We start from the raw sequence: 426,497 nt of genomic DNA on the forward strand, positions 1-426,497 counted from the left end.
AACAGGTTTGGGACCCTGGGTGAAAGCAGCAGGAAAACCAAGGGGGTTTTGGATGGTTTATGAAAATTCCTCCCAGGCTCTCCAAGCCAGACTTTCCTTTTGTGTCCCACAGACATCTCCAGCCTTAAAAGCCCCCTCCAGACATATTTTTAATTGGCTTAGAACAAAACCAATCCTTGGCACAGGATAAACATGGATCTGTTTGATTTCTACCTCCTTCCATAACAGTGAATTGGCTCCACTCTCTTCATCCCCAGTCTCAGAACAGAGGGAAGGACACGGCTCTGCATCCCCTGTCAGCACAGCTCCAGAACCATGTGGGAATGATCCACATCTTCCATAAAAGCCCTTTTTCTGGCCTGTATTGCTGCTGAGCCCCGGAAAATGCATCTGGCAGGAGCGTGGCAGGCAGGTAACCCCCCTCTGTCTGGGGCGCCTCTGGGGTTTTATGCTTTGCCACAAGGGAGGGTTCAAACTCTCCCACCCCCCATCTGGGGGGTCCTGTTGTCTCACGAGAGGGGAAACAGTGGGATTGCACCTTCCAGTTTTGGTTCACACAGGGTTCTCCTCCTCCCCCCTGACCCAGCAGCCACGTTTAATCCCCCCTCTCCTTCCATCCCCTTCCCGCAGACCTTACCTGCAGATCGATCATTCCTCGTGGAGTCAGACACGGCTGGGTTTGGGGGCGACGCTGTGACCTAGCAAAGCCCCATGGTTTGGATACAGTGCCTGGCAATTGCTCTCCCTAAATCCAGCATCCAAGGGGGCTCAGACCTGCCCAGCTCCGGCCTGGAGCGGTGCCTCGCTGTGGAGGCAGGAGGGACCGGCTGTGGGATCCCACAGCCAGTTTTTCCAGCTGGTGTTGATGCTGTTGGCTGCAGGGATGGGATGGGATTTCTCTGCTCATGCCCGGGTTTGTCCACAAGCAAACACCGAATTAGACAGAACTGCCTGGTTGAGACAGTGAGGAATTATTGCTTTTGAATGCTTGGTTTGAAGAGGTCTCTCCCTCTCTCCCCCTCTCTGTCCATGTCCTGAGGCTGATTTGGTACCTAATAAACTTCCAGACTCCACAGTGCCTTTATCTGCTCCTTTTTAGCTGGAGTTGTAGTCCAAGCTTGTATTTATATGAAGCTATTGTGGGAAGATGCACATCTTGATCTCGGTGCTCAACACCAGCCCCAAGCTCCATCTGTGGCGAAATGCATCGAACAGTTTGAGGTTTGAACCTGTGCTCGGCATGTCCTGGTCACTCATCCCTGGCTCCCAAGGGATTTGTGGCAAATAAATGCCACGTTGGTCATACAAACTCCTGTTCAGTTCTGGAATATCCGTGGGCAACGTGGAAAGAAAACTAATGAGAGTGGCCTGGCGTGTGGCTGCTTCTTCCAGCATCCCGTATCCAAGGGATGCTCTGTGTCTGTTTGGATAGCGGGGAGTTCCAGGAGCACAGTCTTGGAATTAGGCAGAAGGCTTGGAGGGACAGGGTCTAGGGAGGGCACAGCAGCCAAATGCCAGCAGAAAGGCACTTGAGGAAGAATTTAGTAAAATGATTTGTTTTATTGATTTTTTTGAAGTGCCCATTTGCCACATGGCTCTGGGGAGAGGGCTGGCATTGTCATTTAAAATACAATATTCCTTTAGATTCTTATTTGAAGGGGAGGGAAAAGTGTATTTTCTAATTGCATCATCGAGGACGTGATGGGTTGTTGGAGGGAAGTGTGATGGTCCTGTGCCAGGAGTGGGAAGCTGTGGGATGGAGCCTGTAAGAGGAGCTGATCCCGTTACTACTGCGAGACACCCACAGAGCCGCAGAGAGTCGCACCCCACACCCCCACTGAACACCCAAAAATCGGTGCTGGACGTTCTGCACCAAATGCAGCCCCCACACTGCAGCTCTGCATGACGAGACACGGCGGTGCCACTGAGCTGGAACTCGCTGTGTGAGGAACCTGAGACAGACACGACTCTGGTGAGGAGATCCAGCTCCAGGAGGACGTGATGTTCCGTGGGCTGAAGAAGCCCCAAAGCTCAGTGTTCCTGCTGAAGCAGCCCCAGACCTCTCGTCCATGAGCCACAGGACGTGTTTCCACCACTCCCCTCGGTGCACTCGGAGGAGATCTGCTGAGCTCTGTGTGTGCAAAACCAAGCCTTGGTTTGAGGTCAGGGAGATAGAGGGTCTGGAGCCCAAGGGTCAGACTCGCCAGAGATGGAAAGGCCACAGGAAGGGTTAGGGGATGGTGACGGTGAGCAAAGGAAGAATGAAAGAGAGACACAAGGCTGCTTAATTCAGCAGCAGCACCTGGCTTTGCGCGGTTTGATCGTCCTTGTGACAGTGCCCGGGGCTGCCATCCCCTCCATGAGCTGCACCGTGTGCTGGAACAGGCAATCGGGGAGATGGCTTGTGGCAAATCAGCTCCTGGAGGGTTTGTGTTGGGCTCCTGGGGGATCCTTCCCAGCGCACAGAGCTGCGTGTGCCGCGCTCAGGCCACGGGGGTGCCGAGCTGCAGCTCCGTGTCCGGGGGCTCCGCATCCCAAAGGCTGACGGAGCGGGCGCCGGGGCCCGGCGGGGCCGGGAGCAGCCGGGGGTCACTCCCCGGTGCCCCGGAGTCGACAGAGTCGGTCTCAGCCTGCAGGGTGAGGACGTTCTTGAGGGACGTGGCAGCGCGGGGGCCGCTGTTGGAATTCCTCATGGACAGGGAGATGGCGCTGGGCCGGGGCTCCCCGGAGCGCCGGCAGCAGGGCAGGAACTTGCCCATGGCTCTCTTGAAGTCCCTCATGAAGAGCGGGTAGATGATGGGGTTCATGGTGCTGTTGCAGTAGCCCAGCCAGGTGAGCACGTCGAAGAATCCGGCCGGGACACAGCCGCAAACTGCCTGGGGGGACACAGCAGGGATTAGCGGTGTCCCCCACCTCAGCCCCAATCCAGAGGGGCTTCCCAGGCACACCAACGTTCCCCTTTCAAAGGAAACCTTCAAATCCCTTTTGAAGGGTTTTTTCTTTGCTGTTGCTCCCTGGGGAATTGCATCCTTGGTCCCGGAGGTCCAGCAAGACCTTCAGGTGCCTCCAATTGAACCCAGCTGGATTCCAAAGGAAAAGCTTCTGGAAACCCAGCATAAAACTCCCACAGGTTCTTACCTGTGCCACATTGGTGATGAAGAAGGGCAGCCAGGCCACGAAGAACATGCCCAGGAGGATTCCCAGGGTCAGGCTGGCCTTCAGAGCCTTCTTGCTGTGCTTGTTGGTGAACCTCCTGCTCTCGCTGCCAGCCAGGGGCTGGCTCGGGGCGCGTGGAACCTGCGGCCGGAGACAGGGAGTGGTGGGCAGCTCTCCCTGGCACCAGCACTGGCCTCTGCCCAAGAAAAGTGGCATTTGGTGCTCCAGATCCTGCAAAAAACCCTGCCAGTAATTCCCTTTTCCAAGGAGCAGGAGCAGGGCACACACCCCTAGCCCTGAAGCACAAATTAGGAAGAGGAAGCAATAGAAACCCTCGGCATTGAGAGTATGACTCTATTTACTGTGTCACACCGTGTTTCTCATTAGGCTGCTCCTTAGAGAAAAACCCAGCTCAGTCCCTGTGAGGGTAAAGCTGGCCTAAACAGGCAGCTCCAGCTGCTGATTACAGCAGCAAACTAATTATGTTTTTAAAAGCGGGACACGAAACATTTCAGCCTCCAAACACCAGAACCCTGCCCTCCATCCATCTCCTCCTGCAATCTAAAATTAAGTGATTATCTCAGCCCTCCGCTGTAATTAAATGATGCCCTGTTGCAACTCAGCTTCCAGCCCAAAAAGAGAACAAAAATCCCTACAATGAGATGAAGATGGAAAAGGTTAAAGGATGAAATTTGAGGGTTCCCTGGCTGACACCTTGTTTCTCAGCCAATTTAGGGCTTCAAGGAACCTTTTGGGCCTCAGCTGAAAGACAGGGGGATGGATTCTGCTCTTCCATGGCACAGCAAAGCCCCTGAACGTCCCCTGATCCCCTGACTTTTTTTGTGGAGTCCAAAAACCTGGCATCCTGCGAGAAAATAAGCACTTTATGATATTATCTGTTTATTCTTTGATTCTCCTTTTCCTTTTGACCGTCTGGTGCAGCTTATCACGTGTGGAGGAGCTGGCCAGAGTCCTGGCTCTGCTCTTGGAGAGAACAAACTGAATCAAGGTATTTAAAGGCAATTAAGTTTGCCTTTTCCCTGTAGGATATGAGGTCAATAAAACCTATTACAGGGAATTAAAGCTGTTAGATTTAGTGGCAATTACCTTCTCCTGGAGAAATACAAACAAGTGCAGCCACGTTTTTGTTATAAAACCCACACACTCCGGTTCCACCGGCGAGCGCGCAAGGAGGGGTTTGGCAGCTCCTGTTATAGAGCAGGTAACAAAAATAGAAGCTTCTGTTCAAAATAAGGTGCTCTCGGGAATCTGGCATTTGCTATTAGTTAAAATCCTTCTCCCTCATGTGTCTCACACCCACCACGGCCAAGATTTACGAGTGGAAAGTCAGATAAGATTAAACCCCTCAGGGATGACGCCAGCCAGGAGGGGGGCGAAACTGCGTTTATTTTGCACGCCTGAGCATTTTTATCTGAATCTTATTTATTTCTCTGCTTCTGCTCACGCTATTTCTGTGCTCACGAGCAGCTCCAGAGCTCTCCATTGCTGAGACAAGGCATGGGGCACCTCAGAGGATGTCAGGGAAGTGGATGTTGCCCAAAATCTCCCTCCCTGCGGTTGTCAAAGCTGCCTCCAACCCTGAGGCCTTCCAGGAGGCAGAAACAGCCCAGGCACCCAAATCTGGGGTCTGCCAGAGCAACGCCCCTGTGGGCACCTTACCTGCGGCGTGGCCTCGTCGGTGGTGGCCACGTTGGAGGTGAGGGAAGCCACCTGAACCGCCTGCTTGCGCGCGGCCAGCAGGATGCGGCAGTAGGTGAAGGAGATGGCGGCGGACGGCAGGAAGAAGGTGAGGCAGGAGGCCACCAGGGCGTAGGGCAGACTGACCAGCAGCCGGCACTGGTCCTCGTCCCCACGGCCGGTGACGTTCAGGGCCCGCACCTCGAACTCCAGCTCGTGCCACCCCATCTTGATGGGCAGGAAGGAGGCCAGCGCGGCCAAGGTCCAGGTGGCCAGGATGAGCGCCAGGGCCCTGCAGGACGTCATGCGCAGCTTGTACCTGAGCGGGGACGTGATGAGCAGGTAGCGGTCCAGGCTGATGACGCAGAGGTTGAGGATGGAGGCACTGCAGCACATGACGTCGAAGGAGGCCCAGAGGGAGCAGAAGTCCCCCCGCAGCACCCAGCGGCCGTAGAGCTGGTTGAGCATGGCCGGGGGCATCACCACCAGCCCCACCATCAGGTCCGACATGAACAGGGACACCAGGAAGTAGTTGGAGGTGTTGCGGAGGGAGCGCTGGGTGACGATGAGGAGGATGAGGAGGAAGTTGCCCGCTGTGGTCAGCAGGATGATGAAGCAGAGGAAGGCGGCCACCCAGCTGCTGCCCACGATCAGGGAGTGCTCCCCCAGCACGCTGGCATTGGGGGCCCCCAGATCCCCCTCCATGAGGAGCCGGGGGCAGGGCTGGCCCTGGGGCTGGGGACCTTCTCCAGCGTGGCCTGTGCTACGTGATCATTGCCAGGGCCGGGGAAGGAGGATCAGCTCTCTCCACTCCGTGTCTGTCCTCCCTTCTCTCCTCCTCCTCTCCCTCTCTTCCCCCACTCTCTCTCTTCACTGGCACTCAGGGCAGAATGACATTCCCAGGAGCCGATCAGCAGGACCAAGGTTCCCTCCCCATTACTCACAGCAGTTCCTCGTCCCTGTAAATTCCCCTGCTCTGGGATGTCCCTGGATGCTGCTTCTGGATGCTGGGGACGAGCTGGATGGCAGGATACTCGAGATGCCAGGGATGGCAGGATGCTCTGGATACTCTGATGCTCTGGATGCACTGGACCATGGAATAATAAGACACCGAGATGCTCTGGATGCTCTGCACTCAGGATACTTCAGATGCTGGGGGTGCTCTGCATCCCAGGATATTCCGGATGCCAGGGCTGCTCTGTACCCAGGATACCCTGGATGCTGGGGATGCTCTGGACTCCAGGATGCTCCAGATGCTGGGGATGCTCCGGCCCCCCGAGGCTCAGCTCTCACCCCCCAGCTGGGCTGGGCTCCCTGCAGAGCTCTGTCCCCTGGGTCCCCGAGCTCCTCCGTGCCCGGCGCTGCCGCTGCTGCAGCCGGAGCCACCAGGAGCGGCAGAGCAGCCTCAGGCGAGGACCGGGATGCTCCCAGCCAAGCCCTCCTGGGAGGAGGAAGATCCGGAGTGCGGGAAGGGATCTCTCCCGCGGCAGAGGTGCGTCCAGCCCGCAGGGAGCTGTGAGAGCGGGTGTGTGCAGGTGCCAGCCCGACTTTCACCTGCTGCTCTGGATGCACGGCAAAGGATGCAGAAATGCCGATCGAGGAGGTGGGGCTGGGGGGGAGAGGAGGAGATGAAATGAAGCGCTAATGAAAACAGGGATCTGGGCTAAACTCCGCAAAGTGGCAGCCAGAGAGTTCCCGTTTCTGCCTTAAAGAGAGACAGCCCCGTGCTCTGCCTCCCCTGCCATCCCTGCCATCTGTGCCAGCGCTGGAGCCCTGGCTGGAGGCACCTGGCAGCTGGGCCAGCAGGTCAGTGGCCAAACCTGGCCAGCAGCTCTGAGTTCCAGGCTCCATCCTCCACAATGGGCGATAAAAAGCAAAATTTTGCAAAGTCAAATTAAAAACCCAACAAACAGCTGCACACAACAGCCCTCAGGAAGCAGCCAGAGGACTCGTTGGCAGATATTCCAGCAACCTGCAGGCAGGGATGGAGGAACAGAGACAAGGGAGAGCCTGGCCCCTCTGCTCCAGAGTTATTTGGGCTGGCCTGGGGGCAGCCCAGCTCCCTGCCTGAGGGGCAGTCCTGGATGGACCCACGGCAGCCTGCCCTTCAGCAGGTGGGAGGCAACACGTGAGAGGAGCCAGCTCAGAAAACCCTTCTGAGCCTCTGTGTGTTGCTGCCACCTCCACACCCAGGGCAAACACCTCGGGGTGCTGGGCAGGGACCGATTGGGGTTTTTTAATTATCCAGCTGCCCAAAGGTGGCATTTTCCCAACAAATGGCTGTGGTTCCTGCTGGGGGAGACCAGAGCTGAAGGCAGCGGCTCCAGCACAGACCAGAGCTGAGGGTGTGCCCCAGCACCCACCCTGTGCTCCCAGGGCCAGGCACTGCCGGCTGCTGCTCGTTCCTCCCCAAGTGCCCACTAAAGCTTTCCTTAACGTGCTTCCCCTGGGAAGCTGTGCTGCAGATGTGGGGTGAGAGCCAGCTGTGCACGACGCATCCCCAGCACTGCCCAGCCGCCCACCCCGGGACAGAAACTGGCCTCTTTACCAAGTCCTGCTTTTCTAATCACCTTTCCAGCAAATTTGTTGTGCTTTTCCCAGTGCCTGGATGGGGATTCCAGGCCTGGAAACCATCTCTGATGGGGAGGTGGAAGGCACGGGGACACAGCCCCCCCACCCCACCCCGGTTATCCCCCCAGGACCTCCGTGGGGGGATCAGGCTGCTGCTGGCAAACAGCTGCTGCCACTCGTGCCAGGACAGGCTCTGCCCTCCCTCTGCTTCCCCGGGATCCTCTCCTTGGATGCTCCCAGCCAAACCTCCCTGGCCACCTCAGCATCACAGTGTGCTGGCAGGAGCCCCGGGGCAGCGCACGCACACGCGAGGCTCTGATCGCAGCAGGAGGTTTCCTTAGAAAAGCGTTTGCCCCAGGAAACCCTCACTTCCCCGGCCCATCTGTGCTGGGAGCAGAGAAAAACCCCACCCCGAGCCCACCCTGAGCAGCCTCCCCAGCCAGGATAAGTGAAGGCAGCAGCACAGATTTATCCCAGCTGGATCCACAGTAACGCTCAGTGAGGAAGTGATGCCACAGTGCAAAGCCAGGCTTCGCTCTCAGCCCTGCTGCATCCCAGCATTAGGAACATCCCAGTTGGGCTCCAGAGCTTTTGCTTCTGAGAAGGAGACTGGATCAGAACCGTGGAATCCTGGAATGGGTTGGGTTGGGAGGGACCTTAAAGCTCATCCATGTTCCACACCTTCCACTGTCCCAGGTTGCTCCAAGCCCCGTCCAACCTAGCCTTGGACACTTCCAGGGATGGGGCAGCCACAGCTTCTCTGGGCAGCCTCCTCCCAACATCCCCAGCACGTCCTCCACAGGTGGGAGGTTTTGTACACTTGGTTTGGATGTGTTTGCTGGGGAAGTGGATCTGAACTGATCAAAACAAAATGTGTTTAAAAAAAAATTGCCTTAAAATGAGGTCCAAATCCCATTATCCTACCATTGTCCCTGCAAAAGCTTCTCCGTGCCGGCAGCTCTCCTGGCCTGCCTGTGCTGCCTCCCTGTGCTGCATCTCTGGCCACATCTGCAGGGATCATGGACTCCACCAGCGCTGCTGTCCAGTACCACTGGCAGGGAAAGCAAAACCAGGTTATCAACAGCCACCCAAGTGTCAACACGGCAAAAAAAAAAAAAAGTTTGAGCCAGAGAGAGTCAAACTGGGAGCTGAGAGACCTCAGTGAGGACATCCAGGCAGTCCAGGGTTGAACACAGCAACGTCCACTAGTGCTCTGCACTCTCAGCATGTCCTTCCAGGCTTTAACTGGGATGGCTCCTTGGGTTTGAATTTGGGCAGGGTCTGGCTAACTACCTCGATTTATGGTTTCATCTGCACACCAGCCCTCCACTGCCTGCTCTGCCGGAGCTCAGGTTGTGTGGAACGGAGGTGGAGATGTCCTGCTCCAAACACCTTGAACTGCAGCTCCTGGAGTTCACAGGAACAGCCCCCTGCTAAATCCAGCCTGTTTCCACTGTACACCAGTAAAAGGGCCCTGTGACGGTGCTCAGTGACCACCATGGGTTTCTCCACCTTTTCCTGGCTGTCAAGCAAAGCTCCGTTCCTTGGGAAGACACTGCACAGCCTAAAAACTTCATGGTGACACACAGAGCACCTCTAGTCCTCCCAGGCCCTCCCTGATCAGCCCATCCCCTCTGCTGTGGCAATTCCTGCCTTAATGCAAACCCTGTCCCACTTCCCAAAGCGGAGACCTGCTCTCCCAACGTGTGCAGAGCCCCCAGAGCCTCAAGGAAGGGGGCAATAAGAGCTGTCTGCTGGCCCAGCACAGCCTCCAGCCCCTCCGGGAGCTGATGGACCTTCCCCAGGGTCAGCTCAGACCAAGGAGCATCACTGATCATTTCTGAGGGCGCATCCACACCCGCCTGGGCATCAGTGGGACCAGAGCTCTGCAAGGGCACACACTGCCCTGCGCAGGGCATGCCTGACCCAAACACCCTCGGGGAGAGCCCGCTGGCTTCAGCCGAGGTGCTCAGCCCCTCCTCACCCCCGAAGGGATGTCCAGTCCTGTCCGAGCTCGCCTTCCGAAGCGTTCCCGGGGTCCGTGAGCATCTGGATGCCAGGGAACACGCCGGACCAAGACTGTCACCTAGTGGCAACTGCGCTGGAGAAGGTCGCGTGATCCCACAGATCCCACACGAGTCCCACACAAGTGGAACCCACCGCGCTCGGCCACAGCTGCCGCGCAGGCTCCCCGGGCGGGCTCCCCGGGCCACATGCAGCCCATACGCTCAGTATTTGGGCTCGGTTTTCCTTCCAGCAGCTCTCTCTCCTCCTTTTCCCAGATGGAATGCAGCAGAAAGCTGCGGGAACCACGGCTCTCCCCTGCCCGGGACCATCTGGCACCGCTGCCTGTCCTGGCTGGTGTCCTGGTGTCAGCACTGCCAAAAACCAGACAGGCATCAGAGCACTGAGCAGTGGAAGTCAGAACTAATTTATTTAAGAAAAAAAAAAAAAAAAACCCAAAACTTGTCAAAAGGAGGGGGAGGCATCGATTACAAGCTCTGGAAGCTCTTGTCTGGACAACGCTAAGGAATCAGCTTTATACAACAGAGAGAGAGGGGCAACAGAGGCCGTGCCCACCCCGACCCCCAGCGCTGCCCGAGCACTCCCTGCACAGGGACGCTCCAGCCCTCGGGCCCCTTCTCCCTCCACCACCATGGAAGTGCAGCAGGGAGAGGGGGGACAGGGCCTGGAAGCTCCCCCGGACCCCCCAGCTCTTGGCCTTCCCCTGCAGCCCCAAAACGTGAAGCCGCAGCGCTCCTGATCCAAGTTGCTCGTCCCCAGGGAGCAACGTGGTGGCCCTGGGGACAGCAAGGTAAGGGCTGTCACCACCACGGTTCTGTCACCTCACACACAGCCCCAGGGGCACATCCTGGGGCAAAACCCTCCCCAAGAGCCACCTGATACAAAGAGCTGGACTAAGATCCAGCGGGTGCCAGGAGCGTGTCCACGCTGAGCCCGTGTGGGCAGGCAGGGAGAGAGGAGGCAGAAGGGATGCTGCTGATCCCACAAGCCCAGGAGAGATGTGGGTACCTCGAGGGGCTGTGGAGAGGCTGCTTCCCTTCTTCCTCCACGCTGGGAATGAGGAAAAGCAGGACTCAGAGGGCTCCCCCCAGGGCTGGGAGTCTGAGGAGAGCCCCGGGATCCCGGCCCAGCCCCTGCTCCCAGCCAGAGCCCCTCGTGCCACTCCTCTCAATATATTATTATTATTATGTGCAAGTAGTTTTGCATCAGGAAACGCCGAGCCCTCGTGTCTCACCCTGCAGCTCCAGCCTCAGCCCTGCCTGCGCCTCGGAACGTCCCGGGGTGCCGGGGGGCGAAGCGAGGGCAGCAATGAGACAGGAAACACTCCAGCACCCCCCTCCCTCCCCAAAGCCAGGCCCCGGCGCTCGCACAGCCCTGCCAGGACAGTCCGCACGGGCCGGGTCACTCCTCGCCCTCCTCCTCGTGGTGGTGGTGGCTGGAGGCCGGCGGCTCCTCCAGCTCCTGCTGGTGGTGGGGGTAGTGGTGGGGCCCGGGCCCCTCGTGGGGCATGTTCTCCTCGGCGTTCAGGTACACGTTGAACAGGGCTCCCTCGTGGCTCGGCTCCTTCCCGCACGCCTGGCAGCTGCAGTGCAGGATCTTCTCCACCAGCTTGTCCACCCTGGGGATCTCCTCGTTGCCTGGGCAGTCCAGCGTCACCTGGGCAGTGGGACAAGGACACGGCGGGTCAGTGCTCAGGCTCCTGTGGTGGGAGGCCTGACCTGCCCCGGGCCCTGCAGATCTGGGGAGTTTTAAGGCAGATGTGATGGGTTTCCTTCCACAGAAACAAACCCCCGGTCAGTCTGCAAGGTGGGAGTTCCCTGGGAATGTCTCATTCCAGACACTCAGGGAAAATCACAGGATCATCAAGGCAGGAAGAGACCTTCAAGATCATCGAGTCCAACCATCAACCCAGCACCAGCACAGTCACCTCTAAACCGTGGAATCACTGAATCATTAAGATTGGAAAAGACCTCCAAAACCATCAAATCCAACCTGTGGCCCACTCCCACCTTGTCACCCAGCCCAGAGCCCTGAGTGCCATGTCCAGTCATTCCTTGGACATCTCCAGGGCCAGAGACTCCACCACCTCCTTGGGGAACTTTTTCCAAAGCCTGGCCACCCTTTCAGTGAATTTTTTTTCTTATATCTAATCTGAACCTCCCTTGGTGCAACCTGAGGCCATTTCCTCTCCTTCTTTCACTTGAGACACAGCAGAAGAGACCGACCCCCACCTCATTCCCACCTCACTCCCACCTCCTTTCAGCACCCACTCCAGCAGGACGCGGCTCCCAGGCACTGCTGACACTGGAATATCGGTGTGACAGCAAAGGCCACCCACAAGACACGATGCCGAGCAGCTCAGGGAGTTTGGACTAAACCTTCTCATCAAATGTGAGCCAAAAGCGAGGCAGAGCTGAGCCGGTTCCCTGCACTCTGGGCTTCTCTTGGGCATGGGATTATGGCTCTGCGAGGCTCAGAGGTGACACAGAACCGTGAGACCTAAGGATGACTGGCTGTGGGAGGCACTTCTGGACATCAAACATGGCAAAATGTGCCAAGGGGGAGCAGGAGACATGGAGCAGTGGAGAGAGCGGGCATGTGGATAAGCACAGGGATAAATAATACAGGGAATGGGATGAGATGGTTCTGCAAATAGAGGGATAACAGATCATTTAGCAGAGCTTCCAGCAGCTCCTTCCACCCAGGCATCTCCAGACAGGGTACAGTCACCTGAGAGACACCCTGGAAGCAAACTACCAGTGGGAAAACCCCAGGGAAGGAGAAGGACTGGCCCTGAAGTGGTGTCAGAGCAGAGCCGAGGCCCCATGGAGCAGAGCGGGATACTCACGATTTCCCACATGGACTGGGCTGGCATGCAGGAGTCGCAGTGAACCAGGGACTCTGTGGACTGGGGGAAAGTGTTGGGGACGCTGTAGCTGAAACACTGTCCCAGACAGGCCCTGCAAAGAGAACAGGAGGGTGGGGGCTCAGGGGAGGTGCTGCTCTTCCCAGCAAAGGCAGAGGAGATGTGACCTTCCCCTGACACAGACAGAGGCAGGACACCGTGCCCGGCTTCTTGTGCGAGTGACAGTCCCCAGAGCCACTCCCGCGCCATCAGGTGCCTCCAGCCCTGGGCTGAGATGGATCTTTACCTGTTCTGGATGGATTTGGACTCGCAGCCGCTGTGCCCCACGATCTGGGTGATGTTCTTGGCCTCGCACCAGGCGCTCTTGTCCGGGAAGAGGGCGAGCTTGTTTATGGGTGGTGGAGCAGCCAGGAGCAGTGCTGGGAACAGGGCCCCCACCACGAACCATAACATCATGGCCAGCTCTGCCAAAATCCTACACCTGGACACAGAGAGCAAAGCGTTAGCAGCAAAGAAAACTGGCAGAGCAGCCCATTTCTCCAACCCCATGGGAGTCCTTGGTTGTTATAAGCCCAGGTCCATCCCCACATCCCCCTCCACAGCCACTGCCGAGGCCAGGACAGCTCCCAGAACACTGCCCGGGGAGTGGGATGTGCTACTCTGCCTCTTCCCTCTTCAGAACAAGCTCTGGGATAGTCAGATACCTGCACCACCTCTCCCAAGCTCTGTGCCTGGAACAAGAGCAGGCTTTTCCTCATTTCCCACCCAAAGCTGCACTGGGAGAAGTTTGCAAACCGAAAGTGTCACCGCCACGGGCTGAGCCAGGCTGGAGAAGTCCCACACCACAGAAATGTTATTATTTGAGGAAGGAACAAGCTTTCCCACTTCCTTTTCTCCCACTTGAAAGCCAAAGCCGGCCTTGCTGCCAGCCTGGCCGGGGCCGAGGGGAGGAGGAGCAGCAGCAGATGTCGCTGCAAGGCAGCAGCACGCAGGGGAAACCTCAGCCCAGGGGCTGGGAACCCGCAGGAAGGAACAATACAACATTTATTTGTACAGAGCCGCTCGAATCCTGCAAAAGGTTACTCCAAGAACGGGACCTGGGGCTGCAGACAAGGGGGGGCTCGTCACAAGGACAAACCTCGCTCGCAAAGGTGGGCGGCTTGGAGGTCGCTCCCCAGCCCCAGAGAAATCCCCACGAGGTTTCCTGGCTCTGCTCTCCCGCCAAGGCACCTGAATTAACACTCCCAATCGCTGGGGAAAGGCAGATGGAAAAGCATCGCAGGAACAGGGAAATATTTTCCTGTGTGGGGTTTGGATGGAGTCACGGTGAAAGGCATTTGTACTTCCTAAAATATTTGTTAGAACCATGTTATTTGTTATTTCCTTCTATTTATTTATCCAGACGACAATCCAAAGCCCACACTGGAAAGACTGCTGTTGATTCCCGTGGCTCCTGGGCCCAGCCCTCTAACACTTGCTGGGAAGGAGAGGAAAAATGCCCTGTTCCTCCAGAGTCCTCATCCACACACCCTGGGCTGCAGGACCACCAGACTTATCTGAACGATTGAGATGCCCTCCTAAGCACTCAGGGATTTTAAGGTCATTATAGGATTTTGCCCTGTTATCCCTCCCTGAGCCCAGCCTCCTGGATCTGAATCAAAAGACAGATGAGAAAGATTCTTCCCAGTCTTCCATCCCAGGGCACCCAGAAAAGAGCATCCTCATTCACGGGATCTCTGGAGGAATCGTGTGGGGTCTCTGCTACATTTCCTCATTTCCTGGTGATACAAGAACCACGGTCATACAATGCAGCGACACCTGCAAAGCCCTGGCTTCGTAATCCTCCCAGCGCCTGTGGGATGTGAATCCCATGCATCCCTGGTGGGAATACCTGCACAAAGGCTTTGCAGGTGTTGGCTGGAGATCAGCAGAGGGTTAAAACTCTGAGCTTGCACTGCCACTGATGAGAGTTGTGGGGTTAAATACCTCTGTCCCAGAGAGGACTCTTCTGCCTGAATTTCTTTTTCCATTTCAGTGGGAGAATTCTGCAGTTTCTGAAGGAAGAGCATGGCTAAGTTGCACATGCACACACGCTTGGTTTGTTTTCTGAAACAAGCATCACTCATTCCTCAAATGCCAGCAGCTCTGTGCTGAGGAATCCTGCTCCCAAAGGCAAGTCCAAGATCAGGGCTTGGATGTGACCCAAAGAGCAATCACAACCCCCTGGGGAACAGCCCAAATTCCTCTGGAGGCAGCACACAAGTTCACTTCCACATGTCCGATTAGAGAGCAATTTCCTTCTTTCCTAAGAAAGGTGGGGTTTTTTCCAGGTTTCTGTGCATCTCTACGCAGCTGCAGAGACAAACATTCCTGTCTGTGCTGCCCGTGCTGCTGCCTGGGATCTGTGTTCCTGGAGGGAGGTGTTCCATGGAGGTGTTTCCGCAGCGCTGCTCAGAGCAGACCCACTGCCAGAGGCACGAGGGATCCTCTCCCAGCATCTGGGCTCCTGCGAGGAAGATGAGTGAGGCTGTGCTCTGCTAAAGCACAGGCCCTGGCCTGGATTCAGGAAAGCACTTAAACACATGCTGCAGCCTTCTCCTTTCCTGAGCAGAGATGTGTTCGTAACCAGGGCCCCCACAACCGCTGGTCCCATGTGCAGGGGGGTGGTGGAAGAGTGGGGAATTGGGTACCCCCAGCAGGGGAACCAGGCACCTCTTTGGAGCTGGAGCAATTCCAAGTCTCCCCCATCCCTCAGGGGAGCCAGCACTGCTATCCCCCACTGACCTGCAGCCCTGAACACACCGCATCCACAGCACAGGGTGTTTTCCTTCTCCCAGGAACGTCCTGGAACCCGCAGGGCTACTTTTCTAGTAAGTAACAAGGTTTCTGCCAGTGCCTAGGAAAACATCTGATGCAGCTGAGTTTGGGAGGGAGCCGGGGCTGGGAGCAGCGTGTCCATAGCTCAAACCAGTCATGCGAACAGAGCTGCCACCAGCACCATTCATCTGACAGCAGCCACAGGGACGGAGACAAAAGCACCGTGTTCCTTCTCCCCCCGGCTGGGAAAGGAAGGGAAAGGAAAAAAGAAGACAAGGCACTCGAGGAGGTTTGCAAACTCCCGATTAAATAAAGGCATTGAGCACATTCCTCCGTGACAAGCTAAATTACACGTTGCAGCCCGAAAGGAACAAGTGTGTTCCCCGGCTGACCCGGCGGAGCAGCCACTTCCCGGCACACAGGGGCTTCTTTCTCTTCCCCGCACCGAGGCACATTTTTTTCCCCGCTAGTCAAAGCTCTTCAAGCAGAAAGTTCAGCTCAGTTCCGGCAGACCCACCGGCCCATGAGGGTCTCCCCCCGCTCCCTCTGCAGGGAGCCGCATGGCAGCTTCCTCGGCATCCCTCGGGCAGCATTTGGGAAATAAATGACTCAGCCCCGGACCTGGCACATCCCAGCTCCCGACACAAACAACTTCTCAGCGCAGGCACAGCTGCAGCCTCGTGGTGAGCGGCTCCGGAGCCCTTTCGCAGCCCGTGCCCGAGGAGCTGAGGGGCTGGGGGTGATGCCATGAAGATTTTTTTTGCCTTTTCTTTTATACCTTTCTACAACTTCTGTATTCTCAGTGCTTTTCGCCTACATTCTCGGACTTGTTTGTTCAGCTGGGAGACTCAGCATTTTAGAAGCTTCGTAGTTAGGGATCAGTGTGCCCCAGACCCCAAGGTCCTCTCCAGAACACATTCTGTAAACTAAGATAGAACCATCCAGGGGAAGGTTCCTTGGGGAGGGGGGCTCACTCGAGCCTCTCATTGGGGAATCTTTGATAGATGTGCTAATTAGTAGCACCTATAATGTTATACCAGATCTTTTGGGGGTGGGCATTGCGGGGTGCATTTTGGTGCATATGACCTGGACATGTGCACCTAAGGATCCTTAAAATAAATACCAAAGTAAAATCCCTTTTTCCCTTCTAACCATGTCTGACTCTTAATTTTAAGACCAGGAAAAGGCATTAGTGGGTCTCAGGGTACCACCCCAGCACCCCTGCGAGACCCTGGAGTTCTGCCGACAGCTCAGCTTCCCACTTTGGAGATCTTCTGGAACAACCTCAGAAGTTTTGTGTCACCTAGAGGAGCTCCTTCCTCCCATCCCAGCAATCCCAGCGCTCTCAGGAGTCCCTCCAGTAGGATAACACCTGGAAGCAGCTGGGAAAATCCACATCGCTACATCGGCTGGAGGACAATCACTGGAATTACCTCGGAGGCCACGTTCCCACCATCCAGCCCACAGCTGTTCCCAGACATTTGGAAACCAAACACTTCTGGAGGAAAATAAAACAGATCTAATCAGTTTTACCCTCTTTTTCCAGTGGGAAGTTTACACCATAACACAAGACAAGCTTGCAGGTGGACATGGGGAGCGTTTCATGAGTTGTTAAATGTGTTTATAGGTATTTTTCTTATCCAGAATCTTGCAATTCTGCCAAATACAGAGAAGCACAAACACAGGTAGATTGTGCTCACGGCCACACACGAGGCACCCCAGGCTCTGAGAGACAAGAACCCCCAAAGCTTTACAAACATCACCTGGCCAAGGCTTCCAGCCTGTGAACACGGCCCAGAAACAGGGTCCCCCTCATGCTGCAGCTCAGGAAAACGGGGCACCTCAGTGCCTCACTCAGGGACCCAGGTCCTTTGTGACACGCGAGACCTCAGCAGAGATGGACACGGGGAAGGTTTCAGCTCCTGGTCCGGGTCAGAGCTGCGGTCGCCACGTCCCTCTCCGGCCTCCCTGGACACGGGGCTGTCCTCCCTGACGGAGCCAGCTCCTCGCCCAGCCGGGCTCTGCGCTCACTGGTGAGAGTGACCCCAGGCTGGTGTCAGACAGAGTCGCAGCAGTTCGTGTGCCACTGGTTGGTTGTGGTGTTTCCTGAGAGGAGCTGCCACACGGAGCAGAGCAGGCCCCAAAGATGCTCCGTGCCTCAGTTTCCCGGTGCAAGAGCAGGGACGGGGGAGCACCGAGTGAGCTGATGGGTGCAGGGAGGGTGCAAAGCACAGGGAGGTGTTTGGAGAGCCAGACTCCCTTGGAGGGAAGGCTGCCCCGGGCAGGAGGGAGGGCTGGCTGCCAGCAGCCCTTGCCCCACATTCCTGATGGGAAGGGGCTGGGGGAAGGCACAGGGCAGGTGGGAGCCGGGACAGCGTGTGGGGGAGTCACACCAGGACACGGCGCTGCAGGGCAGGGGGGGAAGCTCTCCAAGGACTCGGGTGGGATCACTCCTGCGTGTGCAGGTGGCCAGGAGAGATCTCACTGCAGGAAATGCTGAAAGGAAAATTATTATTTAGGCACCTAAAAGGATGCAAAGCCAGAGTGAAGTGTCTGCTTGACACTTCAACTGGAAAGAAACATCCCAGAAAGATCCAGGGCACGGCTCTCCTCAGACACAGGATTAGGTCGGTAACTTCTGAACACCACTGGGGATTGGCTCTTGGGAAACTCAACTCAAATAATATTTGCTTACATGGAACAAAACAATTTATAAGCCAGCATTATTAGCAGGAAAAGCTTAAATCTCAACTGCACAAAACGGAAAGTCACTGTGTATTGAAAAACATCTATCAAAACAACAGATGTTATTCAATACCTGTTTTTATTCAATACTTCCCCCTTTCTGAAATTTGCATTTAGCTAAAACTTTACATTTTTGGGGATCCTTACTGTAGTGACTGTAACAGCCCAAAAGGATCTGATTCAGGTACAATATGGGCAGGGGACAGGGAAGAGAACTCTGCACTGGGAATGTCTGGAGGTAATTCTTCAGGACAGCAGGACACAAGAGTGTCCTTAACTGAGCACAGAAATCTCTCCTGAGCTCAGAGCTCCAGTCTTGCTTCACTGAGCTGCAAAATCTAGGGAGAAATTACAAAAAAATAAACAGGGAACTACCACAGGAAGACATTTGATATTTAACAACCACAAGAATCCATCCTAAGAGCATTGTGATAGTGGAGCAAAAGCTGTGTCGTTTCTCACTGTGGACCTGGCTGTGTCTGCTCCTTTCAGAAGCAGATGTTAGAGCTTCCCTTTCTGTAACATATTAATTTCCACTCAAGCATGGTTGGGCAAGCCACAGAAATAAAGCAGAAATAAAGAAAAGCAGTGCAGCTTGTTTAAAGCCCTCTGCCCTGCCCACATCGGCCAGAATGTCAGAAGATGCTGGTACGTAGGGAGTTTTAATCTGGCTTCTCGACCATGCACTGAGCACTTGGGAAACTCATTTTTTGCGGCTGGAAAAAAAAGTCTGAGCTGCTTTACCTCCAAAAGTCATTGGAAAGCTACCTCTGGACTTAGATAGGCTGAGGATGGGGTCCTGGAGGATCTCTGCTGGAAAAGGGACACACTAATGGCCTGTGGAAGAGGCAAGAGTCATTTAAACAGTTTCTGGTAATTTATTTCAATTGCTCGATTTCTTCAGCATTAAGAACAATCACGGCCAGGAAAATGCATCAACCTGAAGCTCAGGAACATATCCTGGCCCCACACCTCCACTCCCCCTCTTCTTCAAGCACGTGGGACTCTGCAGCCCCCAAGAGCAGCGGGACAAGTGGGATGGGAGCAAGGATCAGCTGTCTGGGGACCTGGGACACAAACCTGGGACCAGCCTCCAGCAGCAGCGCTTCTGGGGAGCAGCGGGACTGGGAAGCCTCGGCACGCTGGGCAGAGGGAGGGGGTCCCGGCTCTGCCCGAGCCCCTGCACAGGGCAGGGCCATCTGAAGCCATGGCTGGAGCATTCCCAGCGCTGGGTCGGAGCTGATCTGAGAACCAGGCGCTTCCCAGCGCAGCTGGGAGCAGCGTTTCAGCCGCAGGCCTCGCTCACATGCCTGGGCCTGAGCGGGGCCCAGCTGCCTCCTGCTTCTCCTGGAGCTGGTGTTTCCCACACAGCCGCAGAGCCGGGAGAGCCAGCCTGGGGCTGAGGGCACCTGGACGTGCAGGAGGGCGGTGGGTGTCCAGCAGCCCCTTGGAAAATCCACGGATAACAGGGATTTTGCTGCTCTCTCCAACGCTGTCCCTGACCCTTGCGAGCAGCAGTTTCCCACCCAGCGTGGAAAGGGAATATCTCCTCCTGCAGCACAGCACCACTGCCGGGAGCCCGACCATCATCCCCCGCCCGCAGCACCTCCCCAGAGCACCTGGAGCTCAGTCACTCCAACTCCCTGTGCGGCTGAAGCCACAACCTCTCCCCTCCCTGTCGGAGCACAGCTTTCACGAGTGGGCAGCGAAACCCCCGGAGCCTGCGGGAAGGGTCTCGGAGCCGCTGGCTGCTCCCGGGTTGGGTTTGCAGGTGGGCAGCGGCCGCTGCCCCGGGGAGCGCTTCTCCCAGCAGGCCCCGTTCTGCTTCCACTTAAGAGTGAGGTAAACTGGGACCGGCTCCTCCAAATGACTCCACTGGTGCAAATGAGATCAGAATCTGGCACCGCTCGTCTTACTCAAAACAAGCCGAACTGTAACCAGATAAAACCAGTTCCAGTGCAGAGTAGCCACCAGGATGATGATTTTTTTAATTCCTGCAGGCAGCGAGGGGAGCTGTCTCGGATGCCAACCACGCTGGCTTTCGCCTGGCTCGGTCATTCATTACCAAACTTGCATAAAAACCCAACGCAGCGGGGTTGCGCCTGCAGGATCAGGTTCCCAGCTGCTGGAGCAAGAAGGGGAAAGAGGGAAGGAGAAAAGAGCTTGTGGATGGAGCCGTAGATCTTTCAGGATCCACCCTGCTGTCTCCCTCTCCCTTTATACCCATTTAGGCCATATCTTGGTCACAGCTGCAGAAGTTCAGTGACCTGATGTATGCTAACCCATGACACCTGATGTGGCTTTGCCCTGTTTTAGTCTCTGCTTTACATCACACCAGCCCCCTCAGTTTTGATGGCATAAACCCAATGTCTGTGTTATTTACCCGTGGCACTGACCAAAGCAGAAAAACACGCACAAGTGCAGGGCCAGAGGGGTTTGGGGGTAAGGTAACAGCTCACAGCCCAGCTGGTATTTTCAGTCGCTACCAGGCCTGACCTCACACTTGACATTTAGACAGTTTCTCCTAAAACTGCAGGATTGGGCCCAGTAACCACAAAGAAATCACACTGTGACCCGAACAGTGCTCCTTTCCCTGCTCTGGACAGGTTGCCTGAGCTCTGTGTCAGAGAAGAAGGAAGCTTAAAGCACATCTGAGAGTGACCCGAGCAAGGGCTCCATCCTGACACCATTTCCAAAGCTCAGCTCCACAGGGCTGCGAGCTCGGCTGCAATGGGGGCAGCAGCCCAGCCCAGCTCCACAACTGCTGGGATGGGTGCTGGGTTGTTCCGTTCCCACCCTCGGTGCTAATTTATGTCCAGGAAAGCCCTGGCCCCCACCGCCCCACGTCCCTCCCTCCCCAAACAGCACCGCACAAGAAACAAAGGTCTGGGGAGCAGCAAGCACAGCCCTGCCAGGGCTAGCAGAGGACAGACCACCCCTCGCTCCCACTCCGGAACTCCCCCAGAAGGACAATTTTATCAGCTGTTCAGGTTTTTAAGAGTCTGATTTGAGTGGGTGTGAAGTTTCTTTGCCCTCAGCCGTGCTGAACCCCATCACTCTGCTCCTTGCTTTGTCACAGGGGATCTCCGAGCCCGGGCGACTACAGAGGAGGGTGTTTTTTTCCAGCAGACTTCAAAACAAAAAGAGCAGGAGCAAGGCCCGAGGACGGAGCAAGAACCCGGCTCTGCCTGCCCCGTGGTCGGCTATGGGATCTGGCAGAGGTACTGCTAAAGCTTTAATGGGAACGGCGCGGAGTTTGGGCAGGAGGAACTGCCCGGGAGTTTCCTCTGCTCCTCGGGCAGGTTTCCCATGGCTGCACCAGCTCGATCCGCCCTCGGCAATGCCAGCGCACGCCGCGAGCAAAGCTGCTCCAACACGGGCAGGTCTTCAAGGCTCCTTGAAAAGCGTTTTGGCTCGGGGCCCAATCCTGCACCTCCAGAGCACCCAAAATTCCCTCCAGCTCCACTGTTTTCCTCGCTCCGGAAAGGCGACCGGGCACTCGGGAAGACTTTGCTCGTTTGCCCTTTTTGTGAGACCGCAAACTCCCCACGCTGGAATTCAGCGCAGAGAGGTCACGCCAAGAGCCCGGATTCTTCTCAGGGCTGTTTGCAAACACTTGGGATTTTTATACTGAAGGCAAATTCCATTTCCCATCCTGCGGTTTGCAAATTTGAGGCGAGCAGCCTTTTACGAGATGAGAGACTGCCTTCAAAAGGCAGAAGTGCCCAGTGTGTGCAGCTGATTTTTGGCTGGCTGGACATTGCAAAGGGGACACTGAGTGCTTCGGCTAAAAATACAAGGGAAAATCTGGGTCTCTCCATATCACTAGGATCTTTCCCACTTGTTTCAGTAGGGTGCAGATTTCTCCCAAAAAAACCCGCATGGAAAAGCTACAGTGTCCTAAATCCACAAACACTTCACACAGGCTGAATTTTTAATTTGATGGGGTTAATCCTATATGTAAAAGTTAGGTTGTGGAGCAGAGCAGAACTTGCTGGTGCCCTCGTAAGAGAAATGTTAGTAGGCAATAAGGGATTGCCCAGATTAACTTTAATGCAGCCTGAAAGCAAGCTAAAGCATGTTCTATTCCCAAAACACCTCCCAGAGAAAAAAGAGAAAGCCCCACTGATCTTAAAATGCAGAGATTATTGTACAGAACAAATAAAAATTGCTGCAAATACTGAGACAAGTTGAAATGCTACGTTGGGTTCAAAAAACAGGTAGGGCTATATTGGATATAAGCTTTCCAGTAAGTGCCTAAAGTATTTCCACGATACAAGGATGTAAATTAATCCCCGGGATGATCTTTTCAAGGAACAAAAGTTTACTGCCCTGCCATCGGGAAAACTTCTTTCTTTTACGATCGTTGAACTACCCCACGTCCGCTGGTGGTGTGGTTAATCGATACTGAGCGTTCCCGTTCTTCCCTCGGCACTTTTGTTTCAAACCCCGACAGGGATGGGAAGGAGGGAAGGACTCTGTACCACAGATGTGCGACCGACACAGCGCGGCTCCCCGGCTCCCAGGCTTTTATTCTATTCGAGCTAAAGCGGCGGTGGAAATAGTTTAACGATTGCAGAGCAGATCCCCCCAAGTCCGCCTCATCTGCAACCGATTTCTGCCCGTGGCAACATCCTCATCCTCCCGGCCATCCATCACCGGCGGGGGGAGAACGAGAAGCGAGAGGAAAAGAGGCGGAAAATCTGGTGCGGGGAAAAAGCAGCAGGTTCGGGCGGGGGTGGGGGGCACACAAAGCCGAGGGCTACTCACCAGCCAGGCGACGGCGGGCGCATCCCATGGGGTCCGGGGCCCGGCGGTGCCCGGCGGCTGCCGCATCCCCGGCGCGGCGGGGCGGCCTCGGAGGGAGGCGCGGGGCGGGCGGGAGCTGCCGCCTCCCTCCCCCCGGTGCCGGGCTCCGGGCGGTGCCGCCGGCCCCGCCGCTCGCGATTGCACAATCGGGCTGGGAAGGGAGAGGAGGGGAAAGGAGGGAGGGACGGCCGGCGGGAGGAGGGAGCGGCGGCGGCAGCGCCCGCCCGCCCCGCCGGGGTCCGGGCGTACCGAGAGCCCTGAGCAGCCCCTGCGGCCGCCGGGCTCGGAGATGAGAGCCGGAGCCCCAACACCCCGGGCACGGAGCTCACCCACCGAGCTGGGCCGTGAAACCCCCGGCAAGTGTTAGAGCTAACGGGGAGAGCCCGCTGGAAACGCCCGGCCACAAAACGAGGGAGCTTCGGTCAGGAGAGCCTAAGGGAATGTCCCAGCACTTGCCCCTGCAGTGGCATAGAGTCTGGATTGGGCTCACTGAACGCCAACAACTCTTATTTAAACATCATTCGTGATACAGAGTGCTTGGAGCAGAGTCCTGGCTGCAGTGAAGACTTTGGGAAAGTTCTCCAGCACTTGAGATGACGGTTTTCTCTTTTGCTTTTCCCTTCCTCTTTCACATCTTTTTCTCTTATTTCTCTTTCTTTTTTCTTTCCTTCTTTCCCTTTCCCATTAAAAAACTAACAGCCAAACCCCATGCCAGAGAAGCCCCATTCATGGCTCTCTCTCAGGTAGGATAATTGCTGGAAACCGAAGGGCTCTGTTTCTGTTAAGGCACAATTAATCTAAAGAGGCCCCCACATTAAACACTACCCAAATCAAAAGATACCTGCCAGGCTTGGCTGGGTTTTGCTGGCTGCTTTTGGTGTGAGGATTTGCATAGAGATCAGAGAAGCAGGAAGGGGAGATGGCAAGAAGCAACAGCTGTGCTGAGAGAAGTGTTGGTAGCGCCCTGGCAGCAGCTGTGGGGAGAGGCTTTGGGGCTGGGTGTTTGCTGGAGGAGGCTGCAGGCTGCCAGTGAAGGAATGGTTTCCTGCTGCTCGGTTCCTTCCAGCTCCAGGATAATAGGATTTGTAAACAGGGTGGCAAAAAGCTGCCTTCAGCATCACTTTCTTATCCTGCTAGACGCAACCTACCCAGCCCCGAACTGTACTGCACTGCTCAGCTCCAAAAGGGCCAACAACAGAGGAACAGCCTCTAGCCATGACCACACACCCCAGCAGGAGCCCAAAATCTGGCTTCCCAGCATTTTCACCCACTGCTAAACCCGGGCCTTTGACCAATGCTCTACCTTGCTCCCTATGGCCAGCATGACCAGCAGTAAATCCCTGCTCAGGAGGCTACTTTATTCTGAATAATATGAGTGAAATAAGAGACATCTGAGACTTTGAAGCAAGTTCTCACAACGAAAAATAAGATGTAGATGAAACCAGCTAAAAAGCAACAGACCACGGGCATTAAGGTGAAATTCAGCCAAGTGTTTCGTTTCAGTCCATGGTTCAGTGTTTGGATGAGTTTTGTGGGATCCTCGGCTCTGGGGTGTGATTGTTCTGCAAGGAGCTGTGAGCCAGCGTGCAGTTCATTCACTGCTTCCTACTATTCATCCCTGTTCCAGTTCTGTAAACAGCATGAAAGGGAAACAGCAATCTGTGAATCTGGGGGTGGGGAGGCAGGCGGAGCAGGGTTCAGGTTTTCTGGTGTCAGGAGGAACAGGCAGAGGTGCTGCAGGACAGAGCGGGTTGGCTGGGGGATGAAAGAAGCTGCTGAAAGGCTGTCAAAGCCCTGGGCCAAGACTTTTCCCCTTCTCCTAGGCAATGTGATATCACAGCCAGAACAAGGAGTGATGACCCGATGCCTGCAGATGTCATTTGGACAGACTCAGGCACAGAGCAGAGGCAGCCGCTCCGCAGGGAGGGAGAGCAGGGAGGCAGCGCCAGCCGGAAAGGAGCCGACCTCACCGGCCAGCCCCTCTTCCCTAGCCAGGGGCTCTGGCTTCAGCAGCAGCTTTAGGCTCTTGCTGCACACATCACCCCGTTGTTTAGCAGCTCCCACTCCCCACAGCTCAGGGGAGTTTGCTGCCTGCCCCTAAGCCAGGCGTGCCACAGCACAGTGATGTTTCCACATGGCGTGGTGTGACGTGGAGTGTGACACAACTCCTCACTCTCACCTCGATGACAGCCCATTCCATCCTGTTTTTCCACCAGGTACACACAGCCTTGCCCAAAACATCCACATCCCCCTGTGCCTTCCCCCTCAGCCCTTTCCCTGTTGCTGGATCACCAAGGCTTCGTGCACTGGGACACAGCAGAAACCCAGGACGTCCCTCCCTCACCCGCTGTTGCTTTTTTGGGCTGCTGACAAACACCCACAGTGCCAGGGGCTCCCCGCTTGTCAGGACAGGACCTGGCACTGTGGGCGTGAGAATTAAAAGGGTGTATTTGTAAGTTAAAAATAAAACTATTTCTTTTATTTGTGTCAGTGCAGAGTGCAAGGCTCTCTGCCTGCCCACAGTGGGATGCTAGAAAACACATGGGGGGAAAAGTGGGTGAGAAATGAGTGGGGAGTGTGTGTTGTGTGTCCATGAAGGGCTGGAGGGAGCAGTGCGGGGAGAATGGCTCTGCACATATCCCACAGCTGGGCCTGAATTCCATCTCTTCCCCCACTGGTATTTTGTTCACCGTCCCTGAGATAAACCACACAGGGTCCAAGGAAGTGCTCTCAGGGGATAAAGCCCCTTGCACGGCCCGTAAGGGACTGGGGAGCCTGATGCCTGGGTCTGCCATGGACCATCCTGCCCAGCTCAGACCAGCTCCCTTCACCTCTGCGTCTGATCTGCAAACGGGTGCAGGATTGCACTGCTGGTCCCTGGAATAAGGCAGCCCTTTATCAGCTCCCTCCTGAGGGAAGCTGGATCAAGGTTGATCAAGGCCAGGTTGGAGGGGGCTTGGAGTAACCTGATTTAGTGTGAGTGGCATCCCTGCCCTTGGCAGGGGCTGGAACAAGAGGATCTTTAAGGCCCCTTCCAACCCAAACCATTCTGTGACTCCATTCTATGATTCTCTTACCAGACCTGCTGGGGTTAAACTCCAACTTTTTGGTTCCTAAATAAGCCTGAAGTCATCTCCAAGATACCAGGACCCCAAACTGCTGTTTGTAAGGGCATACACACCCTGGGTGAAGGGAGCAGTACTAGTGCCAGGAGACAGAGGCAGAGATTTAACTACTAAAAAAGCTGAGGGATGATTTCCCATCTCCACCTCAGGTAGGTGCAGGGAGGGGACAGTGGTAGCAGGGTGTGAGGACCACATCCTCCTGTGCTGCTAGCACAAACCCTCACATCTGTGCAGCTCCAGCACGCCCGGCCAAGGGTGAATCCGTCCTTACAAACACCATTCTTGCTTCCTCAGATTCCCCCAAAGCACGTGGGTACAACAGCCCCTCACTGCTCCTTCAGAGCAACCCACCCAGAGCATCTCACTGGGCTTCACAACATGCAGGGAGCTGAGGAGAGGCGGGAGGGGAAGGTTCAGCCACGGGAGGAATTGGGAGCAGCAACCTCCGTCAGCCGCAGGTTTGGGACACCGGATTTGAGCTCTGTGCTGAATCCCTCCGTGCAGGCAAAGCGGAAAGGAACGAGTCCCGGTGGGAATCTGGCTGGCTGGCTTGGACTGCAAAGGCAAGATCAGGGGACAGACCTGGCTGCCAGGGGCTGTGCTCAGCAGTGAAGGAAAAGGATTTATCAGAGAGCCCATTAGAAAACATCTGGGCTCAGCAAATGACCTGGAATGCGGCTCGGCAGCGGGGTGCTCCTCTCCTCCCCGGCCCCGGGAATGCGAGCTCCCGCAGGGCACGACTCGAGCCAGCTGTTTCCTCTAATCCCATCAGCCTCGCCTTCCACGGGGGGCTGCGGGAGAAAGTCCCGTTCCCTCCCCTTGGTCACTGGGATTAGTGGTTTCTCTGTAGCGCCGTGCCAGTGCGTTTTGGGGCCCTGGGGCAGCAGTAAAAACGTTCCCCTCCCATCCCTGAGCAAGTCCAAGTGTGTTTAATCGCTCCATTTTCCACCTTGCCCAACCGCTCCCTGCTCCCAGGCACTCCAGGCCCCTCCATCCCTCCCTCCCTTGCTTCCCCAGCAACTCAGGTCATGCAAAATCCTTCTCCCATTCAGTTCGTGTGTGCAGAGGCAGTTCTGAGCAGGGAGGGCTGGGAAGAAGCTGCTGGCCTTCGTTTGCAGGTGCCCTCATCCCTATGAGGTCAAACAGCTTTTTTTCCCTTTCTACTTCAAAAATAACCAGTTTCCTCCAACTCCACTGCAACCAGTCAAATCCCCTCTGATAACCATCTTATTCTCTGCTGCACAACTTCCCCCTGCTGCAATCACTCATAACCTCTTATTATATTAATTATTTTTCTTGCAGCACTGCCTGAAGGCCAAGCTCAGGCCTCGTCACAATAGGTGCTTGTGTGTGTTCAGAGACAGTTCTGGCACCGAAGCTCCTCCAAACTGTCAACCAGCAGGACAAACTTAGAACATCCACATGTGTGCAGGGAACATTTTGCACATTACTGAAAGGAAACCAGCACCCGCCTGAAACGGGGTGACTCACAGAGCAATATTGCATGGGAAGAGCCTCATGCACAAACTCTCTGGCCTTGAAGAGAAGCACCCAAAATCAGAAGCCTTAAAGTGCCAGTTTTTCAAAGTCCTGCTACAGCAAGTGTCAGCGTTTTTGAGAATTAGGATGACTGAGAAACAAGAAAAAAAAAGCATTTGTTAACAGATTAAAGTCCTCAGCTCACACTCCTCCCACCTTCCAAAACACAAATGCAAATACACTTCTTAAAGTGATAACGTGATTTTCATAGTTTAAAGGGTCTGGTTCATAACATCAGAAATGTGGGACCCTGACAAATCTGCTTATTGCCTCCCTCTCCTCCTGCCCTGGAGCAGGATTAGGATTTTTGAGACTATTACTGCAGCTGATGAGGAATGAAATGAAAGTGGCCAGGAGTTCTCAGCTTACCACCGCTTTCCTGAACAGGCTGAGACATCCGTGTTAGACCAACTTTGCATCATTCAGGTTTTAATTTTGGCAACAGCGGCTGCTGCAGTGCACGACAAGAGTTAAATCTGAAGCCCCAGTTAAATAATCGTAGGCTCATCCGGTGCTCGGAGGAGTCACAGTGACCTTGCCTCTATCTGCCTGCCTACCTCTATTTATACCTAATATGGATATAAAATCCATGACTTTGCAGATAGTAAACTAGAGCCTCCCACAAGCATGTTGCCTGCTAGGATGCTCCCGAAGATTTAAAGGAATTATTTCTCAGACCTTAAAAGAACCCATGGAACTGACTTTCCCTGTCCTGCCTGATGTGGTGCAAACTGCAGGACGATGTGAGCTTTCCCATGCAGCCATTCCAGGGCACCTCCACTCCTATCCCACTAACACTCCTGCAGCTCCAGCCCCAGGCTTCCCTCCATCATCCAAAGATGTATTTATTGACATATGAAATACCCCATCTCTCGACAGATTATCTACGGAACCATGTCATCTTCAGAGAAAATTAAACAAAAAATGGGCCCCGTGCCTGGAAAAAGGAGCGGGGGAAGCACACATCATCAGCCATTCCCTCAAACAAACCCAAGGAAAACAGTCCAAAGGGGAGGAGCTGAGGAACAAAGCAGCAAGGAACGGCACAGAAATAGGTTGTCTTCTGCCTGAGGTCCCCGCCAGGGACATCTTCAGGGAGTGTCTAACGAGCAGGGTCCTCGAGCTGAAAACACTCTGCCTTTAGTTCAGACTGGATTAAGCCATGGGACAGAGACCAGGAATTCTGGAGGCAACCTCTGTGGCCTTAAAAGTTTCAGAGAATTTATGGCCAACAAGCACAGTTGGATCATCTGATCTGAATCCATGAGTGTTACAGGTCATTTGATTTCACCCAGTCACTCCCAGGTGGAGCTCAGTAACTTCCATTTAAGAGGTCAGGAGCTGGAAAATCCTCCCATGGCTCTACCAGCTCATCCCAGTCTGTAATTCAGTGCCTCACTGCTCATCTGCATGGCTCAAGCTTTGGCCTCCAGGCCTTGCTTCTCACTGTGCCTCTCCCTGCTAGCAGAAATCCCTTCGGTTCCTGGGGTTCCATAATCCTTGAGGCTGTGCCATCTCCAGGTATTATCACTGTTTGTTGCACCTGGATGCTGAACTTCACGTTTGACTGGACAAAAATCTACATTGCTCCACTTTCGCTTACACAGCATCCCACCAAACAGCAGTTATTTGTCTGCCAGCTTCTTGTATTTACTTCCGGATAATTAATTAAAATTACAAATACAACCTGTGCCAGGGCCTCAGCACCCTGGGAAGAATTCCTTCCCAATATCCCATCTAACCCTGCCCTCTGTCATTGGGAAGCCATTCCTCCTTGTCCTGGCACTCCATCCCTTGGAAACAGTCTCTCTCCATCTTTCCTGTTGGCTCCTTCAGGCACTGGAAGGCCACAATTGGGTCACCCCAGAGCCTTCTCTTCTCCAGGCTGAACAATGCCAGTTCTCCCAGCCTTTCCTCACAGCAGAACTGCTCCATCCCTCTGATCACCTTGGTGCTTCCTCTGGACTCGCTCCAACAGGTCTGTGTCCTTCAGTCCAAATCCACAGGGAATGCAGGGCTCATGGGAGCAGTAATGGGTTTGGGTTTAGCTGTTTATCACTGCTAACAACTTCAAGTGCAGCACCGAGGGGGAGGAAGAATATCCTCTAAAACCTCTAAAAAGAAACACACTCCCTTGCATGATTTATGAACTGAATTTGAACTGATCAGGGCATGACCTTTTCCAGGAAGGGGCATCCACTCCTAACCCAGAGCTGGAGGCTTTACAAGCACCACCAATAAAGACTAGAGATGAAGAGTGATTTATTAGGCACCAGCAACTTTCTAAGCATCTTTATAAGCTCCAGGAGGTGGGTATCCAGCACCACGAGGAAAATCCAGCTCCAACAGCCTGCGGTGCTGTACAGCAAAGTGCTGACAGCCAGAAGGCACGAGAGAACGGCCATCCACAGCTGAATTTCCATAAACTATGTTCCCATTTAGTTTCAATCTCAGTTAAGCATTTCACTGTGGGTGGGCTATAGGCTGGACTCTTGGAGCAGTACAGACACAGTGCACATTGCATCCAGCTGCCTACAGAGCTGGCATGCCAAAATTTGCACCAGTCCTACTTCCAAAGGCAGGAGTGGGGTGAGAGAGGAGGAGAAAGTTTATTTCTTACTGTGGGGTGTGTGTGGTATGGGGTAAGTACCAAACCCTGCCAGCTCCGGGCGAAAGAAGGGTCAGCAGTGCCTCGCTGGTTCAGAACTTGCTGGAAAATGGGGTTTTCCCCGCACGTCACTCACAGATCAGGGGTTGCCCAGCTCCATGAGCCTCTCCCTTTCAGCTGCAGCACCAACTGTACCTCGTGGCACATCACTACCACAACAACCAGCCACGTTTAGTCCAAATTGTGCACGCACTATTTGCATTTGCAAACCAGCACCTTTGTGATTTCTTCTGCAATTTTCTCAAACTCAGAGGAAACCCAAGAAAAATAGCTGGGAAACCAATTCCTCTTCCTTTGGAGAATCATCCATGTGAACTCTCTGGAAGAGCTGAGTTACACCATCACTGCTGTGTTTCCACTACTGGAGAGGAAGTTTGGACAAGGGCCTGGAGTGACAGGACAAGGGCTTCACACTGGAAGAGAGTAAGTTTAAATTGGATAATGGGAACAAATTCTTCCCTCCAAGAGTGGGGAGGCCCTGGCACAGGGTGCCCAGAGCAGCTGTGGCTGCCCCATCCCTGGCAGTGTCCGAGGCCAGGTTGGACAGGGCTTGGAGCAACCTGGGATAGTGGAAGGTGTCCCTGCCCATGGCAGGGGGTGGGACTGGAAGGGCTTTAAGGTCTCTCCCAGCCCAAACCATTCCATGATTCCATGGTACTGAAATGCTGCTGTCTCCTTGATCCTCCTAAATTCATATTCAAGGTAGATTTACTAAGGCCATGGCTGTCTCCTGGTATTATGTTTATGTTCTGCCTAGCACAGCAGTGTCCATGAGGCACAAAGAACTGGGAATACATTTCAGTATTTTCTCTCCTTATCAGATTCAGATTATCACCAAAGTCAATATTGAGGATCACAGCATTTTACACCTACTAGTGATTCCATAAGCTATCATCCTCTGGACAGTAAAACGTCATTCCTAACTTTTCAGGGATGTGCCAGTAAGAATTGGGGCGATTTGAGGATGGCAAAGGGTGGCACAAACACCTCTGCAGTCTCCCAGACTATGAAGGGCAGCTTTCTCCTGAGACTCCGCCACCACCCGAAAAACCAGTCAGGAAGGACGGGCTTCTGGACTCCAGTCAGAGCCCTGGCTGCACACCACATTCCCTGCACGACTTATCTCTGACCTTGCCTACAGCTTCTCCCATCTTTAAAATGGGAATTACAAACCCTCCTGCCTCCCTGCAGCCCATCTGTTTCGTTTGTAAATTCTCCAGGGCAGAGGCTGGTTTTTATTTGTGTGTACAGCACCACATACAGCCAGGTCCTGCTCTTGGCCACGGCTCCAGGCAGGATTGGAACACAAAGCAATGACGGTATCTTGATCAAACATGAACAACTCGGATAAACAATAGAAAAGCAGCTTGATATTTTTTTCCCTGCTGTCTCTGCTTTTCCGTGACTTGTTTATTCATCTCAAAGCCTCAGCAGACATCTAATCAAGCTGTAAAAGAGGCAGATTTGTGGTCAGTCGAGCACTTGGGGAGTTGTTAAACGTTCAAAACCAGTTCTAGTCAGCAAACAGCTTCTTTTTTTTTGGGTAGTGATACAGTTTCCTTACTCACTGTATACTCCTATTACAATTGTGATACAAGTTCTCTCCTAAAAGGTCTCAGTAAGTTTGGGTAGGGACACCTGCCTTTTTCAGCCCTATCTTGTTTGCACTTTTTGGTCCCGATCCAAATCACGCCACAGACGAAGCAATGATTTCAGCAGGCTTAAGAAAGAAGGAAAAATGTGATAGTTTCCAGATGAGTGTATTATACTAAATTTAACATGCCTTTTGGTACTTAGAATTTCCACTTTTCCCCCTTCCATTTATGTAATTAGAAATCAAGCAGCAGGAAACCATTCCTATTCCAACCTCAGCTGGGAAGGGTACAGGCTCCTTCCCCACAGAGGGAAAGAGGAGACTTGTCCTCACAAGAAGATATTTTGCACAGCTTACATGGACAGGTTCAAACATAGGTTTGGGATAATACATCTTTAATTAAATAAAGCAAAACAAATACAGACCCTTACGTGGTAGTTTATGTGCATATACATATATATATATATATACATCAACACAGACAACAAGAAGCAAGGCAGCTGTGAAGGAAACCAAAAAGTTAAGCTTTTAAAAAGCAATGACAAATTTAAATTCCACTTTTAGAATTGTGCACTTTTCCCACACTCACCGATGCTGACTTCACATTAATGAGCAAGAACTTTGTTCTGATTATTCTACTCTATCAATAAAGGACACACCGGGATCGATATCTATAATCCATATCTCTTGAGTTCCAGGGCCAGAAGAACCACTTGACCACAGGCCACAGTAGCCCAACGTAAGAATTAACTCTAGGAAGTCATCTTTGAGCTGAAAGCAGAGCATGTAAGGGCAGGACAGGATGACTTGTTACCAGGGGCACTAAACAAAAATTGAACTCATCATCGGCCCAGATGAAGCTTTCAGCAGGAGCTGAAGCTTTCCCTGCACACTGACAGGGTGCTGGGTGCTGCCAGCGCTTTTGGTTCTTCTGGGTCTTGCCCAGGCTGATGCTCCTCTCTCCAGCAGATCCCACTGGCTTCTCAGACTTCTCAGGCAGCACACACACGGAGAACTCAATAAAACCCCTTTCCAAACCACAGAGGAGCTATGGTTCCAAAGTACATAGTTCAAATTAAAAATTGGGGCCGGATAAAATGATTCAAAATTGGGAAGAAAGGAAGAGATCCTGTTTTCAATAAGCTGTTTTGACCTGACTGATGAATGCAGTCCGGCAAGGGAGGAGGTGGAAAAACGAGGACATGCTGGAGCAACGGACCTGGATGGTATCACGCTCTGACAGTCTTAATGCTGCTCTGGCACTGGAGCTATTTTATTTCACAAGTCCTTTGCTCCAGGCAAGCTCCTCAGTGTCTGTTGACTCTGGGCACAGCTCAACACGTTTCTCCAGAGCACAGGGTGCACAGAGCAGTGCCCAGGAGAGGTGGGGATGCAGGGCTGCTGCAGCACCCACACCTCAGGCCCGTAAGATAAGGAGTTTCTCAAGCCCTCTGAACTCCAGTCTTGCCCTCAGTCCATCCCCTTCCTCTCCTGGCATGGTTTAAAAAACAACTATCATACAACTTGTTTTCCTTTCTGGGGAGGAGTTGCTCTGTCACTTTTCCATCTACCGGCACTCACCATGCAGCACAACAGGCTTTCAATAGAGGGAAGTTCTGTATCAACCTACGCCATTCCATTTCCATCTTGAGACATGCACTCACTCCTTGTGCTACAGGGACGACACACAAGTGTGGGACAAAGGAAAGACATCTGAGAGAGTTATCTCCATAGCTAGAAAATTGTGCTGAGTAAAGAAGCAGTGGACAAGCCCCTGAGCCAGGGGAAGAGCAGTAGACAATGTGCCAAGAAGGCATCACAAGGACTGGGGTAGGTGTAAGGAAGAGAGCACTCGGAGCAGTGTCTTGCCAAGGCAATAAAGAGCTTTAAGTAGTTGTGACCCATTCTGAGACGCTGAAACCTCTCTGTGCTCCCACGGAAGAGGGGTGCAAAAACAATCAGCCTAAAGGGTAAGCTGAGAGCCAGATGGCATGAGGATGTGTTTAACTCACCCACTATCCTGGGAAGTTTCAAACAGGGGTCATTCCATGACCCAAAGCTACAACAGACAGCAGGGCCTTGCTGCATCCGTCACACGGTTTGGATTTACCCGTTTGGATTCTGCCTCTTCTGAGAGGACAAAATTCCAATTTTAAAGAGCAACTGTACAAACAGGACATAGGAGTATTTATATTCCTCTCCAAACACCGGCACAAGCAGCAGGGGTGTAGTGGGTGATTTATGAGGTGGGAATGCTTCTTTGAACTGGATGGTGGATGGGGGTTGCTCTCAGGAGTGGGGAGGAACAGACGATGGCTGGCTTTGCTGAGGAGCTCTCCCAGTGGCCCAGGTGGTCCCAGCTGCTGGCTACTCCAAATGAAGGTCTCTCCTTCCATTCTCCCTCTCTCTCACTCACATACAAAGTCAACACACCAGAGAAGGCCATTTTTCTTTTATTTATTTCCCAGAAGAGCTCTTCCTTGCACTTTTCAGACACGATACAAAACAAGCAACAGAACTTTGTTTCATAGACAGAAACAGTTTGTTGGAGTATAAAGAGTTACTGGTGATCGTTACTGAAGAATGTTGGCTTATTCCAGGGGCACTTCAGTATTCCTGAGGAATAATCATTGATTTCTCCTTCCTTCCCACTGGGATAGTCTTAGCCATTAGTCACTGTTCCTGTAAAGCAAGAAGGCTTATATTATTAAAAAGCCATTTGGGTTCCTTACATGGAAGGTGCTGCAGGATGTAAAGCAAGTCACGGAGCTCTGTAACATTTCCAGAGGGCACAGGAACATTTTCATCCTTTGCTAAAGCAAGAAGTTGCGTATGGAGGAATTAAGCAGCTGTTTCACGCCAGAAGCATGCCATGTTTTCATGCATAACCCTCCATTCTGATAAATTGGGTACTTCAAACAACCCCACATTATTGGTCAAGTTAACTATTCACAGGCTGAAGCGAAATCAGACTGAAATCAAAGCCACAAAGGGCAAGAGGAAAGGCTGCAGTTGCCTTCTTGTGTACTTGCACATCAATCTAAATCCACAGTCCTATCAAAGTACAGGATTGTGGGGTTGAAGTGATAATACAGGCTGAATAACCTGAAAAATAGGATATTTTCCATTTTGCAATGAAATCTAGGCTGTGTAATTCACAGCCATAGCATTTTAAGCCTTGAAATAATTGTGACGTTGATTTTAAATTCTGCTGAAGTCACAGTGAAAACCACTTGATCAAATTACTTAAAAAGCCCTCAGAAAATTCTGACCACAAATTAGAACTTTTCTGCATTTTAAGTATTCTTTTGGGGTTTCATGATGGAATTTCTAACCCAAAGGATGGGCACTGTGATGATCCAAGTTACAGCCAGAACAGCTGCAAAGTCACTCTGCCATCTCCTGATTATTTGGTATTGTGAAGGTCCTCTGTCCTCTCTTATTCTGGCTCAGGACTCAGAATTAAGAACTTGATCCTGAAGAATCAACAATCCCAACTGGATAAAGGCCTGAGTAACCTGGTCTGACCTCACAGCTGACCCCCATGACCTCCCTGAAGTCCTTTCCAACTTGAGTTCTCCTGTGATCCTGTGAACTCGACCGGCTCAGAAAAACAGAAATAATTTTGTCCAAGTTAATCTGTGTTACACTTCTCTCTAATAAAGCTGATTTTTTCGCAGATTCTCTCATTTTGACAAGTTAGCATTTGAACAGAACTCAGTTTTGTACAGGAAATCCTACAGAGTTTGGTTATAACAAATTTTTCTAGGAAAAAAACAGATGAGTGATAATGCAACAATATTTTCCATGTTCCTAACCAAGAGAAATGAAATAATTTTGTTGTAATAACCCTGGAGCCATTACCCATGACATGACATTTTGGAGGGAATTAATGACATTAACCATTAGATGGCTTCATCCACATTTTCCCTCTCTCAGCCACTTTGTGCCAGAGAAAGTCATGGAGACAGTGCACTGGAAACTACTTGTCTTGTGCCATGCAGGCATCTGAAGTGTCCTTCCAGTTACCTCATGCTTCCAAGGACCACCCCTGCTCCAAATTAGTCCTTAATCCAAATAAAATCCCTTCCTAGGGTGACCGGACACTCTGTTTGCTGCTGCCCAACATCCCTAGGAACAAGCACCCTTGAATGAATAATGCTCTCTCAGAACATGTAAACAGTGCATTTATCACTCACATGAAGCCACAGACATGTCATTCCAGCTTTTTTTTGGAGACAAACTGGAGAAATAATCTCAGGATGATGTGGAAAACTAACACACTTTAATGTTAACAAATCCAGCCAGAAGAGCCACATAGATTTTGATTCTGGGCAGTAGCTGGCAATGCTGATCAGCTGCATCCAAGTCAGTTTCTGTATATTGCTCTCCAAAGATTTTATTTGTTGGAGAATCTCTTTAACAGGCAGCTGGAGAAAATATTTGTAAGCAGGTGTGTCTGGTAGGGCTGCAGAAGGCTGGCAACAGCTCATCTGCCAGTAAATCTAAGGAGGACTAGGCTCTACTTGCAGCTCTACGAGCATCAGGAAAAGCCTGGAAACACCTGCAGGCCTCCTGCACCAGGCAGAGGAGCAACACAGGAGGGATTTCTGCACTCCGTGTCCTGCATGAAAAGCTCCTGGCAGGGTATTTTACCTCGGTACTTTCTGAAGTAACTGTGAATATGTCCTGGAGGACGCCTCTCCACCAGGGTCACTGAAATGATTTAACCAGGCCATGGGTTTGTGGATCCAAAACACACACTCACACTTCTGTTTTCCAGATGCCACAATGATAAATTACCACGAGAACAGCCCCAACTTTGACACTTGAAGAAATTAAGAAAACACTAATGGAGTCAGTTTGTGGACGGATGCACTGCAGCCAGGTTGTGAGTGCACAAACGGTTCCTGCTAATTAATCTATTTTTAAATACTTTACTTCGAAATTATCCTCTTCAAAACTGCTTACAGGGTACATTTTTTTCCAGACTAACTATTACATTACTATCCAGACAGACAAGACACAAAACTTCCAAGTGATCAGTGTTTTCATATTGAAAAAAAACCCTACAGAAGATCAAAGATCTGCTTCCACAGGCAGGTCTACCTGACGTGCCTGACATGACTTCCAGTTTCTTCCCAGCTCATCTCTTTTAAAGTCTGAAGAACCTTAACATTAGTTTAGTTTTTCTGCTTTCCTGACATGTATTTTTATTGTGTTTTCAGGTTGTGGGAAAAGCTACCTGCGGGATCTGTTAAACTAATTCCATGTATTCAGTCTAGTAAATTTACTGTTAAACACACCAGATATTAAAGAGCAGGGGAACATTCCAGCTTTGGCAACACAAATTTCTTCCTACCAGCACTCCTTTGGGAAAGGCAGAGGAATATCCATGTAAATGGATATGCTGACTTACAAACAGCTATCGATCAATAGTAGGTGGCATTGATACTTACTTTTACAAATTTACCATGGAGAAGATACGGAGACTGGAAGTCGTGTTGACAATTGGAATAAGCCATTCCTAACCCCATCCCTGACCCAAATGCAATAGGCCATGCCTTTCCTGTGGAAGAGGCAAGCAGAGAGGAAAAAGTAAAGTCAAGGAAAGCTGTTTGTTATGTATTGTTCCATAAGCACCGAGAAAGAACAAATTACTAGAAGATGCATTCTAGGCATTTTCAAGTTCTAAAATCCTCCAAACCAGCCCACTGCAGAAGAAGAGTAACAGTAACACAAGTTTAGAACTTAACCGAGAGCAATCTCTGAATTCAAGGTATTACTGAAAATTACTCTGTTTTAAAGCACAACTGAAGAACTAAGATCAGTTTTAAAGCCCTGGCGAGGCTGGCATAAACTGATGTCTAGACACATGGCTCCAGTGATTTGGCTCAGGGTCTCCTGCAATTCCAGGATTTGAGCTGAGCACAGGAGGAGCATGGATAACAACCTTGTTACACAACAGCTAAAAGTTTTGGGAACTCCATTTACACGGAAAAGACAGGACAAACAATGGAAGAATTGGTCTAGCAAGCTGACTAACTTTTACCTGCCTCAAAGACCTTTAACTGCACCTACAGCAGGTGGAAACTGGGAAGCCAGAGAGCCAAGATTAATGCAGTGTACTTACTTTTGAAGAAGATGACTGAGAAAACAATTCCTAATCCAAATCCAGCACCTGTAAGAAGAAATGCAGCGAGTGAGGACAAAGATAAAGCAAAGTAATGGAAAATTATTTAGTTCTTTACAGCAATTCTTTATTCCAACTTGGGAATATCAGACTATGAACACCAGACTATGACTATCCAACTACATGTTATCTCAGCACACCAAACCAAAGAGCTCTTACGTAACAAATCTGAAAAAAACAATTCTTGTTTTCTGAAGTAACTGTAAGCAGTGAATTCAGATTAGAATCCCAACATATGTTGTAAGTACATTATCAGAACTATCTGGGAAACAAACCAGACTCTCATCCCAGGGAAGTTCCTGAATTTCTGTCACCATCTACAATGTGGAATTAAAATTTATTTGGCTCATTGTCAGCAAATGAGAAACATTTAAATGAAAACTTATTGTGTCCTTGAGCTTTAGATTCTGCAGATGAGTATCTCATTGTAGTTCGTCTATCTCACTACTTTAACTGCTTCAATGTGTGTCCTGAGGGCAGCAGAACTTTGAAGCTTTGTGTTACCCTATACCTTACAAAGAAAGCTCCAGGCTGCTTATCTTTCACATCCACAACATTCATTATGGAGCATATTTAAACACATTAGGAGTGAATGACTTTTCACATCCTTATACTATATATAGAAATAACTGCAGCAGTTGAAACAAAATTATTCAGTGCCATTAAAAAACTCGGCACATTTAAAAATAATTTTTTGCTTTCCTTGGAAGGTGAGCTTATGATTTTGTGCAAGATGTCAGGCAAGTCTGCAAAACTCCTCTCAGGACCCAATAAATATAACAGTGAAAACTTGCAGCTGAGTGGGCAAATTCTACCTTTAATTATGTCCACTAAAAACAAGAATTTTAGATAAGGCATGGAAGTACAAAAGTTTGAAAACTGAAAAAAAAAAATCAGTCATGCTCATTAAAAAAACCAAATCAACAGCTTCAGGTTTATTTTGCAGCAAACACATCCTGTTATGGGTTTCAATTCTCTCCTTTCAATACAAGAAATTTAACTTCTATATAATAAGTTTACTAATTAAAATACATACTTTTTTATATTCTTAAAAGCATGTGATCCTGTTGAATGCATCAGTAAGTGAGTTGAGTCCAGAACAATGCCAAGGATCCTGTACCCTCATGGCATATAGGATGACATTTCTTTTTTTTTTAAGTTTCCTTGTGCTCTTCAAAACTTTTTCCTTGTAAAAAGTATATTGATAGTTTCTATTGAGGAACTCAAAAAATACTTGACATCCTAAGTACATTAGGATGCACCACCTCATACCTTAACTAAGCATCCCATGTGTTTTATTGATTATACACCCCTGAATATTAGAACAGAGGTGAGCAAACGTGACCTGAGCAAACCCCCTCACGTTCACTCTCTGCTAGGACTTTACTCTCCGTATTTACTGAGAGCTGGAAATGGGAGTTGATTTGAAAACCCTTTTCATTTTACTACAGCTTTTCAGTTGTGCCAGAGGTAACTACTTTACCAGGTCATTACAACTTCGGAGTAGGCTTACAAAACATGCAGGAAGAGCTTTGACCGCCTGCCAAGCGATCCTGACATAACTCCCCCAGACATTTTAGAGCCCAAGCGCTTCGCAGAAGGTCAGGTTTTCACTCTAATCATTTGCACAGCTAAGGGAAAGTCTCGGATCCTCGGATGTCTGCTCAGAGCGTCACGGGTTTTGTGCCTTTCAGACAGCAAGAGACACTCCTTGGAGCAGCTCGTTCAGACCCGTGGCACTGAGCAGTGCTCACCCGCAGCCTGGAAGAGACATCAGGCCTCCCTCAGAGCCACAGCTCACCCCTCTAATCCCCCCAGCCCCCTCCCAACAGAGCCTTCCTGCCGCACCTTTGCTATAGTCCAGCTGGTGCTGGCTCTCCCACAATGTTTATGTCATTAAGGATAATCACTATCTTCCAGAATCCATCCTGTTTGGCTCCCTGGCCCAGCTCCTCTGCCAGCCTGTTCCTGCACTCTGCAGTTGTGCTGGTTTGGTTTGGGCTGTTGCACTTCAGGGCTGACAAGGACTTGGTGGGGGAATTCTCTCTGTTCAGACAGCACCAGGCGCTGTTTGAAGTGCCCGGTTCAGCAGCCCTGCCACGAGGAAGCGATCCTGGTCCTACGCTTCCTGTCCCTGGGAAGGTCCCCTCTGCCAATCCAAACAGTTTAGCTAATCAATGAGAAATGATTTACAGGATGACAAATTCTGCATCATCTCCATGCACAGCCTGGGCAGTTTCTAATGTCACCACATTTTCCATGTTACCAGTCAAACCCACATTCTTCTCACCAGCCTGGTGGTGAACTGCTTCCTGTCTTGTCTTAAGACAACCCTGCACTAAGGAAGCAGCTATAATTAGTTTCTTTCCATTTACTTCCAGAAATTATCATTATCTCGTACTCTCTTCACCTCCTTCAGGTGTTCTCTCACATTACAGCCCCTCTGTAAGGACTCCACTCAGATACCATCAATGCCGCTTGCTGTTGGCCATGGGGGAAGCTACAGGATACACTTAAAAGGTGAAAAATTTATTATTTATGTCAACTGCAATTCAGCCTAAGCCTAAAACACAAACTAGGCCTTCCCCCACACTAACACCACTGTTAAACAGATGTGGTCCAGCATGACTGACTTACGAAAAACTACTCTCTCTTAAGAAAGCTTTTTCTGAAGCAGCTCATTTGAAGGGACTGTTCTTCTTCATGCAAATGCATTTTTTGTGCCATTTTAGAGGCTATCATTGCACTTTGTTCCAGCTGTAAGGAGTCTGCAGTGATAATTAGTACAAAAAAATGATGGTATGATAGCTAAGCTTTAAGTAATGAAAATGCTACAGAGAAGTGAAGGAGATCTGACAGCTAATGGGTTTTGGCTTTCTGTACAAGAAGGCAACTTGAGAAACAAAGCCAAAGGAGTACCTTAGCTTTCCTCATCTCAAAGGCAGCTTGGTTCACTCCTCTCCTGACTGAGGCACAGTCTGTGCTCACAACTGTTGTATCACAACCCCCTGTCTACTGGAAACACCAGATCTGCCCCTCACACCAGCCACTGCATGTCCAGCATTCACTCTTTTCTACTTGGCTTGAACAGCTAGAAGTTGGTTTTAACTTAAACCCAGAAGCTTCAGCTACATTTAATTCCTTAGCCCGTCTGGTTAAGAACCTCTTTCTGCGGGAAGTTTGTCACTCATCTTCATTCCACTAGAAAGTATTTGTGGTTATGTGGTCATTTCCTGTGTCTCCAAGACCAAGGGGGAGCAAAACCATCTTGCCTCGGGAGCAAAGTAATGCATTTCACTTTAATTCTATATAAAGTTACACCAGAGATAAACAATGGCAGAGCTGATGATGAGTTTTACAGGTTTAAGTTCTCACATGCTCCATTTCCTCTTAAAAAGGCAACATGTCGCTTCAAAGAGCCTCCCACCTGACCAGGGGACACTCCAGCTGTTCCTCCTAAAGATCAGCACCTCTAGGCCAGGCTTTAACTTTGTGACAATAAAACATGAAAGGTTTATCTTACAATGAAAACAAACGAACATGGCAAAGCAAAGGTCTTGATCCACGCCAGGCACATTTTCCCTCCCTTTCTTGCATGACAGACTCTTTGGAGGAAAAGACCACAGGAAAGAGTACAACCCATTTTTCACCTTCTCTGACAGTTTAAAATGTTTAACTAGAAAAACAGCCTCTTCCACCCCACATCCATCACTTCAGCCTAAACTCATTTACAGTGTCAACAGGGGACAGGACAGTTGTGTGGGCACCTCACCCTTGCTCCCCACTACACGTCCCAGCCACACAGAGCGTCCCAGCCACACGGAATTGGCATTAGGCAGTGAGCCCAGGCGCCAAAACTTTTTCTTTCTATGTTTTTGGCTCTTACACCTTCCAAGAAAAACGTCCTGGTACCGCCAGTCAATCTAACACACAGGAGAGCACGCGCTGTATACCCAACAGGACATCATAAAAGTGTCTCGGAGAGAAACACAAATCTTCAGGATGGGCTCCTGCCCCATAAGAACATCTGGGAAAAGCTTTTTCTATAAATTTAATCAGCAGTCGCTCCAAGAGTGATACTACATGGTTCTTTCCTAGGCTACCCAAGTAGATACAGGCTGAGGCAGCTATTAACAGAGCCACACCTAGATGTACTTTTTTTCAATAGCTTGAAACTTAAAATAGAAGGATTAAAATATGCTCATTGACATCTGGTAGATGTGTTGCTGTTACTACAGCAGCTGGAAGGTTTTCAATTACTTAATCCCAAAACAAAAACTATTATTTTCCTTTGCCATTCCACACACACAAACACAAAAATGAGAGCTTCAGCCTCCAATCCCACTCTGACAAGAGACATAAAGAATTGCTTTGCAAAAATGTGGAGGAAAGCTGCCTTCATACACCAGGGCCTTCACAGGGCAGCACTTAGCACCAGTTAGAAATCCGAGACCATGAAATCACTTATTTACGGAGAGAATTAATTTTAAGCAGACTCTTTGCAAGGTCTTAGTGGCAGGAACCAGATTTTCTTCAAACATCCACTTTGAAGCTTTCATTCCCATCTCCCCTGTGGTGTGGATTGTTTGCAGAGCAGACAGAAAAATGAGCAAGGACACGAGAAGAAAACACAGTGAAATTATATACCAAGTACTCACGAAAGAAGCAGAAAAAAGAGTGTTTTGTTTTATACCAGCATCTGACTGTAGTAACCCAGAAAAATTGGAATAACAAAATATTAATATCCAAATATCATTATAATCAAAAATCCTGACATGTTTTCAGGGGCTGCTTTCACACTTAAGCACTCAGGGTCAGGTCAAGTGCTGCTCAAAGGCAAACCTTGGGTAAACATCAGCAGAGGCACAGGCAGCAGCACGAAGGGCCCGTGATCTCCCAAGGAATCACGGTGATACTGGACCAGAAACTCCAGCCTCACACCAGTGAATGAACTGTGAGACCTGAGGGCACTACATTTTCTCCCTCCTTTAGAAGGGGAAGGGGAGAGGAGTGGAAGCTGCTCAATGATGAGATAGTGCAACTTTCCTGTGAAGGTGGGGAGGCCCTGGCAAAGATTTCCCAGAGCAGCTGCGGCTGCCCAATCCCTGGAAATGTCCAAGGCCAGGTTGGATGGGGCTTGGAGCAGCCTGAGGTGGTGGAAGGTGTCCCTGCCCACGGCAGAGGGTGGGACTGGATGAGCTTTAAGGTGCCTCCCAACCCAAACCATTTTGGGATTCTGTGATCAATATTGCACCAAGCTTTTAGACAAATCAGGGCTGTGCTTGCTTTAGAAGCTCATATGTAAAAAACCAGCAATATTCTGATAATACAGAAAATACCCCTCTGACAGGAAACTTTACCTTGTCTTACTGCAATTACATGTTCTGCTAATAAAAACAGTAACATTGCTAAAAAGAAAGATTTAGCAGGAGTAAACACACCCACACTCAGGGCTTTTGCAGCCCAGCTATGAGGGTGGGCAGTGCTGCTGCTTCACACCCAGCCAGCAGAGGCTGGCCAGTACTGACGTCTGCTGGCCCAGCTCAGAAACAGAGGCAACTGAGAGCAAGAAGAGTTTCAGGGGCATCTCACTGGCGGGAATGAAGAGGAAAGGAGTCTGGTCCTTCTCAAACCTCTTGCTATTCATTTATTATCACCAAGGATGTGCCAGCAGCCCTGAAAGCATTTTCTCAGAGAACTGTTTCTGATATAAAAAACCAACGAAGTCTTGTTCCCACCTACTGCTGTAACATCTCAAGGACCAAACTTTAGAATATCACTTGGCTACAGCCCCTTTCCCCTGGGCACTGCCATTGCATGCCACCTCCAAAAAAGGCAGAGTTGGCATCTTATCAATGCACTAACGCAGAGGTCCGGGAAGTCAGGGCATTTTGGACTCATTTCCCGTGGAGCAGAGCTTAGGAGGTCTGGGGTTTGCAAAGGCTGCAATGGATTAGCCGATGGATTGTCTCAGCTCTTCTCTCGGGTTCTCTTGCTCCAAAGTCCACCAAGAGCAGGCTGGCACAGCTGGTGGGACACACCACAGCAGGGCACATTCCCTGATTCATCCAGAGTGCCAGCCAAGAGGAACAGCAGGGGCACAATGCAGTTAGGAGGAGACCTGGATTCCTAAAGAGTTTCCTGTCTTTTTCTTCCAACAGAATACCCCCTTAATTTGTAGATGGACATTGTATTCAGAGCTCTGCTAACATCATAACTAAATATTGCTGTTAGATTTTTGACTAAAAGCCTATTCTCAGAACAGCATTTGCCCAACTCTTCCAAAGAAAACATTTTTTGTTGTCTGTGCTACCTCCCTGCACAGCCACGAGCAGTTAATATTTACACTACTTGTTCTGTGCAAGACACAACTAGTAGAGCTGGATCTTCTGTACGACACGGAAAAATAACTTGGGGTTCCAACAAAGCTCACACAACAATGCAGTTGAGCATTGAGCACACATGAGCAATGTGTGCTCACATAATATCCCTGTTCTCCAGCATTAAAAACAAAACCCCAAAGGAAGAACAAGCCTTCTGACCTGGTAGTTAAGACTGGATGACCACGATACAACTGCCAAGCAAAAAACCACTTCAAAACAGGAATTTCAGGATTTTTGTATATTTAGACAAAGTCTAATCTAGTTTTCAGAAAGTGTGATCAAGTTTTATCATTATATAGACTGACTTTATCCTATTCACAACCATGTGAAAGATTATTTAAAAATACTGACATTGCAATCCATACAATGGTTCTTTCTGAAATATCCAATCTGTGGAATGACACAAACAATACAATTTCACCCTTGCCATTAACAGAACAGCTATTCAAGCAGGCCAGATGATGCAAGCCAGAAGAAATCATGTTAACAGTTGTAGGAGAATTCAAAGTGCCCTTTTCTCTTAAAAAAATCCCTATTAAATGGAAATTAGAAGCATTTTATTTTCAGATGTCAAAACAGAGGATTAGAGGAAAATGAAATCACTACACTGGATTATTTACAAGCTTCCAGGCTGAATTTTGGTCAATCACAGACATACATCAAAAACATTTCTCTCCAAAAAAAAAATGAACTTCAACACAGCAACTTCACACACACAAGTCAGGAAGCAAACAGCTTCCCTAGGATTACCTTCCAGTGTCAGGGAAATTACAGTGTTCAACTCATTTAAAATAACAACAGCTTCAAAACAAACCAAGACATAAACCTCCCTCCCTTCCACACATACTCTTTATTGCCTCTCTGTCCCCTGGAAACAGCACATAATAATAATTTGTCCAAAATTACAGCCTTGTAGCAAAAACCACCTCTGTCAGTCTTTTGTGAATAATTGTCTTTCCAAATAAACAGTCATGAACTATCCATCAGTTAAACAAACAGACCAACCCTTTGAACCAGCTTTGGAGCCTGCAGGATGGAGGAAGACCACAACACTGTTTACTTCATCATCCCTCCTCTGCAGAGCTCTACTGAAAAGGAAGAACTGCCTGCGAAGGCTGGGGAGGACACAGGAGCTGAGAAAGGTTTGCAAGCTGGGAAGGAAAAGAAAGCCTCGGTAGTTGGAGTCTCTGTTCCCACACCCCAAACAAACACCTTTTCTGTCAGAAAGTAACAAGTAGCTTTTCTGCACAAAAAATCAGTATCAGAACCAAAAAAAGGAACAGAAAGTTAAATTATTTAAATGACTGCCTGGTGAAAAGCCCTGAGAATGGTGCAAAGCCAGAGCCAGCAAGACCTGGACTGTCCGTCAGAAAGCGCCTGGTCAGCTAAGAAAGCACAACCCAGTCCCCCACGCACAAACACTGTGCTCACAACTACATTTGGAATGGAAGAGGAACAAAACCACCTAGATACAGCCTCTTCATTAGCAAAACAAATAAATATCAGCCCTAATAAAAACGAGGTCACCACAAGCTCCATTTAACAATGGCTCAATGTTTTGCGCAGGCATAACCGGGTTTACTTACACTGAAATGAAACACTGTCTTAACAACGCCTGACAACATCCTCTGTTTGGAACTAACAGGAAAAAGTTAATACTAAATTACAAGATCCACACAGGTAGTAACCAAGAGCTTGAAAACATAATACAGCATTTCAAAAGATGCAACACAAGATAAATATTTATTTTGGAAGTTTTAGTGGCAGGAGATCAAGTTTTTTTCAGGAGCTTGGTCTCCAACTAAAACAGCATTGCACAACTACAAACAACAGAGCTAACGACAAACCCTGGCTTAAAACCCCGGCTTACGCAGCGTAGTGGGAATCCTGATGGGCTAAGGACAGGCTGCACAGCCCCCAGCTGGAATTCAAAACCACATTATTGCTAATAAAGCCAGCCTGAGAGCTCTACCTCCCCTTCTCCCCCTTTTCTGTTTCCCATGTCCCTCCAGCCCTCAAACTAATCCACAGAAGTTATCTGTCCACAGTTCTCACAGACACTGGGAAATGTCCCGCATACAAGGCTCCAGAAATTCAGTGCTTTCCTGTATTTAGAGAGTCTGGAATGGGAAAACACTGGGCTAATCACAATGTTTGTTTTTCCCCAGCCACTGGCTGGAAAGATCTCCCTGGATGTAGCACTCAGGAAGGATGTAAAGGAGCGTTTGGGAAGGAAACTGCGGTCACCAAAGGGAAAAGTCTGACAAAAAAAGTAACACATTTACCAAATCCTATATCCCATGTAACAAGCACCCAAATCCTCAAGTAAAAAAGTTTATTTTCTTTCCTTCCTTCTTTCCAGTACAACAACCACCCTCGACAATTTATTGGAAACTCCAGCAAACTTTGCAGTAATATTACAAAACCAATCAACACGACCACTCAAGGTTTTAATGTCCCTGCAGAGAAAACAATCATTTCCACTGGGATACCACGGAAAAATGTGTGTTGTCAGCACACAGTTCGTGGAGGAGGTTGCCAACACAAATGATTCAGTTACTGATCAATTGTAAAAGCACACAAACCAGAAAAGTGCCCTCACACGTGAAGAGAAACACATGTCTGAGCCCATCCCACCAGGTCTGGCACTAAGATAAAGAGATGCAGCACATGTGACCTTTTTGGGCAGTCTAAGGAAAACCATGAATTTGACTGAGATCTCTACTCAGCATCCTCGTGAAGCCAACACTGGGAATCCCTGGACTGGAGCACCAGTGCACGAGGCAAAGAAGGTTCTCTTTCTTCTGTTGCCACTTTAGGATGGAAGAAAACACCGAATCAAAACAAAAGGCCCACTGAAGAGTCAGGAGTGCAGGTGACAGACACCAAACTTAGTGGTGCAGACACACCTGAAGGACAGGGACATCCAGAGGGACCTGGGCAAGCTCGAGGAGTGGCCCATGGGAATCCCATGAGGTTTAACAGGAACAGGTGCTGGTGCTGCACATGGGTCAGGGCAACCCCCAGGATCAATCCAGGCTGAGGGATGAACAGATTGGGAGCAGCCCTAGGGAGAAGGACCTGGGGGGTGCTGTGGGTGAGAGCTGGACATGACCCAGCCCAGAAACTCCCCATGCCCTGGGCTGATCCCCCAGCGTGGGCAGCAGGAAAGGGGGAATTCTGCCCCTCTGCCTCACTCAGGTGAGGCCCCACCTGCAGAGCTGCCCCAGCCCTGGGGCCCAGCACAGGAAGGACGTGGAGCTGCTGGGAGAGTCTAGAGGAGGCACCAGGATGATCAGGGGGATGGAGCAGCTCTGCTGGGAGGAAAGGCTGAGAGAATTGGGATTGTTCAGCCTGGAAAAAAGAAGGTTTTGGGGTGACCTAATTGCAGCCTTCTAGTACCTGAAGGGAGCTGACAGGAAAGATGGAAAGAGACTTTTTCCAAGGGCCTGGAGAGACATGCCAAGGTGGAATGGCTTCCCAATGACAAAGGGCAGGGTTAGGTTGGATAATGGGAAAAAATTCTTCCCTGTGAGGGTGGGGAAGCCCTGGCACAGGGTGCCCAGAGAAGCTGTGGCTGCTCCATCCCTGGAAGTGTCCAAGGCCAGGCTGGACGGGGCTTGGAGCACCCTGGGATAGTGGAAGGTGTCCCTGACATGGCAGGGGGTGGGACAGGATGAGCTTTAAGGTCTCTTCCAGAACAAACCAGCCTGTGATTCTGTGAAATCAACCCTGTATCCACTTTTTTCAGCCTTCAGGACAGAGGATGTACAGGATTCTGACATGTACAGCTGCAGCATGGAACAAGTTCTTGTTTATAATTTGGCAAACTTAATATTTTATGATAAAGCAACCAATGCTATGGAAACATAAACATATCCAGATATGTTTGCCAGACAAACCTGAATAGAATTTCATAAGGAAAAACACTGCTCTGGAGCACTTGACACTTTTCAAAGGTCTGTTATAAACAATGGAAGTTTCAGTTTACTTAAAATTATTAAACATCTTTTCTAATGGAAAAGTATTAAGCAACTAAAACCCCCAAGTTCCTCATCAGCTTTTAAGCACAAGGCCACTGCAGCAGCAAGAAATAAACATTCACATTTCCCAGATATTATTTATGGTTCTAAAAGAGACATCTGTACCAACATGGAACGAATACCTTTTGTCAGACACTGCATTTCTTGCTCTATACGTTGCATTGAAAGCTTTGGGTTTGTAAGCACATTTTGCGAAGCCACGAGCTCTGTCGCTCTGCAGCCGGTCACAGGGCGAGCACGGCGCTGCCACCAGCACCACCCCTAAAACTCACAGTACTTAGTGAAACCTCGCGAATGGTTTGCTGCAGAAAACTGAGGCATGGGCGTAACTCTCACTTTAAGGGCAAATAAATACGGAAAAAATCCAACAGAACTGCTCCCCTATTTAGCGAAAAGGCAGAACTACAGGGCTGGGACACGGACGGAGCTTCTCAATGTCACACTCCACACGCTGTACTAAGTAACACGTGCCAGCGCTCTCAGCCTGTCACGCTGCCTACCGCTTTTAATAAACGCAGCCCCCCTCGCACACGGCCTGATGCGAACTGCTCTGCACAGACTGATTCAAACCCACCGCCGCAGCAAAGCCGAAGGCAGGCAAGGTCGCGGCACGCCAGGACCCGGTCGAGCCTGCCCGCTGCTCATTCATTCCGGCCGGGAGGCCTCCCAGATTTCCTACGGAGCCCACATTTCGCACGGAAACCTCTTACATTCAACACAGGGAGTAACCAGAGGTCAAACACGCCCGGACCGCGGTAAGCCGGGGCCGGGCCGGGGCGCAGAGCTGGGAGCGGGCCCGGCGGGGGTCCGAGCCCGCGGCCAAGGTCACCTTACCAGGCCCGGGGTCGCCGACTCTACCCGACGCCGGGGACAGCTATGAGGGCGGATCCTCCGGACACCCTGAGCCCCTCCCGGGCTCACAACCGCTCTGAGGCGAACCCGGGGCGGCGGGGGGCAGTGGGCCCCGCGCCGCGGGGACACGCCGGCGGCCGCTCTCCCAGCTCCGGGGAGCCCCGGGGACCACCACCGCTGTTCCCTGGGCCCTCCCGCTCCGCCATGCCCGTGCCGCCCTTACCCAGCTTGACGGCGGAGTCCGCCACACACCGGTCCCACTTCCTGCCCAGGTCGCCCTCCGACGCCATCTTGCCCGTCCCCTCACCTCCTCCCCCGCGCAACTCTCGCGAGACCTGGTGCTCCACCTATCGCCCACGCCAGCAGATCTCGCGAGATTGCCCCGTCGCTGCCATGGTTACCGGCGGGAGGGCGTCATGGCCGCCGCGCCCGACCTTGGGCCCGGCCCAAAATGCCCTTTTTCCCCGTAGGATCCGGCCCAAAACGCCGTTTTGCCCCGTAAGACCGGGCTCGCCACGTCCCCAGCCCGCCCCGGGCTCCGTCTCTCCGTCTAGAGCTCCCGCTGTGTCCTTGTTAGCCCTCGCCTCCCTCAGCCTATGGCAGCGTCCCTACCTCCTCGCAGGAGCCTGGGTTGGGCCCGCGCCCGCCGCGCCCCTGCCCGCAGGGCTCTCTCCTCAGCCATGGTAAGAGCCGAGCTGTGCCGCAGGGCGAGGTTTCTCACTGCAGCGTTGGGTACATCACTGGACACACACTCCCGTGTAGGTTTTCCCTGGCAGGGGCCCTACATCCCGCACAGCTCCTGCATCACCTCAGCAGGAGGAAAAACGTTCCGTGAGGGTGGCAGAGCACTGGAACAGGTGCCCAGGGAGGGTGTGGAGTCTCCCTCGCTGGAGACATTCCAAACCCACCTGGATGGATTCCTGTGTCACCTGCTCCAGGTGTCCCTGCCTTGGCAGAGAGGTTGAAACGAATGATCTCCAGCAATCCCTTCCAACCCTAATAATTCTGTGATTTTTGCTGTCTGGCCTCAGTGGCTCCTCAGGGTCCGAAATGAGATACAGGTGTGTGAATAAAAAGACAGCTGTTGCCAATCCCTTTCAATATCCCAGGAATCACCTAATTTTAAGAGCAACCTGGGCCCCCCCATATTCTTGTGTATTTGAGAAAAGGAGCTGAATAATTTCAGCAAGCACATTCTGTCGCATTCAGGAAGTTATTCCACACAATAGGTTGATAATTAGAATCACTGAATTGCAGAATGGTTTGGGTTGGGAGGGATAATAAAAGTTGATTCAATTCCACCCCCTGCCATGGGCAGGGACACCTTCCACTATCCCAGGTTGCTCCAAGCCCTGTCCAACCTGGCCTTGGACACTTCCAGGGGCAGCCACAGCTGCTCTGGGCACCCTGTGCCAGGGCCTTCCTACCCTCACAGGGAAGAATTTCTTCCTTGTATATATACATACATATATATTTCCTAATTTTAGAGGAAGAGGTTGTGGGAAGGATTCCCACTGACTTCTGGGGCTTCTGCAGCCCACCCTGCAGCGTGTTACAGCTTTGTGGAGCCAGCAACGTAAGTGTGAATGTCTTCAAACCTACTATAATGAATTCTGTGCTGCAAATGGTGTGTAGGCTGCCTGGAAGGCATTCTCTAAAAGCCCTGTGAAAAAAAATCCCAGGGTGTTTGTCAAGTACTAATGTCCCCATTCACACTGTGAGGCAATTTTTAGCTGGCATTACTTGTTTTCATTTCTTCAAGTTCTGGCAATTTTCTTTATTGAGGTGGAGGAGGTTCTGGTGCTTCATAAAACGGGAAGTTCTTTAGCAAGTCAATTAGAGACCAAAGTAGCAAACAGAAATGAAAAATTATTGAAGGTGGCAAAAATTTCATGACGTTATTGTTGGTTTAGGTCTTTTGTTTATCTTAAAAGTACAACTGGTTTTGATCTAGAGTCATGATGGAAGATTTTTACTTTTAATTAGTTTGGTTCAACTCCTTCACATATCACAGAACAATCACAATTGACTATTATTTTCACTTCCTTATAAAATCTAAATGGCTTTTTAAAACTTACTTTGAAAGGCACATGGTTAAACTGAGCCCTTGGAGGTTCAAGAGGTTTCCCTGGAGAAGGCAGCCTTTGTTCTGTAAGGGGATCGGATCTTCCTTTTTTCTTCCTCCCCCTGCAGTTTGCTCAAACCAGTCTGCATTGCTGCATAGTTGGTATCCAAAATAGAACCACGCATCAAGTTACTTATAAAAATACCAACATGATCCAGCAGTTTTTTCCCTGAATAGCTGCAGAAGTGCTTTCTGAAACCACTGCCCCAGTGGTGCCAGCTCCACCCTCCCGTTTCCAAACAGCTCTGGAAAATATCAAGAGGGGAAAGATAACTTGAAGCCTCCAAAATAATTCTTTAATTTTCATCCCCAAAATGAAGTTCCAGAAGGCAGTGTTTAAAAGCAACCCAGAAATGTGGTCTTCTCTTGGCAAAAACAAATGCTCGGTGCAGGCCAGTGTAGTCTCACTTCACACTTACTCATTTTCAGGCTGTTGGGCTCCCTGGAAAACGCTGTTTTTCGGGATGAAGGAAGGAGTGGTGAGCTGCTGGATTGTGAGGCACTTCGTAAAGGGTTGTGTTGCTGTGTCTCAATGTATCCTGACAGCCTCACCTCAGGACCTGGTGCATTAAACCCGTTCCAAGGGGATGGAATAGTTCAGGGTAATTGTTTTGAACGTTCAGCTTCCTTTGGAGAAATCACTCTGCTGCTTTTAAATCCCAGAATCACTGAGTGATCAGAGGGGGCTCTGGAAAACGTTATCCATTAAGGATCTAGAGCACATTCTCTGTACCCCTTCCCCACCCCAGGGAAAAATTAAGGCAGGAGGGAATGTGTCCAAAGACAGGCTTTTCTCTCCATTGCTATAGTTACTTGGCAATTAGACCCTCGCAGTGTAATATCAAGTATTTATTATTGTGGGACTCCAAGGTGATGTTTAGAACATGCGGTTTTGAAAAACCTTTTTTGCATTTTACAGCCCAACATGTGCTGTCCCAGAATTCCTTCCCTCCCTTCTCTCCTCATGCTCTCGTCTCCTTTCTTTCCAGTAAATAAGTGTATGAATAAATGGAGGAAATGAAGCCAGAAAGCTTCAAAATGAGCCCTGTATTTCTCTGGTGGAAGTCAACTTCTAGTTGAAGTAGGTTCAGACCTTGTATCCCCAGTTTAGTTAACTCTATAACTGACTGAGTTGTGTATGCAATTAGGAGCTGCTCACCAGGAGTTAGACACTGCTGAGGTTTTCAGCAGAGAGGCCACCAGATAAGCCAGAGGCAGGACTGGGGATCTCAGATGACTGAGTACCATTATTATTCTTCAAAATTGCTGCTTCCCTTGTAGCCAGTGGAAGATCCATGCAGAGGGCACGTCCAGGGCTGTGTCCAGTCCTGGGACCCTCACCACAAGAAGGACATTGAGGGGCTGGAGCGTGTCCAGAGACAGGAATAGAGCTGGTGAAGGGGCTGGAGCTCCAGAAGCAGCTGAGGGAGCTGGGAAAGGGGCTCAGCCTGGAGCAAAGGAGGCTCAGGGGGACCTTGTGGCTCTGCACAACTCCCTGACAGGAGGGGGCAGCCGGCGGGGTCGGGCTCTGCTCGCAGGGAACAGGGACAGGAGGAGAGGGAACGGCCTCAGGCTGGGCCAGGGGAGGCTCAGGTTGGACAGCAGCAGGAATTTCCTCATGGAAAGGGTGCTCAGGCATTGGAAGGGGCTGCCCAGGGAGGTTTGGAGTGCCCATCCCTGGAGGTGTCCAAGGAAGGCCTGGACGTGGCACTCAGTGCTCTGGGCTGGTGCCAAGGTGGGGATTGGTCACAGGTTGGACTCGATGGTCTGGGAGGCCTTTTCCAAGCAGAAGGATTCTATTCCACGGCTGCACGTGGAGGTGAGGAGCTCCTCTGGAACTGCACCAGCCGGAATTCAAACCCTTTTCAACAGAGCAGACTTTCTTTCAACTGTTACCTCTGGCTTGTCCATAGTGCAGGAGAAGTTCTTGTTTTAAAAGTTCCCAGCAAGTTTCTTTTAAATCTTGAACCTTCCCCAGGATGAGAATATCACCTTTTATCCTATTTTCAAAGAATCCTAAAGCATTCCTCCTGTCATTTCCCCACTGGATACTAATACACTCTTGCTCTCCTCTTTTCCAAAGAATACACATGCAGCTTCTCCCATAGTTTTAAATAACATGAATCACCTCCCACTCACACATTTATTATTTATTTTTCTGCCAAGATCTGCACAGGGAGGCAGCAGTGTAGGAGTTATCTGCTTGAAATGGTTGACACAGCCTTAGTGTGGGCCCCTATTGTTTCCTGTACTTCCAGAACAATTCATTCATGTTACAGAGACATCAGACCTGGGTGGGAACCTCCAACTCTCAATCTCCACTCCAGTGTGTTGGGTTTTTCCTCCCAAACATAAGCCACATTCACCAACAGACACCGATGCTGCTTTCTCTCTTTGAAAACCTTTTAGCTATCCAAGCAACAACAAAAAAAAGTCTGAGGAGAAAGAAACCGCTCCTCAGCAGGACTTTGCCCTGAAATGGGAAAGGTGCCAGCGACTCCATTAAGTCTCCTGTGCTGTCCTTATTGATTTTATGTGGACGGCAGTCGGGTGCTGTGGGATGAACAATACTCTGAAGCTGAGCTGACTTGCATTAGGAGGGACAGCTTGTGCTTTCCATGGGGATCATATCCACGTTAATTAGCACGTTTTTTGCCTGTGCTGATGGATTTCCATGCCACTTGGGCTGGATTTGGTGTGTGGTGCTGCTGGTTCCAGCTGTCAGGTATGGCTGGTTGAAGCAGAACTTGGAAAAATGGGACAAGATGTGTCACAGCTCGTTGTGCTAATTCTTCTCTAAGCTGCTTTTGCCGTGAAGATGAAGTTTGCCCCAAAAATCTCAGCAGGAAAGCACTTGCATGGAAACACTGACCTGAGTTTTTGCCAACTCTGAAATTCCAAGCAAAAGCAGTGCTCTGACATTTTCTGTCTTTATTTTCTGTGTACTATTTTGTGATAATTTTTTAGAATAGTAGAAAGAGAGAAACTCCCTGTGCTGTATTGATGAGCTTTTCTAACGAATAAGCCCATGAAAAAGTTCTATTTTTCAGGCTTTTAGTATGTTTTTCCATTCGTCCATGTCTCTGGCTAATTCTATACAGATTCTAACTACTGAACCGTGACCATTGTATTAAGAAAGAATCCAGGCCCTTACAATTCTTTTGGCTGGTATATTAGCAGGCTTCAAATGAAGTGCAACGTGTCAAGGAAAAAGTAAGGGAATGGAAAGTTTTGTTTCTTTCTGGTATATTTAATCAGCTTCTCCTTGATTCTTTTTTAATGACAAGCCACAGACACTACTGCTAGTTAATGACCAAGTTTGACAAGAATGTCCTCAATACTCTCTTTGCTCAGGCTAAAGACAGCTCCTGTCTCTCAAGTTTTCTGAGCTGAAAATACAGAGTTAAAGGAATAGCTGCAAGAACAGGAATAAACAGTGTCCTAGGATATGCAACTAAGCAGGATGTGCTGGAACATGAGGGATCCCAGTAGTCCTGCAGTGTATGGACATCTTGGGCTGCTGCTGGGTTTATTGTCCTTTCCATTAACCAAAGGAGCAGATCTGCTTGGGTGCTGATGGAGTGGAAAAAACATTCTTAATGCAGGGAGGGGAATGCCTCAAACCTCACACTAAATGGGCAATATGTTGTTTTTCATTAAACATGGTATTTGGAGTTACTCATCAGTTCCTGCAGGAAATGGGGAAACTCTTAAAACCTTTACATTCCAAAAGTACACTCAGCAAAGCTGCTTTGGATTCAGGATGGGGGACTTTTTTATTGTTTGTGCGCTATTTTGACACTGTGTACAAAGATCTCCATAGTGAGAACTATCTGTGGCTTGAACATAGAATTCCAAGATGTTGGGTGGTGTTGTAGGTACCTTTTTCCTATATTAGTTTCCAAGAAACACTTGGTTTTCAGCCTCAAATCAAGTGATGCTGCTGTTTTACTGACTCTGACTAATAAAACCCAGCAAGCTAAACTTTACCATTGCTGGAAGACTCTTGCAGCAGTAAATTCAGTTTATGAGAACTCCTAATAAAAGTTTACATATCTTTCAAGTGCCATGAAAGAAAATGGGCAATCTGACCAAAAAAAAAAAAAAAAAAAAAAAAAAAAGCTCAAGATGTTTCTTTCTTTATTAAACTTTATTAAAAAAATGACTATTCAGTGAAGCATGAAGGTTTTTTTCTCTCAGACCTTGTTCCTCAGCATGTTCTCACAGTCACCCTTGGTCCTGAATAAATGCTGGAATAAACAGAATAAATAGCGTTTCACCACGCATGCAGGAGGGTAAAATAAAAACCACATCATGCTGGACCACAAATGCTTCAGGAAGTTCTGGCTGAACGTGAAAAGTACTTTGTAATGCTAATAAGTGTTTATCCTTTTGCTTCCTTGAATGTAATCAAATGTACAGGGAAAGCACATGGATTTTAGAGCTGCTGATTGCAGGATCAAAAGCCTTGTTATTAATTGCACATGAATCTGATGTTGTTGGGCCGTTAAGATGTCAACTGACATCATTGTTTGCTTCCTTTGTTTATAGACCCTCGTTCTAAAGAGGGGTAATGCCTGACATGAAGCCTTTTGAGTGCTCTTTCCTGCGTAGGTGGGTGATCCACGCCAGGAGGTTTGGGAAATGCCTGAGGCGCAGGTAACGCCACCTCACAGCACTTGGATTTGTGCAATATCCCTGAATTTGCCTCATTTGGTGTCAACCACTCCACAAATCCCAACAGAAGGCAGGATGGTAGTGACATACATGGACCTTCTGCCTGCTGGGATCCACTCCCCACCCCAAACTTAAGCCTGCCTGGGAGAGTCTGGTCCTATGTCTCAATAAACAAACAACAAAAAATCCCTGAAACATGTCCTGCTATAAACAAGCAAAGCAAACAGCTGGTCCTCATTTGAAAAAAGATGTGACATCAGTTTCAAAACGAATCTGCAGATCTTCTTAATGCAAATATTTTTTGGAAAACAAAAAGCAGCTGTTTATTCTTCTTTATACCTATTAGCAGGAAAACAAAATCCAGGATTGCTTGTATTTCTTCCACTAAGAAAAACATCCTCTTGGCCTCGACGTTCATTTGGAGCTCAAATTGTTTGAAATGTACTGGGCTGCCTAATTCTGTTATTGCTGAGCTGCTTCAGCAAGCACCTAGGAGCTGATTCTGTTCAAAACTAAAAGCTACTACAAGTAGAGTTGTCATGGAATACTTTGCACACATTTTGTGACAGAAAGAAGGAAGTTTAGAACAGGCATTTTCAAATTTATCACTTCTGGCCTCCCAGCCCTGAGGAGTACACGTGCACTAGATGTGTGGATCCCTGGAAAATGAATGAATAATTTGGCCTGTGTAATTAACAGGTTTGCTTTTCTTAATTACTGCTGGGAGGCAGCTCTGAGGGAATGCAAGGACTGGAGGAGGATCTGGGGACTGCAAAATAGGAGCCATTTGGGATTGCTGCATGTTACAAAGCGGGTTGAAGGAGGTTAGGCTGAGGAGGTTAGGCTCTGTGGCAAAGAACTGAATTTGGAGTCTCTTGAGCCTTCTGAGGTCATGTGGCTGCTCTCCCAGATGTGGAAGGATAATTTCCCACCTTACTGGTTATTGATGGAGTTTTATGTGGGTTTGTGTTTCTGTGAAGTAATACAGCTCCTGTTTTTCCTGAGATCGTTCTACTGTTTTCTCTCCTCCCTTCCCGGGTTCATTTTGTTCCTGCTCTCCAGTGAGAGCTGTTCTGCCTGCACGGGGTCCATTTGGTGCAAATTCATGTGGTACAGCCCTGTCTCTGGCTACTGTAACCGGATCCACGGCCGAGCCGTTCACTTCCCTAGAAATCGGGGCTGTCCTGTGCAGACTGAAAGCTTGGCTGCTCTGCCCTGTTAAGGAGCAGTCAGAGCTGCTACCTCCTGCCAGCTGCTGTTCGGTACCTGATAGCGTCCAGCCACAAACACCTGCGATAACGTGGGAGTGCAAGGGCAGAGCCTGGCCTGGGCCGTCCCCGCTGGGGAGGATGTGCCACAGTGCTCCATCCAAGAGAAAAGCCCCGTGTGACTCCCTGTGTCAGCATTTCTAGCTCCTACAGCAAACCGAGGGAAGGGCTTTTGGCTCACCAGGGCACAGAGAGTCCCAATGGAGGGATTTTGGGGTCCTGGCAACAAAACTGGGGTGAAACAAAAAAGCTGCAGAGGAAGGTGTCACTGCGTAATGAATTCTATGCTTTCCTGGGGTAATTGTCTTTTGTAGCTCTGAGGTTCCCAGGTCCATGTTGAGGACAAGTCGGGAGTCTGGAATCAGGATGTCTTACCTGAAATGGGAATTAGTCCAGCAGAAGGAAAAATGCTTTATTTTGGGACAGCCTGAGCAAAATAGAAATGTTTTATTTGCACATATACCCTGATTTTGCTCTTGCATTTGGAGATCCTGCTCCAGGTGACTCTGCCGTGGTGGGGGGTTGGATGAGATGGTCTCCTGAGGTCCCTTCCAGCTCTAAGAAATCTGTGATCTTGTTATCCGTATCGCAACTGCCTGAGCCCTGAAGGTATTCAACTATGTCAGCATCTACCCAGCTTCCAGCAGGTACCTCCCAGACAACACTGAACACTTCCTTTTAAAAATAAGTAATAATTATCCCTGGCCTTAAGCAGCCGGAGGCTGATTATTTTTCCACATCACTTGACCTGGTGGATGCGTTACAGGCATGTGTAAAGTACAGTTTACCTGTGTAAAACCCAGCTTTAGGGCTGATGAGTTTGCTATTTGTTACCTACTCTGGATGGCGTTTGCCGTGCTACCCGCCTGCCTCGTTCTGCCTTTCGTTTAAACTTAAACAAGTGCGTTTAAAGATGTTTACGAAAGCGATGTTTCTGCGCGGAGGCTCCGGGACCGACTGCCGGCCGGGCCCGAGCGGCTGGCGCGCCCCCCGCAGGCCCCGCCCCCGGGCCCGCCCCCGGCCTCTGATTGGCCGCCGCTCTCACCCCCGCGCTGCAGTTGGTGCCGCCGTGCGCTCCTTCCCCCTCGCGCCGGTGGCATGGTTCGCCCCGCCCCGCCGTCCCGCCCCGCCGCCGCGCATCCATACTTGGCGATGGCCGGCGAGCCGCGCGCTGATTGGCGGGGAGCGGCGCGGGGGCGGGGCCGGCGGCGCTGACCCGGATGTTCACTGCCGGGCGGCGGCGGAAGCGGACGGGCCGCGGCCTCGGAGCGACAGGGACGGACCGGGAGGCGCCGCCGTTCTACCGCCCCGCGCACCCGCCCAGCCGACATGGTGAGAGCGGGCCGGCCCCGCGCCCCCAGCCGCGGCCCCCGCCCTTCCGCACGGCCCCCGCCCTTCCGCACGGCCCCCCCTGCGCCACCCCCCGCGCCCACACCGCCCCCTCGCACCGGGGGGCCTCGCCCGGCCTCCCCCGGGCGGCGGGGACGGAGGGAGGGAGGGCCTAGGCGGTGTTGCCGGGACGCAGGGAGGGGTGGCCTGGCCTGGGGGCGCTGGCGAGGGGGCTGAGGCTGGCGGAAGCTCAGTCCGGTGCTCCGCAGGGCACGGGGGCGGGGGACTCGCCCGGGGCTCCGCTGCTCGGTTCCTGCCAGGTCTCTGGTCCCGGCACCGGGCGGTGTTTCCAGAGGGAATGCTGTAGAATCCCATGGGGAATGGCTCCGCTTTGGCGGAGAGCGGTACCGCCCGGGGTATCGCGACCGGCGCGGGTGCAGCAGCGTCTGGGAGCGCTGGGCCCATCCGCTGTCGCCCCTGTGCATAAATCCAAGTTGTCTCCCACCGTCTGGAAGCTGGCATTGGCGTTAAGTGTGCTGTGATCTCATGGAATCTGCGAAATACGGGAAAGTCAAGGGCCGCCCGAGCAGGGGATGCTGCAGCCGTGGGTGCTGCTCCTCCTCAGGGCTGAGAACTTTCCTTTCCCAAGGAGAACCTCCAGTTTCCTCAGCCGTGTGGAATAATCTCCATCTCGCTGTGTTTCCCGAATGGATTAGCCCAGGGCACAAACCCTTTCGATTTCCCTTCGGTGCTGTGTAAAGGGAGCAGATTCCATCAGCTCCCGGCCAGGGCAGCGAGGAAAGGGGAGCTGGCCCAGGCCCTGCTCTGCTCCCTGCCTTCATGGACCGGGGCTTTTCCTGAGCCTCGGCATGGATGGAGTCACTTGTAGGGAATCACATCACTTTATGCTGTTGGGAATTTGTGATTCAGGTTTTCCAGTATGACAATTTAACAATGTTCAAATATGTTCTGTTTATAAAAGAACAACCCAGAGCCCGGCTCTACAGCAGTGTAAAAGTTGTTTAACCACACAAGTGTAATCCTTTACTTGTTACCTTCATCCATAAGAATTTCAGAGGCAATGCCTTATGTTTTTTCTCTGGAGCTGGAGTCACCTGTATCATGCAGGATAAAGGTCTTTAATGTCAGGTGAAAGGTGAAGAACAGTTATGATCAAAGTTCTGCTCCTCATTGGCTCAAACAAGAGCAGATGCTGTACCTGATTCCTGGCAGGACACAGAGCATCTTATTCCAGCTGTGTACCTTATTTTAACATACTGAAATCTGTATGTGCGAGATCCGACCGTGGAATCTGAAGCTGGGCTTCCAGCGAACTGTCCTAACTTCTGCCACGGCAAAAATCCTCACAGGTAAAGAGTTCAAGGAAGCTTCATGTAAAATAACAACGGTGGTACCAACCTCTTTGAAGGGGGTATAAAAACGTGTTGTTTAGGAGAATCCAGTCAGGGTTTAAATGTAACCGTGTCAGTCATTTAGAGGAGGTACAGCACAAATCCTTTGGAAATTTCCCGAGTGTTAAAAGCTTCTGCTGCCTTCTGGTTTTTTCGTGTTTAGTCATGGAGACCACTGGGCATAGGAGAAATTTGATCAGAACTTCCAACACTATGTGGTGGTTTCCAATGTTGAGTGGACTTCAGGGATGAACCTGCAGCCTCCAGTTTCAACTCACGTACAAACCCAGTGTTTAGGGTTCTTCCAGGATCTTTACTTTTAGTGGTCTGAGACCAGAATACAGAAGTGGAGCATTGAAAGGATGGAATGGCCCTTTCACTGAAGAGAGTAGCTGGTAGGGTGCAGGATATTGGGTCAAACACCTTCCTGGTGCCATGGGGTTACCAACGTCTGTGTAGAGCAGAGATGGGAACCTTTGTCTCCTTGGAGAACTCGGAGCTGTGCCCGCATTTCAGTCAGGTGCTCAGGGAAACAGGGCAGGGCAAGACATGAGGCTTGAAAACTGTCTGGATGGACAGTGTCTCCTGTGCTAAAAATAAATGGAATGCCCTGTTCAGGGCAAGCAGGACTTGGGAGAGTGGATCTGCTGAGATTTCTGGAATTGTGGGTTATGAATGGATGGAATCCAGTTACTCTCTGTAAAAATAAAACCCTCCCTTTCCAGGTTATGTAAACTGGCCTGATCATATTAGTAAGGATTTCTTCGGCTATGCAACTCTTGAGGAAAAGGAGGACAATTTTAGCAAAATTTATGATTCAGTCATCCATAAATTCAGACTGTCTAGAGTAGTGCTGGCTGTGCATCATCCATCTAGGATTTGTGAGGCACATAAAGAGCATTGAAGCACAGCCCAGGGTGTGTAATGTGACAGTGACACCAACACGAACCTCGTGTGCTGCTCAGGGTCACTAAGGTTTTCAGGACAGGAGTTGTTTGTCTGGAACCAGAGCCCATCTCTAGCCTGGTTATGTCCCTTTTGGACCCCCACCATGTGCTCTGGGGGTATGAGGACATTGCCAGTGTCCACAGCAAGTCTTTTGCACCCCGTGCCTTCTGAGAAACACCAACTTCAGCTGTTTTGTAGAGCCTGTGTTTTATTAGGCAAGCCAAGTGTGTGAGCTTAGCTGAATGTTATCTTAAACGACAAATTCCCAAAATAATCAAGTCAGAGAATATCACTGGGATGGGGAATACTGCCATTGCAGTGGTGCTTAATCTTGTGGTTTATTAGGGAAGGAAAAGCATTCACAAGCTGGAGTTGTTCAAACAGGATTTCCTCATATGGTAAATATATATGCTGATATGGGACTAGTTGACATCTGGGAGTGAAACAAAATGAAAGTGCAGCTCAGCTCTTTTGAGTGACTATTTTTAGTCCTTATTACTGGAATTGAGTTGAGAAATTACTTTCTTTGGGAAAGCGACAATGCTGCCCTTCTCAATTTCTACTTCCACAGCTGTCAGCTTTGCTTTCCATCCATCCCTTGACTTCCCTGGATGAAGGATGGCTGGGGCATTCAGGTTGCACATCATCATCCAGTGCTCCCCAGTGCTCTGTACTGGTCCAGTTTGCTGTTGGTGCATCATAGAATCATGGAATGGTTTGGGTTGAAAGGGACCTTAAAGCCCATCCCATCCCACCCCTGCTATGGGCAGGGGCTCCTTCCACCACCCCAGGCTGCTCCAAGCCCCATCCAGCCTGGCCTGGGACACTTCCAGGGATCCAGGGGCAGCCACAGCTTCTCTGGGCACCCTGTGCCAGGGCCTCCCGACCCTCACAGGGAAGAATTCCATCCCAGTATCCCATCCATCCCTGCCCTCTGGCACTGGGAAGCCATTCCCTCTGTCCTGTCCCTCCGTGTCCTTGTCCAAAGTCTCTCTCCATCCTTCCTGTCAGCTCCCTTCAGGTACTGGAAGGCCCCAGTTAGGTCACCCCAGAGCCTTAAAATTCAAATTTAGACTCAGGATACATCTGCAGACTCGATGGGCAGTGCCAGTGCCCATGTTTGTCTTTCTGCCTGCCCTTTGTGGAGATGTCTGGTCAAGTCCAAGGATCTCCTTAGCCTGCAAAGTAAACTTGTAGAGAAGTGTTTTGCTGGGATTTGTTCCCTTTGAGCTGGTTTACACTGTGGTAGAGCCACCTCAAGGCAAAATAAAACTATTTTCCATGGTGCCGAAGGGAGCAATTTTACTGGAGAAATGTGAGGTTCTGAAAGGTGCCTGTACAGAGTTCAGGGCTATGGAATCCCAGGATATTTTGGGCTGGAAGGATCTTTAAGGCCATGTAGTCCAGCCCCCTCTGTGGGCTGGGACAGCTTCACTAGAGCAGGTTGCTCAGAGCCCTGTCCATACTCAGCCCTGTTTTTTTACTCTACTTTAATCCAATGTGCTTTAATAACTTTTTTTCCCAGGCAAAGGAGATGATTACAGAAGTAGAAGATACTCAAAAGAGATGCTCATCTTCCGTTTTTATCGATATGTTTTAGTCGATCACTTTATAAAGTGATTCATAAGCTGATTTTTAAAGTGCATTATGAAATTTCCTGCTTTCCCACTGATTCATGCTAGGAGTCCTGAAGAATTTAAAAAGCCTCAAGCAAATAAATCTCTGTGTCTCTCCTTAATGCACAAGGCCCAAAGCTTGTATATGCTTCAGTTCTTCCTAAGCCTTTGCCATTTCCAGGAATAAGGGCAAAAAAAATCTCACTGGAAAACTTGGGATTTCAAATTTGATTTTCTTTGCACCACAGAGGCTTCATCCCTGAAGGAGTAATTAATACATCTGACCAACACAAGCTTTTCCCCAGCTTCCTGCTCTCTCTAGTTGGGCTTTAGCCCAAATTTTGTTTGCTGATAGGTTGTGCTAGTTAAAAAGCTTCTCTAACTTGAAGATCAAGAGCTCAGGCCAGTGCAGTGGGGGTGTGGCCACTTCAAACTGGAGTATAAACTGATCTTTCTTCATCTTTGGTGTGATGCCTTCTTAAATGTTTAATGGTCTGTGACTGAGGGGTTGGTGCTGACGTTCCTATGAGAAGTGACCAAATACTGTAGTGGATACCTGGTTAAGGTGTGACTGAAACACCTGGAGAGTGTGAAGCTGTTGTGACTTGAGCTGAATAATTCAGGGTTCCTGGACCTGACCCAGTGGCCAGAATTCACTTATTAGTCCTATGTCCTCAAGCAGGATGGGAGCAGATGCTTCCAAACAGGTTGTCCTGGGAAGTTGGAGCTCTTGCCTGTGTGGTAGACGAGACACTTGCTTTTGAAACTTCCTTCGTGGGACACAAGGGGGAATGTGGTGTTGAGGAAGTTTTAAAGGTGCTTCTGTGTTACTTGAGCTGACAGGATTTATCATGGAAGGGTGGATTTGGGGAAGGGGCTTTGCTTGTTTCTCAGTTAAAATATTGTAATTCTCCTCTGTAATGCCAGCTGCAGTGGAGCCCTGACCTTCTCCTGCGTTTCTAGATGCAGTGAAGTTTTGAGTGAGGAATTGAAAGCACAATCTATTCCTTGCCTGTGCCCAAAATAATCTTCCATTTAGAATGACTTTAGTTGCATTAGGTAATACCTAGTGCTCTGTTTCCTGGAGTGGTGGCCTGAGCCTTGGCACCAACCAGGAGATTAATTTCCTTGTATTATCTGGTGCTGCTGTTTTGCCCTCCCTCCCTTTTCTAGGCTTTAGAAGGAAATATGCAGCTTGCTTAGAGCTCCTGCTCTTTGTGCCGCACCTTCCAAGCTGGGCTGAAGAATTAAGGAATGGATTTGCAGGCACTTGACTTACCTGGCTGCCCTGCTCATAAGTTGCCTACTTTATTCCTACTCTATGCAAATTAAACCTCACGAGTTTATATTTCATCAGTGCACCTGCATTATTTTCGGTGCAGAGTTGGTTTGGGAGTCCTGGCTCTGGGTTTAGCCCCTTGGGACTGGACTCCAGGTGTTTGCAGCCGTGCTGCAGAGCGTGTCCTTCCCCAGTCTGATGGGGATGTCCTCCACAGAAAGTGGAGTCGAGTCCTTTCCCGTGAAATTGGAATTTCAATCACGTCCTTGTTGCAAAGTGGGAGCGTTACGAGCCCGGGTGAAAGCAGAACTCAGGAGCTCACAATTTTAGCAGCACCAGCTGAAACAAGACTGAAAACAGCACTTTTAAGTAAGAGGATTTTGTGCGGAAGGAAAAATGTTTGAGACTGCACTGAAGACAGAAGCTTAGTGGTTGCCTGAAGCCACCATAAATAAAATACTCTTTATTCTCTCAGGGAATATTGTTTGCATTTCTTCAGGTGATATTTTCTCTCTTTTCCATTAGAGGAACTGCTGAGTTTGAAAGTGATGTCCTGTTACCTGCCTTCCCTGGACATTTTTGCCTTAGTAAATACCAGGATTTCAAAAGCTTCTGCCAGCCCAGGCAGTGGGGGCCTGGCTGCCAGCCTGGGCTTGCAACCTGAGAAAGGCTCAGGAAACAAGAGATGGGGCTTTTGGTGTGTTAATTCAAGGGAGGAGAGAGCCATGAAATGGAGGAATGAGGTAAAATATCAGCTGCATTGTGCTGATTACAGCTTCATTTATCCACCAGGTGCTGTCACCCTGCAGATCCAGGGGTCATCGAGAGAGGTTTGGGTGTAAACCTGGCTCAGCATTGACAGTGCTCCACTGGGTGGTCAAAACCAGCTTTGCATAGCCATGAATCCAGAGCTTGGTAAGGTGCAAACTGGCCAGATGGAGTCACTGTTAACTTCATATGAGAGTGAAGGAAAAACGTGATGGGGATTGAAGGTGGCTCGTGTGTGCCAGGTGAACCGTGCTCCACAGAAACTGTCACCACTGCTGGCATTGGTCGCAGAGCCTGCGTGGAGCTGGGTGCCTGTGTGCAGGTGTGATGGAGGGTAGGCCAGGCGGGCTCAAAAGTGGCGAGGAAGGCATGAAAAAACTGCAAGGATAGGCAGGTCTGGGAATTAAGGCAAAGGAAGGAATTCTGGGAAGCATGAGTATGTTGTTAGGTGTGATATTCCTATGGCCTATAGGTATGCAAAACCAGGAGCTTCCTGGTTTAAAACTGGAAATCCTAGGACAAAACTGGGCAGTTGGGAGCTTTGCAGGGCAGTCACCGAGGCGCATTGTGCGAGACCCAAGCAGAAGGCATATTAACCTACTTTTTTGACCTTTGAGGACTGGGAGAACTTTCAGGGAAGAGGGCTAATGAGAGATCCTCTCTGCCTCCTGCCTGCCTTGCCAGGCATCTGGTTACTTGCCAGAGTTATCTCCTGAATTTACAACCCTGGCTACAGCCTCCAGGAGCTGGAAAGTGCTGAGTTTGCATCTGAAGCCAGGCAGCTGTCGGCTCCAGGGAGAGCTGGGATAGAGCAAATCCTGAATTTGGGATGTTGACACTGTATTAGCTCTGCTGTCAGTGAGTACAGGAGGTTTGCTGTTACCTTCAAATACAGTGCATGCTCCCTGCTGCTCTGCTAATGTGTATTTTCTCTAATGTTTTTGATGTGATTTCTCCCAAAACAGAATTTCAGTTGCAGTTGACTGGAAGGAGAACCTGCATCTGTCAGGGCAAGACCAATTTGCGCAACTTTGCTCTTCCTGCAAGAAAAAACCTCTCAATTTCAATTGAGCAGTTCCAAAACTTTTGTGACCAGGCTGATTGGAACATGAAGCAAACAGTGCATAGAAGAAAAGAGCATTTGAAAAGGTCATTGAGCATTAGCAGGATTAAAAGAAAGCATCACAAATGACATGTTTGTAGATGGCCAGGATGGCAAATGGCAGTGTTGAATCTCAAGAGGTGCTGTATTTGTAGTAATTATGGTTTCAATTTAAAAAATAAAATAAGTGACCCCTATAAAAATAAGGCAGCCCTTCTCCAGGGATGGATTTGGGCTCTTCCTCAGAATATTTGAGTAGAAGGCAGGAAGACAGTGTGAAAAACAGGTCACCAGACTTGTGAAGCAACTCAGACCTACTGCATTGGGTGATTTCAAAACCTTTTGGGACACAAACACACTGGTGTTCATCCCTCCTGGTTGTGAAACCAGGTGTTGCAGCTGCCTTATGGAGAGTTTGCAAAACCAGGCCAGTGCTGTGCTGTAACAGGTTATTTGCTTCTTTTTTTTTTTTTTTGCTAAAATTTCCTATTTGTAGTTAGCACTAACAAAGAAAATGTTGTTTTGTGTGAAATCCAGACTTAAAATGGGGAAAAACTCCCATTGTTCAGTAACATTAGTCATAAAACCTACTGGTGAAGTTGGTCAGTTCTACAGGCAACTTCAATGTCTTTAATCCCTTTATTAAAAGTTAGAGGTTTTTTTGCAATCTGTGCAACTTTTATCTGTAGCCCCCACTTCCCTCTTTCATGTGGGGCTCACAGATTGCAAAGTCACTCACTGCCACGATTTATTGGGAAGTGACTTTTTGCAAACTTTATGCTTCACAGGAATTCTTGGCACCAGATGAAAGCCAGTAAATTGCATTGTCATGTTCAATGACAAGTTTAATAAATAAAACATTGTTTCTGTTACCCAGAAGACAAATGCTGGTGCAGAAATCATTAGTGATCCTGGCAAAAGGTCGGGATGAATAGCTGTTCCAGAAAGCCTTGGTGCTGCTGCATCCTGCTCTTCTGTTGGTGCCTGGTGGCTCTTTTCCTTGGACACATGATGGAGATTTGCAGTGGATTTATATAAACTAAAGTTTGAGAGTAGACACAAGTATGTGCGCTCTGGAAATACATCCTTGCTGGGAAGGAGGTGCCAGGGAAATGTTAATTTTTCCCTGTGTGCTGTACACCTTTGTAGATGTGCTAACAGGAACTGCATCTGGTCAGAAAACACCTACAGGGATGGAAACCACTTGCAGAATGTGCTCCTAGAGATGCTGGATCCTTACTTGTAAACTATTAGGGAGTTACAGACAAGTGCCCTGCTCGAGACTATCCGGGGTTGTAGTTTCTTCTCCCTGGATGTAACATGTTTTGACAACTAGTTGGTCCATGAGGTTAAGCTGCAGGCAGCTCTGGATTATTTAGAAGCTCACAGATGGAGGTGCCTTCAGTGTGTTATAACTCACTTGGTAATTGTTTTAGAGTTGGGCTGGGATGTTGGGAGTTGTATCATGGACAGAGAACAGTGCTGGCCTGGCTTGGAGGTGGGAATGAGGAAGGGAAATCAGGTACAGCTGATTGCAAGGATGCTTGGAAGAGCTGCAGGAGGCTAAAGTGATAAACGAGGATTTGGCAAAACACTGACTGATCCTTGAGCTTGTCTGCAGGGGGAGAAGATCTCTTTGGTAGCTGCCCCTAGAAGCCCATTGCTGCTCCTTTAATCTGTGCAGGACTTGCCATGGCTGTGCTGGAGCCTGAAATGGTGAGAAGTATCCGATGTCAGCAGCACTCTGGTGCCAAGGAAAGTGAAGCTGCCTCGCTTCTCTCCTGCCCATGGATTATTTTAGTTCCTCTGCATGAGGCTTCAGGGCAGATGTACGTGTTGTGTTACTTGTTCCTGGAGTACCTCTTTAAACAGATCCCTCTTTTCCCTCTGAATTTCGTGTTGTGTTCCATTCCTGGAGCAATGGAGGACAAAAGCTGGTCAGTGTTTCTGGGGTTTTTTGGCTGCATTTGCGGTGTGTACAACACCAAGACTTGAATTCAGAAAACAAGTTGTGAGAGCGTGTTCAGGCATTAATTGTTCAGGCATTAATTGAGGCTAGTGCTGCTATGTGCTCAATTGTATTTAAAAGTTAGAGCACAGAAGAATAAAATAAATAATGTGCAGGGGCATGTCTCCGAGGAGGATTCACTGACTCAGAAGCCGTGACGTGACTTGTACAATTGCTCTGTAAATAAATACAGATTACAGGGGACCTGGGGGAGACAGAGTACAGCAGTTTCTGCTAAAGCCTTCCAATCCATCACTTCTTGCTTTTATTTTAATCTCTAATCCTTCTCACTTGGTATTCGTGGAACGAGCGGTGTCAGCACTTGGTCTGTTTGGTCTTGACCACAGCAAATTGGGCTGAACTCGTTACTGAGCATATGATGTGGTCAGAAGTATTTGAGATAATAAAAGCCACTGGATCCCATCCCAACCAAAACCAGACAAAGGTAAAAGTAGTTCAAGGGAAGGAGAATGAGGTCTGCATCAGTGTCTTGCTTTTTAATAATCTTTGACCTTTTATGAGTGTCCACAGCAGATTCTACGTTCAGGTTTTATTACCTTTGATTGTTTCCTAACTGTGCTATTGCTGTTTCTCCCCTAGCACACCTTGCTGTCACAGAGCTGTGATTTATGAGTCCATTACAAATGGTTTTAGATAGGATCTGCCAGAGGGAGGGTTAATAGTCAAGGGAAAAATAATATGGAAAAACAGATTGCGAGGAATATGTGCAGCTGATGGAACCGTCATGAGTGCAGAACTTCTCTGGGCTTTCCCAGGTCAGACAGTTATTCCCCTTCCCATCTAATATCCTAAAAAGTGAATGCTGACAGCTGAGAAGGGAACCCTGCAACTTAACATACTACTGTACTTTTTATTACCCAAGGGTTACAATAATTCAACCCTTGCTGCAGCTTCTACCAGTAATACTATCCTATTGTGTAATTGGAAAAGGGAGTCTTCTGCCCTTGGAGCTCTGGAAGTTGGCAGGGATTAAAATGACAAGCAGGAGGGGAAGCTGGGTATCTGTTTCAATTAAAAAAACTTAGTGTTGTAGTACCACAAAGCTGAAACATTAGTCAGACATTCCTGTTGGGAGAACTGACAGGAAATAATGTGATTTACAATCTTGGGTATGTCTGCAGCTTGAAAGGAAGGAAAAAGAGTCATTTGCTGGTTGTGTACTTCTGGCCCTGGATTAATTTACAAAGAGATTTTGCCTGCAAACTGACCAGGGATCAGAGTGATCTGATGTGTGAGTGCGTCGAATTGCATGGAATTGAGCAGAGGTTCTAGTCGTGGTGTCTCTTTAGGTTGTTACCTTTTATTTTTGCTGTCTGAACATTGAGATGGCGCTTGTACTTTGAATTTGGGTAACCTTTCAGATGCCAGTCTGGAGTAAAACTTGTGTGTGAAGCATCTCCAAGATGTTTATCTGTTGCATCAGGTGTGTGGCTTTTTCACCTCAATCTTAATTACTGAAGTAGTTTTTAGGCCTCCCAGTTGTTCTCAGCTGATGTCACAGATGGAGAAGGGGGTCAGTAGCACAATCATGCCTGGCATAGAAATGATGTACTGGGTTTGGTGGCCCAACTGGATTATTTCACGGGAAGGACTAAACTGGGAGAGCTCCCACTGCTGTAGCACTGAGCTACCTCAGCTCTTAGCTCAGGAGTTTGCTCTGAGTGGAGTTAATACAGAAATAGAGCACAGAAGTGAAACCAGCCTGGGTTTCTGTTGGAAGACTCTGCCCAGCTCTGTTTATGCTCAGCAATAACATGGTCAGATGAGCAGGAGTATCCAACAGAGGTGTGAAGGGGGAGTCAATCCACGGGGCTCTGTGATAAACCGGAGCAAATTCCTGCTGACTGGAAGGCTGGAGCTTTAAATGAGGTCTTTTACCTCCTTTCAAGTGGAATGGCTTTGGAATGGGGAGAGCTGCAGGTTTGTGTAAGCCCTCCTGAAAGATTAAGTCTCAGGTAACGTGCAACAGAGAACTGTCAAAACTTGGGAATAAAGCCTGTGGATTTCTGTAAGTGTATGGAGTCAAAAGCAGGTGTAAAGATATTTTGAAAATGCAGAATACCTGTAGTAACTCATCTGAGTGCTTGTGTCTGTTGAGAAGAGCAAACAGGTGCCACTTCAGGGAAGTGTTCCTGGTTCTGCTGGAGGTGGAAAGGCTCTGGATGTGTATCCTGGTGCATAGGAGCTCACTGATCAGGTGACAGTGCTGTGGTGTGGGATATTGCAGGAGAAGCTCTTTGCTTTTGTGTTGTGTTGGGTCAGCTCCTGTTTGCTGACGATTCCAGCAGGGAGTGCCCTGTGCCCTGTCCCCCTCATCCCGAGGAGTTCTGTGCTTTAGACGTGGCAAGTGGCAGTCAAAAGGAAGTTCAGCTTGTTGCCTGTTTCAGTTTTTGTGGTTTCCATACCTATAGTAACTACCTGGGGTTTTTAATTTGTGTTTTCTGAATGACATCTGCCCATACTCAGCCTTTAAAATGAGGGTGCACAGCTGCGCCCCTTTACCACTGCACATTTATACAATTTTTAAAAAATTATTATTTTTCAGTACTGTTTTTTTCTGATTTGAGCTTTAACACAGAGTGCCCAGATGACCAGAGACCTGTGGCTGTTGTGAGAGGGTTTCTCTTTTGGAAATAAGCTAAATACAGCAAAGAGACCAAAAAGAAGAGGAGGTGCAGACAAAGGAAGCTGTAAAATAACTACTACAGACATACTCATAACCTTTTTCCCTGGGGTGGTGCCATGGGAATGCTATAACAGGTGCTTAAGTGGAGATTCTAGATAGGCAAACATCTTTAAAGGAAACTTATTAATGACCTTTCATCTAAGCTAATATTTTCAGTCTTTGAGATTCCTATGATCTCTAAATCCTTCAGTGACTTCAGCTGTAATAAAACTTCATTTAGAATTTCTGTCTGAATTCCCTGCTCCTCCACAGGAGGTTCTGGGCTGGATGAAACAGGAATGGTGAAAAACGACCTCCTATCAAGTAAACACTAAGCTTATTAAGTCCTGCAAGCTCAAAGAGCTTGGCTTTGGGAGCAGCCCAGCCTGGGAGACAGCCTGTCTGATCACCTGCTCAGAGAGCAGGGCTTCAGGAGCTTCTCCTTGGGTAAAGGCAAAAATTCAGTGGAAATGTTTTATCTGGAGGTCTGTTAAGAAATGTGGTCTTCAGGATGTGATTTTACAAAAAAATTAAGCGAGTGGAAATCCAAGACAGGTGAAGTTGAGAGGAGCAGTAGGTGGGGTTTGGAGAGATAGGTGAAACATGTCCTGAGTTCCCCCAGAGCACCTTCTTCTCACACAGTTGTGTGAAGGCTTTGAGGGGTTTTCAGCAGATGCCACTCTCAAAACTGCAGTGGCAGCACATCCCTGGGAGCGTTCACCTTCTGTAAAATCAGGGAGCTGGGTGCTGCTGGTGCTGGCGTCTGGGATGTGGCTCCTGTCCCTCTGTGTGTCAGTGCCTGCAGCTGCTCCACCTCTCCCAGCTGGGCAGAGGAGCCACAGGCTGCCACAGGCTGGGCTTGAGCCACAGGCTGGGCTTGAGCCATAGGCTGGGTTTAACCACACACCTGGTTTTTAAATCTTCACCTGCAGAGAAAGGCCTGGGAGCAAAAGATCCTGGTTCCATTGCCTGTTCGATTCTGAAATAGGTCATACCAGATGTATCCAATACCCAAGGTACCACTTGGCTCTGTAATCTGTCAGCTTTGTGTTGCCTTTTTGACCATTCCAGCTGGATTTATGCTGGATTAAAGTGACTGTATAACCATGGATTTAGGAACAGAACTGCAGCAGAACCTGTCTTTATTTTGGTGCTTTAAGAGATCTGCTGGCAAGCTGTTTAATTACCTAAATGCTCCGGAAGAAACTGAAGAGTCCTGCTGCTCAGCCTTGCTTTTACCTCCTGGATACCAGAGAAATGCACTGTACCCAGGCACTGTATGTGCCTGGATGTTTCTGTTTTTCCACTGCACACAGCCATGTGTGTCAGCTGTGTCCGAACCCCTTGGAGAATCTCTGCCTTAAACAATCCTGCTCGTGTCTTTTACAGCTGTTACTGAATCCATTGGGATAAAAATGGTCACTCTTGGTTAATCCATAAACACTGCAAGTGTGGATTCTCCTCCATTCAGTATATTTCATTTTCAGTTTGCCTCGCTGTAAAATACTTACTCTGGGGTTGCAGCTTTAGTGGTGGTTTTTAACATCCTTCCCCAGGCTTTTTTGTCTTTTAAACAATTCCAGCTGACAGAGGAGGACAGAGCACTTCCCTAAGTGTTTCCACGATCCACAAGTGAAGAGCACGACCCTGTGACAATGTGCCAGGTTTCCTTCCTGGATGCAAGACATAGTAGGAGGTACAGACAATACTTGGGAAGAGAGATCCCCTGCCTGGGCTCGGCTGCTGGAGCTGGGCAGACTCAGGCCACCTAAAGAGTATCTTTGTTTGGAGACTGAGAGTTCAGTAACAAAAAGCGAGGAGTTCCCTTCCCCTGGCCATCTAATGAACAGCTTCCTAATGGATGTCCACTAAACTGAGCACTCCCTCCTTCCCTCATTCCGCAGGTTTAGCTTAATTGCAGGAAACTTGGCTTCCTGTTTCTCCCTGTCCTGGGGGCTGCTGCGCTGAATAATGTGATGATAGAACTGTGTTAGTCTTGAAGCTGTTTTTAAGGAAGACTTTGGGAGCTTGAAAGAACACGGAGGGTGAAATTGAACCTCAGCTCGTGGGATTTGGGTGGCTGGAAATGGCAAAGAGAAAAGGGGGAGGGGAGGAGCAGTGAAAACAAACTGGTTTTGCTTCACCTGACCTGTGATCAAAGGAACTTTTGCAGATTTTGGGTGCTGTTAGGTCAGCAGGAAAGTGTCTGTTTGTGTCTGTTGATGAAAAGGACAGCTAAAGGTTACGTCAGGACTGTGGCTCAGTTCCTCAAGGGTCTGGGGCACATTTGCTGACTCTGAAGTGGAGTTTAAGGGTGTTTTTTTGTGTCAGAATTGGTGTGAGAGCAGCTACAGTGAGCCCTTTGGAGAAGGTTGCCGTGTTTGCTCTAAATAACTGACGTCCCTGATTTCTTAGATACAGGCAGCCCTTGGGGTGTGTTTTGTGGGAAGAAGGAAATCATGGGTCATGCTTTGCGTGCATGTTTCATTCTGGTTTTCTGATAAAGCTGCAGGGGAGAGGGAGCTCTGTAGTGGAACAGAGTTTGTCTTGGCTGCTGGTTGTCTCAAGCTGATCAGTGCAAATGAGGAAGTGTTAAACCTGCTTTGGGCGAAGCAACTTTCAGTTCCCTAACCCAGGTTATTGTTGAGATAGTGTGGAAAAACAACACTTAGGCAAATATTGGAAGCAGTCTGGGTGAAGTAAGGACTGGACTCCTTTCCATCAACTGCACGGTGTTAAATTGCCAAGTCAATAATCCACAATCAAGTGTAGTGAATTTTACTTGTATTAATGCAAAGCATGCTGAGAACTGGGAGCTGTGTGTTGTGTTGTGTGTCCACCTTGTGACCGAGGGCTCTTCTTGTTCCTGCAGAGTGACCAGCAGCTGGATTGTGCCTTGGATTTGATGAGGCGTCTGCCTCCGCAGCAGATAGAGAAGAATCTCAGTGACCTCATTGACTTGGTGAGTACTGGATGCTGTCCCCAAGAAGTGGCTGTGACGAAGGCCTGGTATGTAAGAACTTCTTCTGAGGCATCTCGAAGGTGTGGTGATTTGTTTGTCCCCTTGTCTTTTGGCAAGGTTAAACAACCAGCCACTGCCCGAGCAATGTCAGGAATCCACGTGGTTGTTTGGGGCCAGCCAACAGGCTGTGTGTGCAGGGACACTTAGGGATGAAGGGTCATTAGCAGCTCTCGTGATGAACTCACCGCTGGCTCGGAGGCTGCTGTTTGGATGTGGGACAGTGTGTACAGATGGGTGCAGGCCCTTGTACCTGGGTATTATCTCCTGATAAACAACCTGCTGTGTGCAGCTCTGGGAGGTGCAGTGTCTGTGCTGCCTCACACGCTGCAAAGACGCTGCTGAGAGTGTCTGGGCATCTGGAGAACACCCAAATCTATTTATAATTTATGCTCTATCAGATATTCTGCAGTCCAGTGTCAAAAAGCAAACCTGGCTGACCATCTTGTGTCTGATATCTTTTTTCTGCTTGTCCCTGGAACTTTTTTTGTCCTTTACACAGTGCTAGGGAAGGAAACGAACTTAGGAAGGATTTCTAGGCTCATTACAAGTTGCACATCCTGTGATGCACGTTTGGGCTGTAATAACCTGGTTAGTGCCAGCTGTCCCTTAAAACAGTGTGTGGCACAGTTGCCTCTGGAGTAACTGAAGGTGTTACTGAAGTACTGATTTAATCTATACAGAGTCTGCTAGTGGGAAAACTGGATTCTATTGTCCAGTCTAAATACATGGCTTATTTCTGACCTAAGCTTCTACATTTGTGCAGAAGAGCAGCTGCTCACCAGGTAAAGATTTGGTTGGAAAGGTCTGTTCCTAAGTGCTTCTGAGGCTGGTTTTGGTAAGCTGTGGTCAAAAAGTTGTGGCTGACTTAAATTTATCAAACTCTAAACATTTCTTTTACTCATATAAGCCCAGGTACAGGTAAGAGAGCTCTGGGGGTCAGGAAAGAAATTATTCCCTTCAGGAAGGGATTATTTCTCTCTCTTGAAACCATTTAGTAATTGGCTACATCTGTGCCCCCAAAACTCTTGGCAACCTAAAGCATCGTTTTTGTGGCTGTTGCTGGAGGTAGGACACAAGTAACTAAATCACTGGTCTGATCTGGTGTGACATGGTTGGTTTTGTGACGAAATTGGGAGGACTTGAGCAGATATTGGGGTTTGAGCAGCTCCCAGGACCACTCAAAACAAGGAATTGTTTGGGGAGCCATGGCAGGCTTGACTGTGTAATTGGTCTGAGGTTTTTTAATGACTCAGAAAATGGCTGGGTACCTCTAAATGCTGGAATTACTTTTGGATGGTGCTCATTAGTGCTCTACATGCTTTCCATCAGCAACACGCTCACTGGGCTTCTTTTCATCGTGTAACACGAACCAGACTGGTTTGGTGCTTGTTAGGAGGAGGGTCTGTGACCCCCACACGAGGCACTGCAGTCCCTCCTCTGGGGAGGAGATGAAATGATTTGTTAAATCCAGTATGATTCCTTTCTTGTTGAGACACCTGCAGACCTGTTCTGCAGCCACTCTCAGCCTGACCTCCTGAAGTCTCCACTGGTTAGACAAGAGCAGGGTGTGCTCTGCCGCCTGTAACAGCTCCAGAAATATCACGAGCCAGACTCGAGCAAACAGTTTTCTGACCTTTTTTGGGCAAATTTCATCCAGACCTTTACATCTGACGTTTTGATTCTGCTGCTTGTCCCATTAGCAGACTGTAACCTCCTTGAGGAAAAGGGCAGACTCCAAATGCACAATGAGCATGAGCAGGTTCATTAAACTTGAGAGAGGATTGTAAAACGTGGCACCCTGACTTCCTGATTTCTTTAGTCCACTGCCACGGTGGAGTAGGTGTGAAGCAGAGGCTCATGTCAATATTTAATGTGAAGTTTAGGGTATTACCTGAAGTCTGTTTGCAGCTCAGTTTGCCATGGTCTTTTTATAGGACCTGATCTCCAGACTGATGGTGGCTGCTCGCTTAAGATCCATTGAAAGGAGAGAAGATGGCTTAGAAATGTCATTGTATGTAAAAAGTTTTCCAAAACTAGCCAGTAAGAAACTGGCATCTCCTTTCCAGAATCCCAGAATGGTTTGGGTTGGGAGGGACCTCAAAGCTCATCCAGTGCCACCCCTGCCATGGGCAGGGACACCTTCCACTGTCCCAGGATGCTCCAAGCCCCATCCAACCTGGCCTTGGACACTTCCAGGGATCCAGGGGCAGCCACAGCTGCTCTGGGCACCCTGTGCCAGGGCCTCCCCACCCTCACAGGGAGCAATTCCTTCCCAGTGTCCCATCTATCTCTGCCCTCTGGCAGTTTAAAACCACTCCTAGGCTGGTATTCCTGCTGGGAAGGGTAACCACACTGAGTTCCCTCCCTGAGGTCCCTCTTACTCTGTCCATGTTCTGCTGCTTGTTTGTCACAAAAGAGCATCTTGGTCCCAACCTGAATACATGGAGTATGTCCAGGACTGTCCATGACTGCCCCCAAGTGTTGTGCTCACAAGGGAAATGGCCCAAACTTGAACATGAAGTAAAAGGGTGGGTGGAAGAAGAGAATTTTTGGGTCACTGGCCCTCATCAGCCCAGACACTTTTCATTCATTAGCAAAACAGTTTGTGGTTTGCCCTTTCACCACATCTGTTGTTGGGTTTTTCAGACTGCTGAGGCTTCAATTAGAGTTCATTAGAGACCTTGTCAATCACAGCCCTCCAGAAGTCCTGCCTGAAAGAAGCTGTGCATGGTGCTGGAAATGGGCCTTGGTGTGGAATGCTCTGCTTGGGATTCAGTCAGTCATTATTTGTAAATACACTGCTCAGAGGCTGTCAGAATGTACAAGAGGACTTCTAAATCTCTACAGAATGAGTTGCTGTAGGCACATACCTTTTTAAGGACAACTAATTTAAATTGGAATAATTTTCCACGGAGCTCCTCTGGAAACTGTGAGCCTTGGAGCATCTACCTGTGGGCCAAGTCCAAGCTGTGAGGAAGTTCCCAAAAGAGAAGAAAGAAAGGTGATTGCACTGCTCTTAAAGGGGTTTGTTGTGAGGATGCTCCAAGTCAAAGGTTCAACTTGATGATATGAAAGTCTTTTCCAGCCTAAATTACTCTGTGTAGTGACAGCACTTGGAGCATTAGTTCAGATGTCACAGAAATGCTGTGTCACCTCCTTACTGCCTCATGTTGTCCAGGAATTGCTGCTGCCGATTCACTGCATGAAGCCTGTTGTGAATCACATCTGTTCTCATCATCTGCTAGAAGGGGGACTGTGAGGGTGTCCTCTGGTTGGAAATGTGTCCTGGGATCAGCTGAGAGTGAGGTTTTGTTTGGCTTGTGGAAGTCACACTGAGTGGCAGGAGGCGTGAGGGAGGGAAGCTGGTAGAGCTCGCTTCCGAGTGGCTGAGCAGCTTATCCTGAAAGGTTAGAACAATCCATGGCAATTGTCCTTCTGCTTCCTTTCTCTTAAGGCCAGCTGTACAGAAAGTCAGCCTTCTGTACTTCTAGCTGTGCTCTTTCCAAGAGAAATCCCAAAGAAGGATCAGCTCCTGGGCAGTGCTGCCGTGGAGACAGCAGCACAGGACGAGGTGGGTGAGTGATGCCCGGGCTCACAGCCTCCAGAGTCCTTTTGGGGTATTTTCTTCACTGACGTGTCTTCGAGGGCTGAGGTGGCAAAGGTGGAAGCTGAATTTATTGTCCCTGGGGGCCGTGTGCAGCAAGTAATGGATCTGTGGCAGGGTTGCCTTGATGGCTTTGACTCGAGTGTGGAAGTTGATGCGCTCTCAGTCTTGGTGAAAGTTAAGCAGGTTCCTTTAGCAAGTACAAATTTCCTGCTGAGTGTTTAATTTGGATGTTTGCCTGGGTGTGTATAATATAAATTAGATGAAAAATCTAGCTGACTCAGGAAAATCAGATGCCTGGCATGACGTAGGGACAGAAAATGGTCCTCACAGAACAGACAGGCTCTCCAGGAGAGGGGGGGCTGCTCACAGCCACAGCTTTCTCCCTCTCTTCTCCCAGTAAGACTGGTATTGAAACAGCACTCATTCCCAAAAGTGAAAGCTTTCTTGAGGAGCAGAACCAAGTAATGCTGCCATGGAAGAATTAAAGTGAGAGTTCTTTATAGACACAGCAGTCATAACTTTGCTGGTTATTTTTTAAGGCTCTGTTTGCAATTAAAGATCTGGGAGGTGATCAGCTCTGCTTTCTCATCGCAGGGGAATACTGAAGTATTTTTAGTAGAATGTGCTATTTTTTAGAAAATCCCAGAGTGATGAATCTTAAGATGTATAAACGTAGGATTTTGAAATATTTGAACGCGGTTCAGGCCGTTGCTTCATGCAAGCTCCAGGCAAGTCCCAAATCTGCTTGCATGCCTTCAGTACTGAAGATGTATGAAGCTACAGAATTTACCCCCAGGCAAACTGCGCTGCTTGGGCTGCACAGACCATAAAGAACATGAGAATGTGACTGGAGCTTTTTGTATTTGGAGTCCAAGAGCCTGAGCGCTGTGCGGCATCACGGGGAGAGATAAAATAATTGGATGCAGATGGCCAGCTGAGCGTCTGGTGAGGGTGGAAGATGTTTTAAACAAAAAATCAGATCCAGTGAAAGCTGAAAAAGAAGGTGGTGGAAGCAGAAGTGCTTTGACAACCCTGTGGGCTCAAAGCTGAGTTTCTGACCGGCTTTTCTGCCTGGACTTGCTGACCTGTGGGATGAGCTTCCAGCCAGCAGCAGCCAGGCAGGTTTCTAACACAAGGATTATTGGCTAAAGAAAGGGGTTCTGGCTCTCTGAATAAATTTATGGTGCTTGAGAGCCAGTTTTTCCATTTGGTGAGTGGCTGTAAGCAGGAGCTTTTCCAGCTAGCAAGGATTACCTCTGGATATCTTGATGGTAATTGGAGATAGCAATTAATATATGTAAATTGTTAATGTTGCAGTGGGGATCCTGCAACACGCATATATCAAACCAGGAGTCCCGTGGAAAGGAAATATATACGGACAGACAGATTCTTGATAGCTGTTTCAGAGATGTTTATTTCTCCAGCCGCATGGCCGGAGCTCTGCCGAGGAACTGTTCCAGTCACGGGACCAAGGGTCCTTCTGCCCGCGCAGGGAACACAAACCAACCAATGGGAACGAGGCTGAGCAGGGACAGGGAAACCCCGTGTCTGTGCCCTCAGGGCCCCTCTCCCAGGGCTCCATGGCAGGGGAGGGACCCCAACAGTTAATGTGATGCTTGGCTTAGAGCTAGCAACCCCACTTCCTGGCATGAGATTGGAAAAGGGAATTTCAGCTGTGGCCTCATATCACTTATTCTTCCTATTTTTAAGCCTTTTTGTCTTCCAAGCTCTTGCCACTGCACTGCTGGTGTTAGAGACCCTTAAAATATCTGTTTCAATGTCATTTGAAGGGAGTGTGTGTGAGGATGAATCCTAGTTGGAAACCTACCTGATCTCTTTAAAGGATGGAGGGGAAGGCTGAGATAGAGAAATACCACTGGAGAGAGTATGTCCTGCATATCCCTGAATTGTTGCTGGATATCTCCAACCCCAGCTGGAGTCTGACCCAAACAGTCAGGACTTCCCAAGGTATTGATACTCTGTGATGGCTCCTGGGACTGGGGACTGGTAATGAGATACAGGAGCCCTCACCTGCAGGTCACCAGTCACAGTCCAGGGCACTCTGGCTGTGCCTGCCAGATGGCTGCCTTTTGTTTCTCAGAATGGGAATCCAGCAAAAGCCCTATTTTATCCAGCAAGGCACAGGAAGAAAGCCAAGGATCCTGTTTTATGAATGGTTGTCACCTTTTTAAATGTAATTCCTGGAGCAGAATTAAAACTTTCTGTAATTAATGTGGCGTTCCTGCTATGACACAGTTAGCTAGACAAACCTGGATTTGCAACCTTGTTAACATCTGTCTTTTTGCAGAAAAGCTCATTTGGTTTAATTTTGGTTTTGCCAATTCTTGCAGCGTTGGAATTCAGTGCAAATACATGAATAATGCTGAGCTGTTTCCACTATCAATTATATCTGAACACAAAAGTCCATTTAAGTGTCATTTAATAAACAAAGCTTGATGATTGTGTGGCCTTTGGACATGTGGTGGATCGAATTAAGGTTTAGCACTGTGTGGATTTGTGGGAGTGACTTTATTGGTGGTTTTAGGCCCGTGATGAGCAGAGCCAGGCTTCCTTCTTGAGTTTCCACAACATCCGCTAGGCCGTGGCTGCCTTCTGCAGGAACAGGAAGTTCTGAGGCCGTGCAGTGACTCAGAAACATTATTCTGATGTTTTATTAGATGAAATGAGCTGGAGCTGTGCCAGAAGGGTTGTTTTGTGAGAGGGTCAGAGAGCTTCCAGGGGCTCTTCTTTGTGTTTGAGTGGTTTCCCCAAGCCATGGGAGCAGTGCTTCTGTCCTCCTTTAATGTTAAAAGTTCACATGTGGTTAAAATACTCACCTTCCTGGTGGGATGGGCTTTTAATTAAAAACTGCTCTCATCACATGCATCTTCAGATACCTGCACCTTGCAGATGCAGATTCAAAACACAGATGGATCTGAATGGCTCCTTGGCTAATTGAAGTTCATCTTCCCAGAATTGTAGAAATGTTGGGGTTGGAAGGGTCCTTAAAGAGCACCCAGTCCATGGGCAGGGACACCTTCCACTGTCCCAGGCTGCTCCAAGCCCTGTCCACCCTGGCCTTGGACACTTCCAGGGATCCAGGGGCAGCCACAGCTTCTCTGGGAATGCTGTTCCAGGGCCTCCCCACCCTCACAGAAAATAATTTCTTTCTAATTTCCAAAGTAAACTTAATCTCTTTCACTTTGAAGCCATTCCCCCTTGTTCCTTCTGCTTCTTTAAGGAAAAAACATACCATCTTTAACTTTGCTGCATTTAGCATAGTTTTCCAGTGTGTAAGGTTCCTGTGGAGGTCAGTAACACTGACCTCTGAATAAACATGGGAAAAGACTATTTCCAAGGACTGTTACACCAGGAGTGTTGCTGTTTCAGTGGTAGATGTGGTACATTTCAGTCAAGGCTGTAGAAGAAAACAGCCACCTGGGTGTACTCAACTTAAGTGGCTACTGAGCCAAGATATTGGCTGTCCTGAGTGTGTGAAGTGCAGAATTTGATACAATTTAGTGTGATCAAAGCAAGGATGGGAAGTGTGTGTCATACATGGGGGAACTGAGATATAATTCCTCTTTCCTCTATGGATTTCTTTTTAGATACTTGTTTCATCGTATTTTAAAAAATAATCTGGTAGCAATTGTGTAATTGCTAATAAGCTCCTTGAACCAAGAAGTGAGTCCAGAAGGAGTGGCTGAGCTTAGCTACTCCAAAAAGGGTACGGTTTCCACTTTGGCACAAGTGATTATTTGTCTTGATAGCAGAGCAGTTGCCTTAATTAAAACACTGTCCACATACCTGGGCAGCTCTGCAGGAGAATTTAGTTACACGGGACAACAGGATCCTTGTTCGACACGTTTCCCTCGCTTTCTCATTCAGGTTTTCTTTCCTCTGCACTACACATCCATTGTATATCTCCTTGGAAGAAAATATCCCCCAAACACCGTGCCCTGCTCCTTCTGAATGATGCTGCTGTTCTTCCAGGCTGAGCCCCAGATACCGTTTTTTCTCTTATCAATTTGCATTGAGGGTGGTCTCACTTCCTGAGTACCCAGAGCCACCAGAAGAGATGACTGAGAGCTGATGGGAGGGAACAAGGGTGCATTAGGGCCAGGTGACATTAATGCTGGCCTTTAGCTGAAGATACAAGGTGCAGATTGTGTTCTGCATGTGACCTTCCAGTGCCTAGAGTGGGAAAAACTTGTGTCAGAACAGAGATGGGAGCCCAGTCTTTGCTTATCCAAGAACCTCATCCCCCAGTGTTTGCATCACAGTGACATTTATTTATAGTGCGGTGAGGAATGGAACAAAATCACTGCCTTGGCGTTGCAGTTTGGCCTGAGGAGTTGGTTAATTCTTGTGGTTCTAAATTTAAGTCAAAATTCCCCATGGAATAGCTGCTGTGGATAAGTGCTCAGGCACCTGAGTGAATTTTGGCTCTTCAGTTAACACACAACAAGCTTAATAAGAAAACTTAACAACGCAAATCTGAGGCTGAAAACTCAGAGGATCAGTTGCCTTCCAGACAAGAGTTGTCTCTGCTGGGATCAGAAGATAAACTGAATCCTGCAAGAGTCTGAACGTGCACAGCAGTAATTTAAATGTTTTAGTAAGATTTAATACTTGACATGGAGAAGAATCCAAAGGACCTAAATTCAGAAGGAATCATCATCTCATGAACGTAAAGCTGAAGTGTTTAAAGCTGCAAATTCCCTTGCTCAAGTTACTGCCTTTGCCTTGTAAGCAGTTTTCAAGAGTAGAAGAGGAAGGGCAGTGTGCATAAATTGTGAGTTCATTCTTGGGAAGTACAGTTGATGTAATAAATGGTATAAAAATTATGTTCTCGGAGTAACTGTGCCACACTTGGGTGCTTTTCCAATAACTAGAATTACACGAGTAGTTCCATCAGCTGGAATATCTGTTCTTTTTATAAATACTGTAGAAATTTTCTAGTATTTCCAGACTAGATGAGTGGCTTTTTTTCTGTTTTATTCTGACAGAAGAGAAGGGGAAAAGAATAGATTGCCTGAAGTCCTGTGGAGTGTCTGTACCAAGGAGACAGGGGATATACAGCTTGTTTTACAGTGGGGGGTTACAGTACAGTGCAGTATTATATTCTGGTACATGTGTGATATAATGCAGTCACTGTTATGGCTGTAGGAATAACCACAGCCCTTAGAAATTGGGAAAGTGACCCTGCTCATGAATGTTTGTTACCAAGTCATCCACAGATAAGTTCAGTTCAGTAGATTATATCTTAAAAAAACCAATGGGTTACAGGTTCCTGCTAGTCAATATGGGATTGTGCTCTGAGCCCTACAGAAACCCCACACCAGGCATGTGCTGTTCTTGAAAGAAAGTTAAACCTCAAAGTTACTTGTGTGAGGTTTTTTATAAGGGTTATAAATTCAGCTTTTCTGCAGGGGAATGAACTCTCCTTCAGGTTTGGGGTTTCTTGTGAAAACGCTTTGTGTGGATATTTGGGGTTGAAGGATTGCACAGCGAGGCCTCTCGTGCTCCCTTACCACATGTGTAGTGTAGGGCTGTTCCCAAAGAAACAGAGTGGAAACAGAGGCTGGGAAAAAGCCACTTCCCCCCCGATTGTGTGCATCACTGTTACTCATCCTGAAGGCAGGTCGGAGCGAGGAGCCTGTTCCTGGACATTTCTCTCTGTGCTGATGGGCTCCTGGGCAAGGAGCAGCTGAGGGGAGGGGAGGGATGTGTTCCACTGCTCACCCTCAGGATGGAGCTCCCGCTGCTGGGCTGCTCTGGGCTGCCTGTGCTGTATGTGAAGGTGAAGCAGTCACACGGAATTGCTGTCAGTCTGAAGAGTCAGCCCAAAGTTAATGGTTAATGGGGACGAGAAGGAAGGGACAGAGGGGAACCAGATGTGCTCACAGACACAGGTACATCACTTCACCTGACTTGTGCCACGACACTGCTGCTTTGGATCAGCTCCAGGAAGCATTTGGGTTGTCTGGTCTCAGGAAAAGGAAGGATTTCCCTAAGAGCTGCAGCTGCTTATCCCCTTCTGTTTACCCAGGGAATGTGTTGTGGCTTTGAGGCCTCTTCAGCCATGTCTGCAGGTAACAAAGGATGACCGCCCATGAGAGCCCCAAGCTGGGTTAAATCCTGAACTGCCCTGCTCTTGATCTGGGCTCTGCAGTTCTCGCTCACGGCCACATTACAGTCTGTAGAGACCAAAATAAAAACACTCAAACGAATATTTGGGCTTTTTCAGCACTTTACCAACCATGTCTTGGTTTGCCTCTGATTTTTTGTGTGTTTAAGGGTTGATTGTGTGGGTCAGGTGTTGCATCACTTACTGGTCTCATCTTAGAGCCATGGAATGGTTTGGGTTGGAGGGACCTTAAGGCCCATCCAGTTCCCCACCCCCCCCCCATGGGCAGGGACACCTTCCACTATCCCAGGCTGCTCCAAGCCCTGTCCAGCCTGGCCTGGGACACTTGCAGGGATGAGGCAGCCACAGTTTGTTTTGTCATTTCCATTTAGGATTTTTTTTTTTTTTGCTCTTTCATAGTCACACTGGTTTATGTGTGTCCCTGCTCACTCTGACTGTCATCCTCTGTATGTTACTGCCTTGGACTTGGGATTAGGAATGTTTTTGTTTCAGGCAGTTTTGATTTCTTCTGTCCCATCTGGTGCATTAAAATAGTTTCGGGGCTGTTGCATTCCAAATTTGTTTTTTCTCCTCTAGGCTTCTTTCCTTTGAAATGATGCTAATCCATTCACTGAATCAGTGGCTTGAAGAAAAGAAAGCACATTTCCATGTTTTCTTTATTCCTCCCTTCCCTTTTCATTTCTGAGGAGTTGTGAATTCATCACTTCGTGATTAATTTTGCCCTTGATTGCCTTCTGTCCTCATGTTCTCAGTCAGGTTTTTGTCTCTATGATGCAGAGTGAAATGTAGAAGAGATTCCACATCGCTTCTTTCTTTCTTGTTTTATTAGCACGTTGTTACCAATCTATTCAAGAACTTGCCAGTTGTCCTGTGATCCTGTTGTGTTGTTGGGAAAGCACATTTTGCTTTAGTCCATTTCTCTTGCAGTGAATTCTGGAATGTCATTCCATCAGGGAACACATGATGCCCTGATTGTTTAATGACAACAACTGCAGGAATCATTGTTGATGGTCCCCAGGATGGACTGGGGCACAGGGCTGCACCTTACCTGAGGTGTGTGCAGGGGAGATGGAGTCTCATCTCTCTGCAGGACATCACAGCCCCTCTGCCACATTGGAAGCAGAGGTTGTCTTTCTCCATGTGCAGGGCAGGGAGGCAGTTGGGGTCCTGGATCCGAGGAAAGCTACGGAGGACGCAGGAGGTGTGTTGGGTTTGACGTGTGAACGCACAAGGACGCGTTTATTCTCATTAGCCAGCGTGGCCGTGCTTGGCCACCTGCCTGGAAACTGCTCTGAACTTGACCCAGAGTGGGAGCTTGGGAAAGCTCACTCCAGCGTGTGGATGGCAGATTCCTCGTTCCCACTCCACTGTAAATATTTACCTTGATCCATCAGCCCTGGACATCGCTTCCCTGGGCAGCCTTGGCACGGAGCGAACATGGAGTGTGTGTGTATGGAAGTGTGCTGGACCACCCCAGTGGTTTGGTGATTAAATCTGGAATTATTGGAGGTGGGAGCATAGGGGTGTGTTGTAACTGAAGTGATTTCTCAAAGCGTTTTGGCTTTGGGACAGATGTGGGCTGTTAATAACAAAATCTGTTCTTAGGGGTGCCAGTGCCTTTTAACCTGAACGTGTTGCCCTCTCTCCCCTCCCTGTTGTCCCCTCCCACCCCGCAGGTCCCGAGCCTGTGTGAAGATCTCCTCTCCTCTGTGGATCAGCCCTTGAAGATTGCACGAGACAAGGTGGTAGGGAAAGATTATCTATTGTGTGACTACAACAGAGATGGGGACTCGTACAGGTGAGTTCCCAGCCAGAGCAGGGGGCTGGCTGGTGCTCTTTAAATGACCCATGTGCAGCTATTGCAGGCCCTTCTCCCTCTTCAGTCAAACAATTATCAGTCATTTAAAGATTTAGAGCCCAAAACGTGCTGTTGTTATCTTGCTAAAGGGGGATGACTGATGTATTTCTCTTTGTTTTCTGTATTCTGGATTAAAACCAGTCAGATCTCTTGCAGAAATGGCCCTAACAGGAAGTTAGACCACTGCAAGGTTAGAAAACCTCTGGAATGGATAGTGACAGAAAAGAGATGATGCAAGCAGTGGATTTAAACAAAATCATCTTCTGCTTGTACAAAACGGGGTGGGTTTGCCAGCTGGGAAAGGCTCTTTCACTCATGTTTTGCAAGGAATTGACTGATTTTGGACTCAGTGTCCTTAGTTCTGTTTGAAAATCTTGGCCTGAGTTTGTACCAAAGAAAAGGAATCCCTGTCTACCAAAATGGCCAATTTATTCTGAGGCCTGTAGACAAAAAGAATGAAAATATTTGAACCCTATAAGCTATGTGTAATTACAATATAATTAATTTTGGAGTAGAAGGGGCTGTAATACTGGAATGGTACAAACAGGTTTCAGAGTTTTGGCTGCCACTTTGAACACAGTCTCTCTTTTAATGTTTTTCCCTCTACCTTGCCATTAGGATGATGATTTTTAAGTTATGTTTAAATTATCCCCTCCCTTTCTCACGTTGCCTGACTTTCCTTAATGGCTGTAGTGACAGTGGCATAGTTCCAGATACTTAATTTAAGAATCACGAGCTTACAGTCCAGAAACCTTTGGGACTCTTGCAGCACTTTTATTCTTTCCCTAAATGAAGGGTGCTGGGCTCTGAGGTAACGACCCTATTCATCTCCTGCACTGAGTGAGCAGCTCAGCCATCCTGCTGCTTCTGGGGATGATTCTGAGGCTTCCACCTGTCTCCACCAGCTTCAGTGTCATAATTTACATTTTAGTGCTTGGAACTATCTCCAGTAAGAATCTCACTTTGTGCAGGTTTGATGTAGTGTTTTACATTCATCTGGCCAGAATGCTTCAAGAATTGTGTTTCAAAGTGGAATTTCAGAAAATATTTTTTAACAAATGGTTTTTCTTTGGCTCAGGCATCACTGCAGAAGCAGGTGATGTAATGATTTGAGATGAATTGGTTCAGTTGCTCTGAGTTGCAGGAAAGGTCCCTGTCTAAGCTGGAGCACATCTGTGTGTAGATGATTTACACAGAGAACATGCTGAGGTTCATTTTGTCCTAGAAACAGGAGATGGAGAATGAGAGTGGATGCAGAGTTTGACAGTGCCTCTGGACTGTGGCTGAGTGTAAATCCTAATGAGTTGTTTAAAATACAACCTATTGCAGAGGGCCAGCAAGTGAGCAGGACCCGAAGGTGGAGCGTCACTCACGTTCTTGAGGGTACTGAACTCGTGTTTGGAAACTGTTTCAACCTTCTACAGAAGAGCCTGGTGCCTTCTAAAAGCATTTTGCATTAATTTTGTGTGCCCCAGCTGGTCAGATCTACATTAGCAGCTACATGCATTTAATCAGTTCTGAATTAGTAGATAAAATAGGGGTTTAGAGCTTCTGCCCCCCCACGAGATGTCCCCACACAGCTGCAGCCCCTCTGGCACATGCAGGAGGAGGGATTAAATCCTGAATTTCTTGTGGATCTTTCAAGAGATGCTTTCTCCCTGAAGTTGTGATGTTTCTTACAGCCCCTGTGCATCCTACGGAGGCTGTTGACATGGACATCAATCATCAGGGACACAGGGAACTGGAAAAGGCACTGGTTAGACAGTAATGGGACATTGTGCAATCACAAATAACGCCCTGTGTTTAATTAGGGCACACGACAGCCCTTCCTCTAGGGTCAGTGTCACACTTGTGTCTCTTTCTGAGAAGGTGTTAAACAGTTACAAGGAAGGAGGAGGAATTCGGTTTGTAAAATCACTTTGAAATTTTCAGGACTTATTAAGTAATGAGGTTTCAGAAAAGCTCTTTCATTTGTTCCTCTAGAACAGGCACCATGTGTTAATTGCTGGCATGAAAGAGTCCTGTTCCTAAGGCTTTTGATTCAGGCATTCTGGATTGAAGTGATTCTTCCTTCTGGAATTGATTGGTCCCAGCTCTGATTCATGAAGTAAATTCTTTCCTTCAGTGCACAGCAGAAGCCTTTGAAACCCCAGCAGCACTGCCCTGTGCATGTTAATCCCATTCTGTGCCTGTGTCCAGACACTCCTTCGTACCTCATAAAATCTGCAGTTGTTACTGGGAAGTGGCTCTTACACTAATTTAATCAATTAGGCCAAGATCTAGGAGGAGTTCACTGGGCTTTTAAAAGCTTTTGATATTTCCACAGCCATTTTTCAGAACCACATGCTTGATTAGAAGTCCCAGGGAATCCTATTCCCTGCCTGCAACGTGCTGCATCCCCAATCCCTGCACGCTCCAAGCTAAACACGTTTTCTTCGTATTGGACAGGTTGTTAATTGCATTTCTTTTAACACTAATCCAGGGATTTCAGAGCATTCCGTGGGCAACTGAGCCTCATTCTCCAGCAGGAAAGGTGTGGGGCTGGGTAGTCAGACTTTCCCACTGGGAATCCAGTTTTATAGGCTTGGGTTTTTTGAGTGGCTTTACAATTTGACTGGGAATTTGCCTGGAAAAAAGGCTGCTGTGGGAAGTGACTATCCTAAGGCTTAGCCCATCACAGTTTAGTCTTTCCTTATATTTAGACAGACTTGGTTTGGTCCATGTCGAACATGGATCAGACTAGAAGGTGGATTTTTGGAGTCGCCTTGGATCTTCATAAATAGATAATTTAAATTTTCTTCATATTATCAAATCCTGCTTGTGAGAGTCTCACAGGCACTTCTGAGTGTGCTCCTGGAATAACAAAGGTTTGTGAAGGTATCAAACAGTCATGGACTCCACATTGTGAAGGCAGAGCTTTTATTAATTATTTTTTTTTAATATTAGACTTCAAGGTCCCTGACTTTGTCCATACATTTCCACTCAAAGTGTGTTTGATCACTCTGTTAAATGGAATCCTTATGGGGAGTTTGGGGCCAACAACACTGAAACCTGTTAGCTGAAACACAAACCATCCTCTTTTGGGGAAATTAGAGGTCTGACTTTTGAAATTTAAGTGCTTGTCCATCTGTCTTTCTTCAAATAGCCTCCAGTTAAGTGTTTAAATGTGTTGTGAGTGCATTTCCACAAAAGTAAAAAATACAGGGCTGTGTTAGGAGGTTTTTTTGTTGATAAAGCTGCTGCTGGCTCCAACTGGAATGGGATGAAAATGCTGCAAGCTGCTGGCTGGAAGGATGTGTTCTGGGCTGCCCCTCAATCCCATTCCTGCAGCCAGTGGAAGAGGTTTGGTGTTTGCACTGAGAGCATCTCACAAAGGTTCTGCAGGAGTTCTCTGCTCACAGTCTGCAGTAGCTGAGCCATTTGGGAGCACCAGGGGGATTTTTATGTGAATCTCTCCCAGATTTCAGAGATTTTAGGTGAAGGAGTAAAGAAAGAGTTGAGAAGGGATCTCATCCCTGCCTGTCCCTGGCTGCAGGGAGGGCTCCAAGCAGGGCCCAGGCTCTGCTCCCTGGGGCCCAGCAACGGCACCAGAGGAACGGGCAGGAACTGACCCCAGGAAGGCCCACCTAAACATAAGGAAGAACTTCTTTACACACTTTGGGACACATTGCCCAGAGGGGGTGTGGAATCTTCCTCACTGGAGATACTGCAGACCCATCCAGATACAATCCTGTGTGCTGTGCTCTGGGCTGACCCTGCTGGAGCAGGGAGGTGGCACCAGATGAGCCACTGTGAGCCCTTCCAGCCTGACCCAGTCTGGGGTCCTGTGGCTCTTGACTCTCCTCCAAAGCAACCACATTTTAAGCAGCTATTTAAAATCACAAAATCCCAGAATCACTGAGGTTGGAAAAACCCTCCCAGGCCATCGAGTCCCAGCTGTGCCCGATCCCCACCTTGTCCCCAGCCCAGAGCACTGAGTGCCACCTCCAGCCCTTCCTGGGACACCTCCAGGGATGGGCACTCCAAACCTCCCTGGGCAGCCCCTGCCAAGGCCTGACCACCCTTTCCATGAGGAAATTCCTGCTGGTGTCCAACCTGAGCCTCCCCTGGCCCAGCCTGAGGCCGTTCCCTCTCCTCCTGTCCCTGTTCCCTGGCAGCAGAGCCCGACCCCGCCGGCTGCCCCCTCCTGTCAGGGAGTTGTGCAGAGCCACAAGGTCCCCCCTGAGCCTCCTTTGCTCCAGGCTGAGCCCCTTTCCAGCTCCCTCAGCTGCTTCTGGAGCTCCAGCCCCTTCACCAGCTCCATTCCCATCTCCGGACACGCTCCAGCCCCTCCACGTCCTTCCTGGATGGGGGGCTCAGGACTGGACACAGCCCTGAGGTGAACCACGACCTGAAAACATCTCCTGGGTGGATGTGACACAACAACTCCACTTTTCCTGGTCTCTCCTGTCAGGTGTGGTCAGGAGGAGTAATGGAGCAAAGCAGAGCCTGGGCTTTGTGCTTTGCATCAAACAGGTGTCAGACCCTGCTGCCTTGCTGAGAAATGAGTGACAAAGGGCTGCTGAGGAAGAGCCTTTCCCTATGGCCAGCACTGGGACCTGGTGCTGCAACCAGGGGCTGGGAAGAGTGAGTGGGGAAAGGGGAGAGAAAGGGTAGAGGTGCTTTTCTTTGAGCCAGCAGTGATATGTGCGAGTTGGTTACTCAAGGGGAAATGAGAAACAAAATGCAGCTTTCCAGAATGGGAGTTATAAAAGCCTTAAGCAGATGGGCGAAGGGTTCCATTAATCTTTTAATACCAAATCTTTCATTAAGAGAACAAAAATCTCTTCCACACCTGCAGAAATTGTAGTAAAACCTGCAGCTTTACAAACCCTGTTAAATCCTTCAAACTGTTCAAAGGGTCCCCTAATGTTATGCTAAAGGTAGAGTTTATTTCAAAACAGAGGAGTGGAGGAAAATGTGGGCCTTACTCATAGCCAGCAGTGTTTGGCTCAGGTAGTGTCAGATCCCAAATAAACTACACAATCGATTTGTATTTGCATGAAAACAATTTTAAATATTTAATGTGCAACAGCTGAAGCCTTGGTTTTGAATATATAAGAAGGAACAGATTGAAACCCAAGAGATAGTTTTTTAATATAGAAAAACCTGAAGCCAGGGTGTGACCCCCAGGTGAGTTCTGAGGGCTCAGTGTCCTCTTTTTGCCAACGTTTGAAATGGCTGTGGAGGGTGCAGTTCTTACAGATTGCTCTGGGCACCTCTCGGGGTTTTTGGGAATTCAGCATCTGTGGATGTGGTCAGACCCACCAATATTAAACTTTTCAGAGCTGTGGTGGAATATCCTGAGCTGGAAGGGACCTACAAGGATCATCCAGGCCAGCTCCTGGCCCTGCACAGACACCCCAGCAATGCCACCCTGTGCCTGAGAGCATTGTCCAAACACTCCTGGAGCTCTGGCAGCCTCAGGGCCATGAGCAGGCTTTGTCTTGTTGTCTGTGTGTTTTTCTTGTCCCCTCGCCTGACTGTCCCTTTCCTTGTCTCCCTGGCAGGTCACCGTGGAGCAACAAGTACGACCCTCCCCTGGAGGACGGTGCCATGCCCTCGGCTCGCCTGCGCAAGCTGGAGGTGGAAGCCAACAATGCCTTCGACCAGTACAGAGACTTGTATGTCAGTCCTCCCCTCAGAGGCCTGTCTGTCTGTCTGTCTGTGTGTCTGGGTGTCCCCTGGGGCAGGTGTGCAGTGTGCACACGGGGTCTGGCGGGGGGAGGCAGCGCTGACCCGCTGGGCTTTGTGATGCCAGACGTGATCAGATCTGTCAGCTGGTGCCAAAGGCAGGTGCTGAGGTGCTTTCCCACCTCCCTCCCCCTTTAACAGATTGATGGTGTCTCTGTCCTGGCATGACCTGGCTTCTCTTTGATCTTTAAGTTCAGTCTTAAACCATCTGCATTTTCCATTCCCTCAAGGCTGTACTCTTAAAAAATCTCTGTGTACAGCAGCGGCTCTCACATCTTCCAGTAAAACAACAGGCCCTGAGCACTGAAATGCAGCAGTTGGACAGGGATTAATGCACTTCTGCTGCAGGATGCTTGTTTTAGGCCCTGTCTCATTGAAGAGGTGTAAAACAAAGGAATTAATAAAGCACATGTGAGATAAATGTAGATTAGGCAGTGGCTTTTTAAAGCTGCAATAGGAACTGTCTGTCTGGGTGTCCCACCAGTTGAACAGTTTTTCTATAAACTGGGGCTGTACTGGTCCTGCACTGCACTTACATCTGAATCCTTGGGATATGATCAGGTTCTCTGGTCTCCTAAGCAGTGCTGGGGTGGAAACTGATGGTAAAACTATGCAGCAGGTGAATGTTGCAGAGCAAGGTGAACCAGTAAGTGTGTCCACTACTGGGATGCTTTCTAATGGAGATGGCTAAAGACCATGAGAAAAGTGAACAAACTTCATTGCTGCTTGATGTTGCCCAAAAAGGGAGATAAAACACAGCCTTAGATGTAGTTCATCATCTTACAGCACTGACAGAAGCACATTAAAAGGAACTTTCCTTGCTGGATTCTGTGGCTGGGTGTAAATGTAGCCTGTCCAAATGTGTAAGCATCACACTTCTGTTACAGGTATCAAATTTTAACTTCTTTTCACGCATTATTTTCATAGCCCTCCAACTTCTCTTGTAAGTAACAGTTGTTACTGGTGTCTGAACTGACTGGAAGAAAGGAATTTTGCATATTCAGCAAAGCCAAGTTTGCAGTTACTCCCCAGATGCAAAGCAGACCAGGACCAATAAGATTTTTAATACCCTGAGACGAAAATGAGGAGGTTTATGGAACCAAGGTTGTCTTTTTAAATCCCTCTCTGCTCAGATGACCATGAAGTCATGGCTGGATACAATAACTTCTTTTAAACAGCTTGAATTTGCTGGAAGGAAAGCACAGGGCAGGATTCTCTGACTGAGGTGAATCTGCTGAGCCCTGCTCAGCTTGGGGTACAGCAGTACCTTTATGTAACAATCCTCATGTATTGTGTGGAAGGAAAAGGGGAGATTGTTCCAAATTCCATCTTTCTGTTTGTCAGGGCAAGTTTTAGGGGCAGGACTTGGTCAGAGAGGATCCAGGAGGGATCGCTCTGGTGTCGCAGCCAGGGAGGACAGGTCACACTGGATGAGCACAGGTGCCAGCACAGAGCACTTCAGTGCCTGTTGTGATCCCAAAAGTGGGGGAGGAGAAGAGGACACGGGTGGTTTATGTTTGGCTGAGCAGCGTAAAAAAAATTATGGCATTTGTGGAAAGAATTTGCAAAGTTAAGGAAACTTGACCTCGGTGTCTGAAGGGTTCGTCATGCTTCAAATCAGGATTTGTGCTTTACCTCCAGCAGAGATGTGGAAAGAAACAGGCTTTTGTTCTTGCAGCTTCCTGAATAAGACAGTTGGATTCTTGTGTTTTGACAGCAGAAGCTTAATTTTTACTTGGAGATCAGAGGGGGGGAAATTCAGAGGTGGTAACAAGTGCCAGCTTCTCTCTGTGCTGCTCTTGCCAACACATCAGGTTGGGAGTGGCTGCAGCAATTCCTCACGGAGCAGCTGCTGGAGCTGCGTGGGGAGGGCTGTGGTGGGAAGGGGATGGCAGTGGCAGGGATGGCATTCCCGTGGTCTGCTGGAGCTGGGAGCTGACACTGGGAGCGCCCTGTAAAGCCAGCAGCAGGGCTGGGCTAAGCAGTGTCAATGGAGGTGTCACTGCCCTGCTGCTCTGGCAGCTCCTGGAGCTGGGGAGGGAGTGCACGAGGCATCCTGGGCCGGTCACCAGGGTCCTTCCGAATTGCAGAGCCAGGACAGCAGAGCTTTTCCGGCATTGGGAAATGCTTCAGGCTCGTTGATGTATTAATCAAAGAGCTAAGCATGCTGACAGCCCTCAGGACTGTATCTTTTGTGGAAATTCTGGTTTCTGTTAGATGGGGAGATCTATTCCAGGTTCACCTTCCAGGAGCAGGAATCAGTCTGTAGGCAGTGTGCAGAAAATCTACATTTTGAGTTGACCTGCAGAGGCTTTCATCATTTCTGTTCACTCTGGTGGGGTTGTCTGCCCACACAGATCCTTCACTGAGGACACCAGGCTAATTGATACCTCACATTACAAATTGTCCCTTTAAAAATACCGGTTTAAGTGCAGTGGCTGCAGATGAAGAGGATGAAAATGGTGCTGAGGGAGAAGCCTCAAATCTGACACATCAGCTCCTCACCAGCAGTCCCTTAAGAGGCTGTTCTGTCTCTCTGTGGGGTTGGGAATGTTTCTGAGCTGCCCCTGTAACCCCAGGTGCTGTTTTGTGGGAGAGAGGTAACAGTCAATACAAAAATAATCACAGCACTCAGAGGGAACACCAGATCCCAGAGTGCCTGAATTTCCTGGGCTGTTAAGGCATTTTATTCCTATAATGAGAGTTTCTGCTGGATTTTTCAGAGCAAGTAGTGGCTTTGTGGACCCTTTACACTATCCCAGGTTGCTCCAAGCCCCATCCAGCCTGGCCTTGGATGCTTCCAGGGATGGGGCAGCCACAGCTTCTCTGGGCACCCTGTGCCAGGGCCTCCCCACCTTCACAGGGAAGAATTCCATGCCAATACCCCATCTAACCCTGCCCTCTGGCAGTGGGAAGCCGTTCCCTCTTGTGCTGGCACTCCAGGCCCTTGGAAACAGCCTCTCTCCATCTTTTTTGTGGGCTCCCTTCAGGCACTGGAAGGCCCCAGTCAGGTCAGCCTGGGGCCTCCTCTTCTCCAGGCTGAACAATCCCAGTTCTCCCAGCCTTCCCTCACAGGAGAGGTCTCTCAGAAGTTGCTGTGCATGGGGCTCACTTCACTCCTGAGCTTCCAAATACACTTTATGCTGGTCATTCCAGCAGCTGTAGATAAACAGGTACCTCTGAGAACATCTCCATCCCACTCTGCTCTCCCCATGTGGTCCAAGCCTCCCCTGGCTTGGCTCCCATTTTACCTTTAACACAGAAAGTGCTGATATCTCACAGAATTCATCTCAGGCCTCTCCCAACGCTTCAGTTTTTCCTTGTGTCAGTCCCATTTGGCCCACACACCTTTCCTTTTTAGATTTCTCTTTTCATCAAGTGTGGTAAGTCTCCACCTACGTTCAGTGAGTCACTGCATTGTATTTGCCATTTCCCAAGGGGTTGGCACCTGCTGTCGTGGGTGTTTTGAGGGAAGCAGCCTGGTATGGATTTGTTAACAGTTTGTGTGAAATAATCCAGTCACATTTGCTTGCTGGGAACCTTAAAATTTAATTTTGTCCCCAAAAGCTTAGTGGCCAATACACTGAGTGTATTGGAGCGTGAAAACAAGTTTGGAGAAGTCTTGTGGTATTGCATGTAATAAAATCATGTAAGCTGGAGAAGAACGATTTTGCTGAACCTTCAGTGCCTCTGAGCCAGTGCTGAGTTGGCCTTAAGTGTCTGTTTTAGTGCAAACTACCCTTAGTATCTCTGGAGTTTCCCACCTTTTCTTTCTGGAGGCTTCTGGGTTAAAGAGGAATTCCACCAGGTTTTAGTTCCCTCTCTGTTCGCCGTGCTGAACAACAAGCATATTTCTTGGTTATCTGTTTTACCAAAATCCATGTCACTTTCCCAAAAAACAACTGTTTCATTTCCATCTCCTGCTGCCAGGTTTAACTCCGACAGTGCATGGAGCTAATGCCCCGGTATGTTTGTGTTCAGTAGGTTATTATTCCCAGATGGAAGTCTAATATCTTACACCACTCAGTCAGAGCCTTGGGCTTTCCACTTCCAATATGGTGAAGATAATTTCTTCCAACACATGGTTGTAATTTATTGCCCTTTGCTTGACGTGTGTGTGCTTGATTGAAATCAAAGCGTAATGAGGACCAGGGCAGCTGGTTAAATCTCCCTATTTTAGATTCTGCCTTCCCTTGTTTTGGGTTGGAGATAATCAGGGCTTTAATTAAGTAATCTAATGGCTCTTTGTTGTCTGGAAGAAATAATTTCTGAAGTGATTAAATAGACCTCCCCTGGGAAGGATGCTGCTGATCTGTCTGCAAACAGGATGAGTTTTGGCAACTTTGGGCTGGTTTAGTGACTGACATACATTTAGAAAGCTATTCCTCCTTTTTTCCTCAGCCTAAGTTGGATTTATTGGTGCTTTTGATTTTTAACAGCTTTAAAAAAAGATAAAACATCATCTTAATCATTCTGCTCCTGAAAATGTTTGTGTTGATTAAGGTTTTGCATTCCCTCAACCGAGCGAGCAATGAAACCTTTTGAACTTCTGCTTCTGTCTGTGTTTTGATGTTGATCCATTTTCAGTTTGTTATATTAGAGCTCTGGACCAGGAATTTAGTAGGAGTGGAAGGAGGTCTGGGAGAGGATTGACCTCTGAAATATCTTTGTTGTGTGTAATCCTTTTATTATTGAATTTTGATTGGAATCTGGTCCAGAACAGTTATTCCAGTTTTGGATGGTGTTAGCAGTGCCGAGGGTGGCACCCCAGGCCTCTGCTCTTTGCAGCACGGATATTTCTGTCCTGTGGATAGAGCACGGGTGTTCTTTGCAGCCAGCTGAGCATCCCGTGCCTTTCTCTGCTCTGGAGGAGGAAAGGCTGAGGAACTCCCTGGGCCGTGTGCCTCAGGAATGTGTAGATTGAGGAGCCTTTTGCTGGAGCTTGGGCAGGTACTGCAGTGAAGTCCCGGTGACAGATGAGTTTGCCCTTTCACTTTTAGAGTGCTCAGGGCTAACTGTGTTTGTTATTTTTATTGCTGTGTTTAATCTCATGGAACAGCCTGGCTTTACTGGGCTTCAGGGATGTCTCATTTTGACTGACCTGTGCCGTTGCCTATACCAAATATGTGCACATGTCCTGTAAACTGCTGGGTGGTTTTACCTTTTTTAGCTGTTTTTACCCTTTTTCCTAGTTTATTTTGGATTGTGTGCTTGAACCACCTCTGACAGTGCCTTAGTCCACTTGTCTTGATAAGAAAAAATGGAAACCTCTATTAGTGCTGCCCTTGGGCTGTAGCTGTTTCTGAGATCTCTGTGGTGTCATCTGATTTCTCTTTCCCTGGGCTGACAGACCTTGAGAGCCTCTCAGTGGAGTTCAGGCCAACTCACAAAATACTTAGCACTTCTCACAGGGTTTGCAGCAACTGCTGCATTCATCTGTTTGACCAACTTTGCTGTATTTTGTGCATGGAACAGCCCTGATCCCACCAAGTAAAGAACATCTGTAAGAGGTGTGACAGGGGGTTTGTTCCAGCACAGCCTGCCCTGGCACAGGGTGCCCAGAGAAACTGTGAATGCCCAATCCCTGGAAGTGTCCAAGGCTGGACGGGGTTGGAGCTCACCAAGGGATGTGGCAGCTGTGAGCTCTTTATGTGAGCCCTGTGTCTGTGCTCAGATGCAAACCTGGTCTGCCTGAACTAGAAACCCCTGGAAAGCTTTGAAGTGACTTTATTGCCATCAGCTCCCTGTTCCTCATTACTGCTGCAGCCCTTTGTGCCGGCTTTCTCCTGGGCATGGGAGTTCCCGGGGCTCACACAGCGAGGGCCCTGCAGATGGAATCCAGATGGGTTTGTTGTGCATCCCAGCACTAAGGAAACCTGCCCCTCCATCTCTGCTGGCTGGGGATCTGCACAACAGGGTGTGACATCAGATTGTGTCATCGGGGAGATTCTTGCCTCGGGTCAGGCTGATAAGGGTGAGATGAAGTCTCCTAAGACAGGTCTAAACCACCAAGACGTTCACTGCTTTCATGTCTGTGTGCTTTTACAGTCACAGCCATGCTGTTTTCCCAAGGAAATTATTCAGATGTAGAAAACAGAGCAGTGTTGGGATCCCCTCAGCACACCCATGGGCAGCTCAGAGCAGAATTAATATTGGAGTTGCTGATGTATATTACACAGATTAGAGAATCCTCTTAGAAAAGAGGGAAAAATTAAATGCACTGCCATGCCGGAAAACTAAATCAGTTGCTTTTAATCTGATTTTTTTTTTCTTTGGGAGTTCCATTCTGGAGCAGCTCTGCACACACTGACTGCATTCTTATCTTGTGAATCGGAGACATTGGGTGGAGGAGGAGTTTTTCCCTTGGGTTCCCACGGTTCTCTGTGATTACATAAAATCTGAACACTTGGATTAGGAGGTCAGCACTGATGATGCAGCATTGTCCTCAAACACTGCTCTCTGAAGGCTTTCAATCCCTAGGAAGAAATTACTTACATTCAAAAATGAGACGAAATTTTAAACTGTCAGTTTATTGCGATCTGGAATTTTTGAACTGGTGGTCTCTAATAATACTTGGTGTTGTATGGACAGAGATTTACCTCATGCCCTCACAAATGTACAGTGTTGTAATTATGGAATTTGGAGACAGAGTAACTTACACAACAGCAGCCTTCTGGTGGCAGATCTGCTATAGAACTCTTCTGTTAGAAGAATTGATGTCACGTGAAATCTGCAGCCTGCAAGGATTTTGGCAAACTTAAACCACGACACAAAAGATCTCAGCAGTCTCTTCCCCTCCTGTGCATGTTTGGATTTCAGCTGGCAGAGTCTGGGATGTGGCAGACTGGGGGTGGCTGAAGCAGTGTCTGTGCTGCCTGAGGATGGGCACAGGCGGAGGGTTTGGAAGCCGTCAGAGCTTCCTGGTGTTAATGAAGCAGTTCCTCCTTTGGACACGTTCCAGAGTGACCCCTTGTCGTGCTCATTAGGTGGCTGATGGAACTCTTTCCAGGTGACTTCTCCAGAGGGATTTGGTTGTTAGTTTCCATCTGCCAACAGCAATCGGATGGGAAGGAAAACGTGAGCAGTACGCTGTTTTTATTAAATAATGAAAGGTGCTAGAAAGCACAAATTGGGAGGTGCTGGGAGACTTTCAGCCTTCAGGATCCCATTGTTTGGTTTCTGTTTTCCTTACTTGCAGAATTCCTGCACTTCACAACTCTGCTGAGCAGTTTGAGTCATCCCACCATGGTCCAGATGTGTGCTTTTAAGTACAACTGGCATTGAAGTTACACATACCTAACTGGATTGGTATGTTTGCTCCAGGGATTTTTGCACCTGTGTATGCTGGAAAGAATTCCTGTAAAATACCTGTACAGAGCCCCCAAGCGTAATTTGGGCTGAGTTCATCAAGTGGGGTGCAAAACCCATGGGCTGTGCACAGACATTTTACCTTCTTCATTTTAAGTCTCTGGGTGAGATTGTGGAAGTGTTCCACAGTTGTGCTCCTGGGGCCAGGGAAGGAGAGAGGAGCTGTAAATCATCTGGACTCACAGCAGTGGGAGAAGTGTCACATCCTGGCTCGTTCCTGGTACCAGCCTGTCCTTTCATTACAGAACAGGCTCCTGAGCCTCGTCACTCGACAGCTGGAAGGAGGCAACAATCATTTAGGGACAACTGATCTCCTGAAGAATTTGTTCCTCCTCCAGCTTGAGGTGTGAGATTGCAGGGGATTTATTGAACACCTGGGCAATGCTTTGGGTTTGGTGGAAGGTGGGCTGCTCAAATTTGCCACTTCCTTTGTGTTTCTGTTGCGATTCCTGTGCTGGTTTGAGGCGACAGGGAAAGGGCTCGGTGGGAGTTGTGCCGAGTCACCTGCCACTCCAGTCTTCTGTTGCCATAAGAGTTGGAATGTTTGCTTCCCCACCTCGGCATTTAGGAAATGTTTTGGGTTGCTGCGAGACACCAGCTGCTCACGCTGTGACTTCAGTCATTGTCACTCTTGGAAAAACATGTGTAGCTCAAGGCTCAGTATTTTCCTTTGGGGTAAGATTTTTAAATGCCAGTTTTCTCGGAAGTCTGTTGATCTAAATAGCTGGAGACATTTCCCTTTCTATGCTGAACTTCTGTAGCTGGAAGAAATAACTATGTGACCTTTAGGGAATAAAAGAAAATACATTTTTCTGCTTTAAATGAGCCGGTTTGAAACCCTGTGCAAGCCCTTAGAAGGTTTGCAGGGCCAGGCTGAGGTTCCAGGTGTTGGTGCTTTGGCGTCAGGGGGTTGGGAGAGCCATAAGCCACAGACTTTTTGTCTCTGGCTCTCAGCTACTTGCTGGAAAACACACAAATGTTTTTATGGATGGGTGATTTGGTTCTGAGGTGTAATTGAAAGTCAGAGCGTGCTTTTATTGCTGTGTGGTGGAAAGTAATTTTCTCCACACGGGGTCCAAGATCCGTTGGTGAGGCTTGGGAGGAGCAGAACGTTATCAGGAGGGTCATGGGGCCTTTTCTGAGCTGTCCTTCAGTGGTAAAACACAGTGATTAATCTGCCCTCCTTTCCTGAGGTCTGTGCTGGAAGCTGGGGGATTTCCTCCCCTATCACATCCCTCTTGAAGTTACAGCTTTGTTCTGGCCACAGCCTCTATTTCATGGGTACAGCTCCGGCTCCTCAGACAAGTTTCCATCCTGTGTCTCCACCCGCTTCAACTTCAAACACTTCATAAAGCTTTGGATCACTCTTAGCTTAAATATTTTCTTTTATTCTTGCATTTGTAAAGTAGGTCAGTCTTAAGTGTGACATTTTTTGTATAAAACAGCTTTTTCCAGGAGTTCTGTGGTTGATGAGTAACGGATATAAAAATTCAGTGTTTGATCATGACATTAAAACTATAATTGATTTTGAGTGAACTGCTGTTCTGAATTCTGTAAAGAGAATGAATGATTACTTTGGGCCTTATGCCTTTTAGTCACCTTCCTGGGCAGCCTTACAAAAAGTTATTTTCCCAGAGGTAGAACACTGGCTGTCCTCTCCAAGGACAGGGATGTCACTTGGTCTAGGTCATCTTTTAAGGTCCTTCCAACTGAACCCAGCTATGATATCGTTTAGCAGTGTTTTGGTTGTTAATAAAGGGATATGACAACCATAAAATGATGATTTTTCATTGTTTTATAACAAGCTTTTGTCTGTAGGTAAAGCCTGATTGATCTTGATTGAAACATCCTGGATTGATCTTGATTGAAACATCCTGGATTGATCGGTGTCCCTAGGCAGAGAGCAACGATAGCCTTGCTTTGAAGCTGTCCTTTGAGATTGGTTTATCCCTTGGGGATGTTTCTGAGGTACCACAATGTGAATTCCTCCTACTGGAGGCCTCCTAAACATCCCAAAAGCATCTGCTGGTCGCTTGGATGCTTTGGGAGAGGGCAGTTGTAGCCAGGTAGGGGTCGGTCTCTTCTCTCAGGTGACAAGAGGAAACAGCCTCAGGTTGTGCCAGGTGAGGTTTAAGTTGGATATTAGGAAAAAATTTTCAGGGAAAGGTTTGTAAAGCACTGGAACAGGCTGTCCAGGGCAGTGGTGGAGTCGCCACCCCTGGAAGTGTTCAGAAAACCTACAGATGTGGCACCTGGGGATGTGGGTTAGTGCTGAACGTGATGGTGCTGGGCTGATGGTTGGACTTGATGACCTTAAAGGGCTTTCCCAGCCTTAAGGATTCTGTGATTCCAGCTTCCAAAGAGGACAGGTTGCCTTTTCCAGCCACGGTTGTGCAGGAGGATCAGGGACATCCAGAACAGGCCACCGAGGAAAGAGATGTTCCATCCAGGAGCTTTAGTGCACTGCTGCGACTGCTGCGTGTGACTCTGGGCCTGTGCTCTGCCCTGCCCTTCCATTTCTGCAACAGAGAAGATCCCAGTTTATGCCTTCCTGGAGCCTTTTCCAAGCTGGTTCCTCTCCTGCTTGGATTTCAGTGTGTGCTGCATTTCAGTCCGTGGTGAAGGGGTTTCTTGGAGGAAGCCCAGCCTTCCTGTAGCAAATCCAAGTCCACAAATGTCAATTTAAATTCCTCCCAATCTGACATCCTGTTTTCTATTATGGACCAATTAGCCTGTGGCACCTCTTTATTTTTCTTTAAAAAAAAAAAGCCAAAACCAACAGGTTCCAAGGAATGTTCCCCTCTCCAGCTGTGACTTTCCTGGGTTCAGAAATCCCACTTCAGTGCTGTGTGAGGAAGGTGAAATCCAGTGTAGTGGTCAGTGCTATTTATTTTCTCCCCATGAAGGAGGAGGGGATTTTGGAGTGATTCTGTAGTGCTAAAGCACAGAGGAGCCTTTGGATAATGTAAATCCTGGCGTGCCTTGGATTCAATCACTGGCATTGTTGTTCCAGTCTCCAGATCCTGGGTCTGGCCATGGCAAAGCAGCTTTATTGAAATAGCATGTTGGTATTTAAAACAATATTAATACTATATTTGATTCATTAGATCTCCAAAGGCAGTTAAAGCGTTTCCATGTGTGCGCTGTTGGTTCTGGCGGGGGGTTCTTCACATGGTTTTATGTGGTTTCAGACAACATTTTAGCACATTCTTAAAATACCCACAAAAGCCTTTATGTAAAATCTCATAAAGGTGAACCACATAAAAATTATTTTTTTCCTGTTTCATGTCATTAGGATCAAAGTACAGTAGGTAAGAATAAATTTCCCAAAACCTTGTTTCGGTCCCTCTCTTAATTAATGTTTCATGCTCGTAGCAAGGTTGTAAAGTGGGTAATGGGGAAACTGTCTGTGCACGCTGTAATGTTCTCAGTGCCTGCCAGTTTATTTTGAGTGGATTCACTGATACTGTATATGAAAAAGAATATGTTATATATATTTTTTTTAAGCAATCTCACTCTGAGAAGGGACAATAACTGCTTCTCTCTGGCCTTTGATTCCCACTGCCAAAGGAGGGGTCACTTAGGTTGGAGCTGAGGTTCACTGCAGGACTGGAATTCCCATTAACTGCATTAACCAAAATCCATTTGGGAATTCCCCAGGGGATATAAAAAGGGTGTTTGTTGGTTTGTTAGGTTGAAGTTGCCTGCTGGAAGCCTGGCTTTAGCGTGGCTGGGCAGAAGAGGGCTTTGCTTTTTCAGTGCTGTGTTAGCAGTGGCTGACAAGTGCCACGGAGCAGTGGGTCCTGAACTGGCAGGGCTGAGCTTGGTGAGGAGAGGCAGAGCCACCCATTGCAAATAAAAGGCTGTGGTGAGTTAGCAGGAAGTTGTTTACCCCTCCTGAGGTCAGCACTGGTTTGGATAGAGGCTTGGATGTCTGCAGTTAAAGGGAATTTGGGCTCTTTGGTAGCTCTGCCCTCTTGAAACACATTGGGCTGGTCTGTGAGGGCAGGGAATGTGCTGGAAGTGTTGAAAGTGTCGCTGGCATTCACTTCCCAGTGCCTTTTCTCCTGACTGTTGGCGAGGGTGGGTTAATGTGCTCAAGTCCACAGTGCTTCGAGGTAGTACATGAGCTCCAAACTGTGCAGTAAATGGACTTTTAAGCACCATTCACAGCTGGAAGGCCTGTGGGTGGAAAGGAGGGGAGCACAGAGGTTCGGTAATTGTTTCATTGGCCGGGAGGGATGATTTCCTCTCTTGCAGGAGAGGAGCCCGTGGTCACTCCCAGGTGTGTGTGACAGTCAGAGACAGAGCACAGACCAGGTTCATCTGCCTGGTCCTCTCAGCTGCTGGGGACTGTCAGTCCTGGCAGCTCCTTGTGTCTTTGGATGATGAGATTTTGCCCTCCTGCAGGCAATGAAAAGTCTGACTACCAACATTTTGTGTTGTTCATGAAGTTGCCTCTCCTCCTTTCCACGTGATCCTTGTGTGCCATGGTCATCCCTGAGATCTGAGAGTTGTGTGCCATGAAAGAGCATTTATTCCCTTTTCCTTCATCCTCCCTATGGCTGTTTGGTAACTGGAGAACGGAAGGGGTAAAGTGCTGTGGGTTGCAATTCCAGTTTTCTAGAAGACAAAATTACTCCTTGTGCATCTTTCTTCCAGCAGTCTTGGGTTGCTTACCATTATTTTATTAAGTGCATTTTCCATCTGCACCAGTGTCATCCAGAGGGAGTGGGGCTCCACGGGTCCCATTGCTCTCTTGGTTTTCTGAATGTACTTTTAGCAGCAGACACCTGAGATTGAGGCAGTCTGGTTTATTTTCTCGTGTTTCCCATATCTGATGCTGGAATAATAAAACCTCAACAGCATCTCTACATTTCTGAGATCCTTGGTTTCAGTTCTGCTCCCTTTGCAGTAAATCAATGTCAGCTTCACACAGACTTTTGAGGCAGCAACATAAAGTTACTTACTTGCTCCCTTTTGTCTTAATTAGTGAACTTTGCTGTAAAGAACTTCCAGACTTTGCCAATAGCGAGGGAAAAGAGGGGGAAAAAAAGACCAAATTGTAAAATAAAGCCGTACTCTCAGCCCACTTTGTAGCTCGTGCTTTTACCAGCTGTTGTAGGTAATTGGAATCAGAGGAATTGTTTGCTCAAGTCCTGTAGAATTCTGTACATAGCTCTGGTTCTCAGCAGACCTTTGTTCTCCTTCAGAGAAATGTGCAGTTGTTTTGTAATTAAAGTCTCTACGTTATGAAGTGATTTGAACTGCTGTGTTTCTGGGTGTGTAACTGGGAGAGAGTGCTGTCTTGAAAGAAGAAAATAACCTGTATTAGGACTTAGAAATTGTGCTTATTTAAGATGATTGTTATTATTATCAATATCTGACTCTGGCTTGGGTCCTGCTTGCTTTTAACTTGCCTTTGGATTGCATCCTGCAGGTATTTTGAAGGTGGAGTCTCCTCTGTCTACCTCTGGGATCTGGATCATGGCTTTGCCGGGGTGATCCTCATTAAGAAAGCTGGAGATGGATCAAAGAAGATTAAGGGATGCTGGGATTCCATCCACGTGGTGGAGGTTCAGGTACAGCCTCTGGGGCAGCTGATACACGCAAGTGAAAACAAAACCCAGTTAATTCCAGACAATTAAGGAGCACAGGTGTTCTACTGAACAATGCAATATTGTGTCAGGGCTGTAAACTTCTTTCCCCTGTTAATTTTTGAAAATGCCCCGAAGCAATTTGGATAGAGATAAGTCAGGGCTGTAATCAAAAAGAATCCCAGAAGAATTGAAAGTATGTTACTTTCTGTGCATGTGATCCTGAGATTGGGGGGGTTTAACATAAAGGGCTACAGATAAATATCACTAATTAGGTAATAAAAACAAGGTAATAGGAGGGTAAATTGCTCTAACTAGGTTTGCTTTGGAAAATTAGAGAAAATTAGAGGAATGTACACATTTGGAATTGTCTTTAAGAGACAGTGCTGTATGAGGGGGGGTTAGACCGACCTGTCCTGTTGCTTGTGGGGTCTGCCAGGCCAGCCCCCATTCAGCTTTAGCAGGGATTTTAACCTTCTGTCTCTGTCCCCTTTTGTTCCCTTCCACTTGCAGGAGAAGTCCAGTGGCCGCACTGCCCATTACAAGCTGACCTCCACAGTGATGCTGTGGCTGCAGACCAATAAAACTGGCTCTGGTACCATGAACCTGGGGGGGAGCCTCACCAGACAGGTATGGCTGTGTCCTGCAGGGTGCTGGCAGAGCCAGGCAGCCCTTCCCTCACTTCCACACCCAGCAGCCCCAGTCAGGCACAAAAGCATTGGTTTTGTGAGGTGTTGTATAAACATCTCTTCTCCTGCTGTTCTGCAGCCCGGTGAAATGGTGAATGCAGTGTGTAATTACCAGAAAGCCCCTTGAACTGCGCTTGACACAGTGGAGCTTGCAATTAAAAATACAGAACATTCAACAGGAGTTCAGACTTGCTTGTAAATCTCAGTTTGTCCTTTGGTATTCCTGAGTTTTATACTTCCATGCGTGTTGCAGATATTTTTATCTGTAAGATTTGCCCACTTTCTCACTGGAAGATTCCAATAGGATTATAAAAGTACAGGATGACCTCTTTTCTTATGTCTCTCTTTTAAAAGCCGGCAAAACCACTGTGAACAAACCTGTGTTTTGCACTGACTGTAGGATTTTTTAAGGACGTCAATTATACAGTATCTTCCTTTAGTGTTTTCTTCCTGCAGTACCAGGACACTGATTTTAAAAAATCTCCTAAAAAAATAAGATAAATCTGTCCTAAACATTTGGGTGTTTTGTGCCAGCATTAATTACTTTGACTGCCTCCTGAGAGCTGGTTTGCAGCAGGAAGGTGCCAGACTGGCTGATCTCAGCAGTGCTGCTGGGTCCCTGACAGGCAGCATCTCCTGAACTGGACTTCCTTGGATGAAGCTGCTCCTGCCCCACCACCTGCCAAAGGCTTCTGTCTCCCTGCTGATGAATTGGGGTTGCTTTGGGCTGTGGAAGTCAGTGACTCGAGCGGAGTAATAAACTCTGGAGGACAGGAGGCACATTGTAAGGTCATGAGTGACTGGAGAGATTGGCAGCAGCTGAAACTCCTTTATGAGCCTTCCCAGGGCAGGCTGGGGCTTTCCATACAAAGGACAATGCAGACTCTGTTAAAAACCTCATGGTTTTGTACAGGTTTGAGCCAGGTGAAGGCAAGGAGGGTCTGGGATTGCAGAGAGGGACTGAAATTGGGTTAGTCTTGCACAGCTTGCCCCAGCCTGGGTGATTTTTCTTTCCACGTTGTTGACCTTGAAGAAGCTGATGGAAAAGCAACTGAAGGAAAAAGGCATCTGGAGACAGTTTTGAGCCTTTTTTTTTTGACTCTTTCTGCAGTAATTACACCCGAGTTATGGTGACCCGGACAAATATTTAATCACAGGCCTTGCTAATCCTGTAAATCAGAGCTGTGAAGTGCAGGCCAAGGGCTTGACTCTGGCCGTGGCCTCTGGAGCCCGAGCTGTGCCAAGGAAAACAAGGGCCTGTGGAGAATGGGTGTCCTCAGTACACCTTGGCCTGGGCTGCTGGGCCTTGTTTGGTTTGACTTTCCCTCTCAAAGCTTCGGTGGGGAGATTCATGCTTCTGTCATCATTTTAAGAGCAGAACATTGGATTCAGATGTGGTGCATTAAGCCAGGGCCTGGTTCCAATGTCAGTAACGGCGCAGCAGCGCCAGGGTGAGGATGCACACACAGCTCCTGCACAAACAGGGGAACCTGGGGGGCACATTCCAGCAGAAATCTGCAGTCTGCACTCTGCCTTGAGGTGTTCTGTGTGAGGAGGAGCTGTTTGTCCCCAGCTGGAAATTTACCTGCAGCTGGACTAAACTCCTGACTGCAAAAGCTTGGGCTTTGCCCAAATCCAGTTTGCCACATCACCCAAGGGACTGCAAGTTTTATTTCAACTCTTTTGATCAGCCCTTTATACAGCCTGCAGCAAACTGAGCCACCAGAACATGGTTTTAGTTACCTCTTGGATGGCATGTTACAGTTTCACCTTGGCAATATCAGTAATATTTTGAAAAAACTTTGTACGTGGTAAATTTACGTGGTTTTGGTCAACTCAGCGTTTAAGCTACTTGACCACCTTTGATCCTAAAATGAGAGTAGCAGATGTCCTCGTGTTTGAGAGGAAGCTTTTGAAGTGTTCACAAGCTCGGTCATATCCTGGCTTACAACCTGATGGCAGAGCAGCCTCGCAGTGCTTGCAGAGGGAAGTCTGCTGAGAGCCACTGCTGCGAAACCAGCTTGGCCTCGTAGCTGCAAGGGGGGTATTTTGTGAGTGCTGATGGAGTGATTAACTTGGTGGCCAGGAGCAGGCCAAAGGAACGGCTCAGGGAGTGCCACGTGGTGCAGCTGAGCTTGGAGCTGGAATAAGGGTCTGGGAATGGCTGGTCTGTGCAGTCACTTCCAGGAGGTGGGAGATTGTTGCCCTGCACCCGGCACAAACAGGGGCTTTTTGTTGCCTTTGGTCAAGACCATTTGGAAAAACTCTGCCTTTCTTGAATATCCCCAGACTCGGTCCTGCAAGGCTCCACTTGGGCTGTTCCTGAATGCTGCACTGAATTCTTGAGAATGATTTTTTTCCTCTCTCTTCAAGACACTGTGTTTGTTACTGTAGCTGCCCCCTGGATCCCTGGCAGTGTCCAAGGCCAGGCTGGACAGGGTTTGGAGCATCCTGGGACAGTGGAAGGTGTCCCTGCCCATGGCAGGGGTGGCACTGGATGAGCTTTGATCCTTCCAACCCAAACCATTCCAGGATTCTGGGAGTCTCTTGGAGTGTTCCTGCAGCTGCCGTGGGGCCATGTGGTGGTACCTCCTGGGTCGATGCTGCTCAAAGGTCACATCCCTGGCCTGTGTCTATTTTATTTCGTACACTGGCAGTTGACATCTCTCTTCCAGTGCCTTGAATTACTTTTCCTTGGTTTTCCCAGTGCAATTTTTCATCTGCTACAGTATGAGTTGTCTCTGTTTCTAGGAGGAAACAAACATTTTACATTTGTGAGTGGACAGAGTAAAGAAAGGGATTCAGCCTTTATACATAGAGGATTCAGCCTGTTTTAGGAAGCTGAAAACTCCCCTTGGTGTAGCTTTGATTTAGTTCACTTGGTGGATTTTGGAATTTCAGGTTTTTGCTTTATCAGTTCAATTACAGAATTCCAGATTCTGTCCTGATCCAGTAGAGAAGTGGGTGTATAAACACACACAGGAGTGTGCAACACAGACCCCTGTGTGTTGCCACATCCACTCCTTTATATAATTTATCTGTATGCATAATTGCTTTATGTATGTGCAGGTATTAACTTACCCTGAGAGGATGAGATCGATTCTTAGCCAGCTCCAGGCACACAGGATCCATGGATTGTAATTCTGCCCTGAAAACTTCGGGAGAGTTAAAGCTGAAGTGACGTCCTCACACTGGACACTTCATTAGGTCCTGGCTGCAGCAGTGCCTCTGTAGGGCAGAGACTCTCCCTTGCCCAGTTTGGCTGTAATTTTTAGGAACAAATGTTGTTCTCCATAAATACTGCCAGAGAGGACGCAGAGAGCAAGACTTGCAGGGAAATGAAACGTGCCAGCAGCTTTTCAATTACCTTGCACGTTCTCTGGGGACTGCAGGTACCTCCCACCCCTCCTGATTGAAGCCAGATGTTTGGCAGATGATTTCCCTGGCAGATTTCGGGGTCCTGTCCCCTTTGTGTACACTGGAATCGCTTGTGTCGTTCACCATGGCTCCGAACTGCTTTGGCTGCATTTTGAGCTTTCATTAGGCTGCACTTTTATTTAAGGTAAGAGCAGCTGTGTGATCCTGTTTCACTTCATGCAAAGGAGATGTAAAGGCTCCCCATTTCCTGGCAAACAGTCAGCACTGCACTTTGCTGGATGGGCTTCTGCAGCCCCCTCCTCCCAAGCAGGACGAGCAGGTGCCTTCCTGAGCTGTCCTCGTGCACAAAGAACCTGTGTGTGGGTTTCCTGAGCCAGGATGAGCCCTGAGGAAGTGAGTTTGCTGAGAAAGAAGTTGGCTCCAAACCTACAGTTTATTTATATTTGGAGATGTGGGAAGGGGAGGATGTAAAGTCATAGGGAAGTGAGGCCTGAGATTTGGGATTAAAGTAGCACAGACATGTTGATTTTTGAACTTGGAACACTCTCTAGTGAGGACAGGAGGTTTTGCAGAGCTGGATGAAGGCTGGGCTGTGCAAACTGAGCAGTCCCTGTGAGCAGGAAGAGCTGCCCTGGGATCTGCTGCTGCTCAGTGAAACCCCAGCAGAGCCATTGTGCCATTTATCATCACAGGGAAATCCCTGGGCAATTAGGAGACTCATCCCTTTCCATCAAGGGCAGCTTTCATGGAAAGGCCCATCCCACCGACTTCCAGATGTTGTAGCTTTGGTTTTCCACCAGTGGGATCTTCTTGTGATCTTGGAGCTCCCCCTCAGCTCCTGGAGTCTCTCTCATCACCAGCTGAGCAGTGTTTGGGTGCGGGGACAGCAGGGATGTGCTGACAGGGGTTGTCTAGGGAATTATTTCTGCCTCACTTTCCTGTCATGAGGGTGGGGAGGTCCTGGCAACTCTCAGGCTGCCCAGAGCAGCTGTGGCTGCCCCTGGATCCCTGGAAGTGTCCAAGGCCAGGCTGGGTCAGTGGAAGGTGTGGTGGAATGGGATGGGCTTTGAGGTCCCGTATGGATTTCACAGAGGTTCAGTTCTGTAATAGTTTAGAAAAAAGGAGCAGAGGAGTTGAGCAGGTCTGGAAAGTGGCAGGTAAAGGTCGTGTAGCATCCCCAGGTTTGCCCATGGTTATGGCTGGAGAGTTTGGCAGAGGAAATGGGATGTGTTTGGTTACATTGGTGAGAGCAAATCTCCGTGAAGGGATGGGGTCAGTTCTGAGCAAGCCCTGCAGAGATCACAACCTCCATTTATCTGGTTATAGTTTGAAATAAGTGCTGGAGAGACAGGCCAAATTTTGCCTTACTGATATCCAAATAATTCCACATATTTTCCACCTGGAGCCTTCCGCCTGCCCACTGCTTTGGGAGCCCTTGGCACACGTTGCTGTTTGTGTTTCATTAAAGGGATTTTCACTTTGCTCCGTGGCCAGAGCAGCTGTGGGTGTTGTTGGTTTTTCAGAGCAAAATGGAGGATGAGTTCCCTTCTACCTTCCCTGGTATTTTCAGACACTTTCATGATGAAACAAAGTGTTTATCCAGCTTAAATATCTCTCTTGGTATTATTCCTCCAAATAACGCTTACAGAAAGCCCAGACAGCTGCTTTATTCCGTGCAGGAAACATCCAAAGTGACCAGCCAGCCCTCGAGCTATCCCAGAGGAGTGAGTTTCCCTGTGAGTCAGACTCAGAGCAGATGGCTGGGGGAGCCAGGCAGGGGAGCCAGGCCCTGGATCTGCCGCGGGAGGGCCGGGACTGGGCCGGGACTGGGCTGGGACTTGGCTCAGCCTGGGGTTTGGCTGAGCCCAGCAGGCAGGTGGGGAGTGACAGTGGGGAGATGAGCTGCTCCTTAACATCAACCTACAGAGGGAATTTCCTCTTGAAGCAAACCAACCCCTGTATTTAAGCAGCAAAAGTCCTGCTGCTGCTTGAGCCTGTGCAGTGCCAGCCACCGGAAGGAACCTTTAAAAACCCCAACAACTCAACAAAACCCAACTGTTTGTAGGACATGGCTGATCCTGACTCTGCACTCCATTAAACAGCCTCTCGTAACATCTGGCCTTCCAGAGCACATAAAAATGTTTTCCTTCTGGCAGCAGTTTTTATGGAGATGTAATAATACACGTTTTTCAAAAAAAATTAATTCTATTTTCAGATTCTGCTTCTTATCGTGGAGCTGGGCCTGTCCAGGTGTGGAGGAGGCACAGCAGGGAGCCTGTGGCAGTAACTGCCCCACTGCCAGCTCCCAGCTGCCCCAGATTTGGGCAATTTGCTGATGGTTCCCAAACTGCCCATAATGTGTGTGTTTGTGTAGTTGAGGTTTACACTGTCCCTGCACTGCAGCTGGATCCCTTCTCCAGGCAACGTGTCTCCACTCCATGTAAACAGTCTAAAGGCACAATTAAACGTCGTGCTGCTCTTTCTCCCTCTCTTCCAGGTTATCTTTTGCCTTCGGGGGTCCAACTAAATTACACGCTTCCCCAAGCCTGTTACAGACTTGGCTTATTAGCAGAAACCTGTAGCTGGCCCAGATTTTTAAACTCTGCCCTGAGGGAGGGATAGGAACAGATGGATAAGAGAATTCAGTGGGATTAGTAAAACCCTTTGAAGACTGTTCTTCCCACTACATTTGCCTCCCAGTTTTGTTTTCATGCTGCCTCAGCAAATCTTGCTGAGGTTCCTGGGTCTGATGTTCGTTGTTCAACAGCTTGGCTGTGTCTTGGCCACAATTTTCACCTCAAGAACTGGGGAAGATGGACTTTCCCTTAGCACAGACCATGGAGGGCCATGGCATGCATGTTCCATGTTCAGATGGAATCAAGCGAGTGTTGCAGCTGCAGTTCCAGCTCCCAGTTCTGATGTTGGGGTGAAAGATCTCACCTGCCTCAGGGACCTGTGTCCTGTTCACTGAGGGCACTGGGGTCTTTGTCCACTTCAGTTGTTCCAGCTCTGAACTTCTCCTGCAGAAGACCCTTGGCTGTTGTGGGGTCTGTCTGAGCAGGGGTTGTTTTGATTCCTGGTTTTTATTCCACCACATCTCCGTTACCAACATGTGCCCGTGGCAAGTGCTGGCAGTTCCTCACCGTGTTCTCCTCTGCTTGCACACTGGAGGAGCTGGTGAGACCCTTCCCCCACTGCTCCTGGACACTGCCCTGGGATTCCTGTGACAGATGGTCTGTGCTTTCCTTTGCAGATGGAGAAGGACGAGACTGTGAGTGACTCCTCTCCGCACATAGCCAATATCGGGCGCTTGGTAGAGGTGAGTGAGGTTCTTCTGCCCAGATTTGGCCCCATCCTTCAGAATTTTGTTTCTTTCTCTTTACAAACAACTTTTTCATTCCTGTTGTTGCTCGGTGTGTGATGGCTCAGTGCTCTCCTTCCATCACTTCCAGCTGTTTGTGGGTACAAAGCCACCCCTCTGCCCTTGGTGTTGTGTCAGCTCTGCAGTGACCTCCTGGGAGATGGGTGTTCCTTTCCTGAGCACTAATTAACAACTTCCCACCCTTCTGCAGCCACTTTTGGGGAGAACTATTTCAAGTCAGGTTGCTACACACCACTGTCCCTTGGACTGAAAGTTCAGTGTGTGTCAAGTGCTTATGGAGTCCCCTGGGATTGGGTTTAGTGTTGGATTTTGTGGCAGCTGCTCAGAAGGTGCAGCACCACTTTGCTGTTTCACTGCTCTGTCCTGAGTGAAGGTGTTCCACATTTCCTTGATGGTTATAACCAAGAAAGGAGGAAATTCTCAACTGTGATGCATTTTTAAGGGAACTGGGAAATTAAAGAAAGGCAGCTGCTACTTTTTGGATCCCTTTTTAAAGTTTTTTGCTTGAGTGAAAGCAACGTAACAAAAAAAAAAGCTGCTTTGTTACAAGATCTCTCTCAGAGCTCTGTCCTGGAGCTTTAAGGAACGAGTCAAAAACCCAAAGTCACCCCTCAGCACAGAACTGTGGACTGTTGGTTATCCTGAAGGACTGACTTGGCACTTGGAGTCCGTCCAGTGCACGGGCAGGCTGGGGCGAGAGGCGTTTTCCTTCTCAGCAGAACGAGGAATGCTGGAGAGAAGCTGCCCTCTCGTGGTGCAGAGAGGTCCGAGCCCGGAGAGATGGGCTGGGAGGAGGGAGCAGGAACAAAGCCTTTGACAGGGGCAGAGAGGCTGGGTCCCTGTGGGTTTGGGGGAATCTGAGTGCTGGGGGTGCTCCGGGTGTTGTGGTCACAGGGACGCCAGTGCTGCACCATCCCTGCCAGCAGCTGAGGTGACTAAAGAGCTGCTGTCTTACTTTTTTTTCCCAGGACATGGAAAACAAAATCAGAAGTACACTGAATGAGATTTATTTTGGAAAAACAAAGGACATCGTTAATGGGCTGAGGTAAGGGAGCTGCAGTGGGTGGGGGACCCTTCCCATCCCTGTGGTGCCACCCCAGCCTTGAGCTGCTTTTGTTTCCCCTCCCTGTGCTTTGGGACAGGATTTGCTGTGTGGAGTTCAGGGAACTCTTCTACTGCAGAAACCTGAAGCAATGTTTTAATCCCGTGTTCCCTCACAGGGAGTGAAACAGCCCAACTAACACTTGTACTTTCAGATTATTTTTCATCAGTTTTATTCTTCACAGTCCTGCAAGCTGCACTTGAATTCTGTCTTCTCTTTCTGCTACCCTTAAAAACAGTCCCAGAATTAAGTCATGACATGACTTAAGTTAAGACATGAGTGGTTTGTGGTATTTAGACTTTGATTTAAATTCTGTTGTTCTCTCAATACCACTGGTCAAAATACAGTGTATGAGAAGAGATTAAATTCCCTCTGCCCTTTGTGGAGGGAAACTGTGCTGTGCTTTTCAATCCCTGCTCATTCCTGGGCAGGAATTGGACATGGAAATCCCAAGCTGGTAATTCTCATGCTCACAGAGGAAAGCACAGAACTGTGATGCCAAATCACTTCTCTGTAAAGTGCAGAGAGACCTCCCAGCACAGTGGGGTAATGTAGAATAACCAAAGGGCACAAATAAATGCTCTGCTCTTCTCTCACACACTGAGATGTGGAAGAAGAGAGAAAAATGTGTTAATTAAATATTTGTTCTGCCGCAAGCCCAGCTCAGAACAGCCTCAGTTTCCTTTGTGCTGAGCAGGGTTTAGCCAGGAAGCATTTATTAACCTCAGAGGGAATCTGTAATAAGAGTCTTTCTCTTGTGAGCATTGCCTGGAGCCGTTGTGGTTGAATCTCTGCTGTCTCCCCATCCCTCAGTCTCAGTCCCGGCCCTGTGGGCAGCTCCTGATGGAAACACCCGGCTCCTCCAGCCTTTCCCTGCTCCTTCTCACCTGTGTGTGTCCCCTTCTCCTCCCTGGTGGCTCCCAGAGCCCCAGCTCCGTGTTACTGAGCTCTTCTGACTGTTCTTTTCCCTGTTTGCTCCCTGGTTTCCCACTGCTCTCTGTAGATCTATCGATGCTATTCCCGACAACCAAAAGTATAAGCAGTTGCAGAGGGAACTTTCTCAAGTGTTGACCCAGCGCCAGATCTACATCCAGCCTGATAACTAAACCAGTCCAGGTACCCTCGCTGCCTGTGAGGTGTGAGCCAGCACTAAACCAGGACTCACCAGCCCAGCCCCTGCATGGTAACCGGGAAGAACTAACCCCTAATCCCGCAGGCGGAGCGGCCCCGGCGCCGCCCGCTCAGCCCCGGGTTCCTTCTCAGTGCGGCCTCTGAACGCTGGGGTTCTTGTTTCAGCTGTTGGCTCCTCCCCCGTGGAAACCTCACGCTCGGAACTGTGGCAGGATTTAGCACTTTGCACTCTGGCTTGGGAGCAGGAAAGGGGCCCGTGGTCCCATGCCTGGAGTGGTGTTGGATTGGGCTGATCCGATCCAGAAGCCCCGGGACTCTGTCCCGTGGGCACCAGCAGTTTCTTACACCTGTGGTACACCACTTCCGTGGAGAAATTCCCTGTAATCCCAGTGTCCTCCCTGCAGAATGAAATCTTGGGAGTCTCACAGTTTGGAAAACAAAAATGACTGGTACTTCCCATGACTTCAGAGTAAATGTGCGCTCGCCCACACGCCCGTCCCCATGGGCCTGGTGGATTTTGAATTTCCGTGGAGCTTGAAACCCAGTCCTGCTCAAGCTCACTCAAACATTCCCAGCCTCCACTTGCTTGTGCTCTGCACAGCCTCCAAGGGGATTTGTTGCTGTGCTCTCGTTTGCTCTGGAGCTCTGAGTGTCAGGGGCGCACGGCAGTGACTAACCCCGAGCCAGCCTAACCTTCCACTCCAGTTCTAACGAGTTACAGATGTTTTTTCAAACACATTCAGCTGACAAAGGGGGAAACTCACTGTTTGTTGATAGTGGCCAAGAACCACTGCAGCCTGTGACAAATGCAAATATAAATGTATATGTTCTTATTAAAGCAGCAGAAGTCTCCAGAGGCAAGAGAATGGAAATACTGTTATAAAAATGGTAGGAAAATCACCACCACAAAGAGCAGCCTTGTTTACAGGAGACAGCAACCAGGGAAAATAAGGTCGCTCTGAATCACAGAATCCCAGACTGGTTTGGGTTGGAAGGGCCCTTAAAGCTCATCCAATTCCAACCCCCTGCCACGGGCAGGGAGATCTTCCACTATCCCAGGTACTGTAAAGGCTGGGAATTGTGGTTTAGGTGGAGAGAAATCCTACCCAACTGCATCCTTCCACTTCTCTGTGGTAGCCACTCTGGAAGAGTCTGGTTCTTGATAGAACCCATTCTATCAATTTATTTAAGAGAGGCCTTTCTAAAAGTGGAAATTACTTACTGTCTCATTGAAATCAGAGGTTCCTCCACAGCAGCTCCCAGGGCACCGAACCCAGGTGATTCCTGAAAGGTGGAGCTTTTGCTGTGTACTTGCAGACAAAGGGAAGCCCTGCAATAACCTTGTGACAGTATCTCTGCTCTTCTTCCGCTGCTTTGATCCCTCATTCCTTAGGGAAGGTACAAAAAAAGGCAAACTGGACACCAGAACCTCTGGCTGCTTTTCCCACCGGTGCAAAGGCCGGCGGGAGGTTCCGAGGCGAGCCTGGGTGAACAGTCTGCAGAAGGGTCAGAGCTCCCTGGCCCGGCCCTTCTCCTGCCTGGGGCTGGGTTTTCTCTGGGGGAGCAGGAGCACCTAACCCCTTTGCTGTGGGATGCTGGGCTTCTTCCAGTCTGTAACACAAAACGTTGGGAATCTCCCTCCGGCAGCCTGAGCGGAGCTGGGGGGGAAGCCTTTGGTGCCATCCTTGCCAGAGTGAGTTTTGCTTTGTGTTCTCACTGAGTGTTCACGTTGCCTTCTGCTTCCCGGGGTCCAGCAGGCAGAGCTGAGCCTGGCCTGAGGGGCTTCTCCTTCCTCCTGACTCCCAGGACTGTTCCCAACCCTTCCCTCCCCTGCGCCGCCTCTGACCCGCCTTTCCTTCTTCCCCGCAGGTCTGTGCAGACTTTTGCAGACAAATCAAAACAAGAAGCTCTTAAAAACGACCTGGTGGAGGCTTTGAAGAGAAAGCAGCAAAGTTAAAGTCCTGTCCGTGCTAACCAGCCATGCCATGCACTCGTTAAATTCCTTTCGTAGAGAATCATCCCCCGCCCTTTTCTGTTCGTCACGTCACGATTTGCATCCAATACTCTCCATGCAGCGCCATCCTCTCCCCATGAATAAAGCTGTACAAACTTTTTCAGTCTCTGAGGCCTACTTTGCACCACATTTTACTATCGAGACCTTAGGCTATGTTTCTGTAGAAGTCCATGTATTATTTTTTCTTCCCCCCTCCCACCCTCCCCCATTTATATGCATCACCACGGATCATTGTTTGTCTTTTCCTCCCTCACCCCCTCCTGCCTTTTGTTACATTGGTGTAAAAAATGTAAAACAAAAATTTATTAAATACTGTGGTGTGTGAAAGAGGAAGAACTGGAAAAACAAAAAAAAAAAAAAGAAAAATAATCTATTCCACGTATGTTTGGGGGCTGGGCACAGGGGCTGGCTGGAGGGAGGGAAGAGAGGGTGTTCTTTGGGGTTGTACGATGCTGAGTAACCCAGATGTGCAGGAGATGGTGATTTGGAGACCTGCTGAAAGTTCTGCTCTTCTATAGCCTGGTTCCAAGGCGCTTTTCTGTCAATTTTTATGGAATGCAAAAGGGGTTTTTGTTTTGATTTTTTGTTTTTTTTGTAAAGCTTAAATTGAATCTACATCTGATATTTGAGCCTCCATACTAAAAAATGGAAAAAAAAAAAAAGAAAAAAAAAAGACTAAAACAATAAAAACAAAAAAAATCCCAGGAAGAAGCGTGTGTGTGGTTGTGTCCTCCTTGTTTCTCTTTCCTTCCTTGCAGGGTTACTTGGGGTTTGTTGTTTGTCCCACATCCAGAAGCGTTTGTCTGGAAGGGGGTGTGATGTCCCACTGCTGCTTGGACCCGTGTCACTCATGGTCCAGCTGCCCTTCGGAGCTGCTGGGATTCATGCTCCAGGCAGCCAGCAGACGTGGAAGGGGTGCATTCAGGGGAGAGGGCGCAGTCCAGCTCTGCTGGGCGTGCTGAAAAGTGGGGCACCTGTGTGTCCAGCCCTGCGCAGAGGGGCTGTGCTGGCCTGGGTGGTTCCTCCCATCGGTGCTGACCCAAAAGCTCCTGCCCTGGTCCCTGTGTCACCTGTGACCCTCCCCCAGCGTCGCCTCCTGAGCCCTCGGTGGGCAGAGGGAGCTGGCACAGCTTTGGGTTCCCTGCCTGCTCCAGGCTTTGGTTGTACCAAACCCAATCCTGGCAAAACTGGGGAAGCACATAAAGATCTGCTGGGCTCCTCCTGCCCCTGGCTCTGGGAATTGCCCTCTGTGTGGCCCTCTGCAAGTGGGGGCTGTTGGCATTAACACTGATTGATTAATTAACGTGCTCTTGTAACGTGACCTGTGTCCTCCCCAGACTCCTGCACGTGGCCAGAGTTCACCCGGAGCCTGCAGAGGGTACCAGAGCTCCTGTGGGACACAGGCTGGGAAAGGACAGTGCCCTGGGATCCCGCAGGGAACACTCTGGGATGTGGTTGCTGTCTCACGGTTCTGCCCCAAGACAAGCCTCTTTTGAAGCTGGAGATGAGATCTGGAGCCTGGGAGGGGGAGGCTCCTGTTGAGGTTCTCAGTTACCCTCTCCCCCAGGGCTGGTTGTTTCTGCTCAGCCTTTTCTGGTTGAACATTTGCCTCTGCAAACTCCTGAATGCAGGGACAGGGCTGCAGTGATGACCTGGAGGGAGGCGAAGCTCAGGGAGAGCCTCAGGAATTTCCAGCCACCCCCGAGACTGCTGCAGGTGTGTAACCTCCTGCTCCTGCCTTGCCTGAGTAAAGTCAATCAACTTCGTACCTAACTCCTGCTTGGGGCACACCTGTGGGGACACAGTGTGTGGGATAAATATATATATATATATATATATAAAAAAATGTGTGTGTGTGTGCTCTCCTCCTTATGGCACAGGTTCTTTGTCGAGGTTTAAGAAAAGCCAGTATGTGACAGTAATTTAGGGTTGTGAGTGGCAGAGATGAGGGCTTTGCTCGTGGTTTGGATTAGTACTGGGTATGAATTGTTCTACAATTCCTAGGGAAAGACAGGAGAGGAAATCCTGCTGCCTTCAGGGTGAGGTGAGCAGCTGCTTTGCCTGTGAATCTAGAGGGGCAGAATGGTGAATTAATCCAGTAAAAACCCACTCATTTGGTCCAAGGGGCTCAGAGAGACTGAAAAATACTTTTCCTTTCTGGAAACAGCTCAGTCCCAAGCACTGGCCCAGCTTGTGTTTCAGTGAACCTGCTGGTGGCAGCTTGGTGGGCACTGAGCAGTCGGAATCCCATTTCTTGTGAGATCCAGGCTGAGCTGGGTAACCACGGATTGCTGTCCTCGGTGTGAGGACAAAGCAGAGTGACTTCCTTGGGAAGGACAAATGTCATGGACTGGCTGAGGAATCATAAATTAATGATAAGGGCGCTAAAGCCAAAAGGAACACGATGTTGGGTATCAGAAGGGAGCTGGAGAGGGGAAAGGGAAGCAAAAGGAAGAGCTGATAGCAAGTGCAGGAAAATGAAAGCTCTTGTTTTCACAAGGACAAGGTGTGATAGCTCTTCCTGAAGGGTCTCCAAGCTTTGGTTGATTTTCCTCGTTTTCCCAGGGAGATTGAGCTGCTCATCCCCAGCACGACGAGCTCAGCACACGGGAGGGAGCCTGGCTACACCTCTGCTCTGTCCTGCTGGAGACACAGCTTTTCCCAGACCACCCCTGCTTCCCATCCTTCCCTGGTCAAGGAGTGCAGGGCCCTGAGAGGGGGATAAACTCATCAGTGTTGGGGATAAACTCATCAAGTTGAGGATAAATTCATCAAGGAGAGACAGCAGGAACCAAAAACCAGAGTGAGCAGAGAGGCAGCTCTTTGGCTGGGGAACAGCAATGGAGCAACTTCACCAAGGAATCCATGCAATTAAAACATGGGTGAGGCAAAAAATGAGAAGTCAGAGAAATGGGACTGTGAGACTCATTAGGAAAGAGGCAGGAGCTGCCAGGTAAAGCAGCAAAATGAAACCCAGGCAGGCAGGTGGGGAAGGACGTGTTTTATAGACGGGTGAGCCACACTAATTAAAATAGGTGTGGACTGAACACTTTGGCTCTGCTGCTCCTTCCCCACTGGATCCAGCCCTGGGTGGAAGGAGCTGAGTGGGGAGTTGTGAGGCCACAGTGGTGCTCATGTCTGTGGCAGGTCCATCATCCCTGTCCCCTCCCCACTCAGGCTCTTCCCACATTTTTCAGCACCAAGGAAGCTCCAGGTCACCCTAAGGAGTCGCAGCAGTGACTGGGCTCAGCTGTGGGGCACCAGAGCAGCGAAGAGCAACTGAGGTATCCAAAAATTCCCTTTTATCCTGAAAGCATCTTTGGTATCAAAGAGGCACGAGGTGTCCCAGCAGCATCCTGTGCCACCGCCTTGGCAGCACAACGCGTCACCCACGGGCTCGGGGCCTCTCCTCCCAGGAGCCACCAGGATGGAGGGGCCGGTTTGCCCGGCCCTAAGGCCACCTTCCTCACGTGCATTCCCCTCCTGCAATCCCTGCGGGGCAGGGCCCTCTGTCAGCTCTCCGGGCTCTCATCCTGCTCCCTGAGGAGCGCATCCCTCTCCTCGAGGGTTCCGGGCCGTCCTTTCCGATACTCCAGGAACTGGAAGGAGATCTGGGGAGAGGTCAAGGCTCTGCACACTCACAGGGAAGGTCTCTGCATGCACTGGGTGCCACCACCCAGAGGAAAGGGTTTGTGCCAGGAGAGGTGGGAACGGGATAAGGAGCTCAATGCAAACCAGGGGCTGAGGCACTTCCAGCTGGTGCAACACCACAAAATCACCCATGGAGCAGCATCACGCCACCCCTCCTGCCTGTCCCTGCCTGTTCCACTCCCTGCAAGGCCCTGCTGGCAGGATGGGATCCCATCCCAGGGGAAAGGATACAACCACGTCGAGGGCCAGGACGCCCAGGCTGCCCACGAGCCAGGGCAGGTGGTGCAGGACGTAGTCACCCCGGCCCTGGCCCGGCTCCGGGTTCTTCAGGAGGACACTGAGGCCGTACAGGGAATTCCCCAGCATCACCAGGGCAAAGAGGAAGTAGGAGACCCCGCTGGTGGATTTCCTCTTGTACTGGGAGAAGAGGGAGAGGAGAGGAGCTTGGCTGCAGCTCCCCTAAATCTCTGTACAAAGTGATATTAATCATCCTCTCCCCCAGCATTAAAAAAAGAGAAGAAAAGAGGTGGTGACTCAATGCTGAGAGTCTTTTAGTTCCCCTTTGGCTTGTAAATAAGACAAAATGAAAGCCCCACCCTCAAAATATTGGTAGGTTAAGGGGGGGGAGGGGAGAATAAATACAGAGAAATAGTGGAATGGAATGATGGGAGATGGGGCATGGGACCTCCGAGCAGAGAGGAGAAAGGAGAACCCCCCCGAGGAGAAAGGAGAATCCCCTCCGAGGAGAAAGGAGAATCCCCTCCGAGGAGAAAGGAGAACTCCCCCAGCCCCCTTCGAGTGCCACGTGAGGAGCCCCGGGGTCCCAGGCTGGGCACTCACGTTGGTGCAGATCTGGGGCACTCGGGAGCACAGGTAGAGCACGGAGGAGATGGAGCCGATGGTAAATCCAATGATTTCAGTCCTGGAGAAAGGCTGCAAGGCAGGGACAGGGACAAGGGGCTCAGAGCACCCAGCCTTGGCTGTGCCCAGCTCCCCCTCCCCTGACAGCCCGGAGATAATTACAGCTGATAATCATATTTCACTTTGCCACAGGAAAATACCCAGTGCAGTCTGTTATCACAGGAATTGGGTTCATTTGCATTGCTTGGAAAGGTCCTTTTCTACTGCCAGTGCAAAACTATTTTGCAAACCTCCCTTTACTTTTAGCCAGCTGAGTTACCTTGCTGCACTTTCTTGCTTGATTTCCAATAATATATATAAATGTGGATAATTGGAAGGAGAATTAAAGGGGAGAAGTATTCCAAATTTCCTGAAAACAGTCTCTTAAAATCACATTTTTTACAGTATGTCCATCCTATGCAGCTACCTGAGAAAAAGTCTGTTTGCAAACAGAGATGTGGGAAATGTGAGGTTTGCTGACTCTCGAGCAGCTCACAGAAGTGCTTGAAGTCTGAAGTGAAAATGCCCTGAAATGTCTGAAATCCTGCAGCAAACTCTTCCTGAATTTTAGAACAATCTCTGGAAAAGCTCTCTTTCCAGTGTCACCTTCCTAGACTGTAACAGTCTCCTGGAAGGTTGGTCCTAAAATAGGAATAACCCCCAACCCCAAAACGCACTGTGGGGTCCAGGGTGGTTTTTTGGCATCACAGCATCAAACAGGACATCCCCATGCAGATCTCTATCCCATCTCCCAGGTTTAGGAACTGGCTCACCTTTGATCCACGCTCATCCCCAGGAGCTGACAGCAGAGACCTTCCTTTGAAGGTTCCTGGATCCTCGGTGCTGGCACTGCCCAGGAGGGAGAGGCTGGACAGGGACCCCACGGAGAGGAACACAAAGGCTGCGTTGATGGGAGCGGGGACTGCAGGGAGTCAGACAGAGCCTGATGAGGGAGAACCCAGCAATCCCCAACAGCCCCGGGGGTGCCAGGACCCCCTCGGGGTGAAGAAACCCCCAAACTCTCCCTTATCTCACCAAGGGACTGAGCAACCTCTGAACTCTCCCTTATCTCACCAAGGGATGGGCAGTGGCTGCTGTGGGTGAGTGATGTGATTTATCTCCCAGTGATGTGGCCAATTTGTACCTTATCAGGGAGGAAACTGCTCCAATCTCGGTTTCTTCAGGTTTAGGGCTCTTAAAAATCATCCCCTCTAGAAGATTTCACTGTCTTAGCTCACGATGGCCACTCTCAAATCCCTGCCACAGCAAGCTCTGCTGTGGCTTCTTTATTAGTAGTAATTTATTATTTTTCAGTAATTTTTTAGTGATTATATTCAGCAAAGCAGCTCTCCAGCTTAACAAAACTACGTATCTGATGGGTCAAATATCAACTGATAATAGTGGCTAGTAACTTTACATGTCTTTACCAAGTTAAATAATTATCCGTGTTTGGGGTTCAGCAGTGCTGGAAAAGGGATTTTCTCTGTTTTCTCTGGCTGTTTAAACCCTGCCAGAGCTGCTCAGGTTCCCTTTTCACTGCAGTTGAACAGACAGGAACTTCCCTGTCAAGGCTGGAGCACTGACCCCGAAACAATTGAAAACTTCCCCCTTTGCTTCCCAGCACTGCCTGAGTCAGGAGTTCTGTGGTTCCCAGCTCCCAGATGGATTTACTTCCCAGGATTTATTTATTTCTGTGCCCAGTGAGGCTCATGGGGGAGTGGAGAGGGGTATTTTCAGCCTGGACACTGTGGAGGGTTTGTAGGGTCTGCAGAAGCCTCAGGCCCAGCCAGTTGTTGGCTCTGGCTCTCCTAAGGGCCCAAATCACCCAAGGAAAAAAAAAAAAAACAACCCAGCAAGCAATAAGAGGCATCTAATAACTGGAATCTCCCCAGGCTCCCAGTGCCCCCTGGAGTCTCCCCCTCCCTGTTCCCAGCGCCAAGGGGAGCAGAGACCCCAGCCCTGCCCCAACTCACACGCTCTGCCCCCGCTCTTCACCCGGTAGTAGCAGTAGAGGGAGAGCATCCCCAGGTCTGCCAGCACGTAGTAAATGGCTGTGTACACCTGCAGGAGGGGACACGCTGGGCACACCCACAGGGACCTGCCCGGGGGCTGGGATGGTCCCACAGGGATGCTCCCTCCTCTCCCGGGGTCCCTGGGGGAGAAGGGAGTGTCCTGGGATGGAGTAGGGAGCAACCCCGGGGAGGAAAAGGGCAGCAACCCCGGGAGAGAAGGGTGTCCTGGGATGGAGAAGGGAACAACCCCAGCGGGAAAGAAAGGAGTAACCTGGGGGGTGAAGAAGGGAGCATCCCTGGGAGAGAAGGGAACAACCCCAGAGGGGAAAGACGGAACATCCTTGGGAGAGAAAGGAGCACACCCGGGCGTGAAAAGGGAGCAACCCCAGCAGGAGCATTTCTTGGGGGGAAAGAAGGAGCATCCCGGGCAGTTTGGGTCTCTGGCTCGAAAGTGCTGGATAAAGCAGCTCTCAGCCCCTCCCTCCTCGCTGGAGCTGGGGTGTTTGAGAGCCAGCCCGGCCCTGGTACCTGCAGGGGCAGCTGATCAGCCAGGAAGGAACCGATGAGGTTGAGGAGGTCTCCGCCCAGCCACCCCAGCAGGAAATAGATGGAGAGAGCCTGGTCCATGATGCCCGTTCTGCAGGCCTGGTAAAACTGCCTGCAGAGCATTGGGCAGAGGCACAAACATCACCCTCAGCTGGTTCAGCGCTACCTGGGAGCCATCCCCAGGATTCCTGTAGATCCCAAAGCAGTCAGGGGAGGAAAAGCAAGGCCACATGCTCCCCTGACCGCAGCTGGAAGTCCAGAGCCCCACTGCTGCTCACCGGGCGCCCTGTGGGAGGAGCAGGGAGGATGATCCCAGCTGCAGGATCCTCCCCTCTGGTTGCAAAAGAACCGTGACCCCTCACGTGCCCCTCTGCCACCCTTGTGTCAGCACTTCCAAGCACCCCAGGGCTCCTGGGGACATTCCTTCCGCAGGATGACCTGTCCTGCTGGCCCTGCACGTGCCTTACGTGGGACATTCCGGCTGCCAGGCACAGCAACAGCACCACGGCCGCCACCAAGGCTCTGGGGCTGTGCTGCGGCTCCCCTCACCCGAAACCTGCCAAGCCCTTGCCGGGGGTATTTAATAATTCTGGCACCTTGTGCTGGCAGGTCGGGTTGGGCCGTCCCCCGGGAAGGGCTGGCCGGGATCTGGGGGCGATACTGCGGGATTTGGGAGCGGTCCCCAGGGATTTGGGAGCGGTACTCACGGGAAGGCTGCAGCGATGAAGCAGCCGATGGAGCCCAGCCCCAGGACGACGCTGGCGACATCCCAGCCGTCCTGGGCACACTCGTTGAACACATCCATGATCCAGCGGGAGCCGTTGGGGCAGTCGGAGAGATTCCCGAAGGGGAGACCCCTCCAGCGCCGCGCAGCCATGGAACCGCTGGGATAACGCTGGGGAGAAGGGAATAATACAGATAAAATTAATAACACTGGGGAAAGATAGATCTGTGCGAGGGACAGGGCTGGGGCTCCTCCGGGAGCTGGCTCCTGTTGGAAAAATGGATCGTTAGTGGATAATACACCTTTATTGGCTTCGGGTTTGCATCCGGTGGGAAATGCGGGCAGCCCGGCAGGGTTTGGCTTCAGAGGAGAAACAGAAGAAATGAAAGAAGAAGAAATAAAGAAGAACTAAGAAGGGAAAAAAGGAGGAAAAGAAGGGAGGGAGGAGGAAAAAACAAAAAAAGGAAAAAAAGAAAAGGCAAAGAAGAAAAAAAGAAAAGGAAAAAAGGAAATGGAAGGGGGGAAAGAAGAAGGAAAAAAGAAAAAAGAGAAGAAAAAGAAAAAGAGAAGAAAGGGGAGAAGAAGAGAAGGAGAGGAAGAAGAAAAGAAGAAGAAAAGAAGAAGAAGAAAAGAAGAGGAAGAAAAGAAAATAAGAAGAAAAAAAGAAGAAAAAAGGAGAAGAAAAAAGGTGGGGGCGGGGAGGGGAGAGAATAAACAAAAGAAGCCGAAATCCAGCCCAACCTGTCCTCGCAGCACCGGCACTCACCTCCTCGCCGACGCGGTTCGGAATTTGACTTTATTTTTCCCTGGAAACCCCCTCTTTTTGAAACTTGGGCTGTTTTTCTTTGCAAATCCACAACTCCTCAGACACCCGCCGGGTTTCCTTCGCCGCTGTCCCAACTCCTGCCCTGTTTCTTTCGCAGTTCTCCCAAATCCTGCCGGGTTTCTTTTAACGCTGTCCCAAACCCTGCCGGGTCTCCTCTGCCGCCTCAGGCGCTTTCTCAGGAAGCTGCCGGAAACCGGCAGTTTTTCACGGCCCCGCGGCGGGCAGTCAGTGAGCCTTTTCACGAAGTCGCTGCTTTTCCACACACTCCCTATGGGTTCCCAGCGCTGCCGTCCCCAAAGCCGCCGCTTTTTCCCGAGCTCGGGGCGCCCGGCCCCGCCGCGTGTGGGGCCGGGCGGGGCGCGGGGCGGGCCGAGGCCGCGCAGGCGCGATGGCGGCGCGGGCGGCGATGGCGGCGCGGGCGGCTGGCGGGGCCCGGCCCGCCGTGGTGCTGGGCACGATGGAGATGGGCCGGCGCGCCGGGCCCGAGGCGAGCGCCGAGCTGCTCCGCGCCTTCCTGCGCCGCCAATACCGCCTCCTCGACACCGCCTTCATGTACGCGGGAGGCGAGTCCGAGCGCATCCTGGGCACGCTGCTGGCCGGCGGCACCGAGCCCGGTACGGCCGCGGAGGGTGGGCTGCCGTCGGGGGAAAGGGGCTGCCTTGGGGCTCGTGTCTGAGGAGAGGGGGCTGCCCTGAGGAGAGGGGTCCGCTTTGGGAGGCTGACAACTGTCCTTGAGGAGGAGGGACTTGGCGAGGACTCGTTCCGTGAAGAGAGCGGTCTTTCCTGAGTAGAAGGGACTTGCTGGGAACCGTGCCCTGAGGAGAGGGCTCTTCCCGTAGAAGGGTCTTCCCTGAGGAGAGGGTCTTGTCTCTTCTGCCAGGTTGACACAGTCCTTGAGGAGAAAGGACTTGGCCAGGACTCGTCCCCTGAAGAGCAGGGTTTTCCCTGTTAGGCTAATGCCCTCCCTGAGAAGAGACTTCCCTGAGGAGATGGGACTTCCCTGGTGAAGGAGAAGGGTGTTTCCTGCTAGGCTGAGACAGTCCTTGAGGAGAAGGGAATTGCCTCAGGACTCGTGCTCTGAGAAGAGGGGTCTACCCTGAGGAGAAGGGTCTCCTCTGCCAGGCTGACTCTGTCCCTGAGGACAAGAGGGCAAGGGCCTTCCCCAGGGTGCATTCCCTGAGGAGAGGGATCCTCCCTGCTGGGCTGACTCCCTCCTTGAGGAAAAAGGACTTGTCCCAGGTCCATCCCCTTAGGATAAGGGTTGTGCCTGCCAGGCTGATGCCATGCCTGAGGAGAAGGGAGCCCCTATTAGTGCTGACCCCCAGACCTTGAGGAGCAGACCTTCCCTGTCTGGGGCAGACCCCCAGTCCCTGCAGAGAGGAGCCTCGCCTGCTAGGCTGATGTGATTCCTGAGGAGAGGCACCTTCCCTGGAACACCTCAAACACTTGGGTTATGTGCCTTATCCCCATTCCCCTCCTCAAGGGGGAAACGTCCTTGCTCATTCCTTCTCTCTCTGCCAGTGGAAGTGGCCACCAAGGCCAACCCATGGGATGGGAAGACGCTGAAGCCGGAGAGCGTGCGCTCCCAGCTGGACACGTCCCTGGAGAGGCTGCAGAGGAAGAGTGTGGAGCTCTTCTACCTCCACGCTCCCGACCACGGGACCCCGGTGGAGGAGACTCTGCGTGCCTGCCACGAGCTGCACAAAGAGGTAAAGTGCAGAGTCCAAGCCTGGAAAATCCTTGATTCCCTCCTTCCCACCACTTTTAATAAACCAGGGCTGCTTGTTGTGCCCATCTGCAGCACTGGGTTTGTGCAGCTGTGGCAAGAGGAGACAGAGCCCAGGGCAAAGCCGAGCAGCCGCTGTTCTTTGTGTGCTCACGTGGTGCACTTTGTTCCCAAGAGCTCTTGGAAGCATTGGAACATCTGAACTTTGCTTCCAGCCCTGTTAATCCTAACCTGTCTGGGTTAGGATTAGTGCTGGTAATGGGTGAAGAACTCCTGAGTTTCATTTATCTACTTATGTCATTTAAACTAGAAGATGTGAATTCCAAATGAACAGAAAATGGGAAATATTTTTGTCAGGTCTTAATAATTCATAGTCTGTCAGAAAAGGTGGACAGGAATTAACCCTTCTGGACTAAAATTTAGTGACTGACTGTCCTTTTCACTGTACCCATCTGTGCTGTCTGGGTCCAGATGAACTTTGAAACACTGGAACTGAATTCCCTTTCATTCCTCTGCAGGGAAAGTTTAAAGAGCTTGGCCTGTCAAACTACGCCGCGTGGGAGGTGGCAGAAATCTGCACCATCTGCAAGTACAACAACTGGGTGATGCCAACTGTGTACCAGGTGAGGGAGGGGGGAATCTTGGATTTGGGCTCCCCGAATCTAGGACCAGCCCCCAGTGTGCTAAATATAAACGCAGAGAAGGAATCTGCTGCATTTAGTCTGAGAAGTCACAGAATCACTGAGGTTGGAAAAGATCTCCAGTCCAAGCTGTGACCAATCCCCACCTTGGCACCCAGCCCAGAGCATTGAGTGCCACGTCCAGGCGTTCCTTGGATACCTCAAGGGGTGGGGACTCCAAACCTCCCTGGGCAGCCCCTTCCAAGGCCTGACAGCCCTTTCAGTGAGGAAATTCAGGAAGCTGAGCACGGTCGCTGCTCAGAAACAGCTCGGTGTGTTCGTTGCTGGAGCCAGTGACTCCCCTGGCATGGAACTTAAATTATTTGCAGTCCTTCAGCGAGTCTGTTCCTAAGCAAATCATAACCTTGTGTGAGCTGAAGCTGCTCTCCCGGATGAGTATGGCCAGGGAAGGGTGGGAAAAGGCGGATGCTGTGCCCTGAGCTCTGTTCCAGGCTGTCTCCCACCCGGTGCAGGGAATGTACAACGCGACCACGCGCCAGGTGGAGGCCGAGCTGTTCCCCTGCCTGAGGCACTTCGGGCTGCGCTTCTACGCCTACAACCCGCTGGCAGGTACAGGGGGCAAGGCCAGGCTTTGGGCCAAAACCCAGTGGAACAGGGGCTGTGCAGAGCCGGCCCATCCCTGAAGCTGCTGCTCCCTTCCTTCGCAGGGGGGCTGCTGACCGGCAAGTACAAGTACGAGGACAAAGACACGAGCCAGCCCACTGGGAGATTTTTTGGGAATGACTGGGCTCAGGCCTACAGGGACAGGTATGTCCTGAGCTGACAGATGAGCAGGAATGGCTGCATTAAAAAAACACTCTAATAGGCAGCTGAGAGGAAGCAGATTTGCCCAAAGTTTGGGAGTATGTCAGCACACATGCTTGGGGCTGTGGTGTGTGACTGAGCTCTGCAGGGTGGTTTTTAGGCTAAGCTTCCTCACAACTTCCAAGGGAGATTGCAGAAGTCCTCAGAGGCTACGAAGAGTTGTCTGAGGTTTCCTGAAAGCCTTTTGATTGGAATATAGATGTACCACTGACTAGAGGTCCCAAGGCCAATAACAATGATTTTTTTTTTTTTTTTTTTTTTGCAGGTACTGGAAAAAACACAATTTTGAGGGAATTGCACTGGTAGAAAAAGCTCTGAAAGAGGCTTATGGCTCCACTGCACCCAGCCTGGCATCCGCTGCACTGCGCTGGCTCTACAACCACTCCAAACTGCAGGTGAGAGCTTCACCTGGGCACTGCTGCCAGCACTGGGCACTGCTGCCAGCACTGGGCACTGCTGCCGTGGCTCACAAACAGGGAAATTTCAGTGTAGTGTCTTTTCATCCTGTGGGATTGTGGTGTTCCAAGGTGAATATTGGTGTACAGACTCTGCCAGGCAGCGGGAGTGAGGCAACTCATTGCCTTTCCCCATGCTATCCCATGTGGTCAGAACTGGAAGATTTTAGGTGCCAGTTACTGGGGTCTTGGCTTCCCACGCACTCAGCTTCCCTGCAAGGAGAGGACTCGCCCTTCACTGGACTAGGAAACTAGTGCTTAATATTCCCCATCTCCCCTAAATGTTCCTGTAGCCCATCATAAAGTAGGACTTGGCAGCTTTTGAGGAGTTGGCATGACCTGAGGAAGTCCAGGCCTAGTGAGCAGAACTTGTGGTGTCAGTTGCTTAATTGCTGGGTGTTCTTTAGTGGAAAGATGCGTTTGGCCCACAGTGGCTTGGGAGGGGAGCTTCCTTTTGGGATCAGCACCACCTCCCATCTCTTTCCAGGGTTCTCTTGGAGATGCAGTGATCATCGGGATGTCCAACTTGGAGCAGCTGGAGCAGAACCTCAACTACAGCGAGGACGGTCCCCTGCTGCCGGCCGTGGTGCAGGCATTCGACGAGGCCTGGAACTTGAGTGCACACGACTGCCCCAACTACTTCCGCTAGGGACGGCCTGGGACACCCAGCACAGGCTCTGGGAACTCGGGAGAGGTACTCCCCACCCTGCCCTCCCACCCACGTGTGGAGGGCTGGAGATTTTTCCTGAATCAACGAAGCTTTGTAGGATCCACACCCGTGCCTCAGTTGTTCCTCCCTCCCAGCTCCTCAGCTCTCCCAGCACACCCCGTGATTCAGGATGCAGCTGATCAGGAAAATGAATGTGTTAACGAGGTGAAAGCCCCTGTTCTGCTTTAATGTGAAATCTTAAGTAACTACATACAAGAATAAAACCTCTTTCTAATGCAGACCCCATCTCTGACCTGCACCTGGAACCTGGCATCTCTTTGGCAGCACTTGGGGCCTTTGAATCACAGAACTCCAGAATGGTTTGGGTTGGAAGGTCCTTAAATCTCATCTCGTTCCACCCCCTGCCATGGGCAGGAACACCTTCCACTATCCCAGGGTGCTCCAAGCCCCATCCAGCCTGACCTTGAACACTTCCAGAGATGAGGTAAAATTCCAAGGATTGAGCTAATTATCTTCTTCTGTGTCAGAATAACAAACTCTCAGCATCTTTCCTATTGTGCTGTATCCAAGTTGCATTACATTTACACCCTTTCTGCCCAGTTTTCATGTTTGAGGTGGCATTTCCTCAGATCCCAGGATCCACCAACAGCAACAGGCAGCAGTAACAACCAGCTGGAGTTTTACATAGATATTTATATAAATATTAAAAAAAAGCGTAGTCAGGTCATTTTATATAAAGATCATCCCAGTCCAGGTGCACCCAGGGAAGAGAAATATCCTCCTCTTTTTGTCCCTAAAATAGAACTCTCTGGTGTCCAGGCTGTTAGTCCTCATTGCTGCCATCGTCGTCATCCTCCTCTTCCTCCTCCTCCTCCTCTGCTCTGTCTCCCACGAGCTTCTGGAAGTCTCCCGTCTCAGAATTCCACAGAAACTTCATGGTGACTTTAAACTCTGCCATCTCGTAGCCAAAGAGTTTCTGGGAGAGGACACAAATCTGTCATTCCTGCTTTACTGTCTCCATGCCCAGCCTAGCAAAACAGTAAATTCCGCTTCCAGGTGGGAAGTGGAGCAAAGCAGGAACCAAATTAATTGCTGCTGAGTTTTAGGAGTTGTGTTAATTAATTATTAGTTGTTTTGTGTCAGGAAGCAGGGCCTGTTACTCACCAGCACACGGGCCTGTTCCGGGGTGAGAACATCCCCTTCCTTGCACACTTCGTAATCCGAAAGCAGCGTCACCACTCCTGCAGAGCAAAACCCCTGGAAATAGGCTCCCAGGCCCTGGGAACTCCCCTGGAATGTGGGGGACAGAGCCAGGACCCTCTCCAACACCACCCCCTGGAGCTGACACCTTCCCAGGCAGTATCAGTGCACCCCACGGAGATGGGTGAGATCAGCTCCAAAACCCCACACCTGGTTCCTGAGTGGGTTAATCCGAGCTGTTTCCACTGTAGAAAGGTGGCATTGTGGAGAAATCTGAGGGTTTTACTCAGCCTTTGACACGAGTTTAGGAACAGCAGCACAAGAAGGACATAAGGAGTCCTAGCCCCAGCCCAACAAGGACGAAGTTGTCCCTGAGGTTTTCTCCAGGCCTAAACCCCACTCTGTATTTAATGTTCTCCGTAAGAGCTCCCAGCTGCACCGACAAGGCCGGAGCTGACCCTCCCAGCCCCTGCTGTACCTTTCTTCAGCGCCGTGGGCAGTCCCAGCTGCCGCAGCTGCGGCTCCATGGAGTGGGGGAACTGCTCCAGGGGCCCCGTGTCCAGGCTCACCCCGTACGGCGCCTTGTTCCCAGCGCGGGCAAAGTCCAGCTCCCGGAACTTGGAGAACCACCTGGGACAGAGACGGGCAGGGAGAGCTTCAGCTGTGGGAGAACAGCCCTGGGCTGAGGCAGGGATCGAGGCACAGCCTGCCCTACAGTCCTTAAAGAGGCTGTGGCTGCCCCATCCCTGGAAGTGTCCAAGGGGGTGGAACGAGGTGAGCTTTAAGGTCTTTCCCAGCCCAAACCCTTCCACGATTCTGCCCAGCTGTCGCAGGAATGGCTGACAAAGATGAGTGGAAAAGGCCCATGAGACCATCCCTGCTTGAAGGGAAGCAGCAGGGAGTGAAGGGCTTTTGCGGCAACAAAGAGGCTGTGCCACGCTGGTACTTACTCATCCACCTCGTCCCTGGTGCGGTTGGTGAAGAGGAGCCCGACCTCCCCTCTCAGGTGTTTGCTGACCTGGAAGAAAGGAGCATCCATGGGGACTGGGGAGCACCGGGGACTCGCCTGCAAGGGCTCGGTCCTGCACAGCTCCACTCACAACAGAGCCTTTGTGGCAGCACATGGATGGGTTCAATTAAAACACACACAGAACGGTGACCCCAGGACGTTATTCCAGGATGTGGAATACGCCAGGTGAAGCTTTAGGACACCCAGAGGAACCCCCAGCAGGTACCTTGTGCAGGTTCTCCTTGTACTCGCTGCTCGGCTCCCGGCCCAGTGCCACCATCATCACCTTGTTCTTCCCGAAGAAGATCCTGGCCCAGGAGGAGCAGGAGAAGGATGTCAGCCCTGGAGCTCATCCCCTTGGGCATCCCCCCGGCACCACCCCCCTGCCCACCTGCTGTGCTTCCAGGCGTTCCGCACATCCTTCAGCTTGTTGTTCCTCATGTTGGCCACGGAGAAGACGAAGATGTACTTGTAGGTGTCCACACAGCGCCGCAGCTGCGAAGGGGCCGTTACCGGGACAGGGACGGGCACAGGGGGCGGGGGGAACGGGGAGGACAGGGAAATGGGAGAGGGGCCCGGGCCCGGGCCAGACTCACCTCGGCGATCAGCGCCTGCTTGGCCTCCAGCCCCTTGCGGGGCGTCCGCGTCAGGGACACTGCGGGGAGCGGAGAGAGCGTCAGGGCGGGATGGGGAACAGGACGGGGAAGGGGACGGTGATCGGGAAGGGGACGGTGATCGGGACGGGGTATGGGCAAGGAGTCGGAAGGATGAGGAAGGGGATGGGAGATGGGATGGGGACAAGGGATGGGAAAAGGACGGAGAAGGGAGTGGGGAGAGGGACGTGTCCGGGCAAGGTGTCCGGGACCGGGGCTCGGGGGTGCCGCTCCCACCCTTGCGGTCCCGCTTGGACTTGGGCATGGTTCCGCCGTGCTCCGAGGCCCCCGAGCGGCGCGCGGGCTGCCGGGAGCGGGCGGGACTGCCCCGCGCGCTGCCTGCGCTCCCCACGGCGCTGGCGCCCTTTCCCCGCGCAGGCGGCAGTGCGGGCGGTCCCGCGGTGCCGAAGGCCCCCCGGGCGCCGGGGCCGCTGCCATGGCGGCGAGGCCGCGGGTGCCGCCGCCGCTGCTGCTGGTCCTGCTGCCGGTCCTGCTGCCTTTGGCCGCCGCCGTCTACGAGGACCAAGTGGGCAAGTTCGACTGGTGAGCACCGGGGGTCCCGCCGGGCTGGTTTCCCCCTCCCGCGGATAGGCCCCGCGCCCGCCGCGCCGCTGCCGACCCGGGTCCGATCTCACCGGCGCTCCTGTTCCCTCTCGCAGGAGGCAGCAGTACGTGGGGAAGCTCAAGTTCGCCTCCTTGGAGGCCTCGCAGGGCTCGAAGAAGCTCGTCGTGGCCACCGAGGAGAATGTAGTAGCCGCCCTGAACTCCCGGAGCGGCGAAATCCGTGAGTGCGGCGGCTTTGGGGCCGAGGGTCAATGCGGTTGTGCTGGCTTTTCCTCCAGAAGGGTTAATGCTGCGGGTTGGGCCGTGGCGGGCGGGAGGGTTCAGCCGGCAGGTCAGAGCTCTGTCTTAGGACTGGCTCTGTGAGCAGCCCAGGGTTAGACGTAATAACACAGAAACGCCTTTGTGGGATAAACGCCGTTTTCCCCCGGCCCTGTCTGTTGCAGTGTGGCGCCATGTGGACAAGGGCACCCCGGAAGGAGCCATCGATGCGATGCTGATCCATGGGCAGGGTAAGGGGAACGTGCCGGGGCTGGCAGCGCTCCTGGAATGTGGAGCCAGCGTTAGAGCACAGGCTGGACCTGCAGAACCCATCCCTTCTTTGGCCCATGGTGGGTACGTGTTCTGTGTTCATCCCCCTCTCCTCCTTTCCAGATGCCATCACTGTGTCCAATGCCGGACGAATTCTGCGTTCCTGGGAGACCAACATCGGGGGCTTGAACTGGGAGACCTCCCTGGACACTGGCAGGTGGGATTTCCTGTCTGCATGGGCTGTTTCTCCTGGTAGTGCTGCTCTGGGAAGGAAAAAAATGGGTCATGGACTTGGTCTCGGCTTGCATTGTGGAGAAAGATTAGTCAGACGTAGAGTTTCTAAAACAAATGTTGGGTGATTTCTTTATGAATGCCTGAACCTTGCACAGAATCCCAGAATCACAGAGGTTGGAAAAACCCTCCCAGACCATTGAATCCAACCTGTGCCCAATCCCCACCTTGGCACCAGCCCAGAGCACTGAGTGCCACATCCAGCCCTTCCTTGGACACCTCGAGGGGTGGGGACTCCAAACCTCCCTGGGCAGCCCCTTCAATGCCTGACAGCCCTTTCCATGAGGAAATTCTTCCTGATAGCCAATTTTAACCTCCCCTGGCACAGCTTGAGGCCATTTCTTCTCATCCTGTCCCTGTTCCCTGGGAGCAGAGCCCAACCCCCACCTTGCTGCCCCCTCCTGTCAGGGAGTTGTGCAGAGCCACAAGGTCCCCCCTGAGCCTCCTTTTCTCCAGGCTGAGACCTCTCAGCCACTCTTGGTGCTCCAGACCCTTCTCCAGGGTAAAATAGGAAAGTAATCCCCTCACTCCTTGTGTCTGTGCTCAGTTTCCAGGGGGCTGCCCTGGTGGGGCTCCCCGAGGCGGTGAAGTACGTGGCAGTGCTGAAGAAGGCGGCCCTGTCTCTGCACTACCTGTCCAACGGGCACCAGAAGTGGGTGGAACACCTGCCAGAAAGGTGAGAGCCCCTGGAAGGAGAGGTGTGAGCCTCTGGCATGGGGCAGAGGGACAGGGGCTGCACCTGCCTTGTGCTTCTGCAAACAGCAGTGTCAGAAGGTGATGCTTGGTGGTTGCTGCCTCTCTTGCAGTGAGAGCACTCAGTACCAGCTGCTGTATTCCCGTGGGACTGGAGTGATCCACGTGGTTGGCATCGTTCCCCAGAGCCACCTGAACGTCTTGACGTTCAACGTAGAAGACGGAGAAATCACCAAACAGGTAGTGGAGCCAAAATGCTGGATTTGATGTTAACAAATGTGCTCCCAACCCTGCGGTGTGGTGGGCAGAGGAATCAACTGTGGTACAGAGAACCCTCCCTTTCACTGAGGCATTGCCTCCAAACTCAGGGATTTCATGGCTGAATGTCCTGAAAGCCAAACTGAATTAGACTGGCAGCTGTTAGTCAAGATTGTTCCATAACCCTCAGGCTGACAGGTAGCTCCTCCCAATCACGGATAAAAATAATCCTGCCTTAAACTGCTGTTGGTGTGCACACGGTTTCTGTGAGGGCTGTGTCCTGCTGAGCCCTGGCTCTGTGTGTCTGTGCAGGTGAGGGTGGCAGCCCCGTGGCTGCGGGCCCTGGAGGGCTCCTGTGGCGTGGTGGGGGAGGCGGTGCTGGTGTGTGCGGACACGGCCGCGCGCTCGCTGCACGTCTGCGCCCTGGACACGGAGCAGGACATGAGGCACATCCCGCTGCAGGTGAGGAGTGCTGCAGGAACATTCCCTGTAATTCCTTGCCCAGCTGCTCTGGTGCCTGACCCAGCCTGCTGGTGAACTGGGGAGTGATTGGAGGTGGGAGATCGTGATCTGTAAATTGAGGGGAGGGTGGGAAAGCTTTTTGTCTGTTACTCCTTCTGGATCGATGTCTTCAGCGCTTTGCTCCGGTGGAGCCTCAGCCTCCCTGCTCCTGCTCTGTCCCCTGACCCAGGGAATCTCTCACTGCTGCTGAGGGGAGGAAGGTGTTGGTCTCAGTGAAGGACAACTCTCCCAGCACACGTGCTTGTCTCCCTTGCAGTCCCTGGAGCTGGAGTTTGAAGATGACTTCCAGGCCAGGATCTTGGCCACTCAGCCCAGTGTGACCGGCGCCTCACGGACTCAGTTCTTCCTGCAGCTGTCCCCAAGCCATTTCTCCCTGCTGCAGTACAAGCAGGGGCTGCTCAGCCACCTCCGGGACTTCCAGCAGGTACCCAAGACAGATGTACCAGGGAGAGGGCCAAGTGCAGCTGAACATCCTTCAAACTGCTGGGCCAGCTGGCAGATTTAAAATATCTCAGTAACTCTGAGCATAATGGCTCAAAAACCTGTGGCAGGTCAGCTGTTCCCATCTCTTTGAGAAGTACTTTCAGTCTTTTTTTTTTTTAATTTTTTTTGTTTGGGGAAACAATACAATTTAAAATTTGGCTGTGACAGTTCATATGTTTTTAATTCCCCTGTGGTTTGATTTACTTCGCAAGTCATTTTTGGTGAGGTTTGAGAGTTTCTTGAGGTTTTTCTTTTTAATGATTTCATGCTATTTTTTTTCCTTTCCAGGCAGCTCTGGTGAGTTTTGCAACAACCGGGGAGAAGACGGTGGCCGCAGTCCTGACGTGCAGGAGTGAACTGGTCAGCACAATTCCTGTACTCTGGGACCAGCCCAGCCTTGGCAATGAGCACTGGGGGTGGGTTCCACAGGTGTTTCACAGGCCCAGGGATGGGGAGTCCCTTGAGGAAGAGGAGGATTTGATAAGTTTCAGTGATAACACAAGCAGGGCTTGATTATGTCCAGCTCAGGCTGTGTCTGGCTCAGTGAATGTCCTGTTTCAGCCCTGTGGAAGGTGGGCATGTGACAAGGAATTGGCTTTAGTGATCCACAGAGGATTTCAGTTCTTGGGTGTATGAAACACAGTTTCATTTTTATCAGAAACAGAACAGAAGAGAGCTGTTTCCTGCCTGATGTCACAGGCGAGCTGAGACTTGTCAGGCAGTTGGAAACCTAATTTTTTTATGCTTTTACTGGCATCTGAAGCCATGTTACATTTCTTCTCATCCTCGCTTCAGAAACCTGGAAGCTCTGATGGCCTCCATGCTGGCAGTGCTCTGGAGGATGCCCGGAGGCAGGTACGGGCTGCTCTTGTTCCCAAGTTCTTGTCAGTCCATTTTATTCCTTTGCCTGCAGGAACAGAATGACAGAGGTGTTATACCAACTATACAACCTAAAAATACAGCCTAAACATATCTTGAAGCCCCAGTTCTTGCTGGGCATTGAATCCTGCTGCGGAATTTAGTGTGATCTGTGTGTAACCCCTGTTCTCTGCCCTGTTTGCTGCAGGATTCCTTAACCTGCTCCAATCAAACCTACAACATAAATCTCTACCTGGTTGAAACTGGGCAAAGATTGTTGGATACCACAATCACCTTTAACCTGGAGCAGGGAGGGGCCAAGCCACAGCAGGTGAGCAGGGAGGGGTTATTTCAGTCCTTACAGTGCCATCCCTTCCCTGATTTGGCAGGATGGGAGCCCTTTAGCCAAGGGGAAAAGCATTCCAGGGGTTACAGCATCACCCTGCCTGCTCTGCTTTCACCTGATTCCTGCTTTCACCCGATTCCTGCTTTCTCCAGGGAAACGATGTGATCATTAATCTTGTTGTTTTCCTTGCCTTTTTTTGTTTGGTTTTTTTCCCAGCTGTACATCCAGGTTTTCCTGAAGAAGGATGACTCTGTGGGCTATCGAGCCTTGGTGCAGACAGAGGACCACATGCTCATGTTCCTCCAGCAGCCAGGTAACTCCCACAAGCAGCTTCCTCCATTCATAACAGTCACCAGGAGAAAATTCCACGTCCTCAAGAATTATATTTTATCATTACTTTCCTTGGAAGCTGAAAAAATTGTTTTAACTCTTCTGAGTCCCATGGAAGACGCAGGAGACTCTTTCACCCTCGCCCAGACAAACAGTTCTGCCTTGTTTTGTGTGGGCAGAGCTTTTGGATTTCAGGAGGTTTCTGCAGATTTCAAATCTGTTCATAGGATGAGAGTGTAAGTCCTGGTGTAGATCTTCCTCAAAGGTTTTCAGAAAAGATCCTCATGGCAAAAATGTTAATTTGCAGAAAGGATTGAAAGTCCCATCTCAGTGATGGGAATTCTCTGGGGCTGTAAAGGAATCCAGGAGTTCACGCTGTGCTTCTCTTGTTTTAAACAGACTCAATGACTGTAACCCTTCTGAAACACCAGATTGCTTTTACTGACCCTGACGTTTTCTTCCCAGAAGTGGCTCCAGTTGCATGAAGGATTTGTCTTTTATGAAACAGTTAATTTAATGATATTAGATACTTAGACACTGTTCTGCATTTCATCAAGAGGCAATTTGAATTTCCAGGTTGCACTCTTACGTTGAGTGAGTCACTTCACAGATATTAAGTTGATTTTTGATAAGATTCTGCTCTTCTTTCCAGGAAAAGTTGTATGGAGTAGGGAGGAGTCACTGGCAGAGGTGGTGAGCCTGGAGATGGTGGATCTGCCACTGACTGGTGCACAGGCTGAGTTGGAGGGAGAATTTGGAAAAAAAGCAGGTGAGTTTAACAGAACTACCTTTGTGAGTTTGTTTTCCTTCCTAAATAAATGTACGTATTGTTTTCTCTTTACTCTGAGCTGAGAGATTAATTTAAATCTCTACTGATACCAATTAAAATGAGCAGAAATAAACCGTTTTCTGACTAAACTTTGGAAATCCAATCCAGATGACCTGAATGTCTTACATTGTTACATTAAGAAAGCAGTCAGCAGCAGTAGGAGGGATTTTGGCCATGTCTCCTAAATGTTTCCTGTGACTCTTTCTGGAAGACTCGTTTCCAATAGCTTTTTTTTTTGCTTTGTTTTGTCTTTCCTTGCTGTCCTGGATGCAGCCATCCAAGGTAACCCCATCCTGCATGGAGTGTGCTCTGCTCCTGCCTAATGCTTCCTGGTGCCACTGGTCCCCTCTGCTTGCTCTCGTTGGGGCTGAAACAGAGTTGAAATCCAGTGTTTTGGTTATTCTAAGAAGTTAAATAAAAGCCTTGGTTGGGCAGAATTAAGTCTTTTTAATTCCTCTGGATGCAGAGGGATTTTTGTAGGGGTGGGGGAGCTCTAGGTGGGCACAGTGAGAAGGAGCACGAAATCCTCTGCATGAAGGTTTGCTTTCCGTCGATCAGGGTGTATTTTGGAATGAGTGTGGAGTGGGAAAGGTTGGTAAATGCCAGAGTCTGTCACAGAAATGGCAACTGTAACATTGCAGAGTGGGAGGCAAGGAGTTACCCCAGGTTTGTGCATGGCAGCGTTTGACACCATAATTTCAGCTCTGGGTGGGACGTGTGTGTTTTCCCTGCTGTTGTCACTGTGGGTGCCGTCTGCAGATGGTTTGCTGGGAATGTTCCTGAAGCGACTCTCATCCCAGCTCATCCTGCTGCAAGCCTGGACTGCTCATCTCTGGAAGATGTTCTATGATGCCAGGAAGCCCCGGAGCCAGATTAAAAATGAGATTAACATTGACAATTTGGCCAGAGATGAATTCAACCTCCAGAAAATGATGGTGATGGTCACTGCCTCAGGGAAGGTGAGGAGGCTGGGATAGGGATCTGGTTCTAGGCTGGAGCAAAGAGTCTCAGCTCTGAATTCCCAGCCCTGTTTTTAGCCAGGCTTGGGCAGAAATCATGGGAAGATGCACAGGATGTTCTGTGGTGGCTTTAAAGTGGGGACTAAGACCCAGCTTTCTTTGGGATACGACAGAGGACGATGCAGTGTTTGAATAGGAGAGGTGTTTCCCTAAACTTTGGCTTTCCCATGTGTTTTTCCTCAGCTTTTTGGCATTGAGAGCAGCTCCGGCACCATCCTGTGGAAGCAATACCTCAGGAATGTGAGACCTGGCTCCTCCTTCAAGCTGATGGTGCAGAGAACAACAGCCCATTTCCCCCACCCTCCACAGTGCACTCTGCTCGTGAAGGACAAGGTGAGGCCCTTTCCCTGCCCCTCCACTGGGCATGGAAATCTGCCCTTGGACAGGGCAGTAAAACATCTTCTTGGGCATCATTTGGTTGTCACTGATGGGAGGGGAGAAAGATCTGGAGGGAAGCAGACACAGAAGCCTAGGAAACCTAAAAATGATGATGGCTGTGATGGACAAATGTGGGATAAATGTTTGGACAAATGTGTGTGTCCAAACAGAATATTTTCAGGATGGAATAGCTGAACCCCAGCTATGAACATCAGCAAGTAACAGTTAGAAAAACACCCTTTTTTTTGACTTAGACAAGAGGTAAAACTTAACCTGTTTTTCAGGAAACCAGAATGAGTTTTCTGTATGTCTTTAACCCCATCTTTGGGAAGAGAAGCCAAGTAGCTCCTCCTGTTCTGAAACGTCCAATTCTCCAGACTTTGCTTCTGCCTATTATGGATCAAGACTATGCCAAGGTGCTGCTCCTGATTGATGATGAGTACAAGGTAAATTGCTTTGCCTGGAGGCAGTTTTCTTCACATTCTGGTTAATTATTCCCCTCCCTTTCGGAGCAAGATGGAAAAAATGCTATTGAGCCACATTTCACGCAAAACTATGAGGTTGTTCTGGTAAGACAGACCTTATCTTGATAAACATGTTAGAAATCGTCTTTCTGGCTCATTTTGGGGTGGTTTTTTTGTCTGTGTCAGTTGTTTCCAACCTGTGTTTCAATTCTCTTTTTCCAGGTTACACCTTTCCCAGCCACTAAAAACGTCCTTCGCCAGTTAGAAGAAATAGCCCATTCCATCTATTTTTACCTAGTTGATGCTGAGCAGGGAAAACTCTCTGGATTCAGGTTGAAAAAGGTACGGAGGACCCATTACACTTCCCTAAATGCCCTGTGGATAATGGCAGATCTCTGTTTCCTTCACGGAGCTTTGCTCAGAACTGGAGCGTTCAGCCTCAAAATGCTGTGAAACTTGTGAAATCCCAAAGCAAGCAAAGCTGCATCCTGCTGGTGGAGATGGTGTCCTTGGAGGACAAGATCCAAGCTCCCACGTGCTTTTTCCCTGCAGGACCTGAGCACAGAGGAGAGCTGGGAGGTGGCCATCCCCACGGAGGTGCAGAGGATAGTGATGGTCAAAGGGAAGAGGTCCAACGAGCACGTGCACTCCCAGGGCCGCGTGATGGGCGACCGCAGCGTCCTCTACAAGGTGCTCCTGCTGCTCTGTGTGGGCTTTTTGTTGAGGGATTATCCCACAGGAAGATCCCAGTACCATTCCCTGCTGCTACGTTGGGATGAGCTGCCCTGTGGTGCCAGTTTTGCTTTATGGGCACCAGTGTCTCTGCAGAGACATTTTGGAGGTTTCTTTTCTGAAATGTTTTCATGCAGCAGTTAAGTCAGTCAGGGTCTGATACTGGGGAAATAGCAGCTTGATTTCTTGAGGTGATTTACACTGATTTGTTCACAATATGTCCAGTGCCAGATGAAGTGCAGAAAGGAGGTGTCTGTGGCACTGATAGGGGGTCTCAGCTGTTTCTCCTTTGTCCCTAGTCCCTGAACCCCAACCTGCTGGCCGTGGTGACCGAGAGCACGGACACGCACCACGAGCGCACCTTCATCGGGATCTACCTCATGGATGGGGTCACGGGCAGGATCATCCACTCCTCTGTGCAGAAGAAGGCCAAGGGGCCCGTGCACATGGTGCACTCCGAGAACTGGGTGGTGGTGAGAGCTGCTTCCTGTTTGGGGTGACCCCTAAAAGCACAGGCTGAACAATATTAAGGTGATAAAAAGTGGTTACCTGTAGTGAAGGTCCTTCATGGTGCAAAATGCACACGTAATGCAGGACTCTGACAATTTTATAAGTTTAACAAACGAGCAAGCTTAACAGAAATCATCCAGTTAGAGGCACAGTTAATTAAGTAATCCCCTCTTTTGGTTCTGCCCCCACTGAAGCCCCCCCTTGCTTCTCACCCCCCATTTATTATGTCTGTGATATATGGAGAAAATGAGATGTCTTTGGATCACTCTAGACCAAAGACTAAAGATCCCAGCAAGGTTAGCTTATTGTTCTGAAATCTAAGGGGAGGGGTAGGAAGGTACCACAGTTAGTTAAGGAGCTATATAGCTTTACAGTAGTAGTCTAGAGAGCTACAAATAGGTGTAAAATGTATAAAAAGCAAAGATCTTCTGGCATCAGGGGCAGTTCCTGAGTCTGCATGGAGGCAGTTTTCTGAGCACGCTCTGTGATTTCCCTGCACCTTTGGCTGCTTCCCTGATTCTCCTAAAACTCGTGGTTGCAGTACCAGTACTGGAACACGAAGGCGCGTCGGAACGAGTTCACCGTGCTGGAGCTCTACGAGGGCACGGAGCAGTACAACGCCACAGCCTTCAGCTCCCTGGACCGCCCCATTTTGCCTCAGGTTCTCCAGCAATCCTACATTTTCCCCTCTGCCATCAGTGCCATGGAGGCCACGATCACCGAGCGGGGCATCACCAGCCGCCACTTGCTCAGTGAGTACCTGCCCCGTGCTCAGTGGGGAGCGCTGAAATCCAAGCAAAATGCGCTTTGCTGCCAAAAACTCGTGCCTGGGGGTCATCCTGGGCTCCTGCAAGTGCAGGGATAAGCACCAGGAGAGTGTTTCTGCTGGCTGTTTGGAAGACGCTGTCAGAAATGGCCATGGGGTGCCAGAGTTTCCAGTGGTGCCCAGAGCAGCAATGGCCATAAAATAAAACCCAGTAAGTTTCATCCCAGCGTGAGGAAGAACTTTTCCTTGAGGGTGGCAGAGCACTGGCCCAGGTGCCCAGGGAAGGCGTGGAGTCTCCCTCTCTGGAGACATTCCAAACCCACCTGGATGGATTCCTGTGCCGCCTGCTCTGGCTGACCCTTCCTGGGCGGGGGGGTTGCACTGAGTGATCCCCAGAGGGCCCTTCCAACCCCAGCTGTTGTGGGATTCTGTGATTTTTAAGATGCTTTTCCTTTAATGCACAGTTGGGCTTCCCTCCGGGGCCATCCTGTCCCTTCCCAAGGCTCTGCTGGACCCTCGGCGCCCAGAGATCCCGACGGAACAGAGCAGGTAGGGAAGGAGTGAGAACCTCTCTTCCTGGGCTGCGGAGAGGGCTGGATTTTGTGTGTCATACGTTGTGTGGAGAGGAACAACTCGTTCTGGCTGGACTCAGGGCAGTCTTTGCATGGAATGAAGGGGGGTTCCTTCGAGGTCAAAGGTCGGACTCGATCTTGGAGGTCTGAAGGATTCTGTGTTTCTGTTCCCAGTCTGTGATGATGGGATACTTTTGTCTGTATTACAGCAGGTCAGTCATTAAACCAGCCTGGGCTCTGTATTCTTCAGGAGGAGCAGGCAGAGGACCTGGATTTTTTGGAGTTACACTTATTTTTAAAACTTTCAAAGCCTGAAAGGAGGCAGCTCTAGTTTAGCCTGACCTGGCTGATAGATTGGATTTTCATCCTGCAGCAGTAATGAATCTGCACTGAGAAAAGCTGCCAAATGTGCTGTTCTAGGTCAGCTTTTGATAATCAGGGTAGGAAACACAGGTGACATCCCCTGTGGGCTGCTTGGCTGGGGTTTGATGTCTCTTGTGGTGCCTTGCAGGGAGGAGAACCTGATCCCGTACTCGCCAGACGTGCAGATCCACGCCGAGAGGTTCATCAACTACAACCAGACCATCTCCAGGATGAGGGGGATTTACACAGCCCCCTCTGGCCTCGAGTCCACGTGCTTGGTGAGTGCAGGGTGGAGGCCTCAGTGTGGAATCTGGGGGTGGATTCCAATGTCAGGGAGCTCTGTAACTCCCATAAGGCGGCTGCTCACAGCTTAAACATCGCTCCTTTCCATCAGAACTGTAACCCTGAGTGCATCATTTTGGGGTTTTATGCTCCAAGCTGCATCCCCAGCTCCTGATCTCACCCCTGCAGGTTGTGGCCTACGGGCTGGACATCTTCCAGACCCGGGTGTACCCCTCCAAGCAGTTTGACGTGCTCAAGGACGACTACGACTACGTGCTGATCAGCAGCGTCCTCTTCGGGCTGGTCTTTGCCACCATGATCACCAAGAGACTGGCCCAGGTGAAGCTGCTGAACCGGGCCTGGCGCTGAGGGAGGCCCAGCCTGGAGAGCAGCTGGGCTGGGACTGCCTGGAGGGCTCTGCTGGGATCCCAGCCCCCCTGAGTGATGGATCCAAACGCCTATTCCATTTGGCTGGAAGACATTTGTGAGGAAAAGCTGCTGGTGGAACAAAACCTGCACTGCCCACGTGTCTCCTGTGAGGAGAAACAGAAGAGATGAAAAATAGAGACTTTTTTAGTCTGTTCTGACTGAAAAAGAATGTCCCAAACCTCCCTTGAAGCCCCAAAATCAGTCTCCCTGATGTTGGTGAAGAGATTATTAAGGATGTGTGTCCTGCCCATCCTGGGCTCTCCCTCAGTGCCAGCTGTGCCCCACATCTGGCAGAGACGAGGGGTGAGGGTTGTTGGCTGCTGACATGTGGTAACGGGCTCCTGGTGTGGGGAAGAGACCTTGGGTGATTTCCTTAGGAAAAATGTTGGGAATTGGGTGTCTGTCAGTGGGAAATGGCCTCATGGAGCCACATGGACGAAGCTGCAGAGCAGTGGGAAGAATTTGAACCCAAAGTCTCTCCACGTTCTTTATTTATTATGACAACATCAATTCCTTCCCATTTGTTTCTAAATTCTCCTGCATTTTTTTTGTGTGCAGCACTGGGGTTAAGGTGGGGGTGGTTCAGGAGGAGGAGCCTCTCAGCGTTTCCCTCGGGATCACGGCTCTGAACTCCGGGGTTAAATTGTTAAGATACCGTTTGGCATCGAGTTGTTCCCCCAGGAGAGGCTGTGTCCCCCCTGCCCCCTCCCAGTGTCCAGATCCCAAATAAAAGCTGCGCAGCAGGGAGTGGGTTTGGGCTACTGAAGTGTTTCTTGGGCTGTTTAAGGGGTTTGGGGATATCTAAGTGGTTTTGGTGGGGCTATTTCGGTGGGTTTTGGGGCTATTTAGGGGATTTGGGGGGGGGGTATTTAGGTGGTTTTTTGAGGCCCTATTTAAGGGGGTTTTGGGGCTATTTAAGTGGGTTTTGGCAGGCTATTGAGGTGTTTTTTGGGGACCATCTACGTGGGTTTTGGGGCTGTTTAAGTGGTTTTACGGGGCTATTTCAATGGGATTTGGGGTCTATTTCGGTGGGTTTTGTGCTACGTAAGAGGGGATTTTTGGCTATTTAAGTGGGGATTTTTTTGGTATTTAAGTTGGGGGTGTTACTTAATTATTTAAGTGTTTTGGGGGACTCTTGCAGCGGGGAGTTTTTCGCTATTCGAGTGGTTTTGGATGATCTTTGGATGACTGTGGGGTCGCTCCAAGCCCTCCCTGCCCCGGGGCAGCCGCGGGGGCGGGGCGCGCACACGGCGCATGCGCGGCCCCGCCCCGCGCCGCCTTCCCCGCGCCGCGCACGCGCCGCGCGCCAAAGTTGCTGACTCACGCAGTGCGCACGCGCCCGCGCCGCGGGCCAATGGGGCGGCGCGACGTTGCGCGGTCGCCGCCCCGCCGGCAGGGGGCGCTGTGCGCGCCGCGGCCCCCGGCCCAGCGCAGCCCAAGATGGCGGCGGGCGGCGCGGGGGCCGCGGCCGGGCCCGGCTGGGACGTGGCCGTGCGGCCGCTGCTCTCCGCGTCCTACTCGGCCTTCGACATGAAGGAGCTGCCGCAGCTGCTCGCCTCGGTCATCGAGAGGTGAGGGAGCGCGGGCGAGGGCTGCCGCCCCTCGGCGTCGCCCGCTCAGGGGGAGCGCTGGGGGTGCTGCTGCGGGAGCAGCTGAGGGGCGGCTGAGGCGGGGCTCGGCGCGATGCCCGGCTGGGTGTGAGGTGCCCGGTGCCGGGCTCGGTGCCCGGCAGGGCAGGCGGCGGGGCTGCGGCTGCCCGGGCAAAGCCCCGAGCTCCGTCCCCGGCTCCTCCCGCTGTCCCGGGGCCGCAGCTCTCGGAGGTGCCCTCGGGCCCCATAACGGGCTGAGGGTGCTCGCCCGGCCGCAGCACCTCGGACAGGCGCCCGCCGAGAGGCTTCGGGACTGTTCTTGTGGTTTTGCTTTTGTCCAGGCGTGTCACAGTTTGCCCGGTTGGGCCGTGGGAAGTGTTGTCTCACCGGGCTCTGGGGGGACCAGACTTCCCTCTAAGTCTTTACCACTGCAATACTTTTGCTATTTTAAATAGAAATAAAGCAGAACCAAATCAAGTCTGCCTTGTCTTAACCACATAGGTTTGACTCTGAGCATCAGAGTACTTAATTCAACTTACAGCTTGTTTTATGATCTAAAACACGAGATGTGAATGCCGCAACATCACGCTCAGTTACAGAGATCTATAACCCCGGCCACAGCAAGTTGTTAGGAAACATAAAATAAACACTGCACTGAGGAAGATGATAAAATAAAGCCTTGTGGTCTTTTGCTTAATGTAGAATGGCTGAGTGTGCAGTGGATGCTTTAGACTCAAAGAGTTCAATTCACAGAGTTCTGTGCCTGCACACACAGAGCAGTTGTTCCCCCAGAAGCTGCACGCTCAGTGTTGATGCATTTGGGCAGTTCTTTGGCCAGTCTTTGTTTTAGGGACCATTCCAGTGTCACTTTTCCCCAAGCAGCTCTGCTGTCCCTTTGCCTAAAGTTCATTAGTGGAGTGTTCCATCAAAATATCCCAGGGACACTCGAGTGGATCCACTTGAGTTCTGGGAGAGGGCTGCTTCCTCCTTTGGAGGGAATGTCGGTTCTGTTTTCCACTTGAGACAGCAGTTCGTTGCCTTCAAGCAGCGCTGCCTGAGGTTGGAGTTGTGTGTCTGATGATCTGGCAGGATTTGGGCTCTTGCAGGATGATACTTTTTGTTTCATGCCTTGGTGTGGCGTGCTAAATCACAAAGGAATAAATACGACTTGTTCGTGTCTGGAGCTGTGCTTTTCTGTGCTGAACAAGAATCTATCTTTAGATTCCTGACAGAAAATCTTTTATCTGTTCAAGTTATTTTTAGAAGGCAGTCGCTAAGCTCTTGATGGTGTCAGCCAACCCCAAAGTGGCTGGATTTCCCCTTAAATAAACTTGCTGAGATGACAGTGAAATCACTGGTATTATTATTTTCAAAATAAATCAATAAACTCCTTTTTTTAAGTACTCTTGTATTTCATTTATAAGTGTAAGGTTACTGGTATTCCTCTGTTAGCAGGTGTCTTCAAGAATTGATAGAAATTAGTCCCTTATTTGACATAAATGATGGAAATGCTGACTTGGAAGGGTGCAGCTGGAGAGGACCTCTGGGTGTGTGAAGTCACTCCAGGCTGGTCTTTGGGGAAGGGGTTTCTGCAGGGGAGAACTCCTGCACCTGGAGCAGTGCCTTCCCGAGGAGGAGGCTGCTTTGTGCCCACTGCCCTAAGGGCAGGGGCTGGTCAGGGCTGGGGAGCAGAGCTGAGGCAGGAGGTGGGATTTGGTGCTGATTAATGTTGATAGTGACACAGAGGCTTCTCCTCAGCCGGAGTAATGAGCTTCCCTGGGAAGCAAACCCCTCTAAATAAGACACAGTACAGAGGCTGAAAGTCATTATTAAATCTTACTGTATGCTCACAGTAACGCTCTGGCACATCACAGATTGAGCTGTTGTCTTCTGTTGATGGTTATTTGCAAGGATTGATGATTTCTTGACAGCAGCCTTCCACTTCACATTATCATAACATCCACAACGTGTTTTAGTAAAACTCAAACCTCTCATTGCCTAATCCCTATCTCGTGCTGGATTCTTCACCTCTGTGTTCTTTATACCCTGTGGGCACTGTGCATTGCACAGCTTGACCTGTGCAGTAATTTAGGAGCTGTCAGCCTCTCCTGTACTCTGTTATTCCCCAATTGTTCTAATTTGTTCTCTTAACAATACTTACATACCTACTGCTGCTGGGTTTGAGTTGGGCCTGAGAGGTAGGTGAGCAAAATTAGTGTCTGAAAAGGAGAGAGCACGGACTGTTTTGCATGTTCAGTCTCTAGGCTCGTTCCTCACCAGAGCAGTTCTGGCAGGAGAGGGTGAGGTGAGGCCTGAGGTATTGGAACTCGGTCGTGTGACGCTGCTGAATATCTTCCAGTAAAGCCTCTCTCTTCATTTTCTGTTTTTCTATTTCAGCTTTCTAGGCAGACTGAATAAAACCTCAGACTTAGGAAATCAAACTACAAAGCTGATGAGTATTTCTTTCTGCTCGTTTTTGTGGAGAAATGGTTCTGTTCCAGAGTTGTTTCTGTTTCAGCTACATCTCCCTTAGAGCTGGAAACGATGGCTTAGGGTGGAAAAAGGGAAGGTGACTGGGTATAAACTGGGCTTTGTTCAGGTCAGCAGGGAATGGTGAAATCGTGGTTGGAGTTGGGTACAGCCTGTGCCATGGGCTGCTGCCCTCTGCTCCCCACCTGCCCTCCAGGAATAATCTCTGTCCCACAGGTGGAGAAGCCTGGCTTGGTTTGGAGAGGCAAAGTGAAGCTGAGTCAACTAATCTGTTCTTCCAGCTTGCTTGTTCACATCACTGCATGAAAATGTGAAAGAAAGTAAATTGATCATTCGATAGGCAGATATGCACATCCCTTAGTGTTGTCACAGGAAAAACGAGGGGCAGAACGAGATGTGGAGGCAGAGCAGTTTGTGTTCTCTGTGTCTGTGCAGGTGGGATGTGGTGGGACACCTTTAGGGTGTCACCTCTGCCATAAAAGGCTGATGTCCGAGGCCACTGAGTCTCGCTGAGAGGCCTCGGGGGCTTTGCCTTACCTGGCCAAACCCTCCCCTCCCCAGGTGGTCGCAGGGGCTGTGCCTGTGTCTGTTGTGGTTCTGCAGTTGCCTGGTTTGATCCCTCTGATTTGCACACTTGCACAAACTCCAGTTGCCTCCATGCCGTGACAGAAAGGGAATGCCTGTGCTCCAGGCCTGGCAAATCCTGCCGGCGTTAGCAGAACACACAGTCCAGGCACTCTGGGCAGCTGAGTTTAGGACAACTTAAAGGTTAATGAGCCTCTGGCAGGGAGTGCAGCTGGTAGAGCCTGACCTGTTGATGCTGTGGAGGAGAAACACTGGCAGCAGTGGAACTATTTCCTTAAATTTCCTGTGCAGACAGTGATGCTGATGCCGTGATCCGGCTGCGGCTGGAGGACTCAGTCCTGGGGACACAAGGGTTGTGTTCCCAGAGCTGTCATCTTGCCTTGCCCCTGTCACTGGACTCGTTGGGGTGCTGGGTGGTGCTGCTGCTGCGCTGGGTCCGGCTGACCTCTCTCCCCTTCTCCGTTGCAGTGAATCTGAGATCCTGCACCACGACAAGCAGTATGAGCCCTTTTACTCCTCCTTCGTTGCACTTTCCACACATTACATCACTACTGTGTGTGGCCTCAGTAAGTGTTCCTTTGCTTCTCTTGCTCCTGTGTAATGACTGGCTGCAGTAAAAGTAAATCAGAACTGTTGATTTTTGTCTTTGTTTTTTTGCCCTCTTGCTGAATCAGACTTTAGGGCCAGTGTTGCTGGCTTTTGTACCACAAAATGTCAGCTCTGATGGAAAGGGAAGCTTGTTGATGGGAGTATTTGGCCACCAACTACTGGACAGCGTTGCCTTTTTGGCTGCTTATTCATTGACCGATCTAATTTTTGGTCAAGGGTTTGAATCCGTTTTCAGGATTTTTAGATTATCCTTCAGCAGTTAGAACACTGCTGTCCCTGGAAATGTCCGAGGCCGGGTTGGCCGGGGCTTGGAGCAGCCTGATTTGGTGGAAGGTGTTCTGGCCATGGCAGGGGGTGGGACTGGATGGGATTTAAGGTCCCTTCCAACCCAAACCATTCAGGGCTTCTGTAGTTATGTTACTGCGTTGGAGTTAGTGATCAAAACATTGTGACTCAAAATATTTTCTGTTATTTTGGCTGACAATTTAGCAATTACAACAAAAAAATGGGTTTTGTGAACTTGTTTCATTTCTTCAGAGCTTCTGTCAGCATTAAATAATGTTGCTGGGGAAACTGTTTTATCTGTCTGAATTCCCCTGTCTGGCAGAAGGAATTATCCTTCACTTTGCTGACATTTCTTAGGTTACATTGTAATGAGACTGAGTTTATATTGCATCTGTGTCAGGCAGGGTAGATTGAGTGTGTACCCACACTGTGGAGCATCCTGCTTTACTGACAGCATTGGGAGCTTATTACACTGGACTATTTTAAAACTTGCTCTGAATACAAGGATCTGCTTTTTTCAGTACCAAGAAACCAGTTGCAGTCAGTGGCAGCTGCCTGTAAAGTCCTGATTGAATTCTCCCTGCTGCGGCTTGAGAACCCAGACGAAGCATGTGCTGTTTCACAGGTGAGAACAGGTTTGGACCTCCTGGGCCAGCCTCAGTGTGAAAATGGACTTTGGGCTCTAATTCTGAAATAATCTGCTCTAATGTTCAGTGCATAAAGCAAAATTAATGAAGCTCTTAAAATATTTAAAGTTACACTTTGGTAGACACTGATTCCTGCTGAATCTTCCCTCTGCATTCTGTACTCAGAATCAAAGCTTGCTCACAGCTCGAAGTAAAGGTGACCCGAAGCCTCGGTTAATTCTGTTCCAGTTTCCTACACTCTGGTTTGGTTTTGTGCAACAACCTGGATCACAGCTATTTGCTGAGTTTTTAAAGATGTTTTCTTGCCTGCTTGTATTTCTGTCTTGTGGGAAAGCTTAAATCTGTTTGAAAGAGGGAAGGCCTGTGAGGAGTGTTCCCATGATGTAGTGTGTTGTAGCAGAGAGAGCTTTTCCAGGTGTTTTCCATAAGAAGCACAGACAGTGTCAGTGACCTGGATTACCTGCAGTCAGGGATGTGTCACGATCCTGGGGGGGGAGAGCAGAGTGGCTCAGAGCTGTTGCAGTGGCCTCACCAGCTGAAGTTGCATTACTCTTAATCCATCTGCTTAGAGTAAACGATACGGAGGAGTGATTGGAATCAAGTGTTTAAATGGTACTCGATGTCTCTGTTTTCTGTAGAAACACCTCATTCTGCTGATCAAGGGGCTGTGCACGGGCTGCAGCCGCCTGGACCGGACGGAAATCATCACCTTCACAGCAATGATGAAATCAGCCAAGCTGCCTCAGACTGTCAAAACCCTCTCTGATGGTAGGGAGGAGGCTTCAGCTGTGTGTGTTTCACTGCAGCACTGCAGTTAGGCACAGAAAATCTGGGGTTTGCTGTCTGAAATGGGGGTTTGTTGTTTTCCCTGCAGTTGAGGACCAGAAGGAATTAGCCTCCCCGGTGAGCCCAGAGCTGAGACAGAAGGAAGTGCAGATGAACTTCCTCAACCAATTGACATCAGTCTTTAACCCCAGAGTCTCATCATCACCATCAATCACAACAGAGACACAGGTAAAAAATCCTCTAAAACAGAAAGAGTCTGAATTTCAACATTAATAACCCAGTGCGGGGAAGGACAGAGGGCTCTAAGTGGTACTTCTTAATACAAATGTAAAAAGAATCTTTCTTAAAAATGTGAATCCTGCTTGCACGTGATCAATGGCAAACAACCAAAAACTATTTGTGCTGTATTGGCAGTACTGGATTTGCTTCCTAGTGGAAGGCGGTGTTCAGTGACATCCATGGCTGTTTGGGGTCATGCTGCTGATACATCTCGCTTCTGTGTAGAGACTTAGAGAAATACCGTGTGGTTTTAGTGCCTCCATAATATATTTTGTATGTGCTTGCTTTAGGTGGAAGGAGAGAGCGAGGATCAAGCTGCCACAGATCAAACCTCTGCAACAAAAACCAAGAGCATATTCATTGCTCAGAATGTGGCCAGCCTGCAAGAACTTGGTGAGAATCAGGTTTCTAGCTTGGGGCCAAAAGAGTGCTGGAAAAATCTCTGTCCAGTGTTACATCTCACAGCTCTGAGTGGGAAGAAGCTTTCTGACCTAAAGGGTTCTCTGGGTTGCTGGTGATTGCCGAGGGAGGTTGTGGCTGGAATGGAGTTTTCATTGCAGAGATGAGCTCAGTGTATTTGTGTTTGGAGGGGTAGATAAGGTAGATGATATGACATACGTTATGGGATGGATTATTGAGCAGATGTGGATTAGAATCACAGGATCCTTAAGATTGGAAAAGACCTTGGGATCATCAAGTCCCACCAGCTGGACCTGGTGTGCCCTGTAACATGGACACAGAGCTTTGTGACACCCGTTACAAATGTGGGCTGGAAACTTCACCGGCTGGTGTTGTAAAACAGCCTTTATCCTATTGCCTCATCCCTGATGGCATTTTCTCACCACCAAGAGCAATTAAGTCAATTATTGAGGACCGTTAGGGCTGAAGCAGTGACACAGCCCTGCTGCTGTGGTTGGCAGGTGGCTCTGAGAAGCTGCTGCGCGTGTGCCTGAACCTGCCGTACTTCCTGCGCTACATCAACCGCTTCCAGGACGCCGTGTCCGCCAACTCCTTCTTCATCATGCCCGCCACGGTGGCCGACGCCACGGCCGTGCGCAACGGGTCAGTGCCACCCCTGCTCGGGGCGTCTCTGTGTGCCTGGGGCGTCTCTGTGTGCCTGGGGCAGGTCACTGTGCTGGCAGGGCAGCGCTCGCTGGCCCGTCCTCACCGTGTGTCCTGCCCGCAGGTTCCACTCGCTGGTGATCGATGTGACCATGGCTCTGGATACGCTGTCCCTGCCCGTGCTGGAGCCCCTGACGCCCACACGTCTCCAAGACGTGACTGTTCTTGCTCTCAGCTGTCTCTATGCAGGTGAGTGGGTCTCCAGTAGTTCTTTAGAGTCTTTTGCTCTGCTTTGTTACCTGTGTGTTGGAGGCTCAGCCCACAAATAGCCTTTATTTCTCATGAATTTGAAGCTCTGCAGCACAGTGTGGTGACTGGGTTAATACTGAAGTTGTTACTGATACGATCTGCCACTGTTCCTGTCAGTATCTAAGAAAAAGACTGAGTGACTCAACATCTTAACAGCGTGTAATTTCTGTTCTTTTTATATTCAGAGCATAATATATTTTTGCTTTAGGCTTCAGCTTAATTTGTTATAGCCCCAAATCAGCCTTGTTTCCCAGGAGTGGTTTAAGCACACCAAAATCCTGAGTGTTTAATTGGTATGGGGGAGACTTTAAGGAGATGTGGCACTTGAGTATGAAGATTGTCTTTAAAATGGTATTGAATTACATGGTAAAACATTACCTCCTTTAACTGTTCCCATGTGTTTGTGTAGGATAAAACTTCACTCTTTTGAGGGTACTAAAGATTTTTAATCTTTCCCTGTCATACTGAGCATTCCCTGCTCCATCAAGTTGATGGACACGTTCAATACCGCTTGTCTTAATGTGCTAAATAGGAATATTCTGTCCCAAGATTGGCTCTTCCTAAGAATGTCCCCTGCACTTGTTTTCCCTCAGGTGTGAGCGTGGCCACCTGCATGGCCATCCTGCACGTGGGCAGCACCCAACAGGTACGAACCGGGTCGACGAGCTCCAAAGAAGAAGATTATGAGAACGATGCTGCTACTATTGTACAGAAATGTGTAAGTAAATGACAGAGTGTTCATTGTTTTCCTCCTCAGCAAGCAAAGAGCACAGAATTTGTCTTTATTTGCATTGCAATACACAGCTGTGATTGATTTTGGGACATTAACCTTGCTGATAAAGGAGTTAAAGGGGTGGCTAATTGTAGAGGGTAAAATAAAATTACATTTGGAGTTTTTATTTTTAATTGCTGTCTGGCGGGGTGCCTTACCATGGTTTTGGGTTTATTTGCAGCTTGAAATCTATGAAATGATTGGACAAGCAATCAGCAATTCACGCCGTGCAGGGGGTGAGGTAAGATTTCCATCTCAGGAAGCTTTTTCGCTCTTTTTGTGCTGATGTACTTTGGCATTTGGATTGACAGTATTTTATCGTTTTGGTGCTTTTTTCTCCCTCCCTTCCCCTTGACTTTTGGCACGATAGCATTATCAGAACTTCCAGCTGCTCGGGGCTTGGTGTTTGCTGAACAGCCTGTTCCTCATCTTGAACCTCAGCCCCACGGCCTTGGCTGATAAGGGGAAGGAGAAGGATCCCTTGGCTGCTCTTCGCGTCAGAGACATCATTGCTCGTACTAAGGAGGGCGTGGGGTCTCCCAAACTGGGACCTGGGAAAGGGTATGTGACACCCCTGCAGGAATCATTGTCCAGGGATCTAAGCAGGCCCAGCAAGCGGCTGCTGTGGCGTCTTGTTGGTCTCCTGAAATTTTATCTCTCGTTGCAATTCACGTCCTGAGTCTTGGGAAGAAGAGAATTTGTTGTCTCCAGTTTAGCAAAGCAGTCACTTTATTTCATATTTATTTCTTTATTATTTTCCCCCTGAAATGCCATTCTGTCCTTTCTTTTTCTGCAGGCATCAAGGGTTTGGGGTGCTGTCAGTGGTGCTGGCAAATCATGCCATCAAATTGCTGTCATCTCTTTTCCAAGATCTGCAAGTGGAAGCATTGCACAAGGTATGCAGGTAGCATGGACGTTGTCCTGACACATTCTGCCTTCTCCACTGATACACACTTGGAATTCTCCCACCAATTTCTCTTTCTTTCAATTCAATTTGAAATTCTGTTCTCCAGGGCTGGGAGAGCGACGGCCCGCCAGCAGTGCTGGACATCATGGCTCAGAGCACGTCCATCCAGAGGATTCAGCGGCTCATAGACTCTGTGCCGCTCACTAATTTGCTGCTGACTCTGCTCTCTACTTCCTACAGAAAGGTAGGAACGGCACACAGCTAGAGAACTTCCAGAGCTCAGCCTCTCCAAGTTATCATCACTTTACAAACCTGAGCCTGTGCTGGGAACGTACAGTTCTTCTTTCAGAAGCTGTCAGCCGGGGCCTCTCTCTTTCCTCTTTTCAGAGATGTAAATTTGACAAACTTGTGCTAATGAAAATGCACTTTTTTTGTAAGTTCAGTGGTATTTGTGATTTTAGTGGAAAGATGAAAAGGCTGTGTTGATAACAGATGCTTTTATATTAGGACTGTTACTTCAAGTGTCGCTTACTAACTTGACATAGATTGTTTATTTTCAACCATTCTGTGTAATTTTTAGTACAACTTAAGCCTTGAAAAACTTAATAAATTAGTTGAGACAAATTCACTAGAAGAAAATTAAAAGGCATGAGGAAGTTACTCTTATTTTCAAATTATTATCTTCCATAATCATAACATTTTCCTTGTGCTGTTCTTTAGGCCTGTGTCCTGCAGCGCCAGAGGAAGGGCTCCATGAGCAGCGATGCCAGTGCCTCCACTGACTCCAACACTTACTATGAGGATGATTTTAGCAGCACTGAGGAGGACAGCAGCCAAGGTAATAGTCTGTAGCAACTCAGGATTTTACACTGCTTTTCACATTTAATGGAAACCTGGCTACTGTGCTGTTGCCTTCTCAGACTGTATGACTGGTAACACTGAAAATACAGAGCAGTTCGTGAGGTCTGTGTGGCAGAAGTAGTGCTGACTGCACTCTTTTGTGTAAACGGAAGCCTGAGTGGCTGGGATTTGGCAGTATTTGCTTAAGAAGAGAGTGGAAATAATTTCTTTGTGTAAACTCCTGCTGGACCTCTGTGAAAGGGCTTTGCCTTGTGATTTGGAAAGAAGAAATGAAGATAGCAGACACCTTAACTGTGCTCATTGAAATTCTGTTTTAGGCCTTTTTCAGGCTGCGTAGTTTTATAAGGTATTTGCTTATGAAAGTATGGGTTTGTTTTTCCTGCCCTGTGTGCTAGATGACGACAGTGAACCAATCCTGGGGCAGTGGTTTGAAGAGACAATCTCTCCCAGCAAAGAGAAAGTGGCCCCACCGCCGCCGCCTCCACCCCCTCCTCTGGAGAGCTCGCCGAGGGTGAAGAGCCCCAACAAGCAGAGTGCTGGGGAGAACGGGAACATCCTGGCCAGCCGCAAGGATCCCGAGCTGGTACGGCCGGAGCTCGGTCCCGGGGAGCTGCGGGGGCTCGGGGCAGGCGCTGCTGGGCTGTGGCACCATGCTCCTGCCAGGGACAGCTGTGCTGGCAGCCTCCGTGGGAAATGGCAGGCGGTGCTGGTGCGCTGCTCAGGGGGAATCAGGGACTGTCCCGGCTGTGGAGAAGGATGTTTGCTCTCCTCTCCTGTCAGGTGGAATGTCTCAGGGTTTGTTGCTGGCAGGGAAGAAGAGGCTGGAGATTGTATCTGTTTGGGTTACAGAGGGAGCGGGAAAAGCGGGGTAGAGCTGCAAGTGAAGTGACTTGCTGACAGATGCTTTTAGCTCCAACTCCACTGGGTAAAGATAAAAATAAATACTGCAGTAGAGAAGTTGGAGGCCTCCAGCCTTCTCAGAGAGTTCTGGAATCAGTCCTGGCCCAGAGCACAGTGCAGGGAGCTGGATTGCCATGAGTGCACCTTTGCTGCAGGGGAGGGCAGGTTTAAGGGACTCGATTTATTTTGCTGGTGGTTTAGTTTTGGTTTAATGTTAACCCTCTGCTTTTGTTGCTTCTATAGTGTGTTTCTCTTTTCTTTTCAGTTTTTGAGCCTAGCTTCAAACATTTTGAACTTTATCACTTCTTCTATGCTGAACTCCAGGAATAACTTCATCCGCAACTACCTGAGCGTGTCCCTGTCGGAGCAGCACATGGCCACGCTGGCGAGCATCATCAAGGAGGTGGACAAGGATGGCCTGAAGGGTGAGTGGGCACAACCTCTCTGGTAGAGCTGTACAGCTCAGAGGTGTCTCTTTTTTTAGTTTCACGTCAAAGTTTTAGATACTGGAGAGCAAAGGTAGTGAGTGGCTCTCGATCCATGTCTTACAGGCACGTCAGATGAGGAGTTTGCTGCTGCTCTGTATCACTTCAACCATTCCTTGGTGACCTCAGATCTTCAGTCCCCTGCCCTGCAGGTGAGCTGGGGTTGAATGCATAAATAAAATTAAGAAGTGGTGGTGTCTGTTTATGCCTCTATGTGGGTTCTCCACATCTTGAATAGCGTGTTGGCTGTTCCATTTGGCCCTGAGTATATTCTGCAAAAAGAGGTTGGAGTATTTTGAGTCCTATGGTTTGAATGACCTTTGCAGTCATCCAGCACAAAACATCCTGCACAGTGTAAACTTAACATCTAGAGTTCAGACTAATCCACTGAACTTTGAAGGTGATGAAAGCTGAGAAGGAAATGAGTTTGTGTATTTTGTCTTGGAGAATTGCCTCTATCCATGAGTTTATCAAGAGACATTCCTACAGATTTGCTCTGCTGTCAGGACTGATGCCAAAAGGCCTTGGAATTCTCTCAGGAGAGAATCAAATTAATCCTTTTGCTTTCCTGTCCTAGCTTTGTAGCCTCTAGGTTTCTTTTCTGGGTCATGGCATGACCTGACTTAACCCTGTCATGGAGGTTACAAACCTGCTTCACCCATCACTGAATTCAATTCCTATACTTTGTTGGCTGTTTCCTACTGTATTTAAAACACTCTGTTGACTGTTAATTTTTAAAAGCAGTTGGGCTTTCAGCAATCTGCCTTTTTACTCTCTTAGAAAAGAAGCAAATGTTACTGTGATCATTTAAAGAGCTCTTCTTCCAAATTCACAGATACTGAACACAGTAGCATAACCTTTCCTGCTCTGATATTGCAGTGAATGAGAAAAGCTCATTAATGCCATTTTTCCTGCATTGGTGTTAAGAGTTTGTTGTGTTTAGGTGGCAAAGTGACAGCATTGAGTGTCCCTCAGCAGCTCTGCCCTGTATCAGACAGGAGAGCCATTGCTGTGTGAGCAGAGCTGAGAGCCCTGCTGTTTATTGTCATCTGTATGCTCAGATCATACTTTTAGTTAATTAAAGCATCAGGCAGGACTTGCCTCTTTCTAACAAGCCCCTGTTTGTTCCAGAACACACTTCTCCAGCAGCTGGGAGTTGCCCCTTTTTCTGAAGGTCCGTGGCCTCTCTACATCCACCCTCAAAGTTTGTCGGTGCTGTCCCGACTGCTTCTGATTTGGCAACATAAAGCCACTGCCCAGGGAGATCCTGATGTTCCAGAATGCCTTAAAGTCTGGGAAAGGTGAGATCATTTTATGTGAAGCTGAAAATCAGTCATCTCTTACCTCTCTCTCATTTCCTGTCAAGTGAAAATTTTCTGGGCCCAGCATTCCAAGTGTGTGAGTTCTCTGATCTGGGATCCGTGTGGTGCTGGGAGGAGCAGAGGCTCAGTCTGCTGTGCTGTGGAATCCTTCACCCAGAGCCCAGGAAATGAGACCTGCAGTCAGGAGTTAGGTGGGAGGAGGCTGAATTGCAGCAGGGCTGGCTGTAAAAAGGGAAGGAGAGTATCTTATCTCAGCAGGTTTCTGCTGGGTCCTGTAAGGATGGTGCCAAGATTGTTCCTCTCTGCCATTACCGGGATGTGAAAGTCTCTGAGGGGGTTTAGGTGGTTTAAAGCTCTAATGAACAGCCTTTCCCAGGGAACAGGTTTGAATCACCCTTTCTCCATCTGAATGATTGTTCCTATTTTCCATTAAATATATTTGCTGCTAATTTCATTTCTGTAGGTTTTACTGCTCTCACAGTCTCATTCCAATACATAAAGTAGCAAACCATTTGTGAAATTGCCAGTATTAGAACAATAAGCAGAAAAATATAACTAAGCTCTAGTTAAAGAGATTTTAAAGAGGGATGTAAGAGGAAAACTAAACTTGACAAACTTCCTCTCCTGTTGCCAGGTTTGTGGGCACCCTGAAGCAAAACGCCTTGCAGGGGACTCTCCCCAGTGACACAGAAGATCTGAATGTGGAGCATCTCCAGCTGCTGCTGCTCATTTTCCACAATTTCTCGGAGCGGGGCCGCAGGTCCATCATGATGCTCTGTATCCAGACCATCGTGGAGCTGACAGCAAACATGGAGACCCAGCAGTGTTCTGTGCCTCTTATCGTGGCACGGCTGCTCTTGGTGTTTGACTACCTGCTCCACCAGTATTCCAAGGCCCCCGTGTACCTGTTCGAACAGGTAAGATTTTGACATCTGGATATTTAGTTGGTCACCCAGCAGGAATCTGCAATGGGCAGTCATTTGGTGTGTTCTACCTGTGACCCTTGTGAGTAAGTCAATTTTGATGCTGTTACCAAACTTTGGAGTTCCAAGGAATGGTTAATTATCGTGGCTGGTTCCTAGCAGCAGGTTCAGTTGGAGTGTAAATTCCTGGCGTGACTGGTGTCTTAATGTATCCTAGTAAGGACAGGATAGTTGTCCCACCATATCTTTAAAATCTTGAGTATTTGGCTGTTTAGCTCACAAATACCTTTTGTACGATCTCCTTGCTTTAGCATTTCACTGTGGAGGTTTTTGGCACAGTTCTCCTTAATGGGATGGGATGGTGCCTTGTGCCTGGCTTTTCCAATTGTGGGAAGCTTGGCCATGGATTTAAACGGCTCAGTCCAGAATAAAAATCATCACAGAGGGTCCAGGGCTCCCCCCAGAAGTGTGGAATGTTGTGTTTTGAACAGGATTGTTTCGTGGTTCTTTCTCTGTGGGGTGATACTTTCCCCCAGCCCTCAGTGGCAAGGATGCCATGGGTGGGTTTTTGTTTGGTTTCTTTAATTCAGGTACAATATAATTTGCTGACTCCACCCATTGGCTGGGTGAGTGGATCCCAGGACAGCAGCAGACGAACGTCTGTCCCACTTTATCATGGCTTTAAGGAAGTGGAGGAAAACTGGACCAAACACAGTTCATCAGGTAAGAAAGAAAATGTAAGGAATTTTTTATTCCAAGTTTTGCCTTTATAAATAAATGAGAGCCCTTTCTGTGCCTTGGTCTGGGCAGCTTTTCCTGCTTTTAATGGGCATAGTTACAATAGGTAAAAATACATCTAATAATGCCAGAATTGTTTTATTAAACAAAATTCAAAGTTGTTCTCATCTAGGAGCATGCAACAAGTAATTAAATATAAGTATGTGTTTATTTTGCCAGGATTGTAGGAGTAGGAAAACTTTGGCTGCATGTACCACAGGTTAGAGCACCCATAATGTGTCATGGAGCTGGCTTGGACTCTGGTAGTGGTCTTAAAATGTGGAAGGTTGTGGGGATGGAGGAGAGAATATAACGTAATGTGGCCTATTTAAACTGCCACTTTGAAGGGTGTTTTTTGTTCTCACATTCCAGACTCAGCTCCACAGCCCAGGTTCTACTGCATCCTGTCTCCAGAAGCCTCTGAGGACGATCTGAACCGTCTGGATAGCACGGTATGGCACTGCTGGTAGAGAGTTTCTGGAGGGCCATGGGGTTTGCCAAGTGCCAGGGAAAACAGACAAGAAGGAAAGACTTATTTAAACAGAGGATTGGGAATCTTTCACTAAGTGGAGGAAAGAAGAGTGGCCAGATAAGATAACACGGGATTCCTTTTTGCTCCTAGTTGGATGTCAGGGCAGTCACTGTGCAAAGTCTGTGAAGATCTGTTGTCGTACTTGCAGGCATGCTTGGGATTCAGACTGACACATGGCATTAGAGTTGTTTTCTCACCACTTTGCTCCAGGTTCTCCCTGGGTTTTGTTTCCTCACTACATTTGTTGCCATCAGGGTTATGGGCTCTCTCTCCTGCCTGCTCCTTATCCCCAGTCCATTTGTCCTCAGTCCCGACAGAACCTCTCCCTGAAGTTTATTTTGCGTGGTTTTGGGCTGTGGGTATTCTGAATGCTTAAAGAGCTTTTCAAAGCAAGGGTCCTGACTTGTCATCTCCTGCAGGTTTGTGAGGTCCTTTTCTCCAGGGCTACGAAGTACGACGAGCTCTACGCAGCCCTCACCTCGTTACTGGCTGCTGGGTCCCAGTTTGATACCCTCAGGAGGAGGGAGAACAAAAATGTCACTGCACTGGTGAGACTGTCTTGCTGCCTGTGTTGAGGAGCAGCAAGTTTTCAAACTTAGTATTTTCAAGCAAAGTGTTTAACCAAAGTATTTTGGACTGTGCTTGGAGTAAGGAGGAGCTTTAAAATCTCGTAACTAACCATAATGTTCGTGGTGGCTACACATCTCTTGAGTTTTTAATTCCTAGTGTGCTTTCGACTTGCTGTAAGTCCATGGTAATTGCAGGAGGTGTGGCTAGAACACAATTAAACAGGAGAGAATTGTATAACTTTTCCTTTTTCCTTTCTTGCTCCTGTGTTGCATATTTTATTGTTTAATATGACAGAAACTCAGTCCAGAACATGTTCATCTGATTTGGCACATCTGCAGGAGTGTGGAGTCCCTGAGGAGATAGTTCAGTAGCTGTAATGATGGAAACTGCAGCCTTTCTGTACTAACTTTTCCAACTGTTCCTCTGTGTAGGAAGCCTGTGCCCTTCAGTACTACTTCCTGATCCTGTGGCGGATCCTGGGGATTTTGCCTCCCTCCAAAAGCTACATGCACCATTTGGCCATGAACACCCCCGAGATGAGTGACTGTGACCTCCTGCACACCCTGCGCTGGTCTTCCCGCCTGCAGATCCCGTCCTACGTCGTGTGGATCAAGGTACAGCCTCAGCTCCGTGGGGTGTGTGGAGATGGTGACAGTGAGAGTGTCGGTCTCCTCCGTCCTGGCTGCACGTGGGGTTTGTTCTGTGGGAACTTGGGCCTCTCTTTTCTAAACTGGTTCATTCCAGAGCACTGTTCAAGCATGATGGGTCTGGGTTTTGGCATTTGTAGGATCACCTTATCAAGCAGGGCATGAAGGCTGAACATGCTGCTCCTCTCATCGAACTGACCTCCAGCAAGTGCATCTCAGTGAAGTACGACGTGGAAATAGCAGAGGAATACTTTGCTCGGCAGGTGAGGTGGTGGGAGTGCAGCTGGGCACACGGAACTCCTGCTTCTGTGGAATGATCTGCACTTACTGTTCCATCCCTCTCTGTTTTCAGATCTCTTCTTTCTGCACTGTTGACTGCACAACCATTCTCCAGCTGCACGAAGTCCCCAGTTTACAATCCATTTACACCCTTGATGCTGCAATCTCCAAGATCCAGGTTTCTCTAGACGAGCACTTTTCCAAGTTAGCTGCAGAAACTGATCCCCACAAGTCCTCAGAGATAACCAAGAACCTCCTCCCTGCTACGCTGCAGCTCATTGACACTTATGCTACATTTACCAGGTACAGCCCTTGGGATTTCCAGCAGGAATACCATTTCCTGCTGTGTTTTGGGCTTTCTCTGCACTTCACGTGTTGTTTTCTTAGAAGTGCCTGGGAGTTTTATAGTCCAGAGTAATTGCTTTATGTCATCTAGAGGGTCCATTGCTTTAAAAGAATAACAAGTAGCTTCTCAAGCCAGGCATGGGACGTTGTTGTTTCTGAGTAGCCTCCTTGTCTGATCTTCCAAGGCTTCCTTGCAAGTTTTCAAAACCAGCTTTTCCTCAAAGGATAAAGCCACCCTCTAGGATAGTGCTACTTAAGGTTATTTCACTGGGATAATACTGAGGCTGTCAGACCATCGAGAAAGAGAGGGGGGCTAATTCTTACATTAAAAATCTGAATTCTTCTAAACTCTCGTTAGAACCTGTGTAGAAGAAAGCAAAAATAAATCAGCTTTTTCTTTTTGGGCACTTCTTCTGGTAAGTAGCTTAGAGGGGATAAAGCCCAGAACTCCCTTAGTGGTGTAAGATGAAGTGTGGGGCAGAACTTCAGAAGTTTGTGTTTTATCTGTCACTCCATTGACACACTTAGTTCTGAGCTGCAGAGCTGATTCCTGAAGTAAATCCTCTCCATGCTGCCTGCAGATCCTACTTGCTGCGGAGCCTCTCAGAGGAGGGTTCCTCGGACAACAAACCCTCCGAGGAGAAGCTGCGGGGCTACGCCGCTGTCCTGGCCATCGGCTCCAGCCGCTGCAAGTCCAACACTCTGGGTGAGGGGCAGGGCACGGGGTTCAGGGTGCCTCCTCCCTGCAGGTGAATCTTTCCTCAGTGCTGCCAATACCCAATTTCAAAGTGATCTCCACCTCTCTGTTCAAACGAGTGAGTTGTGCTGCCAGCACAGCGAAGTCTCTTCCTTTCAGTACCTTACCAACTGAAACAGTTGGGCAAACCTTGAAAGGATCAGTATCTTGTGGATTCCTCTGGATTAGTGAAATGCTCTTATAACCATATTGGAACTGGTGGCATGGAATAACAAGGGAAACTATGAAATGTTAGTATGCTCAAGACTTCTGTGAATTAGTATTTGTGCCGTGTTTTCTGCAGTTTTAATGAAGTGGAGGAAGCTGGGACACCCTTAAATAAAACTTCGGGATGATTTTGACTCGTAGACCCGTGAATTTATTCAGTGCATGATTGTTCTGTGTAACTGCAGGTCCGACCCTTGTCCAGAACTTGCCATCAGCTGTGCAGACCCTGTGTGAGTCCTGGAACAACATCCACACCAACGAGTTCCCCAACATCGGCTCATGGGTGAGTCCAGCCTCAGGGCCTGGTCTGGTGTGACTGCAGCTGCAGGAGTTGCTGGGAATGGGGGCACCGTGTGGCTCTGTCCCAGATCCAGGGCTCTGATGTGTGTGTGTCCCTCCCCAGCGCAACGCCTTTGCCAACGACACCATCCCTGCAGAAAGCTACATCAGCGCCGTGCAGGCCGCCCACCTGGGCACCCTCTGCAGCCAGAGCCTGCCCCTGGCAGCCTCCCTCAAGCACACCCTGCTGTCCCTGGTCAGGCTCACCGGGGATCTCATCGTGTAAGTCAGGCCTGTGTTACACTGTGTGTTCCGTGCCCTGCTGGGTGCATTGCTCCGTGTCCTCCAGGGCTGACTTCAGGCTGTGTCTGTGCCACACTTACTGACCTGGTGCTGGTTCTGACCTAAACCTTCCAGTTCACAGTTCCAAATACTAAATGAATGACAGACAGTCTTTCTGTCTTCATGTGATATCTCCAAAAGTCGATCTCCCTGAGAGAAACCTTTTTATCAAATATGGACTTGAAGAAACTGGGATATAAACTGACACAGTACGAATCTAATTAATTCATTCGTGTTTTGTTATCATTCACTCGTGTCAAGTTTTTAATGTGTAAGGAAAAGGGAAATGCCATTTTTTTACCAGGGACTTAGTCTAAAATACTCTGAAACCAAAAAGTAGTTGTTGACACTGCAAACAAGCCCAAAAGCCACAGTATGTGACAATGGGGCTGTCTAGGCAGATGTTGTAACTGTATATATGCAAAAGCAACGTGTAGAATTTTCCAAAGGAGAACTGTTTTTCTGAGAGGGAAATGGCTGGGCCAGTGTATTGATCCCACCTTTCTAAAAATGGTTTCATCACTCACTTGCATTCAGAGTTGTGCCTCACTTAATGTGAATTCTAGTTTCCAGCAGGGACGTTCTGGGACACGTCATGCAGAGAATTAATTTGTGTCCTTTTCTTTCCAAGCTGGTCAGATGATCTGAACCCACCCCAGGTGATTCATTCCCTGCTGCCCCTCCTTCTGGAGACCAGCACAGAGAGTGTGGCAGAAATCAGCAGCAACTCCCTGGAGAGGATCTTGGGCCCTGCAGAGTCCGATGAGTTCCTGGCACGTGTTTATGAGAAGTTGATCACAGGGTGCTATAACATCCTGGCCCATCACTCTGACCCAAACAGGTAACAGAGCTGTGTGCATAGCTTGGCTACAGCAGTGTTGCTTCTGGAACAGAAAAAAATCAGCTTATTTTTATCTGTTGAAAGCTTCTACTTGTATACTATAAATATGAGATATTTTATCCACATTACCAGAATTGTGGAGAGGGGGTGAGAGCAAGAGAGAATGGGGAGGAGTAACACCAGAAGAGACTTAAAGTGTAAAAAGAGCAGCTCTTAATAGGAATTTGCGTGTGAGGTGTCTGAAAGGTCTGGATTATTCTGGAGTTCTGACTGGGACTTCCCTTAGAGCATCATGTGTCCCTTTGTTCTGAACTTGGTGGATTTGTTGGTGTTTTATTCATCAATTGTTTTTCTCCTGTCTCTTGGAAGAAGAGCTGCTTTCAATTGGTGGAAAATTTACTGGAATTGTAATAGCAAAATGGATCACTTCTGGCCTCTCAGAACTGTTCTGATTGTTGAAATTGTTTCTGTATGTTCTTATTTGATCCTCATGTACTCGATCCTTATCTATTCCTCTTTTAATCCTCAGTGGCCTGGATGAGTCCATCTTGGAGGAATGTTTGCAGCATCTGGAGAAACAGCTGGAGAGCAGCCAGGCCAGAAAAGCCATGGAGGAATTCTTTTCAGAAAGGTGAAGCACCATGGAGGTTGTAGCCCAAGGACTTCATTTCTCATCCTTTTTCTGTTAGCTTGTCCCTGTAGACACCAAGGCGATGTTAATGCAGGAAAATGCAGGATGTTGTGCAGGAAAATACAGACTGTGTAAGGCCAGGATATCCTTCAGGCAGTGCAGGAGAGTGGGAAGAGACTCTGGGGGGGAGAGGACCTGGGTCTTTGTCCAAATCAAACGCTCAGCGAGTCCTCACAGCGATGATCAGTGGGGAATCTTGCAAGATGATTGTTCTGTCCCAGCAGGTTTCTGAGAGATGCTGCTCCATAAGGCACTTACAGACCAAGCTGCAAAATCCCAAATTCTCTCAGTGCTTCTCTGGGGCTACAGGTTGATAATTTTAAGGGTGGAGGTGGGAGGTTGGCCTGACTTTGAATCATGAAGACAAATTGTGCTGGCAGCAGCCTAGAACAGCTGTGATAGAAATAGCCTAGCACACCCACAGTGTTCTGAGTGTGAGGTGAAGGAGAGGAAAGGCTTTCTCCCTCAGCAAGCTGACCATTGCCTGGTTTTTCTCTGTATTTGTTCAACAGTTCAGAATCAAAGCAGCCTGGTGGCTGTACAATGTTAGTATGGAAGGGAAAGATAGGCAAGAAAATCTTGACTTTTGGTTTGCAAAGCAGTTCAGGCCCTTTTGTGACTCGGTATGTGGAGACCACTGAAGTGCTACTGAGGAGCCCATTCATGAGTTTTGGTCTGAGCTGGGTTTGCTGTTTAGCTGAAAGGAATTTCTGTGGTTTGGCTGCTGAGCAGTGTTAACACAAACTCCTGCCAGTCTGAAACGTGAGGGCAGAGACAAGTGGAGCCAGTGGAAAAAGGGAATGGGCTGCTTTTTACAAAGCTGATTTAATTCCCCGCTCTGTGCAGTGGAGAACTGGTGCAGATCATGATGGCGACGGCCAACGAGAACCTCTCGGCCAAGTTCTGTAACAGGGTGCTGAAATTCTTCACCAAGCTCTTCCAGCTGAGTAAGTGCTGCTGGCATCTCCTCTGTTCTGCCTTTGCCACTTCACATTGTTCTGGTATTGTCTGAGATTGGGAGGAAGCTGTGGGAGGGAGTGGGATCACATCTCCGCTCTTTTAAGGAAAGCCATTTCACGAGTGTTCATTGGAGCAACTGTCACTGACAGAAACTTTCCCCCCAGCTGAGAAGAGCCCCAACCCCAGCCTGCTGCGCCTCTGCGGCTCCCTGGCTCAGCTGGCCTGTGTGGAGCCCGTGAGGCTGCAGGCCTGGCTGACCAGGATGACCATGTCCCCACCCAAGGACTCGGACCAGCTGGACGTGGTGCAGGAGAACAGGCAGCTGCTGCAGCTCCTGACAACTTACATTGTTCGGGAGAACAGGTAAAGCACAGCCTCGGTCCTGTCCTGTGTGCTCTGTTTGTTCTTGAGAGGTGCACATTTTGTGTGAGTTGCTGCTGGTTCTTTGTGGTACCTGTGTGAAACTGTCCTCTTTTTGCTCAGCCAAGTGGGGGAAGGCGTGTGCACTGTTCTGCTCAGCACCCTGATACCAATGGCAACGGAGATGTTGGCCAATGGGGATGGCACGGGCTTTCCTGAGCTGATGGTGGTCATGGCAACTTTGGCCAGTGCAGGACAAGGGGCAGGACACCTCCAGCTTCATGGTGCTGCTGTGGACTGGCTGGGCAGATGGTAAGAGTGAACTCTGTGCTGCTGATGCTTCATTTGTGGGGTGTTCTTCATTTCTTTCCTGGTTTTTTGGGGACAGAAATTTGTGTTCACAGATATTCCCTTCTCTCTTAGTTTACTATTTGTTGTTTGGACTATGAAGTGTCTGAGGGAGGCTGATTTGTGTCCATCTGTTCCAAACAATCACATTTTTTCTTTCTTTTCTACTCTGGATAGTCAAATTACTGCATTTATACGTTCCCCGTTGTTAATCTAAAGCAAACTGAATGCTTGAAGCTGTTGGTCAGGACTGAGTTTGTACTTCCCAAAGGCTCTCAGCTGCAATGAGGGGTTTTGGGCTTCCCATCCCTGGAAATATCCCAGGCCAGGCTGGACAGGGTTTGGAGCACCCTGGGATAGTGGAAGGTGTCCCTGTCTGTGGCTGGGGGTGGGATGAGATGGGCTTTAGGATTCCTTCCATCCTAAACCATTCTGTAGTAATTCCCAGTTTTGTGTTGCAGTAAGAAATACCTGTCTCAAAAGAACGTGGTAGAAAAAATGAATGCCAACGTCATGCAAGGGAAGGTAAGACTTGTGCTGGTGCTTCACTTGCAGGAATGAATCCCAGGCACGAGTTCAGCTGGCCTGGTTTGGTTTCATGGTGGGAATTTTAAAACCATTTGGCCAGGGAGGAACTGTCCTTATTTGCGTGCCCTGTAGCTGCTGTTGGGGGATGTGAGTGTTGCTCTGATTTTCCTTCACTTCTGCTCCCCAGCACGTGACCATCCTGGAGTGCACGTGCCACATCGTGTCCTACCTGGCCGATGTCACCAACGCCCTGAGCCAGAGCAGCGGGCAGGGCCCCAGCCACCTGTCTGTGGACGGGGAGGAGAGGGCCATCGAGGTGGACTCCGACTGGGTGGAGGAGCTGGCGGTGGAGGAGGAGGACTCTCAGGCTGAAGACTCGGTAGGCAACGGGCACAGGGGATGCTGCAAAGGACAGGAGGGTTTATTGTGCACCTCGCAAACCACTCAGTTTGTAAATTGAGATTTTGCTGTTTATTCCTGATGTGAGACTGAGTGAAGAACCCTACTTGTCAGTTCCTTCCTGCCTAGATCTCTTGACTTTGTGATGTCAACAAAAGTAAAATTTTTATTTTTTTAATTAAAGGGAGAAATGACGTAAAACGGGTTTGTTCCTACTGGTTGCTCAATTACTAGTTTTTGTATCAGCAAGCAATTTAGAGTAACAGTTTAGAGCTGTTGGGTGGTGAAAGAAAAGCTGTTAGAGTGTGTTCTTTAAGATTTTTTGTATCAAATTTTTGTTACTGTTTCTTTTTCTTGTTAACCGTTTCATGTTACTACAATGTGTCACCATCTGCTCTCTCCATGTGGTTTTGATTCCAGCTGCCTCCTTTCAGCTCAGTGGTACTAAAACTTGCTATTCCTAAAATGCTCGTTTGGGGAGTTTATTCTGTACGTGTACTTCACTGTAGCTGCAGTTATAACACCTTCCTAAAACAATTTTCTTCTGGATAGGATGAAGATTCTCTCTGTAATAAGCTCTGTACCTTCACCATCACACAGAAAGAATTCATGAATCAACATTGGTAAGAATCTCAAGCTTGTGTTCAGAGTTTCAACCTGGTGTTTCTGGCCATTGGGAAGGAAACCGGTGTAGTTTGTGAGCCTCAAGGCACTGCCTGTCAAAACTCACCTGGCTTATTTTGGGCAGGTACCACTGTCACACTTGCAAGATGGTTGACGGGGTTGGTGTTTGCACAGTTTGTGCTAAAGTTTGTCACAAGGATCATGAGATTTCTTACGCCAAGTACGGATCCTTCTTCTGTGACTGTGGAGCCAAGGAGGATGGCAGCTGCCTGGTAAATTCTTTATGTCTTCAGATTTTCGAGTCCTTTGCAATTTTCTGTTCTGCAGTAAGTTATGTCAGGATTTGAGATGGCAGGAGTGCTAAGACTTGAAGGCTTTGACTTGATAATGAACCCTCGGAATTTACAGCTCGCCTGGAAATTAATTTTTTTGCACCAAATAAGAGCATTGGCAAATCGGTGTCCTAGTGACTCCTGGGATTCCACCTGCCTTTACAGAATTTGCTGCACAGCAAAGAACACCTTTTCCCATGTTTTCCACTAGCAGCAAACAAAGTAATTGTGTCTTAAATATGGAAATTTTTTAGTCCTTGGGTGGAGGGTCACATGCAGGATGTTATTTCTTTAGAACTGTGCTCTAATTGCTGCTCTTACAATCTGTATTCACTTCATCAGTAGCCAGGTCGAGTCTGGTTTGGGCTTTCAGCGTCACTCTGTCATTCCCAGGCGCTGGTGAAGAGAACTCCCAGCAGTGGGATGAGCTCTACCATGAAGGAATCGGCCTTCCAGAGCGAGCCCCGCGTGCCCGAGAGCGTCATCCGCCACGCGAGCACGTCCCCTGCCGAGAAGGCCAAGGTCACCATCAGCGAGGGCAAGGGCCCCGACGAGGAGAAGCCCAAGAAGAGCAGCCTGTGCAGAAATGTGGAGGGCTGTCGAGAGGAGCTGCAGTCCCAGGTATAATTGTCAGCTGCTAAACAGAAATGGGTTATGGTGAGGATCTTGGGCAGGCCGGGTTGGTTATCAGCTGAGTTGTTTGATTTTTACGATGAGAGGGGTCATAAAGGAGTGTCAGGCTTTAAAAAGCAGTTGATATGCAGCTCCCATCAGGAGCATCTTGTTCCTTGTTTTCCTAATCTGTTTGTTTCTTGTAGGCCAACTTCTCCTTTGCCCCTTTGGTGCTGGAGATGCTGAATTTCCTGATGGATGCCATCCAGGTCAACTTCCAGCAAGCTTCAGCCATGGGGAGCAGCAGCCGTGCCCAGCAGGCTCTCAACGAGCTCCACACTTTGGACAAATCGGTAGAAATGACGGATCAGTTGATGGTACGGAACAAAAGGGATTAACAGAGTGCGCATGGGGGGAGTGGCTTTTAAACAGAGACGTTCCAGTGACACCCTTTGGGTGCTTTGCCTTGCTCAGGTCCCAACCCTTGGCTCTCAGGAAGGCGCCTTTGAGAACGTGCGCATGAACTACAGCGGGGACCAGGGCCAGACGATCCGGCAGCTGATCAGCGCGCACGTGCTGCGGCGCGTGGCCATGTGCGTGCTGTCCTCGCCCCACGGCCGCCGCCAGCACCTGGCCGTGAGCCACGAGAAGGGCAAGGTGAGCCCCCTGCACAGAGCCCTGGGCTCCTGAGGGAAGGGGAACAGTGGTGGAGCTGCTGGGTTCCTGAGGGAAGGGGAACAGTGGTGGAGATGCTGGGTTCCTGAGGGAAATGGAACAGTGCTGGAGATGCTGGGTTCCTGAGGGAAGGGGAACAGTGCTGGATTCACTGGGTTCCTGAGGGAAGGGGAACAGTGCTGGAGCTGCTGGGTTCCTGAGGGAAGGGGAACAGTGGTGGAGCTGCTGGGTTCCTGAGGGAAGGGGAACAGTGCTGGAGCTGCTGGGTTCCTGAGGGAAGGGGAACAGTGCTGGAGCTGCTGGGTTCCTGAGGGAAGGGGAACAGTGGTGGAGCTGCTGGGTTCCTGAGGGAAGGGGAACAGTGGTGGAGCTGCTGGGTTCGTGAGGGAAGGGGAACAGTGGTGGAGCTGCTGGGTTCGTGAGGGAAGGGGAACAGTGGTGGAGCTGCTGGGTTCGTGAGGGAAGGGGAACGGTGCTGGATCCACTGGGTTCGTGAGGGAAGGGGAACAGTGGTGGAGCTGCTGGGTTCCTGAGGGAAGGGGAACAGTGGTGGAGCTGCTGGGTTCGTGAGGGAAATGGAACAGTGCTGGAGCTGCTGGGTTCCTGAGGGAAATGGAACAGTGCTGGATCCACTGGGTTCCTGAGGGAAATGAAACGGTGCTGGAGCTGCTGGGTTCCTGAGGGAAGGGGAACAGTGCTGGATCCACTGGGTTCGTGAGGGAAATGGAACAGTGGTGGAGCTGCTGGGTTCCTGAGGGAAGGGGAACAGTGCTGGAGCTGCTGGGTTCCTGAGGGAAGGGGAACAGTGGTGGAGCTGCTGGGTTCCTGAGGGAAGGGGAACAGTGGTGGAGCTGCTGGGTTCGTGAGGGAAATGGAACAGTGCTGGAGCTGCTGGGTTCCTGAGGGAAGGGGAACAGTGCTGGATTCACTGGGTTCCTGAGGGAAGGGGAACAGTGCTGGAGCTGCTGGGTTCCTGAGGGAAGGGGAACAGTGGTGGAGCTGCTGGGTTCCTGAGGGAAGGGGAACAGTGGTGGAGCTGCTGGGTTCCTGAGGGAAGGGGAACAGTGCTGGATCTACTGGGTTCCTGAGGGAAGTGGAACAGCACTGTGCAACAGGCAGGACTGTGGTTTGTTCTGCCCATCCTGAGATCTGGTGTGAAGTGTTGCGTAGCTTAGGGGAAAGTCTCATAGGAAAAACTCTTCAGGGAAAAGAACTCCTGCAGCAGGAAGAGCGAGAACAACTCGCTGCCCTCACCCACCTCACTGCAGGCACCTGAGAGGAGGTTGGAGTCAGGTGGGGGTTCATGACTCAGTGAAAGGACAAGAGGAAATGACCTTAAGGTGCGCCAAGGGAGGTTCAAATTAGTTACTATGAACACAAATTTGACTACAGGAATGGTCAGGCATTGGAATAAGTGTCCCAGATAGGTGGTGGAGTCACCAACTCTGGAGGTGTTCAAGAGGTGTCTGGACATGGGGGATGTGGTTTAGGGGTGATCATGGTGGTGGTTGGACTCAGTGATCCCGTGGGTCTCTTCCAGCCTTGATGATTCTGTGGTTCTGATTCTGTAACTGGGATCTGGAATTGAAATGCCTGACTCCCTCAGTTACAAAGTCAGATAACCGGGTTCATTCTGTGGTGCAGATCACAGTGCTCCAGCTCTCAGCCCTGCTGAAACAAGCCGACTCCAGCAAAAGAAAACTGACCCTCACCCGCCTGGCATCCGCTCCTGTCCCCTTCACTGTGCTGAGCCTGACTGGGAATCCCTGCAAGGAGGACTACCTGGCTGTGTGTGGGCTCAAGGTAAGTTCCTGCCACACGCTTTTCCAGGGAGCTGCAGACATCAGCTCAAAGCCAGCTGTGTTTGTTTCCTCTGAGGAGTCAGCACGGAGCTGCCTCCAAAGCTCTGTCACTAATTTAGCTCCCGATTCACTTTCCTGCTAGGTAGATGAGGCAAATGAAGCAGGACCTGTATGAACAATATAATTAATGAGACAGTGTCTTGAAATAGTATTTCTTAGTGTATTTAGGCTGATTTTGTTTTAAGAGAAGAGCCAAGGTTTAGTCATGTCAAACTTAGTGTGTTATAAATAGTCTGTAGCTATTGGTGTTCTTTGGCAAGGACTCCTCTTTGTATTCTCCCAAATTTAGATTCAACTTTCCCAGTGCAGAATCTACAGATGTGTTATTTAGCTGAGAAAAAGCTGCACTCTCTGTAGTTTTTTTTGGTTTTTTCTTCTCAAACCTTCATGTCAATTCATCTTTAATGCAGGAAATCTAGATTTAGATTCTTTAAATCATTATTTGCCCTGTGAGAAATGCTGACTTTTAACTCTGTTCTTGGCTTCAAAGGTTCATAAACATTTTGTTCTTATATTTAACCGAATTTCTTGATTACTCCAGGACTGCCACGTGTTAACGTTCAGCAGCTCTGGATCAGTCTCTGATCATTTGGTGCTTCATCCCCAACTGGCCACTGGGAATTTCATCATCAAAGCCGTGTGGCTGCCTGGATCTCAAACAGAGCTGGCCATTGTCACTGCAGACTTTGTGAAGGTATATCTGGTCATGAGCTATTGATGATACAGCTTCTTGCAGACATCAGAGTCTGGATCCTCGTGGAGTTGCATGTGGGAGAATGGGATAATATTCTTAGAAACATAAATTTGGGATGTTTGGGCTGTTCTTGCAGGGAAAAGCAAAACCAAAGAATTCAAAGAGCAAAACCCCAAACTGTAACATCTCATAGAGGTTCCCTCAGCTCTTGTCCGTTTGCACTGTTTTGTTAATTACTGCCTTGATAATTGTTGTAGTTAATTCTTTCCTTGGTTCTTCCCACAGATTTATGATCTCTCAGTAGATGCCTTGAGTCCAACTTTCTACTTCCTCCTACCGAGTTCCAAAATCAGGGATGTCACTTTCCTGTTCAACGAGGAGGGGAAGAACATCATAGTGATCATGTCCTCTGCTGGGTACATCTACACACAGCTCATGGAGGAGGCCAGCAGTGCCCAGCACGGACCCTTCTATGTCACCAATGTGCTTGAAGTCAATCACGAGGACCTGAAGGTGCTGGTGACTTCCCTTTCTCTCTTTTTGCATCTTCCATTTGAAGGCAGAAGTTTCCTTCTTTTTTTTCCCTTCTCCTTTTAAGCCCCCGATCTAGATCAAGGAGCTTTCTCATTCCTCTAAAGAGAGAAATATCCTTACAGTAAAAGGAGGTGGGGGTGAAAATTAAACCCCTTGATCCTTTCATCTAGAAAATGGAGCATGCTTTCTGTGGCTGGCTCTGAAGTCGTGCCCAGCAGGATTTCTCAGCAGGGAGATGGCTTCAGAGCAGTGCTGCTCTCAGAGCGAGGCCCTCCAAAGGTGCAGGAGCAGAAGGGATAAATCACCATTGCTGGGGCTGGAGAGCTGGAGTGAACCTTTGTTTCTAGTCTTGGGGGTGACCTTTAAAATCTCTCCAGTGTTTTTACCCCAGCCTGCTTCAAAACAGGAATAGATGGGAGGGAGGCCCTCAGGAAGGGCTTTTATGAGCTGGGAATACAGGGAACGCTCCATGTGAGACTGTCACACGGCGCTGAGGCTCACAGCTGCGGGAGCTCAGGGTGTTACCTACAGCCTCTGGGTGTGCAGGCTCAGCATCCCCTTCCAGAGCCTTTGAAGTGTCTGATGGATGAGTTCACCCAGGAATTCAGCTTAGAAAATTGTCATTTAGGGCTCTGTTCTCTCACTGCTGGGGAGGAGGGGCGGCTTTGGCAATAATTCCATCGTAAATTTAAAAGCCTGACAGAGTGTTTGGGGATATTTGTGTTTATGTTAAATGTTGGCATTTCTCTGGATCCCCCAGGACAGCAATGGCCAGGTGGCAGGAGGAGGGGTGTCAGTCTATTACTCCCACGTGCTGCAGATGTTGTTCTTCAGCTACTGCCAAGGCAAATCCTTCGCAGCCACCATCAGCCGGGCCAGCCTGGAAGTGCAGCGGCTCTTCCCAATTAACATCAAGAGGTGAGGATCCCGGGGGAGACTCCCTGCATTTTTATTTATTTTCATTATTAATAAATATTGCTTATTATTAAACGTTCCCAGCTCTGAATGGCCAAACCTCGTGGTGAAAATTCCCTCTTGGCTGATGATTTCTTGCTGCTTTTCATGGTCCTTCTGTCCTAATGGACTTGGATGATCCTTGGTGGTCTCTTCCAGCTCAGGAATTCCATGGTACCCCAGTTGCAGGATGATTAGAAACCAAAGCTGTCTGCTTTAGCAGTAGGCCACACATGCATTTTGTCTTCCCAGCAGGACTTCAGAGCAGAAAGGTGTCTGCAGAGCAGTGGAGCTGCACAGAGCGAGCTGCTCCTGGTGCAGCCGCTGGGATTATCGGCCCTCGCCGAGGTGGCCGAGCAGGAAACCTTCATTTCCTTTGGGCACCACTGCTGCAGCACACCTTGTGCACTGTGCGTGTTAAGGCTGATTTTCAGACTCCCTTGGGGGAAAGCAATCTCTTACTCTATGAATGTGGCAAGAAAAACCAGTTCTGTTGTGTTTTCTGATACATGGTGCTGGGCACGCAGGCTGCAGACTCTTCACTAGCCTGACAAAAAGCCACTGTCACGAGTGGGCTCTGAAGGAGGGTCAAGTTCCAAGAGCTCCTGAGCTCCAGTCCAGTTTGCCTTAGTCTTTTTGCAGCTCTGTTTTCACTTTTTCCAGTGAGCAGTCACACATACTCTCCTGCATTGACTTTTGCTTACTGCTGCTGGGTGTGTTAAAACCTGGAACTGTTCATCTGTTCAGATAAAAAGATTCATGAAAGCCATTTATAAATTATGTCCTTGATTTGGGGCATAAAATGCAACACTGAGCAAGTTTTTCCTCGAGCTTGGAGAGAGGGATCAGGACTGAGAACTGAGATGCTCGTGCCTTCTGTCCACTGGTGACTGTATGAGGTTTCTCACCTGTAAAACAGGCACTGTTCATTGGTGCAGTGCTTGAATCCCTGCTCAGGATGAAGCTTTAACTGACTTGAACACGATGAAATTTGCATGGTTTTGCTTGTGCTGCTCTTTAAATGAATGCCATTGTGCTTATGTGCTTCGTCTCTTGCAGTTCCAATGGTGGCAGTAAGACTTCTCCAGCCCTGTGTCAGTGGTCTGAGGTGATGAACCACCCTGGCCTGGTGTGCTGTGTCCAGCAAACCACGGGTGTCCCACTGGTGGTGATGGTGAAGCCGGACACCTTCCTCATCCAGGAGATTAAGACCTTGCCAGCCAAAGCAAAGGTTAGTCAGAATTCCCTGTATTTTTGACCCTTAACATTTGGTTTCTTGTTCTATCAACCAGATCTCCAGTCTTAGCAGCTTTTCTAATGCAATGAGTTTGTTCCTCCAAGCGAGAGTTGCCAAGTCCTTGCTTTGCCTTGCAGATCCAGGACATGGTGGCCATCCGTCACACGGCCTGCAACGAGCAGCAGAGGACCACCATGATCCTGCTGTGTGAGGATGGCAGCCTGAGGATCTACATGGCCAACGTGGAGAACACGTCCTACTGGCTCCAGCCCTCCCTGCAGCCCAGCAGTGTCATCAGCATCATGAAACCTGTCCGCAAGCGCAAGGCAGCCGCCATCAGTAAGGGCTCCTCACATGACCTTTGTAACTAATGGGATGTAAAGATTGATCAGCATCATCTAAATACTTTAAACATTCACCTCTGACAATTACCTAAGCACTGGCTAAGTGGGTAGAATGTTTCCATAGATGTATACAGAAATAGTTTCCAAAGGAGGCCAGTTGTTTCTGCAGGTTTTTTGCCACAGCTTTGCCTGTTTAGAATGTCTTTTGTCATAAACATCTCTTTCCCCTTCTAGCAACTCGCACATCCAGCCAGGTGAACTTCCCCATTGACTTCTTTGAGCACAACCAGCAGCTCACAGACGTGGAGTTCGGAGGCAATGACCTGCTGCAGGTGTACAATGCCCAGCAGATAAAGCACCGGCTCAATTCCACGGGCATGTACGTGGCCAACACAAAGGTAAGTGGGGCAATCAGGGGACTCTTTCAGGCTTCTGGGTGACATTATTGTTCATTATTGTTCATGTTGATACCATGCCTGGCCTTAAGGAGTCTGCTTTGTTCAAATGACCCCGCACAAATACCGTAATTCAGTAAACAGCGGAGGCACCTCTGCACAGATTGCTTGGCTTCAGAGGGGGTTTTTGAGCTGTGATTTGTTCTCTGCAGCCTGGGGGTTTCACCATCGAGGTGACCAACAACAACAGCACGATGGTGATGACGGGCATGCGGATCCAGATCGGCACCCAGGCCATCGAGAGAGCTCCCTCCTACCTGGAGATCTTCGGCCGCACCATGCAGCTCAACATGACCCGCGCCCGCTGGTTCGACTTCCCCTTCACCCGGGAGGAGGCCTTGCAGGCTGACAAGAAACTCACCATCTTCAGTAAGGCTTTGTGCACTGCTTGGTCTGACCCACAGATGGTTTTGTTTGGGTGGGATGAAGCTGCTTCACCTCACAGCAGGGAGTTGCCATGATCTGTTTGTTTACCCTTCAAAACCAGTCTGAGGGGGGAGCCCTGAATATTTCATAACTTTGTTTATGGCCCAGTTTCTTGCTGCAGTGAGTGAATGGTCAGTGGTTGAGCTCAGTGATTTTGTGCTGAGGGAAGAGAAGGAGAATGGCTTTGCAAAGGAGATGGCACTGTCAAGTGGCTGTGTGTTAATGGCAGTGTAATTGCTGTCCTGGCCCTGTGAAACGACACTGGTTTGTATCCAACAGCAACAGTTTTCTCAGTTTTTAAGAAATTTCTCTCATCGCTACAGTTGGGGCTTCTGTGGATCCTGCTGGAGTCACCATGATGGATTCCATAAAAATTTATGGCAAAACCAAAGAGCAGTTTGGCTGGCCTGATGAGCCCCCCGAGGACTTCCCGTCTGCTTCCGTGAGCAACGTTTGTCCCCCAAACCTCAACCAAGGGAATGGCACTGGGGACACGGAGTCAGCTGCCCCTGCTGCTGCCAGTGGGACTGTCCTGGAGAGGTATTTCCACAGTCTTTCTTTTATTTCTCCTTGGAAATGGGTCGTTGTTGTGGCGGGCACTTGGGTGCACTTGTGTGCTTTTCCTAAGTGGGAGAACTGGAGGGAATTAGTGAGTTGTTCTGACTGCCTTACAAAGCAGCAACTGAAAACAGTGATTATCTGGGTAGGAGGGTTAGTGGTGGCTCTTGGTTGATCTGGTGCAGTAGATGGGTAGATCTGTGTGCATGCTTGTGCTGCCTAGTTCATGTTTTAGCAGTCTCGAGGAGCTCAAGGGAATTTCTGCTGCCTTGGTACATTCTCTCATTTCAAGCTGGCCCTTTTTCATTATCTAGAGCTCACAAAGGTCAGGCTTCTCTGAAGTTAAGCTCAGTTTTGAGGAGGGCTTTGTGTGTGACCCTTCCTTAGGCTTGTGGCTCCCACCAACTTGCCCTGTAGCCCACATGCCTCAGGCTGAACTGTTGTACTGGGGAAAGTGTTTGGTTTTCCCCCTTATCCCTGCTGAGAGCCAAACCCCAAGGTTTATTCACCTTTAGTGAATAAATAGAACTTGTGTTCATTCTTCTATCCACGCTGTGTTTTTCTTAGAGCTCATACAGTCTGTGTCGTAAGGGTTGTAGAAAGCAGCAGGGACAGGAGGGAAACAGCTCAAAGAGGAACTGGTACTGCTGAAAAATAAGCATTTTAAAGGATACATACACTGCTCCACTGGGAGGAAGTGGTGGTTAAGTTTGTCTGACTGAAATTCTCGGGTAAAGGGTCAGGGCTTGAAGTGCCAGTTAGGCCCAGTTGAGGGACCTGTTCAGCCATCCTTTAATATTTTGTCTAATAGTACATGGGATTTTTTCCTGTGTTTATTTTCCCTTTCCTTCCCTCCTCTGCTGTGACATCCCCACAAGATGTCCCTCTTGGCACGGACATGCTCTCTGGTTTTCCAGAGCAGTGGGATTATATTCTAAAAATTCAGATAAAAAAACCTATTCTTACTATTTGGTGTTGGCTTCTAAAGGGCCTCTGGAGTAGGAGCAGCTACTGGCAGGCAGGAGGCAGCTTTTCTATCCAAGTTTGGTGTCTGAACTCGAATTTAAGCCTGGGTGGTGCTTTAAGTGGTGCTTTAAGTGGTGCTTGGCTTCTCTGTATGAGGTGACCTGGCTCCTCTCTGTCTTTGTTTTGCTCCAGACCGGTGTGTGCTGCCCAGGTAGAAAGACCCTGCTTAGACTGACGCTCCCCCAGCTTCCTGATTTCCCCATTTAATTTGCCTTTTGCTTAGAATGTGTTCTAGGGAGTTTTTCTGTGAGCTTTACACATTTTTTTTTTTTTTTTCCTTTTTCTTTGCTCCCCCAAAGTTCTGACACTGAGTCCCTAACCACTCTGGACCGGTTAGTATGGCATCCTTTTCTCTGCACGAATGAGTGTGTGTCAGAGAGACAGAACACATGGTGTGGCTTTTGGTGACTGGGGTTTTTTTGTTTTCCAAGTGACATTTGCTTCTTTACATTCTGGTCATTGCATGGCAGATGGTTTAGCAAATGTAAAGATGAGGTGGTTTGCAGATTTTTGCTGTACACAGCGCAACTGTTGCTCGTTTGACAGACTCCTCTCTGCTTTGTTCCTTACTTGCGCCTTCTTATCCCACTTCTATTCCCCCCAAGCTTTATGGGGGTGGCTGTGGGGAGGGGGATGTTATTTATCACTACCACACCAGACAATTGTTCCTTCTGCCTCCTATCCAATCCTAGTGTTATTTCTCCCCTTAATGCTCTTTCTTCCCTGCTTTTTCCTGTATCTTCCTGCTCCTTCTGGTGTGTCGGGTGGCATTTCAGGTAGTTCTACCTGGGGGCATGGAGTGCTGCTACAGGGACTTTGCAGCCACTTGTAAATCAGGTTTTCCCTCGGGAGGAGTGTTTTCCCAGCCTGCCTTCCCACTGTCCAGAGCCTGAACCTCAGCATCCCTCCTCGCTTGGGGTCACACCCAGTGCTCCGAGTTAATTTCCCTCTGGAATATTTTGTGCTGAAACTCCAAATTGGAAAGAGCAACCTGTGTGAAAATAGCAAGCGAGTAGAATGTTGCTCCCTAGCAAAGTCGGTTCCGCTTTTTCCCATGTGTCATAGCCAGCCTTGATCTGCAGTCATCTGTACGTCTGGGGGCCATGGTGAATTGGGACTGTCAAGACAATCCAAGTTATCCCTGCTGCAGGCTGCGTAAGGAAATGTTTTATCCTCTTTGGGAGAGAAAAGCCCCTGTCTTTCAGCTGTGGATTATTAAAGCAGTCCTAAGTTTGTCTGTGAGCGTGAGCCAGGTTTAACTCTGGTCTGTAACACAATGAAATGATATGCATGGTGCCTGTGGCAGGTTTTATCATGCTTTGATTTTGTACTTGGCATTCGTTAGCTGTCTCTGAGCTACTCATGACTGTAGCCCGCATAAAGCAAAGTGCTAAGGAGAGAGAAGGGTTGCTGTACTCAAGCCTGCTTTCCTCTCTCCCTCCAGGCTAGTAGTGAGTTCTTTAGAAGCGCTGGAAAGCTGCTTTGCTGTGGGACCAGTCAACGAGAAGGCAAGTAACTTTCTGAATACATTCCTGAGCTTTGGAGCTGGGGGAGGAGGGGCAAGCTCAGCACTACCTCCTGCAGCCCCGGGGGCCTGATAGGAGCAGAGCCGCATCCCTTTTGCTCAGAGCACTGATCTGAAAGTTGCCTTAGCCAAAAGCATTTGAAACTAGTTTAGAATGACAATTGGCATTTGCATTTAGCGCTGGTGGGCTTGTTGTGCTTCGGAGTGAGGAGTGACCTCGTTTACAGAAACAGCAGGGTAGCAGCCCATAAATCTCAAAAGGACTTCTCTTATGTAGACATGTGAAATGTTCCCTAAATGTCAAACAGTAAATCAGAGGAGGCTGTCAAAAGGGTATTGAGGGGAGGGAGCTGCAGGTACTCTGAATGATGGTGAATATACTGAATAATGGGGTTTGTCTGTTCTTAGGAGAAGAATAAGATTGCAGCTCAGGAACTGGCTACTGTGCTGCTGTCCATGCCAGCCCCTTCCAGCGTGCAGCAGCAGACCAAGAGCCTCCTGGCCAGCTTGCACACCAGCCGTTCAGCCTACCACAACCACAAGGTACTGCCCAGGGCATGAGGATCTGGGGGCTCCTGGAACTTGCCAGGTCATGGCTGAGGTGCAGCACAGCCCTAGAGAGCCCTTCCTCCATGCAGCACAAGCCTCCTGCCTCATCTCCCTTTAGCTCCTGCTGCCTGCCCTGCTGGCTTTTGTGTTTCACCAGTTGTGTGATTCTGTGACCTTTTAGGATTAGTTGTCCTTCCTTAGATGACAAGTGCCGGATTTCCCCAGGATCTGTCCCGTGGTTGTACTTCAGCTTCTTCCTCGTGCTCAGTCAGTTGTTTTTCTTTGCCTGTGTTATCTTTCACTCTACAGGATCAAGCACTACTGAGCAAAGCCATTCAGTATTTGACTTCCTCAACCAAAGAAGGAAAGGACCTTGATCCTGAGGTGTTCCAGAGGCTGGTCATCACTGCTCGATCCATTGCTATTATGAGACCCAACAATCTGGTTCACTACACGGAATCAAAGCTGCCACAGCTGGAAACAGGTAGATAAGTCTGTAATTTTCTCTAAGTTTCTGTTGTGGTAATTGAAGCTGTGCTGGGGTGTTGGGTTCCTAGTGACAGGGAATGTATTTGACACGTTTGGTAGGTGTGTGATATCCTGGTGGTGAGAACATCAAAGCCTCTGAAAAAAGCCATTTCAAATAAACTTGGTGTTACCCTCATTAAGGCTTTCTCCTGCACATTTCTGAGAGGTGTTTTTTAATCTGTGCAGAGAGTGAAGAAGGGCAGGAGGCCCAGAAGCACACAGAAGGAGAGGGCTGCACCTTCATTACCCAGCTGGTGAACCACTTCTGGAAGCTCCATGCATCAAAACCCAAAAACGCCTTTCTGGCCCCTGCCTGCCTGCCAGGTGGGAGAGCTCTTCCTTCGCTATTGGCAAGCCTGTGGCTTCTGAAGGGGCCTGATTTAAGTTTGTAAGCAGGGAAAATGACTTGTTCAGTGCTAGTGGTGCACTGAGAGCTTTGTGATGTGGAGCTGCGAATTCTGCTCCGAAGCTTTTGTTCAGGGGGATGTGTATTGTGCCAGGAAAAAGGGACTGATGATTGATTTACCCACATTTGGCTTTGTGGGTGGTGGTAGAGGATATTCAGTGGTGCTGGTATATGGAGTTCACAATATTCCATCAGACAGGCAAGGCTGGCTCAGTCTGGACTGAAAATCAATATATTTGTGCTGTTAACATTGTGCCTGGAAGTCTGCAAACAAAATGCTTCCTGCAGTGCCTCACTCTGTGCTGAAATACAGAGAGCTGATTCCAGTCCTGCTTTTATTCCTCTCAGGTCTCACTCACGTTGAAGCCACAGTCAATGCTTTGGTGGATATTATCCATGGATACTGCACATGTGAGCTGGACTGTATCCATACAGCATCCAAGATCTACATGCAGATGTTGCTTTGCCCAGTACGTTATCTTGCTCTGCTCTGTAATTGCACCAGGGGAGGTTTAGGTTGGACATCAGGAAAAATTCCTTCATGGAAAGGGTTGTCCAGCCTGCCACAGGCTGCCCAGAGCACTGCTTGAGTCACTGCCTCTGGAGGGATTTAAAAGTGTAGATGTGGCACCTGGGGACATGGGTTAGGGGGATTGGCAGTGTTTGGTTTATGGCTGGACTCGATCGCAGAGGGCTTTTTGAACCTAAGTGTTGCTATGATTCTATAATGTGAAAATAATTAAATGTGGGTAGAACAAGAATACGTAGTACAGACACAAAATGCAGCCAAAAGCACCCAGCCAGAGCTGAATCAAGGAGAATTCTCTCTCTCCTTGTGTTCCAGTAATGTTTGCCATGTGCTGCATGTGAAATTACAAGTGTTGCTCTGTGGCTCCTGAGGGAAACAGGGAGCTGAGGCAGCGCCTTGTGCCCTACATGAGCCATGGCCAAGGAGAGTCACAAGTGTATTTTTAGCCAAATGCTGTGAATAAGGACTGAGAGCTTCAGCAGTGTAATGATGAACTGTTAACCCTGCAGGACCCAGCAGTGAGCTTTTCCTGCAAGCAAGCTTTGATCAGGGTGCTGAGACCACGGAACAAGCGGAGACACGTGACTCTGCCATCGTCCCCTCGCAGCAACACTCCCATGGGTATGCCAGGGCATCCCTCTGCCTTCAGACCAGCAAGGCCTTCTTGACTGGTCAGAAAGGACAGGAGAAATAAAGTAGTCTTGTTATAAATCAGGACGGAAAAAAGACTAAAATCAGCCTTTTTCTTTTGCTCTTCCTTGCCCCTTAAACCCCTTTTAAAAATTTTATTTAATAAATGCTCACCTTTTTGTTGATATTTTGGGATTCAAAGAGGAGATCTCTCTGAGATATTCCCCTTTCAGCGACAGGAAAATCTGATAATTTTATCTGGAGAGCAGTAATCCAGAGTTAGTATTTCTATGCATGTTTGCAGGGTCTAATAAATCAGTCAAAGATGTGTGCAGACCAGAATTAGAGCATCAGAGCTCCATCCAAGAGAGGCTTTTTAGTATTGAAGCAAATTCTAGGTGTCAGGGAGTCTCTTGGTAACTGGGGGTAGCTTGGGTTTTTCCCAGCATTAACTGCCTCACTTGGGATGGGATGAGCTGTGCATTTATGAACTCATGCTCTGCCACTCAGGAGATAAGGATGATGATGATGATGACGATGCAGAAGACAAGCTGCAGAGCTCTGGGATAGCAAATGGAGAGCACATCCGACAGGAGAGCCAGGAGCAGAGTGAGGTGGATCACGGGGACTTTGAGATGGTGGTGAGTCCAGAGCTTCTCCTTGGAGCCTTTGAAGTGTGCTAGGACTTGAATTAAATTTAGTTCTGATGAACCTGCTTGTAGTGCTCCATTACTGGTGGTGGTCTGGGGAAAGCTCTCACTGTGTTTCCTCTCCACAGTCGGAATCCATGGTTTTGGAGACTTCTGAGAATGTGAATAATGGGAACCCTTCTCCTCTGGAGGCTCTCCTGGCTGGAGCAGAGGGCTTCCCTCCGATGCTGGATATCCCTCCGGATGCAGATGATGAGACAATGGTGGAATTGGCTATTGCCCTGAGCCTGCAACAGGATCAGCAAGGTCAGATGTGGGCACTGTTGGCAGGCAAAAGGGGGATGGAAACTGGGAAAGAAATGAAGCAAAGCTGTTGGTGTCACCACCAGTGAACCAAAGACAGCAGAACTATGAAATGTACAGAAAATGCCAGAACTAGCGACATTCTCTCAAAGAAAGATGCTCATAACTTGTGCTCTGCTTACAGGGAGCAGCAGCAGTGCCCTTGGACTGCAGAGCTTAGGACTGTCTGGCCAAGCTCCCAGCTCCTCCTCGCTGGACGCCGGAACGCTCTCAGACACAACGGCATCAGGTAACTGTTCACTGCAAGGAATCAGCTTTTTCAGATTTTGACCTAAATAATGCCTTAAAATTGGTTTGCAGATATGGTTTGGAAGAGCCAATTATTACTCTTGGCTTCTTGTATTTATGAGAGTGTACTTACAGCTTTTCCCTGCTTTGATGGACTCTCACTGTAGACTTGTGAGGAAGTTATTTGCTCTCTTTAAACTAAAGCAGACAAAACAAAGCATGTGCTGTATTTCCCTTGCATTTATAAACAACCAGACACTGTTCTTTAGGTACCTGTGCATGCCTGTGTGTTTGATGAGAAGGTTTCCTCTCGGGATGTCTCTCCTCCACTGCTTTCAGCAGCCTTAATTGTCCTGCTGCTCGCCCCAAGCTCCCTTTCCGTTTGTAGCTGAGCCCAAAGCCCGATTCCCGCGGCCCTTCCCCGTAGCGTGAGCGTCGTTTGTGGTTGTTCCCAGGCAGTGTTTTTACTTGTAACAGCTCTCTTTATTCTCTTAGCTCCAGCGTCCGACGACGAGGGCAGCACGGCGGCCACGGACGGCTCGACGCTGCGGACATCGCCCGCGGAGCACGGCGGCAGCGTGGGCTCGGAGAGCGGCGGCAGCGCCGTGGACTCGGTGGCCGGGGAGCACAGCGGTGAGTGAGCCTTGCTGCACCCTGCTGCACCCCCTGCTGCACCCCCTGCTGCATCCTGCTGCATCCTGCTGCAACCCTGCTGCACCCTGCTGCACCCTGCTCCTTCCCTGCTGCACCCCCTGCTGCACCCTGCTCCTTCCCTGCTGCACCCCCTGCTGCACCCCCTGCTGCACCCCCTGCTGCACCCCCTGCTGCACCCTGCTCCTTCCCTGCTGCACCCCCTGCTGCACCCCCTGCTGCACCCCCTGCTGCACCCCCTGCTGCACCCTGCTCCTTCCCTGCTGCACCCCCTGCTGCACCCTGCTCCTTCCCTGCTGCACCCCCTGCTGTACCCTGCTCCTTCCCTGCTGCACCCCCTGCTGCACCCTGCTCCTTCCCTGCTGCACCCCCTGCTGCACCCCCTGCTGCACCCCCTGCTGCACCCTGCTCCTTCCCTGCTGCACCCCCTGCTGCACCCTGCTCCTTCCCTGCTGCACCCCCTGCTGTACCCTGCTCCTTCCCTGCTGCACCCCCTGCTGCACCCTGCTCCTTCCCTGCTGCACCCTGCTCCTTCCCTGCTGCACCCCTGCTGCACCCTGCTCCTTCCCTGCTGCACACCCTGCTGCACCCTGCTGCACCCTGCTCCTTCCCTGCTGCACCCTGCTGCACCCCCTGCTGCACCCTGCTCCTTCCCTGCTGCACACCCTGCTGCACCCTGCTGCACCCTGCTGCACCCTGCTTCTTCCCTGCTGCACCCTCTGCTGCACCCTGCTGCACCCTGCTCCTTCCCTGCTGCACCCTCTGCTGCACCCTGCTGCACCCTGCTGCACCCTGCTCCTTCCCTGCTGCACCCCCTGCTGCACCCTGCTCCTTCCCTGCTGCACCCCCTGCTGCACCCCCTGCTGCACCCCCTGCTGCACCCCCTGCTGCACCCTGCTGCACCCTGCTCCTTCCCTGCTGCACCCTGCTCCTTCCCTGCTGCACCCCTGCTGCACCCTGCTCCTTCCCTGCTGCACCCCGTGCTGCACCCTGCTGCACCCTGCTGCACCCTGCTCCTTCCCTGCTGCACCCTGCTCCTTCCCTGCTGCACCCTGCTCCTTTCCTGCTGCACCCCCTGCTGCACCCTGCTCCTTCCCTGCTGCACCCCCTGCTGCACCCTGCTCCTTCCCTGCTGCACCCTGCTCCTTCCCTGCTGCACCCTGCTGCACCCCCTGCTGCACCCCACTGCACCCTGCTCCTTTCCTGCTGCACCCCCTGCTGCACCCTGCTCCTTCCCTGCTGCACCCCCTGCTGCACCCTGCTCCTTCCCTGCTGCACCCTGCTCCTTCCCTGCTGCACCCTGCTGCACCCCCTGCTGCACCCCACTGCACCCTGCTCCTTCCCTGCTGCACCCCCTGCTGCACCCTGCTCCTTTCCTGCTGCACCCTGCTCCTTCCCTGCTGCACCCTGCTGCACCCCCTGCTGCACCCTGCTGCACCCTGCTCCTTTCCTGCTGCACCCCCTGCTGCACCCCCTGCTGCACCCTGCTGCACCCTGCTCCTTCCCTGCTGCACCCTGCTCCTTCCCTGCTGCACCCTGCTCCTTCCCTGCTGCACCCTGCTGCACCCTGCTCCTTCCCTGCTGCACCCTGCTGCACCCTGCTCCTTCCCTGCTGCACCCCTGCTCCTTCCCTGCTGCACCCCTGCTGCACCCTGCTCCTTCCCTGCTGCACCCCACTGCACCCTGCTCCTTTCCTGCTGCACCCCCTGCTGCACCCTGCTCCTTCCCTGCTGCACCCTGCTGCACCCTGCTCCTTCCCTGCTGCACCCTGCTCCTTCCCTGCTGCACCCTGCTCCTTTCCTGCTGCACCCCCTGCTGCACCCTGCTCCTTCCCTGCTGCACCCCCTGCTGCACCCTGCTGCACCCTGCTGCACCCTGCTCCTTCCCTGCTGCACCCTGCTGCACCCCCTGCTGCACCCTGCTGCACCCTGCTCCTTTCCTGCTGCACCCCCTGCTGCACCCCCTGCTGCACCCTGCTGCACCCTGCTCCTTCCCTGCTGCACCCTGCTCCTTCCCTGCTGCACCCTGCTCCTTCCCTGCTGCACCCTGCTGCACCCTGCTCCTTCCCTGCTGCACCCTGCTCCTTCCCTGCTGCACCCCTGCTGCACCCTGCTCCTTCCCTGCTGCACCCTGCTCCTTCCCTGCTGCACCCCTGCTGCACCCTGCTCCTTCCCTGCTGCACCCCTGCTCCTTCCCTGCTGCACCCCTGCTGCACCCTGCTCCTTCCCTGCTGCACCCTGCTCCTTCCTTGCTGCACCCCACTGCACCCTGCTCCTTCCCTGCTGCCACAGCCTTGCCCACCATGGGAGCATGTGGGTGATTCCTGGCCCAGAGGAAATCTCAGTTCCCAGTGGCTGCTGCCATCCATCATTTTGTGGGTTCTGCCCAAGTGCCCACAGGTGCAATATTGGCCGCTTTTCATGGGTCTCTGGAAGTGTGGAGTCTGCAGCAGGTTTTGCTGGGCTGTAATAACAGAAAAATCAAATCCCAGAATGTTTTGAGTGGGAAGGGACCTTAAAGATCATCTTGTACCAACCCCAAGGCAGGGACACCTCCCGCTGTCCCAGGCTGCTCCAAGCCCCGTCCAACATGGCCTTGGACACTGCCAGGGATGGTGCAGCCACAGCTGCTCTGGGCACCCTGTGCCAGGGCTTCACCACCCTCTGAATAAAGAAATTCTTCTAACCCATCTATCCCATCTAACCCTGCCCTTGTTCAGCTTAAAGCCCCTGGTCCTGTCACTCTCTCCCCATATTACAAGTCCCTCTCCCTCCTCTTCATAAGTAGCATAAGTACCCAGTACTCTTTAAGGTACTGGGAGGCCACATCAAGGTCTCCCCGGACCCTATGCCTCTCAGAATGCCTAGAGCAAGACTGAGAGGATTCACTATGCTGCTGGGTAAGTTTGGATGAGATAGGATCAATTCCTCCCTTTTTAGTTTGGGACTGATACCCAGGTAAAATTATCACAGACTCTTATTTAAAAAGTTGTCTGCACTGCCCATCCAAGCCTTGTCTGAGTCAGTTTGAATGACTTCTGTGGGATCAGTTCAGTTTGGGCCGCAAACATGAGGCTGGCAAATAAAAGACTTCTACAGATGCCTCTTCAGCCTCTCTTGTAGCTTTAAGAAGAGAACCAAAGCCAGCATCTCCTCAGAACCACGAGTCCAAAGTACAGCTCAGCTGTGCTGGTGGATACGAAGCAGGCAAGGTGCTTGTTGAGTTGTGCTGACGTTGTCTTTTCCTCTTTTCCTTTCCTTTCCCAGTGTCTGGCCGGAGCAGTGCCTACGGGGACACGACAGCCGAGGGCCACCCGGCGGGGCCGGGCAGCGTCAGCTCCAGCACCGGCGCCATCAGCACCACCACGGGCCAGCAGGAGGGAGAGGGCTCCGAGGGGGAAGGGGAGGCAGAGGGGGACGTCCACACCAGCAACAGGCAAGAGGCTTTGTTTCCTCTTCAGGAGTAACACTGGTGCTCTGGGGGTGTTTGCAGAGGAGGGGGCTGCTGGAATTCCGGGAGTGCGATTTGCGACCGCTGGGTAACGAAAGTGGGAAGTCAGAAACGCAAACTGCCAAATCATGGAATCATGGAATATCCTGAGCTGGAAGGCACCCCACAAGGATCATCCAGTCCCAACCCCTGGCCCTGCACAGACCCCCCAACAACCCCACCCTGGGCATCCCTGGCAGCGCTGTCCAAATGCTCCTGGAGCTCTGGCAGCCTCGGGGCCGTGCCCATTCCCTGGGGAGCCTGGGCAGTGCCCCAGCACACTTTGTGCAATCACCACATAACGTGGTGCACACACACAGTGTGTGTCCCACAAAACTGCTGCCTCTAGGAAGTGATGGAAAAATCCTGCATGAATCTAGTTAACACAGAATCACTGAGACCTTGGGAGCCTGTGAAAGTCACTGTTAGGACAGGAGTGTGTGCAAGAGTCCTTTGGGAACATGGGCAGTTTTTGGTCCTGTGGGAGCTCAGTCCCTTCTCCAGTGCAGTGTGGAGCTGATTTGCAGGATGTTTCCATGCAGTTGCAGTCTCCAGGTGGCCAGGCCTAGGCAGGAGGGCTCCATTGTCAGAGGTGCTCTGCATCTTTGGCATCACTTCCCTGAGAAGTCTGAAGGAGCCCTCTCCTCCCTGAGAGGATTTGATGATTTAGGGTTTCTGGAGCAGATTGCAGTGCTGTGAGGGAGGTCCTGCTGGGTGTGTTGTGTTCTGTGGCGTGTCTCACTCCTGCCTCTGAACCCCCAGGCTGCACATGGTCCGGCTGATGCTGCTGGAGAGGCTGCTGCAGAATTTGCCCCAGCTGAGGAACGTGGGAGGGGTCCGGGCCATCCCCTACATGCAGGTGAGTGGGGAGGGCTCAGAGTTGAGCCCTAATCGAACTGGTCACTGCTTTCTGTTTGCACGTGCTTTTCTCTTGCTGCCCAGTCACAGTGTGAGTCCATCTGTTGCTCAGCATTCCTTACCACAGATTTTTGCTGGACGTGTGCCCTTTCTCAGTGTGACTTTACAGCTGACTGAGGAGCCTGAGGGCTCCAATCCTTGAGCTCCAGTGTGGTGGGGAAGGTCTTTGGGCTTTATACTGAATGTTCATATTAGGGTGTGATGGCACAGGCTGGATTTGGGAAAGAACACAGATAAATCAAGATAAAATCTGTGCTGTTTTGTGAAAGGTAACTATTTATCTTGAAAACATGGAAACTGCCCTCTAATAATTCTCTTGACTGCTCTTCCCAGGTTATTCTGATGCTCACAACAGATCTAGATGGAGATGATGAGAAAGACAAGGGAGCTTTGGATAACCTCCTGTCCCAGCTGATTGCAGAGCTGGGCATGGACAAAAAGGTAAAGTGCAGTGTGGGCACATGCTCTGAATCTGCTCCTTCTGGACAAGGTTTCTTTCCATGGAGGAGTTAGATGCTTGGGAGTCACAGAAACATTGCTGTGTGGATGTGTTCAGGCAGTTTATTCCTCTTGCCCCCTTTCACATAAGGTAGAAAATGACATGAGTGGAACTCCCACTGTTTCCTGGGTCTGGCATCCACAAGTGAGCATGAAAATTTGTTTTGCTGGAATTAAACTCTGAGAACAGCCATGATCAGTAAATGCATGATTGACATATGTAGCTTTTCATTTGTGTGGGACTGTTCCCTGGCAGCCAGGCCACTGCCTACCCTTCTACTGAGGCATTTGTGCTGCTTTTTTAGTCTTACTGCTTGAGCTTAAATTAGAAATGCTTCCCGAGGATCAGAGCACTGAACTTGAGAGGCTTGGGACACTGCTCAGCTCTGGGATTTAACAAGCAGGATGTGTCTTCTCTTGCAGGATGTGTCCAAGAAGAACGAGCGCTCCCCTGTGAACGAGGTGCACTTGGTGGTGATGAGGCTGCTCAGTGTGTTCATGTCCAGAACCAAGTCAGGATCCAAGACTTCCATTTGTGAGGTACATTCTCCAAATTGCTTTGTCAGGGGATGGTTTTGTCCCCCCTCTGCTCAGCTCTCACAAGACCCCACCTGGAGCATTGCACACAGTTCTGGTGTTCCCAACACGAGAACGTGTGGAACTGTTGGAGAAAGTGCCGAGGAGGCCACGGAGTTGCTCAGGGGACTGGAGCAACTCCCCTATGGAGACAGGCTGGGAAAGTTGGGAATGTTCAGCCTGCAGAATGTTGTGTGGAGACATCAGAGCACCTTCCATGGTCTGAAGAGGCTCCAGAGAAGCCAGAGAGGGACTGTTCATCAGGAGCTGGAGTGACAGGACAAGGGGGAATGGATTCAGACTGAAAGAGGGGAAATTTAGGTCAGATATTGGGAAGAAATTCCTCCCTGTGAGGGTGGAGATTGCCCAGAGAAGCTGTGGCTGGAAGTGTCCAAGGCCGGGTTGGACAGGGCTTGGAGCAGCCTTGGATCATGGAAGGTGTCCCTGCCCATGGCAGGGGTCGGAATGGGATGATGTTTAAGGTCCCTTCCCACCCAAACCATTCCATGATTCCATGATGTGCTTGGGGGACTTTTGTTCATCAAAAAGCTGCTAAGTGAAAAATCCTGCAGAGAGCTTTAGAAAAATTTACAGGGAACCTGTAATGTTACCTGACTCTTGTGGAAAAAGAGTTTTGAGACTGGGACTGGAGGAAGCAGCCGTGTAAAGACAAGTGGATGCTCTTGTTTTGTGCACGGTTTCAGACTGAGCTCAGGGCAGCACATTAATGATGTTACTTCAAACGGTCTGGCAGATTTTTCCCTTGCATCTTCCCAGTGCTGAAGGGGTTAAAGAGGATTTGTAATGTGATTATTGGAAAGCAATATGCTGCTGTGTCAACGTAAAAGTCGCTAAGAGGATTCCTTAGATATTTGTTGCTAAAAGGTACAGTAATAAGGCATAAAAAGCAGTATGTGTGGTGGGAAGGAGATTAATAAAAAAGCATAGAGGTTAAAAAATTTAGTCTGAACTGCATCAAATTTTAATGAGCTTATGAGCTGTGGGGTTTGTTTGGATTTACAGGGCTGCTTTAATAGTTTTATTTACAGTAGCTTTTTCTCCAGCCTTTGTTATTCACTTGAGCTTCCCACAGAAATCAAAGCTCCTCGTCTTGCAGAATGCAGGTGGAGCAATACCTGGGTGGAGCAGAGCCTGTGAGCGGCAGCTGCAACAGGGGACTCTTTCTCTGCCAGGATTCACGCCCAGCTGGCCAAATCCCAGATAAACAAATAGAAATCCCAACTTTAAAAAAAAAAAAAAAAAGAAGAGGGGGGAAAAAAAGGAAGGGAAAAAAGCCCTAGTCGTCTAATCCATAGCAGAGTGGCCTCTGGCACATGTGTCGAGGGGAGATTAGACTTAAGAGGAGATTTTATTTGTTTTCCTTTACTAAGCACTTGTTCAAAAGAGTCTCTGTAAATATTTGAGTTGCTTTTCATAAACACAAAAAAAACCAAAAAACCCCAACCTCAAACAAACCCCAGACTTAAAAGTTGCCTGCAAAGTCTCATCCAAACCTGCTCTCTTGCCCACACTGTCAGCAGGTGCTCAGGGCTGCCCCAGCTCTGCCCACTGCAGCTTCCCAGGTGTGTTCCTGACCCACCTCCTTCCTTCTGTTCCAGGCGTCCTCCCTGATCTCCAGTGCCACGGCAGCTGCCTTGCTGAGCTCTGGTGCTGTTGATTACTGTCTGCACGTGCTCAAGTCCCTGCTGGAGTACTGGAAGAGCCAGCAGAACGACGAGGAGCCTGTGGCCACCAGCCAGCTCCTGAAACCTCACACCACTTCCTCTCCCCCTGACATGAGCCCCTTTTTCCTCCGCCAGTACGTGAAGGTGAGTCCTGCCTCGTGCTGGGAGCTGGGCAGGGCCTGCACTGAGAGGAGGCTGCACAGAGCTGGGAAAAGCAGCCCTGCACAGCGAGTTTGCCCTTAGTAGAGCAGCCAAAATGCAGCTTTTAGCACAAAGTCACAACGGGGAGTGCTCCGAGTTCTCACAGGGCAGCCCAGCTCACTGCGTCCTCCGGTGCACTCCCAACCCGGGTGTTCTGTGGAGCTGCTGTCCCTGTTCCTGGGAGAATTGTTAATCATCCTGAAGGGGAGCTGCTGACTCCAGCCCCTGACTCCTTGTGCTTGGCAGGCAGAATTCCTGAACTTAGTGTGGCAAGGAAGTGGAGCAGTGGATGGGGATTTCCAGAGTAATTCCCAGGCTCGTTCCACCGCTGTGGTGCCTTTATGCCATGGGCTGGGGTTGGTACAGGTGCAGTGCAAAAAGCCTGATTACATGTAAGAATGTCTCCTAAGTTGAAACGCTTTATTACTCCAGACTGGCTTAGCTGCCATCCAGTTCAAGGCCTTGTGCAGGTTTTTATTCACCATTTGGGAACATTCTTTGGGCTGCAAAGGGGCAGAAATCCATTGTTTTTAGAAAATCAGCAAAAGCACCCTGTCACTCGTTGTGACACCGCTCTGGCTGTGCTCAGAGCCAGAGCCTGAGGGATTTCTCTTGCTTCCAGGGTCACGCTGCAGATGTTTTTGAGGCCTACACTCAGCTCCTGACAGAGATGGTGCTGCGCCTGCCCTACCAGATCAAGAAGATTGCAGACACAAACTCCCGCATCCCCCCGCCCATCTTCGATCACTCCTGGTTCTACTTTTTGTCTGAGGTAAGCAAGAACGTGATACACCTGCAGATTTCCACAAGGAAACTCCAGTAATGATTTCTTTCATGGGAGAGATGAGCTTTTGCAGAGCTGATCTCGGCTTCATCTTGTATTTTTAGTCCCCTTGAAAGAAGGTGAACTCTTGGTTTTGTGTTGTTCCTGTTGAACAGGAATCTGTAGGAAAACATACATGAAAAATAAGGTTGCTGTTATTTCCTGGAACTCAGTGGTTGCTGCCACAAAGCTTAGAGAGAAAACCTGCTGTGAGATGGAAAAATGTAACATCGAGCTCAGCGGTTGGAACTTGGGCCTTAAAAAAGAAATCAGGAAGATATTTGGAGTTTGTCTTCTCAGTTTGCTTCCTACTTTGCATAACAAGTTATCTTATATTTACACAAATATGAGATAGGATTTCTTAATTAGGCTTGGTTGGTTGTTTATTTGAGGTTGGAGATGACAAGGGGTGGTTTTCAGGACGCTGCAGTGTTTCTGTGCAACGTTTCTTCTGCCTGGGACTTACGGTACCTTAAAGCTGGGTGAATGCTTCTCTCATTTCTTTCCTTTTTGGAAGAAAACACACTTTCTTACTGCCCAGTGTGCCCCTGGTGAGCTCACTGCCCTGGCTTCTCTCTGCAGTACCTGATGATCCAGCAGACGCCGTTCGTGCGCCGCCAGGTCCGCAAGCTGCTGCTGTTCATCTGCGGCTCCAAGGACAAGTACCGGCAGCTGCGGGACCTGCACACGCTGGACTCGCACGTGCGGGGCATCAAAAAGCTGCTGGAGGAGCAGGGCATCTTCCTGCGGGCCAGCGTGGTCACTGCCAGCTCGGGCTCTGCCCTGCAGTACGACACCCTGATCTCCCTGGTAAGGGAAGGGGCCGTGGAGTGGCGTTGGGGTGCCAGGAATGCTGATGTGCTGTTTGATCCCATCCCCTTGTGCCCGCAGATGGAGCATTTAAAGGCTTGTGCAGAGATTGCCACGCAGAGAACAGTGAACTGGCAGAAATTCTGCATCAAGGATGACTGTGAGTTCTGTCTCGACAGGGTTTGGGGAGCAGTGGGGTCGTGGTTGGGATCAAGGCAGCTCGGATGGGGAGGCTCAGCAGAGAAGGGGAGACACAGCTGAGAGCCTTGATAGGACTGAACTGTTTCCCGTACTAATTATCCCAGTGCCCTAATTGCATCTGGGCCTTGGCTAAGGAGCAAAATACAGTGTAATGGATAACTTAGGGGAACAGGAGATCTGTGTTCTCTTGCTTGTGCTGCTGCTGTCCCAGACAGTAATTTGGGATGAGCCACTTTCCCTGGTGCATCCCCATGTTAGGCTTCTGTGGTGTAAGGACAGGACAGTTCTGGGAGTTTGGTCCTCATGTACAGGGTTGGGGTTTTGGTTTTGGTTTTGTTTTTTCAATTCAGGCTGTAATGGCATGGAGCTGTGCCAGGGCAGGGTCAGGCTGGATATCAGGGAAGGTTCTTCCCCCAGAGGGTGCTGGGCACTGCCCAGGCTCCCAGGGAATGGTGACATTCCCAAGGCTGCCAGAGCTCCAGGAGCATTTGGACAATGCTCTCAGGGATGCCCTGGGTGGGATTGTTGGGGTGTCTGTACAGAACCAGGGGTTGGATTCTCTCCTTGTGGGCCCTTTCCAGCGCAGGATGTTCCATGATTCTGTGATTGAAACATTTTCTCCTTCCCTCCCCAGCGGTTCTCTATTTTCTGCTCCAAGTCAGCTTCCTGGTAGACGAAGGAGTGTCCCCGGTTCTCCTGCAGCTGTTGTCTTGTGCTCTGTGTGGCAGCAAAGTGCTGTCTGTGGCTTCATCCTCTGGATCTTCGAGCACCTCTTCCACCTCTGCCCCTGCAGCATCAGGCTCCGGGCAGGCGGCAGCGCAGAGCAAATCCTCCACCAAAAAGAGCAAGAAAGAGGAAAAGGAAAAGGAGCGAGAGGGTGAGGGGCAGCTGGGCCCTGTCCTGTGGTTTTAGGGAGCAAGTCTGCTCCTCACAGCCTTTCTTACTCTGTTTAGAAAGAACTGGGTGATAAATTCCACTGTTGTGAAGGGTCAAGGCTCGTGGCAAGGGCCCCCACAGCCACAGTTAGGAGAGGGGAGCAGTTTTCCCGTGTGTGGATGGGACTAAGGTGAAGCAGGTGTCCTGAGAGTTGGTCTGAAATCACGTGCTAAGGACATCCCAAACTCACTGTGTTTATTGCCTTGAGTGGGTTTGAAGTTGTCCAATGGTGTTACCTAATCTAGTGATGAAGCAGCTCCCACTTAACTTGCCTGTCCTGGGTTGTTGGAGGCTGAAATGCTCATGAGGATTAAAACAAATCCTGGAGATGCACACCCAGTTAGCTCTACTCTTCAGAGATTGTGTTCAGACTTGTTTCCTCTGGCTGCTTTGGAAGCTCTGCTGGAGCCAGGGCTGCTGCTTAATGAATATCCACAGTCCTGGGAAAGTAATTAAGCTTCCCTATAAAAGTCACAGGCATAAATTCTCTCTTGGCTTTTCTTCAAGGAACCGCTTTGGCTTTCACCATCAGATGGTTCTCTGTGAGTCTTTTCAGTGCCTCATGGTCAATCCTTTTCTTTTTATCAGGATGTGTAGCACATTTCTCACGTCCTCACTGGCAAGTTTTCCAGCAGTTTTTCTCCTGTTGGTCAGGAGTACTAGGTTATATTTCTGAAAAAGACAGGAATGTTAAACTTAACATTGGCATTTGTCTGTATAATCCTGGCTCTGTGATCTGTGAAACAGGAGAGTGGCCTGCCTGTGAGATGCTGCATTTCTGTTCTCCCTAAAGCCTTCCCTGTGTCCCTAGGTGAGGGTTCAGGCAGTCAGGAGGACCAGCTGTGTACAGCCCTGGTGAACCAGCTGAACAAGTTTGCTGACAAGGAGACCCTCATCCAGTTCCTGCGCTGCTTCCTGCTGGAATCCAACTCCTCCTCAGTGAGGTGGCAGGCCCACTGCCTGGCCCTGCACATCTACAGGTGAGCTGGGCAGCCTGGCCTTGGCCTTGGCCCTGCCCTGGGGCTGGGTCAGTGTCAGAGCCCCTCTCCTGAAGGACACTGGAGCCTGCAGGTGTTGCCCCCCCGGAATTTCCCTCACTGGTTTGCAGTTACTGGGATGGAGGTAGAAGTTGTGACCTATCCATGATCAATCTCAGTTGTCATCTGCAAGGAGCATTTTATTTGTGTCTGAACAGTCTGACTCCTGATGTGACCAGGAGCAGGTGAATTTCTGAGGCAGATCCAGACTCACACTGTGAAAAGTTGGGAGTTGTGTAAGGAAAGGAGCACTTCAGGGGGCTGGACTCCTTCAGAGCTCTGTTCACTTGTTGTGGGACCAGCTGCTTTCATTTTGGAGTGCTGGAAAACAGCTGGGTTCAAGGAATGGTGGGATTTAGCTCTGGGAGCTCTGCAGGATGATGGTTTCCCAGTTTGGTGAACTGGAGCTTGTGTTCTGCACAAGACCTGTGCCATCTTCAGGAGCCTGACTGTCTGTATCCACTCAACAGGAACTCCAACAAGTCTCAGCAGGAGTTACTGCTGGATCTCATGTGGTCCATCTGGCCAGAACTGCCAGCCTATGGAAGAAAGGCTGCCCAGTTTGTAGATCTCCTGGGATACTTCTCCCTGAAAACACAACAGACTGAGAAAAAGGTACAGTGACATTCCAGAAAGGAGGTACAGCATCCCAGGTGCTCATTTATGGTACAGCTGGGAGAGATTTTCTGTCAGAAGAGCTTCTGGGTGAAATTGTTTGTGTTCCTATGTTAAAAAAAGCAGGATCCTTAAAAAATTTGGAAGTGTGGATTTTTGTTTTATTGTTTTGGGGGTGAAATTATCCTGGTGAGTTTTTTATTTATTGAGAAAGATTAGAGAGGAGTATGGGACAACAGTAAGGGGAAAGAGATACCAGATAAGGAGACAAAAGTGACAAAAGAGAAGAATTTCTAACACTTCTTTCCCACTGGGTTTTTTTGTGGATCTGGCAGTTCCAGTTTATAGATTTTTGATATTGCAACTCCTAGAAATCTTTTGTAACCGTGATTTTTGAGCAAAGGAAGTGGTGGCCTCTTCTAGGGGATCAGTGGGATTGAGAACAAATAATTTAGAGCCATTGATACTTGAATGAGTGTGGTTAAAGAGCTGGGAATGCTGTACAAATCTTGGCAGGCATTTGCAGTGATTGACGACAAACAGCACCACTTGTGTAAATCTCTAATTTTAGGACCGATTACAGTCCTGGGTAATGATTTAAACATGTAAATTCCTGTGGGTGTAGTGTGTGCCTCGTCTGGGGGACCTGGAACACCGCAGGAGGAGGGATATTTGTGTCTGTGTAGCAATAAAGCATTGCTTTGAGGAGTGGCTTTTCCTGGTTGTGTTTCAGCTGAAGGAATATTCCCAAAAGGCCGTGGAGATCCTCCGGACTCAAAACCACATTCTCACCAACCACCCCAACTCCAACATCTACAAGTGAGTCACTTCTGCCTTTGATCCATGTCCCTGAAGGGCTTTCCAGCTGAGCTCCATCCACGGGGGAATGCACAGCTGTGCTGGGGATGGACCCTGCTGAGGTTCCATCTCTGCTGGGAGAACAGCAGAGTCCTTCCTGCCAGGTGGAAACCTGACATTCTGTGCCCCAGCAGCAGGGCCTGGCTTTAGCTCTTCTGCTTTCACTGTCAGTAAATGTTATAAAATCTTAGGCCCAACTGAGAATAAGAGATTGCAGATTTAAGTGTTGTGTTCTTGGTCCCACCTTGGCAGTTGATAATTACAGTGAAAATGCTGTTTTAACTAAAACCAGTTTTTTCCAGTGTGATTTAATTGTAACAGTTCTGTTACACATTGTGACTGGAGGAAATTAAAGCAATTCTGCTTGAATGGCCTGTGTTTAAACACAGCAAATGCCCAGTTCTATAGTCAGTGCTGTTCCCTCATTCCAGCACATTGTCTGGGCTCGTGGAATTTGATGGCTACTACCTGGAGAGTGATCCTTGCCTTGTCTGCAACAACCCCGAGGTGCCTTTCTGTGTAAGTAACCCTGGAATCACAGAATCATGGAATATCCTGAGCTGGAAAGGGCCTACAAGGAGAGAATCCAACCCCTGGCCCTGCACAGACACCCCAACAATCCCACCCTGGGCATCCCTGGGAGCGGTGTCCAAATGCTCCTGGAGCTCTGGCAGCCTTGGGAATGTCACCATTCCCTGGGGAGCCTGGGCAGTGCCCAGCACCCTCTGGGGGAAGAATCTTTCCCTGATATCCAGCCTAACCCTCCCCTGGCACAGCTCCAGCTGCTCTGCAGGACACCAGCTGTAACTGCTGTTATTAAATCCTTCCCAGTGGTAGAGATCCCAGCCATTTCCAGTTGTGCTTTCCTGTGTCCCTGATGTTTTGGGATGCCCTGAGACAAGCAGTGTGTCCTTGGTTTATCTCCCCAGTAGCTCAGGGATCCCAGCCATTTCCAGCTGTGCTTTCCTGTGTCCCTGATGTTTTGGGATGCCCTGAGACAGGCAGTGTGTCCTTGGTTTGTCTCCCCAGTACATCAAGCTCTCCTCCATCAAAGTGGACACGCGCTACACGACCACGCAGCAGGTGGTGAAGCTCATTGGCAGCCACACCATCAGCAAGGTGACAGTGAAGATTGGAGACCTGAAACGGACCAAGATGGTGCGAACCATCAACCTCTACTACAACAACAGGACCGTGCAGGCCATCGTGGAGCTGAAGAACAAGTATGTTCATGTTTGGTGTGCAATCTCGAATCCAGTTTGTTCCCTTGGCTTCTCGTTTTCCCCAAGGTTCCTCCTTAGACTATCACTCATCACTCTCAGCCCACATGGAGTGGGGTTGTTCTGAATCCCCTACAGTTGTTGAAGAAAAGATCCATATTTCTTCTGAAGCTTGAAAAATGTCCATAAAATCTGTGAATTCCAACTTTGTCCAGGCTCGCTTTTAAGCACCTGACTTAATTGTGTGGGAACCAGTAGTAATACCAAGAGCACGTCATGGGTAGTTTGACTGCAAAAGGGATTTGGACTTTGCAGCATGTCCAGGAATGCTGAAAGCATTAACATTGTTTGTTTGAAGCCACAGAGTAGAATTAAAATGAGAAGTTGGATGGTTTCACTCTCAGCTCTGCTTTACCTACCAGAAATGGCTCCTTTTCAACACGCTGCTCAGTCTGGAGCCAGTCCTGCTTATGTGCTTCCCCTCCTTACTTCTTGAGATGTTCTCACGAGAATCAGATCTCTCTGGCTTAGGGATTAATCTGTGCCCGCCGCTTATTGCTTATTTGAAGTCTTAATCCTCTGTGACATCACAAGTGGCTGCTGTGGAGAGGATTATGATGTCACAAAGAGAGGATTCTGACTTCAGGTTGAGAATAAGCAGTGGGAGCAGATGAGATCTTTAAGAAATAAATATCCTGTTTTCATGCAAATGTCCTTACTAATAAAAAAATGGAGGTGAAAATCCCTAGAAAAATGTCTGTAGAATTAAAGTTTTTCCATGAGGCATCAACAGCTCTTTAATCCCAAACAGTCTCTCTCTCTATGAAGAGGATAAAGGCTTAAAATGTATTTCTGGCTACATATCATGTCAATACAGAAGCTAAGGAAACGAATCCTAGAACTGCTCTCCATTCATCCCAGTTAAAGGAGATTTGGAGCCGAGACGGTTCCATTTGGCTTCTCCTCACACGTGGGCGGGGAGGGAACTTCCCTCTGGAAAACCTTCCCTTCCCTCCCCTCCTGCAGGCCGGCTCGCTGGCACAAGGCCAAGAAGGTGCAGCTGACGCCGGGCCAGACGGAGGTGAAGATCGATCTGCCCCTGCCCATCGTGGCCTCCAACCTGATGATCGAGTTCGCCGACTTCTACGAGAACTACCAGGCATCCACCGAGACCCTGCAGTGCCCGCGCTGCAGCGCCTCGGTGCCCGCCAACCCCCGGCGTGTGCGGCAACTGCGGCGAGAACGTCTACCAGTGCCACAAGTGCAGGTCTGTGTGTGCCCAGTGTCCCTGTGTGTGCCCCCAGAGTCACTGTGTGTGCCCAGAACATCTACCAGTGCCACAAGTGCAGGTCTGTGTGTGCCCAGAGTCACTGTGTGTGTGCCCAGAACATCTACCAGTGCCACAAGTGCAGGTCTGTGTGTGCCCAGTGTCCCTGTGTGTGCCCCCAGAGTCACTGTGTGTGTGCCCAGAACATCTACCAGTGCCACAAGTGCAGGTGTGTGTCTCTCACTGGGTATCCCCAGGGTGTCCCCAGGGTATTCCCAGTGTCCCCTGAACATCTACCAGTGCCACAAGTGCAGGTCTGTGTGTCCCCAGTGCCACGGTGTGTCCCCAGAGCATGTACCAGTGTCACTGTGTGTCCCCAGTGTCCCCAGTGTGTGTAGCAGTGCCACCAGTGCAGGTGTGTCCCCCAGAGCCCTGCCGGGTGCCCCACACCCCTGCCATGTAAATCCCCCACTCTGGTTAATACAAGCACAATCAAATTAGTGGGGAAGTATAAAACAGGCTTACAGGGATTTAATGTAATTCAGGCTAACAAAGGGAGCCTGTGAGCACAATACTCACAGAGCTGAAGTTTCACATCAAGCCCTCGAAGTTCACACCACAGAATTCCCGGGAGCAGGTTATTTTTGGCCTGCCTGGGCTGGAGTTCAGCTGTGGGATTGCAGGGGTTCCCCCAGGATCGCTGGCTGGGGCTGGACAGACAGTTCTATTCAGGGCTTTTGTTGTGCTCTCCTCATTCAGAGCAGGCTCAGGGGTAATTTACTGTGTGCTATTCACATTTCCACTGGGGCCTTAGAAATCCTTCTCTTTTGTCACTTTTGTCTCCTTATCTGATATCTCTCTCCCCTTATTGTTGTCCCATATTCCTCTCTAATTCTCACGGGATTCGAGGTGTTTAGCAGGCTCTTTCCTGGTGGCTGCTGGCGTGTGGAAAGGTTTCCACATCCCTTCTTGAGTTCTGGGAGCTGTAAATCAGTTCTGCCGTGCTGGCCTGGTGTGCAGTGGGGTAAGGAGTGCTGCAGTCAGTCCCACTGCAAAGCCCAGCCCCTACAAACCAGAACAGTTCCTTTATCTGTGTTCTCCTAAAGAACACAGTGCCCCAGCCTGACTTTCTACTGGGAATTGCTGTCGTTAAAGTAGAATTGTTAGGAACAAATTTTGTTCCTGCTTTTTCCAGCCAGAATGTGGCACTGCTGTAAGGATTTTTTTTGTAGGTTTTGATTCTCATGTATTTCCCTTCCCAGGGCAGTGTGGTCACTGAGATGTTTTAAGAGTCACCCACCTTTTTCAGCTGAGTCAGTTCATTTCATTGCCTCAGTTGCCTCGAGCTGCAGGTTTTGAGCTGCTGCCTTGCCTTTCAGGTCCATCAATTACGATGAGAAGGATCCCTTCCTGTGCAATGCCTGCGGCTTCTGTAAATACGCCCGCTTTGACTTCATGCTCTACGCCAAGCCCTGCTGCGCTGTGGATCCCATCGAGAACGAGGAGGATCGCAAGAAGGTGAGGCTGGAGCTCTTGGCCAGTGTGGGGACAGCAGGGGTCCATCCCCTGTCAAAATCAGTGCTCCTTCAAGGTGCTCACTGACTGATGCATTCCGTGTTTGTGTCGTGCTCCACCAAATGTGAAATTCTTCAAAAGCCATCATTCAGTGCCTGGCTTATGAGCTGACTGCATCTCTTTGCCTTGCTGTAGAAGGGGATGGTTTGGGTTATTCTGTTTGCTTCCCATCCCACCTGAGAAGCCCTGCTAATGATGAAGAACCCGCTGCCTCCATGTCCTGTCCAAAGGAGCAGTGTGCTCAGTGGAGTGTCGTGTCACAGGGTGTGCTCGGTGTGGTGTCACCAGAGTGCTTCTCAGGGCAGAACCAGGCTGCAGGGTCACCATTTAGTGATTTCCCCCCCCCCCCCCAAAAGAAAGGCAAAAGAGAAGACTTGGAGCTTGGTGTTGTAGTTCTGAATATGAACTAAGAGTTTCCTTTCCTTTTTCCTTCGCAGGCAGTGACAAACATCAACACTCTGCTGGACAAGGCTGACAGGGTGTATCACCAGCTGATGGGACACCGACCACAGCTGGAGAACCTCCTGTGCAAAGTGAACGAGGCAGCCCCTGAAAAGCCCCAGGTAACAGGGGACAGGTGGAGCTTGCCCAGACCTCCAGGCTGGGACACGCTGGCCTTGACACTGCCCAAGGCACTCCTTGCCTCAGACACTGCTCTGCAGTTGTTAGTTTTGTGTGGAGCCTCCATATGGGATTCCTCTTTGCTTTCCCCTGTTCCAGGATGAGTCGGGCAGCAGTGGAGGGATCAGTTCTACCTCAGCCAGTGTGAACAGGTACATCCTGCAGTTAGCCCAGGAGTACTGTGGGGACTGCAAGAACTCCTTCGATGAACTTTCCAAAATCATCCAGGTATGATGTGCTTTGGTTTCGATTTGGGTCGGGTGTTCATTAGAAATAAAAAACAAAATGTTGCCATTCTTCATTTAATAATGCCACTAACAATAGGTGATCAGCTGCATCTTCTCAGGGAAATAATAAAACAATAATTTCTAAAAGCTATGTATTAATTAGTAAAAATGCAGCTAGCTTGTGAAACTGGTTTTCTCAGCAGCTACATCATGGAGAGCAGGAGACTGAACAGATGGTTAATTAAAGAGAATTGAATTTTTGCATGTATCCAAAGTGTTTGAAAACACACCAGTCTAAAAGGTGACCTGCAGAAGCGTTTTATAAATTAAATCTATTTATTTGTGTTCAGCAATTCACATAAAAGAGCCCTGAAAAACCTGCTACATGATGAATGTCCTTTTGGCTGTGATATTTAAGCATATTAAATATATTTAGCTCTTTCTGTATAGAATAAATTACTCTGACTTTCTCTGCCAGTATTAACAGTAAATAATACCATGGATTTGTCACATTTTCAGTGTTACATTGCATGTAGTGTAAACAGCAGAGCAGATAACTGGGAGTTAGGCTGATACTCCTAATGGATTTCCCAAGTCTGCCGTTGCCATGAAGGATTTCAAGTTTGAAAACACTTGGTTAAAAATGTTTGTCCACAAAATACGCAGTGAAAATAACCTGTGCCTGGGACTGGCATCATGTGCCGGCTCAGAATTCCCTGTCTGTGTTCCCAGAAAGTGTTTGCCTCCCGGAAGGAGCTGCTGGAGTACGACCTGCAGCAGCGCGAGGCGGCCACCAAGTCCTCGCGCAGCTCGGCGCAGCCCACGTTCACGGCCAGCCAGTACCGCGCGCTCTCCGTGCTGGGCTGCGGCCACACCTCATCCACCAAGTGCTACGGCTGCGCCTCGGCCGTCACCGAGCACTGCATCACCCTGCTGCGGGCCCTGGCCACCAACGGGGCCATCCGGCACATCCTGGTGGCCCAGGGCCTCATCCGCGAGCTCTTCGACTACAACCTGCGCCGGGGCGCGGCTGCCATGCGCGAGGAGGTGCGGCAGCTCATGTGCCTGCTGACCAGGTGAGAGCTGCGCCGGGCACTTCCCTTCCCCATCCTTCGGGAAGGAAAAGCCTCACAGGAGGAGCTGCCTCAGAACCACAGAGTGCTCTGGGCTGGAAGAGACCTCAGAGGCCGCCCAGTTCCACCCCTGCCATGGGTGTATCTTAGGCAGCAGAGTGTAACCTCCAGCTCCTACCCCGTGTGCATTTGTTATCAGCGAAGCTGAACTCCCAGGAGCTTTTGGCATGTGGTACAAGCAGAGCGTAACAGTGTTCTCTTTTTCCTCCTGGAATCAGGGACAATCCAGAGGCCACACAGCAGATGAATGACTTGATCATTGGGAAGGTTTCTGCGGCTCTGAAGGGACACTGGGCAAATCCAGACTTGGTGAGACATTCCAGTGTTTTCCTCTTTCTTTGTTCTGCCCCTCTGCACTGCTGGTGTATTCTAATCATTGCATCTTCTCTCTTATGGTCTGTTTGTAAGAAAAAAATTGAGACTTGATAGGAAATGAGGTAAATGTCAGAGTAAAGCACAAAATGTTGTGTACAGATACATGCTGAAGTTTCCTCAGGCAGTTCCCTGCCTTGCCTGTGGTTGTACCTCTCCAGCAGGTTATCAGTCACCCCAAGTGTGCATGGCATTAAATCAATTTAACTCCATGTGTTTGGAACCTGAGTTTATTAAAGATGAGAAGGCAGGAAGGCGTGGGGCACCCCCAACACCTCGGACACCATCTGTGTTGCAGGCGAGCAGCCTCCAGTACGAAATGCTGCTGCTGACAGACTCCATCTCCAAGGAGGACAGCTGCTGGGAGCTCCGGCTGCGCTGCGGTGAGCTCAGAACCGGGCAAAGCTTCATTTCCCACTGCTGTGCCCAGGGCCAGGAAATACAGGGAGATTTCTACCTCTAAACCCATTTCATGTGCTGTGTAGAGCTGTGGAGGTGTGTCCTGTCTGCAGCTCTCACAGGATAATGAGCATCCCTGTCTGTCTTTCAGCTCTCAGCCTCTTCCTGATGGCAGTGAACATCAAGACTCCGGTGGTTGTTGAAAACATCACCCTCATGTGCCTGCGCATCCTCCAGAAGCTCATCAAGCCACCTGCTCCAACCAGCAAGAAAAACAAGGTACTGCCTTAGAGGCTGAGCAAAACACTGAGAATTTGCTGATTGAAGTCTGGCACACAGTGATGAATTAGTTTGTGAGGAAGCCAGGACTTGCTTTTCCTGGTCACTGTTCCTGGGGAAGCACAAGCCCCGTGACACCGCTCTGTACACACTGCAAATTACAGGTGGCTGCTTTCTATTTTTCACTGGGTTTTGGTGACTTTGACCATTGCTGTTCAGGCTTTGCTTTTTCCCCCTCAGATCTGAGGCACGGGGAAAGAGCTGCTTCAAAGCTGCAGCTTGGTTATTTTGGGCAGGCTTTTGGTGCTTTCAGCAGCTTTGTAGAATCAAGTACCTAATTTAATAGAATCAAGTGCTTCTGACTCAGATTTTTAAATACAGAGCTACAGTTCTCATAAAAATATATTGATTGACTGCTATTGATTTTAATTTAGGATTAGATTTGCAGGAGAGAAGGTATTCTGCTTTGATCTGCCTGTCTGATAATCACAGGTGGATGTCAGAGATGGGTTTACTCTCTCTTAGTTCACCGTTAACAGACACTGTATTACCCTGCTGCTGTCCGAGAGCTGCATGGCCCAGCCCCAGCGATTCACCTCAGGAGTTGCTCTTTGGGAGCAGACTGTGGCTTTCTGAAGAATCACAGAGCTTTTTTCATTTGCTAGGATGTGCCCATGGATGCTCTCACCACTGTGAAGCCTTACAGCAACGAAATCCATGCACAAGCTCAGCTGTGGCTCAAGAGGGACCCCAAAGCATCGTACGAAGCTTGGAAAAAGTGCCTCCCTGCCAGAGGTAACCCCTGTGCCTGTGACCTGCTGCAGTTCTCTGCAGGAACGTGTGTGTCCCCCCAGCTTTAATGTGGAATACGCTTCTGTGGAGTGGTGTTGGCTTCTGTCCCGTGACATCTGATACCATCCTCACATTTAGTCCTTAGACTTGTAGCACTGACTTTTCCAGGCTGTGTTGCTCAAACCCTAAGCAGAAAATGCATGAAGAGAATCAGGGCATTGTAAACAATGAAACTTATTGCTTGTTTAAATTGATACCAGCCAGCTGGAAAGCTGATGGAATTCCTTGAGAGAGGCTCTGGGAATCGAATGAGGCTTGGAATTGAGCATGACTCCACACAGGAGTTAAAATGACAGCAGGAGGAGATGGGAGGCACTGAGCTTCCCAGCTGAAGTTTGGCGAGTTCCAGTGAGAAGACAAAAACGCTCTGGCAGTTTGCAGTTCATGACTGTGACAGTTCTCTTGGGCTCTGCTCAATATTGCAGGTGCAGATGCCAACGGGAAAACTCCCAGCAAAGCTGAGCTTCACCAGCTCTACTTGTCAGAAAAATATGTCTGGAAGTGGAAGCAGTTCATGAGTCGCCGTGGGAAGAGAACTTGTCCTCTGGATCTCAAGCTGGGACACAACAATTGGCTGCGACAGGTAAAGGTGGGGAGAGCCCCGGGGCAGAGTTCAGTCACAGAGTGTGGCTGGCTTGCTGCAGTTCCTGTGCAGGGGTGTTTGGGGAGGCTGGGACTCGCTGCCTCTAGTTCCAAGTCAGGTTTGCAGCTGTGTTCCCCTAGAAATGCTGCATCAAACATTTCTCTGGGAGTCTGTGTGTTCCTGAACTCTGAACCTCTCATTGCCATGGTGCTCCTGCCTGCCTGATGAGCTGCACCTCTGAGGGTCACGGACCAAAGCTTTGCCCTCGTGTGTGTGGATCAGCAGGTCACCCACGCCATGCACTCTTCAGACACTCTGGTGCTGAGCAAAGCAGGAATTGTCACAGAACCGAGTGCTGGGAGAGCAAGAAACGCTGCCACCAGCTCACCCAACAGCCCCAGCCTTTTTGTGAGCTGTCACAAGTTCATCTGTGCCCATCAGTCTGACCTGGCTTTTCCTGCCCCCGCCCCAGGTGCTGTTCACTCCTGCCACCCAGGCTGCCAGGCAGGCTGCCTGCACCATCGTAGAGGCCCTGGCCACCATCCCCAGCAGGAAACAGCAGGTCCTCGATCTCCTCACCAGGTATTCCTGTGCTGCCACACCTGACAGCTCCACGAGTATTTGGATCAGAACCTCTCCCTTCTTGCAGCTTTTGTCACACCTCTCCCTTGCATACCTCCAGTTCAGGGTCTTTTTGAGCTGGATTTTTAATTAGCTGGGAGGGTATAGATTTAGGGAGACTTGGGGTTTGCTGCCTGGCAATGAGCTGTTGCAGTCTGTGCTTTTTCCAGAAGTAAGGATCTGGTGTTCAGCTGTGTGGCCAACATTTCCCCTGCCTCTTCAACAGCAAAATAATAGGGTGAAATCTCTTCCAACTCCTGGGACATAACTTAGCCCAGCTCATGCTGACAGCACAGTCAACTCCTTTTTGGGACAAATACAAATTTAACCAGGGAGTAATGAATATCAGTGATGCTGTTAGCAAGGACCACAGGCAGGATAGATTTCTGGAGGCTTTTTCTTTCTTTCCACGGTGTCCTTAAGCTGGAATGCCTTTTGTTGCTGTGAAGGGGTTGTCAGCTTGTGTTTCTCTTTCACAGCTACCTGGATGAGCTGAGCATTGCTGGTGAATGTGCTGCTGAGTACCTGGCCCTGTATCAGAAACTCATCAAACCTGCCCACTGGAAGGTCTACCTGGCAGCCAGAGGGGTTCTGCCCTATATTGGCAGCCTCATCACTAAGGTGTGGATTTGTGTGCAGGAAATGACCTGCTAGCTTGGCATTTTTCCCTTTGAAATTCCATCCCTTTGTTCAGTGCCCTGTGGCTGACCCTGCCAGGGTTCTCAAGTTCACACTCCAGTGCTGTTACCTCTGAGCAGAGGGAGGCCACGGGGGTTTTAGCCCCAGCTGGAGAATTCCTCAGCACTTTAATTAAGTGCTCTGGGGTTATAAACATTGCTGCACTGCCTTGGCACCAGCTCAGAGCTGGAAGCTGTTGTCCAGCTCCCAGACTGGACTCTGAGAGCCCTGAGGGACAGGGAAGGATCAGGCGTGCTGCCATGGCTGGAGTGGGAATTGCAGCCTGTTGGAGAGGCAGCACACTGAGTTTGCAGTGTTCAGAGTGGTAGGAGTCCTCTGTGGGGATCCCTGCTGCACTCCAAACAGGCAGGTGACACTCTCCATATCAGTGGTGGCCTTGAGTCCTCCTGGAGGGCCACTAGAGCCGAGCAGTGGTGGCAGGAAGGTGCAGGGAGAAAATGAGCGGGATATTTGTGGCAGTTTTCCTCTCCTTTCCCCCTTCCCTCCCTGCTGGTGCAATTGTGCTTTCTCTGTGCCTGGCTCAGTTTCTGGGCCGAGTTCCTTTGCACCCTGTGTTAGACACTGATCATTACTGGCCTTGCAGGGTCTTGGCCTGACAGGCTTGTTCATTATTTTCAGGAAATAGCTCGTTTGCTCGCCTTGGAGGAAGCGACACTCAGCACAGATTTGCAGCAGGGATATGCCCTGAAGAGTCTCACAGGTACTCAATAGTCCTGCAGCAGGGTTGCAGCTGGGGTGCTCATTGTTCTCTGACAGCCTGTGGCAGAATTTCAGAGAGATGTCATTCAGCTGTGTTGCCATTATCAGCACTGGATTTTTGCCATCGATTTAGCACTTAATCTCTAAATGGATTTTTCCGTATTTCCTATGGTTAGTAAGAGTTTTTAGCTGAACTGTGGTAACACATCAGGCAAGCTTCATCATTTCACTTTATTACATAGTACAGTCCCTGGCAGCACTGTAAACCCTGCTGCTTTATTCCTACCTGTTGCTCCTACCTCCCTGTTCCATGGGAGCTTTATTTCATCTTCTAGGGTGTATACCCTTTTACAAAAATTTGTTGGAAATGGAAATACCTCAAGAACTAGGTCATTGTTTTTTGTATCCTTTTTCACATTCTTCAGACATTAGTGGGTGAATTCACAAAGCCTGGCTTCTTGCAAGTGGCAGCATGTTGATCAGTGTGTCATGGGAAAGGATCCTTGTGTTTGCTGATTCTTTACTTTATTGTTGGAGTGACCAGTTTGGTGATGTCACTGATAAGTCATTTCACATCGTCAGAGGGATTAGAGGTGTTACAAGAGGAGCAATCATCTGCTTTTGGAGCAGCTTGCAACAGAAAAATGCCAAAGAGTGCAGAATTTTGTATCAAGCACTTAGGACACTCCTTGGGCCCTTTTCTCATTCCCAAACTATTCTTCCATATGTTACAGTTTACAAGACAGGCCGAGGCTTTTGCCTCCAACCACTCAGTTCACAGGAGTGAGCTTTAAACCACAGCCTGATGGGAGTTGGAACAAGCCGTCTTTATGATACTGTGCCCTGTTTGCTGCTATGAAATCTAGAAATCCAATTCTCTCCCGCCTGCTGAATTTTGGTGGCTTTCTAGGTCTTCTCTCTTCCTTCGTGGAGGTGGAGTCCATCAAAAGGCACTTCAAGAGCCGGCTGGTGGGCACGGTGCTCAACGGGTACCTGTGCTTGAGGAAGCTGGTGGTGCAGAGGACAAAGCTGATTGATGAGACCCAGGACATGCTGCTGGAGATGCTGGAGGACATGACAACAGGTAAAACCACCTGTGTTCCAGAAATCCAGCCTTTGGATCAACCAAGATGAAAAAGCAGAACAGCCACGCAAAGAACTTTTCTAAATGACTGCTGTAGTCAGGGGGGTTCATGGCTTCAGTATTTCCTGTTGGCACAGAAAAGTTGAATAGCATTTCTAGTCTCCTCTTATTTCCAGGAATCTCAGCCTCCTCCTGTTTATGGGGCTGTTTTACTGCAGCCCAGCCATGCAGAGGTTTTCCTAGTAACCCTACCAATAAATCCCTTTCATCTTTCACCGAGGGGATTCGCAAAAGAAGAGAGCACCAAAGCGTGGGGCTGACTGCAGGAGGATTTATTGTGTGTGCTGAGTTCAAGTGGAATCTATAAAATTGACTCCAGTGTCCATTTTAATGCTCCCTTTTGTTGGCAGGCACAGAGTCTGAGACCAAGGCGTTCATGGCAGTGTGCATAGAGACCGCCAAGCGTTACAGCCTCGACGACTACCGGACCCCAGTGTTCATCTTCGAGAGGCTCTGCAGCATCATCTACCCTGTGAGTGGGGCAGGGCTGCACCACCAGGAGAGTCACACTGCCTAAACAGAGCCAGGGAGTGCTTTGGGAAGGGACTTAAAGATTGTCCAGTGCCACCCCCTGCCATGGCAGGGACACCTTCCACTATCCCAGGCTGCTCCGAGCCCCATCCAACCTGGCCTTGGACACTTCCAGGGATGAGACAGCCACAGCTGCTCTGGGCACCCTGTGCCAGGGCTTCACCCTCATAGGGAGGAATTTCTTCCCAATATCTGACCTAAATTTCCCCTCTTCCAGCTTAAACCCATTCCCCCTTGTCCTGTCACACCAGTTCCTGATGAACAGTCCCTCTCTGGCTTCCCTGGAGCCCCTTCAGACCATGGGAGGTGCTCTGAGGTCTCCACACAGCCTTCCGTTCTCCAGGCTGAACATTCTCATCTCTTCCCAGTCCCCTGAGCAACTCTATGGCCTTCTCTGCACTTGCTCCAACAGTTTCATGTCCTTTTTTTGTTGAGGAGGCACAGAACTGTGTGCAGTGCTCCAGGTGGGGTCTCATGATAGAGCGGGACAGTCACCACCAGCCACCTCTAGCTACCCTAGATCTGGTTCCTTTTCCCCAGGAACAGCAGTGTCTGCAGCCATGGTTTGCCATTAGCCAGTGCAGAGCTCTATCCCAGTGTATCCCAGTGTATCCCATTTGGGAGGTTGCTGTTCCAAGTTCCCTGAGGATTTGGTTGCTGAATGATCCTGGAGATCCTCTGAGTGTGGCGTGCAGAGCAGATGCTCCAGTGGGGAAAGGAGTGAAGGTTTAGGGACGTCCTGCCATAAAAATGCAGGAATGGGAGCATGGTTAGGGAAAAACTTATTCACTCTGTCTCTGCTGCTAATCTTTAGGAAGAGAATGAAGTCACCGAGTTCTTTGTCACTCTGGAGAAAGATCCCCAGCAGGAAGACTTCCTGCAGGGCAGGATGCCAGGGAATCCCTACAGCAGTAACGAGCCTGGCATCGGGCCTCTCATGAGGGACATCAAGAACAAGATCTGTCAGGACTGTGACCTGGTGGCTCTGCTGGAGGACGACAGCGGGATGGAGGTGAGAATTTCTTGAGGTGGGGATTTCTTGCACAGACCTGTGGGATGCCGGTTTTGGGCAGCTGGTGGTTGCTGGGGTGGTGATGCAACAACCTGAGCTTGTTCTTGACTTGTTCTTCTCTCCCTTTCAGCTTCTGGTGAACAACAAGATCATCAGTCTGGATCTGCCTGTGGCTGAGGTCTACAAGAAGGTGTGGTGTCCCACAAACGAGGTGTGTGTTACCTTTGTACATGTTAACAGCACAGAGCACCCGTCCTTCGTACCAACAAAAAAAAAAGGGGAAAAAATCAAAATCACACGAGTCGGGATTTATTTCCTGGCATGTAATTTACTGGGTGTAACTGCTCAGCACCTTTTGGTGCTCTGTTAGGACAGATTGTGCACAGCCCTGCAACGTGAGTGATTGCAGAGCACTGCCCCAGGTGAGCTGTGTCCTGTGCCACGTGTGACTCTTCCTGAGGAACAAACTCCCTGTGTTCCCTTGGGGAGAGCTGAACGTTGGCGCTGCCTTTCAGAGCACATTTCACACTCCATCTGCACACGGCAGTTCCATGTGTGTGTACACACAGGGACACCAGATTGCTCATCAGTCTGCGCTTCGGGGACGAACCCAAGTTATTTATGCACAGAACATCCAATGGTTCTCCATATTTGCACTTCTGCTCTCGTGTTTTTCGTCAGCATCTCAGGCACTTGGCAGATTCATCCTCCCAGTTTGCTTTTCATAGTATTTGTTGAGTGTTTTTCACATGAAGAAATGGACCCAACAGTCTTAAGGGTCCAGTCCCCCATGTCATGCTGAGCTTGTTCCAGAGGTGGATGTGGTCCAGACCGAGCTCTTCCCTTCTTTCCTCGTAGCCACTAAAATAAACTCCCAGTGAGGCCATCAGGCTCAATCTTGCCCACTACAAATAGGTTTTTAGAGGCACTTGAGATCATACAACAAGACTGATTTGCCCAGCATTTCTTGGTCATTCTTCATTTCCTCCTGGCCTCAAATCACCTTTGAAACCTGTTTCCTGAAATCATTTGTGGGAAGAATTCAAACAAAGTGCCAGTTAGCAGTGAATGAAGATAAAATGGGTCTCATTAATGCTTTATTTCAGTAACAAAGTCTTCAGTACTGCAAAATCGAGCCCAAACCTTGTGAGAGGGATAATTTTTTAGCGAGGTACCAACCTGGAAAGGGAAGTGAGGTGCTGGTGTTAATCCGTGAGTTCTGATTTGAATTCTGATCCAGTCTCTGGTGGGAATGATCCCCGTGCTGCCCCTGGGAGCAGCGAGGAGCTGTTCCCGTGGGATGCCAGGCTGGAGCTGACGTGCAGCTCTCCCAGGCAGCAGCTCTGATGGTGAAAGGCAGAGTTTGCTCAGCATTCCTGTGGATGAACAGCTTTCATCTGTCTTCCTTTGTGAGCACCTCCTGGAGCCGCCCGTTCCCTGGGAGCGACAGGCGCACAAGAAACGCAACCTCAGGCCCCTTTTTGTTTCCCTTGTCTCTCAGTGGCTTTTTTTGTTCATCTGCCGTTTTACCAGGGCCCCTGTGGTGTTAATTGCTGGTCGCCAGCGTGGCCTTTGAGCAGATCTTCCCCCCGGGGCTTTCCCTGTGCTTATGTATTTGCAGTGACATTAAGCACTGCTTATTCCACATTAGGCTTAGCACGATCCTTGACAGGTTTTCTCTTGCAAGGTCTCCTGCTCCCAAATCTGGGATTTTTCTTTTCTGCTTTTTATTCAGACCTATGGATTAAAAATGGAAAGTTTTGTGATATGCTGTCAGTATTTCCAGCTGGAAATGCATCTGGAAAACTGTCCCTTTCTCAGGGTAAAAGCACGGCTTTTTTGGCTGCATCATTTCAGTGAGGTACTGTCTTACTGAAAGCTCATTAAATTGCCTTTTTACTCCTCCTCCCTTTGCCATCACTGCAGATTTTATCTGTTTGAAAGCATTTGTCCAATTAGCCTGTCCTGCTTCATTTCCTGGGCTGTGCCTGCTCCCTGTATTTCCCAGGTATGCTGTGCCATACTCTCTGAGGAAAGGTTGCCATGGAAAGCAGGTGTTCCTTTGCAGATGAACCCGTTTTCCTTGGCTAAACCTTTCACTGGTGCTGAAGGAAACCTGGAGGAGATGTGAGGAGGAAGAGACTGTTCATTACCAGTCTGTCAATTAATTGGCAGTGCCAAGAAAAGCTGGACAGACCTAGGGATGAGTTATTGATGTTTTTGCAGGTGGCTCTACTGTTGTTTTTAATTCATCTCAGGAAGGGGAGAATGAGGGAGTGAAAGATTTCCCTGTGTTACCATCCTCGAGTGAAACAGCACGAGGGAGAGCTGGGGCTGCAGTGTCTGCACACCCTGAAACCAGAACCAGGCTTGTGCATGAGTGCCCAGAGATACAATTAATGAAAAGCTCTGCTCTTGCAGGGGGAGCCCATGAGGATCATTTACCGCATGCGGGGGTTACTGGGAGATGCAACGGAGGAATTCATCGAGTCCCTCGACTCCACCACTGGTAATGCATTTGTCTTCTGAAAGCTGGGATTAGATTTGAAATCTGAGGTTTGCTGCAGAGCAATGACATTATTATCCTCACAGCAGTGAGCTTAAAGTTGATTGACGTTGCTTTTGCTGCATTTACCTGCTTCACCTCGAGTGAAGGAGGATTTTAACAGCGCTTTAAAGCTGTGCTTCAAATGTGAGCACTTGCATGGCACGGGGACCATTCTGCCCAGCCCTTCTTCATCTTCCTGCTCTTAATTCTTTTTGAATTCCATACAACTGAAGTGACTTGAATTGCTGGTAAATGCGTGCTGCTCTACGCCCCATTTCTGCTTCCACTGCGCGAGCGTGTCCCTGTGGCTGCTCCTGTCCTCACCACCCGTGTCTGTCCTGCAGATGAGGAGGAGGATGAGGAAGAAGTGTATAAGATGGCAGGAGTGATGGCCCCCTGTGGGGGCCTGGAGTGCATGCTCAACAGACTGACTGGGATCAAGGACTTCAAGCAGGGCCGGCACCTCTTAACCGTGAGTCTCCCTTTGGCTCTGGGGTCAGGAGTTACAGGGTGCAAAATGCCACAGACATCCATGAGGTTTAGACAATCTCCTTTGAGCTCTCCCATTCCTCTTGGTTAACAATTCCTTACAGAATTTGACGTGTGTAGAAGCTGAGGAGTTGGTAAGACTAAATCCTGTCTCTCTCTAGCGTTTCCTGCCTTGGCCTTACGTGAAAAGCAAAGCTGTGCTAAGATGTATATACAGATGTAAAAATCTGGGCTGAACTGTACCCCAGAAGTGTAATCAGGTGTATTACTGGGTGCTTTTAGTTTCAGCAAAATCCTCCCCTCGTTGTGCAGGTACCACAGAGATCCCTTGTCTGTGTTTTTTGTAGGTGCTGCTAAAACTCTTCAGTTACTGCGTGAAGGTGAAAATAAACCGGCAGCAGCTGGTCAAGCCAGAGATGAACACTCTGAATGTCATGCTGGGGACTCTCAACTTGGTAAGGACAGCCTCGGCTTCCAGAAGTGTTTTTTCCATGATTCCCATGAATTTAAGCCACTTCTGGCTGCCCTGCTGCCTTGTGGCAACTACGAGAGATGGGAAGTGTTGCTGTGCTGGCATGCAAATGATCCCTTGGATGTTCCCACCCTAAACCAGTGACTGCTGGTGTTCCAGTGCCTGCTCCCACCTCAAACCAGTGACTGCTGGTGTTCCCCTGAGTGCTCCCACCTCAAACCAGTGACTGCTGGTGTTCCAGTGCCTCCTCCCACCTCAAACCAGTGGCTACTGGTGTTCCAGTGCCTCTTCCCGCCTCAAACCAGTGACTGCTGGTGTTCCCCTGAGTGCTCCCACCTCAAACCAGTGACTGCTGGTGTTCCAGTGCCTGCTCCCACCTCAAACCAGTGACTGCTGGTGTTCCCCTGAGTGCTCCCACCTCAAACCAGTGCCTGCTGGTGTTCCAGTGCCTCCTCCCACCTCAAACCAGTGACTGCTGGTGTTCCCCTGAGTGCTCCCACCTCAAACCAGTGCCTGCTGGTGTTCCAGTGCCTGCTCCCACCTCAAACCAGTGACTGCTGGTGTTCCAGTGCCTGCTCCCACCTCAAACCAGTGGCTACTGGTGTTCCAGTGCCTCTTCCCGCCTCAAACCAGTGACTGCTGGTGTTCCCCTGAGTGCTCCCACCTCAAACCAGTGACTGCTGGTGTTCCAGTGCCTGCTCCCACCTCAAACCAGTGACTGCTGGTGTTCCAGTGCCTGCTCCCACCTCAAACCAGTGACTGCTGGTGTTCCCCTGAGTGCTCCCACCTCAAACCAGTGCCTGCTGGTGTTCCAGTGCCTCTTCCCACCTCAAACCAGTGCCTGCTGGTGTTCCAGTGCCTCTTCCCACCTCAAACCAGTGCCTGCTGGTGTTCCAGTGCCTGCTCCCACCTCAAACCAGTGACTGCTGGTGTTCCAGTGCCTGCTCCCACCTCAAACCAGTGACTGCTGGTGTTCCAGTGCCTGCTCCCACCTCAAACCAGTGACTGCTGGTGTTCCAGTGCCTGCTCCCACCTCAAACCAGTGCCTGCTGGTGTTCCAGTGCCTCTTCCCGCCTCAAACCAGTGGCTACTGGTGTTCCAGTGCCTCTTCCCACCTCAAACCAGTGACTGCTGGTGTTCCCCTGAGTGCTCCCACTCAAATCAATGACTGCTGGTGTTCCAGTGCCTGCTCCCACCTCAAACCAGTGACTGCTGGTGTTCCAGTGCCTCTTCCCGCCTCAAACCAGTGACTGCTGGTGTTCCAGTGCCTGCTCCCACCTCAAACCAGTGGCTGCTGGTGTTCCAGTGCCTGCTCCCACCTCAAACCAGTGACTGCTGGTGTTCCAGTCCCTGCTCCCACCTCAAACCAGTGACTGCTGGTGTTCCAGTGCCTCTTCCCGCCTCAAACCAGTGACTGCTGGTGTTCCAGTGCCTCTTCCCGCCTCAAACCAGTGCCTGCTGGTGTTCCAGTGCCTGCTCCCACCTCAAACCAGTGGCTGCTGGTGTTCCAGTGCCTGCTCCCACCTCAAACCAGTGCCTGCTGGTGTTCCAGTGCCTCTTCCCGCCTCAAACCAATGACTGCTGGTGTTCCAGTGCCTCTTCCCGCCTCAAACCAGTGACTGCTGGTGTTCCCCTGAGTGCTCCCACTCAAACCAGTGACTGCTGGTGTTCCCCTGAGTGCTCCCACTCAAACCAGTGACTGCTGGTGTTCCCCTGAGTGCTCCCACTCAAACCAATGACTGCTGGTGTTCCAGTGCCTCTTCCCGCCTCAAACCAGTGACTGCTGGTGTTCCCCTGAGTGCTCCCACTCAAACCAGTGGCTGCTGGTGCTCCCCTGAGTGCTCCCACTCAAACCAGTGGCTGCTGGTGCTCCCCTGAGTGCCCCCATGTCTTGCAGGCTCTGGTGGCTGAGCAGGAGAGCAAGGACAGCGGGGGAGCAGCTGTGGCCGAGCAGGTGCTCAGCATCATGGAGATCATTCTGGATGAATCCAACGCGGAGCCTCTGAGCGAGGACAAGGTGAGTGCCCGGGGCCCGTTGCCTGGGATTCAGGACTGCACATCCCTGCTCACGGGGATGCTGAGCTCCAGGAGCTGCAGGGGGGTGCTGATGGAGTCTGAGCCTCCTTACACTTCTGGCAGGTCTTGGGGAAGGGCTCAAGGAGGGTCCTGAAGCAAAAGCACTGCGAGGCTTTGTTAGGATGGGTCTTGCACGGTTGGGTGAGGGTTGTTAGGCACTGCTTGGATCCTTTCCTTCCTGCTTTGGGCCACAGGCCAGGGAGAGACAAGAAAAGACACAGCTTGGCCTTGTTTTTTGGAGTGTTTTTGTATGTGTTGAAAACATGATTGATTTTCCAGCTAATTGAGAATAAAATGAATCTCAACCAGACTGACAACAAGAAGAGTTTCTCACTCATCTTTTGAAGCTGTGGGTGGACAGGAATCTGGTGTGCTTTGGGTTGGAATTATTAGACTTTTGCCTGGAAAATGCTTTAACAGTAGGTGGAATAAGGCAGCTGTCAGCTAGAGGAGTTGATACTGATGCCTTGAGGTGGCCACCTGAAAGCAGAGGCTAGACAAAAATAAGAGAATAAAAGGAGGGATTTATTTGAAGGGCCTTCAAAGGCACACCCTGGGCAGTCCAAAGGCTACACCCAAGTTGGACCCTGGGCCACGGGTCCTTCACACTTTTATAAGTTCGGTCCATTTGCATGTCAGGGTTAATTCTCCAATTATAATTTCAGTTAATGATGTAATTACCCCAAGTCTGCCCCTCCTCTTCAGAGCCTTTTAGTTTGCACATTTTGGGGCCTGGGACGATCGAGGTGTCCTTGAAGAGCAAACCTAGAGAGGCTTTGTTATGTCTGACCAGCGTGAGAGAACAGCAGCTACCAGGCCACACTTCAACTTCAGAGTGACACACCAGGCAGTACAGGGCTTGAAAAATCTAAAAGTGAAAACCTAAGGCATCAATACCATCCCACAAGACCTTTGGGAACGAGGCTGGGTTTTATTTTTATCAGCAACTATCCCTTCACAACTGGAGTAGTCCTCCAGCTACCAGAGTGAGGATTTTCTTGTCGATTGATTCCTGAATGTAAATCCTGCTCTTCTTCCTTCCCAGGGCAACCTGCTCCTCACGGGGGACAAGGACCAGCTGGTGATGCTGCTGGACCAGATCAACAGCACCTTCGTGCGCTCCAACCTGAGCGTGCTGCAGGGGCTGCTGCGCATCATCCCCTACCTGTCCTTCGGGGAGATGGAGAAGATGCAGATCCTGGTGGATCGGTTCAAGCCCTACTGTAACTTCGACAAGTACGTTGGCACAGTTCAGCTAAAAGCCCCTGAAATCAGCTGTACTGCCACGTCTCTGCTTTATTTCCTCACTGGTGCTTACTCCAGTGTAATGCCAGGCTTCAGCTTCATTTCCTCTTTCACTTCTAAGCCATTTTTGAAAGAAATATGTGAGCTCTAGCTGGAGAAATAGGTCCTTAGAGAGTATTGTGAGGTGACAGGGGCCTGAGTGGCTTTTCTGAGTCTCTGAGCTGGGGCAGGTACATCATGCAGTGATAATGAAAATGAGAATTACAGGCAGAGTTACCATTTCTTCTCTTTGTTCAGGTATGATGAGGAGCACAGTGGAGATGATAAAGTTTTCTTAGACTGCTTCTGTAAAATAGCAGCAGGAATAAAGAACAACAGCAACGGCCATCAGCTGAAAGATCTCATCCTGCAGAAGGGAATCACACAGAATGCCCTGGATTACATGAAAAAGCACATTCCCAGTGCAAAGAAGTAAGAGTCACTATTTAATGTGTGTGGTTAATGTGTGTGACTGTCCTGGACATCCTCCTCATTCCATCCCCACAATCTCCCAAGAAATCCATGAACAAGTGCACGTTCAGGAGCATTCAGAGGTCTGGTGAGGCAGTGCACATACAGGGATGAGCTAAAAAGCCTGAAATCCTCCCATTTGATACCCATCCAAGCTGATTCCTTGGATATCACCATCCTCGTGTTTCCTGCCTGTCCCCTCCTGTTGCACGGCAACAGAGTTTTTGCTGTTGGTGGCCAGCTCATGGACATAAATTCCCCAGGCTAAGAGTTGGCACCGTGGCTGTGCACAGCATGGAAGTGGGAGCGTGGCTGTCCCTTCATTAATTAGCTGACGAGGGACACGGGGGAGGGAGTCCTCCCTGCAGCCTGGAGCCGTGCTGCTGGCTGGGACACTGGCCCTCAGCTGCTGCCTCTGGTTTTCCGTGCAGTTTGGATGCAGACATATGGAAGAAGTTCTTATCTCGACCTGCACTTCCTTTTATCCTGCGCCTGCTCCGAGGCCTTGCGACGCAGCACCCTGCAACACAGGTGAGGAGACTGCCCGGGACGTGCCTGCATGGTCACTCTGCTTTGGGCCTGGAGCTGAGGGTTAATTCCTCTAAGAGTTGGTTCTACACTCATTTCTCTTGGGTTTTGTCATCCTCACCATAGCTGGAACAGTTTTGCTCACAGCTTTTCTCTGCCCGAAGATGTTGGTTCTAGTCTGATGGGAATTTTCTTAGGGGGATAGAGCAGAGAGAAGATCCAGTTCTCCTGATCTTACCTGTTCCAAGAATATGAAAGCCTGTTGGGAATCCCAAAGTAGGCATAGATATGGAAGCTGTTCAGGTATTCCCTGGGCAAGTTCTGCCTTTGCAGAGCATGCTCTGGGTTTTGTGTGTCACACGACAAGATTGGGAACGTGACTTTGTGTCTTTGTCTTGATGCCTTGAGCCTCTGCTGGGCAGCTTGGGGCATCATCTGGAAAAGTCAGAGATTCTGACTTCAGTATTTCCTCCTGCTGCGTGGTGTGAGACTGACACACCGATGTGAAAAGAAGGTAATTATTGATAAGCTCCTCAGGGCGTGTTTGTTGGTGTCTGAAGGCATCAATACAGTGTCTTACCACAAAATAAATGTTTTACCCAACATCCCCATCTGAGCTTTTGGTAATGGCCAGCGGAGAGGCAAATTGCCCCAGTGTTACACACAGCTTTAGGGCTCAGGGGCATTAAAAAAGGAAGGAGGACACTTGTTGCAGCTCAGGGCTGCTGTCCCCATGGGATTAGAGGGGACAGGCCCTGTCCTGAGCCCCTGTTCCTGAGCAGTGCTGCGTTCCCATCCCTGCCAGGTGCTAATAGGAACAGACTCCATCACCAACCTGCACAAACTGGAGCAGGTGTCGAGTGACGAAGGGATTGGGACGTTGGCAGAGAACCTCCTGGAGGCACTGAGGGAACACCCCGAGGTGAACAAGAAGATCGACGCCGCGCGGAAGGAGACGCGCGCTGAGAAGAAGAGGATGGCCATGGCCATGAGGCAGAAGGCCCTGGGCACCCTGGGCATGACGGTAATGGCTGGGTCATTCAGGGGCTTTTCTTCCTGCCCTGCTCAAAGTGCCTCAGCAGGAAGTGTGTAAAATGATTTTATTGATGGGTATTGCAGAGCTCCAGCCCCCAGCTTGCCTGGCGCTGCCGGAGAGGGAACACGGCTGCTGGGAAGTGGGATGGGCATTCCAGTGCCAGTGGTGGGGCTGGTGTGGTTTGTCATTCTGTTTAACCTGCTTGAGCTTTTCTCTCTTCCAGACAAATGAGAAGGGCCAGGTGGTGACCAAGACTGCGCTGCTTAAACAGATGGAGGAGCTGATAGAGGAACCGGGACTGACCTGCTGCATCTGCCGGGAGGGATACAAGTTCCAGGTAGTGGGAGCTAAAAGTTCCACGTCATGGTGGATGGGAGATGCAAGTTTCAGGTAAAGGGAGATTCAGTTTTCAGGTGAAGGGAGATTCAACTTCCAGGTGAAGGGAGGTGCATTTTCAGAGCCCTCTCACCTCCTAAGGGGACTTGCCAGTGTCTGGCTGCACAAGTGTTGGCACTGGAAGATCAAGAAGTCTCAGGGTTGGTTCTTGAGATCAGTAATTCCAGAGGTGGCTGGGAAGTGGAAGTGTGTTTTCAGTGAATACAAATATCAGTTTAAGCAGTTTAAACACAGTATCAGTTTAAGCTTGAGGTTGAGACTGGGAGAGATTCAATTCAGTGTGGTGTGGAAAGAGCAGGAAATGTGACCTGTTGCAGAGCTGAGTGGTTTCTCAGCCAGCTGTGTGTCCTTGCAGCCCACCAAGGTACTGGGGATTTACACCTTCACCAAGCGCGTGGCACTCGAGGAGTTTGAGAACAAGCCCCGCAAGCAGCAGGGCTACAGCACCGTGTCTCACTTCAACATCGTGCACTACGACTGCCACCTGGCAGCTGTGAGGTACGGGCTGCCACAGCCTGGGGCTCAGGGCCTTTCAGGGTGGTTTGGGGTCACGACACTCACCGTGGAACTCGGGGTGGGTGGGCTTGGTTGTTGGTCACTTTGCAGCCACTTCTCTGTCAGGGTCTGCTTTGATATTCTTCCCTTCTCTGTCAGGGTCTGCTTCCACAGCTTCTCTCAAGGCTGGCCTTGGCGGAATCCAGGCCTGGACTCTGCCAAGGCCAGCCTTGAGAGAAGCTGTGGGCTTGTCATTTTTGGGATGTTTCCTTAGACAAAAGCTTGCATCCTCCTGACTTGCCCGCCGTGCTCCCTTTCTCCGCGCAGACTCGCTCGGGGCCGTGAGGAGTGGGAGAGCGCAGCCCTGCAAAATGCCAACACCAAGTGCAATGGGCTCCTGCCCGTGTGGGGGCCCCACGTGCCTGAGTCTGCTTTTGCCACGTGCTTGGCACGGTGAGTACAGAGAGGTTCTTCCCCAGCTGGTTGCATGTGGGTGAGTCAGAGCCTTGCCACACACTCCTCTGAAATCTTGGCATCAGGGGTGGTGCAGCTGAATCTTGGTAAAACTGAGCCATTTCAGGTTCTACCATCAAGAGTGAATCTCCTAAAAAATACAGGTGTCTGTTTGCTCCTTGGCTTTGTGTAAATAATTTCGGTGCCTCCTTAGCCCCCACTCACTGCTGAAGGTGCAATGTTGATTCCTTTGTATGAAAGAAACCTTCTGATGCCAGTGGATTCCCTGGGGTAGATTTCCAGACTTCTCTGGGATGGTAGTGAGGTATTTGAGCACCTACCTGGAGCAGATGGAGATGCTGTTGGCAGGATTCTGGTTCACCTCGTGCTGGGTTTGTAATGTCACATTAGAAATTTTGAACCTGACAGGGTGTAGGTGTAGATGAGATATTGGGAAGAAAGTCTTCCCTGTGGAGGGGTGTGCACTGGCACAAGATGCCCAGAGAAGCTGTGGCTGCTCCATCCCTGGAAATGTCCGAGGCCAGGTTGGACGGGGCTTGGAGCAAGCTGGGATAGTGGAAGGTGTCCCTGCCCATGGCAGGAGTGACACTGGATACTCTTTAATGTCCCTCCCAATCCCAGTGTGGGATTCTGTGGGATCAGGAGTGGTAGCCTCCTGGAAGCATTTCAGCCAGGGAGCTGTATCCGAGGTCGTGGACATGGGAAAACAGTATTGATGAGTGGACAGATATCTGCAGATGGAATTGGATTTGCCAGAGTGAGCCGAGAGGCTCCCTATGGGGAGGTTAATCCAAGGTAGCAGGGGCTGCCCTTGTGCAGCCTCTTCACTCTCTAACGCTTCTCTGGGCCATCCTTGCTCGGGTTCTGGGCTGTGCTGTGCGAGGAGGAGCCTGCTGAAGGTTTCCCTGCTGTTTTGCAGACACAACACGTACCTCCAGGAGTGCACGGGGCAGAGGGAGCCCACGTACCAGCTCAACGTGCACGACATCAAGCTGCTGTTCCTGCGCTTCGCCATGGAGCAGTCGTTCAGCATCGACACCGGGGGAGGCGGCCGGGAGAGCAACATCCACCTCATCCCCTACATCATCCACACCGTGCTCTACGTGCTCAACACGTCAGTGCCACCCTCACCCTGCCCTCCCTCAGCTCTGAGTGCTGCACTCTGGGCTCTGCTTTGTGCACGGGGCAGGAAAGATGGGAAATCACACAAAGTTTTAGGAGGAACGGGATTGCACATCTTAAGTAGGTTGTTAAGGATTTACATTGTTGGGAGTGAAGCCTGGACATGCTGGATAACAGAGAGCCTATTGAGTAAAAGCAATTGGGAATTAGCTTCTCTTTCCATTCTAGATATAATTATTACCTCTGGGGTGAGCAACAGGGTTATTACATTAAAGAAACTCTGCCAGCTTAATTTTCTCCTGAGCAGGCAGAAGAGACACTGCGATGAAGTAATCGTTAGTTGAAAACTTAACCCTGATATCATTTTATTCAGTGTTCAAATAACACAGTTTTGTTTCCAGATTTGACATCCTGGAATTCTCCTGGAGGAGGGTTCAGGTCCATCAGATTTTCCTGATATTTTTAATTATTTTTTTGGGCTATCATTATTATTTTTTACCAATAAACAGCAGTGCTTTGGCACTACATTGAGGCTACATGGCCACATCTGTAGGCACCCAGATGCTTTGGAATGCATGAGCTGGTTCTGATCCTGCAAAAATGGGATGCCCATATTTATCCTCTATTTGAGTAGTTAGATATTAGTAAGTAATACTAATTAGATGAGGGTATAAATATTAAAATATGCACCAAGGTCACTCCAAATTCAGTGCAGTGAAATCCCTCTCACTTTCCCACCTGGAACTAATCAAGGTTTTGGCTGTAATACAATTTGTCTTTTGTTTTTAATATCTATCTCCAGATCCCTGTGCTATTGTTTTTCCAGGCCTTTGGGAGACAAATAAATGGAACTATTTGTTTCATCTTGTTAGGCTGCTGTTAGCACCACAGAGCCCAGAACCCACTGGGCAGATGTGGAAAAACGCCTTCTGTACTTCCCAGACAGAATTTTTAATACGAAATGGAGAAAACAAAGAGCTACTGCTTGGCTCCCAGCTGCATCTTCCAGCAGATGAAAGGGTCACACAATCCTGACAGCTTTATCTGCTGGGATGCTGCTTGATGTTTGATAGGGAGAGTTTAGTTTATCTCACTTAAAAACCAAGGGTCTGACCTGGCTGTCAGCCTCTTCCTGGTGCAGCAGAGCCGCGGGTGTGGTGAAGTGTGATGCAGCTTCCCAAAGGCTCCTGTGGCACGTGGTTTGCACTGTCGCTTCTGGGGTGTCAGGACTCCTGGGACACTGGAGCTCTGGGGGAAAGGAGGAAGGTTGTAAAATTATATTGATACAAGCTTGCAGTAAGTGCAGTGTCTCTGAGGTTTGGGTTTGGCCTCTGACTTCCCAGGGGTTGCTTTTGCAGTAGAGGAGTTGTGTAAATGGATGCAGGTTGGCTGCAGGAGCTGCAGTCGCTGTGCGGTGTCCCATGGGAGATGGTTCCACTCCAGTGCCCGGCCTGGCTGGCCTGGCTCCGTTTTTTTTCTCCAAAAAAAGGGAAAAATACCTCTACAGTGGTGTTGTCTTCCATTGGGGCAATGGCAGCTTCCTGGCAAACCTCTCTAGTGGCACCCACAGCTCCAAGGAAAATGTGTTTGCTGGGCTTGCGTGCTTCACTGGGAGCAGATCCTCAGCCAGAGGATGAATTAGGGGGAAGCTGGTGGTGCCCAGCTGTTTCCCTGTGCAGGGGGCATGGGCAGCCCCGCCGAGCTCCTGGGGAGCAGCAGCTGAGCCCGCCGGGGCCGGAGCAGCCCCTGAGGCTTTCCTTGTGTTGCAGAACCCGGGCGACCTCGCGGGAGGAGAAGAACCTGCAGAGCTTCCTGGAGCAGCCCCGGGAGAAGTGGGTGGAGAGCGCCTTCGAGGTGGACGGGCCCCACTACTACACCGTGCTGGCCCTGCACATCTGTCCCCCGGAGAGGTGGAGGGCCATCCGCGGGGACATCCTCCGGCGCCTCCTCGTCACCTCCCACGCTCGCGTGGTGTCCCCGGGCGGAGCCAGCAGGTCAGTCCCCTCCCCTGGCCGGGCACCGCTCCTGTCGCTGGCACAGAGCCCCGCGGGTCACTGGCACTGTCACAGAGCTTGTGTCACCGTCACAGAGCCGCTCGTGTCACTGTCAGACCCGCTCATGTCACTGTCACAGAGCCACCGCAGCTTACGGGGAGAGCGTGTAGTTTACACCGGGTGTTAACCCCTCTGAGTAACCTTTGCACTCAGTGCTGCAGAGTCCCAGCCTGGCTTGGGCTGGGCTGGGCTGGGCTGGGCTGGGCTGGGCTGGGCTGGGAGGGACCTGAAAGCCCCCCCAGTGCCACCCCTGCCATGGGCAGGGCCACCTCCCACAGCCCAGGTTGCTGCAAGCCGCGTCCAGCCTGGCCCTGAGCCCAGGAGCACTCGGTTCTGGGTGTTCCTTGGAGTGGATCAATGAGCTGATCAATGGAAACGATGCTTTTCCTTCTTCCCTCCCCCAGCTCAGCACTGCAGCAGCTCCAGCCATGAGCTGTCTCCGAGCTGTGCCTCACTCCCTGTTTGCCTCGCTAAAGAAGCTCGTTCTGGGCCCTTTTGATCAGCGCTCCAGCCTCCCTCAAATAGAAAAATAGAAATAGAAATCAAATGCCGTTGCTTTTTAAAAAGAAAAAAATCAATAGCAGCTGTCAGGCACTTGAAGCACGAGAATAAGTGGCTGTGCCTGCCTGACAAAGGCACAATATTTCCAGAGAGGGAAAGGGAATTCCGGTTTCTGAAAGGATGATTTGAAATAGCTGTCATAATTAGGAATCAATTCATTATTATTCTAAGTCGCCTTAAAGGGCATTCTTATGTTGATGACATTAATTAGGTGTTTGATAAAGTCATTACATTGTAGTTGTACAAACCCAGCATGAACCAGTGCTCTTGGAAAAAGGAGAGAGCTCTGAAAGGGGCTCCTCTATTGATCTCTGTGCTGCTTTCGAGCTCCCCCTGGCTCCTGTTCCCTGTTTCCAGCTCCCTGTCTGAATCCTGGGGAAGAGGAGGGGTCCAGCAGATCCAGGAGATGTTGTCCTGGAGGCCCAGGGGTGTGCAGCTCTTCCTGTGGGCTGGCAGAACAAAGCAGGGGGTGGGTTTGCAGCTTTTTAAACCCTCACTAAATGGTTCTGTATTGGAACAGGCAGAGGCAGGAACTTCCAGCTAAAGCATCCAATCCCTGGAATTTCAGGGGAACACACTCAGAAATAGTGCTCGGGAATTATGTCAAGGTTTATTCAAGGGCTTTCTTTAATCTCTGCAGACTAAGGGAGCACAAAGCCTCCCTCTGATAAAGCCTCTCAGAAACTGCAGTATGGCAATTCTGATTTCCAAGGGCCGTGCTTATTTATTCTTGTGGAGAATCAGGAAGAGGGCGATGGCTGGTGAAGCGCTCTGCAGATAAGTGCCAATATCTGGAATTTGTAGGCTGAGGCAGAGAGGAAGGCACCGGCTGTGACACCAGGGTGATGTCTGCATGCAGAGGATTAAAATGAGCATTCCGTGGTCAGGGTGTTGTCTGGGAGCAGCTCCGTTCCGAGAACAGCAGGGTGAGGGCTGGGGCCGCTCAAGGACTCGCTGCTACCTGTGAGTCTCAGAGGGGGACAGGAGCTGCTGCAGGAGCCTCAGTGCATCTCAGAGCAGCTGAGGATCCGCTCGAGATCGGACACATCCTGTGAATCCCGGGAAGGTGCAGCAAGGCTCTGCGTTCCCTCATTCCGAGGCAGCAAATCCCCACATTCCCTGTCCTGTGGGGAGGTGCCCACCCAGCTCCTCAGCTCAGTGTCAGATTTGGGGAGAATCGAGCCCAAAAGGGCTTCTGGCTCTGCCAGGAGTGATGGGACCACCGGTACCAGGGGGGAGATGCTCAGCAGCTCCCTTGTTTTGGAAACACTTCCCGTTTAAACCCAAAGATGAAATTACCAGGACGGACCCGGCTTTGTTCTGGTTTTGTAATGTGATTTACAGATCCCAAAGAACTGATCCGAGTGTTCATTGCTACTGAACCAAGAATTCTGGCTAAAAAACCCTACGGATGTTTTTCAGTGTAGGTTTCTTCTGGGGCTTGAAAGGAAAAGATCCTTTTGATTTTTTCCCCTTTGCTCTTCACTGTGACCTTTCTAAAATGCTCCTGAGGGAAGCGAGACTTCCCCAGTGTCCACGTCTGGCTTTCTGCTGGCAGTCCCTGTCCAGCTCCCAGGAATGAAACACAGCAGCTCCAGAAGGTAACTACAGCCCTAACCCACAAGGGCCTTTCAGTTTTCAATTAAAGGAGCAGACTCCAATTAGATCAAACCCATTCACATGAAAAGAAAAGTCTGGCTTGCAGTATTTGGGAGGCCAGAATTAGCCTCGCTCTAAGTTGCTCTTCATCCCGTGGAAATTTAGTCACTTTTACTAATTGGGTTTCCTTTAAATAATTAAGCTGAGCTGCCTGAGCAGGCTGCCACCTACTAAGATGTCTGTTTTCAGGGCACACACACAAATGGAGCCTTTAATAAGAGCAGCAAAATGTTCATTTTTCCCCCAAAAAGCCCCAGCCTGGGGCAGGTTGCAGTTGGGGCCCCCTGTTGTGTTGCTGACTCACAGCAGCAGCAGCTGAGCTGGTCCTAGGTGCACAAAAAAGGGCTTTTTGTTTTTCCAAAGCTCCAAAGTGTTGAGCAGGAAGCAGCACGTGATGGGGCAGATGTACCTGAGGAGCACAGGCAAGAAAATTCCAAACCCATTAGAACTGCTGGCAGGAGGTTCCGCCTTGCCAGAACCTGTTTGTGATTAATCCTGCAGACTTTGGGAGCTGCTGTCCCAGCACAGCTCTGCACCTTTTAGGGCATTCCTAACGCTCTAAATCCAGATGCTGGATTTCCAGAAGAAGTCCTTTCCTGGCAGGAGAATAACCAAGGAGAGATATTAAGTGGAAATTCCTCCATTTCTTCAAGGACGAGGTATTTCCTCAGAGTCTTGCAGAAATGCTTTGATGAGTTAGAAGCACAAGGCTGTTCTGTCACTGATGCCTCCTGTGTGTGAGACCTGGGTTTGGTTATTCCTTCAGGAATCTGCTGTTCTCCAAGCAGTCAACACACAAACAAGGGCTGAACATTGTTTTTTCCTACTCTGCTGTTGGCTTCCTCTGCAGTCTTAGCCCTCCACGTCCCTCTGTGCTCGTTTCCTTCCTGTGGAATGAGGTTTTACTGGCAAACCTGCTCTGGCCACACAGCACAGCTGGAGCAAAGGGACTGCCCAGCCTCAGGAATTGTGGCACAGAGAATCTCAGGTGCCCAGTGTGTGTTTCACGGCCAGGGATAGCCAGCCAGGCTCACTCAGAGCCATCCCCTGCATGTCCCTGCTGGGCTCTGTGGCTGTTCAGCTTTCCTGCAGTTCATCAGGGGGTTATCAAAGGCTCATAGAGGGATTAACTCCAGCCTCATTTCCTTCTCCCAGACTGGCAGATAAGGCTGTGAAGGAATACGCCACGTACCGCTCGGGGCTGCTCTTCTGGGCACTTGTAGATCTCATTTACAACATGTTCAAGGTAAGGAGAGCACTGGGATTCCTCTACAGCAGCCCCAGTTCAGCTCTAGCAGCTTTCTCACCTGAGCAGCTACATGAGTTTGAAACAGAAGGCAAAGGTTTTTTTTGAAGCCCCTTTCTCCAAGGTCCTTGGAAACAAAACTTCTCAGAATCCCAGGATGGTTTGGGTGGGAAGGGACCTTAAAGCCCATCAGTTCCACCCCTGCCACGGGCAGGGACACCTCCCACTATCCCAGGCTGCTCCAAGCCCCAGTGTCCAGCCTGGCCTTGGGCACTGCCAGGGATCCAGGGGCAGCCCCAGCTGCTCTGGGCACCCTGTGCCAGGGCCTGCCCACCCTCCCAGGGAAGGATTTTTTCCTTCTTTTTTCTTCTGCACCTTGTAAAAGCAGAAAGGCCACAGGAAGCTGCCTGTTCTCTTTGTACCCCTTGCAGTTCAGTATCTGAAGAATTGAGAGACTTTCCCAGCTGGCAGCACTCCTGTGCTGTGTATTTGCTTATTTTTCCTGTTCATTGTTCATGGAAGGAAGGACATTCCAGGCTGTGCCAGGGAAGTGGTTGGGTGAGGAAGGAGGTGGGGGCAGAAAGAAACCTGCAGCTTCCAAAGAGGGGTCAGTACTCGGGGTGAGAAAATGCCCAGGACCTTGTTTCATTCTGTAACAAAAGGTCCTGAAGTTGCACTTGGGGAATTTCTTCCTCTGGTGGTTGTTTGCAAGAGGCAGGGATGGAAATCCAGGAGCGATGGGAGAAGGCACCAGGGTTTGCAGTAACTCTTTTTTTTTTTTTTTTTTTTTTAATTAAATAATTCTTTTTTGGCCTGATTTGGTGTCCTTGTCCCCTGTCAGAAGGTGCCTACCAGTAACACAGAGGGAGGCTGGTCCTTCTCTCTGGCTGAGTTCATCCGACACAACGACATGCCAATACACGAGGCTGCAGACAAGGCCCTGAAAACCTTCCAGGAGGAATTCATGCCAGTGGAAACGTTTTCCGAGTTTTTGGATGTGGCTGGTGAGTGTTTGCTTGCCCTTTTATAGGCTGCCTTGTGCAGCTCGTGGCTGGAGACAGCGGCATTCCTGCCACTGCTGCAGCCTGTGGGGGTGGCACAGGGAGAGGAGGGACACCAGCACTGCCCAGCCACGGCCTGAGCTGTCCCAAACCAGCTGGGACACACCTGAGCAGCCCCAGGCAGGAAAATCTCTCCCAGCTGATCCTGCAGGTGCCCCCTGCTCTGTTAAACATCTGTAGCACAGCTGGGAGGTGTTTGGGGGGTGAACAGATGTGACCGGGCACCAGAGGCGGCAGCTGGGTGCAGCCAGAGTTCCTCCCCAGGGATTTTGGTGCCTCCAGGAGTCAGGAGGTGCTGAAAACCTGCAGGGAAGCTGCTCTTTCTTCCCTCAAGATCTGTGCCCCAGGCCAGTTTCTCGCTGTCCCACACAGGGAGCAGAGCTGGCTCCCTGGAGCTGCACAAGAGCAGTTCCATGTGGGTTTAATGGACACATTTCAGTCCCTCCTGATGCATCCAACAGGGTTCACCCTCCTCATGTCCAGCCTTAAAATAACCCTGCAGCTGTCAGGAGCTCACACATGGCCCAGCACAAATCCCTCGTGGGGGCAGGACAATCGGGGGCTGATTCTTCTCTCTTGTCTTCTTCTGTTCGAAGGACTCTTGTCAGAAATCAACGATCCCGACAGCTTCCTCAAGGATCTCCTGAACTCCATCCCCTGAGCCGCCAGCACGGAGAAGCTTTGGGCAGAGACTCCATCGCTTGCCTTCCACCCCTCTGTGTCCCTCCTTGTGCAGTCTGTCCCTTCCCTGAGGAGTGCTGCAGTTTTTTGTTGGAATTTTTTTTGTTTTGTTTTCGTTTTTTGGTTTTCTTTTTTGGTTTGTTTTTTTTTTTTTTTTTATTTTCTACAATTTTTCTTCATGGAGTGATTTGGAATTTAGATTTGTTTTATCTTGTGTTTCAGCGCTTCTATCTGTAAAGCCCTGTGCATTCAAGCTGTTTGAAAGAACTTGTACAGAGAGGAATCCAAACCAGTAAATCTTAATGCTTTAGTGTGCACCTCTTTGAAGTTAAATAAACCGAACAAATGGGTGAGCTGGGTTTGACTGGTGCTTGAGCCACCCAGGAGCCTCAATGCCAAGGTGTTTCTCACTTTTCCTTCCAGAGCTGCTGCTCTGTCCAGCCCTGGCTCTGGTCAAGGAGCCCCAGAAGCAGAAGGCTCCCAGAGGGAGCAGCCGGGCGCTCCCTGCCCGCACACGGAGCTTCGGTGTGGGGCAGGAGCCCCAGGGCTTGGGCTCTGCAAGGACAACGTTTGCCCCCTTCCCTCACCTGGGTGCAGGCAGCAGCTCCGTGTCCCCTCTCCATGGGGTGTCCAGGGCCTGTCCTGGCTCTGTCCCCTCTCCATGGGGTGTCCAGGGCCTGTCCTGGCTCTGTCCCCTCTCCATGGGGTGTCCAGGGCCTGTCCTGGCTGTGTCCCCTCTCCATGGAGTGTCCAGGGCCTGTCCTGGCTCCGTGTCCCCTCTCCATGGAGTGTCCAGGGCCTGTCCTGGCTCCGTGTCCCCTCTCCATGGAGTGTCCAGGGCCTGTCCTGGCTGTGTCCCCTCTCCATGGGGTGTCCAGGGCCTGTCCTGGCTCCGTGTCCCCTCTCCATGGGGTGTCCAGGGCCTGTCCTGGCTCTGTCCCCTCTCCATGGGGTGTCCAGGGCCTGTCCTGGCTCCGTGTCCCCTCTCCATGGAGTGTCCAGGGCCTGTCCTGGCTCCGTGTCCCCTCTCCATGGAGTGTCCAGGGCCTGTCCTGGCTGTGTCCCCTCTCCATGGGGTGTCCAGGGCCTGTCCTGGCTCCGTGTCCCCTCTCCATGGGGTGTCCAGGGCCTGTCCTGGCTCTGTCCCCTCTCCATGGGGTGTCCAGGGCCTGTCCTAGCTCCCTCTCCCAGGCTGGACCCAAAGCTCGCTGTGCCTCTGATGGACGGCCTCTCTCGGGGGGCTGCTCCCATCCCTGTCCCCTCTCTGGGGACACTCCCAGCTCCAGCCAGCGCCTGTCCCAGAGCCCTGCCCACCCCCAGTGCCCCCCTGCTGCCCTGCACGCCCTGCCCTGAGCCCAGCACTGCCAGGGACAGCCGTGCCCTGTGCCCCACCTGTGCGTGCGGGAAACTCTGCTGGCACAGCTCTGCTCTGCTGTAACCAGCTGCCACCTGGTGAAGCTGGAATCTAATAAAGCTTTCCCTGGCTTCCTCATCTCTGTTTGAACTTGAATTTCCTGACACAGTCCCATCCCAGAAATAATAATAATAATAATAATAATAATTTTAGAGGCTGAATAACTCCCCAGCCCATTTGGTGCCTGTTGTTAGTGTTGGCCACGCGCTGGGATCTGGCAATTAGCAGAGGGGTGAAGGTGCAGTGTTTTTGTTCTCACCTCTGTGGGGGCTGATGTCACTCCTGGAATTGCTGCTGAGGAGGGGAACTGGGCAGGAAATGCCCCGGGGAGGTTTGGGTTGGTGTCCCACGAGGGACTCAGGGCTGTGGGTGGGTTGGTGGCTCTGCCTGGCTCTGTGAAGTCCGGGAGGGGCTGGTGTGGGGTTGGCTCTGTGGAGCAGCAATCCCGCACCTCTGCTGCTGCCCTGGAACCACATCAAAGGGCAGCCACACCTCGCTGTAAAGCCCTGCAGAGCCAGAGCTAACAGTCCTCTCTGCAGCCAGCAGCTGGGCTGGTGCAGGGTGGGCGCAGGAGCCACTCACGGCTCCGCAGCCTGGGCAGCGCCAAACCCCTCTGCAGGCAATGACCTCCAGAGCTGCCCGAGTCCCGAGAGCAGCAGCGACAGCTCACAAGGAGCCTGGGCTTCGTGGCTGTGCTTCTAAAGGCTCTCAGCACGGGGCACGACTGAAGCCCCACCACGTTTTGGCTTTGCCATTTGTGCGAGGGGAGTGGCGAAGCTCCACACACGAGGTTTGGGAGCCGGGGGGAACACCGGGCTGCCTTCCTTCCGCACTCAGTGTCCTTCCTGACAAAACCACATCTGTTCCCCTGCAGCCACAGCCTCGGGGTGCCCTCAGCTCCTCTCCCCAGCTTTGCCTGCCTGGCCAAGGAAGGATGTTACCCTTGGCAGGACCTTCTGCAGCTTTCCCAGCCAGGGAGCTCCAGCACAGCTCAGGATGGAAATCCTGGTTTGCTCCACTTGTGCCGGCACAGATCTTCTGTAAAAAACAGATTCAACTGCTGCAGGAGCTGGTGAAGTCTCTAGCAGGCAAATCACTGGGTTTCTACCCCTCCAGCTGGGTCAGCAGATCCTGAGTTCCCGGGAGCAGAACGTGGTCACTTTGTTCAACATTAATGACTGAGGAGAGGGCATCTTGGAGGGAGATTTTAAGCTGTTCTTACAAACACCCTTGCAATGAGCCCTGAGGAGGGGACATCACACCCGGAGCACCCAGCAGGGACAGCGGGACCCCTGAGGGGGGACATCGCACCCACTCTCAGCGTTCCCGTCCCGGACCCCGGGGGATGCCCGTGGTGGCCACACGAGCCCGCAGTGAGTCACGGAGCCGAAGCTTTGGAGCTCCTGCCTTTCCCAGCTCCCCGGGCTGCTCCTGAGGGAGAAGCGCTCGGGTGGAGCCCCCGCAGTTCCAGCGCTGCTGCAGCCGCTGGGTTACAGAAAACTGCTGAGAGCAGCAAAACCCGGCTGCAGGGAAGAGAAATGGGAATGAGCCGGCGCTCCGGAGATGCGCCTTTGGTGCCTGATGTCATCCTTCGGGAATCAGCTTGTTGCCATCAAACGTTAGGAATAATTAAAGGGTGCTGCCGGCTTCGCAGCGCAGCCCTGCTTGCTCGTTAAATGAGATTAAAAACAGCGGCCTGAGAGAAGCTGCAGGGATTAAACCCCTGGGAAGGGCCCAGGGGTGTCCCAAACACGGATTCTGGGGTGGGGTGGCCACCTCCAGCATGGGACACCAGAGACAACACCCCAGACACACCAGGGCTGAACACGGGATTCACTCGGGGCTGTCCCCGCCACCCAGGGCTGTCATTTGTGCCCGAGCCCCGGAGGATTTTGGTCTCCACAGGAACATCCCGAGCCCTTTCCCATCTCAGTCTCCCATCTGGGGCTGAGGACAGCACTGGCTCTCCCCGGGGCATGTGCTGAGGGTGACTGAGGTCCTGCTGGCACAACACTTGGGAAAGAACAAGCGGGATTATGATTAATGACAGTAATTATTGGGTTATCATCGTTAGGGCAGGGATCTCTCCATCTGAGGCACTCGAGCCCGACAGCCCAGGGTGTCCCTGGCTGCCCTGCCCTGCCCTCCACCTCCTTCCCCAGATTAAAACATCTCCTTTATCCCTTCTCCAACCCCTGCCCTGTCCCCACGGCAGGGAAAGATGGGAAAGATGGGAAAGGTGTCAGACCCAACATCCCTGGCAAGACTAAACATGGTGTTCATGACATTCCTGGGTTTTTTAAAGCTCAGCCTCTCTCCACAGTCAAAGCTGAACTTAAACCACAAAACACCTGAATTTTTCCGATTTCTGCTCCACATTTGCCCTTCGTCATATCACACCTTCCCCACTGGAGAAGGGCCGTAGGGCAGGTGTTATCCTGCTTCTCCAGTGGCAAAAAACCCCCAAAACATTCCCCCCGTGGCGCAGGCTGGGGCTCATGGCAGCAGCCCCAGGAGCAGAGCTGGGCTCTCTGATCGTTCCCGCTTCTCCTGCGGCTCCAGGGACATTTGTGGATCACCGAGGACCTGGAGGTTGCACCAGGTTTGGTTGGGCTCTCCCACAGCTCCGGCCGTGATTCACCCACAGAGGGTTTGTGTTTCCCAAGGGAAGGGACCTGGCTGAGTCAGGCTGAGGAGTGCCAGGGTGGGGACTTCTTTCCAGAAGAAAAACCTTGATTTTTGGAGCGGGAAATCCATTGTGAGGTGCCTGATGCTCCCGGGGGGAAGGGAAGGGGCAGGAGAGCTCTGCAGCATCCAGATGTGGGGATCAGGGAGCCGGGAATGCGTCTGATCCCTCCTGGTTCTGTGGCAACAGCAGGATGAGGGAGCAAATCCCTGTGGGACAGGAGAGAGGCTGTAATTCCCACTCCAAACCTGCAGGACCAGCACCGAGTACGGGGGGATCCCGCTCAGCAAAGGCTTAATAAGCACCAGGAAAATTAAATCTTTCCAGAGGCACATCCAGACCTCCTCACACACCCTAAAACCTCCCCATCCCAGCAGGATGGTGCCTTCTGAGCGTCTGAAGACCCCAAACCTGCCTGGGGTTAGAACACAGCACGAGGGCTTCCCCTCCACACGTCCTTTGTGCCGTTTTATTGGTAATTTTACCCAAAAGCATCTTCCCCAATGACGCCTTCCCCTTTGGGAGGGGAGTGGGATCCCTGCTGATCTCCAGGGTTGGGATAAAAGGGCTGGAGCTGGTTCCTGCCCCAGCTGTCGATGTGAACGGATGGGATCAATCCTGCAGAAAAGTCTGCAAACGGGGGTTTAATCATTAATTTTTTTCCCTCTTGGGACCATTCCCAGAGGTTCACATGGCTGCCCCAGCAGCTTGGTGTGCCGGGGGGGCATCCCTGAAGTGATTTTGTCCTTAATCCACCTGACACCCTCTCCCAGCCCTCCTGGCGAGCTCACAGCGTGTTTTTCCCTGTATCCTTGATCCCTCACACGTGAGCTGTGAATCATCCCCACCTGGAACGGGAACGTGGCCGTGCAGCCAACGAGTCAAGGCCAGTCCCCGTTTTGTTATCGGGTCGGGCAGGGAACAGAAACGTGACCCAAGGGTGGCTCCTAAAAAAGCCACCCGGACCACGGGAGATCTCTGGGATGTTTTGGGAACCTCCTTGGGCTGCAGGGCGGCCTCTCCCCAGAGCAGCTCCAAACCCACCTGGTGACACTCGGGAGTTCATTTGGGAGCCTGGACTTGGTGGTTTTGAGCTCGTTTCTGTCACTCTCCTGCCTGGAGGACGTTTGATCCTCGAGCTCCATGGGGCATGAACTGATCAGGAACAAGCCCTGAGCTGGAACTGGGCTGTCCCAAAGGCGAGGAGGGAATCCCGTGGGATATGGGCTTGGCTGTGTGCACCCAGGGGCTGGAGGCTCCTGGCCGCGGCGTGGCCGGAGGGTCATTCCCTGGTGTGACATTCCCGCAGGAAAATGTGGGATTCCATCCGGGCCTGGGGGGCTGCAGCCCCAAGGTGTCCCCACCACGTCCCCGGAGGCTCCACCACGGTCTTGCTGAAGGATCCACACGTCCTGAAAGGTGCCGCAGACGCGTGTCCAGGGAGAAAAATCACTTTTCCTCCATTGGAAAAGTCCAGGGAATCTTTTGCGGCCCTGGAACATCGCAGCTCGCTGCGTGTTTATGCTCAGCAGCTCCAGCCCGCTGCTGGTTTGAAAACACTTCCAGGCAGGGGCAGAGAGAGCCAAAACACGGGAGAGCCCGGCTGGGGCTGGTCGGAAGTCGGGAATGGGCAGAGAGGAGCGGGGAAGGTTCCTGTCCCGGCGGGAAGAGGATGGCACTTCCAGAGGGCACTGCCCGCCCTGGGACAGGGGATGGCACTTCCAGAGGGCACTGCCCGCCCTGGGACACAGGATGGCACTTCCAGAGGGCACTGCCCGCCTTTGGACAGGGATTGCACTTCCAGAGGGCACTGCCTGCCCTGGGACACGGGATGGCACTTCCAGAGGGCACTGCCCGCCCTGGGACAGGGATTGCACTTCCAGAGGGCACTGCCCGCCCTGGGACAGGGGATGGCACTTCCAGAGGGCACTGCCCGCCTTTGGACAGGGATTGCACTTCCAGAGGGCACTGCCCGCCCTGGGACAGGGGATGGCACTTCCAGAGGGCACTGCCCGCCTTTGGACAGGGATTGCACTTCCAGAGGGCACTGCCCGCCCTGGGACAGGGGATGGCACTTCCAGAGGGCACTGCCCGCCTTTGGACAGGGATTGCACTTCCAGAGGGCACTGCCCGCCCTGGGACAGGGGATGGCACTTCCAGAGGGCACTGCCCGCCCTGGGACACGGGATGGCACTTCCAGAGGGCACTGCCCGCCTTTGGACAGGGATTGCACTTCCAGAGGGCACTGCCCGCCTTTGGACAGGGATGGCACTTCCAGAGGGCACTGCCCGCCTTTGGACAGGGGTTGCACTTCCAGAGGGCACTGCCCGCCCTGGGACAGGGGATGGCACTTCCAGAGGGCACTGCCCACCCTGGGACACAGATTGCACTTCCAGAGGGCACTGCCCGCCCTGGGACAGGGGATGGCACTTCCAGAGGGCACTGCCCGCCTTTGGACAGGGATTGCACTTCCAGAGGGCACTGCCCGCCCTGGGACAGGGGATGGCACTTCCAGAGGGCACTGCCCGCCCTGGGACACGGGATGGCACTTCCAGAGGGCACTGCCCGCCCTGGGACAGGGATGGCACTTCCAGAGGGCACTGCCCGCCCTGGGACAGGGATTGCACTTCCAGAGGGCACTGCCCACCCTGGGACACAGATTGCACTTCCAGAGGGCACTGCCCACCTTGGGACACGGGATGGCACTTCCAGAGGGCACTGCCCGCCCTGGGACAGGGATGGCACTTCCAGAGGGCACTGCCCGCCCTGGGACAGGGATTGCACTTCCAGAGGGCACTGCCCACCCTGGGACACAGATTGCACTTCCAGAGGGCACTGCCCACCTTGGGACACGGGATGGCACTTCCAGAGGGCACTGCCCGCCCTGGGACAGGGATGGCACTTCCAGAGGGCACTGCCCACCTTGGGACAGGGGATGGCACTTCCAGAGGGCACTGCCCGCCCTGGGACAGGGATTGCACTTCCAGAGGGCACTGCCCGCCCTGGGACAGGGATTGCACGGGGAGGAGGCAGCAGGACAAGAAGCCATCCGGAGTACCGGGGGAAGGTCGGGTTTCCGTGTCGCCTGCAGCAGGGGGGAGCGCGGCAGGTCCCTGCTCTCCCGGGGGTGTCACTCCCACATCCATTAAACCCTGGAGCCCCAGCCAGCACTGGGAGGTCAGAAACTCGGGGAGCTCCTGCCCACAGTCAGGTTCACAGCTCACCCAGGCTCTCCTGCATCACAAAGGACTTTCCCCCCCAAATAATGTCTTTGGCAAATAAATTAATTTTTTTTTTTCTTGGAGAGGGGGTTGACTCTCTGTTGTTCAGCTCATGGTTCAGTTCATCACTTTGAGTGATTTCATCCATTTTGAGGCATTTTCCCTCAGTCTTCTCATTCCTAATTTAAGTAACAAACTCCCCAAAGTCTCTGCTGACTTCCCAGCCCCAGTGCAGGGGATTTTGCAGCCTGGAGCTCTTTGTGCACCACTGAAAACATTGGAGCCTCTCTGTGTGGCCTGGAGCAGCTGAAACTCTCCAAAACACTTTCCTTTTGTTCTTGCCCCTCTCTGTGTCTTTTGGGGTTGTTATTGTCACCTTCAGTCCCTCCCAGGCCAATCTGCTCTCCATGAAGCACCGTCAGGATGTTCCCACCTTTTCAGCTCTGCCTTGTCCATAAATCCCAACCCTGTTGTGCTCTGGGCAGGGAGGCACCGCAGGCACCACCTTTATTTTCCAAAATACATCTCTGGGCCTCTGCAAAGCCACCCTCTGTCCCTGCTGGGTGCTCCGGGTGCGATGTCCCCTCCTCAGGGCAGGTCCCGCTGTCCCTGCTGGAGCAGACGAGGGGAGGTGGGAGATGCCGGCGCAGGGACCGGGGTGCTCGGGGGAAGCCCAGCCCCACATTCCCGATCCACGGCTCCCACCAGGATAATTTCCTTCCTGTGTCCTGTAAAAAACCTCCCAGGCTAAAAACCCACGGTGCAAGCGAGGAAAAGAATCAGCTAATGGCTTCTGGAAGAGAGATTTAGACAGGGAGCTAAAAATAAAGCCCAGTTCAACTTAACCCTCCTCAGGGCTTGGAGCTTGGGGTGCTGCTCAACCCAGCAAACTTTGGGGCAGCGACGAGAAAGAAATCATTTATTTTGTTAATTTAAAGGTCATCCTGCATTTCAATTAATCAGGCCAGGGTCCGCCTGCTGCCTTCAAAACGAAAAGCGTGACCATTTGGGGATTGAAACGGAGCACGTGGACCTGCCCGGATCCCCGGCGCAGCATCCTGAGATCATCCCGGGGAAGCTGCCGGAGCAAACGCCGCCCCTGGGCCACACCTGGGCAGCCTGTCCGGGCCCATCGCTGCATATTTGCCGCTCTACTCAATGCGGATGCAAATGTTTGGTTCCTAAGGAAGCAGAGAGCTCCGCCGCCGTCTCCACGGAAATACCGGCGTGTCCCGACCGCGGATGCTCCGCTCAGCATCTTTATCTCCTCCTGAGCTCAGCCGCCTCTCGGGGCTGCACCTGGGGCAGAAGGTTTTGTTTGCAAAATATTTACACCTCTCCACGGAGGAGATCAGCCCCGGCCGGGCTGGGAGGGATATCCGGTGGGGATATGAATCCAACCCTTCCCTTGCATCCCAAAATCTCTGCTGCTGGGCTCGTGCAGCTCTTTGGCTGTGCAGGAGCATCCTCTCTCTTTGCGTCTGGATCTGTTTCGTGCTGCTGACCCCCATAAACCCCCAAATGCGGGCAAACGAGGTTTTTGTGACCGCGGGAATAAACCTGCGGCGGGAGAAGGTGCTGTGCTTCAGCGGCGGCTCCTCTCTCCCCTGAGCTGATAGGACAGGGAGGGGACAAACGGGGGGACCAAGTGGGACACCAAGCAGCGTTTTGGGAGGAGAAACCTCCTTTAAAGGCAGTGAAGGTGCAGGGAGGAGCAGCTGCTGCTCTGTCGCTGCCGGTGTCACTCATCCCTCCCACGAGCACTTTCTGTTCCCGCAGCGTGCCCGGGTGACGATTCCCGGCACGATCCAAAGGCTTCCCCTAAGCGGCAGGGAACCAGCCCGGTGACTGACCCGGCCCTTTCCCCGGGCTGGGCACAGCTCCGGTGCCTCCGCGGGTGTTTCGGTGCGGCTGAGTCACCGCGGAGTCACCGGGGCCGTCCCCAAGTCCTGCCCATCCTCCGGGCGGGCAGGGCTGCTCCTGCCCCCATTTCCCAAGAAAAAAATCCCGCTGCCGGTGCAGAAAAGGCGCTGCTGGGGCGGGAAAGGCTTTGCTGGCCAAAAATGCATCCGGGATGAGGCTGATGCCACCCCCCGATGATGCTCGTGCACCATCACAGGGGGCTGGGGTAAAAACCAACCATTTTGGAGGTGGAACTGCCGGAGATTCTGCTGCTTTCAGCAGCCGGGTTTGCCCAACCACCCTCACCCAGGAAACTGTGGGAGGGTGAGAGCCCCAAGGGAGCGACGCCAACCCCGTGGTGATGCCCTTCAGACCGGGGAGCAGCGCCTACGGCACTGGACGGGAGCCCTGGGGTTCGGTTTGGGTCGGTTTGCCTGGAAAATGGTCACTGCACCAAGGAAACAAGAACTTCCCATCAGTACCAGACTAACAGAGCCTCCAGGAATACAACCGGCCCCAGGAAAATTAATATTAAAAATCTGAGCAGATCTAGAGAGCAGCCCTGGGAACGATCATCGAGGTTTGGGAACGCAGGATGCTGCCCAAGCGAAGGGAAAATTCCCCAGATTCCCCAGTCCCTGCTCCAGCCCGAGTTTGGGAGAAGCAACTGGGAGCAAAGCCACCCCCAAAGCGTTGTTATTATCGTCGGCATCAGCGGCGTCCCCGCGCTCAGAAATAGCCCCATTTCCCAGCCCTTTTCCTCCCAGTCCAAATCGGAAAGGGCTCATCCGCGCTCCATTATTTATATCTGCAACTGGCAGGCGGCGGGGAGCTTTCCTGGGCAGGAATCGCAGGAATTCCCTGCAGGAATGTCCCCGGCCTGGCACGGGGCTGGTGGCAGCGGTCAGGCCGGGGCTGCAGGGCCCTCCCGGAGCGGGGATTCCCATCTGTCCCAGCCCAAGATTAATTAATTACTGCGATTAATGCAGGGCGATTCCCTTCCAGGGGCCGGGATGGAGCCGCAGCGGGATCCTGGAGGTGACCGCGGCCACCCCAGGGAGGGGATGGAGCTCATTAGGGAAAGGACTCATTTGAGTTAACGACCTTGGGACGAGGCGCCGGTGGACCCGGGGCGCTGCAAGATCACGGGGCAGGTACCAAACCCGTCATTGTCCGGTTTATCACCCCCTCGGGTGCTTTCCTGCTTCCCTACGGGAGAAAATAAAACTCAGCTGGATTTCCCCACCTGCTGACCACGGGGTTCTGAAATCACCCGGCTCCTTCCAGCACCACCAGCGAGGGTGCCCAAAACCGGGGAAATCCGTAAAATCCACAAAATCCCAGCATGGTTTGGGTTGGAAGGGACCTTAAAGCTCATCCCATTCCACCCCCTGCCACGGGCAGAGACACCTCCCACTGTCCCAGGTGGTTCCAAGCCTTGGAATTACCCAGATCTGGGCCAAACCCACTCCTGGCTGGCTGCTGCCCCCAGGAATGTCCTCAGTAGGGGCAGTTTTAGTGAATTCCTGCATTTCCCGAGTATTTCTGTGGATCTGCGCGGTGGCACAAGCCACGAACACATTTCCTAGGCAGCTGCAAGGGGTTTTTCATTGGAACCTGGCTGTGTTTGCTGACACCCAGCAGCAGCCACAGCCCTGCCCCGCAGCCGGGCACTGAGGGGGGTTCTGTAACCTCAGCCCCGAACACAACTGAGCTGAGGAGGTTTTGTGCTCGAGGAGAGACAATCTCTCAGGTGTTTCTTTGAGTCACCCTTTTAATGAAGCACCTCCACCCAGCATATTTATGGGTTTTTTTTCCAGGAGGTGCTGGGAAAACACAGGTTTGTAACCCATTAACAGAGCCCTTTGAAGAGCCCTGGCTTTGGTGCTGAGCGTGGCTGGAGGTGCTGGTGGAGTTTCAGCGAGCGGGGACAAAAAAATATAAATATAAATATAAATATAAATATAAATATAAATATATATAAATATAGCCTGGCAAGCCCTATGGTTTTATTTCAGAAAGGATGTTTGAGTAAACAGGGCTCCTGCAGCTTCACGCCAACCCAACACAGTTTTCCCTGTGTTTCCCTTGCATCATTCCCTGCCCAGCAGAGCAATGTGGCAATCACATCATTCAATTAAACAATATCCTTTGATTGCCCAGAGGTCCGGGAGCAGCAGTTGGGAAACGCTCATTTAATAACTTAATTATTATAATATCAGCATTGCTTAGCACTTAGGCAGGGCCCTGCTTTGGGATAACAAAATCCAAGGTTTATAATTTAGTGTGATCTGACCTAATCGTGCAATCATGGGATCATGCAGTGTTGAAGGATTGGAATGGCCCTTAAAGATCATCCAGTCCCAACCCTGCCACGGACAGGGACAATTCCCACTATCCCAGGTTGCTCAAGGCCTTATCCAACCTGGCTTTGAATGCTGCCAGGGATGTGGCATCCACAGCTTCTCTGGGCACCCTGTGCCAGGGCCTCCCCACCCTCACAGGGAACAATTCCTGCCCAACATCCGACCAAAATTTCCCCTCCTCCACTTTGCACCCATTTCCCCTTGTCCCGTCACTCCAGCTGCTGATGCAGAGGTTTTCCTGCAGCCCCTTCATCCCCTGGAAGGTGCTACGGTGTCCCCACAGCCCCTTCTCCTCTCCAGGCTGAACGTTCCCAACTCTCCCAGCCAGGCTCCACAGGGGTTAGCAGGGGATTAATAATTCCGTGGCGTCCCCGAGAGCCGGCAGCGGGCTTGTAAGGCCTGTATCTCATTTCCTGTACGGTTGCCCGTTAATGCGGGGGCTCCCTGCGGGCTCTGGAGCGCCTTTGGGCCCCGGGGCCCCCCAAAAATCACCGCCGCCCCCGAATCCCGAACCCCGCGCTGGGGACGCGTGGAGGGACCGGCGGCTCCTGCGGCTCCGCGGGGCGGGGCCATGCAAATGAGCCGCGTTGCCGTGGCAACGAGGGGCGTGGCTATGGAAATGAGGGGCCGGGTATGGAAATAGGGGCGGGGCTATGGAAATAGCGGGCAGTGGGCGGAGCCTCGGCCCGGCGCGGGGAGGATGAGGCGGGGCCGGGCCCGCCCCGCGCTCCCGCCCAGAGCCCTCAGAGCGCGGCGCGGCGGCGGCGGCCGCAGAGACAGCGCCAGCCCCGGCACGGCCGCTCCGCACCGCCGGTACCGCCGGCCCTCCATCACCGCCGGCCCCTCCATCACCGCCCCCTCCGCCATGAACTCGCTGCTGTTCGGGGAGATGGCCCGCGCCTTCTCCCCCGCCGCCGCCGCCGCCGCTGCCGCCGCCTCCTCCTGCCCGCTGGGCCCCGGCGGCGGCGGCCCCGCGGCGGCCGGGGGGGGCCCGCCGGTGACGGCGGCGCTGCGGAACGACCTGGGCTCCAACATCCATCTGCTCAAGGGGCTGAACGTGCGGTTCCGCTGCTTCCTGGCCAAGGTGCACGAGCTGGAGCGGCGGAACCGGCTGCTGGAGAAGCAGCTGGCGGCCCAGCAGAGCGAGCGCGACCGCCGGCTGCGCTACAAGACCTTCTCCCGGGACCAGGCGGTGCAGACGGACGGCGGGACCCCGCCGCTGGTGCCGCCGCCGGGCCCCGGGCACGGGGCGCTGCCGTCGCCGCCGCACTACGGGCGCCTGCCCGGCACCATCTGGAGCTACACCCAGGTGCGGCGCACCGGCGGCGGCGGCCTGGAGACCGTGCAGGGCCCCGGCGTGTCCTGGGTGCACCCGGACGGCGTCGGGGTGCAGATCGACACCATCACCCCCGAGATCCGCGCCCTCTACAACGTGCTGGCCAAAGTCAAGCGGGAGCGCGACGAGTACAAGAGGAAGTGAGTGATGGGGGATGCGGGCGGTCCGCGCTGCACTGCGGGGGAAACGGGGCCAGCCCTCCCCGGGAGCGCTCGGGGACAGCGCTGGGGACGCGGGCACCGGGCTCCCCCTCCCCGGCCGTCTCTGCGGGCGGGGGATGCGCCCCGGGGATGGTGGGGGGCTTTTCCTCGGGGTGGGTGTTGAACCTCATCTCGGTACCCAGAAAATTGTGGGATCCATCCCTGGGGGGATGGAGAGCCTGGATCTTGTAAGGAGCATTGTCAGGTTAACTTAAAAAAAAAAAAAAAAAAAAAAAAAATATATATATATATGCAATTTATATATATATGTATATTTTTTTTTAGAAGGGAAATAATCAGTTATTAATATTGCATTGCATAGTTACTCCTAAATTTAGCTCGCCTTCATTTTTTTGGTCTGATTACTCCAGTAGTCGGTTCTGTGTGCCAGCTGCCCGAAATTAGCCCAGTGCTGCAATATTTGGGTTGCAAATACTGCAGGGCAGGGTTTGTACTCCGAAATGTTCCTCGGAATTAGCCAAAACAAAAGACTTTGTAAGCCCTGCTGGTCTGGAGGTCTCCCCTGGCCTGTGGCAAGCCCTGGGGTTGGAATGGTGATGGATAGCGTTCCCTTGGATTGCTGTGGCAGAGATGGAGGCCAGAGAGGGAAAAAAAATGTAGCTGGGCTTCTGCAGGGAGATTCCTGCATTGTCTGAGGAGCTGCTGTCCTTCGAGGCTGGCGTGGGCTCTTCCGGCTGGACTTCGGGATTATTTAGCTTTAAAATGCATTTCCTGCTCGCCCAGCCGGGGTTTTTCCCTGCAGAACGCACTGAATCCGTTCTCATTTTCTGCGTTTCCCGGCTCTGTGGCCTGTGGAGCGTGGCTGGGTCCCTTCTGCCCAGGTTTACACACTGCAGTGAGCTCTTTGCACACCTCAGGTCAGCAGCAGCTTTTGTAACAACCTCCCCTGCTGAAATCACCCGGCTCAGAGGCATTTTTGGGGCAGGTTTGGCTGCTCCAGTAGGAATTTGTGGCCTGTTCCTTGGCCAAGGCTCCGTCTGCTTCCAGTGCATCTCCTTGGAGCTCGTGTGCCTCGGTTGCTCTGTCCCTCATAGCTGGAGCCACTGGTGTGGGTGGAAAAAAGGAGCTGGTCTCTGTTTTCCAGCCTGGAGTAGTGGCTGCCATGGTGGCACGGGGTGGTTTTTGTTTCTGTGGCTGGTCCCAAGGAATGGGAGGAGCAGGGAGCAGAGGAAGTGGTGCTGGATGGTGCCTTGGGTGAAGGGGGATCCGTGTGGGGTGTGGGTTGTGTCACCAAAACTTGGGGCTGCTTCTGCTTTTCCATGGATATGTGATTTATTTCCACTTCTGGGGGAAGAGGAGACTTGTGGGCCCTCAGGTTCAGCCTTTCTGCTGATACAAAGTTGATTTTTCTGCTTTTACTCCCTTGTGTAAAGCATGTTTTCCCTCTAGTCTGTGTTCTTGCACACTCAGAGATTGCATAAACCAGATAAATTCAGTGGAGCAAAGGGGAACCTCAGATCTTATTCTTGCCCTTGAAAGAGATTTTCCTTCTGGATAAAACAATGTGATTAACGCATATCAACACGTCCCACGTTGGTGATGTTGCATCTGCAGTGTGGGTTTTATGGATGCTCATTACTGTGGAGCTGGAATTGGTCACTGATCCGTGACCTTCAGTCCCACATGGACAGCACACACTCGTTTTTGGGGGATTGGCTTTTTCCTCTGGGGCCTTGAGCTGCCTTGGGCAAGCTCAGGGAGCAAGACCGTGCTGTTTGCAGTCGCTCCTGGCAGTCCAGTGAAGCAGCTGGGTTTAGCTCTGGGTGGTGCAGTGTTTGTCAGCCTTCCTGCAGGGCTTGGGACGGTGTTTGTTTGTGCAGGGCTGGGGGTCCCTGTCCTGGCACCTCTCCGTGTCTGCACTAAATGCAGTCTTTGGGCTTCCCTTACCTTGCTGTGATCCCTTTGAGGCTCCAGGTTTATTTAGGGAGCTGAGCTCCAGGTGGAGCAGGAGCCTTGTGCCCGTCTCCTGATGGGCTGTTGGGGCTTGTGGGAAGTTGGGCACGAGCTCAAGCTCCCAGCCCAGGTGTGTGACCAGGAGAAGAACCTTTGATTGCTCAGTGTGAGAGCCAGCAGAACCTTTGGGGAGCAGCCGGGCCTTGTAACCTCACCGAGGAGCCACCAGCCCATAGCCAAGCATGCTCAAGCAGATAACGATAATTCCATTTATTTCCTGGGGCAAGGGAGGCTGTTCCCCCTTTCCTGGGTGACCACTTGGTTAAGGAGGTTGTGGCTACGAAATGTTTCTGGTTTGGTTTGGCTACGAGGGAAAGCCAGGCAGGTGGTGACGTGGGGCACGGGAATGCTGCTCAGGGAAGTGCTGGGTGTCCAGCACTCACCTCGGATGTCTCTGTTGTTGTTGTGGAAGGCAAACTCCCCGATGTCACACCTGGGAACTGGAAAATGCAGGGGTGGAACTCGGAGGGGAAATAATCCCTTTGGTTTCCTTTCTTTTAAAGGAAAAGTAGCCTTGCTGCTGTAAAATAACAGTGGGACAGCATCTGGGATGCTCTTTCCAATGAAATTCTGCCTGTGCAATTTCTGGGATTAGCAATGGCTCCATTTGGGGAAATATGTTTAATTTCTTTGTTCCATTCCCTAAAATAATTTTCCTAGGACGTTGTAACACAACAAACTGGAGCTCTGGAATCAGTTGAGCACACAGATCATTTTTTACCCAGGTTTTTGTTTCTGTCTGAAGTAAAATGTTCCCTCTGAGGAGCCCAGCAGATATTTCAGACCAGAACTGCTTTTTCTTTTTCCCCCCAGGTGATGATATTTTACCCTAATAATGTATAAATTTGAATATTTTCTACTTACTGTGCTGTCTTAATCTCCTATTTTTTTAGCAGTGGTCATGATTTTATACGAGATTATGACTTCAGTGAGGGAGTTAAAAACTGGAGGAGTTTTAGAGGGAAAATGAAGTTAAATTAATTTTCTTCATTTTTTTTTTTCCAGCTATGCTTGCATTTAGAAGAGCTTTTGACCACAGGTCTGACTCCAAATCAGATCATTTATTGTTTATCTGTCAGATCTTTGGTAATTTTTATCTACTGTTGCACTTTTAGCAAGAAAAGGCAGAACTGTCTTTCTGCAAAATTGCACTTTTGCAGTCAAAGCAGCTCAATAAAAAAATACTTTCAGGGACAGTTAATTGAAAACGGAGCAAAGTCACAATTTTTAATTTAAAACACGCAGGTGAAATGATTTTTTTTTTTTTTTTCCCTGGACAGAATAAAAACCAATAATCAGCCGTAGTGCTTCGGCTGCTTTGAGGTGAGAGTGAGCAGCTGCGGGTTCCTCCAGGAGCAGGGCTGGAATCCGGGATTCTGCATCCCTGGGGGGATGGATGCACAGGTTTGGCTCCTCCCTGGCACGGATTTGGGGTTGATCCCTCCAGGTTATTCAGGAGAAAAATCTGCTTTTGGAGGAGCAGCTGGGGGGTGAGCCCAGCCCTGGCCCTGTTGTTTGGGGATCTTTGTCCCGTTTCTGGGAAGCTCCGGAGCCTCAACCCCTCCAATGGCACCGCTGGGGAGGGTCCAGCTGGGAGGGAACTGGGGAGAACCAAGGGGATTGTCCCCCCACAATTAGTTAAAGCCTGTTAATCGCTAACCACGGCTGCGTGGCACGTGGAAGGCGTGGGGGCGATGCCCGGCTCCCCGGGCCGAGGTGTCACCTTCCCGAGATCCCTGAAGAGCCGCCCCATCCCTGGGCTCCGCGACAGCGCTGCTGCGTGTGGCCAGCCCAGGCTGCTGACTCGGTGAAATCCTCCTGCAGTCACTCCCTGCCCTCCGTCCCTGCCTCTCCTCGAGCTGTGAGAGCGCAGCTCCAGCCCCAGCACTTGGGGTAGATTTGTATATTTATGGTTCCACGATTACTCTTAATTGCTGCAGATATTGAGTCTGCCAGATGTTGGTTGTCTTTTCCAGCACGGGCTTAACTGGTACTAAGAGTTGAACTGGAAATAATTGTTTTACCTCAGGATGGTATTTCACTGGGAAGATTAATAAAGTCCACTTGGAAAAGAGATTATCTTAAATTTGCTGCAGCTGGGAAGGACAAAGATTATCATTGTCAAAGGCAGCGCGCGTCAAAACTCACTGGAGCTTGTTTTTTTTAGAGAAGGGAACTTAATAAAAATGTGCTTAGGATAAGCCCTGGAGGAATGTCTGAGAACTTTTAAAGCTAAAATATCAGCAGTAACAAGATGCAGATGTTCTGCATAGACCCAATCAAAAACAAATAATTTTTTCATTCCCCTGGAGGAATGTTACCAGCGTGGCAGACCTGTCCCTGCCTCGATTGGTCACAGGGCTGGCAGGAACAATCTCTGTGGAAAGCCACCTCTTTAACTCTGCTATTCCTGCTTTTCTTTTTCTCTTTTAGAGGGATAATTATTTTTCAATGTGGCTTTTCACAGAAATTCCGGATTTTCCACCGCTTCCAGAGCAGCCTGGTCTGGGGGATTTTTGGCTGCCCCTTACAAGATGTGAAGTTTGATATGAAATGCTGGCTCTGGTGAAACCTGAGACTCAGGCTTGAAAAGCCCCTTTTTCCCTGGGCTGGGAGGACGTCAGTTTTTTGCAGTGGAGAAGGGATAAAATTGCCTGATGTGAAAAAATCTTGGCTGTGTGGCACAAATATCCAGTTGTAATTGCTGGGTGGAAAGTGGCACTGCTCGGAGCTGTGCAAGTGAAGCACCGTAAGAATAAAGTTCCCCTAAATAATTCCATTTTTCCCTCTAGACTGCTGCTGCAGACACACACAGTTAGGATACACACGGGCTAGCTGGAGCACTCTCACAGATCACAGGTTTATTTATTTTTTTTTCCCCCCCATGATACAGCTGGAAACTGGGACTTCTGGGTTGTAGGGATGTAGGAGAAGGTTTGGAAGGAGGAGAGGATGTTTCCCTTTGATCCTGCTTTCTAGCAGTGCTCCACGGTGGGGTTGGGGCTGTGCTTGAAGTATTTAATAGGCAGAGAAATCTCTGTGTGTGCCTTAAATGGTTTGTAATGGGAGGGCTGAGTGTGTTATGACTGACTTGAAGAAGTTGTCATTCTGAACTTTATCTTTAAATTAGAATTGAAATAATGCATTTGTAAGTGGGGAGAAAAATGCCTTCCTCACGCTGTGGTTGGAGTTTCAGAGAAACTGGGGCCACGTTCCTCAAGGAGGAGCTTCCCCTGCTGCGAGAGAACCACAGGCCTTTGGGTGTGTGTATGTTTTGAATTTACCTTTTGATTTCTCCTGTGACTCACTCTGGGGGGCTCCGGGCTTTCTGAAGGCAATAAACCCCCAGATTTTCAGAGCACAGAGTAGGTTTGGGAGCAAACCCCTCAAATAGCTCAGATCTTAAACCCAAATAATCTCCCCAGCCCCTGCAGCGTGGGGCTGAGGTGGAAGCAAACTCAAGAACAAGTGATTTCCAGCTCTTCTCTTGGATAACCAGGGGCTCTGGAGCAGAGGTGCCTCTGGAGTGCTGGACATGGAGCTAAAGAAAGCTCTGCACCCACCTCCAGCTCAGCAGCTGCTTTTTTTTTGTGGCTCAGGGCTTGTGGTGCTGCTGTGCCAGGTCTCGGGCTGGTTTCCTGCATCTGCTTTTCTCTGACCAAATTTACTTTTTTTCTGTGCTAGAAATACTCACAGGATGTTGGTTTTTTGCTCCTCAAGGGGCCCTGTGAGTCTTTTCCAACTCAGGATATTCTGATTCTAAATCTCCATCTTGGTGTTTAAAACCAGCTTTTAAAGGAAGAGATTTCTTCCAGGTTTTTTTAAGTTAAAAAACTTAGAAAGTGTCTGTGTGTGCACTGTTCGGTGGGACTGAAATTCCTGCGTAGCCTTGTGACCTCTTCCTATAAAAAATTACCTTGTTCCAAGAGCCCTGAAGGGATTAGTGAGAAGTGATAATAAAAGGCAGTAAATGATAAGAAATGGAACAAGACTGATACGGCTTGGGAAACAAGGCACAGGGAAATCATGGAATCACAGGGTGGTTCGGGTGGGAAGGGCCCTTAAAGGTCCAATTCCACCCCCCTGCCATGGGCAGGGACACCTTCCACTGTCCCAGGGTGCTCCAAGCCCCGTCCAGCCTGGCCTTGGGCACTGCCAGGGATCCAGGGGCAGCCCCAGCTGAGTGTTTCCTCAGGTTTCTAACCTTGAACCTCCCATTCTTGCATCTGAAGGGAAGGAATTTGCCTCCACTTCACGATAAATTTGGAAGAAGGGGCAAAAATAAGATGATTGTAGTATGGCAACAGCCTGGGCACACCCAGAGCTTCCTGAATTTCAAATATATCCTTAAAATGCCTTAATTTGGGTCAGCCTCTTCTCCCAGGGAACAGAGACAGAACGAGAGGAAACGGCCTCGTGTTGCAGAGGAGCTTTAGATTGGATAGAGGGAAAATTTCTTTGTGGAAAGGCTCACAGAGCCCCAGCACAGGCTGCCCAGGGCAGTGGTGGAGTCACCATCCTTGGGAATGTTCAAAACCCGTGTGGATATGGCACCTGGGGATGTGTTTTGGGTGCCTGTTGATGCTGGAGGAGTCGTGTGGGAGGGCGAGATCTGGTTTTGATGCCAGAGAAATAAAGAACTTGTCTGGTGTTTCCTAATCCCCGGTGTCGCCTCGCCCAGAAACAGTTCTTATCAGATTATTACCAGATCATCCTGCTTCAAATTAAAGCTGCAACAAGCTCAGGTGATTTACCAGAGGTGCTTTCACCTCAGGCGATGACTTCAGGAAATTTGGGAAAGATTCCCTGACTTTTTCTGGTGCTGTGGCAGGAAGTGGCAGCTGGGGGACGCACACATTTTTACCACCACTGGGTTACCGAGGCGCTTTGTTTCAAAAACCTTTTAAAAATTAAATTCTCAGCCGTGCTTTAAAAGGCCTGGAGCGTGTGGGAGCCTCTCCCGTGTCGTTCTCTGCGAGTGCCGCTGGTCCATGTGCAGGAATGACATCAGCTGTGGCTCTGGGTCTCCTTCAGGAAGGGAGGGCTGGCAGAGAATGGAGCTCTGTGCCCGCTAACGAAGTGTCCTGCTCGTTAGGGGCCCAGGCCAGCGGCCAGCACCGCGTCACCGGCTGAAATCACAGGCGGAGAGTCCCTGCAGCCCTTTGTTCCTGCGTCCATCCACTCCTCTCCATGTGACTCTCTGGCTCCACTGTGTTTTGCTGGGCTCCCTGTGTCCCACTTCCCCAAAACCTTGGTAATTTGGATCCCTTTCCAAGTGGAGTTTGGGATTGCACCGAGTCACGTCGGCTCTTTGTGCCCACGCTGCTCCTTCTCGCTGGGGACGGGTTCAGGTGTCCCTTTTTTGGCTTTTTCTGCCTGGAAAGCAGCACCGTTCCTTGCTCTGGAGATGGAATTTCCCTGTGTGTGATCAGAGCCTTGCACTGCTGCTGGGTTTAGTCTTCAATCTGATGCTCATTTCAGGGGGTTTGTTCTGAATTTGCACTGAAATCCAGTCAAAACCAAGGCTTGGTGTTACAGCCTGCACCTCAGTTCCATGTAACTCCCCAAATCTCTTGGTTCTGTGGATAAACCATTTAAAATTTCCCAAACCTAAGGGTTTGGGAGCAGCTAAACTTCACCCAAAGCTCTGTATTTTGTGGTTGTGGGCACTCAGGGGTGCCTGGGTTTATTTGCTGGGAAAGGTTTGGGGGCCCTGTGTGTGTGCACAGACACCAGCACTTGGAAAAGGGCTGGAAAACGCGACAGCTCCGAGATCCTGGAATAAAGAGAGGAGGAATTAACTTGCTCCTCTTCATGTGGGCAAGGGAAGTTGTTAATTTGCAGTGGCTCATCCAGCCAGGGAATAATGAAGGAAGTGATGATTTACAGCAGGACTGGATCCCCCTTTCCCTTAAATGCAGTGACTCAGGCTGGAATCTGAGATCAAAGGGATCCTGCCTCAGGATTGATTCCAAATTGGTGATTCTGCTGGAAAATGTCTCTCTGCCTGTGGATTCTCACAGGTAAAATTTGTCTCTGAGGGGAGGAAATACAACTCTGCCATTTTTATTATTTTTTTTTTTAATGAAGCTCCCTCTGATACAGAGAACAGAATTTGAATTGAACAGGCCCGTGTCAGTTCAGTCACAGAATTTGACCCTGACGAGTCAAATCTGGTTAAAGAAAAAACCAGGCACTGGTGTGAATTTACAGAATTCCATGAATTGGCAGGGGGTGCATTAATATTGAATCTCAATGGGGATATTTCAATATCAATATTTAATACTTCAAACAGCTGTTGTCATTAAAACTGCTACAAGAAAATCCCCCTCTCGCAGGCAGAAAAGAAATCTTTATTTCCCTCTCTAAATTCTTCCATAAGGCATTGGCCATATGCTGAAGCATTGGGCAGTCTGGAATCTTTTCCCAACTCTTCTATTAAATTTCCCCCCAAATGACTATGCCAGAATCACCTCACCTTTGGTTCTTTCTGCAATTTTTAAAACACTTTCTTTCTTATATTATTTTTTCTCCTCTCTTTTTTATTATTTTGTCTCAAGAAAAGGAGAAACGGGGAGCGCAGAGCAGTTAAAAATTCCTTGAAGCCCTGGAAAATGTGTTCCCACTAATCTGTATTCTCCACCCGGCACAGAGCTGCTGGCTGTCAGTGGGAGAGCAGCTTTCCTTGTTCCAGGGACAAAGTGACCCTGGGAATGTTGTCCCACGTGCAGAGAGGCTGCACGGGGCTGGGTCCCCTCGGGAAGGGCTCCTGTGGGGAGCCTGCCCCGGAGCACAGATGGATCTGCAAATAAACCCCTTTTCCTTCCTTCTCCTCTCCCTTTGAGGCAGGGGATTCTCCTCTCCGTTGGTCTGCGATGCGGGCGGGCTCTTCCCTGCTCAGTTTTGGTGGCTGGGAGGAATTCTATATTTTTTCACCTATTATTTAAGGTAGGAGAGGGTGGGAGCCTCACGTGGGGCTGTGGGTGTGGAGGCACCGAGCTGCTCTGGATTTGTTTCAGCCCTAGAAGAGGTGTCCCCCTGTTTCCAAATGCGGAGCCTTTTCCTTTTCCCAGCCTTCAGTGGAGCATTAATTACTGTTTGATCTTTCTCCTATAAAATTCCCAATGAGATACAGCTCCGGGCCCGTGGGCAGGGATTTATTCCCTGTGGTGAGCTGTGGGTTAGGGGGGGTTTGGGTCCATGACTCAGCTCCATTCTCCTGAAATTGTAGGGCACTGGAAGGCGGGGGAATGAGGTCAGTGCCTCAGTCACTCCAGCCCTTTGCCCTGGCCTTCTGCAGTGGGGAAAGGCTGGGAGAATTGGGATTGTTCATCCTGGAGAATGAAGCTCTGGAGTGACCTGGTTGTGGCCTTCCCATGCCTGAAGGAGCTGCAGGAAAGATGGAGAGGGATTATTTACAGGGATCAGGACAAGGGGGAACGGCTTTAAACTAAAAGAGGGGCAGTTTAGATGGGATTTTGAGAAGGAATTCTCCACCATGAGGGTGGGGAGGCCCTGGCACAGGGTGCCCAGAGAAGCTGTGGCTGCCCCTGGATCCCTGGAAGTGTCCAAGGCCAGGCTGGAACAGCCTGGGACAGTGGGAGGTGTCCCTGCCCATGGCAAAGGGATTTGAACTGGATCAACTTTAAGGCCCCTCCCAACCCAAACCATTCTGGGATTCCATGAAAACCAAGTCTGTGCTGGAGCTCTCCTGCTGTCCATCCCTTCCCCTCCACAAATACCCCAGGGCTGCCCCTGCCCTGGCTGTTTGTGTCCCCCGCTACTAAAAATTCAAGTACTAAACCCAATTCTTGGAAGTTTATACAACTGAGGCAGAAAAGCAACTGTTTCATTTGTGTGAATAGAAGACTCTGCCTTTATATAAATATTTAAAAATGCCTCCCCTTGAATTTGATGTCCCAGCTGCCACCTTTATTAATTTGCTTCCCTCTCAATGGCAGAGTGCTGTGGTTTAATGGTAATTAACCACAATTAACTGGGAACCCTAAACTTTATCAATCTGCCCATTGTACCAGAGGTGATAAAAGCAGCCCGAACAGGGGGCACGTTCTTCTGTTCCTTGTGTGTTCAAGTGTCCCTGGAGCCCCTGAAGAACAGTTTATTTCTTGCCCTCCGTTAACATCTGTGTTTGTTACAGTTGTGACACTGCACGTTAAATATGTTTACCTTTGTGAAGGTAATAGAGCTCCTCAAATGCAGATAAGGGAATGGATCTGCAGGAGCCCTCCAGGGGTGCTGTGTGTTCCTCAGGTGCCTTCGGAGCCCTTGAAGAGCAGTTTATTTCTTACCCTTTGTTAACATTTTTGTTACAGTCTTGGCACTGCACATTAAATATATTTACCCTTTCAAAGGCAATCAGACTCTTCAAATGCAGATAAGGGAATGGATCCATAGGAGCACTCCTGGGGGTGCTGTGTGTTCCTCAGGTGCCATCGGAGCCCTTGAAGAGCAGTTTATTTCTTGCCCTTGTGTTCTTACAACCCTGACACTGCACATGAAAGCTACACTTCGATATATTTACATTTTCAAAGGTAATAAAACTCTGGAAATGTAGATAATGGATCTATAGGAGCACTGTGGGAGTTCTGTGCATTCCCACCAGTGGCCTCGGAGCCCTTGAAGAAAAGTTGATTTCTTTTGAGGTCCCAATCTCAACACTGCACATAAAAGCTGCACTTAAATATATTTACTTTTACAAAAGTCATAAAGCTCTTAAAACAGAGATAATGGATGTGTAGGACACTGCTGGGAGGCTTTGCTGTGCCCTAGGTGTGTATTCCACCTGTCTTCCTGACTCCTGGGAGCAGATAAGCTTTATCTCACTTTTTCTTTGATCTTTAGGAGGTTCAGTAAATGTGTTTAGTGTTGGGACAGAGATTAGGGTGACCCGAGCTCTCAGTTTTGAGTTTGGGTGACTTTGGCTCTCGGTTTTGAGGCTGGTTCTGAAAGGATGTGGTGGGAAAGGGAGATAAACCCAAAGACAAGGTGAGGAGGGCATGGGCACTCCATTATTTTTGCTGCTTCAGGCTGGAGAACTGCACAAGGGAATGAAAATAGTGCAGTAATGAATTCCAGCGGGCTCCTTTCCACAGGAGGGTAATCCTGAGCTATTATCACTTGGTCTTATCAGGGCCTTTTCCAATGACTGAGGTGATAACAGCAGTTACGTCGTGGCTGGGCAGGGAGGGCTATTTATAGACAGCATTTACTCATGGAATCAGAAAGTAAATAAAGGCCTTTTATGAGAGAGGATGTTCAGCAGCAGTGTTTTGAGCCTTGTGCAGGTTCCATTCTAAGAGCTGAGCTCAGCCAGTGCACACTGAATTGCATAGTTCAGTGCTGCTTTACAGGATGGAGCAGTTTGTCCCAAAAACGGGTGATTTGCCCGAATGCTGGAGTGAGAGGAGATGGGAATATCCTGGTGGGGTTCATGTGTTGGTATTTGGCAGCAGGTGATGGAAGTGGTGCTGTCCCGGGTGGGTTTGTGCCATCCCAGGGATTTATTTCCTTTTTTTTCAGCCTGGCGTGTCCTCGAGAGCAATCCTTCAGGAATTAGGCTGCTCCCCGTCAGCCTAACTGGGATGGATTTCCAGCTCTGGGAATCAGGGAGGCAGCCCTGGGTTGCTGCCAGGGCCACACTGAGCCCTGTCCTGGCTCACCCTCCCCACCAGAGACCTCACTGGGACCCTTGGTGGGGCTCCCCTTGAAGCCCAGGGTGCAGTTCCAGTGCCAGGAGATCCCTGCTCCGTCTGGAGAGCAGGAGACCCACGGCACCACTCCAAACATCCACATTTCCCTCTCCACAAGATTGCCCTGAAGTCACAAGGCAGTTGTGAAACAAAATAATCCTCACCCTACATGGGAAAACTTTCCTGCAGTCACAGGCCTGGTGGACAGTTCCTGGGGGCTGTGAGGAAGGAATCTTCCCCGGAGTCATGTGCAGCCGCTGAGATAATGCCCTGTTTTCACTTGGCAGCCTCCAGGAGGACATTCAGGAGAGCTTTCACGAGGTGTTTATAGGGAAGAGAAAGGAAAAACATGCCACAGAAGTTTGCCTGGACTTTCCGACAGCTTAGATCTTATTATGGCCTTAAGTCCCTCCTGGAACTCCTTGTCTGAGCTGCCGGAACTTTGGCAGAGTCTCTGCCCGGTGCTGAGAGGCCTCGGCAGCAGTAGGAGGTGAGAAATGACAAAGGAAACATCCTGAGCACCATAAAAACACAAATGTATTTTTAAAAGGGTGATAGTGTGTATTAGGGCATGCTCTTATGTCACCTTCTCAGAGCGGCTGCCAGGCTGGAGCTATGGGGAATTATTCTGCTTTGTTACAGCGTGTTCTTGATTGGGATTCCAAATCTGGTTTATTTGTGGGCTTTGTTTTTCTTACTCTTTTTCCCTTCTGCCTGAGATCCCTCCTCCATATTAATGTTCTTATCAGCTCTGGAAGTGTCTCCTGCGTTCGGGGGATAAAAAAAAAAACCCAACCAGAATAAAGAACTGAGAAATCAGAAGGAAAGGTTGAGAGAAGGGAAAATACAGGTATATGTGGAAAAATATGGGTTCTTCTCATGCTACTTAAAGACCTGAGGGAGAGCCTTGAAAATCAACTCAAGTCTCGTGTGCTGGATTTTATTTTGAAGCTCTTGGGGTGCTTGGCGTCAGAAGTGAGTCCTGCCAAAGCCTGCTGGGTGCTGGCAGTGCCCTTCAGGACCTGTAGGGTTTATCAGTGGGTGCTTTAGGTTACCCTAAGATCCATGTACTGGAGGGGAGGCGAAGGAATTAGAGATGGGGAGAGGAGAAACAGGGTGGGACCCCTGCTTTGGAAGCCTCGGGAGGCCGGTCACGTTTTTAGTGGGGAGGGTGGGAGTGCCAGGTCATGTTTGGTGGGTGGCAGCTTGCAAAGAGCTTTTATGTATTACAAATATTTGCTTAACACTACCTGGGGTGCAGGTTACAGGGCACGGAGGATTTTTCCTAAAGTCCTCATGTGGGTCAATCCTGCATCTTAGCAACTTATTAAAACTTTATTGAAGGCTGGGATAATAAGATTTTTTGGTAATATTTTTATTTAATTTTTTAATTCTTTTTTTTTTTTTTCCTATTAAACTTGGGCCAGGCATGCCGGTGCCTATCTCCCGCTGGTTTATTACATTTGATGAACTGAGGAGCATGAGGCAATTTCCAAGTTTCCCTAAACAATGGCTGGATTTTGCAGTGATTATCCCGTGACTCAGCCATAATCACCCCTTCCCATGGCGCAGCTTCGCTGCTGCACTCCAGTTTTGTGGGGAACTCCCTTGTAAACAACCCAACTCCAATTTGCAGGAGCTGCTCCTGGCTCTGGCCTGTCCTGTATTCCTGTCGGTAATGATGTGGCTGCGGGGCTGAGCTGTCCAAAGGAATCACATGGCTTTACTGGGACACGGGATAATGACACGCTGTGTCCCCGCCGCAGCCTCCCCTTTGTCTGCTCGGGGTCTCTGAAGCTTCTTTTGACCTTCCCACTGCAATCCTACAAGTTTCTCACATTAGCACTCGCACCAGAAGAATTGGAGATGATGAATAGTCCGGGCCAGGGGTGAAATGGGATTTAAAAGCACTGGATGGGCTCCTTCTTCCTGCCCTGCTATTGCAGGGTCAGCAAAAAAAAAACTCCTTCAAGATGTCCAACTTCTGCTTCTCATTTGTTCGGGGCTGCCTGGGCCTGGCTGCCAGACCCTCATAATGAAATTTAACCCCCCTGCATCCCATAGGTGGGGAGATAAACATAGAGCACTTTCTCAGGAGCAGAGGATAACTGGGTTTGGGACTTTTGCAGGAAGTTTAGAAAAAATACTGACTTAAATCAGTGCTTTCTTCGGGCTCAACATCTCTGTTCTCTGCCCTTTGCTGAAGTTTTATCTTCAGGATCTTTTGGATTCCAGGATCTTTTGCAGCCTCAATGATTCTAAAGCATCTGCTGCTGTGTTCTGGTAGTGTTTTCTTCAAAGAGAGTGGGCAGCAGTGAGTTTATTCAGCTGAATTTCGCAGCAGTTTTTTATATTTGCCTGTGCCACAGTGTTGGGACAAAACACCTGAATGCACAACGCACTAAATCCCATAAAACTGCAGCTTGTCAACAGGCGGGGCTGTAAAAGAAATGTAAATAAATGTCTGTGCGTGAGGGGCTGTCGTTAATGCAGGAGGTTTGTAGTGCTTCTGTTTGCTGGAGATTCCCTTCCCCGGGAATTCAGGATTTGATAATTAACTCGTAGCCAGCAGCACTCCCAGCAATGTAATCCTGTGCTTTTCAGATTACCTGTTTCCAAAGGAGTCGCAGTAATTACTTTATCTGCGGCTGTGACAACAGTTGTACAGGAGTGTGACGTTCCGTGGGGCTGTTCCCTGAGCTCTGCCCGCAGTTGTCTTCTCAGGCCTGGGGAACATTCCCTGGATCCCTCAGTGGCAGAGGAGATAAGGATTTGGTAATGTGCGGAGAGGAGCGTGGAGCTGCTTGTTTGGGAGAAAACAGTTTGATCAGAGTGGAGCTAAAAATGAGAGTGCGGTACAGAGACTGCTGGAGCTCTGGAAAAACGGGATTTCTTCCCAGTTTTAGCTGAGTTCTGTGGAACTTCCCCTCTCCCTTCCATGGCAGGGGTTGGAATAAATCGGTCTTTAAAGTCCCATCCAACCCAAACCATTCTCCTTTCCCTCTTTGTTCTTCAGTTGTGCCAGTCCCCGAGTTCCCAGCAGCACCCTGAGACCCCTCAGAGGTAAAATAAGAACAGCAGCACAGGAAAAAGCCTTGGAAATGTGATGCCATCCTCCCAAATTGAAACCAGGATGTGCCCGTCTTAAAACCTCTTTTCATTGCTAATAAAAGTAGATAAAAGAAATGGAAAAAATAAGCAGATACACAATGCAAACTGGGGGAGATGGCTTGGATTTGATGGCTAGAGGAGCAGGAGAACTGGGAATCTGAGCCTTTTCCCGGGAAGGAAGGTGGCGTAGCCTCCTAGGCCACAGTCATATTTACAAGGATGACTTAGTTCTGCCCAGCTGAGCTCGAGAGAAGCCCGGCCTGCAGCGCCCTGGTTCTGATCCTGCCCCAGGTGCCACGGGCTGTGCCAGAGGGGTGTCTGGGGTAAATCTCCTCAGATCAAACCACATTCCCTGTGCCATGTGGGCACGTCCCTGGGATCGGAGCTGCCTTGTCGAGCAGTGTGTGCCATCCTCTCCAAGAGTGAAATGTCCCCGCAGGTGTCCCTGGGAGGCTCCGTGTCCCTGCAGGCGGCTGAATTGGGACTGGCTCTAGGGACTGAGGCCCTGTGGGCACAGGGAGGGCAGTGGCCTGTCCCAGTGGCACACAGCAGCTTGCTAGAACTTGGTGTTTTGGCTAATTCCCTTCTTTGGCAGCTCACGTGTCCCTGGTGTTATGTCTCTGGTGGCTCCAGGTCTGTCTCAAAGAAACGAGGGGCAGTCTCAGAAATTGGAAGTTTGAAGTTCATCATCATATTTCCCTTTTTTATTACTTCCTAGAGCTATCTGGCTTTGGAGAGGTTCCTCTTCTCTGTGCTGCACATTTTCCCCCTCCCCACTGACGTTTTCACCCCGTGTTATCATTGATGTTTTTCTGATTGCAGACTTGTTTGTGCTTGTTCTGTTGGCTGCTTTTCCATGATTTCCAGAGTAAATCTCTCCCCCCACTCAGCGAAGGCCCAGGCCAGCCCTGCAGACCTTTGCCCAGGCTGCTGTTTCCCACAAGGCTCTTTTGTTGGTTGCACTTCTGGGTTGCTGCAGTCCCGGGCAGCTGGCTGGGAATGGGAGGCAGGCAGTGCTGAACAAATCCCTCTCCCCTTCCCTGGGGGCTGCTCTGCCTCCCCAAAAACTGCATTTCAGCTGTCAAAAACTGCAGCAGATCCCCACTGCAGAATTATTTGTTCATGCTTAAGAGCTGTGCATTTGTTCAGGGCTTGTAAACACTGTCAGCAAGGTTTTGACAGGAGTGAAAAATGAATTTAAGTTGCTTGTGTGGAGGGAAATGAAACCAGCTTTGGCTCTGCCTGCAGCCTGCCAGGGGTAAAACAGAGGGAAGAAATCATTCCCTGTGAGGCCCTGGCATAGGTTCCCAGAGAAGCTGTGGATTCCTGATCCCTGGAAGTGTCCAAGGCCGGGTTGGATGGGGCTTGGAACACCCTGGGATAGTGGGAGGTGTCCCTGCCCATGGCAGAGGGATTGGAACGGGATCAACTTTAAGGTCCCTCCCATCCCAAACCATCCTGGGATTCTGTGAAATCCAATTCTGTGAAATCCAGCTTGGTCTGTTATTTCTTGTGGTTTCGGTGCTGGGGCAGGTTGGGCACAAATTTGCAGAGGAAGATACAGAAAGCAGAGTTTAGTTCACATTCTGTTATCAAAGCACAAATTATGTCCCAAGCCTTTCTCCACACCTGGTGGTACCTTATCAGCCAGAGCAGTTTATGACTAACCCCAAATCCTTCTCTGCAGGAAACGCTGTGTTCCTGCGACGGCACAACGGTGGGAGGTGTGATAAAATGTACTTTTAATTACACTCCAGTTTCTTGAGTGTGGATACTTCATTTATAAAGACTGCACAGGCAGAGGCCTTTTGTGGTTTTGCTCCTTGGGATGTAACAGCTCTGCTGCTCTGAGGCAGCTCCGATTTCCTGAGATCAGGAGCAGCACAAGGGCCAGGTTGCAATGGACAGATGCTGTGAGCTTCCATGAAACTCTGGGAAGGAATTAACTAAGGAATTAATTTCCGTGACCAGGTTCTCCTCAGGAGTGTGTACTCTTGGCCATCGTGGGTGGGAGATGTGGCTTTGGACACCTCTCATGGTTTAACCTGGTAAACAGTGTTTAAAATAATTTATCACTGTGGGATAGGCATATCAGTGATAGGCAGGCTGGGCTTCTGTCGCCTTCAGCCTGATCTTTTTCTCCAGAAGAATAAGAAATGGGATTAGGGAAGGGAAGAGTGGGCAGCAGAAAGAAGAAGCTGTACAAAAGTTTTCTGTCCAGGCTTTTCCTACTTGCAGAAGTTCTGGATTCTCCTGTGGAATGGCTTAGGACAGTGATTAGATTTTTCCTTCACTTTGTTGGGTGTGAGGCTGAAAAAACCTCAAGGTCACCATCAGCAGGTCTGTGCAAGGCCAGGAGATGTTGTAGGCGTTTCCTCTGTTGTATCAGCCTCGCCTGCCGTGCCGGGCCTGTTTTGAAGGAGTTTCTCGTGTCCTTGTGAAGGGATTTCTGTACAAGGGGCTGGGCAGGGACAACAAGAGGGATCCTGAGCTTATCCAAGATTCAAAAGGCAGCTTCAGCAGTGCCCTTTGTGGTAGCAGGAATAAGTCACACAGGAGCGGTGACTCGGAGCTCTGCAGCTTCCAGGGTGGCTAAAGCTGCACGGTTCCCTGTGGATTCTCCTGCTCTATTGGGAGCCCCATAATTTTCCTTCTGAAGGAATGCAGGCTCGGCTGCTGCTTTTACTTGATGTTGTTGACCTGTGGTGTCATTAAACCCGGGTTTTGTTTGAACAGCCCGTGTGGGCAGCGAGGAGACACAAAGGAACCTGCAGATGATTTTTTATTGTGGTTCCAGTAACAGGCTGGAGCATCTTCCTCGCTGGGTGTAATCTGGGGGTGTAATTAGGCAATGTTTTCCTGTAGAGTAACTCCTTTTAGCAATTTTCTTCACAAGGAATTGCTGTTCAAAGGTCTGCTTGCTGCTTTAAGTAGAGCCCAGGCCTAGAGTAAGACTTCAATATGAAACCTCTCCTTTATGGTGAAACACCCATCCCGAGCGGTGCAAAGGGGGCAGGTTCTGCTCTGCAGAGGTTTGATGTCTCACAGTAGAGGCTCAGGGATAAACTCCTCCGTGCCTCTGATGTTTGGGAAGTTCTGCTCTGCAGAGATTTGGTGTCTCACAGTAGAGGCTCAGGGATAAACTCCCCCGTGGCTCTGATGTTTGGGAATTTTGATGCTGGAGTGATCCTGGCAAAGAGCTTCTGTGGAGAGGGTGTTGCAACAGGCAGGAACACAACTTCACTCAAATGCTGCATCCTCTGTTCCAGCCAGGCTTTAATGGAATCAGCCCTTCCCATTAAATTAATATGCTTTCCACAGGGCCCATCAACTAACATTTAATTTGCTTCAATGAGGCCGGGCATGTTGGATCAACATGATCAACACTTGGGATAATCAGGAAGAATCCCTGTATTTTACAGCATCTTAAAAATGCTCATTTAGACAGAGGTAGCAATTGTGAAGAATCTACTTGGTTGATGCAGCTTTATGTCTAATTTAGTGCAAAACCAAGATTGGAAGGAAAATGATCTCTTAGGCAAGGATTCCAAAATCAGAGAGAATGGTGAATTGTTAGTTTGTTTTGGGTTTGTTTTTTTTTTTTTTTTTTGTTTGTCTCTTTTGTTTTGTTTAACAAAACCTAGGAGGTTGTGGTTGCCCCGTGCCTGGAAGTGTCCAAGGCCAGGCTGGATGGGGCTTGGAGCAGTCTGGGACAGTGGGAGGTGTCCCTGCCCATGGCAGGGGGTGGAATGGGATGAGCTTTAAGGTCTTTCCAATCCAAACCACTGTGGGATTCCATGAAAGTAAAGAAGGCTTCATAGAGTTCTTTTTTTAAAATGAAATCCAGCTTGCCTAGTTCAGATCTTTTGAGCCAATGGAGCTGTTTGAGGTTACAATCCCAAACTCCCATCCAGCCTCAGGAATGGTTTGGGGTGGGGGCAGATGGGGCTTTTCCCACAGCTGACAAAATGGTTAAATGGACCCTGGTGCTGCAGCAGAAGTTGGGTGTCATGAGAGCTTCTCTGAATCTATTCAGAAGCTCTGGAACACGATCCTTTCCCATCCCAAACAGCAACAACCCTGCCCAAACAGCAACAACCCTGCCCAGATTCTGCCGTGGCCGAGGGCAGGATTAAAGCGCCGATCCTTTTGTGTGGGCAGCCAGGTTGGTACATCTGAGGGGCCCTCGAGTGCAGTGCAGGGAAATCAGCGTGCAGAGCTGCACCCTGTGCTGCAGCTGGGTGCCATGTGGGTGATCAGGGGGGGTTACTGGGCACGTTCTGCAGCCCCGGGCAAGGGCTGAGTGACTCCCCAGCGCGTGAGCGCCGCGAGTGGCGCGCCCAGCGCAGCGTGGGGCCACCAGCAGTGCCAGTGTGGGCACAGCCCTGTGCTGAGGGCTCCTGTGAGTGCCATGGTGCCAGCACAGGCACAGCCCTGTGCTGAGGGCTCCTGTGAGTGCCATGGTGCCAGTGTGGGCACATCTCGTGCTCAGGGCTCCTGTGAGTGCCACGGTGCCAGCACAGGCACATCCTCGTGCTCAGGGCTCCTGTGAGTGCCGCGGTGCCGGTGTGGGCATGGCCCTGTGCTGAGGGCTCCTGTGAGTGCCATGGTGCCAGTGTGGGCACATCTCGTGCTCAGGGCTCCTGTGAGTGCCACGGTGCCAGCACAGGCACATCCTCGTGCTCAGGGCTCCTGTGAGTGCCATGGTGCCAGCGTGGGCACAGCCCTGTGCTGAGGGCTCCTGTGAGTGCCATGATGCCAGCACAGGCACATCCTCGTGCTGAGGGCTCCTGTGAGTGCCATGGTGCCAGTGTGGGCACGGCCCTGTGCTGAGGGCTCCTGTGAGTGCCATGGTGCCAGTGTGGGCACGGCCCTGTGCTGAGGGCTCCTGTGAGTGCCGCGGTGCCAGCGTGGGCACATCTCGTGCTCAGGGCTCCTGTGAGTGCCATGGTGCCAGTGTGGGCACATCTCGTGCTCAGGGCTCCTGTGAGTGCCACGGTGCCAGCGTGGGCACGGCCCTGTGCTCAGGGCTCCTGTGAGTGCCATGGTGCCAGTGTGGGCACATCCTCATGCTCAGGGCTCCTGTGAGTGCCATGGTGCCAGTGTGGGCACATCTCGTGCTCAGGGCTCCTGTGAGTGCCATGGTGCCAGTGTGGGCACATCTCGTGCTCAGGGCTCCTGTGAGTGCCATGGTGCCAGTGTGGGCACATCCTCATGCTCAGGGCTCCTGTGAGTGCCACGGTGCCAGTGTGGGCACATCCTCATGCTCAGGGCTCCTGTGAGTGCCACGGTGCCAGTGTGGGCACAGCCCCGTTCTCAGGGCTCCTGTGAGTGCCATGGTGCCAGTGTGGGCACAGCCCTGTGCTGAGGGCTCCTGTGAGTGCCATGGTGCCAGTGTGGGCACGGCCCTGTGCTCAGGGCTCCTGTGAGTGCCACGGTGCCAGCGTGGGCACATCTCGTGCTCAGGGCTCCTGTGAGTGCCACGGTGCCAGTGTGGGCACATCCTCATGCTCAGGGCTCCTGTGAGTGCCATGGTGCCAGTGTGGGCACAGCCCCGTTCTCAGGGCTCCTGTGAGTGCCACGGTGCCAGTGTGGGCACAGCCCTGTGCTGAGGGCTCCTGTGAGTGCCATGGTGCCAGTGTGGGCACGGCCCTGTGCTCAGGGCTCCTGTGAGTGCCATGGTGCCAGTGTGGGCACGTCTCGTGCTCAGGGCCCCTGTGAGTGCCCCACGGGCGTTGGAGCTGCCCAGCTCCGTGGGGAGCACAAAGCCGGCCCTGGGACAGGGGCTCGGCCTCGGGGTGCCCTGATGTGTTGGTACCCGGCCTCGGGGCTGGGCTGCAGCCCCTGGCAGCTGTGGTGTGCCAGGGAATGCGTTCCTATCCCACAGGAGAGCAGGGCTGGGAGCAGCTGGTGCCAGCCCTGGCACGGTGGGCAGGGAACTCTGGCTCTGCTCCCTGGGTGCTGCAGGTTCAGGGTGTTTGTGTGTTCGGGAATTGCCAGCTCACGTCTCCACGAGCGTTTTATGGTTACTGCCCAAACCAACGCTTCCGTTTCCCTTTGTGGACTTCAACCTTCCCATCCTGCTGCTGCTCTGCTCCCTGGAAACTGATGGGAAGACGCTGCAATAAATGAGTGAAAGTCTCAGCTGGCACCTCAGAGTGGCAGGGGAGGTGCTCAGAGCACGGGCGAAGCTTCTCTTGTTCTGTTTGGAAGTTTTCTTCCCTCCACAACCCTCCATTAGAGGGTCTTCCTAAAGAATTTTGCTTTTGGAATAAGTATTTTGTCATTAAGTGTGACTTGATGAATGTTTCATTGCTTGAGGGAGGGATATTTTTAAAGAAAGAATAATCCAGTTGATACCATCAGGCACCATTAATGATCAGCTGCTCTGTTTGTGCCTTCCTGCCTTGAGGAAAAACATTCTTAACCCAGCATGTTTGTACCTGGTGTCTTCTGTGAGCTCGTTGTTCGTTGGTTAAATCAAACCAGACATCTAAAAACCCCCTAAAAGGCAGTTATTGAACAGCTTTGGGCAAGGCAAACTTGTCTAAAGCTGACTTTCTGGTCCAAAGGGGGTTTTGTGAATCTGCTGCCCTTCCCTGGTCCGTATTCCCGAGCTGGACTTGAAACTGGGACAGGAGAAAGGAAAGAGGATCCCGCTCCTTGACACTGGTTTTAAGGCAGTGGCAAAGAGGTTTGGGGCTTGTGTCAGCACAGAGCTTGGTGTAATTCCATGAACATTAAGGCTGGAAAACCTAGAGAAGCTTTTAAGGGCTGTTATCCTGAGGTGTCTCCATCTCTTTCTTGGGAGCTGGTGGCTGCTCTTCCAATTTCCCAGGGAACTCGAGTTCTCGGTGTGACTCAGCTTTACAAGAACACCGCTTTAAGCGATGCTAATCCTGACTGCTCCAGTGTTTTGTTTGCCCAGTATCCTTCCCAGAGAGCCGGGCGTCCTTTGTTCTCCTCTCAGACGTGAGGCAGGGCTGAAGGAATGACGGAATGCCCCTGGAATGTGATGTGTCACATCTGGTAAAAAAAGGGCTTCCAAAAAGTCAGACTTGCCCTTTATTTGCGGGTGGATGGAACTGACACGTCCTTGGAAGGTGGGAAAGAAGGGGAAAGAAAAAAAAAAAAAGCCTGGCTCGTGTTGAAATTCATGTTGCTGACCTTTTTTTAGAAGGAATAACTGAAAATGTAATAAAAAGCCCCAAAGTCTGGGAGCTTTGGACAGCAACGCTTCTGAGTCAGAAGAAGGATTTTTGGATGCAGCTGGAAATCATTGCAATAGCTGCATGCGAGCCAAGAAATAAAGTGTGTTTGGGAGCAGCTGGAGAGTTCATATCCTGCTGCAAGCATGGGAAGGCTGCTGGTTTTCCAGCCATTTCCCATTTGCGTATTGCAGAACTGTAGAATCGTGGAACACCTTGGGCTGGATCAGGGAGCGCAGCTCCCGCTCCCCTCCCGTGGCTTTCCCGCTGTGGAGTTCCCCGGCTGGGCAGAGCTGCTTCTTCAGGAGGTGCTTCCCTCTCCCTCAGGATGAAGGGAGCGCCCGGAGCTGCTGGGCCCTTCCATGGATGTTTTGGGCTGCACCCCACGGCTCTGAGTGCCAAGGAGCAGAGGGGCATCCACAGCCTGCTGGGATTGCCACTTGCGGGAGACTCTTCTGACTTTAGATGGTGACCGAGGAGAAAAATATTGATTAATATGAATGACTGGGAGAATAATTGAGTGTGTTGAATAATAAAGGCAGCAGAGCCATAATTAGCATCCTCTCAGTGCCCTGCCTCCTGGATTTTGGGAATGTGCAGCAGCACGGCTGCCAAGGTCCCTTTAAAGTCAGGTGTGTTGCAGCAAACACAGGATGATCACAGGAATGAGCAATCTTCCCATTGTCTCAGCTCCCTGGAAGTTGAAATGGAGAATTAATCCTCTGCTCCATTGTCATCCCCTACCTTCCTGCCGGGCTCCTTCCTCTCCTCACTGCAAATATCCTCCCGGGGTTTGAGTGCGAGGGGAGAGTAAGATTGGCATTTTGAGCTGTTAAATGAGGTTAACCAGCTTGGTGGTGGGTGGGAGAAACGTGCTCTGGGGTTAATGATTTTATGTCAATGGTTAGCAGGACCTTTCTTGCCAGACCTGTGAAAATTCCCTTCAGTCAGGCAGGAACTTTTTGGTTAAAGATCACCTGATGGTTTTATTGCTGCTGTAATTAAGAGAAACGCAGGGATTGCAGGAGGGTGTGTGGAAGGTGGCATCTTCTCCCCTGCTCCTGAAGACCCTGGTTTGGGTTTGCCAGGAGGGAATTAGGGCTGGAAATTGCCGCTCTGCAAAAGGCACAAAGCAAAGCAGTGGAGCTCCTGGAATCTCTGCAGGACGAGGAAGGCTGGGCTGAGCAGACCTGGGGATGTGGAATTTGGGGTGGCTGACCTGCCGGGGAGGAATGCTGATCCTTTTCCCTGGCTTTCGGCAGAGTCAGGAAAAACACGCAGGTGACGTTTGCCAGAAATACATCCCTCCCTCTGCAGAAGGCACGGAGCACGGGGAGGATGCAGTAATTCAGCAGGAGGGCTGGATGCACCCAGGATCCCTCCTTCCAAGAGTTAAAACCTTGAGAAAGCAGCAGATCAATTTTTGCAGTGTCTGCTCGACTCCCATCCACAACTGGCGGCAGGAGCAGGAGGGATGATTGTCCTGTAACAGGAGAAGCAGCTCACAGATTGCCAATATAATTGCCTGCTTTAATTAATTTCACCTTCTTGCCTCTGATATTAGAATGTGAAAGGCAAACTTGCTATTTTTATAGCAGTGCACATGTAATTAGTCCAAAACCCACCCAGGGCATGGAAATCCGAGCTGAAACGTTTGGTGACAAATGCGAATTCCAGCCTAAATATTTCCCCCTGCTTGGCAGTGAATGGATGGTGGTAAAAAGATGCATAGCCAGTCCTCCTGCACAAATCCAACTCTCACACGCTGCTGTGCTGGATATTCCCGCCCCACAGCAGCAGGGAAGAGAGGATGGAGCGGGAATGTCCTCGGAGCTGCAGCCTGCCCAGCTGCCTCTGGCTCCTGGGAAGGGCCAAGTGCAGCAGCACCGTGTCCCTCCCTGCCCAGACATTCCCTGTGGCTGCCGTGCCAGGTGGGATTAACCCTGCCCTCTGAAGGCAGAGCTGTGTCCAGGGGCACCGTGCTGGTGAGTGCAGCAAATCGGCCTCCAGGGGGGCATCCTGCACTCCAGCCACCACCAGCGTGCTGTGTGTGTTGGAAAACGGGATGAATCCGTGAATTTTGGTGGATTTAACCGCTGCATTTTCTTTGATTCCGTGGATTTCTGGCCTCACAGCTGCAGCTGAACTCTAAGAAGTGTTGAAGTAGCAACAGAAATGGTTGTGATGGCACTCAGGGAGGCTGTTCACAGGATTCTTTTTGATCTGTTGTATCCAAAGTTTCTTTTCCAGGAGTGTAATTCCTGTTGTCCCAATAGACCAGGCAAGTCTGGGCTGGCATTGGTGCCTGTTCAAAGAGGGGCACACACTTGGCGTTCCCTCTCCCCCCAAACTCAAACCACATCCATGTGTATCATCATTTTTCCAGAATCTTTCCAGTTAATAGTGTCAGATTCTGGGTTTGCTGAAAAGGGTTTCAGTGCTTAAAAAACTGGATTTTTTTTTTTTTAACACTTAATCCAGTAATTGTAGAATCCCAGAATTATTTGGGTTGGGAGCGACCATAAAATCATCTCATTCCAACCCCGTGCCATGGGCAGGGACACCTTCCCCAGACCAGGCTGCTCTGAGCCCCACTAATGACCTCGAGCACGGTGTGAGGTTTAATTAAACAATTCATAGCTCTGTCTCCTTCGCTGCCACCCTCAGCACCGAGTGTGTGTGCCCAGCACTCAGGGACTTGTCCCAGCGCTCCCCTGGCAATTGGAGTGCTGGGAAGTGACTGGGGCATGGAGCTTATTGAGGAATTGGATACAGAGGGCACAGAAACATGGATTGCTTGGAGTGAACTGGGAAATGGTGAGATTTTTGATTGACGTGACTTCCCTACACTCGATTCTTTTCAAACTGGAAACTTCCCACCGTATTTGCAGCCAAATATCAAACGAACTGAAAGAGGGGAAATTTAGGTTAGAAATGAGGGAGGAATTCTTCCCTGTGAGGGTGCCCAGAGGAGCTGAGGCTGCCCCTGGATCCCTGGAAGTGTCCAAGGCCAGGCTGGAACAACCTGGGATAGTGGAAGGTGTCCCTGGCCATGGCAGGGGCTGGAGTGGGATCAGCTTTGAATTCCCTCGCAGCCCAAACCTCTGGGATCCCATGGTTCTGTCGTGTGTGAGAGCAGGAGGAATGCTGATCCCGCTAAAAGTGGAGACAGCTTTTCTTCCCTTTCAGACTCGGTGTTCCTGCTTTGAGGGAGACCATCTGCTCTGCATTTCCAATAGCTGTCATCCTCCCACAGCTATCAGAACACTTGTGATTTTGAGGGGCAAAAACCGCTTTTCTCTATAATTACCACTTCGCACATCTTGCCTTGCAGATGGGAAGAGGAGCTGACGAGGAGGATGAGCCTGGAATCTATGGTGGAAACCTTGCGAGAGGTGAGGTTTGAGGAGTTTGGAGTGAAAGGTGCCGGGGTTTTCTGCACCTTTTGTCGTGCTGGTCATCATTTTATTTGTCTTTTAATTAAAAATCTGACTTCTGGCTAGAGCAGCTGTGCTGCTGTAGAGGACAGTGTTAATGTTGGGAAGCTGGGATGAAATCTGTGACAAAGTTTGTGACAAAGCGGGAGGAGGGAGTGGAAGTTACAATGGAGGATAACAAATTTCACTAAAGAATTCAGTTCCGTTCTAAAGCCCTTTCTCCCCAGTGCCTTCTCAGCCTGCTCAGGCTGAGTGAGGAGCTTTGCTGGGCTCTTCCCTCTCACCTCTGGTGTGTTTTCCCTTGCAGGAGGCACAGGAAGCAGAAGCTCTCCAGGAAGAGTTGAACGAGAAAATTGAGAGGCTGAAAGCAGAGCTTGTGGTCTTTAAGGGTCTGATGAGTGATGTAAGTACAGAGGGCCCTCTGTGGGTGTTGTGTCCTGCAAATGGCTTCACCCATGGCCAGGTGAATAGTGAGTGCTGCTGTGTAATTAATTAGTGAGTGCTGCTGTGTAATTAGCCATGGCTGCTGGGATCTAATGCATCAGACAGATCCCCCTTCCCCGCTTCCTGTCTGGTCTGTGTGGAGATGCATTAACTGCTGCTTAGCCCATAACCAGGACTCTGCCCTCCCCTCCCCTTCCCCACAGCTGGCAGGGCCAGCACTCGGATCTGGGAAAGAGGGGTTGGAGAACTCCCAGACTGGGCTGCAGGTTCACCACTGTGCAGCACCAGGAGCTGCTGGCACGGGGGCTCTGCCTCGAGTTATGCGGGAAAATCACGTTCCTGAAGGAACACGTTGTATGGAATCATGGAATGGTTCGGGTTGGAAGGAGCTTAAAGATCATCCAGTGCCACCCCCTGCCTCAGGCAGGGACACCTCCCACTGTCCCAGGCTGCTCCAAGCCCCAGTGTCCAGCCTGGCCCTGGACACTGCCAGGGATCCAGGGGCAGCTTCTCTGGGCACCCTGTGCCAGGCCCTCCTCACCCTCACGGGTGTTTCCCATCTCCCTTAATGAAGCTCTGAAAAGATGAATCCTGTAGTCCTGGTTCAGGTATTGGCTTTGCTTCCAGGGCTGGTTCAACCTCGTGGCTTAAAAAGAAAAGAAAGGAGAAAAGACTTTGTTTTCTCAGGAATTTCCTCATGTCTCCTTAGATACTGAGTTCTCTTCAAAGCCAGAGGATCTTCTAGGATAAAATGCTTTTGTTTAAACAGTGAGAGCATGCAGATATCTGGAAAGATAAGCCAGGTGGACATTGAGGTGCCTTTCTCAGTAAGCCTGAGGTAGTGCTGAAGCCACTTGTGTAAGGAACAAACCCTGTTATGCTGATTTATTGTGTAATTTTTGCACGCCACAGCCTTCTCCTGACTTCACACAAACCTGCAGAACCCGCTCCCAGCTGTCAAATCCATTCTTTCGGGGCCACTAGATCTGCTCATGGGAAATTTGGCAATTAGCTGGGTGTCCTTCTGGTGGTTAATCGAGGATGGCCATGCCTGGCTAGAGGCAGCCTGGAAGGGAGAGGCTGCTGGGGCCATGGCTGTGACTTCATTTCACTGAGGAACTCAGTGCTCCGTGTGTACAAAAAGGGAGGTGGTGGTGAAAGCAAACATCCTCCTGGGCTCAGGGAAAGTGCTCTGGGCTCTGCACACTTCAAGGGATAAGGGAACCCAAGGAAAGCACCGGCAGTGCTTGTTTTGAACCTCACTGGGTAAATATTTAGAAGAGAGAAGTGCAAAATGTGGGCACGTGGCTCTTTCCTTCCTGCAGATAAGGATCACCAGTTCAATGGATAGGATTGCGTGGAGTGTGTCAGTGTTGAGAGATTTGTTTTCCTCAGTGTGTCTGGAAAACAGAAATCTCCAAAGGTGGTTCACGGGGGCTGGAGAAGACTCTGTGTAATAATTTAAAACAAAAACAAAGGTGGGAAAAAGCAAAGCAAACCAACAAAATGCCAAAGCTTTCCTCTTAGAAAGGGGATTTGGTGTTTAAGAATGGTCTGCAAAGGGTTTTTCCACTTTGGTGTCCCAAGTGGAAGCGTTGCTTAGGAGCGGGACTGTCCAACAGAGCAAGTCTCGCCTAGGATGGAGAATGTGCTTTGGGGATTTTTTAGTGTTTCTTCCTTCATAAGGAGCCAGATGTTCTGTCTGAGTGGGAGTATCTCTCAGAAATTAGAACCACTACCAGGCAGTATTTTTCCTGCAGAATTTTTCCTGCAGAATTTTTCCTGCAGAATTTTTGCTGGGCTGGAAGCCAGGTTAGTGCCAGCAAGGAGTGTTCTCTGTGCCAAGGTTTTCATGGATCTCTTTAGATCCAGTCAGGGTTTGATGGTTCCATGCTCTGTGTGCAGTTGCTGCGTGGCCTGGGTTCTGGTTTAGCAGCAGCTTCTCCGTGCAGGCACAGCTTTTGTGTCTGAAAGAGGGGAAGTGTTGCATCCTCACCAGGTTTTAGGTGTCATTCTGCTCTGCACACGCTGCACAGGGGGGGGTTTCTCCATTTTTAAAGTGTTATTTATGGACTCCCAGAATGGTTTGGGATGGAAGGGACCTTCAGGACAGTCCAGTGCCACCCCCTGCCATGGGCAGGGACACCTTCCACTGTCCAAGGTGGCTCCAAGCCCCATCCAGCTTGGCCTGGGACCCTTTCAGGGATCCAGGGGCAGCCACAGCTTCTCTGGGCATCCCATTGTCCCACCCTGTTCCTGACCCATCGAGGTTCCCCCTTGCCGCACTGAGCAGTTGTTTTGGGGTGGGTGCAGGTTTTTTTTCGGTGGCAAATCCCTGAGAGTTGAAACTTTGGTTTAGAATCAGGGGTGAGCGCTCCCTGTGAGCTGTGGAGTCCTGAGAGTGCCCGTGCTCTGCCTGCCCGGAGAGCAGGGTGTGATGCTGTTAAACACTGGTGTGGCCTGGGGTTCCAGAGATACTGTGGGGTATCTCTTCTTGCCTGAACTGTCTAATAATAGAAGATAATCCCTGCTGTCCTTCCTGCAGCCCATGACAGACCTGGACACAAAGATCCAAGAAAAGGCCATGAAGGTGGACATGGACATCTGCCGCCGAATCGATATCACGGCCAAGCTGTGCGATGTCGCGCAGCAGCGCAACTCGGAAGACGTTTCCAAGATTTTCCAGGTGATTAGGCCCTGAATTTTCCATAGGGTAGGGCAGGAGGGAGCAGCGCTGAGCAGCGTGGTCCAGGTCGTTTGCCTTTTCTTGAACTCTCTCTATGGCCGTATTTGCCTCTGTCTGTCAGTGTAGCTCTGCTGCAGGAGCTGCTGCAGCACCAGGAGCACAAAGTGCAGAGGGTTTAAAAAAAAACCACAAGGCCCAGGATGATCTTTAAGCCGTGCTGTGAGTCTGATGTTAGTCTGCACTGAATGCAGGGAGAAAAGCAATGTTACAGGGCCTAGGTTTGTATAATTCCTCCCTCCCATTTGTTCCCTTCACAAGTGAGAAGTTTTAAGCTCGTGGAGCTGTCATCTGAATGTTCTTATTTCTGGCTCGAGCTCCATGGCCAGAAATAACATTTCTGTGATGGTGAGCTCTGGCTGCTCTGTGAGACACAAGCTCCAGTTGCTTTCCTTGGTGCTAGAAGGAAAGTCCTTGAATTTGCTCCGAAAGCTCTGCCTGGAGCAGAGCTGTCACTCCCAGTGCAGCTGGTCTGGTCACAACTGCAGTTTCAGCCCTGATTGACCCACCTTCCTTCTGCTTCCATCTAAACGTGTCTTGTTCAGGCTCTCAGTGAATCTGATGCTTTCCTGTGTGCAGTGATAGCACACAGTGTGCTAAATGCTGTCCAAAAGCACTGGAAAGGATCCTTGTGGGCTCTGCTGGTGAAGTTGCCTAAATGTTTGATGGTTTTTTTCCCCTTATGTTCCCCAAAAGACTCAAACCTCCTCAGAGGAGAATTATTTCTCTGGCAAGTTGAGCCACTGCGTGGTGCCAGTGCTTCCTTCTTGTCTCTGAGGAGAATTGCTGAGTCTTTCTGCTCAGAGGTGACTGTAGAGCACACTGCTGGTCAGGCCTGCAGGGGTTAAAATGACCAGGAGAGTGAAACCTTGGAGAACGATGCCAACAAGGGATGGTTTGTGTGCCAAGCAGAGGGAAGACTGCTGTAGGCTGGGAGTGGACCGTGTGTTTGTGGCTCTGGCACCAGCTGGGAGCATCTCCGGGATCCTCTGGGATCTGGGAGCATCCTGGGTGTTCCCATCCCTCTGGGATCCTCTGGCATCTGGGAGCATCCTGGGTGTTCCCAGCCCTCTGGGATCCTCTGGCATCTGGGAGCATCCTGGGTGTTCCCAGCCCTCTGGGATCCTCTGGCATCTGGGAGCATCCTGTGTGTTCCCAGCCCTCTGGGATCCTCTGGCATCTGGGAGCATCCTGTGTGTTCCCAGCCCTCTGGGATCCTCTGGCATCTGGGAGCATCCTGGGTGTTCCCAGCCCTCTGGGATCCTCTGGCATCTGGGAGCATGCTGTGTGTTCCCAGCCCTCTGGGATCCTCTGGGATCTGGGAGCATCCTGGGTGTTCCCAGCCCTCTGGGATCCTCTGGGATCTGGGAGCATCCTGGGTGTTCCCAGCCCTCTGGGATCCTCTGGGATCTGGGAGCATCCTGTGTGTTCCCAGCCCTCTGGGATCCTCTGGGATCTGGGAGCATCCTGGGTGTTCCCAGCCCTCTGGGATCCTCTGGGATCTGGGAGCATCCTGTGTGTTCCCAGCCCTCTGGGATCCTCTGGGATCTGGGAGCATCCTGTGTGTTCCCAGCCCTCTGGGATCCTCTGGGATCTGGGAGCATCCTGGGTGTTCCCAGCCCTCTGGGATCCTCTGGGATCTGGGAGCATCCTGGGTGTTCCCAGCCCTGTGTGCCCCTTGCAGGGGAGTCCCTTGAGTTCCCTGAAGTTCGTTTCTTGGAGCTGTCCGGGCTTTTCCATGCCTCAGCCAACCCTTCTGTGTCCGCCTGAGGATCCTCAATCCGCTGCCGCTGCGGGGGTGGGGATGGCCCTGGAATAAAGGCTCTCTGGAAAGGTTTCCTGTCTGTTCCTTGCTGAGGGTTCCGTGCTGGAGGCCACACCTGTGGTGGTGGCAGGAGAGGGAGAGTTCTGTCACTGCTCTCTGCCCGGGCACCGCTGCCCGCTTCCGCTTTTCCCTGGCTCATTCCAGCCTCTGCATGGCCTCTGGCAGGTCCCAGGCCGGGCTCAGTGAGCAGATGAACATCCCCAGAGCGCTGGCAGCCTGCAGCTTGCTTTGCTCTTCCCAGCTGCTTCCCTGTGCTCCGTGTCCACCACTCCTTACAGGGGCGATGCCCGCCACGAGTCCGGGCAGGGAATCCGTGCGTTTCCCGGGAGCTGCTCAGACCTAACGCTGTCCTCTCCTTCCACCCCGATTTGCCACTCCCCCTCAGCTGAGCCCTGTAGTCACTGCTGCTCTCTCCACCCAAGGTGGCTTCCAAGAAGAAGGAGCGGAAGCTCACGTCCGACGAGGAGCTGTCGGAGCAGGACGCGGACAACGGGAGGTTCTCAGACGACGAGGTCAGCTGCTCCCTCAACATCACGGATGAGATGAAGAGGATGTTCAACCAGCTGTGAGTATCCCGGAAAAACTGCTCCTGTTCCAGGCAGCCTTAGCCTGGAAGCCCTGAGCTGGCAGTGTGGCTCAGGCCAGGAGACTTTGGGGAAGTTCAAATAAAGTGAACGGATTCCTGCTCCTCTCTCAGGTGGGAGGAACTACAGAGGATAGAAAAAATACAGACTGGTTTTGCTACTGTGTTGTTGTGAAAGAGGAAAAATGCAACAAAAAAGGGTCAAAACCAGGAATCTGTTCTGTATGTTTGCCTGAATACTTGATTCCTAGAGTTTGCTTGGCTGGATAGAATTTGAACTGAAAGCCCAGTTTGGAGTGGATAGAAACCTCTCAGGTCTTTCGGGGTGGTTTTCAGTTGGGCTGTAGGCAAGTGGGAGTGGTGGATCTGTCGGGAAGATCAGGGGACGACAGTTTCTAGATGTCAGGAATGTTGGTGTTGTCAGCTGTGCTGCAAAGCCCAGTCTCACCAATGATGAGAATTGGAGTTCATCTTGCCTAAAGCTTTACCCCTAAACCAAATCTTTTTGCCTAAAGCTTTACCCCAAAGCAAACTCCTCCCACGAAGGAAGTTTGTAGCAGCTGAGGAAGGACTCCCTGCACGTGGTGCTGCACTGAGCAGGTCAGGGGGGTGGCTGGAGATGTGCCCTGTGTCCCCTTCTCCCATCAGGGACAGGACGGGGGTAGCCACAGCCAGGTGAGGCTTTCGGGGTCTCTGCTGTTCTCTTTTGGCAGAGAGAAGCCCCGGGAAGCACCGTGGGTCTGACTGCTGGCCCAGGGAGGGTGTGGGGTGTCTCCTGGCAGCTCCCAGAGCTTTCCCACGCGGGGCAGGACAGGATCTGTGTGGAGGAGCACACAAGGGACGGTCTAAGAACCACCAACTCCTCTTCTGTTGTTGGCAGTGCCCAGAGCTCCGGGTCCAGGGGGAGTGTTCCCTCCTCTCTGCCTGAATTCCCTGTGTGGGAGGGGTGTTTTTTGCAAAAAGCTGTGGATGATTCCCCTTGTTAGGGTTCCTTTCAGATGTCTTTAGGCCCTTAGTAATAATCAGTGGGATAAACACAGGTTTTTGGCTTCCCCATGGCCTAAATTCGCTGTGAGGGCAGGCAGCGTGTGGATTGTTTTAAAAAGCAAGAAGTTAAAATGTACCTACTAGGTTGGTCATGTGTTTGGGTTTTAATTTCATTCCCAAACCTGCCCTGTGAGACCCAGTTGTTACTGGTGCTGCTAATGAGGGTAATTCTTATCTCCTGGTCCTATTACAGGTGGCACAAAGTGCTACAGGAACCTTGTTCTGTCAAGCTGGGGTGATGTGGGGAAGGGGTGGTGGCTCATCGGGGACGGGCTTGGGGTCTCTGTGAAGTAGAAATTAATAGTTTAGAAATAGATTGAGGAGCTGATATCGTTAACAGAAACAAAACAACTTGCATTTTAGCCATAAGGAACTTAATTCTTAAGGATTAAGTAGTAAAAAATTCAAACTGCCGTGGATTTTGAGCAGCGTGTGAGGTCAGCCCAGGAGTCTTTGTGCTCTCTGGCCAGGGCAGATCTTGCAAAAAGAAAACAATTTGAAGGAGTGGAATTGCAAAAGGCACAATCATGAATGTCCAAGTTTTGTAAATGACATTTTTACAGCGCTGCTGATCCAGACAAACCTCCTGTCCCTTGCCAAGCTCTGCAGCCTCCTGGGACAGCATCGGGCTGCTTCCTGAGATGTTATCAGCTCAGAGGAAGTGAGCTAAAGCCATAAAAATGCATCAGCCTGGAATGCAGGCTGCTTAGGGAGCAATTCCAGCTCTTTGTCAGGGCTCCTGAACCAAGATGAGAAGCAGCTACTGCTCTGTGCTCTGCCCCCCTGAAACTTTCCTTTATTGCACAAGTTTGAGCAGATCAGGGTGGGAAAGGCCCCTCCTGCCTGGTTGCTCTGCCCTCAGTGGCTGCAGGAGTGTTTGTCTCCTCCACACATCGCTTTGGGGCTCAGCCTTGCTGTCCTTGCTCCTTTCAGAGCCCGTGTTCCAAGGGCTGCAGGGGACCCGCTGGCTGAACCCCGCCGTGAAATCAGCGCGGGTTCCGTGCCTTGTAACATCCCCGTGCTGCCTTTGGGCTCCTTTGCCCACGGAGCAAAGGAACAGCTCCAAACATTTTTGTGGTTTTGCAAACAGGGGAAGCTTCTGTGCAGCTCCATCTGGAGGGCAGAGCCAGGCCTGGTGCTTGGAGCAGGAGCTCCAACAAGGATCTTTTATTCTGCTGTGGGGTGGCAGAGAGCCCGGGAAAGAGGGACTTGGACAGTGGCACAGGCTGCTTGTAAAAGCTGTGAGGATTTCCAGCCGCTGCATTGTCCCCTCATTCAGCTCTCATAGCCCATTTTTCTAGACAATTAATTAAAGGACTGAGGGAGTGGGGCTGGAGTGGTTTCGTTAATGCCTGTTCTGTTCTCTCAGTCGGGAGACGTTTGATTTTGATGACGACTGTGACAGTTTAACATGGGAGGAGAACGAGGAAACGCTGCTGCTTTGGGAAGACTTCACCAACTGCAATCCCTCAATTGACCTCCAAGGAGAGGTGAGTTCACTCCCCTTATTTTCTCCAGCTCTTCTCTGCAGATACTCTCCCTCAGCTACTCTTTCAGCCATTTGAGCCTGTGGGTGTTTGACTGGTGATCCAGCCTGCCACACAAACCTACTTCGGTTTTAAAATCCTCTTAGTGCTTCATCTCTGTGGTTGATGTTTGGTCTGTGCAATCACTCTATTGGCCAAACTTGATTTCCTTGGCTCCTTCAAACTGAGTATTTAAAAGTACCAAGTGAGAGGTAAAAGATCCAAGGTGTCTGTTCCAGGAGCGTCAGGGAATCTGTCACCCTTGCTCTGGGCTGACAGGAAGTGGTTTAGATGGGTTTTAGGAAAAAATCCTTCCCTGTGAGGGTGGGCAGGCCCTGGCACAGGGTGCCCAGAGCAGCTGTGGCTGCCCCTGGATCCCTGGCAGTGCCCAAGGCCAGGTTGGACATTGGGGCTTGGAGCAGCCTGGGATAGTGGGAGGTGTCCCTGCCCATGGCAGGGGTGGCACTGGGTGATCTTTAAGGTCCCTCCAACCCAAACCAGTCTGGGATTCCATGATCTTCCCCACAGCACCTCCTTTCTCTGTGCATTGTCATTCACACTTTAATTATGATCATTTGTGGAGTGCAGGGCACGGGGTTGCACAGTTGTTCCTGTGGGGAGCAAAGCAGCCTCGGTGCGGTCTGTGGAAGGTGTCAAAGGATGTAAATCCCACCTCAAACAAAGAACCTGTGGTTGCAGGACCACACGAAGGCCCAGGGATCCTCTGAAGCCGTGAACCTCCCTCTCCCCATCAGAGGGGATCTGCTGGCAGTGGTGGATAATGAGCAGCTTCCTTTTAATCCCTAAGATCCCGGGGAAAGGCAGCTAATGGCAGCGTGCTGCCTCGTCCAGCCACTCCGCAGCCTTCTTAAACCGGCCTGGAGAGGGCTGGGAAGGGCTGGGAATGGCTCAGAATGGGGCTGGGAACAGGCTGGAAATGGGTTGAGAAAGGCTGGGAATGACTGGGAATGGGCTGAGAAGGGCTGGGAATGGGCTGGAAATGGGTTGAGAAGGACTGGAAATGGGCTGGGAACAGGCTGGAAATGGGTTGAGAAAGACTGGGAATGACTGGGAATGGGCTGAGAAGGGCTGGGAATGGCTCGGAATGACTGGGATTGGGCTGGGAATGGGTTGAGAAGGGCTGGGAACGGGCTGGAAATGGGTAGAGAAGGACGGGAATGGGCTGGGAAAAAGGCTGGAAATGGACTGAGAAGGACTGGGAATGGCTCAGAACGGGGCTGAGAAGGGCTGAGAATGGGCTGGGAACAGGCTGGAAATGGGTTGAGAAAGGCTGGGAATGGGCTGAGAAGGGCTGGGAATGGCTGGGATGGGCTGGAAATGGGTTGAGAAGGACTGGGAATGGGCTGGGAATGGCTGGGAACAGCTGGGAATGGCTGGGAATGAGCTGAAATGGGCTGGGAATGGCTGGGAAGGGCTGGGAGTGGGCTGGAAATGGGTTGAGAAGGACTGGGAATAGGCTGGGAATGGGTTGAGAAGGACTGGGAACGGGCTGGGAACGGCTGGGAAGGGCTGGGAAGGGCTGGGAATGACTGGGATTGGGCTGGGAATGGGTTGAGAAGGGCTGGGAACAGGCTGGAAATGGGTAGAGAAGGACTGGGAATGGGCTGGGAATGGGTTGAGAAGGACTGGGAATGGCTGGGAATGGCTGGGAAGGGCTGGGAAGGGCTGGGAGTGGCTGTGTTATTGCATCGCTGAGCAGCACAGCGGCGGGAGGTGGGAAATCATCCCGCTGCCTCCCGGACAGGGAAGATGCTGAGGCAGCAGCCTCGGGAATATTGTCTGGTGCTGGCTGCCAGGGCGTGTCCACGTTCCACCTCCCTGCTCGTGGATCATCCCTCCGGAGCACTCGGAGGCTGCGGGGATTACTGGGAAGTGCTGGAGCTGCAGAAACCGCGCTGAGCGGGAGAGTGGCAGAGGGATAACGGGGAGCGGGAGGGTGGCGGGGTGATAACGAGGAGCGGGAGAGTGGCAGGGTGATAACGAGGAGCCTTGAGCAGGAATTAATGACAGGCTGATTTGCATAGGCCGGGCGTGCCTGGCTGAGCAGAGCCTTCACAGCAATAGCGCCGAGCCCAGGCCCCGCGCGCGGAAACTCTAAAGATTTTAAGAAGCTTAAATCCTTCTAAATGAAAATTATACAAGGAAAGGGTAGATTTGGCTTGTAGATGGAGGTTCAGAATAAAGACTGCTCCGGCTGTGCCTGCTCTTTAACATGTGCTTTACATGCCTGAATCTTCCTTCCGTGGGTTTTATTCAAGTTCTTACACGCTGCCCTCGCCACCTTCTTTTATGACCTTCCTCCTTAAAGCTCTTCTGCATATAAAAGGATCAGTGGGATGATTCTTGTAACTCCAGGCTGGGTAGCCTGGTGTGGGTGCCAGCAATGAGCCCTGTAAATCTGCCAGGGATGTGGCCACAGCGCGGCAAGGCCGTTAGCACTCATCGGTGCAGTCGTGTTAAGTCGAGGATGATTTTGTAATGGAAAGCAGAGCTGCTTGAAGACGTGGAAGAGGGAGCAGCGACACTGTGGTGCCTTTTTGTGCAGCACGAAGTAGCTCTGTGTGTTTGGGAGCCCAGGCTGTACTGTCACTCCAGAGCAGGACAGCATTTGTTCAGCTGCTTTATCCAGCAGTGCCCTGAGGAATTCCAGAGGGGATCCGTGCGTGCACGGGGGGTGCTGGAGGGTAACGATGTGTAACTGGAAAGTGACAATTCCAGGACAAAGGTGTGAGTAGCAGTGTGGTCAGTGCAGGGAAAATGAAAAGTTTCATGGCTGGAGAGCAATTCCAGTCTGTGCCAGTGTGATGAGGCTGTGAAAGGCTCGGGAAGATGCAGGGGTTTGGTGCTTTGGAATGCATCAGGTGCATGGGTTTAATTGCTGGAGCCTTGATCAGCCCTCACCTTTGTGTGTCCAAAGCTCTGCTCGTGGCACAGAAATGTGTTCTCCTGGTATTCCAGTTTGAAGAACAATATTCCTTGCCTGTGTTAAAAAAAACAAAAATCAGTGCATGAAGGAACACAACCACCTGCATTTCCAGGGGAGGCTGAATAAAATCCTCCGTTCGCTCCTGAATGCTTTTAGTTCCTTGCTCATTCTTTGTGTTCTCCTTTCCCCTGCAGGAAGAAAACCTGGGAAACTTGATCCACGAAACAGAGTCTTTCTTCAAAACGAGAGACAAGGAATACCAGGAGACAATAGGGCAGATAGAGGTGAGGAAGGGGAATTGTTCCTAATGGAGGGACACGGGCACGCACCGGGGAGTCCCAGAGGGAAGGAGGAATGTCCATATATCCAAGAATGCAAAGGCATTTCCCTCTGACATGCCCTGGGGATTTTCCTAAATGCCATTCTCTGTGCTATTATTGCTCCATACTTCAGCACTGAGCATAAATCTGGGGCTGCTGGAGACAGAAAACCTGCAGAACAAAAGGAATAAAACACACTATTATTCTTTTTTATTATTCTATTTTCCCTCCCTTTGTTCTGCATATCCACCCTCACCCTGGGAAATGCTTCCCAAGACGTGGCCTCACAGGTTGCCAGAAACAGCAGCTGGAGCTTCTCAAAATCTCTGCCCTGCCTCCAACAGGCTTTCATTAATTCCTGCCTGTTGACAAACAAGGTGCCAAGAGCAGGAAAACCCCTCCAGGGCTGCTCAGAACCAGCGTGAAACTCTGATTGCCCTTCCTGAGCTGGTGAACGCGTTGGCAGTGAGGAGCAGGGAGGATGAGCGTGCACTGCGGGCGGTTTGGGTGGGCTCTGGCCAGCTGAGGCATCCCCACCAGGGTGGGAAGCGCAGGGAAACTGGGATTGCACCTCACCTGAGGCTGATTCTTTCCCCTTCTTTCCCCCAGCTGGAACTGGCCACGGCCAAGAGTGACATGAATCGGCACCTGCACGAGTACATGGAAATGTGCAGCATGAAGCGGGGCCTGGACGTGCAGATGGAAACCTGCAGGAGGCTCATCAAGGGCTCAGCTGACAGGTACCGGGGTCCTCTGCTGCTCCACGAGCTCCCTCCCTGCTGCCTCCTGCCAGCTGGGGCTAAGGGCAGCACTGGCGCTTTATGGCTTTATCCTTGGGAGAATCCTGTGTCCCGGGATCAGCCGGGAAAGGGGGCCTGGAGCAGAGTGTGGGGTCCTACACCCTGTGACAGCTCCAAGGATTCAGCAGCTGCTCCTAAGCACAGGGAGCTGCAGCTCGGGTGGACTTCCAGTCTTGAACATCTCAGATTTAGAACTCTTAAAACCCCAAATTAAATCTCGACTCTGGACTTACGTGAAGAACTTGTTTTTTAATCTTCTCATGTGTTAAGAACCTTACACTATGAGGGATTTCTCTTATCTCTTGCTCAACCCCAGTAGAACAAGATGATAAACTTTCAATTTTCAGGGCTCTGGGTATTAGGGATGCTGAGAGTCTCTGGAGGAGACTTTGCTCTCCGTTTCCCCATCAGTAAACCTGGGACAGCCCCTGTGTTTGTGTAGGGGGTGGGTGGGGTGGCAGCTTAATTTTACTGCTGCTATTTACTGTAAACCCAATGTTTGATGTTATTAAAGGGGTTTTTAAATATATTATCTATATTTAAATATAGATATTTAAATAGCTTTGGGGAGTGCCAATGTTTCATGTTAATAAAGGGGTTTTTCAATAGTATTGTGGAGGGAAAGTGACTGTTTTCTTTAAAGATTCTTTTTTTTCCCCTCCTCCTTCTGTCACTGATATTAAATTTTTTGGCTGCACCTTTCCCTGCAGGAATTCTCCATCTCCCAGCTCCGTAGCCAGCAGCGACTCAGGAAACACAGACGAAATTCAGGACGATTTGGACAGAGAGACGGACGTGGAGCCCATGGTCAGCTGATAGAAAGCGGGAGCATTGCGGTGAAGGGGAAGACGGAGAGCAAAGATTCCAAACCAATTGCTGGGGGAAAGGTGAAAGACTCGAGAGCCCTCGCAGAGGGACTCTGAGGACTCATTCCTACACGCATCCCCTCCCACCCAAGGATTGGTGCTGTACATTTCTACTGTTCTACAAACCATAAATGCGGAGTCCTGTAGGAAAACACGGTGTTCTAATTGTGCCTTTGCCCCAAGCTGAGCCACTTTGAGCTCCAGTGGAATATTAATAGCAGGTGTTTTTATAAAATATGTTCTTTAAAAAAAAAAAAAAGCCAACCAAAGCTGGTAGCAGCAGAGGATGGTGCTGCAGAGGCTCTGGGTACTTCAGTAAGCTGCTGTTTTTATTGAGCTGCTGCACTGATTGGCAAAAGCAACACTGGCAAAAAGAGCAGCAGAACCAAGACAATTATGGTGCAATTACCAATGTCTGGCACAAAAGAAAAAAAAAAGGAATTGCCTCCAAATTGAACTGCAAACGTTTAAAAATCACAGCGGGTTTGGAGACAGCTCGTAGGGGGAAGCAGTTCTCCAGTACTCAAAGGGTTTTCTTCATCCCACCTTTCGGGGTGAGGGAGCCTTTGGGATGTGTACAAGGTTTCTGCTGGACTCCAGGACCTGGAGGAGCAGGACTCAGCTCGGTGGCAAAGCAGGTGGGCACAGGAGGGGTCACTGGGGGGGGGGACTATCACTGATTAACTACTATGCAAAAACAAAAAAAAAGCTCGCCTTATTTATGTGGAATGTTTGGTCCCTGCTGGGCTACAGTTATCCCTTGGGAAAAGGAAAGCTAAACCCACATTTGCACACTTAGATGTCTGTAGAGCTGCTTTTGAGGTGGAATGTCATATCACAATGCCTTTGTTTCCAGTGATGGGATTAGGAGGGGAATCAGCCCTTCAGGTCCGTGTTGATTTGTGTCTTTTTTCAGGGTTTTGTTGGGTTTTTTTTAGTGTTTGCAGAATTTCCTTTGCTGACAGGGAGATAACTCCATTTTATGCTGCTTCCGTGATGTGTAGAGTGGGGTAGGTGAAGCATCAGGATGCACTGACGTAGATGTAGGCTGGAGACAGGACTTTGGGAGAGATCCAGGCCACTGTTCTTCGGGAAAGCTGAACACTGGGAAATGCTGTAATCCTTTTTAGGGCGTAGTAAACTGAATCCCAAACTGCTGCTGCCCTAGAACTGGGGAGGAACAGCCATGTGCTTTCTCTGTGAGAAAGTGGCAAGACCTTGGCTTTGCCCATCCTTCTGTATTTTTACCCAGGAGAAGCAGCATCAGAAGTCGGATCACTCGGTGGTGGCTGAGGGAACTCCGGCATCACCGAGCTCCTCACGGTTAGAATGGGAATTGTAGCACCTCAGCCAGGTAAAAACAGGGTATAAACCTCAGCCAATAATTTTTTGTTTGTTTTTAGACCAAGATTGAGAGTGTGGTTGATACTGCCCAAAGCCAGCTGTGGAGTTAAGTAGTGGTTGGAAGACTGGGAGTAAATACCAAATGTGTTTGTTTTTCCTGCCAGGAAGCTTGGAAGGTGCTGTGCAGGAGCAGTGCTAGGGCTGGACAGGGAAAATCCCCATCTCAGCACCCACCCAGAGGTTCCGGAAAGGCAAAGTGGCCAATCCTGTGAGCTTCCTGCCTGGTGTTTCCAAGGCTCTGGTGTGTTGGTCCGGGATCTCTGGAGCTGCTCTGCAAGCAGCCGATGTCGGTCCGTGTCGCTCCATTCCGTAAAGAGCACAGGTGTCTTGGAAAATGGCTCATTCCTGGGTGGAAATTCCTCAGTCTGGCACGGCCACGGAGAAGGGCAGGAGCTCGGGGGGTTCCTGGTGGAGCTGTGGGCACAGGAATGTTTTCCCCTCGGAGTCTCCCGTGTTGCTGCCTGGCCGTCAGCTCCATCTCCTGCTTCGAGGCCGCGTGGGCTCCCTGCGTTTTCCAGGCTGGGAAGGAGGGCCCAGGCTGATCCATCGGGATCCACAGTGGGGAGGGCACAATCCACAGCTGATGGCTTCAGTCCAAGCCAGTGCATCCAAGGATATTCCCGTGGTGTCCTTACTGATGGCAGTGCTCGGTGCAGAGCGGGTGACAACTCCTTGGATCCTGGGCGTGGGCGAGGGGCTTTCCGAAGCCTGCTCTGTCCTGTAAATGTAGATAACTTTTCTCTGGAAGAGAAACCTTACTCCAAAGTGCTCATTCCTGTTATTTCTTAGGTGGCCAAAGTGGTAAATGTGATGTTCATGAGGGCTGCAAGCTGGGGGGTGGCTGGGGGGGTGTTTGGGGTATTTTTTGGAGGGGGCTGGGACTGCATGTTTGAAATCTGTAATTCTGAAGGGTTTCGAGCCCGTTTGAACTTCAGCTGCTCCCAAGGAGCCTCTCCCGAGGCCGAGGAAGCGTCTGCCAAGGCTGGATGTCTGTGATGCTTCAGTGGCCGGGACAGGCGTTGCTGAGTGTGGTGAATCAGCTCCTGGAGCCGGCCCCTGGCTCTCCTCCGCCCGGGAACGCTCCTGGCGCTGCCGGGGCCGCGCTGCCGCCTCGCTGCGGGTTTGTTGGTTTTCCTTAAAAATCAGCGTCCCAGCAGGAAAAAGGCTGAGTGTTCCCAAACGCAGGAGCTGTTGTGCTGAGGGCAGGGAATTCCCGAGGCAGGAATTCGGGTGTGGGGTGAGGAGGAGCACCTGTAGTGGGGGGGAGTGAGGGATGTGGGGGTGTAGAACTCACGTGCTCGGTGGTGATGTGTAGGACAGTAGATTCCCATGGATGTTGGTGTCTTTCTTATAACCACATGTAATCCCTTTTTAAGGAAGGAAAGGTGTTTTCATACTCTGGGTCGGGGGTTTATTTTCATTTAGGCTGGACCAACCTTTTGGGGGCAGCTGGGGTTGGTCCTTGGGGGTTTCCCTGGGAGGTCATTGGTTCGAGGTCCTGCTCTGTGTGTGTGGCACCACTCCAGAAACCAGATCAAAGCTCGCCAGAGAAACAACAAAAAAAAAAGAATTTAATTGTAAAAATGCTGGAAATGATTTTGATGACCTCTTCCTTTTTTCCTTTGTAAAGCTGTAAATACTTTATTTTTGTTTTCTATTCTTAATGCGGTGTCATATTGACACTTTTTTAGATTTACAATCAGAAAATCCTCCTCATCCTTTCTCATTTTTTAAAAGGGGATTTCAAGGAAGCAAATTTTTTTGCTCGTTAGCAGTGTAATAATAGATCAAATTCCTAAACTGGGTTTGTACAAAAATGTTTTCAGTAAACAAATGGCAGTTTGTGGATGCATGTTGTTCAAAAACGTCCAAAGAATAATGTGGTACAAATGTTTTAAAGAACAATGTGGTACAAACATGTTTTTCAAAGACTTAGTGACGGTCGTCTTAGTTCACACAACGAAAAAAAGCAAAATTCTTTAAAAAAAAAAAAAGTGTTGGGGGGGAATGTAATGAAGCTCATCTAAGCTAAATGTGTAATCTATTTATAAAAACACAGTATATATTCTATTTTTATTAGAGGTTTTTAAAGTGCAAACAGATTTCTGTTGCAGATGCAATCGTTCCCTTGTAAAGTTTCTTCTGCTCTGACGGGACCCCCAAATTCTCTGACGGTTCCAAGAGTCAGCGTGGAAATAATCGGGACAGGTTTGGCTGTGGAGCACTCACAGGTCACTTCCTCCAGGGGAGGCCAACAGGCTCAGCAGCTTTTCTGCCTCTGCAGAATTGCTGCTGCCTCCCTGTGATTTTATTCCCTGATCCTGGAAAGGGTCGGGACCTCCTGAGTCCCGGGAGCGCAGCAGGACAGGGGTTAAAATCTGCCTCAGCCTGGAAGATAAATTATGGTTGTCTGTACCTGTAGAAATTGGGATTAACTCAACCAAACAAAGCAACAGATGGGAATCAGGCCTGAGTCTGCATCTAAAGCTGCTTCTAAAGCGAGATTATATTAATTTTCCTTTTCCATAATCGTTCCTGCCAGCAAAAACACGAGCTGGCTCCCGGGCCGGGCTTGGCTGAGGAAAAGCCGTGGCGGCCGTGGGTGCTCCCGGAGCTCCTTCCCGGTGTTTCCCTTGGCTCTGGGAGCACGGGGAAGGATGTTTGTGTTGGAAGAGCTGCAGTGCTGGGAGGTCTCTGTTTCACGTTCGAGTGCTTCATTTTAGAGCTGAATGTTTAAGGAGTGATTTATCCCGGCTGAATTGAGACATCCCCGCGCTTCCATGAGGCAGGAGCACCCCAGTGAGGATTTTCCACCTTTGGTTTCGGGACTTTCGGGTTTTTTATCCTTTTGCACGGGTCCAGGACTCGGCTGCAGGGGAACACGCAGGTTTTAAAGCTCTTTGCCTTTGCTGTTGCCACCCCAACGCTTGATTTTGAGCTTTGTAGTGGAACGTAACTTGTGTCCCTTTGAGTTTTAACCGAGAACAAAATTACCAATGGAGGCAGCACGCGGTGTCCCGGTGGGAATGAGCGGGGTGGAGGTGAGCTGGAAGCACTGCCTGCCGAATTCTCCGTGGGAATGGGGTCCCAGCCCCTCTCCCCGCAGAGGGAACGCTGAGGGCTCGCCCAGGCCCTTGGCAGAGGAGTGAGGAAACACCTGACCCTTTCCTTTGTCTGTTTTTGTGCGAGTTCCGTGTCCTCAGACCCTTCTGCGTTCGCAGGAGCCTTGCAAAGCTTCTCTTTTGAAGGAGCAACAAATCGTGTTTAAGTGTGGGTATTTGGGTGTAGAAATCGCCGTTCCCTCCTAATTTGAGGCACTCCAACAGTGAAGCACTTGGGAAGGGGGTGCTTGTGGGTCTGGCCAGCTCCCTTTTTTTGGGAAATTACGATGTTAATGCATAGAACAACCCCTGGGGTGGCTTCAAACCTGTGTCATTTCTGTGGCAGAACAGCCCAGGACCACGGTGCCACAAACCCAGCGGGGCTGCCCAGACTGCCACCCCTGAAACCCGAAATTTCTGTGTAACTGGGGAGGGTTTGAGGGCGGTTAAACCTCGGTCACTGAACACACACACTCCTTGTGTAACGTGGTTTCACCAAAAGGCTCACGATTCAGCCCCTAAAACACCTTCCTGTGGTTAAAGCAAATGTAGCTACCTTCTGCCAAAAAGGATTATTTATTATTTATCGTGTTCAAGTGGAGGGTATCGATGGCTCTTCCCTCCTGCTGTGTCACTTCTTGTCGGTTCCTCTTTAGGTCACGTAAGAGTTTCTTTTATCCCCAACGAGCTACTGATGGTGTGGGAACGCCCCTGGTTACCGTCCCCGTGTAAATATTGTGCTTTATATTCTGTATATTAGCTAATTTTAATGACAAAGACTGGACTGATGATGCTGTTGGAGCCCTGGTGGGGAAAGGCCGGAGGATGACCCAGCTCCCGTGCTCTGGAGCGGGGATGGGGCTGGAGTGCTGTGCTGGGAACCCGCAGCAGCTGGAATGGGACACCGCCAGTGGATTTCGGACCATGAAATGCTTCAAGAATCCAATCCACGTCAGGAGGAGCCCCGAACACTCCCTCAGCCAGAGCCAGAACCACCCGCTCTCCTCTGAGCTTGGCAGATTTGCTCCATTTTCCTTTTTTTAGTGCCAAAACCGACCCCACCTCCCCCGTCCGGGTCTGCTGGCGGCTCTCCGTGTGCTGCTCCGGTGTCCAGCCAGTGTCCGTCCGGTGTCCATCCCGCTCCATCCCTCCGTCCTGCCCGGGCCGGGGCTCAGCCCGCGGTGCCGGACCCCAGGGGCTCCTCTGTGGGAACAGGGGCGGGAGCTGTCCATGAAACGCGTCCCAGTCGGTCTCTGGTGACGAGGAAAACCACAAAAAACTATAGAATAAATACCGAACTCCTGGTTGAACGGCTCTGCGTGTTAATTCTTGGGGTGGAAAACGCCTCTAAAGCAAAACGATTTGGGTCTGAGAAGGGAGGGACCATCCTCGTTTCCTAAAATCCAGGTGATTTGGGGTGCTAAAATAGACCAAACTCCCCTCAAAATTAGGGTCTTTCAGCTGCTGCTCTTAAAACATGACTCTTCTTGGAAATTAAAATACTCGCTACACACCTCAGCCTTCTCCTGGCCCCGCGCCCCAGCCAAGCCTCCCTTTTGGGTTAAAACCCCCCCTTTTTTGGTAATTCTCAGTTCCCAAAGGGGCTCTCCGTTGCTTTTCTCTTTCTCTCTATTTACATCCGCTCCCACGACCGGGACCATGCGAGCTCCGCGCCCAGCCCCAGCCGCTCCCTCGCCTCGGGGGGGGGAGGGGGGTTGCTGTTGTTTTTCCCGAATTTCCCTTTTTAAAATCACTTTTGGCTGCTTCCCGCGCCCCGCCCCCTCCCACGTGCCGCGCGCGCCGCCGCCCTCCGCTCGGGGCGCAACCATCGCCGAGCGGGGGGGGGACGCCCCGGTGGGGACACCCCACAGCCACCCGGCGGGCGGGGGGGACACGGCCCAGCGAGCGGCGGGCTCGGAGCCGCTCCTCCGGAACGCCGCCCCCCGGGGTTCATTAATTAGTAATTAATTAAAGGTTGTGTCTCCTCCCTGCCCCCCCGCCCCCCCCCCCCCGCACGGTGGGTGGTGGCGGCCGCGGGCCGGGAGCGCGGCGGGGCCGGGATGTGGCGGCGGCTGCGGGCGCTGCGGGACGGCGGGTGAGTGTGGGGGTCCTTCCCTTCCCTTCCCTTCCCTTCCCTTCCCTTCCCTTCCCTTCCCTTCCCTTCCCTTCCCTTGCCCCCTTTCCGCTCGGGGTCCCCGCGATCCGCGCTGCCGCTCCTGCCATCCCCGCTCCCACCGGGAACCGTCCCGCTGCCAACCGCAGGCGCTGCCAGCCCTTGTTTCCCCACTGTTTCCCTACTGCTTTCCCACTGTTTTTCCCTTTTCCCGCCTTGTTCCCCTCGTTTTTCCCTTTGTTTTCCCCTTTCCCCCCCCCTGTTTTTAGCTGTTTTCCACAGCTTACCTCTTGTTTTCCCTTTTACCCTTGTTTTTACCTGTTTTCCACTGCTTCCTCCTGGTTTTCCTCCTTTACCCCCTTGCTTTCCCCGTTGTCTTCTCCTTTTCTCCTTGTTTTCTTTTTTCTCCCCCTTTTTCCCTGCCTCCACCTTTTCCCATTGTTTTCACCCTTTTCCCTTCGTTTTCACCCTTCCCCCCTCCTTTTTCTCCCATTTCCCTCCTTTTTTCGGGCGTTATCGCTGAGCTGGACAGCGGAACGCCCACGCAGGGTTGGAAAGCTGCCAAGGTCGAGCTGTTCCCGGGGCAGGTTCAGAGGTGCCAGGCCGGCTTTTGCCCGCTGGACTTTGCCGGGAGCCAGCGGAGCGTGGGGATGTTGGAGCAGCCCGGATCGATCCGGAGCTCACCCTGTGCCTCGTCCCTTAAAAATGCCTTTCCCAGCACTTTTTCCCGAGCGAGGGGGAAGGATGGTGGGCTGGGGGCGAGGTCCGGGCTCAGTTCCCGGTTCTGGCATCCGCATCCAGCGGGAGGGATGGAGCAGGGCTGCTTTGGCCGGGATTGAGGTGTCCCTGGGATGCTGGGGAGCGGAGGGAAGGAGGGAACGGAGGGATTGCAGAGCCTGTCCTGCCCCAGGCGGAGATGGCAGCACCGCCCGGCCATCCAGGTGACCAACGAGCCCATCCTGGAGTTCAAGCCGGGGAGCCCCGAGCGAGCAGCGCTCCAGAAGGTACCAGTGCCGGGATTTGGGGATCTTTGGGGCTGGAGGGGCCCGGGCTGTGCTGCAGGTGCTGCACGGCAGCCCCAGGCTCTCCCTGGTGTGACAGCCCCGTCCTGCCCAGCTCCTGCTCCTTCCCCTTGGGGACAGCCGTGCCTCCCGTGGGCACCCCATGCCCAGAGCCTGTTCTCAGGTTCCCTTTGCATGTGGGAAGGAGGGATGGAGGGCAGCTGGGGGGGTGAGAGCTGCTCCCACCTTGTTCTCCTCTCTGCCAGGCCCTCGCTGACCTGAAGGGCAAAACCGAGGACATCCCATGCGTCATCGGGGGGGAGGAGGTGTGGACACCCACAGTGAGGTACCAGCTCTCGGTGAGTCGGGGGGTTCTTATTTAATGGGGGAGAACGGAGCAGGGGTGTCCCTGCAGGAGGGTCTCTGGGACTGGTTCCTACAGAGCCTTTTCTTCTCCTTGCAGCCCTTTAACCATGCACACAAGGTGGCCAAGTACTGCTACGCCAGCAAGGTGAGTGGCCCTCTCTGTCCCCCCTCTTCCGGGCTGTTTTGGGGGGAAGCAGCAGTACTTTGCCTGGGTTTAGCAAGTGAAACGCATTTTGTGAGCAGGGAGGCTCCAGGAGCCTTTCCAAGCCCCAGGGATCCCAGAACAAATCCACACCAGGAGCTGCAGATTCGGGGTTGCAATGGCACCAGTGTTTTGTGCCTGGGGGTGGGTGACCCCTCGCTTTTCCCTGTGACCTGGTGGTGGAGAGGAACCTGGAGAGGCTCCTCCTTGCTGCCTTTCCACCTTGCCTTCCACAGGAGCTCATTAACAAAGCCATTAACGCTGCCTTGGCAGCCAGGAAGGAATGGGACCTGAAACCTGTGCAGGACCGGGCCCAGATCTTCCTGAAGGCGGCTGACATGCTGAGCGGGCCCCGGCGAGCAGAAGTGCTGGCCAAGACCATGGTCGGGCAGGTAGGGGATGCAGGGGGGAAGCTGGGCTGAGCAGGAGGCAGCTGGGGGAGCAGGGCAGTGGGTGTGGCTGGGGTGGTTTTTGGCAGTGGGAATGGCTGTCGGTGTCCTGTGAGGGGATACAGGGGGATCCCCACTCCTTGCTGAGAAAGGAGGGAAGTGGGGCTGGGAGCTCCTGGGAGCAGGGGCCTTGCAGGAGGCCTCATCTTCGAGAACAGAGCTTGGGAGAGGCACCGCACAGACAGCACTGCACCGCTGCAGCTCTGGCTGCTGCATTCCCCCTTCCCATCACGGCCCGGGGCCTCTCCCTGCAGGGCAAGACCGTGATCCAGGCGGAGATCGATGCTGCTGCCGAGCTCATCGACTTCTTCCGCTTCAACGCCAAGTACGCGCTGGAGCTGGAGCAGAGCCAGCCCCTCAGCGTGGACATCAGCACCAACTCCATGGTGTACCGGGGGCTGGAGGTGAGCTGAGCCCCTCTGTGCCCACACCGGCTCACCCCGCGGGGACCGGCGGCACCGTGCTCCCCGTGCTCCCTCTTCCCTGTCCCTCCGCAGGGGTTCGTGGCTGCTGTGTCCCCCTTCAACTTCACGGCCATCGGGGGGAACCTGGCGGGGGCTCCGGCGCTGATGGTGAGTCCTGGGGGTCTGGGGGGGACAGGGGGGACGGGACAGTCCAGGGAAAGGCTGGGAGAGGGACCCTGGCCCCCGGGTTCAGCTGGGCTGGGATGGGCAAGGAGTGAGCTGAGCCTCCCTCAGGCTGTTCCGCACCTGGGGCCTGTTGGTCCCCTTGGCTGAATCAGCAATTTGCCTTTAATTAAGAGAAAACATCCCGGTGTCTGGATTTCCAGGGTGATGGGGGAAGCGTTGGAAAAGCACCAACTGCCCAAACCTTCCCTTCTGGGGTTTTTGTTCTGAAGCAAAATGTCTTTTCCTTCCCAGACTGGGTTTGGGATCTGGGGAATAAACACAGCTGGGGTTTAATTCCCTACCTGGGCTCAGGGGTGCTGTCAGGACATGAGAGTGTAACCAGTTTGTAGCTGCTCAAATTCCTCTGGGATGATGCTTTTTGGGTGCTGTGGGTTTGGCAAAGGAAGGCAAGGGCAGGTCGTGGCTCTGCCATTTAGCAGCGAACTGGGAGACAGGAGAGCCCAGCAGGTGTGAAAAAATAACCAAAAAAGTCCAAGTATTGGTAAAAAGTGTTTCTGTACATCCCCATTTCTGTGTCTCACCCCATGGAGCACAGGAGCTCCTGCCTTTGCAGCGTGGATTTTGGGGAGAGACTGGAATAACCTGGTGGATTTGGGCCAGGAATAATTAATTTATTGTTGCACTGGGGAAAAAAAAAACCAAACCACAAATTGTCTTCAGCTCTTTGCTAATTAGGCTCAGATTTCTTCCTGGCCCCAAAGAGGGGCCCTCCAGCAGAGCTGGAGCTGGAAGAGGTTGGAGAACAGAGCTTTAAATTTGGGAAAGTCACATTTAAAGCCATATTTGAGGAGAAGCATTTGAACCCGTCACTTGTGTAGGGCAGGAGTGGGGGGACAAGGAAGAGGGTGAGGCCAACACAGAGCTGGGAAGATTTCTGGGGAGAGAGGTCCCTTCCTCGCACGCCAGGATCCGAGGGAGGCCCTTGGCTTTGGGAAAGCTGGAGATGAGCTCATCCCAGAGCAGATGAGCCCTGCTGGGACGGGGCTAAGACCCGAGCTGGCAGCTTGGAGTGAAATCTGGGGCATCCCGTGGCTCATCCAGCTCCCCCTCCTCGCGTGTGACAATGAATTCCCACCGGGATGCTGCAGGGTGCTGGAATCCCCCGCCTTGCCCTGGGCCAGCAGCAGAAGGGAGCAGGACATCAGCGGGTGCCTTGAAAAGCTCAGCAGCAGGGGGCACCTGGAATTAGTTAGGAGAAAGTGGTGCTTAATAGGGGGATATTAATTAGAGCCCGGTGTTTCAGCCACCACAGCGCACTTCCCGGGGGATTAGACACTGCTCGTGCCTAAAGAGCTGGAGAAATCCGTGCAGTCAATCCTGGGAACGGGATTTCCTTGGGATTGGAGCAGTTGCTGCACCGGCCCGGAATCCAGGCTGCTGAGAATGCTGTGTCCAGCCATTGGATTGCCCAGCAGGCTGGAGGGTTTTGCAGGGTGTGGTTTGTTTCTCTCGATGTTTGGAGTGGAAGGGTTAGAGGGGACCAGGAAGGAGCTGTTCCCTTCCTGTGGGGTGGGAGGAAGGGACCTCTCTCCCCAGAAATCTTCCCAGCTCCGTGTTGGCCTCACCCTCTTCCTTGTCCCCCCCCATTCGTGCCCTACACAAGTGACAGGTTCAAATGCTTCTCGTCAAACACGGCTTTAAATGTGACATTCCCAAACTAAAAGCTGTGCTCAGGGAAGGAGCTGTGCCCAGGACGGAGCTGTGCCCAGGAAGGAGCTTTTCCTGCACAGCAAGTCCCTGGAAAGCAGGAGACAGAATCCAGAAGTCCCTGTCCAGCCCCCCAGGGCTGTGAGCCCGTGCAGGGGAGGCCAAGCCGTGTGACAGGGACACGGGGCGGTCACTGGGAGCCGGAGGGAGGCCGTGGCACGGGGCCAAGGGGGTGGGGTGTCACCAGTGTGCTTTTCCAGCCCCTCGTGCTGTTTGTGCCCGGCTGATCGGGGCAGGAGGTTTGGTTTCACTGCCCTGCCTGGCACAAACACCTGCTGGGCCCTGCCCAAAGCCGCTGGTGGCACTGATGACATCGGGAGCGTGTTCCTTGGCCGTGTCCTGAGACAGACACCGGGGCCGTGTTTCCAGCTCCTCTTAGGGAAGGCAGAGCTCATCCCGGGGAAGGGAGGGTGCAGAAGGCTGGCACGGCGGCCTGGTGAGAGAAAAGGGGGGGGGGGTTTGTGCCTTCAGCTGAGCAGGGCAGTCCCAGCCCTTCCCAAACCAGTGCTGGGGGAAGGTGGCTGCGAGTCACCGCTCTGGGACGGTTTTCCAGGGAATTCAGCCATCCCTCATGGAGCTGCTCTCCTCTCCTCTCCTCTCCCCAGGGGAACGTGGTGCTGTGGAAGCCCAGTGACACGGCCCTGCTGTCCAGCTACGCCATCTACAAGATCCTGCTGGAGGCCGGGCTGCCCCCCAACGTGGTGCAGTTCGTGCCCTCGGATGGCCCCGAGTTCGGGGACACCGTCACCAGCTCCGAGCACTTCTGCGGCCTCAACTTCACCGGCAGCGTGCCGTAGGCTGGGGACAGGGGTTGCCGGGCAGGGAAGGGGCTGGGGGCTCCCCTGGTGCCCCTTGGAATGCCAGGCCAGTGTTGGGAAGGGCTGCTAGAGCCGGCAGGACGTGGTTGCGCAGTTATATGAAAATAGGGGTTAAAGCTGGTGACAAAAAGTGTCTGAGCAGGGTTTTCGTGCTGTGGGGGGAGTGCTTTTAGCTCTGGGGCTAAACTCGGGGCACAGGGACAGCCAGGGTGGCAGTGACACTTCAGGGGTGCTCTGAGGGTGCTTCTCCGGGTGAATTTGTACCCCAGGTGGGTTTGAGCTTGGGCTGTGTGTGGTGGCGGATCCGCACGGGCTGTCAAAGCCTGGGACCCCTCTCCAGGGCCAGGCCACGCTCGGGTGAGCATGGGCTGGGAAGGTGGGGAGCTCATAACTCGGTGTTTGTGGCTGAGCCTCCCGCTGCGAGGCCATTACCATTTTTATTGTTTTCCAGCCGAGGGGTTTGTCACAGTGAGGCCTGAAAGGAAGGGGGGAAAGGGGAGGAACAGAAACTTCTGGATGCTCACTCCATGCTCTTCCCTGGGACTGCAGCAGTTTATTTTTAAAACCATGGGGTTGCTGTGTGGAGCCTTTGCTTTGATACCTATGCTCCCATTCCCACTTCCCTTCCCCCTTTTTTGGGGGGTTTCCCATCAGGGCACATCCTTTCCCTGTGTGCAGAGACAGGAGTGCCCTGACCAGCTCCTCGCTCCTCTTCCAGGACTTTCAAGCGGCTCTGGAAGCAGGTCTCGGAAAACCTGGATCGCTACCGCAATTTCCCGCGCCTGGCTGGAGGTACCAGCCTCTCCTCCCACCTTTTTGGGGTGATGCAGGGCTGAGGGGGCAGCTTCTCCTCTGCTTGGGCAGGAGAGGGTCAGGATTGCTGTCCCTGCGGGCAGAGGAAACCACTGGATATTCAGAGTTGTGGGAGTGGCGCGGAATGGGATTTTGGGGTGGGGAGGTGGCACTTGGGTGGGAGGTGATGGTTGGAGTCCCAAGGTTTGGAGTCCCAAGGTTTGGAGTCCCAAGGTTTGGGAATTTAGGTTGGTCCCTTTCCCATGAGTTTTATCAGCCTGTTTTTCCATGAGTTTTATCAGCCTGCTCTTCTGTGGGCTTTATCAGCCTGCTCTTCCATGAGTTTTATCAGCCTGCTCTTCCATGACTTTTATTCACCTGCTCTTCCATGAGTTTTTTCAGCCTGTTTTTCATGAGTTTTATCCACCTGCTCTTCCGTGGGTTTTTTCAGCCTGTTTTTCCATGAGTTCTATCAGCCTGTTTTCCCATGAGTTTTATCCACCTGTTTTCCCATGAGTTCTATCCGCCTGCTCCAGGGCTGTGCCCCCAGGCTCACGCCTCTCCCCACTCATTCCCCTCAGAACCCCACCCAGGCAGGGCGAGCCCGAGGCCCCTTTCCGGAGCTGCCACACCCTGACAGCTCCTCCCCTGTCCCTTTTCCCTCCCGTCCACGCCCAGAGTGCGGAGGGAAGAACTTCCACGTGGTGCACAGCTCGGCCGACGTGGGCAGCGCCGTGAACGCGACCCTGCGCTCGGCCTTCGAATTCGGCGGCCAGAAATGCTCCGCCTGCTCCCGGCTCTACGCCCCGGCCTCGCTGTGGCCCCACATCAAAGAGAAGCTGCTGGAGGAGCACGGGAAGATCAAAGTGGGAGATGTGAGCGGAGCTGCCGGGCTGCTGAAGGGCTTTGCGGCTCAGCGGGAGGCTGATGGGATTAGGGGCTGCGGTAACTGGCTGCTAATTCCCATTGAACCGAGCTTTTCATCCCCGGCTGCTCCCCCCCACCGCCCCTCCGAGCCTTCCCCCCCAGCTTCTGGCCGTGATTAGAAATTAACTTGTAGCCACAGTCTGCAGGGAGGGCTGGGCCAGCTCTTCAATGAGAAGGGGAGCTCCTCGGACACGGGGAAGAATTTTTTTGGGAATTGCAGCTCCCTCTGGTTCCTGAGGGAGCTCTGAGGCTCAGGGTGTGCTCATGTCCCCTCCTTTCTGCCTCCCCGCAGCCTGCCCAGGACTTTGGGACGTTCTTCTCGGCGGTGATCGATGACAAGGTGAGCTCAGAACAGCACCAGGCTCCCCCAGGGTGGGGTTTGCTGCTGACAGCGAAGGGGGGACATCAGGGATCAGCTAAAAACTGAGTATCAGCTGAGCACTGCATGCCCTCCTCTTGAAAAGTGGGGAATTTCCCTCAGAAAAAACTCTGGAAAAAATCACATTTTTGCATGGCATGCTCTTGAAAAGTGGGGGTTTTCCCTCAGAAATTTTCCTGGACTTGAGGTTTTTTGCATGGCCTACTCTTGAAAAGTGAAGTTTTTCCCTCAGAAATTATCCTGGACATGAGTTCTTTGCATGGCCTGCTCTTGAAAAGTGAGGTTTTTCCCTCAGAAATTATCCCGGGCATGAGTTTTCCGCATGGCCTGCTCTTGAGAAGTGTGGTATTTTCTTCAGAAATTACTCTGGACGTGAGTTTTTTGCATGGCCTGCTCTTGAAAAGTGGGGTTTTTCCCTCAGAAATAACCCTGGATGTTAATTTTTTGCATGGCCTGCTCTTGAGAAGTGGGTTTTTTCCCTCAGAAATGACCCTGGACGTGAGTTTTTTGCATGGCCTGCTCTTGAAAAGTGAGGTTTTTCCCTCAGAAATGACCCCGGACATGAGTTCTTTGCATGGCCTGCTCTTGAAGAGTGGGGTATTTCCCTCAGAGATTATCCTGGATATGAAGTTTTTGTGTTCCTTGCTCTTGAAAAGTGAGGTTTTTCCCTCAGAAATGACCCTGGACATGAGTTTTTTGCATGGCCTGCTCTTGAGAAGTGGGGTATTCCCCTCAGAAAAAACTCTGGAAATCACATTTTTGCATGGCCTGCTCTTGAGAAGTGGGTTTTTTCCCTCAGAAATGACCTCGGAAAGGAGGTTTTTTGTGTTCCCTGCTCTTGAAAAGTGAGGTTTTTCCCTCAGAAATGACCCTGGACATGAGTTTTTTGTGTTCCCTGCTCTTGAAAAGAGGGGCATTTCCCTCAGAAATTTTCCCGGGCATGAGTTTTTTGCATGGCCTGCTCTTGAAAAGTGAGGTTTTTCTCTCAGAAATTTTCCCGGGCATGAGTTTTTTGCATGGCCTGCTCTTGAAAAGTGAGGTTTTTCTCTCAGAAATTTTCCCGGCCATGAGTTTTCCGCATGGCCTGCTCTTGAGAAGTGTGGTATTTTCTTCAGAAATTATCCTGGACATGAGTTTTTTGCATGGCCTGCTCTTGAGAAGTGGGGTATTTCCCTCAGAGATTATCCTGGATATGAGGTTTTTGCATTCCCTGCTCTTGAAAAGTGGGGTTTTTCCCTCAGAAATAACCCTGGATGTTAATTTTTTGCATGGCCTGCTCTTGAGAAGTGGGTTTTTTCCCTCAGAAATGACCCCGGACAGGAGTTTTTTTTGTGTGCATTCCCAGCTCCCAATCCCCCTCCTGAGCCGGGACGGCACCAAGAGCGCCGTGCCCCTGAGAGGAATTACCCAAACCCCCTTTCAGCCCCCCAAAATCGCTCTTTTCCTGCCTCCCCCTTTTCCCCAAGTCCTTCGCACGGATCAAGAAGTGGCTGGAGCACGCCCGGAGCTCACCCAACCTGACCATCCTGGCGGGCGGCGGCTGCGACGACAGCGTGGGGTACTTCGTGGAGCCCTGCATCGTGGAGAGCAAGGACCCCCAGGACCCCATCATGAAAGAGGTGGGAGCAGCTGTGGAGGAGGGATCCCCATCCCAAAATCCCTGCGGGGCACGGGGGGAGCTGCTGCATCCTGCGGGGATGGATCTGTTCATGATGGAGCTGATTGGGGCAGGGAGAGCACCCACTGCTCCTTCCTGGGGCTGATCCCAGGGTTTGGGCTGAACGGGAGAGTTTTGGGCTAGTCTGGGAGATGTTGGGGCTAATCCTCGCGGGGCGTGTGGTTATTTGGGTTGCATAGGAGATTTTGGGGCCAATCCTCACAGGGTCTGTTGATTTTTGGGCGATCCTCATGGGGTTTGTTATTTTCTGGGGGCAATCCTCATGGTTTGTGGCGGTCTTTGGGCTGCACAGGAGATTTTTGGGCCCATCCTCGTGGGTTTTGTTATGTTTTTGGGGCCAATTCTCATGGGTTTTGGGTTTTTTTGGGCCAGTCCTGATGGGGTGTGTGGTTTTTTGGGCTGATCCTGATGGTTTGTGTCATTCTTTGGGCTCCCAGGAGATTTTGGGCCTGATCCTCATGGATTTTGTTATTTTTTGGGCCGATCCTGATGGTTTGTGTCATTCTTTGGACTCCCAGGAGATTTTGGGGCCAATCCTCACCAGGTGTGTAGTTATTTGGGTTACACAGGAGATTTTTGGCCTGGTCCTCAGTGGATTTTTGGGCCAATCCTCATGATTTGTGTCGTTTTTCAGGCCCATCCTCACAGTTTGTGCTGTTTTTTGGGCTGCACAGGAAATTTTGGGGCTGATCCTGACAGTGTGTGTTGTTTTTCAGGCCAGTTCTCACAGTGTGTGATGTTATTTGGGTTGCAGAGGAGATTTTTGGGCTGATCTGGGAGATTTTGGGGCTGATCCTCATGGGGTGTATAGCTGTTTGGGCTGCACAGGAGATTTTTGGCCTGATCCTCATTGTTCTTTGGGCTCACAGAAGACTTTTGGGGCCGATCCTGACGGTGTGTGATGTTATTTGGGTTGCACAGGACATTTTTGGGCCCATCCTCGTGGGTTTTGTTATTTTTTGGGGCCAATCCTCATGGTTTGTGGTGTTCTTTGGGCTGCAGCGGAGATTTTTGGGCCAATCCTCATGGTTTGTAGTTAGTTTTGGGCCAATCCTGATGGGGTGTGTGGTTTTTTGGGCTGATCCTGATGGTTTGTGTCATTCTTTGGGCTCCCAGGAGATTTTGGGCCTGATCCTCATGGATTTTGTTATTTTTTTGGGCTGATCCTGATGGTTTGTGTCATTCTTTGTACTCCCAGGAGATTTTTGGGCCAATCCTGACAGTTTTTGTGTATCCCGAGAATCGCTACAGGGAGGTGCTGGAGCTCATCGACACCACCACCCCCTACGGCCTCACGGGGGCGGTCTTCGCCCAGGAGAAGTGAGTCCCAAAATTCCCCAAATTTCCCTGAAAAGCAACCGGGGATGCTTTCCCTGTCTGAAGTGAGCCCCGGATCTTCCTCCTCTCCGGAGGAGGAAAGAGCATTTCCCCCAAAGCTCGTGCTGCTTTTAGTGCTCCTCCTGCAAGGAGGGAAGGGGATGGTTTGAAAGTGGTTTCTTAGCCCAAAAAAAAGCTTTTTTTCAGGAAGGAATTATCCCAAAGGAATGTTTGGAGCCATGTGAGGGGTGAACCCACGGCCCAGGGGGAGGGCAAAGAGCAGTGTAACCTCAGAGAGAATCACCCAAAAGTTATCACAGAATCCTGGGATGGTTTGGGGTGGAAGGGACCTTAAAGTTGATCCAGTGCTGTGGGCAGGGACACCTTCCACTGTCCCAGGCTGCTCCAAGCCCCATCCAGCCTGGCCTGGGACACTTCCAGGGATCCAAGGGCAGCCACAGCTTCCCTGGACAATGAGAGATAATGACCTTCATTTTATCACCGCAAAACTTAAATAGAGAAAGAAACTGATAAAAACCCCAAGGCTGGGATAATGCAGGAGCTGTGTGTGTGTGAAACCCCCGAGGTTTTGGGAATTGTGCATGAGGAAACACAAACTCCTCTCGAAGACACCCAAACTCCTTTTTCCCAGTTTTGGTGGCTCTGAGGGAGCCGCAGATCCTGGGGGTGCTCAGGGCTGTGCCTGTCCTTGCCCAGGAAAGTCATCGAGGAGTCGCGGAGGCTGCTGCGCAACGCCGCCGGCAACTTCTACATCAACGACAAATCCACGGGCGCCGTGGTGGCCCAGCAGCCCTTCGGGGGCTCCCGCATCTCAGGTGCCACCAGCGCTCCCGGCCGAGCCCTTCCCAGCTCGCCTCTGTGTCCCTCTGTGTCCCTCCTTGTCCTTCCATGTCCCTCTGTGTCCCCTTCTGTCCTCCATGTCCTCCCCTGTCCATCCAAGTCCCTCGCATTCTCCATATCCCTTGTCCTCTGTGTCCCTCCCACCCTCCATGTCATTCCCATCCCTCTGTGTCTCTCCCGTCCTCCTTGTCCTTCCATGTCCCTCCTGTGCTCAGTGTCCCTCCCATCCCTCTATGTCCCTCGTGTCTTTCCATGTCCCTCCTTGTCCCCATCCCTGCATGTCCCTCCCATCCCTCCCATCCCTTGTGTCCCGTGTCCTTCCCATCCTCTGTGTCCCTCCCATCTCTTTGCATCCCTCCTGTGCTCTGTGTCCCTCCATGTCCCCATCTTCCATGTCCCCATCCTCCGTGTCCCTCCCATCCCTTGTGTCCCTCCGTGTCCCCATCCTCTGTGTCCCTCCTGTGCTCTGTGTCCCTCCATGTACCCATCCTCCGTGTCCCTCTGTGTCCCTCCATGTCCCTCTGTGTCCCTCCTGTGCTCTGTGTCCCTCCATGTCCCTCCGTGTCCCTCCATGTCTCTGTGTCCATCCATCCCTCCGTGTCCCTCCTGTCCTTCCACGTCCCTCCTTGTCCCCATCCCTGCATGTCCCTCCTGTCCCTCCCATCCCTTGTGTCCCCTGTGTCCTTCCTATCCTCCGTGTCCCTCCCATCCCTCCGTGTCCCTCCCATCCCTCCGTGTCCCTCCCATCCCTCCATGTCCCTTCTGTGCTCCATGTCCCTCCATGTCCCCATCCTCCATGTCCCTCCTGTCTCTTGTGTCCCTCCGTGTCCCTCCCATCCCTCCGTGTCCCTCCATGTCCTTCCCATCCCTCTATGTCCCTCCTGTCCCTAGCGTCCCTCTGTGTCCCTGCCACCTTCAGTGGTGTCACCAGCCCTTTCTGCCGTCCCCTCACAGGCACCAATGACAAACCTGGGGGTCCCCACTACATCCTGCGCTGGACGTCCCCTCAGGCCGTCAAGGAGACACACGTGCCCCTGCGGGACTGGCGCTATGCCTACATGCAGTGACACTGGGGACACCGAGCCCTGGGGTGACAGCTGCCACTCCACACAGCACTTAAACTACTGATCCCTAACCCGCCCCGCTTAGGAGTTATTTTAAAAAAAAAAGTGTTATTAAATTGTGAGCTTGGAAGTGCTCATGGTTTCCTCAGGCACGTGGCACTTGGGGACACAATGGTGAATGTGGCAGTGGTTGGATATGATGATCCTAAAGGTCTTTTCCAACCTCAGTGATTCTGTGTGAGCATGCTTCGTTAGGTCAGTCATTAATTAAGGGGTGGCTGCAGAGGCACAACTGGACCCCGGCTCCCTTTTCCTCCCGGTTTTCCCATCCCCAGCAGCCCAGAGTGGTTCCCTCCCCCCAGGGCTGAGCAGGAATTGAAGCAGGAGATGAGGGTTAGGAGGCCCCGGCACTGGCACTGAGCAATGTCCCTCCCTGTGTCCCCACCAGCCCCAATCCCTGCCTGCGACGGGGGGAGCCGGGCTGGTTCCACACCCTGAGCTGGGTTTGCTCCCCAGCCCTGAGCCAGAGCAAAGCCTCACACCCCACCAAGTCTGGGAAGGGAGCTCGGCAGCAGGAACCTCGTGCCAGGAGAGGGCAGCTGTGGTGCTCCTCGGAAATGAGCTCTAGTGCCTTACTCCAGCCTCATTCCAGCCTCATTCCAGCCCTCAAAGCCCTCGGCCGGGGTTAACTGCACGAGACCTCCCAGCTGGGCTCAGCTGTGGGGCAGAGCAGCAGCAGCAGCACCCCCTTGGTCCCCTGCTTTCGTTCCTTGGGGACAAGGCCGGGCTGCCTCTGCTGTTCCCATCAGCTCTTGGCTGCTTCCCCTGCTCTGATCCCTGTGTGGGCACTGGAAGGAATGGGAGAGGCGTTGAGATGTTTCAGGAATGTTCCTGCATGAGCAGCCCGGGTGGGTGAACTGTCCCCCACCCCCCCTGCGAGGAGCAGGAGCTCCAGGACCCTTCTCCCATTCTGGGAAGCTCCTGTCCCACCTGACCCCATCCCCAGGGCTCTGCCAGCTGTCGACTTCAGGCCTTAAACCAGGACTTAAATCAGGCCTTAAATCAGGCCTGATCCTGGGGTCTCCCTCAGCCAGGGCTCGGTGGTGGGACCTGCAGTGCACATGGGAAAAGGGATCTGGAACACGAGGCCCTGCCTCCTCCAGGCTCAGCTCTAATTCACAAACGTGTTTGTTTGTAACCTGTAGAATTAATTACTGCTAATTAACAGGACTTGTGAGTAGATGGAACCCTGGCATGGAGTGTTGGGGTCAGTGGCGACCCCAGTCCGTGTGTGGGGCAGGGGGAAGTGGCTGGAATTCCTGTGGATCCTGGCTCAGCTAGAAAAATGTGCAATAAAATCATGTTCAAGCCTCTGTGTTGCTTCTGTGAATTATTTCTCCGGATTGCTGTCAGATAAAGAGCGAGAGCGAGTCGGCATTGGGGACCTTTAAATAAAACCAACCCAGCTTTACATTTTCTGCTGAAACAAAGATTCAGGGAGAGAGAGGCAGGAATGACAAGGGGTCTCGTTCAGAATCCCAGGATGGTTTGGGTGGGAAGGGACCTTAAAGCCCATCCAGCGCCACCCCTGCCATGGGCAGGGACACCTCCCACTGTCCAAGCCCCGTCCAACCTGGCCTTGGACACTGCCAGGGATCCAGGGGCAGCCAGAGCTGCTCTGGGCACCCTGTGCCAGGGCCTGCCCACCCTCCCAGACAGGAATTCCTCCCCAGTATCCCACCCAACCCTGCTGTCTGGCAGTGGGAAGCCATTCCCCCTTGTCCTCATCGGTGTTACTCCAAAGCATCCCGCTGCTGCACGCTGGGAGGGCACGAGGGAGCCCCGCTCTGCCCCAAACTGACCCCAACCCCCCGGCAGGGAGAGAACCCCAAACCCCTACAGGGAGGAGAGAACCCCAAAGAACCCCAAACCCCCAGCAGGGAAGGGAATACCCCAAACGCCCAGCAGGGAGGAGAGAACCCCAAAGAACCCCAAAGCCCGGGCAGGGAGGAGAGAACCCCAAAGAACCCCAAACCCCCAGCAGGGAAGGGAATACCCCAAACGCCCAGCAGGGAGGGGAATACCCCAAACCCCTGCAGGGAGGAGAGAACCCCAAAGAACCCCAAAGCCCGGGCAGGGAGGAGAGAACCCCAAAGAACCCCAAACCCGCAGCAGGTAGGGGAATACCCCAAACCCCGGGCAGGGAGGAGAGAACCCCAAAGAACCCCAAACCCGCAGCAGGGAGGGGGATACCCCAAAGCCCCAGAAGGGAGGAGAGAACCACGCGCTGACCACTGGGATGGGCCCCAGGTGTGACCACAGCGCTGTCCCCTCCAGCCCAGTCACCTCCGGCCACCCAGCTTGAGATCAGCCCCTCCAAAGCTCCCCCAAACGCCATCCCCGACCCTTCCAGCCTGGCCACAGCTCACCTCAGTCTCGTTAAGGGCTCGGCCTCGCCCCTCTGGCCGGGCAGTGCCCGCTCTGAGCTCCTGGCCCAGCCCCTGCCCCCGGCTCGCGCCTTTCACGCCTCAAGGCCGGAGTGTCAAGTGGATTTTTGAGCCTTAACTCTGAATTTCATGGCTTTTGTGGCTCCAAATCAGGCCCCTAATGCCATTTAAACGTTGGCTTTTTGAAGCTGATAAACACCTGGGAAGGCGTGGGGAGAGACGGGAGCTTCCTGCTCCAGCATCCCCGCTTGGATGCTCCTGGAATGGGAAAAGGGGCCTGGGGAGGGCTCGGGGGGGTCTGCACGATCCCAATAATGAGCGGCAACGGGTCTGGAGTGCCCTGGTAGCGCTCCGATCCCATTCCCCGGCTCTCGGCATTCCCTGGCACATCCCGGAGCAGGGTGGGAAGCTGAGCCAGGTTCCAGTTGGGAAGTGGCAGATTTTCCCTGGATAACCCCCGGCTCCATCTGCTTCCCGTTAGGGGACAATTGGCCGATCAAACCCCGCCTCGGGAGCGGCCGGGCCGATCCTGGATGGATCCCAAACCCTTCCCCCCACCCCGGGCGGGCAGGGGCGATAACGGGAACCCCCCGGCGCAGCGAGAGCTGCAGCCCTGAGTGGAAGGAAAGCGGGAACGAGGCAGGGTGGAGCTGGGCATCCCTGTGGGATGAGCTGGAAGAGGGATGGGAAGAGGCTCTGCCCGGGGAGAGAGGCGCAGGAACAGCCCCCCTGCTGTTCTGGCACTGAGCAGGGAAGCTTCTGCTTCCTGGGAGATTTAAAAACTAAAAAAACCTGTAAAAATAAACAAACAAACAAACCCAAAACAAAAAAACCAAAAAAACCCCAAACAAAACCAAACAAACGAACAAACAAACTTTAAAAATTGCATTTAAATTTTAATTTCAAATTTCCCGGATTGCCCAAAAGAGACAAGGACCACCACAACTTCTGCCTGAATGCTGTTCGAAACAGCGTTCACCAATTTGGCTTTGCTTGTTTGTTTAAAGGAAAGGTTTAACTTTGAGGGGAATGCCTCCAATTCTCCCCACTGGGAATGGCTCCAACTCCAGACAGGCCATGGGGCTGGAAAACCCAAGGATGAAAGGATCACCTTGAGCACAGGACATAAGAACCGAACCACGGGGGGGGTCTCGCTGGCTCTGGGGGGGGTCAGAGGAGACCCCTGAGGGGTCAATAAATGAGCTCTGAACCCCTGCCCTGGGCAGCAGGAGCAGCCAGTGGGATTATGGCACCAGATTTCCTTTATTTCCAGAGCCTCTCCGTGTTCTGGGACACGCTGGGGTCCCTGCAAGGCCCCCGGGGAGGGGACAGGGTGACATTGGGGTGGTGCTTCACCACACACATCCCTGGAAGGGCTCGATCTCCATCTCCCTCCTGCTCTGCCAGCTCTCATCGCCACTTCATGGAGTCATGGAATGTCCTGAGCAGGAAGGGACCCGCGGGGGTCACCCAGTCCAAGCCCTGGATCCCAACAATCCCACCCTGCGCATCCCTGGGAGCTCTGTCGGGTTCCCAGCTGCTGCATCTTTTCCTGCCACCCTCCAGGAAACCCCAGGAGCTGAATTTGCCAGCAGATCCCCACGGAGGGTGGATCCCTGCCTGACCTCATGGGATCCAAACCCTGCAAAGGCAGATCCTGCAGTCCCATCCCTGCTCCAGAGGGGCACAGCTCCAGCCCCACACTCACCTTTGCTTCCCCCTCCCCCTCCCAGGATTTTGGGCTCCTCTTGGTGCAGGATCCCGGAGCCCCTTCGCAGCTGCAGCCTGGTGAAACCCCTCCTTTCCCACAAACTGCTTCGGGGGAGACAATTAGGGCTCCGTTTTTTCCCAGCCTGCCTGATTTCCTCCTAACAATCCTAAATCCGGTGTCCCAGGGGTGCATTCCCAGTGTTCCCCACCACCTGCAGGGCTGGTTCTGCCCTGTGCCGGTGCCATGGGGTGCTGGGGGCGAGTTCCCGGCTCTGTGCGTGGGAGTTTCCCCTCACTTCCCAAGCAGAGGCTGCAGAAACTCCCGACACAGGTGGTGGAGGGCTGTGTGGGATGAAGGGAAGGGCCAAACTGCGGGATAAAGGGACTATCCCACAGGATACAGCTCCCACAGCTAGGAGCCGGCAGCAGGTCACGACCAGGGGTCACAGCCCCAAAAACATCCCCCTTCCCTCCCTTCCCGGTCCTGGGGCTGCCCCTCCGGGCAGGGCTTTTTGGGAACAGCCCGTGCCTTCCTGTTTTCCCATCCCCTGAATAAAAGGATGGTGAGGAGAAAAGAGCCGCGGGAGGGAGGGTGGGGACAGCAGAGAGGAAAACGCGGCACGGGGAGAGCCAGGAACCCCGAGCATCATCCCGGGGGTTTTCCAGGGAAACAGAGTCCCCCCAGGCCTGGTTTTCCTCTGTTTCTGCCTTGTTTTATTTCTCCCTTTCACCGTTTCTGCCCGAGGTCTCTTCTCCCCGCTCCCTGGGGTGGCTTTGGGAGAGCAGCGAATTCCCGGGGGGCTGCGGGCAGCAGGGGTTTGCAGTACAAGGAGTTAGCGGCAGATGGAGATCTTTATCCTGCTCTCCGCAGGAAAACCGGGAAAACCAGCGGCTCCCACCGGGCTGCGAGGCCGGGGTGGCTCATCCAGGGGGGCTTGGGCTGGGAACTGATGGGCACCAGGGCCGGGAGGAGGAGGTGCCATGGGGCCGGGGGGGAAGAAAGGGAAGAGCCCCAGGGTTCAGCTCCGGTGCCGGGTTTTCCCACAGGGAGGAAGCGAGGAAAGAAACACCGACAGCAAGAGAGGGGAGAGGGTTTGAGAGCGTCATCCCTGCTCCACAAACAAACCGCGGGTTCAAGAGCAAGTGCCTGCACTCCCCGTCCCCTCCAAAAATGCTGCAAAATCACGGAGAGGCTTCTAATATTTAACATTTTTGTTAAAGCCCCAGGTCCTGGAGTCATGAGAATGCAGCAGGATGTCAGCTTCCAGCTAAAATAAATAAAGAGGGGGTTCACATCCCTCAGGCTGACACGGCGAAGCGGGAAGGAGACGTGACCCCACCTCAGCGCAGGGAAAAACCCCTGGAAAATCAAGGGGCTGGGAGGCAGAGAGCCCCTCAAGCACCCGCCGACTCCTTCACACAACCACGCCGCTCACGATGCACTGAAAAGCTCCGGGTGCGTCCCTGGGGAGAGAGAGAGCGCGCCCACCTTCCCACCTGGAAGGATGCCTGGATCCCTTCCTGCCGGGCCCGGGGTCTCTTCCCAGCCCCTCGGAGCTGGGGATGCTCCGGCAGCGGGTGAGGAGCAGATCTGTGCCAGCGGCTCCCCCCTTCCCCGGGGAGCGCTTGTCTGGGAGCTGAATTCCTTCGGAGCCAGGCTGCCTGAGAAGGAGAACAGGTGAAGGCGGCCCCGGCCCCCCCGGCTCTGCGGGGAAGCCCCCCAGGACATGAATCGCTCCCCGCTGGCTGCCGGGCCCGGCCTGGCTCGGCAGGAGGAGCAGGAGGCTCCTGGCAGCAGCAGCAGCCGCGGCAGGGCTGGCCCGGGGTGCTTTGGGATTAAGGGACAACTTCGCCTCTGCCAGCGGCTCCTCCGCAGCCTCTGCCCCGTCCAGCTGCGGCCCCGCCGCCTCCTGCCCCACCCGCGGCCACCTCAGCCCCAGGGACGGGGAGGGGCTGGCGCTGGAGGGGGCACGGAACCACCTCAGGTGGCCCCATCCCATGGGATGGGAGCTTGGAGGGTCGGAGCTGATCTGCTCCGTGCAGAGCCATCCAAAGGGAGGGATCCTTGTCTATCCAAAGGGAGGGATCCTTGTCTATCCAAAGGGATGGATCCTGGTCTGTCCAAAGGGATGGATCCTGGTCCATCCAAAGGCTGGATCCTGGTCTATCCAAAGGGAGGGATCCTGGTCTATCCAAAGGGATGGATCCTGGTCTATCCAAAGGGGTGGATCCTGCTCCATCCAAAGGGATGGATCCTGGTCCATCCAAAGGGATGGATCCTGCTCCATTCAAAGGGATGGATCCTGCTCCATTCAAAGGGATGGATCCTGGTCTATCAAAGGGATGGATCCTGCTCCATCCAAAGGGATGGGTCCTGGTCTATCCAAAGGGATGGGTCCTGCTTCATCCAAAGGGATGGATCCTGGTCTATCCAAAGGGATGGGTCCTGGTCTATCCAAAGGGAGGGATCCTGGTCTATCCAAAAGCTGGATCCTGGTCTATCCAAAGGGATGGATCCTGCTCCATTCAAAGGGAGGGATCCTGGTCTATCCAAAGGGATGGATCCTGGTCCAGGGTGGACAGGGAAGCTCCAGCCCTTTGCCCTCGGGGCCAAGTGCCCTCCTGCAAACAGCAACACCCCCAAATGCCACACCCTCCTCCTCATCCTCACATAGCTCCAGGCCTGCAGCACAAACCTCATCCCCGTGGATGCTTTTCCCTGCAAGCACCATTTCCTCACACCGGGGGCTCTGTGCACCCAGAGTCCCTCTCCTGGGGGGAGGTTAGCCCCTAAATCTCCTCCTGTCCCTACAACCCAACCCCCTCCAGGCTCAGCACCAGCGCAGAGACCCCCCCCCCCCCCCCGCACACCCCAGCTCCTCACTCCGCACCCCCCTCCCCAGCCCCAGCTCGGGTGTTTAAAATGTATCAGCGGTTCCATCTCAGCTGCTGTTTTCCATCCCTCAGCGATAAGGGATCTGCGTGTACACAGCACCCAGGGAACGCTGGAACCGCCGCTCCTTCCCGTGGATGCTCCCCCCACCCCCGGGGCCAATTATTCACATTCTCCCAGCGGCAGCCCCGCTCTGCCCTTGTTTTTGTGGCGGATTCCCCCCCCCCCACGCCACCCTTTGGTTCTTTGCCCCCACCCCGAGTCGTGCTGGCAGATTTGAGATCACAAACCTGACATTTGGGAGGCTGTGCCGCAGTGCCAGGCGGGCAGAGCTGCCGGGGACAATCGATTTTCCCCGCTCCGGCTCCCGGTGCCATCCTAAACATTCAATCCACGTGAGATCAGCCCTTCCCGCAGCTCCCTGAGCGCTTTTCCCCACAGCTCGGGAGAAATCTGGCACCCCAAAAACCGGGAGGCCCCCGGAGCTGGGCTAGAGCGGAAGGGAAGGGAAGGGAAGGGAAAGGAAGGGAAGGGAAGGGAAGGGAAGGGAAGGGAAGGAAAGGAAAGAGGAAAGGAAAGAGGAAAGGAAAGGAAAGGAAAAAGGAAAGGAAAGGAAAGGAAAGAGGAAAGGAAAGGAAAGAGGAAAGGAAAGAGGAAAGGAAAGAGGAAAGGAAAGGAAAGGAAAGGAAAGGAAAGGAAAGGAAAGGAAAGGAAAGGAAAGGAAAGGAAAGGAAAGGAAAGGAAAGGAAAGGAAAGGAAAGGAAAGGAAAGGAAAGGAAAGGAAAGGAAAGGAAAGGAAAGGAAAGCTGTGCCCTCTGCATGGACAAACTGGGCTGTGCTGGGATGGCAAACTGGGACCAGTCTGCTGCTCCTCCATTGTCACAGCCACAGCCCAGAGAGGGCAATAACGCAGGGAAAGGGGATTCCAGCCTGGTGCCTGGGGAAAAGAACACGGTGGAACCTGGGGGCTTGTAGGGAACAGCGACAATTGGATTTGGGGCTCCCACAGAGATTCGCTGGGTCCCAAATCCCCCTGAGCTCCAGAGGGTGCAGCCCAGTCCTCAGGGGCCGGGCTGGGAGCTCACGCGGGGCTCGGGGTAACTGCAGTGGGTGCATCCAGAGGTGCTCCCAGAGGGATGCCAAACCCCTTCCCGTAGGAATCCCTCCTCAAGCAGGGCGGTGTTGGATCCCTGCGTGGGTGGGGAAGTTGAGGCAGAGCCCCGGGAGCGAGCCTGGGAAGGGGCTGAAGGCTCTGATACCAACAAGGAGACAACTGGGATTCCCATTGCTGTGGGAAGCGGTGGGATGGGAGCTCTGGGAACTCTGGGAAGGGGGTCAGAGCTGGAAAGAGGGGGGTGACATCTCCACCCGCTGGTGGCACCTCCGTCCCTGCCTTGCTCTGCACCCGGACAAACCCTCGGGGTGCCGCGGGGAGCAGCGGTGGGAGCCGAGGTGACGGAGCGGGGTCAAACCCCCAGCCTGGCTCCGCGGGGACGGCGGTGACGCCCGTGCCCCAGGAATGCGGCCCCCTCGCAGCCCGGCCGGCCCTAATCCCGCCTGGCAGCGGGATGTGCGGGGACAGCTGTGCCTGCGCCCGCCTGACATCACCCCCGGCTGGGAAGCGCTGCCGCGGCCAAGGGCTCCTTCTCCGGGGGGAAAGGGGGGTGGAAAGGAGCCCGTGCTGCCCTTAACCCTCCGCTTGCCGGCAGGTCCAGGCAGCGCTGGCTCCCGAGGAGGAGAACGGGGCGACTCCTGCGCACAAATCCCGGTGCTGGGACAAAGGTGCGACCCCGCTCCGCCCGTACGGGCAGAGAGAACGCCCGAGCCGAGCTGGATCAGGGAATCACCGCGGTGTTCCCCCCTCCAGCTGCCCAAAATCCAGCTGCGGGCTCTTTTCTCAGCCCCAGGTCTGTGCTGCTGGTGCCTCCAGGCAGGGAATGCCAAGAGGCGGAGGGAGGGAAGGAGGGGAGGCAGCTCCAGCTGGACGCAGGCGGAGGGAGGCTCGGAGCTGCTCCTGCTGCCCTCGGCTCCTCCTGCTCCGCAGCTCTGCCCTCCGTGGCTGCTGCTGCTGCTCGGGGGTTACACACCAACGATGGGCAAAACCCGGGCCCAGGCTGTGCCTAGAGAAGGATGCTGGTGGCCAGGAGCTGTGCCGGCACCTTCTGCTTCGTCCAGCAGCCAGTTCCCCGCTCCCGGCGCCTCCCCGGGGGTTGCACATTTGCAGCTCTGTAGGGCTTTGTTAGGCTCCACACCACGGAGCTGCTGCCCACACGGGCACTGGGATGCCACTGGGAGAGCCCTGGGGTGGAATGGGAGGGCAGCTGACGGGCACCCCAAATTTGCTGCCGTGTGCGATGAGAAGGGTTCATAAATCACAGAACCACGGAAAGGTTTGGGTGGGAAGGGACACCAAAGCCCACCCAGTCCCACCCCTGCCAGGGCCAGGGACACCTTCCACTGTCCCAGGTTGCTCCAAGCCCTGTCCAGCCTGGCCTTGGACACTTCCAGGGATCCAGGGGCAGCCACAGCTCCTTTTTCAGTGTTTCCCGCAACCCCAAACCTCCCCCTGAGCTGCTGCTTCCCAAAAATGACCCACCCGGGAGTGATGCCCAAGCCCCCAAATGACTCTGCTCCCCCTTGCTCCCCTTTCCCCCTCCATCCCTGGCTGGTGACGAGTGGGACGGGCACAACTGGGCCCAGCTTGGCTGCTGGGCTGGCGAGGGGAGATCGGATCGGGTGGGATGAGATGGGATGGGATGGGATGGGATGGGATAGGATAGGATAGGATAGGATAGGATGGGTTGGGATGGATGGGATGGGATGGGATGGGATGGGATGGGATAGGATGGGATGGATGGGATGGGATGGGATGGGATGGGATGGATGGGATGGGATAGGATGGGATGGGATGGGATGGGATGGGATGGGATGGGATGGGATGGGATAGGATGGGATGGATGGGATGGGATGGGATGGGATAGGATAGGATAGGATGGGATGGGATGGATGGGATGGGATGGGATGGGGTGGGGTGGGATGGGATGGGATGGGATGGATGGGATGGGATGGATGGGATGGGATGGGATGGGATGGATGGGATGGGATGGGATAGGATAGGATGGGATGGGATGGATGGGATGGGATGGGATGGGATAGGATAGGATGGGATGGGATGGGATGGGATGGGGTGGGGTGGGATGGGATGGGATGGGATGGGATGGGATGGATGGGATGGGATGGGATGGGATGGATGGGATGGGATGGGATGGGATGGGATGGGATGGGATGGGATAGGATGGGATGGGATGGGATGGATGGGATGGGATGGGATGGGATGGGATGGGATGGGATGGGATGGGATGGGATGGGATAGGATGTCAGCCCTTGAGAACGTGATCCCCCCCGGGGCCGCTCTGCCTGATGTTTCCCCTGGAACCATCAATCAGGGCAGAGCCACGATCAGATTTTACAGCCAGAGCTGCCTGTGAAACCCAAGCCCGGCGTGGCAGCCCCTGCTCGGCTCCCTGGCAGGGCAAGGGGAGCCTGGGTGGGGGTTTAACCCCTTGAGAGGGTCCCTGGAGCCCCAGCCCCCCCCGTTCCTGGGGTTTAACCCCTTGAGAGGGTCCCTGGAGCCCCAGCCCCCCCCGTTCCTGGGGTTTAACCCCTTGGGAGGGTCCCTGGAGCTGCAGCCCCACCCGTTCCTGGGGTTTAACCCCTTGGGAGGGTCCCTGGAGCCCCAGCCCCCCCTGCTCCTGGGGTTTAACCCCTTGGGAGGGTCCCTGGAGCCCCAGCCCCCCCTGCTCCTGGGGTTTAACCCCTTGGGAGGGTCCCTGGAGCCCCAGCCCCACCCGTTCCTGGGGTTTAACCCCTTGGGAGGGTCCCTGGAGCCCCAGCCCCCCCTGCTCCTGGGCTTTCCCCTCCTCCGCCCTGCACAGGTGACACTCAGAGATGCTCCTTCTCCATTCCCAGCCCACATCCCCCAAAATCTGCTGGCAAAATCCTAAACCAGCAGATCTGCTGCTTCTGCCCAGTTCCCACCCAGCTGCAGGGCCCAGGATAATCCCCAGTCCTGAAGACTCGAAGCTAAAACAGACACGGCAAACATGGGGAAATCTGTGCCTGGAAAAGGAAATTCCTGTGAAACACAGAGAAATCTGTGCCTGGAAAAGGGAAATTTGTGTGAAACACAGGGAAATCTGTGCCTGGAAAAGGGAAATTCCTGTGGAAACTCAGGGAAATCTGTGCCTGGAAAAGGGAAATTCCTGTGAAACACGAGGAAATCTGTGCCTGGAAAAGGGAAATCCCCGCCCGCGGAGATGCTGCGGCTGAACCCCGAGGGGAGCGGTGCTCCCAGAGCTCCGCGCTGCCCTCGGGAAGCTCCTGCCGCTGTCCCGGGGCCTTTGCTCCCCCTCTCCTCGGGGAGCTTGTTCCTGGCCATGGTCCCACTGCGCAGAGCTGTTCTCCGGGAATTGCGTGCCCGGGAACAAAGCGGCTTTCCCGAGGGCCGGCATCCTCCCCGCGGGGCAGAGCCCGGCGATTGAAGGGATTCGGGGAGGCTTTCACAGCCCGGCCGTGGCACGCTGATGGATTGCTGGCCGGGGGTGACATTCCCCGAGCTGGGAGCGCTCATAAATGTCGGGGAAAGCGACAGCGAGCGACGGGAGGAGGTGGCTGAGGTGGAGAGGAGCTCCTGGGAATTGGGACGGCATCTTTTGGGACGTGGCACGGGGACTCTGCATCCCAGAGATGCCGCTGGCAGGGGCAGAGTAGAAATCACAGGCTCAGGGAATGTCCTGAGCTGCAAGGGACCCGCTGGGATCACTGATCCAACCCCTGGCCCTGCACACGATCCCAACAATCCCACCCTGTGCATCCCTGGGAGCGTTGTCCGAGCGCTCCCGGAGCTCTGGCAGCCTTGGGAATGTCACCATTCCCTGGGGAGCCTGGGCAGTGCCCAGCACGCTCTGGTCGGATTCCTGATCTCCATCCCAGACCTCCTGACACAGCTCCCGCCGCTCCCTCCGCTTCGTTTTTCCACGACAATGAATAAATCCGTCTCGGGAAGGCGCTGAGCCCTCAGCGAGCGGTTCCACGCTATCAAAAATAGGAACTGGCTGATTAAACCAGGCTGATTTCCAGCGCCTGACTCCAGGACGGAGCAGCCTCGTGCCCGAATGCAGCAGGGAGCTGCAAAGTCACGGGTTTGGGGAGCTGAGGGGCGAAGTGATGATGGGAGGAACCAGCAAAAAAATCCCGATCCTGACCCATTCCCGCCTCGGAGGAGCCGGAACGGAGGAAGTTAAAGGGTTGTCCATGGCCCGGCTGCTGCTCCCGGCCTTGTCCCACCCCTTTGGACGCCGTCCCGCTCCTCACCTCGCCCAGGGCTGGGGAGGAGGGAGCAGCTTCGAGCAGAAAAGCGGCTCCTGGAGCCGAGATTCCATTCCATGCTGAGGGGCAGAGGCCGAGCACGGAAGGAGGAAAGAAAGAGGTGAAATCCTCACCTCTCCTGCTGCTTTGGGCCCTAAAACGGGACCCGCCTGGGTTCTTTTCCCAGCTGGGGCGTTTTGAGCCCCTTGGAAGGCACGGGGCACCCAGCCAGGTTGTGATCCTGCCCCTTGGGATCTGCTCCCTCACCCATTCCCGGCCGACCCCTGTCCCTGCCGGCTCCCAGCGCCCCTCGGTCCCTCCCTGTCCCCTGAGGATGAGGAGGGGCTGATTCAGAGCGGTGCGGGCTGCGGGGAAGGCGATAATTCGCCGCTAACACCTGCATTTGCAGCCTCCCCCCGCTGTCAGCTCCTTTGAGCGGCGATGACAGCTCGCCAGAGGCTCCCGCCGCTGTTTTCCCGGAGCTGGGCAATGTGGGGAGCAGCTGCTGGCGGGGAGGTCTCATCTTTCTGCTCCAGCCACGGAGAGCCCGCCTGGAGCCTTCCCCAGCACCCGATTTCATCGGGAACACCGAGGTTTGGCACCGCTTCAGCCCCTGCCTGAGTCCCGGCTGGGGGGAACCAGCTGCGGCTCCTCCTCACGGCCTGGGAAAATAGTTCAGGGCTCCGCTTTTCCCTGAGAGAACTGAAATCCAAGCGGCCGCAGCTCCGGCTGCCCCTCCACCCTTCTCCCGTTCCTTTTCCACCCCCCTTTTCTCACCCCAACCTCGCAGCCCTCGTGGAGAATCCAGAGCTTTTCCCTGCTTTCCTTAGGGAGAGCAGGTCACCCATCCCATCCCATCCCATCCCATCCCATCCCATCCCATCCCATCCCATCCCATCCCATCCCATCCCTGCCGGGAGCCCTATGGATCCCACACCTCCTTTCCCTAAAAACATTAACCCGTTCCCTCCCCACCCCGTTGTTTTGGGCACGGTAATTCCAACCATCCCAAGTTATTCCTGAAGTTACACCCTGGTTTTCCAACCTCATCTGTTCGGTGAGGGAATATTTTCCTGAACTTTTCCAGCTCCCAGGCACAGAACCTGCAGGAGGAACCTCCCAGTGAATGAGGAACTCCATCCATGCGGTGTCATCCCTCTGCTCCCCCCGGACCACCGGGAATGCTGCTGATCCCTGTTTTATAGAGGATTTGACATCCAAAGGGGTTCCCCAGATTCCCAGCCCAGCAGAGCAGTGCCCATGGACAAGGACACAATTCCCACAGTGCCCCAGCATGGCTGTTTCGGGAAATTTATCCCGGTTTTTCCAGGAGGAGCTCCCCAGCGGCGATTCCTGCAAAAAGCCACTACTGTCCCCAGCAGGGAGCCGAGGCACAGCCAGAGCCGGATGCCCCAGTTTTGTGGGGAATATTTGGCCCCAGAGCCAGGTAAGGGGTGCAAATGGGTCATGGAAATGGCTGAACCAGCAGAGAGCCCCTGGAAATTCCTGTCAGTGCCTCAGGCCAGGCCCTGCTTGTGCAAAATCCGACTTTGGTGGGAATCAGCCCAGTGGGGAAAGGACCCGGCTCTGTCCCAGCGCTGTTGAGACTCCCACAAAATGTCCCAGAATCGGAGCGGTGACGTTTCACTCCCGGTTTGAGCTGGAGAAGGAAAGGAGCACGGCTGCATCCCACAGGCGCTGAGAGCCGGGCAGAGTCTGGCTGGAACGGTTTGGGAATCACCGAATCCTGGAATGCTTTGGGTTGGAAGGAACCTCAGAGCCCATCCCATTCCACCTCCTGCCATGGCAGGGACACCTCCCACTGTCCCAGGGTGCTCCCAGCCCCAATGTCCAACCTGGCCTTGGGCACTGCCAGGGATCCAGGGGCAGCCACAGCTGCTCTGGGCACCCTGTGCCAGGGCCTGCCCACCCTCCCAGGGAACAATTCCTGCCCAACATCCCATCCATCCCTGCCCTCTGGCAGTGGGAAACCGAGATTTAAAAACTTTTTAAGCTAAAACTAAAGAAACTGAACATTTTCTCCCTTTTTTTGGGAGAGTTTCACATTTCAAAACACCCAGCTGCCCGTTTTGGGCTGACCTCACTGACCCAGAGGGACACGAAGAGCTCACAGGGAGACACCAAGAACTTCAGGCACGCTGGCTCCTTGCAGTGTGGGAATGTGGGCTCAGGATCCCATATTCCCTTTCTTTTACACCAATGACACTGCTCAAGGCCACCCCAGCAGATGAAGGTGGGGATCGGCCCCACCAAACAGCCCCATCCTGGGGGTTTGGGTGCAGCTCGGTGTCCCCATCCCTGTCCCGGGGGTTTGGGCACACCTTGGTGTCCCCATCCCAGGGTTTGGGTGCAGCTCGGTGTCCCCATCCCCATCCCCATCTCCATCACCATCCCAGGGTTTGGGTGCAGCTCGGTGCCCCCATCCCCATCCCCATCCCCATCCCGGGATTTGGGTGCACCTTGGTGCCCCCATCCTGGGGATTGGGTGCAGCTTGGTGTCCCCATTCCGGGGGGTTTGGGTGTAGCTTGGTGCTCCCATCCCCATCCCCATCCCGATCCTGATCCCGATCCTGATCCCAGGGGTTTGGGTGCTGCTCGGTGTCCCCATCCCCATCCCAGAGACTGGGTGCAGCTTGGTGTCCCCATTCCAGGGGCTTTGGGTGCAGCTTGGTGCCCCTGCCCCCATCCCCATCCCCATCCTGAGGATTGGGTGCAGCTTGGTGTCCCCATTCCGGGGGGTTTGGGTGCAGCTCGGTGCTCCCATCCCCATCCCCATCTTGATCCCAGGGGATTGGGTGCAGCTCAGTGCCCCCGCCCCATCCCGGGGGTTTGGGTGCAGCTCGGTGTCCCCATCCCCATCCCCATCCCAGGGGATTGGGTGCAGCTCGGTGTCCCCATTCCCATCCCCGTCCCGGGGGTTTTTGGTGTCCCCATCCCCATCCCGAGCGTTTTCCAGGCCCGGCGCACCTGGAGCGCGGGAACGGAGCAGGGCACGATGGCAGCAGTGACAAACAAGGCAGAACAGCGCATGTGACGCCCCGTGAATTAATCAGGGAGCGGGGCCGGCGTGCTGGGCAAACAAGCCCTGGAACTGCGTCTTCAGCTTGATTAAATTAGAAAGCTCTCCACTAACACAAACAGCCTCGGGAAACAGGGAGACGGCGCTAATCGAGTGGATGAGCAGCTACCCGACAGGGGCCGGGGCTGGGAGGGATGGGAGGCAGGGAAGGGATTTGGGAAGCAGGAAAGGGAGAGGGAGGCACGGCCGGGCAGGAACGGGGAGAAGAAACCTCTTCTCCTCCCGTTTTGGGAGCACTCCCCCCTCACACCGCGATGAAATGAATCATTTCTGAGAGCCCGGTCCCTCTCCACAACTTCCCAGAGCCCAGCCCGAACAAGGATCTCCCAAAGAGGAGGGAATCTTGGAACAAGGGGAGGGCGATTTCCGCCCCAAACGTTCCCCTGAAAAGCCAAGGCGCAAAGGAAGGGTTTCCTGTGAACGAGGTGCGAACGGCGAAGGGTCGAAAGTCACCGGTGAGGGCTCCGGGGCAGGGCGATGTGAGCGCTTTTCCTGCCTGAGGAAGGTGCGGGAACCGCCGAGGCTGCGATGGATCCAAATCGGCTCCAGGAAAAGCCCCGGGAACAGCTCCAGGCACAGCTCCAGAACAGCTCCAGGAACAGCTCCAGAACAGCTCCATAACAGCTCCAGGAACAGCTCCAGGCACAGCTCCAAGCACAGCTCCTGAACAGCTCCAGAACAGCTCCAGGAACAGCTCCAGGAACAGCTCCTGAACAGCTCCTGAACAGCTCCAGGCACAGCTCCAGGAACAGCTCCAAGCACAGCTCCAGGAACAGCTCCAGGCACAGCTCCAGGAACAGCTCCTGAACAGCTCCAGGCACAGCTCCAGAACAGCTCCAGGAACAGCTCCTGAACAGCTCCAGGCACAGCTCCTGAACAGCTCCAGGAACAGCTCCAGGAACAGCTCCTGAACAGCTCCAGGAACAGCTCCTGAACAGCTCCAGGCACAGCTCCAGAACAGCTCCTGAACAGCTCCTGAACAGCTCCAGGAACAGCTCCTGAACAGCTCCAGGCACAGCTCCAGGAACAGCTCCTGAACAGCTCCAGGCACAGCTCCAGGAACAGCTCCAGACACAGCTCCTGAACAGCTCCAGGCACAGCTCCAGGAACAGCTCCAAGCACAGCTCCAGGAACAGCTCCAGGCACAGCTCCAGGAACAGCTCCTGAACAGCTCCAGGAACAGCTCCTGAACAGCTCCAGGCACAGCTCCTGAACAGCTCCAGGAACAGCTCCAGGAACAGCTCCAGGAACAGCTCCTGAACAGCTCCAGGCACAGCTCCAGAACAGCTCCTGAACAGCTCCAGGAACAGCTCCTGAATAGCTCCAGGAACAGCTCCAGGAACAGCTCCAAGCACAGCTCCAGGAGCAGCTCCAGGAACAGCTCCAGGAACAGTTCCAGGCACAGGGCCAGGAACAGCTCCTGAACAGCTCCAGGAACAGCTCCAAGCACAGCTCCAGGAACAACTCCAGGAACAGCTCCAGGAACAGCTCCAGGCACAGCTCCTGAACAGCTCCAGGAACAGCTCCAAGCACAGCTCCAGGAACAGCTCCAGGAACAGTTCCAGGCACAGGGCCAGGAACAGCTCCAGACACAGTTCCTGAACAGCTCCAAGCACAGCTCCAGGCACAGGGCCAGGAACAGCTCCAGGAACAGCTCCAGGAACAGGTCTGGGCACAGCTCCAGGCACAGCTCCCGAACAGCTCCAGGCACAGCTCCAGGCACAGCTCCAGGCACAGCTCCAGGAGCAGCTCCAGGAACAGCTCCTGAACAGCTCCTGAACAGCTCCAGGCACAGCTCCAGGAGCAGCTCCAGGAGCAGCTCCAGGAACAGCTCCAAGCACAGCTCCAGGAACAGCTCCAGAACAGCTCCAGGAACAGCTCCAGGAACAGCTCCAGGAACAGCTCCTGAACAGCTCCAGGCACAGCTCCTGAACAGCTCCAGGCACAGCTCCAGGAACAGCTCCAGGAGCAGCTCCTGAACAGCTCCTGAACAGCTCCAGGCACAGCTCCAGGCACAGCTCCAGGAGCAGCTCCAGGAACAGCTCCAGAACAGCTCCTGAACAGCTCCAGGCACAGCTCCTGAACAGCTCCAGGCACAGCTCCAGGAACAGCTCCAGAACAGCTCCTGAACAGCTCCCGGCACAGCTCCAGGCACAGCTCCAGGAACAGCTCCAGGAGCAGCTCCAAGCACAGCTCCAGGAACAGCTCCTGAACAGCTCCTGAACAGCTCCCGGCACAGCTCCTGAACAGCTCCAGGAACAGCTGCAGACACAGCTCCAGGAACAGCTCCTGAACAGCTCCAGGAACAGCTCCAGAACAGCTCCAGGAACAGCTCCAGAACAGCTCCTGAACAGCTCCAGGCACAGCTCCAGAACAGCTCCAGAACAGCTCCAGGAACAGCTCCAGGAACAGCTCCTGAACAGCTCCTGAACAGCTCCAGGCACAGCTCCAGGAACAGCTCCAAGCACAGCTCCAGGAACAGCTCCAGGCACAGCTCCAGGAACAGCTCCTGAACAGCTCCAGGCACAGCTCCAGAACAGCTCCAGGAACAGCTCCTGAACAGCTCCAGGCACAGCTCCTGAACAGCTCCAGGAACAGCTCCAGACACAGCTCCAGGAGCAGCTCCAGGAACAGCTCCAGACACAGCTCCAGGAGCAGCTCCAGGAACAGCTCCAGGAACAGCTCCTGAACAGCTCCAGGAACAGCTCCAAGCACAGCTCCAGGAACAGCTCCAGGAACAGCTCCTGAACAGCTCCAGGCACAGCTCCAGGCACAGCTCCAGGCACAGCTCCAGGAGCAGCTCCAGGAACAGCTCCAGGAGCAGCTCCAGAACAGCTCCTGAACAGCTCCCGGCACAGCTCCTGAACAGCTCCAGGAACAGCTCCAGACACAGCTCCAGGAACAGCTCCTGAACAGCTCCAGAACAGCTCCAGGCACAGCTCCAGAACAGCTCCAGGAGCAGCTCCAGCCTGGCTGAGTTCTGGAGGGGCCACACCCGGCCCTGACAGGGGCACCTGGCCGAGGTTTCGGTGCAAACTGAGGAGCTGGGATTTGGCACCAGGCTGGCTTTGCTCCCCTGCCGGTGCCAGGCTCCCTCCTCACACCCTGCCGGGTCCCTCGGGGGCAGCGCCTCCTCAGTGTCTCATTTAGCACACTGGGATGAAAATTACGGGATAAATCAGGGATGACCCGGCTGAGGGTGCTGGAGGTGCATCAGCGTTGAGGGATGTGAGAGCAGAACCCACCAAGCCCCTTCTCCTCCCGTTTTGGGAGCACTCCCCCCTCACACCGCGATGAAATGAATCATTTCTTCTCTCCCAGTCCTTCTCCACAACTTCCCAGAGCCCAGCCCGAACCCGATCCGAACAAGGATCCCCCAAAGACGAGGGAATCTTGGAGAAAACCTCCAACAACGGCCCGGGTACAGCTGGGAGTGGGGAAAGGGACTGGGAGAGAAGAAATGAAGCGGTTTGGGATTGGCCTGGGGTGAGCCCGTCCCATTGCGGGAGTGTGGGAGAGGTCCCCGGAGGGGATGAGGGGTTTTCCATAGGAAACGTGGCTGTGGGAGGGACACGCCAAGGCACGGCCAACACCTGACCAGCCCCAGGGCACAGAGCTAAAGAGCCATCCCCGAAACTGCCCCGGGGCTGGGAATGGGATTTGGGATGAGATAAAGGAGTTTCTTTGCAATCGGCTCGTGGAGCATCGGAAGGGCCGAAGCAAAGCCCGGTGAGGGCTGTGAGATGGTGCAGGACTGAGTCCACTCCCAGTAATCCCTTTATCCCTGTCCCGCACCCCTCATCCCGCACACATCCTCCCGCACCCCTCATCCCGCATACATCCTCCCGCATACATCCTCCGACTTTCTTTCTTTCTTGCTTTCTTTCTTTCTTGCTTTCTTGCTTTCTTTCTCTTGCTTTCTTTCTTGCTTTCTTTCTCTCTCTCTTGCTTTCTTTCTCTCTTGCTTTCTCTCTTTCTCTCTTGCTTTCTTTCTCTTTCTCTCTTCCTCCCTCCCCTTTCTCCATCCCTTTCTCTTTCCCTTTCTTTTTCTCTCTCCGTTTCTCTCTCTCCCTCTCTTTCTCTCTCCATCCCTTTCTCTCTTTTTCTCTCCCTTTCTCCCTCTCTTTTCCTCCCTCCTTTTCTCTCTTTTTCTCTCCCTTTCTCCCTCTCTCCTCTTTTCTCTCTCTCCCCAGCCCATGGAAAGCCGGAGCCGGTCCCTTCCCACCCTTCCCAGCCCGGCTGCGGCAGCGAATTTCCAATTTTCAGCTCATCTCAAGGTCGTGCCAAGAGGCGCAGAGGCCCTGGTAGGACATAATGGCAGAAGAATTGTAAATGTGGCTTTTAGTGAATGCGGAATGAGGCAGGGCCAAGGAGGGGAAATTTTCCATTCGGCCCGGCCCCGGAGAAGGGAATGCATTTTCTCCTGCCCGCGCCGCATTAGATTTCCAGAGGTGCTCGGCACCAGGTACATGTCATTAGTAACACTTTGCGTGGTAATGAATCCCTTTATTTCCCCTCCACACAGCTCATGAATACATAAAGAGCCCGCTCTGAGCCGCATCTGCTTCAGCTGCGGGAGCCTCTCATAACTTAATTCCGCATCCTCTCCAGCCGGGTGCTGATCCCAGCTGGGGCCAGACTTAAAGGCGCAGGGAGCTCGGAAAAACCTCCCCGAATCCCGGCCCGGATCCTTGGGTTCGCCCCATTCATCTCCCAGGGATGGAGATTCCTTTGTTTTTCCTGCTCGAGCTCCATTTTGGCCAAAATCAGCTCGGGGCAGCTGCGGGTGCGACTTTGGGTGACCTGGAACGGGCCCCGGTCCCATTTCCAGGGGGAAAACCCCTCCGGCCTTGCCCTGGGAGAGAGGAGGTGATGCCGGGTCCTTCGTGGGGTTCTGGACGGGCAGGAATTCCGGCAGGAATTCCAGCTGCGAGGATCTGCGGGGAAGGGGCTGAGCCAGCACCGCTGGGCTTCCCTTCGGAGGCTTCGGATTTCCTGGTGACAGGGAATTGATGGGAAGTAGTAGTAATAATAATAATAATAATAATAATAATAATAAATAAATATATTAATGATACTGACGATAATGATAGCAATCGTAATAATAATAATAATAATAATAGTAATCAACCTCTGGTGCTTCTGGCTCTCCGCACGCCCCCTCCGGGGTGCGGCCTCTGTGCAGGAGCTGTCAGAGGTGGCTCCGAGGGAAGGAGAATTCCTCGGACAAACCCGGGCACCTGTTGAGCGTGGCTGGAGGTGAAATTCAGCCCCGAGCCCCCCAGGACCCCCGGCCAAGGCCGGGTTCGGTCACAGGGACCCTCCTGAGCTCCCTCTGGCCATTCCTTGGGAGCTCCGGATCATCCCAAGGCAGCCTGGGGGCATTCCCAGCGGGAAAGGCGAGGCTGGGAAGGTGTTAGGAGCTTCCCAGGTGCGGTGGAGCCACGGGAGATGGGAGGAAATGGGAGGTTTGGGAAGGAGCCGGCTCTGGGCAGCCCCAGGCTCTTCCCAGCGGGATCACTGTCCGCCTGGAAAACGAACTGAAACCCAGCATTCCCGGTGTTCCCAGAGGCCGCGGGCTCAGCAGGGAGGGGAGGGATCCTCCCAGCAGTGGGAATCCCCTTGGGAAGCGTCCAGAGGGTCCCGAGCAGGGCTGGAGCCGCGGGTGGCTCCGAGCTCCAGAGCTTTGGGAAGCGGCTCTGGAACGGGAGCGGAGCTGGGCCCAGCTGGCCCCGAGCTGCGACAGGCGGGGCTCGGGGCAGGGACAGCGCGGCTGGGCACAGCTCAGGGCAGGGACAGCCCGGCTGGGCACAGGGACAGCCCGGCTGGGCACAGCTCTGGGCACAGGGACAGCCCGGCTGGGCACAGCTCTGGGCCCGGGGCAGGGACAGCCCGGCTGGGCACAGGGATAACCCGGCTGGGCACAGCTCTGGGCACAGGGACAGCCCGGCTGGGCACAGGGATAACTGGCTGGGCACAGCTCTGGGCACAGGGACAGCCCGGCTGGGCACAGGGACAGCCCGGCTGGGCACAGCTCTGGGCCCGGGGCAGGGACAGCCCGGCTGGGCACAGCTCTGGGCCCGGGGCAGGGACAGCCCGGCTGGTGGCACTTCTGGGGCTGGCAAGGGCAGCCCTGGGGCTGGCAGGGAGGAACGGCTCTGTCCCAACACCCGGAGAGGACACGGATCCGCTTTTCCCGCATCCCATCCCGAGGGGACTCTGGCTCCCGGGAGATGGAGACACGTCGGGGTTTCTTTGGGTTAAAATCCGGTGGGAATGGGGATGGAGATGGGGATGGGGATGGGAAATGTTCCCGGTGAGGCCGGGACTGCGCGGACCCTTTGTCTGCAGTTTGGGTTAAAGGAACGAACTCCGGGCAAATAAAACCACCAAAAACCCAACAAAAACCACCAAAACCCAACAAAACCCACCAAAACCCAGCCAAAGCTGAGCCCCAGCCCCGCCCACGGCCCCAGGGACGGCTGCTCCGAGGCCAGAGCGATCCCGGGAATGCTCTCGGTGTGCTGGAGCCTCTCCTGGAACTCATTCCCGAATTCCCACCATGGATAAGGAAGTGTCCACCCATCCCCATCCCACTGCCCTGCCCTGTCCTCCTTCCCCTCCCGGACTCCTCCTCTCCTCTCCTCCTCCTTTTCAAGAAAAAAACCTCACAGTTATTTTATTTTATTTTATTTTATTTTATTTTATTTTATTTTATTTTATTTTACTCTTTTCTATTCTACTCCATTTCTATTCTATTCTATTCTATTCTATTCTATTCTATTTCTATTCTATTCTATTCCATTCCATTTTAATTTTTCGAGTGCAGAACAAGCAGCTCCAGCTGCCCCTAAAAAGCTTTTTTTCCTCCTGAATTAGGAATAATTTCTCAGCTGAAATTATCGATCGCCTCAAAAACGCTGCTCAGCACTTTTCTGCCCGGGCGCAGCTCTCCAGCCTAAAATCAATATCAGTTATTAGATATCAAGAGCTGCGAGATCTTCGAGATGAAAGTTAAAGGAATATGTTAATAAAAAATAAAATTATTTATAGCTGGTGCTGATTCCAAGGTTGCTCCAATGCTCCCCTCCCAGGGCTGCAGGAATCCACATGAAATCACTCCCAGCTCCTTCTCCGAGAGCATCCAAGCACTGAGCTCCAGGATTTCCTCATGGAAAACTCACAAGAATTCCAGGTTTTGGCTAAAAATCCCCTTCGGGAGCGGTGCCGGCCCAGCAGCCCCCAGGGCCGCTCACCTCCACCAAAAACCCGATTTTTTGCCACAAAACTCCTCTGAGTTTCCAAACTGAGGTGGAATTCATCCTCCCCCTCCCCTTCCTGATGTGCTGCTGAGCTGGACACGGACCCCAGAGTGGAAATTCGGAGCGAAAGCTCCAAATTTTGGGAGTAAAAGCTCAGAAATGGGAATGGAGGTCAAGAAACCTCCGCTGAGGAGGAGGGATCCCCAATTCCTGTGGGGACGCCAGGTTTGGAGAGAGGCAGGGATGGAAACCGCGGGGGAAAAGGGATTTTATTCCACGGAAAACAGGGATTGGGAGCTGCTGTTCGGGAGAAACGTGCCTGTCCCCGAGCTCGGGTTCCTGGACGAGGATGGGACTCAGCAGGGAGCAAAAGGGACAAACCCCGCCCCAGGTTTCCCAAAATCCTGCGGGTGTTGGACCTGGGAGAGCCGGAGGTGCCCACTAGGAGCCCAAAATCCAGGATTTTCCCACCCCACTCCACATCTCCAGGAAAACGGATTGAGATGGAGGAGAGTTTCAAACCCAGGCCGCACCCCAGAGGGAAGAGGGAACTTCCAGCCCCTCCTGGAATCCCGAGGGCCGCGGGGAAAATGCAGAAAATCCTGGAATGGGTTGGGCTGGAAGGACTTTAAAGCCATCCAGTGCCACCCAGGGGCAGGGCCACCTCCCGCTGTCCCAACCCGCCCGGCCTCGCCTTGGGCACCTCCAGGGATCCAGGGGCAGCCACACTTCACTGGGAATTCCGGCCCAGCCAAGAATTCCTACCCCAAATCCCATCCAAACCCCCTCCACCGATGGTTTTTGACCCATTTTGGGGAGGAATTTAGAAAGGACGAGTCTGGCCCAGCTGCCCAAGTGTGGGGCAGCACCGGGCCCTGTCCGTTCTCCTGATCCAGGCTTATTTTAAGGATTCCCTAAAAACCAGGGAGGGACGGGCAGGAGGACAAAGGCACAGAGCCATCCTGGCATGTGCAACCTCCTGGCGCCTTCAGAAACCGGGATGGGCTGGGAAAAACTCACCGAAAATGATATTTCAGCCCCAAAATTCCCCCTCTCCATCGTTCCCGAGCCGAGTGTCCAGCGCTGCTCCCAGGGGATTTTCCTGGATAGCGCTGAGGGGTGAAGGAAAGACCCCCCCACCCCCGCCCTGTCCTGCTCTGCCCCCCAAATTCCGGCTCCTCCCGCGAACTTCCCGGCTCTCACTGCCGAGCCTCTCCCTCCCCCTGCGCGGGGTCAGCGCCCCTCTGATCGCCCCTTGTAGCTGCGGCTCGGCTCGGGGAGCGTAATGGAAAAATAATTAAAAAATAAAAGGGAGGAATCAAACCCCGGCGCGGCGAGGGAGAGCGGGGAGGGGGCGCGGGCGGCGCGCGGAGCCGGCGGATAACGGGCAGATGTGATTTTTGCAGATAAGCGTAGTAATTTAGATAAATCTCGAGGCTTTCGAGCCTTTCGCCTGCGTCCCTTTTCTTTCTGTCTGATTTTTTTTTTCAATTTTATCTCGCGAGTCAAGAGGAGGGGGGAGCGGGGCGGGGGGGAGGGAGGCGGAGGGGGGGAGGTTTAATCTTTGGGTAGTTTTTCTTTTCTTTTTAATGTGTTTTTCCTCAGAAGGTGGGATAATGGGAGCCGCTCTCCCCCCGCGCACACTCCCACGCTCACACACTCACACGAGAGCCCGGGCTGTGTTTTTTAAAAGCAGCGGACAAAAATCAAAATATTTGAAAATGTATTTCATGGTAATTATGTCATATTTCATGGGCTGATGCCACTACTGAAAGAGAGCCTGAATGCCTTAATTTGTATAGAAATTGTAATCATTTGTTCATTTCAAGGTGAAAATTGCATTTTTTAATTTAAATTGTATCCTGCGTGATAGTCTATTATCTAGTAAAATTGTCTCCATGTCTGAATGCCTTATATGCAGCTGCAATGCTTGTTACAAATCCAGTTATATTCATAAAAGCTTTGGCCATGTCTCGGGAAATGTGAACAGTTTCTTCTGAGTTTTCTTCTCTCCCTTTTTTCCTTTTTTCCCCTCCTTTTCCCCCCCTCTTCCCTCCCTCCCTCGTCCTCCTCGGATTAAATTTTTTTTTTTTTTTGGTCTTTTCTTTATTTTTCTTCTCCCCGGGTTGAAATAAACCCGTATCTGGCCATTAATAACAATTAGCCTGGCTCTGCACAAAAGACAATCCTGGGTGGAATTTGGGGTGAGGGATGTGCAGGGATCAGCCAGGATTCCTGGATATTTGGTTTATTTATTTATTTAATCCCATTTATTTATTTATATTTTATTTTATTTTATTTATTTTATTTTTTTATTTGTATTTTATTTGATTTTTTATTTATTTTATTTTATTTTATTTTTATATTTTATTTATATTTTATTATTTTACTTTATTTTATTTTATTTATATTTTATTTTACTTTCTTTCGTTTCATTTCATTTCCTTTCTATTTTATTTTATTTTATTTCATTTTATTTTATTTTATTTTATTTCATTTCATTTATATTTTATTTTATTTTATTATTTCTATTCTATTCTATTCTATTCTATTCATTTCTTTATTTTCCTTATTTTCTTTACTTTCTTTATTTTCTTTATTTTATTCATTTTATTTATTTTATTAATTTCATTTTTTTTCACTTATTTATTTATTTTCTTTCTTTCTTCATTCACTTATTTCTTTTTTTCCCAGCCACTTCTAGATCAGGGATTGTTGGGAGGGAGATAAAAAAGAAAAGGGATGAGAGGAGAGGAAGGAGAAGGAAAGGTGGGAATGAGGGGAAGGGTCGGTGCGGCAGCTCCGGGGGAGAAAATCCCTTCCCGGAGGACGGCGGGGAGAGGCGGCAGCGGGGAAAGCCCCGCGCTGGAGCTGGGAGAGGGCTCGGGGTCACCTTTTGGGGTTCTGGGCATTTGGGGCGCGGGGAGAAGGGCGCTTGGCTCCCGGCTCCGGGGTTTAGGAAAACATTCCGGGGGTTTTCCATCAGGAGAGGTCCCACCCCACAGCGCTGCCTCCCCCCGGAACGCGGCCTGTTCCCTGTGGGATCTGGGGATGCCCAGGGGGTGCTGGAGGGGAAACCAGAGCCTGAGGAGGGAATTGGGGTCTCCAGGATCCCCCCAGCAGAGGGGAAATCCAGGGCTCCTCCCATCCCGGGGTCCGCCCTGCTCCCGGCGAATTCCAGCTCCCTTGGCCTTTGTAGGAGGGAATTGGGATGGAGGCAATCGCAGACACCCCAAACCGGCTCTGACGCACCCCAAAGCCCTCCTTGGGTGGGGGAAGGGGGCAATTCCTGCTCGCCCAGGCTGCGTTTCCCTGGGAATGCGGATATGGGAATGCCGGCACCTCACCCTGCTCCCCTTCCCCTCCCGCCCCATCCCCCAGCGCCCCTTTCCCGGGAAAACTGCCCCAAAAAGAGTCGGCCTGGAGCAGAAATTCTGGGAATGCCGGCACGAGGGAGAGGGGAGGGCTGGCAGGGGGTTCCGGGGGTGCAGGGTGAGCTCCGCGCACCGCTTAAAATTCCGGGCGGCTCTGCACAGGGGAGGAGGAGGCCTGGCCGGGACGGGATCTTAATTAATTAAACATTAATCCCGAAAAGAGAAAGGAACGGGCCCCGCGCGGAAATCCTTCCTCGGGGATTTAATTCCCGCCCGTGTCCCCGGCCCTGCTGGGAACTCCCTGATTTTATGCAGGGCCACAGCCCGGTTTAATCAGCTCCAGGAGCTGGAATCGCTCGGGAAGTGCCGAGAGCTCCGGCTCGGGGTGAGCTGTGTCCGCCGGGATGGCAACGGGGCCTGGATATGGGGCAGGAGCTGGGAATGACCCTAAAACATCCCTTGGGATCAGCAACAGGGCCTGGATATGGGGCTGGAGCTGGGAATGGCCCTAAAACATCTCTTGGGATCAGCAGTGGGGACCTGGATATGGGGCAGGAGCTGGGAATGGCCCTAAAACATCTCTTGGGATCAGCAACAGGGCCTGGATATGGGGCTGGAGCTGGGAATGACCCTAAAACATCCCTTGGGATCAGCAGTGGGGACCTGGATATGGGGCAGGAGCTGGGAATGACCCTAAAGCATCCCTTGGGATCAGCAGTGGGGACCTGGATATGGGGCAGGAGCTGGGAATGACCCTAAAACATCCCTTGGGATCAGGAACAGGAACTGAGATATAGGGCAGGAGGTGGGAATGATCCTAAAACATCCCTCAGGATCAGCAATGGGGATCTGGATATGGAACTGGAGCTGGGAATGACCCTAAAACATCTCTTGGGATCAGCAACAGGGCCTGGATATGGGGCAGGAGCTGGGAATGGCCCTAAAACATCCCTTGGGATCAGCAACAGGGACCTGGATATGGGGCAGGAGCTGGGAATGACCTTAAAACATCCCTTGGGATCAGGAACAGGGACCTGGGTGTGGGGCAGGAGCTGGGAATGACCCTAAAACATCCCTTGGAATCAGCAACAGGGACCTGGATATGGGGCAGGAGCTGGGAATGACCCTAAAACAACTCCCAGGATCAGCAACGGGGACCTGGGATATGGGGCAGGATGTCCCTAAAACATCCTTCGGGATCAGGAACGGGAGCCTGGATATGGGGCAGGAGCTGGGAATGACCCTAAAACATCTCTTGGGATCAGCAACAGGGCCTGGATATGGGGCAGGAGCTGGGAATGGCCCTAAAACATCCCTTGGGATCAGCAACAGGGACCTGGATATGGGGCAGGAGCTGGGAATGACCCTAAAACATCCCTTGGGATCAGCAACAGGGACCTGGATATGGGGCAGGAGCTGGGAATGACCCTAAAACATCCCTTGGGATCAGCAACCGGGACCTGGATATGGGGCAGGAGCTGGGAATGACCCTAAAACAACTCCCGGGATCAGCAACGGGGACCTGGGATATGGGGCAGGATGTCCCTAAAACATCCTTCGGGATCAGGAACGGGAGCCTGGATATGGGGCTGGAGCTGGGAATGACCCTAAAACATCCCTCGGGATCAGGAACAGGGACCTGGATATGGGGCAGGAGCTGGAAATGACCCTAAAGCATCCCTTGGGATCAGCAGTGGGGACCTGGATATGGGGCAGGAGCTGGAAATGACCCTAAAGCATCCCTTGGGATCAGGAACAGGAACTGAGATATAGGGCAGGAGGTGGGAATGATCCTAAAACATCCCTCAGGATCAGCAATGGGGATCTGGATATGGAACTGGAGCTGGGAATGACCCTAAAACAACTCCTGGGATCAGGAACAGGGACCTGGATATGGGGCAGGAGGTGGGAATGACCCTAAAACATCCCTTGGGATCAGGAACAGGAACTGAGATATAGGGCAGGAGGTGGGAATGACCCTAAAACATCCCTTGGGATCAGGAACAGGGACCTGGGTGTGGGGCAGGAGCTGGGAATGATCCTGGAGATGCCATAAAACACCCCAGGATCACGGACTGGGAACGGGAAGTGCCGAAATGCGGGATCCTGGCCCGGGCTGGGCGCGTTCCCTGTGGGATTTGCTGGGAATGGGGCTCCACTTGAGTGAGCAGAGGTTTGGGAGGTGGAAATGTCCGGGTTAGGGGTTATTGACCTAAAATATTTACCTAAAAAACCCTAAAATAATTCCTAAATAAACTATCTAAATAACAGAGCTAAATAAAATACCCAAATAACACCTAAATAAAATACCCACAATGATACCTAGATAAAATACTTTAATAAAATTCCTAGATAAGTACCTAAAACCCCCTAAAAATACCCAAAATAACACCTAAATAAAATACCCAAAATGATACCCAAATAAAATCCTAAATAAAATACCCAAAGAAGCACCTAAATACTACCTAAATAAGTGCCTAAAAAGCCTAAATAACACCTAAAATAAACTCCTAAAAGAATACCTAAAATAAAATCCTACAATAATACCTAAAGAAAATTCCTAAAGAAAATTCCTAAAGACAATTTCTAAAGAACATTCCTAAAGAAAATTTCTAAATAAAATTCCTAAAGAAAATACCTAAAGAAAATTCCCCAAAGAAAATTCCTAAAGAAAATACCTTAAAAAATCCCTAAAAATATCCCTAAAATACCTAAAAAAATCCCAAAAATACCCAAAAAAATCCCGAAAACCCCCTAAAATAATGCCTAAATAAAATACCTGAATAAAATACCTAAAACCAGCCCCAAAATGGGTGTTTGCTCCTCCCGCCCCCCGCGTGGCTGAAGCCCCAGGTGGGCCCCGCATGCCAGGAATGCGGGAAAAGCACCGGGAGCAGGAAGATCCGAGGATTGCGATCCCAAAAAGGGCGGCCCGGGCGTTCCCGCTGTCCCCGATCCACACGGAACATTGGGATTCGTTCTGAGCCAGAGGGAGAAGGATTTTCCCGGTGTTTCAGATTCCTGCTGTAAGGAGGACCCTGTTGGGGGTGGGCGGCTGCGCTTCCCAAAAAATTCCAGCGGGAATTCCGGAGCAGCTTCCCAAAGTCTGGCGTTGGAGAGGGAGGTGGTTCTGGGCACGTCTTCCCATGGGAATTCCCGAAATCAGGCACCACTTCCAGGGTTCTGGGGCACGCTTTGGGATGTGTTTCCTGCATCCAGAAAAATCAGGATCGTAAACCCGCCCCAAATCCGCTTCCCCTTCTGTGGGAGCAGCCACACCCAGCAGGGTCGGGCTTTGCCGCCTCCCTTTCCCCCAAATCTTTGGGATTTGGGGATTGGGCAGCCGGGGGGTGGGCGAGGGTCAGGCCCTTAAACCACCATGAAATTCCAGGTGCAAAACACCCGTGGGAATCCCCGGCGATGGGAAAAAGGGAAATGCCGGGAGCCGTTTGAACCCTTTTCCCTGAAACATTTCCTTTTTACAGCGAGAACCTTCTAGAGATGTTTGAATTGTTTCGTTTGGAACAAAAAGGGGGAAAGCCTCGTTTTCTTTAGGCTCAGCTTCCAAGAGGGTTCAAAGCTCGGTTTAGGACGGAAAACTGCTCTGGATCCCTGCCCGGTGCTTCTTCCCATTCCCGGCCCACCCTCGAAAGGATGAGGAAAAGGAGTGAGAAATGGGAAAGAGATTGCTCCTCGAGTTTCCTCTGAGAGCAGAATCGTGGAATTGTAGGATCAGAGAACCATGGAATTGCGGGATTATAGAATCAGGGAATGATGGAATTGTAGGATCAGAGAACCATGGAACTGCGGGATTCTGTAAAACCACAGAATCATGAAATTGTAGGATCAGAGAACTATGGAATCATGGAATTGTAGAATCATGGGATCATGGAATTGTAGGATCATAGAACCATGGAACTGCGGGATTGTAAAATCACAGAATCATGGGATCATGGAATTGTAGGATTATAGGGTTATAGAATGATGGAATTGGGGGATTATGGAATCATGGAATCGTAGGATCAGAGAATCATGGAATTGTGGGATCGTAGAATCACAGAATTATAGGATTATAGAATCAGAGAATTGCAGGATTATGGAATCATGGAATTGCGGGATCATGGAATCATAGAACCGTGGGATCATGGAATTGTAGGATCATGGGATCATGGAATTGTAGGATCAGAGAACCATGGAATTGCGGGATTATAGAAACATGGAATCATGGAATTGTAGGATCACGGGATTATGGAATTGTAGGATCAGAGAACCATGGAATTGCGGGATTATAGAATCATGGAATCATGGAATTGTAGGATCACGGGATTATGGAATTGTAGGATCAGAGAACCACGGAATTGTGGGATTATAGAATCACAGAATCATGGAATTGTAGGATCAGAGAACCATGGAACTGCGGGATTGTAAAACCACAGAATCATGGAATTGTAGGATTACAGGATTATAGAATGATGGAATTGGGGGATTATGGAATCATGGAATCGTAGGATCAGAGAATCATGGAATTGTGGGATCGTAGAATCACAGAATTATAGGATTATAGAATCAGAGAATTGCAGGATTATGGAATCATGGAATTGCAGGATCATGGAATCATAGAACTGTGGGATCATGGAATTGTAGGATCATGGGATCATGGAATTGTAGGATCAGAGAACCATGGAACTGTGGGATTATAGAACCATGGAATCATGGAATTGTGGGATCACGGGATTATGGAATTGTAGGATCAGAGAACCACGGAATTGCGGGATTATAGAACCATGGAATCATAGAATTGTAGGATTATAAAATCATGGAATTCTAGGATTATAGAACCATGGAATTAGAGGATTATAGAATCATGGAATCGTGGAATTGCAGGATCAGAGAACCATGGAATTGTAGGATTATAAAATCATGGAATTGTAGGATTATTAAATCATGGAATCATGGAATTGTAGGATCAGAGAACCACGGAATTGTGGGATCAGAGAACCACGGAACTGTAGGATTATAAAATCCTGGAATTGTGGGATTATTAAATCATGGAATCATGGAATCATGGAATATGCTGCGTTGGAAGGGATCACTGAGATCAGGATCACCGAGCCCAACCATAATTGTGAGAACATCCAGGAAAGTGACGGAAATATTCAACGTTTCTTGGTGGGAAGTCAGAAAGGAAAGGGGGAGTTCGCCCTCCGAGGGCTCCCGCCCTACAAAGCCACGGAGAGAGGATGGAATTGTTGATGTTTGGGATTTCCCTGCGCTCCGGGGCTCTGCCTGCCGGGAATCCCTTCGGAAGCAAAGCACGGAATTCCAGGGGAACGTCCAGTGCGGGGTCGGAGGAGGCTGCGGAGGGTGCAGAGGTCTGGGGGCCAGAGGGAAGAGTTGTGACTCCCGGATCATCATAAATAATAAATAAAAATAGAAATGATGAATAAAAATTAAAATGAAAATAAAAATTTAAAAAAAAGAAAAAGAAAAAAATAACATAAAAATGAAAATGAAAATGAAAATGAAAATAAAAATAAAAATTAAAAAAATAAAAATAAAAATAAAAATAAAAATAAAAATAAAAATAAAAATAAAAATAAAAATAAAAATGAAAATGAAATTGAAAATAAAAATAAAAATAAAAATAAAAATGAAAATGAAAATGAAAATAAAGTAAAAATAAAAATAATGTAAAAGTAAAAAATAAACAAAAACCCCCATTTTTTAAAGTAAAAAAGAAAAATACAAACAAAAAAAGAAAAAATAAACAAAAAATAAAAATAAAAATAAAAGTTAAAAAATAAACAAAAAATAAACAGAAACATTTTTAAAGTAAAAAAAGAAAAATATAAACAGAAAATAAAAATAAAAATAAAAATAAAAATAAAAATAAAAATAAAAATAAAAGTTAAAAAATAAACAAAAAATAAATATAGAAATTTTTTAAAAAGAAAAAAAAAGAAAAGATATAAACTAAAACTAAACATAAAAATAAAAACAATAAATAAAAATAAAATATAACCAATAAATAATAAAGAAAAATAATTTTAAAATAAATAAAAATAATCAATGACCAATAATCGATAGTCGATAACCGATAATCGATAATCAACAATCAATAACCGGCAGGAAAGGAGCAGCGTTTGCCCCCCGGGGCACAGGAACCGCCCCTGCCGTGGCCTCGGGTCGCTCGCAGGGGCGCGGGGAGCGGGGCCCGGCTGTGACAGAGCCAGGAGCTGCTGGCCCACGGGCTCGGAGCGGCCTTATCAGCGCCTTATCAGCGTTTTATCAGCGCCTTATCAGCGCCTTATCAGCGCCTTATCAGCTCCTTATCAGCGCCTTATCAGCTCCTTATCAGCTCCTTATCAACGCCTTATCAGCTCCTTATCAGCGCCTTATCAGCTCCTTATCAGCTCCTTATCAACGCCTTATCCGCGCCTTATCAGCGCCTTATCAGCGCCTTATCAGCAGATTACCGCCGCCGACAGCTCCGAGCCATAATCGCCCGCCCCGGGGCTCCCTCGTGCCCTCGGTGCCCTTGGAGGGCATCGGGAAGGGCCGGGATGGGGCCGGGACCCGGCAGCGGCGAGGGCCGGGAGTGGCGTCACCGCGGTCTAGGGTCACCGCGGTCTAGGGTCACCGCGGTTTAGGGTCACCGCGGTTTAGGGTCACAGCGTCTTTAATGACACCTGGTTGATGGTGTCCCCGCGTTTTAGGGTCACCGCGGTCTAGGGTCACCGCGTTTTAGGGTCACCGCGGTTTAGGGTCACTGCGGTTTAGGGTCACAGCGTCTTTAATGACACCTGGTTGATGGTGTCCCCGCGTTTTAGGGTCACCGCGGTCTAGGGTCACCGCGTTTTAGGGTCACCGCGGTTTAGGGTCACTGCGGTTTAGGGTCACAGCGTTTTTAATGACACCTGGTTGATGGTCTCACCGCGTTTTAGGGTCACAGCATTTTAGGGTCACCGTGTTTTAGGGTCACAGCGTTTTTAATGACACCTGGTTGATGGTGTCCCCACGTTTGGAGGCTCCTGGACGGACGGGATCCCTCCCCCTGCACCCCCCGGGTGTGAAGGGCTCAGAGCTGCCCTCAGCAGCACCCCCTGATTTCCCCGCTGGCCAAACCCGGCAGGTTCTGTGGGGTCTGAGCTGGGAAGGGGCTCATGGGCAGATCCCAAACGCAATTCCCGCAGGATGTGGGGAGGGAGCTGGGCTGGGGTTGGTGACGGTTCCCTGAGCCCCTCTGGGCTGTAATTCCCACGACTTTGGGGTTTGGGAACTGCGGGTTCCAGCTTTTTCCTGCTGGATTTCCCGGGGATCGCCATGGAGCCCCCCAGAGCCCCCCAAAGCTCCGGCCCAGAGGTTCCCCAGCCCCGGGCCAGGCTCCCTCCAGCCCCCAGCCTCATCTGGGGTGGGCACCTCTGGGCTCAGAGGTCCCCGAGTTTCCCGTGTTCCTCAGAAATGTGGATTATCCTGGCACTGGGAGCAGGTGGGGGGTTCAGGGGTCTCAGCTGATAAGGGGCTGGCTGATAAGGGGTGAGCAGGGTGTGCAATCCCAAAGCCCTGAGCCGGTGGCGGACCCCAGGCTGGCAATTCCTGCCCTTTCTGCTCCCCAAACCCAAGCATGGGCAGTGCCCCACCCTACAGTTGGTGTTTCCCACCCCACAGTTGGTGTTTCCCACCCCACAGTTGGTGCTTCCCACCCCAGAATTGGGGTTTACCACCCCAAAGTTGGGATTTTCCATCCCCAAGTTGATGTTTCCCACCCCACAGTTGATGTTTCCCATCCCAGAGTTGGCGTTTCCCATCCCAGAATGTTGTTTCCAATCCCACAGTTGATGTTTCCCACCCCAAAGGTGGCGTTTCCCATCCCAAAGTTGATGTTTCCCATCCCAAAGTTGCTGTTTCCCACCCCACAGTTGGTGTTTCTCACCCCAAAATTGGCTTTTCCCACCCCACAGTTGATGTTTCCCATCCCAAAGTTGGTGTTTCCCATCCCAAAGTTGGCGTTTCTCACCCCAAAGTTGGCGTTTCCCATCCCAAAGTTGGTGTTTCTCACCCCAAAGTTGGTGTTTCCCATCCCAAAATTGGCGTTTCCCATCCCACAGTTGATGTTTCCCGTCCCAAAGTTGGCTTTTCCCACCCCACAGTTGGCGTTTCCCACCAGGGGTGACCTCCCCTGCCTTTGCGGGGCCGCGCAGCTCCCGGACGGACCCCTCCGAGGAGGGACAGCCCCAAACACCCCCCGGGCCCGCTCGGGCTCCGCTCCGCACCCGGATCTCGGCCCAGCGCGGCTTGGCCGGAGACCAACGCCTTTCCCGGGGAGCCAAACCCTCTCCAGACGGGCCCGGCTCCTGAATCCGGAGCTTTGTTCCCAAGGCTTTATTCCCGCTGCGGAGCCCCCAGCCGTGCGTCCCCCATGGTTTGGGAATATTTTTCCGCTCGGCGGTGCCAGGCTCTGGCGTTTAACGAGAGCCAGGTGCCCGCGGAGCCGGGAGCAGCCGGGGCCCGGCCCGGCTCGGCGCTGCCCGGCCCGGGGCTGCTTTGTCCCGATCAATGGATAAAGGCTCGGTTGTGCTGCGAACAGGCCGGGGAATGGTCCCCGCCCCGCGCAGAGCCGCGGCCGAGTTAAAGGCTTTATTTATTTGCGCCGCTTTTCCACCTTGCCGCCAACCAGTTTTTGAGGGAAAACAGCTGGAATTGGCCTCTGTGTGTTGGATATCCCCGAGGTTCTCCCCCCTCTTTCCTGGCGCGTCGCGCAAACAACCCAAAGGCACTCGGAGTAATTTTTTTTTCCTTTTTTTTTTTTCTTTTTTTTTTTTTCCTTTTTTTTCTTTCCCTTTTAATGTATAACAGTTACGCCTGAGTTACAGAAAGACACCTACAGGCAGCAGGTAGTTAAAGCAAAACCAGTTTCTCTTCCTACTAAAATCTACTCCATATAGCTGAATAAATTATGGTGCGGTTCCGTATTTACACAGCCGGCGCACGCGGGCGCGCCCACGGCCCGGAGCGAATGGCGATGAGGCAAACACAGAAGCGACAATCCCGCAGGACTCGGGGGACAGGGAATGCCCTACAGTGCTAGGAGGGACCCGCACGGGGCCGCGGGGGTGTGGAGGGAGGGCGGGTTAGAAGCGTTAAATATACGAAGGAGCCGATCCGTGGCGGCGGGGCCGAGTCCGGCTGTGCCGTGGTGGGGAGGGGGCTGGGGGGGCCACGGGAACCCCCTCGGGGTCACTGCTGTCCCCCAGGGGTGGCAGGTCCCACCCACAGCACAGGAGAGATGTGGGGCTGGGAGAGTGTCCTTGGCTGTGTCCATCTCCGACATGTCCATCTCCGATATGTCCGTCTCTGACATGTTCATCTCCGGTGTGTCCATCTCTGACATGTCCATCTCCAATATGTCCATCTCTGGCTGTGTCCACTTCTGGCTGTGGCCATCCCTGACATGTCCATCTCTGCCGTGTCCATCTCTGGCAGTGTCCCTTGGTCGCTGTTGCTCTGGATGAGGCTATGGGCAATTTTTGGTCGCTCAGGGTCAGCAGCAGCTGAGGATCTGCTTGGTCCCCATTGGTGGCTCCCGGTGGCCACAGCCAGGTTCCTGCTGTCCGGCTGTCAAGGCTTGGTCCCCATTGGTGGCCCCAGGTGGCCACAGCCAGGTTCCTGCTGTCCGGCTGTCAAGGCTTGGTCCCCATTGGTGGCCCCAGGTGGCCACAGCCGGGTTCCCACTGTCTGGCTGTTCAGGCTTGGTCCCAACTGGTGGCCGCAGGTGGCCACAGCCGGGTTCTTGCTGTCCAGCTGTCCAGGCTTGGTCCCCATTGGTGGCCGCAGGTGGCCACAGCCAGGTTCCTGCTGTCCGGCTGTCCAGGCTTGGTCCCCATTGGTGGCCGCAGGTGGCCACAGCCAGGTTCCCACTGTCTGGCTGTTCAGGCTTGGTCCCCATTGGTGGCCCCAGGTGGCCACAGCCGGGTTCCCACTGTCTGGCTGTTCAGGCTTGGTCCCAACTGGTGGCCGCAGGTGGCCACAGCCGGGTTCTTGCTGTCCAGCTGTCCAGGCTTGGTCCCCATTGGTGGCCGCAGGTGGCCACAGCCAGGTTCCTGCTGTCCGGCTGTCCAGGCTTGGTCCCCATTGGTGGCCGCAGGTGGCCACAGCCAGGTTCCTGCTGTCTGGCTCTCCAGGCTTGGTCCCCATTGGTGGCCCCAGGTGGCCACAGCCAGGTTCCCACTGTCCAGCTGTCCAGGCTCCAGGTGGCCACAGCCGCACATTCCTGCTGTCCAGCTCTCCAGACTCGGTCCCTGTTGGTGGCCCCAGGTGGCCGCAGCCAGGTCCCCGCTGTCCACACTCCGTCCTGTCCCCACTCTGGCCCCTCCCTCCGCCGTGTCCCTGCTCCCGTCCCCTCCCACCCCCCGAGTTTGTCTCTCATCAGCAGAGCTGAGGTTGGCAACCCATGAAACAAAATTGAACCAACGAAACGAACCCAAGAATTCCTTCTGGCTTTCATACGTGAACAAAAGGAAGAAACAAAACAAAACAAAATAAAAAAACAACGAAAAAGAAGCCCAAAATCAACCCCATCCCACCCCGAAGATTCTGGAATGTCTCTTGAAAACACACGATAGGCAAATTTCTACAGTTCATCCCCCCCATCCCCTTTTATTTTTTTCCTCTCCTTTTTTTTTTTCTTTTTTTCCTAAGTTTTCTCTTTTTTTCTTTTTTTTTTTCTTTTTTTTTTTTTTTAAACTAGCACGGCACTCACTGCGGCGGGGGGGGGGGGGATTTTTTATCTTTTTTTTTTTTTAGTATAAAAACCCAAAAAATGGCAACTTTCTATAAACATACAGCACATGACCAAAATTTTCCAACTAATGTACAAAGTGCGACCACGAGGGGAAGGTCAGAGAAGAGCTATTTTGTTCCTCTAGGAATTCTATTTACAGCAGTACCCGGCTGCCCACGGACTTTCCGGGGAAGGTGATCACCAGAGGGGTTTCTGCAGTGCTCCCTCCTTTTTGTTTTGGGGTTTTTTTGGGGGGTCCTGCCCTCGGGTGAGGCGGCCAGGCCCGGCTGTCCACTGGTGAGGGGTCCCTGGGGGACGCACGCGGAGGGGAGGGGAGATAAGAGAGGAGATAAGACGAAAGCAGGAGCAGCAGCCAAGAGGTTCCATGGGATTGAGCCTTTCCTTCTGGTCGAGGAGGAGGGCGTTTGGTTGGGAATTCCAGCGGGAAGGAGGAGGGATTGGCACGGGGTGGAATTCCGGCGGCAGGGAAGGTGCTCCCAGCTGGGGATCGTCAGCGTTCGGCCTCCGAAACGTTGTTGAATACCAGCAAATCTCTCGTTTCAGCAGTTGCTGTGAACGGCGCTGAGAGAAATCCCAGCAGGTGCTTCCGTCACTGCCCACACTCGTGTCCAGCATGGAGCCACCGTCGATCCCTTTGGGCTTCCTGTTGGGAATGAGTTTCAGCCAGGACTGGAATCCCGCAGGAGCTCTGGGATCGGCTCTGGAGCACAAACACCAAAAGCAGCAGAGGCTCTGCTGCTCTCCAGGATCTCCGGAGCAGCGCAGGGAGAGGCCTCGGGATCACCCGGGCAGCGCAGGGCCTTGGGGCTCCTCTGTCCCCTCCGGGAACCGCGTCCCTTTGGCCTCACCGGCCACGCCCTGCCCCGGGAGAGGATGTGGGAATGGAAGCGCTCCCAGAGCTCTGTGATCCAGGGAATGTTTCGGCTCTGCCTCACGAGCAGAGCTGGGATTTCTGGAGCACTGAGCCTCGGGATTCAGGAGTCACCCCTGCCCGCAGCTCCTGCACGGGAGAGGTGCAGGAAAATCCTCCTGGGAATGTCAAGCTGGCTCTGCCGGAGCTGGGAAGCGAAGCTGATGGGAGCTGATGTGGCTCTGGTGGGACGCTGGAATCCAGGACAGGTGAACGTGTCCAGATGGCTGCAGGGACAGTGGCCTGGTGGCTCAGGGTCAGTGGTGTGGGGGCGAGGCAGGGGAAGAACGCGGGGAAATGTTCCAGCTGCACAGGCTCAGGAGGATTGGGAAGGGTGGAAGGGGCAGAAGGGAGAAGGAGGGGATGTCTCCTTTAGGAATTCCTCCCACCACGAGGTGCCCCAGTGCACAAAAGCAGGAATTTGCTGTCCTAAAGGGGTTCAGGGCATCCCAAAGCCTGACAGCTCGTGGGGGCCAGTGAACTCTGCCCGTGGCCACTGCACCTCTCACACCTCAGCTCCTCCAAATCTCCCGAACCAGCGCAGAGAGGTGAGGAGGAAACCTCTGCCCCGTTGGCGTCTGCTCAGGCATCGGGATCGTCACCACAGCCAGAAAGAAAACATTCCACCCCCAAGTGGTGCCCTGCTGGTGTCGGCTGCGTTTGTCCGGGTGGGGACGGGAGAACAGAAAAGCGGGGAGATAAATCCAGGGAATCTGGCTTAGAGGGGCAGGGAGACCGAGAGAGGCTCCAGCAGCAGAGGGAAGGGCAGAGACTGGGCTGCGGTGGGAGCTGGGGGTGGGTGGATGGGGCAAAGCTTCCTCCTGGCAGCGAGAGACGAGGGGACGCCTCGGGAAGGTGAATCCCGGCCCTGCAGCGCGGAGAGAGGCGGCTGCGAGCCCCTTCCCGTCCTGGCTGCTGCAAAAACCCCTCAGCTCGTGTCCCCCGGCCCCACGTCCATCCCCGGGCGGGGCAGCACCTCCAGACCCGGCTGCGGTCCCTTCCCGGTGACTCCCGTGGCAGAACCCGGCTCTGCGCAGTGGCCCTGCCCTCTCGTCCTTGCTGCCGTGGCCAGCTCAGGGACAGCGGGGCCACCCGGAGCCGTGCCGCGTGTCCCCAGCGTGTCCGGGTGTGTCCGCAGCCCCTCCTCGTGCCCGGCCGGCGCTGTCCGCTCTGCTGCCGTGCTGGCGGTGACAATCGGGTGACAATCGGGTGACAATCGGGTGACAATCCGAATTGGTCCCTCCGAGGAGAAGTGAGCGTCGCTCGTGGCCGTGCCCTCGGTCCCCGCTCCTCCTGCAGCCATTCGCGTTTTCCAAAGGTCCCAGGCTGGCTGGAATTCCAATCCTGCCCCTGCTTAGCAGCAATCCGGCCCGTCCGGCCGTGCTTTGGGAAGCCACCAGTGAGAAGAGAGGCTGGGCTGGGGAAATTTGCTGTCCTTGAATAAATGTTTTTCTGCTTTCGTCCGTCCTTGTGGTTTTTTGTTTGTCCGTTTGTTTTTTTAAACAAGTCCTTATATTTGGTCCATAGGTCTTCCGTGGTCCCGATTTACATCACCCTTAATGCTCAGCTGGGTTATTCCTTCCTATACAACATTCACCAAATTTACAGCGATGGAAAGAAAAGGAAACAAAATGAAACATTCCTTTTTTTTTTTTCCCCCCTCCTTTACAAGGGGGGGAAAAAAAAAGAAAGTTTAAAAAAAAGCTCAATTTGGCTTTGACTGTGCCAGCTACCTAGGGAATGGAAAGTTGGAAAGTCCTGGAGTGTGGGGGAATGCCGTGGCCAGGGGGGCTCGGAGGGAGGGCTGGGCCTGGGGTTAATAAATGCACCCAAGCCGTTGTCTCTGGCCACAGGAGGAGTCAGGCCGCAGAGGCCGGACTTGCCTCTGGAATGCTCTGGATTCTTGGAGAGCTGCCCCCTCTTTCCGCAGCGGGGTGGGAGGGGGCCGGGAAGGATCCCTGGGAGGGTGGGTGCTCTCTCCAGAGGCCTCTCCGGGTCCCGCTGCCGGGGCTCTCAGTAGGCCTGGCCCGTCTCCACCGGCAGCAGCCCCAGCACGGCCGAGTGCTCGCCCAGCTTCATGCGGCGCTGCGTGGACAGGCTCACGTTCTTGGCCAGGTAATCCACGGCGGCTGCAGGAGGAGGGAAAAGGGACAGTGAGGACACGGGGGACCTTAGGTGACCAAGACTTTCAGCCCCGCAGAGCAGCAGGGACAGCCCAGGGACTGTCACCCACCCTGGGGACATCCCGGGAAGGGGGCTCGGAGCTGGGATGGGGCTGCCAGGAGAGGGACAGACCTGATGGGACTCAGCACAGCCCAGGGACTGTCACCCAGAGCAGGGACATCCCGGGAAGGGGTTCAGAGCTGGGATGGGGCTGCCAGGAGCGGGACAGACCTGATGGGACTCAGCACAGCCCAGGGACTGTCACCCAGAGCAGGGACATCCCAGGAAGGGGTTCAGAGCTGGGATGGGGCTGCCAGGAGCGGGACAGGCCCTGCTGGGACTCAGCACAGCCCAAGGGAGAGCAGGCTCTCGAATCTCCATAAACACCCAAAAAGAGCTAAAATTCCACCATGGAAAAAGGGGGTTCCGAGGGAGCTGCCTGGAGCTGAGCATGAGCTGAAGGTTTGGGATAAACCTTCCAGGCTCCTGCTGCCAGTGATGCTGCTGGAAGCGACTCCAGAGATTCCAGCGGAAGCTCCCCAGGCCTGGGCTTGGATCTGCCTCGCCCGCTGCTGACTTACGGCTGAGCTCTGCCTCCCTTCATCCCACAGAAAACCTCTTCCCTTGCCTCCATCTGGGAAGGGGGAGCAGCCCCAGCTCCAGAGGGGATGGGAGGTCCCAGCTCCGGGGTGAGGGGACAGGGCTGGGACAGGCCGGTGACACTGCTCATTAGCCGGCCTTCAGTCAAAGTCCCTCTCCCCGCCTCTAATGGCCCCAATTAGGTTAATCAGGAGCTGGCAGGAGCTGCCCGATCGGTGCCAATGAGTAAACAAATTTCAGCCATCAACGTCCTGTCACCGGCGGGCCCCAGAGGAGCCCCTTCCACGCACCAATCCTGATTAGACTTGGCAGATCCATTAGAATTCCCTTCACGCTCCCGCGTTCCATCACCGGCATCATTAACGCGGCCCCGGCCTCTGGGAGCGGCCGGCACCGCCCGGATCCACCATTCCCGCTCCCCTCCGGTGGCGTGGAGCGGCTCTGGAAGCGGCACGGATCCGGTGGAGCTGCCAGGATCCTGGGATAACCCAACTGGAGCAGCACCAGCGTTGGTTGTGGTGCCTCCACCTTCCACAGGGTTCCACGCCCAGCTCCCGCTCTCATCCAGAACTTTCCCGCTCGGTCTCCTGATGTTTCAGGGAACCTCGTGGAGCGCTGGCTCTGGGAGGCCGCGGGGAAAGGGGGATTTCACTGCTGGGACAGCGCCGGTGGGGGGTGGTGGTGGCTCTGTCCCCGGTGTCACCCGCGCTGGGTGCTGCTGCGGGAAGGAGGGGGGTGAGCTGTTGGAGCCCACAAAATCGTGGAATGGTCGCTGAGGTTGGAAAAGCCCTCTGAGATCACCGAGTCCAGCCCTTAAGCCAGCGCTGCCCAGCCCAGCCCCAAACGCTGTCTCCGAGCATCCAATACCCATTTTTGGGAGCAGTCCCAGGGATGGCGTCTCCCTGTGCCGGTGCCTGACCACCCTTTCCATGCAGACATTTCCCCTAAAATCCAACCTGACCCTCCCTCGGGGCTATCTGAGGCCGTTTCCTTTTGTCCTGTCCCTCGTTCCCTGGGAGCAGAGCCCGTCGTGCCCCAGGGAGGAGTTGGGAATTCGATGGCAATCCCATCCTACTGAAAAAACCCAAAATATTCCTTTCTGGGCCAGTGGGGACAGTCCAGAGGCACCGGGGTATCCCAGGCCAGAAGTCAGGGATGAGGTTTGTTGGTTTAATGGGGCAGAAGCCAAAATAAACCCAGAAATTTACAGAAGGGGCTCTGGGTATTTGTTTGTTTCTTTAAGTGAGAGGGAAAGTGAGGCTGGGTTTGTTTTTGTAAAACTGGGAATGAGGAGAAGTGGGGGGGAGAGGGATTCTCTGCCAGGTCCAGAGGCCATCAGAGCCACAGAGCTGCGATCCCCAAATCCTGGGATTTGGGAAATCCCGAATGTCCCCTGTCACACAGAGCCTGCCCCAACACCATAACCCCCATTTATATTATATTATATTATTTACACTTATAAAATGATCCTATTTATACAATAAAATATTAGTTATTATTATTTACACTTATAAAATGATCCTATTTATATAATATAATATTAATTATTAATATGTACACATAAATGATATTATTTATATAATATAATATTTATAATGTAATATAATGTAATATAATGTAATATAAATATTCTATATAACCACTACATTATATATAATCCAAATAATACCTTGCATTGGCTCATTAATATATTCTCTCACCTAAAAAACAACCCCAAAAAAAGAGTTTTGATGCTTTTTATGCCGCATCAGAGCGGGAAGAAACACCTGATCTGAATAAATAACCCCCGCGGGGGTCACCTCACACTGACGGGCGTTTAAACGGAATCCGAAAGGAAGTGAAGAACCCCGAAAGGAGGAGGGATTGGAATTCCCTGCAAAGGACTGGGAGAAGCGGGGAGAAAATGTTATTCCAAGGTCAACAGCGCGTGAGGGGCTGCTCTTAGCAGGACGAACGTCACCAAGGGGGTGACAGAAACCGGGACAGGGGGGCCCGGAAAACAACGCAGCCAGGGCCGTGCGAGCAGCTCGGCTGAAAATTCCTGCAGCAAAGCGAGACAAACCCTCCTTTCTCCTTCCCTCTCAGCCGCAGCTCGGCCCCCCCGCCGCCCCCACCCCGTGTTTTATTTTTTACACACGTGGGTGTGACTAACGCCTCGCCCAAGGGAATCTTTATTGGAAATACATGGTATCGGAATTTGTTTAAGATTTTTATCAATAGCACGTGTGTCCAGCCCCGCATCCAGAAGCGAGGGGAAGGTCAGGGGGTCACAGATCAAACTCCCGACAAACAAAAAGAGGAGGGGCGGGGGGGCCGCTATTGATCCCGTCTGCCGCCACAGCCGGTTCTCATTGAGCCCGCGGAGTTCAGGACATTAAAGGGCTCTGACGGGAGCGGGGCAAAGCGCCGCGGCCGAGGGGAGGGAAGGTCAGCGAGGACGGGTCAGCGAGGACGGGTCAGCGAGGACGGGCAGCGGCAGCGCTCCCGCAGGAAGAGGATGCACCTTTAACCCTCGCCGGGGCAGCGGCGCTCGGAGCGCGCTCGCGGCCGGGCTAACGCGGCAGGTGAGAGGCGGCCGGGTGTCCCTGTCACCCGAACTGGCTGTCCCTGTCACCCAGCGGGGACAGCACCCCCGGCCGGGTGTCCCTGTCACCCGAACTGGCTGTCCCTGTCACCCAGCGGGGACAGCACCCGCGGCCGGGTGTCCCTGTCACCCGAACTGGCTGTCCCTGTCACTCAGCGGGGACAGCACCCGCGGCCGGGTGTCCCTGTCACCCGAACTGGCTGTCCCTGTCACCCAGCGGGGACAGCACCCCCGGCCGGGCTGTCCCTGTCACCCAGCTGGGCTGTCCCTGTCACCTGGATGAGCTGTTCCTGTCACCCAGACAGGACAGCACCCCGGGCCGGGCTGTCCCTGTCACCCGAACTGGCTGTCCCTGTCACCCAGGGGGGACAGCACCCGCGGCCGGGCTGTCCCTGTCACCTGAACTGGCTGTCCCTGTCACCCAGCGGGGACAGCACCCCCGGCCGGGCTGTCCCTGTCACCTGAACTGGCTGTCCCTGTCACCCAGCGGGGACAGCACCCCCGGCCGGGCTGTCCCTGTCACCCAGCTGGGCTGTCCCTGTCACCTGGATGAGCTGTTCCTGTCACCCAGACAGGACAGCACCCCGGGCCGGGCTGTCCCTGTCACCCCCGGCCAGAATGACACCCCTGACTGGGCTGTGCCTGTTACCTGGATAGGCTTTCCCTGTCACCCAGCCGGGATAACACCTCCAGCTGGACGGTCCCTGTCACCCAGCGGGAATAACATCCCTGTCACCCCCGACCAGCCTGTCCTTGTCACCCAGCCAGGACAGCACCTTGAGCCAGGCTGTGCCCGTCACCCAGCGGGGACAACACTCCTGGCCAGGCTGTCCCTGTCACCTGAACTGTCTGTCCCCATCACCCAGCGGGAATAACAACCCCGGCTGGGTGTCCCTGTCACCTGAACTGTCTGTCCCTGTCACCCAGCGGGAATAACAACCCCGGCTGGGTGTCCCTGTCACCCAACTGGGTGTCCCTGTCACCTGAACTGTCTATCCCTGTCACCCAGCAGGAATAACAACCCCGGCTGTGTGTCCCTGTCACCCAACTGGGTGTCCCTGTCACCTGAACTGTCTGTCCCCGTCACCCAGCGGGAATGACAACCCTGGCTGGGTGTCCCTGTCACCCAACTGGGTGTCCCTGTCACCTGAACTGTCTGTCCCTGTCACCCAGCAGGAATAACAACCCCGGCCAGGCTGTCCCTGTCCCCCCCTGCCCGGCTCCCGCAGCCTCCCAGCTCCCAGGGGCAGGCTCAGGATCCCAATCCCAGCTCTCCCAGAGCCCGGGGGGAACTGGGGAACGAGAAGGGGGCCGGGGTTTGCCCTTCGCTGACAGAAAGGTTTCCCCTCAAACATTTCATTGAGGGTTTCACGTTGAACCACAAAGGGAGGAGCAATCCGTGACGAGCAGATCCCCTTTTCACCTCCAGACGGACAAACTTCCACGGGCACCCCACCCAACAGACGGAATTTGGATAAATCGGAGCATCCACACCTTCCCCCGCTCCCCGGGAAGGGGCAGGCCCAGCCTGGCACTCACTCTGGCCGTACTGGCCGTACTGGTAGCCGGCCACGGGGTCCACGCTGTAGCTGGTGGTGCTGTAGGTGGGGGGACAGTAGGACTGCGAGGTCGGGAGGCTCTCCACGGACTTGATGGAATCGCTGCGCTGGCTGCAGCTGGCCGAGATGGAGTTGGTGGTGTCCAGGCCGCCGTGGAGGGGAGAGATGGAGAAATCGGCCTGGGGCTGCGGCGGGACCCCGCTGGGGTTGCTCAGGATGCTCATCACCTGCAGAGAGACACCGGAGAGAGCGTCAGGGGCCGGGGGGGAGGAAAACAGCCCCGAAATGGTGCTTTTTAAGGGGAAAACAGCCCAAAAATGGTGCTTTTTAATAGGAAAACAGCCACGAAAATTGGTGCTTTTTCATAGGAAAAGAGCTACTAAAATGGTGTTTTGTAATAGGAAAACAGCCATAAATTTGGTGCTTTTTAATGGGAAAACAGCCCCAAAATGGTGCTTTTTAATAGGAAAACAGCCATGAAAATTGGTGCTTTTTCACAGGAAAAGAGCTACTAAAATAGTGCTTTTTAATGGGAAAACAGCCCCAAAAATGGTGTTTTGTGATAGGAAAGCAGCCCCAAAATGGTGCTTTTTAATGGGAAAACAGCCCAAAAATGGTGTTTTGTGATAGGAAAGCAGCCCCAAAATGGTGCTTTTTAATGGGAAAACAGCCCAAAAATGGTGTTTTGTAATAGGAAAACAGCCCAAAATGGTGCTTTTTAATGGGAAAACAGCCCAAAAATGGTGTTTTGTGATGGACAACGTCCAAACGGGTCTGGCCGGGTGGGAGAGCCGAGCTCTGCTCCCCCCAACCTCCCCAGGCAGCCCCCACAGCCTCAGGGCTCTCCTTGGAAGTCCTGAACGGGGAGAATGAGAAGTTCCTCCTCAGCCCCCTCGGGTTTCGGGGATATTTTGCCGCCCTGGCAGGGACGAGCACGGGAGCCACGGAAAACAGGGAGAAAAATCCCGATTTTCCTAAAGAAACGATGAGAGGACAGCGCCTTTTTTGGGAAGTCAGAGCAGGGCTTGCTTTGCAGAGCTCCCCAGACGAAGCAGATCAAACCCTCGCTGGCTTTGATGCAGCTTTAGGGGCTGAAATGTCCAAGTTCTCTTTGCCCCCAAATGTTAAAGGGTAACAGGTCCTGGTCCGGCTCGTTTCAGTGCTTGGTTGGAAAATGTAATTAGATTTGCACACAAGAAACCTTCCTGCTTGGAGACCTGAACCAGATGAGCTAATTAGGGTTTTGTTGGTTTTTGGGACTTTTTTTTTTTTCTTCTCCCCCTTTTTTTTTTTTCAGAAAAAAAAAAAATGCCAGATTTGTTCCCAGGGCTGAGCTCGGGGTGAGGCTCTGCCCTTCACACGGGGACCCTGATCCCGGCAGGGATCAGCGGGATTTCCCCGGGGTAATTCCGAGTTCAGGGTGGAAAGGGTTTTGCAGGAGCCAGGGAAGGGCCGAGGGTTCCTGAAGCCTCTCGGGCTGCGGAGGGGGGAGAGGGGACAGGGGACGGTCACCTCGGGGGGCCCGGCCGGCGCTCAGATGCTGAGCGGCTCCAAATCTCCGAATTTAGCATAACCTTATTGACATCAATTAAAGTGGCAAATTGGAAATATTTGGAGCCTGGCAAGTGGTAAAATGAGCCCTTTATCCCCCGGCAGCGGCCTGGTGAGCTTTTGTGCCGGGGCTGCATTCTCGGCAGGGACACGGGGGGGGTGGATGGGGCCGAGGTTCCCCTTCCTGCTCACCCCGACACCTTCCCCGGCCCCTCCTCCCTCACCTTCGGGATGAATGCCCAGCCACGAGCTGGCCTCTGCTTTCTAAAGCATCTCCTCCTCCCCCCGGAAGGGCTCGGGAGAGCTGCAAAGATGCTTTGCCTTGATGGAAAATCCCCTCCCGCCTCAGCTCCTCCGCGGGCCTTGGTCCGCGAGGGGAATTCGGGAGCGGGGGGTTGCTTAAAATCCTGGAAAATCCATCTAACCCCGAGCGCGGGGCTCGCCTGGGGTGTGGGATTTGGGGCACGGGAATGAGGTTGGAGCGAGGGATGGGCTCGTTGCCCCCAGCCAGGGCTCACTGAGCCCCAGCTCGGACTCACTGACCCCGATCCTGGGCTCACTGGCCCCCCCAGAGAGAGCTCACTGATCCCCAGCGCGGGCTCGCTGACCACCCCGCTCCTCCTCCAGCCTTTCCACCCCTCACCGAGCTCAGATATTGCTGCTGCTCCCCAAAACTTAAGCCAGGCTCGGCTGTCCCCACACCGAGGCTTAGCCAGAGCCTAAAACAGCTCTCCAGAGCCTCCAGGCTCAGCTCATCACAGGGCTGAAGGCCCAAGGTGCCTCGATGAAGATGTTCAGCCCGAACTCGGAGCCAGAATGTGCCCGTGGAGCTCCCTGGCCCACGGCAGCCCAAGGCCTGGGGGGGTGAGGAGGGGAATTTAAATATTCAGGGGAGCGGATTAATCCAGGACTGGGGCTGCCGTGCTGCCCTGGGGGGTGGAACACAGACCCCTCTGCCCCCAGGCTCCTGCGGGAGCGGGGAAATCACGGAAGGGCAGCCTGGAGTGGCTTTTCCAGCTGCAGAGTTATTTGTGGGCTCCCCCTAAAGCAGGGTCACGAACTCTGATCCGGTTCATCCCCCAATCCCCTCGGTGCAGGGAGAGCTCCGGCCTGGAGCATCCCCCGGGCTGGAGGTGCCGGATCTCTGTCCTGAGGGACTCCCAGGACCCTCCCCCGGCGGCACCCGGAGGTGGCTGGGGTGAATTCACGAGGGGAACCGGGCGTTTAGAACAATAAACATGCACGGAAGACACAGACGAGTGGATGGTGAGTTGTTTTTGGGAAGCTCTGCACTTTCTCCTGAGCTGTCCAGGCCTGGAAGTGCTGCCTGGCTGGGGGTGTGAGCCAAGCCCTGCAGGTGCAGAGGAGATTTCGTGCGCTGGGCAGCGAAAGGCGACTGGAATCACTCAGGGAGCAGCGGGGTTTGTGTGCTCTCCCTCCTGGCCGTGTCCCCAAGGGTCCCTCAGCTGCTTTTTATTACCCCGAGGAAAGGCAAGGCCCCCCCAAGCCAGCGAGAGCCGCGTTAACCCTTCCTTTCAGAAAAACAGGGGGTGGAAAGCAACGCTGGCAAATGAAAGCCAGATTCACACTGCGGATCCAGGGAGCGGAGCGATGCTTCCACAAATCCTGCTGAGGAAAAAGGGGTTGCCTTCAAGCAGTGGGAATCGGGAGCGGTTCCTAATCCCAGCTCTGCCCCTGGGGAAGTCACTCCAGGCCGGCCTCAGCTCCGGCAGCCCCGGTCCCAGGGAGTTCCCGGTGCCTGTTCCCCCCTGGAATCCCTGCAGGGACACTGCCCCTGCTGAGGGACAGCTCAGCCCGGCCCAAGGCCCCTCTCTGGGAAGGACCGGCTGAATTTCCCTCTGGGAATCCCTAGTGGGAACATCAGGATCCGGGATTCCCTCCCAGCCCTGCCTGGGTGGGGAACGGGTTCGTGGTTGGGCAGAGGCTGGGGCAGGGGATCCATCCCAGCCCGATGCTCCCACAGTTTTGGGGCGGGGATCCTTCCCAGATTGATGCTCCCACAGTTTTGGGGCGGGGATCCATCCCAGCCCCATGCTCCCACAGTTTTGGGGCGGGGATCCTTCCCAGATTGATGCTCCCACAGTTTTGGGGCGGGGATCCATCCCAGCCCAATGCTCCCACAGTTTTGGGGTGGGGATCCTTCCCAGATTGATGCTCCCACAGTTTTGGGGTGGGGATCCTTCCCAGATTGATGCTCCCACAGTTTTGGGGTGGGGATCCATCCCAGCCCGATGCTCCCATGGATTTGGGGTGGGGATGCCCATCCCAGATCGATGTTCCCACAATTTTGGGGTGGGGGATCCATCCCAGTGGGACGCTCCCATGGATTTGGGGTTGGGATGCCCATCCCAGCTGGATGCTCCCATGGATTTGGGGTTGGGATGCCCGTCCCAGCTGGATGCTCCCATGGATTTGGGGTGGGGGTCCATCCCAGTGCGATGCTCCCATGGATTTGGGATGAGGATCCCTCCCAGATCGATGCTCCCATGGATTTGGGGTTGGGATGCCCGTCCCAGCCCAATGCTCCCATGGATTTGGGGTGGGGATCCATCCCAGTGGGATGCTCCCATGGATTTGGGGTGGGCATGCCCATCCCAGCTGGATGCTCCCATGGATTTGGGGTTAGGATCCATCCCAGCTGGATGCTCCCATGGATTTGGAGTTGGGGATCCATCCCAGCCCAATGCTCCCATGGATTTGGGGTGGGGATGCCCATCCCACCTGGATGTTCCCATGGATTTGGGGTGGCTGAGGGGACCCTGACAGCTCAGCTGAGCCCCCAAACTCTCTAGTCCCTCTCCAAGAACGCTGCCCACGGGAAGCCCCTGCCCTTCCCAGAGAGGCTGGGAGGGATTTGGGGCCGAGCTCCCCGGTTTCAGCCGAGGGCAGCTCTGATTTTCCCCACGCCAGGACACAAAGGTGTTTGGATAACGAGAGAGAAGCGGAGATTCCTGTTCTCTCCTTGCCACCCAGCACAGAAAACCTGCAGGCCTGTGTTCCCTGACTTCTCCTTCCAGCTGGAGAAACTCATTTTCCAGGCAACTTTTGAACTCTGGATCCCCTCCTCAAGAATGCAAAGTCCTTCTGCCTTTCCTTTCTGACCTTGCTGGCTTCTAATTTATGACTTCTTGGTGCATTATCATGACTAACCAAAAATCAATACGCACTCCACATCTGCAAGGTTTTATCTGCGGGGAGATCTGCTCCCTGTCCATCACCGGGACTGACAGCCGTCCCTTTCCCTCCCTCTCATCCCCGTCCTCTCCCTTTCCCCGTGCCTTTTCCTGTCCCAAATCCATCCCGTGGGCTCACACTTGGTGCCAGGAGCTTTCAGCTCCCTCTCCCGAGGTCACCTTTGTGGTGGGGAGGAGCAGGGAGAGGTCCAGAGGCGTTGGGGAGCCCAAGGTTGATGCACAAAGACCCTCCTGGATGAAAGCAGCAGCTCCCCCCTCACCTCCTGCTGCTGCCTCCCTCCCCACCCTCCTCAGCAGCTCCCCCCCGTTCCCCCCCGGGACGTTTCATCACTCTCTCCCCTACTTTAAAAGAAGGGGAGTTAAAAAAAAGTAATTAATTCCCTCCGTTTCTGAGCTGGCCCTCAGGGCCTCTGGCCGTGGAAGCTGCGGCAGGGGAAATGTGCACCCTTTATGATAAACGGAGGCGGCTTTGGGGAGGGAAGCGCAATTAGGACCTTCCAGCTGGGCAATCAGGATCCGGGTTTTAGGGCGGGGGGGGGTCAGGAGGGGCTGGAGGGGCACCCGAGTGATGGGGAGAGATAAGGGGTGGAGAAGGGGAGGGCAGCGCCCAGGTTCGGTGGCCAGGCCTTGGCCAGCTGCTGCTGCTCGGTGGCTTCCGAGATCCACGGGACATCCTCGGAGTGGCCACGGCTCCTTCCCTGCCTTGGCAACTTCCCAAGGCCACCGGGTGACCCCCACTGACTCCTGGACATGGCAAGGACACATCTGGGGACACAGCCAGGGACACATCTGGGGACACATCACACTCAAGGACACACATGGGGACACGGTGGGGACACATCCAGTGAAGCATCTGGGGACATGTCAAGGGACACACTCAAGGACATCTGGGGACACAGTGGGGACACAGCCAGGGACACAGCCAGGGACAATCCTGGGACACATCCAGTGACAGACCCGGGGACACATCCAGGGACACGGAGGGGACACGTCCAGGGACACACTGAGGACACAGCCAGGGACACATCTGGGGACACATCTGGGGACACATCGCACTCAAGGACACACATGGGGACACGGTAGGGACACATCCAGTGACACATCTGGGGACATGTCAAGGGACACACTCAAGGACATCCGGGACGCATCCAGGGACACATCTGGGGACACACCCGGGGACACATCCGGGGACACAGTGAGGACACACGCGGGGACACGATGGGGACACACTCAGAGACACAGCAGGGACACATCCTGGGACACAGCCATGCCCAGGGTGCTTCAGTGCTCCGCCAAGGCGAGCGGGGGGACACCACGGCTCTGAGAAGACCAAACCCCAGCAGACGCGGGGCTGGGGCGGGGCAGGAATTGCCTGGGATGTGCCCGGGATGTCCCCGGGCTGTCCCTGGGATGTACCCGGCGTGTCCCTGGGATGTACCCGGGGTGTCCCTGGGATATGCCCGGGACGTGCCTGGGATGTTTCTCGGGAATGGGGAGAAATCCTCCCTCTCTGGGAAAAAAGGCTGGGAATGGGATCAGTTGGACACTTTGGAGCTACACCAGGCAAGAAGGAACGGGGAGAAATCCTCCCTGTCTGGAAAAAAGCTGGGAATGGGATCAGGGCTGGGACTTTTCAATGCCACACCAGACAAGAAGCACCGGGAAATTCTCGGCCGGGGAGGCTGAAATCTCTCCGGGCTTCAGCTTCTGCACTGTTCCCACTTCATTTCCCAGGGCACGGAAAATCCACCTGCTGGGAAACCCGCTGGATCTCCGGGATTTACTGAGGACAAGGACCAAGCTCTCCCGCTTCCTCCAGGAGGGAACTCAGCCCCTGCCGCCCGTGGCTGCTCCAGGTCGTGCCCTGCCCTCCCAGACAGTTTTTGGGGTGAACCCAGCTCAGCCTTTCCCATCGTTCTTTCCTATCCCGCTCTGTTCATCTGCTCCTGCTCCCCGGCAGAGGGAGAACCCTTCCCCACATTAAAGCTTTTTGATCTCCGTGGATTCATTTCCACTTGGCGGGAAGAGGAAGAGTCGATTATTCCGTACATACATTAAACGGGAACAAAATGAAGAGGTGACTGCAGGACGACTGAAAGCCGAAGAAAGAGTTCGGAGGAGATAAATACACTTTCCCCAAAGATCTCCACTTGAAAGGAGGATAAATATATGCAAATATGCCCCTAGGTAGGACTAGAATGGCTCGTGTGGCAATCGCTAGCGCTGCGCTCACAAAACCAAGCAATTAATTTCGAATAGCTTCTAAATCACCAGAGCCAGCCGAGCTGGATCCCAACGCTCCCAACCAAGCACCCACTAAATTCGCTTTGCAGTCGAGGATTCACACCTGCTGCACCTGGGAAAATGCCTGAGCCAGGGTCGGGATGCAGCTCCTCACATCCCAGACAGATTTTGGAGCAAACTGGAGCTCTGTGATGGGGGTTGGTGGGCGTGGGAGTGTTACCGAGACTCCTGGAGGTGTTTTCCAAGCCCAGCGATCCCCTCAGCCTCCCTCTGGGGTGACCTCGGTGACCTCGAGCACAGCCCTGGCCCTCCCGGGCGTAACCGAGGCTGTGGTTGGAGTCTCCACTTGGATTTTGGGAGGATTCAGGGTTAACAAACCCGGGCTGCTCCTGGGGTGTTCATCCCCCTCCACGAGCCGAGAGGAGCAGCAGAGGAGCTCCCACAACCCCACAGCTCCTCCAGCTACCAGGCTGCTGCTGGGGAGCTGTGGCATCCCCATTTCCTGCCCCAAACCTCCACTGGGAAACGTGTGGAGAGCTGGGAATGGGACGCGACGTGCCCGAATCTTTCATTCCCTACATCCCCCTGGGACAGGGCACACCGGACCCCTCCGAAGCGGTCCCAAACAGCAAACAACCAACCCAGGAATGCCATCGGCGCCTTCCCGCCACTTTAAACATCCCAGGGATGTTCCAGCGCCGGGGAAAAAGGGGTCTGGGACACGGCAGGTGACATGGAGATGAGTCTGTGCCCTACGATGGCCCTGCTCCGCTGGATGGATGGGAAGCTGCCACACACCGACGATGGAGAGGGCTCGGGGAGGTGCTGGGGGTGGGATGGAGCCGGGAATGCGATGGCAAAGCGGAGCCACGGGGGCTGCCCGAGGGAGCAGGAGGAGGAGGAGGAGGAGCGGGGAAAAGGCGGTGGGAAGTTGTTACCTGATTGTTCAGGGCTATGGTGAGGTTCCAGCGGGAGCACTGCATCTTGTTTTGGGCACCCTGCTTCTGTAGGGATGTACAAATTACAGACAAGGTCTGAGGAAAAGGTTCTAAGCTACACAGAAAGAACGGGAAGGTCTCGGCTGGAGGGGGAAGAGGAACGGCTTTGGCGCGGGTGCTCTGGGAAGGAGCAGCGGGAATCCCACACGGGAATCGGAAGCACCACGGGGTCAAACGTCCACTAAGGGCTCTTAGAAATCCCTCGGGAGAAGCGGCGTTCGGAGGGGAAGAGTGGAATTACGTTAAAAACTGCTTGGTCCGGAAACATGAGCCACGGTCCCGGGCTTTGGGACACCCAGCTGGGCTTTGGGACACCCAGCTGGGCTTTGGGACACCCAACTGAGCTTTGGGACACGAAACTGGGCTTTGGGACACCCAACAGGACTTTGGAACACCCAACTGGGCTTTGGGATACCAAACTCAGCTTTGGACACCCAACTGGGCTTTGGGACACCAAACTCAGCTTTGGGACACCCAGCTGGGCTTTGGGACACCCAACTGGGCTTTGGGAAACCAAACTCAGCTTTGGGACACCCAACTGTGCTTTGGGATACCAAACTGGGCTTTGGGACACCCAAGTGGGCTTTGGGACACCAAACTCAGCTTTGGGACACCCAATTGGGCTTGGGACACCAAACTCGGCTTTGGGATACCAAACTCAGCTTTGGGACATGAAACTGGGCTTTGGGACACCCAACTGGGCTTTGGGACACCCAACTGGGCTTTGGGAAACCAAACTCGGCTTTGGGATACCAAACTGGGCTTTGGGATACCAAATTCATGTTTGGGACACCAACTGGGCTTTGGGACACCAAACTCAGCTTTGGGATACCAAACTGGGCTTTGGGACACCCAACTGGGCTTTGGGAAACCAAACTCGGCTTTGGACACCCAAGTGGGCTTTGAGAAACCAAACTCGGCTTTGGAACACCCAAGTGGGCTTTGGGAAACCAAACTCGGCTTTGGAACACCCAAGTGGGCTTTGGGAAACCAAACTCAGCTTTGGGACACCAAACTCAGCTTTGGGACACCCAACTGGGCTTTGGGACACCAAACTCAGCTTTGGGACGCCAAACTCAGCTTTGGGACACCCAACTGGGCTTTGGGACACCAAATTCAGCTTTGGGACACCCAACTGGGCTTTAGGACACCCAACTGGGCTTTGGGACACCAACCTCAGCTCGGGAACACGAGCCACGGTCCCTGGCACTGCGACACCAAACTCTGCTGTCCCCCAGAGAAAAGCAGGGGGCAAAGGCCTGGCCAGGCTGGATCAGCAGGGAGGACACACAGAGAGGTTTTGTGGGGTGGGGTGGGGCTGGGGGAGGCCAGCGGGGTCCCAGGTCTGTGGCCATCGATTTCAGCGACCGGGAAAAGCCAGGAGAGAGCAGTTCCTCCCTGCCAGAACCGGGAGGGACTCGAGCGCCTCGACACCCCAAACTCTCACAGGGCTCCGATGTCGGGCACTGGCGGGCAGCTCCCCTCGGGGAAGGGGCCGTTTGTGCTCTACCACCCACCAGCACCATGGCTTGTCTCGTGGCCCAGCAGCACGGAGCTTTTTCCCTGATTTCCTTGGGATTGCCGTGATGTTTTATAGAGGAAAACCAGGATAAGGCCCGGGATTCCCCCATGTGCCGCTCAGTGGACGGAGCTGCCCCGTCCTCCCGATTTTTAAGTCACCAAAAATCACCCAACTCCATCCTGGTGCTGCTTCCGTCCTCCACGGATTGAATCCTACGCTTCTCCGTGAATGCATTGGAAGGGAAAGTGTCCACGGGAAAATCCCCCTGGTGAAATGCAAAGCGTCTCCAGGACGCTTCACCCTGCGTGTCCGTGGCAGGAATGCGAATCCCTGCTCGTGGAGTTTGGGAACAAAATCACCCGGGATGGGAAAGCAGGAAGGCAGAACCATGGGAAACTGGAATTCCTAAACACTCCCAAACCAATGGAAGGATTTAGGGTTGGAAATGGGCCGAGTTTGTGGCTTCTGGGTCTGTTTTGTGTAAGCTCAGACTGGGTGGGGTCAGGCGGGGAAGGAAAAGCTTTGAGGTCTTGGTGAGGGATACGAAATGCCAAGAAAGACACAAACACAGCCGGAGATTCCCTAAAATCCTGTCCTAAACCTGTGGCCGTGCAGTGAGAGCGGGACCCCCCATGCACCGAGGGGACCCCACGCAGCCCAGCCGGGTCTCAGCGAATTCCAGCTGCTTTAGGAACCTCTCTTATTCCTCTTGGAGTCCGACAAAGCCGGACCCAAATTCACGCCAAGGTCTCCTGTTCACCTCCTCCCTTTCCTTCCCTCCCTGGTTTCATTCCCATTCCCGTTCCTGGCAGTGCCCGCTGCCCCTGCAGCCCCCGCGGTGCTTCCAAACATTTCCTGGGATGCTCTGAGCCCTCTTCAGGCCCCTCTGCACCCACTTTTTCTCTGAGAGTGTGGGGGAGCCTCTGTCCATTCTGTCCAACCCTAAGAATGACCAAAAAAGGGCCAAAAGTGCTGCAGATAAAACCAAGGGATCATTAAAATCCCTCCCAAAAACCCCAGCAGGCGCAGGCTCCCAGGAATACCCAGAATTTATGGGATTTACCCCTTCCGTGAACAGCCTCGATCCAACCCTGGCACGCTCACCCAGTCCCAAATTCTCCCTCCTGGTCCTTGAACCACGAGTGGGAATGGGCATGAACCACGAGTGGGAATCCTGGAGTGGCAGAGGAGGAGGAGGAAGAGGGTTGATTGTGCATGAAGGATTTGTGAAATGATCCCAATTCCCCTCTCGGCTGAAGGGAAAAGCCAGGCCGGGCTGAGCCGCGCCCGTCACGTCCCCGCTGCCGGGCGGCAAACGAGTCCTGACGCACAATTGGGATTTATTAAATGACATCCAACAACTGTCTGTGAAAGGAGCTGCACCACAAAGAAACCCCCGCGGCACCGCCGGGCCCCGGGCGAGGCTGCTCCGTATGCTGATAGCCCCGTGCGCTGATAGCCCCGTGAGCTGATAGCCCCGCTCCGTGTGCTGATAGCCGCGTGCGCTGATAGCCCCGGTCCGTGTGCTGATAGCCCCGTGCGCTGATAGCCCCGTGCGCTGATAGCCCCGTGAGCTGATAGCCCCTCTCCGTGTGCTGATAGCCCCGCTCCGTGCGCTGATAGCCCCGCTCCGTGCGCTGATAGCCCCGGCCCCGGGCTCCTCTCTGCCTCCCTCCCTCCCTCTCTCTGATCAATCCCGGCTCTAATCAGTTAAGGCCCGGCTTAAGCGCGGTGTAAGGGACACCCGCTCAGCCCAGGCGCTGCCTGCGGGGCTCCCGGCGTCGATCGGGAGAGGTCACGGGGAGAGATTTCCGAAATCCCAGAGCTCGTTCCTGCCCCTCAGACGGGAGAAACCTGGCAGGATTCACTCGCCCCCACCCCAAATTCTGCTTGGTCCTGATCCCAAACTCCTGGTTCCGAACACCACGCGAGGTTTGGATCCAAACACGCCCGTGCCGGCTCCCGTCTGACAGATAGCGCTGGTGAGTTCAGCAAGTGCAGCGCTGGCCGAGCACCGAGCACTGAATGGCCCGAGCTGGCCAAGGAAAGGGAAAATCCCATCGCCAGCTCCTGGTTTGCTCGCTTTCCCCATTCCAGGAGTTTTTTAGGGTGAGGGTTTCTCTTCCCAGCTCGCCCCAAAGACTGAGCAGGATCCCAGGCGATGCTCGGCTCCGGTTGGGTTTTCTGAGGCCGCCACAGTGGGAGGGAATTTTTAAAGTCAGGACCTCTTTTTCCTTCACCCAAAGGAAAATCCCAGCTCCCGAATCCAAGGAAATGCCGTTCCCAGCCCTGCACGGCGCCACGTGCTCTCCCCGTGCTGCTGGGAAGCACTGCGGTGTTTCAGGAGGCAAATACGACCTTCTAAACCCTCCCAGAAAATCGGGAATCAGGGATAACGGAGCTACATCCACCACGGAGCAGAGTCTGGAGTGTAAACAAACAGTGGGAAGGAAGTGGGATCCCGGCTGAAAACCGGGATAAAGGAGCACCGCCCCTGGAGTTCGGATGCTCCAGCTCAGCCACCTCTTCCCCTGCTCTGCTCCAGGCTTTTCCTTTCCCTCCAGGAAGGGCCATTCCCAGAGATGGTCCAGGGAAAAAGGAGCCCTTTGTGTTCCCTCTTTGTCATCACCTCCACACTGCTCCTGCCCCGCTGGATCCAAACAGCCCCAGCTCCATCCCGAAGAGGAGGCTGCGGACCCCTGGGCGGCCGAGGGGATTTCCGGGCAGGGCAAGCAGTGCCCGAGCCTGTTTCTGAAACCCCAGAGCTCATTCCTGTCCCTCGGATGGGAGAAACCTGGCAGGATTTACTCCCTTCCCACCCCAGATTCTACCTGGTTTCGATCCCAAACTCCCGGCTCCGACCAGCATGCGGGGTTTGGATCCAAACCGCCCCCCCCGCTCTGGATCCCGTCTGACTGGGCACTGCCCCACCAGGAACTGCGGACAGTGGGAATAAAACCCTGCAGGATTGATTAAAAACGGTGCAGGCACACAAAGAGCAGAACAAAATCTTTCCCCCGCAGCGATAAGAAAGCCCCGAGGGACCGGGGTTTAGATCCTATCCCTCCCCGAGTCCTCCAGCTCTCCAAAAGCCCTTTGGATGGAGTTTTCCTGCGGAGTCGGAGGTGCTTAATTAAGCAGGGGCTGAGATTAATCCCTCCCCGGGTATTTCGGCTCTGCCGTACCTGGGGTAGCGGCGCAGAGCTCGCTGGATTCCCGGTGATTATTTATTTGTGTGCTCATCACAACCCGGGGAAGCTTTTGAACAACGAGGGAGGAAAACAGAAGCTCCTGGCTTTAACACCTCACCCTTCCTGCCCGTTCGCCGGGCCCAATTCGGGTTTTTGGCCACCTCTGAAGGTGCTCGGAAATGAAATATCTTTTAGAATTACAAAGCCAAGAAGCCTGGAGCATCAGAGCAACGAAACGCCTCTTTTCAAGCCCATCTTTTTTCTCACGGGCGCCACCGACGGCCTCGAACGAAGCGATTTTTTGAGGGGAAATGATGCCCTGATGGAAGGTGGCTGCCTCGTTGAAATCAAACCTTTCCCGAGGCAAACAGCCCCGCATCCACCGGCCGGGATGGGACGGAGCTCACCCCTCGCTCTCCCGGACCAACGCCAGAACTTTATTCCTTAACCCCGCCACTCCCGGCTGAGCCGCGAGTTTTTAAATGGAAATACCTTGACGCAAAACCTGCCCCCAAAAAATTGGCAAATCCTCCCTCCGTGCCCGTCCAAGGGCAGGAGCGCGGCTGCCACTCCCTCGACGGCTCGAGCAGAGTTTTTGAGGCGTCTCCTGCCGCAGAAGTTTAAAAGCGCACAAGGCACCGCTGATCCCGAGATAAATGGTGGAAAAAGGATTAGAGCTACTTAGCGGAGGAGAGGGAAGACTCAGGAAGGGCTGATCGCTTCCAAGATATGACTATTTAAAGATAATGATTGCATAAATTTAATTAATGCGTTTTCATGCCGCAAATGGCCGTTTTGTAATTAATGTATCTGGCCTCGCTAAGCATGGGAGATCACATCTCCCGCCCCCTCCCCTCGCGAGCCCCCCTCCGCCTCCCGTTTAATGAAAGACAGAGAGCAGATGACAGAAACAATTTGTCAGCCAGCGCGGGTGTCAGATGCCTAATTGGTTGCGCTGAGTTAGCGGGAAGTGAAGGGGGAGAGGGTCGCGCCTGGGGGGGGGGGGGGGGGGGGGCTCTTCCCTCTTTATCCCGAGCTCCGGGGCTCGGTGTCTGCGCTGGGGGCGGGGGGAGCGAGGGGCCGAAGTGTTTCGTGTTAATTGCTGGCGATTAGGACACAGATTGGCTGTGGCAGGCACTGGGCAGTGACAAGCCGGGGACGCAGCGCGCACAGCTGCCACATGTCACCGCGTCCTCGCTGCCGGCGGCGGCGACACCGCCCGCGGTCCTGGCCCGGCTGCCCGGCCCCGTCCCGGCCCCATCCCGCTCCGAGCTCGGATCCCAGCTCAGAGTAACCGCGACATTGGCACGGAGTTTGGGGCTCTGGGGAAAAGTTGAACACCCAAAAACCGGAGCCCGGCCTGGGTTTTCCCTGCCCTGAGCCCCATCAGGGAAAATCTCCTTGTCCCGTCTGCCCCTGCCTCGGTCCTAAAACCGGCGGGATTAAGGCAAAGAGGGGTTCACGTAAGGCCCAGCTGCTGCTGGAGCTTTTCAGGTGCCTTTGCACCAAGTTTGGGGCTCTGGGGAAAAGCTGAACCCCAAAAACCAGAGCCTGGCCTGGGTTTTCTCTGCCCTGAGCCCCATCAGGGAAAATCTCCATGTCCCGCCTGCTCCAATCCCTGCCTCACTATGATTTCAAAACGGGCGAGATTAGGGAAAAGCGGGGTTCGTGTAAGGCCCAGCTGCTGCCGGAGCTTTTCAGGTGCCTTTGCACGGAGTTTGGGGCTCTGGGGAAAAGCTGAACCCCAAAAACCAGAGCCCAGCCTGGGTTTTACCTGCCCTGAGCCTCGTCAGCTTTGGCACCTGAGAGACGCTGGGAAAATCTCCATGTCCCGCCTGCTCCCGTCCCTGCCTCACGATGAGCCAGTCTTAAACCCGGTGAGATTAAGGCAGAGCGGAGTTAATGTATGGACCAGCTGCTGCCGGGGCTTTGTGGGTGCCCGCGGGTCAGCGGCAGTAAAGCCCCGGCCTGATTAATTCTGCCCTGGTCATTATGAGGAGAAGAAAAACCTCCTGTCCGCACGCACACACACACGAAGAAAGGGATTCTGGGGCTTCTGGAGCGTGGAGCAACCCCCAAACCCCGGCAGGAGCGGAGATCCCGAGCCTCCCGACACCCCCGGGGAGATAAAGAGCAGGAATTTGCCTCAGTTCTGCAAGATTCTGCCCTTTTCCAAGGGCTCTGAGCTGATGAAAGCGCTCAACACCAGCAGCAGGCGGGGCAGGGCTCAGCTCTCCCCTTCCCCCCGAAAAATGAGCCCAGGAAAGGCCAAAACTCGAGCCTAAGAAAGGCTAAAACTTGAGGCCAAGAAAGGCCAAAACTTGAGCCATAAAACCCCCTAAAACTCAAGCCCAAAGAAACCTAAAACTCGAGCCTAAGAAAGGTCAAAACTCGAGCCCCACAAAACCTAAAACTTAAGCCCAATAAAGGCCAAAACTCGAGGCCAAGAAAGGCCAAACCTTGAGCCCAAGAAAAGCCAAAACTCAAGGCAAAGAGAGGCCAAAACTTGGTCCCAAAAAGGCTAAAACACAAGCCTGAAAAAAGCTAAAACTTGAGCCCAAGAAAGGTCACAACTTGAGCCCAAGAAAGGCTAAAACTTGAGCCCAGTAAAGGCCAAAACTCGAGCCAAAAAAAGGCCAAAACTCGACCTGGCACTGGGGTTTATCGGGGAGCAGGAATTTGAGCATCCCAAACACTGCCGGGCTCATTCCAGCCAGCCTTGGGTTAAGTTAAGCCCAGCAATGAGAATTTCAGAGCACGGGGTGATTTGGGGTCTCTCTAGGCCTATCCCTGGGAAGATCTAAGGGAGTTTGATAAGGTTTGATAAGGTTTTATCAGCTTTGTTTCGGTGCCACGCAGAGAAATGGGGTGGGGAGGAGGAGCTGAGAACAGAAAATGTGGGATTTCCACACTGGGCTCTGATTTAAACCCAAACCCGGCGGTCACAAAAGCAGAAGCTCTGGCTTTAAATCCCAGCTCGTCCTAGGAAAGGTTGACAAAGGGTCAGCAGGTGATGGCGAAACGCTGTGGGAAAGATAAACAACATTTTCTTCTAGAGGGAAAAAACCTTTCTGTTGGCATCCGTGGAAACGGGAAGGGGTGAGGGACCCAAGCTCAAACCCGAAATTCTGAGGGAAAGGCCAAAATGAGACAAAACACTGCGATTTGTGACAAAAAGCAAAATTAAAGATCCGCTCGTGATAGTTTCTGTCCTTTTGTTTGCAAAGAGGGAAGAACAAACCCACTGGAGAGCGCTGAACGGAACGACCCCGTCTCGCTCTTCCCAAATTTCCTCTTCGTCCCCAACGATCCCGGTTATCCCTTTTCCTTCGGGATGGGGGTTACAGGTGCACAGCGGGATCCCGGTTATCCCTTTTCCTTCGGGATGGGGGTTACAGGTGCACAGCAGGACGCGGCCGTGTGTAACGAGGCCGTTCCCATCGCCGTTTGTTCGTGTCGCCTGCACACAAAGAGGAACAAATCCCCCCCAAAAAACACCGGATATTTCACATCTGGGGCCTGACCTTCTCCCCTCGGGCCTGGCTCGATATCTGTGTCCTTCCCCAGAAAGCAAATCCAGGAGAAAAGGGAAGAGGGGGAAAGCCCCTCATTCCTGAATCTTTCTTGCCCTGCAAAGCTCAGAGAGTGGAAGCCGAGCCTGGTCCCACCCTAAGAATGACCAAAAAAGGGCCAAAAGTGCTGCAGATAAAACCAAGGGATCATTAAAATCCCTCTCAAAAACCCCAGCAGGCGCAGGCTCCCAGGAATACCCAGAATTTATGGGATTTACCCCTTCCGTGAACAGCCTCGATCCAACCCTGGCACGCTCACCCAGTCCCAAATTCTCCCTCCTGGTCCTTGAACCACGAGTGGGAATGGGCATGAACCACGAGTGGGAATCCTGGAGTGGCAGAGGAGGAGGAGGAAGAGGGTTGATTGTGCATGAAGGATTTGTGAAATGATCCCAATTCCCCTCTCGGCTGAAGGGAAAAGCCAGGCCGGGCTGAGCCGCGCCCGTCACGTCCCCGCTGCCGGGCGGCAAACGAGTCCTGACGCACAATTGGGATTTATTAAATGACATCCAACAACTGTCTCGTTAAATCAGGGCTCCGGCGCTGGCCGGAAGTCTTAATTTGAAGTATCACCAACCACTGAAATCAGGCAGGGGGAGAGAGAAGGGGGCAAAAACGGGGTGGAAAAAATGGGGCTGAAAAAGTGGGAAGCGGTCGCTGATCCGCCCCCACCCCCCCGTCCTGGAGCGGGAGGTGATTTTTATGCTGCTGGACAAAACCATCTTTGTCCGGCGTTCGCTTTCCGAGGGTCCCCGCCATGAACGCTTGGGCACCTTTGGGGTGTTTGAGATGCAGCGAAGGTCGAGGCCGAGATTGCCTCGCGATTGAAAACGCGGCCAGCGGTAAATTCGGTTTGTTCGCGCTGGGAATGCTTCGGCTGCTGCGCACGGGCGGCGGGGGCCGGGCGGGGGCGGGAGGCGCTCCCCCAAAATTAAATTTCAAAGTTTAATGAGTTGCGAAGGGCGCGGGATTAAAGCAGCGCGGTGCCCGCAGCGGAGCGGGGCCGAGAGGAGGGAAGAGGCAAGGAGAGAGGCAGCGAAAAAAAATCCCACCCAGCCCGGAACGTCAGGGGAACAGAGCGAGTGAAAAATGTCAGGGCAAATTGCTCTTGACAGTGTTAATATCTGCACCTCATAGCAATAATTACATGTAAATAAATAGTGAAATAGCTCTCAGCTGGAGGCTGCGCTCCGCGCGCAGATGCCACTCACAGCCAGCTGGGGACCTTTCGCTCCTCCGCGTCCCCCTCCCTCCCTCTCTCCCTCTCTCCCTCCCTCCCTCCCTCCCTCTCCGGTTTCATCTGCGCTGCCGGCAGCAGCTCCGAGCTCAGCCCTTCCCCCGTTCCCAGAGCTCCTTCCCTCCCCACATCCCGGGAAAAGGACGCTGCTCCAGCCGCTCGCCAGGGAAAAGAGGCTTTGCCGCGTCCCCGGCCCTGCTGTGGTGGGGAGAGCTCAGGGATGGCGTGGCCATCCGTCCCTCTCTGCGGGCTCCTGGGAATGCCGGCACGGCTGGAGCCATCCCAGCGCGGGGACTGCGCTCCTCTTATCGCCGAGGCTGGCTCTGTCTCCCAAGGACACCGGGGAGCGCTCGGGCCGGCAGCGGGATGAGGGAAGACGCCTCATTTCCCCGGGAGACGCATCCCAGAGCATCCGCAGGGATTTATCCACTCGTTCTTGTCCAAGCGCAAAAGCAGCTCCACAGATCCCCCCGTCCCTGCCGAGGGGTCACTGCGGCATTGCCCGGCCAGGAGGGGACAAAGCCTCGTCCCTGTCAGCGCTGCCGAGATCAGCCGGCCTCATTCCCGGCTCTCCAGGCTGGAAAAAACCAGGAGTGACAAGGGAATCGGGGAATATTGGCCGGCTGCTCATCGTCACTGCCAGGAGGAGCCTGGGGATGGAGGAAGGGTGGCACTGGGGGTGAGCAAAGCGATGCCACCACGAGGAAGGTGACACTGGAAGAAGGGTGGCACTGGGGGCGAACAAAGCGATGCCATTACAGGGAGAGGTGACACTGGGAGGGAAGACAGCGATGCCACCACAAAGAAGGTGGCACTGGGAGCAAAGAGATGCCACCATGAGGAAGGTGACACTTGGGGCAAACAAAGGGATGAGGGAAGGTGGCACTGGGCATGAACAAAGTGATGCCACTACAAAGGTGGCACTGGGGGTGAGCAAAGTGATGCCCCCACAAGGAAAGGTGACACTGGAGGAAGGGTGACATTGGGTGTGAACAAAGCAATGCCACCACAGAAAAAGGTGACACTGGGAGGGAAGAAAGCGATGCCACCATGAAGAAAGTGACACTGGGAGCAAAGCGATGTCCCCACAAGGAAGGTGACACTGGAGGAAGGGTGACACTGGGGGCGAACAAAGTGATGCCACCACAAAGGTGACACTGGGAACAAAGAGATGTCCCCACAAGGAAGGTGACACTGAGATGGAACCAAGCGATGCCACCACGAGGAAGGTGACGCTGGAGGAAGGTGACACTGGGAGCGAACAAAGTGATGCCATTACAGGGAGAGGTGACACTGGGAGGGAAGACAGTGATGCCACCACAAAGAAGGTGACACTGGGAGCAAAGAGATGCCACCATGAGGAAGGTGACACTTGGGGCAAACAAAGGGATGAAGGAAGGTGGCACTGGGAGGGAACAAAGCGATGCCACCACAAGGAAGGTGACACTGGGAGGGAACAAAGCGATGACATTACAGGGAGAGGTGACACTGGGAGAGGACGAAGTGATGCCACCACAGGGAGAGGTGACACTGGGAGGGAACCAAGCGATGCCACCACGAGGAAGGAGACCTTGGGAGGGAACCAAGCGATGCCACCACGAGGAAAGGTGACACTGGAGGTGAACAAAGTGATGCCACCACAAGGAAGGTGGCACTGGGAGGGAACCAAGCGATGCCACCGCAGCCTGTGGAGTCCCTGCCAGGAGAAGCGATGGATGCTGAATCCATGGATGGAAGGGGAGATGGGATAAGGGCTTGGATCAGCAGGAAAGCCCCGGAGCTGGACAGTGCGAGGCCAGGAGCACACCTGGCTCCGGATCCTCGTGAGGGATGGCCACTGTCACTGTCCCCGAGCTCCCGGCAGCTTCAAGGGGAAAATTCCCGTTATTCCCAGGGATTTGGCCAACACAGCCAAAGCCTGAGTGGGGAAGGGAATGGGAAGGGTCCAAGGGAAGAGTTCCCATTATTCCCATGGATTTGGCCAACACAGCCAAGGCCTGAGTGGGGAACAGGAACAGGAAGGCTCCAAGGGGAAAATTCCCGTTATTCCCATGGATTTGGCCAACATGGCCAGGGCCTGAGTGGGGAAGGGAATGGGGAGGCTCCAAGGGAAGAATTCCCGTTATTTCCATGGATTTGGCCAACACAGCCAGGGCCTGAGTGGAGAACGGGAAGGCTCCAAGGGAAGAATTCCCGTTATTCCCAGGGATTTGGCCAACGTGGCCAAGGCCTGAGTGGGGAAGGGAACGGGAGGGCTCCAAAGGACCGACAGCGAACCCAAACCAGCATAAATACGGAATCAAAGCCTCTGCAGACGGGGTTTGGGGCCAGCAAAGGCCCTCGGCAAAGCCTCAGGGTTCCAACCCTACACTGAAACAGGATAAAATCCCTGTGCCCCCATTCCTGGCCTTGGGATAACAACGTTTCCTCGTGGTACCGTGAGGAGAAACATCCCAGGGGGAGGAGATGCAGTGAAAGTCTCCGATAAAGTCAAGGTTTTATTTTGGCCCCGTTCTCCTCCTTTAGGACAAATTCTGCCTCTGTGCCCCCAGTCCCAGCCCTACGACCCAGGAGTTGTGGGGTTCTGCTGCCGTCCCTCAGAGATGTGGGGTTATTCCCAAATGAATCCGGGCTGTGACTGAAGATGTTGTGCAACCCCAAACCCCAGGGTTGAATCCCAACCCCAAAGTGCTTCAAATAAAAACCCCAAACCCCTCCTCAGCACCAAACCCCAACCCCAAAGTGCTTCAAATAAAAACCCCAAACCCCTCCTCAGCACCAAACCCCGACCCCAAAGTGCTTCAAATAAAAACCCCAAACCCCTCCTCAGCACCAAACCCCAACCCCAGAACACAGTAAATAAAAACCCCAAACCCCTCCTCAGCACCAAACCCCAACCCCAGAACACAGTAAATAAAAACCCCAAACCCCTCCTCAGCACCAAACCCGGACCCCAGAACTCAGTAAATACAAACCCCGACCCCAAAGCACTGCAAATATAAACCCCAACCCCAGAATGCAGCAAATAAAAACCCCAAACCCCTCCTCAGCACCAAACCCCAACCCCAAAGTGCTTCAAATAAAAACCCCAAACCCCTCCTCAGCACCAAACCCCAACCCCAAAGTGCTTCAAATAAACCCCAAACCCCTCCTCAGCACCAAACCCGGACCCCAAAACTCAGTAAATAAAAACCCCAAGCCCCTCCTCAGCACCAAACCCCGACCCCAAAATTCAGTAAATAAAAACCCCAAACTTCTCCTCAGCACCAAACCCTGACCCCAAAACTCAGTAAATACAAACCCCAACCCCAAAGCGCTGCAAATAAAAACCCCAGAGCCCTGAGAGCAGCGAGAGGCTCCCGCTGCGGCGCAGCCCCACCAAGGCAGGGGAGCTCGGCGGCTTTTCCCCCGTTGCGGGCGGTGACGTTCCCCCGCAACGCCCCGCACGGCAGCGAGCAGCGAGCAGCGAGCAGCGAGCGCGGCGCCATTCTTCGGCAAACAAACGCCTTCTTCGGGGCTTGCTGCTCGTCAAACACCTTTTTGTTTAAGCTCAACAACTAATCCACTTATCGGGGGATAAAGCTGCCGGAGAATCGGCGCCGTGATAAAAGCGCGCACGAAATTAGCGAGAAACCCGCCCGTGGCTCCCGCGCGTTGAACAAACGGCAGCCCGGAGAAAAAGGATTCCTTTTTTTCCCTTTTTTCCCCTAAATTTTTGTATATATATATTTATTTTAATGGCTCAGATCCCCCGGCAGAGATCCTGTCAGATAGAGGCTTTTATGTCGCTCACAGTTTTGGGTTTGTTCTCTCTTTCTGTCTTTTTTTAACCCAAGCGGCGCGGATGGGAGATGCCGGGAGCCGACAGGGGATCCACGGAAATCGGCGCTGCTGGAACGGAGCGGGAGGGAGAAGTGCTGATAAGTGGAGATTTTTTAACCTAAGTTGAGGTTTTTTTGACATAAGTTGACTTTCTTTAACCTAAGTTGACTTTTTTTGATGTAAGTTGACCTTTTTTTCACATAAGTTGAGTTTTTTTAGCGTAAGTTGACTTTTTTAAACGTAAGTTGAGGTTTTTTTGACATAAATTGAGTTTTTTTGACAGAAATTGACTTTTTTTGACAGAAGTTGAGGTTTTTTTAGCGTAAGTTGAGTCTTTTGAACGTTGAGTTTCTTTAACCTAAGTTGAGTTTTTTTGACATAAGTTGAGTTTTTTTAGCGTAAATTGAGTTTTTCTGACGTAAGTTGAGGTTTTTTTGACATAAGTTGAGTTTCTTTAACCTAAGTTGACTTTTTTTTGACGTAAGTTGAGGTTTTTTTAACAAAAGTTGAGTTTTTTTAGCGTAAGTTGACTTTTTAAAATGTAAGTTGAGTTTTTTTAACGGAAATTGAGGGTTTTTTAAAGTAAATTGAGTTTTTTTGACAGAAATTGACTTTTTTTGACGTAAGTTGAGGTTTTTTTAGCATAAGTTGACTTTTTTTGACGTAAGTTGACTTTTTTTTAACATAAGCTGAATTTTTTGACATAAATTGAGGTTTTTTGACATAAATTGAGGGGTTTTTTTGACATAAGTTGAGTTTCTTTAACCTAAGTTGACTTTTTTTGATGTAAGTTGACTTTTTTTTCACATAAGTTGAGTTTTTTTTAGCGTAAGTTGACTTTTTTTAACGTAAATTGAGGTATTTATACATAAATTGAGGTGGTTTTGACATAAATTGAGGTTTTTTGACAGAAATTGACTTTTTTTGACAGAAGTTGATGTTTTTTTAGCGTAAGTTGAGTTTTTTGAACGTAAGTTGAGTTTCTTTAACCTAAGTTGAGTTTTTTTGACATAAGTTGAGGTTTTTTTAGTGTAAACTGAGTTTTTTTGACGTAAGTTGAGGTTTTTTTGACGTAAGTTGAGTTTAACCTAAGTTGACTTTTTTTGACGTAAGTTGAGGTTTTTTTAACGTAAGTTTAGTTTTTTTGACGTAAATTGACTTTTTTTTAACGTAAGCTGAACTTTTGACATAAATTGAGATTTTTGACATAAATTGAGGGTTTTTTTTGACGTAAGTTGAGGTTTTTTTTAACATAAGTTGAGTTTTTTTAGCATAAGTTGACTTTTTAAAATGTAAGTTGAGTTTTTTTAACGGAAATTGAGGGTTTTTTTAAAGTAAATTGAGGTTTTTTGACAGAAATTGACTTTTTTGACTAAGTTGAGGTTTTTTTAGCGTAAGGTGACTTTTTTGACGTAAGTTGACTTTTTTTTAACATAAGCTGAGGTTTTTTACATAAATTGAGGGGATTTGACATAAATTGAGGGTTTTTTTAACGTAAGTTGAGTTTCTTTAACCTAAGTTGACTGTTTTTAACATATGTTGAGGTTTTTTTAAGTAAATTGAGGTTTTTTTGACATAAATTGGGGGTTTTTTGATGTAAGTTGAGGTTTTTTTAGCGTAAGTTGAGTTTCTTTAACCTAAGTTGACTTTTTTTGACGTAAGTTGACCTTTTTGTAACATGTCGAGTTTTTTTAGCGTAAGTTGACTTTTTTTAATGTAAGTTGAGTTTTTTTAACGTAAAATGAGGTTTTTTTGACATAAATTGACTTTTTTGATGTAAGTTGAGTTTTTTTAGCGCAAGTTGAGTTTCTTTAACCTAAGTTGACTTTTTTTGACGTAAGTTGACTTTTTTCTAACATAAGCTGAGTTTTTTGACATAAATTGAGGGGTTTTGACATAAATTGAGGTTTTTTTGACGTAAGTTGAGGTTTTTTAGCGTAAATTGGGTTTTTTAATGTAAATTGAGGTTTTTTTGATGGAAGTTGAGTTTTTTTGACAGAAATTGACTTTTTTTGACATAAGTTGAGTTTTTTTAACATAAGTTGAGTTTTTTTGACCTAAGTTGAGGTTTCTTTGACATAAGTTGAGGTTTTTTTGACGTAAGTTGAGGGGTTTTTGACGTAACTTGAATTTTTTTTAACATAGGTTGATTTTTTCGACATAAGTTGAGGTTTTTTGACATAAACTGAGTTTTTTTAATGTAGCTTGAGGTTTTTTGACAAAAGTTGAGTTTTTTTAACATAAGTTGAGTTTTTTGGACCTAAGTTGACTTGTTTTAACATAACACGAGATTTTTTAACGTAACTTGAGGTTTTTTAACAAAAGTTGAGGTTTTTTTAACATAAGTTGAGTTTTTTTAACATAAATTGAGGGTTTTTTTAACATAAGTTGAGGGTTTTTAGTGTAAATTGAGGGGGTTTCTGCATAAGTTTAGGGTTTTTTGACATAAATGGACTTTTTTTCGACATAAGTTGTGTTTTATTAACGTAAGTTGAGGTTTCTTCGACATAAGTTGAGTTTTTTTAACGTAAGTTGAGGTTTTTTGTTATAAATTGAGGTTTTTTGACATACGTTGAGGTTTTTTTAATGTAAGTTGTGGGGTTTTAACATAACTTGAGTTTTTTTAACATAAGTTGAGTTTTTTTAACGTAACCTGAGGTTTTTTTTAACATAAGTTGACATTTTTTAACGTACATTGACTTTTTTTAACGTACATTGACTTTTTTTAACCTAAGTTGAGTTTTTTAACAAAAGTTGAGGTTTTTTGAACATAAGTTGATTTTTTTTAACCTAAGTTGAGGTTTTTTAAACATAAACTGAGGTTTTTTAACAGAAAAAACAGGAGGGGGCTTTGGGGTCTGGGGAGGCCTAGGGGGAAAATTTGGGGGTCTTTGGGGGGGTCTGGGAGGGATTTTGGGGGGGTCTGACTGGGTTTGGGGGTCCCCAGGTGGTTTTTAGGATCTCTGGGGGGTTCCCAGTTGGGTTTTTGGGGGTCCCCAGGGGGTCCCTGTTGGTTTGGGGGGATCCCTGTTACTTTTTGGGGTTCCCTGGGGGGTCCCTGTTGGTTTTTTGGGGTTCTGTGAGGGGGTTCCTGGGATATTTTTGGGGGTCCCTGTTGGGCTTTGGGGATCCCTGTTCATTTTTGGGGCTTCCCTGCAGTTCACTGGGTGGTTTTTGGGGGTCCCTGTTGGGTTTTGGGGGGTCCCTGTTGGTCTTGGGGGTCCCTAGGGGGGTCCCTTTTAGGATTTTGGGGTTCCCTGGGGGTTTTGGGGGGGAAATGGGATTTACCTGCCCTCCCAAACTCACTCCGCTCCAACAGAAACCTCGGGAATTTCCCTGGAGCTGTTCTGGGGAAGAAAACCGGGATTTTTGGGCAGCATCCCCTGCATCCCAAATCCTGATTTTCCTCAGCTCAACCGGACACTGGCATCCCCTACATCCCAAATTCCGATTTTCCTCAGCTCAGCCGGACACTGGCATCCCCTGCATCCCAAATCCCGATTTTCCTGGAGCCCGGATGGACAGAACCCCTCCACATTCCCACAGTTTTTCCCCCCGAATTCCCGGATTGGAGCGGGGCCGCGTTCTGGGATCCCGGGAGTTTTAGGGGAGCTGGGAATTCATCAAGAGGCGTCCACCTGTCAGGCTGGTATCTGGAACTAAACGGAAACACTCTCCGGGCCTTGACCTCCCGCCCCCGGCCGGGCTTTGGGAAACCTCTCCTGGCTCCCGGATCCCGGTGGAATGACATGGGGAAGGAGGGAGAGGCTATCGGAGGGACTGGGACTGGTGGCAGGGCTGGGAGAGCCGGAGTGACCGCGTGGAGCAGCCGAGAGGCCGAGGGCAGGCAAGGCCTGGGCTCAGGCCGGGCGGTCAAAGGCGCGGGAGATTTGAGGGCCAAAAACCACCCCAGGAGCTCCTCTGTGCCTGAGCCTGAGCGCCAGGAGACCCCAAAACACCAATCCTAAAGGACGGCATCGAGATCTCCATCCTTAACAAGATGTGGGGTGCTGTAAAACCGGTTCTAAGCTCCGGTAGTGCTGAGCTCAGCCTCAGCTGTGGGACCACAGAGATCCGTCCCCAGGAGCTCCTCTGTGCCTGAGCCTGAGTGCCAGGGGATCCCAAAACACCAATCCTAAAGGACGGCATCGAGATCTCCATCGTTAACGAGATGTGGGGCACCTTAAAACTGGTTCTAAGCTCCAGTAGTGCCGAGCTCAGCCCCAGCCCTTGGGTTTAATTCAGCCTTTCCTGCAGTCCTGGGAGTCCAAATTCTGCTGGGGACACAAAGAGTGGAACCAGGGCACTGCCAGCTCTGCCTGAGCACCGGGAAACCCCAAAACACCAATCCTAAAGGACGGCATCAAGATCTCCATCCTTAATGAGATGTGGGGTGCTTTAAAACTGGTTCTAAGCTCTGGTAGCGCTGAGCTCAGCCTCAGCTGTGGGACCACAGAGATCCCTCCCCAGGAGCTCCTCTGTGCCTGAGCCTGAGCACCAGGAGACCCCAAAACACCAATCCTAAAGGACGGCATCGAGATCTCCATCCTTAACAAGATGTGGGGTGCCTTAAAACCGGTTCTAAGCTCCCGTAGTGCCGAGCTCAGCACAGCCTTTGAGGTTAATTCAGCCTTTCCTGCAGTCCTGGGAGCCAAAATTCTGCTGGGGACACAAAGAGTGGAGCCAAGGCACTGCCAGCTCTGCCTGAGCGCCAGGGGACCCCAAAACACCAATCCTAAAGGACGGCATCAAGATCTCCATCCTTAATGAGATGTGGGGTGCTGTAAAACCGGTTCTAAGCTCTGGTAGCGCTGAGCTCAGCCTCAGCTGTGGGACCACAGAGATCCCTCCCCAGGAGCTCCTCTGTGCCTGAGCCTGAGCACCAGGAGACCCCAAAACACCAATCCTAAAGGACGGCATCGAGATCTCCATCCTTAACAAGATGTGGGGTGCCTTAAAACCGGTTCTAAGCTCCCGTAGTGCCGAGCTCAGCACAGCCTTTGAGGTTAATTCAGCCTTTCCTGCAGTCCTGGGAGCCAAAATTCTGCTGGGGACACAAAGAGTGGAGCCAAGGCACTGCCAGCTCTGCCTGAGCGCCAGGGGACCCCAAAACACCAATCCTAAAGGACGGCATCAAGATCTCCATCGTTAACGTGATGTGGGGTGCTTTGAAACCAGTTCTAAGCTCCGGTAGCTCAGCCCCAGCTGGTGGGACCAGAGATCCCCCCCTGCTCTGACTTCCCGATTTTCAGTTTCAGCGCTCCTGTGTGAGCACCTGGGAGAAGGGGAAGCACAAACATTCCGGGGAAAACCTGCTCCGTGAGGAAAGAGCACGGAACGGGACCGGAGCAGCAGTGGGACAATCCCACATCGGCAGCAGCATCCGAGAAATTCCCAGGTTTTAACTCTGCCAGTACAACCGGGATGTTCCCAAAGGCATCCCAAGGTTTCCAAGGCATTCCAAACCCTTCTTCCTCCTCATCCGGAATCAATCCCCTCCTTTCCCTCGGCAGCAGAACTCGCTCCACCACTGGGGTTAGCCAGAGCCTTAAGTTTTCCCTGGGAAAGCCCAGAATTTTGGGGTCCAGCTCCACCGGTGGCCCCTGGACCCGCATGGACGGACCGAGGTTATCCCAGAAAACTGGAACGCAGATCCCAAAATTCCTGGCCTGGAAGACGCCGCTTTAGGAGCTGGGAGCAGAAACGAGGTGGGAAAGGGGAACGGGAATTCCCGGGAGCTGAGGAAGCGGCTCGGGGCGAGGAATTTCTTTGTTTTCTGACTTAAAACGAGCCCGCGATGGAGCTGCAGGAACCAAGAGCACCTTTCCTGCACCTCGTCCCTGCTTCTTCTCCTTCCCTGCTCCCAACGGCGCTGAGGAAAAGCCCTGGGGAGAGCCCGGAGCCTCTGGAGCTGCCCAGAGACGCGGCCGGACCGCATTCCCTCGGGAAAAAACCGCTGGAGTGGCGGGTTCTGCGGATTTACGGAGTTTGCGGTGCCGGGAAGGTCAGGAAAACAGAGCACCCGCGATGCGGAGCTGGCCGGGACACAGCTCCACGGGATGCTCCGAGAATTCCCGCTCCAGCCGGCGCTGGAACCGCCTGGGAAGTGCTGTGGAACCACACTGGGATGGAGAAGATTCCTCCGGGACAGGCGGAGCCGCGTCCCTGCGCCCCGCGGTGCCACCGAGCGCGGCCAGCCCGGCACTGCTGAGCCGCTCCCGCCCCGCCGCCGCTTTTTAGGGAGCCTCGTCCCTTTTTAGGGAGCCCCGACCCTTTTTAGGGAGCCCCGTCCCTTTTTAGGGAGCCCCGACCCTTTTTAGGGAGCCCCATCCCTTTTTAGGAAGCCCCATCGCTGTCCAGGAGCAGCTCCCAGCTATCCCTGGCATCAACCCCGCACTGCTGAGCCGCTCCCACCCCGCTGCCGCTTTTTAGGGAGCCCCGACCCTTTTTAGGGAGCCCCATCCCTTTTTAGGAAGCCCCGATTCTTTTTAGGGAGCCCCATCCCTGTCCAGGAGCGGTTCCCAGCTATCTCTGGCATGGCTGCCCGGCTGCAGAGCCGGTGCCAGGCACGGAGGAGCCCCAGAGCTCTCGGCGGAGCGGCCGAACCCGGGCTCGGCTTTTGGGGTGGGGAAAGCCCCGTGCGGCGCCTGCTCCGGGGCGGGCCCGGGGCTCAGCTGCGCGCTCGGATCGCTCCTTACAGCGCTGCCGGAGCCTCCCGCGGCTGCTGCCGGCCCGCAGGTCCGGCCTGGAGCGGCGCGGAGCCGGGGCCGCCCTTCGGGAACTTCCTGGGGTCCCAGAACCCCTCACCAGCACTGCCCAGAACTCCCCAGCACCCCAGTTCCGTCCCCAGCATCCCCCAGCACTGCCCAGCACTGCCCAGCCCCATCCCCAGCACTGTCCAGCCTCATCCTCAGCACTGCCCAGCACTGCCTAGCACTGCCCAGCCCTGTCCCCAGTATCCCCCAGCACCGCCCAGCACTGCCCAGCGCTGTCCAGCCCCCTCACCAGCACTGCCCAGCACTGTCCCCAGTATCCCCCAGCACTGCCCAGCGCTGTCCAGCCCCCTCACCAGCACTGCCCAGCCCTGTCCCCAGTATCCCCCAGCACCGCCCAGCACTGCCCAGCACTGTCCAGCCCCCTCACCAGCACTGCCCAGCACTGCCCAGCACTGCCCAGCGCTGTCCAGCCCCCTCACCAGCACTGCCCAGCACTGTCCCCAGTATCCCCCAGCACTGCCCAGCACTGCCCAGCGCTGTCCAGCCCCCTCACCAGCACTGCCCAGCACTGCCCAGCCCTGTCCCCAGTATCCCCCAGCACCGCCCAGCACTGCCCAGCACTGTCCAGCCCCCTCACCAGCACTGCCCAGCACTGCCCAGCACTGTCCCCAGTATCCCCCAGCACTGCCCAGCACTGCCCAGCGCTGTCCAGCCCCCTCATCAGCACTGCCCAGCACTGCCCAGCACTGTCCCCAGTATCCCCCAGCACTGCCCAGCACTGCCCAGCACTGCCCAGCGCTGTCCAGCCCCCTCACCAGCACTGCCCAGCACTGTCCCCAGTATCCCCCAGCACTGCCCAGCACTGCCCAGCACTGTCCAGCCCCCTCACCAGCACTGCCCAGCACTGCCCAGCACTGTCCTCAGTATCCCCCAGCACTGCCCAGCACTGCCCAGCACTGCCCAGCACTGTCCAGCCCCCTCACCAGCACTGCCCAGCACTGCCCAGCACTGTCCCCAGTATCCCCCAGCACTGCCCAGCACTGTCCAGCCCCCTCACCAGCACTGCCCAGCACTGCCCAGCCCTGTCCCCAGTATCCCCCAGCACTGCCCAGCACTGCCCAGCCCCATCCTCAGCACTGCCCAGCACTGTCCAGCCCCCTCCCCAGCACCCCCAGCCCCCTCCCCAGCACTGCCCAACTCTGCCCAGCCCCGTCCCAGCACTCCCAGCCCCCTCCCCAGCATCCCCCAGCACTCCCAGTATCCCCCAGCACTCTCAGTCCCCTCCCCAGCACTGCCCAGCCCCCTCACCAACACGCCCAGCCCCCTCCCCAGCATCCCCCAGCTCTCCCAGTATCCTCCAGCACCCCCAGCCCCCTCCCCAGTATTCCCCAGCCCTGTGCTCAGTATCCCCCAGCACTCCCAGTATCCCCCAGCCCCCTCCCCAGCCCTCCCGGGTTATTTCTCCCCTCCCCAGGAAGGGGCTGCAGCACCACACAATTCTCCTCTCTGCACCACCTCTCCTCCTCCCTCCCTCCCTCCCCCCAGGCAGCCCCCAAAGATTTCTTGCTGCTCCCTTCCCGTTCATTCTTTTTTTTTTTTTTTGCTTTCTTTTCTTTTCTTCTTCTACTTCTTTTTTTTTCCCCTTTTTTTTTCTTCTTTTTTTTTTTTTTCCCCCTAACGAAAAAATGTTATTTTGTGCCTCCTGAGCCTTCTCCGGCTGGGCTCGGCGTCTGTATCAGCTGGAGGAGCTTATGAGCTTCGTCTCCTCGGATTTAGACTGAAATTTTGATTTTCTGCCGCGCTCAGATAATGCGGAAATCCCGTTCCCCGATATTTGCTGTTTATCAGCGCTGCACAGCGCGGTTCTGGGGGGAAGGGACCCTCCCCCTCCGCGGGGCCCCGCCGCCCCCCAGCCCCCAGCTAATGGAGTTTCACTCCGGAGCGAACCCGCCACAAAAAAACCTAATTACGGAGAGCCAAGGGGAGAGGAACTCCCCGGCCGAGAGAGGTTCTGCATGGCTGGGATGGACTCCGAGCCTGGAACTCCGCTCCTGGAAGTGCCCACGGGCAGCTTGGAGCAGCCTGGGATGGTGGGAGGGGTCCCTGCCCACGGGAGGGGTTGGAACGAGCTTCCAGGTCTTTTCCACCCCAAAGCATTCCATGATTCTCCAATCCCTGTCCCCATCCCTCGAGCCAGGCTCTGTCCCTTGTCCTGCCAGGGACCTCTGAGCCCCCTCCTCATCTCCAGGTCCCAAACCAGGCTTTGTCACCTGAGACCCCAAGCCAGGCTCTGTCACCTCAGGTCCCAAAGCCAGGCTCTGTCACCTCAGACCCCAAACCAGGCTCTGTCACCTGAAACCCAAAGCCAGGCTCTGTCACCTGAAACCCCAAGCCAGGTTCTGTCACCTGAGGTCCTAAACCAGGTTCTGTCACCTGAGGTCCCCTGCAGCTTTCCAGAGCAGCCCAGGCGCCGGGATCCATCCCTGCATTCCCACAGCTCCTCACGCGGCTGGAGCAGCCCTGTCCCCACGGTCCCCGCGTGTCCCTCAGCACCGCGGTCTGTGAGCCACCTCGCTGTCCCTTGCCTGGTGTGTGGGCACCCCCTGCCAGCCCAGCCCCAATCCCAATCCCAATCCCTGTTCCCACACACCTTTCCCAGGCCCTGCACCCTCCGGTGTCACAAACTCACCCCTGCCAGCGCCCCGGAGGCCACCCGGCAGAGGAGGGGGGGGGACATTCCCTGCGTGACACGAGCCAGGCAAGAGGAATTAAACAATCCCCCCCAAAAATGAATTCCGGGGCTCGGCAGCGGGGGAACGGCTCCGAGGAGCGCTTAAGCGGCCGGCGGTGGGTAAAGCCCGGCTCTAAATGAGGCCGCCTCCCTTCCCTGGGAGGGCTGGCTATTGTCGCATAATGGCTCTCCGTGTCCCCCGCAGCCCCTCGCGGGGACAGCTGGCATCTCCCTGCGCTTGGAATAATGTCCTGGCCGCCGCCACCGCGCCGGGATTGCTCTGGAGCCGCATCGCTGCAGCGTGCGGGAAGGAGGGCGAGAAAAACGAGGGGAAGAGGTGGTTTGTAGGGGAAAAAATAATAATAATAATTTTTAAAAAAGGGCTGGAAAAGGAGACGGGAAGCGCGACAAAGCTCAGCTCTGTGCTCGGCTCTTCTCTGCTGCTCCTCTGGTTTAAAGTGACTCCGCTTCTTATGGAAACGGAGAGGCGGTATTAGAAAAAAATGTTAAAAAAATATTATAGAAAAAATAAAAAAAAAAAAAACCACCAAGACACAGAGAGCTTCCTTATCTCACGGAGACAGTTGTCAGGAATCACTTTGACTGAGTCGTTTTGTCTCCATGCTTTTTTCCGCTGTCAAGCAGGCCTCAGGACATGGATCAAAGGAGAGGCGCCGAGCGCTCGCTGAAACTTCTGATCCCTTCTCGGAACAGACGCGCGAGTGGCAGACAGCTCCTCTCCACATCAAATGGAGGAGAGAGGAGAGGGAGAGGGAGAGGAAAAGCTGCGAGAGGCTCGGCGAGAGGCGGGAGGCAGCGAGGGGCTCTCGGTGCCGCTGCGGAGCTCGGGGAAGGCAGGGGCAGCGTCCCCGCTCCCGCATCCCCCTCCGAGGGCTGTGGGACAGCGGCGGGGCGGGGATGGCTCCGGAGGACCAGGGGAGAGCCCCGGGGCTGCCCTAAGCCGGGCTTGGCCCCACGGCTCGGCGCAGGAGCTGTGGTGAGAGGCCTGAGCCCGTGGGACATCCCGCTGTCACATCTGCCCCGGCCTGGCGGGGGAATTCCTGCCCCAAAACTCAGCGGTTCGGCCTCTTTGCCATCAATCCCGCCAACCGCTCCTTGTGGTTTCCCAAAACCGCCCTTCCACGCCTGTATTCCCTCTTTGCCCTCAATCGCACAGCCAGCCCTTGTGATTTCCCAAAACGACCCCTCCACGCCTGTATTCCCTGTTTCCTCTCAACCTCACAGCCAGGGCAATCTCCCAAATTCCCTGTGATTTCCCAAAACAACCCCTCCATCTCTGTATTCCCTCTTTCCCTTCAACCCCACAGCCAGCCCCAGTGATTTCCCTGGATGTGCCCGGCCAGGCTCCCCGCCCCGTGCCCTGCCAGGTTCCCGATCGCCTTTCAGGTCCTCACTCCCTGAAATGAGATCCCCCTCCGCTTCAAACTGGAAAGGCTTAAGGGCTGGCTGGAGCTGGCTGCGGCGAGCTCAGACCCTGCGCACCTTTGATCGCCGCTCTGCTCCCTCCCAGGCCCCGCCGGGATTTGTGATCTCCAGCCGGGATTTGTGATCTCCAGCCCCCGGCCGTAAATTGATCCCGGGCACGGCTGTCTGAGGAGAACCGAGCAGCTTTGGGCAGCAGGAGGCCCCACAGCACCCAAAGATTTCCCCACAGACCGGACCCCACAGCACCCAAAGATTTCCCCACAGACCGGACCCCACAGCCCGGGAGCCTCTAGTTCCCTCCCTGGGGCTCCGGGATCTCCTGCCTTTGCAATTCCCTGGACTCTCAGCAGCTCCTGTTCGGCCCTGGGACCTCAGATTGTCCGAGCACACATTTCACAGCCGTTCCTTGTTCCCTGAAACCCCAAATTATCCAAACACACATTTCACAGCCGTTCCTTGCTCCCTGAAACCCCAAATTATCCAAGCACACATTTCACAGCCATTCCCTGCTCCCTGAAACCCCAAATTATCCAAGCACACATTTCACAGCCAATCCCTGCTCCCTGAAACCCCAAATTATCCAAGCACACATTTCACAGCCGTTCCCTGCTCCCTGAAACCCCAAATTATCCAAGCACACATTTCACAGCCGTTCCTTGCTCCTGCTCCACACCCGGGGCAGCGGGAGCGGTGGCAGGACGGACGCTCTGGAAGCTGACGTGACCCCAAAACTCTTCCCCACCTCACACAAAAGCCCAGCCCAGCTTCCTTTTGGGGCTCATCTCATCCCATAAACCTCTCCTGAGGCTTTGGGATTGCACAGCCCTCCTGAGCAGCTCCCTGGGATGCTCCAAGGGTGGATGCAGCCTCAAAGTCCTCCCCGTGCTGCAGCCCCTCCAGCGGTGACCCCAGCTGGGATGGGAGGGACCGGGATCTTCCCTCTTCCTCAGCGCCCATGGGTGGTGAAGGAAAGGGAAAATCGACCCCACAGAGTCCTGACCCCTCTCAGAGGCACCCAGAGCTCCGGGAGAGCTCCGAGTCCCCTGTCCATCTTCCCCGGGCAGAGATTCCCAAGCCGGGACAAGCTGGAATGACGCCGGGAGAGCCCCGGGCCCACATCCACCGGCGCTCCCCATCCCAGCTCCTCTCCCCAGCGCGGATCTCTGGAATTAACGCGCTCCTCACAACCCCTCCTTGGGGCAAACAACGAGGGGCAGCTCGGGGGTAGAGCTGAGATCCCGATCCGCGGCACAACGCGCCGCTGTGGATCTTTCCTGTCCGGGATGGGGCACAGCTGGAGCACAGCTGGATTTAACAGGCACACCCGAGGCATGGGCACAGCTGGAATGATGTTCACCCCGGGAATGTTCACCCCGGGAACGCGAGCGCCTGCCCTGCCTCCAAATCCCAATGATCTCTTTCATTGCGTCCCCTCCGTCTCGCTTCCCCCATTCCAGGGCTGCCCTTTCCACCCCCGCCCCCCCCGCCCCGATCCCGGCTCGCTGGGATATTGCGGCGGCTCCCGGAGCCCCGCGGAAGCCGGGAATGCCGGGCAGCGGCTGCGGCGTCAATCGTTCATCTCTCATTTTCTCTCTCCGCCCTGCCCGCCGCGCCCCGAGCTCCCTCAGGAATCTGCAGCCCGCGTTTGAATCCTCCCCGGCCAAGTCCCTCTTCCTTCCCTGGAGCCAGGACCCAGAGGAGAGGCGCTAAAGCCCCACCAGCCCCGGCCGGATTCCCGAATTCAGGAATTCCAGCCCCTCTTCCACCCACCCGGCTTCGCTCCCACCGCCGCAGCGGGGTCTGGCTGGGAAGGGAGATTTTAGAAGTTTTGGGGACAGATTTCCCTGTCTGAGTCCTGGGTGCCTCAAATTCCTGTTCCCTGCTCCGACCTCTGGGGGCTTATCAGGCACTTCCACATCTCCCTGCGCTTCTCCAGCGCTCCTGGGGTTCACCTCAGGGTTTTTTTCCCATATTTCTTTTCCTATTTCTTCCTTATTCCTCCCTTTCTCCTCAGTTTGTGTCCTTGAAAATGGTGCAGGGCCACGGGGGCTGATCCCGAACGCACCGAAGGCGGTGCCAAAATTCCCATGGGATTCAAGGCTCGGGAATTTGCTCCCAACTCCTCCCGCGTTCCTCCTGTTTTCCTATCTCGGTAGTACACACAGGGAACGACGTCTGGAGCGGGAATCACACGGGGATAAACGCAGGCGGCGCGGTGGAATTCGGGTTAAGGGAATAAAATCCTGCCTTTTTTGTTGTTGTTGTTGTTCCCAACCAGTTTCCAGTGGGATCGGAGCATCCCGACCAACCGAGGGAACTCGTGGAACCTCAGCACAGAGAGCGGAGAGGCCCCTCGGATTCGAATTCCCCCCTTCCCACCCTCCTCGGAGCCGGGAATCAGGCGAATAAAGCCGGATCTGTTTTCACACGGGAAGAATGTTCCCGTCTCCCCTTATCCCGGTGCCGGCAGCAGAGGCGTCAAATTGACAGGAGCAGATGGGCTTTGTTTGGTGAAATATATCCAAAAAAAAAAAAAAAAAAAAAAAAAAAAAAAAAAAAAAAAAAAAAAAAAAAGCCAGAAATTTTAGTGGAAAAGCGGGCAGCGTTCCTGGGATGCGCGGGTTAAAAGTTTAGGGAGACGGAGAGAGGGAAAAACGCCAGCACGGAGCCGCTTTTCCCGGAGAAACCTGGAGCTGCCGCGCTCCTTTCCCGACTTTCCCGGAGAAACCTGGAGCTCCCGTGCTCCTTTCCCGACTTTCCCGGGGAAACCTGGAGCTGCCCCACTCCTTTCCCAACTTTCCCGGGGAAACCTGGAGCTGCCGCGCTCCTTTCCCGACTTTCCCAGGGAAACCTGGAGCTGCCGCGCTCCTTTCCCGACTTTCCCGGAGAAACCTGGAGCTCCCGTGCTCCTTTCCCGACTTTCCCGGGGAAACCTGGAGCTCCCGCGCTCCTTTCCCAACTTTCCCTTAGAAACCTGGAGCTCCCGCGCTCCTTTCCCGACTTTCCCAGGGAAACCTGGAGCTGCCGCGCTCCTTTCCCGACTTTCCCGGGGAAACCTGGAGCTCCCGTGCTTCTTTCCCAACTTTCCCGGGGAAACCTGGAGCTGCCCCGCTCCTTTCCCAACTTTTCCCAGGGAAACCTGGAGCTGCCCCACTCCTTTCCCAACTTTCTCAGAGAAACCTGGAGCTGCCCCGCTCCTTTCCCGACTTTCCCGGGGAAACCTGGAGCTGCCGCGCTCCTTTCCCGACTTTTCCAGAGCAACCTGGAGCTGCTCCACTCCTTTCCCAACTTTTCCAGGGAAACCTGGAGCTGCCGCGCTCCTTTCCCAACTTTTCCCAGGGAAACCTGGAGCTGCCCCACTCCTTTCCCAACTTTCTCAGAGAAACCTGGAGCTGCCGCGCTCCTTTCCCGACTTTCCCAGGGAAACCTGGAGCTCCCGTGCTTCTTTCCCAACTTTCCCGGGGAAACCTGGAGCTGCCCCACTCCTTTCCCAACTTTCCTAAGGGAAACCTGGAGCTCCCGCGCTCCTTTCCCAACTTTCCCTTAGAAACCTGGAGCTGCCCCGCTCCTTTCCCGACTTTCCCAGGGAAACCTGGAGCTGCCCCGCTCCTTTCCCGACTTTCCCAGGGAAACCTGGAGCTGCCGCGCTCCTTTCCCGACTTTCCCGGGGAAACCTGGAGCTCCCGTGCTTCTTTCCCAACTTTCCCGGGGAAACCTGGAGCTGCCCCACTCCTTTCCCAACTTTCCCTTAGAAACCTGGAGCTGCCGCGCTCCTTTCCCAACTTTCCCGGGGAAACCTGGAGCTGCCGCGCTCCTTTCCCGACTTTCCCAGGGAAACCTGGAGCTGCCGCGCTCCTTTCCCAACTTTCCCAGGGAAACCTGGAGCTCCCGCGCTCCTTTCCCAACTTTCCCAAGGGAAACCTGGAGCTCCCGCGCTCCTTTCCCAACTTTCCCGGGGAAACCTGGAGCTGCCGCGCTCCTTTCCCGACTTTCCCTCGGGAACCTGGAGCTGCCGCGCTCCTTTCCCGACTTTCCCAGGGAAACCTGGAGCTCCCGTGCTTCTTTCCCGACTTTCCCGGGGAAACCTGGAGCTCCCGCGCTCCTTTCCCAACTTTCCCTTAGAAACCTGGAGCTGCCCCGCTCCTTTCCCGACTTTCCCAGGGAAACCTGGAGCTGCCGCGCTCCTTTCCCGACTTTCCCAGGGAAACCTGGAGCTCCCGTGCTTCTTTCCCAACTTTCCCGGGGAAACCTGGAGCTCCCGCGCTCCTTTCCCAACTTTCCCGGGGAAACCTGGAGCTGCCGCGCTCCTTTCCCGACTTTCCCAGGGAAACCTGGAGCTGCCCCGCTCCTTTCCCAACTTTCCCAGGGAAACCTGGAGCTCCCGCGCTCCTTTCCCAACTTTCCCAAGGGAAACCTGGAGCTCCCGCGCTCCTTTCCCAACTTTCCCTTAGAAACCTGGAGCTGCCGCGCTCCTTTCCCGACTTTCCCAGGGAAACCTGGAGCTGCCGCGCTCCTTTCCCAACTTTCCCTCGGGAACCTGGAGCTGCCGCGCTCCTTTCCCGACTTTCCCAGGGAAACCTGGAGCTGCCCCACTCCTTTCCCAACTTTCCCTTAGAAACCTGGAGCTGCCGCGCTCCTTTCCCAACTTTCTCAGAGAAACCTGGAGCTGCCCCGCTCCTTTTCCGACTTTCCCAAGGGAAACCTGGAGCTGCCGCGCTCCTTTCCCAACTTTCTCAGAGAAACCTGGAGCTGCCGCGCTCCTTTCCCGACTTTTCCAGGGAAACCTGGAGCTGCCGCGCTCCTTTTCCAAGCCCTGGCAAAGCAAGGACGAGGATTTAGCAGGAATTCCGCCTTCAGCCCGCCCCAAGGTCGCGGGGAGGCTGAGGAGGGGAAGGAACGGGATGTGAAGGATGCTGACACTCGGGAAAGGGACACTGGCCAAGGACACGGCGGAGGGGATCAGGATCCTCTGGAGAAACGGGAATGCTGGCGGAGGCGGAGGAGGCAGAGGGAGCGCAGGGAAAAGGCTGGATAGGGAAAGGAAAGAGGCGAAGGAGCGATGGGAAAAGGAGGTGGAGGATGCCCCCGGTGTGGGGCGGCAGCCGGGGGTTAAGGGATGAGCCAGGAACGTGTCCCTACACCCGGAGACGCCGGGAAATGAATCCTGATCCGGCCAAAACCAACCCTGGAAAATTCGAGCGGGAGAAGGGTCTCCTTTCAGGGGAAACGGGGAATCCTTAATGCTTCCTCCCTCAGCAACCGTAATGCCGGGATGTTCCCAATCTGCTTTGAGGGATGGAAAGATTAAGAATAATAAAAAAATTGCAATAAAATATGTGTGAACGAGGGGGTAATTGTGGACAAATGCAGCATTCAAATTCATTTTTCAGCTCTTTTACACACCATTTCAATCTTATTTTCTGCTTGTTAATGAGATCTTGTTGGTTGGGGTGGGCACGGCTGCCCAGTATCGCGCGGGTAATTGCACATAATTTTCTCTCTACCAGTGATTTGCATCAGATTTTTTTTCTTTTTTTTTTCTTTTTTCCCCCCCTAATTCTTTGCTATTTAAACAACCCCCCCCTCCCCCCCCCCCAAATCTCATCCTCTCCTCCCCTTCTTTCTTCCCCTCCCCTTTCTCCTGGCCCAGCAAGGCTCATTTGGAATGCTTGTTACAGGCACAGTGTCTCCGACAGAAAGGAAAAAAACCGGGAGGGAAAAAAGGCACCAGATGGAAAAGGATCCGTGGCACTGAGGGGAGGGAAATGGCGCAGCCTCGCTGGAGCCAGGAGGGATCCCTGGAACCGAGGGAAGGAATTCCCAGAGCCAGAAGGATCCCTGCAACTGAGGGAAGGAATTCCCAGAGCCAGGAGGAATCCCTGCAACTGAGGGAAGGAATTCCCAGAGCCAGGAGGGATCCCTGCAACTGAGGGAAGGAATTCCCAGAGCCAGGAGGAATCCCTGCAACTGAGGGAAGGAATTCCCAGAGCCAGAAGGATCCCTGCAACTGAGGGAAGGAATTCCCAGAGCCAGGAGGAATCCCTGCAACTGAGGGAAGGAATTCCCAGAGCCAGGAGGGATCCCTGCAACTGAGGGAAGGAATTCCCAGAGCCAGGAGGGATCCCTGCAACCGAGGGAAGGAATTCCCAGAGCCAGGAGGGATCCCTGCAACTGAGGGAAGGAATTCCCAGAGCCAGGAACATCCCTGGAAATGAGGGAAGGAATTTCCAGAGCCAGGAGCATCCCTGGAACCGAGGGAAGGAATTCCCAGAGCCGGGAGGGATCCCTGGAACGGAGGGAAGGAATTCCCAGAGCCGGGAGGGATCTGTGGCACTGAGGGAAGGAATTCCCAGAGCCGGGAGGGATCTGTGAGAGAGGGATCTTTCCAGAGCCAGGAACATCCCTGGAACCGAGGGAAGGAATTCCCAGAGCCAGGAGGGATCCGTGTCACTGAGGGAAGGAATTCCCAGGAACACTCCCAAACCCCAGGGACAAAACAGGGACTGGGAATCCGACTCCAACCTCCAGACACTGGGAACAAATTCCCTCAGGGAGCACAGAAATAAAGCCACGGAAAGCCCTGAGAAAATTAAAGCAACAACTCCGAGCAGGGGAACAAGTTTCTCTTGGCTCTTTGCGCTTCTGGAATTGTCTTAATCCCTGGAGATCCTGCGGGGCTGTTCGGAGATTCGGAGCTCTCCGGGATAACAAGTCCTGGAAGCACACGGAATTCCTGCCTTTTAACTCCGGTTTAAGCTGTTCCCAGCTCCACCTACCCCAAACTGGGGCTCTTGGGGCTTTGGAGAAGCCCTGCGCGGCCCCAAAGCTCTGCAGGGAGCGGTCGCACGGATTTAAGGCGCAGGCCCGGATCCCAAAGAGCAGCAGAAATTGTCGGAACAAACCCTCCTAAACCCCCATGGGGACACTGGGAAAGGCAGAAGGGACGTGGCAGAGGAGGCTGGAGAGGAAAAGCAGCAGAAAATACAGGAAAACCCTGATTTCTCTGCTGCTGGCGAGGCCGCCAGGGCATCTCCCAGCACCAGCCAAGGTGGCCCCGCTTTTGGCCGGTAATTCTCAGCTTCGTTCCCGTCTTTACCCCCCTCAGCCCCCAGCCGAGCACCCACAGCTCCTGAAGATCCTGATCAGGGCAGAACTGGACTTAAAACCGAGTTTAAGGCCAGGCTGGATGGGGTTTGGAGCGACCCGGCCTAGTGGAAGTTGTCCAGGCCTGTGTCAGGGGGCTGGGATCAGATGAGCTTTAAGTCCCTCCCAAGCCAAATTCTATGGGATGATTCTAAGATTTATCAGGATTTGATTTGTCCCAAGCCTTATCCCAGCTCGAGGAGGGATGATTCTAGGCCAAGCCTGGCCTAGGTTGAGCTGGGTCTGCACTTCAGCTGGATGCAGGGTTTGTTTTCACTTCCAGGGTGAGGCAAGGCCTGGCTCAGGGTGTCTTAGGCCTGGCCTTGTTCTGCTTGAGCTTGGTTGGGTGCCCAAAATCTCCCCCTCGCAGAGGCTGTCACAGCAGGGATCCATCCCAAATCCTGCCTCCATCCCAAATCCCTGCTCCATCCCAAATCCTGCCTCCATCCCAAATCCCTGCTCCATCCCAAATCCTGCCTCCATCCCAATTCCTGCTCCATCCCATTTCCTGCTCCATCCCAAATCCCTGCTCCATCCCAATCCTGCTCCATCCCAATTCCTGCTCCATCCCAATTCCTGCTCCATCCCAAATCCCTGCTCCATCCCAAATCCTGCCTCCATCCCAATTCCTGCTCCATCCCATTTCCTGCTCCATCCCAAATCCCTGCTCCATCCCAATCCTGCTCCATCCCAATTCCTGCTCCATCCCAATTCCTGCTCCATCCCAAATCCCTGCTCCATCCCAAATCCCTGCTCCACCCCAAATCCCTGCTCCATCCCAATTCCTGCTCCATCCCAAATCCCTGCTCCATCCCAAATCCCTGCTCCATCCCAATCCTGCCTCCATCCCAATCCCTGCTCTGCCCCAAATCCCTGCTCCATCCCAAATCCCTGCTCCATCCCAAATCCCTGCTCTGTCCCAAATCCCTGCTCCATCCCAATTCCTGCTCCATCCCATTTCCTGCTCCATCCCAAATCCCTGCTCCATCCCAATCCTGCCTCCATCCCAATCCCTGCTCCATCCCAATTCCTGCTCCATCCCATTTCCTGCTCCATCCCAATTCCTGCTCCATCCCAAATCCCTGCTCCATCCCATATTCCTGCTCCATCCTTGCTCCATCCCAAATCCCTGCTCGATCCCAAATCCCTGCTCCATCCCATTTCCTGCTCCATCCCAAATCACTGCTCCATCCCAATTCCTGCTCCATCCCAATTCCTGCTCCATCCCAAATCCCTGCTCCATCCCAATCCTGCCTACACCCCAAATCCCTGCTCCATCCCATATTCCTGCTCCATCCCTGCTCCATCCCAAATCCCTGCTCCATCCCATATTCCTGCTCCATCCCTGCTCCATCCCAAATCCCTGCTCCATCCCAATCCCTGGTCCATCCCATATTCCTGCTCCATCCCAATCCCTTCTCCATCCCAATCCGGCCTCCATCCAAATCCCTTCTCCATCCCAATCCCTGCTCCATCCCAATCCTGCTCCATCCCAATCCCCGCTCTGCCCCAAATCCCTGCCTCCACCCCAAATCCCTGCTCCACCCCAAATCCCTGCTCCACCCCAAATCCCTGCTCCATCCCATATTCCTGCTCCATCCCAAATCCCTGCTCCATCCCAAAAAACTTGGTTTTCCCCTTTTTATTAAAAGAGGTTTTCCCTTTCTATTATCATTATCATTATTATCATCATTATTATTATCATTATTATTATCATTATTATCATTATTATTATTATCATAGTTATCATTATCATTATTAACCATTCTCACTGTATTTCACTTCATTCTCAATTATCGAACTCCTCTTATCTCAACACACAAAGTTCCACTTTGGTTCTCTTCCCATTCCAGGGCTGGAAGTGAGAAACGGGGGCTGAGCAAGGAGCTGGGTTGGGCTTAACTTCCAGCTGGGTTTAACCCGCGCCAGCTCTGCCCAGCCAAGCGGGTGTTTTTGGGTGAAGTGACACAAAACCCATCGCTGTGGGATGAAGTCATGGGAGCCTAAAATTCCCAGCTGAGCTCTGGGATTGAGGCGGAACCGCCTGGGAAAAGCCGGGAGGCTCCAGCAGCTGAGCCGGGCTTTGTGCGGCTGGAAAACAAGGAACGAACACGGCCATTCCCACATGGAGCTCGGGCAGAGCTCCCACAGGATCTGCTCTGGAGGGGGCGTGAGGGGGATGAGCCACCCCAAATCCCCCTCTTCTGTTTGGGAATGGGGATGCCGCGCTGCTCCTGCACAATTCCAGCTGCTGGCACAGCCTGCGGATTCCGGCCGGGAATCCAATCCCGGGGTAACTGGAGAGGGAGCAAAAGCTGGGAGCTCCTGGCCCCTTTCCTTGTCTAAAGTGCCAAGAAATCTCCTCCTGCTGCTGCTGCCGAGGGGGAAACCAGAGACAAATTCATCCTCCTCAGCTCCCAGTGTGGTTTTTCCTGCCTCCCAGGGGATCTCCCAGCACCAGCCGAAGTGGCCCCACTTTTGTCCTGTAATTCTCAGCTTCATTCCCTTCTTTCCCCCCTCCTCAGCCCACAGCTCCTGAAGGGCTGGCAGATCCTGACCAGGACAGAACTGGGCTTAAAACTGAGTTTGAGGCCAGGCTGGACAGCGTTTGGAGCGACCCGGCCTAGTGGAAGGTGTCCCTGCCCATGACAGGGAACTCTCTCTTCCCTCTGGATGATCCTTCCCCCTGCCGAGAAGCTGGAGAGGGCGGAGCTGTGCCGGGTTTTCCCTGGAATGCCGTGGCAGAGCTGGATTGCGCTCAGCACAATTAATAAATGATACAGAGCACCCCACAAAGCCACATCCCGAAACTTCCCTCCCCTAAAAGAGGGCAAATCCAGGAGTTCCTCCATCCCGTCGGGAGCATTTCTTGTCTCCTTCCACTAGGAACAGCAGAGGGCTTAGAAAGGCAGGAATTTTTGAGCAGGGAATATAAAGCAGTAGGGAAATAACCTGGGTTAGGCATAAAAGGAACAGACGAATTTCCACGCTGATATCTTGGCCCTCACATGATTAAAAGCATCGGGAAAATGGGAATCTGCCCTTCCTGGGGGTGCAAAGCTCTCTTTTCTTCAGGCCCGCCAGATAAAGGATCCTCTCTTTCCCGTACAAAGGGCTTATGGGCTCAGGGATATCTGTCCCCAGCCGGAGCCTGCGGGCAGGGGAATTTGGGATTGGGATAAGCAGAGGAAAAGCCACGGTCTGGTCCTTTCAATGAGCCCCTGATTCCGCGGGACTGGGAAGGAGAGGATGAAGGGAAATGGAAATTGCAGGATGGCCTTGTCTGCGCCTGGGGCTCATCCCAGGCATCTCATCCCTGACTTATTCCACGGGGATAAATTGCACTTGGGATCATCTGAGTTAATCCCGGGCCCTGGCCCAGCTAACCCGGGCCTGCCTTTGAATCCCAAGCTGTATCCTCCTCTGCCGAGCCCGGTGCTCTCAGAAATCCCTTGTCAGAGGGATATCTGCCTATTCTCCCCGAAATTTCCCTGTTTGGAGCCATATCCAGCCCCGCGCCAGTCACATTTCAGGATTTTCCCATCCAGCCCCGTGCCAGTCACATTTCAACGCTTCCCATTCCAAGCCAAAAGTGGGGCGTTTGAACCATTCCAGAGAAGCTGCGAAACCTCCCTCTTTCCATGGATCCTCCGCATTTGTTTCCACACTTGAGAGATCCCAAACTGCTGCACCTTAAAATCCACATCCCCCCTGGTGTCCCTCGTTGGACTCCTCTCCAAACCCCTGCAAGTGCCCACCTCGTTTTTCCTCCTAATTCCAAGTTATTTTGCGTTTCCCGTCCTAAATAAACCGATCCCTCTGAAACAACTGCTGCCCTTCACATGTCTCCGTATCCCATGAGTGACTGGGAATGGGAAAAAAGGGATTTGGTGTCCCTCAGGATAACGCTGCTCATTTTCAGTTCCACCTGGAAGCAAAGGTGAGCTTGGGAACTCCTTTCCTCCTCCACAGCTCACCTTGTGCAGAGCACCAGCAGGATTGTCTGCATGGAGTTTCCCAAATTAAATCCCAGCTCTCCATCCCAAATCTCCCATTTCTGAGCTCAGATTTGTGGCCCAGCCAGACTTGCACAAGCTTCAGGTTGTGCCTAAATCAGGATTAACTCTGAGGTGAGTAAACCCTCAGGTGTGCTGTCCTTGGGATCAAATCCACCATCAGAGGGGCCACGCCCACTCTGGAATGTTTTCGGAGATGCTCCGGGTGTTTCTGATCCCGTTTTCCTAAGATGGCTGTGGGAATGACCAGTGCTGGGCTCAGGACAGAGCCTGTTTGCTTTAACCAGGTGCTTTAACCAACTAAACCCCCCCCCAAAAACGTGGTTTTTCCCCCCAGAATTTGGAGGGTTTTGCCCAAAATTTGGGGGTTTCCCTCCAAATGGAGTGTCCCCCGTAAATAGGGGCTGTCTCCCCCAAAAAAGGGGGTGTCTGGGTAAAAGGCACCACTGGGATTCGAACCTGGGATCTCCTGTTTGCTTTAACCAGGCGCTTTAACCAACTAAGCCCCCAAAATCCAGCTTTTTTCCCCCGAAATCCAGGTGTTTCCCCCAAAATGAAGCGTCCCCCATAAACTGGGTGTGTTCCCCCCCAAAACGGGGGCTCCAGAGGAGATTTTCTAAATGCGAGTAGGCGCTCCAGGTGTTTGTGATCCCGCTGTCCCAACCCAGCTGTGGGAACGAGCAGTGCTGGGCTCAGGACAGAGCTGCTGCTGATTAATACGAGAACTAATTGCTGTCCCTGGGCTGCCCGCAGGAATTCCTGACCACAACAACAACCACAACAACAATCACAACAACAACAACAACAAGAGCAACAACCACAGCTCCCCAGTACCGCCGCGATGTCCCGAAGGTTTCCCCGCTCCCAGAACCAGGAAAAAGCTGGAAGCGGGCACGTACCTGCGGGGAGAGGCCGTTGCTGACGGGGTTCATGTGGTTGGCGGGCGCGGTGGCATTCATGAAGCTCTCGGAGTAGCTGGAGAAGCTGTGCCGGGCGCCGTAGGCCGAGCCGGAGTCGGCGGCGGCGGCCAGACCGCCCTGGTGCATGGTGGAGGGCGGCAGCGGCTGCGGCCGGTGCACGGTGCTGCCGCCGTCTGCGGGGACACAGGGACACCAACGGGCTGGGATCCCCCCAGGAAACTGGGAAACCCTTGGGAAACCCTCGGGAATGGCGGCTCAGCCATCCTGGGTTTCTAGCAACTGTGCGCTCCACGAAGCTGGCGGGAGATGTCTGGGTTTTCGCTTCGTTTTCCCCCCAAAGAGAAGAGAATTTGGGCAGAGGCCTCAGTGCCAGCCTGGGGACAGCTTTAGGTCAGCCCAGCTGGGCTGGGGACAGGTGGGGCCACCCCCAGGAGCTTTGGGGAGCAGGGGGGATGTTCCCACTGCGCATTCCGAGCTCCTGGGGGATAACACGGGAGCACATCCCGACAGCTGCCAAGGGACTTTTTTTGTAAAGGTCAAAGGCAACTGGAATTAACGATATTCCTTCCACTGGATTTAACGATATTCCTTCCACCAGAATATTCTCGCTGCTGAACCCCGGAATGGAGATTTATCCAGAATGAGGGGTCACACACACAATCCCCAATTTACTCGGATGTGCTCCTTGTTCAAAACTCCAGCCATGGGACACAGGGATGCAGCAGAAGGGACGTGAGACAGAGGAAAAAAACTGAGGAATTTCCCTTGACTTGAGGAAAAACCTGATTTTCCCAACTAAAGCAAAACCACACAAGACTCACAATTGTCCCATCCACAGGGAGGATGTCACGGATCAGAAAGACCCAATGGGAGAATCATGGAATGATTTGGAAAGGCCCTTACAGCCCATCCCATTCCAGCAGGCTGGGATGCTCCAACACCACCCAACCCAGCGGAGGGGAGGTGGGGAAGGGAAGCAGCAGCGGAGCTCACCTTGGGAGATGGTGGTGGTGGGGTAGGTGGAGTCGGGCAGCTGGTACGGGGGCAGCGCCGGCATTCCCGTGGGTGGGAAGCCCCCCGGCAGCAGGTGGTTGAAGGCCGCCAGCTGGTTGGCTCCCGCCTGCTTGCGCCAGCGCGCCCGCCGGTTGCTGAACCACACCTGGGGGGGGGACAGAAAACGCCACAGCTGTTAGAACCAGCTGGGGCAGGGCTCTTCGTCTCTTCCATGGCACATCCCTGATAACTCCCTCCGGAGCGATATCTTCTGCTAATGGGCCACCCAGCCTCACTGCATGACTGCATCACATGCCGCTGTGAGATGCTCTGCCCAGGGGGAGGAACCAAGCACTCCTACCTGGATATAATCTGAGGTTTGGAACACCACACTCAGCCCTTACCTACTGGATTCCCAGAGGACAGGAGCTACATAACCACCACTGGATCTTCAGAGGAAGAGCAGACCCTTCTACAGGATCACTGCCTCAACAGAACTGTATCTGTCACCTCAAAAGGACTGCAGCCACCATTTAATCGGACTGCTACCACCACCCTGACCAACAGGGTGTCCGGTCGTATCCTGACTCTGCCAGTTTGAGCCGGTGTTTCTGTATCATTGCCTTTATCTTAATTTTCCTATTAAATTGTAGTTCGGACTTGGGATCTCTCACCGGTTTGCTTTCAAACTAGTACATCGCAAGTGGCACCTGAGCTCTGCCCACCGCACCTGAGGGGACAGAAAACACCCCACGGGTGACACCTGAGCTCTGCCCACCGCACCTGAGGGGACAGAAAACACCCCACGGGTGACACCTGAGCTCTGCCCCACCCCATCCAGGCTGCTCATGGGAACACATCCCACAGAACTGGAAAAAAATGGATTGAAGTCACTGCCAGATTCAGATTTGGAGTATTCATCTCCATTCCTTAATTTCCTTTCTGTGGCTGAACCACACCTGGGGGGACAGAAAACAACCCACGGGTGACACCTGAGCTCTGCCCCACCCCACCCGGACTGCTCAAGTATCTCACAGAACTGGAAAAAAATGGGTTCAAGTCCCTGTCAGACTCAGATCTAAAACCAGGCTCAAGTCACTGCTGGACACAGATTTGTGAATTTTCACTGCCATTCCTTCATTTCCTTTCTTTGGCTGAACCACACCCGGACAGGAGAGGAAAGGCCCCACGGGTGACACCTGAGCTCTGCCCCACCCCACCTGATGGCAGCACCTTCTGTCCAAACCCAAACCCAAACCCAAACCCAGGCTCAAGCTGCTTCTGGGCCCAGACCCCAGTGTGTGGTGCTGAATCCTCACCTCCATTCCTTGATTTCCTTCTCCCACACGACCCCAAACCCCCGGCCCCGTCTCCCCCAGGATTTCAAGCGGCTGGAAATGCCGCTCCCAGCTGCGGGGGGGATGGAGAGGGATAATTGGGATTGTGTATTCCGGGAGAGTCCATCCCAAAGAGATGCTCCGCTACCACCTGGCCATCCCGCCTCGTTATCTGCCAAGGCTGGGAATTCTGCCGAAGGATTAAGTGCCATAATAGCGGCACTGTTAGGAGGGATAAATAACCAGATTAGCATCGTGCTCGCGGTGTTAGACAAGCTAAAGAGATAGAACCGCCCGCGGGGAACGCAGGGGCTCGGCTCTTCCGACTGCAGCAATCGCTGCTGTCTGTGCTGAGCCCACCAGAGCTCTGCAGCCAGCCCAGAGTGGTTCTGCAGCCTCTGCATTGAAATAAACCCAGCCTTGTCTCTGTGCCGAGCCCACCAGAGCTCTGCAGCCAGCCCAGAGTGGTTCTGCAGCCTCTGCACTAAAATAAACCCAGCCTTGTCTCTGTGCTGAGCCCATGAGAGCTCTGCAGCCAGCCCAGAGTGGTTCTGCAGCCTCTGCACTAAAATAAACCCAGCCTTGTCTCTGTGCTGAGCCCACCAGAGCTCTGCAGCCAGCCCAGAGTGGTTCTGCAGCCTCTGCATTGAAATAAACCCAGCCTTGTCTCTGTGCCGAGCCCATGAGAGCTCTGCAGCCAGCCCAGAGTGGTTCTGCAGCCTCTGCATTGAAATAAACCCAGCCTTGTCTCTGTGCCGAGCCCACCAGAGCTCTGCAGCCAGCCCAGAGTGGTTCTGCAGCCTCTGCACTAAAATAAACCCAGCCTTGTCTCTGTGCTGAGTCCACCAGAGCTCTGCAGCCAGCCCAGAGTGGTTCTGCAGCCTCTGCACTAAAATAAACCCAGCCTTGTCTCTGTGCTGAGCCCACCAGAGCTCTGCAGCCAGCCCAGAGTGGTTCTGCAGCCTCTGCATTGAAATAAACCCAGCCTTGTCTCTGTGCCGAGCCCACCAGAGCTCTGCAGCCAGCCCAGAGTGGTTCTGCAGCCTCTGCACTAAAATAAACCCGGCCTTGTCTCTGTGCTGAGCCCACCAGAGCTCTGCAGCCAGCCCAGAGTGGTTCTGCAGCCTCTGCATTGAAATAAACCCAGCCTTGTCTCTGTGCTGAGCCCACCAGAGCTCTGCAGCCAGCCCAGAGTGGTTCTGCAGCCTCTGCACTAAAATAAACCCAGCCTTGTCTCTGTGCTGAGCCCATGAGAGCTCTGCAGCCAGCCCAGAGTGGTTCTGCAGCCTCTGCATTAAAATAAACCCGGCCTTAACGCCAGGGTAAAGCTGGGCTTGGCTTTGCTACAGTGCTGCTTTGCCTGCGAGGCCCCAGAGGAGATTTTCTAAATGCGAGAAGGCGCTCCGGGTATTTGTGATCCCGCTGTCCCAACCCAGCTGTGGGAACGAGCAGTGCTGGGCTCAGGACTGAGCTGCTGCTGATTAACACGAGAACTAATTGCTGTCCCTGGGCTGCCTGCAGGAATTCCTGACAACAACCACAACAACAGCCCCAACAACCACAGCTCCCCGGTGCCAGCTCGCCGCGATGTCCCGAAGGTTTCCCCGCTCCTCAGAGTGTTTTATCGGGGGCAATCTCCCTTCTGCAGAGCAAAAAGGGCCTCCTGAGCTCTCTCCTGGGCTGGGTTTGCTTCTTTTGATCAGGGAGGGCTCCCAGGCCTGGTTCTGTTTGGGGTTCACAAGGATAAGCTTTCAAGCCAGATGAGAACGCAGCTGCTGGGCTTTGGGAGGCCTAAAGGGCTGCAAAACACGATTGAATTTCACAGCAATGAGGAAAAATGGAGCAAAAATCAAGAGTAGGGGGGAAACCCCCCCTCGCTCCCTCCATCAGGTTCCCAAGCTGCTCAGCCTCAGAGCAGGAGCTGGGCTTACAAATGGGTTCCCACACCTTGGGGACCAACCCCAAAAAACTCCCTTCTCCAAATCCTGCAGAGCCAACCCCAAATTCCTTCCCCAAATCCTGCAGAAACAACCCCAAACGCCTTCCCCAAATCCTGCAGAAACAACCCCAAACTCCTTCCCCAAATCCTGCAGAACCAACCCCAAACTCCTTTCCCAAATCCTGCAGAGTCAACCTCAAACTCCCTTCCCCAAACTCCCTTCCGCAGACACTGCAGAAATTTGATCCCATGAGCCCCAAACAGGATCCAAATCTCAAAGTGGGCACCTTTTATCGAGTTCCCTATTCATTATTCCTTGTTCCTGGGAGTTTTTCTGACTGGAAGAGGCAAATTTCACTCAGGGACTTCTGGCTCCCGTTCATGCTCACTGGAAAGTGTCCCCTGAGCTTCCTGCAGGGATTGCTGTGGGATTCCCTGGCTCTGTGTCCATTTCCTGGGATGCTGTGGGATCAGTTTGCTCAAACCCCGCTCGTAGGGGCTGTTACAGCTCAGGCAGGGCCCAGGCCTGGGCAGGCCCCGATTTCACGCTGTTATTTCCACCCCGAGACAATGAAAACAAGAAACCCCAGTTCCCTTTGAGGCCTCGGTGTAAATGGAGGCCCTGAGAGGTTTGTGGGGCCCTGGCAGGTCCTTGGCACCGAACCCCTCCTTTCCCCAGAGCTGCTCTGGCCTGGCTGAGGCACCGCGAGCGCAGAGCCCTCCAGAAGGGTGACAGAAATGGGTCACCTCACATCCGATGTGCTCCGAGCCACCAGGGCCAGCGGGGCAGCGGCTCCGGGGCCACTCCTGGCACCCGAATCACCCAAATCTGGGCCAGAGTGGAGGGGAGAGCAGTGAATGAGCCCCGAGGCCTGCGGCACTTCACAATTCATCCAGCCCAGTCTGTGGAAGGTTCTGGGAGCAGGGAGCAGCACAAAGGAATAAAGAAGTAACGTTTTGTTTGCCCCTGTCCCTTTTTTCATCCTACACGTGTGCGTAATTCCAGTCTGGAATTAGGGATGCGGGCCTGGCCTGCTCCTGTCGTGTCATTCCACACCTTGAATGTTTCTGGGATGTGAGGAGGTAAATAAACCTTGTTTTTGCAGTGGAAAAGGAGAGAGATAAACCTAGTCTTTGGAGAGGGAAAGGAGAGAATTAAACCTTCTCCTTGCAGAGGAAAAGGAGAGAAAGAAACTGAGTCTTTGCAGGGGAAAAGGAGAGAAAGAAACCTTGAATTTACAGAGGAAAAGGAGAGAAATAAACCTTGTCCTTGCAGAGGAAAAGGAGAGAGATAAAGTTCTGTTTGCAGAGGAGAATGGGAGAATTAAACCTTCTCCTTGCAGGGGAGAAGGAGAGAAATAAACCTTGAACTTGGTGAGGGAAAAGAGAGAAATAAAAGTTGACTTTGGAGAGGAAAAGGAGAGAGATAAACCTTGTCTTTGGTGAGGAAAAGGAGAGAGATAAACCTTGTCTTTGGTGAGGAAAAGGAGAGAAATAAACCTTCTCTTTGCACAGGAAAAGGAGAGAAAGGAACCTTATCTTTGGTGAGGAAAAGGAGAGAAAGAAACCGGGTCTTTGGTGAGGAAAAGAAGAGAAAGAAACTGGGTCTTTGCAGGGGAAAAGGAGGGAAATAAAAGTTGTCTTTGCAGAAGAAAAGGGGAGAAAGAAACCTTGAATTTGCAGAGGAAAAGGAGAGACACAAACCTTCTCCTTGCAGAGGCAAAGGAGAGAGATAAAGTTCTGTTTGCAGAAGAGAATGGGAGAATTAAACCTTCTCCTTGCAGGGGAGAAGGAGAGAAATAAACCTTGAACTTGGTGAGGGAAAGGAGAGAAATAAAAGCTGACTTTGGTGAGGAAAAGGAGAGAAATAAAATTTTTCCTTGCAGAGGGAAAGGAGAGAAAGAAACCTTGAATTTGCTGAGGAAAAGGAGATAAACAAAAGTTGTCTTTGGAGAAGGGAAGGAGAGAATGAAAGCTTCTCTTTGCAGCAGGAAACGAGAGAAATAAACCTTCTCCTTACAGAGGAAAAGGCTGGGGCTGGAAGAGCTCCCACTCCAAAAAAATCAAGACCCCAGTGCCGAGAACGGAACAAAAAATCCAACGCCTGAAGCAAAACCATCACCAAGATCCAAACCCAGGGATGGAGAGGGAAAGGGAAACTGAGCCCCAGGAATGCAAAAGCCACTCCGGGGATTTCTGGCTTTCCCAAGGGTGGGAAAGTTGGTTTTTTCTTTCCCAACCAAGAGCCAGATGCTGCAAATCCACTCGGGGTGAGGTGCTCTGAAAGAAGACGTGGAGTGAGATGTTCTAGGACAGGACAGGTTTCTCCAACACCACCCCCAGGAGGACTTGGCTGCCCTGGGGTCTGTCTGACGTGGGAAATGTGTGATCAAACCCCAACTTGGAACAGATTTGTGCTGTTTTATGCCCCGTGCAAGGTGATTTTTGTCTCATTTACGCTTTAAATCTGTTCGGGATTAAAATCCACCTGTGTGAGAGCGGCACCTCCTGTCCTGCTTCCCCCATCCAGGGTAATTTCCTGTATTTTATATGGAGATAAAAGGATACTCTGGATCCTTTTACAACCAGGTAGAGTCAACCAAAAAAGTCTTGGGGATGAGCCACTTTGGTCCGCAGTGTTTGAGAAGAAAGGGGAGATAAACTCCAAGAGGGAGGATTATGAGCAAAGAAATCCTGTTCCTAATTACTCTCCTCCTGTGACTCCAGGAAAACTGTGGGATTTTTGGGATTGAAGTCAACCAGTTTGAGTCCTCACACAAACCATGGGGTTAAACGGAGGATAAACCCCCTATTTTTTACATTTTGGCTGATTTCCACACTCAGCCAGCTGAGATTGAGACTCTCTCGTTCCGGAAGGCGCCGGAGCCAGCGCGAGACCTCGGCGTTTGTTGGAGCGGCACGGCCAAACAAATAATTAATGATAACACCAAAAACTCCACCTGCACCACAAAGAGATTCCCGAGAGTTTGAAGCAGTGCTTCCCACAGAGCCTGGCTGGAGGCTGCAGCCCCACGGGCGCCGAAACCTCGCACAAAGCCCCTGATGGGATTTATCTCCCCGTGCAGAAGCAGCGACGTTTCATGGCCCGAACAGGTCGGTTCTGCCCCTCGTTTCTAACCCGGAGAAGAAAAAGCAGAGCCTTTGCAGCTAATGACGTTTGCAATTCCTCCCCTTCCCCCGCCTCAAAGGTGGCTCGGGCCTTTTATGCTCGTAAATCATTTTATTGGTGGTTCAAATCCCGAGGCTGGAGCAGCTCGCTGTAATGCGAGGTGCACTTCAAAGGGAACCTGCCTTCAGTTCCCGGCTGTTCAGGGTTTATCAGCCCCGAAAGATTCCCCTGCCACGGGATCCTGTTACACCATGGCGAGCCTGGGGTGGAGGCTGGGCCTGCTCCAACCGGGAGGAGGAAGAGGAGGAAGTTTGGGAGCTGCTGGAGAGGTTTTTTTCGCAGCTGGTGGGAAAAGCAGGGTGGGAAGGGTTGGGATGTGCTGGTGGGATCCTGTAGATCCACACAGCACTTCAGTGGTGATGTTTCCTCTGCTGGCTGTGGCATCAGGGACATCACTGAGGCCACGGAGAGAATTCCTGACAGAACAGGAAAAAAAATCCCAGATTTGGGGCCCAAGGGTTTTTGCTGCTGTCCCTACTGTGGTTGAGTGCTGAGCCTCTGCTGGGTGATGGGGTGGAGATAAAAATTAAGAGTTTGGGGCCAGCGCTTGGGGAAGGGGCTGTGGGAAGAACTCAGCAGCAGGAGAATCAGCACCTGCTTGTTCTTCCAAAGAGCAGATCCCCGTGGGGATTTCTGTGTCCTGGGCTGAGTCCATGGGCTCTTTTCCATGGGAATGGGAGCACAGCACGGACTGGGAACAACACTTTGTACCCGCTACATTTGGGGTTTTTCCCTGTGGATCAGCTCCTAACTCATGTCTTAAAAAAAACATGTGTTATAAAAACCACTTGGTGTTGCTGAGGGGGAGCAGAGACAGGAATGCCCTCATGGAAAAAGCCGGGAAGGAGAAATCCAAGGAGTTCTCTGTGGTCTGGTCACAGCCAGGGCTCTTTTCCATGGGAATGGGAGCACAGCACGGACTGGGAACAACACTTTGCACCCGCTACATTTGGGGTTTTTCCCTGCTGATCAGCTCCCAAATCATGTCTTAAACAGAGAGATGTGTTATAAAAACCTCATGGAAAAAGATGGGAAGCAGAAATCCAAGGAGTTCTCCAAGGTCTGGTCACATCCAGGTAGGACAATCAATCACTGTGCCACTGCTCCTGCTCCTGGATATCCTGAATATCCAGTCCTCCCACGGATGGGAACCACGAGGCTGGGAATGCTCCCCAGCTCATCCCTGCAGAAGCAGCTGCCTGCCAGGATGGGGCTGGAGCAAATTATCCCAGCTATGGGTCAGCTCCCACAATTTGTCAGACAAGGAGAGGAAAGGAAGGTCAAGAAGAGCCTCCTGTAGGAGCGGAAAAAAAAAAAGAAAGCCTGTTGTGCTCCTGCTCGGCCTAATCAGGACTTGATGTGGGAGAAAGATGGATGGGATGGATGAGAAAATAACTGGAAACAGGGCTGGGAAAGGCAAGCTGTGCCTGTGCAGGGTGGAGGGGCTGCAGCACCTGTTTGTGCTCAGGGGCTGCAGGAGCCAGGTGGGAAAGGCTCTTGTATGGCCTCAGCACACCCCAGACATTCCACAGGGTCAGATGAGGGCCCTTCCCAGCTGGATAAAGGGGATTCTGCCGGGTCAGGGCCTCTCCAGCTCTCCTGAACCAGAGCAGGGCATTGTCCATGCCATCAAAAGCTGGAAATCAGGGGATGCAGAAGGGTTTTAGGGAGGAACTCAAGCTGGGGACACCCCAGGGATATTCCCCTCTCCATCATTCCAGGTGGGAAGGGTTGGGATGTGCTGGTGGGATCCTGTAGATCCACACAACACTTCAGTGGTGATGTTTCCTCCACTGGCTGTGACACCAGGGACATCACTGAGGCCACGGAGAGAATTCCTGACAGAACAGGAAAAAAAATCCCAGATTTGGGGCCCGAGGGTTTTTTTTCCTGCTGTCCCTACTGTGGTTGAGTGCTGAGCCTCTGGCTCTGCTGGGTGATGGGGTGGAGATAAAAATTAAATATTAGAAACTAAGTATTAAATACGAAACCAGGTTAGTGGAGCAGAACAAATGGCTCCTCACAAATGAGATCATCCCATGGATTCAGTCTCAGTTTCTGCCGGCATCTCCCAGTTCCTGGAAGTGGCAGCTCTTTATGGGATTTCAATAAACAGGCGAGGGGGTTTTTTTTGGCAAACCACCTGGTTTTGGTTTAACAAGCCCTGGTCAGCAGGGAAATATTCACCGGGACATTGGTTCCTCCACTCCTGAAATGTTCCTACAAACACTTCCTTGAGCCAAGGCCGTCCCTCCCTTCAAATCCTCCTCACGGTGGGAACATTTTGTGGCCAGGGATGGATTTCATACTCCAGGATGGGATAGAGGGGGAATGGGATAAAGGAATGGGGTAGAGGGGAATGGGATAGAGGGGAGTGGGATAGAGGGGAATGGGATAGACGGGAATGGGATTGAGGGGGAATGGGATAGAGGGGAGTGGGATAGAGGGGGAATGGGATAAAGGAATGGGGTAGAGGGGAATGGGATAGAGGGGAGTGGGATAGAGGGGAGTGGGATAGACGGGAATGGGATTGAGGGGGAATGGGATAGAGGGGAATGGGATAGAGGGGGAATGGGATAAAGGAATGGGGTAGAGGGGAATGGGATAGAGGGGAGTGAGAGGGGAGTGGGATAGAGGGGAGTGGGATAGACGGGAATGGGATTGAGGGGAGTGAGAGGGGAATGAGATAGAGGGGAATGAGATTGAGGGGAGTGGGATAGAGGGGAGTGGGATAGAGGGGGAATGGGATAGAGGGGAATGGGATAGAGGGGGAATGGGATAGAGGGGAGTGGGATAGAGGGGGAATGGGATAGAGGGGAGTGGGATAGAGGGGAGTGGGATAGAGGGGAATGGGATAGAGGGGGAATGGGATAGAGGGGAGTGGGATAGAGGGGGAATGGGATAGAGGGGAATGGGATAGAGGGGAGTGAGAGGGGAGTGGGATAGAGGGGAGTGGGATAGACGGGAATGGGATTGAGGGGAGTGAGAGGGGAATGAGATAGAGGGGAATGAGATTGAGGGGAGTGGGATAGAGGGGAGTGGGATAGAGGGGGAATGGGATAGAGGGGAGTGGGATAGAGGGGAGTGGGATAGAGGGGGAATGGGATAGAGGGGGAATGGGATAGAGGGGGAATGGGATAGAGGGGAGTGGGATAGAGGGGGAATGGGATAGAGGGGAGTGGGATAGAGGGGAATGGGATAGAGGGGAGTGGGATAGAGGGGAATGGGATAGAGGGGAGTGGGATAGAGGGGGAAGGGGATAGAGGGGAGTGGGATACAGGGGAATGGGATAGAGGGGGAATGGGATAGAGGGGAGTGGGATAGAGGGGAGTGGGATAGAGGGGAGTGGGATAGAGGGGGAATGGGATAGAGGGGAGTGGGATAGAGGGGAGTGGGATAGAGGGGGAATGGGATAGAGGGGAGTGGGATAGAGGGGAATGGGATAGAGGGGGAATGGGATAGAGGGGAGTGGGATAGAGGGGAGTGGGATAGAGGGGGAAGGGGATAGAGGGGAGTGGGATAGAGGGGAGTGGGATAGAGGGGAGTGGGATAGAGGGGGAATGGGATAGAGGGGAATGGGATAGAGGGGGAATGGGATAGAGGGGAAGGGGATAGAGGGGGAAGGGGATAGAGGGGAGTGGGATAGAGGGGAGTGGGATAGAGGGGAGTGGGATAGAGGGGAGTGGGATAGAGGGGGAATGGGATAAAGGAATGGGGTAGAGGGGAATGGGATAGAGGGGAGTGAGAGGGGAGTGGGATAGAGGGGAGTGAGAGGGGAATGAGATAGAGGGGAATGAGATTGAGGGGAGTGGGATAGAGGGGAGTGGGATAGAGGGGGAATGGGATAGAGGGGAGTGGGATAGAGGGGAGTGGGATAGAGGGGAGTGGGATAGAGGGGGAATGGGATAGAGGGGAATGGGATAGAGGGGAATGGGATAGAGGGGAATGGGATAGAGGGGGAATGGGATAGAGGGGAGTGGGATAGAGGGGAGTGGGATAGAGGGGAGTGGGATAGAGGGGGAAGGGGATAGAGGGGAGTGGGATAGAGGGGGAGTGGGATAGAGGGGAGTGGGATAGAGGGGAGTGGGATAGAAGGGAGTGGGATAGAGGGGGAATGGGATAGAGGGGAGTGGGATAGAGGGGAATGGGGTAGAGGGGGAAGGGGATAGAGGGGGAAGGGGATAGAGGGGGAAGAGGATAGAGAAGGAGTGGGATAGAGGTGTCCACTTCCACGTGAGACATCCTAAAGCCAGGAACTCCCAGCTCCAAGCCCAACGTTGCCCCGTGACGCAGCTTTACCCCGTAGCACAGAAGGTAATGACATTTATAAATAAAATCATATTCCCATGGAATTCAACAGCTTTTGGACACTCTTTGCAAGCGGGGTTTCCCAGCTCAGCATTTTACAATTTCTGTTTCCCAGGGATGATTTCAGCTCTCAGAGAAGGCGCTGCTAAAATCGAATTAAAATCCAAACCACACCCCGTGTTTTGCTTCCCTGATTATCTCTGCCTAACCCTGGTGTGAGCATGGCTGGGACTCGAGGAAGGCCTTGGCCACTGGACCCTTACTGGTCTTTACTGGGTTGGAACCAGAGGTTCAGGATTGGGAGCACAAAGATTTTGGTCCATGCCCTAGTTGGGCTGGGAATTTTGGGGTAAAATTCTGCTCCTAAAAGCCCCCGGGGGAGGCCCTGTTTGGGTTTGGGCCAATTGGACAGACCCTGCGGCCATAAATCGGTGCAGACCTGTGCAGAACGAGGCCGTTCATTCCCTGCAGTTGGGAAATGTCTCAGAAAACCCACATTTCTGTGGAATGCTCCCAGATTCCAGGATTGCTCCGAGCCCTTTTATGAACCAGCAGAGGCGTTTTCTGCCGGGCGGGAATCGCCAGGGATCCACCAGGAAAAGGACTGATAAAGCACCGGCTCGCAACTCTGCTGCCTGCTTTAATTTGGGATTGAAATGAGAGTTTCCCAGTGCAGGGAATTTCCTGGGGATTCGTATCAAAAAATCAGCAGCACAGTGCTCCCACCTCCTGTATTCCCAGGAATCCCCCATGGAGGAGCCAGGATCCCAAACCCACTCATGCCCAGCTGTGACCACCTGAGTCACCCCCAGGTGATGCTGAGGAGCCAAAAACACCCTCTGAGGGGGTTTTTTTGGGAACAATTTTGGCCGATTTTTGGATGTAAAACTTCAGAGCCTGCCACGTCTGACTCGGCACAGCACCAGGAAAAAAGGGAGAACCTCCGCGGCAGGGAATATTTGTGGGAAACATTTCCAGTGGGGAAATTTCCAGGTGACTTGAGGCTGAAGGGGATAATTTGGAGAGTTTTGTTTTAAGTTCTGTTTCTTGCTGCTGGTGAAATAACAGGATTAAGCAGCGAGGGTTGTTGGTAACCTGCCCTAAAAATGGAGCAGCTTTGGGAAAACCAGTCCACAGCTGGGATTGTCCAGGACAAGGATTAATTCCAGCTCTCCAGCCTCGTGGCTGATGGATCTGGTGGCTTTTGTGACATCAGCATCGCTTAGAGAGGTCATTTCTACACCTACAGAAGAATCTCCTGGCAAAAGGATTTTCCTGCTGAAAACCACTCCACAAACAAATTCCCCATTGTTTATGGGAAATGAGTTGTTCTGGGAAACAGTCCCTCCACCAGGAATGCCGGGGAGAAAAGCTTCAAAGCTGTCACAGAATCCCTTCTAAGGGTTTTTTTTCCCACATCAAAACGTGAGATAATTAAAAAAACGGGTGAAAGAATCCCAGAAAACATCCAAGATCAAAATCAAAGCTCCCACTAAATTAGCGGAGTGGATTCCTGCTAATTCCCAAATCCGTGAATGCTCGGGACATTCGTGGGTTGTTTTCTGGGAGGGTGGAAAGGGGAGCTCGCAGATGGGTGAGAATTCCTTCGGTTTGGGCCTGTGAGTCAGGACACTGCCTGGCACAAGCACAAATCCCTGGAATTTCCACTGGCTGCCCACCGCCATCCCGATTCCCCCGGAAATCCACTCAGGCTCATCCCTGGCTCTGCTCGGTTTGGGATTAACCTGTTAACAGCTCATCCCTTTGGAAGCCTGAGCTGGAATGCTGCATCCCAAGCACCCCGACACCGCCGTGACCCGGCCAAAACCCCGCTCAGCCTCCCAGGATATTCCGAGAAACCGGAGCTGGGAGCGGCTCCCCCCAGGCCCCGTCTGCTTGTTCAGCTCGTGGGTTTTATGAGCTGTCAACGTGTCAAACTTCCAGTTATCCCGACAGCTGCGTGCCCAGCCGGGCTCCAGGCCCTGCCAGGAAGGTCTGACGGAGCCAGCAGCTTCCCACAGGGAGGAGGGGATGGAATGGGAGCTCCCAGGGATGGGGGAGAAGGAGCAGCACTGGGGGGAATTCTCCTTCCACGTGGAGAGGCCAAGAGAGGAGAGAGGAGCAGAGAGAGATGGACAAACCTGCTTGGATTTGTCCGGGGAGCATCAAAGTGGGATTCCAGCACAGGAATATGATGCAGGAGTAGGAGTAGGAGTAGGAGTAGGAGTAGGAGTAGGAATGGGAGTGGGAGTAGGAGTAGGAGTAGGAATAGGAGTAGGAATAGAAGTAGGAGTAGGAATAGAAATAGGAATAGGAGTAGGAATAGAAGTAGGAGTAGGAGTAGGAGTAGAAATAGGAATAGGAGTAGGAATAGGAATAGGAATAGGAGTAGGAGTAGGAATAGGAGTAGGAATAGGAGTGGGAGTAGGAGTAGGAATAGGAGTAGGAATAGGAATAGGAGTAGGAATAGGAGTAGGAGTAGGAGTAGGAGTAGGAATAGGAATAAGAGTAGGAGTAGGAGTAGGAGTAGGAGTAGGACTGGGATAGGAGTAGGGATAGGAGTAGGAATAGGAGTAGGAATAGTAGTAGGAGTAGGAGCAGGAGTAGGGGCAGGAATAGGAGTAGGAGTAGGAGTAGGAGTAGGATACAGGAAGAAAGCCACCCCCGAGCTGTGATCCAGGGGATGAGCGGAACAAGGACCAGATGTGGGGCAGCCGCTCTCCAGCCCCTCTTTGGGGTCACAAACCCCTCCTGACCTCTGCCCCCACCTCACACCTGGAGCTCTGGGACGAGGAGGACGGGCAGATGTTGGTGAGGCCCTTCACGGAATCATGGAATGAATCCCAGGCTGGTTGGGGTTGGGAGGGACCCTAAAGCTCACCCAGTGCCACCCCTGCCACGGGCAGGGACACCTTCCACTGTCCCAGGGTGCTCCAAGCCCTGTCCGACCTGGCCTTGGACACTTGCAGGGATCCAGGGGCAGCCACAGCTGCTCTGGGAATGCTGTTCCAGGGCCTCCCCACCCTCACAGGAAGGAATTTCTCCCAGATATCCCATCTAAGCTGTCCCTCTTCTAGTTTAGAACCATTTCTCCTTGTCCTGTCCCTCCATGCCTCGTAAACATCCCCAAAACCCCTGATCTGAGCTGGCCCTGCTGCTTTAGAGCCATTTTTAACCCAAAACTCAACTTGTGGCTTAAAAACTCAGTCGAAACAGAAGAGAGCCCCCGAGGTGGGGGAAGATTCCCTGCTGGATGTGTCCATGTGGATTTATGTGTGTGGGGGGCTATTTTTTTTTTTCCCCTTGACTTGAGTGATGTTTGCAGATCCCAAGAGCCAGCGGAAGATCCGCCCTGATATCCAGAAAATCCGCCAAGGGCCGGCAGCCTCCCAAGTGGTGGGAAGAAGCTGCCCGTGCCAGGCTGCTGGAATGGGAAAGGCAGCAGGAATGTGCCTCGGAGAGCAGCTGCTGCACGGCCCTGGCAGGAGCCTCCTCACGGAGTGCCTGGGAGCAGCGAGGGACTGGGAGATCCCAGCTTGGGACAAGGGAAAAGCTCTCATTATTTAATTATTTAATTAATTTGATTATTTATTTGGCATTCCCTTGCCTCCCTCCTTTCTCCCAGCCTTCGGAAAGGTTTGTGCTCTCCCTGGAATTTTGGGGCTCTTCCCTTCCTCTCCAACGTCCCTCGTGCAACCCTCACCCCATCCCTAAACTCTGCTGTCCCTCGAAACTCCGTTTTTTCCATTATTTACCACAGGAACATCCATTTTTTACCCCCTGCTCGACAGCTCGTGCCCACCTACACGAGGAAGAGCAATTAGGGCAAAGCATGCAAAACTAAAACTGGGGAATTCACACATTCCAAACCCCGGGTGGCTTCATTCCCTTAATGAGCCGCTTTCCCAGGCTCCAAATATCCCTGATCCTACACAGCCACCAAATGAACACTTTTGAACTCCCTGGGCCAAGATCAAAGCCAGAACCAGCCCAAGTTTTGCTGGATTTCCTTTCCCAGTCTCCACGGCCAAGTCTAGAGAGATCCAGGGAAATCAAGGATTTCCCAGGAGGAAGCTGGAAGGAGGTGACAGCACCTGCCCCAATCCTTTGGGAAAAGTCCTTAACCAAGAGTGGGGGACACCCCATTCCCAGATGTCGAAGAAGAAAACCCGAAAACCCTTTGGCAGCTCCAGCTCCTGGGTGAGCACACCCTTATCCCAAGACCCACAGCCCAAGTCAGCCTGGTTTCCTTTGGAAAAGCTCATTCCTGGCAGGAGAGAGCCTGGAGAGCCCTTTCCCTGCTCGCACAGTGCCCGGGATTCCCGCAGCCTCTCCCGAAAGCCCCTCTGGGACCCTGCGGGGGTCTCCATTTCACTGTGGTAACACTCGCAATCCCCAATCCCTCCCCCTTCCCGGCCTTTCCCGAGGGATTCCATTATCCTGGCGATCTGCTGATCCCTGTGCTGTTTGCACACACTGCTGACCCAGCCTTTATGCGGGACACATAAGGGGCTCTGTGTGCAGCTCCCACAAGGGCCATTAATCGTGTCGATGTCAGAATTCCCGGCTCCAAACCCTCCCGTCCCGCTCCTCCCCTCTCCTGCCCTCCCCCCCCCCCCCCCCCCCCACTCTCTTGTTGTGCTCTCCAGAGATCCAAGGGGAAAAAAAAAAACCAACCCAAAACTTGTCGGAAAATTCACACACGGAACTTGCAAACTTTGCAAAATCTGATCTGCTCCCCTGAGCGAGGCTGAGAAATGTGGGATTGCTCCGGGCGGGAATAAACACGCGCTGCGACCTCACGGGAAAACTGAGGGATCGCCTCCAAGAGAAAATGCCAAAGTTTGGCTCCTGGTCCCAACTGGGACACAAACCCTGCAGCTGGTACCTCCGGAGGGGCCAAACCCAAAGGGCCTCTCTAAATCCGTGGGAATGGGGACGAGTTGGATGGGACCCATCGAGCCCGAGAGGCAGAGCTGGGTTTCACCTCGGCTCCCACCTTGGAGCAGCCTCATTCCCCAAGGGGAATTCCCTCATTCCAAGGGGAAGTGATGCCTAAAGAGTTCGGCTTTTTCTGTGTTTCTCCTACATCCGTAGCTCTGTGGGACACCATCCCAGAGCTATGCAGCTCCTGGTGGTTTTCCTACCCTTTCTCCTGGATTTCAGAACAATAATTCACCTTCTAGCACATCCCCAAAATGCTTTTTAGTCTTGTTTCCACAAAGAGAAGAACATTTTGGTTTCCAACCACAATCTGAGAAGACATGACAAGGGAATGGGGCCAAGAAACCCTTGGGGTTGGCAGGGGGTGAGTTCCTGGGACAACTGAACCTCCTATGGGATGTACCTGTCAGATATCCTAATTAATCCCCCTTATCAAATCATAGAAATCCCATGACTGGGTGTGCCCATGACCACCCGGAAGCTTCCAATGGAGATCTGCTTTTAATTTGATTATTTGAGCCCCGTTGCAAAGGTTTTTCTCTGTTGACAAGAGGCAGCAAAGGAGCAGCCGCGTTCTGGGCGGGGAGCACGGGGTTAGGCCAGGGAGAGCGGGATTAAGCTGAGGAGCATGGGGTTAGGCAAGGCTGAACAGGGTTAGGCCGGGGAGTGTGGGGTTAGGCCGGGGAGCGTGGGGTTAGGCTGGGGAGTGTGGGGTTAGGCTGGAGTGTGCAGGGTTAGGCCAGGCTGCATGGCGTTAGGCCAGGGAGCATGGGGTTAGTCTGGAATGTGCGGGGTTAGGCCAGGCTGCACAGGGTTAGGCCGGGGAGTGTGGGGTTAGGCCGGGGAGCGTGAGGTTAGGCCAGGGAGCGTGGGGTTAGGCTGGGGAGTGTGGGGTTAGGCTGGAGTGTGCAGGGTTAGGCCAGGCTGCATGGGGTTAGGCCAGGGAGCATGGGGTTAGTCTGGAATGTGCGGGGTTAGGCCAGGCTGCACGGGGTTAGGCCAGGCTGTGTGGGGTTTGGCCAGGGAGCGTGGGGTTAGGCTGGAGTGTGCGGGGTTAGGCCAGGCTGCACGGGGTTCGGCCGGGGAGTGTGGAATTAGGCTGGGGAGCACGGGGTTAGGCTGAGGAGCGCAGGGTTAGGCTGGGCTGCGTGGCTTAGGCTGGGGAGCGTGGGGTTAGGCTGGGCTGCACAGGGTTTTGCTGGGGAGTGCGGGATTAGGCGGGGAGTGTGGGGTTAGGCCGGGGATCTAGGCCAGTGATCACAGGGTTAGGCCAGGGAGTGTGGCGTTAGGCCGGGCTGTGCGCGGTTAGGCCGGGCCTTACCTGCACGCGGGCCTCGGTGAGCTTGGTGCGCTGGGCCAGCTCCTCGCGGGTGTAGATGTCGGGGTAGTGGGTCCTCTCGAAGGCCTTCTCCAGCTCCTCCAGCTGCTCCGCCGTGAACGTGGTGCGGCTCCGGCGCTGCTTCCGCTTCAGCGGCAGGTCCGGCTCCGACTCCACATCCGAGCCCTCGTCCAGGCGGTTCCCTGGAAAAGGGGAGAAACGGGAGATCAGGAGGGGGGAGGTTCGGTCCCACGGGGAAAAATATTGGAAGCGTTAAAGAGCCCGGCAAAGCCAGCTCGGTGTCCAGCAAAATAAAGCTTGGGATCAGAAATGTTCCGGTTTGGGTTGGAAAGGCCTCGAAGTTCATCCCATTCCACCCCCTGCCATGGGCAGGGATGCCCCTCATCATCCCAGGGATCCAGGGGCAGCCACAGCTCCTCTGGGAAATCCATTCCAGGCCCTCCCCACCCTCCTGGGGAGGAATTCCTTCCCAATATCTAAGAAAATGAGTCCCTCCAGTCCAGCTTTCTCCACAGTCATGGGAATTCCAGAATCCCAGACTGGTTTGGGTTGGGAGGGACCTTAAAGCTCATCCCATTCCACCCCTTCTGTGGGCAGGGACACCTTCCACTGTCCCAGGTTGCTCCGAGCCCCGTCCAACCTGGCCTCGGACACTTCCAGGGATGGGGAATCTGTCGTTTCTCTTCCCACCAGCCTCACAAGGGAAAACTCTGCCCGTGGACGAATCAGCCACCACTTTTATGCTACTTATGGAATTTCTCACCATTATTTTTCCCCACATTGCAAAGAAAACCTCGGAAAATCAAAACTCCTTGCAGGAAAAGGGGAGCTCACAGTTCCTGCTTCAAACCATTACAGAGAAAGAACTTCCAGCGCTCGGCGTATTTCAAGGAATTCCCATTTTTTATTGGAAATTCCCATTTCAGAGCTGCCCATTTCACCCTGAAATGTTGTCAACAAACGACGCTTTGACTTGTGCTGCCCAATTTCCTCCTGTGTTTTATCACGTTTTGGGGTTGAAGATTTCAGTTTAGGGGAAAAAAAAAGGAACAACTGGGAATTTTTACAGATGGGAAAAACTTTTCCAGCTCTGCCTCAGCCAGAGGTTGGGCTGCCCACAGGAGACAGCTCAGCTCTTCAGTTCCCAAATTTCCTATGGAATTCCGATGCCATCAAGTCCTTTCCCAATGTTTAATCAGCCCCTTATTCCTCTACCTCAACTTTCCCTGGACTTTTTTCCTTTCCCTTCTCCCTGCCTTGATCCCAGTGCCAGGTGTGGCCTCCTGAGTCTCCGGTGACCCCAGAGGAGCGCAGCTGGAATAAATAAACCCAGTTGTGCTCCATGTTTTTGGCTGGAGATCAAGCAGAAGGCCCCGCATGGATATTCCCCAGGTGGCTTTTGGAGGAGCTGGGACTCCGATGTTGGCTCTCCTGGAGCAATCCCGGGTTCCGGAGATGTTCCAAGGGGGGGGTTGGGTTCCTTATGGGGTGCAGGTGTTGATTTTGGAGGGTCTCAGCCAGGCCACAAAATGTGCCCCCAGTTCAGGGTAGCAGAGAAGGGACAATGGGACACAGGAGGTGGGGACAGCTCCGGCCCTGCCACCTTTTCCTTCTTTCCCAAGAAAACAGGGGATTCACTGGATTAATTGATTTTTTTCCCTTTCCAAGCCTGGCTGTTGTTTTCCCCGGGAACCACCCAGCCTTGCTGACAGCCAGAACCAAATCGTGCTCACAGCAAAGTCCTTTTTCTTTCGGGCGAACCTTTGCTAATTTAGGATTAAAGCAGGGCTTACATAAGCTCAGCTTGACCATAAAGTTCCCTGGAGCCTCTAACCGTGTTTTCCAGCCTCTGGTGTTTTCTTCCACCCTCTTTTTTGTTCAGCTCCTATATTATCATCACCCAAAAATCTGCCTTTCTTCTTGGCAGCGCTGGGAGCTGCAGCTGTGGCTTCCCGACAGCTGCTGGGGAGTTCGAGGGGTGGGAGGCTCAGATCCCCTCGGAGCTGCCTCGTTTGTACTGACATCACCACAAAAAGCCTCTGCATTCCAAACAAAATTCCTTCTGTGTCCCGGGGCTTTTGGGGAGGACGCGGTGTGAGACCTTGGAGAAGGTGCTGGAGTCAGGGGAGCTCTGCTCCAGGGGTTGTTTGGGGGGGAAAAACATCCCATGGAGAGGTTTTCCCTCCTTCAGGCTCTGGCTTCCCGTTAAGTGCCCTACACGTGTTCAGCTCTTCGATCCAAACCCTTTGATTTCTGAATTCCTCCCCCAAATCAGTGAGAAATTCCCCGACAGCTCCAGAGGAGCAGCACCTGCCCCGCATTTCTAAGATCCTAAAACCAAAAATCCTAAAAAAATCTCAAAGCCCTTCCATGTGTAGCCAGAATTTGTTTCTCAATGAGGTTTTTGGGGTTTGTTCACTTCCAGGGAAGGCCTGTGGTCTCCAGGAGAAGGAACATCTGGGCTTGAGAACAGCAAGGCTGCACATCTGGGCCCCAGATGAGCCGGGGCAGGTAGGAGCCTGCACATCTGGGCCGTGGAGGAGCCTCTGCTGTGCAAAGGCACATCTGGAAAGCTCCAGAACTTCCCTGAAGCTCCTCACTGGAGCTGCTCCATCATTCATGAGCTTGGCTGCTCCTCCCATCCCACTACTGGGATCCCGATCCCCCCAGGAGCAGGGAAAACCACCCAGGAAAGGATCTGCACCAAATTCCACCTCCCTCACTTCGCTCGGGAAGGGAAAACCCCCAAACTTCCTTCCCCAGCTTCTCCTAATGGATCCCGGATTTCTCCGTGAAGTTTTGGGAGAGGACGAGGGATTGTCACCCTCCGTCCCCTCCATGGTGCTGATTCCGGGGTGAAAAGGGTCGAGATGATTAATATGAACAAAATCAGGATAAACCTCCCCATTCCCGAGCTTCCCAACAGCTCCCGCCCGGCGTTCTCCCCGTTTTCCAGCCGTGCGGAAGTCACCCACCCACCCCCGGTGACCCTGGCAGCCGCGAAAGGCTGGGAACGGCAGCCACGGCTCCCGGTGCCAAGTGCCCGGCTCCAAGAGCCCGACCTCAAAGCCGAAAGCGAGGGAGCAGGAAAAATCCCAGGGAATGCCTGGGACCAGCTGCTCCCACCCGGAGCAGCTGCTGCTGTCAGGCAGGGAAGCAGGAAAGACAGGGAATGTTTTCCAGCTGGGATGGGCTCTCCGAGCCCGTCACCCAACACATCCCATCACAGCCCCACAGCTCTTTCCCATTCCCAACCAGCTGGAACATCCCAGACGATCCATTCCCACATTCTCCCCTATTGGTTTTCCGAAGCTGTGGGAGACTCCCGGGCTGGGGATTCATCCCAAACTCAAACCCTTCATTTTTCCCAACCTATCCCCGTGTAGCAATAGCTGCCAGCAGCGGGAGCAGGGGGATATCCAAATTTCCAGGGACTTTTGCCACAGGAATGACCTGGTGGTGTTTTACACTCGCTCAGCCTGCAGAGAGGAAGGTGCAGAAATTTCCAGCAGCACTTTCCTGGGTGGTTTCCCAATCCCAGCGCTGCTGACGGATGGGAAGCAGCGGGCGGCTCCCGCGGGATCTCATCCCAGGAAAGATTGATGGGAAAAGCAGAGTGGGGAGTGAACGGAGGGAAAAACCTCCCAGCAGGACAAGGCAGAGAACAGGGAAAAGTGAAGAAGGGAAAACCAGGAGGGAAGGAAAAAACAGGAGAGAAGGAAAAGCCAGGAGAGCAGTGTGTGGGCTACAGGACACGCGCTCATCCCGCTGTATTTGGGATTTTTAGGAGTGATTCCGTTGGGTTTTTATCTCTTTTCCAGAGTGACTGCTCCGCAGCTTGGAATGAAAAACTCCAACTGCCCGAATCTCTTTGGTTTTGGAAAGAAATCCTAATTTCAGGAATAAAAAGGCAGAGGCTTCATCCTGGGAGTGGCAGCAAGGATGCAGTGTGGAAACATCCCACTGCTCTGAGGGAGATATTCCAATGTCTGGGCACCTTCTGGGAGCAGAGGGGAGAAATGACCCTGTGGAGGAGGTCAGGAAAGGGGAATCTTTGGGATTCAGGCACGGAGGGATCACTGCATCCATCATTCCATGCTGAGGGTTTGTGCGGAGCAGTGCCGAGTTCTGAATCCTCAGGATGAGCTGGGAAAAGGGAATAAGCCCTCGGCAGCTCCTCGTGCCCCTGGAGCAGTGCAGGGAAAGGTGACAAAGGGAAATCCCGGGGCTCATTCCAGCACGAGGAAATGTGGGAATTACAGCCCCAAATTCCCATTCCTGAGTAAAGCTGCTGGTTCATGGGTGGGGACAATGAGCAGGAGCTCTGTGGATGGGTTTGGAAGGAGCAGCAGGAATCTGGAACTGGAGGGAAGGCCCAGGAAAAGCTGTCTGTGATCAGGGCCTGGCTGTGTCCCCTGTCCCCACACCCTTCTCCCCCGTCCCCATTCCCATCTCCCCCATCCCCATTCCCTTCTCCTCTGTCCCCATTCCTTTCCCTGTCCCCATTCCCTTCTCCTCTGTCCCCATTCCCTTCTCCCCCACCCCCATTCCCATCTCCCCCATCCCCATTCCCTTCTCCCCATCCCCATTCCCTTCTCCCCATTCCCTTCTCCTCCATCCCCATTCCCTTCCCTGTCCCCATTCCCTTCTCCCCATCCCCATTCCCTTCTCCTCCATCCCCATTCCTTTCCCCATCCCCATTCCCTTCTCCTCCATCCCCATTCCCTTCTCCATCCCCATTCCCTTCTCCATTCCCATTCCCTTCTCTCCCATCCCCATTCCCTTCTTCCCATCCCCATTCCCTTTCCTGTCCCCATTCCCTTCTCCCCATCCCCATTCTCTTCCCTGTCCCCATTCCCTTCTCCATCCCCATTCCCTTCTCCTCTGTCCCCATTCCCTTCTCCTCTGTCCCCATTCCCTTCTCCCCATCCCCATTCCCTTCTCCTCCGTTTCCCTCCCGCCCTCTCCGCCTCCCTCCTCTCTCTGGGCTCCTCTTGGCCCTGGAGTTAAATTAATCAACAGGATTAGGGGGAATCGGCCCCAGCGAGGCCCTCCAGGCTCAGCCTGAGCCCGGGATGCTCCACAAGGAGCCGCAGCCTGGTCCCGGAGCCCCTCGGAGCCGGGCTCGGCAGCGCCGGGCGTGGGAGCGCATTCATTACGGAGGGATGGATTTGTCTGAGGGGAAAGGGGAGCTGCTGCCAGCCCTCAGCTCTTCCCTCCCTTTCCTCTCCCTTCCAGCTGCACCATCCTAAAAATTAACCGGGAGGGATGGCGAGGTGGGGAGGGAACAGGAAAGGGGAGGGAGCGGGATTGGGGAGGGAGCGGGATTGGGGACGGAGTGGGATTGGGGAGCGGCGGAGTTTGAGGGGTGGGAGGCTCAGATCCCCTCGGAGCTGCCTCGTTTGTACTGACATCACCACAAAAAGCCTCTGCATTCCAAACAAAATTCCTTCTGTGTCCCGGGGCTTTTGGGGATGACGCGGTGTGAGACCTTGGAGAAGGCGCTGGAGTCAGGGAGGGAGCGGGAATGGGGAGGGAGCGGGATTGAGGATGGATTGGGATTGGGGAGGGAGCGGGATTGGGGATGGAGTGGGAATGGGGATGGATTGGGATTGGGGAAGGATTGGGAATGGGGAGGGAGCGGGATTGGGGAAGGAGTGGGATTGGGGAAGGAGTGGTATTGGGGAGGGATTGGGAATGGGGATGGATTGGGATTGGGGACAGAATGGGATTGGGGATGGAGTGGGATTGGGGATGGAGTGGGATTGGGGATGGATTGAGATTGGGGACAGACTGGGATTGGGGAGGGAGTGGGATTGGGGAAGGAGTGGGATTGGGGATGGATCAGGAATAGGGAGGCAGCGGGATTGGGGACGGAATGGGATTGGGGATGGAGCAGAATTGGGGATGGAGTGGGAATGGGGATGGTGGGATTGGGGACAGACTGGGATTGGGGACAGAGTGGGATTGGGGATGGAGTGGGAGTGGGGATGGACTGGGATTGAGGACAGAGTGGGATTGGGGATGGAGTGGGAGTGGGGATGGTGGGATTGAGGATGGAGTGGGATTGGGGATGGATTGGGATTGGGGACGGATTGGGATTGCTGCGCTTTTTGTGCTGCGCTTGGCTGCGGCAAACTCACCCCAAAGACCAACACAAACCCCACCCGGAGGCGGCTGCCCGGGAAGTGATCGCAGCGCCAGGGAAACTCGGATTTAACGGGACGAGAGAAGGAAGGAAAACTCACTTGGAAGGTGCCAACAAGATCTGAGCAGCCCCAGCGACAGCCCCACAGAGGATCCCCCTTTTCAGACCTCCCCATATCTTTCCATATTATTCTCGATTTTTCTCAATTTTTCTCAATTTTTCTCAATTTTTTCATATTTTCCCCATATTTTTCCCATATTTTCCATATTTTCGCTGTTCTTCTCTATTTTCTCCATTTTCCTCCATTTTGCCTCTATTTTCCCCACCTTTTTCTGTATTTTTCTCTATTTTTTTATGTTTTTCTCTCTTTCTCCCTATTTTCCCCATATTTCATCCATATTTTTCCTCTATTTTCCTCATATTTTCCCACATTTTTCTCTATTTCTCTCCATTTTTCTCATATTTTTCCATCTTTTTCCTTATTTCTCTCCATTTTTCTCACCCCATCCCTCCCTCTCCTCCCAGTCCCACCAGAATTCCCCTCCCAGCTCAGGGATCGGGGATTTTGGGAAAACCCTTGCGTGGAGTTGGAGGTGGATGATCCTAAAGCTCCTTTCCCAATCCCTTCTCTCTCACCTGGCCATGGAATACAAACGAGATTCCAGACAGAATTTTCCTTTGGTCAAAGGCCCCATTTGGGATTCCCAGAGGTCCGGAATTCCGCCCCCCCACCCCCCATTTCCCCTCAATTAAAAATCCATCAATTTGAACCCGAGCCTTCATCCCTCTGAGCTCAGCCCAGCTCCAGAGGCACAACCAACCACCAGATTTTGGGAAGGAAAAGCTGGAGAGATCCCGTTTTCCTTGGAATATCCATCCCCAAAAGCCTCTGGCCCACACCAGGACCTGCTCCGAGCGCAGACAATGCCCACAGCTCCCCGAATTCCTCTCTCAGCCATTCCAGGTGACTCCGGGCTCGGAGCAAGCTTGGCCTGGGAGCTGAGGCTTCCAGCAGGGCTTGTTCCAACCCACAGAGCAGACGGAATTCCATCCCTGACCAGCTGCTCTTTCCCAAAGCCACGCGTGGATCCCAAACTCTGGAAGAGCCCAGAACTTGTCCTCCTTTATCAGGTGGAAGGATCTCATCCCAGATTCAATCCCAGATTCAATCCCAGATCCGATCACCAGATCCAATCCCAGATCCAATTCCAGATCTGATCCCAGATCCAATCCAAGATTCAATCCCAGATCTGATCCCAGATCCAATCCCAGATCCCATCCCAGATCCCATCCCAGATCCCATCCCAGATCTGAGCCTAGATTCCATCCCAGATGCAATCCCAGATGCAATTCCAGATCCGATCCCAGATCTGATCCCAGATCCAATCCAAGATCCCATCCCAGATCCGATCACAGATCCAATCCCAGAGGTTCCATGTGGGAATAGTGGGATCCACGGGGCTGATCCCAAGCCCCATCCAGCTCTGTCCCCACACACAACACAAACCCCAAAACTCTCTGCCTCCTTCCACAGGCGAACAAAACCAACGCATCCCGAACATTCCGGAGGCAAACAGGGAGGGAGGGAGGGAGGGCAAACAGGGAGCCACGTCCCCGGCAGCCTTTGTTGATTCCCTGAACACAAACAGATGGAATATCCATCAACTCCAGCCCTCTTTTCTTTCCTTTCAACTTTTCCTGGTTCTCGCCTTCCCTGCCCCCCTCCGCCCCTCGCCCTCTTTCTTCGGGCTTTTGTTTGGCCTTTTCAGGCGGCCCGAGGTAACGGGGCCGGCCCCAGCCCCACACAGCTGTGGGGGCCATAAAAGGCCCCTTCGGCACTTCCATATTCATGGCCTCGTGCCTGTGGCAGGCGCAGGGTCCGGGAGAGAGGGAGGGAAGGAAGGGAGGAAGGAAGGGAGGAAGGGAGGAAGGGAGGAAGGGAGGAAGGGAGGAAGGGAGGAAGGGAGGAAGGAAGGAAGGAAGGAAGGAAGGAAGGAAGGAAGGAAGGAAGGAAGGAAGGAAGGAAGGAATTCGGAAGGAAGGAAGGAAGGAATTCGGAAGGAAGGAAGGAAGGAATTCGGAAGGAAGGAATTCGGAAGGAAGGAAGGAAGGAAGGAAGGAAGGAAGGATTTACGGGGTAAACCCCTGGATTTACGGGGTAAGGCAGCAGGGATGGGAGATCCAATCCCAAATACCCCTGGATTTACAGGGAAGCTGAGCCCGGATTTCCTGGCCGGCAGGGGACACGAGGGACCAGCGTGGCTGTGGGACCTGGGGCTGGAAAATCAGGGAGGGATGGAGCAGGGGGTAAAATTCCCTGTCCGGGTTTATCCTGGCACGCTGGGTTTGCTTCCTGTGGGTCCCGGGGCAGCTCCATGGCCTGGGCCCAGCTGCTCCTCCTCACGCTCAGCTCCAGTTTGGGACTGGCATCCATCAGTCCCTGCCACACCTGGACTGGGCAGCAGCTCCAGCCGGGGCCAGGGAGAGGCAGAGACACCCTGGGGATGCCCAGCTCGCTGGGATCCCACCTCATGCTCCAGCCCTGCAGTTTTCCCCCTGTTTTCCTGGAGCACCACAGCCTCCGGAGCCAGGGGGAACCTCCAGGAGCTCCTCACCCCACTCTGCTCCCCGTTGGGAGCACAGAAAAACCCCAAACTGCTCCCCGTGAGCTGGGAGCGTCCCTGAGGGGCCTGGAGGCACAAACACGGCTCTGAAATTCCCGGGAGTGCTCAAACACCTCGGGAAAACACCCCAGGATCAGCCTGGGAACAGCCCCAGGTGGGTGCTGGACACCTCTGGGCAGTGTCACCCTCACTCCTGAGTTCTTCTTTGGAAATGTGGCTGTGCTTCCATCCCAGATCCCATCCCAGATCCCATCCCGGATCCCATCCCAGACCCCATCCTGCAGTCCTAACCTATTCCAGTGGGTTTCAGTTGGGAGTTTTCCCAGAGCTGACGGAGCAGGAGCCCCACAGCCACGTCTCGGGAGCTGCGGAGGCCCCAGCAGAAGTTTGTCTCCATTTTGGGGTGGATTGGCTGTGGTGTGACCTGTTCATTCCCATCCCGTGTGCCCAGAGGCTCCATCCCATCCCACAAATCTGAGTCCAGAGTCTCCATCCCACAAATCCGGGTCCAGAGTCTCCATCCCATCCCTCAAATCCGGGTCCAGAGGCTCCATCCCATCCCTCAAATCCGGGTCCAGAGGCTCCATCCCATCCCACAAATCTGGGTCCAGAGTCTCCATCCCACCCCACAAATCTGGGTCCAGAGTCTCCATCCCACAAATCTGGGTCCAGAGTCTCCATCCCACAAATCCAGGTCCAGAGGCTCCATCCCATCCCTCAAATCCAGGTCCAGAGGCTCCATCCCACCCCACAAATCCGGGTCCAGAGGCTCCATCCCATCCCGCAAATCCAGGTCCAGAGGCTCCATCCCACAAATCTGAGTCCAGAGGCTCCATCCCATCCCTCAAATCCGGGTCCAGAGGCTCCATCCCATCCCACAAATCGGGGTCCAGAGGCTCCATCCCATCCCGCAAATCCAGGTTCGGTTTCCGGGCCATGGCAACCCCTGCTCCCATGGCTTGGTCCCAGTTCATGTTCCCGAAGTGCTGCCACCCCTCCTGCCCCCGTCCTGGCCCCCTGGCTATGCCAGCACATCCCAATCCCAATCCCAATCCCAATCCCATCCCTCCTGCTCCAGCCCTGGCCCAGCACATCCCAATCCCAATCCCAGCCCTTCTGCCCCAGGCTGTGCCAGCCCATCCCAGCCATGGCTGACCCTTGGCTGTTCCCACCCCACAACTCCGTCCCATCTCCTCCAGCCCCTTTCCAGCTCCCCTTTGTTCCCATCCCAAACCCCTCCGTGGCTCTGCCAGGGACCCTCAATCCCATCCCGTGCTTCCCCCGCTGCTCCGGCCCTGCCCGGACACATCGAGACCTCCCAGTTTGAGACTTTTTCAGGGAAGAGGAACAAATTTCACAAAAAGGTGACGTTTTGGCGGTGCCGGGAGCACGGCGGGTGCGGCTGGGGCAGCAGAGTGATCACCCCACAAAAACCCCACAGCAGGAACACAGATGGGGCAGCAGAGTGATCACCCCACAAAAACCCCACAGCAAGAACCTGGATGGGGCAGCAGAGTGATCACCCCACAACAACCCCACAGGAGGAACGCGTATGAGGCAGCAGGGCAATCACCCCACAAAAACCCCACAGGAGGAACGTGAATGGGGCAGCAGAGGGGTCACCCCACAAAAACCCCACAGGAGGAACATGAATGGGGTGACAGAGTGATCACCCCACAAAAACCCCACAGGAGGAACATGAATGGGGTGACAGAGTGATCACCCCACAAAAACCCCACAGGAGGAGCGCGCTGCCTCCGCCCTGCCCCTTTATCCCAGTGTCGGAATTCTGGGAGCCGCCACTTCCCTTCCCTCACTCCGTGCTCCGTCTGGGAAATCCGGGATGCAGCACAACTCATCGAGGTTTTTGGGATTATCGGAATTTTTTTATCCCGCTGTGTCCCTGTGGGGTTTGATTTGGGTGCTACACCATATATTTATTTATTTTTAATAGATTTTTTTTTTTTGATATATGTATCTATTTTTGATATATATTTATATATTTATATAGTTTTAATCAATATTCTCACCCTCTCACCTCGCCGTTATTCCGCTTTTCCCAGCTTTTCCTCCCACATTTTGCCACCTCCTCCCTCTTTCCCTCTACGTTTCCCCACCTCACTGTGTCCCTGCAGGGTTTGATTTGGGTGTTACACCATATATTTTTTTATATTTTTAATATATTTATATCTTTTTAATGTATTGATATACTTATATCAATCTGTCAGTATTCACATGCTCCCGCCTCGCCATTATCCCGCTTTTCTCTGCTTTTCCTCCCACATTTTGCCACCTCCCTCCCTCTTTCCCTCGACGTTTCCCCATCTCGCTGTGTCCCTGCAGGGTTTGATTTGGGTGTTACCCATATATTCATATATATTTTTAATATATTTATATTTTTTATATATTGATATATTTATATCAATCTGTCAATATTCACCACCCTCCCACCTCGCCATTATTCCGCTTTTCCCTGCTTTTTCTCCCACATTTCTGCCACCTTTTCTCTCCTTCTCTCCGCATTTCCCCCTCTCCCCCTGCCCGCTTTCCCCCCCAAAAAAACACTCCCAGCTTTACATTCCTGTCAGGAAAACCCCCCGGGACGCGGCTGCCAGAAAAACCCCGAGCAGGACGTGCCCCCGCGGATGCTCTGGGACGCGGGGCTGTGACATTCGCCGGCGATTGAACCCCCGGCCGGTCGCTGAAGAAAGAGAAGAAAGGGAAGTGCAGGGAGGAGAGAATGCGAGTGACAGAAAGAAGGATTGAATGAAGCAGCGCGAAGAAAGGAAAGATATCCCTGCGCCGCGCTCCTTTATCAGCGCTGTCATCTGCAGCAGGGCCCTGCCCGCATTGTCTCACCTTGGGCCGAACAAAAAAAAGGGATTTTTTTTGTGCGGATTCCTTTAGAGCTGCCAGGACCCGCACCTTAGGGGGTCGCGGGAGACTGAATGCGCAGCTGACAGCCCCGCGCAGCCGCGGGTGATATCAATGAACCCCGACACCCGGCCCTTCAGCACAGCTCATGTGGAAGGTGCGGCTGGAATATTAAAACCCCCGGGAAGGAGCCCGGGATGCCGCGGGGGGAAGGGAGGAGGGGGCGCGGGGCCAGCCGGGGTCGGAGCCGGGGCTGCGGCAGCTCTGGCCGGGCCAGGGCAGCGGAGCGAGGGCAGAGCGGCTCCTCCTGCGGTTCTGGAGCTGTGGAGCGAGGGCAGAGCGGCTCCTCCTGCGGTTCTGGGGCAGCAGAACCTGGGGCAGAGCGGCTCCTCCTGCGGTTCTGGAGCTGCGGAGCGAGGGCAGAGCGGCTCCTCCTGCGGTTCTGGAGCTGTGGAACGCGGGGCAGAGCGGCTCCTCCTGCGGTTCTGGAGCTGTGGAGCGAGGGCAGAGCGGCTCCTCCTGCGGTTCTGGAGCTGTGGAGCGAGGGCAGAGCGGCTCCTCCTGTGCTTCTGGAGCTGTGGAGCGAGGGCAGAGCGGCTCCTCCTGTGCTTCTGGAGCTGTGGAGCGAGGGCAGAGCGGCTCCTCCTGCGGTTCTGGGACAGCAAAGCCGGGGCAGAGCGGCTCCTCCTGCGGTTCTGGGGTTTTGGAACCCGGGGCAGAGCGGCTCCTCCTGCGGTTCTGGAGCTGCGGAGCGAGGGCAGAGCGGCTCCTCCTGCGGTTCTGGAGCTGCGGAACCCGGGGCAGAGCGGCTCCTCCTGCGGTTCTGGGACAGCGGAACCCGGGACAGAGCGGCTCCTCCTGCGGTTCTGGGGCAGCGGAACCCGGGGCAGAGCGGCTCCTCCTGCGGTTCCGGCTCCTCCTGCGGTTCTGGAGCTGCGGAAGCCGGGACAGAGCGGCTCCTCCTGCAGTTTTGGGGCTGCGGAAGCCGGGGCAGAGCGGCTCCTCCTGCGGTTCTGGAGCTGTGGAACCCGGGGCAGAGCGGCTCCTCCTGCGGTTCTGGAGCTGCGGAAGCCGGGGCAGAGCGGCTCCTCCTGCGGTTCTGGGGCCGGGGCAGCCCCGGCCAGGCCAGGGCAGCACCACCTGCGTGTGCCAACTCACTGGGATTTGAGGAGAAAAGTTGTGTTTTCTGCTTCCCTTCTCTCGTTCCCAGCAATCCCGGGATTTTTCCGTTGTTTGAAATTAGTTTTTACCGCGCCACAGGAATCGGGAGAGCTGAGAGTTGGGATTGTGCTGTGCAGGGATTGTCCCTGATATCAAATTTTAGGTTCCCTTGGGACCACGATGGCGCAAAGGGGACGGGAATTTTGTGCCCGGATCCATGTGAGATCTCAGGGATCCCTATGGACACTCCGCCTCCTGTGGCAGGAGCTGATTCCTGGCACTCGGCGCTCCCGAACCACACGCGGGACTGGCCCCAAACTGGTTCTGAGCTAACCCACGAATTAAGCCGATCCTAAAGACTTGGAAAAGAGTTGGAAACCCAAGGAAAAGTCCTGGGAAACCAAACAGGGAAGTGCTGCGAGAAGAAAATTCCCACCCCCAGCTCCTGGGACATTCGTTTTGGGACATTCACGCTCTCCTCGGATATTCATTTTCATCCCGGGAAGTCCCACCGGGATATTCGACCTTGGAGCTCCTGTGCTGGGAATGACAGGGAATGGCTGGGAATGACAGAAATGTCCCAGGAAAAACCTTTCCCAGCTCCTGAGGTGCCCACGTGAGAATCCCTCACCCTTCCAGGCTCCCGGGAATCCAGGGTTCGGTTCCAGGCTCGGAAAGCCGAGCCCTGACCCTGCCGGAGCCAAGCCCAGCCCCGCTCCCCAACCGCGTTTTCCAGAGCAGAGAGAATTCCCTGGAATTCTCAAGGAAGATTTTGATATTCCTGCTTGGGGAATGCAGGGAAACGATTCCATTCGGGACACGCCGGATCCAGGAGAGGGGAGCTGAATCAAGGAATTGTGTCCCCCCCCCCAAGAAACTGTTGGAATTCCGGGGTTTTGGGGGGTGAAACAGCATTGGGAGTTTTTGTCTCTCTTTTCCATCTTTCCGGGATTCCTGCGGCTCAGGATTGAGATTGGGGAGGTTGTGGGGAGGGAAAATCAGACAAGGGATGGCAGGAGAATAAATGGGAAAAGCTGAGGGCGGGAATTCATTTTCACTGGGAATAAAACTGGGATGCGCTGACTCCCGGCTGTTCCTTTGGAGATCGTGATCCCAAAAGGAACGGGTGGGATTCCCTGCGCCTTCCCGGGTGTGCTGCGTAATTCCTGCCATATCATTCCTTTGAAATCCCAAACATTGCCCGGCCTGCCCTTCTTCCCTCCACACCCAAAGATTCCCAAAGATTCCAATCCCGGAGAGAGGGAATTCCTGGGGCCGCTGGACAATTCCAGAGCCGTGGCAGGCAGGGAGAGATCCCTGTGCCAGGGAGAAATTCCTGTGCCAGGCTGGGATCCCTGTGCCAGCACTCGGCAGCCACCTGGCCAATCCGACACCTTGGAAACCACCGGTGCCCTTGGAATAACCGGGAATTCTGTTGTTTTCATGGATGTTTTCCCAAACGAGTCAACGGCGGCACAACTTCCTCCGAATAAAGCGGGATTTGGGACAAGGCAGAGCTCTGGAAAATGGGAGCCCGAGGGCTGGGATGCTCTCCCTGGATATTCATTTAAATCCCGGGAAGCACCACCGGGATATTCAACCGTGGAGCTCCTTGTGCTTGGAATGGCTGGGAATGGGTGGGAATGACTGGAAACGACAGGGAACGGCGCTGGGAATGGGTGGGAATGGCTGGGAATTATGGGATGGCAGGGAATGACAGGGAATGGCTGGGAATGGGTGGGAATGGCTGGGAACGGTTGGGAATGGTTGGGAATGACAGCGAATGGCTGAGAATGAGAGGGAATTTGTGGGAATGGGTGGAATGGGTGGGAATGACTGAGAATGGCTGGGAATGGTTGGGAATGTCAGGGAATGACTGGAAACGGCAGGGAATGACAGGGATTGGCTGGGAATGAGCGGGAATTTGTGGGAATGGCAGGGAATAACTGGAAATGCTTGGGAATGACTGGGAATGAAAGGGAATGACAGGGAATGGTTGGGAATGGTTGGGAGTGGTTGGGAATGGCTGGGAATGACACGGAATGACTGGAAATGGCTGGGAATGGCTGGGAATGACTGGGAATGAAAGGGAAAGGCTGGGAATGGCAGGGAATGGTTGGGAGTGGTTGGGAATGGCAGGGAATGTTTGGGAGTGGTTGGGAATGTCAGGGAATGTCAGGGAATGGCAGGGAATGGTTGGGAGTGGTTGGGAATGTCAGGGAATGGTTGGGAATGTCAGGGAATGGTTGGGAATGGTTGGGAATGTCAGGGAATGGTTGGGAATGTCAGAGAATGGCAGGGAATGGCATGGAGATTCCCTTCGGATCTCCAGGAATCTCCCTCTTGGCTTGGTTATGGAGCATTCCATGAGTTGGTCCAGTTCCATGGGGTTTGTCATTCCCAGCCATTCCAGAGCCATGGAAACCCCCGGAAGTTCCTGATCCACAGGCAAAGAACCCCAAATCCACCCAAATTCCAACACCTGCCTCCGAACCCTCCCCACTCAGTTTTGGTCCAGTGCACCACAACCAAAATTCCATGAATTATCCTCATGATGATAAATCCATACATTATCCCAAAATCCCTCGGGAATGGCGCCGATTTTCCCTCCAAGAAGCCAAATTCAACCTTTCCATCCTTTCCCATTCCTGCACTTGGATCCATTTCATCCCCACAGCAACAAAGTTCCCCTTCCAAACCCTCGAAATTCCATCAAAACCCTGGAAAAAGCTCGGATCGGGCGCCTCATTTTCCATATTAAAAAAAAAAAAAATCCAGTGGTATTCCCAAAATCAGGAATTTTCAGCACAGGACTAAGGTTTGGATCTAAAATATTCCCACAGCAAGCGCACGGAAGTAATTCCTTATTATCCCTTATCCTGCTTCCCAAAACCCAACGCGCTTCCTTGGAATTCCTTGGAATTCCTTGGAATTTCTTGATCGTTCTGGCCACTTTGGAGGTTCCCAAATCTTGGTGATGGAATTCCAGATATTCCCCGATCCTGCACAATGTCACCCTCTGCTGACACCTTTCCGGAGGAGTTTCCATCACAAAAAGGGTCCATTTTATCCAAAATCCTGCCCCTGGCAGCTCCTAGGGCTGGGCAATTCCCAATGGAAATTTGGGATACTCCAGGATCGCCAAGAGGGATCTTCCCAGTGCTGGGAATTCCTGGCTGCTGGTGCCAAAAATTGGGATTTTTTTCCCCATTAAAAACTTATATTTGATCCCTGGGATCAAATTGTCCAAAGCCTGGAAAACACAACTGGAAGAGCATCCAAGGAAATGCCGGGAATGATGTTTGTGCACGGAAAAAGAAGGGGAAAGCCCCAAAAATTCTTTTTTTTGCCAGAAAATTCCACTCTGGGATCTGCAAGTGTGAGAAGAGGCAACAATTATCTCAGCCAGGTCATGGAAAATCCGATTTTTTATCCAAAAATGGTTTTCATCCATGGAAAAGGCCCAGTTCCCTCATGACCTCCATCACCTCATGGAATTTTCGCCTTAAAAAACCCGGATTTTGCCCTTTTTGAGCCTTTCCTTGAGTTTTAGGAGGGGGAAGCGACACTGAAATGCTTCCAGCTGGGATTTGTTGTGTCCCTAAGAGCCGGGAAATGGGAATAAATGGGAATCCAGGTGAATTCCTGGCAAGGTTCCCACCTAAAAACAAGTGGGAAAAGCCCAGGAGAGGAAAAAAAAATCCCACAAAAGCCCTATAAAACTAATTTATGGGATTTATGGGTTTATAAAAATCCCTGTGATGCCAAACTCATGGTGGGAACGGAGAACAGACCCGGGAAAAAAGGGATGAACGTGAATTAATTAATCAATCAATTAATTAATGTGTCAGTTATTCAATATAAATGTGCATTGTTGCATCTAAACATAAATTATTAAATAGAAATGTGAATATTAAATGTTAATTACAGCCGTGGGAATGGCGGGGTCGGGGTGATGGAGCAGGGAAATGGAAATGTATCCGGATCAAAAAATATTTAGCTGGATCAATAAAGGGAGGAAAAAGGGGGGGAAAAGGGGGAAACAGGGGAAAAGGGGGAAGGGGAAAAATGGGGGGAAAAGGGGGGAAAAAAGGGGGAAAAGGGGGGAAAAAAGGGGGGAAATGGGAAAAAAAGGGGGAAGAGGAAAAGGGGGGAAAAGGAGGAAAAAAGGGGAAAAAAGGGGGAAAAGGGGGAAAAGGGAAAAAAGGGGGAAAGGGTGGAGGGGAGAAAAAGGGGGAAAAAGGGGGAAATTGGGGAAAAGGGGGGAGAAGGGGGAAAAGGGGAGAAAAAAGGGGGGAAGGGGGGAAAAGGGGGGAAAAAAGGGAATAAGGGGGGGGAAAAGGGTGGAAAAGGGAAAAAAAGGGGAAAAGGTGGGAAATGGGAAAGAGAAAAAGGGGGAAAGGGGAGAAAAAGGGGGAAAAAGGGGGGAAATTGGGGGAAAAGGGGGAGAAGGGGAGAAAAGGGGAAAAAAGAGGAAAAAGGGGGAAAATGGGGGGGGAAAAAGGGGGAACGTGGAACAGCCGGAAATGATGGAGCTGGAAAAGCCTCGGAGCTGGGAGAGGGGCCGGGAAGGACAGGGATGGAGGAGAGGGAGGGATAAGCGAGGAACGGTCTTGGAGAGGCTGGAAAAGCAAAGGCAGCCCCTGGGCTGGGCCTAAAGTGGGGCTTAGGGAGCGCTGATTTTATGGCACGGCACGGATTCCAGGATTTTTTTTTTTTTAATTATTATTTTATTTTTAAATTATTTTTAATTTTTTATTATTATTTTTATTTTGAATTGATTTGATTTTGATTTTATAATTACTTTTATTTTTATATTTGCGCTTGTACTTATTTCTGTATTTTAATTTTAATTTTTATTTTATAACTCTTATCAGTGCAGGGGGAAGGGAAGGGAAGGGAAGGGAAGGGAAGGGAAGGGAAGGGAAGGGAAGGGAAGGGAAGGGAAGGGAAGGGAAGGGAAGGGAAGGGAAGGGAAGGGAAGGGAAGGGAAGGGAAGGGAAGGGAAGGGAAGGGAAGGGAAGGGAAGGGAAGGGAAGGGAAGGGAAGGGAAGGGAAGGGAAGGGGAAGGACCTGGCCCAGGCTGGAGCAGCTCCCGGGGGCTCCTGGAGCTGCTGTCCCCATCCCTGGATCCCCCCGGATCCCAGAACTTCCCATGGGATGGGCCCAGCCCCGCAGCCCGGCCCATTCCCAGCTCCCCAAACCCTTCCAGGACTGGGACGGAGCAGCCGCGGCCGCCCTGAGCGACCCTGAGTGACCCAGGCTGCCCAACTGCCCCTTTGATTAATTAATGGCCCTAATTGGACGATTGGGAAATTGGGGCTGGCTGGGCCTGACCTGGCCACACAGAGGGATGGACAGAGGGACGGACAGAGGGATGGAGGGACGGACAGAGGGATGGACAGAGGGACAGAGGGACAGACAGAGGGATGGAGGGACGGACAGAGGGACAGAGGGACGGACAGAGGGACGGACAGAGGGATGGACAGAGGGACAGAGGGATGGAGGGACGGACAGAGGGATGGAGGGATGGACAGAGGGATGGAGGGATGGACAGAGGGACGGAGGGATGGACAGAGGGACGGACACAGGGACAGACAGAGGGATGGCGGGATGGACAGAGGGATGGACAGAGGGACAGAGGGATGGAGGGAGGGACGGACAGAGGGATGGACAGAGGGATGGAGGGATGGACAGAGGGATAGACAGAGGGATGGACAGAGGGATAGACAGAGGGACGGACAGAGGGACAGAGGGACGGACAGAGGGAAGGACAGAGGGATGGCGGGATGGACAGAGGGATGGACAGAGGGATGGAGGGATGGACAGAGGGATAGACAGAGGGATGGACAGAGGGATAGACAGAGGGACGGACAGAGGGACAGAGGGACGGACAGAGGGAAGGACAGAGGGATGGACAGAGGGACAGAGGGATGGAGGGAGGGACGGACAGAGGGATGGACAGAGGGATGGAGGGATGGACAGAGGGATAGACAGAGGGATGGACAGAGGGATAGACAGAGGGACGGACAGAGGGACAGAGGGACGGACAGAGGGAAGGACAGAGGGATGGCGGGATGGACAGAGGGATGGACAGAGGGACAGAGGGATGGACAGAGGGATGGAGGGATGGACAGAGGGATAGACAGAGGGATGGACAGAGGGATAGACAGAGGGACGGACAGAGGGACAGAGGGACGGACAGAGGGAAGGACAGAGGGATGGCGGGATGGACACAGAGGAATGGACAGAGGGATGGAGGGATGGACAGAGGGATGGAGGGATGGACAGACGGACAGAGGGACGGACAGAGGGACGGGCAGAGGGACGGACAGAGGGACAGACAGAGTGACCCCACTGCGGCTCTGCCGAGCACTCAGGAATTTCAGAGCTCACGGAATATCCCAAACTGGGATCCACAGGGATCAAATCCAAGCGCTGGCCCTGCCCAGACCCCCCCAGCAATCCCTGGGAGCGGTGTCTGAGCGCTCCCGGAGCTCTGGCAGCCTCGGGAATGTCGCCATTCCCTGGGTCCTGCCCGTGTCGCCAAAGCAGGGATCAGAGCTGTCCCTCCTTCCCCGCCCTCAGTCTCTTCTCCAGCTGAACATTCCGAGTGCCCTCACAGCCTCTTCTCCTCCAGGCCCTTCCCCATCCTTGTCCTCCTTTGGATGCTCCCGAAGATTTTCACACCTTCCCTCTATTTTGGCCCCCAAACCCTGAGCGGGATATTCCAGGAGAGGGGTTGGGAATGCCTGAGGGGATTTAAATTTATTTTTATTTCTATTTTTATTTTTATTTTTATTTTTGATTTAAATTCTTATTTTTATTTTTATTTCTTTTTATTTTTTAATTTAAATTCTTATTTTCATTTTTATTTTTATTTATTTTTATTTTTATTTTTTAATTTTAATTTTAATTTTTATTTAGATTTACATTTACGTTTATATTTGTGCTTAGATTTAGATTTATGTTTATATTTCTGTTTATATAATAAAACATAAACATAAACATAGATCCCTCCTTGGCAGAGAGGGAGGGAAGGGTGGGATAAAATCCAGCGGGAAGGGATTTAGGGAAAGGCGTTTTCCAGAGGTCTCTGAAATTTGGGGAATGGTGCACGAGGGATGAAAGAGGGAATGACAGGAAAAGGGGTTTGAGATGGAAGAGGGGAGATTGGATGGGATATTCGGGATAAATTCTTCCCTGTAAGTGTGGAGAGGCCTGGAATGGAATTCCCAGAGAAACCACGGATTCCCCATCCCTGGAAGTGCCCAAGGCCGGGTGGGACGGGGCTGGGAGCACCCTGGGATAACAGGAGGAGTCCTTGGGGTGGAACGGGATGGGATTGAGGGTCCCTCCAACCCAACCCATTCCATGATCCCAGGAAAAAGCGGGACAGGAGGTGACAACAGCGGCAGATCCGGCAGGAAGAGCTGGGTTGGGATGGCTCAGGAAAGGTGAGGCTCACATGGGGAGGGGACGGATTCGAGCGGAATAATTCCCAATATCCCAGAGGCCGGATATAAAATAAATAATAAAAAATAAACAAAATAAAAGAATAAAGAAAAAGTCAATAAAATAATAAGTGAAATCATAAATCAAAAAGAAATGAAATAATGAGTAAAATAGATCATAACTAAAATCATAACTAAAATCATAACTAAAATCATAACTAAAATCATAAATTAAATCATAAATAAAATCATAAATTAAATCATGAATAAAATAGAATTAATGAATCATAAATTTTTTTAAATAATCAAATCAAAAAGGAATAAAAACCCCTTAGTAGGTCACCCCTGTCCCCGGCAGCCACACAAGGCTGCTCCTGCCAGCGAGAATTTTCCTCCCAAATTCCACTCTAAATCCCAACGCTCTCCAAATGCTGCCAGAGAGGGAAATCCGGGCAGGCCGCGGCTAAGTCCTAAAAATCTCCTTTTTTTTTTTCTTTCCCCTTCCCCCTCCTGTTCCTATTTCTTTGGATGCTGAAAAACTGGGAAGCGCAGGGTGCCGAGCACGAGGCGTTTGCTCAGAGCTCGGTTCAGATGTCACCGGGGGTGACCGTCCCCGCTGCCAGCTGGCTCCTGCCACCGCCAGCGCTCCCTGTTCCCGGGAAAAGCCGGGATGGGCCCGCGGGACAGGGCTGAGCCCAACGGGGCGAAAGTGGGGCTGGCATGGAGCTGGGGATGAGCTGCTCCGCTCCGAGGCAGCGGGTCCTGGCAAGGGCACTCGGTACCCCAGAAGAGCTTCGTCCCAAAATTGTCCCCACAGGGAGAGCCCAGGTGGTGTCACAGCTTGGGGACGTGAACTGGGAGCTCTGCAGAGAGCGCGGACCTGATTTATGGGGTTGATCCCCAAAATTGTCCCCACAGGGACAGCCCAGGTGGTGTCACAGCTTGGGGACGTGAACTGGGAGCTCTGCAGAGAGCGCAGACCTGATTTATGGGGTTGATCCCCAAAATTGTCCCCACAGGGACAGCCCAGGTGGTGTCACAGCTTGGGGACGTGAACTGGGAGCTCTGCAGAGAGCGTAGACCTGATTTATGGGGTTGATCCCCAAAATTGTCCCCACAGGGACAGCCCAGGTGGTGTCACAGCTGTGACATGGCCCAGGAGCTGTCCCGAGCCCTGCAGATAGCCCGGGCCTGAATTCTGGGGTTGATCCCCAAAATTGTCCTGATTTGGACAGCCCAGGTGGTGTCACAGCTCGGGGACGTGAACTGGGAGTTGTCCCGAGCTCTGCAGGGAGCCCAGGCCTCATTTATGGGGTTGATTCCCGAAATTGTCCCAACCGGGACAGCCCAGGTGGTGCCACAGCATTGGACATGGTTCAGGAGCTCTGCAGAGCCCGGGCCCAGATTTAGGGAGGCTGATCCCCAAAATTGTCCCCACAGGGACAGCTCAGGTGGTGTCACAGGTGGAGCCCAGGCCTGGATTTCTGGGGCTGATCCCCAGAATTGTCCCCACAGGGACAGCCCAGGTGGTGTCACAGCTTGGGGACGCAAATTGGGAGTTGTCCCGAGC

General features: G+C 52.3%; 12 protein-coding genes across 18 annotated transcripts in view; 6 read left to right on the plus strand and 6 right to left on the minus strand.

Annotated features, from left to right (window-relative positions):
- Positions 1-1,162: 1,162 nt before the first annotated feature.
- Positions 1,163-6,838, minus strand: HTR6 (5-hydroxytryptamine receptor 6). The gene is made up of 3 exons (XM_048326676.1): positions 4,837-6,838; positions 3,139-3,297; positions 1,163-2,876 (listed from the first exon to the last, which is right to left on the minus strand). The coding sequence occupies exons 1-3, from the start codon at positions 5,557-5,559 to the stop codon at positions 2,484-2,486; spliced, it is 1,275 nt and encodes a 424-aa protein (XP_048182633.1). The 5' UTR covers positions 5,560-6,838; the 3' UTR covers positions 1,163-2,483.
- Positions 6,839-9,833: 2,995 nt separating this feature from the next.
- Positions 9,834-22,754, minus strand: NBL1 (NBL1, DAN family BMP antagonist). Its single transcript, XM_048326523.1, has 4 exons — positions 22,649-22,754; positions 12,603-12,797; positions 12,299-12,410; positions 9,834-11,106 (listed from the first exon to the last, which is right to left on the minus strand). Exons 1-4 carry the CDS (start codon positions 22,669-22,671, stop codon positions 10,852-10,854), a joined length of 585 nt encoding a protein of 194 aa, XP_048182480.1. The 5' UTR covers positions 22,672-22,754; the 3' UTR covers positions 9,834-10,851.
- An 11,296-nt stretch (positions 22,755-34,050) lies between these two features.
- On the minus strand, positions 34,051-49,429 carry MICOS10 (mitochondrial contact site and cristae organizing system subunit 10). Its single transcript, XM_048326485.1, has 4 exons — positions 49,308-49,429; positions 37,747-37,794; positions 37,073-37,182; positions 34,051-34,295 (listed from the first exon to the last, which is right to left on the minus strand). The coding sequence occupies exons 1-4, from the start codon at positions 49,372-49,374 to the stop codon at positions 34,287-34,289; spliced, it is 234 nt and encodes a 77-aa protein (XP_048182442.1). The 5' UTR covers positions 49,375-49,429; the 3' UTR covers positions 34,051-34,286.
- An 8,944-nt stretch (positions 49,430-58,373) lies between these two features.
- CAPZB (capping actin protein of muscle Z-line subunit beta) lies at positions 58,374-115,433 on the plus strand. Of its 2 annotated transcripts, XM_048326195.1 has the most exons (10): positions 58,374-58,486; positions 73,175-73,264; positions 84,759-84,880; positions 90,490-90,603; positions 103,482-103,623; positions 104,152-104,268; positions 110,959-111,024; positions 112,056-112,132; positions 113,193-113,305; positions 115,190-115,264. In XM_048326195.1, the coding sequence occupies exons 1-9, from the start codon at positions 58,484-58,486 to the stop codon at positions 113,293-113,295; spliced, it is 834 nt and encodes a 277-aa protein (XP_048182152.1). In that variant the 5' UTR covers positions 58,374-58,483; the 3' UTR covers positions 113,296-113,305; positions 115,190-115,264. The 2 variants fall into 2 exon arrangements, with proteins under 2 accessions (XP_048182152.1, XP_048182153.1); XM_048326196.1 differs by lacking the exon at positions 113,193-113,305 and having other exon boundaries at positions 58,375-58,486; positions 115,190-115,433.
- A 446-nt stretch (positions 115,434-115,879) lies between these two features.
- SLC66A1 (solute carrier family 66 member 1) lies at positions 115,880-124,350 on the minus strand. Its single transcript, XM_048326194.1, has 8 exons — positions 123,934-124,350; positions 123,151-123,338; positions 122,426-122,555; positions 121,859-121,946; positions 120,659-120,807; positions 119,826-119,918; positions 119,217-119,402; positions 115,880-118,945 (listed from the first exon to the last, which is right to left on the minus strand). Exons 2-8 carry the CDS (start codon positions 123,318-123,320, stop codon positions 118,847-118,849), a joined length of 915 nt encoding a protein of 304 aa, XP_048182151.1. The 5' UTR covers positions 123,321-123,338; positions 123,934-124,350; the 3' UTR covers positions 115,880-118,846.
- A 31-nt stretch (positions 124,351-124,381) lies between these two features.
- Positions 124,382-128,629, plus strand: AKR7A2 (aldo-keto reductase family 7 member A2). 2 transcript variants are annotated; one of them, XM_048326553.1, is made up of 7 exons: positions 124,382-124,607; positions 125,515-125,702; positions 126,238-126,342; positions 126,873-126,969; positions 127,068-127,167; positions 127,490-127,619; positions 128,167-128,629. In XM_048326553.1, exons 1-7 carry the CDS (start codon positions 124,382-124,384, stop codon positions 128,326-128,328), a joined length of 1,008 nt encoding a protein of 335 aa, XP_048182510.1. In that variant the 3' UTR covers positions 128,329-128,629. The 2 variants fall into 2 exon arrangements, with proteins under 2 accessions (XP_048182510.1, XP_048182509.1); XM_048326552.1 differs by having other exon boundaries at positions 124,392-124,607; positions 126,852-126,969.
- A 393-nt stretch (positions 128,630-129,022) lies between these two features.
- Positions 129,023-131,520, minus strand: MRTO4 (MRT4 homolog, ribosome maturation factor). Its single transcript, XM_048326555.1, has 8 exons — positions 131,449-131,520; positions 131,155-131,213; positions 130,950-131,053; positions 130,785-130,866; positions 130,500-130,567; positions 130,028-130,179; positions 129,514-129,590; positions 129,023-129,325 (listed from the first exon to the last, which is right to left on the minus strand). Exons 1-8 carry the CDS (start codon positions 131,474-131,476, stop codon positions 129,173-129,175), a joined length of 723 nt encoding a protein of 240 aa, XP_048182512.1. The 5' UTR covers positions 131,477-131,520; the 3' UTR covers positions 129,023-129,172.
- Positions 131,521-131,610: 90 nt separating this feature from the next.
- On the plus strand, positions 131,611-143,175 carry EMC1 (ER membrane protein complex subunit 1). 3 transcript variants are annotated; one of them, XM_048326478.1, is made up of 24 exons: positions 131,611-131,754; positions 131,871-131,995; positions 132,219-132,284; positions 132,427-132,520; positions 133,142-133,270; positions 133,401-133,527; positions 133,858-134,007; positions 134,324-134,491; positions 134,839-134,910; positions 135,346-135,405; positions 135,617-135,739; positions 135,971-136,067; positions 136,737-136,853; positions 137,187-137,195; positions 137,673-137,872; positions 138,116-138,265; positions 138,595-138,756; positions 138,997-139,116; positions 139,327-139,464; positions 139,806-139,979; positions 140,558-140,768; positions 141,247-141,331; positions 141,866-141,995; positions 142,189-143,175. In XM_048326478.1, the coding sequence occupies exons 1-24, from the start codon at positions 131,648-131,650 to the stop codon at positions 142,366-142,368; spliced, it is 2,994 nt and encodes a 997-aa protein (XP_048182435.1). In that variant the 5' UTR covers positions 131,611-131,647; the 3' UTR covers positions 142,369-143,175. The 3 variants fall into 3 exon arrangements, with proteins under 3 accessions (XP_048182435.1, XP_048182437.1, XP_048182438.1); XM_048326480.1 differs by lacking the exon at positions 137,187-137,195; XM_048326481.1 differs by lacking the exon at positions 135,346-135,405.
- A 688-nt stretch (positions 143,176-143,863) lies between these two features.
- UBR4 (ubiquitin protein ligase E3 component n-recognin 4) lies at positions 143,864-227,380 on the plus strand. Its single transcript, XM_048326045.1, is given in 107 exon segments — positions 143,864-143,999; positions 147,561-147,658; positions 148,508-148,611; positions 149,272-149,401; positions 149,508-149,647; positions 149,989-150,091; positions 150,619-150,760; positions 150,885-151,009; positions 151,663-151,787; positions 152,023-152,082; positions 152,212-152,402; positions 152,638-152,737; positions 152,855-152,992; positions 153,469-153,586; positions 154,005-154,192; positions 154,775-154,934; positions 155,061-155,146; positions 156,126-156,295; positions 156,951-157,233; positions 157,830-157,962; positions 158,389-158,468; positions 158,968-159,096; positions 159,550-159,732; positions 159,906-160,028; positions 160,118-160,347; positions 160,971-161,095; positions 161,539-161,636; positions 161,757-161,914; positions 162,606-162,815; positions 163,345-163,446; positions 164,353-164,453; positions 164,631-164,829; positions 164,950-165,138; positions 165,636-165,699; positions 165,890-166,081; positions 166,654-166,724; positions 166,850-166,997; positions 167,451-167,678; positions 167,876-168,046; positions 168,144-168,326; positions 169,989-170,147; positions 170,748-170,900; positions 171,186-171,413; positions 172,195-172,352; positions 173,448-173,619; positions 173,763-173,964; positions 174,204-174,367; positions 174,577-174,793; positions 175,174-175,390; positions 177,879-177,942; positions 178,368-178,502; positions 178,818-178,992; positions 179,223-179,360; positions 179,791-179,912; positions 180,481-180,592; positions 181,112-181,242; positions 181,380-181,557; positions 181,739-181,843; positions 182,338-182,475; positions 185,760-185,928; positions 186,745-186,841; positions 187,234-187,341; positions 187,822-187,938; positions 189,594-189,803; positions 190,483-190,632; positions 191,266-191,493; positions 191,575-191,653; positions 192,329-192,571; positions 193,442-193,610; positions 194,138-194,282; positions 195,016-195,101; positions 195,572-195,659; positions 196,170-196,363; positions 197,387-197,573; positions 197,575-197,627; positions 199,007-199,145; positions 199,640-199,765; positions 199,923-200,051; positions 200,783-201,126; positions 201,402-201,492; positions 201,854-201,938; positions 202,106-202,233; positions 202,899-203,028; positions 203,511-203,668; positions 204,141-204,250; positions 204,769-204,910; positions 205,607-205,688; positions 206,598-206,771; positions 207,182-207,303; positions 208,177-208,374; positions 208,505-208,585; positions 210,796-210,883; positions 211,267-211,394; positions 211,759-211,866; positions 213,781-213,900; positions 215,005-215,195; positions 215,502-215,675; positions 216,146-216,245; positions 217,048-217,266; positions 217,502-217,615; positions 218,030-218,172; positions 218,497-218,622; positions 219,563-219,757; positions 221,535-221,759; positions 225,195-225,285; positions 226,127-226,289; positions 226,943-227,380. Coding segments are annotated over 107 exon segments (15,489 nt in total). The 5' UTR covers positions 143,864-143,868; the 3' UTR covers positions 227,008-227,380.
- An 11,985-nt stretch (positions 227,381-239,365) lies between these two features.
- Positions 239,366-284,508, plus strand: IFFO2 (intermediate filament family orphan 2). The gene is made up of 9 exons (XM_048326184.1): positions 239,366-240,092; positions 265,490-265,550; positions 265,900-265,995; positions 268,582-268,722; positions 271,027-271,169; positions 273,604-273,724; positions 276,902-276,991; positions 277,637-277,767; positions 278,538-284,508. The coding sequence occupies exons 1-9, from the start codon at positions 239,482-239,484 to the stop codon at positions 278,641-278,643; spliced, it is 1,500 nt and encodes a 499-aa protein (XP_048182141.1). The 5' UTR covers positions 239,366-239,481; the 3' UTR covers positions 278,644-284,508.
- A 558-nt stretch (positions 284,509-285,066) lies between these two features.
- ALDH4A1 (aldehyde dehydrogenase 4 family member A1) lies at positions 285,067-297,616 on the plus strand. 2 transcript variants are annotated; one of them, XM_048326182.1, is made up of 15 exons: positions 285,234-285,293; positions 286,222-286,315; positions 286,579-286,671; positions 286,776-286,823; positions 287,117-287,272; positions 287,584-287,733; positions 287,827-287,901; positions 290,292-290,479; positions 291,223-291,296; positions 291,975-292,171; positions 292,516-292,563; positions 294,069-294,221; positions 295,479-295,600; positions 296,315-296,433; positions 297,413-297,616. In XM_048326182.1, exons 1-15 carry the CDS (start codon positions 285,259-285,261, stop codon positions 297,523-297,525), a joined length of 1,665 nt encoding a protein of 554 aa, XP_048182139.1. In that variant the 5' UTR covers positions 285,234-285,258; the 3' UTR covers positions 297,526-297,616. The 2 variants fall into 2 exon arrangements, with proteins under 2 accessions (XP_048182140.1, XP_048182139.1); XM_048326183.1 differs by lacking the exons at positions 295,479-295,600; positions 296,315-296,433; positions 297,413-297,616 and adding an exon at positions 294,573-294,698 and having other exon boundaries at positions 285,067-285,293.
- A 39,309-nt stretch (positions 297,617-336,925) lies between these two features.
- The window catches only part of PAX7 (paired box 7), a 106,652-nt gene continuing 17,080 nt past the window's right edge, over positions 336,926-426,497 (minus strand). For both annotated transcript variants that reach the window (XM_048326702.1, XM_048326701.1), the window contains exons 5-9: positions 404,649-404,848; positions 387,610-387,775; positions 386,596-386,789; positions 342,273-342,519; positions 336,926-337,515 (exon numbers count right to left, since the gene is read on the minus strand). In XM_048326702.1, coding sequence (XP_048182659.1) covers positions 337,400-337,515; positions 342,273-342,519; positions 386,596-386,789; positions 387,610-387,775; positions 404,649-404,848 — 923 coding nt within the window. In that variant the 3' untranslated portion in view covers positions 336,926-337,399. The remainder of the gene's footprint in view (positions 337,516-342,272; positions 342,520-386,595; positions 386,790-387,609; positions 387,776-404,648; positions 404,849-426,497) is intronic.

This window comes from Corvus hawaiiensis, chromosome 22 (assembly GCF_020740725.1).
Source record: "Corvus hawaiiensis isolate bCorHaw1 chromosome 22, bCorHaw1.pri.cur, whole genome shotgun sequence".
Lineage (NCBI taxonomy): Eukaryota > Metazoa > Chordata > Aves > Passeriformes > Corvidae > Corvus > Corvus hawaiiensis.

Bases quoted from the DNA above. Each gene is read 5' to 3' on its own strand.
- IFFO2 (XM_048326184.1), top strand. From the start codon at position 239,482: ATGAACTCGCTGCTGTTCGGGGAGATGGCCCGCGCCTTCTCCCCCGCC. The intron at 240,093-265,489 runs GTGAGTGATGGG...CTTGCCTTGCAG, and splicing joins CGCGACGAGTACAAGAGGAA to ATGGGAAGAGGAGCTGACGA. The intron at 273,725-276,901 runs GTGAGTTCACTC...TTTCCCCTGCAG, and splicing joins CAATTGACCTCCAAGGAGAG to GAAGAAAACCTGGGAAACTT.
- HTR6 (XM_048326676.1), bottom strand. From the start codon at position 5,559: ATGGAGGGGGATCTGGGGGCCCCCAATGCCAGCGTGCTGGGGGAGCAC. The intron at 3,298-4,836 runs GTAAGGTGCCCA...CTCCGGCCGCAG, and splicing joins CCGACGAGGCCACGCCGCAG to GTTCCACGCGCCCCGAGCCA. The intron at 2,877-3,138 runs GTAAGAACCTGT...GTGTCCCCCCAG, and splicing joins TCATCACCAATGTGGCACAG to GCAGTTTGCGGCTGTGTCCC.
- EMC1 (XM_048326478.1), top strand. From the start codon at position 131,648: ATGGCGGCGAGGCCGCGGGTGCCGCCGCCGCTGCTGCTGGTCCTGCTG. The intron at 133,528-133,857 runs GTAGTGGAGCCA...GTGTCTGTGCAG, and splicing joins ACGGAGAAATCACCAAACAG to GTGAGGGTGGCAGCCCCGTG. The intron at 138,757-138,996 runs GTAAATTGCTTT...CTCTTTTTCCAG, and splicing joins TGATTGATGATGAGTACAAG to GTTACACCTTTCCCAGCCAC.
- MICOS10 (XM_048326485.1), bottom strand. From the start codon at position 49,374: ATGGCGTCGGAGGGCGACCTGGGCAGGAAGTGGGACCGGTGTGTGGCG. The intron at 37,795-49,307 runs GTAAGGGCGGCA...TTCTTCTTACAG, and splicing joins GGACTCCGCCGTCAAGCTGG to GTGCTGGATTTGGATTAGGA. The intron at 37,183-37,746 runs GTAAGTACACTG...CCTCTTCCACAG, and splicing joins CTCAGTCATCTTCTTCAAAA to GAAAGGCATGGCCTATTGCA.
- CAPZB (XM_048326195.1), top strand. The intron at 84,881-90,489 runs GTGAGTTCCCAG...TCTCCCTGGCAG, and splicing joins AGAGATGGGGACTCGTACAG to GTCACCGTGGAGCAACAAGT. The intron at 111,025-112,055 runs GTGAGTGAGGTT...TTTTTTTCCCAG, and splicing joins ATATCGGGCGCTTGGTAGAG to GACATGGAAAACAAAATCAG.
- ALDH4A1 (XM_048326182.1), top strand. From the start codon at position 285,259: ATGTGGCGGCGGCTGCGGGCGCTGCGGGACGGCGG. The intron at 285,294-286,221 runs GTGAGTGTGGGG...GTCCTGCCCCAG, and splicing joins CGGGCGCTGCGGGACGGCGG to GCGGAGATGGCAGCACCGCC. The intron at 287,273-287,583 runs GTAGGGGATGCA...CTCTCCCTGCAG, and splicing joins CCAAGACCATGGTCGGGCAG to GGCAAGACCGTGATCCAGGC.
- NBL1 (XM_048326523.1), bottom strand. From the start codon at position 22,671: ATGCGCCCGCCGTCGCCTGGCTG. The intron at 12,411-12,602 runs GTAAAGATCCAT...TTCTCTTTGCAG, and splicing joins TCCAAATCCATCCAGAACAG to GGCCTGTCTGGGACAGTGTT. The intron at 11,107-12,298 runs GTGAGTATCCCG...CCCACTGCCCAG, and splicing joins CCCAGTCCATGTGGGAAATC to GTGACGCTGGACTGCCCAGG.
- AKR7A2 (XM_048326552.1), top strand. From the start codon at position 124,400: ATGGCGGCGCGGGCGGCTGGCGGGGCCCGGCCCGCCGTGGTGCTGGGC. The intron at 124,608-125,514 runs GTACGGCCGCGG...TCTCTCTGCCAG, and splicing joins GGCCGGCGGCACCGAGCCCG to TGGAAGTGGCCACCAAGGCC. The intron at 126,970-127,067 runs GTACAGGGGGCA...CTTCCTTCGCAG, and splicing joins CGCCTACAACCCGCTGGCAG to GGGGGCTGCTGACCGGCAAG.
- SLC66A1 (XM_048326194.1), bottom strand. From the start codon at position 123,320: ATGGCTGCGCGGCGCTGGAGGGGTCTCCCCTTCGGGAATCTCTCCGAC. The intron at 121,947-122,425 runs GTACCAGGGCCG...CCCCTCCTGCAG, and splicing joins CTGATCAGCTGCCCCTGCAG to GTGTACACAGCCATTTACTA. The intron at 120,808-121,858 runs GTGAGTTGGGGC...GACTCCCTGCAG, and splicing joins GAAGAGCGGGGGCAGAGCGT to TCCCCGCTCCCATCAACGCA.
- MRTO4 (XM_048326555.1), bottom strand. From the start codon at position 131,476: ATGCCCAAGTCCAAGCGGGACCGCAAGG. The intron at 130,180-130,499 runs GTAAGTACCAGC...TCTCTGTCCCAG, and splicing joins ACCAGGGACGAGGTGGATGA to GTGGTTCTCCAAGTTCCGGG. The intron at 129,326-129,513 runs GTGAGTAACAGG...GTCCTCTCCCAG, and splicing joins CGGAACAGGCCCGTGTGCTG to AAACTCTTTGGCTACGAGAT.